Here is a 564,128-nt window from a genome sequence, read left to right as displayed (position 1 = left end):
CACACACACACAGAGTAACTGCAATAACTAGATCCATGTCGGGGTCGATCTATCATCCCCACATTATCTCTCTGGGCACCAAAGACTTTCTGACTCTGATTTTGTTTCTCAATCCTATTGGGAACAAAAAAAGTGAGAAGTCCAGTACCCTCGGCAGTTATCTTTTCCTCTTTTTTTTTTTTTTTTTTTTTTTTGAGACCGAGTCTCGCTCTGTCGCCCAGGCTGGAGTAGTGCAGTGGCGCGATCTTGGCCCACTGCAAGCTCCACCTCCTGGGTTCATGCCATTCTCCTGCCTCAGGCTCCCGAATAGCTGGGACTACAGGCGCTCGCCACCACGCCTGGCTAATTTTTTGTATTTTTAATAGAGATGGGGTTTCACCGTGTTAGCCAGGATGGTCTCGATCTCCTGACCTTGTGATCTGCCAGCCTCGGCCTCCCAAAGTGCTGGGATTACAGGCGTGAGCCACCGCACCCGGCCGGCAGTTATCTTTCTTAAGTAGCAGTTCTATTTCTTAGTATAAATTAATGCTGCAGTTCCTAAACTATTTGCTGAAGTGCCTCAGACCCCAGTAGCAAGTTAGTGGGCACGAAATAAGTTCTCAAGGAAAGTGCTGCAATACCGAACATTTATTGAATACTTCAGGAACCACTAGCTCCAAACAGTTTGCAGTGCCAATATTAGCTTGTGCTACATTCCTTTGATTTTTCTGAAGTTGGGTTTTTAGCAGTTGCTGTGATAAGAGCAGGTACAGCTCAAATCAATGTGGAGCAGGATACGAGGGAGTAGTATCTCCAATTTCAAGGTTGGAGGACTTATACAGCATCCAACAGGTACTTACTCACATTAATAGGTAATTTTCCTTTCACTTTTCATATATATTTGGTCAAGCATCTAAAAGTTTAAGACATAAAACCTTATTAAATTGTTTGAAAAAATAAAAATAAAAATAAATTGTTTGGCGCTAACTGCTTAATAAAAGTCTTTACCGTCTCACTGAGTGTATGCGGGGAATCGGTGCCAGGACCATCAGCAAATAACCAAATCCGCGTACTCAATCCTGCAGTCAGCCCTGTAGAACCTGCCTATACTAAGAGGTCTTTTTAGGCTGGGCGTGGTGGCGGCTCACGCCTGTAATCCCAGCACTGTGGGCGGCCAAGGTGAGCAGATGACTTGAGGTCAGGAGTTCAAGATCAGCTTGGCCAACATGAGAAAATCCCATCTCTGCTAAAAATACAAATATTATCCAGCCGTGGTGGTGCAGGCCTGTAGTCCCAGCTATTTGGGATGCTGAGGCAGGAAAATTGCTTGAACCTGGGAGATGGAGGTTGCAGTGAGCGGAAGTCATATCACTGCACTCCAGCCTGGGCAACAGAACAAGACTCCATCTCAAAAATAAATAAATAAATAAAAAGGTTTTGTTTTGTTTTTTGTTTTTTTGAGACAGAGTCTCGCTCTGTTGCTCAGGATGGAGTGCAGTGGTGTAATCTCGGCTCACTGCAACCTTCCTCTCCTGGGTTCAAGCAGGTTTCCTGCTTCAGCTTTGCAGGTAGCTGGGATTACAGGTGTGCACCATCACACTCGGCTATTTTTTGTATTTTTAATAGAAATGGGATTTCGCCATGTTGGCCAAGCTGGTCTCAAACTCCTGACCTCAGATAGTCCACCCATCTTAGTCTCCCAAAGTGCTGACATTACAAGCATGAGTCAATGCACCTGGCCCTAAAAGGTCTTATAGGCAGGTTTGACATCTAGAGAATACTGTATTTTCTTTTCTTTTTTTTTTTGTTTTTTTTTTTTTGAGACAGAGTCTCGCTCTGTCACCTAGGCTGGAGTGCAGTGGCGCAATCTCAGCTCACTGCAAGTTCCGTCTCCCGGGTTCACGCCATTCTCCTGCCTCAGCCTCCCAAGTAGCTGGGATTACAGGCGCCCACCACCACGTTCAGCTAATTTTTTGTATTTTTTTAGTAGATACGGGGTTTCACCATGTTAGCCAGGGTGGTCTTGATCTCCTGACCTCGTGATCTGCCCACCTTGGCCTCCCAAAGTGCTGGGATTACAGGCGTGAGCCACCGCACCCGGCCTGAATACTGTATTTTCAATTGGCATTTGGTTGAAGAAAAGTCACATGTAAGTGGTTCCAGGCAGTTCAAATCCTTGTTGTTCAAGGGTCAACTGTATTTCTTTTGACTTAGGAGCACAATGAAAAAAATACTGAGCCATGAACCAATGGAAGTTTAGGAACCTCTGAATTAAAAATTTGGTATTCTGATTTATAATTAAATCTGAACCTATGTTAATTGGTATAATTCTCGAGACTCGATTACCTCTGAATTAACAAAGGAGCTTGTTGAATATGTCAGGCTGAGGACTAGACTCTGAAACCCAGGGTGACTCCAAAGTACCCCAAAAGGACCCACCTTCCTGGAGCAGATGGCTTCATCTTTGTCTTTATCATCACCTACAGCAGAGCTTGGCAGCCTCTCATGGTGCCAAACGAGTGTGTTTAACCTCCCTCTGCCTCAGTTTTCTCATCTGTGAAAAGGATCCAACTCCTATGATTGTGTGGGGATTTAATGGGCTAAGATTTCTCAGTACTTAGCTAAGGTTTTGTTTACTTAGAAGAATTTCATTGTTGTTTCTCTTGTAATAATAGTGACCATCATCATCATCACTATCATCAGCAGCAGCATCTTAGTATTTGAAAGCATTGAAGCTTTGACATCATGAAAGATTTGCTAATTCGAGATTAATTGTTTGGTCTAGTACTTGCAGTTACAAACAGGGCCTTACGTGACTCATAACTCTTAAGGTAGGTTTTTAGTACAATTTGGGGAGACTCTTAAATGACATCTTTTAATGCTTTTATTTAGAGAATTTCATATAGTTTTCTTCCCATTTATGTTTACACCATTACACCATCCTCCTTGTATAATCTATTTTTTCTAATCATACTCTCATATTTTTCTTAGGATGTTAAAAAACACCCATCTCTACCTATAGATCATCCTTTACCTTTTTGGTCTCTTAGCCAGAGGTGGGTCTTGCAGTACAAAGCAGAGGAGGGCTTTGTGTTGTCACAGTGGGACATTTATCACTTTCCAAGACAACTCTCCTCCACCTGCATTACATTCTGGGTCCTTTGACTTTTTAAAATCTACAACCTCTGCTGCATCACACTCAGATGGGTTATCCCAGAGTATTCATAAACTCGTGTAATGGACCCACCCTCTAAGTTACAGGCAGAGCATCAACATGGAAAGAGGTGGTTGGAGCCATGTTAGCCCATGTGCTGAGCTCTGTTGCATCTGGGTTACTCTTTTTATCCTCGGGGATTCCAAGAGGTGAATTATTTTAGAATAATGTCCAGCCCATAGAGGCACGTGACCACATTCAAAGAGAGTGGATGAAGGTCACTGGAGTTCAAGGTACATTTTCCACTTTTCTTGGTGTTAGAATGAGTATGAGAAAAATAGAACCAGAGAGGTGCAGGCCATGAGGCAGAATGGAAGTCTCTGAACTTGAGGACTCCCTACCACGCTCCTTCCTTCCCCTTCCCTAACTTGCCTCAGCAGATCCAGTGGCTTATATTCCGCCGAACATAATCTGGGCAGTGAGAAGTTTTGGGAGAATTAACTTTGTGTTAGTGGATATGTTTCTATGCTTCAATCGGCAAGCAATACATGGGGAGGGAATCTCTTCAAAGTGAATTCTGAGTCATACAGGATGGGCTTGAGATGATTTGTAAACCTGTGGCTTCTTTCAAATGGTTGCAATTTCCTCCCAGAACTTTCCCAGTGTTCTCCTGTATTTGTGACTTCTCATAGTTCTTACCCTAAAACTGGTAAGCACATAATTTAAAGAAAGAAAGGGGCAGGGAAGGAAGGGAGGGATGGAAGGAAGGAAGAATTGGTGATGTTTGAAAGCCCTCTCTTGGCAATTATGTTTAAATTAATGTTTGTAGCTTTTGTTCTGCAAGTAGAACAGTAGGTGGGTAAGAAGCGACATCTTTTTTTTTTTTTTTTTTTGAGACGGAGTCTTGCACCGTCGCCCAGGCTGGAATGCCCAGGCTGGAGTGCAATCTCGGTGCACTGCAAGCTTGGCCTCCCACGTTCACACCATTCTCTTGCCTCAGCCTCCCGAGTAGCTGGGACTACAGGCACCCGCCACCATGCCCAGCTAATTTTTTGTACTTTTAGTAGAGACGGGGTTTCACCGTGTTAGCCAGGGTGGTCTCCATCTCCTGACCTTGTGATCTGCCCGCCTCAGCCTCCCTAAGTGCTGGAATTACAGGCGTGAGCCACCGCGCCCGGCCTACGGAAACTCTTACATCAGACCTGGAGTTCCCGTTGCTTTTGCTACCCAGCAACCCATCACAAACCTAGCGGCATGAACAACCACCCTTTGGGACATGCTGCCAAATTCCATGGATCAAGACCCATGTGGTCAGGGCTTGCCTTTGCTCCACAACGTCTGGGGCCTTGACAAGGGAGGCTCAAAACACTGGGAGAGGGCTGGGCACGGTGACTCACGCCTGTAATCCCAGCACTTTGGGGGGCTGAGGTGGGTGGATTACCTGAGGCCAGGAGTTGGAGACTAGTGTGGCCAATATGGTGAAACCCCATCTCTACTAAGAATACAAAAAAAAATCTGCAGGGCATAGTGTTACATGCCTGTAATCCCAGCTTCTCAGGAGGCTAAAGCAGGAGAATCGCTTGAATCTGGGAGGTAGAGGTTGCAGTGAGCCGAGATCACACCACTGCACTCCAGGCTGGATGACAGAGGGAGACCCTGTCTCAAAAAAAAAAAAAAAAAGCAAAAAACCCCCCAAAAAACCCAAAATAAACAAAGAAACAAAATACTGGGAGATACTCAGGTGGCTGAGGCTGGGTCATCCCCGCTGTGTCTGGGGCCAGGCTGAGGTGGCTGGAAGGTTGAGCTCAGCTGGGACTGTTGGCTGGAGCACCGGTACACCCCTTGCTCATGGCTCTGGCTCTGCATGTCACAGGAGCTAGGTTCCAAGAGGGAGTGTCTCAAGAGCAAGTGAAGAGCTCAAGAAGGTATGTGGCCTTTTGTGACCTAGCCTGGGACATCACAAAGCATCACACTCACTACATTATAGAAGTTGAAGCTGGCGCAAGTTGGCTGAGACTCGGGGGGAGAGGACATAGAGACCACTTCTCCATGACATTTGCTCTGACGGGGGGTCCCAACTGCCCCAGTAGCTTTGGACATCCCATGTGCATTGCTTGAATGAGCAGGACCCCAGGGTTCTTCCAGAGGAGCAGAGGTCTCAGGTTGATTTTGTTCACTCTGCTGGGTAGACCCTAACTGAAAGGACTCTAAGAACCCATGCCTCTTTCATAGGGACTGCAGCTCAGGACTTTGAAGTGACTTGCAAAGGCCACACTGCCAGGACCAGAGCCTGCTTCTCCATCCCTTCCTCCTGGCACAGCCGCTGATAAATCCCATTACCTGAATTCCATGCTGAGTTGCTATTCTTATCCCATGGAGGCTGCCTGTGCGCCATTGTTTTAATTACAGGCTGTTATTTCATTTGAAAAGTCAGCGATAGGATTAAGGGTACTGTCATTTTAAAAGCCAGATTCCTGGCCTAAAACCACTCAGTGAATCAGAGGACAAATGTTCCCATTGTGCTGGTTAAAAATAGGAGCAATGGAAAAAGCGACAGAATGCGATGAATACCATTAAAGTGTAATTACATTTACTGTAGATGTGAGCCTCAGGAAGAGTCTATCCCAGGCAGGGAAGCTTGGTCAGAGCCTATGACATGAAAAACCCAAAGCCTCTGCGGACGGCCCCTTCCAGGTTTTGAGTGTTTATACTGTATATTGTTACAGATCGTTCTTAGGAGCCATCCACCTTATTAGGGGTACTTGAAAGAACTGTGTCTTTCCAAAGGAAAATAAGAACAACGTAGCTCACCTTGATTCTCAGAATGTAGCTTTCCTGTATTTCTCATGAGGAACGTTATACAGTTTCTGTATTTTTTTGCCTCAATAGTCAAATGTAGTAGCTGCGTTGGACATATCTGAAAGGCAGGGCTAATTTTTTTCTTTTAATGAAAACAGTTCGTGTTTTTCTAATTTTAAAACAACACATTCTTGCCATATAAATTTTTTAAAAATGTACGAAGAAAGTAAACGTTAGTCTAAATCCAGCCACCCACAGATAAAGCACTACTAACATTTTGGTGAATATCCTTTCAAACTACAATCTTTATGTGGATTTATAGATAGTGCTTTTTTGTTGCTGTTGTCAAAGCTCAGCAATATATTCAGAACCTACTTTTTATGATAATAAATGTAGAGTTACATTACTATGTCTAATGACTATCTGGTATTCTGTAGGATCAGCCTATCAGAATTTATTAATCATAACATGATTAATCAAGTATAATTTTGGCTCACATCTAAAAATTATTCTTTTTCTCTAATGAATGACAAATTATTTCTAGTATCTATATATATAAAGATGTGTGTGTGTGTATATATGTATACATATATACACACACACACCATGCTTTGATGAACATATATCCGAATGCACTTGGCAAATTATTTTCTTAGAGAAGTATATTTCTAGAATATATATTTCTAGAAATGGACTTGCTGGGTAAAAGACATTTGCATCTACTTTTTTTTTTTTTGCGGTGGAGTCTCACTCTGTTGCCCAGGCTGGAGTGCAGTGGCGCAATCTTGGTTCACGCAAACCCTCCCACCCACCCCCAGGTTCATGTGATTTTCCTGCCTCAGCCTCCTGAGTAGCTGACATCACAGGTGCCCACCACCACACCCAGCTAATTTTTGTATTTTAAATTTTTTTTTGTTTGAGACGGAGTCTCACTGTGTCGCCCAGGCTGGAGTGCAGTGGTGCAATCTTGGCTCACTGCAAGCTCCGCCTCTCGGGTTTATGCCATTCTCCTGCCTCAGCCTCCTGAGCAGCTGGGACCACAGGCACCCGCCACCATGCCCAGCTAATTTTTTGTACTTTTAGTAGAGATAGGGTTTCACCATGCTAACCAGGATGGTCTTGATCTCCTGACCTCGTGATCCACCCCCCTTGGCCTCCCAAAGTGCTGGGATTACAGGCGTGAGCCACTGCGCCCAGCCAAATTTTTGTATTTTTGGTAGGGATGGGTTTTACCATGTTGGCCAGGCTGGTCTTGAACTCCTGACCTCAGGTGATCCTCCCTCCTCAGCCTCCCAAAGTGTTGGGATTACAGGCGTGAGCCACCATGCCCAGCCTGCATTTGCTATTTTGATATCTATTACCAAATTTTTCTTTGGAAATGTGCCAGTTTACACTTCCACAAATACTTTTGTCAGCATTAGTTAAGTATTACATGTTTTTAAATCCTCATTAATTCAGCAATTTTATTTCAATTGTCATATAGCTTGCTATGCGTATGTCTCCTGAAGAATTACCTGTTCTTTACCCACTTTTATTGAGTCTTTATTTTTTATTGACTTGTAACTGTTCATTGCATCTTAAAAATAGTAGCACTTTGTTGTGTGTTTACTGTTGTTTTCCCTCCGTTTTTCTTGGTTTTGAACTAGTTTATTTTTGTTTTTGTTTTTTGCCATATAGAAGGGTTACAAGGTTAAATGTTTCCATGTTTTCCATTATAGCTTCTGGTAGTAACTAGAATTTACCTAAGCCCAGAAGAAAAAAAAAGTCACCTGTGTTTTATTCTGGCTTTATACTGTTTTCATTTGTTCTGTTATAATTTTAGTATAAGAAATCTAGGAATCTATTTTGCTTCTCAAACGGCTGTCCAATCAGGATTTACTTTTTACCGCTTGGCTGGAGAGGTAGGGGAAGAAGAGACTGGAAGAAATAGAAGCTGAAGACAGAACTAGATGTGTCTCCCTCCCCAGCCTCCTTTCTCTGCAGAGGTGGAGGAATCCCGGAAGCTATCATGGCTTTAGGTGTTGACTTTTGTCAATGTTTGCTGAAGCCAGGAGTGAAATTGAGACAATATTCCGATTCTTGGAACCTGAGTTAGCGTTAGAGGGGATGACAAACAGGCTGTTGTCAGGAGGTAGTTCCAGGTAATAGGAAGAGTTTCCACCTCCCTCAGAGGCTGCCTTTCTCGTTTCTCCAAATGATTTCACGGTTGGCCTAAGTTTCCTTTACTTCTCCCTACGATGGTGTAACATTACCTTGAATGCTGACACTATGTGGTGGTGAGCGGCAGTGGGTGTATCTTGCCCATAAACCCTTGGAGGACAGTGGAGGACAGGGACTGACCAACTCACCCAAGGGTACTCTGCATGCACATGGCCCCTGCACGTGGCACATAGTTGGTGCTCAGAAGGCCTTTGCTGGAACCAAGGGAAACACAAGCACCCACAGCAGTGATGGCTGATTTTGTCGGGTCTGCAATGGAGATGAGTCACCACTAGGTGTCATGGTGAGTCAAGTAAAATTTTGGCTCATGGTTACAAATTATGCGTTTACTGTATTCATCTTCGTGAATGCACACATGCAATGTTTTAAAAAGCATCTGTTGAGTGTCTACGGCACAACACACACGTTCTGGTGCTGGAGATCCTGCCCTGGCTGAGCTTCTGGACATGGTGGGGAGAAATCCACAGTGAGTATTGAGATGAGGGGCAAAAGCCCGGTGAAGGCACCCAGGAGGAGGGCCTGCTTACCCTGGAGGAGTCGGGAGCAGCTTCCAGAGCCAGGAGCCTTCTAAGGTAAGTTTTGAAGAGTGAGGATAGGTAAAACAAACCAACCAACCAAACCAGGTTATACTTTCTCCCAGGAAATTCAGCACAAAATGGCAGCCTGAAGGCTGGCCCAGATTTTGTTCTTGTTGAGGACAGAGCTTTTACATCTTGTCCAGTGGCTTTGGCAGAGGTTTGTGTGTTTTTGAAGAATTGCCTGTTCTTTATCCGTTTTTAAAAATTGAGGCATTCCTGCATATTAAAGACACTGAACACTTTGCTGTGTGTTTACTGTTATTTTTCCTTCATTCATCTTTGTTTTGAACTTGTTTTTGTTTTGTTATTTTATTTTCCTGAGTTTCTGACGTTTATTTCATTTGCCTAAGTTTCCTTGACTTCTCCCTACAATGCTACAATATTAATGCTAGTGCTGACTCTATGGTTTCTTTTTATCGTCTGGATATTTGTTGCAGTTTAAAGTTCAGATTTCTTTTTCTTTTTATTTTTTCGAGATGAATTTTGCTCTTGTTGCCCAGGCTGGAGTTCAATGGCACGATCTCGGCTCACCACAACCTCCGCCTCCCGGGTTCAAGCGATTATCCTGCCTCAACCTCCCGAGTAGCTGGGATTACAGGCATGCTTCACCACACCCAGCTAATTTTGTATTTTTAGTAGACACAGGGTTTCTCCATGTTGCTCAAGCTGGTCTCGAACTCCTGACCTCAAGTGATCCGCCCGCCTTGGCCTCCCAAAGTGCTGGGATTACAGGTGTGAGCCACCACACCCAGCCTAAAGTTCAGATTTCTAAGTTCATACTATCAGTATGACTACAGTAATTACCTTGTTTGTCCTGGCCACTGTTAGGAAACAGCGGAGGTGGGCTAAGAGCAGGTTTGAGGCAGGGATGCAGTTGGCCTATTCAGGTAGAGCCTGGAAGACAGCGTTGGGTTGGACCAGAGTCCTGGTCAGGACCTGAGACCAGATAACCCCCAGTAGGAGTGGGACTTACCCAGGGGCTGGTCTGTGCCCTGACTGATAGAACTCTCACACAGGTCCTTTGGGACCCTGTTGATCAGGGCAAAGCTGTGGGAGGCAGGCTGTGGCTGGAGGTGGCAGGTATGGGGGTCCCAGTGTACATGGTGTCAGACTGGCCCATCTCACTGCCCCTGTGCCATTAGGACTGGCAGCCAGACCACCCTCAGCTTGACCTTTAGCTCCTGCCACCTGGCTTTGAGCACCAAGCTCTCAAGAGGCACATATTTACTGTCGCTTCTTAGCTTTAGTAGTTATTGCAAAAATACTAAATTATTCCTGTGATTATTTTTGAATTTTCAATTAAAAAATACCCTCATTCATAGTTAATATCCAGGATTCATGGCCCAGTGGGTCTTGAGTGAATGGTAACGGTATGATTCACTACAAAAGGTTGAATTCTAGGGACACCCACAGGTGGCCCAGCCAGGCTCAGCTTCCACCATCTTCTGAAACATGTTTTTGTCAATCTTACTTCCGATGGCGGAGGAAGTTTCCCAAACAAACTTCTCTCAAGAAAGTCAGGAGGATAGGACAGAATTTCCTCTCATTTTGCTTGAGATAATGGGGCTTTGAGGTCACTAACTCTTGTCAGCATAAGTACCTGGGATCTTACATGTAGCCCCTGCATCATTTCGGAAATGATCTCCAGTGCCCAGGCTCTGATGCCCAACAGACCCAAACTTACATCCCAACCTGAACTAGCAGCTTTTGCTCTCCGGGCCTTCATTGCCCCACAGTGGGAACAATAATAATATGCACCTTCTAGGTACCCACAAGCACAAGAGACAGTGAATAGAAAGTGCTTGGGAGCCCCGTGCCCAGGTGGTGCTGGCCCCAGCTGGACTGTGGGGATAGATGTTGAGTGTCCAGGTTCTAGCATCATGGAACAGAATCTGGCCTGTTGGGAAATCCTGCCTACAAGTATACCTCCATTAATTAGTGTCTTCCGTGAACATTTTTATTAAACAAAGAAGAAAAGCTTCTCAACCCAAGGGCATGTTCAGATTTGTTGAAAGTAGTTGTAAGGCCATTTCATTATTCACTCTACTTTTTCATATGTTGGAAATGTTTTGTAAACATAAATACAATAATATCAGGCTGTGTGCAGTGGCTCATGCCTGTAATCCCAGCACTTTGGGATGCTGAGGCAGGCTGGCCAACATCATGAAAGCCTGTCTTTACTAAAAATACAAAAAATTAACTGGCATCGTGGTGCACGCCTGTAATCCCAGCTACTCGGGAGGCTGAGGCACAAGAATTGCTTGAGCTGGGGAGGCGGAGGTTGCAGTGAGCTGAGATTGTATCACTGCACTCCATCCAGGCTGAGCAACAGAGTGAGACCTTGTCTCAAAGAAAAAAAAAAGAAACACAATGATATCAGCTTAAAACAAAATAATTCATTTGAAATTTGCCGGTCATTTAAATTTTGTTTTCTTTTTTTAAAAATATTTGTTTTTGAGAGTCTCACTATGTTGCCCAGGCTGTTCTCAAACTCCTGGGCTCAGGTTCCTCCCATCTCAGCCTGTGGAGTATCTGGGATTACAGGCACATCCCACTGCACCCAGCTTCCTTTCCTTATAAGTTCAATGAAACCGAATTGTATGCTTTTGCTTTTTAAAAAGCTGTGCACAAAAATGTCATTTTATATATTAATAATTATTTCCCTAAATCTATTCTTTTGCATATAGGTTTGGAGGACCTCTGGAATGATACCCCCAAAATAATATTTTTAAGAGATTATTTTTGGGTGGTAGCCTATTGGGTAAATTTTTCCTGAACTTTCTATTTTGCATTCTTTTCATTATTTGGATAATTTTACAGAAACAAAAGTTGTATTCTGTGAACACAGAGGGAGAAAGAGAAATAATAAAATTCTTTCACCTTCCACTGAGCTGTATGCAGCAAGAGTTTGGGGGCAGTGAGGTCCCGGGGTCGGTGGAAGGGGGGGACAGGGAGCCACAGGGTGGGTGCTGAGGTGGACACGGCCGTGGGGAGCACATTGCTTACCCAGTCCATGCCCCCGGTCACACCCTTTGCCCGCAACGCACCTCCAGCTCTGGAACTCATCCGCCACTAACCCGGCACCCGCAGGCCGAGCTGTCACGCAAGGAAGCGGCCACGCGAGGGCGCGATCTACCAGGGATCCGTGCCTGGGTCTGTGCATCCTTCCTTCTGCAGCCAGAAGAAACCCCTTTGAAGAAGCGGGTGGATAACGAGCTTGCAATACACCAGGGAGGGGAGCAGCGTCCCCAGAGGCTTTTCCATGCACCCTCTTTCTGAGCAGCTCTGGATACCCTGGGCCAGCTCCCACACAAATTGCTCATAACTCATTAGTCACCCTTAAACTTAATCTCTCCAACAATGACATCCTGTACTCAGGCGGTGTCTTAACCCCCTGAAAATGCCTTCGTGGCAACATCCCTGTGGCGTAAGCATGCCCCATTTTGCAAGGGAGAGAATTAAATTTCAGAGAAGTTAAGCGATCCTGGGAATTTCAATAGCAGAAATAAGTCTAGAACGGAGATTACCCAACTTGACTCAAACAAATGGCAAAACGTATGTCATGGGGAATTTAATTCTTTAAACCTTTTCGTTGCTTTATCTCCTTGCTTGGAATACTCACCATCCATGTGCCCACTAAATCCTGACTGCTCTAGGACCACGTTCTTTATGCCGGTCTTATCTCCCGTGCCTCCTGGGCTTAGGAATCTGATGAGCCTGATTGTGGATCTGGGTCCTGCCCCCTGACTGTGTGGGGTTACTTGGATTCCCTGAACTTCGGTCTCCCCTCATGGAAAATGGGGATGGTAAGCCTTCCTATGTGGAGGTGATCTCAATATAGTTACCAGCTGGCGACTATACAGGCAGTTGTCAATCAGCCTGTGGGACACACGGGTGGCTGGATCAGTCTGGCAGGAGCAGGTGGAGAGAATTACCAGGTGATGTGCTGACCCCATGAGGACCAAGGACCGCACTGCTCAAGCCTTCACCTGCCACTTGGCATTAAAGCCTCTTTACCCTTGTATCCCCAACTGGACAATATATTCCTAGGTGCCAGGGCCTCTGCCTTTCACCGCTGCTGTCTTGGAGCTGGGCAATGTAATTTCATGTATCAGATGATGGCCGTCAAGCACTAAGTTTTGTTTGCTCCTTCTCCTGTCTCCTAAGTTCACAAATAAGCAATAGCCCTGAGAATCCTCATGGCGGCTTTGGAACCTCGAGCATCATAAAGTATATTCGGGAGTCCGGAGGGCCTTGGCTCCCTTGTGCTCGTGGGGCAGAATGAAGCTGGGTGCATTGTGTGTGCCCTGCCAGCACAAGCGCTAGCATCCGTCTCAATGCTGGGGATTCCTGGAGCACCCACTGTTCTCTGGATGCCCCCTTTACCGTGGCAACATCTCTGGGCCATCGTGTATGTGGAGGACTTTTTTTTGACCACGACAGCTAATTCTGAGTCTTGTTACTTCCATGCATGGAGGAAGGCACAGGTCCGCCTGTATGGAGGGCAGCCCCCTCTGCCCCAAGGTGGGGAGCCCAAGCTGAAAGTTCACACTGCCAAGGTGGGGGTCTTGTTTAGAAAGTAAGAAAAGTGGCCAGGCCCAGTGGCTGATGCCTGCAATCCCAGAACATTGGGACGCCAAGGCAAATGGATCACCTGAGATCAGGAGTTCGAGACCAGTTTGGCCAACATGCTGAAACCCTGTCTCTATTAAAAATATAAAAATTAGCTGGGTGTGGTGACTCATGCCTGTAATCCCAACTACCTGGGAGGCTGAGGCAGGAGAATCGCTTGAACCTGGGAGGCAGAGGTTGCAGTGAGCTGAGATCGTGCCACTGCACTCCAGCCTGGGTGACAGAGTGAGACGCTGTCTTAAAAAAAAAAAAAAAAAGGAAAGAAAAGAAAGGAAGAAAAAAAAGCCCATGGGCTTTGGACACAGGGCCTGGGGAATGCCCGTTTCATCTCCACGGCAGCTCCTAGAAGATGGAAACACTTGATGAGGCAGGGAAGGTGGCCGAGGCATGGGATCTGCCCATTCTACAGGCATTTAGAGGGCACCGAGCCACCCTTCTGGGCCTGTGCCCTCCTGAGGGCTGTGCTGGGAGGGAGGCTGGGGCTGGAAGCCGGGGCTCCCCACCTGGCAATGGGAAGGTCTGGCTGAAGCCAAGACCCATTGAGGCTGTAGGGTACTGTGTGCTGGATGGTTGGGAAAGGGTTGAGGCGGGTTAGGGGAGGAGGCCTTCACCCCACAGCCAGGAAGCTCTGTGCTGGAGGACACAGATGTAGATGTGAGAGCCTGTGAATGCTGTGGCCCGGGCTCCCCTGGACTCTGAATATCCACCTGCTGCAGGCCCAGGGGACCAGGACAATCTTCCCTCCTGCATGGGTTGAGGACAGAGGCTCAGAAAGGTGCAGTGGCTTGCCCAAGGTTGCACAGGGTTACCAGCACTGGAAACCAAGTCTCCTCACCACCTTCCCAGCCACTCCCCTTTCTACCACAGCTTGGTGCCCACTGCTCCCTACCCTGCCCCCTTTCCCGCCCTCCTCATACCCCATGGCCTCTGTGGGTACTGCGCTGGGAGCCCAGCACTTTCTAGCCTGGGGCCAGATGGCTGCAAGGCAGGCAGTGGGTGTGGGGGCTGACGCCTGAGGTGCTGGGCCTGCCAGCCCTGGGGGAAATCCTGGGACGGCCTTCCTGCAGGAAGCGCACCGCTTCTCCTCGTGGTCTTAGAATCAAACTTTCTATAGAGGGACTTGGGAAGCCATTTTGTGCAAACTCCCTCTCAACACATGGTAAAAAGCCATACGTGGCCAGGCACGGTGGCTCACGCTTCTAATCCTAGCACTTTGGGAGGATCACCTGAGGTCAGGAGTTCGAGACCAGCCTGACCAACATGATGAAACCCTGTCTCTACTAAAAATACAAAAATTAGCCGGGCATGGTGGCAGGTGCCTGTAATGCCAGCTACTTAGGAGGTTAAGGCAGGATAATTGCTTGAACCTGGGAGGTGGAGGTTACAGTGAGTAGAGATCTCACCGATGCACTCTAGCCTGGGCAACAAGAGTGAAACTTCGTCTCAAAAAAAAAAAAAAATTTGCACGTGATCAGAGCCCAGAAGATCCATTCTGAGCACTTCCAGCAACAAGGGGACCAGGTAAGCACACCCAAACCAGAGCCTTCGCTTGTGAGAAACTCCTCAGGTGGAGCCTATCCCTCAATCCCTCCCCACCCCTTCCCACCCCTCTGCCTCTCTGTGCCTTCCCAGGAGGGGCCACATCCTCCTGATGGCCCAGGAGTCTGAGTCCTGTCCTGGGGCTGAGATCTCAGGCACATCTCCCAGCATCCTTGGCTCCTCGCCAGCCCCACACCTCCAAACCCACTCCATCCTCAGTTCTTCCTGCTTTAATGCTGGTTTTCTTTCTTTCTCTTTCTCTTTCTTTCTTTCTTTCTTTCTTTCTTTCTTTCTTTCTTTCTTTTTCTTTCTTCTTTCTTTCTTTCTTCTTTCTTTCCCTTCTTTTCTTTCTTTCTTTCTTTTTCTTTTTCTTTCATTCATTTTCTTTCTTTCTTTCCCTCCTTCCTTCCTTCCTTCCCCTTTCTCCCTTCTTCCTTCCTTTTTCCCTTCCTTCCTTTCTTCCCCTTCCTCCCTCCCTCCCTCCTTTCCTCTTTTCTTCCTTCCTTCCTTCCCCTTCCTCTCTTTCTTTCTTTCTCTTTCTTTCTTTTTCTTTCTTTTTCTTTCTTTCTTTCTTTCCCTTCTTTTCTTTCTTTCTTTCTTTTTCTTTTTCTTTCATTCATTTTCTTTCTTTGTTTCTTTCCCTCCTTCCTTCCTTCCCCTTTCTCCCTTCTTCCTTCCTTCCTTTTTCCCTTCCTTCCTTTCTTCCCCTTCCTCCCTCCCTCCCTCCCTCCTTTCCTCTTTTCTTCCTTCCTTCGTTCCTTCCTTCCCCTTCCTCTCTTTCTTTCTTTCTCTTTCTTTCTTTCTTTTTCTTTCTTTCTCTTTCTTTCTTTTTTTCATGTTTTCTTTCTTTTCTCTCTCTCTCCCCCCTCCCTCCCTCCTTCCCTCCTTTCTTCCTTCCTTTTGATGGAATCTCACTCTGTCACCCAGGCTGGAGTGCAGTGGTGCAATCTCGGCTCACTGCAGCCTCCACCTCCCAGGTTCAAGCAATACTCCTGCCTCAGCCTCCCGAGTAGATGGGACTACCGGCTAATCCAGCTAATTTTTGTATTTTTAGTAGAGACGAGGTTTTGCCATGTTGGCCAGGCTGTTCTCAAACTCCTGACCTCAGGTGATCCTCCCACCCCGGTCTCCCAAAGTGCTGGGATTACAGGCGTGAGCCACCGAGCCTGGCCTACTGCTGGTTTTCTAATTGCCTTCCTGCTTCCAATTTTGTCCCCTTGCAATAGATTCTCGGCAGGCCACACAGTGAGGGCTCTGAGGTACAAACCCAATTGCATCACACTCGTGTTCCTTTTGGCCTTGGGCCCCGGGGCCTGTTCTCTGGAAAGTTCCTGCCCCTGTGCTTAGCGCTCCTGGCCTGCACTGGTTGCATGCATCACAGGGCTTGGTCCTGGCCTGCGTGCTGCTCTGTCCCACCCCAGCAGGGAGGCCCTGGAGGGCAGGAGTCCTCCTCGTCGTGTGCAGAGTAGGTGCTCAACAATGTTACCCAGAGGAGGGCGGGATGAGCATGAGGACTAGGGGCGAGCTCGTCCGTGCAATCCCAGCCTGGTTCCGGGTGCCTCGGCACATGTGAGGCTTCTCTGGCCATTTGATGTGGCGTCCGTGCCTCTTCCCCTCAACGTGCCCTCAGTGGAGCAGGCTGTCCTGCCACTGTCTCAGGTACACATTGTGTATTTCGGGCACATGAGAGGGAGTGAAGAGGGGACAAAGAACTTCCATGCTCTGGCTTTCCAGTCCCTGAGGATTTCCCATTGTCAGGAGAGTCCCGGTCCTCACGGCCTCAGATGGCTTTCGGGAGCCCCTGGCAACTTTTGCCTTTATGGGTCCTTCCTCCATAAAACATGATTAAAAATTCCACTTTATGGCAGAGCTGGTACAAAGATGAATATAATCATCTTTATTAATAAAATACAATTTATTATTTTGTATTCATTATTGTGATGCTCGTTTTTTATTCTTAATTGAAGCAAATTAAAATGAAAACATTTCTGTGAGCCCCTCATAGCACTGTAGTCCCCAGGCTCTGTGCCTCCAGAGGTCTTGGGAGTGGCATCTTCCGAGCATCTTCAGAGCTGCCCCTTCATGGAGGGGATCACCCTTCCCTGGAAGTGGAAGGCTGGGCAGGAGCCCTCCTGTGGCTCAGAGCACAGAGTCAGAGGAAGCAAAGGCAGGCTTTGCAGGATGTGTGTGGGTACATAATGGCAACCTGAAAGCACAGAGGCACGCAGGTATCCTGAGACCTCCCCCACACCTTCCCAGGAGCCTGTGCATGGTATGTTCATGTTTCTGTCCTCTACCTGGAGAGTGATCACTCCATCTCTCTCTCTGTCCTTCAGGCGGTCATCCATGCCGGGGCAGCAAACATTGCCCTGAGTCTTCTGCTGATGCTCTCAAAAGCAGCGTGTGACAAGCCATGACTCACTTATCGGCACCAGTCATGTAGATCCAGTCACAATTATGGAAAGGAGCTAAGGGTGACAGCTGCTTTAAATACCCTCTGGAATAAAGCAGGATGTGGGGTTGGGGGACAAGATTATAGCGAAGGGTGTACAGAGAGCGATTGGTTAGTTCTTAGAATCCCTTTGACTAAGTTAAAAAGGCTTCGTAGAGAAGAAACTGCTTTTCGAAAGGGACATTTGGAATGAAATAAAAGCAGGTGTCAACTTCGTGTACTCCAGAGTTACAGCCATAATCGTGCAGTGTTCTGGCTTTTCTCCCTGGGCAGGGGAGGAGCCTGCCATCATCTATCCATCACATCTCTTCTGAGCACAAATGATGTGTGCAGGGCACGGGGCCATGTCCCTGGTGGAGCTGGACAGCCTGGAAGTCAGAATCCTGGTGAGCTCCTTGCTTTGTCAATGGTTAAGCTGTGACACTCTGGCAACCTCACCGCCCTCAACCCCCACCCCATTTCAAATGCAGACTAACATTGGTATAAAGAGAACTTCCCAGGCCCAGTGCAGTGTCTCACACCTGTAATTCCAGCACTTTGGGAGGCCGAGGCAGGTGGATCATTTGAAGTCAGGAGTTCGAGATCAGCCTGGCCAACATGGTGCAACCCCATCTCTACTAAGAATACAAAAAAAAAAAAAAAAATTAGTTGGGTGTGGTGACACATGCCTGTAGTCCCAGCTACTCGGGAGGCTGAGGCAGGGGAACTGCTTGAACCCAGGAGGTCGAGGTTACAGTGAGCCAAGATCACGCCACTGCACTCCAGCCTGGGCGACAGAGTGAGACTTGATCTCTCTCTTTCACACACACACACACACACACACACACACACACACACACACACACCAGGAAGAACTTCCTGAGAGATAAAAGAAGAAAGAAATTACTGGGGAAAATCCCAAATTGTATCTTCTTTTGGTTTCCATGAATATCTGTGAGACCCAAACTGGCAGTGTTTTACCCGTGAGTTTGGCAAATCCAAAAGATTGGCTCTCCACCAAGAACGATGGAACCCAATTCTGCATCCATGTTCATTTTTGAAACATTTCCTAGGAGTGAGAATAGTTTCTGTTGTTTTCTGCTATCTGAGGCCCCCTTACGGTGGAATCTCCTCTGTGGAGACCGCACACTGAAGTGACTATCACAAGGTCCTTCTCACCATGCCCAAGCCCAGGGGTGCAGAGCATCCCCTCCCCACATCAGGTTGCCCTTCTGTAATAGTCACATGAAAAGCTCATGTGGTCCTTAAGTGGCTTCGATGCATCACACAAGTTCGTGTTGGAACCAGGGCTTGTTGCAGAAGATGATCCTGTTGCCCTTCCATGCAGCCTAGTGGAGAAGCTGCTCAGATCCTCACATTGCCCTGGAACAAAAGCAGCTTCTAGTAGACTGAGCTGAGAATCTGATGGGCCTGGCTTGGTGCCTGGTCCTGCCTCTGAGGGTGGTCAACCTTGGCAAGTTCTTATAGACAAATGCAGATGACCACATCCCTGCATGGTCATTTATGAGGGCCTTTCAGACCACAGAGCCAACAGAGACCAAGTCCAGTTGGGAGGGAATTGAACTCGACTGTTGACACCGCCCCAGCCAAAAGCTTAGGTCCTGGTCAGAAATGAAGAGACTCAAGGCAAAAAACTCACAGACTTTCTGAGAACCTCATTCCAAAGTTGGCAAGTTGACAAGCTATGGATGAGGTTTTTTACTTTTGTTTGCATTAGTATAGGTGTTTGAAAGATGAGATCTCAAGTTGCATTATAAATTCCACTGTGATTCTTTGCAAACTTTGAAATGCATCTCACTGTAGCTGAGCTGGGTCCAGCCATCAGATCAAAGGGGTGCTTGTTCCTGTTGAAGTTTTTTTTTTTGGGACGGAGTCTCACTCTGTCGCCCAGGCTGGAGTGCAGTGGCGTGGTCTCGGCTCACTGCAACCTCCGCCTCCCGGGTTCACACCATTCTCCTGCCTCAGCCTCATGAGTAGCTGGAACTACAGGTGCCCACCACCCCGCCTGGCTATTTTTTTTTGTATTTTTAGTAGAGACGGGGTTTCACCATGTTAGCCAGGATGGTCTCGATCTCCTGACCTCATGATCCGCCCACCTCGGCCTTCCAAAGTACTGGGATTACAGGCTTGAGCCACCGCGCCTGGCCGCCTGTTGAAGTTTTATTGGCCTAAGATGGAATCTAATTTTTTCTAATTAGTCATCTGTATCCATGTTCTCTGATGCCCAAGGACAAGGTAACCTGACCACTGTCATCTGCCAGCATTTTCAAGGAGAGACCAGGCCATTGAAGGCAGTTTATTATGAACATTGCCACTGGTCTTACTTGGATAAAATCATTTTCTTTCTTCCTTCCTTCCTTCCTTCCTTCCTTCCTTCCTTCCTCCCTCCCTTCCTTCCTTTTCTTTCTGAATCCGCTAAAATGTTAACTGTTTATTTAGGATGTTGAGATTATAGCCACTATATGTTTATTTATTTGGCATCTCTTAGCTTACTTTTCTTTCTCTTTTTTTTTTCCCTCTTGTTGCCTAGGCTGAAGTGCAATGGCATGATCTCCACTCACTGAAACCTCCGCCTTGCAGGTTCAAGCGATTCTCATGCCTCAGCCTCCCGAGTAGCTGGGATTACAGGCTCCTGCCACCACGCCCATCTAAGATTTTGTATTTTTAGTGGAGGCGGGGTTTCACCATGTTGGCCAGGCTGGTCTTGAAATCCTGACCTCAGGTGATCCACCTGCCTTGGCCTCCCAAAGTGCTGGGTTTACAGGCATGAGCCACCGTGCCTGAGCTTCTTTTTTTTTATTTTAATTTTTCCATAAGTTGTTGGGGTACAGATGGTATTTGGCTAGATGAGTAAGTTTTTTAGTGGTGATTTGTGAGATTTTGGTGCACCCATTACCAGAGCAGTATACATTGCACCCTACTTGTAATCTTTTATCTCTTGCTCCCCCCTACACTTCCCCACAATTCTCCAAAGTCCATTGTATCATTCTTATGCCTTTGCATCCTCATGGCTTAGCTCCCATATATCAGTGAGAAGATACAATGTTTGGTTTTCCATTCTTGAGTTACTTCACTTAGAATAATAGTTTCCAATCTCATCCAGGTCACCACAAATGTCATTAATTCATTCCTTTTTATGGCTGCGTAGTATTCCATTATTATACCACAGTTTCTTTATCCACTCGTTGATTGATGGGCATTTGATTTGTTCTGTGATTTTGCAGTTGTAAATTGTGCTGCTATAAACATGCATGTGCAAGTATCTTTTATGTATAATGACTTCTTTTCCTCTGGGTAGATACCCAGTAGTGGGATTGCTGGTTCGAATGGTAGTTCTACTTTTAGTTCTTTAAGGAATCTCCACACGGTTTTCTGTAGTGGCTGTAACAGTTTACATTCCCACCAGCAGTGTAAAGTGTTCCGTGATCCCCACATCCACACCAACATTTACTGTGTTTTGATTTTTTGATTATGGCCATTCTTGCAGGAGTAAAGTAGCATCACACTGTGGTTTTGATTTGCCTTTCCCTGATCATTAGTGATGTTGAGCAGTTTTCCATATGTTTGTTGGCCATTTGTATATCGTCTTTTGAGAATTGTCTATTCATGTCCTTAGCCTACTTTTTGATGGGATTTTTGCCTCCAGAATCCAAAGCATGATAAGTCATTCACTTGATTCTATGATTTTCCAGGTTAGGCCACATGTCCACTGGAGCCTGAGTCATCAGGTCCACCTGAATCAGATGAGTTGAGGAAGGGAAAGAGAGAGTGCATCAGTGAAAATCCAGGTACCATTGTGAAAAGAAGGCAGAGCAGATGCTGGTCAGCCAACACGAGCGGGTGCCCATGGAGGGTGGTGAGAGCCAGGCTGGGGTTGCTCCCTGTGCCGTACTCCTAACCTCAGCCTGCAGAGCCTCCCAGGTGGACACTGTGATGCCAGAGTAGGAAGACTCATGCCTTGTTCACTCACTCATTCATTCAACAGCCATTCATTGAGAACTGACACTGGACAAGGTCCTGTGCTAAACACTGCCCAGGATGCAAAAGATGTAAGATATGTTCCTGGTTCTTAAAGATCTCAGCTTTCTGGGTGGCTCATACTTACCTTATGTGTGATTGTTGAAAAAATGATGCCTTCTTTCTTGCTGGAGTTTCCTCATTTCCTCCTTCTAGCAAAGAGATATAAAGAAACCTGTGCAATTTTCCAGGAGGTGTCTGACGTTCACTGAGATAATAGACTGTTCTTGTGACTGGCATGGAAAGTCCGTTTCAATGACAGAGTTCACTGTGGCCATGATAAGTGGGATTGGGAGCAGGGTGGCAGCCCACAGAGCCACCCACGTGCTCATCAGCTCTCACGGTTTTCTCTGTATCCAGGGAGGCCCCTGCCCCACTGCAGCCGAAGAACCAGCCATGGCCGTGGGGTCTGGCCAAACGATGGCTGGGAGCTTGCTAGGCCACAACTGGGGTTTCCCTGACTTCATCAGTTTTTATTTCCCATCATGCCAACTATGTTTCAAATTTCAAAAAAAGAAGAAAAAAAATCAATTTTTTTTTTTTTCTTGCAATGAACTTATTCTTTCAACTTGAAGATGGAAAAATCAAAGTCAGAGTCCACAAGTTTCTCAGGAGCTCTTGACCTACTTTTGGGGAAACCAGTTCTTGTTGGAACCACAAACCAGGGCACGGCTTCCAATGGCTTCATGTGATGTGCTGTCAGAAGCATATGTGAAGCTGGGTACCGGGGGGGCCCCATCAGAAAACCCATGGGTGAGTGATGATGACCTGATGCTTTGCTGGGTTTTATCCACACAAAGTGTCCAGATTGACACTGTAGATCTCATAGGGAAACTACCAGGTCACCCTCCCTCTAGCCCTGTCCCCACACCTCCTGCTGACCTGCACCTGCAATGCAGCCTGTGGCTCTCACTGGCCTGAGTCAGGGAACACTTGAGGAGCTCCCAGCTTAGAGGCTGGGGACTCAGTGTCCCACACATCCTGCCCTGCCCTGTGGCTCAGTCACGCAACTGGGCTCCCGCCTTTCTCCCACCAAGTTCTCATATTGCTGCCAACTCCCCCATCTGTACCTCCTTCCCCAGGTCCCAGGACCCAGACCCACTTCTGCGCCTCTGCATCGGGGCCTTGCCCATGGCCCTGACACCACGCTGACTCTCCGACACCTCTCAGACACCTGTGGGGCACGCTGCGATTCTCACAGCTCCTTCCTGATCTCCAAGGCCAGTGCTAGCACAGACTCCTTCTTGCATATTACACCATTCCTATGAGTCATAAACCCCAAAGCTTCTCTCCTGAAGGGAAAAATTAATTTTCGCATTTTATGATTTCCTTTGATAGAGCTTAATGTTCGTGACACACACACACACACACACACACACACACACACACACACACACACAATCTCTCTCTCTCTATCTCTATCTCTCACACACAGGAAACAAACTGCCCAGAAAGGCTCATACTCAGGACTCACAGTCCCAAAGGCCACCCTGTCTCCCCCATAGCTGCCTGCCCGTGGGGGACTTTGTCTCACTTCATACTCAGAGAGGTTTACTTTGCTGCCCTGAGTCAGAGCACTTTCCGGATGTTGAGCATCATCATGCAATTAGGAAGAATGAACACGGCCGTCCTCCTGCCTCCCCAGGTTCGGTCCCTGAGCTGTCTGTCTCTAGCTCAGTCCCATGGCAGGAGAGTAGGAGTTCCTTGTCAGTGTTCCCAGCCAGGGGAGCTAGAAATAGTTCAGGCAATTCTTATTCTTGTCCAAAGCAAGGATCAATGCAGCTGACCACAGTGGCCCTGTGTGGGCGCCACATGTCTGTGAATGTTGACTGACAGCAGAGGCAACTATTCCTGCATAGGCTGTCATGCAGCTAAGCTGGAGCAATGCCTTGCACTTATGAAAACAAAAAGCTCCTGGCAACTCCATCGTTCTGCAGTCCACCTGCTGTCGCTCCGGGGCAGGCTTCTCCCAGCTGCCCTCTGCCTGTGGCATTCCTCCTCCTTCCAGTAACCAGGCACAGGGGAGGGGCACATCCCACGGTGACGGCTGTGGAGGCTGTGTGCTCTACAGTGACCACAGACTTCCAGATGTTCTGGAAATGCACTAATCAAAGTGTCAATGGAATAGCAGAAAAACTCAGAAAAGAAGACACAAAGAAACACCACCATCAAATTAGAAAGGGTTGGTGTGTCCATCTTCTACACATGTATTTCTGGATATGGAAAAGCCAACCAGCGTGGTCATCATCATGGTCATTTCCATTCCTGTTCTTCTTCTTCTTCTTTTTTTTTTTTTTTTTTTTTGAGACAGGGTCTCACTCTGCTGCCCAGGCTGGAGTGCAATTGGTGTGATCTAGGCTCACTGCAACCTCTGCCTCTGGTTCAAGCGATTCTCCTGCCTCAGCCTCCTGAGTAGCTGGGATTACAGGCACCCACCACCATGCCCATCTAATTTTTGTATTTTTCGTAGAGATAGGGTTTCACCATGTTGCCCAGCTGGTCTCAAACTCCTGGCCTCGGCCTCTCAAAGTGCTAGGATTACAGGCGTGAGACACCGTGTCTGGCCATTCCTGTCCTTTTGTCACAAGATTCTAATCACTCTTATTGAGAACTCTCTGAACAATATACACTGTTTTAGTCATGATAAAGAATTCTTATAACCAGCAATACTATCTATGATTTCATATGTGATATGGTTTGGCTCTGTTTCCCTACTCAAATCTCATATTGAAGTGTAAGCTGCAGTGTTGGAAGTGGGACCTGGTGAGAAGTGATTGGATCATGGGGGTGGAATTCTTATGAATGGTTTAGCACCATCCTGTTGGTGCTGTCTTTGCGATAGTGAGGGAGTTCTCACAAGATCTGGTCATTTAAAAGTGTGTAGCACCTCTCCCACCCCTCTTGCTCCTGCTCTGGCCATGTGACATGCCTACTCCCCCTTCACCTTCCGCTGTGATTGGAAGCTCCCTGAGGCCTCCCAGAAGCTGAGCAGATGTTAGCACCATGCCTCCTGTACAGCCTGCAGAGCCATGAGCCAATTAAACCTCTTTTCTTTATCAATTACCCAGTCTCAGATGTTTCTTTATAGCAATGCAAGAACAGGCTAACGCAGTGTGCTTTTCCATTTTGTATGGCCAGTCAATTCCAGATTACCTGGACGATGGCCCTGCATGGTGGGCTGGATTATAGAAAACTCCACAGCATGCAAACCTCATTGCTACATAGCTTCGAAATATGCCATGTAATTTTTTACACAAGCATTTCCTTCCTAATTACATGATGATGTTTTATTATTTTCTGCATCAGTGCTATTAGCGACCACATATACAGTGTGGACTCTGTGACCTTTGTGTTTACTCACTCATCGAATGCTCTCAACACCTCCTGTGAGGTCGAGTTTTAGTGAGGATAACAATAACTGCTTTAAGAAAGTGACTCAACAGTGCAGTGGCTCTAAGCAGATTGAAGATTACTTTTATATGATGATCTCATTGTCCCAAGTTGGAAGGCAACAGGGTTAGGCTGATGACCATTGTTTTTAGGTGGCTTGCAAAGCCACTCTGGTCACTGCTGCTCAAGCCATCAGAAACAGAGAACAAGGGTGTTGAGGTAGCATGCCAGCTCTTTTGAGGCCCAGCCTGGTCATGGCACAAGTCACTTGCACTCACGTTCCATGGGAGAGGACATAGCCATATGGCCGCACTTCAGGGGGTGCTGGGAAACCTGGCGTAGCCAGCCAGCACCTGCCAGGCCAGAACACTGCTATGACAGAGAGGGGATAGCTGCTCGCAACCTCCACCACTGAGAGCTGCTATCTGTCTTAGCTTAGGTAGTTTGAAAAATCAGAAATTTGGCTGGGCACGGTGGCTCACGTCTGTAATCCCAGCACTCTGGGAGGCCGAGATGGGCGGATCATGAGGTCAGGAGTTCAAGACAAGCCTGGCCAACATGGCGAAACCCCGTCTCTGCTAAAAATACAAAAATTAGCTGGGCATGGTGGTGGATGTCTGTAATCCCAGCTACATGGGGGGCTGAGGCAGGAGAATTGCTTGAACCCGGGAGGCGGAGGTTGCAGGGAGCTGAAATCGTGACATTGCACTCCAGCCTGGGCAATAAGAGCAAGACTTCGTCTCAAAAAAAAAAAAAATCAGAAATTTATTGCTCACAGTTCTGGAGGTGGGAAGTCTAAGATCAAGGTGTCAGCAGATTCAGTGTCTCATGAGGGCCCAATTCCTGGTTCAGAGATAGTGCCTTCTAGCCATAACCTCACAAGGTGGTAGATAAGGCAGGGGCCTCTCTGGAGTCTCTTTCATAAGGACACTGATCCCATTCATGAAGACTCTGTCCTCATGACTTATCACTTCCCCAAAACCACACCTCCTAACACCATCACACTGGGGATTAAGTTTCAATATAGGAATTTGGGGAGGACAGAAACATTCAGATCACAGCATTATCTTATTGACATTTTATAGGTGAAGGAACTCAAGCACAGATCAATTTAAAAATTCCTCTGAGAGCACAGATAATCGGAGTGGAGATAGGATTCTTACTCAGGCTACCTGACTTTAAGTCCGTGCCTTTGATCACTATGCTACGTTAGATTTATAACACAATATTAACTTTAATATATAATCAATACACATCTTCACATTTGACTGCCTACTGTATCTTTCTGCCCCAAAGCCTCAAAGTCACTCATTTGTCAAGAAATTTCCTTGAGATATTCGATGGTGGGCTGGAGAATTAGATGCCACCCATATTCTTAAGTCCGGGGTGAAAGCCGGAACTCAGCTGTGGTCAGGCCCCTGAGTAGCTGGCAGGGAGTGGACGGGCAGGGCCTTCTGCTAGACCGGCCAGTGGATATGACCTGCTCCTCAAGGGCCAGTTGGGGGATCTGTGGCTCAAGGCTTTGTATGGAACATTGCCTCCTTTTCCCCCAACTCCAGGCAGTCATATTCCTTCCTGCTGCTTTGAGAGACCCCAGGGCTACAGCAAGAACGTGTGGTGCATGCAGAAGAGCCAGACAGCAGCCCAAACATCACAGTTCACAATCCTTCTGCAATGGCGAGGGGCTGGGAGGCATCTGCTCTGGTCGGAAGAATTTTAAGAGACTTTTTGCATCTTAAAGAGCTGATTGCTACTGTCATCAACTTCATCTCATTGTGGCCTCGTTTTATATTTTTCCTTCATCCCTTTGTACCCCGTCATTAGTATGGGATTAAGAGACAGAGCAATTGGGAAGTCAGAAAAACAAGACAGCAAGTTCCACTTTAGGGCAATTTGCTGTGATAAAGGCATGTCCCACGTGCTACCTGGAGGTAGCCAGATCTCCTTGGGCCCGTGGTCAGAAGGGGCATGGAGGCCGGCAGAGATCTGCAGGCTGCTGTAGATCATTAGGAGGTAGAAGCAGGTCTCCCCATCCAGGCTCTGACACCTTCACCCAGAACACACTGCTGCAAAGCCTCTGAACGGACAGCAGCTTTCTCCTTAATTAGATGGTTTTCCTGGCTAGGGGTTGGCAGGGCCAGCATAGCAGCCAGCCTGGGTTAATTTAAGTGAGTATCCTGATCCAGTGATCTATAACTTTCAGAAGGGTGAAAACCAGTGTTCCCCAGAACCAGGCACTCCCATATTCAAGCACCTAGGCAGCCTCGCTTACACTTTGGAGACTCCGGGTACCCTGAAACCCTTCCTTGGGCTCCCTACATAAGGATCTGGACTTCTCAATTCCTTCACTTTATTTGTTAATCACCGTAATGAAAATAGATCAACACAATTTTGTATCATTAAAAACTAAATAAATTATAGTAAATCCATAGAAAACTATGCAACAGTTATAAAGAGATGGATATCATATAACAAAATAAAAAAATCTAAATGACAGTTGTTTGAAAAATAAAATAAGAATTAATTCATGTAATTAACAAATGTGCATGCGTGTGTGTGTGTGTGTGTGTGTGTAAAGACAGCATGAGAGAGAGAAAATATGAGTCTGCTACCCATTGGGGATACAGCAATGAACAAAACAGAATCTCTTCCCTGGGAGTCAGTGCTGCTGGAGCCATGCCAGGAAACAGGGCCTAGGATGGGATTGGTGGTCCACGCATGACCACTGGGTTTTATTCTGAGAAGACAGGGAGCTGTTGGAGGGCTTGGGGCAGGGGCATGACATCTCTGCTTTGATTTTTAAAAGTTCAGTCTGTCTATTCCAAAAAGCATTGCTTCTGGGTGGTTTGAAGCAGGGAGAGCTGTCCAGTGGTCATTGCAGTGGTTTGGGGGAAGTGGAGTTGTGTTTGAACCATTGTAGTAGGGGTGGGATGGTGAGAAGCCAGCAGGCTCTGGGTGGACTTTGAGGACGGAGTCCCCAGGATTTGCTGGTGTTTCAGATGGCGGCAACAAAAGAGAGGAACCACAGAGGATTCCCAGTATTTGGCCAGTAAATGGTGCTGATTTTACTAAGCGGAACTGGGAGAGGAGCAGGCTTGGCAGAGGCAAAGTCAAGGGTTCTGCTCTGAACCAGTTTGCACGGCTGATTCAGACTGAGGTGTCAGGTGGGCAGTTGGTGGTCCAGCTTCAGGCTGGAGGAACATATTTGAGAGTCATCTTCTTTTTTTAAAAAAAAAATTTCAGCTTTTATTTTAGATTCAGGGAGTATGTGTGAAGGTTTGTTAAAAGGGTTTATTGCATGATGCCGAGGTTTGGGGTACAAATGATCGCATCACTCAGGTGGTGAGCATAGCACCCAAGAGGTGGTTTTCAGCCCTTCCCCACCTCCCCTCTCTAGGAGTCCCCAGTGTCTACTGTTCCTGTCTGTATGTCCATGTGTACCCAACGCTTAGCTCCCTCTTACAACTGAGAAGAGAGCCGTCTTCTTCTAAACATTATGTAGAGTTGTGGGGCTAGAGGAATCAATGAGGGGAGAGCTGTGATTATCCCCTCCTTTAGAGGTCACTTATATGAGGAGGACCCAGCTTGGCAGGTGGAGGAGGACCACGGGGTGAGGCAGGAGAGCCTGAAGAGGTGGAGGTAGAAGCTGGAACCCAAGGGCAGAGAGAGCTTTGGGGAAGAGGGAGTGATCCTTGCTAATAACTGCTGCAGATACCACTCATGGAGGCAGTAGATATCCACATGGGTGACAGAGACAGACGGACTCAGCAGCAGACATGGGATGCATGGAGGGCTCTGGAGGAACACACCCCTAAAGAACTACAGATTGGGATTGGACAGGGAGGGGTAAAGGAAGCATGCTCTTTGCACTCCTGTATCAGGGGTCTGTGCATTACTTGGGAAATTAAAAAAGAACAATATGTTAAAGGGGGAATTAACTGCAGTGCAGAGAAGGTCTCTCCCTACTTGGGCTCCTGCCTTTTACATCCTTCTACAGGGGCTGCTCAGGGTGACCCACCTCTCCTTCTCCTTCCACCCTGTAGAAAGGGCTTCCTTCCAACCACAGGCACCTGCCTCTCCCTCCTCCCCGACCCAGGGCCCGCTCCATGTTCCAATCCTTTTAGCACGTCCTTACTTCACTGGAAGATGTGTTTTTCCTCCAAACCCATGAACACAGGCAGGAGGAAGCAATTCCACAATTGGTTGCAGTTCTCTGTGCAGGTAGAAATAATATGCAATACTGTGACATTTGCAACTGACTGCCGTGTTGATTTGGTTTTGTTGTGATTGCTGCTTTATCAACGAGCTTTTCCCTGAGCGGTTTCAGGCTCTGTTTTGTGCAGATGATTGAAGACATTCTGAAAATTTCTTTATTTCTGAACAATCCATTCAATCCATACTTTCCTAACCCTTTGAGGGAAAACAAATACAACACTCCATACACACACACACAAGTGCACACACACACACTTTTTCAGTCTCTATCAAGCTGAGAGTCTCCCGGTAAATGAGCCAATTTGTTTTCATTTAAATATGAAAATGGGATAAGGAGAAGTATACCTCATGAACATGCATGAGAGAGTACAGAGCCGTAAGCTGGGGAAAAATAAAGATAAATTTGTCACATCTCTCACGATGAATGATGTGTGTGCAATTAAACAGAGCCAGCCTGGCGGCTGTGAGCACCTTGGTGTGTTATATTTTTATCTGCAGGGCCGTTATTCTCATGTTTCCTGTCACAGAATCTAAACATCACAGATCTGCAGAGGATGGGCGAGGATGCTGAGTGATGCCAAGCAGTTCTGAAAGTAGGTCAGTGGGTCACCATGCGGACCTGAACAGAAAGGACATGGACCTGACCCCTGAGAGGCCAAGGCTCCCACAGCCAGGGCAGTGGCTGGTGGAAACCCTGGATGAGGAAGCTGGAGTCAAGGCAGCTGCATCCCAGGGAGCAGGATTGCCCTGGTACACACCTGAGGAAAGCCAGGCTTTAAAGTGGGGCTGCAGGAAGAGCGAAAGATGGGGCTGGAAGGGTCCCTCTGGAGTTATGCAGCTGCAGACACCTTTGGCACTGAACAAGAGAAGAGTGCATGTGTGTTTGGGTGCCCACATTTGGAGGAAAGATACAGGGTCTATGCACATTGTGTGGAGCTTACCAAAGGACAAGCAGGTAAAACACCGCTTAATGCAGCCTTTCAGAGTACGGAGGGAGCTTGGAGGCTTATTCAGCTCAACCTCTTGCTCAGAGCAGGAATCCCTGCCCCGAATCCCCAACCAAGAGCCTGAATGCCCAGCTCCACCAAATTCAAGGTGGCAAGGGTGCCTCGGGGTGTTCAGGTGGGTCCCTTCCCATCTATCGTGCTGGAGCTTCGAGGCCGGCTGGGGCCTGCAGGTTCTGTCCACCTCCAGAGTGGATTCGGCTCAGCTGCTGGATGGAGCTATACCCGTTTCCATTCTCACGTTTCCTGCACGAGTCTTCCCAGCCTGGCATTGCGCCTGCACAGCCTTCCCACATCGAGGCTGCGGGAACCTGCCCACAGGCTCAAGGTCCCCTTAGGTGGTGCCAACATCTATTCCTCACCCCTCAGTGGCCACCTGTGGGCCCTGCTCCGGCCCTTGGAGGTGCACGCAGGCACCCACCAGCTCTGAGGCCGCCAGCCACATGCCAGGCCCTCAGTCTTCTCACTGCCTGGCTCCACCAGCCATCTCTCCTGTAGCATGGTCTCTGGCGCTGTCCCTATCCCAGCCACTTCAGGTGCCTCCTTTTAATTCCTCAACTGTGCCATGTGCAGCAGGAGGATTTTTTACATTTTATTTTAAATGAACCAAGAACATTTTAAGGAAGAATGGGGTTTGGACTGAAACAAGGTAAGCAGTTTTGGTGATGTTTGCAGGACAGGTTGAGGAAGACTCACAGTGTTCCAGGAGTTAGACAGCAGGGCACTTGGAAGAGGGTCGTCTCCTGGGCTCAGTCCCCAACAGAGAGGGGAGGGGGGCTGGCGACACTTGGCTCCAGTGGCTGTTCAGGGTGGGGAGGCCCTGCCTTACCTGAGTCCGAGCTGTTGCCCTAACTCTACTTTGATGCTGCTGGGATGACTTTTTGATCAGCAGAGGAGTCTCTAGACCTGGCGACTTTGGCTAAAGGAAAAAAGGGAGCTGTTGTCCACCAGAAGTCTCCCTGCAAACCTGCGGAAGATGATCTGGGTCTCCAACCCAGTGCCTTGGGAGAAGAGTACAGTCCCTGGGACGGTGAATTTCCACCTGGGGCAGGAGGGGACCCAGGCCCACCTCCTGCATGCTCCTGACTCAGAGAGGAGAGCCCTGAGGGTCACAGCTGGCTTGGCTCTGAGCCCACTCGACCCCACACCCTGCACTGAAGCCTCCTCTGGGCACGCAGGGACACCCCCAACTCTGCCTGCAGGGCCTGCGCTCTGGGCAGGTCTCTGGCCCACAGCAGTAGCCTCTGATTCCTTCCTTCCTTCTTTCCCTCCCTCCCTCCCTTCCTTCTTTCCTTCCTTCTTTTTTCTTTTCTTTCTTTTGCTTTCTTTTTTGGAACAAGACCTCTCCCTGTTACCCAGGCTGGAGTGCAGTGGTGCAATCCTAGCTCACTGTGGCCTCGAGCGATCCTCCCCCATCAGCCTCCGGAGTAGCTGACTCCTCCTGTCTTGACTTCTGTGTTTCTTTGGCAGATGTCTTGCAGATTTGCTGGGTAATTATCCTGATTCTTATTCTCAGCCCCTTTCTAGATTTCAGGTTGCAAAACATAAGCTGCATTTCCTCATGACTGTTTTCCTTGCAGTTTCTGCCCATGGCCCCGGGGATGGGAGGGCTTCGTGGAGGTCTCAGATTCCCCTCTCCACCACCTACCAGGCTTCCTGTACAAACGACATTAGTCAAGAAAGCAAACAAATGGCATGCCTTTCTACTCCGTTATTACTCCTTCTGAAAAAGAACTCGCTATTACTATACATGGACAAAATGTCCTAGAACTTCCAATAGACAATTCTAAGAATTTTCACCTCATATTTTAAGGTGTGATTTATTTTCTATCCCCATGTATTTCTCTGTGCAAAGGACACTGAATAGCTGTTGGGCACTAGCACTAAACACACCAGGTTCTGCCAAGTTTCAGGGTCACAGAGAGATTTTTATCTGAGAAGCAGTTTGGACCACAGGACAAATGAGTCTGTGGAAGGCACATTTCTGTGTCACAGCACCCCACAAAGCTGACTCAAAGCAAGCAGGAAAATGATACTTTGAGCTACAAGATTCGATTGCTCTGCCTCCCAGACACCCCCTGGTGCAGGAAATGGGGATCCTTCCTTGAGATAAGAAACAGCAACCGAAATCGCATTGTTCTCACACCAGCAATGGTGAGCAATAAGCAAGCTCCTTGTATTTGTGCACGAAGCTGGGGGTGTGATAATGATGGTTCCTCAACAAATCCCTCTCCTGGGACCACATCTGTCATGGGGTCTAGGGGAGAGAAACATCCTAGAGAAGAGCTCCTTCTGCAGCTTTGCAAACAGCCAAGTGCAATGCTGAACCAGCGATGAGACGAACAGAGGGAGGTGAATGGAGGGAGGTGAACGGAGGCCCTCATTGTGCTCAGCCGGCACTGCATGTGTCCCTGGCCAGGGCAGAAGCTGGTCACATTGTGAATGAAACCTGCCCCAGGCATGGGTGAAAGGCACTGCAACGACTAGCAGGCATCTGTTGGTGGCTCGCTGTCTACAGCCTCCTGAGTGAGGCCCAGATTTTCTCTTCTGCACTGCCCAATGAGCCCTCTGCACGCATGTCTATCACCGCCCCTTGGACTGAGAGCAGCTGAAGAAGAGGCTCCATGCCTTAGTCATCTTTTTTATCCTCGCTCAAATGATGGTAGCCAGTATTTATGAAGCACTTACTATATGGCAGGCTGTGTGCTAAGTAGGTGACATGCATTGCCTTTTATTCCCCACGCCAGCCCTGAGTGGTTGATACTGTTTTCCTAATTTTAAAGATGAGGAGGCCGGGCACGGTGGCTCACGCCTGTAATCCCAGCACTTTGGGAGGCCGAGGCGGGCGGATCACGAGGTCAGGAGATCGAGACCATCCTGGCTAACACAGTGAAACCCCGTCTCTACTAAAAATACAAAAAATTAGCCGGGCGAGGTGGCGGGCGCCTGTAGTCCCAGCTACTCGGGAGGCTGAGGCAGGAGAATGGCGTGAACCCCGGGGGGCGGAGCCTGCAGTGAGCAGAGATCGCGCCACTGCACTCCAGCCTGGGCGACAGCAAGACTCTGTCTCAAAAAAAAAAAAAAAAAAAAAAAAGATGAGGAATTAGCCCAAGTTTAGCTGCTGGTGAGTAGGGAAGCCAGGACTTGAATTACACAGGCTGACTTGACCAGGAGGCTTTTTTCTTACTTTTCTTTTTTTTTTTTGAGACAGAGTCTGGCTCTCACCCAGGCTGGAGGGCAGTGGTGTGATCTCAGCTCACTGCAATCTCTGCCTCCTGGGTTCAAGTGATTCTCCTGCCTCAGCCTCCCAAGTAGCTGGGATTACAGGTGACCAGCACCACGCCTGGCTATTTTTTGTATTTTTAGTAGAGACAGAGTTTCACCATGTTGGCCGGGCTGGTCTCGAATTCCTGACCTCAAGTGATCCGCCTGCCTCGGCCTTCAAACTGCTGGGATTACAGGCGTGAGCCCCCGCACCCAGCCCACCAGCAGGCTTGTAACCATTGTAGCCCACAGTTCTTTCTATAAACCTTCTGTACAGAGTTGAGTGGCACCCCTAGGTGGTGGGTGCCAGCCAGGAAGTCAACTCTCCCAAGGTCCTAAGATGCCATATCAGTACCCACTAACAGCTCATTCCAAAGCCAGTCTTCTGCTATAGAATTGGCACAAAGATCTTCCCTGTGCCATTGTCAGCTGCCTGAGAACAGGCACCATGATTCATCTTTGTTTCTCCTAGAAACCCCTGTTTAGTGCCTTGTAGATAGAAAATGCTCAACATTCGGTTAACTGAATTGAATGCATTCATTTTTCATCTAGAGTTATAGATTAACACAATATAGGGCCCTTTAAGACTAAACAACATTGATCATTTATCACATTGTAGCCGCAATGAGCTTAATGATAAGCTGAAAGATGAACACGAGAAAGAAGCACACGCCCTGCAGAAGTTGGATTGCGAGGCTGTGTCACACCCAGTGATTTTTCGAGGACACATGGCAAGTGGCTCTCTGGTGGTTGCCATGAGAATGATCACTTGGGACTCCTGTATTAAGAATGCAGTGTTTGCAGTTGTGCGTGTGATGTGTATGTGTGTGACAACGGCTGTGCATATGTGGGCAGCATATGCCAATGGTCTTCTCAGGGAAGATTGTCCTGGGGAAAGCTCAGAAGCAGACAACTGAAACCCTCCCAGGTATCCGCTGATGAAGATCCTGATCATTCATGCCTACTCCGTCAGGTGACATCACCAACCCCAGTAATGGGAATTCTCAGCCTTCACCGAGAATCTGTGACGTGAGGAGCTCTGTGCTAGGTGTTGTGTGAGAAATCAGAAGCCAAAGCAGATCTCTTGGACCTTGAGAGAATATGAGTCCTGCTGAGAACTCTGATCCCCTATACACTTTGCCCAGCTTCCCCAGTGGTAACATTTTGTTTTTTTGTTTTGTTTTTTGAGATGGAGTCCGCTCTGTTGCCCAGGCTGTTGTGCAGTGGCATGATCTCGGTTCACTGCAACCTTCGACTCCCATGTTCAAGCAATTCTCTTGCCTCAGCCTCCCAAGTAGCTGGAATTACAGGCATGTGGCACCATGTCCGGCTAATTTTTGTATTTTTAGTAGAGACGGGGAGACGGGGTTTCACCATGTTGGCCAGGCTGGTCTTGAATGCCTGACATCAAGTGATCTGCCTACCTCGGCCTTCCGAAGTGCTGGGGTTACATGTGCCCTGCCCCCAGTGGTAAGATTTTGTAAAACTGTGTATAACATCATAACCATGTCATCAACACTGGTACAATTCACTGATTTATTCAAATATCCCGTTTCCCTTGTACTGGTGCATGTGTGTTTGTGCGTATATTAGGTTCTGTATAATTTTATCACCTAAGTGGGTTCATGTCTCCACCGTAGTCAAGATACTAAATCCCTTTAGCATCCTAAGAACCCCTCATGTTGCTCTTAACTCTCCTTAACCCCTATCCTTAACCTCTGGCAGCCACTAATTTGTCCATCATTTTAAATATTTTTTCATTTCAAAAATGTTATAAAGAAAAAATCATACAGTATAGAAGCTTTTGAGATTGGCTTTTTTTTTCCCCCCACTCAGCACAAATTGCTGGAGATTCATTCACCTAAGTTGTGTGTATTAAGAGTTTGTTCTTATTTATCATTGAGTAGTGTTCCACGGCATGTATGTACCACAGTTTGTTTAACCATATACCTATTGAAGGACATCTGGGCAAATTCCTGGACTATAACAAATAAAGTTATCATGGACATTCATGTATAACATGTACAGGTTTTTGTGTGGATGTAAGTTTTCATTTCTCTGGGATAAAAAAGAGAGTTCAGTTGCTGAGTCATGCAGTAGTTGCATGTTGCATGTTGACTTTAGTTTTTTTAGAGACAGGGTCTTGCTGTGTCACCTAGGCTGGAGTGCAGTGGTCCAATCACAGCGCACTGCAGCACTGAACTCATGGATTCAAGTGATCCTCCTGCCTCATCCTCCTGAGTAGCTAGGACTTCAGGCATGCACCACTACATCCATCTAATTTTTAATTTTTTTTTTTTTTTTCAGAGATAGGGTCTTGTTATGTTGCCCAGGCTGGTCTTGAACTCCTGGCCTCAAGTGATCCTCCTATGTCAGCTTCCCAAAGTGATGAGATTACAGGCATGAATCACCAAGCCTGGCCTGCAGGTTTAGTTTTATAAGAGATTTCCAAATTGTTTTCCAGAGTGCCATTTTACATTCTCACCAACAGTGTATGAACGATCCAGATTATCCTCATCCTTGCCAGCTTTTTGTATTGTTGCTATTTTTTATTTAAGTCATTGTGATAAGTGTGTAGTGATATCTCATTGTGTTTTTTTCTTTTTTTGGGGGGGTGGGGTGGGGCAGTCTCACCCTGTTGCCCAGGCTGCAGTGCAGTGACACAATCTTGGCTCACTGCAACCTCCGCCTCCTGGGTTCAAGTGATTCTCATGCCTCAGCCACCCGGGTAGCTGGGATTACAGGCACATGCCACCATGCTGAGCTAATTTTTGTATTTTAGTAGAGATGAGGTTTCACCATGTTGGCCAGGCTGGTCTTGAACTCCTGATGTCAAGTGATCTGCCCACCTTGGCCTTCCAAAGTGCTGGGATTACAGACATGAGCCACTGCTCCCAGCCTCATTGTGATTTTAATTTGAAATTCTTTAATGGCTAACAATGTTGAATATCTTTCCACGTGCTTATTTGCCATCTGTATATCCTCTTTGGTAAAATGTCTGTGTATGTCTTTTGCCTATTTTTAAATGGGATTGTTTGGTATTTACTGTTGAGTTTTGAGCATTCTTTATATATTCTAGATACTAGTCCTTTGTTGAATATGTGGTTTGCAAATATTTTCTCCCAGTCTATAGCTTGTCTTTTCATCCTCTTAACATGAGCTTTCACAGAGCAAAAGTTTTTAGCTTTGGTGAGGTCCAATTTGTCAATTTTTTCCTTTTATAGATCACGCTTTTGGTGTCAAGTCTAAGAACTTTTTGCATAGTCCTACTTTTTAAAGACTTTCGCCCATATGTTTTTCTAACAGTTTTATAGTTTTACATTTTTCATTTAAGTCTATGATCCAAATTGAGTTAATTTTGTATAAAGTGTGAAGTTTAGGTCGTAATTCACTTGTTTGGCCTACAAGAGTCCCATTGCTCCAGCATTATCTGTTGAAAAGGCAATCCATCCTTTATTGAATTGCCTTTGTACCTTGTTAAAAATCAGATGGGCATGTATTTGTGTGGGTTTGCTTTTGAGTTTATTATTCCATTGATCTATGGTCCATCCCTCTGTAATACAATGCTATCTTGATTACTATAGTTACATAGAGGTCTTAATAATGGACAGAATGATTCCTCTCACTTTATTTTTATTTGTCAGAATCGTTTTAACTATTCTATAGCCTGTACTTTACCATACATACTTTAGACAAAGTTTGTCAAGATCTACAGAAAACTTTCCTGGGATTTTGATAGCAATTGCTTTAAACCTATAGATCAATTTAGGGAAAATTGACATATTTATTATGTTGAGTTTTCCAATCTGTGAACACAGTAAGTATGCCTCTCCATTTATTTAGGCTTTTTAAAATTTCTTCCATCAACATTTTATAATTTCCAGTATAAACATCTTGTACATGTTTTGTTAAGAGGACACCTAACTATTCATCTTCTCAGGAGTGACTGTAAATAGTATTGTATTTTTTATTGCAGTTTTCACATTTTTACAGTTAGTATATAGAAATGGAATTCATTTTTGTTAATCTTGTATCCTGTGACATTGCTGAACTCACTTGTTAGTTCTAAACATTTTTTCATAGATTCCCGGGGATTTTCTACAGAGACAATCATATCACCTATGAATATAGTTTTCATTCTATGTTTTCTATGTATATGTATTTTATGTCTTATCTTTACTGAAACTTCATTGGTTATAACTTCCAGTACTATGTTGAATAAGGGTGGTAAGAATGAGCATAACCTTGTTATTGATCTTAGGAGGAAAACATTCAGTCCTTCCCCATTAAGTAGGATTTTGTGGATTTTTTTTTGTAGGTACCCTTTATCAGTTGAGGAAATTCCCCTCCATTCCTAACTTGCTGAAATTTTTATTATGAATAAAATTAGATTTTTGTCAATTGCTTTTTTTGTGTCAATTGATATGATATGATATTTCTACTTTAGCTTATTGATGTGATGCCTAACTTTCAATTATTTTTTGAATGTCGAAATAGCCTTGCATATCTGATAGAAATCACACTTGTTTATGGTATATAATTCTTTTTATACATTATTGGATGAAGTTTGTGGATATCTTGTTGAGAATTTAACATCTAACTTCCTGTGACTTGTTGGTTTGTAATCTTCTTTGTACTGTCTTTTCCTGGTGTTTGTATTAGGGTAATACTGACCACATAAAACGAGTTTTTAAATGTTCTTTCCTGTTTTACTTACTGGAGGAGATTGTGTAAAATTGGTGTTAATTCTTCTTTAAATGTTTGGTAGAATTCCCCAGTGAAACCACGTGAGCCTAGAGATTTCTATCTTAAAAGCTTTTCATTTACTAATTTAATTTTCTTCATGGTTATAGGGTTATTCTGACTGTCAATTTCATCTTGGTTGGCTCGGTAGTTTGTAGTTTCAAGGAATTAGTCCACTTCTTTTAAGTTGTCAAATATGTGAGTTTAATGTTAGGCATAGTATTCCCTTGTTATCTTTGAAATGGTTGCCCAATCTATAATGATATATCCCGTTTCATTCCCGACATTGGTGATTTGTGTCTCCTCTCATTATATTTTTGTCAGTCTTGTTAGAGGTTTATCAATTTTATTGATCGATTCTAAAGAACCAGTTTCTGTTATCAATTTTCTCTATTCTTTTCTTTTTCTATTCTCAATTTCATTGATTTCCACTCATATTTATTTTCTTTCTTTTGCTTGTGTTGGCTTTATTTTGCTCTTCTCTTTCTAGTTTCTTGAAGTAGGAACTTAGATTATTAATTTCAGATATTCTTCTTGTGTAATATAACATTATTGCCAAAAATTTCCTCACAGTACTGCTTTAACTGCATTCCACAAATTTTCATAGGTTGTATTTTCATTTCATTCAGTTCTGTGTATCTTTAAAATTTTCCTTGTAGGCTTTCTTTCAACCCACAGATTATTTATAAGTATGTTGTTCAATTACTCCTTGCTTGTTATTTTCCTGTTGTTTTTCTATTATTGATTTCTTGTTTGATGCCATTATGGCTGGGTATCACACTATATGATTTCAATTCTTTAAAATTGTTTGAGCGGCTGGGCACAGTGGCTCACGTCTGGAACTCCAATGATAGGAATGTTGGGTCTTCTCTTATTTTCTCAAAGGTCTCTGAGTCTCTGGTCTTTTTTTTTCAGTCAATTTTCTCACTGTTTTTCAGATTGAGTGAATTCTATTTTTTTGTCTTCAAGTTCACGTATATCCTCTCTCATCTTCAGTCTACTATTGAGTTCATACAGTAAGTTTAAAAATCTCTGTTATTGTATTTTTTCAGTTCTTCATTTTCATCCGGTACTTTTTTATAACTTCTATTTTTTTCTCAGATTTTTAATTTTCATTTTAAGAGAATTTATAACTTGCAGCATTTTATGATGCTACTTTAAAATCCTTGTCAGATAATCTCAACATCTGATTCATCTTGGTGTTGGTGTCAGCTGCCTGTCTTTGCTCCTTTGAGTTGAGATTTTTTATTTTGGTTCTTGGCATAAATGGTGAGTTTTTAATTATATCTTGGATATCTTGTCTGTTATGTCAGGAGAGTCTGGGTCCTATATAAATATTTCATATTAGCAGTCAGTTACCCTATTTAGGTTTAGCACATGCATCTCGCCTTACCTTATGGACTCTGGTTCTAATGTTAGTTTGATTTTCAGAGTCTTTGGTCTGCTAGGTTTCTCTGGTGCTTCTGGATATCCCATTGGTCCCTGATGCTGCTGCCTGAGTGGGTAGAAGGGCTTTCCCTTGTCATGGAAATTCAGTTTCTTTCAGTGGGTGGTGTCCCCCAACCTGCATTCCCCCTATTCCTTTCCTCGGTATTTCTGGGTAGGGAAGGCAATTCTCTTAAAGGGCAAGAAAGTGGTGAGAAGAGAAGATCTAGGAGCAAGCCTTAGGAACCTCAACATTTAAACACTGTAGTGGGGGAGCTGCTGGCAATAGAAAAGGAGGGACAGGATAGCAGAAGTGCTGGGAGTGAGTATTTCAGAAGCAAGAGAGGAGAGTATTTCAAGAAGGAGAGCACGGACAGCTATGCCAAAGGCTGTTGAAAAGTCACGTAGGATGAACACTGAAAGGTTTCCACTGGATCAGGCGACATAGTGGTCATCCACTACAGGAATTTTGACGGAGAAGTAAGGGTGGAGGCCAGAGTGAAACAGTTTGAAAGTTGAGATGCCCCCTCTAGTTAAGGCTACCTAGGTTTCCAGCACGGAAAGCGAGAGGGGAATGACGCCTAGAATTCAAAGGCATCTCTGCCTGAACTAAGGAGGAACTAATGCAACTGTAGGACAGGAGCAGGAGGAAGCTGCCACCGTTTGCATTAAAGTCAACAGACGTGAGCTTCTCTGGACCCCAGAGGCACCAGCACCATCCTCCCAGGCTCTGCCCCATTCTACTCTCCAATTCTCAGGGTCCACCACTGTTCGCTGCTGCCCACACCGATCCAGCATCCCTGCAGCCCTCCCCTCTCTGCCAAGGGGTTACCATGCCATCACTGATTATTTCATTCTCTGGCTCGTCTTCCCCAGCACTGTCAAGGTTCCCATTTCACCAACCAATGAATGCAAATGTTTAAAGAATATAACAGCTACTTTTAGAAGGGAATCATCTCTAGAATGATTTTAAAAGTCACTGCCTGTTATAGGAACATTCGTTGAGAGAGAAAGAAATCACCAATTTAGTCTCCCTGGACTGGACAGCAATTCTGAGACATTGGCTATCTAAATTATTTCCCCAAACCCACTAAGTAAACACAAAGAAGGAAAAGTAATGATTGTTTTTACATGTTTGGTTGGTGAGTTTTATCACAAGCACATTAATTTTAGCTAGGTTAGGTTAACACAGATAGAGTAGAATTCTATCTATGCAATAGGAAGACTTCATAGCCGTTGCAGCTACCTTGCAGGCAGTGTGCAAATACTTTTCTCAAGGACCTTTGAAAAGTGAGGTGAAATGGAAGGTGTTGAGATTATTTGCAAATGTGGGTTCTATTCTCAAACTGGCACCAATAAGGTGGGTTACTATAAATATTTGACATAATTATCTGGATCTTGTTTATCGTTTGAAAAAGTGCATTAAATCATCCCTAAGGTGCATTTTAGCTCTAATATTATAAGAGTTTACAAACACTTATTACTATTTAAATGATTAAAGATTCATGGGTTGTAACCACTTGCTGTTACCTTTTTTTGTTGTTTTTTAATTTGAGACAGCGTCTCACTCTTTTGCCCAGGCTGGAGTGCAGTAGTACAATCTCGGCTCACCGCAACCTCCACCTCCCAGGTTCAAACGATTCTCCTGCCTCAGCCTTCCGAGTAGCTGGGATTACAGGCGTGTGCCTGCCACCACGACCAGCTAATTTTTGTTGTTGTTGTTATTGTTGTCTTTTGTATTTTTAGTAGAGACAGAGTTTTGCCATGTTGGCCAGGTTGGTCTCGAACTCCTGACCTCAGGTGATCTGCACGCCTCAGCCTCCTAAAGTGCTGGGATTATAGGTGTGAGCCACCATGCCCGGCTTAGCTGTTAACCTTTTCCAAAGCTTACTTTTTGATCAGAGCCCCACTCATAATTGTTAAATGCTTTCTATCGGGAATTGTGTTGTATGGAAGTTTCCAGAAAAGCAGGGACACTGCTTTCTCAGTCAACTGGCACAGAGATGGCCTACTACAGTTATGCTCCCAGTAGGAGCACCTGGCTGCCAGATGAAGGAGGTGTGAGACAATGCAGGCTACTTTCCGGGGAAGCCTAACCTAGGCAAGGAACGACTAGTAGAGCTGAATGCTAGTCTGGCTTCCTCTCTCACCCCGTGCCTCTCTTTTCCTTCCTTTCTTTGTGAAAGGGAGCAAAACAACACTGCGTGAGATAATGCCTGTAAACCTGTAAACCCTGGAGAAGCCCAGCGTGGTGACCCCCGGGGGGCAAGAGCAGCCAGCACAGCAGCCTCAGCCCATGGAGCATATTCCCACGGGGCAGCCTGGGAACCAGGACCCGCCTCATGCCCAGACTCCCGTGGGTGGGCCCAATCCTCACTGCCTTCCCCCTTCTGTCAACTGCCACCTAGAGGCCTTTTCCCCCGCGGAGCCTAGGATGCATCCAGCCCACTTCAAGCCAGTCGCTTTGGCACTGCACATTTTATTCCCCCTAAATATATTCATGGCAGCAACAAAACTTTCAGCACAGAGCAGATGCAGGTCAGAGCAGAGTGAGCTGGAATGTGTTTTTTTCTAGAGCCCGGACTTTCTGAGGCTCTCCTGGACATCATCTGCCCTGCAGCCTTGCTCCAAACCTGGGTGGCACATAGGGCCCAGGGGCCCGGTGGTCAGACACACAGTTTTCTCTCTCATTCTTTCTGTTGTTCCTTTACGGAGATTTCTCAGGATTCTCTTGCTCCTGTTCCACTGACGATCCTCAAGGTGGCCTATATTGTATAGAACCTGGATTGAGAGGCTGCTCACCCCACTGGGCAGAATTATCATTTCAAAATGGAGTTCCAAGGTCACGTGGTTAGCGTATGAAAGGCTCAGGCACGGGCATTCATTGGTAAGTCAGCTGTGACAGCAGCCGTCCCTGCACAAAACATTTTCCCCTTGAAAAATCTCATGCAAGTTCAAAATAGCTTTACACAATACTTGTGCTTCTCCCAGAGATGATTTTTTTTTCTTTTTTAATCCTTGACCTACTTTTTCTCTATGTACAATATACCTAATGAGTAATAACGACTTCAGAGAGGGCAGCACCAGGGGAAACAAAACTGAATGAATGCCTTGAGAGAATGACTCCGGAGCCCTCAGACTCCACAGACTTTCTTCTCAGGGCAGAAACGAGGGTGTTCGTCTGAACTGTAGGTTTGCTGAAGATTCCTATGGCTGGACGATGCCCTGGCGAAATAGTCAGGATATCACAGAGGTGGCTAGCAGTGGGGCCAGACAGAGGGGCTGACACACACGTGCACACACTTGCACACACTCACACTCTCACGCACACACGTGTTCACAAACCCACCCTGTCCCCACCCAAGCTAGACGGTGCTGTAAAGAGAATGCTTTGGGGTCTGGAACGTTCGCTGCCATCTAAAAATGCTCTTCTAAAACAGACTCTGTCAATGACAGGATCCGCACAGAAAGGGAACACGCTTCTCCGCCTCTGGAGTCATAAACCCAAACCCAAACCCCAGAAGGCTCGGGGGAGGAGAGAAGTGGCCACAGACTTCACTCACACATCGCTCTCCAGTCTGTGCACAGCAAAAACAGCTGCTGCCTCAGCCCCTGAGTGTATGTCAGTCCCTTTGAATGGGAAATCAGAAAAGATGTCCTTCTAAGCCGGAGATGGGATTCTTGAGAATTACATGAATAAGCGTCTCTTCTCTCCAAACCATCGGCCACTTTTCTTCAGCAAGATTTTTCCCCTAAGCAGGCCTCTGTGATGGAGGAAACACGCAGAGCTGCACTCGCTGAGTCTCTGTCAGGAGCAGGCACTGGGCTGGGGTGATTTCGAACCTCACAGACGAGTTCAAATCCCACCTCCAGCAGCTATGGGCTGTGAAGTCTTGGGCAAGTCACCTTCTTGAGCCTTAATTTCCATGCCTCTTACAAGACGATAATAACATCTGACTTCAGTGTGGTGAGGGTTAATGATAACTGATATGAAGCCACTTCACACAGAGAATGCTCTCAATAAACGGTAGCTATGGTGATAAGCAAGACATGGTCCCTGCATTCAGGGAGATGCCATTCGGTGGCCTTGAGGTCAACTACAAGCCTGCTGGGATTGAGCTGGACCCTGAGGCTTCCTCAGCCCATGACTAGGACCAGGAAGCAAAGCTGTGTGTAGCAGATGTGGCGGAATGATTGCATTTCAGCTCCGATTTCTCATACCCAATTTTTCAGCAGGCAGCTTGCATGACTTTACCCTGCTCCCCCCCACCCCGGGTTTTGTTTGTCTGGAACCCTAAGCTTCTCAAAGAAGAAAGAGAGAGAGAGAGAGAGCACCTAGTTCTGGAAAAGAATAGGTCAGAGGCTCTCATGAGGATAGACCCTCAGAGGAGAAACACTGTGTGTCCTTCGGGGGCTTGACCCCAGCCCTTGTGGCTGCCAGCATCATCTGAGGGCCCTGGTCCCCTGTGGCCTGGAAGCAGCAGAATCCCCCCTGTAAAGGACCCCGTGCATGGGGATGAGCTCTTCAGAGGCAACTCCAGGACCTGAAGGGCTGTGGCCTCACCCCTATTTCCTGCCACTTCAAAAGCTGCCTGGTTCTTGTGCCACCCTGGGGGATGGAGGTTGGGGGGTTTGAATAGGGATGGAAAGTAAATATTAGGCCTCTAAGTCAGATTCAACTTGCTTATTCCCAAACCTATGCTCACCTCTGGGAGACACCAGGTTCTCTTCCTGACTGAGGGAGCTGAGTCCTCTGAGGGTTCCTGCCTCCTCCAGAGGGCTGTGAGGCATATGGGAACCTGGGTTCCCCAAGCTGGGCCAAGGAAAATGACCTCTTTCCACACTTCAACGTCCTGGAAGCTCAGGGAAGTCAGGGCCTGTCTCCTGGCTCAGCAAACACAGCAGGTCTCATTCAAATAGAGCGAGACTACCCCTGCCGGCCGCCTGCCCACAGTGCTCCTGTGGTAGGTACAAGGCTGCACTGACTCCAGCTTTGTCCTCTCCCCACCGCTGTGCCCATCCCTGACCCTCCTGGGCCAACTTCAGGTCCCTGGGGCCAGGGGTACCCAGAGCACACCCCTGCTGACCCCTGCCTGGGTGTTGGTGCCACTGCAGAGCCAGCAGGCAGGAGGAGCCAACCGGTAAGGGAATAGCAGGGCACAGGAGGGAAGAGGAGCCGGAACATTTGCCCTGGGGCCAGAGGTCTCCACGCAGACAAGTGCAGCTGGACTAGTTTGCTAGGGCTGCCATGACAGGGTGCCAGGCAGGGCAGCTTAAACAACATTTATTTCTCCCACAATTCTGGAGGCTGGAAGTTCAACATCAAGGTGTCAGCAGGAGTGGCTTCTTCTGAGGCCCCTCTCCTTGGCTTGTAGGTGGCCATCTTCATGTTCTAATAGGGAGACCACTCATACTGGATTAGGGCCCACCCTTGTGACCTCATTTTACCTTAACCACCTCTTTCAGGACCCAATCTCCAAATACTGTCACAATCTGTGGGTACTGGGGGTTAGGACTTCACCATGTGAATTTGTTGGGGGACTACATTCAGCCCATAACAGGATCACTGACTGAAACCCTAAGGGGCTGCATGATTTTATTTTCCTCAAGGAGAAAAAATCCAGGCCTTCTAGAAAGCTTGACCTTGTTTCTTTCCTTTTTGGTTTGCTCTGTTGTGTAATTAGGGAAAATAGTAGAAAAAAAGGAAGGAGTCATATATATATGTATATATATACACAACACACACATACACGCATGTGTTATCATTTTCATTCAATAAAAATACATTTTTTATTATTTTTTATTTTATTTATTTTTTGAGAGAGGGTCTGGCTCTGTCACCCAGGCTGGAGTGCAGTGGTGTGATCATGACTCACTGCATTCTCAGTCTCCTGAGCGACTGGAACCACAGGCATGTACCACCACACCCAGCTCTTTTTTTTTTTTTTTTTTTTTTTTGCGGGCAGGGGGAGGAGAGATAAGCTCTCACTATGTTGCCTAGGCTGGTCTTGAACTCCTGGGCTCAAGTGATACTCCTGCCACGGCCTCCCAAAATGCTGGGATTACAGGCATGAATCACCGTGCCTGGTCTCTATGTGTTTTTAGCTGACTTAGAAGAGACCAAATAGCACCAACCAGGCTGTTTTCCAGCTACAAATGAGGATAGGCTCCTGCTGACTGACTCTCCTAGAGGTATCTTTTTTTTTTTGGCCCACAGATCAGTGTCTTAAGCCCACCCCCTCTGAGATCACCATTCCTTTCATAGGTTTAGCATTAGACCACCCACCGCACCTGCTCCCTTCCTCTCCTCCGTCCCTTCAGGAGGGGAGACCCCATCCCACCCTGGGAGTTGGCCCATGTAAGGATAGCTGATCGCACCCCCAAGTGGGGTTAGACCATCACTTTGCTACCTCTTATCTCAGCATCAGATCAGTGCTTTCATCAGAATAGGGCCCTACTGTGTGCTCCATTTCCAAAACCGTCTCAGATACATTTGATCTTTGCACGTTTGATCTTTGTGTCTGCGGGAGGAGGAAGGAAATGAACTTTTACTGAGCTTGCTCCACATTTTAGGCTTATTGTTAGTGGTTTTTGCATCTGTGGTTTCTTTAATCATCATGTCAACCTATGGCATGATTGTGTATCAGAAAAAAAAAGTTATTATTCTGTGTAACCCTCAACTCAACCCCACCCCACTGATGTGCTGCAGAGGGTAGGGTGCAGTACCAGAGCCGTCTGAATATTAATCTATAGAACACATTGATCTACAAGTTGTGTTGATCTACAGAACAAAGGGCATGGAGAGCTCAGGAAGAAGAAAATATTTGAGAGTGTGGTGGGGGATGGTGGGGAGTGGAGAGAGAGCTGGTATCCTATGGAATACAACTTTGAGGAGAGTTTTAGAAAGCCTTGCTGGGGATGACTGGTGCATTCCCCTCCTTGCTTTGTTATAAAAGAGGATTTCTGACTTGCCTATTTGTGTTTCCTTGGGGGGTATCAGAGTTCAGGCATTGGGCTTGTTACATTCAGGTACAGTTCCTATGAGCACCGTTTTATAAATGAGGAAACTGAGGCTCAGAGAGATGAAGTCATTGTTGGTCAGTGAAAGACCCACAGATTAACTTCCAGTTTGTCTAACTGCAGTCACCTGACTGGTTCTTCCTGCCCACGGCACAGGCAAAATCAGCTCACTGAGGCCGTGGCATTGCAATAGAGAAAGAGTTTAACTGACGTGAGGCTGACCCACGTGGGAGAACTGGAGTTATTGCTCAAATTAGTCTCTCCAAAGGCTTGGATATTAGGGTTTTTTGGATAGTTTTGTGGGCAGGGGGCTAGGGAATGGCTGCTGCTGATTGGTTGGGGATGAAATACAAGGGTGTGGAAAATGGTCCTTGTGCACTGAGTCTGCCTCTGCGTGGGGGCCACAAGACCTGTTAAGCCATGAGTCATGAGTCCTGGTGGGGTCAGTCTAAACGACATCTGAAAAACCAATCTTAAATTCTACAATAGCAATGTTATTTATAGGAGCAATTGGAAAAGTCACAAATCTTGTGACCTCTGGCCACATGATCCCAGAGCAGTAAGGGACTCTAGAAACTATGCCTGTCTTGTCAGAATTTGGGCCCCTCTCATAATCTTAACCTTGTGGCCTTTCATTAGTTTTACAAAGGTGGTTTAGTTTGGGGACGGGCTATTATCACCTTTGCTTTAAATGTAAACTATAAACTAAATTCCTCCGAAAGTTAGCTTGTCCTATGCCCAGGAATGACCAAGGACAGCTTGGAGATCAGAAGCAAGATGAAGTCAACTATATCAGATTTCTTACTGTCATAATTTTTGCAAAGGCAATTTCCTAACCACAAAGGCCGTTTTGCAATGTAGTACATAGTCAACACTTCATTAATATTTATTTGAGCCCATTTACTTTTTCACATTTTGGCCAGTTAGGAAACAGAGGCATTACTGAGTGTTTGGCATTCCCCAGGCCAACCAGCCTTCTGAAGTCCTTAGAGGTGAGATGACCACCTCCTACTCTTGGCACTAACTGTGCTGTGCTTTGCACACAGATTTTCATCAATTCCTGGCATCTCCATCCAACTCCCTCTTCTTAACTTGGACTAGACTTTCTTAAGTCTCAGGAAGGATGTCATCCATTGATTTTATACTGCAGAATGCACACACAGTTACTCTGTGATTTTTCACATTTTTAAGTATTTCCCACTTGCTTTTTATCAACAATGATGTAATAAGGCACACTTCTGTAAGTTCTGTTTCCAGGGAGAAGAATGGAAGCTTTGATTTCCTCTCTCAGCTTGACCAGAAAAAAACAGGTCCTAAAAGCCGGCATTCTTTAACTCCAATGCTAATAATTCCCACTCCTTATTGTGTTTTTAAACCAAAGGGTCAGGTGAAAAAGTAAAGCAAAAATTGCCCCAGAAACCCAAAGAGGGTGGATCTCAGATTCAGAGGCCTGCGGGGAACAAAGTACTGCAGGCATAGACGATGAGGCCTCCCGCACTGAAGGATGCCAGCTGGAGTAAATGCGGCTGAGTGCTGCACTTACCTCCCAGGGAACAGTGCTCTCCTGACCTTCAGCTCCTCCTTCCTCCCACAGGGGATGCCTGAGGGAAGAGGGAGAAAGAAAACTGCCCAAGCAGGACTCAGATTCTGTCACCTTCTAGCAGAGCTGACTTAGGAAACAGCAAATTGTGAGCTATAATTTCAGGGATGCTTGGAAGACATGCTCCCTCAAGCTAAATTATTTCTAGAATTTCCACCATCAATGTTTATTTGTTGGGTAGACGGATTATCTCCCATCAAAGTGCAAATGTACCTTGAAAGGTATCACTTGTGCACAGGGAGAACTAATGGGTAGATGGCAGATTTTGGAACTAGACTTGTGTTCTTATCCTGGTTCTTCCATCTCTTACCTGTGTGACCTTCTATCAGTACCTGACCTCTCTGAGCATGGGTGTGCTCACGTGACCCTGCCTCATGGAGGTAATGGACTTAAAACCTGGATAAACACTGGCTGCATCCCATCCAATTTAATATGTTGTGTTATCATTTCATTCAATTCCATGTAGTTTTAAATTTCCTTTGAGAAGATTGTAATTCAGAGCCTAAACTCTGAGAGTTAGACTGTCAGGATTTAAATGCCACCACCTCTGCCACTTGCTAGCTGCAAGACCTTGGGCAAGTGAATTAATGGTTCTGTGCCTCAGTTTTCTTATATGTAAAATGGAATCAAAATTGTACCTCCCTCATAAGATTGTGGAGACCAATGACTTGACATAGTAAAGCACTTGGAACTGCGTGTGGCACTTACTACATGAGTATATATTATCTTTAAGCCGTCAGTCATTGCCTCTTTCATGCGAATTACCTCAAGCACACATTTCCATTTTGATAGTTAAGCTAAGTGTTTTAAAAAAAAAACTACATTTTTTTTTAGCATAAATGTTAAGTGGATAAATATTCCCTTTTCTCTTTTGGATTATTTCCCCTTAGATGTCTTTGGTACATACATTGTCCCTCTCTCTTCCAATCCCCCAGCCTCCAAACCAAAAAACTCCACTGTTGTTTACCTGTTAAAATGACTTACCCTACTAAGTTATAGAACCCAGCAGACATTCCCAAGACAAGATCAAGGTAGCTGGAAGACTACCTGAGAGACAAGCCAGCTACATGGTATGTCCTGCACATCTTTAACTTAGCAATCCTAGAGGGTCAGAGCAGCAAATACTGCCCTCACTGGCCAGATGATGTTGAAGTGTCTAGGGGACTTGGGATCACTTCCATGTGTTCTTACCACTGTCCCCAAAGACGTGTCTGACTTGTGAAAAATGAAAAAAGTGGCCTGGCTACAAGCTTAGGGGGTCGGATTTGACCTAGTGTTATTTTTTTTCAAACAGTGCCCCTTGGCTCTCTGGGGTTCGTGGGATGAACTCTAAGGATTCTCGAAAATAAAGCCTAATTATTGAAAATAAAGTTCTATGACAGAACTCAGTGTCTCATTTCATTTTACCAGACCCTCCCCCAGCAGCCAATCTATAAAATAGAGAAAATTTCTTACTGGCACAGTCATACCCCCTCTTTTTCATCCCCCTGATGTGGGCAGGACAAGTCTTGTGGTGCTTGCCACTCCCATAGTCCTCTTCCCGTGAGTTCCTCCCACTGTGGGCAGCCATGTTGGAACCATGATCATGTGACCACATGGCCACAGCTGATTGGACAGTGGATAGACAGCATGGCCAGTGCCTATTCTGCAGACTCACTCCTTGGACAGTATGAATATGAAACAGAGAGAGGCAATTGAGTGCTTGGTCATGGGAAAAGAAACTCAATCTCCATCAGACAGAAGTAATACTCAGAAACTATGAGTTGGAGAATCTGTGAATAGGCACAGGCTGTAACTAGCAGAGGCCAGGATGTAGAGGAAAGAGAGAGAGTAGGTTGCAAGCAGTCATAGTGACAGGGACAGGAGGCAGGGAAATTCTGGGCAGAAGAGGGTGGGTCCCCAGTTAGGGTCCCACCTTCAAGCCTGGAACCATAGCCCAAAGTGAGAACATGCATTCCTGTTTTCCTGCTCAAATGTTGCACTTTCCAAAACCACCCATGGCCTGTGCTGTCTCTCATCTTCTGTCCATAAAAACCCTAGGCTGCACTGGCAGAGAGGAGAAGAGGAGACGTGCAGGACATCAGAGACTACATTTGGGTGTCAGGGAGAAGCAGTTTGACTTCAGAGGGATGGCTTGAGGGCGTTGCTTTGGACAGGGGTCTGGCTGGGGATGACTGGACTCCAGGGGAAGATCACCTTCCTGCTCCATCCCCTTTCCAGCTCCCCTTCCTGCTGAGAGCCACTTTCATTGACAATAAAATCTTTTGCATTCACTACCCTTTAATTCATTTGTACGATCCGATTTTTTCTGGACAGTTAACCAAAGCTCAGGTACCACAGGTGCAGATGCAAAAGACTGTCACACTGACCCTCTGCCCTCACTGGCAGAAAGCAGCCATCTCACGTGAAAAGGCAGAGGGCTCACTGAGCTGTTAACGCTTAAACTGTCCATGGACAGCAAAGCTAAAAGAGTGCTGACTGTAACACTCCTTGTGGGGCTTCGGGAGTCATGGGTATTACCTGCTAGATGCTGCTGCAAGGCCTACATGGAGTTTTGCTTCTGCTGGTGCCCAAAAGCAATCACCCTGGCTCCCACACCCACTCACCTGCATGCTACCTCCCATGAGGGGTTGAGTACAGTGGGTTCAAGTGAGTGGAGTTTGCCCCCATTGTCACCAAAGCATCTGGCTAGCTCCAGTGCCTGCACTCTGGTTCCCACCCTTGAAGGGGTCAGGGAAAATTTCCTGCTTCAATAGGGACAATGGAAGACAGACCCTTAAGAGCTGAGTAAAGGTAAAGGCTAAGGGTGTCAGAGGGCTCCTACTGCTGAGGTGGTGATCACCCTAAGACCACCCTTCCTGGACCACTTTCCTATTCCCCTGAGGCCTGGCTGTAAAAATATTTCTGCGGTCCCTTTGAAGCTTGTGCAGCAGCCTCTACCTGTCAGAGCAGGGTTGCCAGGCAAAGTAGAGAAGGCCCAGTTATATTTGAATTTCAGCTAAGTAAGCAACAATTTTTAGTATAAGTATGTCCCCAATATTTCAGGGGACATACTTATACTAAAGATTTTTTTCTTGTTTATCTACAATCCACATTTAACTGGGCATCCTGTGTTTTTCTGGCAACCCCATCTCAGGGGGCTTGCTTCTTCCTGCAGCAGCAGTTTTAACCAGCTGAGCACTTTATTTCGTTTTTGCCATGGAAGAATTGATTGTCTTTTCCTCTGCTCAGGGTGGGGCAGTGGGGCGCTGGTGCATTTTAAGAATTGAAAATGCTTCAGTGCTTGCAACTTTCCCAAGCTGGTCTTCCCAGCCTCAGAATTATTACTGTTACTTTTCTGCTTGGTTTAGGCTCTGAGTCCAGATTTGCCACGTTCTATCCCTTAGGCATTGCGAACTTACGAACTTACGTTTGCTTGCATCGGGGTTGTGTTCAGGGACCTCTCCTGGGTTAACTGGCGTCCAGGGTCAGAGTGAGGTGGATGAAGAGAAACGCATCAGCGCTCGGCCCCTGGATACTCCACCAGTGGCTTCACACCTGGGAGTCACAGACCCTGCTGAGTGAAGGTCAGCCACGCTGGACAGTCCTGTTGAGAATGGGCGTTTTAACCAGCAGAGAGAGAGTGGTCACCAGTAGAACACCAGGCCTTGACGATTGGAGGACTTAGCACAAAAGAAGGTGGGAGGGAGGACAGAGGACAGGGAAGCCTGCTTGGTCTCCTGTGGTGGTCCAACAGAAGGACAGAAGTGTCCAGAGCGCTCCCAAACGGAGTCAAGCTGCATCTGCTCCAGGAAGTCTTTCTTGATAGAAAAAGAGGGGGCAGCATCCTCTCATTTATCCCCCACCTCTCCCAAGGGCATGCCTGGGCCAAGGCTCACCTGGCTTCATGTGTGATCTGTATCTGTGTTCATCCTACATCAGCTCAGTTCAACACATCTTTCTGACCACCTGCTATGTGCTAAGCACAATACAAGGCTCACATTACAAAGAAAGATACAGTCCCTTTCTTCATGGAAACCATGTTCTCTTGTGGGAGGGAGATTCACAAAGAGAACATTTCAGTCCGTGAGCTATGAGCATGCTACCGGCAGGGCCCCATGCAAGCCCAGACTGCAGGTTCAGGGACCTGCACCAGGGCCCTCCTGCCTGCCTGTGGTGAGATCTTCCCTCACACAGACACCAGGAAGCCATCATACTTGTCATTTCAAATCATGTATCTTAGTTTGGGTTGCTGTAACAGAGCACCACAGTGGCTTATAAACAACAGAAATTTATTCCTCTGGAGGCTGGAAGTCCAAGATTAGGGTGGCAGATGGTTGGGTTCTGGCGGGGGCCCTCTTCTGGGTTGCAGACTGGCAGCTTCTCTCTCTCTTTTTTTTTTTTTTTTTTTGAGAGGGAGTTTTGCTCTTGTTGCCCTTGCTGCAGTGCAATGGCGCGATCTCGGCTCACCACAACCTTTGCCTCCCAGGTTCAAGCAATTCTCCTGCCTCAGCCTCCTGAGTAGCTGGGATTACAGGCATGTGCCACCACGCCCGGCTAATTTTGTATTTTTAGTAGAGACGGAGTTTCACCATGTTGGTCAGGCCAGTCTCGAACTCCTGACCTCAGGTGATCCACCTGCCTCGGCCTCCCAAAGTGCTGGGATTACAAGGGTGAGCCACCGTGCCTGGCCCCTCTTTTTTTTTTTTTTAATTTGAGAGGGAGTCTTGCTCTGTCGCCAAGGCTTGAGTGCAGTGGCACCAGCTCAGCTCACTGCAACCTCTGCCTCCTAGGTTCAAGCGATTCTCCTGCCTCAGCCTCCGGAGTAGCTGGGATTACAGGCACGTGCCACCATGCCTGGCTAATTTTTGTATTTTTAGTAGAGATGAGGTTTCACCATGTTGGCCAGGCTGGTCTTGAACTCCCGAACTCAGGGGATCCACCCATCTCGGCCTCTCAAAGTGCTGGGATTACAGGCATGAGCCACTGCATCCAGCCACAGCTTCTTTGTGCCTTTACGTGATGCGAAGAGAGCAAGAGAGCTCTCTGCAGTCTCTTTGCTAAGGACACTAATCCCATTCATGAGGGCTTCATCCTCATGACCTAATTGCCTCCCAAAGCCCCACCTCTGAACACCATCACCTTGGGGGTGAGGATTTCCACACAGGAATTTGCGGGGGAGGCCACACACATTCAGACCGTAACACCATGAGATTGAGGAAACAAATTTTTTTCAACGCGCACATCTTCAGGAAATAACTTGGCACAGCTTACTCAGGGACACCTTTTGCCCACAGAAATCCAGCAAACGAAATTGTTCAAAAGCACACATGCACCTACCACATCCCTGGGCACCCTTTCCTCATCCATCTCTTCCTCTCTCCACCCGCAAACTGTCTTCCTGGGCTAGTTTGGGCTAATTACTGAGCAATAAAGTGTCTGATTTTTATATAATGGCTCTGTTCAGAGCTGCCAAAAACATTAAAAGTAGGGCCAGGGTAGGAGAGATAAACATATTTTTTCATTATTTCACCTAAAAGATTCATTTGAGGGGGAGAAATAGGCTCACTGCCCTAACCAGAGAGTTGGGTGAGAACAAATTCCTCATTAATTTTAAATATGTCAACTGGAGAAGGAGATTAAAATGAGGACGACTGATGAGTGGTGCTTCTGGGAACAGACAAAAGCACACCTAGGAAAGGGGATGGGGTCCCCAGTAGGCCCTCAGCAGAAACAGAGCTACCCTCACTAGCTCTGCAGGGACAGCAGCTCCGGACCATGCACTGGACACCCCCTCCCACGGCAGGGGCTGGCACTGCCCACTCGGCTGGCAAGACTATAGAGCGATGAGGACTTGGCTCTGATGAAGTCGGAGCTGGAGATGAAATACTGCGGGCTCTTGGCATCCTCCTCAGTGGCCTGGCAAGGTGTAGATAACAATAAGGGAGCATCCCCACTCGGTGTTTACATTCAGCTGTCTCTAGTAGGCAAGTTGCAAATGTTCGCCTTTATTAACACATGTGTCTTCTCATTACTCTGTGAAGCAGACGGGTCTATGGTGTCTTCAGGAAAGAAATGCTGGCTGGTTTCTTAGAGCAGCTTCGAATTCCAGCCCCTGGTACCATGCTCAGATTGCTGTGCAACTTAGAGGGGGCCTGTTGGCTCCTGCCAAAGTGGCAAGAGGTGAGTGTTGAGGGAGTGGTTGGCAGGACAGGTGGCCAACATCAAAGGAAAGCTGAGCTACTGTTCAGAGCTGCTGTCTATCCAGGCCCTTTGTAGGTTGCCCTCCGATTTACCTGGGGGTTCTTGTGGGAGCCCATGCAGGTGTGTTTTCTGTGTGCTCGGCCTCCCTTGTAGAACCAGTCCTCCCTACTCCTCCCTACTCTCGGTCCAGATAATTCAGGTCAAGGTGGGCACGTGGCCAGGACCAGGCCACTTACAATTGTCTGTATTCCTGGGTATGTGACTCAAGCCAGAAAAGTCAGAATCAATTTAGGACCTTTCTGTAGGTATTGGAAGAGGGACTCTTCTTATGGTTTGCTAAGTTGGTGGAATGTAAAATATCTTTGCCATTGTTTGGGAAAAGCCTGCCTAGGAATAAAACCAATGCAAAAGAAAGCAGGGCTAAAATTGAGAGGTGGAATCCCAATTACATGGTTTTAGTACTTGGGTCAAGCTGTGCCTGAAACCCATGACTTTCCACTACCTGAGCCAATGCCACCTTTTTGCCTTAACCCAGCTTGGCTTTAGTTTCTATAGTTTACAGCCAAAAGACCTCTGTTTTGTACTCTAGGTGTATAAACTTGGACATTTTCTATTTCTGAGACTCAGTTTTCTCATAGGTAAAATAGAGATAATATGCTCCATCTACAGCTATTGAAGAGAACCAGTCACAGAACCAAGGATATGATCTTTCCTTGGCCATATTAACCATTTTGGTCCTAGTTTTCTCTTGCAAAATGGGCTAACAAGACTGCTTGACCTCCCAGGAATGGAAGCAGTTGGGGTAATGGATGTGGAAAGGAATCTGTACACTTATATGGAATTTTTTTTTTCTGGGGGTAACCACATTAAAAAAAAACTTTTTATTTTTGAGATGACTGTAGATTCACATGCAGTGATAAGAAGCAACACGGATGGGCACTGTGGCTCACGCCTGTAATCCCAGCACTTTGGGAGGCCAAGGCAGGTGGATCTTGAGGTTGGGAGCTAGAGACCACCCTAGCCAACATGGTGAAACCCCATCTCTACTAAAAATACAAAAATTAGCCAGATGTGGTGGTGCGCACCTGTAATCCCAGCTACTCAGGAGGCTGAGGCAGGAGAATCGCTTGAACCTGGGAGGGGAAGGTTGCAGTGAGCCGAAATCATGCCACTGCACTCCAGCCTGGATGAGAGAGCGAGACTCCATCTCAAAAAAAAAAAAAAAAAAAAAGAAGCAACACACCCTTCACCTGGTTTCCCCGGTGGTAACATCTCGCATTACTATAGTATAATAGCAGAATTAGGAAACTGGCATTGATGCAGTACCTTGACCTTCGAATTTCACCACTTTTACATGCATGCAGTTGTGTGTGTGTGTGTGTATACTTAGTTCTATGCAATGTGAGTTCGTATGACCAGCACCACAGTCAGAATATAAAATACAAGGATCCCTTATGCTATCCTGTTTTAGCCATGGCCTCCTCCTCCCCTCTCATCTTGCCAAACCCCTGACAGCCACAAATCTGTTCTCCAGCTCTGCAATTTTATTATTTCAAAAATATTGTATACACAGAATCACATGATAAGTAACTTTTTGAGACTGGCTCTTTTCACTCAGCATAACTCCACTGAGATCCATCCAACTTGCCACATGTATGAGTAGTTTCTCCCTTTTATTGGTGAATGGTGTTTCATGGTATGGACGTAGCACAGTTTAATAGATTATTAAAAGGCATTTTGGTTGTCTCCAGCTTTTCTGGCTATAATAAATAAAGTTGCTATCAACATTGTGTATAAATTTTTGTAAAAACATAAGATTTTGAAATGAAAATTTCTCTGGGATAAAGGGCCAAGAGTGTAATTGCTAGATAAGTCCATTTTTAGCTTTAAAAGAAACTGATAGCCAGGCATGGTGGCTCATGCCTGTAATCCCAGCACTTTGGGAGGCAGAGACGAGCAGATCGCTTGAGCCCGGGAGTTCAAGACCATCCTGGGCAACATGGCAAAATCCTGTCCCTACCCAAACAAAATCCAAGAATTAGCTGGGCATGGTAACACACACCTGTAGTCCCAGCTACATGGGGGGCTGAGGCAGGAGGATTACTTGAGCCCAGGAGGTTGAGGCTGCAGTGAGCCATGATGGTGCCACTGCACTCCAGTCTGGGGGACAGAGTGAGAATCTGTCTCAAAAAAACTAAACCAAAACAAAACAAAAACCAAAAAACTGACAAACTATTTTTCAGAATGGCTGTACTATTTTTCGTTTCCACCAGCAGGGTATAAGTGGTCTGATTTTTCTGCATCCTCAGCAGCATTTGGTGTTATCACTATATTTTATTTTAGCCATTCTGGTAGGTATGTAATGCTATCTCATTGTACTTTTAATTGGTATTTTTCTAATGGCTAATGATGTTGAATATCTTTTCACATGCTTGTTTCCCATCTGTACATCCTCTTCAGTGAAATGTCTGTTACATGTCTTTTTCCCATTTTTTAATTGGATTATTGAGTTTTGAGAATTGTTATGTATTCTAGATACCAGTCCTTTGTCTAATATGTGATTTTCAAATAATTTTTCCCAATCTGTAGCTTGTCTTTTTGTCCTCTTAACATAAGCTTTTACAAGAAAAGCTTTTAATTTTGATAAGATTCAATTTATCAATTTCTTCTCTTTTTCTGAGACAGGGTCTCATTCTGTTGTCCAGGCTGCAGTGGCATGATCATGACTCACTGCAGCTTTGACCTCCCAGGCTCAAGCAATCCTGCCACCTCACCCTCCCGAGTAGCTGGGACTATAGGTGCCCGCCACCATGGCTAGCTAAGTTTTAAAAAATATGTTTTTAGTAGAGACGAGGTCTCTCTATGTTGCCCAGGCTGGTCTCAAACTCCTAAGCTCAAACGATCCTCCTGCCTCAGCCTCCCAAAGTGCAGGGATTACAGGCATGAGCCACCACAGCTGGCGTCTCCCGAAGTATTTAGGTCTTCTTTGGTTTCTTTCATCAGCACTTTGTAATTTCAGCGTAAGGATACTGTGTATGCTTTGCTTGATTTGTTTGATAACTATTTCCCTTTCTTTGGGCAATTATTAATTATGTTGCATTTTTAAATTTTGGTTTCCACTTGTTCATTGTCAGTATATAAAAATGCAATTGATGTTTGTGTGTTGATCTTGTATCCTGTGATCTTACTGAACTCAATTATTAGTCCTATGAGGTTTTTGTTTTGTTTTGTTTTGTTTTGCAGATTCCTTGGGATTTCAATCATACTGTCTGCAAATAAAGACACTTCTATCTTCTCCTTTTTTACTCTAAATGACTTTTATTTCTTTTTCTTCCCTTATTGCATGACTAAAACTTCCAGTGCATTGTTGAATAAGAGTGGTGAGAGCAGGCATCCTTATCTTGTTCCCATCTTAGAAGGACAGCATTCAATCCTTCACCATTGAGTATGATGTTAGCTCTAGGTTTTTGCAGATGCTCTTTATGAGATCAAGCAAGTTCCCCTTTATTCCTAATGTACTGAGTGCCTTCGATCATTGATGGGTGTTGAAGTCGTCAAATGTTTTTCTTCTTTGGCCTGTTGATATGGTGAATCACATTGACTATCAAGTATTGAGCTAGCTGTACATATGTGGAATAAATGCCATGTGGTCATGGGATTTATACATTGTTAGAGTCAATTGGCTAAAATTTTGTTCAGAATGTTTGCCCATATTTTAATTGGAATTTGTTTTACTGTTGAGTTTTGTGAGATTCATATATTCTAGATACAAGTTCTCTGTTAGATATGTAGGTTGCAAATATTTTCTCCCAGTCTATAGCAAGTATTTTCATCCTCCTTACAGGTCTTTTGCAGAGCAAAAGTTTTAAATTTAGATAAGGTCGAATATATCAATCTGCTATGAACTGAATTGTGTCCTTCAAAAATTCGTATGTTGAAGCTCTAACTCCCAATGAGACTCAGTGTGACTCTGTTTCGGCCTGAGAGGAGGTGATAAAGGTTAAATGAGGTCATAAGGGTAGGGCCTTAATCCCATAGGGTTGGTGCTCTTACAAGAAGAAGAGAGGGGAAAGAGGAGCAACAAAGAAAGCTTTGAAAGAGCAGCCATTGACTTTGAGGAAGCCCAGGAAAGGACGGTGTCCAGGAAGTGGGAGAAGAAACTTTTTCAATGTGGAGAGCGATCCTGATACTTCAGAAGCCCCTGATAATTCAAATCTTTTTATACAGAAACAACCAGCTATGCCTTGTGATCAAAATCCAGAACAATCAAATGGAAATTGCAGTGAAGATGAACGAAAGGGAAAGCAGAAATGTAGAGAAGGAGGAGAAGCAGGAGGAGAGAGCAATAAAAAGAAGAGGAAAATGAAAAGGAGCTGGAAGATGAACCGGAAAAAAAATGGAAAAGGGAAGTGAGAAACAGAAACAGTATCCCAAGAAAAGATTAGTCAGCAAATCCCTCATGGACACTCTCTAGGCAAAGTTTAAGTTAAACAGGTGCCCCACAATAGGAGAGTCTATCAGTCTCATTTGAATTTGGCATGACACATAAACAGATAAGTCAATGGTTTTGTAAAAACAGGAATAAATATAACAAAGAAATGTCCAAGAGAAAGCATAAGAAAACACATATGAGATGGAGTCTCTCTGTATTGCTAAGGCTGGTCTCAAACTCCTGCCCTCAAGCGATCTTCCCACCTTGGCTTCCAGAAATGCTGTGAATCCAAGCATGAGCCATCGCACCTGGCTAAGACATTTTATATGACACCATTCTCACCAATAAATGGAGTTCTGAAAGGATAAACAAGAAAATATTAACAATCCTTAATTCCGTGGAGTAGAACTAAATGAGGGGAGTGCAAAGGAGGTTTTATACATTTTATTTTGACCCTATTGTAGATTTAAAGTTTTTATAATGGATGTTAAAATTGATTTTATTCAAGAAAAAAATCAATAAAACAAAATAGAGACTAGAGCTCTCTCTCTCTCACACAAGGACACTGTGAGAAAGCAGCTGTCTACCAGCCAGGAAGGGAGCCCTCACCAGAAACTGAACCCTGTCGGGCCTTGATCTTGGACTTCTAGCCTACAGAACTCTGAGAAAATACGTTGCTGTTGTTTAAGCCACCTAGTCTAAGGTATTTTGTTATGGCAGCCTAAGCAGGCTAATATATCATCTTTCCTTTTGTGGGTCATGATTTTGGTGTCAAATCTAAGGACTCTTTGCCTAGTCTGCATTTTAATTCAAGTGTGTTTTCAAGTCATAAGGAAATCAACCTGTAATTATGGAATTTCAGGGTAGTAGCAAGGACATTCTGCATCAGAAAAGGACCTCTTTGAACCGTTCGTTATCCTACACCCGGCTCAGTCTCCTGAGCTGGCTCAGGCCAGCTGGCTGGCTCCTTGTGAGTAACCTCAAGAGGTAAGATCTGTGTAGAGATCACAAGGAGAGGAGCGTGATGCTTGCCTGTTGGTACAAAAGCTCAAAAGAAGAGTAAGTGGGTCCAATAAATTGCAACTGTTCCTACAGGAAATTATTGTCATCTAAGTTTAAGATTCCTTTCCACATCCATTATCCCAACTGAGCTCTAATCCTCTGAGGTGAAGCAACTTTGATAGCCCTTTTCACAGAGGAGTGGACTGGGGCTTCCACAGGATCACATAGAAACAGGAAGTGATTTTCAGCTAAAAACTATCCTCAGGGGTTGGCTGCTGCTTTTTAGGAGTAATAAAAAGAAACCTCTCCACCGGGCACGGTGGCTCACGCCTGTAATCCCAGTACTTTGGCAGGCCGAGGCGGGTGGATCACGAGGTCAGGAGATAAGATCATCCTGGCTAACACGGTGAAACCCCATCTCTACTAAAAATACAAAAAATTAGCTGGGCATGGTGGCGGGCGCCTGTAGTCCCAGCTACTCTGGAGGCTGAGGCAGGAGAATAGCGTGAACCCGGGAGGTGGAGCTTGCAGTGAGTTGAGATCGCGCCACTGCACTCCAGCCTGGGCGACAGAGCGAGACTCCATCTCAAAAAAAAAAAAAAAAGAGAAGAGAAGAAAAGAAAGAAACATCTCCAGCTAGCTAGAGGCCCAAAGGGCTCTTTAGTGGACATATATTGAGATACCTCCTGGGTCCCAAAGTGGGAGATCTCCTGGGCCTCACAGGTGTGGGACCCTGTCCTTACACGTCTTTCTCTGCTTTTCTCTACACCTTTGCTCCATTCACTGGGCCTTTCACACGGATGCATCCTGGTTTCCCTAAAGTAGAGATCCTGTAACACAGTGCCCGGTTCCTTGGAAAGGGAGTGTGATTGGCCCAGCCTGAGCCATGATTAGGTGAGGAAGGAGATTGTTTAAGTACAGTTTAAGTCACGTGAGGCCCTCCTGCATGGGAGTGGAACTGGATGAGCTGTGTCGACCTGAGCTGTTTGGAAAGAGATTGAACTGAACTGAGCAAAACTGAACAATCCTGCAATACTGGTACTTCCATCCCTCATCTTACAGATGTAGAAACAGAAGCGAATGGAGTTAACTAAATTGCCCATCTAGGTGCAAATTAGTTCAAGAGGAAGTTCCTCATCAGAACAAATTAATAAAGTCAGGCTGTTCTTTTCACAGCCATGATGACCCCAAGCTGGTCCTAAAGTTGGTCCCTGATTGATTTCAGGGAAGAATTTCTTATATGGAATTGAATGTGTTAAGGATAATGGCTTAAGTTCAGCCTATGGCATTTGGGTCAGTGGATTTCCAATGACACTCATGCAAAGGGCTTCTGAGTTTTGGTAGAAAGAAAGAGCATAAAATGTTAGGGAGCGGTTTTCAGGAATATTTTGGAGTATAAATGATCAAAACTAAACTCAAACTGCTTTAAGGAAATACACTGAGAAGTCCCAGAGTGCAGGTAGCTTCAGGCATGATGGAAAGTAGAGATTCAAACAATGCTATCAAAGCTCTCACTCCACCTCTCAGCTCTTTCGTCTATACTGTCTTTACTATCCAGCAGGCTCACACCACAGGGTAGCAAAGGCGGCCACTGGCGGCTCTAGGCTTACACTGTTCTCAGGGCTACTGCACCCCATGAAACAGAAAGCGTGTCTATTCCCAAAGCTTAAACAGAAGCCCCAAGGTGTGATCTGATTGGCCCAGCTTGGGTCTGTGCCCATCCTGACCCGATCATTGCACACTGGACAGGGGAAGCAGAGATAACCTAATGATTAGGCTGAGGACGCCAAACTACATGAATGGTTTCCTCACAAGGACAGGAACCTGTATATTTCTCTTCCTAAATTGTATAAAAAGAGCCTGGGAGGAGATTGCAGAAAAAAACAGAGTAGGGCAGTGGTCACTGTGTACTTTTCTTTTGCCGTATGAGTTACCCAGAGGTAACTTTGGGTGGTGTGTAATGATGCCTTATTCACAGTCTCTGCCCAGCTCCTGCCAGGCTGTGGGTTCTTCATCACTTCCTATTGCTGTGTGTGATGGTGCCATGACGGGAAGGCAGGCCCTCCATTTACTCTGGCCTTCAAGAGTTGGCTAGCTCAAGTGGCCAAGGTTGAGAAAAGATGCAAAGGAATTAAACCCCAAGATCCTTCTTTAAAAACAGCAATCAATGAAATCACTCCAGGTGAAGGTTCTAGAACCTAAATCAGTGGTTTGCCCGGCTTTCGGATTGTAAGGACTCTAATGTTCACTGCTCTTCCCTCCAAACTGGAGAACCAACAAAGGGCTGACAACTTTTTTTTAATGTCATATAAGGGCGTTAAAGAAAAAAACAAACCCTGAACCCCATCAGCTACCATTACTGTCATGACCATCTCCTTTCCTAAAGTTAGCAGGACATCATGTCAACAAGGGCAGCCCTTTAAATGAAATCCATGTACATTTTGAAAAACAAAGCACATTGCTCCTTCTCGGTGCTCATTCCAGGGGGGACCTGTGAAAGCAGCACCCAGGCAGGTGTGGAAGTCCGTCCCTGTCCATCTTGTCACCATCACCTGGTGACCTCAGATGTCCCAGAAGCGATGCCTCAGCCCCAGTGGGGCAGGGCCACCCCGTTTCAGCACCTGCTTCACCCAGAGCTTTCCTCTGGGAGTGTCTCCCAGAATTTCCATCTCCTTCAGGCTGCCTCTGTGAATCCTACAACAGCAGCACAATTTCCCCCGCCTGCCCTCACCCTGAAGCCGGGAAAGAGGCTAACCTGACATACATCACAATATGCTGAGGAGCAAGGGGACACAGAAGGGCAGGGCTTGGTGAAGAAGGTTCTGCAGGGGTCTAAGGAGCCTGGCTGGGTGGCTTTGCTGTGGGTGCTCTATTAGTGGCGCCATGTCAGGGCGCTCCACCTATGGCACCATGCAGGGCGCCCTACCTATGGCACCATGCAGGGTGCTCCATCTGTTCTAATCCTGGAGCTCTCCATTCCCCCTCCCATCTTCCATGTGCGGGGTGGCCCTGTTTCTTTTTCTCTATCCATCCACACACGATCCAACAGGGGGCCTGCAGTACCCTCGAAGCAAAGCTGAGGGTAGAGGGTCACACAAGGCTTAGTGCTCCCAGGGAGAAGCTAGGAAGGCACCTTCAGGGTGAAAACCCCCAAACAAGGGTGCTGTACAGATTGTCTCCCTCCACGCAACACCTGTCAGCAGTGACAGTGAGGAGAGGAGCGGGGGCTGCGTGAGATGTGGCCGGGGAGGGGCAGCCTCTTTGTTTCGTTGACCCCATTCAGAAAGAATGTGCACCAGGAGGGAGGCCTCCACGGCCTTGCTTCCCTGCTGCCCAGCCAGGGTGGTTCCATTAGTGTGTCAACTTGGCCAGGCCACAGTGCCGACACTTGGTTCACCACCATTGGGATGTTGCTGTGAAGGTATATTTTAGATGAGATTAGCATTAAAATCAGTAGACGTTGAGTAAGGCAGATGACTCTCCATAATGTGGGTGCGTGGGTGGGCCTCATCTAATCAGTTGAAGGCCTTGGGAAAAAGACCAAAGTTCCCCAAGAAAGAGGAAATTCTGTCTCCAGACTGCCTCCAACTCGAGCTGCAATGCCAGCTCTTCCTTGGGTCTCCAGCTTGCTGGCCTGCCTGGCAGATGTGGGATTTGCCAGGCCCCACAATCACATAAGCCAATTCTTTAGATTAAAACCTCTGTCTGTTTCTCTCTATGTGTGTGTGTCCTAGTTTACACACACACACACACACACACTCACATCCTGCTGGTTCTGTTTTACTGGGAGTCCCTTTCCAGACCACCTAAATCACAATCCCTGTGAAACTAGGGTTAGAAAGATTGGGGCTAACACTGTGGTTCTCACCTGCTGGGGCTAATGCAGAAGTCTATGCAGAATCAACTGGAAGTGGCTTGCTAAAGATGGCTGGTCCCCACCCACCTCCAGGCTTTCTGAGTTGGTAGGTCCAGAGTGGGGCCTGAAAATGTGTATTTCTGACATGTTTCCAGGTGATGCTGATAGTGCTGGTCTGGGGACCACATTTTGAGAACCACTCAGCTAAAGGATTATGTCGATAGTGAGGGTTTACTTGTTATGTCAGGAGATGACAGCCACATCCTCTGCCTGGTAGCCAGTGGTCATTCCAGTAAAGGCAGTACCAAATGGCAACCAACACCCAACAATCACTGAGTTCTGTGCCTGGTACACAATATGACTCTTACAAGCTCTATCTCATTTCATCTTGATGATCACCCTCTGAGATGGAACTTGCCCAACTCACTAAGTGGGCTCATCAGGCCTGTCTGACTCCCAAATCCACAAACTCAACCATCTTACAAATAAGAGACCAAGGCTCGGATGCTCTGTGGTTACTTGGGGTCACCCAGCACGTAAAAGTGGAGTTGGGACCTGGCTCATTAGCCAGTCATCCTTCCATTCTGCATCATTTCCCATCTCACATGAACTAATAGATCAAGGTTGGGATGAGGGCTACTGGGCATACATGTGGTTAATTACAGATAATGATAGAGTCATGTGCCACATAACAAGGTTTTGGTCAACGATGGACTGCATACACAACAGTGATCCGGTAAGATAATGGAGATGGAAAATTCCTATAGGCTAGTCACATCATAGCCATCATAACACGCCAATGCAATATGCGTTTGCCGGGATGCTGGGTAAACAAACCCACTGTGTGGCCAGTTGTATAAAAGTCGAGCACATACACTTACACACAGTATATAATATTTTGTCATGATAATAAATATTACTGATTTATGTATTGGCTATATTACACTATCATTATTTTAGAGCGTACTTCTACTTACAAAAAAAAAATGTAAACTATAAAAGAGTCTCGGGAAAGTCCATTAGGAGGTTTTCCAGAAGGCACTGCTATCATAGGAGATGACAGTTCCATGTGTGCCCCTGAAGACCTTTCTGTGGGACAAGATGTGGAGGTGATACTGAGGACCCTGACCCTGTGTGGGCCTAGGTTAATGGATGTGTTTGTGTCCCAGCTTTTAGCAAAATAAATTAAAAGGTAAAAAGAAAAAAGTTTTCAAAATAGAAAAATGTTTATAGAATAAGGATAGAAAACATTTTTGTACAGCTTTACAATGTGTTTGTGGGTTTTTTTTTTTTGTTTTTTTTTTTTTAAAACAGAGTTGCTCTGTCGCCCAGGCTGGAGTGCAGTGGCGCTATCTCTGCTCACTGCAAGCTCCATCTCCCAGGTTCACGCCATTCTCCTGCCTCAGCCTCCTGAGTAGCTACGACTACAGGCACCTGCCACCACGCCCAGCTAATTTTTTGTATTTTTAGTAGAGACGGGGTTTCACTGTCTTAGCCAGGATGGTCTCGATCTCCTGACCTCGTGATCCACCTGCCTGGGCCTCCCAAAGTGCTGGGATTACAGGCGTGAGCCACCGTGCCTGGCTGTGTTTGTGTTTAAAGCTAAATGTTACTACAAAAGAGTCAAGAAGTTAAAAAATTAAAAATTTTATAAAGTAAAAAAGTTACAGTAAGCTAAGGTTAATTTATAATTCAAGAAAAATATTTTTAAATGTATTTAGTGTAGCCTATGTGTACAGTATTTATAAAGTCTAGGGTAGTGCACGATGATGTCCTAGGCCTTCATATTCACTCACTGACTCACCCAGAGCAACTTTCAGTCCTGCAAGCTCCATTTACGGTAAGTGCCCTATACAGGTGGACCATTTTTTATCTTTTTTTTTTTTTTTTGAGATGGAGTCTTGCTCTGTCACCCAGGCTGGAGTTCAGTGCTCACTGCAACCTCCGCCTCCCGGGTTCAAGGGATTCTCCTGCCTCAGCCTCCCAAGTAGCTGGAATTACAAGCGCGCGCCACCATGCCCAGCTAATATTTTTGTATTTTTGGTAGAGACGGAGTTTTACCACGTTGGCCAGGTTGGTCTCAAACTGCTGACCTCAAGTGATCCGCCTGCCTCAGGCTCCCAAAGTGCTGGAATTACAGGTGTGAGCCACCGTGCCTGGCCATTTTTTATTTTTTATACCATATTTTTGCTGTACTTTTTCTATGTTTAGCTATGTTTAAATACACAAATACTTACCATAGTGTTACAATTGCCTACGGTATTCAGTCCAGTAATATGCTGTGCAGGTTTGTAACCTAGGAGCAATAGACCATGCCCATAGCCTGGGTGTGTTGTTGGCTGTCCAATCTAGGATTGTGCAAGTACACTTTATGATGTTTACACAATGACAAAATCACCTAGCAATGCATTTCTTAGAACATATTCCCATCATTCAACAATGCAAGACTGCATCCAGTTCCTCAGAATAAAAAGAAAAAAAAATCAAAACTCAGGAAACATCAATGGCCTTTCCTGCCCACCCCCCTCCACTGTCTTGGTAAAGCAACAGCCTACAGTAGCAACCCGAGGAGACGCCTTGAGCATGGACCAGTGCAATGATGGCTGCCCAGGAGCCAGAGTCAACGCCTTGTGCACCCACCAAGGTGCACAGGCTGAGCGGCCAGAGCTTGAATTCCTTTGTGGATTCAGATGCCGACTCGTGAGGATTCAGAGGGCCTACTCGACCCAGTTGCTGTTCTAACTCTGGACCACCTAGTGATCAGGACAGGCTGGCCTCTGTCTCTGGAAGTTTACCTTCTGGCAGAGGAGGAAGAAATAATGAAATCGTTGCAGGTGAAGATTTTGAAGGCTTTATGAAGAAAATTACAAAGGTCAATGTCACGGTGATTGGCTTCAGAGTATAATTTAAATTGGGAGGTAGGGAAGGTCTCTCTGAAGAGCTAAGAGCTGAGCTGAAATCTGAGCCATGGGACGGAATCAGCCCTTTAAAGAACTGGGGAAAGAGTCCTGCAGCAGAGGGAACACCTGAGCAAACCCTTGAGTAGTTTGGGAAGAGGAGGGAGAATGGTCAATCCCAGATAAGAGGGCCTCATGGACACTGAGTCTGAATTGCATACTCGAGGTGACAGGAGGCAGTGAGCAGACACAGCTGGGAGTGATGAGGTTGGGGGACAGGATAGGCGTGCACTGTGGGGCCAAAGCCGAGCTTGTGCAGCAATGGATAGGTAACACAAGGGTTGCAGACCCAGGCCGGCGCAGGCCCCCCTGCAGAAGCACACCTGTCTCTTTGCAGACATGGGGCCAAGTCCCTCTCACTTTTTCGTTCACAAACAGCATCTCCACATCCCCTGGGGAAGTGGCACTTCCTTTTTTGCAGTTTGCCACTCAGCAATTCTGATTTATGAACTTCCTAGCTCTGCATCCTGGCAAGGTGTAGATTTCAGAGGAAGCTTCTAATGAGGAGAGGAGGGGAATTGAGCCTGATGACCTGTTCATCCAAGAGTACTCTCACCCGACACAACTCATCACTGATGAAGGGGCAGGCACTCTCTGCCCATGCTCTGTGGTCCAGACACACCCCTGCTCCAGAGACAGAGACCAGCGGTTTATGACAGAGTCCAATTAATGTCATGCCTCCACTTTTCCAAACGGAGGAGTGAGTTGGGAAAATTAGTTAATCTCTTTGAGTCTCAGCCTCCTCAATCACAGGATGGGTTGTTGAGAGGAGCAATTCAGTTAGTGCATGTGAGGAGGGGCCCAGAAGGAGCCCTTGGCAGAATTGTTATCCTTACGCCTTTTTGCTCAGCAGGGCAAGCTACAAGTTACATATCAATTGTAGGCTTGGTTCTAATAGTATCTTCTATTATTTCTCCTTTCCCCAACTATCAGTGACAGAAACATTTAATAAAGTAATTATCAGTAGTACAATAAAAACTAACAGTTATCAAGCAGTGTCTTCATCTTTCACTCTGTAAACTCTTTACACATTGAATGTCCGCATTATATGATGGAAGCTCTACACAACCCTATTAATCCCATTTTATAGATGAAGACTCTGAATCCTGAAGACAGCAACTTGTCCCAGGTCCGGTGGTTAATGGGTGGCTTCTGTCTTAGGTCACCAGTTCTGTGACTTTGAGGACAATACTTCTTGGAGCCCCATGCTCTTTCTCCAAAGACAATGCTGTTGTATGCAATAATTAACTTCACGCATGCTCCATCTGCAGGGAAGTATAAGATATTCCTAACCCTCACCTTGCAGAGCAGTTCAGGTTTCATTCCTTAAATACCCCTTTGCCTTGATCAATTGAGTGGCGATTAGGTCACTTACATAAATCATAAACCCAACAGTTTCTGTCGGTGGGAGAGGCTGGAATCAGTGCTCTGTGAAGATAGGGTTCAGGGCTCTGTGGCTGGTTTGCCTAAAACCCTCAAGCCTGGTTTTTCTCCCTGGGGCTCCTTAAGGCAACAGCTCTTCACCTTTTGGGGGATTACATGACCTTGTGGATCTTCTCCCCATAACAGTGCACAGACATGTGCAATTTCAGGGCTTACTGTGACCCTACAGCCTCAGTAATGCCCAAGTTGAGATGGCTTGTATTAGCGTTCCCCAGGCAAACAGAAAGCCATGGTGCAATTCAGCTCACGCCCAAGGGTCTGAGAACCAGAGGAACCGATGGTGAGATTCCCAGTCTGAGAACAAGAGAAGACGAAATGAGATGTCCCAGATCAAGCAATGAGGCAGGGGGAAAAGGGGCCAATTCCTCCTTCTTCTGCTTTTTTGTTCTATTCAGGCCCTCAACAGACTGGACGATGCCCGCTGACATTGAGGAGTGCAATCTGCTTTCTCAGTCCCTCAGTTCTAAAGCCAGTCTCCCCAGAAACACCCTCACAGACACACCCGGAAGTAATGTTTAATCCATGCACCCCACGGCCAGTCAAGTGGACTTGAAAAATGAGCCACCACCGGGCTTTCTAGGGAAACACAGGAACATCAGCCCCTCTGCCCAGGGCTTAGGGGAGAGGGCTGCCCCAGGCCCCTGCAGGTAATGATCTGCCCTTAGTTCACTTTCCTAAGCAGAGGTGTTATTCAGTCTTTGCCAGAAGAACACTTTTCTTCCCATTCAGCACAGTCATGATGCAGCCTCAATAGAGGCTTGCACCTCAGCAGCCTTCTGTCCTTTCTAGCTCCCCGCGGGCTCTGGCCACCTAGAGTATGTGCCCTCCCATATGCCCAGAATGAATTCCCCACCTTTCCACCCTCCTCCTGCATTGCACTATGAGGCAATGTCAGGGTCTGGCAACAGCTTTTTCTAGAACCCTGTCCCACAAACCCTCTGCCTGGTGTCCAAATACAACCCGGCAATGCTATTGAAGGCTCAAACTCAGCCTTCTCACCTGCACCTTTCTTCTCCTCCCTCACCCTGAGGATATCCTCTTTGGTACTCCGTGGGACTGTGTGTCTCGAAATCTCCATCGAGGAGCCCAGAACAACGGCGAACTCCGCAGGCTATGGGGATATAGGCCAAAGCAGGGCAGAACCTCAGAGTTTCTTTGAAGTCTTCTGGTTTCTATTTAGAAGTGATGCAATGTTTTGCATCTCATTCCGTGATATATACAAGTTTACTTAAACTTGTTTTTTTTTTGAGACAGAGTCTCACTCTGTTGCCCAGGCTGGAGTGCAGTGGCACCATCTTGGGTCACTGCAACCTCTGCCTCCCAGGTTCAAGTGATTCTCCAGCCTCAGCTTCATGAGTAGCTGGGATTACAGGTGCGCCCCACCATGTCTGGCTAATTTTTGTATTTTTAGTAGAGACAGCATGTTTGGCCAAGCTAGTCTCGAACTCCTGACCTCAGGTGATCCGCCTGCCTTGGCCTCCCAAAGTGGTGGGATTACAGGAGTGGGCCACTGGGCCTGGCCTCACTTAAACATTTTAAGAGTTTTCTATTGATTGCTCTCAGGTAGAATCGATGCTCTTGTGCCATGTCTTGCCTATAGCTTTGTCTGTTCCCACCCAGCACACTGACTCCCGCAGAGAACCAGAATCCAGTTAGCAAGACCTGCTGCTTAGGGGTTATCATTCATTTGTTCATTTCTTCTGCACGTATTGAGGGAAGCCTGCCATGTGGAGGATGGCACAGATGTTAAGCTCACGAGTTCAGAGTAAGGGCTAACTTGCGTTCAAGTCTCTGCTCACTTACTAGCTGTGTGATTTTGGGCAAGTGCCTTACCCTCTCTGAGTTTTCATTGTATTATCTTTTAATTTTTTTCTTTTTTTTTTTTAAGAGAGAGAGTTTCACTCCTGTCACCTAGGCTGGAGTGCATTGGTGCTATCATGGCTCACTGCAGCCTCGGACTCCTGGGCTCAAGCCACCCTCCCACTTCAGCTCCAGAATTGCTGGTACTACAGGTGCCTCACCACCACACCCGACTTATAGTTGCATTACCTATGGCTCGAGGGCTATAGGGGCATCTGTCACATGAGACCCGTGAGAATTAAATGAAATAATGCCTGTAAAGCTTCAGTACCTTTCAGCACAATGTTCCCTATAGGGCTTAATTGTGTTCGCCATGACGGCATAAGATGGCATCGTCTATCGAACTGTCCTTATGGAATTATTAACTGAAGAGTTAATCAAAAATATTAAGTAGGGAATTATAAACAATGATAAAGATATTAAAATTATTTCATGTAAAAAGCAAAAATGCACACTGATTTGCCTATCTTTTGATGTAGGGTCAAGGCCCTGGCTTGTGCCTTGTCTTTCTGCAGGGACTTTATGTCTTCTTCCTTATACAAACTACAAGTGTATAAACAGGCTATGCTCTGCAGTTTTGATTCTAAAAACAGAGCAAAGGTTTAAAGGAATATATGATGCAAGAGTCCTATGAATATTCCATTTTTCTCCCAAACATGTAAACTTGTCCTGCCCACACCTATGTCAATGCCACTGATTGCTAGAGACTCATCTTTCTTGGGTCTTTTCAACAAAAAAGCTGTCACTTTCACATTCATGTTTCATTAATTTGTAAGTGCTGAGTTAAATTGTGTAAGTGTGATAGCACATACATCTGGCAGAGTGGGTTTGGGAGGAATCCCTGTGACTCTGGGTGAAGAGCACTTCAACTGGTGGGGCCAGAAGGGAGGGGTCTAATCCCCCAACACATGAAACCCCAGGGCACAAACACAAATGGAGGCCCACATGCCATGCTGCTGAACATTTGAAAGTTACAAATCAAGCTAACTTGGTCAGGCGCGGTGGCTCATGCCTGTGGTCCCAGTGCTTTGGGAGGCTGAGGCGGGTGGATCACTTGAGGTCGGGAGTTCGAGACCTGCCTGGTCAACATGGTGAAACCCTGTCTCTACTAAAAATACAAAAATTAACCGGGCGTGTGCCTGTAATCCCAGCTACTCGGGAGGCTGAGGCAGGAGACTCACATGAACTCAAGAGGCAGAGGTTGCAGTGAGCCAAGATCCTGCCACTGCACTTCAGCCTGGGTGACAGAGCGAGGCTCTGTCTCAAAAATAAATAAAATAAAAATAAATCAAGTTAACTCTAACAAAATATAGTCTGCCTTCCTCTCCCGACAAACCCAGAAGGCCAGATTTTAACATTGAATTCTTGGACTCCATAGGGCTCCATGCTAGGACGAGGTAGTCAGAGATGGCCAGTTCTGAGGCTCCAGCCCAGGTGTACCTCATTCCTCTTCTCATCCCCATTTCTCACACACCAAGGGGCCTGGCAAGTACTGTGGAAGCTCCGTCTACATCCCCTACAAACAGTTGCCCCTTGGCCATCCTCAAGAAGAAAACCTGTCCTGTGATGGAAGGGGCTTGGGGCCCTGTGGGCAGGGAATGCTGGGGTCCCAGGTGCACTAAGAATGGTCTAGGCCCAGGATTGGCAAGTATTTCTACAAATGACCACATGATAAATATTTCAGGCTTTGCAGGCCATACGGTCTCTGTCGTAACTACTCAACTCTGCCGTTTTGTGGTGAAAACAGCATAGACGCTATGCAAACAAATGAACATGGCAACGTTCCAGGAAAACTTTACTTATGGACACCAAAATTTAAATTCCATGTAATTTTCGCATATCATTCTTCCTTTGATGTTTTTACAACCATTTAAAAATATAAAAAACATTCTTAGCTTATGAGTTGAATGGAAACTAGTGGCCCAAGAGTCGTTTGCAAACCCCGGTCTGTAAGGGTGAGGCAAAAACTCTAGGTGGACACATCCCAGTGAGCCCTGGACCTCTTACCCTGTGGGGTGGGGAGTGGGGCCCTCAGGGACACAGGGCTGAGGGAGGATCCCCTCTTGCCCAGGCATCAGGATGGTACTAAAACTGCCTGCCAGGCCTGAGCAGTCATGGTGTTCTGCAAAGGTTGATAAGGGGAGTTGATGAGGAGGAGCTTCTCCTGTCAACAGGAGCTATTTTGTTCGTGATTCTTGACCAGGCCCCTTCTGCAGTATCCTGGGCCAGCAGCTCGCCTTTCCTCTCTGATCTGCTATTGCCAATACTCCAGGCCTCCTAAGAGATGCAAAACATGCAAAGGGTCTCATTCGCTATGACACATAGAGCCGGGGCTCACAAAGTACTTGATTTCCAGAAAACCCACCCTGGGACCCACAGTGGAATGAATGGGCTTCTCACTGCAACCGCTCAGCCCCTCCCAGGGAACATCTCCAAACAGCAACCAGCCAGACCCGCCTTGAGGGCACTGGGCGCCGTCGATGTCTCCCCTTCTGCTGGGGCCTTGCATCTGCCGGGCCAGCCAAGGGACAGAGCACTCCTTTTCATTTCAGTAAATGAAATGAAATGAAATGAAATCCAACGGCAGCTGGATTTAGGCCGTTGTCTCAGACATTGGTTGATGTTGCGGGACGATCTATTTTGCGTTTGCTCGCTTACAAGCGATTTCTAAAGCTCTTGTGGAAATCATTGTTAGTCATCCCTATATTTAGCCTTAAGCTGAATCAATTTGATAGCTTCGAGGCAGAGAGAGAGGGGAGAAAAAAAGAGGGGGCTATTTTGATAAGAATGCACTTTTCCTCAATTTTCACTTTTAAAAATTGCGATGTATACTCTGGAGGTGGGTGTGATTTTTGATAACAGATGTAGTCAAAGAAAATTATTTTAAAACATATTTTATGTCTAACTGACCATGCAGTGATGAGCTGCTTCCCCCACGATTTGACTCAAATTACCATGGGAACAGTCTGAATCTTCAGAAAGGCGCTGCACAGAGAGCCGCATCTGGCAGACGATAGCTTCTGTCCCAGCCCTGCGTTCCCTTGAAGAATGAGCTCATTCATTTGTCCTTCCAGGAGCTCCAGTGGCCCTCAAGATCCACCTCCTGTTTCTAAGCCTGAGGGTTCTGTCAGGGTCTTCAGGTAGGTTACAGGGGAGCAAGGCCATTGGGTGCAGGGTCCTTGGTTAGCAAGGCCAGCCCCGGCTGAGCTCAGTGGAGAAGGACATCATCTGATTCTGAGCCTTCCCTTCCTTCTGCATCCAAAAATTCAAGCGAGGCCTGCCTGGCAAGTTTGTTCAAAATCGGCAAGCCTACAAGAATGGGAGCCCTGCCTCTTGCCCCGGCCCCCAGCTGTGCTCTCTCCTCCCTCAACTCTTAATGCCAGATTGATGCCCCTCCAGGAAGCATCCCAGAAGGTTACAGGGGTTGGAGGGCCAGCCTGCACCCCCAACTCCCATAACTAGGACTTCCCCGTCCAGGCTGCATATGCCATGTGAAGTCCTTCTGTCATTCAGGTTCTATGCTAAGCATTAGAGCACTTGTCCAGACCCCAGCTACGTCCACTCACAGGAGAAAGTTTAAATTCACATTCTCAGACCTCACCCTCAGGTCAAAGAATGTGGAATGTGTAGGGCTGGGGGACTGGGCTTCAGTCATTTTTAACAGCTCCCTAGGAGATTCGAACACGTGGCCCAAGAAGGCAGCTACCGTGTTAGAGATGCAAAAACAAATGACTCTACTTAGAGTCCCCGCCCCCCAAGCCCATACCCTGCTCCAGACCTAGTGGTCCCACCCTGCTGCCAGCTCAGTGAGCAGCATCTACACCCCACAAACCAGGTACCCCTGTGGGCCTCCAAGTGTGCACATCCACATGCCTCTCTAGATGGTCAGGCCCACAAAGGCAGAGGCCGCGTTTATGTTGCTCGCCTGGCACTGCTCCTGCCTTGTAGTAAGGCTTTTCTATAGGCACAAATCAGTGAATCGAAAGACACGGCCCTTATCCATGTGGAGCGTATCCAGGAACCTTGAAGCATTTTATCTTGGCCAGAGTCACGTGTAGGTTTCTAGATCCTCCAATCCAGCCGGTCAGTTGGTTGGAACAGTGTCTTCTCCCCACAACCCTTCCTGCAGGATTGATATTTGCAGGAGCTGGCTGAGCAGGGCTCTGCTCACCCCGGACGGGCCCAGCCCTTGGTTGGAGTCTGTGATCACCACTGGCTGCTCCTTGGCTCAATACCCAAGGGGAGGCCCTCGAGGGACCATGTCTTGGACCCCCAGAGAGTTGCCTGCACCTCTCTGCTAGTCTCAGAGCCACCGGGCATTTCCTCTGTCACCTATGATGTCACTATTATATTATCTATGATGTCCTCTCTTCCAATTAGACCCTCCTAAGGCAGGGTTCTCAGCTCTGGCCACCCCTGGGAAGCTTTGACACATTTCAGTGGCCAGGACACTACAGGCCATTTCTGTGAGAGTTTCTGGGAATGTAGCTTAGCTATCCATAGCTATTAAAGCTCCCCAAGTGATTGCATCGAGCTGCCAAAGCTGAGACCCACTGAGCTAGGATGAGGCCCAGACATGGGTATATTTTAAAAATTCGTCAGATTGATTGAGCAGACAGCTAAGGTTGTGAGCCTGGCCAGGAAGTGACAATTTGTATGTCCTGCTGGTTTCCAAGGGATAACAGCAACAAACATTGACTAAGCATGAACTTCCATGCTGGTCACTGTTCTGAGTGCCTTCTGTGCATCAGCTCATTAAATTTTCACCATGCCCAGAAGAAGTAATAATAATAATAGCTAACGTTTATTTCACACTGCATATGCCCCTGGCACTGTGCTAAAGGCTTCACCTACCTCAATTTATTTGCAGATAAGGCAAACTGAGGCACAGAGAGGTTAAGTAACTTGCCTGAGGTCAAGAGTTGAGAGGTGGTATTAAGAGGAGACACACACCCAGGTCATGGGTTCCAGAGCCCAAGGGCTCTTCCACTGCAGCCTGGGTGAAATATGGTGGCCAACAATCTGTGTAGATGAAGGACTAAGAGAAGGCACCTCAGAGCTGACGGTAGGTCTGATGGGTCTGCCTGCAATGCGCTTCCTCAAGGAGGAGCACGTCCCTGTCAGAGCTCGGGTCAGGGGAGAAGAGTGGGCCCGGATGAGGGCTTGGGAGCGGCCCTAGCATGGGGAGACATCCTGAAGCCTCAATTCTAACACAGGAGGAGGCGCAGAAGAAGCATCCTATGGTGTGCATTTCCTCCCCACCTACTTTCTGAGTCCCCCTAATTTCTGTTCTGTGTTCTCTAGCACAAATCCACATACATATGCCACGAGCTATGAGGCCTCTGTACAAGCGGAATAAAGATCTGCTTTCCATTCTCCCCACCTGACAACTTGGAGATTGTGCAGGGTTACGACAGAAAAGGGCTGTGTGGTTAGAACCTGCTCCTGGGTCAAGGGACGGCTGGGCTGGTCCTGTGCATCCCCACTCAGGGCTGAGCATCATTCTGCCTTCCCACCATCGCTTCCCCTCCTACCAGAAACACCCCCTGGGACTTGACTTCAGAGACAACGCCGCCCCTATTCAGGCCCTGAGGCTCAGGAGCACTGTCTACCCCGCTCCCCGACTGGGGGAGTGAGTGTTCCGGGGTAAGCAGGGTGTCTGAGTTGCTTGGGCTGCTATGTCAGAATCCATACACTGGCCAGCTTAGAAACTACAGAAAGTGATTTCTCACAATTCCGGAGGCTGAGAAGCCTAAGGATCAAGGTGTTAGCAGATTTGGTGTCTGGTGAGGGCCTGATTCCTGGTTCATAGACGGCTTTCGTTCCACTGTGTTCTCACATAGGGAAAAGAGTTCACCGCAGCCTCTTTTATAAGGGCACTGATCCCATTCATGAGTGCTCAACCCTCAACCCTTATGACACTGTCACCTTTCAAGAGGCCCCGCCCCTAAATAGAGGGTGAAGTTTTGACATATACATTTGGACGGGGGCACAAACACTCAGACCACAGCACATGGTGTCTAAGCCAGGCCAGTGAGCTTCTGTTCTGGACCTTTGGTGGAACATTGAGAGAAGTCCTCTTCCTGCTGGGACAGCTGAGAGTGTGAGATGTCAACTGGGAGTGCTGGGAGCCCTCTGGACCCTACGAGGTAAGGAAGGGCCCACCTGGGAAGAGAGGGAGCGTGAAACAGAGCCAGGCTGAGTCCCAAGGACAGCATCTCAGCCTCTAGGTCCTGCTGGGTTGGAAGTACCGACATCTCTCAGTTATGGGAATCAGGAAACCACTCTTGCTGAGCCCGTGTGAGCTGAATTTCTGACACATAGAACTGAAAAGTTTCTGCCGTGGGGATTAACCCCAGCATTGCTTCGTGCTGGGTATTTAACCTCTTGGAGCCTCAGTTTTCTCATCCATAAAATGAGAAGAATATTATCCACCTCACACGGCTGCTGGAAGGATGAAATGTGATTCTTATATAAAGTGCTGGCAAATGGTAGGCCCACAATAAATGTGAGCTCCCTTCCCCCGGTTCCAAATTTAAAACTGAAATCTGGATCTAAGAGACACAACATGTGGCGAGAATTAAGAAAAAGATATAAAAGCATAGCAAGATGACCCTTGCCTCAGGTAACAGAATATAAGTAGGCATGAAAAGTTCACTTAGTAAGAACCAGAAAATTCAGACCCCAGTTAGAAAATTAGCAAGTATTTTGAGCTATCTTGAAACTCCCACGACTTAAATGTATAAGTAGAATGCATTTACCCTATAAAGTTCACAAGTCTTTTAAACAGACTTCCGTGAACTTTGCCTGCAGTGTGGGAAATTGAAGAGGGGATGGTTGGAGAGGGGAGCGCAGGACAGAAGACCCCCTGTCTCCGGTCTTACTTCAACTGATTTCATTTTGGTCCTTTTCATGCAGGGTCTTTACCAGCTAGTGTTCATGTTGTTTTATTGTTCTTGTTCCTATTTTAGTAATTTTTCTCCATCCAATAGTATTTTCCTTTCTATCTCTCTGGAGATCTATACAGATCTAAGAAAAGAATTGATCAACTCTGGTTAATAAAATACCAATCTTGAATGCAATATTTTGAGTCATGAAAACTTTGATCTGGCCCTAACTGAAGATTTATGTTCCAGTCATCTATGAAGGAAATTGCAAAGCAAATCAATGAAGGCCTAAAATGTTGCTTCAGTTGTAGTTGTCCTAGATCAGCGATCAATCATGCCATCAATTATCAGTGATTTATTGAGCACTTATTTATCCCATCACTATCCTGGGAGATGCAATGAAACAAAGGTGGTATAAGGTGCTTAAAATCTAGATGGGAAGGAAGATGAATTGTCACAAAATAGAAAACAAATCAGTACTTAAAGTAGAAGTTAATGTAGGCTATTGCCGTATGCAAAGATTCATGGAAGAGGAAAGCCGATACTCAAACTGGTCCTTAAAGAGTGTACACAAGTTGGAAAAGCCCAGAGAAAAATGAATGGATATCAGGAGTTGGATATGAGAAGCCGAAGCCTGAGGTCTGCAGAAACCTGGAATACGTGGCGGCCAGTGGGGAGTCCATCCTGACCATGATGAATGAATCAATCATGAGAAAGAGTGAACCAGGCCAGCCATGGCCTGTCCTATGACGGGTCCTGTGACAGCCCGTAATGGGAGGCCTGGGGCAGCTGGGCTCCGCTGGTGCAACAGTTCAGCAGTCCCATTGAGGGCCGCAGGTCCAGTCATCTTCCATCCCATCACCCGCCAGCATGGTGGCTTCTCATCCACAGATTTGTCACCTCAGGCCACAGGACAGCCACTGCAGCTCCAGAAACAACTGCTCAACCATATCCAATTGCAGGAAGCAAGGGAGCGGCAGATGCTAAGACAGGAATAGGTGTCTCTCTTTTGATTGGGGGGGAGTATCAGAACCCCCCCCTTACCAGAAGTCATCCCCTCATTGGCCAGAAATGGGGGCCCTGCCCACCCCTACCTGCAAAGAAGGCTGAAAAAAGTGTGTATCTGGCATTTTTAGCCTTAACTGTGGGAATTCACACTCTGCCAGTTGGAAAAAAAGGACTGGAGCTGGGGAAGACTACTGGGTAGGCCAACCACAGCATCTGCTCGGAGGGCTCAGGGGGAAATAAGTAGGGTTTGAAGAGGGAGTCAGGTCTTGCAATGCCTTGAAAGCCAGGCTAGATGTTCAGCAGTAGGACAGTCATTCTAAAACTCAGTATATAATATAAGAATATACTCGGGCCTATAATCCCAGCACTTTGGGAGGCTGAGGCGGGCAGATCACGACGTCAGGAGTTCAAGACCAGCCTGGCTGACATGGTGAAACGACTCTACTAAAAATACAAAAATTAGCTGGGCATGGTGGCACATTCCTGTAATCCCAGCTACTGGAGAAGCTGAGGCAGGAGAATTGCTTGAACCGGGACCTGGGAGGCAGATGTTGCGGAGAGCCAAAATCATGCCACTGTACTCCAGCCTGGGCTACAGAGCGAGACTCAGTCTCAAAACAAAACAAAAATGAATATAGGGATCACCTGAGAAAGTTGATTAAAATGCACATGCTTGGGCCCTTGCCACAAAGATTCTGATTCAGTAGGGAAGGAGTGGGGTCTGGGTATCTATCTGCTTAAGTAGCACCCAGGTGACTCTGGAGCAGGTGGCCTGGCAATGCCACTGTGACAGTTGCTGCACTAAGGAGGCATTGCAAGGTCTTCATCATGAGGAATCCAGAAGCCAGTGGAAGGCAAGAGGCAACCTTAGCTACAGGCACAGGAAGCCAACCAGAGGCTCCTGCAGCTGTCCAGGCAAGATGTGCTGAGGCCCAAAGTAGGGTGACCACAGGGGATGCAAAGGGAACTTCTAAAGCTATGGAGAAGGGATAGGACTAATGGCAGCTTCAATGGGGAAAAGCAAAATGATCAAGACAAACAGAGGATTCCTAGGTTTCTAATCTAAAAAAAGGAAAGGAAAATAGCATAGAGCTTTCCCTGGCAGTGACCAGGCAGCTGAGTGTCAGAGTTCCTTGTTTGCTCCAAGGAATGGATTCACAGGGAGAGACAGATGCTGTTAGCAGTATCCAGCAGTCTCAAGGAACACTGCTATTCACTGCCTCAAATGTCAAGCAGGGAGGGACATAACATTTGAAGTGGTCCAAAAAAGAAAGCACAACCTCCCCAAACCTAATGTAAAACAGACTGCACTCAGACTCTCTGCAGGTCAAGCCTCCTCATGGTAACAATCATTATCATAGGCCGGACATGGTGTCTCATGCCTATAATCTCAGCACTTTGGGAGGCCAAGGCGGGTGGATCACTTGAGGCCAGGAGTTTGAGACCAGCCTGGCCAACACGGCGAAACCCCATCTCTACTAAAAATGCAAGAATTAGCCAGGTGTGGTGGTGCATGCCTGTAATCCCAGCTACTCAGGAGGCTGAGGCAGGAGGATCACTTGAACCCAGGGGGCGTAGGTTGCAGTGAGCTGAGATCGTGCCACTGCACTCTAGCCTGGGCAACAGAGCAAGACTGTGTCTCAAAAAACAAAAACTTGCTTATGTTCAGAGCTAGTGCAGGCAGAGTTATATCTGAACTACTGTTTAATTCTAAAACATTCCATGTTTAAAGTCAGCCCCTGAAGCAGGCTGCTTTACAACTTCTCTTCACAGTCTCCTGTGATGGCTCCCAAGGTAACTAAATCAGAAGTCATTATGTGGATTGAAGAAAACAGTGCCATGTTTCTTTATTAGAAACTATGGCTTTTCCTTTCCTAATAGCATTTCCCCCCTCCATCAAACAGAATCTTTTAAAAACCAATGGGATTGGAGACAGATTTTCCCAGTGAAGATCTTTCTCTTGGTTCTAAATGGTTAGATCTGTGTAAAGGGCCAAATTTTGCTGAAGGCCCACATACTAACTTAAAAAATAGATATGGTGGATGACTGAAATGGGTGGCTGGTTGACTGTAATAGTTTGTGGATAAGCAAAAAAGAGATGCAGGTAACATGTTCAAGACTGAAACAAAATGCTTGCCAGCTTGGAAAACTAGCTTGTGACAAGACTAAAGCACAAAAGGAAAAATCCTCAGGGACAGAAACTGATTATGACCTTCAGCCTTTGGGTACCTGGCTCTGCTCCCGCAGAGCTTCCACAGGTGACTACCTTGTTGGCACCTTGGAGGTGGGCAGGCAGGCAGGCAGCCTCCAGCATGGGCTCTGCCTGCCATCCACCTTCCTCAACACGTGCTTTCTTACCTAGCGCTTCCTTAATTACAGAACAGAGGATAAGGGAGCCAGTAATTCATAATTTCGTTGCTGACTTACATTTTCATAAGGTAAGGGGAAAAAATAACATAGCTAGAGGAGGGAAAGGTATTTATAGAACTGCATAGTGATTCAGAGATATTAATAACACCTGGGACTCATCAAGTGCCATTGCCACAAAATGCTTTAATAAACAAAATAACTCAAGCTCGCCACGTGCATGGAGAGAGAAAGCACAGCATTTGTCAGTCACCCACCCTCAGTTCCCAGAGTCACACTGTGATGTGCTCACCTCTATGGAGCAAACCTCTACAGCAGGCACATTCTGAGTATGGAACATTTGATCATTGCAAACCCCTCCAACAGTTAGTGTTTTTACCCACCTGTTAAAGATAACAAATGGGGGTAAGAATATGAAGAAACTCATCTAAGGTCAATCAGCTGCTAAGTGGAGGATCTCATTCCCACCGAGGCCTGGCAGACCCAGAACGCTGGCTGGTGCACTTTGCTATCTACAAGTCTCCAAAAGATTGAAGCATGAGCACAGGACACAGCAGGGACAAGAACAGGAGACTCTCACTTTCGGGACTCCCATGCTCTGATATAACATGAAATGTGGCAGAGAGAGACCTAAAAGGAGAGGTAAAAATCAGGGCTGTGGTCAGCATTCTGACACCCACCGCTTGAGTGATCTTGACTGGGCAAAACAGAAGAGGTTGCTAAGCCTCCACATTCCCATCTGTAAAATGGGGGGGCCACAGGAGGCTTCCAGTCAGTCCATGATGCAATGTTGGGTATCAGACTTACAGTCTTGCCATAAACAACTACAAAACTGAGAGAAAAAGGGAAGCAACTCTTTCCAGCCATTGTACAACAGATAGTGTGGGGCTGTGGCCCTTGAAAGAAGAACACATGGAATGATGTCACATTTATGCCAGATTCCTGCCTAGAGCATATTCTAAATTGTGACATGAAAGTGGAACTGAACTAGACAGCAGCATTCTGCCTGAATGGAGAAAAAATACTAGTTCAGTGCTGATGAGGCAGCTGGAATTTGAGAGAGAGGATACCAAAGAAGAGGAAGCACGCAAGAAACCTGTTATCCAGAAATTTGTATAATGACATCTTGAGTCTATGGACAAATACTAAACTACATGTGTAAACATGAATTTCCACAAGGCCTGAGACAGAACAACTTCTGGGAACTGAGAATGCATGAAGATTCCAGAGAAGGCATAGTGCTTGGAAACTTTGGCGGTCTCATCAGCCTGAGGGAAGAAACCTTGCTACAGATGGAAGAATTCTAGGTATTCAGTTAAGATTGCAGAAAAGCTATGCCCCAAAGTAGGACCTACTGCAGCCTGAGCTACCAAAGCCTAAAACCAACCTGTTTTGCCAGTAAATTAACTTCCTGCCAAAATAAAACTCAACATTCTTTCAAGGAAGAAAATTTAATTTAGGCCCTCAACAATATTGCACTCACAATGTAGAGCACACAATAAAAATTCACTACAAAAATAAAGAGGTAGGAAATATGATCTAATACTGGGGAAAACAATCAATAGAAACAGATACTGAGATGACACAGATAATGGAATTAACAGACAAGAAATCTTAAAGGGCTGTTACATATTTGTTCAAGGATTTATAAAGAAAATGTGGATATAAGAAACAGAACTCTCAACAGATAAGTTAATATTTTTATTGTATGTAATTACAGTCTCAGAAAGCGAGGCAAGAGATTTTACATGAAAAGTATTGAAAATATACTGACAGAATTTTTTCCAGATTTGATGGAATATGTCAAACTAACAAGTTCAGATTCAACGGATTCAACAAATCCTGAGTATTATAAACAAAAAAAGACTACATCTTGGGATATCTCAGTAAAATGTCTGAACACCAAAGACAGAGAAAATTTTTAAATCAGTCAGAGAAATGAGACACAATGTATAGAGGAGAACATTAAGAGTAACTGAAAATGGAAAGGCATCTTTAAAGTGCTAAGGAAAAAAAAAATCAATCTAGAATTCTTCCAGCAAATATAACTTTAAGAAATAAAGTGAAAGAGATTTTCAAACTAAACAGAAGCTGAAAAGATTTGTTGATACACTGTACTACCAGAAATGTTAAAGAAAATTCATTTGACTGAAGAGAAATGAAAAAAAATAAGAATATACAATGGGGTTGGTAGAATATTTAGAATTAAACTGTAGGAAAAATAGCACAAAGATGGGAAGGATAAAAATGGAAGAATATTATTATTGAATTTTTACATTTTACATGAAGTGTTATACTAAGTAAAGATTGACTGGGATAAGTTAAGGATATATATTTTAATCTCTAGTGAAACCACTATCAAACCCAAAGTCAACCCAAAGAATAGATATAATGAAATACTAAAATTTATTCAATTAATTCAAAAGAAGGGAGGAAAGGGGGTGGAACAACCAAAGAATGGATGGGATAAATAGAAAACAAGTAGGAAAGTTGGTTAAACATTTCAGTTAAAAAGTGGAGCTTGTCAGACTGGATAAAAAGAAAAGATTTGATCATAGGCTATTTACTAGACACACACTTTAAAATCAAAGGTACAGAGGAATTAAAAGTAAAAGATAGAGAAAAATATATCTTTCAATCACCAATTACAAGAAAACATGAGTAGTTATTAATATAATGTGGGGAAAAGAAAGAGAGATCAGACTGTTACTGTGCCTATGTAGAAAGAAGTAGACAAAGGAGACTCCATTTTGTTCTGTACTAAGAAAAATTCTTCTGCCTTGAGATGCTGTTAGTCTGTAACCCTACCCCCAACCCTGTGCTCCCAAAAACATGTGCTGTGTCGCTTCGAGGTTTAACGGATTTAAGGCTATGCAGGATGTGCTTTGTTAAACAAATGCTTGAAGGCAGCATGCTTGTTAAAACCCATCACCATTCCCTAATCTCAAGTACCCAGGGACACAAAACACTGTGGAAGGCCACAGGGACCTCTGCCTAGGAAAGTCAGGTATTGTCCAAGGTTTCTCCCCATGTGATAGTCTGAAATATGGCCTAGTGGGAAGGGAAAGACCTGACCGTCCCCCCGCCTGACACCCGTAAAGGGTCTGTGCTGAGGGGGATTAGTAAAAGAGGAAGGCCTCTTTGCAGTTGAGATAAGAGGAAGGCATCTGTCTCCTGCTCATTCCTGGGCAATGGAATGTCTCAGGATAAAACCCGATTGTATATTCCATCTACTGAGATAGGAGAAAACTGGCTTAGGGCTGAAGGCGAGACATGCTGGCGGCAATACTGCTCTTTAATGCACCGAGATGTTTATGTATGTGCACATCAAAGCACAGCACCTTTTTCTTAACCTTGTTTACGACACAGAGACATTTGTTCACATGTTTTCCTGCTGACCCTCTCCCCACTATAACCCTGTTGTCCTGCCACATCCCCCTTTCTGAGATGGTAGAGATAATGATCAATAAATACTGAGGGAACTCAGAGACCAGTGCCGGCGCGGGTCCTCCTTATGTTGAGCGCCAGTTCCCTGGGCCCACTTTTCTTTCTCTATACTTTGTGTCTCTTTCTTTTCTCAGTCTCTCATCCCACCTGACAAGAAACACCCACAGCTGGGGAGAGGCAGGCCACCCCTTCAATATAAGTCACTTGTAAGTCAATATAATATGTCAAGGCAAACTTCAAAAACTATTGCTAGAGATAAAGAGATAAAATGAAAAAAGGGTCAATTCATCAAGAGACATAAAAATCCTATTTGCGTATAGTCTTAATAAAAGAGCATCAGAATACCTTCAGAAAAAAATGGACAGCACTAAAGAGAGAAATAGACAAATTCAAAATCATAGTTATATATGTTTATACTCATCTGTGAATAATTAATAGAAAAAAGAAAAAAATTTAAATAGCAATGTCAACATTTAATTGTCATTTATAGAACACAATGTCTCACTCCATACACATTCATGTCAGGCACACATGAAACATTCACTAAGATGGATGATATATGGGGCCATTTAAAAAAGTCTTGATACATTTTAAAGTGTTGAAATCGTAAGGATCATCTTCCTTGACCACAACAGAATGAAATTGAAGATTAATATTAAAATAATATCCTAAATCTCCAAATATTTGGAAGTGAAGCTACATATTTCTAAATATTCTATATGTCAAAGAAGAAGTCATAAGGGAAATTAGAAATATTTTAAAATAAATAATAAAAAATTGAATATTAAAATTTGTGGCATGCAGCTCAAGGAATGCTTAGAGGGAAATATATAATATTAAATAATTATATGAGAAAAAAGGGTTTAAAACTGACAGTATAAGATGCTACATCAAGAAGTTAGGGGGAAAAAGAGATAATTTAACAGAAAAAAGTAGAAAAAGTTAATAAAAATAGGAAAAGAACATAATGAAAGGAAAAACAATAGGAAAATCAATAACATAAAAAGTTGTTCTTTAAAAAAAATATTAATAATATTGGTAACTCCATAACAAGACTCATTTTAAAAGAGAGAGAGAAAAATTGCCAATCTCAGGAATTTAAGAGGAGCCATCACTATAAACCCTACAGGCATTAAAAAAATAGTCAGAGGAAATTTATACCAACAAATTTAATATAAATATATTGATATTTTAAGTATACAAAATTAATAAATTCCTTGAAAGACATACAATTAAACTGAACTAAAAAGAAATAGAAGAATCAAATTTCCCCTTATTTTCTAAAGACATAGAACTTGTAACTAAAAGCTTTCCTTCAAAGAAAACTCCACACTCACATGGCTCCATGTTTCAATTATACCAAGAATCTAAAGATGAAATACCACATCATTTACATGTATAAATGAGATTTTACACAAAATTTTTTTGGAAAATAAAAGGGTAAATATTCTCTAACTCAATTTACCTGGATACCAAAGTCATATAAGTATACCGCAAAAAAGGAAAATATTAGACAAAAGAAGAGACCAAGGCAAGTTTCAGAGCAGGAGTAGAAGTTCACAAGAAAGTAACCTTGTATCTCCCTTTCAGTCAAACTCCCATCTATTCTGCCCACAAAAAGCATCAAGGCTGTAGACTGAATATCTATGTACCCCCCAACATTTGTGTATTAAAACCTAATTCCCAAAGTGATGGAGGAGGTGAGGCCTTTGGGAGGTGATAAAGTCATGAGGTCCTTCATCCCTTCCTCCATGTGAGGACACAGGGAGAAGGTGCCATCTACGTGCCAGGAAGCAGGATCTCGTCAGACACAGAATCTGCCAGCACTTTGATTTTGGGCTTCCCAGCCTCTAGAACTATGAGAAATAAGTTTCTGTTTGTAAGCCAACCAGTGTGTGGCATTCTGCTATATAGCAATCATAACAGACTAAGACAATCACCGATTGACAATCACCATAGATTGGTTGTGCCTGTTCTAGAACTTCATATAAATGAAATCACATAGAATATACTCTTTTGTATCTGGCTTCTTTTGTTCACCACAATGCTTTGAGATTTATGCATTTTGTTGAGTCTACTTGTAGTTTATTCCTTTTATCACTGAGTACTATTGCTTTGTATGAATATTGTAGATATCACTCATTCATTTGATGGACATTTCAATTGTTTCTAGTTTTTGACTATAATGATTAAAACTGGTATGAACATTCTGTGTTTGTCTTTTTCTGTGTGTGGACATATGTTTTTTATTTCTCTTGATATAATACCTAGAAATGGCATTTGCTGGAGCATAAGAGAAATATATGTTTAACTTTTATAAGAAACTGTCGAAGAGTTTCCCAAAGTAGTTTAATCATCTTACACTCCCATCAGTCATGAATGAAAGTCCCAGTCGCTCTGCCTTCTTTCCAGTCACCAGTGTTGTAAGACTTGGTAATTATAGCCATTATAGTGGGTAAGTAGTGGTATGTCACTATGGTTTAATTTGCACTTCCCTGATGACTAAAGATGTTGAACAGTTTTCACATGTTTATTGACCATCTGTATATCTTTCTTTCTAAAGTATCTGTTCAAGACTTTTGCTTCTTTTTAAAAAAATGGAGTTTGTTTTTTTAATATTGAGTCATAGGAGTTCTTTATATATACTAGAAACAGTACTTTTGTCAGATATATGGATTGGGACTATTTTTTCCAGTCCATGGTGCTTTTTTTGGAGCAGAAGTTTTTTGTTTTGATGACATTTAATTTCAACATATCTTTGCCTACCCCCAGGTCGTGATATTCTTCTATGCTTTATTCTAGAAGTCTTATAGTTTTATCACTTATATTCAGATCTGCAATCCACTTTTAATAGGTTTTGCATATGATGTGTGGTAGGGATCCAGCTTACCCCCACCACATAAATGCTCAGTTTTAGCACCATTTAATAAAAAACTTCCTTTCCCTATTACATTGCTTTTCTGTTGTTAAAAATCAGTTGACCATACATGCGTTTGTCTATATCTGGATTATATTTTGCTTCATTTGTCTATTTGTCAGTTTATATGTTACTGTCATACCATTTCGATTCTGTAGCTTTACAGTAAGTCTTCAAATCAAGTAATATATACCCTCCAACTTATTTTTAAAATTATTCTCACTATTTTAGGTCCTTTTGATTTCCATATGAATTCTAGACTTGGTTCATCAATTTCTACCAAACAAAAACAAAAACAAAAAATGTCTAGGTTAGGGAGAAATGACATCTCAATAATCTTGAACTTTCCAATCCATGAACATATTATCTCCATTTATTTAGGTATTCTTTAATTTCTCTCAGTAATGTTTTGAGGCTTTCAGTGTGGAGCTCTTGTGCATCTTTTGTTAAATTTATGCCAAAGTATTTGAGCAACGGACTTTGGGGACTCAGGGGGAAAGGGTGGAAAGGAGGTGAGAGATAAAAGACTACAAATTGGGCTCAGTGTATACTGCTTGGGTGATGGGTGCACCAAAATCTCAAAAATCACCACTAAAGAACTTACTCATGTAACCAAATACCACCTGTTCCCCCCAAAACCTGTAGAAAATAAAAAATAAATAAAATAAGTAAAATAAAATTTTGAATACATCAAAAAAAGAGAAAAAAATTAAAAAAAAAATAAAGTCACTAAATGCTGGAAAGCTTGGGTCTTGAGAGTTATTTAGGGGAAGATCTATACCCAGGCAGCCATACACGAAGCTTGCTGATCTCAAAGGCTGGGAGGCAAAGTTTGTTGAAGCTGAGATTTGCTCCCCAAGAATATTGCAAAGTAGGCCTCTGCTGGAACAGCAGGGAGGGTGGTCAGCTGCAAAAGAAAGGACAGGCTGAGAAGGGCTCAAGAGGGAACAAGGTCCAGAGTTGGGGCAGTGGGTAGTGTGTGAGAAGAGGCTCAGCATTCTGGGTAAGGAGTGGATTCCAGCAAGAAAGCCTGACCTGTCAAACAGACTACCTCTCCAACTGATTTTAACAAAATACACAGTCCACACATCCAGGAGAGACAAAGGAACAGAATGTAGTGGTAGGAATGGAGCTCTTTCATATATGATTTATTCGCCTCTAATGCACAGAGCAGCCCAAATGCAGGTGAAGTGGCTAAGAGCTGAGAGCCACTGATGAAGAATTTATTGGAGTGGTTTGCAAGACAGGTCCAGGATGTGCAAACCCATTTATTTTCCAATTTGTAAATCAAAATGTTCTGAGTCAGGTAGGAGAGCTAAGTCTGATGCTAAGAACTGCATGGTATAAATCAAAACAAAATTTACTACCAGGAGTTTAGAGATTCAAGTGTGAACTTGGTTTATCTCCTGTTTCCTCCAATAGCAAGGCGCTTGCTCTTGTGGCTCCCGGCCTCCAGTGTTACTCTCTCTGTTTCCCTGTGGATGGCCACTGTGGTGCTTCACACATCCCTACCCGGACCCAGTAAGGTCTCTGAGCTCTGAGCTTAGGGATGTGTTTTGAAGGTGCAAATGTCTTAGCTTCTGTTCTGGGCTTAGAGCTAGTTAGAGGCTACAAGGTGTTGTCATTACAGACTCCAAGGAGGCTCAGTCTGTGGGATCCTTCCTACCTGGATTGGCCTTTTCAGGCTGCACTTGCTCAGGTGAAAGCCACTGACCCCCCTCCCTATGCCTCTAAGCTTGATAGTGTTAATGGCAAGGAGGGGAGAGGGTAAAAGTTGGCATAATGACTACAGCAAAATGATAATGACAACAACAAACTAACAATAGCATTTATCAAGCACTTACTATGTGCCAGGCACTCTTCTAAGCACTTTAGTTGTATTGACTCATTTCATCTTCATACCAACTCATTGTGATAGATACTGTTCTATTTTTTACAGATGATGAAACTGAGGCACAGAAAGAGGGAGTCCTCTGTTAATTCTTGAGTCCGCCTCAAAGCCTTGGTCTTTGGGGCCTCCTTCTCTTTCATCAGACTGCAGTCTAGAGCCATCAGGCAATCTCTGTGCCAGGTCTAGAGAGGAGGTGGACCAGGTTCAATGGAATGTCTTGTAAATAACTTGGTGTCTGTCCCTGCCAGATCTGAGGGTTGCTTTCATTTTTTTTTTTTTTTTTCTGCAACTACCATTAAAGAGCTATTTGCCTCTGGGATCCCTTTTGGTTCCATACCCTACAATAATTGAAGTAGGCCATCCCTGTGACCAGGCGTAATGGTGGCTGGGGGCAAGGATGAAGGGATGTTACTTTGGTTTCTCTCTCTCTCTTCCTCTCTCTCTCTCTCTCTCTCACACGCACACACACGCACACACACACACATCCCTGGAATGACCCCACAGAACTTCCTGGGTGGTTGCCTACACACCCCTCTCTTAGACAATAAGCTCTCTAAAGAGTCTTTTTAAAAACAAGAGAGCAGTCAACCTGCCTCCAAGAAACACAGAAACAAGGTAAGTCTTGAGCTACATATTCCACTCAGGGTAGTGACAACTGGGTCTGTTACGTCACTTGGAGCAGCCATTTGTCTCAAATAAATGAAAAATCCTTTGCTTTGTGGACAATGACAGAAAACTTGCAAACTGGGAGCTTTGCCAGGAGTGGAATATGCACCTCATTGATGGGGGCTGTCAGGAGACTGAGGACAGAAACCCCTGCTGCACCAATCACTGCTGCTGGGGACCACCATCCTCCATGGCCTCTGCTAAATGTAGCCCCCGGCGCCTACTTCTGCCTGGAGGGGCTGCTGTTGCTACTCAAGGGCCAGGCCCCCTCCCAATACCAAGTGCAACTCTTCCTTCAACTCTCCCCTCTGACTGCCTCAGGGAAGACTGCCCTGACCCCCAGACTTGGAGGAAGGTCCAGTCCCATAAAATCCACAGCATCTACCACTTTCTCTGTTGTAATGCTCACCATGCTCATAGCTACCTACTTACTGCCAGTGTTCCCCACCCAGCTTCCTAGACACTTTCCATGAGAGCAGTGACCATGTCTGTCCTGTCCACTGAGTCTTTGTTACCTAACAAGGGCTCTAATACACAGCAGGTCCCCAGTACATGATTGTGGATTGACTTCAACTAAACAGAAGAGCTAACCAGATGCTGAGCTCTGTATTAAGTACTTTGTATATATCCACTTCACAGGTGGGTAGCATGAGGGTCAGAAAAGTCTAGTAATTTGTTCAAAATCACACAGCTGGGAAGCAGAAGTGCAAGCAGGATTTGGACTCAGTTATCTGACACCAGAGCCCAAGTGCTAGACCATGACACTAGAAGCCTCCTAGACCCCTTGGGCATCTACCCTCCTGGAGCGTGGGCTCACTAGAATCTTCAACTCTCCCCCATGCCAACCTTTCCCCTAAGAAACTCACAATCCAGCAACCTCTCCAGACCCAGAGCCCCTTGGGGAGACAATGTCCTTTTCATAAAGAACACCACACTGGTTGCCATGGGACCTGAGCTTGGCCTAGCTCCACCACCAGCTGCCATTGTGACCTCAGGCCAACGACTTGACTTTTCAGGGTCCTCATCTTCCATGCAAGACCAAGACCTTCTCGGGGCATTCTTCAGAATGCCAGCCAGAGTAGTTCAGGCTCAGCAAGGCTAGACTTAATTTCTGCTACTCCACCTATAACTTTGTGACTCCGGGGTAGCACAAGTGACATTTTGAGCCTCTGTTCCATTAATAAAATGGGGAGAGTCACCATCATATCTGCCCTCCTTCCCTGTCTGTGGCAAGGACATGGAAGCACAGGGAGTTGGAAGTGGCTTGCTCAAAGCCCTACAGCAAACCCGTGATCAAATCGGAGGTGAACCCTGTCAAACCAGCTTGAGTTGCTGCTCTTAACCACCTTGCCAGACTAAGCATTAAAAAGCAAGCAAGAAACTTGGCTGTAAAACCTGAGCCATGTATGTGTTTCTCTTGCCTTATCCGAAAAGCAAGTCTAAAGAGGCTGGACAAGAAAGGTGCAGCCCCAGGATGTGACTCACTGTGACCTTCACCTTGACTTGTCCCAGCCTTGACACTAGTGAAGGCCCTTTAAATAAAAACAGGGTTATGTCCAATTGGGGGAGGGGGAATAGTCTGAAAATAATGCAAAAGGCAGAACCTGGAAACTTCCCAGTAAGGATAAGGAGATCCACACCCATCTTCCCAACAAAACAACCAGTGAACAGGAGAAGATTTAAAAACACCAAGAACAACAATTATTTAAAAGTCTCTGAAAACTGCCACGAAGGCATACAGAAAATTTTAAAAATATGTATATATATTCAAGAAATCTACTAAATCCCGGTAAGAACAGTGAAAGGCTGTGGTATTGGAGCCATGATCTGCTCCCTCCCCACTCTCCCTGCCAGCTCCCTCTTACGAAATCTCTACTCCAGGTGCTCTGTCCAAGCCAGCACAGACAAGAAGATGAGGGCTTCCTTTGTCCCAGGTACCTAACGGGGCAACATTTGGACCCCTGGAAGGGCAGCCACTGGCATTTCTAACCCACTCCCCTCCACTGCTGTCCCCATGTTGCAAGAGCTCAACTCCAGCTCCTGGTGGGTGTGGCCAAGAGTCTGAGGCTCCTTCCCCTCTGTCCAGCCCCTGCTCATGGGGTAGAAGCTGTTACACCAGGTGCAGCCACAGCTTTCTCCAAGGCTGGAAGTTGCACACCTGGAGGGGCAATCCAAGAATATCAGGGGCCACTACCATTCCTCCAGTGACCACTGGCAGAGCAGAGGTGTTTCTCTAGGAAAAATAGGCAGCTAGACATTCCTCTCCCCCAGCTCCTGTGCAGTGGTGCTGAGGTTCTGCTCAAGGGGTGCCTTAAGGACAAAGAGCTCTGCAGCTCTGCCTGAAAAGACTGACTTTATTTGGAGCAGATCTTGGAGCATACCATGCCAGAGCTTTACCAAAAACAATAGGGATCTTGGTGGAGAACAATTAAAAGGCCCCTCCAGATCTGTGATAGTGGTTGCAATAAGCAAAACAGCAAAGCAACCAGAAATCTAATCATGAGAACCCACCAAAGAGACAACCAAAAAGAGCCTTCCTGAAATCACAGCCAACCCTGGGGATTAGAAAGGCTGTGGGCATTGACTATCCCCACTCAGGAGTAATCAGAGCAATGTGTGAGGCAGACTAAAACCACTCGAGGCTGCACAGAAACCCATCGTCCAATGTGCAGAAGCCTCACAACAAACCTAATCACAAACCCCGATCAAGCACTGGCTGAACACATTTCTCTTTTTTTTTTTTTTTTTGAGACGGAGTCTCCCTCTGTCACCCAGGCTGGAGTGCAGTGGCGCGATCTCGGCTCACTGCAAGCTCCGCCTCCTGGGTTCACGCCATTCTCCTGCCTCAGCCTCTCCGAGTAGCTGGGACTACAGGCGCCCGCCACCACGCCCGGCTAATTTTTTGTATTTTTAGTAGAGAAGGGGTTTCACCGTGGTCTCGATCTCCTGACCTCGTGATCCGCCCGCCTCGGCCTCCCAAAGTGCTGGGATTACAAGCGTGAGCCACCGCGCCCGGCCTCTGAACACATTTCTCTATCCAGGGGAAACTCCTAGGAAGCTAGGATTAGAAATAAAATCACATGCACCTCTGGCAGTCTGGATGACTGTATGCATGCCCAAGATTAGGCCTTCTCAGCAGTGATCAGAAGGGACATCCAAGCTACTACTCCTTGGCTGAACATGGGGCAAAGCATACACTCCTCGAACTGACAGCAGCCTCCAAGTCACACACACAGTAAAGGGTTAAAAAATCTAACAGATTAAGAGGGCTTAAGCACAACCTCTCACCAATAACTATGTTACCATGACCTCGAGCAACCCCTAAATAGCAAGGCTAAAAGATAAAACAAAGCAAAACAGCTGGAGCAAGGACATTAGCGGCTGCGCAATGCATAGAAAACAGACGTCTCAGACTTAGTTCAGCCAAGTCACTAAACAAATGAATAAATGACCAAGAAAACAACAACGACATCAATTCAGGTGGCAAAGGTGGGGAGTGGGAGAGGGAAGAGAGTTAGTATTCCAGATCACTATAATACATTATCTAAAATATCAAGTTTTCAACAAAATAACTATGAAGCATGTGAAAGTTACAGGACTTTCCAAACAGGATAATATGGTCCCAGTTCAGGAATAAAAGCAATCAACAAAATTATCTGTGAGGAGGTCCAGATGTTGAACTTCCTAGACAAAGATTTCAAATCAGCTATTACAAATATGTCCAATGAAATAAAGGACATTTTGTCTAAAGTATTAAAGGAGAGTATTATAACAATGCTTCACCAAAAAGAGAATTTCAATAAAGAGACAGAAATTATTTTTAATGGGCATTCTATGATATCATATTTAAACTCCATCCAAAAACTGCCCACCTGATGAAGTGATGGACTGGTTTCTGTGTTAGTCCATTTTGCATTGCTATAAAGGAATACCCGAGACTGGGTAGTTTATAAAGAAAAGAAGTTTCTTTGGCTCATGGTTCTGCAGACTGTACAAGAAGCACGGTGCCAGCATCTGCTTCTGGCAAGGCCTCAGAAGGCTTTTACTCACTGTGGAAGGCAGGGAGAACCAGTGTATCACATGGCAAGAGAGGGAGCAAGAAAGATGCCAGGCTGTTTTAAATAGCCCCAGATGTCATGTTGGCGAGAACACACTCACTACCATTGGGAGGTCACAAAGCCATAAGGCCAGCCCCCATGACCCAAACACCTCCCACTAGGCCCCACCTCCAACATTGGGGATCACATTTCAACATGAGGTTTGGAAGGGACAAACATCCAAATTATTATTTTTTTAATTATACTTTAAGTTCTAGGGTACATGTGCACAACATGCAGGTTTGTTACATATGTATACATGTGCCATGTTGGTGTGCTGCACCCATTAACTCGTCATTTACATCAGGTATATTTCCTAATGCTGTCCCTCCCCTCCACCCCCACCCCATGCCAGGCCCCGGTGTGTGATGTTCCCCATCCCATGTCCAAGTGATCTCATTGTTCAATTCCCACCTATGAGTGAGAACATGCGGGACAAACATCCAAACTATTTAAATGGCTTGTCGTAGGCACAGCTTAGGCACTGGTATGAGGATGGTGTGTCACCTTCTAGGATGCAGGGGATACTCTAATTCAGTGTCACGTGTGCTCAGTAGGTAGATTCATGGATTGGTAACCAAATGGGTAGTAGTGGGAGTATCCTCATATGAAAAATGTGTGCATCCCATCCTGGCATATCTGAATTGTGGGTGTTTACTGGTCTTGGTTTCCAAAAAAGAATACTTTCAAGGGAACACATAGAGAGGCTCATTGAATTATAAGTTATGGCTCTTTCCAGGGCATATTGGCTTCTTGTACCAAGGGATCATCAAGCAAGTTAATGGAAAATCCAAACTTCATAAAATATTTTAAAGAGGTTTATTCTGAGCCAATATGAGTGACCACAGCCTGGAGAAAACATAAACCTAACAAGCCTTGAGTAAGTGGTCCTGAGGCAGTTCGTTTACCGTTTGGTTTTATACATTTTAGGGAGGCAGGAATCATAGGTAAGTTTATGGAAGATACATATTGGTTTGGCCCGAGAAAGCAGGACATCTCAAAGCAGAGGATTATAAATCATGGGCGGGCCTTAGGTCTTATTGACAACTGGTTGAAAGAGTTAAGCTTTCTCTAAAGACTTGAAGTCAGTACAAAGGAATGCTTGCATTACGATAAGAAGGTCTTCTGTAGGTCGTGTGATACTGTACCACAATCAGGTTGGAAAATAAGCCACATTGTATCAGGTTAATTTAAAAAAAAAAATTTAGGCTGGGTGCAGTGGCTCACACCTGTAATCCCAGCACTTTGGGAGGCCAAAGCAGAACACCTGAGGTCAGGAGTTCGAGACCAGTCTGGCCAACATGGCAAAACCCTTCTCTACTAAGAATACAAAAATTAGCCAGGCATGGTGGCACACACCTGTAGTCCCAGCTACTCAGGAGGCTGAGGCAGGAGAATCGCTTGAACCTGGGAGGTGGAGGTTGCAGTGAGCTGAGATTGTGACATTGCACTACAGCCTGGGCAACAGAGGGAGACTCCCTCTCAAAAAATTTCAACATTTAATGAGATTATAAAATCTCATTGTAGGCTTAACTTTTCCTTGTATGGCCTTAGGTCTTGTTTATGATTTGGTATCGTATAGCCACAAAGAGTCTGTTCTGTCAGTCTTATGGTCTCTATTTTAACATATATGCCAGGTCATCTTTGCCTAAACTCCAAAAGGGAGTGGGGCATAATGAGGTGTGTCCAACCTCCCCTCCTGTCATGGCTAGGAATTCAGTTTTGAAGGTTTTTCTGGGGTCCCCTCAGCCAAGGGGAGCTTCATTCAGTTAGTTGGGAGGCTTAGGATTTTATTTTCAGCTTACAGGCAGGAAGAGGAGTCTCCATCCTAACAGGGGCAATTTAAGAAAAAAAGGTAAAGGAAATTCAAGAGTTGAAAAGTACTATGACAAAAATGAAAATTTCACTAGAGGGGCTCAATAATATGTGTGCTGACACAAGAAAAATTCAATAAATATGAAATAGACCAACTGAGATTATGCAGTGTGAAGAACAGATAGAAAAAACAGTGAAGAAACATGAATAGAGCCTCAGGAAAAAGTAAGACACAATTACGTGTCAACATATATGTGCAAGGAGAGTCTCTGAAGTACAGGACATAAAAAGAGACAGAAAATAGGCCGGGTGCGGTGGCTTATGCCAGTAATCCTAGCACTTTGGGAGGCTGAGGTGGGTGGATCACTTGAGGTCAGGAGTTCGAGACCAGCATGGCCAACATGGTGAAATCCCATCTCTACTAAAAATACAAAAATTAGCTGGGTGTGGTGGCCCTTGCTTGTAATCCCAGCTACTTGGGAGGCTGAGGCAGGAGAATCACTTGAATCTGGGAGGTGGAGGTTGCAGTGAGCTGAGATCACGCCACTGCACTCCAGCCTGGGCAACAGAGCGAGACTCCATCTCAGAAAAGAAAAAAAAGAAGAAGGAGAAGGAAGAAAGAAAGAAAATATATTCAAAGAATTAATGGCTAAAATTGTCTCAAGTTTGATTAAAATTATTAATTTATATGTATGTAAATCTCAATAAAGCCCAAGTAGAATAAACACAAAGAAACATACATACAGACACACAGTTAAAATATTGAAAGCCAAAGATAAGAATTGAAAGCAGCAAGAGAAAAACGATTCATTGCATACAAGGGACCCTCAATAAGATTAACATCTGACTTCTCATGAGAAACATTAAGGCCAGAAGGTAGGGTATGAAAGAAAAACAAAACAAAACAAAAATTCTGTTGACTAAGTATCTTATATCCAGCCAAACTATCTTTCAAAATTGAAGGCAAAACAAAGGCATTCCCAGATAAACAGAAACAAAAAATTCATTGCTAGCAGACCTACCTTTCAAGAAATACTAAAGGAAGTCCGTCAGACTGAAAACAAGTGAGGGCTAAGAATAATTCTAATCCACACAAGGAAACAGAGTGGACCAGTGAAGGTTTGTGTAGCATCAAGTAATTATGTAGTAATTATGTCAGTAATTCTAAAAGATAAGATAATTGCATGTTTCTTCTCTATACTGATTAAGCAATTGTATAAAACAAGATACATTATTGTATTGTTGAATTTATAACTTACAGAAATGTAATATGTTTACCAACAACAATGCAAAGGAAGTTGGGGGGATACAAAATTGTATTAAAGAAATGACACAAGATGGTAATTCAAATCCACAGGAAGACATGAAGAGACACAAAAGTGGTAAATAAGAAAGTTGCTAAATATATACTTGTTCTCCATTCTTTTCTAAGCCTCTTTAAAAGACGGGTGTTATATATAAGGTAATATATATAAAGAGATTGAAAATAAAACTGGGGCAAAAAGATATACCATCTAGATAGCAGCCATAAGATAGTAGGAGTTGCTATACTGATATCAGATAAAATAGACTCTAAAACATAAAAAAAAAAAGTTACCAGGGCTAAAAAAAAGACATTTTTTGACAATAAAAGGGTCAATTTATCAGGAAAATAAAAAATGTAACATTTCATACTTAACAACAGAGCCCCAAAATACACGAAACACATTAGACAGAATTAAAGGGAGAAATAGACAACTCAATAGCTGCAGACTTCCACAGCCCACTTTCCATAATGGATAGAACACCATGGATGTTCTATGCAACATGGATGATAAGGAACTAGAAAGCTCCAAGGGCACTATTAACCAAGCAAACCTAACAGATATCTGTAGAAAACACTACCCGACATCAGCAGAATGTACATTTTTCTCAAGTGCACATGGAACATTCTCCAAGATAGATCATGAGCTAGGCCATAAAACTAGCCTCAATAAATTTAAAATAATTGAAATCATACAAAGTATGATCTCAGACCACAATGGAATTGAGTTAGAAATTAACCACAAGACATTATAGAAATACCTAAATATGTGGAAATTAAACAACACCCTGCTGAAATAACCAATGAGTCAAAGAAGAAATCACAAGGGTAATTAGAAAATACTTTGAGATGAATGAAAACAAAAATATAACATGACAACATTTATGAACTGCAACTAACGTAGTAAAATTAATAGCTATAAATGTCTATATTAAAAGAGAAGAAAGATCTGTTAAATCAAGTTTAGCCAAAAGCTGCCCCCTTACATAGTTTAAGTTTGGCCTAAAGGTTTCTCTGTACATCATGAACTGTAACAAGTGAAGGTGTAAACAGACCATAGCCTACACTTGTGCCAGTCACCGAGTTTTGGCCAATCAAATGTAGCCAACTGTTCAAACTGTGTTCAAGTAAGGCAAATGCCAACTTGTAGCCAATCCAGCCATTTTGGTACCTCTCTTCCGTTTTCTGTAGGTCACTTGCCTTTTTCTGTCCATAAATCTTCTGCCACATGGCTATGCTGGAGTCTCAGAGCTTACTCTGGCTTGGGAGGCTGCCCAATTTGTGGCCTGGGCAGTTTGTTGGTCCTGAAACAAGCCTAGCACTGAGGGGCCTCCGGTCCCAGACTCCAGAACCAGGGAATTTGACTGGGTCAGTTTTCAGTTACAATCTCCTAACTTCCTCAGATGTTACTGAAATGCTCTGAATGAGATGGTCCCAATGAGACTGAAGTGTCCTGCCTGGAACCTCATTGGCCTTGTCTGATCCCTGAGATGGACAGCCTGAGCTGGCTCCAATACGCCAGGCCCTTCAGATATTTGAGTCTCAGACAACCTGGGGGTGGAGGGATGCAGACGAGAGAGAGTTCTTCATGCTCTTCATGCATCTATCTGCTCCTGGGGTTACCCTGATGTCTGAGGGTGGCTCAGGTCCTGAAAATGGAGCTGGGAGCCTCAGGAGCCTCCATTCTCCTGATCTATAAACAGTGTGCAGTTTGATCGTATTTCTTTTGGAAAGTGACCTCTTGCTTTTACCTTCCAAACAAGCAGGGCTATAAATCAAACAACTGTGAAAACTCATTTTTATAAAACAGACAACCCTAGGAAGATGAAATGTGACGAAATCTTGCCATGGAGGGCAATGTTATGGGTTGAATTGTGCCACCTTTCCATTCGTATGGTGAAGTTCTAACACCCAGTATCTCAGAATGGGACCTAATTTGGAGATAGGGTCTTTATAGAGGTAATCAAGCTAAAACAAGGTCATTAGGGTGACCCCTAAACCAGCAACACTGGAGTTCTTATCAAAGGGGAAAATTTGGACACAGAAACACTTATACAGGGACAACACCCATCTACAAGCCAAGTAGAGAAGCCTGAAACAGATCTTTCCCTCAAAGACATCAGAAGGAACCAACTCTGCCAACACCTTGATCTTGGACTTCCAGCCTCTAGAACTGTGAGAGGCTAAATCTCTGTTCCTTAAGCCTTCTAGTTTGTGGTACATTATTACGGCAGCCCAAGCAAACTAACACAGGGGATTCCAATTTACATCTAGAGTCCTGAAAGGATAGTGAATGCCTGACCCAGCCACATTCCCCCAAAAGCCGAATCTTCTCTGGCCATGCCTGGCACCCTCAGCAAGGCCTTCACAGAGTCTTTCCTTGGCAAGATTCCTGAAGACTAAGGGTGATTTATGAACTGGGTTCCTGACCACATTGAAAGACTCTAAAGCCTAGGTGTGGGGTACCCAGACCAATGGCCAGACATTTTGCTGGAGAGGGGATGGCTAAGACCCTGACCCAGTTGAAGCTCTTTCCTTTCCACCACCATTTTCAATGGCCTCTTCTCCAAACCAACCCCTTTGTGGCATCCAATCCTTTCCCAGTTTTACTCCCAGCATCGGACAATTTCTAAGCCTCTGATTCACATTCCTTTAGGTTTTTGATCACTGATTCCAAGGCTTCCTCTTCACACACTGATGTCTGCACCAGATGTCCCTCCAACACCCCAGCCTTAACCATGCCTGGGTTTCCCATTCCAAGGTCCGTTCCCTCCACCTCACCTCCCTCCTGGACCTCGTTGTCAGCAGTAACTACTCATCATCTGACATTTCCTCTTATCATGACCTCTTAGCCTCCCGCCTCCCCAATCCCACTGAACCTGTCCACCTTAACGCTATTCCCCCTCCACTCTATTAAAGCATCATTTTAGAAGAAAGATTTCTAAGAGGCTGAGGTCCACTTTCAACATCTGGGCTCTATATCTCTAGTCAGACATGGCGTCTCAACCACCACTGGTTCTAATTCCGGTTGGTGTCTGACCTCAGTCTTGGACACCCTTCACCGTTGAATAAGAACACAGAGTCAGGTTTTTGTGGCTCAATCTTGATCCTTCTCTTCATTGGGTTTCTCCCTCAGGCGGTATCACCCTCTCCCCACTCATTAACCAGCTTCCCTACTTGGCCCCAGCTCACTCTTGTCAGTCTATGCTGGCCTCCCCTAAAGGGTGGGATCAGGCAAAATCTACTTTTCTGTGTACTACAGACCCCAAACTCTTGACCTCTTCCTCCTCCTCTTCCTCCTCCTCCTCTTCCTCCTCCTCCCTCCTCTTCCTCCTCCTCCTCCTCCTCTTCCTCCTCCTCCTCCTCTTCCTCCTCCTCCTCCTCTTCCTCCTCCTCCCTCCTCCTCCTCCTCCTCTTCCTCCTCCTCCTCTTCCTCCTCCTCCTCTTCCTCCTCCTCCTCTTCCTCCTCCTCCTCTTCCTCCTCCTCCTCTTCCTCCTCCTCCTCTCCTCCTCCTCCTCCTCTTCCTCCTCCTCCTCTTCCTCCTCCTCCTCCTCTTCTTCCTCCTCCTCCTCCTCTTCCTCCTCCTCCTCTTCCTCCTCCTCCTCTTCCTCCTCCTCCTCTTCCTCCTCCTCCTCCTCTTCCTCCTCCTCTTCCTCCTCCTCCTCTTCCTCCTCCTCCTCTTCCTCCTCCTCCTCCTCTTCCTCCTCCTCCTCTTCCTCCTCCTCCTCTTCCTCCTCCTCCTCCTCTTCTCCTCCTCCTCCTCCTCTTCTTCCTCCTCCTCCTCTTCCTCCTCCTCCTCCTCTTCTTCCTCCTCCTCCTCTTCTTCCTCCTCCTCCTCCTCTTCTTCCTCCCCTCCTCCTCTTCTTCCTCCTCCTCCTCCTCCTCTTCTTCCTCCTCCTCCTCCTCTTCTTCCTCCTCCTCCTCCTCCTCTTTTCCTCCTCCTCCTCCTCTTCTTCCTCCTCCTCCTCTTCTTCCTCCTCCTCCTCCTCTTCTTCCTCCTCCTCCTCCCATCTTTGGACTCCTCAGCAGGTTCTCATTTCCTCCTCACACTTCCTCAATGGACTGGCTTTCCCATTCACGTCGCTGCTGTTTTCAGCCTTGTCACATCCCTGTCAGCGGAGACACCTCACTTCTTCTTCATCTGGAAGGAGACAGGCAGATGCCTCCATACCTGCCTTTCTGAGCATGAGAACACCACCTGTCTGTATGTGACACAGACTTCTGAGCAGGCAAAAGGCATCAGTGTGGGAGAGAAGAAGGGACCATCTGATGCCCATTTCCAGCAGGATTTTCCATCTCCAGGCCATGGCCTTGAGAGCCGCTTCACAGAACCTGCTGCAGGGAGGGGAAGCACAAGTAGCCTTGGGCATAAGCCCAGACTTAGAAATGTGACCTAAGAACCTGAAACCTTCACAAGAAACAGGAACAGTTGAACAGAAACAGATACCTGCTCCACCTCCATCAATTATCACCCTCTTCTTGCAACCGCAGAAGCTCCCACCCCTTGGCTGTGTTGTCTCCCCTGCCCTTGGAATCTGGGCACTCCCATTCCTGCACCGTCGTCTGTCAGTATTTTCTTTCCAATGAACTATCAGCCATCCCACTTCTTCTCTTCATCCACATGTTTCTTGTAAGGACCCTTGGCACTTCTTCGTCTCCTCCTCATCTTCAGCCAGTGCAGTATGGATTCTGACCCCAGATGGTGCCTCTGCCAAACACCCTCAGCAAAATCACAGCCAACTCCAAGCTCCCGGGTTCAGGGTTCTCTCCTTGGTTTTTATTATATTCGAATCCTCAGCAGCATCTGACTGAGCACTTCTTTTTGCAACTCTGGCCTCCTGTATTCTCCAAGGCAGCTCTCTCCTGGTTCTCTTTCTCTAACTGCTTTTTCCTCTTCCTCCAACTGCTCTGCAGTGACACCATCCTCCCCAAATTCCACACATCTCCTCTTTCTAGAGCCTCTAGAAGAAAGTGCTTCCTCTCTCTTACAGCGTGGAGTATGATCAGAATCTCTGATTCTCAAATGCAGCGGCTTCTGGACCCCAGATTTCAAACTGCCCGTCAGACGTTTCTTCCTGGAGGCTGGAAAACTTTTGGGTACTTTAAAATCAATCTGTTCAAAATGGAACTTTTTTGATATGCTCCTCCAATGAAACATTTTGATACAGTAGAAGGAAGCTCATACATCCCTCTCTCCTGGCCCAAAATGACTATACTGTTTAAGGCTATGGGAGCTGTTAGTGATGATGTCACCAGTGTAGTTTCTAACCAGAGGTGAGTTGTACCACAGTGGCAGATCAGCCCCACAGAGAACTAAATTTCTGATTGTCACTTTTCTGGGAAAAAAATTCCCATGATGCTATAGTTGAGATGTTTGTCCCCCCCAAATCATATTGAAATTCGATCCCCATTGTTGGAGGTGGAGCCTTGTGGGAGGTGTTTGGGTCATGGAGGGGTGGAGCCCTCATGAATAGATTAATGACCTCTCTGGGGGAGGGTGAGTAACTTCTCACTCTGTTCAGTCCAGGGTGACCTGGTTGTTAAAAAGAGCCTGCTACCTTCCCCTTCTCTCATGCTTCTCTCTCACCGTCTGATCTCTGCACACAGTGCCTCTTCAGCTTCCAGCAGGAATGGAAGCAGCCTGAGGCCCTCCCCAGAAACAGGTGCTGCACCATCCTTCCTGTACAGCCTGCAGAACCATGAGACAAATAAACCACTTTTCTTTATGAATTACTTGGATTCAGGTATTGCTTTATAGCAGCACTAAACAGATTAAGACTTTAATATTCTTCTGTTCTTTTCCCTAAAGGTTTTATATTACTATTAAATATCATCCCGATCATAAAAATTATGCATTGCTAGGGTAAAATGTTGTCTTGGTTTCATGCCCACCATGTGTTACACAATCCTCATCTCTTCCTCCACATTCATCAACAATTTTCCCATTTAAAACCTCTCTGCATATTTATTGCCTCCCTGCCTGACACGGTTATGGACAGCACCCAGGAGCACCCAGTTACTCATTTTAGAGTTTATGGAGCAGATGTCAGGCACAGACAGATTACTGGTGAGCCATCGCATGGGTGATATTTTCATTCTGTATCCTTGTGGAGTAAGGTTGTGGTTTGGATTTTGCACTTATTTTCTTTTTCTTGTGAGAGAGGGAAGGAGGGTTGAAATATGCCTGCGTTACAAGTCACAGTGCCTCCAGCAAGAACAACTGCAACAACAAAGGAAATTCATTTTCTCACCCTACTTGGTGCAAGATTTATTTATTCATAGAGAGACAAGCATGCAGTATAATATAAAAAGTGAAAGCCCAAAAAAGGATTTAAAAGGGTGTTTATAGTCTTATTAAAGTTCAGTCCTGACACCACAGCAGGAAGGCAAAATGATAAAAGTACATAATGCACTTTAGAAATCATAGCGCTTCCTCTGAGTGACGGAGGGATGGGGACCACTGGAGGGCAGCGGGAAGGGAAGATAAAGATGCAAAGGAGGTGCAGGTCCGTGGGAAGAAAGGAGACAAGAGGATGGTGAGGTGCTGGCTCAGGCTCCTGAGGACACTGCTGCATGTGATTCCTGAAGAGTCAGGACAAGGCACCTGACACCTTGCCACTGCCTCCAGAGACTTTTAACTCTCATGACTGTGAAGAACAAGGATGCGGCCAGAAGGAATTCACCCTGTGTATAGTGTTTGTAATGGAAAATAAAATACAAATTTTAAAACCTCTGTAGTGCTACTTCCGTAGGAATTTCCTTTGTGTGTAGATGTCAGGGTGCCCACGGCCCAGCTGTTGGTGCTATGCTCCGCTTTGTGAGCAAAGCCAATGCCGGACCCACAGCCAGCTAGCCTGGGGACCTGCTGGCGGGGGGAGGGCAGTGTTCATAAACTGCTGGGAAGTGTCCCCAGCACAATAATGCTCTTCTGGGGGTTCAAAATGGGGGAAGGGTATCCTCCCCTAAGTCAAAAGAATAAGAAAGGGGTAGTGGTCAGCCATACTGGAGCCAAAGTGAGGCCCATGATGCCCTCGGGGAGGAGGGAGCCTCGTGCTCACACCAGTCCTGCAGGCACCACTCAATTCTGGCATCAGAGTCCTGGGTTCAATCCCCAGCTCCACCAGCAACTGGCTGGCAAGGCTGAGTAAGCACTGCATCTCTCCAGGCCTTCTCCACTCCTCTAGGAAAAGAAGATGACAAGGGGCACATCTTGTAAGACTGTTAGAAGGATTTCAAAATGCAGTGTGTATCAAGTGCTTATTTGAAGGTCCCTGATACATACACAGGCACCAAGTGCTCAGGGAAAAGTTGGCTATTAACATGAGCTTTCTGGCCTCCAGTGGAGATGCCGACTCTTTGGTCTCTGCTACTTTTCCTTTGCAGATCTGTTCCTCCACGTCAATGGTCCTGTCTTGCCCACCCCAGGAATGGGCACCTGACAAACCTGGACAATTATTAACACATCCTTCCCCCCAGTGTAGCTGTGGGTTGGGGGGCACGTGACCCCCTTCAGCAGTGCTCTTGTCTCTGGAATTACTCTCTGTCTGGTGATGTTGGGGGATTATCTCTGTCTCCTCCCTAGAAGGATTCTGCCTAAGAATGAAGTCAATGAAGGGAAATCAGAACTGAGAGATGGAAGGAGAGATCTGGAAGGCCCCCTAGAGCCCCAGGTTCCAGCCATGTGAGAAGCCGGCATCACCCCCTGACACATTCTCATTATGGGAGCCAATAGGTCCTCCTTACAGCTGAAGTTACCTTAAGTTAGATTTTTGTCTCTGACCTCCAAAAAAGCCCTGTTTAATGCATACCATCCCCTAACACAGAGTGGAGACCATGAATAAGGGTGTGCACCAATGACAATGGGTGATAGTCAACCCTGTTATGTACCCAAATCACCTGTAGGCCTTTTAAAAGGACAGTCTAGGTCCTATCCCAAAAGATTCTGATTCAGTACAACTGGAGGGCATCTGGACGTCCTTCCATTTTAGTCCATAAAGGATGGGAAACCAGGGACCCCCCCAAGAAACCCAAAGCATCCCAGTTACTGTGGGGAGAAGGAGACTTGGTGCTGTCAGGCTGAAATCAGAACAAGGCACATCACTCACTCAGAGAGAGGTCAAAATGACATCACCTTTGTTTTACTTCTTGGTAAGAAATGGCCTGTTTCTGATAATACTCTTGATCTTCCATTTGATGTAGCCAGAGATGCAACTGTAGCATATTAATACTAAGAAGCCATTTCCATCATTCCTTAATTCAGGTTCACTCTGAGTCTGACAGTGTTTCCTTCCTTCTGCTGGTGTCGCCACCTCCACAAATATCACTTACGTGCAGGCAGCTCTTGTGTGCACTGTCCCCTTGCCCAGCCCCGGCAGATGGGCCGACCCTATGGAGCTACGTGTGTCTGTGCCTTTCTGCATTCAGGGAGGCCTTTCCCCAAACCCCAATAGGGCTTCTCTTCTCCCTGGAGGGCACTCCACAACTGCATCTTTGTCCTCACGTTTAAAGGAGAAATAAAATCCTTTCTGCTATCACGCAGTGTAGGATGAGGAAGAGGCAGGTGAGCTATTTGAGTTAGGGCCATTTTAACTAGCTGGGGCTCTGAGAGTGGCCACAGACATGGTACTCAACTTCTCACCAAGTCAGCCTGACTCTGGAGGCCATGGCCTTGCCGCAGGTCACCCCTTAGCCTTATCCAACCCAAACATCAGTGCCTTTTCATTCCAAACATCTCAGAGTCCTTCAAGTTCATTAACTCATGAGTACAGTTTATAGGGGCACTGGCTGCAAGGTAGGTTTCTCAAAACGGGGTGCAGGAACCATCCACAACCCAATGCCTTGGAAAGAGTAGGTTTGAAAAACAAAAAGCCAGATAAAGATTCCTAGGCCTCTCTTAGACCAATGGAACCAGACACTCTGTAGCCCGGGATAGGGAATCTGCATTTGATTCAGCCCTGTGGTAGTCCAAGGCACCAACATTTGAGAATCTCCATGGCGGGAAGCTGCTTCCTCTCCCTCCTTTCCATGCTAAATAGTGGAAACCAGACAGCTGGGCCTTAAGCGGGCACAGGGAGGAAAGCGGGGAGGCCACATCGCCTCCCTCAGTGCAAGGCATCTGTTAGGAGGCTCTCGGATGAAAGGCAGGAAGGAAAAATGGTTCTTCCACTAGGCTGGTGTTTTAGAAAACTCTGTTTCAAACACCCTGAATTTTGAGCCCTGAAAATGGTTATTATTTTTGCCCTCATTACCTTCTTTCCCTATTTAAAATGGAATCATTGTCAGAAGAAAACTGCAGCTTCACACATCCCTGCCATAGCCTCACACAATAGACACTAAAAATAGGGCCCTGCTTCCAAGCTCCGCAAAACTCTCCAAAATGAGAAAATATATACATAACTGGAGGTCTTCCTGGCTTGTCTACTGACATCCGTTTTGCCTTTACTTTCCCCAAAATAGCCTTCCATTCTTTTCGGAATGACCTCATTTTCCTGATGTGCACCAGCTCCGAGCGCTGGCCTGCCTGCCTCGACTATTCTTCCTGGGTTCTCTATTGCGACTTGTGAGCCAGTTATCTCTGGGGACACAGCAGATCTGGAACCTTCTTGGCAAATGTCAGACCTGCCTGCAGATGTGACGACGGCATCCCCGCCCTGCCTACCTTTGACATTAGCCCATGAGACAAAAACACTAGAGATTTGAACACGACCAGCCAGGCAGGATGGGGGTCAGAGCTCCATACCTAGACTGAGGCAGGAGCCCCCGCACTGTGATGGGAATCGTAAGGGAAAGACCACAGAGTGACTCCATGAAGGGATGTGCTGGAAAGGCGGATTAAGAGGAATGTGGGCAGAAGCTCAGCGACAGGCTGATGGGACTTTCGCAGGGGCAGACATGTTGCTGCCTTGGCATTATGGCAAATCCTAAGGCCTGAAATAGCACGGCTTCTTTTAAAATCCCTCCTGGCATCTGCCCACGGCACCCACACCCAGGAAATGGTGGGTGCGGTCTGTTTGCACCCACTGCGGTGAGCTAGAACAATTTCACTCACTTTGGAAAAGAATATAGACAGGAAATGATTGCAAAGCAGAGAAAGGCAGAGTTGTCATGGAATTATTCCATTCGCTTTGGCTTTTCCTTCTGTAGCTGGGGCCCTGCTGTGACAATGGCATCTACCGTGCACCCAGCCCACCAGGTGGGAGTTCCAACCTCAACTAAAGTAAAGCTTCTCCCATCCCCCATCAACTCCTTAGCTCATTCCCTAAGCCAGTGTCTAGAGGTCACATGTCCCAGACCTGCCATAGGCTTGCTCCAGGGCCAGCGATGCCAACAGCCACTCCCGTCTGGACCTAGTCCCCTCCTCTCTACCGAATGGCCCTGAACCATTCACCAGGCCACGGCAAAATAGGCTCAACAGGATAGGGTCAACTCTACCATGGCATTTTATTATCTTGAGAAGCCACAGTCAGACATATCAACTCGAACCAATGCCCGTCATCCATACATCTTTCCAGCATCCTCTCCTCTGGGCATCCCTGGGCACATGCCATCTCTTGGGTAGCCACCACTGCACAATAGATGTGTTCCAGGAAAGTTATGCGTGACAGGGATTTTTAAAATCTAGACTTGTGTGGAATGAAAATAATTATCTTAGTGGTTGTAGGAATTTTGTTTTCAGGACAAATTATCCTAACCTGTAGCTCTCATGTGCAGATTTTCACTTTCAAGTCATATACAATCACATATATATTAACTCTTTTAGTTGTCCACTACCATTTATTGGAGTGGTTTCTAACATGGTAGTAGACAACTAAAAGGGTTGATATATATGTGATTGTATATGTCTTAAAACAACCATTTTATTATTTCTCTCGATTCAATGGGTTGACTACGCCTCAGCTGGAAATTTCTTCTGTTGACCTTGCATGGGGTGTCCCTTGTATGGGGTCTGCAGTTAGATGGCTGGGACATCCTGGATGGCTCCCCTTCCATGACTGGGGTCTTGCTGGAGCTGGCTGGAAGGCTGGGCCCTCTTGTTCAATTCACCTGATCTTTCCATGTGGCTACTAGCTTGGGCTTCCTTATAGCATGGCGGCTGGCTCCAGGAGCAAGCAGTCCAAGAGGTTAATAAGCCCCATTGTGCTGAGAATTTACCAAGCCTCTGTTTGCATCCCTCCTGCTAATACCCTCAGCCAGTCATGTGGCCAAGCTCAGAGACACTGTGGACAGCACCAGAAGGCTTCCTTGAGAGCTACAGATATTACAGTCTACCACACCCATCATTCCATAAATGCAGCCCACTTAGGGATAACCGAGTCTGGCACATATGAAATCCTGTAAGCAAATTTCAGGTCTCCCTTTCTCAGGGAGGAAGCTGGAACACACATAGAGCCACTCAGTATGAAAGAAACAGCCAGCCAGCTCTCCTTACCAGGCAAATTCTCATTAGCACCAAAGGAAGTTTGAGCACATTTTTGGTTTGTTTCTTTTTGTTGTCTAATTTTACCATTTTTAATAATTTTTTATTTTTTATTTTTTTGAGATGGAGTCTCGCTCTGTTGCAAAGGCTGGAGTGCAATGGCATGATCTTGGCTTACTGCAACCTCTGCCTCCTGGGTTCAAGTGATTCTCCTCCCTCAGCTTCCCGAGTAGCTGGGATTAGAGGCACCCGCCATCATGCCCGGCTAATTTTTGTACTTTTTTAGAGACGGGGTTTCTCCATGTTGACCAGGCAGGTCTCAAACTCCTGACCTCAGGTGATCTGCCTGCCTTGGCCTCCCAAGGTGCCAGAATTACAAGCGCGAGCCATCATACCCAGCCTTAATAACATTGTAATTGAAAAATAACACTTGTAAATAGTGAACTTATAGTTCACTATTTACCTCCTTCAAATCATTAGATTTGATTGACAGTAACTATTTACATGACCTCTGGCCCACAATCTTCTCTCATGCTTCCCTCACCTGAGAAACAAGACTACCAAGTTTTCAAAGAGGTGCCTTAGTTCCCTGCAAATATGTCCACTTCAGAGAAGCCTTTGCCATCAGGTGCAGATCTTACATGCCATTGTCTATAGGACAGAAAATATCCAGTCTGCTCAAACATTTCCTCCCTTTGGCAGAAGTACTCATTATTTCTAGCACCTGGTGCTTAAAAAACTTAAATAGAGTGGGGGTTCCGAATTCCCAGACCATGGACCAGTATAGGTCCATGGCCTGTTAGGTACCGAGCCGCACAGCAGGAGGTGACGAGTGGGCAAGCTCGCATTGCCGCTTGAGCTCTGTCTCGTGTCAGATCAGCAGTGGCGTTAGAGTCTCATAGGGGCACAAACTGTATTGTGAACTGTGCATTCGAGGAATCTAGGTTGTACGCTCCTTATTAGAATCTAATTAGTATCTGATGATGTGAGATGGAACAGTTTCATTTTTAAAATGAAAATACTCTTGTTTTAGAAATTTTGTTTAGGTTAAACTTATATATATGTACATATATATATGTTTATACAGATTTATATATATCCTATTACTACTAATAGTATGGAGAACACTGATAGTCCTTGATGGAAACTGTTTAGAGAGTTATGCAAAACAAATGCATTTGGCACCCTTGCCTCCTCGTCCATGGAAGAATTGTCTTCCATGAAACCAGTCCCTGGTGCCAGAAGGGTTTGGGACATTGAAATAGAGGACTGGTTTTATTTTGTTTTTAGTAACATTGATCCACTTTTCTGAGGTCCTGCAAGGAAAAAAAAGTGGATTTTAGCCTCAAAGAGGAAAATCAAGGATGATTATTTTGAATAACAGCAAGAAACAAAAATTCAAGACAAACCATATAGCAGTGTGACATAAAATAGCATAAAAGTGGCAACGTGTAGCAGAAGTATTTTTTAAAACATTTCCTTAATGGAAAATTGGAAACACTTATATAAGTAGCCAGAATAGTGTAATGAATCTCTTCTGTCCATGGTCCAGCTTCAATACTCATCAATTTACAGCCAACCTTAGTTCATCTTGACTTCCACTCATGCATTCCCTCCTCCTAATAATTTTGACATACATCCCAGACATCATATTATTACAACTGTAAAAATTTCAGTGAATCTCAAAGTCGAGCTGAGTGAAAGAAGCTAGAGAAAAACAATATATATTTTATTATTTGTTTAGAATTCTAGAACATGCAAACCAATCTATATTGACAAGAAGCTGATCAGTGACTGGGGACAGGACTGTGAGAGGCAAGAGGAAAGGATTACAAAAGCACCTGAGAAAACTTTCGGGGAGGGTGATGGACACGTCTCTGTTATCTAGACTGTGGTGATGGTTTCACAGGTGGCTACACAAGTCGCAACTCACAAAACCATGCGTTTTAAGTATGAGCAGTTAGTTGTACACCAATTATACCACCATGGATTTATTTTAAAATAACATGTTACGGTTGAAGATTGGGTTAATTAATTAATTTATTTTTTATTTTTTGAGACGGACTTTTGCTCTTTTCGCCCAGGTTGGCGCGATCTCGGCTCACTGCAACCTCCACCTCCCAGGTTCAAACGATTCTCCTATGGTGTGAACTCAGGAGGCAGAGGTTGCAGTGAGCCAAGATCGTGCCCCTGCACTACACTGCACTCCAGCCTGGGCGACAGCGCGAGACTTCGTCTCAAAACAAACAAACAAACAAACAAACAAACAAGAAAAAACAAAAAATGATGCTTCTGCCTCAGCCTCCCAAGTAGCTGGAACTACAGGTGCAGCAACCACACCTGGCTAATGTGTTTGTTTGTTTGTTTTGGTAGAGACAGGGGTTTCACCATGTTAGCCAGGCTGGTCTCAAATGACTGACCTCAGGTGATCCACCCACCTCAGCCTCTCAAAGTGCTGGGATCACAGGAGTGAGCCACCATGCCCGGCCTGAAGATTGGGTTTAAAAACAACCAGGGCTTTAAAAACTTGAGTTAGATGTTTAAAATAATTTGTTTTTTCTTTCTGTTCTCATTAATACAAATATTTAAGGATATGCCTTTTCCTTTGAGCACTGCTGCAGCTATAACCCACAGGTTCTGTTATATAGTTTTGCAATTGCTGTTTTCTAAAATTTCTTTGTTAAGGTAAAGTTGTTTAAGAGTTTTTTCTTTTAAAAACATTTCAGATGGAAGAAACTTTTTCTATTTATTTGTTATCAATGTCTAGTTTAATCCTATTATGATCAGGGGATTTGCTTGTACTATTTCTACTTTTGATAATTTGTTGAAATTTTATTATGGACAATTATGTAGCCAGAGTTCATGAATGTTTCACTGACCTTTGTAAAGAAGGTAAACTCTCCATTTTCAGGATATAGATTTTTGAAATATATCAACCAGATCAATGTTCTTACTTTCTACTTATTTCTGGTATTTGATCTGACATGAATTAATAACTTTGAAAATTTTTCTACTACAAGTGTGTTTCTATTTCTCCTCATATCCTCTGTAATTTCTGCCTTATGAATATTGTTGCTATGTGCTTTTGCACACAGACGCTCATTAGCTATTTCATCTTTTCTATGCGTTGTGTCTTTAAGCATTAGAATGCTCCCTTGTTTGTCTCATTTAAGTTCTTTGGCCCTGAATTTCTTCCTCTTTGAAGGCAAACTGGCAACACTTGCTAGCTTTTGGTTTGCACTTGCCTGGTGTGATGGTAAATACTGAGTGTCAACTTAACTGGATTGAAGGATGCGATATTGATCCTAGGTGTGTCTGTGAGGGTGCTGTCAAAGGAGATTAACATTTGAGTCAGTGGGCTGGGAAGGCGGACCCACCCTTAATCAGGTGGGCACCATCTAATCAGCTGCTAGAGAATATAAACCAGACAGAAAAACGTGTAGAAGAGAGACGGGCCTAGCCTTTCAGCCTACATCTTTTTCCCACGCTGGATGCTTCCTGCCCTTGAAGATTGGATTCCAAGGTCTTCAGTTTTGGGACTCGGACTGGCTTCTCTTGCTCCTCAGCTTGCAGACAGCCTATTGTGGCCTTGTGATTGTGTAAGTTAATACTTAATAAACATATATATATATATCTCCTATTAGTTGTGTCCCTCCAGGAGAACCCTGACTAATAAAGACTTTGGTATCCCGTAGTGGTTCTAGAGAAACAGAATATTAAGCATGGAGTTCTTTGATTGGTTTTGGGGTTTCTGGAGTTGGCTGCTTAATATGATTAAATGCAAAAATGCTAAGGACTCTACTTCTAATAGTACGGAGAACACTGATAGTCCTTGGTGGAAACTGTTTAGAGAGTTACACAAAATAAATGCATTTGACACTCCTGATTCACCACTCACGAGAGTTTAGTGACACTTCACATAATACCTTCGGCCATATGTGGAGACCCAAGGAACATAATGAAGCTGGTTGGTTGTTCCTAAGTTCAGTGGACAAAGTGATGACAGAAAATGATGAACTCAGGGATTCTGTCTCCTGGCTTCAGAAGTAGATACTGACCCTCAAGTCTGCTAAGATTGCCCTGAGTGAGAGTCTTGTCTCCTGTAGAGAAAGAGCTGAAATTGTGGAAAAACAGACACAATCTCTTATGCGAGTGGCTGACCTGCAACGAAAGGTTCATGCACAGCCTCGCCAGGTGTCTACTGTTAAAGTGAGAGCATTGATTGGAAAAGAATGGGACCCTGCAACTTGGAATGGGGGCATGTGGGAGGCATGATGTTTGTAACTCATGAACTTTTTTTGCCAGAAGGAACAGCTTCCCCATCCCCAGTAGTGGCAACATCCCCTCCCCAACCCATGCTGCCATCAGCCTTTCCACTTTTGTCTGAGGTGATAAACCCTGAGCTGCCTGAGGCAATAGTGACAGCCTCCCCTGAGGCAGTGGCCAGGCAAAATAATGTTGATTCTCCTCAAGAGACACCCTCAACACCCCTGTTTGCTTCTAGGTAACTGCATCGGGGAAAGCGAAATGATCAGACATTTGGGGGACTACTGGACACAGGCTCTGAGCTGACGTTGATTCCAGGGGACCCAAAACATCATTGTGGTCCTCCAGTTAAGGGAGGGACTTATAGAGGTCAGGTAATTAATGGAATTTTAGCTCAGGTCCGACTTACAGTGGGTCCAGTGGGTCCCTGGACTCATCCTGTGGTCATTTCCCCAGTGTCAGAATGCATAATTGGCATAGACATACTTAGCAGCTGGCAGAGCCCCCACATTGGCTCCGTGACTGGTAGAGTGAGGGCTATTATGGTGTGAAAGGTCAAATGGAAGCCATTAGAGCTGCCTGTACCTAGAAAAATAGTAAATCAAAAACAATATCACATCCCTGGAGGGATTGCAGAGATTAGCACCACCATCAAGGATTGAAATATGCAGGCTGGTGATTCCCATCACATCCCCTTTCAACTCTCCCATTTGGCCTGTGCAGAAGACAGATGGATCTTGGAGAATGATAGTGGATTTATCATAAGCTTAATCAAGTGGTGACTCCAATTTCAGCTGCTGTACCAGATGTGGTTTCATTGCTTGAGCAAATTAACGCATCTGGTACCTGGTATGCAGCCATTGACTTGGCCTTTGGAGCCTTTGGCAGGCTCCCATAGGTGAATCACAGTGGAGGCCTCTAGGATTTTGGAGCAAGGCCCTACCATCTTCTGCAAATAACTCCTCTCCTTTTGAGAGACAGCTCTTGGCCTGTTACTGGGCTTTAGTGGAAACTGAATGTTTGACTATGGGTCATCAAGTCACCATGTGACCTGAACTGTCTATCATGCACTGGATGTTTTCTGACCCATCTAGCCAGAAAGTGGGTCATGCACAGCAGCATTCCATCATCAAATGGAAGTGGTATATACGTGATCGGGCTCAAGTGGGTCCTGAAGGCACAAGTAAGTTACATGAGGAAGTGGCTCAAGTGCCCATAGTCTCTACTCCTGCCACCTGCCTTCTCTCCCCTAGCCTGCACCTATGGCCTCATGGGGAGTTCCCTGTGATCAGTTGACAGAGGAAGGGAAGACTAGGTCCTGGTTCACAGACGGTTCTACACGATATGCAGGCACCACCCAGAAGTGGACAGCTGCAGCACTCCGACCCTTTCTAGGACATCCCTGAAGGACAGCGGTGGAAGGAACTTCCCAGTGGGCAGAACATCGAGCAGTGCACCTGGTTATGCACTTTGCATGGAAGGAGAAATGGCCAGATGTCTGATTATATACTGATTCATGGGCTGTAGCCAATGGTTTGGCTGGATGGTCAGGGGCTTGAAAGAAGCATGATTGGAAAATCAGTGACAAATCTGGGGAAGAGGTATGTGGATGGACCTCTCTGAGAGGTCAAAAACTGTGAAGGTATTTGTATCCCATGTGAGTGCTCACCAATGGGTGACCTCAGCAGAGGAGGATTTTAATAATCAAGTGGATAGGATGACCTGTTCTGTGGACACCACTCAGCCTCTTTCCCCTGCCACTTCTGTCATCACCCAATGGGACCATGAACAAAGTGGCCATGGTGGCAGGGATGGAGGTTACGCATGGGCTCAGCAACGTGGACTTTCACTCACCAAGGCTGACCTGGCTATGGCCACTGCTGAGTGCCCAATGTGCCAGCAGCAGAGACCAACACTGAGCCCTCGATGTGGCACCATTCCTCAGGGTGATCAGCCAGCTGCCTGGTGGCAGGTTGATTACACTGGACTTCTTCCATCATGGAAAGAGCAGACACTTGTCCTCACTAGAATAGACACATACTCTGGACATGGGTTTGCCTATCGTGCATGCAATCTTTCTGCCAAGACTACCATCTGTGGACTCACAGAATGCCTTATCCACTGTCATGGTATTCCGCACAGCATTGCCTCTGACCAAGGCACTCTCTTTATGGCTAAAGAAGTGTGGCAGTGTGCTCATGCTTATGGAATTCACTGTACCATGTTCCCCATCATCCTGAAGCAGCTGGATTGATAGAATGGTGGAATGGCCTTCTGAAGTCACAATTACAATGCCGACTAGGTGACAATACTTTGCAGGGCTGGGGCAAAGTTCTCCAGAAGGCCACGTATGCTCTGAATCAGCATCCAATATATAGTACTGTTTCTCCCATAGCCAGGATTCCCAGGTCCAGGAATCAAGGAGTGGACGTGGAAATGGCACCACTCACTATCACCCCTAGTGATCCATTAGCAAAATTTTTGCTTCCTGTTCCCACGACATTATGTTCCACTGGCCTAGAGGTCTTAGTTCCAGAGGGAGGAACGCTGCCACCAGGAGACACAACAACGATCCCATTAAACTGGAAGTTAAGATGGCCACCTGGCCACTTTGGGCTCCTTCTACCTTTAAGTCAACAGGCTAAGAAGGGAGTTATAGTGTTGGTTGGGGTGATTGACCCAGATTATCAGGACGAAATCAGTCTACTACTCCACAGCGGAGGTAAGGAAGAGTATAAATGGAATACGGGAGATCCATTAGGCAGTCTCTTAGTATTACCACACTCCGTGATTAAGGTCAATGGGAAACTACAACATCCCAATCCAGGCAGGACTACAAATGACTCAGACCCTTCAGGAATGAAGGTTTGGGTCACTCCACCAGGAAAAAAACCACGTCCTGCGAGATGCTTGCTGAAGGCAAAGGGAATACAAAATGGGTAGTAGAAGGAGGTAGTCATCAATGCCAGCTACGGCCATGTGACCAGCTGCAGAAACAAGGACTGTAATTGTCATGAGTATTTCCTCCTTCTTTTGTTAAAAACATGTTTGTACATGTATACACTTGTACTAAGAAAATATCTTTGTTTTATTTCCTTTTCCTTTATCATGTGACGTAAGATTTATTGACTTCATATCAGCATTTAAGTATTGTGAACTTTATGTAATAGTACTTGGTTGGAGATTGGTGTGTTTCCAGTTGTATGAAGGATAGTTGTATTATGTTAGGTATAATTATGACCTTATTATTGTCTTTATTTGAAGATTATGTATGATCTCAGGAGATGTGTATGGGTTCAAGTTGACAAGCGGTGGACTTGTGATGGTTAATACTGAGTGTCAACTTGATTGGATTGAAGGATGCAACATTGATCCTGGGTATGTCTGTGAGGGTGTTGCTAAAGGAGATTAACATTTGAGTTAGTGAGCTGGGAAAGGCAGACCCACTCTTAGTCAGGTGGACACCATCTAATCAGCCACCAGTGAATATAAACCAGGCAGAAAAGTATGAAGAGGTGAGATAGGCCTAGCCTCCCAGCCTACATCTTTCCCTGTGCTGTGTGCTTCCTGCCCTGAAACATCAGACTCCAAGTTCTTCAGTTTCAGGACCCAGACTGGCTCTTGTTGCTCCTTAGCTTACAGACAGCCTATTGTGGGACCTTGTGATCATGTAAGTCAATACTTAATAAACTCATATATATATATATATATCCTATTAGTTCTGTCTCTCTAAGATAACACTGACTAATACACCTGGTACACGTTTCTCCATCCTTTTCATTTCTAATCTTTTATGGTTCACTTGTTTTAGATATGTTTCCTTTAAAAAGCATAGAATTGGATTCTGCTTTATGATACAATGTGAAAATCATTTATCTTAATGAATGAATCCAAGGGGGAAAGTCATGAACTGTGCTTCCGCTGTTCTTACACCAACAACGGTCAACACACAAGATTTCTGTGACCAGACGTGTTAGGGGAGGGCTTCCCCACAACCAAGAAAGCAATCCATTCTGCCACAGGCAACAGCTGGGTGTCCTCAAATTCAGTTCTAACACCATCTACCTGGAGGTAGCATCAGATCCCCCAGGTTGAGGGCTCAGTCCGCAAGACTGACCCCCACTTCTGATGCCAATTGCAAGACCCACGTTTTTCGTGTGCTTCTGACTGAGTGGCTACAAATAGGGCATTTGACTAATTTACTAGAGTGGCTCTCAGAACTCAGGGAAACACTTATGTTTACCAGTTTATTATAAAGAATATCACAGAGAATACAGATGAAGAGATGCAAAGGGCAAGGTATGGGGGAAGGGGTGTGGAGCTTCCCTGCCCTCCCGTGCTGTACCACCCTGTAGGAACCTCCAAGCATCTAGCTATCCGGAAGCTCTCCGAACCTTGTCCTCTTGGGCCTTTTATGGAGCCTTCATTGGATAAGCATGATTGATAACCACGTACAAATGTAATTAGACAAAAAGGGCATGATCTAATAGACTGAGTGGGGAAACCCAGCAAGGACTGTCTGTTCAGATTCTTCTTGGCCTCTTTGTGTAGCACTCCTTCCTCCAGGGTGCAGGGCAGGACCACGTCTGAAATGGAGATCTGATGTCCTACAATGAGATAAGGTAGGTCAGAGAATTGTTTTATGCCAGCTCCAAGACAGAAAGACAGGGTAAGATTAGAGTCCTTCCTTGGGGAGAGAGAGGAGCAGGTGAGAGGAGAGCAAGGAATGGCCAGAGAGAGAGAGAGATTCTGTTTTCTGAGGCCAGCCCAAGGGCCCCAATATTATAACAAGGGCTATGGGAGTTATAAGCCAGGAACCATGGATAAAAACCTATATAGATATCATAATATCACAATGAGTTAACAAAAACGTATATAGATATATACATATCATTGTATCACAATGAGTTAATGTCATTTATATTTATTGATACGACAGGTGAGTTGATCTTTGATCTGTTGTTGTTGTTCTCTGAATACAGTTATTTAAAATCTTTCGATATAAGGTCAGTTTGCTTTTTTGGGAGTGGGCAAAGAGGAAAGAGAGAAGAGAGGAGAGGCGATGAAAGGAGAAAAGGCCACAGGAGAAGAGAAGAGAATTAAGTTCTGGTATTTAGAAGGATTTTTAATGTTGTTTCATTATTTCTTTGTAATCATATTGTCATATAAAACCCTGGTCATCTGCTTCATAAACAGCATTAGGCCATAATAAAATAAGTGTGTATTTTCTTCCCTTTCTCCTGTCTCTCCCTCCACTTCCTGAGTCAATTCAATAATATTATCTTTGTTAATTTTTACTTTGGACTCTTACATACATTTTTAACAAAAATACTATTTTTTTCTTTAGCTTTAAATTATTTCTTTTGTCTCCCTGAGTTTATCCAAGAAGCAATTACTTTACTTCCTGCCATCTTTACCCCTTTCCCATCCCAATTTGTGTTAGTTGTGTTATTTCTACATTGCCAGGGCTTATAAGATTTACATCCCATTATGTTACACTAATCCCCACATTATATTTAGTCTTAGATCTGAACTTAAGTATAATCAATACTTACTGTCAGACTTGTGGTTAAAGCTTCCATAGTAGACTCTCAATTGGCTGACGTTCATTTTCTGGTCATTTCCTCAAGAAGGTTCACAAGAACTATACTTTCTAAGCTCTTGTATGTTCAAAACATTCTGCTATAGCCTTTGTAATTGTTGAACAGCTTGGATGATATAAAATTCTTGGTTTGCACTTTCCTTAAATACCTTCTAAATGTTTCTCTATCCTCTTCTAATGTTAAATGCTGTTTTGGTGAAGTCTGAGTTCAACCCGACTTTTTTTTCTCCCTGTATGTGACTTAATATTTTGTGCTTTACTGCCTAAAGGATACTTTCTTTAAATCCAATAACGTGACTAGATTGCATCTCAGGTGGAGACTGTTTTAAATCAGGTTTCCCTGGGAAGTAGCGTGAACATCCCATATGCAGATTCAAGTCTTGCTTTATTTTAGGAAATGTTTTGAATTGTATTTTAAAACAATTTTTGCTTCCTATTGTTTTGGCTTCTTCAGAGACTCCAGTTTTGCACGTGTGGCTTTCCTTCACCTCCCTGTTATCGTGATCGCTTTCTCTCTAATCTTAACTCCCTGTCTCTACGACATCAGATTTGCATTCCACACACCCATTCTGTGCTTCTCTTACAGAGCCTTTTGCAGTGACTTCGCCCCCTTATTATCCTCTGCTTCTTTCCTGAGTCTTCTAGCTCCATCTCATCACTTCCCATCAGCTTGTCATCTTCTATTTGAGTTCCTGCATTTGTGCTTTGTGGTTTTCCATTAGAGATCAAATTGCCTTGTTAAGGTGCTTTGTTTCTAATTCATGGTGGAATGTTTCATCATAATTTTCACCTCTTCCAGCCCACATTTTACGGGTGCATGTTCTTCGGTTGATGTGATTTGCTGCTCTTCGTGTCTTATAGAATGTTTGTATCAAGGTTATTCCATCTTCTTTTAAGTTATTCATGGAGTGTACTGGTTGAACTTCCCTAGATCAGCTTTTTGCAAGATGTTCTAACCAGGGGTGGGGCAAGGACAGTCTTTCAGAATTCTTCATCTCACAGGACCTCTTTCTCTGTGTTTTCACAGAGACAGACTGCTTCCTGAAAATATGGTGTTATCCTTTATAGAGCTCTGCCTTCTCAGCTTCTCTGAATCATACTGGGTCCCTGAGGGCTTTTGCTGCAGGGACCTCTAGCTCCTTCCCAGGAAATGCAAACAAGGGGCCGGTGTGTGCCTCATCCTTGGGAAGTGTAGTTCTGCTTGTGCTCTCAAAGTTCCGCTACCACCCTAGATGCTGCTCCTTCCTGTGAGTTTGCGGCTCTTTGCAACCCTTACCCATGTTTTGGAGTCTATAGATTATATCTGTCTCTAAGTTTCAATGCAGATGAAACTCTCTGAAGCTGCATGTGATTTCCATGAGGAAAAGGAAGCACCACTTCCGTGCTCATTTCCAAGTCTGATGATTCGGGGGAATTGATGCTGAGTCCCAAGCCATCCTTCCCAAGGCTTTTGACCAGGTGCAACCAAGGCACTCTTCCTCCACCACTTTCCTTCCCTCTCTCTGGACCCTGCACCACTGCTCCAGTGGGTAATGTGGTAACATACAATAATGGTAATATACAATATACCACATACAATATAATATAATATACAATATAATAATGGTAATATACAATATACCACATCACAGTAGTGATGTAGTAATATACAGTAATGTGGTAATATACAATAGGGAAGAGGAGGTCAGTGAGCACACCTAGGAGCTGTAGGAAAGAACAGAATTCATATGCCATCAAAAAGCATTCAGCATCAACTAAGGGGGAAAATATGCACACACACACACACACACACACACACACACACCCATCCACCCCCACCCACACACATTACGTAGGACAAATAGAACATACCTGGAGGCCACTGGTAGACCACTTCTGGTCTATATCATTTCTAGGGTCCTTCTCTGCCATCTTGTATTAAGGATCCACCACCACCATCCATGTTAAAATTTCATCTTAATTGGGAAGCCATTAGGTTATGGTGGCTTTGTTCTTTGAATTTCTTCATAAGCAAGCACAAACCCTAGGTAAACAGCAAACAAACCTAGACACTTTACCAATCAGAAACCCTCAATGAATCTCTAACCAGGGACTTCCCATTCTAGCGAATTGAATCTATTTTCTTTGTCTCCCTTCCACTCCAGCCTATAAAGGCCCAGTGCCCACACTGCTCAGCAGAACTCCCAGAACCTCCTCTGGTTCTGAGTGCTGCCTGGTTCGTCAATTGTCCTTTGCTCCAGTAAGCCCTATTAAGTTTATTTGGTCTAAAGGTTTTCTTTTAACACCTATCATGGCTGCTTGTTATCTTGGCAGCTTCTCCACTCCCCACCAGCCCTGAGGCTATCCTTCATGCTGATATCCTCTGCATCGCCATGCGTTTACAGAGCAGCACTGTTTTCTACCTGAACCCTAGAACTCTAGCTTTGGCCCTGTTCCAGTCTGAGCTCTTTGCCTTAGGCAGTTTCCTTCTTAACACACAAGTCCTTAACCCGAAGCAGCTCTGTGCAGGTGGGAGCTGGCCCGGGCTCATGCACCACACTATGGGGGCTCTAGTTGCTTCCAGAGTGAAACTTTGGCCGCAGTAACTTCTCAGGTCCATGCCTACGCACAGAGTGTGGGAATATTAGGGTAGGGTAGCCCTGCCTGGAGCAAGACAAGCTGGGTGACCTGAAAGGAGGAGACAGAGGGATGCTGATGTGGCAGGACAGCCAGGGTGCGCCTAAAAGAGACACTGAAGACAGGCCCTCCAGAGGAGACATAGCCCTGTATGCCACTGGGGCTGCATGGAGATTCCTGGGCTGCTGTAGGCTCCCAACTGCTCTGGAATGGAGTCGGGATGTTGTTGGAGAACAGCCTGGCAGGGGTGGGGGCCAAGCGTTCTGGACACCTACCAGAAATAAACAGACTGCAATGAAACAGATCAAGAATCCCTTCCAATTAGGACAGTTGTGTAGATTTAAAAAAAAATCTTTTTTTTTTCCTGAAATAGGAAAGGGAACAAAATGCAAAAATCTGTTCTTTTTTTCCAAAAGACTTTAAGTAGCAAATAAGCAAGGTGTCAGGACTGGGAAAGCCTTCTGTCTAGGCTCTGAGTAAATGAACTTGCCTTTTGGTATAGAGCTTGAGTTAAAATTAAAAAGATACATATGCATATCTTGCAACAAGAATGATTCTACATGCAACGCCTTAAAAAGAAATCTGAACATTTTTCTGAGTAGGGCAAGCGAAGAGAACAGACAACCATCCCTCCTCCAGAAATCCATCAACAGCCCCTCTGCTTCCACAGCAGATGAAATTTCTCAGAGCAGCTTACCAAATGTCCTCGTGGTCTGAAAACAGAGCAGAGGTCTTCACTGGGCTCTTCTGGATAAAGGCATTTACAGTACCCCTAGTAACAAAGACACCATCCATGTAAAGGACCGCCCCGCCCACCTCCACATCTGCCCCCAACTCCAGTGGAGTCTTCAAAGTCTGCAGAAATATCTGCAGTCCTTATACCAATTATCTCTGTTACCCCGTTCTTATGTAAATTTGAATCCAGTTTTAAATTCAAATTTAGATTACGTATTTTGAAGACCTAGAATAGTGCCTGGCTCATGGTTGACACTCAATATGTCTAACTTCTTTCTCTCTTCTAATTTCAACTGTAATTGACTCTTTGAAAACCTGACCCCAAATAATTTAATGTATTTCCCATATAGCCACAGATGCAGCCCAGCAGAGGGCTGCCAGCAACCTTAGAAAGGGCTTATTGGAGCATTTGGATGACACCCCCAAATCTTCACCTCTACTAGAAAAACAACTGTGTCAAGTTTAGTCTAGGAATGTTGGCAGGTATTAGAAACAGCCTCAGCAATGCAGATTTGGGAATTTTTAGAGTGAACTTATTTCAGAGGGTGAGCTGCTTACAAAGTTGCCAGGGAGGGAGGTTGTCTGCCCATAACTCTGGGGCAAGTCATTGAGATTGGCCCACACCATGTGTTTTTTACTTCCATATACTTACTTGTTTCATGACCTCCAAACTGTCATTCATGGCTTCTCCAGATAGACCACTTCAGCTTCACTGTAGGTAACTAGGGTCTGAACTGACTTAGCCCAGGTAAGGGAGGTACTGTGCACTGTCATACACAGAGGCAAGGAAGAAGGGGGTGCTCCTGGGACCATATGTGTAGAACACACTTCCTTGTTCCTAAGCATGGCCAGGGAATTGGATTTACCCCCTGAATTTAGCAATGCAGTCAGGCCCCAAAGAAACCCTGAGACCATTTGATTAACCCAAGGACACCCAGGGACATATTGTGTAGCTTCTGTCCTCAGCAGCCCCTCCCTGCTCCCACACTACTCCTCCAGCAAGGCAGCTTCCTCCTTTGGGTACTTGCATTTTTGCCAGTAGAAATGCCCACCAGGAATCATGAACACTGGCCTTCTGCCCTCTTAGAAGTACAATTTGGATCACTTGTACTTTTCTGTCTCTGCTCTAGCAAATTACTCTTCCCTCCCTGACACCATCCTCACTGCTTCCTTGCTACTTGAGTGGAAGCAGCCCAAGGGACGGAGTCCAGCTGAAACCTTTGGTAGACAGTGGGAAACCCCACAAGTTGTTTCCCATCTAGGTGTGAAAAAGGCGGAGACAAACATTTTCCCTGCCCAAGCCACACTAATAGCTAGTGCAACTCCTTGGGAGTTGTGTTAACGCGTTCTTGGAGTTTTGTTTGGGAGCTGGGTGGAAAGCATTTACAATTTTTTGTGATGTGCCCATTTCAGAGAGGTCTGCCAGTAATGCTCAGAGGACTGGATGAAGGTTGACCATTTGGTATTTGCTTGAAGTCCCATTCAATCTATCACCTTAAAATAAAATGTTCTTAGTTCAGAATCTATAAAAGGGATTTTTAATGGATTTCAGTGCATTTCAGGGTTATTATTAGACTGAAAGCAAGAACTATGGTTTACAGAAACCACACTGTATGGATGATGCAGTTATTATTTCCATGATTAAAACCCCACTCAGTGCTGTCATAGGGAGACCACTCAAGCCTTACTGAAAGAGGGATACATGTTAAATTCAGTGCTCTAAGATACAGCATCTAAACTTTTGTATCTGAGGCCTCTTCTTTACTATTAATGTATAAATCTCATACTGTTCCCATCCCACCCTCAAATTCTGAAAGGCACCCAGCTAAAAATCGCTATATATTTTGCATATTTCCTTTACCCAAAAAAAACTTCTGTTGAATGTTACTTTGGGTAGTTTGTACTATAAAAACTAATAGCTTTTTTAAAACTTTGTAATGGTAAATGTCTACATAATGTTGAATATGCTGTTTGCACTACACTTGGCTTCTTAAGTGTCTCTGATTGGGGATGAAGTCCAAGGGTAGACCCCACCTGCTAGATGATCACTGCTAATGTGCTTACTGTTTTATTGTTGGGTTGGCAGACGAATAAGCCTAGACCACCTCCACGTTTTGCAGGGAGCAAATCTCCTTGCAAGGGCAAGGAGGTGGCCAGGCTCAATATGGGGAAGTAGCCATGACAGTACCATCCAGAACTTTCTGGACCATTGGAATTGGGAAAATCAGCAACTAAATGGATATATTAGAACAGGTGGCAGGGGGAGGGGATGTGTCACCATGGCCAATGGGCCACTGAAGCCTGACCAATTTCTCCTTGCTGCCTGACTTTTGATTTCAGTATGAAAGATGAGAAAACATGGCCGGTTATAATATTAACATTTTAGCAGCAATGTTTTCATGGTCATTATTCTCATTGACATTTGTAGGAATCAGCTGTTGCTGCACGACCAACCATCTCAAAGCTCAATGGCTTAAAACAATTCCATTTCCCATTGCTCACAGTCTGCAGATCAGCCTGGAAGTCCTTCTGGACTCAGTGGGGGCATGTGCTGCCAGCTGTGGCCCCACAGGTGACTCTGCTGATCTGGGCTGTGCTTCCTTGTTTTGGTGGTGGGGGGGGTTGGCTCCTCTATGGCTATAAACTTCCAAAATGCTTGTGACTGGGCCAGCTGGGTTCTCCCTCAGGAGCTTCTTACCCACAGCAGGCCAGCACAGGCCTGTTCATAGGACAGTGCCAGGGGCCCAAGACAGTGGAGCACTGCAGGACCTCTGTGGGCCTCCACTTTTCCTGCATCTGATTAGCCAAAGCTAATCACAAAGCAGACCAAATTCAAGAGGAAAAGGAACAGACTATCTTCTGATGCTGGGCCCAGCAATGTCACATTGCAAACGTGGATGCAAGGATGGAACAGTGAAAAAATTTGAGACATTTCCCATTCACTCTACCACAACGTTCTTCTGTTCCAAAGAGTAAATGACCTAAAACACAATTTTCCACTGGGACTCAATAAAGGCATTTATATTTTAATTTTTTTAAAAGGTGGCTTATTTTGACCCAGCAATCCCATTACTGGACATATACCCTAAGGTGTCTTTTTGGTAGAGATGAGGTTTTGTCATGTTGCCCAGGCTATTTCTCATGAATTTAAATGTCGAAATATTCAACAAAATAGTAACAAATTGAATCCAGCAATATATAAAAAAAACTTATACACCACAACCAAGTAGGATTTATTCTAGTTATGCAAGATTGCTTAATCATTCAAAAAAATCATTCAAAGTTATCCACTGTGTCAATAAGCTAAGGAGAAATATCATATGATAATATAAATTGACACAGAAAAAATATTTGACAAACTGCAACACTATCTCTTGATAAAAATTATCTGCAAGTTAGGAATAGAAGGAATCACTCCAACCTGATAAAGAGCATCAACAAAAAACCTGCATCTAATATCATACTTAATGGGGAAAAACTGAATACTTTGTCCCTAAGGTCAGGAATAAAGCCAGGGAAGGATGTCCACTACCACCACAGTATACATCATACCACTAGAAGTTCTAGACTCAGCAATAATGCATGAAAAATAAATAAAATACATACAGATTGGAAGGAAGACATAAAACTTTCTCTATTTGCAGTTTACACAATTGTCTATATAGAAAACCCTAAGAAGTCTACCAAAAGCTCCTTTAAGGAATCAGTGAGTGTATTAGTCCACTAGGGCTACATAGGGCTACTAGGGCAGACTGAGGAGCTTAACCAAAGAAATTTATTTTCTCACACTTCTATAAGCTAGAAGTCCAAGAGCAAGGTGCTAGCAAGTTGATTTCTGGTGAGTCCTCTCTCCTTTGCTTGCAGATCACTGCCTTCTTGCTTACTTGATGTTTTCCCTACACTTGCATTCCTGGTATCTTCTCCTCTTCTTATAAGGACACTAGTCCCATTGGATTGGAGACCCACCATTACGACCTCATTTAACCTTAATTACGTCCCTAAAACCCCTATCTCCAAATACAGTTAACTGGCTTCAATATGTAAATTTTGGGGGAAAACATAATACTGAGTTTAAACACATTCTAAAATATAAGGTCGGGCCGGGCGCAGTGGCTCACGCTTGTAATCCCAGCACTTTGGGAGGCCGAGGCGGGCGGATCACGAGGTCAGGAGATCGAGACCATGGTGAAACCCAGTCTCTACTAAAAATACAAAAAAAAATTAGCCGGGCGTGGTGGCGGGCGCCTCTAGTCCCAGCTACTCAGAGAGGCTGAGGCAGGAGAATGGTGTGAACCTGGGAGGCGAAGCTTGCACTGAGCCGAGATTGCGCCACTGCACTCCAGCCTGGGTGACAGAGCTAGACTCCATCTCAAAAAAAATAAAATAAAATATAAGGTCAATACAAAAAAAACATGTATATTTATAAAGATAGTAGTAAACAATTTAAAACAAACAAAAAATGATAAGAGCTCCCCCCAAAAAAGAGATATGTATAAATAATTTTAACAAAACATGCATAGAATCTATGTGCTGAAAACACTAAATTGCTGATGAACTAACTCAAAGAAGACCTCAATACATGGAGAAACATACTATGTTCATGGATTGGCAGACTCAACAAGAAAAAGGCCAATTTTCCCCAAATCAGTCTATGCTTTTGATGTAATGTCGATCAAAACTCTAGCAGAATTTTTTTGCAGATATTTGACAAGCTGATTTTGAAATTCATATAAAAGGCAATGAAACTAGCATAGCCAAAAGAAAATTGGCTTTGGAAGAATCCCACTGTCTAATTTTAAGACTTACAAGAATCAAGACAGTGTGGTATTGGCAGAGGGAGAGACACATAGATCAACAGAACAGAATAGAAAGTACGGAAATAGACACAAATCGATTTTGTTTGTCAAATGTGCAAAGGAAATTCAATGAAGAAATGATAGTGTTTTCAACAAATTGTGTTGGCATTTATACACACAAAAACATGAACCTCAACCCTGCAGCTAGTTGTAACCATGTAACTAGGTTTTGGGCAGTGGGATATAAGTAATTACTTCAAGATGAAGCCGTTGAGATTCTCCTAATCCTCCAGCCCCTCTCCTGGAGGTGGTGCTGGCGAGCTACTTTCAACCACGAGATTGAGGACAACTGGAGCAGGAGCCTTAACCCAAAGAACAACCACATGTTGAAGGCAGACATGCTGGGCCAGTTGGAAACTTTGATGACCTTATGAAGCAGAGCTCACCTTTCTCCCCTGGACTGTTTACCTGAGGCAAAAATAATCTTTGAACTCACGTAGGCTAATGCACTTTGCAATCTTTTTGTTATAATAAATATACATATGCACTGCAGAAAAATATAAAGGGTAAAATAAAAGTCATTCAGGGTCTCACTACCCAAGAGAGACATACTTTGATCTCACCTTGGCCCTTTCAATATGCTACTAGGGTAAACTTCAAAAAAAAAAAAAAAAAAGTTGGCTGGGCACGGTGGCTCACACCTGTAATCCCAGCACTTTGGGAGGCTGAGGCAGGTGGATCACCTGAGGTTGGGAGTTCGAGATCAGCCAGACCAACATGGAGAAACCCCATCTCTACTAAAAATACAAAAATTAGCCAGGCGTGGTGGTGCATGCCTGTAATCCCAGCTATTCGGAAGGCTGAGACAGGAGAATCGCTTGAACCCGGGAGGCAGAGGTTGCAGTGAGCCGAGATTGCGCCATTGCACTCCAACCTGGGCAACAAGAGCGAAACTCTGTCTCAAAAAAAAAAAGTCAATAAGCTTGTCTAGCATTGCAGTAGATGTCCTGAAGAATCTTGGATTTGGGAGTAAGGTATATGAATCTATTTCCTTTTCAGCCCTTAGATTGCAATAACTCTCCCTGGAGATTGTGCCACTAACATGACTACTCGGTGCCAGAGTCAACCAGATTCTGACTGGCTGACAGTCAAGCAGCCAATCCTTGCTAAATACATGTCCCTGCACCATACCTGGCAAGAGGAATGAGTATAATATAATAGTTAGGATCGTGGTCTTTGGAGTTAAAAAGTCATGGGTTCAAGTCCTAGCTTTACTTCTTACTACCTGTGTAACCTTGGGCAGGTGTGTAAACTTGTCTGAATTTCAATTTCCTCTTCTCTAAAATGAGAACAGATAGTAGCACCTCCCTCTTAAGCTTGTTGTGAGAATTAAACATAATGATACATGTGAAGTGATATAGTGCCTGGCACATAATACATACTCCATAAATGGGTGCTATTGCATCATCCATTCATGCATCATGTGTACATTAAATGTCTACTATATGCCTGGCACCTTTCTAGGCAATGGCAACATAGCAGTGAGTGATGCAATGAAGATCTTTGCTCTCATGAATCTTACTTTCTACTTGAGGAGGAGGACAATAAACACAATGTTTAAATAACAGTAGATCTGATGCAATTAAGATGGATAGAGAGTGACTTATTGTTAGTCATAATAATACCTTTGTCCTGTGTGAGGATGGTTGCATTCAGTTGCCTCCCTCAGTCTTGCCAGGGTTCATGTAGACAGCTGGGCAGGGCTGGTGTGGGCAGGGAGGACATGAGTGGACACTGCACAGAATTCGTACAGTGAACAAATTTGTGAGCCATGGCAGGTGTCCCACTGTGAAACATGGCTGAAACCTTCACCTGCCAGAGCCCTGGGATCACATGGCAGGAGGAGGAGCCTAGGTTTCCAAGGGCACAGGCAGGAGGCAGAAGTCTGGAGTATACTAACAAGGTTTCAGATTTCCTGGGCCCTCCCATAAGAGCCCAACTGGCCCCATTTGGGGACCAGTACAAACAGAGTTAATTTTTCTTAACTAGTGGATGACAGGGTGTTTCAATTGAGAACGAATTTCTCAATCCATACATCAAGAACTCAACAGCAGTTCTCAACCCTGCTTTTCTTCAGAATCACTTTTAGATCTATAAAAACGACATCACCCAAACCCTCACATCCCAGAAAGTCTGATTAGTGCAGCTCGGGGATGGAAACTGGGCATTCTTAGTGTTCCAAGGTGATTTAAATGTGCGCTCAATGTTTGGAACCACTGATTTCACCCTTAAACCAAATGACGAAGTACTTCATGCCCCCAGACAGTAATGGTTCAAATGCTGCACCATGGTAGGGACATCTTGTCATCTCCCTCCGCAGAGTTTGGAGAAGGGTAGGCACAGTGGAGGATTAGAAACATTCCCATGGGAGAAACAGGCTTGTTCCCACCGACTTCCTTGGTCATGCCGTCTTTCTAGTGAGCCTTCTTCCTCCTCTCCATGGCCTCTCCAAGGATCAACCGATCTTCAGTCTCTCTACATCCAAATCCTCTTCTGGGGCAATAGTGGCCCACAAGGCCTCTGCTTTCTTTGAAATCTGGCCCCTCTTAATAGTAACAGGGCCTTCCAGTTTATAAAGTACCATGGCATTTATTTTGGCATTTAACTTTCCGAGCACCCTATTAAACAGATAAAATTATTTTACAAAGGGAGAGGCCACAACTTTAGAATACTAAGTGATTCACAAAGCCTCCTTAGCCCATAACTGGCAGGTCTAGGATCCAGGTCTCCTTTTTCCAAAGTGTTCTCAATTTCTCCCCAACATGGCCAGTTCTCTTATGAAGTGTCCCATCACCTGCCCATTTAACTTCCATAAGCATCAAGATTGTCAGTTTAACCTTTCTAAATGGTTGATCACAAAAATCACATTGTTTGCCTCTTCTGTGTTAATTCATTCATTATAGTGAATTTATTATCAAATGAATTTATTAAATATAAATTATTCACCTAGTGTCAGCTAAAAATGATGTTATCTGCCAAAAAAAAATCAAAATGCATTTTCTGGAAAAGACTGACTACACAAAGCAATACACACTTTTCTAACTTTAGTTCAAAATCCTAAATTTAAAGGGTTGACAACAACATGAGCCAGGGTGAGCTGACCTTTCCTGGTTCGCTTGCTGCAAACACAGGATTGTGAGGGTTTGGGGTCACGAGGGTTTGGGTACTGTCATATTTTTAACAGGGCCCTTCATGGAGTTGAGTCTTTCCCCACATAAGCTCCTGTACTGGCATTCATTTAGTATAGGTGCTGAAAGGTCTCAGAAGAGCAGCAAAGCACTTTCTCCGGAAGGTCACTGGCCCCGCCACTTTAACATTCCCTTGCAGAAAAATTATAAATGAGTCATTGAAGACACTGAATCACATGGAAGAGACTTTCAAATAATTTGCACATTGAATTAAAAAATGCTGCCTTTACCTCAACCCCAGGATGAATTTTCAGGGCCCATCACTTTAAAGTGCCTTGATAGAAATGATCAGAACTCAATTCATTAGGCAATTGTTAATTTCATTCAAATCCGAAGGTCAGTGGCACAATAGGGCTTGGCATAGGTTCCTATGCTTCTTTCACGTGGCTCAGATTTCCTCATCATTCACAGCAGTTAGAGAAGCTGCTCTGTTGCAAGGAGGGAACGGGATGGGGGTGAGGCAGCGGGGGAGCTGCCAGCTGTGGCATTGTGTAGACCATGAGATATTTCCAATTAGGCGAGAGTGGGAGGTTGCCTCGAGAAATAGGAAGATGACTACTCCCTTGCACTACAAAAGAGAAGAGAATTTGACTCTCTAGGGAGAGTCCGCAGTTGAGAAATGGCTGCATTTCCACTCAGTCGCCTGAAAGGACTCCCTGCAGCAGGTCAGAATACAGAACTTCTCTTCCCTGCGGCTGAGCTGACGCTGAGCTGAAGTTGAGCATGGTGAGATCACAGGGGACGCTGCAGTTCCCAGGGCCCCCGGCTGCTGCCTATCTCTGTACCTTTGCAGAGTCTCTACCTCTGCCCTGGATGGGACCAACAGCGGATTAGACACTGCAGAAGAAAAGAGGTGTGAACCTGAAGGTGAAGACGTAGCAAAAAACGAAACGAAACAAAACAAAAAACTACCCAATAGAATAGAAAGAGAAAAAAACTTTAAAAAATGAACAAAATATCAGTGACTTGTGAGACAAATCAGGCAGTCTAATATAGTCACAATTGGAATTCCAAAAAAAGGGGAAGATGTAAAGGGGAAAATACATGAAGAAATAATTTCTTCCAAATTTTGCAAAAAATATAAATCTTGAGATCCATGAAGGCCACCAAGCCCAAGACAATAAACGCAAAGAACACTACACCAGGTGAACGTCATAACCAAATTCCTGAAGCCGAGTCCTGAAAGATTATCTTAGGGACAACCAGACAAAAATGACACTTTACACACAAAGAAACAAAGATAGGAATCACAGTAAATACCTAGTAAGAAATTATTAAGAACACAAGAGATTGGAACAAAGTATTTTAAGATGACAAAAAAGAGTCACCCTAGAATTATATACCCAGTAAGTATTTCTAAATGAAAAAAAAAAAAAAAAAACTGGACACTTTCAGACAAAAAAAAAAAAAAAGCTAAGATAATTCTTCATCAGCAGCCCTGCACCATGAGAAGTGGTAAATAAAGTCCTTCAAGGTGAAGGAAAATGATACCAGATGGGAACATGGATCTACACAAAGAAGCGAGAAGCAACAGAAAATTTAAATATGTGATAAATAAAAATAGTCTAGACTGGACACCACAGCTCATGCCTGTAATCCCAGCACTTTGGGAGGCCAAGGAAGGAGGATTCCTCTAGCCCAGGAGCTCGAGACCAGCCTGGGCAACATAGGGAGATGCAATCTCTATAAAAAATAAAAATAAAAATACTTTTTTCTTATTATAATTTTTTAAAATTCCTTAAAAGGCAATTGTTTCAAGCAAAAATAACAACATATTGTGAGGTTTATAACATAAGTGGAAGTAAATACATAATAATAACACAAAAGATGTGGGGAAGGGAAGTATATTACAAGGTCCTTATATACGAGGAGGTATAATATCTCCTTTTTTTTTTTTTGAGACAGGGTCTCTCTGTGTCATCCAGGCTGGAGTGCAATGGTGCAACGACAGCTCACTGCAGCCTCAAACTCTGGAGCTCAAGAAATCCTCCCACCTTGGCCGCCCAAAGCACTTACAGGTGTAAGCCACCACACCTGGCTGATATGATATTAATTAAAGGTAGACTTTGATAATTAAAGAAGAATATGATAAATCATAGAACAACACACAAAACAAAATGAAAGATATAGCTAATAAGCCAACGGTAAAATGATGAAATAAATTGAATACAAAATCAGGACAGAAAGAGAAAAAACGAATAAAGAAGAGATGAAAAATATTTTTAAAAACTAAAAACAAATAACAAAATGGTAAAATTAAACCCCAAATCACATCAATAATTACATTAGATATAGTCAACCTATTCTGTCTAGTACACAAACCACTAGCCACGTGGGGCTACTGAAATTAAGTCAAGGCTGGGTGCAAAGGCTCATGTCTGTAATCCCAGCATTTTGGGAGGCCAAAGCAGACAGATGGCTTGAGCCCAGGAGTTCAAGACCAGCCTGGGCACGATGGTGGAACCCAGGCTGTACAAAAAAAATTAAAATATCAGGTGGGCACAGTGGCATGCACCTGTAATCCCAGCTATGCTTCAGCCTGGGTTGGTGAGGAGGCAATGAGTCAAGATCACACCACTGCATTGCAGCCTGTGTGACAGAGTGAGACTCTGTCAAAAAAAAAAGAAATTAACTTAAACTTTAATAAAATCAATTTAGTTCCTCAGTCACAGTGGCCATATTTCAAGTGCTCAGTAGCCATCTGGTTAGTGGGTAACATATTAGATGGAACATTTATAACATTTTCATTATCACAGAAAGGTCTATTGAAAAGGGTTAGTCTAAGCACTCCAATTAAAAGCAAAGATTATAAGACTGAGTGAAAAAGCAAGAACTATTATTCAAGGGAACACACACACACACACAGAGAGAGAGAGACAGAGATCAAAAGTTAAAGAATATAGAAAAGCTATACCATGCAAACACTATTCATAAGAAAGCTAGAGTAGTTCTATTCATGTCAGACAAAGACATTCTTCAGACTTCCAAACAAGGCATAAACCAAGGATAAAGAGGAATATTTCAAAAACGATAAACAGATCAATTTAGCAAGAATACTTAACAACACTAAAAATGTTTGTACCCAGTAGCAGAGATTCAAAACCCATGAAACACTGCACAGGATTTTCCTTCCTGCATGAAACAACATAAAAAACTAGACAAAATATGTGAAACAATGGTTTTCGAGACATTGGATCAGGCAACAAAGGACAACAATCCCTGAGAGACGGGAAACCAATGAGGTGAAGCCTATAATTGCCTGTCTTGTTGCCTGAAGAGGGTCTCCAGGCCCTGGTGCAGGGATGGGGCACGCAGCTAGAACCTAGTGGATTCCCTGAGTGGAAGAGATGGAGCTGATGGCCCAGGGAGAGGACAGAGGTGAGAGATTACAGGGCAGACTGCCAGAGAGGAGAGAGCTGCAGAGAGGACTCTGGAGGTCTGCAGGCTCATCAACTACTGATAGAGCACTGGTCAGTGAAATGGGTGAGGCTAGAGAAGGAGCCGCCCAAAAAGATGAGGGGGAACGTTACCTGGAACTCACACCAGGACAGAAACGGTGTTTATTCTAACCAGCCAGACATGAAAACCTCATATGAGAGAGGTGCTGGAGAGAACACTTGGAAGGGTCTTGCCTATACGGTGAGTAAAAACTAGCCCTAAAGTGGTTTCACAGGGCTAGACATGTGTCAAAATGTATCAGTATACACTTAAATATGCACAATTTATGGTGTCATTATAGCTCAATAAAGCTAAAAGATAAGAAAATATACATGAACAACTTTATGCCAATAAATTCAACAACCATAAATAAAATGGAAAAATTCCTTGAAAAACACAAGTACCAAAATTGCCTCAAGAAAAAAAGTAGACAGTCGAATAATTCTATGTCTATGTAAGCAATTGAATTCATAATTACAACATTCTCACAAAGAAAATCACAAGCACAGATGACTTTACTGGCAGATTTTCTGAAAGATTTAAAGAAGAAACACCATTCCTACTCAAATCCTTTCAGAAACTGGGGGAAGGAACATGTCCCAATTGATTCATGGAATCAGCTTTCTTATTTTGACACCAAAACAAGACAAAGACATTGTAAGAAAAGGAAATTACAAATACCCCTCGTGAACATAGATTCAAAAATTCTAAGAGAATTTTAGAAAATTAATTCCAATAATATATGAAAATATTAATACTTGGGTTTCATCTCAGAAATTCAATGTTTAACATTGGAAAATTATCAATGTAAATTCACCATATTAACAAAATTAAAAATAAAGCAAAACCAATAGATGCAAGAAAATTATTTGACAAAATTAAAAATCCAGTTAAGAAAAAACTCTCAGGAAACTAGGAATAGAAGACAACTTTCCCAACATGATAAAAGGCATCTCTGAAAAACCTACAACCACCATCATAGCAAGAGGAACGATGAATTCCCTCCTAAGCGCAGCAACCAGGCAGTATGTCTACTTTTAGGGGTTTATGCAACATCATACTAGATGTCATAGTCAGTGTATTAAGACAAAGAATAAAATATATAAAAGGCATACAGACTGGAAAGGAGGAAGTATAATTGTCACTATTGAGAAACAATATATTTAATATACAAAGAAGATTTTTAGAATCTGCAAAAAAGCTACTAGGACTGACAAACTGAAGTGTAACAGGGTCATGGGGTAAAAATCACAGGCCAGTAAACAAAATGAACTGTATTTCCATTTACTAGCAACAAACAATTGAAGATTGAAATCTGGCTGGATATGGTGGCATGCATTTGTAGTCCCAGCTACTCAGGAGGCTGAGGCAGGAGGGTCATTTGAGCCCAGGAGTTGGCGGCTGTGGTGAGCTATGATCGTACCACTGCATTCCAGCCTGGGTGACACAGGGAGACCCTGTCTCAAAAAATAAATCGAAATTTAAAAACAACGCTATTTACAATATCACCAAATGACATACATAGCAATATGTTTAGACAAAATATATTAAGGATCTACACACTGTACACTATAAAACATTGCTGATATAAGTTAAAGGACACCTAAATAAATAAATATACCACATAAATGGGAAAAAAGACTTAACATTATTAAGATGGCAATTCTCCTCAAATTAATCTATAGTCTCAATACAATCCTAATCAAGTTCTCAACAGGCTTCTTTTATAAATATTAGATAATTCTCAAATGTATATGGAAATGCAAAGAACCTAGAATATCCCAAGATATTCCTTTGAAAAGGAAGAAAAACATTAGAGTCTTCACATGGCCTGATTTAAAGACTCACTATGAAACCTACAGTCATGAAGAAAATGTGAGACCAACAGAACATTAAAAAATCCCAAATGTGGATCCACACATTAATTGATTTTTAACACAGGGGCTAAGATAATTGAACAGGAAAAAGAGAGTCCTTTGAACATATGGTGCTAGAACAACTGTATATTCATACTGAGGGAAGAAAATGAAGCTCAGTGCCATCTCAGCATAAACAAAGAACACTCAGAGTAAAACCCAAAGTGGATCACAGACCTAAATGTAAAAGCTAAAATCGTGTATATTTTAGAAGGAAACATAGGAGACTATCTTACTGATTTGGGATTAGACAACAATTTCATAGACAGGACACAGAGAGCAATAATCACAAAAGGAAAAATTGATATATTACCCTTAATCAAAATTTAAAACTTCTGCCCATCAAAAGACACCACTAAGAAAATGAAAAGGAAAACTACAGATTGTGATAAAATGTTAGCAAAAACATTATCTGACAAAGGGCTTATATCCAAAAGAAGTAAAAAGCTTCTGTAACTCAGAAATAAAAAGAACTCAATTTTAAAAGAGATGAGGCTGGGTGGTGGCTCACACCTGTAATCCCAGCACTTTGAGAGGCTGAGCTGGGCAGATCACCTGAGGTCAGGAGTTCAAGACCAGCCTGGCCAACATGGTGAAATCCCATCTCTACCAAAAATACAAAAAAATTAGCCAGGTGTGGTGGTGTGCACCTGTAATCCCAGTTACTTGGGAAGCTGAGGCACGAGAAGCACTTGAACCTAGAAGGTGGAGGTTGCAGTGAGCCCAGATGACGCCATTGCACTACAGCCTGGATGACAGAGCAAGACTCCATCTAAAAAAAAATTAAAAAAAAAAAGAGATGAGAGCAAAAGATATGAACCCACACTTTGCAGAAAAAGATATACAAATGGCAAATAAGCTTGTGAAAAGATGCTCAATATATTAATAATCAGGAAAATGCAAATTAAAGTTACAGCATGGCAGCACACGACCACCAGAAAGGCTAAACTTAAAAAAAGGTGGATGATGCATGGTCCCCAGTGATCCCCCTTCCTGGTACTCCCGTCCTTGTGGCATCCCTCCCCTTGAGTATGGGTGGGACCTATGACTTGCTTCTAACCAATAGAATATGGTGAAGGGAATTGGACGTCCCTTCCGTGTTTACATCACAGAAGACCGTAACTTCCGTCTTGCCAGCCCACTCTCTCTGTTGACTGTCCCCCTCGCTGGATGTGATGAAGTAGGCTACATTATGCAGCACCCCATGAAACAAAGAATTGAGTGTGACCACCAGGCAATATCTGGCAAGGAGCTGAGTTCAAACAGTGCACAAGGAAGTGAATCCTGACAATTCCAAGAGCTTAGGAGTGAATCCTTCTCCACTCCAGCCTCAGATGAATCTTGCCCTTAACTGCAGCCTCATGAAAGACTCTGAAACCTTGGGCCCAGGTAACCCATGCCAAGATTCCTGACCAGCAGAAACTGTGGGTCATAAAGCATGTTCTTTCAAGTCTCTGCATGTGTAGTAATTTGTTATGCAGCTTTAGATAACCGAGAGATGGAATAATTGGAACTGCCCTACGGCTATGGTGGGGCATAAAATGACACAAGCATTTTGGAAAACAGTTGGGCAGTTTCTTATAAAATTAAACAGACACTTACCCTAACACCCAGCATTGTGCTCTAGGTATTTACCTAAGAAAAATAAAACGTGTTTATACAAAGATTTATACATGAATATTCATAGCACTTTTATACATCATAGCCTACAAGTAGAAACAACTCAAATGTCCATCCAAAGACAAACTACTAAAGTATGGAATATTCACACGGTAAAATATTACTCAGCAATCAAGAGGAATGAGCCACTAACACATTCAACAACATTGATGAATGTCAAAAACGTCATGTTGAGGAAAAGACCCCAGACATAAAAGAATATGTTATATATTATTCCATTTATATTAAACTCTAGAAAGCACAAATCTAATCTTTGATCATAGAAAATAGATCTGTGGTCATGTAAAACTGGGGATGTGAGGTCAGGATTAACAGCAAAGGCTCACAAGGCTGACTTTTGGGGGTGGTGGGCAAGTTCTACATCTTGATTGTGACAGTATTCACAATCAACTGTCAAAACTCACAGAGCTGTTCACTTAAAGTTGGTAAATTATATTTTATGTAAATTTTTCCTTGATAAAGTTTTTTTTTTTAATGATCTCAAGGTGGATTAAAGACTTAAACTGTAAAACTCCCAGGAGAAAACATAGAGAGGAGCCTTCATTATATTGATATTGGCAATGATTTATTGGATATGATGCCAAAAGCACAGTACACAAAAACAAAAACAGAACACAGCAACAGAACAATTAACAGAGTGAAAAAATTACCTGTGGAATGGGAAAATGGGAATGCTGCTCTGCAGAGCAATGGAACAATTGACAGAGTGAAAAGGTAGCCTATGGAATGGGAAAATGTATTCGCAAACTATATATCTGACAAGGGGTTAATATTCAAAATTTATAAGAAACTCATATAATTCAATAGTAAAAAATGAAATAACCCAATTTAAAAATGGGCTAAGCACTCAAGTAGTCATTTCTTTAAAGAAGGCATACAAATGGCCAAACGGTACATGAAAAGACGCTCAACATCACTAATCATCAGGAAAATGCAAATTAAAACCACAATAAAATGTCACATCACACTAGTTAGGAGGGCTATTACCCGCCCCCACCCCCACCCTATCCCCCCAAAAAACACAAAAGGTAAGCATTGGAGAAATTAGAGCCCTTTTACACTGTTAGTGAGAATATAAAATGATGAAGCCACTATGGAAAACAGTATCTTAATTCCTCACAAAATTAGAAATAGAATTAGTTTATGGTCCAGCAATCTCACTTCTGGGTATTTATCCAAAAGAAGTAAAATTAGGATCTCAAAGAGATATTTGCACTCCCATGTTTACTGTAGCATTATTCGCAATAGCCAACATGTAGAAACAAACCAAATATCCATCAACAGGTGAATGAATAAAGACAATAGGGTACATATGGACAATGGAATATTATTAAGCCTTAAAAGGAAGGAAATCCTGCCATATGCAACAACATGGATGAAAGCGAGGACATTATAGCAAGTGACATATACAGGACAAATACTGCATGATGTCATTTAAAAAGGTATCTAAAATAGTCAAACTCTTATAAACAGAAAGTAGAATGGTGGTTTCCAGGAGCTGGGGGAAGAGGGACATAGGAAGTTGTGACTTGATAGGTATAAAGTTTCAATTAGGCAAGATGAGTAAGTTCTAGAGATCTGCTGTACAGCATTCTGCCTGTGGTTCACTATACTGTAGCATACACTCAAAAATTTATTAAGAGGGTAGATCTAATGTTACATGGTCTTACCACAAGTAATTTTTTAAAAATAAATCTTCCAGTAGCCATTTGCTCAAGGGCTATCTTCTGCTGAACCTAGACCAGGTAGGTGTGTGTCGGCTGTGCAACCCTGAGTTTCCCTTTCCACCACAATTTTTACACATTTGTGTCATGGACTGTTTAGTCGTGGGTCTTTCCGTCTAAAATACAAGCCCTTTGAGCCCAGGGGCTGCAGCCACACTGTACACCATTGTCTCCTCAGTGCTGACAGTGCCTGGCCTGGGGCAGACACTCAGTAAATATTTGTGGAATAAATGAAACTATGTCGTTCTTCTGCCATTGTGTGGGGTTAGTCAGTCTTAACTGAGCTATTTTGTGGTCTTTATAAAATTTCCCATTGAAGACTGTGCATTCCATCCTGACTGAGTTTCTACAGACTTACTGTATTTCTCTGCCAAGTTCACTCCAACAGACAACTGTGATCACAACTACAATGCCAGAATTGGTCCAAACTAAGAAAACCATCTCCCCTGCTCATTTCTGTCTGGGCAGGCTACTCATGACACTTGACAAGTCCCAGCCTTGATTAAGAACAGCTGGACCGAGCTTCTTTCCATGTTTCAGTTTCAGGGAATGGAAGAGGGTTCTTACCAGTTCTCTCAGGTGAGATTGGCAATTCCTTCCTCCGGGAACCCCAGAGCCCACTGTTCTTACCTCTAGCCTAACATCAGATGATTGTGTTGTTGACCTTCTGATCAGATACACAAGCTGTATGATTTCTACAAAGGGAGAGTCAAAATTGCCTTTTAAGGACTGAAACAGGAGACTATGGGGACTGGGGCACTGCTGGTACCTCCAGACTCTGTCCCACGTGGTGTAACTTGATGGGAAGGGTTTTTCCATGAATGGCCTACACAAGCATGCTTATCGAAAACATATGTAAAATATACCCATTACATCATTCTTCCAGCCTGTGCTTTCCTGGGAAATCCCAGTGTAGTAAAGTTAGGAAATCTAACTGCTTTTCCACTCACACAGCACTTTACTATTCACGTTGGCCAAGTAGGGGAGCCGCACTTGGCTTGACTCTCTCCCTGTGTTTCTGCACATAAAGGAGCAGATGTAAGAGTCCAAATGGTTGATTCATCCACAAACCCTAATACCTTAAGGTCACGGGTGAATAGAGAAGCAAGAATTAACAACTTAATGCTTTATTTCCAATACAACATGGAAGTTCAAAATTAAATATCAGGCTGGGCATGGTGGCTCACACCTGTAATCCCAGCATTTTGGGAGGCTGAGGTGGGCGGATCACCTGAGGTCAGGAGATCGAGATCATTCTGGCCAACACAGCTAAACTCTGTCTCTACCAAAAATACAAAAATTAGCTGGGCCTGGTGGCGGGCACCTGTAGTTCCAGCTACTCAGGAGGCTGAGGCACGAGAATTGCTTGAACCCAGGAGGCAGAGGTTGCAGTGAGCCGAGATTGCGCCACTGCACTCCAGCCTGGGCAACAGAGTGGGACTGTGTCTCAAAAAAAAATGAAGTATCAATCCCTCCTGTGTTTGAAACAGTTAAGAGATCCCTGTCTCCTCCACTGTTCTCTGGGCAGCAGCACCACAGGGCCAGCTTGGCCCCTTCCCCATTCAGAGTGGAAAGTTATTCATCTTTTCATCAAGGACACCTGGATGTTTACTTACTCTGTATTTCTAGAGCACAACCAAGGAAGGGGCTGCTTTGGGGGTACTCAGGGAGGATGTGACGGCCATGGAACAAGTGTTGCTGCTGTGCTAAGTAACCCTTCTTCCTACCTCAGATCATTGGCTGGGGCAGAATTGGCCCAGGCAAACAGCCACGCTGCATCCACTCACATTTCCCACATTTTTCATAAATGCTGCAAATTTTCCCAGAGTTTAATTCAAACCAAAATATGTGTGTTCCTATCTACTGTGAGCAGAGGACCAGACACACACAAGAGTAGACTGAGCCTCCATTTTCTGGCCCATTGCAAAATTTATTTTCCTATGCACTTGCCACTTGTGGGTGTTTACCTGCTGCAAGATACATTACACCTTCATAGAACTCAGGGCTAAACGGGAGGTCACTTGAGGTGTCACAGCAACCATGGAAAACTGAAAAAGGCTTTACTAGGAATCATGTGGACCCAGTGAGCAGACATGAAGCAGCTGTGAAAATCAAAGTCGATCTGAATGCAACAATCTCTTTTGGTTCCTTTCAGCCCTGAGTTAGGCAGCTCCGATGTGTTACACTTTGCGGAGCACTGCTGAGGCAGCTGAGGACAAGCAGACCCAAGTCTGCCCTCGTGAAGCTTGACACACGGATTTCACATTCAACGCCTACCTCCGTCACTGGATTCCGGCCAGATTTGACTGACTTGAGACCAATCCCTTTGTTCTTGGCTGCAACTGCACCGACCCAGACCCATGCCCCTCTGAAACTGGCTGCTCTGCGTCCCAGCCCCCAAAATGATTGTCCCCCAAATAGCTTTGAACTGAGGGGTTTCCTGGGATGCAGAACATTTAGTGCTAAAAGCAGAAAGTCCCAGGCAACTCGGGCTGAGTTGGTCACCTTACTTCCAAGTGAGAGATGACCTCATCAGGAAGGAAAGTGAAAGTGGAGAAACCAGAAGCAGTTTCTCACCCAGACTACTGCAATAGATCCATGCAACTTGAACAACCACCACTTTCCCCGGCATACCTGTGTTCACACACAAATGTGATCAAGGGGAATTGCAGAGGCTGCAGTCTAGTAAAATGAGCTTTTCACTATACTGACATCCAGAGAGACAGCCATAACCCAGCCACTGGTGACCTGATCTCCCCTCCAGATTCTTCCCTTGTGGCTACTCTCCCTCCACACTCACCCCCACATTTCAGGCCCAGAGCCTGCCAGTTCATGCTGGGCCCCGGACAATCGCCTAAATGGTTCCTTCTGCCTGTCCTGCCAGCAACTCACAGATACTCACTTCATTTCTGCCTCTGCCTCTGCCTCAGCCCCTGTCCCTGCTTCCATCCTGTATCCGCTGTCCCTGGCAGTAGGAGCAATAGTTAAGAGCCCAGGAAGTGTGGGAGTCAGATACCTGGGGTCTGGGTATTGCTTCTTTCCAGTGGGCACCCTGGCAAGTCACACTCTTCAAGCCTCAGTTTCCTCATCTGGAAAATGAGAATATGTACCTAACAGGGTAAGACGATATACCTGCATGAAGTGACACAGGAAAACCCTCAACTGATGGAAACGCTCTAGTCTAGTGCATCCATTTGTTTACAAGGTTTATGCTTTGGTCTTCATGTTCCTAGTGCCTGGCCTGAGATATCTGTGGAATGAAGGAGGTTTGCTGGAAAGATGAGGATCTGCCTTCTTGTGGAACTGGTTAGTGAGAACATCTGTATTAATCAGGATTCTCCAGAGGGGCAGAACAAATAGGATATATGTATATATGAGAAGGAGTTTATTAGGGAGAATTGGCTCACATGATTACATGGCAAAGTCCCACGATAGGCCATCTGCAAGCTGGGGAAATAGGAGCGAATAGTGGCTTAGTCTGAGTACCAAAGCCTCAAAACCAGGGAAGCTGGCAATGCAGCCTTCAGTCTGTGGCCAAATGCCCAGGAGCCCCTGGCAAGCCACTGGTGCAAGCCCCTGAGTCCAAAGGACAAAGAACCTGGAATCTGATGTCCAAAGGCAGAAGGAGCAGAAGCAAGTGTCCGGCACTGAAAGAAGAAGGAAGCTGGAAGATTCAGCAAGCAAAACCATGCCACTTTCTTCTGCTTGCTTTGTGCCAGCCATGCTGGCAGCTGATTGGGTGGTGCCAACCCACATTGAGGGAGGGTCTTCTGCTCCCAGTTCACCCACTCAAATGTCAATCTCCTCTGACAACACCCTCCCAGACACACCCAGAAACAATACTTCACCAGCCATCTAGGCAACCCTCAATCCAATCAAGTTGACACCTAATTATTAACCATCACAGCATCTTTTCATTAATCTTAGGGACAACTGCAAAAGTGACAAGTTGTGCTTTCCTAGCCCAGAGGGGCGAGTGACGAAGACATTCTCAAGCTCTTCGTGTCTCAGAGTGGAGAATTTGGTACATGCGTAACAAAACTCTTCAAAATGGTCAATTTGACAATTGCACTTCTAGGAATTTGTGCTACAAAAATAGTCAGAAATTTATACAAACATGTCCCTACAGAGTCATTGGGAACAGTGTTGTTAATTGGAGTGAGAATTATAAGCATCTGAACTATCCACAGTGATTGGATGACATGCCTAGGTAAGAGGTGCAGACAGGCTGAGAACGCAGATTTTCAAGCCAGGCTGCCTGGGCCTTGCCAGCGGTGCACCCTGGGCAAGTACTTAGCATTTCTGTGCCTCTACATCCTCATCCACAAAGCGGGGCTAAGATGAGAAGCACGGGCCTTAGAAAATTCCCTGATATGTATGAGGCCTCTGATACAAATTAGCTACCAGGATTATTTTCCTACTGTGAACAGTTCTATTGTAGAAGGTGAATGATATGAGACGTTTTCACAAATAAATTATTAATTTTTCTAAAATGGATACAAAAGTGGACGATTAACATAACTCTAATTTAAATTCTAAAATGTAGCTTTTAGAAATAGAGGAATATGGGCTGGGTGCGGTGGCTCACGCCTGTAATCCCAGCACTTTGGGAGGCTGAGGCAGGTGGATCATGAGGTAAGGAGTTTGAGACCAGCCTGACCAACATGGTGAAACCCTGTCTCTACTAAAATACGAAAAATTAGCCGGGCATGGTGGCACACACCTGTAGTCCCAGCTACTCAGGAGGCTGAGGCAGGGGAATTGCTTGAACCTGGGAGGTACAGGTTGCAGTGAGCCGAGATCATGCCACTGCACTCCAGTCTGGCGGCTGAGCAAGACCCCATCTCAAAAAAAAAAAAAAAAAAAAAAGAAATAGAGGAATATGTATTGTAATCAACAATGGTTACCTCTGGGTGATGGAGTTACAAGTGGCTTTTTCTTTTTATTTGCTAATTTTCTGTGTTCTTATTTCCTGCGATGAATAGTTTCTTGCAGCTTGGTGCGGTGGATCTCACCTGTAATCCCAGGACTTTGGGAGGCCGAGGCAAGAGGATTGCCTGAGACCAGGAGATGAAGACCAGCCTGGGCAACATAATGAGACCCTGTCTCCACAAAAATAAAATAAAATAAAATAAAATAAAGATAAAAATAAAAAATTTTAAAAGAATTTTTAAAAATAGTTTATGGCCACATTTATACCAAAATGATAAGGTGGTGGTGGGACGACCTGCAGGAAAACTTGGTCCAGGAAGGGGACCTAGGTGCTAGTCCCTGGCCCATCTCCCCCGGGTGCAAGTTCATGCATGTCCTTTCCTCACACATGGGGAATGAAGGCATGGGCTAGAAGCAAGCCTGTCTACGTTCCCTCTAGCTCTGAGTGCCTCTGAAGCATGTGGTTCAGATGTAGGGACATGTTAGATGCTTGCTAGAGAGATAGAATAGAGGGTAAACTGGGCCGGGCGCGGTGGCTCACGCTTGTAATCCCAGCACTTTGGGAGGCCGAGGCGGGCGGATCACGAGGTCAGGAGATCGAGACCACGGTGAAACCCCATCTCTACTAAAAATACAAAAAATTAGCCGGGCGTGGTGGCGGGCGCCTGTAGTCCCAGCTACTCGGAGAGGCTGAGGCAGGAGAATGGCGTGAACCCGGGAGGCGGAGCTTGCAGTGAGCCAAGATGGCACCACTGCACTCCAGCCTGGGCGACAGAGTGAGACTCCGTCTCAAAAAAAAAAAAAAAAAAAAAAGAATAGAGGGTAAACTGAAAAAAAATTATCTTTACATGAAGTACATTAAGTGGAAGCCAGTTTCCTCATAAAGGCCAATTCTGAACCCTATTAGTCGTACATTAAGGCCTATGATAAGCCAGGCCACCCTAGTCTGAGTGTCCTGAAGGTAGTGATTACCTCCTTGGTGAGATTAGAGGAGCCACAAGAGGCCTAGTTTCTGAACAATATCCCTTCTAGCAACTTCTCAGGTGTCTTCAATCCCTGTGCTCTCAGTCCGTTGGGAAGACATTATCTGCAAGAAGCTATATTAAAACTCAGATATTTTTTCCATGATTGACTTTACTCTGTACTTATCTGGTCATATTTATCCTGGCCCCCTGAGTGGTGGCCACTTTGCAAGGCACTGGAGCCACAGAGCCTCTGAGGTGCAGCCTCTGATTCAGGGAATTTGTGGCATGATGGGAGGAAGAGGTGAGGAAATCATGATTGCAGTCCTGTGCCAGGCAGGGGGAGGAGTGGATGCTGGGAAAGCAGGAGTCATGTGGGGAAGTGGATCTGAAAGGCTTCCTGGAGAAATCATGTCTGAGGCAGCCCAACCTAACAGCAGAAGGTAATCACTCCTTCCCCAGATCAAGTGGGAGTTTCTCCAATATCAGATGAGCCCCAAACTGCTGGCAGGTAGGGTAATTAGGAGCCCCAATAACTAAGTAGCAAGGGGAAGTAGTCTCTCCCCACAGGTCCGACACTCCCTTTACCTACTGAGAGATGGATGTTATGGGGACCGCGAAGGGAAAACCGCAACCTAACAAGTGGTCTGGCTCAGGAAGCCTCTTTGTGGAGGCACCAGGGGAGCCAGAGGGGATCAGTAGGTGGGACCCTACAGTAAGCACCTGGCCTGGGAAGCCTCTTGGTCCCTGCAAGCCTGCAACTCCACTCTCCAACCAAGAGACCCTCCAGCCCCTCAGGCTGGACCTCAGCAGGGACCCAGGGGAGCCTCAGCAGCACCAGCTAAACAAAGCTAAAATGCCCAGAAAATTTAACTCTCATTGGAAGCACAGCCCTTAGAAGTAGGTCAGTACTCCCATGCTAAATCTAAACAGGGTGACTGCCTACTAAAATATAAGAGTTAAATATAACCAGAGTCTTCTAGCATAATCGACAAAAGGTCCAGGACACAATCGATGTCACCCACTGTACCAAGAAGCAGAAGAATCTCAACTTGAGTAAGAAAAGACAATGAATTGATTCCAACCCCAGGATGAATCAGATGTTGAAATTTTCTGACAAGAAATTTAAAGCCACCTTCATAAAAATGCTTCAATAATCAACTACAAGCTCTCTTAAAGTGAATGAAAAAATAAAAATCTCAGCAAAGAAATAGATGCTATAAAAAAAGAAACTCAGGGGTTTGGAGAGATATTAGTCAAAAGATACAAAATTTCAGCTACATAGGAGGAAAGAGTCCAAGAGATCTATTGTACAACACTGTGACTGTAGCTAATAACAAGGTATTATATTCCTGAAAATTGCTATGAAAGTAGATTTTAACTGTTCTCACTACAAAAGATGGTATGTGAGGTAATGCATGTGTTCATTAGCTTGAGTTAGCCATTCTACAATGTATACATATTTTAAAATGTCATCGTGTACACAGTAAATATATATATACATATATAGATATAAAATTTCATTTGCCATGTAACAAGGAAGGAAGGATGAAAGGAAGGAATGAAGGAAGGAAAGGAGGGAGGGAGGAAAGGGGAAATCCAAATGGAAATTATACTACAGAAAAATACAATAACAGATATGAAAAAGTTGCCTGACAATCTCAGTAGTAGAGTGGAGAAGATAAAGGTTAGAATCAGTGAACTAGATGGCAAATCAATAGAATTTACCCAGTGAATAACAGACAGAAAATAGCAAAGGCAAAAAAGTGAAAAGAGCCTCATGAAAAAATGAAATTTAGTTGCATCATTGGATCTTCAGAAAAGAAAGAGACTTGGGATAAAAGAATGTTTGAAGGAATAATAGCTGAAAACTTCCCAAATTTGGTGAAAGATATTAACCTACAGAATCAAGAAACTGAGAAAACCCCAAATAGGACAAACCAAAGAAATCCATGCCAAGATACATCCCTATTTGATTTCTGAAAACTAAAGATAAAGGAAAAAAATCTTGAGAGCAACTAGAGAAAAATGATACATTACCTACAGGGGAGCAACAATTTGAATTTTTCATCAGAAACTATGGAGGCCAGAAGGCAGTGGCACAACATTTTTCAAGGGCTGAAAGAAAGGAACTGACAACCATGATATGTGGCAAAACTGTCCTTACATAATGAAAGGGGAAAATAAAGACATTCTCAGACAAAGGAAACCAAGAGAATTTGTCAGTAGCAGACCTATCTTCAGAGATTGACTAAAGAAAGTTCTTCAAACAAAATGATAGAAGAAGGAAGCTTGGAACATTGGGAAAACAAAAGGACAACAGAAATAGAAGAAATATGGGTACATGCTATAAATAATTATTTTCCTGAGTTTTAGAAATCATAATTTGATAACTGAAACAAAAATTATGACAACATCTAATACTCAAGCCAATGATATTTGAATGTAGGGAAGGTAAAGGGACCTAAAAGGAAATAAGGTTTCCACACTTCACTTGCAATGGAAACATTGATACAGCAGGCTAAGATAATAACCAGAGTGACCACTAAACCCTACAGATACACTCAAAAAAACTATAAATAAATCAGAACGGAATTCTAAAAATATTCAAGTAATCACAGGAAGGCAAGATATAGAGGAATAAGAACCACAGGAAACAAATTTAAAGCAATAATAACATGTCAGACATAAGTGCTAACTTGTCAATAATTACCTTAAATGTAAATAACCTAAATGTACCAATATGAAGACAGATTGATAAAGAGGCTAAAACATCATGACCCGACTATATGCTGTTGACAAGAAACACACTTTAAATTCAATGTAGGAAAGAAAGCCCTGAAAATGGAAGGGACCCACTTCAAGTCACATGGCCAGTTAGCAGGGCATGGACTAGGATCTGGGTCTCGTCTGCCCACACACCAAGGCCAAGCACAGACTGTGCCCCCTCCAACCCATTTCACTGTACTGTCCCCGTTGTCTGTACTCTGGAGGTTCATTTCCCCTTGCATGTAGCAGGAGTGAGGATGTAGGAGGTGGTCCTTTACCTTTAATGAGAATTGAAATAGAGAAATATCTCACATGAGCAACCTGGCTGCACCTCCTTTTCATCACCCTGGAGTATTCCTGTCTAGCATAATTTTTCTTGCTAGTATCATGTTGCTGTGTTGGATCTGCACCCTCCCTCATCCCCAGACTCTGCCCCTATAATCTCTTAGATTATTTCAGAGGTGACAGTCCCTAGGTGACAGGCTCAAACTTGAAGCAGCTAATCATCCTTCTGACAACTAAAACTGCTGCATTGTCTGATGTTGACACGTTGTGGCCTCTGTGGAAGGGGAGATGCAAAACTGCATTTCCCAGAATCACTTTCCCTATGCAGTTGCAGGGGGTAGAGTCTGCCACTGAGAAGAGCAGGAGGTGGAGAAGGAGTTATTCTAGGAGGAAGTTACAGGCAGATGTGTGGGCAGCCAGCAGGTAGGAGGTTCATGGCAGCTTCCAGGTAAGCATCACCTGCCTGAAAATGTAGGCCGTGGACCTAGTAGGTGGCAGCTTCTTTTTTTTTTTTGAGATGGAGTCTCGCTCTGTTGTCCAGGCTGGAGTGCAGTGGCATGATCTCGGCTCACTACAAGCTCTGCCTCCCGGGTTCATGCCATTCTCCTGCCTCAGCCTCCCAAGTAGCTGGGACTACAGGCGCCTGCCACCACGCTCAGCTAATTTTTTGTAATTTTAGTAGAGATGGGGTTTCACCATGTTAGCCAGGATGGCCTCGATCTCCTGACCTTGTGATCTGCCCACCTCGGCCCCCCAAAGAGTTGGGATTACAGGCGTGAGCCATCGCACCCAGCCGGGTGGCAGCTTCTTAAGATGCTGCAGGCTTAGATGGTCTTCAGAAGCTTCCTGGGGTTTCTTGGGACTTGTAGGGGCTTCCAAGTGAGCTCCTTTTCCCTGGCTGTACTGCTGCAGGCTGAGATTTTGGGAACTGCCTTCTCTTACCTCCACTCTCCATTTTGTAGCCGTGACTTCTGCTTTCCTGAACTGCAGAGCCACTCAGACCATTTACCAAGTATTTCTGTCTTTCTTCCTTCTGGGCTCAAGAAAGGATTGCCTGGCTGTACAAGTTGTGTCAGCCACTAAAATTCAAGGGCAAAAGATGTATGCCCCCAACCTTTTTTTTTTTTTTTTGAGACGCAGTCTCTCTCTCTCACCCAGGCTGGAGTGCAGTGGTGCGATCTCAGCTCACTGCAACCTCCGCCTCCCGGGTTTAAGCAGTTCTGTGCCTCAGCCTCCCAAGTAGCTAGGATTACAGGCATGTGCCACCACGCCCAGCTAAGTTTTGTATCTTTAGTAGAGATGGGGTTTCACCATCTTGGCCAGGCTGGTCTTGAACTCCTGACCTCATGATCCACCCACGTTGGTCTCCCCAAGTGCTGGAATTACAGGCATGAGCCACCATGCCTGGCCGGATGTATGCCCCTTCTGAGAAGCTTTAAGAGCTGGTGCGTCATTCACCAGCTTCCCTTTTCTCTACATGCTCTGACAGAATCTGTATCATTCTGACCCTCACTGCTGCCCCACACTGAACATATAGCATGAGTGAGAAAGCAACCTGCCATGTCATTGAGATGTGGGGGTTATTACCACAGTGTCATCTTGCTTGACCTGACCACTATGTAAACAAAAAACAAATATGGAGACAGACTAAGATAGTAGTGTAGCTATTTCACTTCACTATATGATTATTATACTGTATGAAGGTGGCATATCATTTCAAACTATTGCCTGAATGAGAAAACTGAAAGTGAATCTATACATCTCATAAAAGATAACAACAAGAAAAGTATACAGAAACACAGTTTCTCAATTATTCTACGTTTAGAAGGTGGAAATTTCAGATTCATGAATGTCTTTTCTCCATTCATTCAAAAAGTATTTATTGTGCAATACCTATGAGTCAGGTACAGGGTTAGATACTCAAAATAGAAGACAAATAGTTCCTGTTCTCAAAAGCTTGTCATCAAACTCTGCAGATGGTATGAAACCACGTCAAAGGCAATGTGATAAATGGGAAGGAATAATATTCACCCATTTCTCTAGCATTTGCCATGCACCAACTCTATGCAAGCCATTTTATACACTTTATCTCATTTCAACCCACCACAGCCTTATTAATTGGGAGTTATAATCTTAGTATCAGACCTGAAGGAACTGAGGCTCAGAGAAGCTAAGTAACTAACTTAAGGTTACCCAGGTGGTAAGTGGCAGAGCCAGCATGCAAACACAGATTGGCATATCTCCAGAGCCTAAGCTCCTTTCAACAGTCATGACATGGTACAGAAACAGGCGCATGGTATCAAAGGAACTGAGACAGGGCCCACTGCTCTTTGGGGAGTATTAGATCAAAACACTCTGTTCTCAAACCGACTGCAAAGTCTTGGTGCAACAGAAAAGTTTTGCTCTTTAGGATCCTCAGTGGTCCCCCACTCTATAATGACTACCTGAAACTACCATACTCCTCTCCCAGTTCCAAGTGTGTCAATCAGGGAGGGGGCATATGAAGGGCAGGCACTACCTCAAGAGTTAGTCTCCCACCAAGCTCTCTCCAGCAGCAGAGAGCTGCCTTCAGCTCACTGAAATTCCAAATGAGAGGATGGTAAGTTCACCTCATTACCTAGGGAGGGAAACATGGAGGCTCTCAACCTTCAGTGACCTTATAGCAAGACACTTGGGAAGCTTCTGGAAGCAGACTTAGAGAGCTGGAGGCCAAGTCACTGATGCATCCTGAGCTGATGGGCGGGCCTTGTCGCATATGGATAAACCGCCTGGCTTGCTGGTAAGAGGAGCAGCCCTGAGACTGAGCACAGAAGGAGGGAGTCCTGCCTGCTGGGAGTCAGGAATTCAGGAACCAGTGACAGGCATCTCAGGCTTGAACCAGGGGGATGCTCGAAATAAAGCTGTTTTCGTTGTTCCAACTATGCACAGAGGGTATTTGCTAGGTTTCTGGATCCTCTTTCTCAGTCCTTCAGGCATTATCTGCTAATGTTTAGGTAAAGAATTCTAAACGAGCATTCATTTCCTCCGACACGTAGCCACAATAGCCCATGGATTTCCATTTTTCAAGTCCATTGGACAAACTAGTGAGTTTTAATGTCCAAGTCTTACACAGTCCACAAAGGACAAAGCTTCCAAGATTCGTTTAAGGCCAGAACAGGGAGAAGCTTGAATTGGAGAAGAACCTGCTTTTAAGCAACTAACTTTCCACATTCTTTGCAATGAAATGTCAGCCTTTCTTTCAGATAGTTGGTATATGGGTAGATTTGCTTAGAGATGCTATCTTATATGCTTCTATTTTTTGTCTCTTAAGAAGCTGAAAGAGGAAGAAAGTCTTCTACTGACCCTAGGAATCTCTCCAGAAATATTTTGGCAGATTCTTTTACTCAAAGGCTGTCCATTGATTTTAAGACAAACAAAGCAACAAACAAAAAGCAAAACCTAGTTTGTTAACATTCAGCAATCCTAAATCTTCAATCCCAGGCGTAGCCTCCGTTTATTTTTCTTGCACTGGTTTATGATTTTTCTATTTTCACTGTGTCTTATGAAAATAAAACATGTTAGAGTTTTAACAAGACATCAGTTTCCAGTAGATAATATTGCCATGAAGTTAACCTTTACGTTTACTTGTATTTTTTCCTGGTATGTTCAATATTTCTTATAGCACCAGATGGGTTGCATTTATCACCTGTTCTAGCCTTTGCCCCTGACTGATTTTTTTTTATTTCGTGATCAGCAAGCTCTGCAAAAACAAACAAAAAAGAACTGTCAAGTTATAAAAGTTATTTTATTCAAGACTATATTAATTTAGTTAAGTATTTTTCTTTCCAGTTTTCTCAGATGTTCTCATGTGAAATGATAGGAAAGGACTAAATGATGCACAGCTTTACATTTGTGGAATACATACCACGTGTAAGGCACTGCTTTCAGTTGCAGTCATAGAAAACTTAGCTCTGAATAATAGCATGAACAATAAAGAAGGTTTACTACCTCACATCATAGAAGTTCCAAAGTAGGATCACTCCTAGTTGGCTAATTCAGTGATTCAGTGTCATCAAAGCCACCATCCCATTTTGCCATCCTGGGGCTCCGCTTGCAGTCACATTATGGCTGTCATTCTCAAGATGATAATGCTCAGTAGAAAAGGCTGACTCTTCCACTGGGTCTCTTTCTATGAATGAGGAAACCTCTCCAAGAATGTCCCAAGCAGATGCTTCCTCATATCATATCAGCCACAATTCCCTCCAAGCCTCAATTCACCACCGACAAAGGAATTGGACTAGCTAATTCCCTTGGAGATGTTCCTGGCTGAACAAAGCTGAGCTAAACCAGAAGGAAGAGACATGGATGTGAGTGAACGTTCAGAAGGGATTGCTACATATAATTCATTTCACTTAGTCCACACAACAACCTTATGAGGTAACCACTATTATCCCCATTTGATAGAGGGGAAACTGAAGCCTAGGAATTTTAAATCCATTATCCACACATAAATATAACAGGACCAAGTTTCAAGAGTTGTCTTCCTAACGAATTCAAACTCGATTGGAGCCATTTCACATTCTTACTTAGAGGTTACAGTGCTTCTCTGTTTTAATAATTAAGTCAAAATTAGAAAGCTGAAGGCACAGAAACCACAGAGCTTTAGAATTGGGAAGGATCTTTGATATCTCACCCAATGCAACATTTAAACAAGGGGTTACTGAGCATCCACCTTATGTGAAGCACCAAATTGGAAGCTGCTGAACCTGCCAAGACAAGCAAGATGTGGTCGCTGTGCCCAGGGCTCACCAACCAGTAGGCAGAATGAGAAAGCTATATAAGTAATAATACAACATGGAAGAATATATTAAGTGCTAAGAGAGGGACCCAAAAGCATTGGGGCAGGGGGCGGTGTTTAGAAAAAAAGGAATGCTAACCATAAAAGGTTGTCATGGAAAAGGTAGGATTTAGCAAGGTGCCTTAGAGGTAACATTTTAACAAACAAAGATGGGTGGAAGGGAAGTGGATCCCAGGATGGGAACCCCAAGCAGGAACAACCGTATGGACAAAATATCAGGAAGTTAAATTTGATTTCAGTGCGGGAGACAAATTACCTTGGAAAACAAGACTTGAGTGGTTGATTTTAAAAGCATTGGAAACTGAGGGAGAAATTTGAGTTTTTTGATCAGGTGTGGCATGATGGAAATTGCCTTTTGTAAAGGTTAGTCTGGCAACACTGTATGTAGTAGGGTGTTCTGTGCATCTGCTGGGATGTTTGGGCTGCAAAGAACAGAAAACTCAACTCAGTATGACTTGACCAACGAAGGCATTTAGTAACTCATTCAAAAGATGTCTGAGAAGTTGAGGTGTTCTAGTGTTGGTTCTTTCAGTAGCAGCCTTCCATCTTTCTGCTCTGCCATTCTCAGAATGTCAGCATTGTACTCAGTGTAGCTCCCTCTGAGAAAGGGGCTGCCTCAGTTCCCAGATCTGACAATCATGTGTAACAATATCCAGAGGAAGAAGAAAAGATCTCTTCCTGCTATCTCTCTCAGGAATGAGGGAATAATTCATGGAAGCCTCCAGGAGACATCCCCTTACATCTCACTGGCCAGAGTTGAGTCAGATGTCCTGGCCTAAACCAATCATAGATAAAGAGAATGGGACCACCATGACTGGCTTCACCTGATTTTTATTTACACCTGAGAAATCAGGAGGAAGGCTGGACTCCCCAACAAAAGTAGAATTCTGCAAATAAGGAAGAAGGAAGAAACAGGTGCTGAGGAGTCAATAAATGGGGCCTATATATGTTCCATAAAGGAGGAATTTGAAGCAAAAACATGACCCAGAAGGAGATGGCATCATTCTAGCTAAGAAATAATGGCTACCTAACTGAAGTCACTTTTACAGAAATGGAAAGGGAAATTTTTCTTATATGACATAGGATGACTGGGTTCATTATATTCTCTGCTTGATTATCTTTAATGATGAAGGGCTCTCAACTTCCTGATGCTACCATATGCTATTATTTAGCAGCCTTTGGTATTGAGCCAAAAGCCCTGGCTCTTTTCCACAGGAAATGTTTCCAAGCCAAGAATTCCCCATTTTGTATTTATCCAACTGAGTTTTTCATCTTAAATGGTCTTTACTTGTATCCCCTTAAAATGTAGTTTTGTTGGTTTCAGTACAATATTCCAGCCTGATCTTTCAACAACGTTGATTAGCTCTATTGTGTATCAGTACTAGGCACTGGCAATAGGTAAAGAAGAAGCTCACAGACTAGTGGGGAGGCAAACACATGGACAAGCAGTTACAAACCTTGTGTGATGATGCTGTGGCATCAAGTAGGATTAACCAACATGTGGACTCCAGACCACCTACCATTGGCACTCATTCAAAGCACATGTTCCTGACCTCCCCAAAGCCCACCAGAAGTGGAAACCACCAGCACTGTATTAGTCCGTTTTCATACTGCTATGAAGAAATAACTGAGACTCGGTAATTTATAAAGGAAAGAGGTGTAATTGACTCACAGTTCCACATGGCTGGGGAGGCCTCAGGAAACTTATAATTACGGCAGAAGGGGAAGCAAATATGTCCTTCTTCACATGGCGGCAGGAGAGAGAGGTGCTGAGTGAAGGGGGAAAAGCCCCTCATAAAGCCATCAGATCTCATGAGAACTCACTCACTATCATGAGAATAACATGGGGGAACTGCCCTCATGATCTCATCACCTCTCACAAGGTCCCTCCCCCAACACGTGGGGATTATAATTCAGATTACAATTCAAGATGAGATTTGGATGGGGACACAGAGCCAGACCATATTAAGCACTTAAAACAGCATTCTGATTGATTCTTATGCATGTTATGTTGGCTACCTACCAAGAGATGGAGCAGAGAGGCACAGACATGGATATAAAGCTCTGGGACCTTTGAATAGGGAATCTGTCCTCCAACCCATGACTCATCTTTCCTGGCCTACGGCATTTGCAAAGAGGATGAACAAACTTCCAGAGCTTCTCTCAAGTCCCTGATGAGAGTGTTGATGAGGACAAACAGGCAGTGAGACTCCTTAGGACTTCACAGAATCATAAATCAGCACTCTCAGGTGGAGCTGTCCAACCAGCAGTGAATCCACCGCACTGTCCTTTTTTTTTTTTTTCAAAAGGAGTCATGAGAAACAGTGTCTAATATCTTGCTAAAGATATTAAAAGATTGCTAAAGATTAATATCTTGCTAAAGATATTAAAAGATTGATGACATCCATGACATGCCACTGCTCTTTGTGCCTCAGACACTCTGCTTCAGTTCCATTGGAAAGAGCCTTCTTCCTGACCCACCTGGTTGAGTAGAGACTTTGACTAATGCCAGAAAACTAATTTCTGCAGCCTTAACATTGGAGGTTGGGCTGGGAAGACCAAAAGCAGGAATTTGGCCTAGTAAATTACCTACTGTTTGAACTAAAGAGAAACAACATTGCTACTCTCCTAACCCATCACAATCTGTCACCTGGACAACCACAACAAGCTCCTAACAGGTCTCTGCTTATATTGTCATCCTTGTAGTCAATTCTTCATCCAGCAGTCAGAGAGAGCCCTGTGCCAACTAATAACTTTCCACTGTAAGCATAAAAAAAGCCAACCCTCTTGAGATAGCCTTCAAGGTTCATCTGGCCCCTGACCATGCTCTGACTTCATTTCCAGCTACTCTTCCCCTCAGTCACTATGCTCTAGCCACATTGGCCTTCTCTCTGCACTTTAATTTCAGGGACGTTGTACTTATCAGTCACTGTGCTCAAAAGCTCAGGACATTCTCCCTCCAGATCTTTCCCTGGCTATCTTCTCCTCAGCACTCAAGGCCTTGATCCTGGACTTCCTAGCCTCCAGAACTATGACAAATAAATTCCTATTGTTTAAAAGCTACCCAGGTTATGATATTTTGTTACAGTATCCCAAGTGAACTAATACAGGAATATTACTGAGCCTTAAAAAAGAAGGAAATTCTGACACATGCCACAATGTACCTTGGATGGATGATCCTTGAAAATATTGTGCTAAATAAAATCAATCAGACACAAACAGATATCACATGAGTCCACTCATATGAGGTACATATTATTGCCAGACCTGGGAGAGTAGTCAAATTTATAGAAACAGAAAGTAGGGGCTGGAGGAGGAAGAATGGGAGTTGTTTAATCAGTACAGAGTTTTAGTTTGGGATGATGGGAAATTGTGGAGATGGATAGTGGTAATAATTGTACAACAATGGCCAGGTGTGGTGGCTCAGGCCTGTAATCCCAGCACTTTGGGAGGCCTTGGCAAGCAGATTACCTGAGGTCAGGAGTTCGAGACCAGCCTGGCCAACATGGTGAAACCCCATCTCTACTAAAAATGCAAAAATTAGCCAGGTGTGGTGGCGGGCACCTGTAATCCCAGCTGCTCAGGAGGCTGAGGTAGAGAATTGCTTGAACCCGGGAGGCGGAGGTTGCAGTGAGCCAAAATCGTGCTGCTGCACGATCAGCCTGGGCGACAGAGAAAAAAATGATAATAATAATTATACAACAATGTGAATTTACTTACTGCCACTGAATTGTACACTCAAAAAGGGATAAAATGGTAAATTTTATGTTACGCATATTTTACCACAATAAAAAATTTGGAAAAGAAAAAGAAACCTTGTATTGGCTTCCTTCCCTAGCCTATCTCACTTCCCACGTGAATTTCTGTGCACAAATCTGGCACTGGTGCCTGCTTTATGGGGAAGCCGACCTAAGACAAGGCTCAAGATAAATGGCAGAGCTGGTACACAAACCCAACCTTCAAACCTAGTCTTTAGGCATCAAGTAGCATGCTCTTTAAGCTGCATGAAGCTGTCTTCTGTGCAGCATCAATAAAATAAGCTTTATCAGCTTAGTAGTCACTATTCTGAGACTTTGCCTTGGCAGCACTTGTTTCTTTGCAGTTCCCTTAGCCAATTGCAAAATAAAATTTCTTGATCACAAGAAAATGCAACCTTTTGTTCAGCTCCCCTTAGCCTATCCCTTTCTCAGCCCTCTGCAACTCACCTTTCTTCTCTACGTTGAAATAACCCCTTGTACTGAGTAGTGTCTGCTCCATATAAAAATAAAGGTAAATTTAAAAGCTCAGTGTAATTTCTGCAATTCAGGCCCGACTTTAGCCCAGGCTATGTCTCAATACTGATCAAATCAATCTGCTACCAATTGTGCCTCCTTTAACTCGGGGTGTTGTGGTCACAGCCACTGATGCAATACAATTCCATTTAATTTAAGAAATTTAAGGGCTGAGATGTGGCGTTAGGAAACGGTATTGTTCTATAATTTTCAAGACTCTACTACTGCATTTATCATAATATTATGATTATTGGCTACAGTTATAATGACGAATTGTAACCGTGGGTTACGTTGTTACCCACTACCTTTGAATTCCTTGAAGACAGAGATGGTCTTTTACTCCTAGCACCAGGTGAACAGAGTAGATGGGCAGTTCTGCTTGGTGAGTGAACATTCTAACACTCCCTCATCCTGAGAAAATTGAGGCCCTCTGCCATAGACTCTCTCAGCGTCCTTTCTTTCTACCTCAACAGACATTCATATTTGTACAGAAAACATCAGTATCTTGTCATTTCTTCCTATTTCTTTTTTTTTCTTTTCTTTTCTCTGCTCACTGCAAGCTCTGCCTCCTGGGTTCATGCCATTCTCCTGCCTCAGCCTCCCGAGTAGCTGGGACTACAGGCACCCGCCACCACGCCTGGCTAATTTTTTTTTTTTTTTGTATTTTTAGTAGAGACGGGGTTTCACCGTGTTAGCCAGGATGGTCTACAATCTCCTGACCTTGTGATCCTCCTGCCTCGGCCTCCCAAAGTGCTGGGATTACAGGCGTGAGCCACCATGCCCGGCCCATTTCCTCCTATTTCTGAAGAAGAGCATGAACCTTGTAGTCTTAGAGCCGCTCAGCTCTGTTATTTATTATTCAGGCCAACACTTCTCAGACTTCACATGAATCAGCTGGGGGTCTTGTTTAAACCAACTTTGATTTCGTAGGTCTGCAGTGGAGCCCAAGACTTTGCAGTTCTGAAAGTCTCCCGGGTGCTGCTGACGCTGATGGTCCGTGGACCACACTTTGCATAGCAAGTCTCAAGGGCCTAAGTGATCTTGATGAAGTTACTTGAACTGTGTGAGCCCATTTCCTCCACTGGGGGAAAACAGGAGGGTACAGAATAGGAGGTCAAGTTTGCATTTGGCTCCACATAATAGGAACCAGACAAACAATGGTAAACAAGTTTGAGGTTCATTTTTCTCACTTCAGAAGGAGTCCAGGGATAGAGAGGTCAGGGCTGGTGCTGCCGTTCAACGATTCAGGGCCCTTGACTCTTCCTGCTCTACTATCCGTAGCAAGTGGAGATTTATCCTCAAGGCCACCAGATGGCTGCTCTACCTCTAAGCATCTGCATTCTAGGCAGAAAGAAGAAAGAGCAAAGGGCAAAAAGTAGTGCCAGCTGACTGTATTTTTTTAAAAAACAGGATAAATAACAACTGACTCCAAAGCCCCACCCTATAGACATCTGTGAACAACACATTGGTCAGATCTGGGCCATAGGACACCCCTGGCAGCTCAAGAGTGTGACAAGGTGAGTATTCTAGCTGGGCGCATTGCTACCCTGGGCAAACTTGAGGGGTTATTAGTAAGGAAGCAGGGAGGAAAGGATGTTGGGTCACTTCTAGCAATGTCTGATAGAAATATCTGTTTGTGCTGTTGTAATGGCACTTAATGAGGCTTCGTGGGCACTATGCCCAGCGTATCACCTGCCACAAGGTCCTGACTGCATCCCCTCCAGGAACTGCTGCATTTAGAGTTTCTTCTCTCTGGTGTCTTGAAAATCTCCTAATGTGCTGGCTTCTTCCCTTCAGTATTCCCAACTTACTAATCTTTCCAAGCCTGAATCACTTTCTCTTCCCAGCCTCCCCCTGAGCCTGCCTTGCCCCCACTGCTGTTGTGTATACCCCACCACCCATCACCTTGACAACCACCTGCATTCATGAGCTTAAGTGTCCATACTACCCCTAAAACTGCATTCTCAAAATCAGAAATGCCATCCTAATCACTAATTCCAACAGTCTCTTCTCAATGCCTGTCCCACTGAACTTCTGGGAGGTATTTTAACATTGTTGCACACACCTCATTCTTAAAACACCAACTTCTAGTCTCTAGGGCACTTGAGCTTTTGAGTTCCCTTCTTCCTCTCAAATTGCATCTCTCTCCTTCCCTGGCTTTTTCTGTGCCTTTGCCTTAGACATAGGCATTTCTCAGGTTCTCATCTGGACACTGTCCACCCTACATGCTCTTTTCATAATTTCATTCATTCCTATGATCTACAGTAGACCTCTGACCAAATTCCACCCTCACTGTCCTCTCCGTTATTCCTATTCCAACCTCAGTTTTTAAAATAAAAAGTTTTGTTGGAACACAGCAACATACAATTCATTTGCATATTACCTGTGGCTGCTTTTGCACTACAATGGAAGAACTGCTATAGTGACTCTCTGGCCCACAAAGCCTAAGATGTTTACTATCTGGCGCTTTGCAGAAAAATCTTGCCAACCTATGCCCTTTTTTTTTTTTTTTTTGAGACAGGGTCTCACTCTGTTGCCCAGGCTGGAGTGCAGTGGTGTGATCACTGCTCACTGAGGCCTTGACCTCCCAGGCTCAAGCAATCCTCCCACCTCAGCCTCCACCCACCTCAATCTCAGTAGCTGGGACTACAGGCGTGAGCCACTACCCTGGCTAACTTTTTAAAATTTTTTGTAGAGACAAAGTCTCATCATGTTGCCAAGGCTGGTCTCGAACTCCTGGAATCAAGCGATCCTCCCGCCTCAGCCTCCTGAGTAGCTGGGATTACAGGCGTCAGCCACCATGCCTGGCCATCTTAGAATCGTAACTAACAATTTCCAAATCCACTAGCTAGCTAGTGTTCATTCATGCACTCCAGACCCAGATTGTAAGGGCCAGCTAGACAATTCAGTGGAGATTCCACTAGCATCTCCAATCCAAGTCCCAAACTATCTTCCTCCCCAAATCTGTTTCTGCTCATTTGTCCTGTTTCAATCAATGGCTTCATCCATGACCTACCTGTGGTACAACTGAACATTTGCAGTCAATTTATGACATCAGGACCATGGAGATATGAAGGGCCCTCATATGGTTTGGCTCTGTGTCCGCATCCAAATCTCATCTTGAATTGAAATTCCCATAATTCCCAAGTGTCAAGGGTGGGACCAGGTGGAGATAATTGAATCATGGGGGCAATTCTCCCACACTGTTTTCATGATAATGAGTGGGTCTCATGAGATCTGATGGTTTTATAAGTATCTGGCATTTCCCCTCCTTGCACTTCTCTCTCCTGCTGCCATGCGAAAAAGAATGTGTTTGCTTCCCCTTCCGCCATGATTGTAAGTTTCCTGAGACCTCCACAGCCATGCAGAACTATAAGTCAATTAAGCCTCTTTTCTTTATAAATTACGCAGTCTCAGGCAGTTCTTTACAGCAGTGTGAGAACAGATTAATATAGACCCCCAAGTCCAGAGCTTCAATGATATCAATCATGGACATTGATCTGGCTTTGCATCTAAAAAATCAATATGACATTAGTAAATAAAAAAAGAAAACTGCACTCAAATTTTTGAATTCAGCTCCTTTTTCTTTAAAATCTGGCTCTAAATCACAGCCCTGACATACTTACTGTAGCATGGTGCCTTATCTCCATGACAATAAAGGAGGAGAAATTTCATAAAGATGAGACTCCGTTCTCTCCATCAACCCAAAGAGCAATCAATCCTTCTGTCAATTTAACATGTAAATGCTACCTTCCTAATTTCTAATTGTGTAAGTAGCTGCAAGACTGAATTATATGTTACTGAAGAAAATTTAGGAACCAAAATGTAAACAATAATACAGTCAAGTTTGTTGTATAATTCAGACTCTTTCTACTTTCCCCAAAGGATAGCCCTCTCAATTTATTACTTCTTAGGTTATTGGAGCAGAATATCAATTATTTGATCTATTAACTTCTGCAAAAGTATCAAGTAGACATTCCAAGGTCTCACTGGCAATGCTGGGATTCTCCCGTAAAAGTTCTTTGAACTTTGCCAGCAATTTCAGCAAACAGGATTCAGAAAACTTACAAGCATTGGCAATGACAAAGAGCAACAGTTGCTAGCCCTTTGATATCTGGGTACTTTTAGTCATAAGCAGACTGAAATGTTTTTCAGAATTAGCATTAACATATAGTAGAAAATATGATTGTCTTATCGTCTAAGTGAAAATTAATATCGCTGCTTTATCAACTTCAACTTGTCAAAACCCAGGAATCAATATTACTTGTCTTTAATTCATAACATTTTTGAGGCCCACATATGGGCCATGCCTTTGTGATAGTTAATTTTATGCATCAGCTTGACTGGGCCAAAGGTGCCCAGAAATTTGGTCAAACATTCTGGGTATATTTGTAAGAGTGTTTTTGAATGAGATTAACATTGGAATTGGTGGACTGAGCAAAGCAGTCTACCACTCCCTAATTTGGGTGGTGCTCATCCAATCAGTTGAAGGCCTAAATGAATGAAGAGCCTGACCCTCCTGCTAACAACAAGGAACTCCTCTCTGCTCAGCTGTCTGCAAGCTAGGGCAGAGGTCTTCTCCTACCTTCAGACTCAAACTCAGACTGGAACCTACACCATCAGCTCTCCTGGTTCTCAGGCCTTTGGACTCAGGCTGAAACTAAACCATTGGCTCTCCTGGGTCTCCAACTTGCTGACTGTGGGTCTTGGGACTTCTGAACCTCCATGCCCAAGGGAGCCAATTTCTTACAGTAAATATTATATATAGACATATGTCCTATTGGTTCCATTTATCTGGAGAACCCAGATGAATACAAGGCATAAGGAGCACAGAAAAACTAATACAGTAAATACACAGCTAGACCCAAATTTCCAAGGGTTAAGCTGAGTTGCTGACAGGTGCATTTCTTACTTCAACCCAATCCATTCAAGTGGATGAAAAGTTCGTTATCATAAACAATAACATAGAATATGCAAAATAAACGTTCACAAAACCAAGCAGAATCATTACTGGTGTGATTACTTCTTTGTGTAATGTTAGAAAGTGAAATTGAAAATACTTTTAAAATCTATGAATTCATTGAGAGTTATTATAAAACTCTAAACAAGAGTAAGTTTAAGTGAGATTGTTATTTATTTTTAAGAATTCTCATTATTTTCCGTAAACAGAACTTTTTTAAAAATTAAGACTAATTTAATATTTTTTTATTATTTTATTTTATTATTTATTTATTTATTTTTTTTTTTGAGACGGAGTCTCGCTCTGTCACCCAGGCACCCAGGCTGGAGTGCAGTGGCACGATCTCGGCTCACTGCAAGCTCTGCCTCCTGGGGTCACGCCATTCTCCTGCCTCATCCTCTCCGAGTAGCTGGGACTACAGGCGCCCGCCACCACGCCCGGCTAATTTTTTGCATTTTTTTTTTAGTAGAGACGGGGTTTCACCGAATTTAATATTATTTAAGAGCAACCATAGTGCAACAACTTCTAAAGGAGTTAGTGCTGAGCACACAAACTCAAGCAGATTTTTAAAAAGAAGAGGAAGTTAAAGACTTATTGATGATTTTGCTAATGTCAAATCATAGCAAAGCCTATTTAAAATATTTTTCCAAATATCGACATTTGTATTATTGACTTAACACATTATGTTTTGCTTTAGATGTTAGATTTCAAAGTATTTATGTAAAAAAAAATACTTCATCAGAAATAATGCTGTTTGGTAGTAATAAAGATGTGTGCCTGAGTATGTATGGCAGAATAAGCTCTTGCTGTCTGGACAGTAATCTGCTCTTGGCCCCTTTTACTGGCTGAACCACTGCCAAAGCACCTCCTTAAGCTACAAGTCCTTGTTGCCCTCCCACCCCTGCCTTTCATCCCTAGTCCTGCCCTGTGCCTCCCTCTCCCTCTTCCAGCAGCTCTCACGCAGCTCACTCTCACTCGGCCTATGCCAGCCCATGCTCCAGCCAGGAGCCCCCATAGAGGCCCCCCATAGAGGCATTTCTTGTCACATGACCTTGGCACAGTTGCACCTCTCAGTCCCTCATAGGTAGAGTAGCAACAATAATATCTTCTTTGCAGGGCTTTCCTGGGAATTAAATGAGGTAGCCAGTCAAGGTACCTAGTATACCCAGCCTGACACATAATAGAACTTTAATAAGTGTTGGTTTCTCTTCCCTTCACTATTTCTCATGTGGACAGTTGTAACCTCACCCTAACAGATTTCTATGCCCCCAGCTCCCTGTTACTCATCCTACCGCCAGTCTATCCTCCTTGAAGTAGCTGCCATGATCTTGCAAAATATAGACCTGGTTATAATTTTCTCCTTCTTAAAAACCTTTGGTGAGTCCCCATTGCCTACAGAATAAAATTTGAGCTCCTGAGCAGAACAGGCAAGGATTATCTGCTCTTCTGGACACAAGAAGCCTTGCCTCTCCCTGTGCTATTCACATTCACCCATTGGCTCTAGTCTGGGCTTCTCAATTTATCCCCCTCCACGTTTGCTTGTGACCTTCCCCAACCTGGAATGTCCAGCCTCTATCTCTGTGGCAGATTGCTAAGCCCTGCTCAGGGGCTGTCTTCTTTGGGAAGCCACCCTCTTTCCCTTGAGTCTAGCATACATAAACCACTCCCGGTCCAATGCATTATGCAAATCAGCTTTAGGATGCCTACCTTCTCATGCTTGGAGAGTAATTATCCATGAAGAGTTCTTCCCTGACTGCACTGGAGGCCCATCGAGAACAGGACTCTGCTTCCTACATCTCTGTTTGCTCAGCACCTGGCTCAGAATAAGGGCCACCAATGAGCGACATTGAAACCCTGAGAAAAAGGAATCCTGGTTAAAGAAGGAAAGGAAGACACAAGGGAGAGAAAGACTTTGGATATCCTGCAAGTACAAGAATAGATTTCCAAGTCCTTAACGGGTTAGGTGCAAAAATGTTTTGAGATTGGACTGACTCCACGTTGATTCCATCAGTGAATCATTACCACATAATTATTACTGCAGGAAATCCTATCCTCACAGTAGGACTGGGCACTGGCCTTTGCTGTCCCTAGAATAGAAATGTCTGGGTCCTCTCACTCCTCATCACAACTTCCTCCCTGGAGACTCAAAGCTGCAGGCCCTCCAGAAGGTCTCTGCTTCCCCTGCGCAGTCCCAGATACTCCTGCATATTGTGGAAAGCAGCTCTGCTCAGATGCAAGAATTATCATACAGGCAGCAGCCTTCGTTTAGAACATGGTCATTCATCACTGACTTGATCCTGGGAATGGAAAGCAAGCCAAGACTTTTCAGGGTTGCTGTTGTTGTTGTCTTAAACCTTTCCTGTAATAACTAACTACCCTGTCCTTTGAAAACCTGCATGCCCCACGGTTTAACTTTCACTGGTTTCCACTGGTGACAAGGTATAATCTGTCTTCCTATTTTAAAGACATGAAAGGCAGTTGTAGACTCTTGGAAAACATCCCACAGAGACAACGGAAGAAGTCAGTGCATTCCAGTACTTTGACTTATCCTTTCATCCATCAAATTCCTAGGCACCTGCTATTTGTCAGACATGTGTGCTGGGTGCTAGAGATGCTGGAATAAATAAGACTCTGCAGAGCCTGACTGCACCTCCTTCCTGGAAGTTTTACAAAGGGGTTAATGAGCTCTGCTTACCCTATAAAATCAAATCCATGGGACTGCAGAGCAAGTGAGTCATAATATTTGTGGAATAAATGAATGTAGCGTGACGGTCCCTGGATATGACTTCCCAACAATTACAGAGGGAAGAAGGTGACCATTTAGATGCCAGTTGGATGACAAGCTCTGTAGAATTTCCTTAGTATAGGCTTAATAGAATTCCAAGCCTTGGCAGAGGATAGCATTCAACACATGGATTCTAGTATCAGATCTCCACATACAAGGGCTCTATGATCTTTGTTATAAGAAGAAGGACTAGATGATCTTTGTATAGCCAAATACAAGGGCTTTATGATCTTTATTATAAGAACAAGCTCTTGTTTGCATTTGAATGATTATTTGTAGTTTCATAGCACTTTAAAATGTCATATTCTACCTGATAAAGCTGTGGGCTATGTGTTTTGATTTTCGTTTTGTAGCTGAAGAAACTAAGACTCAGAAAGTTTAAATAGACAGTGAGTAGTAGGTGAGGCAATGGAGCCTAAACTCCCTTCCTGTGTGTCAGTAAACATGGCCTTCTGAATTCACCAGGAGCCTCAGGGCTCATGAATGGGCTGAGGTGCCATAACCGTTGTCCGGGCGCAAGCTGCTTGCCAGGTTGCTATACAGTGGATGTTTTCTCTCTTCATTTTAAAGTTTGAAAGTAATACTTTAAAAGATAAACAAAATGAGCCCTTATAATTCCATAGCACCTCCCTTCTCCATTGCTAGTCACTGGGTGCTAGAAGCCAGGGGAGAATGAAAAGGAAATATTAAACAGTGAAGTAGCAATCAAAGCTTCAGCTGGGTTCCTTTAGAGGGGAGAGCTTCAGAAGGGGCCAAAGTCTGGGCCCCAGAACTTCCTTGTAGCAGAGAAATGGGCAGGCAGGCTCTCAGCTGATATCTCAGAGCATAGACTCAAGGGACAATTCAGGCAGCTCCCCCGGTAAGCCAGCCACAGGCAAAGCAGAGGCCAATAACCCTGCACCTGGCTTCCTGGTCCTTCTCTCCCGAATGGCAGTCTGTTGTTTGGCTTCTGACCTTACCCAAATTGAATACACTGCTCCAGAATCTAATCTCTGGCTGCCTTCCTTGCACAGAGTAGAGGATCCACCATCATAATGCTCAGGGAAGACCCTGACACTCTGCCCTCCCTACCCCAGCCACAGCCACCCAAGACTGGAGACATTAGAATCAGCTTCCCTGCCAGCCATCTGGACTAACCTTGGCTGACCCCACACATAAACTGGGACACTTCCCTGGCTGTGGAAAAGAACTTCATCAAAGATAAATAACAAAGAAACTCTTAGTCTTGTCTCTGTGTCTCAGGCCTCCACTGGAGGAGAAAGCGAGTGGCAATGAACATCTCATCAGCCTCTTGACCAGCCTGGCGGATGGGTCACTGGGATTTCCCATGCATACAGATAAGAAGCCTGCTCAATGGACTAGTCACTGAAATAGGCTTTTCCATCAACAGTTTCAATTTAAAACCCTGACAAAGCCATCTTTGGAAAATGTTCTCTAGTATATATCTCTTCCAATGCACTTTAATTAATCTGCAGTTGTCCTCGAAGCTGTGTGAAGGGGAAGAGTTTCTTAGAATTGAGTTTCTTCTAAGAACGTGAGCTCATTTGCTTAGTCGAATTGCCAAAGGCAGCAAGGGAGTGTTTTCTCTACATTTTCCCAAGATTTATTATAGGGCTACCAACTTTTTCTCTGTTAAATTGGGCGGCTCTAACCTGAGAAGGTTGTTATATGAATAGAAGAGAGAGGCATGTGATCGGAGTTCACTTGAACTGATGGAAACTTTTAACTGAGTCCTGCAGAATTTTAGAAATACCAATAAAAGAACAATGGAGATGGGGCATGAGCTGATACTGCCACCAACAGAGTGGTTTTTCCGTCTTCAGGGACATGCAATCGGCAATCTCATTCCACCTCAATACACGCCTACCTGGCAAACAGTAAGGTTCACTAACTCACAGGCAAGGAGAAAAGGAGAAAAGGTAAGGTCCTGGCTAAATGGACACCAAGCCACATTGTCAAAGCTTTGAGAGCTTGTTATCCCAAGTCCCCTCCTCAGTGGAAAGTGTCTGAGAGAGAGGGCTTGGGACCCAGACTGGCAAGGTTCAAATCCTAGCTCCATCACTTACTAAGTTATTTCACCTCTCTGTGCCTCAGTTTCCTCCATGGAAAAATGAGGGTAATATGGTTTTTCTCTCATAGGACTTGGGTGGGTCACATTGAGTTAATGTATGTGAAGCTATTTATTGGGACAGTGCCTGTAAACTGTACTATGCATGTTTGCTAATATTCTAGGCATATAGTAACAGAACAGAAGATCAAGTCTTGCTAAGAAGGGGTCCTCTGAGCATCCCTTTAATGAACATGTCAGAGAGAGTGGTTTTTTTGTTGTTTTTTTTGTGTGTGTTTTTGAGATTGAGTCTCGCTCTGTCTCCCAGGCTGGAGTGCAGTGGCACAATCTCAGCTCACTGCAACCTCCGCCTCCCGGGTTCATGCAATTCTCCTATCTCAGCCTCCCTGAGTAGCTGGGATTACAGGCACCCGCCACCACACCTGGTTAATTTTTGCATTTTTAGTAGAGATGGGGTTTTACCATGTTGGCCAGGCTGGTCTTGAACTCCTGACCTCAGGTGATCTGCCCACCTTGGCCTCTCAAAGTGCTGGGATTACAAGTGTGAGTCACCGCGCCCGGCCAAGAGGTCATTTTTTATATGCAGAAGTGGCACTGCTAAAGTAGAGGGGTTTTGTTGTTTCTTTAAGTATTTAGAAACAACTTGAATTTTAAAGTAGACTAGTCACTGAACCGGTTTGAGTACAAATTTACTTTGTAAACGCTTTCTTTTCTTAGAAAGTATAAAGAATCATCATAAGATTCAAATCATGCAGATCTGAATAATGGAAAATTTTTAGGTTCCTATTTTACTTGATTTATTCTGAGAAAAGATGCTGAAGTGCGAACAGACAGCTGTACACCCCAGAAATTGTTGTCAAACTTGAGATCTTTAAAAAAGACAGCTTATTGATTTTATTTCTATTAGAACAGTGAATATACCTACTACAGAAAATATGGGAAATTCAGAAAAGCAGGTAATAGAAAAGAAAAAAAAGATAAGCTGTAATACCAGCTTCCAAAACAATTCCCAAAAATGGTGTGGGCCAGGCGCGGTGGCTCACACCTGTAATCCCAGCACTTCGGGAGGCCGAGGTGGGTGGATCACCTGACGTCAAGAGTTGGAGACAAGCCTGGCCAACATGACAAAACCCCATCTCTACTAAAAATACAAAAAATTAGCCTGGTGTGGTGGCGGGCGCCTGTGATCACAGCTACTCGGGAGGCTGAGGCAGAAGAATCACTTGAATCCAGGAGGCAGAGGTGGTGGTGAGCCGAGATTGTTCCACTGCACTCCAGCCTGGGCAATAGAGCAAGACTCCATCTCAAAAAAAAAAAAAAAAAGGTGTGAAGTACTATATTTCCTTCCACTCTTTTCTCCATACATAGAATTTATAACCTTTATTGTTTCTATATAACAGTAATTATATTAAATATAAGAATTATGTCTTTTCCTTTAACCTTGTAGCATAAGCATTGTGTGTGTGTGTGTGCGTGTGTGCACGTGCCAGACTTCAAACCCTGTGTCATAACTCAAGGTTTGATGGTGAGTGTCTGTTTCATTCCTGCACCAAGACTTCCTCTCTCCTTAAGAGAGGAGCAGGAAGCCCTGTTCCATCCTTCACACGTGCGAGAAGGTGGGAGGGGCATGCAGGCTTGGGTACAATAAAGCTAGATTAATAAAATGTTGTTTTTACAGTTCCCGGAACCATAATACTGGAATGGATAGTTTCACTGTCAACTTGGCAGGCCTAAGAGATGCCCAGATAGCTGGTAAAGTGTTGTTTCTGGGTGTGTCTGTGAGAGTGTTTCTGGAAGAGATGAGCATTTGAATCAATAAGCTGAGTAAATAAAGAAGACCTCCCTCACCAGAGTAGGTAGGCATCAGCCAATCCCTTGAGGCCTGGATAGAACAATAAGGTGGAGGAAAAGAGAATTCGCTTTTTCTTTGAGTTGGGTATCCATCTTCTCCTGTCCTCAGGCTTTGGTTCTCCTGGTTCTCAGGCCTTCAGACTCCAAGATTTATACCATTGGCCCCCCTGGTTCTTGGGCCTTCGGACTCAAACTGAATGATCCCACCAGCTTTCCCAGGTCTCCAGCTGGCAGATGACAGGTCATGGGACTTCTCAGCCTCTATAATTGTGTGAGCTGATTATCATAATCAGTCTTCTCTCATATGTATCTATACATATCCTATTGGCTCTGTTTCTCTAGAGAGCCCTGACTAACACAAAGACGTTTATTAACATTTCCATATGAGTTAAACTCTGCAGGCTCAATGCTATATTAACCTACCATGGCAGTACTAATCTCCCAAGTGGTCAGTCCTGAGGGAGAATTGTATTGATTAGCTTGGGCTGCCAGTTACCACAAACTGAGTGGCTTAAACAATGTAAATTTATTTTCTCTCCATTCTTGAGGCTAGAAGCCTGAGATCAAGACATTGGTAGGGTTGGTTTCCACTGAGGGCTTTCTTCTTGGCTTTTTTTTTGAGACGGAGTTTCGCTCTTGTTGCCCAGGCTGGAGTGCAATGGCGCGATCTCAGTTCACCACAACTTCTGCCTCCTGGGTTCAAGCAATTCTCCTGACTCAGCCTCCCGAGTAGCTGGGATTGCAGGCATGCACCATCATGCCCTGCTAATTTTATATTTGTAGTAGAGACGGGGTTTCTCCATGTTGGTCAGGCTGGTCTCGAACTCCCGACCTCAGGTGATCCACCCGCCTCAGCCTCCCAAAGTGCTGGGATTACAGGCATGATCTTCTTGGCTTTTAGATGGCTGTCTTCTTGCTGTGCCTTCACATGGTCTTCCCCCTGTGCATGTCTGTCTCCTAATCTCCTCGTAAGGACACTAGTCATATTGGATTAGGGTCCATTCTCATGACCTCATTTTAACTTAATTACCTCTGTAAAGAACATGTCTCCAAAAATAGTCACATTCTAAGGCACAGGGGGTTAGAACTTCACCACATGAATTTAGAGGGGAGACAATTAAGATCATAACAAGGATCTGTTAGGTCATGCTACTCTACCGATGAGTTTGTTTATGTTTAATACAGACAGAAAATTCTTTCAGTGATATCAACTGCAGATCTAGAATAGCCAAGAGCTGACGACTGGGTCTTCAGTCACTCTTGACTACTCAGATCTTACTACAGTGCTTGATGCTTAATATGTAACAAAAGAGAGAAGCAAAATAATGAGGTAATTAAGTGCACGAACCAAACAAAATATCTCCATCTGCTCAGGCTTTCCAAAGCTAAAAGAGGAGGGAGGCTAAAATTCTATTGGATTATTCTCTAATTCAGCTCCTAACTCTATCCTCAGTCATGAAGATGAGCTGCGACTCATTTGTCCATAGTTAGGGTGAACTAAAACATACTACCTTTTTTCTTCATCTAAGGAAAATTTTTTTTTCTCTCTTCATGTGTTGCCTTAAAAGACATTTTCTTGTATGAGTTTAGATTTTACAAAAAAAAAGAAACCCCAAAGTCATAGCATTTTATAATTTTTTTCAGTCTTGTGGCTGTTAAGAGCATATATGTGGGGTTCACATACATTATTTCACTTAATCCTCCCAATAACTCACTTGGGTAGGTGTTATCATTAACATTTAGACTAGAGGAACCAAGGTTCAAAAAATATCAAGAAATTTGAAAAAAATCACATAGTTATTGGTGGCAGAATCAGACCTGAACTCTTATTTTCTAAACCCAAGCCCTATCCACCTCTATCCTTGGCTCTCCTCCACAAATAGACATCCACATGTTGGTCTCCCATGCCTTTTCTATCGTGAAAAAGAACAGTGGGAAATTCACAGAGAATGACAAACCACCGGGTATGAAAGTTAGCCTCTATGTCAAACTGTGTTACTCTGAGCACATAAATTTTCTGTTACCCTGGATTCTCATTTGAAAGGGGGGGCATAGCACAAGATCATCTTTGAGATTCCATTAGTCATATAAAGTTCTATGATGGACATAAGGGAAGTTCACATACTGCCAGGAGGGTAGTACCCTGAATTAAGTTTTGGCAGCACTCCATAATACTTACAGTTAATTACCAATAGATGTATAGGCCCTTTGCCACCATCACATCCACCCCATCCCTCCTGCAGCCCCAGTGAGAGACATATCAAAGATAAACTTCGGGCTGGGTGCAGTGGCTCATTCTTGTAATCGCAGCACTCTGGAAGGCTGAGGCACGGGGATCACTTGAGGCCAGGGGTTTGAGACCAGTCTGAGCAACATAGTGAGACATACTTTTTTGCACCACGCTCTAACCCACTGAGCTAAAGTTGATAAGAGACACACTTAAGATTGAGAGACACGATTAGATTAAAGTAAAGGGATGGAAAATATACAAACAGTAAAAGGAGAGATGAAAAAGCTAGAGTGACAATACGAATATCAGACAAAATAGACCTTAAGACAACCATTCTTAGAGCCAAAGAGCCACATTATCAAACTCTAACGTAATTTACTGAATACTGTACTGAAAATGAAAGACAGCATGGTGGTATGGGTACTTGAAGTACAGTTTCTACTGAATATATATCACTTTTTGCACCATTGTAAAGTCAAAAAATGGTAAGTTGAACAGTGATAAGTCAGGGACTGTCTGTCTGCTATAATCAAATCCATTGAATTGTACACTTTAAAAGGATGAATTTATGGTATGTAAATTGTTTCAATAAAGTGGTAACATAAAGGGAAAAAAAGAACAGTAATCACTGTGATAATAAAGAAAGGTGAGGAGAAGCTGAAGACAATATTTGGCTTTCTTCACAATTTTGCTTTGGGTCAGCCCTGCCCAGGATTCTATGTCAACTATGTCTCTGTCCCCAGACCTACAGTCTCAGCAAGATGAATGCTATAGAGAGAGGAGTAAACAACACACCCAGGAGAAAGGGGGAAGAAGTAGTTGGTATCAGAGTTGGAACAATTTAAAGGATGCCTTGACCTGAGAGGCAGAGAACCACAGGAAGGGCTTTATAAACAAAGAAAAGAGTTGTACTGAGGACTGGAGTTAACCAGGAGTGAAGCATGTGGAAGGTGGCTGGCAGGATGGAGGCATGGCCAAAGGCAGGGAGAAGGTAGCTGGAGGGAGAAGGAGCCCTGATGGCCGCCCAAGATGTGCTAAAGCAGCTAGATTTTAACCCAATCAGAGAGAAGCCAGCAACAGCTCTTAACAAAAGCATCAGATTCAGTTTTTGAGAGCTCATCAGAGTCGATGATAAATGGGAATGGGGGAGAGAAAGGAATAACTAAGACTTGCAGGAAGCCAGATGCAACAGCCCAGGAGAGAGAAAGTGGCTGGTTCACTTTAATCAGAAGGTGGTGGTAGAAAAAAATCAATCATTTAACACAGACATTCATCCACAACCTAAAATACTATGTTTTTTGTCAAAAGGTTACATTCAATTGTATTAACTAAAGAGTGCATCACTCAGCTGATAAGAAGATTTGAGAGAGGAAGCTGTAATAAGAACATAATATGCAGAGAGAAAATGCACTTCTCCAAGTCCCCAGAGTCTTATTTCATTGGATGCATTTAAAAGCTCTATCATTAAAACAAGTTTAAATTCTGTGATGGGAAGAAATGTCATTTTCATCACAACTTAATGGAACGGTTCATCTTAGAGGCAGGAAGATACTTTGACAAATGGATGAAGGAGGCTTGGTATCTCTAACTTGGGGAGGGCGGCTCAGTGCAGTGGGGGGGAGTATGTGGATTTTGCAGACCTGCTAGCTCTGGAAGGCTCTGCTCTGTGCTATTCCTTTTGCACTGTTTCGTCTCTTAAGGCCTCGTGTCAGGGAGATTTTAGTAGACTGTTACCATCCTTTATGTATAGTCAGACTCAGAGAGAAACTGTAAAATTCACCAAAGGGACTGTGTGGAAATTGATGGAAGCATTCTAACTGCAGTTAAAACACACAAATAGAATTCTGAATGCTTTGAGAGAGAGGAAGTCAGCTGTCAGAAATATACTGCTAAATGCCAGTATGCATCCTGTACAGGTAAGGTGGAAGAACCCTGGAAGCTGAAGAACTAAGAACTATAATCTCTCTTTAAGAATCCTTCTAACAAGGAAAGAATCATCTGTCATGCCTTTGTTTTGATTTGTTGTGGTCAGAAACAGAGAGCCACCTGAATGACATCACAAAATAGAGTTGTGAAAATATAGCCCTGCCTTGCATAAAGATATGTGAGCCAGTGACAAACCACAGATTACAAGGGTGGTCCCGTAAGATTATAGTGAAGCTGCCCTACACAGATGTACCATTTTTCATCTTTTATACAGTATTTTTGCTGTGCTTTTTTCTGTTTCTATGATTTTTTTTTCATTATGTCCTGTTTTCTCTTTTTTTTTTTTTAAACTTTTTTTTTTTCTTTTTGATACGGAGTCTCACTCTGTCGCCCAGGCTAAAATGCAGTGGTGCGATCTTGGCTCACTGCAACCTCTGCCGCCCAGGTTCAAGCGATTCTCCTGCCTCAGCCTCCCAAGTAGCTAGGATTACAGGAGCCTGCCACTGTGCCCAGCTAATTTTTTTTTCTTCTTTATTATTCATGTTTATGAATTACCTGTTTGAGGTTGTACATGAAATTTTTTTTATTATACATTAAGTTTTAGGGTACATGTGCACAATGTGCAGGTTTGTTACATATGTATCCATGTGCCAAGTTGGTGTGCTGCACCCATTAACTCGTGATTTAGCATTAGGTATATCTCCTAATGCTATCCCTCCCCCCTCCACCCACCCCACAGCAGTCCCCGGAGTGTGATGTTCCCCTTCCTGTGTCCATGTGTTCTCATTGTTCAATTCCCACCTATGAGTGAGAACATGCGGTGTTTGTTTTTTTGTCCTTGCGATAGTTTACTGAGAATGATGATTTCCAGTTTCATCCATGTCCCTACAAAGGACATGAACTCATCATTTTTTATGGCTGCATAGTATTCCATGGTGTATATGTGCCACATTTTCTTAATCCAGTCTATCGTTGTTGGACATTTGGGTTGGTTCAAAGTCTTTGCCATTGTGAATAGTGCTGCAATAAACATACGTGTGCATGTGTCTTTATAGCAGCATGATTTATAGTCCTTGGGTATATACCCAGTAATGGGATGGCTGGGTCAAATGGTATTTCTAGTTCTAGATCCCTGAGGAATCGCCACACTGACTTCCACAATGGTTGAACTAGTTTACAGTCCCACCAACAGTGTAAAAGTGTTCCTATTTCTCCACATCCTCTCCAGCACCTGTTGTTTCCTGACTTTTTAATGATGGCCATTCTAACTGGTGTGAGATGGTATCTCATTGTGGTTTTGATTTGCATTTCTCTGATGGCCAGTGATGATGAGCATTTTTTCATGTGTTTTTTGGCTGCATAAATGTCTTCTTTTGAGAAGTGTCTGTTCATGTCCTTCGCCCACTTTTTGATGGGGTTGTTTGTTTTTTTCTTGTAAATTTGTTCGGGTTCGTTGTAGATTCTGGATATTAGCCCTTTGTCAAATGAGTAGGTTGCAAAAATTTTCTCCCATTTTGTAGGTTGCCTGTTCACTCTGATGCCCAAAGTAATTTATAGATTCAATGCCATCCCCATCAAGCTACCAATGACTTTCTTCACAGAATTGGAAAAAACTACTTTAAAGTTCATATGCAACCCAAAAAGAGCCCGCATCGCCAAGTCAATCCTAAGCCAAAAGAACAAAGCTGGAGGCATCATGCTACCTGACTTCAAACTATACTACAAGGCTACAGTAACCAAAACAGCATGGCACTGGTACCAAAACAGAGATATAGATCAATGGAACAGAACAGAGCCCTCAGAAATAACACCACATATCTACAACTATCTGATCTTTGACAAACCTGACAAAAACAAGCAATGGGGAAAGGATTCCCTATTTAATAAATGGTGCTGGGAAAACTGGCTAGCCATATGTAGAAAGCTGAAACTGGATCCCTTCCTTACACCTTATACAAAAATTAATTCAAGATGGATTAAAGACTTACATGTTAGACCTAAAACCATAAAAACCCTAGAAGAAAACCTAGGCAATACCATTCAGGACATAGGCATGGGCAAGGACTTCATGTCTAAAACAGCAAAAGCAGTGGCAACAAAAGCCAAAATTGACAAATGGGATCTAATTAAACTAAAGAGCTTCTGTGCCCAGCTAATTTTTGTAGTTTTCGTAGAGACGGGGTTTCACCATCTTGGACAGGCTGGTCTTGAACTCCTGACCTCATGATCCACCCGTCTCGGCCTCCCAAAGTGCTGGGATTATAGGTGTGAGCCACTGCGCCTGGCCTTTTTTAACTTTTATGTTGAGGGGTACATATGCAGGTTTGTCATATAGGTAAACTCATGTAACAGGGGTTTGGTGTATAGATTACTCATCACCCAGATGCTAAGCATGGTACCTGATATGTATAGATACATTTAGATATGCAAATACAGTTATGTGTTGCTTAACAAAGGTGGTACATCCCAAGAAATGCACCATTAGGCAATTCTGTTGTGTGAATATCACAGAGTGTACTTACACAATCTAGATGGTACAGCATACTACATACCTAGGCTGTGTGGTATGGCCTATTGCCTCTAAGCTACAAATCTGCACAGCATGTTACCGTACCAAATACCATAGGCAATTATAACACAAATCACTAGGCAATAGGAATTTTTCAGCTCCAGCATAATCTTATGGGACCACCCTCATATGTGGTCATCTACCAAAGCATCATTATGTAGTATGTGACTGTACTTAACCAACTGTGTTAAAGTTGCCTACAATATTAATTACAGTGACATGCTGTACAAGTTAGTCTAGGAGCAATAGGCCATACCACACAGTCTAGATGTGTAGTTGGCTATACAATCTAGGTTTCTGTAAGTACACTCTATGATGTTCACACAAGGGTAAATCACCTAACAACCCATTTCTAAGAACGTATCCCCGTGCATGACTGTATCATAATGCTGTCTAACATTTTTAAACACTTATAATATGTCAGAAGCTGTGCTAAGCCATTTACAAGCCAGGTCTCATTTAGGCCTCACCATAACCTTATGAAGTTGGCAATATTATTCCCCCTATTACACAACTAAGGAAAAGGAAGTTCGAAGAGCTTAAGGGGCTTGCCTGGGGTCACACAGCTTGCATGGGACAGAGTCTGTATCCAAGTCTAAGTGTGGAAGCCAAACTCTAAGTGGCTTGATTAAATTGTCTCAGATTCTAAAATGCATGTGCACTGGAGCTGGTTCAAGAAACCATCCGAGCCCAAAGTGCAGCTAAGGGGTGTCTCTCTCTTGGTCTTTTGATGGCTGTCCTCACATCCTCGCCCTGTACACAGCCATTTCTGCTTCCTCATAACTCTTTGACTCACAAAGGCTTGCCCTGGCCCCCACATCAGCCCCACTGCACCCTTATAATTGGAAGCTTACTGCTAACCAGCCCTATTCCAAATTCCTGTGAAAAGAATCTTCGCAGCCCAGCTCATCCTTTCAGGCCAGGATCACAGGTCAGAGTTCTCTGGCCAACCAACCCTAAGTTGCCCCTATCCAGTGAGCAAGACCACGGTGGGTCCCATGGAGCAGAACATGGCCACTGCAGCAACAGAGGCCAGGGCAGGGTGGATGCCCCTGGAAGGAGAAGGGATGAGTGGCCAGAGCAGGCAAAGACCAGGGTCTCTAGCACACGCCAACAGGGCGGAGCATTTCTCATAAGGGCCTCCTCCCAAATCCAGTCTGCTCCTCCAGAAGAAGTGGGAACTGAGAACCTACATGGTCTATTGATGACCAGATGGCTGATGGTTAGGAATGAGGACTATGGTGGACTGGTCAAAATTTATCAACATCTGTCCTTGTCCCAAACTCAACAACCACATTTCTGTTGATGTCTTTTCTTCTAACCACTGAGACCTAAAACTTCAGTTCTCTTCATTCTCTTCCTTCCTGGGCCTCCAAAACTAATCATCTTTTGTTTTTTTTTGTTTTGTTTTTTTCAATTCTCCCTAATAAATAGCTCTAGAATTCACTCTTGGTTTCCATTTCTGTATCTGTCAACTGAGTTCAGGCCCATATCTCAGGTTGCATCCATTGAACAAATAATAGCAACACAGCGATCACAGCAATTCTGTAAGGAAGAACTATTATTATCCGCTTGTGACAGATAAGAAAGCTGAGGCCAAGAGAAGCTAAGGGGCTTGTTTTAAGTCACATGGATCAGAAGCAGTGGACAAGGATCAGACCCCTGCAGACATTCCTCTGCTCTTAAGCTCTCAGAGCCCTGCTGTGTGCCTGATGCTAGGAATCATGGATAATGCTCTCCCACCGCTGACAGCCTAGTACACAAAACAGACCATACCCAAAGAGACAGAGAGATAAAGGTCTCATTACAAATGGCACAGGAAAGAGAACCAAGCATAACTGCAAGGTGGCCCCTGACTGGCATCTGGGAACATGGCTCCCAGCACGCTCCCAGTCAACAGCTAGCTGACGAGCTGACTCCTTGTGCCTAGCTATGCAAACAATATGGTCTAGGCTGAACACTGCCTTTCTTCTAGGGGTGTGAAATCTTGGCATGTGCTAGGCAGAGGATGCCTAGATAAACAGTCCCCAAGAAAAACTTTGGGTGCTGAGTCTCTACTGGGCTCCCCTAGGCAGAATCCTCACACACGTGCTGCTGCATTTTCACTGCTGGGGGAGGAGCGTGCATTGTGGGAACCCCCATGGGAGGGAGAGCATCAGGAAACCACCCATGTGTTCTCCAGACTCTGCTTCTTTTCCCTTGTGATCCAGCTGTGGATCTTTGCTATGTCACTGTCATCAATCTTAACTGTTAACACAACTATACGCCAAGTCCTGTGCATCCTTCCAGCAGATCTCAAATGTAGGGATGGTCTTGGGGACCCTCAACACTCCAACCATGGCAAATGCCATGAAGGAAGAGCACGAGTGATGTGAGGAAGACAGCAGGGGCCTCGTTAGCATGGGGGGTCCAGAAGAACCCTCTGTGGGAGTTCTATGTCAGCCAGTCCTAACGATAAGGAGAAGTTCACGGGAACAAGAGCAGGAGGCACATGTTCCCCACAGAGGAAGAGCATGACTGAGAACATGATGGCCCAGTACATGGCTCCCTAGAGAGCTGAACTACCTCCAGCCAGTGACATCCCTGCTAGCTGGGCGGTCCTTTGATGTCAGAGCTGCAGACAGATGCTGCTCCAAGGGCCTCGGGCCAGGGCCAGGAATTGAACTTTATGCTACACCCACTGGAGAGCTATAGAAGGTGTTTGCAGGTAGGGAACATGATCCATGCACCTTTTTCAAGGCCCATTCTAGCTGCTATGTGGAAGATGGATTACAGGGAAAAAGGCAGAAGCCAGGGAGCAGTTGGAGCCCACCCACAATCTAGGGGTACACAAGGGTATACATGGGTGGTAGCTGCACTAGAGGATGGGATTTCAGGGGCAAAAAGTGTTCAGACAGGAGCCTCCAAGTTGTCTCCCGCCCCCCGCCCCCCTCTAGTGCTCAGCCCATTTGACCCCTAGTCTGCCTGGGAACGCAAGGCAGTGGCCCCCACCTAGAGACACAACCCCACAGCTCCCACGGGCCTGGCGGAGCTTGTCTGTGTAACACACCAGCCTGAGATGATGTTCTCAGTCTCAGGCACACGTGGGATGTAAGATTGCCAGCTGTCCTTCTGCAGAGGTATTCTCCTTTAGTTTGACATTTTGCTCTTCCTGTGTTTTTTCTGAAGGGTGTTAAGATTTCTCCTCATTTGTGACAGTAGGCTGATAGTTGATGGGGGTTCGCTGTGTGTCTCATGGAAAAATTAAGTTGGCAACCACGTTCGTTCCTCTCCACCTTAGCTCTACTTCTCTAAAAAAAAATAATGCCATGCACAGTGGTTCACGCCCATAATCCCAGCACACTGGAAGGTCCAGGTGGGAGGACTGCTTGAGGCCAGGAGTTCAAGATGACCCTGGGCAACATAGCAAGACCCTATTTCTACAAAAAATTAAAAATTAGCTGACTGTGGTGTCACGCGCCTATAGTCCCAGCTATTCAGGAGGCTGGGGCAGGAGAATCGCTGGAGCCCAGGAGATGAAGGCTGCCGTGAGCTATGATCACGCCCTGTACGCTAGCCTGGGCAACAGAGCAAGAACTTGTGTCAAAAAAAAAAAATCAGTGATTTGTGCAATCCAGAGGTCTGGTGACCACTTAATTGGAGGCAGAGTCCAAACTCCTTCATCTGGCATGGGGCTCTCTACAATTTTGCCTGTACCTGCCTTGACCTTTCCAGCCTTCTCTCTCACCACTCCCCCACCCTCTGCTCCTGCCAATGGACAGAGTCTCTTGGCTTTTCACCCCGTCTTTCCCCTAGGCCAGCCCTGTCCTTTCCTGGTTGCCTCAGCCTACAGCAATGTCTCCCTCTCAACTGCCTCCTCTCAATCAACTCCTTCCTCCTTGGACAGTGCTTTCATTGGGCCAGTTTGCCCTTTCCTGCATTTCTACCTGTGTTCCAAACCCTACCTTCTAGGAGGCTGGCATTGCCCAGTCTCTACAGCGCCCTCTGCCCACACAGCCTGGCAGGATGGATCTACGAGAAGGTGCTCCCCTCCGCCTCTCTCTGCCACCTCCCCTCGAGCTGAGCTGATGATGTCCAGGTTGTGGTTGTCTCACCAGCAATGAGAGCCAGGAGAGGAAATGAGTTTCAAGGCTTGAAAGGCCACATTCACAATCATTAAGAGGAAAAGTAAGCAAGAATCACTCCCCTGTGTCATCCGGTTGCACAATCCTAGAACAAAGAGGCCACAGACAGGAATTACAGGAAAGTCAGTGCACAGTTAATGCAGAGAGAATTCGGTTTGCAAACTCCACCTGTCAGGATGGAGGCCTCGGAACATGGTTAGATGATTCTAGGGCAGTAGAAATAGTTCTCTGACATAATTGTAGTTATGCAAGCTATAATAATGATACACTTCCTTAAAAACTTGGATTTTAGAATATAAATAGATTGCTTTCAGGGGATTAGAAAAGCTCTTCCCACAAAGGCTTACCTGCTTCCCTAGCAAAGCATATCTTGGGAGCTTCATTTTTCTCAAGTGCCAATGTCATCATCCCAAGTAAAACATTTTTTTAAAAAATAGGTAAAAATAAATCTTCAATCTATCAACAGGCCAGCCATGTACTCAGCACTGAGTTATAGGCTGTCCAAAATACAAGTTTAACTTTAGCTGGGGATATATGAAAAAAACGATAAACAATGTAAAACTGAATATTCTTGAAATCTTCTGCAAAACTGATGATGAAGGCCTTGTGCCGTGTGTAACTCAATGTCCTTTACACGAGGACTTAGTGGTAAGTTCTGCTTAAAATGTTTTCTAAAACAATAAGCAGGCTGGGCACAGTGGCTCATACCTGTAATCCCAACACTTTGGGAGGCCAAGTTGGGAGGTTCACTTGAACCCAGGATTTTGAGACCCCCTTGGGCAACATAGTGAGACCTGGTCTCTAATAAAAACTGAAGAAGAATAAAGAAGAAAGAAGAAGAAGAAGGAGAAGAAGAAGAAGAAAGAAGAAAGAAGAGCTTTCCCAAATGAGGACTGCCTGCAGCCGCTGGCTCTACAGCTCATGGGCAATACCCTGCAGGCTGCCCCGCCCCAGCCTGATGCTGCCTCAGCCTCCCCAGGGCCAGCTGCCCTCACCTACTTGCCTGTCTCCACCCAGCTGCCAGGGTTCCAGCAGCTACTGCCTCCCCCTGTCCTGTGGGACCGAATGATTCTGGCTACTCCTTTGCCTGGATCTGTCTTTGCCCCCTTTACCCTTCTTTGAGTGTCTCGTAGCCTGGGTAGGGGAGTACCTCTCTCCTTCTCCCTCCCCAGTTCCCAGCTCCCAGTCACCACTGAGGCAAAGCCTGGGGCTTCTCTTGCCCAAGAAGGGAGAACTAGTGTTGATCTATCTCAATCTGTCAGGGGCACAGAGAAAAGTGTTATGTTAGACTCCCTCAGTGTCCAAACAGCCCGCCCTCGCTCTGTTCCTCCCTTCCTTCCTTCCTTCCTTCCTTCCTTCCTTCCTTCCTTTCTTCCTTCCTTCCTTCCTTCTTCTTTCCTTTCTTGTTTTAATTTACCACTTTATTATGTAAACAAAACTCAAACAGAAAACTGCACAAAATGAACATGCATCTGAATGGATTAGGGTAGGGTGAACCCCTGTAACCAACTTTCCCTGCTCTCCCCTCCCACCTCCCACCTCAGGAAAAGCAACTCCATTCACCCAGTGCTGTGTCTAGAATCACTGGCCTTCTCTCAGTTCCACTTTCTCCTTCACACCCGCAGCCATCCAGACCTGTTGATTCTGTCTACCTAGGCTCTCCCCGTTTGAGTGCTGAGCCTGGATGGGGCCAGCCCCAGTCCCTCCCCACTGTCCTTTCTGTTGCAGCTCAGCCATGGGAGGTTGTAAGAGATGGGGGTGGGGAGAGTGGGGAGCCTTGGGCACAGTCGGGGCAGTGACTGCCGAGAGGCCTCTCCCTGGCTCCAGCTCCCATAGGACAGACTCATGGGGGCCTCAGAGTCATCAACACCACCTTCTCCTTCCTCTCCTTGTTGGGGGGTGGGAGAGGCTTCCTGCCTCCCCACCCTGATTGCCATCCCGGCTCCCCTCTTACCAGAGTAATCAATCCCGGCATTCGACCCCTCTGTTGTAGAGGCACCTACTCACCCCTTCTCCACTGCCCTCCTCCCTCACTGCGACAGCCTCCTCGCAGGCCTCCAGAGCTGCTCCGCTCTTGCCTCCCAAACGTAACTGACCACACGTCTGGTGTGACTAGAACAATGTAACTGGCACACTGTCCCTGCGTACTTACACATAGAGGCCTCATTCTCAAAATTATCCCGGGTGGGATAGTAAATTATGAGGACTTCCTACCCTACACTTCATTCTCCCAACAGTGATCTTCAAAAACACAAAGCAGATCTCATCATTCTCCTGCTCAGAATCCTCTAAAACATGCCCATTAAGATGGCTATTATAAAAAAAAAAAAAAAAAGAAGGCAATAACAAGCACTGGCAAAGGCGTGGAGCAATGGGAACCCTTGTGTATTGTTGGTGGGAGTGTAAAATGGTGCTGCCGCTATGGAAAACAGTATGGCGGTTCCCCCCAAAATTAAAATGGAATTGTCATATTACCCAGCAATCTCACTTCTGGGTAGGCAGCCAAAAGAACTGAAGCCAGGTGCAGTGGCTCACGCCTGTAATCCCAGCACTTTAGGAGGCTGAGGTGGGTGGATCACTTGAGGTCAGGAGTTTGAGACCAGCCTGGCCAACATGGCGAAACCCCTCTCTACTAAAAATACAAAAATTAGCTGGGCACGGTGGCTCACGCCTGTAATCCCAGCACTTTGGGAAGCCAAAGTGGGCAGATCACTTGAGGCCAGTAGTTTGAGACCAGCCTGGCTAACATGGTGAAACTCCATCTCTACTAAAAATACAAAAATTAATCGGTGTGGTGGAGGATGCCTGTAATCCCAGCTACTCGGGAGGCTGAGGTAGGAGAATCGCTTGAACCCAGGAGGTGGAGGTTGCAGTGAGACAAGATCGTGCCACTGCACTCCAGCCTGGGTGACAGAGAGACTCTTGTCCCCCACACCCTCCCCCAAAAAAAGAATAGTTAAAATGGTGTACAAATCTTGAATGATATTCCATTGTGTGGGCCACATTGGATAGACCACATTTTGTTCATCCACTCATTTGCTGATGGACACTTGAGAGGGGACTCCTCTCTTGGCTGTTGTGAATAACATTCCTATCTCAAATACCTAAGAAAACAAGAGTGTCAAGTCCTACAGCTGAAAGTGCCCTCCCAGGTGAATATATGTACCCTCCCAAGCATGATTCTTGGAAAGGAGGGAGTGAGCAAGAATGAGGCCTGGAGAAGAAGGGGTCTGGGATGGAAGCCAGGAAAGGATGGAAGGTTCTGGATCCCAAGGAACCCGCAGTGGCTCTCTGGAAAGATGGCCAAGTTGAACATTCTCCCATTCCTGGCCGAGTTCTCACACTTTCCCACTCTCACCCTATGAGAGCTGATTCTAGAACAATAGGTTTTGATCAACACCTGACTGACATCTACGAATGTGGTTATTTAGGGTCGACATCTCCCGGATGTAACAACTAATTTGGAACATAAAGAAAATGAGAGAGAAACCCTTGTCCAACATGTTAGTGAATCATGCATTGTTTGCTTCAGATGCAGAGATGGAAACAATTTGACTACCAGAAACCAAAAAGCAGATTAAAAAGGAATAACACTAATCAACATTGTTAAGCTTCTCTCATGTGCCAGTCACTTCATATGCACTTTCTCTCAATCGCACAAAAAGCCTTGCGAGGTGAGTATTACTGACGCTGCATTACAGATGAGAAAACTGAGGCTCAGGGGGTTCATGAGCTCTCCCGAGTCTGACCCCAGAGCCTGTTCTCCTGGCTCTTGATCATCTGCAGGTTCAGGGTCAAAGGCCGTTCTATTAAATCATCTGCACAGCCGGTTTTGGTACTTCAGATGAATAACCCTTTGGTTGATTTATAACTTTTAAAGTGTAACTAGTCAGTCATAACGGCCGACCAGAGCAACTTAGGCATGGTTTATGAGCAGAAATGGTATTACGAACAGAAAAGGTATATATTGGCTATTATATGCAGAGTCCAGGCTACAAACTGTGACGTTTGTGAAAAAATTCAAGTTGTAATGCCTGCCCTCGGGAGCTTAAAATCTAGTCCTGATATCTTGCTGTTTTGGATGCTTTCTTCACCCTGCACTCTGATGGCCACCCTGTTCTGTGGCCTATACTGCTGCAATGGCCTGTGCGCCATCAATCACACACTCATAGGGCACCATCCCAGGCCCGGTCTGCCCTCGGCACTTGGCATGGAAAAATGAAGGCTGTCTGAGCCTCAGTTGCTTTTTCCACAGTGGGGCTGATGACCCTTTTCCTGCCTCTCACATGGGGGTTGCAGAAAAATGAAATGAGCTAATAGAAGTGATAGCACTACAAAATGAAAAGCATTCTATCAATCTAAAATGGTATTTCTTATGATTTATGACTGGAAACCTTTGCTTTCTGTTTTATTGGAGACTTACTTGATTCCTATTTGAGCTGATATTGTGGTTTTTACAGAACAGACTGCCATTTCTTGAACTCCTGATTTGTGGCAGACACATAGATTATCTCATTTAATCCTCACAACAGCTCTATGATGTAGGCACTATTATTATTATCCCCATTTAACCAATGAGGAAGCTAAGATTCGGAGAGCTTAGGTGAATGGCAGAGCAAAGACGTGGCTGCAGGCTTGTCTGTCTCCACAGCCCACGTCGGGCCACCAGGATCCGGGTCCCAGCAGAAGAAACAACTTTAGGACTGGAAGCAAGCAGGCATTTCTACCCACTCAATGCATCAGCGCTCAGGCAAGCAAGAGGTGCCTTGCTATGGATGCTTACTTAAGAGGACACACCCTCGGCACGGGTGGTTCTCCAAATACAATAACACAAGCCAGTGAGGATGCTCAGATTTAGAAAAGCAAAACTCACATCAAGTGCATCACCCCTAAAGCCCCCCAGCATTGTGTATGAACAGTGACCCTCACCTAGAGACACATACATCAAGTGTGGCTGGCATAATCTCACCAGATTACTAGGAACCTGGTCTGTTTGTATTACCTCAGATGTTTGTTTTTGCTTACAAGCTGGGTATGATGTTGAGACAAATTATCTAACAACCCTCACAGATGAATGATATTTTCCCAGTTATTAAAGGTCATCTGCAGTCACTGCTGTATTGCAAGGCTTCTCACTGTGGAACTCGGTCCCTTCTTCCTGTCTGAAACTGTTCAGCTATAGAAAGATTCCTCCTCGGCTTCCAAAAAAGAAAACCAAGTTGATATTTTGCCGAATTTGAATTGCAACCAGAAAAGAAGGTCAAGTTTTAAAAGAAGTAACACGGGAGGGGATTGTAATTAAATCGCTCTGGGCTGGGTAGGGATGATTCATTTCAAGTACATAACATTCTGGAAAGCATGTGACCAAAGGTATTTTTCTAAATAACCTCAAGTACTAGTCAAGTGATTCTTTAAATTGCATGCCAGCGACATCTCCTAACTGGTATTTTGCTTGGCAGGCGCTGAGCCGCCACCACAGCCCGGATTTTCCTGCAGGCAGAGCCCAGTCTTGTTTCGGCAGTCATGCCTGCTGCTTTCTGCTTCTGCCTGGAAAGATGGCACAGCTGCAGAGGATAGTCACATTTGGTGGCCTCTACCTGTCAACGGTGACTCTACTCAGTTAGGGGGTCTTCTCTAAGGCCCATGAAGATGGCATGACCAGATTCCTTGGGTTGGGTATTACAAAGCCTTAGGTTTTCTCCAAATGATGGCACTGCTGAAATTCTACCTCTTCCAGGAAATTTTCGTCAAAAACAATGAGGAGACCCTAGGTGATGGCCACTCAAACATTACCCCCCTTACTCTGACAGTACCCAGCCCCGACCCTCATGCCACTCCACTCCCATCATTCAAATTGTGCCTGAGGTTGCTGTCAGATTAGTATAGTGACTCTTCTCTCCAGATGCACAAGGGTATTCCTGGCATGACCACCTGACCCAAGCTGAGCCCATCAGAGACCTTTCAAAGCCAGGCCACAAAGTGGAGGAAGCTGATCTCTAGAAGAGAAGGACAATTGATCAAATGTCCAGAGAGGGGCAGGACTAAATTTAGCAATAGAGTGTTCTGAGGGTGTCTGAGTCCCTGGTCTGCTTGCCCTGACATCCAGCTATTCCTAGATCCTGCAAGACACCGAGCCTTAAAATCAGTTTCCTTGTTCTCTCAGGCTGGTTCAAGTGCAGTGTCTGTCACTTGCAACCAAAAGATTCCTAATAATGTCACCTGGCTCTCTTTCACTCATGATCTCACTATTACATATGAAATCTCTGCAATTGTACTTTGTCTACATGCACAGGCATCTGGATTATAGGTGGACTTACTTTAAGAAACCTTGACATGTTGACATGCAAATAATCCAGCCTGAAAAATGAATGGATAAGTATTCACACCCCCTAAAGAATTATTTGTTCTACAAAAAAAGAACTTACTACATGGGGTTTTTTCCAATTACCTGATGCATTTTCCTAATGCATTAAAAGTATTCTTTTGAATTCAAAGTGTTTATCAAAGAGATTAGTTAAACAAATTATGATGCACCATATGTATTAGTCTGTTCAGGCTACCCTAACAAAGTACCACAGACTGGGTGGCTTAAACAACAGAGATTTACTGTCTCACAGTACTGGAGGCTGGAAGTCCAAGACTAAGGTGTTGGCAGAGTTGGTTTCTTCTGAGGCCTTTCTACTTGGCCTGTAGACAGCCATCTTCTCCCTGTGCTCTTCAGATCAACTTCCCTCTCTATGTGTCTAAAGTTCCCCTTTTAATCATGTGAACAAATGTGAAGCTGAAAAAGCCAATCCTTCAAGTGGCTAACTGGGCCTAAATTTAAAATAGAGCCAAGCAGCCATTTGCTGACTAGAGGTCACACATGTACTCTATATTCTCCCAAAAACCCACACTTTTTAAACGTTGGGACTTTCAGAGCTCACCATAACCAACCAATCAGCGCTCACCTGCCTTAGCCAATCAGGGCTCAGCTGTATCTATCAATGGGCACTCAGCTGCACTGACCAATAAGAACTCAGTTGTGTTAACCAATAAGAACTAAATGAATCTCAATCCTTCATTTGCATAAATGGACCTGATTGGGAACCTCGGCAAGAACTTTTGCTATAAAACCTGTCTTCCTTTTGTTCTCTGGAACAAACTTTTATTTCATAACAAAGGCTGTGTTTTCCTAGTTTGCAAACTGTTTACTAGAATAAAGTCTCTTTCTTCCAAATTCTTTTTCAAAGAACTTTTGTTCACAGTAAGAACACCAGTTATTTTGGATGAGGGCCCACTTAATGACTTCATTTTTACTTAATTACTTTGTAAATACAATCTATATATAAGGTTACATTTCGAGGTACTGGAGTTACATATCTCTTTGTGGAGGACACAATTTAACCCTTAACATTATAGAATGAAATACTATACAGCCAGGACAAAGAGGGAGAGGTGTTGAGTGTGCTAAGAGTAAAAATCTCCTTACAAAGCATGTGAAAAAGCCAGTCCTCATGCCTGTATATTTTGAACCCCCTGTAAATTATGTGTGTGAGTGTGTGTGCATGAACATGAACATATATACATACCTACAGGTGTGTTTCTTTAAGTTCTGAAAGAAATCAAGAAAACAAAATAGCCTTTTTGAAGAGGAAATTGTAGAAGGGAAAAAGATGAACTTTTCATCTGTGCTTTATTGAATTTCTATTTCTATATTTTCTGAATCATATATATTTCTCTTCTTGCTTGTATTTTTCTGCATCCTATTAAAAATGTAAGCTATGTACTGCCTTAAAAATATGAGTTGATTTACACATAAGTTCTCAGAATAGGTTTTGTGTGCCAAGCATGACCTACATTCTGTGTACCTGTGTGAATTGGTAGGCTCTTAAAGGTTGTTTGTTTTAACCCACACATGTGGGGCCTGGCATGGTTGGCCAGGAAATCAGGTCCCTCCTAGTGTTGTGGAGACAGTGGTGAGGAGGGGGTGATGGTGATGTGGGTAATGGTGAAGAAAGCAAAGTTGGTCATGGCGTGTACACTGGCTAGAACTGCTTTCTCAGATGATGAAATAGAGGCTTTTTCTTATATACCAACAGTCATCAAGCAAGACCTGTATCAGAGGACTTAGTCTACCATAGGCTGTCACTACATCTAACACCTGCTATGCTTTTGTAGGTCCAAGAAAGATGTCCTTGGAAGGAAAAAGAAGGTTGGATTCAGTGCATCATTTTTACTTAACAAAGCCCTGTCTTTATAGCAGTCCTTCTCAACCCCAGGTCCAGGAGAAAAGTAAGCCCTGAGGTCCTGAGACATCCATGGAATAGAATCAATTCACTTTTCCCCTGCACTCCTGGAATGATCCTTGTTAAGTACTGCTCTTGGAACATTGAGAAAAAAAGTCACTCCCATTATGTTCTGCAGGGCTTAATTCTCTCGCAGAGCCTTTTTAAAAGGCTGGCCTAGACTCTGCTGCGCCTGCCCAGTGTTTTACGTAGGGCCCCACCCTACATGGTCAAACGTCTACTTCTAAGGAGGAGCCAGGACTCACTATGGCCCATGTAAAAGACAACAGCCAGGCCAGAGCCATCTGGAGAGTTCTAGCCCCGCTCCAGAAGGTGGGTACTACCTGGCATGTTCACTCCAGACTTAAAATCTAGTCTGGGCAGTTCAAAATGGTAGACACTAGCCATATAGCTATTTAGACTTAAATTTAAATACAATTTCAGATTTAGTTCCCTGGTCTCACTAACCACATCTCAAGTGTTTGAGAGCCACCATATTCAATAGCTTCCATCACTACCGACAGTTTTTTTTGTTTGTTTGTTTTTTGTTTTTGAGATGGAGTTTTTCACTCTTATTGCTCAGACTGGAGCGCAATGGTGCGATCTTGGCTCACTGCAACCTCCGCCGTCCGGGTTCAAGTGATTCTCCTGCCCCAGTCTCCCTAGTAGCTGGGATTACAGGCATGCACCACCATGCCCAGCTAATTTTATATTTTTAGTAGGGACGGGGTTTCTCCATGTTGGTCAAGCTGGTCTCGAACTCCCGACCTCAGGTAATCCGCCTGCCTAGGCCTCCCAAAGTGCTGGGATTACAGGCGTGAGCCACTGCACCCGGCCAACCACCAACAGTTTTATTGGTACATTTTTTCTCAATGTTCCAAGAGCAGTACTTAGCAAGGATCATTCCAGGAGTGCAGGGGAAAAGTGAATTGATTCTATTCCATGGATGTCTCAGGACCTCAAGGCTTACTTTTCTCCTGGACCTGGGGTTGAGAAGGACTGCTGTAAAGACAGGGCTCTGTTAAGTAAAAATGATGCACTGAATCCAACCTTCTTTTTCCTTCCAAGGACATCTTTCCTGAACCTACAAAAGCATAGCAGGTGTTAGATGTAGTGACAGCCTATGGTAGACCGAGTCCTCTAATACAGGTCTTGCTTGATGCCCTGGTAGACTAGGATTGTGAGGTGAGCCCAGAACTACACCAAGAGGACATCCTTGCTTCAGACTTCAATGAGTCCACAGAGGGAATACTTGAGAATGTCCAGGCCCGCAGCATGGGATGAGAACTATATGCAGCCTATTCAATAGCACTAAAAATAAATAATTATAATATTAAAGATGTCAACTAAGCATAGATATGAATACTAAATAAAGAGAAGTCAATCGGTATTAACTTCCCATGTCTGCAGCATGCTGTGGGGCAAAGAGTGGTGCTCGTCTGGGTACATCAGTGTCTCCCTTGTCCTGCTCCCAGATGCAACTGCTCCTTTCATTTCTCCCCATCTATATTGAAATGTTTTCTTTACACAGTGCAGGGAGTTCTCAGGCTTTCTTTTTGCAATGCTCAAAGTGATTTTTTTTCCCTCTCCTTAGCTTGCTAAAGAAATCTGGCAAATGTTGTGTAGAAGCATGTACATTCTAGCTCTTCGAAAAAAGTTTCATATATTTTTTCCAATTTTGTTATCATGGTGAAATATGTGGTGAAATATTGTGGTGAAATATGTGGTAAACATGAAATTTACCATTTTAACCATTTTCAAGTGTATAATTCAGTGAACTATAAGATCAGGCACCCATCATCATACTCCTTCTCCAGAACTTTCTCGCACTCCTGCTCTGAAATTATGTGCCCATTAAACACTAACTCCTCATTCCCCACCTCCCAGTCCCTGGCAACCACCGTTCTATTCTCTGTATATGAATTTGACAACTCTAGGCTCCTTGTACAAATGGAATCATGGAATATTTGTGTTTTTGTGACTGGCTTCTTTCGCTTAGCCTAATGTCCTCGGGGTTCACCCATGTTCTAACCTGTGGCAGAATTTCCTTCTCTTTTAAAGCTGAATAATATTCCATTGTATGTACATTTTTTTATTTTTTTAAATTAAACATTAATGGATTAGTAGACGATATGGGCATAAGAACATGTCAGAGGTCTCTCCCTACTTCTTCATGCATCCATCCAACCTGCCAGGCACAGGCAGGGCATGGTCCAGACCAGGAGACAAGTCAACCAAAGCCTGCAGCAGACTCTGGGGCCATCTGGGTGAGGCTGTGACTACATTTAAGATGAGCCCGGGACTTTCTGCCACCCAGGACACTTATGCATCTTCACCTTTTGTCCATCCTTGGATGGCTCTCATTTACTCAAAGTTTAAAGATTCCCAGCTTGCCAAAACTTGAGAACATCTGTTTGGACCCATTATGACCTGGAACGCTAGCAGTCACTGCCTGCAGGCCAGGAATGGCACCTCTGCGTGTGCATCTCCTGACCTGTGCTACCAGCTGCCTCTGAGTCTCATGCTGTAGTGTGAGATGCATGTGGTCCTGGCATTATAACAGGAAGAGATCTACTTAAGGGCAGTGGCTCCCCTCATGCCCCAAGGAAAAAAGTCATTTTCCCCACTGTGCAGAAATTGAGGGTTCTGTGTATTTTTGGTTGATATGCCCAAGTCAATAATCTGTTGCTATTTTTATCTTCCCTGTTTCAATGACATCACTCTCCCCTGGCTATGAGCCAGACGACAGAGGGTGGCCTCCACTGTCACTCACGCCCTCTCCCAGCCGGTCACCACGCACTGTTCATCCTCCTTCCCCACGTCTCTTGCTGTAGCCCTCTTCCCCACCCCCAGCACTGTTATCTTTAACTCAGGTCATGCCCACATCGGAGCCATTCTTTCAATAAATAATAACTGAGTGTACTGCACAGCTGATACTGGGCTACATCCCCAGGATTCCACTGGAACAAGGCAGGACATTCTCTGAGAACTGACTTCGAAAGAGGACATTTCGATACCCTGTGACAACTGCCCTGACAGCCTGCGGGAGGCACTCTTCACTGGCTTGGGAGGTGTAGGAGGACTTCCTGGTGGAGGTGACAGACAAGCTGAGATCAGAGGGATCATTAGTTCTCTGGCAGAGCGAGGTTTGGGGGAGGGCAGGTTGGGAGCCAGGTGGGGAAGAATGTTCTAAGCTGATGAAACTGCTGAGGCAAAGGCCCAGGGGCAACGCAGAGTCTGACAGAGCCATCAGGGCTGGAGCCAGAGCATGGAGCATGGGTATGAGAGGAGGCCGGGGGAGGGCAGGACAGGAAGGGCCATGTGGGCCTAGGCACATGATTTGATTTTGCACAAATGCAGAATGCCTGAGCCCTGTGAGACCACAGAGCAGTGGTGCCTGTAGATTTTTATTTTGGAAAGATCATCGTGCTCATTTTCTAGGACTGCAGTAACAAAGTATCACAAACTAAGTGACTTTAAAACAACAGAAATTTATTCTCTGACAGGTCTGAAGGCCAAAAGCCCGAAACCAAGGCGTCTGCAGGGCCATAATTCCTCTGAAGGCTTAAGGTGATGGCGGGAGAGGGGCAGCAATCCTTCCTTGCCTCTTCCGGTTTCTGGTGGCTCCAGGCGTCCCTTGGCTTGTGGTTGCACAGCTCCATCTTGGCCTCCAATTTCACATGGCCTCCGCCCCTCTATGTCTCTTCTCCCCATCTCTTTTTCTTTTGGCGGGGGGAGGTGGGGGGCACAGAGTCTTGCTCTGTCACCCAGGCTGGAGTGCAGTGGTGCAATCTCGGCTCACTGCAACCTCCGCCTCCAGGGTTCGATCAATTTTCGTGCCTCAGCCTCCCAAGTAACTGGGATTATAGGCACCCACCACCATGCCCAGCTATTTTTTGTATTTTTAGTAGAGACAAAGTTTCACCACGTTGGCCAGGCTGGACTCGAACTGCTGACCTCTAGTGATCCACCTACCTTGGCCTCCCAAAGTGCTGGGATTACAGGCGTGAACCACTGTGCCTGGCCTCCTCTCCCCTTATCTTATTAGGACAATTGTCACTGGATTTAGGGCCCACCATAACCGAGGACAATCTCATCTCAAGAGCCCTAATTTCATCACACCTGCAAAGACCCTTTTTCCCAAATAAGCTAGCACAGGTTCTGGGGCATGGACACCTTGCTCGGAGAGGCCACCCTTCAACCCCCTACAACTACTCAAGCAGCAACACTGAGAAATAAACTGCAAATGGGACCACGGCTCTCCCCACCTTGGGCTTATCCAGGGCCTCCTGATGACTGTCAGGATAGAGCTCACCTCAGCATCAGGTCCTCCGGGTCTGGCTCCACACCAGCTCTCTGCTCCAACCTGGCAAGCCCCATACAGTGCAGAGTGCTCCGGCTCTCACAGGCTCTGTGCCTTCTCCAGCATTCCCCTCCCACATCCTTGAACATGATGCCTCCTGGGGGAGCCTGGGGACTCCCCACAGCCTCCTGCCTGGGTGAGGTGTACCTCCCTGAGTCCCCAGAGCGCCAGCGACTACAGCTGTCCATGTAGTCTTTACACCGGTCTTCTTTACACCGGTCCCAGAGTAAATGCAACTTGTAGTTGCATTTACTACAACATACACTAAATACATACATACACCACATACTACACAAATTACACTACATACATACACAAATTACTACATACACTAAACGTCCGTGTAGTCTTACTCCGTGTCTTCTTTACACCGGTCCCAGAGTAAATGCAGCAAACAGTACCTGTCTTTTATATTACTGTGCTATCATCTCTCTTAGTAGAGAGAGATGGTGAGGGTGGAATATGTTGGTTGTTCACTAGATCAGAATTACGTGGTCACCACTATGAAGCAATTAAATGCAGACAGCAGGCTACTCTCGCTCTGTAATGGGGACATGGGGCTGGAGCCTAGGATTTGAAACATGTGGCCAGTGAGCTCCCACTGCGTCGAGTCCCTCTCCAGTTTCTCTTGATTTTACCACCTAAATACCCCTCTCACCTGCCTGTTTCTCTCCCACTCCACTGTCACCACTGCAGGCTTTTACCAGGGCAAGAGCGATAGCCTCCGTTGTCATTGCTAACTCGGGTATATGTCATGCCATTTTTTTCTTCAGAGAAGCCTGCTGTGGGAACCACCGTGAAGAGCATCTCTCACGTGTTGTATTGGTTAGGATGCTCACGCATAGGGGTTTGTTATCTCACTTAATGAGGAGGTGCCAGACAGGAGGTGGCTTGGTTTGGCAGCTCAACTCATCTTCAAGCATGCAGGCCCCCTCTGTCTCCTGGCCCTGCCACTCTCTGAACACTGACTTGGATTTCAGGCTTGTCACCTCATGGACCGAAGATAGCTGCCCTGGTTCCAGGCAACACATGTAATCTCAACAACATTCAGCCAAAGAAGAGGCTCCTGAACTCGTCGTGTTCTAGCCTGACCAATCTTCTAAATCTGCGTCCCTGCCTTCACAACTGTTCCATTACTATTGCTGTTGTGCATAACCAACATTCATTAGACAGCTTCTGTGCCTGGGACACTGGACTAGGCACTTTATATGAAGTCGCATGATCTGTGCCAGTTCATAGCTTCTTACCATTTTGCAGGTGGGGAAATGAACATCAACTAACTTCAGTAAATTGCCCAAGGTCACCAATATAGCAGAGCTGGAATTAGAACACGGATCTGATTCTAGAGCCCAGGCTCTTAAAACCAGGAAGCTGTGCTGCTCAAATTTCTTTCAAGACTGACAAGATGCCTTTCTCTCACTGGTTTCCAGCATGCCACCTGCCACCATCACCCCAAGATATGCAATTCATGCCTCCCAGGGCAGCCATGCCTGAGGTGCCAACTGCAGCTCCAGCTCTACTCTTGCAGAACTTCAAGATACTGAGTACCTTCTGCTCTGCCAGCCCTGTCCTCCCTGCCCTTCCTGCAGCATCCATCCTCAAGCCCTTGTGCTTCACTGGAGCTGTGTCTGGTCTTGGACTTGGACAGCCTTAGCTAGGTCATCCTACTACTGACCAAAGTCTAGCTCAGACACTAACCCTTACGCTGCATCCATCATCTCATTCGTCTCCTCCGGCCCTCCTTGCCCCACTGTCCTCATCTCTTTGAGCTGCTATAATACATTACCATAGACTGGGCAACTTATAAGCAACAGAAATCTATCCTAGCCTGATCTCAGGCTGAAAATCTGAGATCAAGGTGCTGGCATGGTTAGGGTCTGGTGAGGGCCCTTCTGCAGGTTGCAAACAGCCAACTTCTTGCTGTGTCCTTGAGTGGCAGAAGGTGCTATCTAGCTCTACAGTCTCTTCTTACAAAAGAACAAATCTGGCCGGGTGCAGTGGCTCACGCCTGTAATCCCAGCACTTTGGGAGGCCAAGGCGGGCGGATCACGAGGTCAGGAGATCGAGACCATCCTGGCTAACATGGTGAAACCCCGTCTCTACTAAAAAAATACAAAAAATTAGCCGGGCGTGGTGGTGGGTGCCTGTAGTCCCAACTACTCAGGAGGCTGAGGCAGGAGAATGGCGTGAACCCAGGAGGCGGAGCTTGCAGTGAGCCGAGATCACGCCACTGCACTCCAGCCTGGGTGACAGAGCAAGACTCAGTCCCCCCCCCCCAAAAAAAGCACAAATCCCATTTATGAGGGCTCCACCCTTATGATGTAATCTCCTCCCAAAGGGCCCATCTCCTAGTACTATCACAACATTGGAATTTTGAGGGGACACATACGTTCAGACCATCGCACCCACTAACCCTTAAAGGTGACCATTTTCAGTGTATATCTATGCTCAACCAACTTCTCTTCTGTGTACAGTCTCTATCAAACATTGCATCAGCTCCCATGATTCCAACTGTCATTTCCCATAGATGCCTTCTGCACTGGTACCCTCAACCCGACCTCACTGCTAAATCTCAGTTTTGCATTTCCCTCTCCCAGTGTCATCTTTCTAGAGACTTGAGATCAGTATCTCCAAAATAAAGCTCATGTCTTCTGTCCCACTCCTGCTCCAGTCTGTGCCTTCTGTCTTCTTCATTCAGACAATGGCACCTACCTTCTGTCTGCTGTGGTTCATTTATTCATCAAATTATCAATGGAGTACCGCATTCCATGAGCCCAGAGAATCGCCCCACCTTGTCCCCTCTCCCGTCCTCATGGCTGGTCTGTTGCAAGTCCTGCTGAATCTAGCCATTGTTTTCAGAATACACCTTCTAGTCTTTGGCAATTCTGCTCTTTTAAAAGGAATGTTGTCCACTTGTGCAAACAGAATAATTTAGGCTCCCTCCTTCAAAAAAAGAAAATCTGAAATCAGAAATATGAGTCTCCATTAAAGAATTAACTTTAAATTAAAGGGAAATTATGAAATCGCTTAAACTGAAAAACACCATGTATTTGGATGCTGTGCTGTACAGCTTCTTTATCTTACTTTTAAGGCTACTGAGTATATAACCTAACGCATTAAAGAGCTTTGTTTAGCCAAGTAAGCAGTTAGAAACACAGGACTTTAAATCAGATTAAATGCTGTATTCACCATCATCAGTGACAGGGTTTTCATTGTTGTTTTTTCTTTTCCATTCAATGTCAAATGATAAGGACTTTCTTGTGAGGAAATTTTTTTTTTACAAGACTATGTTTACCTCTAATCACCCCTGAATTAATACTCCTACTGCTGGCCAGGTGCGGTGGCTCACGCTGTAATCCCAGCACTTGGGGATGCCAAGACTGGTTGATCACCTGAGGTCAGGAGTTCAAGACCAGCCTGGCCAACATGGTGAAACCCCGTCTCTACTAAAAATACAAAAATTATCCAGGCGTGGTGGTGGGCACCTGTAATCCCAGCTACTGAGGAGACTGAGGAAGGAGAATCATCTGAACCAGTAGGTGGTAACCTCTGGTACTGGTGAATGTGACTTTATTTAGAAATAGGGTCTTTGCAGGCTGGGAGTGGTGGCTCACGCCTGTAATCCCAGCACTTTGGGAGGCCGAGGCAGGTGGAACACGAGGTCAGGAGATCGAGACCATCCTGGCTAACACAGTGAAACCCCGTCTCTATGAAAAATACAAAAAACTAGCTGGGCATGATGGCAGGCACCTGTAGTCCCAGCTACTCTGGAGGCTGAGGCAGGAGAATGGCATGAACCCAGGAGGCCGAGCTTGCAGTGAGCCGAGATCGCGCCATTGCACTCCAGCCTGGGCAACAGAGCAAGACTCTGTCTCAAATAAAAAAAAAAAAAAAAGAAAAAAAGAAAGAAAGAAAGAAAGAAAGAAAGAAAGAAATAGGATCTTTGCAAATACACTTAAATTAAGATAAAGCCCTCCTGGATGAGAGTGGGACTTGACTAATATGGCCGGTGTTCTTATGAAAAAAGGGAGAGGGAGATTTGGACACAGAGCCAAACACAGAGAAGGCCGTGCAACAAGAGAGGCAGAGATCGGAGAGATGCTTCGACAAGCCCAAAACTTCAAGGATTGCCTGCAATCACCAGCAGCTAGGAAGAGGCAAGGAAGGACCCTCCCCTAGAGCCCTCACAGGGAGCTTGGCCCTGCCTGCAGTGTAGCTTTAGGCTTCTAGCTCCCAGAACTGTGAGGAAATTGATTTCTGTTGTTTTAAGACACTCAGTTTTTAATAATTCCTTCAGCAGCCCTAGAAAACGAATAGCGTTGACGCTGTTTTCTGATATAGTCTCTAAACCTGTAATATAACATGAAGAGTTTCAAAAATACCTGGACATTTCCCACCGCACCTCTCCAAATCCCGCCGGAATTTCCAGGCTCAGCACAGGGTCTGCCCTTTCTCTGACAATTGTTGCATTTTGCCTTGTGTCCTGGAGCGTCAGGGACTTATGATCTCCGTAATTCCCTGAATGCCTAAAGCCTGGATGAGAGCAATGATCTCAACTTTGGAGCCACCTTTTCTTGGTGTGTGTACAGGAGGATGGAGCGGGGATCAGGACCATGTTCAGGGGCCAGGAAACAGTGTTTTGCACAGAGTGTGGGGCTGTCGGGTGGCTGACCTTCCAACCTGCTTTCCAGCTGCACTGGGAGCCTGTGGGCAAGTGGTCTGTCGCCCACCACGGCATGGTGAGGTGGCGTCCTCACAAGGCACTACGGTAGCAGAAAGCCAGTGGAGACTCTGCGCGATTAGGTGGGGAGGATGTAACCCAGGAAGCCACCTGCTGCTGGGCAGAAGACTCGGGAGAGCCAACAGGCCTCCCAAGAGTTGGGCCAGGAGGATGTGCTGTGTGCTGTGCCAGGAGGATGTGCTGTGTGCTGTGTCTGGTTGCAGGAGGGTGACAGAGTGAGCTCTTGGCTCTGGATGGTGGGGCTGGGAGGTGGAGAACCCTGTATTTCCCCCACCCTGTTTTCACTGCTTTCCTTCCCCTTGCATTAATATAACGTGCCTCTGGCTCAAAACCATTGGTGTTATGGAAATAAAGAGTGCTGGGGGGCAGAGCAGGGAGGTTGAATCTCACTTCTCTGAGCCTTAGAGATTCTCACTAAAAAATCAGCAGCAGCCTGATCTTTCTGCCTCCAGACACTGTCGTGCAGACCAAACGAGGTCCCACAGTTGAATATGCTCTGTAGGTGGTCGAATACGATAAAGCTGTCCCGGATGAGAGCAGGCCTTGACTAATATGACTCTCCACGTGTTAGGTGTTATTGATGATCATTGTCAGAGTCCATATCATAATTAGTAGAAGCCTCTCAAAAGCAAGAGTCCTTTGGTAAAGGGCAGCTCAGTGTCCCCAGTGTCATGTGCACTCCGCAGGGAAGGATGCTGCGTGGATGAATGAGCTTGGTACCATCTCTGATTCCCCATCTCCCCCTCCACAGCTTCTCGCCATGCCTGCCAGGCTCCCTTCTGACTCTCAGCCCTTTTCCTCAGGGATTAGCCCTTCTAAGGAACCTCTGCCCTGGCCGAAGGGTCCTTCCCTCCAGGGAGTAACACAAGTAGATGCTCCCTGTGCCCACAGGGTTCGTCCAGAGACAGTCACCTTATCTACCGGGTCCCTCAGGCTACTCCCTCGCTAAAGGACTTTGGTTAAGACACACAGTCCCCTTCATCTTTTAATTCACCAGTGACATGAGATGACAAATGGAAATGCCAGTCGAGGGTGAGGGTTGGTAGGCAAAGTCAGGCAATATTCATTCTTCCAGACAGATGCTTCATAGCCTCTGACCTCATCATGCACTGATCAGTGTTTTCTAGCTCTCTGGAGCATCAGCTCTCTGCAGGCATCTTGCCAATGGGCCCTATGTGGCACATAAAAAGCATGTGTACATGCTGATTCCTGCCACCACCCTTGCTTTGTTAAGGTACAGCAATGGAATAATGACAGATAACTTGCCGTGTTGTAAGATCTCAATTGAAAATGCAACATCCTACCTGCCGTGCACTGTGGTTGGATTAATATACATCCTGTACATTCGGTAAAATTCATAAAAATCTGCATGAGCCTTTCACACAGACACACAAACACTCACACACACATCCCTCACCAATACCACACCTCCCATTTGCTTCTATTGTTCATATCTTTACATCAAGAGAGTAAGGTATTTGAGGAAAGAACCTCCTACTTGAGGGTCATGAGACAGTGGTCAGACTGGAGCTGCTGTGTTACTTTATACAAGTCACTTAACCTTTCTGAATGTCAGTTTCCTCATCTATAAATTGAAGATAGTTGAACCTAGCCCACAAGATGGTTGTATAGGCAGATGCAAAAGCATAGTAAAAATACAATGAGGCCGTTGCCATTGCTATTACTGCCTCTTTCAAATATATCCACAATTCCCTTAAAATCTGGTGATTTTTATGAAAGCCAACTAAAAAGAGACAAGCAAACATAAAAGGAATAGCTGTACTGTCACGAGATGGCTTTCTCAAGCTACACATGGAAATAAACGTCTGATCTTGCACATTCCACTTCAGATCATGAGGAGGCACAGACTGGGCCCCAGCTTGGAGGAGAAGCACCTGCCACCTTCCAAGAGCCAGGGCCACCCAGGAGAAAACCTGGACACAGGGGAGGAGTGGGTGAGGCAGGGATGGGGAACTCCAGAGGCCTCTGGATGCCTGATAGGGAGAGAAGAGGCCATGAGCCCTCCCCGGACAGGAGACCTAACTGGTAACGACATTTTCTGACCTGCCTGCAGCATAGCTTGTAAGGTGGACCTGAAGTGGCATCAGCTGGCCAGTTAGGCACTGTGCTGGTTAAACTTCTCCAGGATACTCTGATCACTGATCAATCCCAGCCTCTCCACCAACTGGTTCATACTGTATTCTCTGGAGGCTAAACCTTGTCCAATGCAGCTGAAAGATGGGTTTCATTTGCCCAGCCTGTGTTGTCTGTTCCTTCCCCATCTCTCCCAGCCACCCTCCCCACCATGTGCCGCTCTGTTTCTGTTTCACATGTGGTAGCTACTGTGAGTTGACTTTTTCAACCTCCATTCCTCTCCCACTCTAATGCACTTTCCTGCACAGAAGGAGCTGGAAAGCTCAAGTTTACATTTTCCAGATTTCTTGGCAACTAGGGATCAGGGTGAGATATAGGAACTACAGATCAGATGCAAGCACAGGCAACTTGGACTCTGAAATGATTTGCATGGAGAGAGGGCATATCAACTTGCAAGTACCAGTCCAGGCCTAGGCAGCATGGTCCTGGGCTGCTGTGACAGCAGCCTCTTTGGTACCCAGCCCTGTGGGGTGATTTTGGACCTTGTTCCTGTGAGTTTATTGTAGAGCCTTTTTTCATCCTTGCCAGCAATTCTGAAGGCTGGCTCCATCCCTCATAAATCTCTGCTTAAACAGAGATGGTTCTTTTACCTACAACTAAGAACCCAGACCAATATAGTCTGCTACATTTTACAGATCCCTGAGATAAAATGTCCCAGGGAAGCCCTTCCCTAGAGAACCATTCTAGGAATGTTTTTGTGAAGTGATTTGCTTAAAGTTATAACCTGGCATCAGCAGGTTGGTATGTTATGGCATGCCTAGTGTCCGGCATAAATATATATAAACAAGATTTTTAAAAGCATCACTCTGCCTCAGCCCTTGAGCTGAAAATGGTTTAATTTACAGAGGCAAGTAAGAAAGAAAAAAGTCACAAAAGTGAAGGGTTATACCGAAGTTGCATCTGAAAAGGCTGGTTTTCATTTATCTTTTACATTAAGTAGTCATTCAGGCTTGACATGTATGAATTTCCTGCCTTTTACAAATGAAAATCACAATTCTAATGGGAGAGTTGCAAATCAATTCAAAAGTTCTAGAAATCTCAGGCTGAAGATCGGCTTTCATATCAGACATCACCCATATTTGAGTTATTTCCAGAGCTAATACCATTCAAAGATCATCTTCATTATCTCTATTAAGTGCATAAATGTAATTTCTTCTACTACGAATACCACCCATAAGAGAGAAAAACAAGCAATACTAAACAATTTTTGTAAGAGTCTTCTTGGATATTTTTAGGAAAAGGCATTTTGAATCTTTCAGTTGTGTGAGACAGCCTGTTGCTGGGCAGGGAAGCCGGCCTGCTTGCATGAGAGTCATCTCTGCCTGGAAAAAAAGGTTTCTATCCTGGGCCTGGCTGCATCTGCCCTGGCAACGCTGACGCACAGAATGTTATTGGAATTGGAAAAGGTAACGCGGGGAAATGCAATGCCAGAGACTCTGAACCACGAGAACCACAGGCCTCTGAGGGTGCCTTTGAGTCCATCCCCCAGGGCTTTCGTGAGCCTGGAGCCACATCTGAAAAGATGGGATAACTGTGGGATTGGGGACTGTCTTCGTCTGTTCAGAATACTATAACAAAATACCATGGACTGATGGCTTATAAACAACAGAAATTAATTAGCCAGGCATGGTGGCACACACCTGTATTCCCAGCTGCTTGGGGGGCTGACATGGGAAGACCACTTGAGCCTAGGAGTTCGAGATCAGCTTGGGCAACAAAGCAACACCTCATTTCTACCAAAAAACAAAAAAATTAGTCGGGTGTGGTGGTGCACCTGTAGTCCCAGCTACTTGAGGAGGGGGGACAGGGGGGTGGGGGGATGGCAGTTGCTGAGGTGAAAAGATCACTTGAGCCCAGGAGGTCGAGGCTGCAGTGAGCCATGACCATGCTACTGCACTCCAGCCTGGGTGACAGAGCAAGACCCTGTCTCTTAGAAGAAAAAAACCCAAACAGAAATGTTTATTTCTCACAGTTCTGGAGGCTAGAAGTCCAAGATCAGGGTGCCAGTAGGGTTTTCTGATGAGGCCCACTTCCTGGCTCATAGACGGCACCTTCTCACTGTGTCCTTATAGGATGGAAGGGGCCAGGGGTCTCTCTCAGGCCTCTTTTATAAGGGCATGAATTTCATTTATGCAGACTCCACTCCCATGACTGAATCACCTTCCAAAGGCTCTACCGCCTAACACCACCACCTTGCGGGTAAAGATTTCAAACTGAATTTTGGAAGCAGAGGGGACACATCATTTGGACCACAGCAGTGACAGAGAGATACTTTTTCAATATGAATAAAAACAAAACTAATGACTTCTCTAAAAATATAACTGGTCTTATGGATTTAAAACTGGATGGAATTCTGCTTACCATTAGGAATTTAATATTAAAAATTGCCAAGCCACTAGCAGTCATAGCAGAAAACTACCATATGGAAAAGTTATCAACATGTCCTTTTTGGAAACCGAAAATCACTGCAATGTTTCTAAGTATCAAATAAAACCCATTAAACATGTTTCTGGGCATCTTCCCTCCCATTGGGGTGAGAACAGCATTCCCATTTATGACAGAGTGAACTATTCATGTTCTCAGAAGGAGCGACTGGCTAATTGCAGACAAAGGATGTAAATTCGGCCCAAGAGCCCAGCTATGACTCCCACACCCACACACGGGCTTGTTCCCATTGGTTCCGGCACTCAGATGGAAACACCACTTCTTTATTACAGAAGCCCTACTGGGTATCTCAGGCCCTGCGCATGAAGGGGCTGGAGAACTATTATTTCCCAACAGTCCTTATAACCTTCTCCTGGATCCAACTGTTAGGAAGTGGGAAGTGCAGGCAGTTGTGGGGGTGTATGTCAGGATTTAAATCAAAATTCATTTTAAAAAATTGCCTGCTGTTATCTTCTCTCTATGGCTATCGCACATTCTCGATTGCTTTGATCTATCTTTTTAACTATCATGGGTGAAAAGTCAAGGTGTGATCCTTAATAATTGCTGAATGGCACAGCGACCAGAAGAGAGTTGCTCATTGGAGTGGGCATGCAGTGAAGGTGCACATCCCAAATCCTCCATCTATGGACAGCAGAGGGAAGGGTGGGGTTCCAGGGCTTTCAGGGTGTTTCAGGCCAGGAAAGCCAGGGGTTACTGAGTGAACAGTCTTCTCTCATCCTCTTGGTTCCTGCATTATACTTCATGTCATTTCTAGTCAAATGGAAGTGTGCAGAATTCTCCTGTTCTTTCTCCAGAGGGCTACCAGTGCAGCTGGGAGAGAGTGGCTACTTGGAAAGTCTGGGGAACTGTATTAGTCTGTTTTCATACTGCTATAAAGAAATACCCAAGAGTGGGTATTTATAAAGGAAAGAAGTTTCATTGACTCACAGTTCCACATGGATGGGGAGGCCTCAGGAAACTTACAATCATGGCAGAAAGGGAAGCAAATACGTCCTTCGTCACAAGGCAGCAGGAGAGAGAAGTGCCAAGTGAAGGGGCAAGAGCCCCTTATATAACCATCAGATCTCATGCGAACTCACTCACTATCACGAGAACAGCATGGGGGAACTACCCCCATGATCCAATCACCTCCCACCAGGTCCCTCCCCCAATACGTGGGAATTACAATTCAGGTTACAATTCAAGATGAGATTTGGGTGGGAACGCAGAGCCAGATGGTACCAGGAACAGAGGCAGGAAAGGCCACACTGGGGTTCCAAGTGGCAGAGTTCTTCAGCAGGTAGCTCGGGACAGATTGCAGGTGATTGCTGTCAGATGGCCAAGTCCTGCCACAAGAGCCGGTTCCAGGCACCATCTCAGGGGATGCTGTACTTGGAGCCCAGGGCAGAGCCTGGGCCACACTCATCTGAGAAGGCAACTTCCTCAGGCCGCATGGCCCACACAAACCTCTGGTGTTTGGGATGGGAATTCCTTAATGGCAGTGCATGAGGATTCTTCAAACTGGGGACAGGCTGCTCTTGGCCCCTTTATTTCTTTCTGGTGATAATTCAGCATCCATTTTATGAAAAAAATAAAAGGAAGGTGGGAAGGGGAGGGGAGAGGAGAGAGAAAAGAAGAAAAGACCAGCACTAGATTGCCAATGATTGCTCTGAATGAAAGAGCAATTCTATTACTTGGAGTTAGTGGAGTGCCAAAATTGTGCCCAAATAAAAAAATTTACAAACATACATTGCCCTCATGGGGATACTAAAGACACATGTGCAAGACAAAAATCATTGTCTTCTGGAGCTATCCCCTTCTCAGAGCTCTTCCTGAAACCTCACTCAGGAGGAACAACTGAACCTAGTTTGTGCTTCCTCTCACACCACTGTCCCCCTGTCTTCAGGACAGACTGAGTCAGGTGTGCACACTTCTGGGGACTCCTCTGTCCCATCACTTCTGAGAAGATGGAGGAATTTCCATCTCTCTGCCCTCAGCAATCTAAGGAGGTAGCCACGAAGAAATCAAGAAAACTACAAGAAGGTGTGCATTATTAATTTCTAAAATATATGTATAATACCCATTAGGATGGCTACTATTTAAGAAAAATAGAAAAATACCAAATGTTGGAGAGGATGTAGAACAACTGGACCTTTCATACACTGTTGTGGGAATATGAAATGGTGCAGCTACTATGAAAAACAGTATGGCAGGTCCTCAAAAATTTAAAAATAGAATTATGTGATCAAGCCATTCCTCTTCTGGGTATATACTCTAAAACTTGAAAGCAAAGACTTGAACCAATCTCTCTGTACACTCATGCTCATAACAGCACTACTCACAGCAGCCAAGAGACGAAAGAAACGCAAGCATTTATCAGTGGATGAGTGGATAAACAGAGTGTGGTCTATACATTCAATGAGATAGTATTCAGCCATATAAAGGAAGGGAATTCTGACACATGCTACAACATAGACGAACCTTGACAACATCCTAATGAAGTCAGTCAATCACGAAAGAACAAACACTATATGATTCCACTTACATGAGGCCCCTAGAGTAGGCAGATTCATAGAGACAGAAAGTAGAATGGGGGTTGCCAGGGGCTGAGGGGAAACGGGGAGTTAGTGTTAATGAGTACAAATTCAAGTTCTGCAAGATGAAAAGACTTCTGGAGATGGATGGGGTGATGGTTGCACAATGTGATGTACTTAATCCACTGAATTGTACACAAAAAATGATTTAAATGGTAAATTTTTATTATGTCTATTTTATCACAATAAAGGGGTGTGTGTGTTTGGGGGGGCAGTGTGTACATACACACGCAGCTGCCCGAAGCTCTCTGTATCTGGATTCAGGTGATGAGGAATCCTTCAGATGGGTCCCTTTCCCAGCAGAGAAAGGACTGAAATAATTTTTTCCCTTTCCCAGTAGAGGAAGGACTGAAATAATGCAGGAAGCAGAGGCCTGCTGACCAGAGCCATAAGGGGCCGCCCCAGCACCGAGAGTGAAGGAAGAGTTTGCCCACGTGATGGGATAGGGAGTGCTGCCAGAAGCCCATCTTTAAAAAGAGAGTTGCATGTGTCAGTGTCCTCTCTGCAGGGTGCCTCACTCATATCATCTCATTTAGCCCTCACCACCCCAACCCCAAACTTGAAAACTCTTCCCCATCCTCCCTTTTACAGACTCAGAGAAGTCGAGTAAACTGCCTGGGTGATCCAGGCACTCAGTGGTGATATGGTGACAATGAAACCCAAGACCAGGTGGGCCTATTTCTAAAGCTCTTGATCCCGCAACAGGTTATGCTGTCTCCTCCTGCAAAATATATCATCCCTTCCAGAGTCCCCATGCAAAGGTACCAACCTCCCACCCTTCGCATCATCACCCTAAGGGCTTCCTGAGTTCTAGGATATTTTGAATGGATCAGGAGTCTATGTGACTAATCCCCTGAGTTGTGCAGTGCACAACCTGCACAGCTGAATGCTAGAGCCCTGGTTAACCCATTATGTTACTTAACAGAGGTCATACACAAGTTCACCAACATGTGAACAGGATTCCTTTACCATGGATAACTTTCCACAACACATTCTCCTCTGGTAGGAAACAAAGCCTGCCTTAAAGGCTCAGGACACAGGACAGGCAAGCCTGGATGACAAGGGTCAGGAGGAGGCATAAGGTGACATTAAAAAAAAAAAAAAAGCAGTGCCACCATGGACATCTGCACAGACTTGCTGCACACCAAGGGGACACTCCGAGGCATCCGCAGCTGCTTTTAGTTCTGACATGGAAGCCCTGAGTGGCCTCTCATCGCCCTTTGCCACACTCCCACCCAACTTGCTATCCTTTCACTCAGTGATTAAGGCAGGATTTAAGTGCTGCTTCTGGGACTTCTCAATTCATTCATTTGAACTCAACAGGAATTCTAACCATTTGCAATCTGCCTCTATTAGAATCTTGGCATGAGTGTATCTAAACCTGGACATCCCGGACAGCCCCAGGTGATTCCAGTGCTGACCAGTGTGGAACTGAACATGAAGGAGGCATGGCTGGACCACAGTTCCCTGAAGACCAATGAGGGAAACAGGCCTCCCTGGAGAACAATGAGGGGATAGATGCTGTCAGGAGGGGAGAAGGTGGTCAGGTGGCTGGATGCGTCCAGACTCTGCACTCCCAGAGGCTCAGGAGGCAGAGAGGAAGGTGGTCAATGGGGAGCCAGGGGGTGGGAAGCTTCTTCAAGGGAATCAGGGACAGGACCTCAACAGGAGGCTGCGTGCATAATCACCATGCACAACTCTCCATCCATTCCAGGCCTGTTGCGTACATGGGGGATGGCATCTGGAACATCACTGAATCTCTATGAGCCGCAGTTTCCTCATCAGCTAAAGAGGGAAGCACTGGCCTGAGCAGGTGGTTGTGAGTATTAACTGTCAACATGTACAGCACCCGGCACATACCAAGAACTCAAATCTTCCTAAAACTGCCTCCACGTCTCCATCATACAACCAAATATCCCTGTGTGCAGGACTTAAGGCCATGAGGCTGTGCCACAGAGGGGAGGAAGGGCAGCCAGGAACTCTTGCTGACCCTGAGAATGCCAGGAGATGTCATTGGAACAGGACCAACTCTGAAGCCCTTGGCTGGGATCTAGGATATAAAATGAAAGCTCTCGTCCACTTGCAAGTCCCTGATAGGGCACTGCAATTTTATTCTCTCTTATTTCAACTGGACATTGACTTTGTATGTGAAATGTCCTTTCTGCTCACCAGTTCAGGAAAGCTAGAACTGTCACTACTTTTTTTTTTTACCAAAAACAGATTTCACCACTACGCAATACACACTTGCAAGGAATCTGTACTTGTACTCCATAAATCTATAAAAATTTTAAAAATGAATAAATAAAATAAAAATTAAAAATGGAAGCTGTTAAAATATTTTGCTCACAGACACACTAGAGCTTACAACTCAAAGCGCATGAGGTTTAATTTAAGAGAGACATTTAAGTATGAAGTGTAGCAGGGAAAAGCTGTGAATTCTGCATATGTTGGACGCCATTCTCCCACTGCCTAAGTTAGGACTTAGGAAGTTTACTTTGCCAAGTAGGCAATGGGGTATTTAAGGCTGGAGCTACTCATCTGGGAGCCAATGGCCCATGGATTGGACAGAACTTCCAGCCATGAGGCTGGATGAACTGACCAGATTCATAAGTATGGTAGGTAGAGAGGGCATCTGAAACCCACACCCTGGAAGCAGAGTTCTTTTTCTATGTGAAAAACAATCTTAACTGATAGAACCATTTTTATGCACTCGACCATAAACATGGACATAAAAATACATGCAAGAATATGTACATATGTATATATGTGTACATATGTGTGCCATGAGGAAGAAAGGCTACTTCTGACAGTACTCAGAGACAACTTCTTGGAAGTGGTAGCACATGATCAAGACCTCAAGGGACAGAAGGAGTTTCGGCAGACTGAGAAGGGAAGAAAGGGAAATGCAAAGATGTGGTGCTGGGAGAGCAAAAGCCCATACTGTCCAGGGACCTCGCTGTAGGGAGGAGTGGAAGACAGACCAGAAAGCTGGGTTATGGCTGGATTAGGATGGACCCCAAGGGCCGGGCGTGGTGGCTTATGCCTGTAATCCCAGCACTTTGGGAGGCTGAGGCAGGCTGATCACTTGAGGTCAGGAGCTCGAGAGCAGCCTTGCCAACATGGTGAAACCCCATCTCTACTCAAAATACAAAGAAATATTAGCCAGGCATAGTGGTGCATGCCTGTAGCCCCAGCTACTAGGGAGGCTGAGGCAGGAGAATCACCTGAACCTGGGAGGTGGAGGTTGCAGTGAGCCAAGATCGCACCACTGCCCTCCAGCCTGGACAACAGAGTGCGACTCTGTCTCCAAATAAAAAATAAAAAAAGATGGACCCCCAAGAATGCCAAGGAGTGTGGATTTGATCTGACAGCCACTGGAGAAGCCAGGGGTTCCAGGGTCAGAGCTGTACCACAGCACAGCCATCCACAGGGCCCTGGGCCTCTGACTGCCATGTGGTGCAGAGTTTCAGGGAGTCCTACAGGATCAGCAGGAAGGCGGGAGACCATTGGGGGCTCAGGATGGTGGCTGTTTAGCAACCAGTACAAAATATTTTAGGATGTTAACCACCAGTATGGCGGTGCCAGTGTACACTGGCTCAGTATCAATCCTGTTAATGGGGTTCTCTGAACCCACTCCCTTGGGTATCTTTCCATTTTCCCAAGACAACCTGCTTCTTGAACAGGCTTCTCTCCAGGCCCTTGGGTTTTATCTTCTTTTGTGCAACTCTCTTGCAAAACCTCCAGCATGGAGGTCACAGCAGGAATTTTGAAGCCCTCCCTTCAGCTGCAAATTTACATCCTTTTTCTTCTACAATTCATATTCTGTAGCTACTATGGCCAGTAAGAAGGTTAGTGAATATTCCTTATTAGGGCTAAACTGCAGAAGACAGAGACAGTGGGAATGGGAAGGAAGAGCTGAGTGAAAGCAAGAGATGGAAGCAAGAATCTATGGGATTGAGCGACTGAACAATGGGAGAAGACGAGGGAGACAGAGTTTAAAGGCAGAGTTCAGCTTCAAGCTCAGGTAACTGGGAGAAAAGTAACCTCATGAATAGGACTAGCGAGGTTGGGAGAAAGAGCTGGGGTAGGGAGAAGAGGGAAAAAGGAATCGATGTAGTGTTAGACAAGCTAAGTTGGAGACGTCCAAATGGAAATATCAGCAGGCAGTTGGGAGTGTGGGAGTAGAGCTGAGAGAAGCTGTCAGGATCAGAGGTACAGATGAGAGAGACTTTGGAAAAGAACCACAGGGCTGGGCTCTCCCCAGAGAGAAAGAGAAGAGCAAGAGACTAAAGATAGAACCTTGGAGACGTGCTCACTTATGGGGCAGCAGGAAGAAGCAAAAGAAGAAGAAGGGGAGCGGCATGAGGAGGAGGAGAAGGATAGGTCAGGCCTGGGCGTGAAGGAAGCATGACGTTGGAAGGAAGAACAAGGCTTCAAGAAGGAAGAGTTGGTTATATTTTTCATTTTTCTGTTAATAGCTTTATTCAGACATAACTCACATACCATACAATTAACCTGTGTAAAGTGTACAACCCAGTGGTTTTCAGCGTGTTCACAGTCATGCAACCTTCACCACAATCAATTCTGGGACATTTTTATTACCCCCTAAAGCCCCATACCCTTTATCCATTACATTCCAAGTCCCCATGTCCCCAGAAATAGGCAACGAAAATCTACTTTCTGTTTTATAGATTTGCCTAGACTTTCATATAAAAGGAATCCTCAGTTATTGAATTTGTCTTCTTTTGTGACTGCCTTCTTTCACTTAATTTTTTTTTTTTTTTTTTTTTTTGAGACGGAGTCTCGCTCTGTCGCCCAGGCTGGAGTGCAGTGGCACGATCTCGGCTCACTGCAAGCTCCGCCTCCCGGGTTCACGCCATTCTCCTGCCTCAGCCTCTCCGAGTAGCTGGGACTACAGGCGCCCGCCACCACACCCGGCTAATTTTTTTGTATTTTTTAGTAGAGATGGGGTTTCACCGTGGTCTCAATCTCCTGACCTCGTGATCCGCCCGCCTCGGCCTCCCAAAGTGCTGGGATTACAAGCGTGAGCCACCACGCCCGGCTACACTTAATGTTTTAAAGATCCATTCGTGTGGTGGCACATATCTGTACTTCATTCCTTTTTATGGCCAAATAATATTCTAATGTATAGATATACCACATTTCGTTTATCTGTTCATCAACTGACAGACATTTGGGCTGCTTCCAGTCTTTGGCTATTACAAATAATGCTGTTATGAACACTTGTACAAGTTTTCCTGTGGACATTTGTTTTCATTTCTTTTGGGTACATATCTAGGACTGGAATTGCCTAATCACATGGTAACTCTATGTTTAACTTTTTGAACGGCTGTCCTACGGTTTTCCAAGTGACTGCACCATTTTACGCTCCTACCAGCAGTGTATAAGGGTTTCAATTTATCCACATCCTCCTCAACACTTGTCATTTTCAATGTTTTAAAATTTATTAACCTAATAAATGTGAAGTGGTATCTCACTTTGGTTTTAATTCACATTTCCTTAATGACTCATAATGTTGGGCATCTTTCTATGTGCTTTTTGGCCAAGTGTATACTTCCTATACACTATAGATAAGTCTATTCAGATCTTTTGCCTATTTTAAAATTAGATTATTTGTCTTTCGTTACTGAGTTATAAGAGTTTTATAATTGCAGATACAAGTCCCTTATCAGATACATGCTTTGCAAATATTTTCTCCCACTTTATGGGTTGTCTTTTCACTTTCTAGATAGTATCATCACAAGTTGTCACTTCTGATGAAGTCTAATGTATCTTTTTCTTTGGTTGCTTGTGCTTTTGGTGTTATACAAGAGTCCTTTGCCAATTTTAGAATCCTTTGCCAAATTCAAGGTCATGATGCTTTACCACCTACATTTTCTTCCTGACGATGTTATCATTTTAACTCTTATATTTATGCAGTTGATCCATTTGAGTTAATTTTTGAACATGATGCAAGGTAGAGATCCAACTTCATTTGTGTCTTGATATCCAGTCCCAGTACTATTTGTTTGTTAGAAAGACTACTCTTGGCTGGGCGTGGAGGCTCACACCTGTAATCCCAGTACTCTGGGAGGCCAAGGCAGGCGGATCACCTGAGGTTGGGAGTTCAAAACCAGCCTGACCAAGAAGGTGAAACCCCATCTCTACTAAAAATACAAAAATTAGCTGGGCATAGTGGTGTGTGCCTGTAATTCCAGCTATTAGGGAGGCTGAGGCAGGAGAACTGCTTGAACCTAGGAAGTGGAGGTTGCAGCCAGCTGAGATCACGCCATTGCACTCCAGCCTGGACAATACGGCATGACTGTGTCTCAAAAAAAAAAAAAAAAAAGAAAGAAAAAAGAAAAAGAAAAGAAAAAAAGACAAGACAAGATTACTCTTTCCCCCATTGAATTGTCTTGGTACTTTTGTCAAAATCAATTGACCATAAAAGTAAGGGTGTATTTCTGTGCTCTCATTCTATTACCTTAATGTTTTAGACTTGTCATCCATGTCCTATGCCAATCTTTTATTTTTATGTTAATTTAGAGTACAGACATCTACTTCTTGAATTGGTGACCCAAGTTAGTGTCATTTCCCTTAGACTACCAGCTCCAGTGAGTTCAAACAATTCCTACAGAACGTGCTTTGCACTGTGGCAGGCACAGCTCACTGCAGTTCATAAATCCCCTGTACATTACAGGGGGAGTTACATTACAGGGACTTACAGGATGCCTGTAACTCAGTGTCCCACCCTGCCAGCTTCCCCTTATCTGACAGCCCCTTATCTGAACAAGCCAACTGGTTCATCACACACCCTGAAGTCAGAAGGTTGTGGCTCAACACTATGTTTTAGACTTGACCAAACTGGACTCTGATGAGGAGCTAATGAGAAAGAGATCAACGATAGGATGATCATATGTGAAAGTACTCATGTCCATGGAGCAGGGAGGGAGGGAGAGACAGTGAGAGCAAGAGAGAGAAGAAATGACCAGGAGACACTGAGAGAAAGGGAAGGGACCAAGGAATTGAGAAATGGGGAGAAGAATTGAGGAAGGTTTATTTAAAATCCTTATCAATCACTTGACTAAGTATCCCCTCAAGATAGCGTAACTGTAGGCTGCTCAAAGCACAGGTGTGGGTGGCAGAGAGGCCCACATATCCAACCTTGCTCTGCTCCCTGCCAGCCATGTTGCCTTATGCAAGTAACTTCACATCTCTAGGCCTCCATTCCATCATCTGTCCAATGGGATAATAAGAAAATTGCCCTCAGGGGGTAGGTGTGAAGATTAAATAAGTTAATACTCTTAGCCCAGGGCCTCACACAGGAAGATCAATGCAATTAGTGCAAACCAGAGGAGAGTTGAATAACCCCCTACTAGCCTCATCACCAACTGTATAAACCAGTGGACCTCGAATGAACTTCATATGCATTGGAATCTCCAGAAAGGTTGTTTGACAGAGATTGCTGGGCTGGCTCCCCGGGGTTTCAGGTTCCACAGATCTAGGGTTGTGCTCTAAATTTGCATTTCTAACAAGTTCACAGGTGATACTGATGCTGTTCTTCCAAAGAACATACTTTGAAAACAACTACTCTGAATTACGAAGGGTCAGAAAAACAAAATGCCACTTATTGGCATTTTAAATTCTCAAGTGAAAAGTCTTTAAATAAAAGCCCTAACAACTGATCCCGGATATAGGCACCCTGAACCATCTGGAACTCACTAATAGAAAGGAAAGGTGACTTTAATTACCAATTTCTGGAATGTAAAAAAAAATCAAGCCTAGTTGCCATGATAAAAGTGTCCTTTAAAGCCTTTATTTTACTGGAAGGGAAGAAATCTGAAGCAACATATAATAGCACATGTGCATTAACAACATCAAATGAGGTTGTCTTTATCATGGAATCGTGTTCACTGTCCACACAAGTGCTCAACTGGGGCCACTGAGAAAAGCTTTTTTCTCACCAAAATCTTGCAACAAAACATACTAATAAAACAATGCTTACCCATACAGGAAATGCGTTGTCTGCTGTCTACTTGGGAGGGGCTATAAATAGCTCCTTGGAGAACATTGTTCTATAATTAGCTTTCACTTCAAGTGAACTATGTGTAATGAATTTCATATCACTAAATGTTCTTCCTGGGCAAAGTATATGGCAGATTATGCATTTGTTAATGTAGAAACTGAACAAACAGCATTGCACGGAAGTCAGAGAATTTTTAAATGAGACAGAGATGGAAACCACACTATGAAATTGACTGGAAGTGCCCATTTGGGGTGTATGTGCTCTTACAAACAGATGTGTGCAAACACATTAAATTACCTCTTCATAGTTGAGTTAAATGGGCAGGTGCTGAGAGCAACTAAAGACAATGGCTGCTTTAGCCTCCATACAGCTGTTTCTCGGCCCTGTTCTTAAAGGGCGTTCCTTGCACTTGTTAGAAAAGTGCAAATCTCAAATTTGTTTGAGCCTCCACAAAGGAGGGCCAGGGGCAAACACCTGAAAGAGCTGAAATGGATTTTTCTACATTCAATGCACTTTAGCTCCAACTCCACAGTGACTTCTGAAATCCTCTCAGCTAATTGCAGGAGCTAAACAACACCTCCCATTCTTCTGGTACATTTACAGTTCCCCCACATTTGCTGCCCTCGCACCTTCCTCCCCCCACAACTCCCAGCACCCTGGTACACAAAAGACTTTTCTTCATTCTATTTTCCACATGCTCTGAAATCAGTGTCCCTTCTGCACTCCATAGGTTCCCTCATGATGGCTGTTTGGCTAGGATGGGGTCATTTAAATGCTTCCCTGGAGCACTCAGAATTTGAGCTGACCATTGAAAAATGTTCCTGTTCCAGTGAGAAAGGCTCCATCCCGGCCACTACCTTAACCAGCAGGATGACTGGAGGTAACAGCTGAGCAAAGCCCCTGCCTTGGGCTGACCTGCACTGGTCCCATATTCTTGGGCCAAGACGAGCATGCCTGACCTGCACCCAAACTTTCCATTTAATGAGAGGAACCTGCATCCTTTCCCAACCTGAAGCCCAGAGCTGGTTTGAAGATTGCATATGTTTACAAAAGAACACTCCCATCCAGTCTGTTGCCAAAGTCCAAACAGTGCCCTTGGTGAGATGCCAGTATGCCAATAACCCATGTATCGACCCACTGACTTCATTTCCTTATATGAATGATCAGGACCTAGTATTGCTCTTTTGCCAATCCAATCCTTTATCCTGGAATTCTATTTCAAGCACTTGGAAGACAGCTGCTTTAAGAATGGAGTAAAGATATTAATAACTGATGCACTGAGGGGAGGATGAGAGAAAACAGAGACAAGAAGTGTGTAACACTGCTTTGGTACCAGTTTGTTACCCAGCAAGATCTCATGGGGAGTGAATGATGCCACGAATATCTTTGGGTTGGCATTGGATGTGGCGATGTGCCAGGCTGGGTGGGAGAAAGCCCGGGCTTGGCAGTCATCAGGGTCAGGTTCAAGTCCTGCTCTGTCTTGCATTTGCCAAGGGACTGAGGGCACCTTGAGTCCCTAAGTCAGATTCCTTATCTGCCAACTGGAATTAATTAAACACTTTTTTGTACAGGACCTTATGAAGATGAAATGAGGTAATGTAAATACCTGGCATATAAGTATTAGATAAATGTCGCCTTTTATTCCTGAAAACATTATTAAATAAAATATCATTTAAAAATTCTGTTATCCAGATGATGGAATAGTATTCAATGCTTTTTTAAAAAAGTGCTATCAAGCCACAAAAGACATGAAGGAACCTTAAATGCATACTACTAACTGAAAGGAGCCAATTTGAAAAGGCTACGCACCATATGATTCCAACTCTATGACATTCCAGAGAAGGTAAAACTATGGAGACAATAAAAAGATCAGTGGCTGCCAGTAGTTGTGGGGAGGAAGGGATGAATAGGCACAGAACAGAGGATTTTTAGGGCAGTGGAACTATTCTGTATTATACTATTATACTATAATGGTGGAGTTGTGTCATTACACATTTGACCAAACACACCAAGAGTGAACCCTCATGTCAACTATGGACTCTAGGTGATTATGATGTGTCAATGTATATAACAAACTTAGCACCAAGGGAGGGGATGCTGATAGTGCGGGAGGCTGTGCATGGGGGGGTGGTGTATGGGACCTTTCTGTATTTCCTCTCAGTTATTTAGAGTCAAAAGCTGCTCAAAACAATAATGTCTATTTATGAAAATCCTCTTAGAAGTGGACAGGATCTAAAATCACACTTCATTGTTAGAGAAAATGTACATGAAAGAACTTCCTCAGCAGGGCTTAAGCATAAGGAAATATTACTCTCAAGTGCCTGTATTGGCAATAATCTCACCTCTTTGTCGGATTTGTGTATATGTTTGTGCTAAGGCTCTAGGGCTTTGTCACCTCCAGACTCCTCCGGTTTTCCTCCCTGGCTCCTCCGGTTTTCGTCCCTGGCTCCTCCACATGGTCTTTGTAAGGAAATCTTACTTCATTCTTTCGTTTGCCAGCCACATGACCTAACAGGCACAAAAGCCAAGTCAAGTCTTAACCCTACCAGGCAGGCTGCACAAGGCCTTGATTGTCTCCTGGTAGCATCCTCTGGCCCAGGCGGGAGGGTGACAGCCTGCTGCCTCCTGCACTCTTCTATTCTATGAAGCTTATACAGAACCAGCACATCAAGGTGCTAACCTTGATATTGTTTCTTTTTTTTAATTAATTAATTAATTTTTTTTTTTGAGAGACGGAGTTTCACCATGTTGCCCAGGCTGGTCTCAAACTCCTGAGCTCAAGCAATTTGCCTACCTCAGCCTCCCAAAGTGCTGGGGATTAGATACGAGCCACTGTATCAGGCCTAATCTTGATATTTGAAACACAGGATAGGCGTTCCTCAGTCTTGCTCTCAAAGGTACTCTTCATAAGCCCTGGCCTCTGAGTCAGTCTCCAATTATTGGGTTCTAAAGCCTCTTCTTCACGTTTATACTGACCCAACTTCCCTTTGCCTTGGTTGCTACAATTTTCTTCTCTAGCATAATGTTCTTCTATCCAATGATGTGTGTGTGGTATTGTGTTTTTTCTTTTGAGTTTTGAAGTGAAAACTGATAATCAGAGGTAAGAATCCACAAATGGGCTTGACATTCATATGAAGAAAGAGGGCCTTCCCACCTTGTGATTAACTAGAAAAACTGTGCTAACATCTGGCATGGAACCCTGTTCTTATTGTCTGTTCCAAAGCTTATGCTGAAGTCATTGAATGTATACATCCAACAAGAGTCCCAAGCCCTGGGCTAGTGCCGTAATTCGTATAGCAGCCCACACATTCTTGCCCTTATGTAATACCACAAATGAACACCCATAGTCACCCAATACATATTTTGAAAATTTAATGTATGCATATTTAAAATTAGGATGTGCCACAGATTCAACTTCTATGATGGAAAAGAATATCCAATTTGACTGTGAGAACTTTGAATTATTTCACCAATACCTCTAAAGACTGATAGAATTGACCGCAAAAAAATTTTTATCCTCCGTTCCATACATTTGGATTCTTTGAAAAATATCTGGAGTTCCTGAATACATCAAGGCAACATTCAATCAGTAAAGCCATGTTCTTTTAAAGGCCCAATGACTGGAACCCAGTGAGAATGTCCCAAAACTGGCAATGCAGTTTTGAAATGGCTCTTTTGCTCCACGCTGCACATTTTGAGCAATGCATGGATGATAATCTATTGTAGCTTTGGCTTGTTATTTGGTTAACGAAATATCCAAGTACCAATGTCACCTCTTCCAAGAAGCTTGAGTCCTTCCCCGGCACCCATGGGACATCTGCTTTTGGCTTGGAGGGCTTTTCTGGCCCTAGCCCTATTTGGCTCGTGTTTATGCCTGCCTCAACATTGTAAACCCTTTGTGTATAGAAACTGCCTTAATGTTCCCTTGATCCCTCACAGGCTAAGCCCAGCCTGACTCATGGTAAGCCTTCAACAGATGTCAGCAAAAGGAACTGAACTGCCAAATGCATAGAATGAACATGGGGTCAACTCTCCTCTGTGGCTCTCTTCTGTATGTGGGGGAAAGGGCCTAGTCTAACTGGTTTCTGTGATGCAGAATCCACTCTGCCTTATGGTCAGATAGGATATGTGGCCTATCTTAGAGGTATCCTTCCCATCTGGGTGGGATTAACGTTAGGACACGGGATGGAGTTTGGAATAAATACAACAACCACATACACGTCATCTCCAAGACTAAAAAGGCAGAAACCACATTTAATAGGGGCATCTACCGGACAACAGAGAAAAAGAGACCACAGCAAAAATACTTTTTGCACTGCAGAATTATTTGATGAGTTATTACTACAGGACATTCCAGGTTTCCTAAAAGATAATTTAACGACTGTTCAACAAGTTCCCAAAAGGGAGTAGGAAAAGGGAGTTGGAATCTCTTCCAAAGCAAAAAAGGAAGGGAGGCGACTTTAAATTCTGCTTTAAAACCGGTTAGAAGTACACAATTTCATCCTTTAGTAATATTAGTCATGGCCACGCTCTAAAGGTGGGGTGAAACCTACTTGCCTGGAGGAAAAGGACGGGGTAGAAAAACAAAGCAAAATAAAATACATTAAACAAAAGTTTCTTCTTTTGGAAAGGGAGGGACTTCAAAATCATGACGGGCCAAATGCCTCCTCCTCTTTCTTGAAAAGCCCTCCAAGTCAGAAGCAAGCCCGAGAATAACAGCTGCTCTTAGGATGCTCAAAGCTCCTTGCAGCTGATTATTTTTCAGGAGGAGAATTAGACACAAATAATACAAGTGGGAAATAAAGAGAATGACCTACTTTACAGGGGGGGAAAAAGGAGCTCTGTGTGAGCGTTTTGATCTAATTGACGGTGTGGGGTTGCATGCCCAAATAAGGCGCTGCTGGTCGGATCTGCGCGGGAGAGGGCACGTCTCAAACTCGAGGGAGAGAACTTGACAGCCAGAGGAACCGCGTCAGGGGCGACCCCCAGTCCACCGCGGGGGCCTGGCGCGCTCGGGGCAAAGGCCCTAGGAGACCCCTTCTGGCCACAAAATCGAGTATGACAGAAAAGGGCCAGCGGGGGCGCTTTCCTTCCAGGGCCACTTGCCGGAATGTAAGAGGGACGGAGAGACGTCCGGAAAAGGCTGCCACGCTCGGAACGCTGCGCCAGGCCAGGCACCTAAGGCCAGGGAAGCGGAGACCTCGCGGGAGCGGGCAGGGGGACCTTTCCCCTCTCCGGGGCTCCCACCCAGGCGCCTCCCCGCTGTGAACGCCGCCGCCCGGGTGAAGGGGAAACCGGCCACGTTTCCGGACCTCGGCGGGGCACACGGTCTCCAGTTTTCACCCGGCTCTGTCTTGGAGCCCCGAAGGGCATCAGACAGCAGCCCCGGCACCCGGGGACTATTCCTGTACCTCTGCCTCCCTCCGCTTGGCGTTTGCGGGAACCTGGGTAAAATCCTCCCTGTTTCTCGCGCGCGCCTCTCTCTCCAGCTTCTTTTTCTTGGATTCTCGCCTGTCTCCTCCCACAGAGGAAAAAAAAAAAAGGTCACGTATGTTTGGAAAAATATGTAGGTCAGTGGAACATTTCCTGCACTGGTGCAAAAGGAGAGGAGGGCAGCGGAGGAGGGGAGGGAGAGGCAGAGTGGAGCTCCAAGTGCCCGCTCCTGGCCGCAGCCCCACACCCCACGTGCCCCTGCCGGGGAGGGGGGCAATTAGCCGGTTCCTTTGCATCCTTGACCCATTTTCCGGACCAGCTACGTTCGCCTTAGGACAGGCACTGGTTATTCCTCCCCAGCAGTCGCTGCTGTCCTCCGCCGACCACCGCTCGCCCGCATCTTCCCCGACCCCCGCCTCCCACCTGCCCCCGGGCCGCACCCCCGCCGCTCATTGAGAAATCGCAGTGGTCCCCGCAGAGACGCGCTTTGTGCCCTGGGTCGAGACCCGCGCGCAACCCTGCCTCTGGAGGACAGTGTGGAGGGGGTGACAGTCGCGTGCTCGTCCCCCCTCACCCCCTGTGCGGGACAGCAGGGTGGCGGCCCGGGGCGGAAGATTCCTTGTTCCCCCCGAGTGACAACTTTAATGGGACCTCGGCTGGCAGCCTCTAGTCCACTTGCCTCTACACTGGGCCGGCTCACCTGGAAGCACAACCCGCCCTCCCCCAGCCCCAGCGCCCAACCCCGACCCTGCGCCCCAGGCCCGACCCCGCCGCGCGTCCCTGGCAGCCCAACAGAGGCGGCGGCGGCCTGGGGACTCGCGGGTGACTGCGCCGCCCAGGGAAGACGGGGGTCTAGGGGTGCGGGGGTCCGTCTCCCTGCGGCGCGCGCGGGGTGCTTGTCCCAGGCTGGGTCGGGGCCAGGAGAGACCCCGCAGGCGGAGGCAGGCGAGGGAAGAAGGAGGAGGAGGAGGAGGGGTAGGAGGGGGAGGTGAAGAGGGAGGAGGGTGGAGGGTGGAGGGAGGAGGCAGGGGAGGAGGCAGAGGCGGAGGCGGCTCTCCCCGCCGGCTCTGCGTGCGGAAGAGTTTGCCGCGCGAGCAGCCGGCCTCTCGCAGGAGCCGAGGGACCTGCGCGGCTGCGGCCCAGGAGCGGCGGCCGCGGAGCCCGGAGACCCGCGGCGGCGGCGGCGGCGGCGGCGGCGGCAGCAGCTAGAGCAGCGCCTCCCGCCGCCGCCCGGGAGGAGCTCGCCGCGCCCGCTCGCCGCCTCGTCTCCCAGCGGCGGCGGGAGGCGCGTCTCCCCGGCCCAGTCCGCGCCCGGCCCCGCGGGGCCGCTCCGGCCCGCTCCGAGGTAAGGGGCCGCGCCTAGGGGCGCGGGGGACCCAGGGTGGGCAGTACGTGCGCGCGGGGTCGCAGGACTCGGTCACCTGCTCGCCAGCGTGGAGGACGCGCGGGGGCGGAGGGGCGCTCAGGCGCGAGGCTGCGCGGCGCCGGGGACCCCGGACGCGGGGGCGCGGAGAGGTGGGTTCCCCCTCCACAGTCAGGCCGTTGGGGGCTTCGCGTCCTGCAGGAGGTAGCAACCGCTGGGCCGGTGGGCTCCGGGCGCGTCTCGACGCAGAAGACAGAGGACTGGGCACCCGAGCCTCGGAATTTGGGGGTCCTCGGGGTGTCCGACAGGGTGGAGAAGGATCGTGCCCCAGGGCAACAGCTTTGGGGATTGCCCGCGGTTGTCTTCGAGACCCATCGCGCGACCCTCCGAAACGTCGGGCGTCCTGGACCCCTGGAGAGTGCGGCGTGCGCGCCCTGGGCCCGCGGTCTCTCGGAGTGCCTGGGTCGGAACTGGTTCTGGGTCGGAACTGGTTCTGGGCCGGATTGGGTGCAGAGTCGGTGCCCCCAACCCCCGTGCGCGCAGACAGCGTGCAGCCTGGCTCCTCGCGTCGCTGCCGCCCCCCAACCCCAGCCCCGGAGCTCCCCAGGTTGGATGTATGCGTGTGGTTTTGTTGGGAGATGTGCCTCTTTCCCAGCCGAGGAGGGACGCACCTTTGACCTTTCTAAAGAGCTGGGCAGGTCGGTAACCAGGGAAGGGATAGGCACCACCGGGCTAAATTCAAAACCAGTCCCGCTCCTCTGCTTGCCACTCCTTAATTGCTCAAGGTAAGAAAGTTTGTTTCAGCCCTGTGATTCATAAATAATTAGTAACTAGTTTTGTTGATTAAGCAAGATGGAAACCTTGAATATACACACGCACTTCCACGAAGTCTAAACACTCCCGAGGTTGTGTCCGGGAGGCTTTAGTACGGAAAGTTAGAAGCCCTGGAGTTCAACAGGTGTTCAGGAGGGTCCCGGAGAGGAGTTTCATCTTTACGCGTTGCTTTGGCATCCACCCCAACTTCATTAAAGTGGTTAGCCTGTTTTCCTACAGGTAAAACATTGAGCACTTATTAAATTAACTTAATCAGCAGAGACGAGCTAAACCGTCTTGATCGTTTAGAACCCAAACCTTATTTTCCTTAACAGAAAGGTTTTACCTGTTTGGACTTCCCAGGTAATTAGTTCTAAAGTAGTTCCCAGCAAGACATCTCTGCCAGCATCTCTCTCTCACGGTAACTTGGTCCCCATCAGTGAATTGACCAGCTAATTATGGCTTGCATTAAACACAGAGCTGCCCTCCTTGGGAGGCACTGTTCACATTCAAGCGCACACAGTAGCTCCATCTTCCTGCCACTAAGATGTCCTTAAAGGAAAAAGTTTGCCAAAAATAACCCCCAAATAAATAGTGTAATGTTTAAAAGAGTTATCCTGACCTGCGCCACTATTTTACAAAAGCAGAAATTCAGTGTTTCATTACAGCGCTAAACCAGGACCAGTAGAAGTATTGGTATCTCTCAGCAGTCTACTTAAAGATTTAGTTAAAAATACGAAGTGTGCAACATAAAGACATTCAGTAATTATCTTCCATCTCACAGAGAGATGTGGAGTGTGGCTTAGAAGAATTGTAAATGCGCTGCTTTTAGCCGTTTTCTTCTTGGAAATCGATGCCTCTATTTATTTGCTGATCTGTCCCACTGTGCGTAAATGTAGAATCGGTTTTATTCTCACGGCTTCCCAGAGGGGCTCCTGTGGAGGTGAAAGAAGGAAATACATTCTAGAGGAAATATGTTATTAATAAAACGTTACCCCCCAAAGAGTTAAACACGCCAAAAAGAACCAAGTGAGGCTTTACTAATTAGTGGTCTGATGAGAGAGTGTTCAGATGGTGACTAAAGAATTGATCTTTATGTAGAAAACAACAATTGTTTTTAAGCTCATTTGGTTCTCTTAAAACAGTTTGGGCCCTTTAAAAAAATTTCTGGCTGTTTAATAATGCAAATGATGAAAATCATCAAAGATAACACATATAACCTGATGTGTGCCATGTTTAAGTTGAATTCACCTTATTTTTTTGAACAATCTTTCTTAACTCTTGGTAATCTTTATAGCTCACTCAACACTGCAACTTATTAGGTTAAAAACTGAAAGTTAATTTCTTCAGAATAAAATAATAAGGCATGCGTATACTTTTTAATTTAACCATCTTTATATGTTCATTTTTTCAGAGTCTTGCTTTTGAACCTTAAGAACCCAAAGGGCTAAGTCTTCTTTCTTAATTTTTAAAACAAGCATGTGTTTTGTTCTTTACATGAATCGTCGGTTCTCCTAGTGTGATCACGACATTGTCCCATGCTGATTCCATGCACCACGGTGCAACTCTTTCTCAAGAGAGGTCAGATTTCGAGGCGTTGAAAATAGCCCAGTGACTCAGTATTCTTGGCTGCTTTATGCCAACGGTTTAATTGGCTGCATCATAGCAAGCATCTAATTGAGTTTCACATTTAAATAGTGGATATGGTACTTGGTGCATTATTTGCTTACAGAAATGTCTGATTAGCATGTTCCTGATCCTCGTTCTATTTGTAGCAAAGATGGGAGGTCAGGGACTGTCACATTTCATATTCCCCACAGCATCTCATCCCGATGGGGCCTTGTTCAGAATAGATGCTCAGTAAATAGGTGTGGGAAATGAGCTGAATTGTTGGTGATCACTATCCAAAGGTTAGAAATTTCTGAATGCTAATGGAGTACTTAACTATGAGTAATTCTATTTTAAATCTCAAGGTGATGATGATTAATTGTATCTCAGGGCACTAAATAAACATGTATTAAATTTGAGTGTATGTTTAAAGGGGGAATTTTTAATGCAGTCTTTAAGGCACTACTGCTTCTCACTTGAATTCTTTAACTGAGATTAGGGAGTCCTTGGCATTTTAAGCAAAGTCATTTCTTAGGTAAAGTTCCCCCAGAGACCACTTGAACTTTTGCAAGTCTTAAAACAATGGGTGGTTCCATTTGATGGTTCAGAATAGAAAGGAAAGTGTTGATCCTCTACACTGGTGTGAAAAAAACTGTTTATAAGGAGATGGAGGATGCTGGATATCATAGTGCCTGAGAATCACCTGGGGCCCTTGGCAGACTCAGATTCTAACTCAGGACACCTGGGAGAGGACCTGAGCTGCATTTCTCACAGCTACCAGATGCTGCATGCTGGCACGGTTTTGGGATGCACTGAATCCAGTTCAGCGTGTTTACTGAGCATATACCACATAGAGAGCCCAGATGATACAAAAATAAGATAGGTTGTACCTGCCCTTGAGGAGCTAACAAGATGAGGTGGTGGGGAGAGAGAGGGATTGTAAACTGAAAACGAGGTTCTGGGATGCCATTCTCCGGGGTGGTGGCCAGAAAGGGGCCCAGGAAAGGGGAGTTGCTGGTAGGGCTTCCACGTTGCTGACCTTGACCTGTAGTCATATTTGAATGGAGAGCCTTGTGACTTTGCAAGAAATAAAATGCAGATTTTGAAGTCAGACAGACCTGGAGTAGCCTCCCAGCTCAGCTATGGCAACTTTTAACCTCTCTGAGACTCAGAGTCCTTGTCAGAAAAACAGTGCAAATGATGCTTACCTTGCCAAGCTTGTAGGATTACCAGTAAACGACGCATGTTAGGCCTAATAAAAGTGATTGCTTTTGTTACTGTTGATAGGAGAGAGGAGGCTGGAAAGCAAGGAGGATGAGGAGGTTACTAAAATATGTTCCATGTAGTTCAGCAGTTAGAGATTCAATTTGGTTAACCAGCAAACCCAAGGCCGGCCGTGGAGAACCGGGCCAGGGCCGGAGGGCAGGCAGCTGTGGAAGCTAATCAGAGGCAAAATGGCAAATTGTTGGGAGCATGCTTATCTCCACCCTCTCCTGCAGTCCCTGGCTTCTGGTTTGCTTTGTTGATAGCCCTTCCTAGGATATTTTCATCTGAAGCTTTTCTTGGTACTTAAGCTGTAGGTTCTGTTGATCAAGACTGCTAGTGTCAATCAAGCGTTCTTTAAAAATGTAGTGGAGAGGGGCTGGGCGCGGTGGCTCAAGCCTGTAATCCCAGCACTTTGGGAGGCCGAGGCGGGCGGATCACGAGATCAGGAGATCGAGACCATCCTGGCTAACACGGTGAAACCCCGTCTCTACTAAAAATACAAAAAATTAGCCGGGCGTGTTGGCGGGCGCCTGTAGTCCCAGCTACTCGGGAGGCTGAGGCAGGAGAATGGCGTGAACCCAGGAGGTGGAGGTTGCGGTGAGCTGAGATCGCGCCACTGCACTCCAGCCTTGGGGACAGAGAAAGACTCCGTCTCAAAAAAAAAAAAAAATGTAGTGGAGAGGACAAACACCTCTCCTCTTTGAGGGACATTGTTCTAGTCTGTGGTGGGTCACTTTCTAGGATCAAAGCCATCAATCCGTCTTTCCACCATAGTACGAGTTACTTGAAACTAGTGTCGGGCGTGTTGGAATTCAGCTGGGGTGCCTTTTATGCTTCGCACTCTGAGATGATTGCCTCCTCCTGCCGTCTAGGAGAGATGGATATTGCAAGGCAATGGTGTCCTTCACCCTGATATTAGGAGGGGTCACCTGGGTGGCCCTGAAAACACTTCAACCAACATCACTCTGATTTTTTAAAATACATTTTGGGATTCCATTTATTATTTGCAAAGGCGATTTCTCTGCTACCATTTGCCTTCCACGCTCCCTAAAAGTAACTCTTGAAAACGAAGTTCTAAGAGAATGGCGATGGCAGTTTGATGTTTAGGGGGAAGGAAAAGTAGAGGAACCCCAGGAGCCAAGGCAGGCCTGGGTGAGGGTGGAGATGAGAGAGGGAAAGGAAGGCATCGTCAGGCGTGGGAGGACCAGGACAGAGATGGGAGCAGTGGTGGGGGCTGAAGCTGAGAGGTTGGGCCCTAGGACCCAATTTGTGGACTTTGCTGCTTTGCTGAAGGCCATGACAGATAATGTTCCCAGACCACTGAAAATCATCCAGGCTTCCAGAAAACATAGGCCCATCTAAAGGCAGACAGGTGACAAGGTGACAGAACCTAGTGGCGTGATTCTTCTAGCCTCTTCTGAGCCAAAAATGACATGCACAATTTTATGAATGATATTTGTGTCCCTTGGTGATAAAATATTAAGAGCTCGAGGTCATCTGAAAAATTATTGGTTTTTTGTTGATAAAAGTACATAGTTTTGGGGAAAGATAGAAAAGAAGGAAAAAAACCCTCAATTTCAAGATATATTTTCCGTTCAGTGTTTTTTCTATGATTGAAATATTTCTATATTAGTTTATCTTAAAAAGCACATGGATATAGTCTTGTAAAAATTTTCAAAGAGCACAGAACCATTTCTAGTAGAAAGAAAAAAATTCCCTTCATCCCTGCGGCCTACCCAATAATCATGCCCCTATCTTTTATTTGCCTAGCAGAAACTGGATTTTGTACAGTGGACTGCCAACCCACACCTGCCTCTGGAGGTTTATCAGATTGGCCACTCAACCCTGGTGAGGGTGGGGCTGCTGCCCTTGCCAGTGACTGGCTCAGGGTGAGCATGTGGACCCTATTCTAACTGATAAAATGTGAGGGTGGGCTACTGGGAGGCTTCTGGGAAAGTTTCCCTGATCTCAAAAGAGGCAAGGAAGGAAACGGTCCTTTCCTTCCACTGGATACTGTGATATGTGGCCATAATGCCTGCAAACTGGGCAGCCATCAGCCACCAGAGGGGCTGGGCCAGGTCTCAACTGACCTGCGGAAGAATGCAAAGGTGAAGAAGGGCAGGGGGCAGGGAGGTCTCCGTGGTGCCCTTGACCTGAATTACACAAAGAAGAGTCTGTTTTTGAACATGTATGAGATCATGAAACCATTACCAGATGAAGCAAGCTGAGTTAGTTTTTTTGTTGTAGCCAAAAGCATCCCATAACTCTCCACCTTTCTCAGGAGGTAACGACTGATAACCATGGGGCATGTTCTGCTAGTCATTTTTGGTGTATTTACATATACACACACATATGTACACTTTTAAAAACTAAGGCCGGGTGCACTGACTCACGCCTGTAATCCCAGCACTTTGGGAGGCCGAGGCGGGCGGATCACGAGGTCAGGAGACCAGCCTGGCCAACATGGTGAAACCCTGTCTCTACTAAAAACACAAAAATTAGCTGGGCATGGTGGCACGTGTCTGTAATCTTGGATACTCAGGAGGCTGAGGCAGGAGAATCACTTGAACCAGCGAGTTGGAGGTTGCAGTGAGCCGAGATCCTGCCACTGCACTCCAGCCTGGCAACAGAGCAAGACTTTGTCTCAAAAAAATAAAATGAAATTAAAAAATAAAAACAAAAACTGAACTCATTTTATGTATATTATTTAACAACTTAATATGGCATGGATTTTTTATGACATATCTTCTTCTTTATTTTTAAAGGCTACAGAGTATTATTCAGAAGTACAAATAGGACGTTATTTAACCCATCCCTGTTAATAAACAATCTATTGAGTTGACTGTTACAGTTTTTGTATTAACTTCCTTATCTGTATATCTTTGTGTACATTTCAAGATTTTCTAGGTCAGGGATTATTAGGATTCCTGGGTAAAGGCACACCTGTTTGAAATATTGATAGATGCTGCCAAATTGGGGGCTAAAAAAGCTATGCCTGTTAACCTCCCCATCTACAGTGTGTAAGGCTGCCTTGTCTCCATATCTTAACTAACACAAGATATTTTCCAGCTTTTAAATCTTTTTTATGCATTTTCACATGTTTGAGGTAGTACCGTTTATAGTTTTCTATTCTGGTTGTTTGTCTTAACCTGAACATAAGCATTTTTCCATGACATAAACAATTTAAATTAAATTTTATTGGCTACATAATAGTTATACTTGTTTTGGGAGTGTATCGATGGTACGTGAAGACGCAAAGGGAAATATTTGAAATAGAGGTTGTCTATGAAAATTAAGTGGCTATAATCGACCTTGCAATAAACCTGAAAGATTTTCTGGAAATGGCGTTGGGAGACACACCCCTCCAGTGATATGTTTCCAAGAAAACCCTGAGGAGATGGCCTTCCAGGCCTTTCTCAATCCAGTCAGATGGTAGGCTGCCCCAAGCATTTCTAAGAAGCTTTGTTGCTTTTAGAATCCATCAGATTTACCGTCAGACAAGTTCTAAATTCAGTTCTCTGAATGTACAGTAGTTACGTAAACACTTCGTATATTGCATGAGACATAGCTGAAAAGTAAATTTGCTGGATTCTTTAAATTTTTTTTCAACTCTTATTTTAGATTCAGGGGATACATGTGTAGGTTTGTTACCTGGGTGTATTGCATGATACTGAGGTGTGGGGTATGAATGATCCTATCACCCAGGTACTGGTGTAGTACCCAATAGTTAGTTTTTCAATCCTTATCCCCTGGCTCCCTGCTCCCTCCAGTAGTCTTCAGTACCTGTTGTTGCCATCTTTATGTCCACAAGTACCCAATGTTTAGCTACCACTTATAAGCGAGAACTGCAGTATTTGGTTTTCTATTTCGGCATTAATTCACTTAGGATAATGGCCTCCAGCTGCATCCATGTTGCTGTAAGGACATGGCTTCATTCTTTTTATGGCTGCATAGTATTCCATAGTATATATTTAGCACATTTTCTTTATCCAGTTCACTGTTGATGGGCATCTAGGTCAATTCCATGTCCATGTCTATTGGACATGGAATCACAATTGCTCTTGTGAATAGTGCTGCGATGAACATGTGAATGCATATATCTTTTTGGTAAAATGATTTGTTTTCTTTTGGATAGATACCACTATCAGTAGTGGGATGGCTGGGTCAAATTAGTAGCTGTGTTTTAAGTTCTTTGAGAAAGCTCCAAACTGCATTCCACAGTGGCTGAACTAATTTACATTCCAACCAACAGTGCATTAGTGTTCTGTTGTCTCCACGGCCTCTCCAGCATGTATTTTTTGACTTTTTAGTAATAGCCATTCTGGCTGGTGTGAGATGGTACCTTATTGTGGTTTTGATTTGCATTTATCTGATGATTAGTGTTACGGAGCATTTTTCATGTTTGTGTGTCTTCTTTTGAGAAGTGTCTGTTCATGTCTTTTGCCTATTTTTAAATACGGTTTTTATTTTTTTACTTGTTCAGTTGTTTAAGTTCCTTATAGATTCTGGATATTAGACCTTTGTTGAATGAATAGTTTGTAAATATGTTCTCCCATTTATGTAGGTTGTCTGTTTACTCTGTTGATAGGTTCTTTTTCTGTGCAGAAGCTCTTTAGTTTAATTAGGTCCCACTTGTTAATTTTTGTTTTTGTTGCAATTGCTTTTGAGGACTTTCTTTCCCAAGGCCAGTGTCCAGAGTGATGTTTCCTAGGCTTTTCTCTAGGATTCTTACGATTGAAGTCTTACCTTTAAATCCTTAATTCATCTTGAGTTAATTTTTGTATATGGTGAAAGGTAGAGGTCCAGTTTCATTCTTCTGCATATGGCTAGCTAACTATCCTAGCCCCATTTCTGAAGAGAGAGTCCTTTCCCTACTGCTTATTTTTGTCAACTTTGTTGATGCTCAGATGGCTATAGGTGTGTGGCTTTATTTCTGAGTTCTCTATTCTATTCCATTGGTATATGTGCCTTTTTTTGTACCAGTACCATGCTGTTTTGGTTACTGTAGCCTTATAGTATAGTTAGAAGTTGGGTAATATGATGTCTCCAGCTTCGTTCTTTCTGCTTAGGATTGCTTTGGCTATTCAAGCTCTTTCTTGGTTCCCTATGAACTTTAGAAGAGGTTTTTCTAGTTCTGTGAAAAATGACATTGGTTGTTTGATAGGAATAGCATTGAATCTGTAGATTGCTTTGGGCAGTATGGGCATTTTAATAATACTGATTCTTCCAATCCATGAGCATGAAATGTTTCTCCATTTGTTTCTCTCATCTATGATTTCTTTTAGAAGTGTTTTATAGTTCTCATTGTAGAGATCTTTCACCTCCTTGGTTAGCTGTATTCCTATGTATTTTATATTTTAATGACTACTGCAAATGGCTGCAAATGGAACTGTGGTGTTTTTTTTGTTTGTTTTGTTTTTTTTTGTTTTGTTTTGTTTTGTTTTGAGACAGAGTCTCATTCTGTCACCCAGGCTGGATTGCAGTGGCGCAATCTCAGCTCACTGCAACCTCCGCCTCCCAGGTTCAAATGATTCTTCTTGCCTCAGCCTCCTGAATAGTCGGGACTATAGGCACGCACCACCACGCCTGGCTAATTTTTGTATCTTTAGTAGAGACGAGGTTTTGCCATGTTGGCCAGGCTGGTCTCGAACTCCTGACCTCAAGTGATCTGCCCGCCTGATCCCAGCACTTTGGAACTGTGTTCTTGATTTGGCTCTCAGCTTGGATGTTATTGGTGTGAAATAATGTAGAAATGCTACTAATTTTTGCACGTTGATTTTGTATCCTGAAACTTTATTGAAGTCATTTGTCAGTTCTAGGAGCCTTTTGGTGGAGTTTTTGGGGGTTTTCTAGCTGTAGAGTCATATCAGCAGCAAAGAGAGAGAGTCTGACTTGTTCGTTTCCTGTTCGGATGCCTTTACTTTATTTCTGTTGCTTGATTACTCTGACTAGCACTTCCAGTACTATGTTGAATAGAGGTGGTGAGAATGGGCATCCTCATCTTCTTCCAGTTATCCAGGGGAATGCTCTTAAAACATTTTCAATTCTGCTAGAGAAGAGAGGAAAGCAAATGAAATGGATAAAACTCATAATAAATGTTAATCACCCTTCAGGCAAGGGCACATTTGAAAAGCACCACCCTTGGACATGGACCTCTGATCATCCTTCTACTTCCTCACTCCTAAGTGATAGTGCATAGCCCAGGAACACCCACCACCTGCTGTCCTCCAATAGGAAAGGAAAAGGCAAGATGACAAAATAAAAAACCTTCTCAGAGTCAACGGAGACCACACAAGAAAAAGATACCTTCAAAGCAAAAACAACCTATCAGTAGACTTCCTGGGGACATCATGAGGCAGCCAGCATAGCTCTTTGGTCTTTGTTGCATGCATTGTGACATCCCAAATATCCGAACGCGAATAGAATTATTAGTCATCAAACTACATGCAATAACATGACAGGTGGTAGCAGAAACTTTGAGACCCCCAAGAAATGAGAATGCCTCTATTTTTTATTAATTTTTATGAATGTCTATATTTTTTGGCATACAAATGCAAACATTTGTTTTCTCCTTAATTCAGACAGGTTAACTCCATTTCTTTTTATTTTATTTTATTTTGTTTTCATTCTGTAAGTTCTAGGGTACATTGCACAACGTGCAGGTTTATTACATATGTATACATGTGCCATGTTGGTTTGCTGCACCCATTAACTCGTCATTTACATTAGGTATTTCTCCTAATGCTATCCCTCCCCCCTCCCCCTACCCCATGACAGGCCCCGGTGTGTGATGTTCCCTGCCCTGTGTCCAAGTGTTTTCATTGTTCATTTCCCACCTATGAGTGAGAACATGCGGTGTTTGGTTTTCTGTCCTTGCGATAGTTTGCTCAGAATGATGGTTTCCAGCTTCATCCAACCCAGCAGCTAGTCATGGTTGTCCGACATGGGCTAGAGTCCTTCTGGAGTATTTTCACAAATAGTACCTGTCAGTAGGAGTCAGACTGTCTTTAGTGTTATATAGAAACATCCATCCATTATTTTTTCAATCTCAGAACTTGATGGCTTCAATTTTCCATTATTCCATCATGGAGGGTGAAGACCTTTTAGAAGCAGACAGTATCATAGGTCCACATAGGTCACGGGACAAACAGTGCTGATCACTGCCTGTTGACAGAGTGTTGACAGTAAGGGAGGGGAGGAAACATTTTCTTGTAGCTAGAGAGGTTTTTTGAGGAGGTGGGTTGGAGTGAGGACAAGGGGAAGCCAGTCTGGCTGCTACATTGATCTACCAAATCTTGTGTTTGGGCTGGGCACAGTGGCTCATGCCTGTAATCCTAGCACTTTGGGAGACTGAGGTAGGTGGATCACTTGAGGTCAGGAGTTCAAGACCAGCCTGGGCAACATGGTGAAACCCCTTTTCTACTAAAAATACAAAAATTAGCCAGGTGTGGTAACGGCTGTAATCCCAGCTACTCAGGAGGCTGAGGCAGGAGAATCAATTGAACCCAGGAGGCAGAGGTTGCGGTGGGCTGAGATTGTGCCACTGCACTCCAGCCTGGGCGACAAAGCAAGACTCTGTCTCAAAAAATAAATAAATAAAAATTAAATTGTGTGTTTGTCGTGTCAGCACTTCAGTTTGTGTTGTCTAGAAAAGACATGACATACAGTATCATCAGTTATTGCAAAAGATGCCCAATTCCCTGGAGATCAAGATCTAATAACAAATACGAGGAAAACTTTAAACCCCAAGTTGTAGGGTATATGGTAAGGTGGGGGCGGATGTGTCAGCTGGAACCTTGCTGAGAATGATTTATGTGCAGCTCTGTCATCTCAGCTCATCTAATGACCAAAAGCAGATGGAAGTTTTTATGTGACCTCTCCAAGGCCTTCTTAATGGTCAGAGAGAATTTTCCTTTTATGGCCTCCCCCCTTTCCCCTTCATAGCACTGTGGGAGAGAGAAATTCATTCACAGCCAATTTGCATGGCAATTTTGTAGAGGTTTTATAATCTCTCAAGCAAAATAAAATCTTTACTTTCATTTGATCTGAAAAGGCACCACTTTTGGAAACTCTGTCTAGGGGAAGCACAGGACCCCTGCATTTGGAGTTCAAGGTGGCCTTGATGAAAATAGACCCCTATCCTGCATTTTACATCTCCTTCCTGGCTTTTCCATTCTCTCAAACCTGCAAACCCATACTCTTTTTGCCTTCGTTTGCTGTCATTTACCCCCTAGCATGCTGATTCTCAGCTGCCAGGGCCCCAAGTCCTTAACTTGCTCTCCAGTTATTCCTGGGATGCGTCCTGGCAAGGCTCCAGCTGCTGGCATCATTGCTCTTATCCCAGTGTGTGTGTTTATGTGATTCTCATGACCAAGCTGGGCTCTGCCTGGGCCTGTGACCCCCGCTGAATCCCCTGCACCTCATGCAGGGTAGGCACATCGGTATTCTATCACGTTCCATGGAGAGAATGAGAGAAGAACTGTGCTGGTTCCTGACTGCCAGACAACAGATATGAGCCCCTCAAAGAGAGTCTCAGGAAACTCACAGCACCCTGAGCCACCTGTATCTCCCTTCCCGCCCTGGGCAGGTCATTCATCATCCTTGTCCCCTGATTTCTGTAGAAACCTGCTCCAAGCACTTACCTGGCGGTTGCCATGCTGCGCCTGCCCTGGCAATTGTTGGCTCCTCCTCAGCCAGGGCCTACTGCTATTGCTGTACCAGTTCAGGGAGTCATGTTCCCGGTGCTCTGTGAAAAATGGAGATTTCTTGGGCAGCAAGGTGGTGCGCGCCAGTGTGCGTCACATCTGTTTGGGCTTGTACTGTTTGGTATATACACAGTCCCTCGGTGGGAGTTGTTGCTTAGTCTTCCAACTGTGCAATAGGTTTCTCTCCTCTCGCCATGCCTGGTCTAGTAGCATTCTCACAAGAACGTTGCTGCTGGCCCGCTTAAGAGACCTGGATGGGCCCCTGCCTGGCAAAGACCCAGGAAACAATGGGGATGCCTAGTGCAGGAGACACCATGCTTAAAGTTTAAAAGGAGTAGTTAATTCTTCTTGGGCTCCCAGTTTCTGGGAAGCTGTGCTATGTTTGCATGAGTTAGCTGTCCAAAGTGGTCAGCTATCTAACCTCTCCGTAGAAAATCTCCTTATGTTTCCCTCCCTTATGTGCCATGTGTCTAAGCACCTATCTCTATGAAGCAACGGCATCTCGTTGCCCATTTTGTACTTCTTTGGGTGGTATCATTCGGATGTGCTTCCCTGAGGCGATGTCTGTGTTTTCTAACAGCTCAGACTTTGGCAGCTCTTGCATCTATTGCAGCCTGTTTATATGAGACACCTATAAAAACATTCAGCCTGTGCCACGGGTGTGCCAGCAGCGCCCTGTGACCTGATTTTAAATCACAGTGTGTGAGTGGCCATCGCCGTATGGGCCAGGGTGCTTTTAAATGGTGTAACAAGGACAGCGCGTGGCCCATAGCAGAAAGCTTTGACACCGTGACATGGTCACTGTGACCAAGTGACCTTGGCAAGTTGCATAAACCCCATGACTCAGTTTCTTCATCTGTGAAAGAGAGATATTGATACTCAGGATGAGAATCAAGAAGAGAGAATGCTTGTTAGAGCTTCATAAAAATGAAAAGTACTGCTATTGATTTATTTTGCATTGTGACCAGTTCACTCAAACTCTTGCACACGCAGCTGGGTAAATGCCAGCCTCAAGGTGTTTTCTTCTTGAATGAAGTACTTGGTTTTTTCAGACAAGGTACATTCTAGCAATTAAAACCCCAGCATATCCCAGTGTTCTCTTGAAAGCTAACGTAAAGTGGGGGAAGTGAAATACTTCAACTCTAGAAGCCAAACACTCAGAATGTCTTGGCAGTTGCTTGGGGCTGCACAGTGTGCTTTTGAAAGCTTTTGCCATTTATAAGAGCAAAGTACCCTGATAACCATTTGTGTCTGGGATTTCAATCCAAATCAAATAGCCTCTGTGTATCCCATGGGTTCTGAGATTTTTATGGGATGTGTGGGGCTGTTTTGCCATGATGAATGTGACATGTGCTACTTCGTGTGGCCTTTTGTTTTTTTTCTAAAGAGGCTTGGCTTGCAGAATGGAGGCTCAGCTCCCACAGTTCTTAAAGGATCCTATTGTTTGTCTCCTATGTCAGGATCCCCTAAAGAATAAGGATCACCTGGTTTTCAATGGAACCAGGAGTTTATTCTTCAGATTGGAGACACACTCCCAATTCTGGTTAATAAGTTGGTTTTGAGGTGGAAGGAAAGAACCCTAGTGATCATCTGGTACAACGTGGTGCACCTTTTCCTCTAGTAAAAACTAGAGGCTCAGAAGGCAAAGAGGCCTTTGCTGAGTCCTGGAGCTTGCCTGGCACCGAACAGACCAGCCGACCCCTTCCTGGTGGCTCAGTGCTTCTCTTTCTCTGATGAGCCCCGAAGAGGCTTCCTCACCTGGAGGATCAGGGGTTTCTCAGGCCCTGCTTCCAGAGAGTCCGTAAGAACGAGGCTTTCTGGGCTCAGCCGGCGCACTCTCCACCCAGAGGTTTTGGGAGGGCCACGCCACAGGCCAACTACCCACTCTGCCTGAATTGCCTTATCTCTCTGCGTGCTCTCCACAATCTGCTCTCTGCCATGAGTAGCATAAGATAAGGGAGGCTGGGTGCTAGAGGCAGCTGGGTACAGGGAGAAACAAGGACAAGGATGGACACGGACCGTCCGCTTGACTTCTGGGAACCAGCTGACTCTTAGGCGCGGACATCTGACTTTTTTCAGATAAACAGACTGAACACACAGAGCTCATTCATGCCTATGAAGGAGACTAAACTGCCTACTTACTTGACCAACTTTTAATAGTGCTTCTCATGTATGCCAGGCGGAGTCAGGGTCAGCTGCAGGATTTTCTCACCCATACTTTTTAATCCCATAACATTGCCATCCTTGGCCATCCCTTTATCATTTTTCTTTTCTTTTTTTTTTTTTTTTTGAGATAGAGTCTCACTCTGTTGCCCAGGCTGGAGTGCAGTGGTGTGATATTGGCTCATTGCAACTTCCATGTCCCAGGTTCGAGCCATTCTCCTGCCTCAGCCTCCCAAGTAGCTGGCATTACAGGCATGCGCCACCATGCCCAGCTAATTTTTTATTTATTTTTATTTTTTTTTTTGTATTTTTCATAGAGACTGGGTTTCACCATGTTGGCCAGGCTGGTCTCAAACTCCTGACCTCAAGTGATCTGCCTGCCTTGGCCTCCCAAAGTGCTGGGATTACAGACATGAGCCACCGCGCCTGGCCCCTTTATCATTTTTCCATAACAATTTAGGCAAGGTAAAAATATCGTCAGGTCCAAGGATCATTTGGGAGGGGGGACCCTGTGTTCGACAATCATCGTTACAGACAGGAGTTTGCTCATTTGCTTTGACAGCAGTCACTGGAGGGAAGCACTATGCTCTTCCCATTTTCCGAACAGGCCACCGAGGCGCAGATAAGTTAAATGACTGGCATGAGGACAGTCAGAACAGGAACTTGAATTTCACTGTTTAGAGAAGAACCAGAAATAGAACAGCTCGTTTTTATTTACTTTTTCTGAAATGTTGCTTTGAAGAAAATAGGATGTGTGTAAATCAAATCCAGCATCTGAACCTGCCTTCTTTAGCTTCAGCAGGTTTTTCTTGAGCAGGAGGTCACTGTGTGGCGGCTGGGTGCATGCCAGGATAGGAAACCACTCCAGTTTGGTGTCCGTGCTCGACTCCACCCTTCGGAGGAGGAGGCTGCGTGTGAAAGGGTACAAAAGAGGAACGCTTGCAGGAAAATCTTTTTTAGGACAAAATCATTATTCTGTTCCTTGCTGTCTTTTAGTAGCGAACCAGCTTTCCAAAATTGTTTCTCTGGCTGTAATAAGGATTGTTAAATCAGGACACTCATTATGTCTCTCCTCATTTTGGAGTCAGGTACATCTTTCTTCAGCTGAGCTTAACCTAGAAGCCAGCATGGAAAGGTAGGGGTCACCTGGACCACATTTGTAAAACACCTTTTCACCTGGGTCTCATCATCCCCAGCCTGGAAAACCCAAGATGAACTGAATTTATGGGGAAGCCTCCTAGAAGTCACTCAGGGTCACCCCAAAACGTATCCTCCTGCCCCTCTTCCCCTCCACACCTGAGCACAGACCTCAGCGCTCAACGTAATGTAAAGGAAATACATGCAAGCAAGATATTACCGACTTTTGAGTAACAGGGTTTTGTAAGTCATTGTTCCTCCGTTTGACTCCTGGGGAGTATCTCCGTAGTGATCCACTTAACTAATTAAGGGCAGTTCAGAGCATCCTAACTCCACTCCCACCACCAGCCTTGGTTGTAAGCAGGGATGCCAGGCTCTCTTTGCGGGATGGCAGTGAGGAGCCCGGTTAGGTTACTTCCACTTTGTCTACCTTCCTGCTGCCACCTTTTATGAAAACAGAAGCAAAATGGGAACATAAACATCAATAAAGTAATTTGATTGACATACATATACACACACAAAATCAAATTTGCCCTAGCGACCTTACCTCGATGTGTACCACCCCCATACCAGAGAGGTGGGATCAGCCACCCAGTGCCTTCTCAGAATAAGCATATTACCCTGACCTGAGCCATTTCTGTTTTGTTTTCTTCTCCCCACCTGGAATCCTTGAATAACATCTGTCTGAATTATTCTGGGCTGTATATCATTTCAGAGCGTTCTAGGAAACAACACTGAAACTGATTTAGGAAGGCTTTTCAGCTGGAAGACATGGCCACTCAACACCTGCGCCTGGGGACAGTGGTGGTAAGGGAGGGTGAGGTTGGGATGACCTATTGTAGGACCAACCGTGGAATAACAGGGTCAGGAGTTAACGATTCAAGGAGTACCTCCGAGTTCCCATTATGGAGGTCAGGGGTGGCTCTACTGAGTGAATGCCCTTCTTCTTTTTTCTGTACACACGGAACTGTTTTGCATCTTGGTTCCAATGCCTCCCTGGCTTCTATGGCATTGCAGCTTTGCCCCATCGTGAAGGCAAGTCCCCGGGCCACATGTATAATGTTGGGGGAAAGAGGTATACAGGGTTTCGGAGGAATGGGGTTTTCCTCCATTTTCCCAGATAGGAAAATGTGTGGTCAGAAATATGAAAGAACTTTGAAAAGAACATGAGATGAGGTCTGTGAATTGTGAAACATGGTGCTCCTCTTAGTTCTGGGGCAGATTTTTCAGGATCAAGAACTAAAACCAAGAATACCTTTGAACACTTTAGCGTGGCTCATCTGGTGGCCACACTCACATTGCTATTTCCAGTAAATTACATCGCTTACAGACACTAGAGCCATACAGCAGCGGGTCCCCATCCTTCCAGAGTTATTAATGTTCTAGCACAAATCTAGTATCCCAAGGAGATTTTCTTTCAGCTAAAGCAGAAGCCTGAATTCACTTGAGTTCGGGCAGAATAGATCATTCATCCAGATTACTTGAGGCCCCAAATGGATCTATCTGACAATCTAAAAGTTAGATTGTAAAAGGCCATATTGATCCTAATATCTTATTCTCTTTCTTATACCTAACTAGGGATTGCCATTTTTATTTATTTTATTTCTTTAAGATGAATTTTCGCTCTTGTCACCCAGGCTGGAGTGCAATGGTGCGATCTTGGCTCACTGCAACCTCTGCCTCCTGGGTTCCAGCTATTCTCCTGGGATTACAGGCATGTGCCACCATGTCCAGCTACTTTTTTTGTATTTTTAGTAGAGACAGCGTTTTGTATTTTTAGTAGAGACGGGATTTCTCCATGTTGGCCAGGCTGGTTTTGAACTCCTGACCTCAGGTGATCCAGCTGCCTTGGCCTCCCAAAATGCTGCGATTATAGGCGTGAGCCACCGCGCCCGGCCTGGATTGCCATTTTTAGACACACAGTTTACCTTTAATTTTGCACTGTCCTCTTTTGATAACTACCTGGAAAGTATTTGGGGTTAGCTTCTTATCTGATTGAAGATAAATGGAATTTTCCTCAGATTGGTCTTTTTGCCCTTTTCAAGCTGAAGTAAAGAACAGTTGGGCATATGCTGGGAGGAGGAGATATGGAAGAGAGACACTGTTGTCCTCAACTGTGATTCTAATCTAGGAAATGTCTTCTAGAGAGGAGGGTCAGGGAATGACAGAGCTGGATGAGACCTTAGAGGTCAGGAAGCCAGCACCATCATTTTACAGAAGGGGAAACTGAGGCTGGGGCTCAGCAGTGGCAGATCCCAGGGTGGGAACAGGTCTTCAGCCTTCTGTCATGAGGTCACCATCTTCCTTTCCACTTCATTCTCTGCAGCACCCTTTCTTTCTTGCCCTACCTGTCTTTCAGTGACAGTGTTATTTTAGACACAACGCGATTGTAGCTGTGACATCAGAAAACGACTATCTTTCAAGCCCTGAAATAGTCATCCTTGGGTTAGCTTTTTTTTTTTTAATAATTCCCCTAAGTCAGATGGGTTGTAATAAACATTTAAGATTTGCTTTTCATGAATATATGTGCTGATTTAATTTTTCCTGAAGATTTTTTCTTTTTTATTTGAGACGGAGTTTTGCTCTTGTTGCCCAGGCTGGAGTGCAGTGATGCAGTCTCAGCTCACTGCAGCCCCCACCTCCTGGGTTCACACGATTCTCCTACCTCAACCTCCTGAGTAGCTGGGATTACAGGCACCCACAACCACGCCCGGCTAATTTTTGTATTTTTAGTAGAGAAGGGGTTTCACCATGTCGCCCAGGCTGGTCTCAAATTCCTGACCTCAGGTGATCTACCTGCCTCAGCCTCCCAAAGTACTGGGATTATAGGTGTGAGCCACCGTGCCTGGCCTTTTTCTTGAAGATTGATTTGCATAGTCAGTACGCTGAGATGGAGAGAGCAGGACACCGGGGTCAGAAGACCCCTAGTCTAGGCGCTTTTAGTTGCAGGGAAGTGACTGACTTTACATCCTCTGAGAAATTGAGATAACAAGGCCTGCCTTCTCAAAGGGGTGTTCATAATAATCGGAGGAGGTAACGAGGGTGAGTTTGCTTTGAAAATTTTTAGTACTGCTTAGAAAGTTTAAGGGGTGCTTTTGCTCCATTGCTTTGGATCAGTTATTTTTTAATATACAGAGAAGAGATTAAATTTTAGAAATAGATATTAAATGTATATTTACAGTTGACCCTTGAACAACAGAGGTTTGAACTGTGTGGAATCACTTATATGCAGATTTACTTTCAATTAAAGTTATAGTGAGTGTGCCTGACTCTCCTGCCTCCTCTTCCCTTCCTCCGTCTCTCCCACCCTTGAGACAGCAAGACAAACCCCTCCTTTTCCTCCTCTTCCTCCTTCTTGGCCTACTCTACATGAAGATGATGAGGTTGAAGACTTGTTTTGTTGTTGTTGTTGTTGTTGTTTTTGAGACAGTCTCTCTCTGTTGCCCAGGCTGGAGTGCAATGGCATGATCTTGGCTCACTGCAACCTCCACCTCCCAGGTTCAAGGGATTCTTCTGCCTCAGCCTCCTCAGTAACAGGGACTACAGGTACCTACCACCATACCCAGCTAATTTTTGCATTTTTAGTAGAGACAGGGTTTCAGCATGTTGGCCAGGTTGCTCTCGAACTCCTGACCTCAGGTGATCCACCTGCCTCGGCCTCCCAAAGTGCTGGGATTACAGGTGTGAGCCACCGCGCCTGGCCTGAGAATGAAGACCTTTATCTTGATGCACTTCCATTTAGTGAAGAGTAGATAGATTTCCTCTTTCTTATGATTTTCTTAATAACATTTTTTTCTCTAGCTTAGTTTATTTTAAGAATATGGGGTATGATATATATAAATGAAATACGTGTTAATTGACTGTTATCAGTAAGACTTCTGGTCAACAGTAGGTTATTCATAGTTAAGTTTTGGGGGAATCAAAGGTTATATACTCAGATTTTCAACTTCATGAGAGTTGGTGCCCCTGACCCCTGCGTTGCTCAAGAGTCAGCCATATTTCTATACAGATTATTTTTGTAATCCTTCGAATTTTTTATGCTTTCATTTTATTTTTATCAAAAATTGCTGCCAGGCATGTCTAGAGGTTTTGTTTCATATCAGTTAGGAATATTTGTGCTTCACTTTTGAAGTCCATCTTCTTCTATAGATACTGTTAGAACCGTAAACAGCTACTCTATGTTTAAATAACATTTTTTTCTTTTTGATGGAATTTAGGATTAACTCGAAAATTGCTCATGGTTAGTAGGTGCCGAGTGTGTGAAAGCAGATTTTTCTCATCTATATTCAGGGAATTTTATGCTTTACACGAACAGCAGATGTTAGTGGCATTACTCTGTTCACCTCTCCAGGCCCCAGGGCCTTTGCCCATACTGTTACTGCTGCCCTGGAATACCGTTCCTTCCATCGTTGCTTGCCAATTCTTGTTCACCCTTTCGGACAGCTCTGGCTTCTAAGAGCCTGCCCACAGGGGTCGAATGTCTGTCCTCTGGGCTCTGACGGAGACTCCTGCATGTCTGTTACATGGCAGTATCTAGATTTTACAGTTCCAAGGTTACCGGTATGGCTGTCTCCTTCACTTAACTACAGCGAAGACTGTAGGTTCCCCGGAGTGGGGACCACGTGTTTTTTTCTCCTGTCTTTTAGGAGCTGCTGTAGAGTAGACTTTCTCCATCCATGTTTATTGCACTGCACTGGAGGACAGGAAGCTTCTATTCATTTGAATGGAGACCCATCTTTTAAAATTATTCATTTTTAGGTCCTTGAGATGCACCATTTTATTAAATCCACTGTGTTCACAGACCCGGGTTCCTCACAACCCTCTAATGCAACCTTCTGGTAGCCGCTTTATACCCCAGACAATCTTCTCTCCACAGCCCCCATTTTTTTTTAAATCTTAATCCCCAACAACCTGACGTTCCTGAGGCTTTGTTTGGGGTTTAGAGTCTGGAATTCCAGAGTCGATCTGTCAGAGAACATCAGATGCCTGTGAAGTCATCAGTTTCACAGTGGTGGGGCAGGGAACATTGAGAACCGTATCCATCAGAGAAAGTCACATGTGCGAAGGGAAAGAGCAAGGGGCAAACAGCAGTTTGATTCCATTTTAGTTTAAAAAAATGGAAAAGTGAAAAGAATGATCTGTCTAAAAATAAGCACAAGGAAGTCTAGAACACTATGCTTACCAGTCAAGTTTGGAGTCAGGCAGCCGGGGTTTACATCTCAGCTCCACTTCTGATTAGCTGTGCAACTTAGGAAAGTGGCTTCAGTCCAGGGTCTCCATTCCTCCTCTGTACAGTGGGGATAATTGTAGGATCTGCTTCAGGATGTTGTTCTGAGGATTCACAGAGACAACATATGCAAAGCCCTGCAGTTGTGCCTGGCATGTAGTAAGCAAACAGTGCCTATTACTTGTTACTGTTCAATTTTCTAGACTGGGCACGATGGCTCACACCTGTAATCCTAGCACTTTGGGAGGCCGAGGTAGGTGGATCACCTGAGGTCAGGAGTTCGAGAACAGCCTGGCCAACATGGCGAAACTCTTTCTCTACTAAAAATACAAAAAAATTAGCCAGGCGTGGTGGCAGGCGCCTATAATCCCAGCTACTTTGGAGACCGAGGCAGGAGAATTGCTTGATGAACCCAGGGGGTGGAGGTTGCCGTGAGCCGAGATTGTGCCACTGCACTCCAGCCTGGATGAAAGAGCGAAACTCCATCTCAAAAGAAAAGAAAAGGATTTTCTACGGTGACTGTGTATGCCCATGCCAAATATACCTATGAAAAATTTGGAGAAAGTGTTAAAGAAAACAAGCATAATCCCTATTTGTGTGCCTAAGATCTTGCTGTGGGCCTGTGTAGAGTGGCCAGAGGGGCTGGTGACTAGTTGATGTGACCAATGACTAAAGGTTAGAACATTCGATAACCAGACAGACCCTCCAGAATTCCACCTACACACACATACACACACACACAAATACATTTACACATACACATATACAAACATGCATATACACGTACCACATACATACCTGCATGTGTGTATATACATGCACACATGTACATATGGACACATATGCATATGCACACGCATGCACAATACATGTGTATACCCACAGAAAGACACATACATATGCACATACATGCACAGCATATACACATGCACATATGTGCATGTACACAAATACATGTAAAGGTGCACACATATAACTGCACATGTATGTATGCATACCATATACATAAGTGCATGTGCACATACACATGTACACACATGCATATGCACACACAAATGTAGACACACAGAAATACACATACACATGCATGCACAGCATATTCACATCCACATATGTATTCACACAGTACATATATACACACATGCATGTATGCACACCATACACATGTGCACGTGCACGTTCATGTGCATGCACACGCACACACATACACACACACTTAAGCCCCCAGGTGCCAGGAAGACTGGAGCACTGTCTTCCTAGGTATTTACATGTCCAAAGGGATGAAGCCCAGATCTTAGAGACAATTCTAGGTCATAAAAGCCCAGACTCATGAGGCTTTCTGACCCCTGGAGATATTTTATTTATATTTAAAATGTCAGGGTAAGAACCCAGGATCCTTTCCATCCCATCTCCAAGGAGGTAAAGGTTTCTCTCCCTTCTTTCTACTTGGGGAGGGAGGCAGCTACTCCTGCCCATAGACAGAATGCATTGTGCGCCATCCCTTGTCAATGGGAGCTAGTCTGTGCCCACATAGAAAGTTTCCTTCGACTGTCATCACTTTGCCTGTGGTCTGGGTGTGGGGGCTGGTGCTGCAGTTACTCTGGCTGTTAGTCAGGGTGTGAGTGTCAGTAAAGAAAGGGCCCTTTTCCCTGACCCAGCTGCCTCCCTTTCTGCAGTATTCACTTATATAAAGTCCTTAGTCGTGCAAGGGGGGCAGCATCTCAGACCCTACACAGTTTCACAAAGCGGGTCCATACAACTGAGCACTTCACTGGCCTAGAGAAACCTGTGTCCTTGTCTCTGGGATGTGTTTGAGGAACCGGACGACAGGTCAGTACAGCCCACAGGTGCATCGTTGAGAGGAGGCTCCATGTAGTCCCACCCGTGTTCCTTCTTTTAGCAAAGACATTCAGTGCCTCAACAAACAGCCAGTTTTTACACATTGTAGCTGGATTCTTTTTACAGAAAAGTACAGTCCTATTATAATGAAGTGATTCTGTCCTAAGCTATTCCTGAGAGGAGTAGAAAATGCTGGGATCGGCCAGGTGTGGTGGCTTATGCCTGTAATCCCAGCACTTTGGGAGTCTGAGGCGGGCAGATCATGAGGTCAAGAGATTGAGACCATCCTGGCCAACATGGTGAAACCCCATCTCTATTAAAAATATAAAAATTAGCTGGGTGTGGTGGTGCATGCCTGTAGTCCCAGCTACTTGGGAGGCTGAGGTAGAAGGATCGCTTGAACCCGGGAGGCGGAGGTTGCAATGAGCTGAGATCGTGCCACTGCACTCCAGCCTGGCGACAGAGCGGGACTCTGTCTCAAAAAAAAAAAAAAAAAAAAGTGCTGGCATCTGTTCCTTGGTGTCCCCACTTTTGGTCAGCCTCACCTGGGAATTTCATACATTTTCTGATCAAAGTCCAAAGTCTCTGCTTTGCTTGAGCTTTAATCATTGGCCGTAAAGCCTCCCCTGCCTCCAACATTGCACACACATTAAAATCAGATTACAGCCAAACAGCAATATAGTTTTGGGGGTTGAGGGGGCAGGTAAGAAGCACATTTTTAGATAAATAGGGAATCAGAACCTCCATTATGGGAAGTGTTTTGATAGTCTCAGGTAAAAGTCTGCTTAGAAAAATTTTCACTGTAAGTTTTCAGTATGTTTTGAGATAGTTTGTCCTATATACTGATATTTGTTCATTGTTGAAATGGCTCTGACCCTTGTTTTCTGTTATTTAACACTTATGTTAAGCAGAAGAAACATAAAATGCTTTCCACACTTCAGTGTTCACTTTAACATTTTCTTGATTAAGAAAAATTTCCATTTATCTTAAGGAAGTAGATGACATTTATAAAGAGATCTAAAGGATCTCTTTATAAAGGAAAATGGATGAGGTTTAGAAAGGACTCTGGCATGAAGGAATAATTCCTTTCCAGAGTGTCCTTTATCTCACCTATCAATCAATTGTTCAGATGGTTTGGAAAATGAGAAGATGGTGTCCTGATAAGCCATTCCAGAACTAAGGAATTCCAGCACCCATGTCCTCAGTTTGCTCAGAAGGAGACAGAAATGGAAGATTCCAATAATTAGATACTCCAAGAAGAGATGAGAAGAGAAACAGTGGTGAAGATGCCTGCCCTGACAGGGCCAGGCTGCCCATAGTACACAGACTCCCAGGGCCATGTCAGCTGTCACTCTCTGCAGGCTCACAGCCTGGCCACCCGATTTCTCCTTCAATACTGACCCAATTAATATAGGGTTTGTGTCATCATCCCCATAGTTAGTGAAGTAATTTATCTACCCAGCAACCACCATGCCCACCTCTGTGCTGGGTGTGGGGTACCACTGAAGGGGGACTCCATGGGGTCGAGGGGAGGCTCTGGGCTCAGAGGGACCCTAGGGACCCTTACCCAGGATGTTGGGAGAGTCGGGGGTTCTGATCAGCAAGTATTTTGATAAATCTCCTTAACCATATATTTTATACTTGGAACACCAATTTTCAGAGAATTAGAAGAAATAATTATACGTAAATGTTACAGAAAAGTTCACCTTTCTTTGCTCAGTTAGCCTTCAGTGGTACCGAGGAGGAGGGGTCCATGATTCTGAACAGTTTTCTGCATGATTCCCCACCAGCTCTGCAGGTATGGAAGGTGTAGGGTACCACACTGATATGCATCGACTGCAGAGTGCATTTCAAAACAAACCCTTAATATTAATTTTTCTTTTTCATTTAGCTCTTATGTCACCAGATGAATATAGGCGAATGTTTGGTTGTTTGAAATCTAGATCAGTGAATATTTCATATTGATGCTGTCCGGATGAGTCATACTTACTACTAGAAAGTGAGACGAGAGTGTTTTGTGATCGTTCGTACGGGTTGTGTATAGTTGGACCTCTTTCCAGAGCAACAGTTGACTCTTTCACTGAAATTAATTACTTTTCCTTGTGCCACTTACATTACAGAAAGAGATAGAGAGTCAAGGGTGAGGAAGGCACGAGAGACATTGTACTGTGGAAATAAACAAAGACCACCCAAGTGAGAACAAACAGAGGCCATTTATCCAGAGCTTGCACTAGTGAGGGTGTCGGCCACCAGCACTTGTGTTTGGCAGAGACTTAGAGGCAGGCAGGGGGTGGGAAAGCCTCACAGTGGAAAGAAGGGAAGGCTCCAAGCATGCCCTGATTGGAGGCTGTTGGCATGGGGGAGCTGCAGGTAACTAACTAGAAATGGGGCATCCTGTGTGATCGGTTAAGGGAGCATGTTTGGCTCTCTCTGGTTGGTTCTAAGTTGGAAGCGGTGAATCGGGGTGGAATTAGGGCAGCTGTCATTTATTAATCAACTCCTGGCCATTTGGGGCTGATCATTATCGTTTGGCTTCGTGGATGGTGGCTGGAAATAGAGGTCTGACTTCTTCCAAGTCTGACTTAGAGCAGGCTGGCTCCATGCTGACTATTGTAGATGAGGGGCTGGCTTCCTGTACAGGTTGCTGCAGGCCGGGGATCAGGTTCTGTTTTTACATATGGTCTGCCCATTGTCCATTTGCACATTCAGTCTCTCAGTGCCAATGCAGCGCTGGCTAAGAACAAACAATAGACCCAGCACACCGGTTGGCATAGGTTAGCATGGGAGCCACCCAGCCAGGTAGCTGACTAGATGCACTCAGGCACCCACACTGCTCCAGGTGGATGCCAGCTGGGGCCACACTGCAGCCATCCAATGTCAGCCTTGGTGGGCAGTTTCATACTTGGCCATGGGGCTTGTTGACAGTGCAGTGTCTTTGTGCTGTGAGCTCCTAACTGCCTTCCTTCAATTTGGGATTCACATCAGAGAACTGCTTCTCTGAGAGGCTTGCTGTTTTATTAGGCAGGGCAGCTCTAGCTCAGATTTTAGCCCATTTTTGGTAGTGACCAGCTGTCTTTGTCATCTAGGGACTCCTCTGACAGTAAAAGATTCTCCTGCATGTCATCATGCACCTGTTCTCAGCTCTGACCTGGTTCCTCACCATGGCAGAGGGTTTTCTGGCCAGGAATGGATTATTCCAAACCACTCTGGAATTTCTGTAGGAACTGACCCCTCCTTCAGTCAGTTTCTTGCCACCCCTGCAAGTTCAATGCTGTGGCTTCCCTGCCCTGGGTGCGGTGTCAGGGCCTGAGGTGAACGGAGACAGTGCCCAAATGGCTTGGCCATGTGGACCAGCCCTCAGTGCCCACGATTTCAGCACCTGCAGGCCCACATGTGGTTTTCTGAAGGTGGTGCCCCTCCCCCATGGTTTTCTGTTTATATGTTTCTTGTGTGTTTTCTCCAACATTTAGGGAAAATTCTAGGGTGGTAACATCATTGGTAGTCAAGGGAGACACTGGAATCTTTTGTTTTGCTAGAAGATACGAATAAAAAGTTTCCAGAGTTTAAGGCATTAAGTTTTACATAAAATGTGTTTAAAGTATTAAAGTTTTATAAATAAACTCTAAAAATGTGATATGGGGTTTTGAAAGACATCTGTAATTTTTGAAGAGGGGATGGTTTTAAAAAAGCATTTCTTCTCTTGTCTTTGTGTGTATTTGTACGTTTAAATTAAATGACATCCGCTGTGTGTAGGAGTTAAGTCAAAGCTGTCAAGAGTATTTTTTTCTCCTAATAACAACTCTTGTGCCATTGACTAACAAGAATAACAATAAGCCTTCTTTTTAAGTTAAAAAAGAATATTTATTTTTGTCACTGAAAGAACAATTATTCATGTCTTTAAGTTATTTACAGTATTTTTATGAATTCTAAAACATTTTGATGTTTAGCTGCACACAATAAAAATGCCATATTAGTGGGTCCTTCAACTAAAATATTTTGGTTGCAGGATCTTGGCCTTTCAATAATACTAGGTATCATTTAATGAGGACTTATTTGTGCCATAAAGTGTTGAAAATGCCTTACATATGTTAACTCATCTACTCATGCTATTCTCATTTTATAGCTTGTAAACTGAGGCCCAGAAAGGTTCAGCCATCTACCTGAGGTCACACAGCCACAGTTTGGACCTGAGCCATCGATCATCCACCAAAAGCCTGCATTGACCATAGAAGATTCCATTGCCTGCTGTCAAGGCACTTAGTTTCTCTCTTGTGTCTCCCTAAAACGTAAACCTGGAATGGAAGAGAACCACTTACTCTATAGATGCTTTTAGCTCAGAACCCTTCAAGCTTTTGGAGTATGAGAAATAATAACAATCATTCCATTCTTTCCTGGAGTTTGATCTCAGCTGTTGGTGATATTGTTGGGACTGATTTGCTATCTATAAAGCCAGATTTGAGAAAAGACAGGTTAAAAATAAACAAGGAGGATGATGGTAGTAAAAATAACATGACTATCTTCTTATCTTGGAATTCTTTTTTAGTTTTTAGCAGAGTTACATTTCTTCATTGTGGTAAAATACTTAATGCCACTGAACTGTCCCTTAAAATGGTTAAAATTGTGTACTTTAGATTATGTATACTTTACCACAATAAAAATAAATACTTTTTTTTTTCTTTGAGACGGAGTCTCGCTCTTTCGCCCAGGCCGGACTGCAGTGGCGCTATCTCGGCTCACTGCAAGCTCCGCCTCTTGGGTTCATGCCATTCTCTTGCCTCAAACTCCCGAGTAGCTGGGACTACAGGCACCCACCACCGTGCCTGGCTAATTTTTTTTGTATTTTTAGTAGAGACAGGGTTTCACCATGTTAGCCGGCATGGTCTTGATCTCCTGACCTCGTGATCCGCCTGCCTTGGCCTCCCAAAGTGCTGGGATTACAGGTGTGAGCCACCACGCCCAGCCATAAATACTTTTTTTATAAAGCCAATGAGCTGATGGGGAACTCGGCAAGGTGTGATGTCTGTAGGACTCAAAGGTTGTAATGAGGTTTTCTCCTAGCGCGTTAATGTTCTGTGTCGATGACACATGTAATCAGAACGCCTTCGCCGTATATGAAGACCTTTAGGAAAAAGCCAAGAACAGTGTAGAAGGGCCTTCTTTTGGTACTAGAAGTGGCTGATTTAGTGGCCTCAAGAACCACTTTGGTTTCTACTGTGTTTGGGGAAGCTACGAGTACAGATAAGGACGCTGTGAACACATGTCCTCCTGTGTTTAAAAGAAGAGGAAAGAAAAGAGTTGATGCAGAAGGGGACCCCTGGACCTTATTTTTAGTGTTGACAAATCTGATGTCATTTAGAAGTGGATGTTGTCAAGGACTTTCCCCTTAAAGGAGGAAGCAGAGGCCCAGGGAAGGAGCCTGCACTGGGTGGGCCATCGTGATGCTGTGGCTGGGCCCGGGAGATTCGACTGGACTCATGTTTTTATTGGGATTGTTTTCGATTTTGCAAAGACCCTGGTTACAAAATCCAGTGGGTTCTCAGTGATCTGCCCAGCCCTGCTTTTCCCATAGGCCCAGTTTTTCTTAGGGTGTGATCTTCCAGGATCATATGGTATTCTAGAAGAAATTCCTGTATCATACCTGGGAGGTAATGTGAATGGGAAGTTCTTATAGACAGAAATCTTATAGGCAAGATCTGGATGAAGCCTGGAGTGTTTGCCTTTCTGGGATCCAAGGAAACTCATAAAACAGGGAAGATTTAAAGGAGGAGGAAAGGGAAGTAAAAAGAGAATTTCCAAAGCCTCAAATTGACCCACACAGTTTGGCATGAAATGGTCACTTCCGCATCTAGAGCACACATTATTTTTCTGAAGCACCCCGTTGAATGAGAGGAATATATACGTGCCGTCATAGGTTGAAAAAGTGATCTTTTCAGCATAAGTTGGTGGGTGGTTGAGAGCATTACTTGCACAATTCAACAATACAGAGCTGGAGATGCGTAAAGAGGACATTCCCCGCTAGTCAACAAATACATAGATCTGCAGCTGGAAATCACTTTAGTTTTAACATTCAAGTAATCAAGAAACTTTTCTTTATGTCCAATAAGACTCTCTCTACGTAATTTTAGGCAGTACACTGGTTAAAATAATTCTGTTTGGGGAAAATCTGGTGGTTGTTTGTCCCAAATTACTCTGACATGTTCTCTGCCTTGAGTCCCCAAATCCCTGCTGTGGGGCGCAGCCTGTCATGCGTGGGCCAGGAGGACAGCCAGCGCACAGGGCAGATGCCGCTGGTCATCCAGCCACCTTTTCTGTGCGTTCATCTCAGGAATACAGGTTTCCCTGCACACTTAAATCTATGTGTAACCCAAGTTTATAGACCTGCTGGGAAGTGGAAGGCAGTCGGTTGCCTTTCTCAAAGGCTGCTGCATGAGCAAGATGCCTTTCATCTAGACCATTCCGCTGTAAGCATCTCTCAGACCAGAGTAGTGCGTTGGTGTAAGTCAGCTCTCTCTTCTCTGGTTTAGGGTGGTAGTTGCGTGCTTTGGTTTTGTGTAGCTGAGTGTGTGAATGAAAGTAATTAAGATACCCTAAACAGGATCTTTAGCTAAATGGTCACCTCCCTGCCTAATTGCGACACCAATAAATCCGAGAAAGGGGAGGACAGTGGCAGCAGGTCACAGTGGGAGGATCATGGCTTGGAGCAAAGACAAGGGCTGTGAGTTCCAGCCCTGCCACCATTAGCTGCAGCGTTTGCGCAGTTGGTTTCACCTCCCAGGTCTTCAGGTTCTTCATAGAGTCAGAACTCCAGGTAGATCATTCCTAGGCTTCCTTCAACTTGAAAAATCTCTGCCTCAACCATATTCTAATCACAACATTATTATAAAATGATAGGCATGACTTCTATATTTACAAAAAGCCATAATGCATTTCCTCACCTCTGTAGGAAGACATTTGAATTGTTACATTCTTTACTTTTCTCTAAAGCAAGGTTGTGGAAGGTTTCAGGTGCCAGCAGGTTTCTCAGGGCTAGAGTCTGTAACAAAGAGATCCTGGAAAACTGGAGAGAGGTTGAGGAGGAGAGGAATGGACACAGCGTGGTTCTGGTCCCACAGAGGTCCTATTGTCTGTAAGAATTTGATGTTGGCTAAAAGAAGCATCAGGAGTCACTGGGGAGGGAGAAATTATGCTGTAATGGTCAGGGAAAGTGGTTAGACTTTTTCAAAACCAAAATATAAAATTTTACATCTTCACTTTACCCTATATAGCCAACTTAAACTCTAGATAGATCTAACAGTAACTCTTTTTGTAAAAAAAAAAAAAAAAAAAAAAAAAGCAAGAGAAAATAGAAAAAGAAACATTTGTGAAATTCAGAGTGTACAGAATTTTCTAAGATTCAATGAAACCACTAAAGAACATACTGACAGATTTGAGTTAAACTCATATACTTCATAAAAGGTAATCAAAATGTAAAGATCGTTAACCTTTAGAGGAATTTGCAGAAAAGAATTAACATCTTCAGTATAAGGAAAATAAACAAATTTTAAAACTGATACTGTAATCAAGTTCTCATATTCTGGCCCAAGAATAGGTTGCATCAGATTTAGTTTCAAGTGTAGATTCCTGTCCTCTGTCAAACTCTTCTGCCAAGTCTTCAGCCTCCAAAGGTTGGGATCCTTTCTCTTCTCTGGCAGAGGGCATTCATTCATGTGAGGGTACAAAAGAAGAAGGAATGGCATATGGTTAACAGGAAAGTGGAAGTCAAGAATGTGCAAAGAAAAAGAATGAGATCATTTTGTATCAAGGTATCCAAAAAAATGTTACAGGGCTGTACATCCATGTTCATATCAACATTATTCACAGTCACCAAAAGGTGCAAGCAACCCGTGTGTCTGTCACTGGATGAATGGATAAACAAAATATGGTTTATAGGTACAGTGGAATATCCTTCAGCCTTAAAAATGAAGGACAGGCCAGGTACAGTGGCTCACGCCTGTAATCCCAGCACTTTGGGAGGCCGAGGTGGGAGGATCACTTGAGGTCAGGCATTCGAGACCAGCCTGGCCAACATGGTGAAACCCCATCTTTACAAAAAATACAAAAATTAGCCAGGCATGGTGGTGGGTGCCTGTAATCCCAGCTACTCAGGAGGCTGAGGCAGGAGAATCACTTGAACCCAGGAGGCGGAGGTTGCAGTGAGCCAAGATCGCACCATGGCACTCTAGCCTGGGCGACAAGAGTGAAACTCTGTCTCAAAAAAAAAGAAGGACATTCTGACCCATGCTACCACATGGATTAATGTTGAAGACACTATGCTAAGTGAAATAAGCCAGTCCCAAAGGACAAACACCGCATGATTCCACCTAGATGAGGTATTCAGAATAGTCAAATCCAAAGACGGGATGTAGAATGGGAGTTGCGGGGGCTGGAGAGAGGGAGGAATGGAGAGATATCATTTAATAGGAATAAAGTTTAAGTTTTGCAAGATTAAGAAGTTCTGGACGTAGCTTACACAACAGTGTGAACAGTACTGAGCTGTACACTTAAAAATGGTTAACATGGTAAATTCTGTGTTATATGTCTTTTACCACAATTTTAAAAAATCAGAAATCCTGAAAGGTACTTCCTGTGGATGTGCAATGGGCTTTCCGCAGCATTGCTTATGGCATGAGCACAGGGAAAGCCTTTGGCAGTATACATCAAGGCACTTGACGTGTTCACACCCTGAATGCCATCACTCTGCTTCGGGGACTGCTCCCAAGGGAATAAGCCCAACTCAAGGAAAGGCTTTACTAACCAGCATTGTTCATGTTAGCAAAAAGTTGGAAGCCAAGACTCTTGAAAAGCTTGGTGTGGTTAAATAAACCCTGAGCACCCACTGGCTGGAAACACATGCAGCTATGGAAAGTGTTGTTTCTGGAGACTGCAGAGTGACATGCGGAAATGCATATAATGTTCAGTGAAAAAGAGAATATGCCAAATTATATCCATAGCATGATCTCAACTATGCAAAATGCTCCCATGCCCAGGAATGAAAACACAAAATATTAATAGTGGTTGTCTGGGGTCATGAGTCCATGGAAGATTTTTATTTTTTACTTGTCTGGGTCTTCCAGGTTTTTGAATGAGTGAGTAGTCTTATCGGGAAGGTGCATGGTAAATGGGAACACAGTCAAAAATGATCTTTAGTGAAGGAAAAGAAAGGAAAGCAATTGCCTGCTACAGGTAGACCCTGGTGGAGGAGGCTGTTCAAGGAGTCTCATGTTAGCTACATGGTTCTTGCAATAACCAAATCAGGCAGCTGGTGGTGTGCTCCCATTTTGAAAAGGAAAAAGTGAGGTTCTAGCAGGTTAGATAACTTGACTTGGGTTTAGCAAATAAAAGTTTTTGGCTGGGCGCTGTAGCTCACGCCTGTAATCCCAGCACTTTGGGAGGCCGAGGCGGGCGGATCACGAGGTCAGGAGATCAAGACCATCCTGGCTAACACGGTGAAACCCCATCTCTACTAAAAAATACAAAAAATTAGCTGGGTGTGGTGGCAGGTGCCTGTAGTCCCAGCTAATCGGGAGGCTGAGGCAGGAGAATGGCATGAACCCGGGAGGCAGAGCTTGCAGTGAGCTGAGATCGCACCACTGCGCTCCAGCCTGGGCGACAGAGCGAGATTCCATCTCAAAAATAAAAATAAAAATAAAAAAAGTTTTGAAAGCCTCGAAGAATGGGTGTCTGGCTATTTTGAGGCAAGAATTTTCCCCCATGGAAGTCTGCCCACCCGCATAAGAACAGGACTCGTTTTACAGATGTTTGCATCTGTCAATGCAGGGATCCCTGGCTAGCACAGCATACCCCATTTGGCCCCACAAACCTGTCCTTGTCTAGCTAGAGTGGAGAGGAAGGGAGACAATGAGACCACTTGCGATGGAGCACCGCAGGAAGGGATTCATGCACTCACAGTGGAGTCGCCGCCTCTACATTGCAGGAGAGGTGGGAGGCACTGATCCTTGCCCTGGTGTCCTGCACTGTTCAGAGCTACAGGAGGAAAATGAGCAAAATAGCGAGTATGGACCCTTTCTGCCTGCCCCCTGCACAGGCACCAGACTCAGTAGGTTAGCACTAGTTCCTGCAGGGGCGTTCGGTGCTTTCTCTAAAAAAAAAAAAAAAAAAAAGACAAACCCGCTAATGGCTCGATATGAATTTCACTCATTATCTTCCCGTAGCCCTTAAAACATTAAGCATTGAATTAGCACGCTGAACTTCCTAAGAGGAGCAAGAATAATTTGAACTGTGGATTTTAATTACTTATCTTATAAACTTCTATCATGTGAGGTAGAGTGAAGAGCCCTGTCCACACCCCTGTGGACTTTCAAAGCAGCTATTTACGATTTCATAAGACTATCCATTGTAACTACGGTGAATAAATTGTTGTCAAGGGAAGGTATCGATCAAACACCAGAAGGCTCCTCTCAGCTTCTGTCGGAATCTTGCATAGGAGAGAACTAGACCTAAACAGGAGGAAGAGTTGATAAGCATTAAGCGAATGAATCTTGGTTCCAAAAAGAACAGCATTGTATGTAAATTTAAATTTACATTTATTAGAATTCGCTCAGTAAATCGTGCTCTACAATGGGGTCAAGGCCAGATTGGGCTTTATTTCCACAACCCCCTAAGGAGTAGCTCACCAGTGTCGTCAGTGGCTGTTTCCTGGGTGAACATAGTACATATTTGCTGTCATGCCGGGAATACCAGTGAGAATCTCATGCATGGACAGAGGACATGATCATCTTTATGTTTGTAACCTCGGGCCTGGAACAGTCTCCTTTTGTGTTCACTTGATTCTAAAAGGTCAGTGTTTCAGAATAGGCTTTTCACTTGGTTCACAAGGAGGCCAGTTAGATCCTGTAGCGAAAAGGCAAACTCATGGCACCCTTCTGCTTCTCAAGGCAGGATGCTGGAGGGGCAGTGAGGTAAGACGGTGGACTCGTGGAGGAGAACAAAGGGGAGCCCCAGGGGCGTCTGCAGCCAGGTGGAGCCGTTCAGCCTTCTGGCACACATCTGTTGGCTGGGTGGAGGTGTGAGGGCGCAGATCTGAAAACCAAGTGGTGACCTAGGGAGGGAACAAGCGCTGCGCAGCGTTGATGAAACTTAAAAGATGAAGTCCTGGTCTGGGCGCGGTGGCTCACGTCTGTAATTCCAACACTTTGGGAGGCCGAGGCAGGCAGATGCCTTCAGCCCACGACAAAAAAAAAAACCAAAAAATTAGCAGGGCATGGTGGCATGTGCCTCTAGTCCCAGTTACTCGGGAGGCTGAGGTTGGGAGATCAATTGAGCCTGGGAGGTCAAGGCTGCAGTGAGCAGAGATTGCACCACTGCACTCCAGCCTGGACAACAGGCTTTTGGACATCGCCTGCCTCAAAAAAAAAAAAAAAAAAAAAAAATGAAATCCTGCCTTTGAATCTGGCTGGTGACCTCTCTGTGGCCTGGCATGTAGCCTTAGAGACAGGCTCCTAGGCATGGAGTGGGAGGACATGGCCATGGGCTGGAGTTGTGGGAATGGCTGAAACCCAAGCCTAAGTGGCTTAAGGAAGCGAGAGCAACTACTGGGAAGGAAGCGGAGTAGGTGGCTGAATCCAAGCAAGAGAGAGAGAGACCTGAACCAGGGCCTCAGGGCATGGAACTAGGGTGTTTCTTTGCCTTTTCATGACCCCATCCTGAGACAGACTACGATTCTAGGTCTCTATGATAGGGAGAGACCTAGAATCTATCCCAGCAACCCCAGGGGAAAGAGAAAGCATCTTCCTCCCACTTTTATACATAAGTCCTAGGGACAGATTCTAACTGGACTTGCCTGGTCACAAGGCCCTTCTCTTGGACTCCAGCATTAGCCTGAATTATGATTAGGAGGCCAGGGTCAGGTGCTCACCCTGCGAGTGAGGTGGCAAGTACTACGAGTGACAGCCTTGTTAAAACTGTATGGCAGGAATCCGCAGGAAATAAATGCAGACCAAAATAACTGAAGCCCCACAAAGGGAGTACACTCCAAACCTGCTGCTGCGTTTGATGATACCCATTGTTGGTACGTGCATTCACCTGTCTCTACAGCTATGCACAGTGTGGCTATTGAGATGCTGAAATGTTGAGTGCTGGACCCTGAAACGCTGTGTGAGATGTGCTGTCAGTGTAAAGTGCATACTGGATTTAAAAGATTTAGTAGGAAAAAAGAATGCAAGCTCTGCTATTATTTTTTAATATTGATTATATGTTGAAATAACATTTTGTGTATGTTAGGTGAAATAAAATGTATTTTCAAAATTATACTCACCCATATAGCTTTACTTGTAAAAATGTGGCTTGTAGGCATTTGAAATTACATATGTGGCTCATATTATATTTCTCTTCACATCGCTGTTCTAGACTGTGTTCATATTTCTACCTTGCGGGTATTAATCCTTAAGTTCACTATCCACTGGGTCATTAATTTTGTTTTCCTTGACATTATCTCCTCAGACTTCAGTGTGCATCCGTTTGAGTGCTGGGGGTTTCAGTGAGTCATTGTTTGCCCTTCGTGATTCCTAGACAATTCTCCTAACTTGTTTAGCCTGTCTCACGAAGGCCTTGACTATGGGTAGAGCTGGAACCACCTGAGATTCAGGGGGAAAAGAGTGAGTGATAGATGACACAACTTTTGGAATCTCATTCTTGGATCCTATTTGTGAAGGTTTGCATGTCTCCATGAAAAGCACTAGCATTCCGAGTTGCTTGTGTGTGTTCTTACACATTTTGTTTTTACCTCCTTGTTGACCCCTCATGCATTTATTCCACAATCCAGATGTGAGAGAGCACTTCAGAGCCTAATCAAAATGGAAACTCTTCGCCCTCTTGTTGGTCTCATGTTTATCTGCCTCCATTCAGCCTTCTGTCTGTCCTTCCATCCATTCTTTTATCAAGTTGTGACAGCCCCTGGTATGTGCCAGGCATGGGGCCGAATTCAGCAGTAAGGCAACCAGGCCCATTCCCCAAACTCACAGGGCTAGCAGATGGTAGTACCAGCTTCAGCTTTCCTGCATGTCTGATGAATCACTGGCTCTTAACCAACTTTCCCCAAAACTCTTGGAGGAAAAGTGCACAATGCCTAGGACAGAGGGTCTCAGCCCACTCAGCTTGAACGGAGAAAGTTCAGGTAAGGGTTGGAGTCCATGCTGCTTTCTCCCAAGGACTCCTCTGAGAAATAACCCCTCGAAATAACTCCACTCCCTCCAAACACATTCTGCTTATCACGTCTTCCAGTAATACATTTTGATTAGAGGGATTGGAGCTAAGAGCCCTACTTAAGCAAAATTAAGGAGCTTTGTCTAAAATTGACATATTGAGAGAAACCCATCCAAAACCAGAACAGAAAAATGGATCCAGCTCTCTCTGGCAATTACAGGTAACTCTCCCTATGGCATGTAACTGCCCAGTAAAAATCAGACAAGACCATCCATTAGGATTTCTTTTAAGTGTCACATGTTTAATTCTGCTTGCTAATTAGTAACCTTTCTTTTCCGGAATTAAATGTGTAGTTAATTTTGGTTGAGAACTGTTTCGTTATATGACTGTCCACATTCCTGAGCACAAGCTCCCAATGCTGTGTGCTTTCTCACAAGCCCCCGGTCCTTGGTGCAGATCCAGTTAGAGGGTACCTGTGTTACCTGCTGGTTGGGTGTGGAAGAAGTGTTCTTTGATAAGCATTTAAATGTTCATTTAGATCTAGTTGGAAGTAAATTAGTAAAGACTCAGGGTAAAGAAAAGAAATTTTTCATTCAGACTTTGAAATTGATTTTTCAAAATTTGATGTTTATAAAGAAAAGAAATGGAAATAATGCTCACAGAACTCAAGCCATGTGGCACACTCCGAGTGCATTGCATCTGCTTTAGCAGCTCAGACATTGGAAGCAATGTAGAGAGAATGTGTGTGTGTGGGTGTGGGGTTGGGGGGGCATGTGTTTAGCAGAATCATAACCCCTGTGAATCAAAAGGAAGCACCTGTGGTGCCAGGGAAGGACCACAACGTGAGAAGGGAGAGAGGTGTCCACCCTGCTTGCACCTTGACCTTTTCAGATGAGCTATGAGTCATTTAAAAATTTCAGAGCAGGTAGTAAGACAGCACCTGGGTGAGGAAGCAGGGCAGGTGATGGAGAGTGGTAGGGGGTGCATTTTTGCCAGAATTGGGAGTGGCCGGCGCAGCATAGATAGGACAGGCTGTCCAAGCGCAAGCTTAAGATGTTGTCATTCTTGGCCAGGCACAGTGGCTTACGCCTATAATCCCAGCACTTTGGGAGGCCGAGGTGGGCGGATCACCTGAGGGCAGGAGTTCGAGACCAGCCTGGTCAATATGGTGAAACCCCATCTCTGCTAAAAATACAAAAATTAGCCAGGCGTGGCGGCAGGCGCCTGTAATCCCAGCTACTTGGGAGGCTGAGGCAGGAGAATCACTTGAATCCAGGAGATGGAGGTTGCAGTGAGCCAAGATCACGCCATTGCACTCCAGCCTGGGCGACAAGAGTGAAACTCCTTCTCAAAAAAAAAAAAAAAAAAAAAAGATGTTGTCATTCCCTGAGATCGCCCCTGAGCTTTCATTTGTTGAAAACATTTGCTGAGCCCTTCTATGTAGTAGATGGCAGGGACATGGAAACAAAAAGCTCAGTCCTTGCTCTCAAGGAGCTGGCTAATGAGAGAGCAGCCCAGTGGATTGTCAGTCAGTGTGATAGGCTGCCCTCGGATGTGGCCATGGGGCTTCCTGGGTCCAAATTCAGGAACAGGCCAGAGCAGGCCACTGCAGTGACTTGGTAACCATTGGATAGGTCACTAGATATGTGTTTCAGGGAGAGTTCTAATCGTGAAAGGCCACTGCCTCCAAGAGTGGGAGCCTAGCCAAGTCTCCACAAATGGGTGGCGTGAAAACACGCTTCTATTAACCTGGGCTGCATGACCACAGCCAATGTTTCTGTGCACCCAGTGTCTGCTACAGGGCAGGCCACAGTTTACTCAGGAACTTCGCTTTCCTTCAGTTCTCACCAAATGACTCTTTGCCCCACTAAAACAACCACATGTGTATATTTTGTGATCTGTAACACCTGGTCTCTCTTACATCTGCTTCGGAGAGCTCATGCTGCTTCCTTGCATTGAAGAACAAGCACATTGCCTTAATTTTGTGTATTTGGCCATCATCAGCTACAGGCAAGTTGGAAAACTGGTTGTAAAACATCCTTTTCTTTAGGAATCTGGAAGAAATAGTCAGTACTCAAGAGAAGGAAATGATGCAGCTCTTTATAAAACATGATTCAGTGTTAACCATTTTGTTTGCATGATAGGCCTAGACAAAGAGGCCAGGGGTTAAGTCATGGAAAAGAGGTCATTGCCTCTCTTTTGCATCATATCAGGGACTTTGCTGTAATTTCTAGTTCCTTCTCACTGTGAAAGCTACAGGCCATCTGACTCAGCCTCTGTCTTCAGGGATGAGGATACTATCCATATTTTAAAACCGTGACCAGTGAGGCGTAGAGAAAGAAAGTGATTTGCCAGGCTGATAGGTGGTGGTAAATGGTTAGACTGGAATTCGAGTCTCTTGCCCTTGTCTCTCGCTTTGTCATCTGCTTTAATGCTTGAAAAACTGCAGAGAAAAACATACCCCTTCCAATGTGCACTCTTGCTTGTATTAGTTACTTTAATTTCCTCACTGAGCAGAGAAAGCATTGTCACACTAAAGTTTTTGCTGCGAGGGTCTCTGTTTCCAGTGGTCTCTGTGTTCCCTTTCTTTATGGGGAAGGCTGGCCTGATGTGGTAGAGCTGGAAGAGTTAGGGGTGCTGAGCAAGGAGCAATTCAGAAGGTGGCAGGGAGCTCCCAGGACTGCACATAAAAATTAATTACAGAAAAGAAATACATCATTAACGTCAGATCTCACAATAGATCCCAGTGTGACTATTATGTGGAATTAATTACTCCCTACTTTATTTTTTAATCACCTTCTCTGTACTCTGAAAATAGTCCTAATTACCGACATCAGTTGTTTAAGTCATTAAAGGTGATCATGTTACACGTCAGTGTGCACGCCCCGTCCTGTTTATTTGGATTTAAATATAGCAGCCCTTACCCTCCATAGCATAATTTTCCTGCTCAATAAGATGTTTAGTAAAACTAGGTAAGGTTGCATAATCAACGCCTCAAGAATATAAGTTGTTGGAGTAAAATAATAAAAATGCATGCATTTGTCTGGGCACGGTGGCTCACGCCTGTAATCCCAGCACTTTGGGAGGCCAAGGCGGGTGGATCGCTTGAGGTCAGGAGTTCAAGACCAGCCTGGCCAACATGGCGAAATCCTCTCTACAAAAAATACAAAATTAGCCGGGCATGGTAACATGCGCCTGTGATCCTAGCTCAGGTGGCTGAAAGGCATGAGAATTGCCTGAACACGAGGGGCGGAGGTTGCAGTGAGCCGAGATCATGCTACTGCACTCCAGCCTGGGTGACAGAGCGAGACTCCATCTCAAAAAAAAAAAAAGCATGCATTTGTGATGGAAAGGCCACTGCCTCCAAGAGTGGAAGCCAGGTCAAGTCTCTGTGGTCGAGATCCTTTGTTCAGTCCTTTATTCCAGAAAATATGCTTCAGTCCTAGTAATTGAAAGTGAGGAAAACAAGTCAAACCCAGAGCTCATAGAGTAGTGGGATAGATGGGCATTAAATGGATAATCACCTAAATCAGTGTAGAATATCACCTTGTGATGGGGAGTTCGGTCCAGTCTAGGGGACAGGGGTGGCCCTTCGGAGGAAGTGGATGGATTTGAACTTAGACCTGAATGGTGGGAAGGGAGTAGGAACCAGTGACGCCAGGGGAGCGAGCAGAGCTTTTCAGGTAGAGGGAACAGCATAGAAGGACACCTTGGGTGGAGAGGATGGGAAATGTTCCTTGAGGGGTGGTTAGAGGTATAGGTGCAGATTACCAAGGCCCTGGTAATTTTGCCCAAAGTGCAGTGGGAAAGTGGTAAGGGTGGGTGGGTTGGTTGGTTGGTGTTAACTTTTTATTTAGAATCATTTCAAACTTAAGAGAAAAGTTGTAAGAATAGGACAACTAGCTTCCTTATAGCCTTTGCTAAGAATGTTAACATTTGATCACAGTTGCCTATCATGTTCTGTATTTATAAACATATTACTGTTTTTTACTAAACCATTTGAAGGTAAGTTGTAGATATGAGGCTTAAGGACACTTTCCTGTGTATGTATCCATGGTTCAGTCATCAAAAGAAGGCAATTAACACTGATACAGTATTTCTTTCTAATGCTCGGACCCCTTTGGAATTCCACAGATTGTCCCAATAATGTCCTCTACAGATTCAGGATCCAATACAGGGTCACACCTTGCATTTCGTTGTCTTCTGGTGTTTCTTTTCTTCCATCTGGGACGGTTCTCTAAGTCTTCACTTGTTTTTTGTGACCTAGATGTTTTGGAAGATTACAGGTCATTTACTTCATAGAATGACCCTCAGTTGGGGCTTGTCTGATGTGTTCTAATGATTAGATTCAGATTCTGTACTTTTGGCAGGAATATCAGAGTGATGCAATGTATCAGACGACCATGCTGTTGATTAGTCCCATTACTGGTGATGTTAACTTTGATCACTTGATTAAGGCGGTATCTGCCAGGTTTCTCCACTGAACTATTTTTTCTTTTAATTATTATGTTGTGGGAGATATCCTGAGACTATGTAAATACACTGTTTCTCATCAAGCCTCAACCACTAGTTTTAGTATCCATTGATTTTTCTTGCTTGAAACATTACTATGGTGGTTGCCAAATGGTAAGTTTCTAATTCAATCCTCCCTTCTGCGTGTGTTAGTTGGCAGTCTACTTGAAGGAGGAGCTTTCCTTCTCCTCCATCCATTCATTCTTTCTTTATTCTCCATATCAGTATGGGTTTGTAGATTTCTTTTATTCAGTGGATTATAATTACAGTTTGGGTTCTCAGATTGTCCCAGATTTGGCCAGGGAGAGCTCCTTCCAGCTGGCTTCTGATGTGTCCCCATCATTCTTTGAGCTCTTCTGACTTTCCAGGCTCATCCTGTACTTTCCTTCCTCCCCACTGGACTTAGCATGGTTCTTTTGTTGTTTGTTGTTGTTGTTGTTTGTTTGTTTTGTTTTGTGTTTTGAGACAGGGTCTCGCTCTTTTGCCCAAGCTGGAGTACAGTGGCTCACTGCAGCCTGGAACTCCAGGGCTCAAGCCATCCTCTCACCTCAGATTCCCTACAGGTACACACCTCCACCCCCAGCTAATTTTTTTTTTTTTTTTTTTTTTTAAGACAAGGTCTCACTTTGTTGCCCAGGCTGGTCTTGAACACCTGGCCTCAAGGGATCCTCCCATCTCAGCCTCCCAAAGCACTGGTATTATAGCTGTGAGCCACCATGCCTAGCCCAGCCTGCCTCTTTTCGAGAAGAGTGAGGCACTGAAGGGTTCCGAGCTGCTCAGTGGCCTGATCTGATTGGCATTTCTAAAATGTTACTGTGTCTACCTTCGAGGAGCACATTGAAGAGAGAAGCAGGAGACAAATCGGGGAGAACACTTGGAAAACTTTAGGGTGTAGCTCAGTCTGCTGGTTTGGGCTTGATATTCACAGTGCAGACAGAATGGGATGGATTTGAGGTTGATTTTGAAGCTGGAACTGACAGAATTGTGATGGGTGGGATGTCGGGGAGAACAGAGGTGTCCTTTTCTGACATAAGAAACACAAGTGGAGGAGAGGAGCCGCCTTAGACAGGGAAGACGGAAGGTTCTGATTTGGGCCTATGCAGCTTGAGGGTTCTTTGTCAGCCAGGCAGTCATGTGAGGGGCAGGTGGGCTCAGGAGTCTGGAACACAGGAAGGAGGCCTGGGCTGGAGACGCGTATCTGAGAAGGGTGAGATTTGACCACATGCCTGGGGGCCTCTTCTACAGGTATTGAATCAGGCTGTCCTGGGTAGAAGAGTGTGTCCATCAACTCATATTCTGCCTTGTTTTCACTTTGCAATGCTTGGCAGATGCTTGGCATTTTCACGACAGGTATGAAAGCCTTTGGGCATGTTTTCTGGGTCTGGCCGTTGGTATGTGTATCAAGAAAAAGAAATGTAAACAGATTACCTCTCTGCACCATCCTATGACTACCAACCCAGTGGACTGGGGGAGATGTCAACAGGAATTGTCACTCTTTTTTGTATTAAGGGATCTGTGTTAAGAAAAGAATGTGTGTATATGTGTGTACACACATACATGTACATATGTATGTATATATGTAGTACTTAAAATGTTTGCTGTCAAAAAATACATTATGTCAAAATTAAAATTGATAAGGGATAACTAAAAATAGATTGTGGATAAAGAATTTATGATAAGGAAACTATAATCATAGCATTCTCACAACCTATTGGATGGGTAAAAGGAAAAAATTAAAAGAATACATCTGAACCGAGGAAAGCTAGAGTCAGAGCTGCTGCTAAGTAGATGCGTAGTTCACAAACACCGTGGTTTTGTTGTCCAAGACTTCCTCCTCAGACAGACCTCAGAAAGGGATCTGGCTTCTATGCAGTAAGTTCAATCATTTCCGTAGATGTAGATGTTGTTTGTTTTGGCATTTTTGGTAATGTTTACTTGAGGGTTGGTTGGGGGTTTTTTTGTCTCTAAATCAGAAACAGCTGATGTTCATCGGGCTGTATTTAACTTCTGCTTTTGTCTGAAAAGCAAAGTTGGAAGGTTTCATTGTCTCGTAGCTCAATTTTTATTTCAAATCAAGGGCTGGTGTTAACCATAGCTCGGCAGTGCAGGAGGCTGTGGTCAGGTCTGGAGGTGCAGGGCACGGTGATCCAGCGGCTGCCTGACAGTCACCGCCCAGAGCTTCCCTTACCGTAACCTTCCTGATCCCTCAGTGGACTAGAAGAGGTTTTCAGGTTTGCCCGGGTTATCCACACATACCATGGCGTAGTTTCTCCAGCGAGTCAGCACACTGCCGTTCCTTTTTGACACCTGAAACACGTATTGGGCCTGGCTTTTGCATATAGTTTGGCTTTAGATTCTATGTGGAAAGGGGCAGACAGTGCTCCACTTCCTCTTAATGAGCTCTTCCTTTTACAGGAGTTGCTCGTGTACACCTCCCATTTTGTGTCCTCCCCAGACTAAACATGGCAGTGAGGGGGACATATGTGAGTGACCGTCTTCTTACCCTGCCTTTTGGCAGCATTAGTAACAGCTATGTGCGGAGCTGTTAGTGAAAGTTACTGAAATAGTGTTGTCGGGTCAGGAAGGAGTAAGCTCCGCCTTGCTATAAGGTCATGTTCTCTCTAATGAGGAAGGATGTATCTTCACTTCCATGTCAAGAGCCTTAGCCCGTGGACAGCAGTGCCACCATGGCAGTCACCTATCCTCTTGGTTAATCTGATGCCTCTGAAAGCCTACTTTGAAACAACAGCCCCACCTTCTCACTGCCTAAAATAAGAGCAAGAGCAGTAGGGGCTGGTCTACCACTAGTAGCACGTAGCACAATGACCCTTTATCCCAAGTGCTGGAGCATCTCACACAGGTGTGGGAGTTGGATGGTCAGCCACACTGGTTCCATTCAAGCAAAAGAGGGCCACGGCTGCCAGACTCTGCTTCCTCTTCCCCACTTTGATGGTGGGTTGCTTGGTTGATTAGTTGGTTCGTTGGTTTGATGGGAGCCCCATCCAGTTACCTATGAGCCCTTTCCTGAGTTGCTATTGGTGTCTTAGAGAAAGAGATCCTGGCAGATAGAAAGATGTGCATATCAGTGGCCACACAGCCCGTGGGCCCACAGATCTGTGCCCCATGTTTGGAGGAGTGGTTGCTTTTTTCAACATCCTAGAGGGATGTGAAGCCCAGCTTGAGCTTCTCATGGGGAATTATATCTAATGGGTCAGAATGGCATGAGAATGACTCTAAATAGCTTTTCTTTCTTTCTTCCTACTAGTCTAAACACAGGAATGAGAAATAAATGCTAAGGAGTTGCATCCTTAAATACAGTTGGACCATTTTCACACAATGGTGAAGACATGTTTTTTTGTGCAAATATTTTATATCTTTGCCATTTTGACCATTCTTATTTTAGTTTCTTCCATCTGTGAGCTCTAATGTATATATGTATATAATTTATATAGCCCTCCTTGCATTCCACTTTGTAGTGTGAGGATTGTTGCAGATCTCCTTCTCTCTGTCTCATGGACAGTGTCCTCCATGAATGTAAGCTTTCGACCTAAAGCACACCTGAATTTGTCACACTGCCAAATCCAAGCCGAACACAACTCAGCACTTAGAAATTGTCTGAAATGTGAATGAAAATATTTCTATCATATCGAGACGGGACTAATTGTGAAAGCATTATGCCGAGACGTCATGAAGATGGGATATGTAGTGACCTATCAGTAGCTAGATGCTTGGTGGGAATTTGGTTGACTTACATGATTATGAATTAGCATCCTATTTCTTTGTGAGTTATTCATAATTCAGAGCCCATGTGGGATAACTTTTATCTTTTCGGCTTGTTGATTTGCGTGTTGGTTTTGTAGAGGAAGAGGGCTCATCTGAATGTCAGAAAAACATTTTGTGGTTATTGTTTTAGTTGTTTACCAAATTACCTTAAGTTCTAGACTGAGTAATCCATCAGGATAAAATATTAGTATATTTAAATTGCCCACAAATTTCCCTGATCTCTTCCAAAACTGTGTGATATAATAATATTCGGATATAAATAAAGCCTCTCCCGCATTTAATGGTGCTGGGTTCGGTATTAAGTTTCCATTCGATTAGCCACCAACTCCTTGGAATAAAAAATCCACGAGAACCTTGCCTTGGGACACGTGGGAAGTGTCTGCCTTGAAACTGTGGAGCCATTTCTGAGGCACCAAGGAACATGGCATTGAAGAATGGTTGCCAAGTCTTTTATATTGCTTGTACATCTACATAACAAAGAAAAAATGGGGCACAACACCCCCTTAAAGTGACTGTTAAGTATTTCTGGTAAGTGTCAACATTTGTAACCAAGGATTTATGTTGAAAATTTAGAGCAGCAGTTCCCAAACTTGTTGATTTCAGGATTCCTTTACATTCTTCAAAATTATTGAGAATCCCAAAGAAGTTTTGTTTATGTGGGTTTATCTATGAGTGTTTATCACCTTATAAATGAAAACTGAGAACATTTAAAAATGTTTATTAATTCATTTAAAAATAATAAGTGCATTGCATTTTAACACAAAAATAATAACTGCGTTTCCCTAAACCGTATAATTTAGTGAAAAGGGTAGCTTTGTTTTAATTTTTGCAAATCTCTTCAAATGTCTGGCTTCACAGAAGGCAAGTATCACGTGCCGGTGTCCTCTGGGAAACTCCACCGTACATTCATGAGAAAATGAGATTGAGAAAGACAGATAATGTCTTGGCATTATTATGAAAATAGTTTAGACTTTATGGATCCCCTTAAAATGTCATGAGCTCCCAAGGGGTCACCAGACCACACTTTGAAAACTGCTAATACAGAGTAATTAGTTGAACTGGGATATTCTTGAACACAAGAACCCTGAACTCAAGTACGAATCTGTTCTCTGTCCATGATGTTGGGAGTCCAGGGGAGGAAGCAGGTCGTGCTGCCACCTGAGCCAGCATGCTCCTTTGCATGCATGTTCAACCTTCCCTCTGTACTGGGAACTCCTGTCTGCTTGTGTGGAGCTGAGGCCCCGCTTACCTGCTATGTGTTCTTAGACTACTGCTCCCCGTACTGTTGACCTTTTGGAAGCTCACACAATTCACCTGGTTCCCTGACCAGTGACTGCTGACACATTCTACTTTGTAGGACACCTTTGCTTAAGTCGGGTAACCTGGCCAACCAATCACCACCATGACTTCTAGTTAAAATAAGAATGTAAGCTCTTTTTTTTTTTTTTTTTTTTTTTGAGACGGAGTCTCGCTCTGTCGCCCAGGCTGGAGTGCAGCGGCGCAATCTCGGCTCACTGCAAGCTCCGCCTCCCGGGTTCACGCCATTCTCCTGCCTCAGCCTCTCCGAGTAGCTGGGAGCCTGTCACCACGCCCGGCTAATTTTTTGTATTTTTAGTAGAGACGGGGTTTCACCGTGGTCTCGATCTCCTGACCTCGTGATCCACCCGCCTCGGCCTCCCAAAGTGCTGGGATTACAAGCGTGAGCCACCGCGCCCGGCCGAATGTAAGCTCTTAAACATTCAGAACCCTCATCGAAAATCCACCCTCTGACCCCATTTCAGAGAAGAATTTGGAAAGAGGGCAATTCCAAGTGCCTGGTGTTACTGACTGGATCTCCAATGCACATGCAGGAAGTCATGCTTCCATTTGACTTGGAAACTCAAGGAGCCCCGTCCAGGAAGGACAACTGCTGACTTTGGGAACAAGGAGACTCCTATTTGGACCAAACTCTCTAAGTTCTGGAAGGTCATCCCTGAGGCAGTACTGCAGATGGAAACCTTGAACTACCTCCAGCTAAAATTGTTACCAATCCCAAGTGCTTGCCGAGACCCTGGCCCTGATACCTCTTTATTCCTGTCTCTCCACTGACTTTGACGCCAGCCTGGACCCAACCCTCAGCCTGACAGCCCAGGGTGACCCGCCCCCCTTCAGTCAATGTTCATGCTCAGCAATTCCGTTTATGAATGGATGGTTGCTCTGTTGCGCTGGTCCCTGCAGCTGTCTGGCCACACACTCTGCAGGGCCCTAGCTGTGCCATCAGCGAGGCCTGAAAGATTGGAAGTGGAGTGAGCACTGTGGCAGAGGAGTTGAGGCCAGGGGGTGATGGGGAGAGAACAGTTGATCAGGGCAAAGCATTCTTATTTGTCTTCTGCTTTTCTCCTTGGATACTCCTGACACAGTTTATCAAGAGCAGGCTACTCATGAGTCATTAGTTGACTGTGTGATTTTATTCCCCTCCCTGTAAGAAAAATACTAGAGAAGTAGAGCTAAGTTCATTTTTGTTTTATCTACCCTCTTTCTGCTTTTCCCAGCAGGCTTTGCTGCCATGAGCAAGCCCAGATATGTCCATCATGGCATCTTTTTCTTTGTCCAGCAGTCTCAGAGTTAACCTGGCATCAGGAGCACAAAAAAGCAATGCAGGTGTTGGGCGCTTTCTTTCCAAAGTACCATGTCTGAACCTAAATGTGGGATGATTAGGTCACTCACTTGTCACATAGCATATACATCACAAAATATTCAGAATTATTACAGTGCCACAGGGAAAGGCAAAGAACATCTAGTAGTAGGGTAGGATCTTCATTCATTTATTCAACCAATCATTCAGAAGTATTTATCAAATGCTGTTATGCACTAGATGATACATCTGTGAACAAAACAAAGATTCCTGCTCTTATTTTACTGACATTCTATCTAGCAAGTAGCAAATCATCATTCTCCAAGATTTGGGATGAAATGAATCTTTTATCTAGGTTCTCAATGGTCATTTTAGGGGTTGCAGCTTCTATACTTTTTCTAATTTGCTATTTATTTGCTCAGTCCAGTGAGGCATGTGAGCGGGGAAAACAATTCTTGTTCTTTGGGGTGACATTAAGCACACCATTTTAAAGGCAGTCATTTACAGGTTAGTTAGTTTATTTTGTAGCCAGTGTAATATTTGGTCACCTGACAAATAGCTGAATTTGAAGTGGATGCTCCAAATCCCGTTAGGAGGACTGAAACATAGTCTACTGTGACCTAAAAAAGCCTCTTCCTAAATGGTCAATATTTGTTTGTTGTGTGCTTGAAAAGAATGTTTATTCTCCCATTATTGGGTATAATATTCCATATTTGTCCATGAGATCTGTGCTGCTCAATTTTATTTATCCTAACTGTTGTGTTGCCTGATATATCACTTATGAGATATGTCAGAAATTTATGAGTGTGATAGAGTTGTCAGTTTCTCTTTGAGGTATGGTGCTGTTTGCTTTAAATAATTTGAGGCTCTATTATTAGGTGCATGTAAGTTTAGGATTATCTTTTCTTCCAAGTAAGTTGAAACTTTTGTCTTTATTTTGTGACCCTCTCCGATGTCAAATTTATGCTTATAAGCTAGTAAGTTACGTTTATTGCCTTAAAGTCTGTCTGATATTAACAGATGTATGGTAGATTCCTTTTGTTAGTATTTACCTGGTATTTGTTTTTTCTCCTTTTAAGTCTTCTGTTTTTAGATTTCAGATGTGTTTCTTGAGAACAATGTTTGCTAGGTTTTAAAAAATCCTGTGTGATGGACCCTTAAATCTTTTTAACTGGAGATATTATATGTTTATTATGATTACTAAAGTACTTTTTGTCTTGTTTTGTTTTTGTTTTGTAGACAAGGTCTCACTTTGTTGCCCAGGCCAGTCTTACAAACTCCTGGGCTCAAGTGGTCCTCCCACCTAGGTCTCCCAAAGTGCTGGGATTACAGACATGAGCCACTGTGCTCAGCTGAAGTATTTATTTATTTTTAACTATTTTATATTATACTTAGTATTTGTCCCATTTTTTCTGCCTTTAGTTTTTTTCCCTCTTTATTACATTTTTCCTCTACTAATTGGAACTTTTTGTTCAAATTAATTAATTAAAATTTCAATTTAATTAATGAAAATTTTAAATTAATTTTTCTCCTCCCAAATATGAAGACCTTAGAATGATTTATTACTTACATGTTACTGTTATCCAGTATTATTTTCTATAAAGCACACTATATTTCCTCACTTTTTTGTCTTGCCTCTCAAAATTCCCATCTGGGACAATTTCCTTTTGCCTCAAGGGCATTATTTAGATTTACTTTAGTGAGATTTTGTTAGTAGCAAACTTTTTTCTTCATCTAAAATATCTCTATTTTATCTTAATTCTTGAAAGATAGTTTTGCAGGGTATGGGTGATGGTGATGTTCTCTCAGCACATTGAAGGGATTCTTTTCCTGTTGTCTGGCTTCCATGGTTGCTCTTGAAAGTCCTGCTGCCCATCCAGTTGCTGTTCCTTATTAAATAATCAGTGTTTTCTCTGGCTGCATTGAAGATCATTCCCTTGACTTTGGTAATCTGCAGTGTCATGGTGATTGTCTCCAGGAATAGATACATTTTAAATTATTCTGCTTGGGGTTGTTAGGCTTCCTGAATCTAAGAATTGGTGGTTTTCATAAATTTTGGAAAATTTTCTTTTGAATATTTCCTAGACCCCATTCCCTCGAATATCTCTTGCTAGAACTTGAGTTTTGCATGTGTTAGATCACTGTCTGTTGATTTTACTCTCCCTTTTATGTTTTCTGTCTTTTGTCTCTGCATTCTGCAATCTGGATAATTCCTTCAGATCTGTGTTAAACTTTAGTAATTCTCACTTTACCTGTGTCTCAGCTTCTTTTTAACCAATCTATTGGTTTTTTTTAAAAAAAATTAATAAATTCTTATTCCAGAAATTGTCTTTTCTTCTTTTCTCAAATTTCAAATTGCTTGGTCTTCATCTTCTAAAAATAATCCCTTCTTCCTTGCTTTTATTTTTAAGCCTCATGTTTATATCTTTAAACATATTAAACATACTTATTTTATTTTATTTTTTTTTTGAGACGGAATCTCACTGTGCACCCAGGCTGGAGTGCAGTGGTGTAATCTCAGCTCACTGCAACCTTCTCCCAGGTTCAAGCGATTCTCATGCCTCTGCCTCCTGAGTAGCTAGGATTATAGGCATGCACCATCACACCTGGCTAATTTTTGTATTTTTTGTAGAGATAGGGTTTCACCCTGTTGGCCAGGCTAGTCTCAAACTCCTGACCTCAAGTGATCCACCTGCCTCGGCCTCCCAAAGTTTTGGGATTACAGGCGTGAGCCACCATGCTCAGTCTAAACGTGCTTATTTTATAACTGACATACGATCCTCAAGTATTTGGAGTCATTGTGAATCTGATTTTGTTCTTTGTTGTTTCTGCTGGATCCCATCCAGGGTGACCTTTTTCCTTGTACATTTGATGAATTTTGACCGGGATGCTAATCCTTGGAACTTGATCTGTGAGAATTTTTTGAAGTCTGGGTTAAAGTTACCTCTGCAGAGGATTTGTGTTTGTTCAGCTACACACCTGCGGGCTGTCAACCTGAAACCACTCGAAATGATCTCTTAAGGATTTTCAAACCACACAGTGGGAATTTGGGCCTGAACCTTGTGTGAAGGTCAGTTTGGGGCTAGGACTATTTGGGAGAGGCTATCTTTCTCACTGGCATTGAAAAAGGCACGGTCCCTTCCGTGTGGGCGGGTTTATTCCTCATGCGCATTAATACTGAGCACAGCCTTCCTTTGAGGTTGAGCTTTACGCAAGGGTCTCTTCTTAGGCACACCCCTCCCCTCTAAGGATGGGCTTCATCTCTGGCCTCCTGCCTCATCCACACAGTATCAAAAAGGCTTGGGCCGGGGCTCACCTCCTGTGAGCATGCTAGTTCAACCCTGTTACTCTCAGGACCCCACTTCCTCTCTGTGTTTGGCCCCAGCAGACTCCTGACTTTTTTTTTTTTTTTTTTTGAGATGGCGTCTCGCTCTGTCGCCCAGGTTGGAGTGCAGTGGTGCAATCTTGGCTCACTGCAAGCTCTTGCCTCCCGGGTTCACGCCATTCTCCTGCCTCAGCCTCCTGAGTAGCTGGGACCACAGGCATCCGCCACCATGCCTGGCTAAGTTTTTGTGTTTTTAGAGACCAGGTTTCACCATGTTAGCCAGGATGGTCTCAATCTCCTGACCTCGTGATCTGCCCACCTCGGCCTCCCAAAGTGCTGGGATTACAGGCGTGAGCCACCATGCCCAGCCCAGACTCCTGACTTTCATATTAGCTCAACAGTTATTCAGAAGTTTCCTATTCTCTTATTCTTTTTAGCTGACTTCAGCAGAAGGCTGTCCAGGGTATACGCTGAAACCACATACAGTTAATAAGTGTTCTGTACTGTTAAGGCCAAGGGGCCCCATCTTTTTTCTTACAGGGACCAACTTCTCTGCTTAGTTCTCACCCCACCCCCCGTTTTTTTGAGACAGGGTCTTGCTCTGTTGCCCTGGCTGGAGTGCAGTGGCACGATCTTGGCTCACTGCAACCTCTGCTTCCCAGGCTCAAGTGATCCTCCTACCTCTACCTCCCGAGTGGCTGGGACTATAGGTGCCCACCACCACGCCTGGTGAATTTTTGTGTTTTTGTAGAGATGGGGTTTTGCCATGTTGCCCAGGCTGCTCTCAAACTCAACTCAAGCAATCCTCCTGCCTTGGCCTCCCAAAGTACAGGGATTACAGGCGTGAGTCACCACTCCCAACCTTCTCTGCTTAGTTCCTTTCGCTATGGGTGATATAGGCAGGTCCCTTCTTCTTCCATGTTGTCTGTAGTTGAGCACACACCCCCAACCAGCACTATGGTGTGAGGGGCTGTGCATGTACCAACAGATATGCTTGTGGTAAATGCTGATGCTCCAGTCCCATCTAGGTGAAGATTCCTGTGGGGTCAATGCTTCCTCTCATCTCTGAATTCAGCTGTGTGCCCTTTAGTGGCACCTTGGACTTTGGACCAGTCAAGTCTTTTATCATTCAGAAGATCAATGACTTTTGGGCTTTCCTGCTAACGCTGTTCTGACAGCCTTCTCCCAGCTGGGCCTGGGTGTCCCGTCACACTGGCCTGGGCAACCTGTTGCCTTCTCTTCAATGCCATGCTCTAAGGCAGGGGTTGGCCAACCACTGCCTGTGGGCCACATCTCACCCACTCACCCACACCTTACTTTTGTAAATAAAGTTTTATTGGAACACAGCCACACCCTTTCATATTACCTTTGGCTAATTTCCCACTGTGGTGCCCATCAAACCGAAAATATTTACCATATCTCACTTTGCAAATAGTTTTTCAGCCTGGCTTTAAGGTCCTGAGCTAGGATGCTTGCTGCCCACCTCTTCTTCCTTTTTTTTTTTTTTTTTTTTAAAGACAGTCTTACTCTGTCGCCCAGGCTGAAGTGCAGTGATGTAATCTCTGCTCACTGCAACCTCTGCCTCCCAGATTCAAGCGATTCTTGCACCCCAGCCTCCTGAGTAGCTGGAATTACAGGCACATGCTGCTGTGCCTGGCTAATTTTTGTATTTTTAGTAGAGACAAGGTTTCTCAGTGTTGGCCAGGTTGGTCTTGAACTCCTGGCCTCAAGTGATCTGCCCACCTCAGCCTCCCAAAGTGCTAGGATTATGGGCGTAAGCCACCACGCCTGGCCTGCCTACCTCTTCTTAACTCTTCCCTAGAGCATCCTGTATCCAGGCCTTCCCCTCCTCATTAACCACACTTGTCACCTCTTCAGCTCCAGCTTTGCTCCACTGAACTTTTCCTGCTGTCCTCAGCCTGCTCATGATTTGCCCTTTGAAACACTAGAAATTCGTCTCTGCATGCTGAAAGACAATGTAGTAGCTTGCCCTTAGAAACCCTTACTTAATTTAGTTAGACACTTAAAGTCTCTCCACTGCACATCAGGGACCTCACTCCACTCTTCATGGGTCTTCTGTTGCAGACCCTTTTGGGGAAGGCAGATATCTTGACTCCATCCATTTACACATTCAGTCCAAATACACATTTCAAGCAGCAGATAGTCTTGGGAATGCAACAGCAACAACAAACATGTAACACAGCAAGTTAAATAGCATTTAATGGCACTAGAGGAGTTCTCCTTTTGAATCATCAGCTTGAGCAGTGAAGAATTAATTTGTACTGGAAACCATCACCAGCAAGTGTGTTTTGTGTAAGTGTTCACCAATACGCTTTCTGTGGCTGCAAGAGCACAGGCTGTTGATGGCCTTGTGGTCAGAAGTGTGCAATCTGGAATCAGACTGCTTAGTTGGGAATCCTTGCTCTGCACTGACTAACCAGTGGGCATTGGCAAGTCACTTAATCTCACTGTGCCTCAGTTTCCTCATCTGGACAAAGAGGTTATGGGGTTACTAACATGACAAAATGAGATAATATATTTTAAACTACTTAGAACCATGCCTGCAACCTAGGAAGCCGTCAAATGTAATTCATTATCATAATATGTTATTTAATCTTTCTGACTTTGTGTTTCCTGCTGTAAAATGGAAATCATAATAACAAACTTTTATTTTAAGGAGTAACCATGATAGATTTAAAGCACCAAAACAGGGGACACTGTAGGAGCCAAATACATGGTAGATAGATACCATTTTCTGGGGTTTCATTTATATTTGTTCTCTATCTCCCTTTTCCTACTGAGGCTATTTATACATTCCTTTTTCAAAGGAAATGGTTTCTAGAAACATCTAGAATCTAGTGGCCATCCTCAGCATGGTGGATCTTTGGTAACTTCTTACTGCCTTACTCTAGAGCTGAACACAGGATGAGAAGCCCAGAAAAGTTTAGTCTCTTGTCTGCTAACTCTGTTTACCAAGATCCAGCCTCCACCTCCAGGAAGTCCTCCCTGATCCCTAACCCCCTACCACCTTGGTGCTTCTGTGGCATCCTGAGATCCTATTTGTCTACTGGAGCAGAGACTGGTGTCATTCATCTGCCTATCTATTGTGACTAACAGACTAAGTTCTAGTAAGTACCAAAGACTTCCTGGTTCAATGAATGAATAAATGAATGCCAGTTAAAATCTATTTGAAAACTGGCCAGGCACAGTGGCTCATGCCTGTAACCCTAGCACTTTGGGAGGCTGAGGTGGGCAGATCACTTGAGGTCAGAAGTTTGACACCAGCCTGGCCAATATCGTGAAACCTCATCTCTACTAAAATGAAAAAAAATTAGCCAGAAATTGCTTGAACACAGGAGGCGGAGGTTGCAGTGAGCCGAGACTGTACCACAGCCTGGGCGACAGAGTGAGACTTCATCTCAAAAAAAAAAAAAAAAAAAAAAAAAAAAAAAAAAATATATATATATATATATATATATATATACACACACACACATATGTATATACATATATATACATATTTTTTCAAATATATATCATATATATATATTTGAAAACACACAAGGAAGCTACCTTAAGAAATTTGCAGTATGATTCATTTTCTCAATACAATACTGAATCTCACAAGAGCACTATATATTGTATCCCTTTTTTTAACCTGTCTCCAAATTTCAGTTAATGGAAATATGCCCAGAAAGTAACCCCCAAAGTATATGCCAACTCAGCTACATAGATAGTCCTTTAAACCTCTGTATTTTCTCCTTTACATTTTGTTCAAACACCATTTCATTTTCTTATGCTCTCTGTAAAAATATTTTATAACTACGATATTATAAAGTGCTTACTTTCATAGTAATGGAGCGGGGATGCATTTATGAGTGGATTAGGATTGCAGTTTGAGCAGGGCTGCTGCACTGGTGTAATGGATATGCAAGTAAGCTCTGAAATCTCAACTGCTATCATACCTGAGCATCATACCTGTTCCTCCCCATCATAACTGTCTGTAGCTTTGAAGGCTTAAAGACAGAAATGTCTTCCCATTTTGGTCAACCTGAAAAATAAGAGGGGCTTCTAGAAGCCTTTCTTCAGCTGGCAGTTTTATATATAACCAAGTCTTTTTTTTTTTTTGAGATGGAGTCTTGCTTTTGTTGCCCAGGCTGGAGTGCAGTGGCGTGATCTCGGCTCACTGCAACCTTCACCACTTGGGTTCAAGCGATTCTCCTGCCTCAGCCTTCTGAGTAGCTGGGACTACAGGTGCATGCCACCACACCCGGCTAATTTTTTTATCTTTAGTAGAGACAGGGTTTTACCATGTTGGCTAGGCTGGTCTCAAACTCATGACCTCAAGCAATCCGCCTGCCTCGGCCTCCCAAGTATATAGAACCAACTCTTAATTGTTGAGCAAGTAGAGCAAAGTAATGGAGTAGAACCCACACGATGGAGCAGAACAACGATGGGTCATGTTTGATTTTGCCATATGCAGAGCACCCCACATTGCCTTGTACAAGGTGGAGGCATAGTCTCTGCTTTCCCCAAGAAGCTGAGAATTCTCATATAGCAACTACCACTTAAAAAGATAAAAATGGGCTGGGCACGGTGGCTCATGCCTGTAATCCTGGCACTTTGGGAGGCTGAGGAGGACAGATCACTTGAGGTCAGGAGTTTGAGACCAGCCTGACCAACATGGTGAAACCCTGTCTCTACTAAAAATACAAAAATTAGCCAGGTGTGGTGGCACACGCCGGTAATCCCAGCTACTCAGGAGGCTGGGGCAGAAGAACCGCTTGAACTCAGGAGGCGGGGGTTGCAGTGAGCTGAGATCACACCGTTGCACTCCAGCCTGGGGGACAAGAGTGAAACTCCCATCTCAAAAAAAAAAAAGATAAAAATGAAGTAAACATCAGTTTTCTGCAAGTGTAATCACAGCCCTGCAAAATGTGGCCAAGGCAGAGAATGCCCAGAACCCAGGGCCGTTTCCTCCAGGCTGTCTCCTATCCTGGAATTCCAGGGGCTCTCATGGCAGGCCCCACACCAAGGACCCAAGGAGGCGGATGGGCCCCAATGACTGTGATGGGCCTCATGCTGGATCATTTGTCTATTAAGTTCCTATTTATTGAAAATGAATGTGGAATCCAAGACATACGACAGGTTGATATTTTATCATTTTTAGGATGAAAAGCTTAAGCCCATGTGCTCTATCCATACAATACAGTGGAATATTACTCAGCCTTAAAAACGAGGGAAATTCTGATGAATGCTACAACATGGATGAACCTTAAGGGCGTTATGCTAAGTGACATAAGCCAGTCACAGGAGGACAAATGCTGCATGATTCCACCTACCTGAGTCACTTACAGTTGTCAGATTCCTAGAGACAAAAAGCAGAACGGTGGTTGCCAAACGCTGGGGAAAGCAGGCAATGGGGAGTTAGTGTTTAGTGGGTGCAGTTTCTGTCTGACGGTTGCACAACGGTGCAAATGGACTTAATGCCATTGAACTGTGCATTTAAAGACAGTTAAAATGGCAAATTTTTAATTATATGTATTTTACCACAATTTTAAAAATAAAATTTTTAAAAATTAAAAGCTTACACACACCCACACACAGCATGTAGGGATCACACAGATGTGAGCATGATGCCCCAGCGTTGGCCTCTCAGAGGGATGAGACAGTCGCTTTCCTTAGCTGGTTCCTACACAGCGCGGCTCCCGGACACGCAGCTTGTCAAGGCTTGAAAGGCGCGGGCAGGGCTGCCTCCCCTTAGCTTTGTAGACCGAAGGTCGTTTACTTTGGCATTTTTAACAAAGATTTAAAGTTTCTGGAATTTGCCAGCCTGCTTGGTCCCGAGGCCCAGATTAAGCAGCATGCACTTTTTTCCTTAAACGCAGAACAATGGCAGACGGCATGAAAGCTTTCCCAGGGTTATTTTTCCCTTGAAGTAACAAAAGGGGAGACGGATGAGGAAAAAACACCCACATGGAATCAAATACCACAGAAAGCAAACTTCAAGCCACGTGATATTAGCACAGAAGGGAAATGGGAGGATGGGTTAAAACCGTGTGAAGTGCTCAGAGTTCTGAAGTGAGGGCTCTTAAGTTATTTTTAGCCTCAAAAATGCTATAAATCCTGTTATCCCATTACACTCCAGTGGATCGAATTATTTGCTTTTCTCTACCTTTACCGCTCTAATTTTTTTTTGCTTGAGTAAATGAGAGCAGGCCTTCTCAGAGGCAGCTGACATCAGACAGAGATTTCCTTTGGGGCCTCTCTGGTTCTGTTCCTCTCTTCCCCATATCTGGTATTTGTAGTGGCACCTGGGAGCCACAGATTCGCTTAGCAACCTTTCTCCAGGGTAAACAGGGTATTCACAACTCCTGAACCAAGGCGTGTGGCTGGTATCACTTTGTGGGGCCAGAACGCATTGCGTGGAGAAATGCAGTGATGACCTGGTCCCCACGCCTGCTGCTCAGGGCCCCATCACCCTCGTGACTGTCAGTGGTGCTGCTTCCCACGTCTCCTAAGAGGGCTTCAGGAGAACGCAGAATCCGGCATCTGTCTCTTCCTTTCGGACCTGGCCTTTCCACGTGGCCATATGTCAGAATTTCCAGCTGCCCTAGGGGCCCAGGAATCTGTATTTTAGTTGCTCTCCAAGTAATTCCACTGCCCAGCTGTATTTGGAGACTATGGCCTTAAATCAGTGATTCCCCATCAGTGGTGATTCATGAAGAGCTTAGATGTGGGCCTGGGGTGTGCTTGGTGGCAAGGGGAGTTTTTCAGATCCCTTCTGCTTGTTGCTGTTGGTGGCAGAGGTGTGCATGTTATGGTGGCTCAGGCCTAATCCCATCTGTTTGGGCATCTCACCTGTCTGGAAAACAGGTCCCAGGGCCATGCACACCAAGCTCCTAGGGAAGGCAGAGAGCACTCCCCGACTCTTAACAAAGATGTGGAGGTGGACGTCTGCCCTTAAGCGCTCAGGGTTCAAGAAATGCTGCAAAGAACAAGAGCTGCAGCAACCAGGAGATGCAGGTGACTCCCATGGACCAGAAAAAGGACAGAAACATGATAGAAAACTGGTAGAAGAACCAAAGAGATTTGGTATTTCACAGGGCACCTGACTCTGGAGCCCACAGTCACCCTCCTCAGGGCCCTGTCCATCAACGTCATGGATCAAGTTCCTCCTGATGACCAAGCCACCCAGGAGAGCTTATGGTTATGTTCAGTTGACTCTGCTGAGGCAGTCAGGGCAGTGTGATCTCCTCCTGGGAACTGCCATATTTGAAATGATTGAAATAGGCTGGGCGCGGTGGCTTATGCCTGTAATCCCAGCACTTTGGGAGGCCGAGGCGGGTGGATCACGAGGTCAGGAGATCAAGACCATCCTGGCTAACATGGTGAAACCCCGTCTCTACTAAAAATACAAAAAATTAGCCAGGCGTGGTGGCAGGTGCCTGTAGTCCCAGCTACTCTGGAGGCTGAGGCAGAAGAATGGCATGAACCTGGGGGGCGGAGCTTGCAGTGAGCCGAGATGGCGCCACTGCGCTCCAGCCTGGGTGACAGAGTGAGACTCCATCTCAAAAAAAAAAAAAAAAAAAGAAATGGTTGAAATAAGAGAGCTTTCTGGAAGAGTTGGTTCTAACGATTGTTTTTCTTTACAGTGGAGCCATGCAAGCATTGGCCAAGCAGCCTTCAGCTTCCCCTCCCCTTAGGTGGGCTCACAGCCCCAAGGGTTTTCACGGGGGACCTTCTCACTTGAGAGTATCCTGTGAGTATCATGGCACCCATTTTACACAGCCCCATGCGCATTTTCCAATATGTTTGCACCCTGTGATTACTGTACCAACCTTCACTGGTCAACTGACTATGGCGTGACTCATCACCCAAGCAGCTCGGCTTGGCATCCCTCTTAGGGAACCCCATCATTTGGCTCAAATGCAGCTGTATCTTCAGCCGGTGCATCCTTTTTATTTCATTTCACATACTGCCTTGTAAGAATGCCAAGGACCTTCTCTTGTACAATACAAGGGACCAAGTAAAATGAAATTATCAAACAGTAAACATGGCTGAAACACTACATAAAAAGTGCTGGAAACTTATAGTCTGGGGCCTGCAGAATTTATCAGTTACATGTGGTATAGCTAAGACCAGAGTGCTGTTCTTTGTAGGCCCCGTGGACCTGCCTTGATTGCAAAAAGTGGTGACGAGTCAGCGTTCCCTAATGTCCATGGAAGGTTGTTTGGCAGCAGCTGAGACAGGCTGCCTGTGACAGAAGACAGTCTCCAGGGACCAGGTCAGTGCATGTGGCCATGCAAGGATCAGTGGCCCTGGCTCCAGATGCTAGGGAAAGCCAGGCAGAAGGCAAAAAATATAGAGGACTGTCCAAGGAGCTCGGGAGGGAGCCAGGAGTGAGGCAAGCAGCATCCCTGACATTTCTGCCTAAGCAAGGGCCCTACAGGCCAGGAGGAGACTGTCACCCACAACGGAATGTCCTTCTTGGGAAGCAGCTGAGGACCTGGAAAACCAGCAGTTCCTCTTTCCAGCGTTGGACAAGGACATGAGAAAGACCCACAGCGACAAGCTAGAGAATAGCTCCCTCTGTGACATTGAAGCAAGAAGAAAAGGCATGGAGAGATTTGGCTACTTTCTTTGTTCTTCAAAAGGAACACCTGGTTTTAACCATTAACTGAAATGGCCCTGTGTGGTATATTAAGTTCAGTAAGAATATACACCTTCAGCTATCTGCTAACAGAATCAAGGTAACTTTGCGGCTTTGTTTCAAAAAAAGTTTTCTAATTTTGGTGGCATTGATTTTGTAGATTCTCACTGATACCCAACTATAAGGGAGAGATGTTTACTTGTTTGAAATTCATCTGAGTCCAAATAATATAACCTGGGTTTTAAATGTTCACCACTAATTTTTTTAAAGGCACTGTAAATTATTTAAAAGAAAATGCCTTCTGGCCAGGCGCGGTGGTTCATGCCTGTAATCCCAGCACTTTGGGAGGCTGAGGTGGGTGGATCACTTGAGGTCAGGAGTTCAAGACCAGCCTTGCCAACATGGTGAAACCCCCGTCTCTACTAAAAATACAAAAATTAGCCAGGCATGTTGGCACACACTGTAATCTCAGCTACTTGGTAGGCTGAGGCAGGAGAATCGCCTGAACCTGGGAGGTTGCAGTGAGCTGAGATCGCGCCACTGTGTTCCAGCCTGGGAGACAGAGCGAGACTCTGTCTCAGAAAAAAAAAAAGAAAGCCTTCTAAATATTTTCATGAAGGTGCAATAGATCTCCAGGGCACATGTTGCTAAACATGAATCATTTGCTTCATTGATAATTATATTTTAAGATAAATGTTATTGTGTTTAGGGTTTACAACATATTATGGGATATGTATAGACAGGAAAAGGGTTACTATAGTGAAGCAAATTAACATATCCATCATGTTACAATTACTTTTTTGTGTGACAAGAGGAGCTAAAAATATACTTATTTAACAACAGTTCCTAATGCACTACAATGTTATTAACTACAGTCCTCGTGTTCCTCTAGCCTTGCTCAGCCCACTCACTTGCTACTTTGTATCCTTTGAACTCTACTTCCTCCTTTTCTCTCTCCCTTCCTTCCACCCATCCCAAACCCCTGGTAACCACTATTTTCTTCTCTTATCTCTATTTTTTTTATTCCACATGTAAGTGAGATCATGCAGTATTTTTCTTTCTGTGTCTGACTTATTTTGCTTAGCATAATGTCCTCCAGGCCCAACCATGTTGTGGGAAATGGCAGGACCTCCTGATTCCCTCTTTAGAGACAGTGCTCACTGTAGCCAGGCCTTACTTAATATCATGCTTCACACTGGATATGGTGCTGTGTTCTTTGCAAAAGGATTTCACTTTTTTAGGTTAAAAAACAACCAGCAACAAGGGACAAGGTGTGTCCTAGCAGCCACTCAAGGAGAGAGGCCCCGAATCAGTGGCCAGGAGAGTCAGCTCTGGGGCTGGCCACTGGTGGCCTGCACGGCTGAGGGCTGGTCCCTCCACATAGGGACACCGGGCCCACTTTTGAAGACTGCATTTCAGGGTGTCTTTGACAGTCAAGAAGCAGGGAGCAACTGAAGATATTTGGCCTGAAAATGGGGTACATCTGGGGGAACAAGATCACTCTGCTCCAATATCTGAGGGCCAACTGCATCCCTCGGATGGCTTTAAAAGAATTTTTTTGAAATAGAAAATAACAAGTGTTGGTGAGCATATGGAGAAATTGGAACACTCATACATGGCTGGTAGGAATGTAAACTGGTGCAGCCGCTGTGGAAAACAGTTTGGTGGCTCCTCAAACCGTTAAAACATAGAATTACCATATGACCCAGCAGTTCCACTCCTTGGTCTATACCCAAGAGAAATGAAAACATATGTCCCTACAGAAACTTATGTTAACTTATGAACAATGTTCACAGCAGCGTTATTCATAATAGCCAAAATATGGAAGCGACCCAAGCACCCATCAGTGGATGAATGAAGAAAATGTGGTACCATACATATATATATATAGGAATATTATTCAGTCTTAAAGAGGAAGCAAATTCTGAAACATACCCGAATGTGGAGGGACCTCGAAAGCATTATACTAAATGAAAGATGCCATGGCAAAAGGTTGTATAGTCCCCCTCTGTGAATATCCAGAAAAAGAAAATCCCTTGAGACAGGGAATTGGGGGAGGTGGGAGTGAGAGCATGGCTCAGTGGGTACGGGCTGTTTCTCTGGGGAAATAAGAAGGTTTTGAATCCGGAGAAAGGTGGTAGTTGCACAACATTATGAATGCAGTGAACGCCACTGAATTGTACATTTTTGAATGGTTAATTCTGTGTTATGTGAATTTTATATCAATTTAAACAATAATCTGAGGGCTGTCATTCTGTGTGACCCCTGGACATATGGCAAGAGGAAATGAGTAGAAGCTCCAGGAGCACAGCAGGGAGGAGGGAGAGCAGTATTTTTGCTCAGCAGGAAAAACTGACTCATAAATACAATTAGCAGGAAATTGAAGAGGACGCCCAAGAAAGCAGCAAGTGCAAGAGGCTGTAGAGCGCCTGTCGGGTGCTGCACTCAAGCCCGAGAGCAGCAGTTCTCACCCCGAGGACACCTGGGATTCACTTGGTGGCACAAGAAAGCCACACTTGGGCCCCACCCCAGGGATGCTGACGCTGTTGGCCTAAGGTGTGGACTGGGCATCTGGACAAAGGCCCCTGGTGGCTTAGCTTTAGGTGGAAACAGATGACCTTTTGTGTCCCTACCGTCCTACCTCGGCCCCAACCGGGATTTCTGTTTTAATGACTGTGGTGCCTGCGAGCCTAGGATCATCACCGTTCAGTGTGAGTGGGGCACCCACAGCATCTGCCTCACCTGGAAGCTGGCTGGGAATGCAGCATCTCCCTTCCCCATGCCCGCCCAGTCAGAATCCATACTTTAGCAAGATCCCAGGGGACCTGTGTGCCCATCTGAGTTTCAGAAGTGCTGCTGGGCCGGGGCATGGGGGCTCACCTCTATGATCCCAGCACTTTGGGAGGCCAAGGCACGCGGATCACTTGAGGCCAGGAGTTTGAGACCAGCCTGGCCAACGTGGCGAAACCCCATCTCTAGTAAAAATACAAAAATTAGTCAGGCATGGGGGCAGGTGCCTGTAATCCCAGCTACTCAGAAGGCTGAGGCAGGAGAATCGCTTGAACCCAGGAGGCAGAGGTTGCAGTGAGCTGAAATCACAGCACTGCACTCCAGCCTGGGCCACAGAGTGAGACTTCATCTCAAAAAAAAAAAAAAAAAAAAAAGTGCTGCTGTCGATCTTTATTTACAAGACACTTCGAGGTGCTTTTCCTCGTTTTATCTTCTGAACAATCGCTGGTTTGTTCAGCTGTTTGACAGGGGAGGAAGTCCAGGCGCGGAGGGCTTCACTCACTCCCCATGCCATGGACAGTGCTGGTCTCCCATGTGCCCCATTCAGGGCCTTCTCCCCCAGGCCCAGGGCCTGCTTCAGCTCTCTGTGACACCCACCACCTCCCTCATGTGCCCGCAGTGCCCTGCCCAGAGCCCAGGCTGGGTAATTATTGGATGTGCTGAAACTGCTGGGGCTAGGGAGACCCCGTGCCTCAGCTTGGAGCCTGATGCCGTGGGAATCCTCAATGCGTGGCTCAGCTTGTCATTAGCTTTTCCCTTTCTTTTTTCATTCTTTGTTTTGAAATAATTGTAGATTCAAAGGAAGTTACCAAGAGGTTCAAGTTCGGTATACCCACCACCTGGTTTCCCCCAGTGGCAACATCTTACGTCACTTAGCACAATATCACCCCCAGGAAGGCAGCACTGCCACAGGGGCCTGTGGAATTCTGTGTCATTTGCCACATTTGTGGATTTGCAAAACCACCACCCATTTCTTTCTTTGACTTAAAAAAAAAAAACAAACAGCCGGGCGCAGTGTCTCATGCCTGTAATCCCAGCATGATTTGTAATCCCATCCTTTGGGAGGCCGAGGCGGGAGGATCACAAGGCCAGGAGTTCGAGACCATCCTGGCTAACACGGTGAAACCCCATCTCTACTAAAAATACAAAAAAAAATTAGCCGGGCGTAGGTGGTGCATGCCTGTAGTCCCAGCTACTCGGGAGGCTGAGGCAGGAGAATGGCGTAAAACCCAGGAGGTGGAGGTTACAGTGAGCTGAGATCGCGCCACTGCACTCCAGCCTGGGAGACAGAGCGAGACTCCGTCTCAAAAAAAAAAAAAAAAAAAAAAACAGTGGGGTCCCCACAAACACACTTTATATAAAGACTGATTTCCTGCTGGCAGGAGAGAGAGCTGCTGTACATCACAAAGCGAGGCAGCCCACTAGAGTGGTATGGTCAGCGACCTCTGCCTTGCCTGGGTGAAGTGTCTCTCTCTCTGTCTCTGTCTCTCTGTCACTCACACACACACACACACACACACGTGCCATGCACTTTCTCTGTGGAAGACTTCACAGTGTTTGGTGGCTGTTCTGAGACCTGTTCCTCCTCGGCTGGGCTAGGGGAGGGGCCCACTCCTTTTACCTGTATTTCTTTTTAGAGGAGAAGCTGACACAAAGTCAGATAGTCTTGGGGATGGAAGTTGCTCTCATCTGTAAGAAAAGGAAACTGACCTAACCAGCAGGCAATCACTTGAAATCACTTGTGTCCCGTGCTGGAAACATAGCTCCACATCAGTGTCTGTGATGGACTGGAATCTACACAGCTAGAGGAAGAATTTGCATCCAGAAACCACAGGAGCAGATGACCCACAAGTGTAGCTATTTTACTTCTTTCATGTTAAATTCCAAATAAAAGGATGATTATCTTTGAACTGACCCCAGTCCAAAGTACAAATGCCTGGCTGAGATCCACCAAGGCCAGATGTTGTCATCAGTGGCTGGGTTTATGCCAGGCTATTGGTGACCTGGGTCGGAGATGGTGCAGGCAAGGTTGCTGGGTCAGGGCAGGTTCACAGCCCAGTCATTCGTAACCAAGAACATCAGCACCTGACTGGAGAGTGGGAATGAGGTTCCCGACCTGCTGACTCATTTGCAGAGCGGTGTGTCAGAGCCACACATGGTAGCAGCATAAACCTGAACTTCAGGTAACCACATGCTGTGGGATGCTGCAGATTTATGTGCCCACTGCTTGCAGCTGAGAGGACCAGCATGAATGGCTCTGATTTGTCACCATAGCACAGTCACAGATGGAGAATGCTCTGTCATTACCAGCACTCCAAGTCTCCATGGGTTCTTAGCACCCTTCCCCATCCATGTTTACCTGTACAGCCACCTGTGCAGGTCATTCTTGCCCAGAATAGTACATGAGCTAAACAGCAATCTTCAGGTGGTTATAAAACCTCATATTTATATGAGGTTTCGTAGTTTACAAAAGTTACTTCTTATTCCACCTAATGAAGAAACCACAGTCCAAAAATTTTGGTGCCTCCCCCGAGGCCACCTACCTGGTCAGCGATGGATCAGCACCACAGTTCCCATCTTCTCATTACACCTCCCTATTGGTTAGGTCCCAGCCCACACAGAGAAGTGTTTCTGTTTCACCCCTGGAGAGGGCCCTGAAGCATCTTGTGAGTTGGTGGAAAGAAAGAGAAGAGGAGCAGCTCTTGCTTCCGTAGGGAGCACAGCCAGACTCCTCTCTTCACATCCTGTCCCTTAAATGCCCTCCAAAACCGGGGGCAGGTGCTTGAGAGAACTTGACCCTGATTCCGGATTATGGGGTTTTCCAAACTCAGTACTGTGGCTGCGATCCGTGGGGCATTTTGCAAGCTGCTTGCTTTTGTGTGAAACCCCTATATTTGTCAGTATTTTAAGTTTCTGTGAGGCTGTTCTTGAATTCAGTTCCTTTCTCTTTGCCTAAATGCAAGCCACACCCTCATCTCCTCCTGTTGACCATATAAGAGGTCTCAAGGGCACTGAGGAACTTAGCAGAAAGCAAACAGTACCTTCAGAAGACTTAAAAAAAAATTATTGCATTTGTTTTTCTACAACCAAGATAAGAGACAGTAGATAAAGGAATGTGTATGCCTTGTACAGCTCACTAACCCCACCATCTCTGATACGGGCCAGTTCTTCCTGCCCCTTGGATAAGTATCACTTGTCTTATCATAGTTTACATCCTGCTGTGATGCCATGTGACATACATGCTCTCGCACACACATTATTAAGACTTCACTCCTTGTGATCGAGGTGGAGAAATATTGTGGTGGTGTTATTGTTAATATAAGTTTTCATGACCTCAAAATGTTCCCAAGCTTGGGGTCGGAGATGGAGCATTCCTCAGAGGGAGTCGGCCTGGGGTCCTTCTTACACAGACATGAACATAGTTTCTCCAGAGCAAGGCAGAATACACGGTTTAAACCATGTGAAGGAGGAAAGACTCAAAGGAGTGATTTAGTGAGAGTACAGGTAGAGAGAAAATATTAATATTTCTAGGAGAGTTAGACTTAGTACTTCTGCCGTTTTGTTGTAAATTTTTTTTTACTATATAAAGAGACATCTTGGCTCTCCCTAAAATAGCCTAAGATCATATATATATATATTTTTTTGAGACAGAGTCTTGCTCTGTCGCCCAGGCTGGAGTGCAGTGCCACAGTCTCGGCTTACTGCAAGCTCCACCTCCCAGGTTAATGCCACTCTCCTGCCTCAGTCTCCAACATAGCTGGGACTACAGGTGCCCTCCAGCACGCCCAGCTAATTTTTTTTGTATTTTTAGTAGAGATAGGGTTTCACCATGTTAGCCAGGATAGGCTCTGTCTCCTGACCTCATGATCCGCCCGCCTCAGAGCCTCCCAAAGTGCTGGGATTACAGGCGTGAGCCACCGCGCCCGGCCGATCCTTTATATTCTTAAAGAGGGAATGAATTACAATGAATATGTATTGCTTCTCCAGAAAACAGAAAATTTTTTAATGTTTTTATTTAAACCAGACATATACTTTTTTTATTTATTTCCTTGTTGGTTTCTTTTCCTTCCAAATAGGTTGCAAAAATTAAATTTCTGTTTAAATTTATAACATTCAAGAGTATATGTGTATGTGGCCTTGGAATGATTATTTAGTTCTGCTCTAAAGAATCTGATAGTTTTTAAATGAACTTCTTAATTTAGGGTACTCTGGGAATTGAAAACTTCGTGCTTTATTTAGGTAAAGATAGGAATATAACACTATTAAATATCCTGAATTGCTTACTTAAGTAAATCAAGTAAATGGAACGTTCTTCGAGATAATGCTGTTGCATTCTAAGAAATGTTTTGAATAGTAGGTAGGACTAATGTATAGCCTATTTATTTATTTATAAGATGGAGTCTCGCTCTGTCACCCAGACTGGCATGCAATGGTGTGATCTCAGCTCACTGCAACCTCCCCCTCCCAGGTTCAAGTGATTCTCCTGCCTTAGCCTCGAGTGGCTGGGATTACAGGCACTTGGCTAATTTTTGTGTTTTTAGTAGAGACAAGGTTTCCCCATGTTGGCCAGGCTGGCCTCGAACTCCTGACCTCAGGTGATCTGCCTGCCTCAGCCTCCCAAAGTACTGGGATTACAGGCATGAGCCACCGAACCCGGCTAGCCAATTTATTTTAACAGCATTTCACTTTCAACTCTGTTAAATTTGGCTAGATGTGTAAAATCGTTTATTTAAAATTTAAAAATCCAAACTTCTCCCTATTTTATCCAGAATTTCAAAACTGCAGTGAGTTGTGGTCGCCTGGAAACCAGGTGTACGATACTTTGTTAAGCACACTAATTGGCAGCTTGGAGTTTTGCATTGCAGAAGGCTCGTTAGTGAGGGTGGGTGGGAATCCACACTCCTCCAATTAGTGGGCCCCGAGCCACTTGCACATTTAAAGTATGATTCACTTTACCCAAGTTTGTTTGTCTTCAGCTCTTCAGGAAAACACTGTTACACAAGCCGAGGTCTCCTATCCGGCAACCTTTTGGATCACGAGGTCCACACATAAAAGGACTTGCTCTGCAGGCTCCCTGGTAGCTGGTGAATATCTTGGGAATTTAAATATGAAGATAGTTGATGTCCATGGTTAGGATCTGTTATTTAAATGTAGAAGCATGTAAATATGCCTTTGGAGTTGTTTTTTGCATTGTGATAATAGCCACCACCTGAGCTAACAATTCATTGAGCTTTTATGCTGTCCCACATTCTAGCTGCTTTAAGGGATTGTCTTCTCAGCTCTCACAGATGGCCTGTGAAGGGGAGAAACTTAGGCAGAGAGGGTTAGGAACTTGCCTAAGCTAGTTAAGCAACAGTCACGATTAGAAGCCAGGATCTTTCAGGACTGTTCCCACTTTCTGCGAGAGTCCTTGCCTCTCTTCATAAATGGTAGATTTCCCATCTCCTTTAATATCCTCTAGATGAATTCATGAACAAAGGCCAAGGGACAGGAGAAAGAGAGAAAGAAGGAAGAAATGATGTCGGCTCTGTCCTTCAGTTCTTAAAAATGCCAAAGAGGAAACTTTCAGACAAGGTTATTTCCTGGAAGAGGTGGGGTAAACATTCCTAGAGTCATGAGTTTTTAGATTTGAATGTTTCTAAAATGTTGATTGACAGAACCTTCTAATACATTTGTTATAAAAATGATATAAAGAGGAAAAATGTCCAGCATTTTGGAAGAAAGAGCTCTAAATATTATACATAACTGCATTTGAACAGATTCCTTCGCTTCCTCCTTGGCCTGGGCTGCAAGGCCACTGTCCTCTTATGAGCCCTAGGAAGCAGGACTGGCCTCCTGAGGACCCCAGCATTAGCCTCCAGGTTTGTGCTGGACCCTCCTGAGACAACCCCAATCCAGACACTAGCTCCTATAAGTAGATCACCTGAGACTGAGGGGAATTCCCTTAAAGTGTTCCAGCTTCTGAGCCAGAGAGGCCAGAAGTGGAAGCCTTTCTGTCTGGACAGCTACAGCCCAGACTGGATGCAGGAACAGCAGGAACAAAGCAGTGGCCTACTCCGTGGCATGGGGCCTTGTGCCCACCAATCCCAGCACCACTGAACCACTGACTCAAGTCCGTCCTCAGCTCCAGTGAGCCTGTAGTTATTGCCAGTGGCTGACGGAGAGGTGAGGGGAGACGACGTCATGCAGGCGAGCTGGGAGGTAGCACCACGGTTTCTCAGCAGTGTTCGTGCAAATTATCACCATAATGCACCCGTGCAGGCCCAGCAGCCTGTGCAAGTACCACAGCGCCATACAGACATGAATTGATGCGTCTTTAATAACAGGGAAATGGCAATGTGTCAATTTACACAGTTGTTTTTCTGCACTTTTTTCTTTTTCTTTTTTTTTCTGAGCCATCTTCCCAAGTGTTCTCTGGGTTTTCCTCTTACCCGGGTCCCCTGTCTGCCATCCACAGGCTGTCATGAGCCACCCAGACTGGGTCTGGGATCAGCCGAGGGCCTGGGCTGGTGCCGGCACCGCCCCTCTCCGCGAACGGGCCCTGCATTCGCATCATTAGTTCATCACCATGGAAGAACTGGGCTGTCAAGCTGACCTACTTTTCTTGTTTGCCCACAGCAGGCTAAGCCTGTTTAGCCTTGTCCAGAGGGGCTGGGCAGAGCAAGTTGCTTTCCGAGTCATACAGATGGCAGTCTTCTGAGTGAGTGTGGTTGAATCTGTTTGCCCTTTTTGCCCCTAGTCTGCAGAGTTAGGGCCCAGCACCCAGGATGGCTCGAGCCCAGGTCCAAGCACAGGGACATCCTACAACCCATATTCAGCCTCTCCCGAAGAGATCCTGCGTTAGGATGAATTATTGCGGGAACCAATGCCAGGCTTCTTTCCAAACTTTAAATACAGATTCCTAAATGGAAGCTCTTCATATTCTATACTAAGCCCTAAGAACATCAGCCACTTGCAGAGATGCCAGGAGGGTGGGACCCATGCCTGTGCTTGAAGGGTTTACCATCCAGTGGGGGAGGGTTGTGAACAGCTAAAGCCAAGGAGAGGCAGAAACAGAAGAGGAAGGGGATGAGCCGTGGGGGCGGAGGAAGATGCGCTAGTAGGGTAGAAAGTGTTGGAAAGGGGGACGATGTCATGAGGATGGGGCTAAAGTCACAGACTGGCAGCTTGTCATTTGAGGGTTTGAATGCTACGATTTGGAACCATGTGAAGTGCTAGTAGATGTACATGTTATCCCCCCACCCCATATTTACCGCTTTTATTCTTTGCTGAAATATTGCTATATTGCTGCCTGTGGACGTAGGATAATATCTGTTAGAGTTGTTCAGGGGAAAATAGTTAAGATCAGACCCAGACTGTCATGATTAAATAAGCTAATGTACAAGAAAACCACCAGCCAGAGCTTCATGTTAGTTTATTTCTCCAGCTCATGGATTTGTGTGTAGCAACATGCCTTGCGTCCTGGGCCTGTGCCTTCTAATTCTGATGCCATGACTTCTGACTCAGGAGGACGTGCCTTGGACTCTCCTTGACCCCCCGAAGCCACCACCCAGAGCTTTGGAGGGTGAATTGTGCCTTAACTGGGGCCACTTCTTTAGACGTTTGCAGAAGGAGGAACTCAGTCTCTTTTTAAAAAGAAAAATATGTACTTCTCATTTGTCTTGCAGTTTCCCCAGCATTATTCAGAGGCAGAATGACAGATATAAGGAGAGGGATCTAAAACATCTTTAATTTACAACATGAATATCTAATGGACATTGAGAAACTGGAGATTTCTAGTCCTGCTGAGGCAAAACCCAAATGACCTAGAGATGACATAAAAGTCGGTCATTTCTACCTGTCCCATTACCGGTGATGGTAATGTTTGTCACTCAGTTAAGGCAGTAGCTCTTCTTTAGACATTCAGCAAACATTTGTTGAATACCTCTATGGGACTCTGAGTCTTGGTGTTCGAAGAGGGAAAATGGAAATACTCGACCCTACATTGCCTAAGCTCCTCAGTAGGGAGAGCTGTAAGCTCTTGGGAAGGGCTTGCCACGGGGCTTTCTGTTTATTGAGGTTCACCCTATATCCGGTGGCTCTTCTAGCACAGGCAGAGACATGCCCTTCACCGTGTGACATTCGAGGAGACCAGTCGTCCCGACCAGTTTTTTTCCCTACTGACCTATGATCCCCACATCCCAGCTTCTCTGCCTACTGGTTGGTCTTCCTGACATTAGTTTTGTTCCTGTGTATTTGATCCATGCACACATGTTTACCAGACCGGATATCCTGAAGTTGGGCTGGTTGGGGTTTTGGGAGAGGCATGTCCAGGATTGGTTCACTCTGTGGATTAGGGGCTAGTTGTATCAAGGTGGTGGGAGAAAGGCCTCGCCGGGCAGCAATCACCAATGGATCCTAAATTCCCAGCTGGGCCTGCATCCAACCCAACCAACCAGGGTTTTCAGACAACTCAGATTTTAAAAAGAAAAGCAGCAACCTGTCAGTTTGGTGACCTAGGAGATACATCTCAATGCTTTTTACTTTTTAATTGACTTTTTAAAAATGGTGAATTAGGCCAGGCGCGGTGGCTTACGCTTGTAATCCCAGCACTTTGGGAGGCCGAGGTGGACGGATCACGAGGTCAGGAGATCGAGACCACAGTGAAACCCTGTCTCTACTAAAAATACAAAAAATTAGCCGGGCGTGGTGGTGGACGCCTGTAGTCCCAGCTACTCGGAGAGGCTGAGGCAGGAGAATGGCGTGAACCCGGGAGGCGGAGCTTGCAGTGAGCCGAGATGGCACCACTGCACTCCAGCCTGGGTGACAGAGCAAGACTCCGTCTCAAAAAAAAAAAAAAAAAAAAAAATGGTGAATTAGTGCCATTTTCCGTATGAATGCATCATTGTGTAGATTTATGTAGATGCCGTGGAGACGTCCCCTGAGGTTGAGAGCCTGGGGTGGGCATGTTCAGGGGCGGGGAGGGATATGTAGAGCAACTAGAAGGATTGAGGTTTTCCTCGCCTGCACACCCTCCTCCTGGCAGCGTGCAGTGGTGAGTTCCTGGTTCATTGGGAGTGAGATGGGCACCCTCCTGCTTCTGTGTGCATACTGTATGAGGTGTGTAGCTTTGCTAGATCTTAGCGTGACACACCGGGATGACAGCTAACAAGGTCACGTCTCTGAGGGTTGTTAGGCCCCAGCCCTGGTATAATGCCTCTGCAAGGCATGTTGGGCCCCTACGGTGGGCCGGCTGTGTCCAGAGAGCAGGCCGGGCTCAGAGGTAGTGCGAGCTCTCAGCTGGCCTCAGGGCCCAGCCAAGGCCCTTCATCATCTCTGACTATAGGGACAGGTGGGTGCAGGGAAGGGGTGGCAAAGTTAGTAACGCTGATCTCCTTGATAGTTTCTACCCCTGAATGCACCTCCACACAAAATTGTGCAGGCCTTCCCAGGGACCCTAGCCTATGGGGAATCTCGGGGCAGGGAGAGGTGCAGGTGCTCTGGGCAGTACCACAGGTGTCCCTGTACCCTCAGGTCATCAGGCCCAAATACAGTGAGGAGCCAGCCACTCAGAGCCACTTGAGGGGCTCCAAATGTCCCATTTTCTCATGCCCCAGGGCCTTTGAATAAACCATTCCTTCTGCCTTCATGCCTCTTCCAGGCTCGGCTGAATTGCATGATACAGTGACAGTGGAAGGAATGGAGGAGGATCTAACATCACAGATACTTTAATAGTGAATATGTTAAACCTAATACATCATGAGAGAGTCCCGGGTGTGAAGGAAGAGCACTCCTTGCTGCTGGTGCTGTCGCATCTGCCCCCTGCGGGGCCCCTTGCAGCCCATGAGCTTGACTTGGCCTTGGCTGAGTCAGCAGGGGTGGTGGACAGGAGGCCCCTGGCTGCACAGGGAGGGTTTAATACAGTAGCAGTGCACTGTCTGCTTAAACGGTAAGTAAAAGAAGTGAGGATGGGCCAGGCGTGGTGGCTGACGCCTGTAATCCCAGTACTTTGGAAGGCCAAGGCAGGTGGATCATGAGGTCAGGAGATCGAGACCATCCTGGCTAACACAGTGAAACTCCGTCTCTACTAAAAATACAAAAAATTAGCCGGGCGTGGTGGCGGGCGCCTGTAGTCCCAGCTACTCGGGAGGCTGAGGCAGGAGAATGGCGTGAACCCGGGAGGCGGAGCTTGCAGTGAGCCAGGATTGCGCCACTGCACTCCAGCCTGGGCGACAGAGCGAGATTCCATCTCAAAAAAAAAAGAAGTGAGGAAGACAGGAGAAGGAAGATGGTGCAACATGAGGGTGCTTCCTACCAACAAGGTGTGCAGCATTGGACACACGTGACCAAGTGACCTGTGGCTCTGAAGGTCCCACCTGTTCCTGTTCTAAAGTCACCATTTCTGACTGCTGTGCTGTGGAAGGGGAGGCAATTAACTGGATGAGGCGTCCCAATAGATTCTCCTATCGATTGTGAAAAGTGGGTCTATCCACTTCAGCTTACAGATGAGGTCATCATGCCCAGGCTCCAAGGCCACCACACAAGTGAAGGCAAGAGCACTGAGGACATTTCAACCTAGATCTGTCTAGTTCCCAAACTAATTCTGCTGCCTGGGTTAGCAATTCACATCAAACCTCCTATGTTTTGATTAAATGTTATTTGAAACTCTTGATATTAAACCCAAGATTCCACAGTCTAGGTGTCCAAAACTAATTTGACTTCCTGTTTCAAGGGCACCTACTTTTTCTCTCCTTGCAAACTTGAGCACAGTGAAGATGAGCATTTCTGGACCTGAAGGAGCATTTGGGGAACAGTTCCATGGAGGGAGATGCTTGCTGGAGCAGTATTTTGTGGATTCATTTCGGCTTGTCTGTGGCAGCTGAACAGTGGTTTCCAACAAAGGCTTTCACTGACTCAGCTCCAAGCATGACTCATAAATCTCCTTTTCCCCTCTTGCTGATTTTTCTAGGCATCTATTGTCCACACCCTGACCACACACTGTCACCCATCAGAGTCTCCAGTTGACTCAGGTTTACACTGTGCCATCTGAACTCTTGATAGAGAGGCCCCTAAAAAGGAACCTGAGGTGATAGCAACATAAATGTCAAAAGTTGCAAGAATAATATGTTGTGTTAGGATGGCCCTTCCATCCAGATATCATGGCGGTTTCTATCTTGAGAATTATTTGCTGACCAAACGATGTTATGGTACATTTACTTAATAACAAATTTTTCAACTTTCTTCATCCGTTCCTTCATTGCATATGTCACCCTCTCTCTGAAGAATGAATCATCAGATTCTTGGAAAAAGGAAAGCACGAAGGAGGAACCATGGTTGTAATAGGCAGATAAAGCTTCAGCTTGGCTTTTTGGACACTCATGGTAGTGTTTGCTTATGGTCATGACGCTCATGAGAGTCTTGTCTTGGTTTCTTCTAGCCGTCTGGCTCTATGAGGCTCCAGCAAGCACCATGAGACCCGGCTCCTTGGGACAAGGCTGGAGAGGGCTAGTGTTAGGATTGGATCTGTCCACCTTGCCTTTTCCAGGTCAGAGAATGTGCCAGAATGCAATGAGAACTCCTTAGTTGGAGGGGAATTGGGATTGCAGGAGCTGCTGGCTCTCAGGCTTTCACTGTCCATCTCCTTTAGAAATTTATTTTTTATTTTATTTATTTATTTTTGAGACAGAGTCTCGCTCTGTCGCCCAGGCTGGAATGCAGTGGCATGATCTCAGCTCACTGCGGCCTCTGGCTCGGGTTCAAGTAATTCTCCTGCCTCAGCCTCTCGAATAGCTGGGATTACAGGCGTGCACCAACACACCTGGCTAATTTTTTGTGTTTTCAGTAGAGACAGGGTTTCGCCATGTTGGCCAGCTGGTCTAGAACTCCTGACCTCAAGTGATCCTCCTACCTCAGCCTCCCAAAGTGCTGGGATTACAGGCGTGAGCCACTGTGCTTGCCCTTAGAAATTTATCTTTTCTCACTGAATGAATCATTGCAACACCAAAAGCCATTCCCTGGAGAGGAAGAATCAAAATATGGAAGTTATTTCCCAGCTTCCCCAAATGACAAAGGAAGATAAGTGAGCGTCGCAGTTCATCAGCAACTGTTGCTCAAAGGCGTTTTATTCCTTAACATAATGAGGAAAAATCATTACCAAGCTCCCATGTGTGAGATACAGACGTTAATCCAAAACGACATGAGGTCCCCTCACCAGGGACTGGCTGGGAGGACAGAAGGTACACACTCTGTCAGCAATAAATAAACCCCCATCAATTGGGGAGATGTGTGTGCTCGGTTTTGCGTTTTATGATTTCAACTTGTTCTTGTTTTGCATATTTTTTCTTTTGATTAAATTCTACCAGGCTTGGTTGGTATGGTGGGGAGGAGTGTTAGGATTTTCCAGCTAACTTGGGACCTGTAATTCAAACCAATTCTCAGCCAATTTCAATACATCATGATTTTATGTTTGTAAAAACTTAGGCCTTGCGACACAACAGGCTCGGGGTAGTCATTTCAGGGATAATTCATGATGATACAAAGTGACCCACTGGGCCTATAAAGACTTTACAAAAAATTCTAAATTAAAAGACACTGAAGAGGAAAGTTTAGTAGTGATTCCAGTGATTCTTTAACATGGTTTGGCAAACGGCTGCCTGGGGACCCAATCTGGCCCACAGCCTGTTTTCGTAAATAAAGTTTTATTGAAACACAGCCATGCCCACTCATTTACATGTTGTCTATGGCTGCATTGCACTATAATGGCAGAGTTGAGTGGTTGCAACAAAGACTGGATGCTCTGCATCTAAAATAGTTACCAGGTGGCCCTTTGGAGAAAAGGGTTGCCACCTCCTGCATGAGTGGAGTAACACGCCTTTCCATGCATGCTGCACGAGGCCCTTTCTGGAGACCTGGATGAGCTGCTAATCCCTGGGGGGGGCCTGTCACTTATGTGAGTCATTAGTCTTCTGTCTCACTGCTGATGCACTTGGGACCCAGGGCGGATATGGCGTGACAAAATAATCCTGCTGCCATTTCCAGGTCCCCTTTGCCAGGGGCCAGAATTCTAATCAGTTTTGTAGTAGGTGGCTGTGAGAAAGAATGTTCTAAAGCCTTTGGGGCAGAAATTTCACCTGGGTGTGTAAATGTCATTTGCAGGCTTCATTTTTGTCCTTTGCTTCAGTTAGAGTCAATAGATTTTTTGAGGGTCTGCTGTGTGAAGGAAAACCCCAGTCATTTCACCTGATAGTCATTCCATTCCCTTCTTTCCTTCCGCACAACCTCACAACAGCCAGTTGCTTTCCTGTTTAGTTATGAGTGGCTCAGGGTCAGTGATAACCAGGTCCATGCACGTTTGTGTCTTTCCACAAGGTCAGACTTTTATTGATGTGATTTCAGTCACAAAAGCTGGAAGCTCCATTGAGTTCCCAAGGAGGAACTTCCCCTTACTACTTCCCATTCACTCAGGAGTCAGAGCCGTGCACACACAGGCTCCAGCCACTCCACAGGTCAGTCAGTGTTGCAAACCATGCATAATAGTACACTTAATCAATATATAAACGTTACAGATTAAACATTTCACAATAAATGAAGTAACATTTAACATCAAAAGAAAAGGGGTAGGAAAAGGGGTTAATGGACCAGTCCAGGGAGAGCAACATGAAAAAAAAAAAATGTCCTGGCCTGGTCTGGGCAGTCCATTGGTCTCACAGGGAAGAGTCTTTGATGTGGGCAGAGCATTGGGCAGTGGAGGCTGGGTGCTGATCACAAGCGACAGCAAGATGGGGTCTGTGGGGACAGCCATTTCTAGCTGGTGAAGTACTGCTCTTATGGCCGCAGAGTCCTCTGGTGAGGACTGAGTGGAGGAGTGTACTTGGTTATGTCCTTGTTGGAAGCAGTCTTCATCGATTAGGCAAAACAGCCAGTCTTGTTGGCAAGGTGCCTTTTAAAATGTAAGATGGAGTCTTTCTGTAAGATGGAGTTACTGTGTCAAGGGTGCTGTATACAGTTATCACTAGCTAGTCCAGTATTCTAGACAGCATATGTGTGTCTGTCCACCATGCATACAGACACACATACACATTTTCAACACTGGTAGAAGGGAATGATTATCCCGTTTCTCCCGAAGACACTTGTTGGGCTTAAGTACCAGTTTCTATTGTGAGCCCTTTAATTCATGATCATTAGTGACAGTGTGATTAAAATTCTGCAGCTACAATTTTGTGATGACTTATTTGTGCCGGGGACTGTGCTGGGGGCTTCTCTTGGACTCTCTCATGCCTTCTTACAGCCAAACAGTGAGAAAAGCTCTTCTGTTCTCTCACTTTGCAGTTGGAGAGCTGGGGCTGGGAGCATCACACTTATCCAAGGTTATACAGAGATACTGAAGGGCAAAGCCTGGGTCGGTCTCAGTTTGGGTCACCTGACCCCAGGCCACCACTGCCTTTCTTCCCTTCACAGATGTGGATGCTGGACCCAGGAACTCTGACACCCAGTGTGCCCCAGTAGCTCTGCCTGCCAGCGGCAGGGGTGGCTGTCCTCCAATTCCCTTGGGAGTTCCAGCCCTCCTCCCCGCCCCTCCATACTCAGTGCTCCACTGGCCTTGCTTGATTAGATTCCCCAGCTGGTCTGTTTACTGGAACTGGCAGAGCTCCTTACCCCCATGCGCCTGCTCAGTGGTCCTCACAGTCCTGTTTGCAGCGGCCACAGGTAGTCCCTAGGGGTGGGGCAGACTCAGGCTTCAGCTGGAGCCCCTGCCTGCGGGTGCCTCTTGGCTGTAAGGCACTCTTCCTACCAATATGGCCTTTTCTGTCTCTGTTCAGGAGCCCCTCTCTGAAACCTTAGGTCTGTGTGACCCCAGAGTCCATGTCTGTTTCACCGCTGGTGACCTCCTTACTGTGCAGAGAATGCGTTCATTGAAATTCAAAGTAGATAAGAAAGGCTGAAGCTTAGTGTCACCTCCCTTAGCAGGGGCTCAGTAGCCACAGTGTGAACAGAACGGGTAGGACAGTTAGGTGAGGCAGGTGTGCAATGAATGGAACTCACCTAGAGCTTTCTGTGCCCCAGGCATCATGCTGGGCCCTTTATTGCACACATACCTGTGACCTGCTTCCCGTTTGCACCTTGCACAATTGCTGCCTGGTAGGTGTTAGCTGCATTGTGTTAGGAATGAGGGGAACAGGAGCTTATGAGGTTTAAGGGGCCTACTCAAGGTCATAGAGCAAGTAGGTTGGAATGGAGATTTAAATCAGACAGACTCTGAAGTCGGAAACCCCCTATTCTGAGCAACAGTGGGTGGAGAAAGGCCTTCTAAGTCAGTGCCAAGAGGCAGAGCCCAGGGTTTGCTCTGTCCCCAAGCCTGTGTCTGTGGGCAGGCCACTTAGCCTTGCTGGGGGGTGGTGCTGCCTGATTTATGAGTGGAGGATAACTATAGCCAGCCCATTCCACCCACAGAACTGATGGAGACAAAATGAGATTATGTTTTTTCAGAACTTGGCAGCTGCCGGGGGTTGGTGAGGGACCCATTGAGCCCTGGCTGTCAGTGCTTTCTGAGTGGATTTTCCCTCTAGTCAGTAGCTCCTGCACATGCAGAAGTTTTTGTTTTAATTTTAGTCACCAGAATATAACTATACCTTCGAAGGTACTTTGTAAGCACTATTACCTTGGAGCCACCACGATCATGGGGAGGTTTGTGGGAGTGAATGTCAGGTAGTGGCACAGAGATTCATATAGGGGTTTGGCTGTGGCTTTGTCCGTCCTTTCCTCCCTCCCTCCCTTCCTCCCTTCCTCCCTTCCTCCCTTACTTTTCTTCTTCATTCCTCATGCATTTATTGAGCACCTAATATGGGTAAGGAGCTTCTATTAGTCCATTCTCATGCTGCTATAAAGGACTGTGTGAGACTGGGTACTTTATAAAGAAAAGAGATTTAATTGATCCACAGTTCGCATGGCTGGGGAGGCCACAGGAAACTTACAATCATGGGGGAAGGGGAAGCAAACATGTCCTTCTTCACATGATGGCAGGAATGAGAACTGCTGAGCAAAATGGGGAAAAGCCCCTTATAAAACCGTCAGATCTCATGAGCACTCACTCCTATCATGGGAATAGCATGAGGGTAACTGCCCCCATGATTCAATTACCTCCCACCTGGTCCCTCCCAGGACACATGAGGATTATGGGAACTAAATTCAAGATGAGATTTCAGTGGGGACACAGCCAAAACATATCATAGCTGGACGAGCCATCGTGAAATGGGTGAAGATGCAGTTTGCCTAATCCTTGCCATCAAAGAAGAGAACCTGTTTTTGAGTGTCTGCTGCAGGCCAGACTTTGCAAACTTAAGTTCATTTAAGTTTCACTGCTCTCCTCTGAGATAGGTGTCTGTCACTCGTGTTCAAAACCTCCAGTGCCTTCCCATCTCACATAAAGCAAAAGCCACAATGCCCCTCTGCCCCTGGCTCCACCTCCCCCTCACCAACACCATCACCGGGCTGGCCTCTGGGCTGCTCCTCGCTTTCCTTGCTGTCCGGGGGGAGGCACCCTCACTGCTCACTCCCACACTCCCTTCAGCTCACATAGCATCTCATCAAGGAGGTCTTCCAAGACTCCCTAAAACATCAGAACAAGACTTCCCGAACCCCGTCCCACCCAGGATTCACCTTTTCCTGCACTGCAGTGATAACCAAAGAACAGGCTCTGTGTTTACTTATTTGCTTGCCTGCAGTTTTCCCCAACTCCCCTGACACATGCATCCCGTGCCTCATGTAAGCGCCATGAGAGTAGCAGCTTTGCTCACAGTGGGTTCCCCTTTGCCCAGGCACTCAGGGAGTATCTGTTGAATCACTGTATATCACATGCAGTTGGGACATTAGTGCTTTGGCAAATACATTCTCCTGCCTCATCACAGAGCCCAAGAGGAGAGGCAAATAGAAGGAGATAGTACACACGGTGCATGGATCAGAGACCTGCACATTGTTAGTTTTCCTAAAATTGATCCCCAAATTCAATTCATTCTCAATCAAAATCGCATCAAGCTATCACTTTTTTTTTTTTTTTTTTTTGAGGGACAGGGTTTCACACTGTTGTTTAGGCTGGTGCTCACTGTAACCTTGAACTCCGAGCTCAAGCAATGCTCTTGCCTCATCCTCCCAAGTAGCTAGGACCACAGGTATGCACCACCATGACCAATTGATTTTTTTTTTTTTTTTTTTTTGAGACGGAGTCTCACTCTGTCGCCCAGGCTAGAGTGCAGTGGCACAGTCTTGGCTCACTGCAAGCTCCGCCTCCCGGGTTCACGCCATTCTCCTGCCTCAGCCTCTCCGAGTAGCTGGGACTACAGGCGCTCGCCACCACGCCCGGCTAATTTTTTTGTATTTGTAGTAGAGACGGGGTTTCGCCGTGGTCCCGATCTCCCGACCTCGTGATCCGCCCGCCTCGGCCTCCCAAAGTGCTGGGATTACAAGCGTGAGCCACCGCGCCAGGCCCTGATTTTTATTTTTTTGTACAGATGGGAACTTGCTATGTTGCCCAGGCAACTCCTGGCCTCAAGCAATCCTCCTGCCCCAACCTCCCAAAGCAATGATATTATGGGCATGAGCCACTGTACCCAGCTACATCAGGGATTTCTATAGAAATTGACAAGCTCATTCTAAAATTTATGTGGCTGTGCAGCGACCTAGAATGGCCAAGGCAAACTTGAATAAGAATAAAGTTGGAGAGCCCACCCTACATTTATGTCAGTAATTACTGCACAACTTTAGAAGTTAAGATAATGTGGTACTGGCATAACAATAGACAAAAGGTGTAGTGGAATTGGGAAACATGGAATAAGTTTGTTTAAACAACAGACCAGTTATATTTTCAAGTGAAATGCTCAATATGTTTCCAGATGAAGGGCCGCTAAAGGTAAAGCAATGGCTCCAATTGTTAATCTGATAAAGGTTCAGTCATTATATATCTAAGTCCAAAAGTACAGGGAAAAATCATATAATCTTTTTCAGTTTAATAATTGGATCTACCACTTTAAATTTAGACATTCTTCACCTAAAAAAAAAAAAAGACCTGAAAGTTGAAGGAAAACACGTTGTACATATTACATGTAAATGTAACTCACATACCTCTTATGAGTGAGTTTATCGTCACTTCCGTCGGGTGGCCAAGGCTGGCATCCACAGTGACAAGCCATGTTGACAGCATGATGTGATAAGAAGGACACTTTATTTCCTGGGTCTTCCTCTCAAAAACCCATATTCTGACCCTGACTTTGAGAAAAACATCAGACAAACCCAAACTGAAGAACGTTCTACAGATACTCCTCAAAATTGTCAAGGCCTGAGAAACTCACAGAGCCAAGGGGGGTCTAAGGAGACATGCTGACAACGCGTGCTGTGGTGTCCTGGGTAGAGTGCTAGAATGGAAGAAGGACGTTACGTAAAAACTGAGGAAATCTGAGCAAGTTTGTCTGAAAATTATGGACTTTTTTTTTTTTTTTTTTGAGAGAGAGTCTGGCTCTGTCGCCCAAGCTGGAGTGCAGTGGCGTGATCACCGTTCACTGCAACCTCTGCCTCTCAGGCTCAAGTGATTCTCCTGCCTCACCCTTCCCAAGTAGCTGGGATTACAGGCATGCACCATCACATGGGCTAATTTTTGTATTTTTAGTAGAGATGGGGTTTCACCATGTTTCCCAGGCTGGTCTTGAACTCCTGACCTCAGTTGATCCACCTGCCTTGGCTTCCCAAAGTGCTGGGATTACAGGTGTGAGCCACTGGCACCTGGCCTGGACTTTTCTTAATAATAAGGTATCAGTATTGTGACAAATGTACCATACTAATGTAAAATGTTAATAACAGGAAACTGGGTGTGGGGATAAGGGAACTTTCTCTACTCTCTTTGCATTTTCTGTAACTCTAAAGTTGTTCTTAAAAATGCAGTTTATTTTTTAATAAGTTTATCTTATGTGTCTTCACTCCACAGACATCCTGATTCTGTCCCGCAGAATTGAGACACATAGGATAAATGAAGCTAAATACAGTCCATAAATAATGCATATAAGACCACACACTATTTGATGAAAGTGCTAATGCAACTCAACAGGGAAATAAATGCCTTTTAAACAAACTATTCTGGAGGGATGTCCATATTGGGGGTGTGGTGGGGGTGGTGGTGAATAATGTCTGAGCCCTATCCAACACTACACATAAAATTTAACTTGCAATGGACTGTGGATCAAAATGTGAAAGCTAAGTGATGAAGCTTCTAGAGGAAAACATAGGATAATTCTTCACAACATTGAGGTGGCAAATATATTTTAGAATACAAAACATCACTAACCATAAAATTAAAAGTTGATAAATTAGACTTTATCAAAATTTAAAACTGCTCATCACAAGACACCATCGAAAAGGCACCAAGGCCACCCAGAGACTGGGAGAAAATGTTCACCATACATATTTTTTGACAAAGTACTTGTACCTGGAAGAGATAAACTTCTATGATCAGTATGATGAAGACTAACAGTCCAATTTTTTTAAGTAGGCAAAAGAATTAAACATCTTACAAAAGAAGATATCTAAATAGCCATTGAAAAGTGCTCTGCATCATTAGTCATCAGGGAAATGCAAATCCCAATGAGATATCGTAACACACCCACGTACATTACTAAAATTAAGAAATATTAAATGTTAGAATGGAGCCACTGGAACTCCTTGTACACTAGTGGTGCAAATATGAAATTGTACACTCACTTTGGAAAATAGCCTGGCAGTTTTTAATAAAGTAAGCGTACAGCTACCCTGTGTTCCAAGAATGACACTCCTAGATATACACACCCAAGAGGAATGAGTGCTTATTTCTACAGAGACTTCTATATGACTTAACACTGGTGATGTTAATGTTGACCAGTAGGTGAAAGTGGTGTCTGCCAACGTTCTTCCCTGTAAAATGTTTTTCTTTTGTAATTAATAAATATCTTGAGAGAGATACTTTGAAACTCTGCAAATATCCTGTTTCTCCCCAAGCTTTTTCACATTAATTTTAGCATCCATTGGTGGATCTTGCCTGCAACAATGATTACTATGGTATGCTAATGGTGATTTTCTTTTCTTTTCTTTTCTTTTCCCCTCCCCTCCCCTCCCCTCTCCTCTTCTCCTCTCTTCTTTTTCCTTTTTGTGGAGAACAGTGCTTCACTGTATTCCCCAGGCAGGTCTCAAACTCCTGGGCTCAAGCTATCCTCCCCACTCTCCCTCCCTAAGGGCTGGGATTACAGGCATGAGGCATGATGGTGATTTTCTATTGCCATTGTTCCTTCGACATTTATTAATTGGAATCTTCTATAAGAAGAAGCTGTCTCCCTCCCTCCTTCTACCTCCCCATTTGTTTATTTATTTGGGGGCTCTTTGTAAAGGTGTGAGTGGAGAGTAGGGAACCAAGAGGGACAGTGTGGTTACCTGAGGTGGGGAACGATAAAACAAGTAAGTAAGACTCATGAGTATTTAGTTTGTGGCACAAGCTATAATCAATACGATTGTCACTCATTTTGTTGCTCAGGTTGTTCTGGGAACCCCTCTCAGCCTCTCTTTTCATCAGGCTCCCATAATTATTGTATTGTTGATCATGATTTATTGTGTGGTCAGTTGCTAGGTGCAGATGCCTGGATTTCAAATTGGGGGGGATGTTACAAAGCTTAAAAAGACTCTGGAGAGTTTGTGTTCTAGGAAAACCCAAGAAACCCAGAACTGGAAGAGCCCCAAAGAGATGAATGTTACCAGGCGTGTTCTCTTCTCTCTTCCCTGAGGCTGCCCTGTGCAGAGGATCCTGCAGACATGGCTAAAGGAGATGCAGCAGGAGATCAGAGGGTGGGTGGAGAATGAGAATGAGCTGTTTATTCCCTTGGCTCCCTTCTTGTCCCTTCACTGAAGGCTGCCTCCTATGGGACACCCTCCTTCCAGGTTTGGGAAGTGATTTCCCTCTTGTCCCTTCCCCTTACAGGTGTTCACAGCTCTGCCATTCCCCACCTCAGGTGACCACACTGTCCCTCTTGGTTCCCTACTCCCCACCCACACCTTTACAAAGAGCCCCCCTGTAAATCAACGCTCCTCAGAGGATCCCACCTGCTGTCTGCTTTCCTGTCGGGACCCTTATTCACACGCCTCGTGACTGTCTACGCCACGTAGGACGCATGGTTAAATGGGGTAAAGGCTGTACGGCATCCCTCCATTGTTCACTCTGGGGGTTCATCACCTCAACCATTATGTCTCAGCTCCAAACAAAGTCTCCTCTGCATTCATTTAAGCTCCTTTTCTGTTTTCTGGCACTCTGTGATCAAAAAAAAAAAAAAAAAATAGATGCTCAAAATCCTTTCACTGAAAACTTTATACGGTTTAGAAGAGCCATTGTCACCCCCTAAACTTCTCTGTGATTCCTTTAACCTGACCTCAGAGGACTGCTTTTCTTCCCTTTCATCCTGTTCCTTGTTTGCCTTCAAGCTGTTTCCAGATCCTATTATTAAGTAAGAGGGTGACTCTAAAATGCAAGGGGGGATGGATACGCACACTCACAGCAGCTGAGGTGGAAGTAGCCCATCCATGGACAGATGAATGGGCAAGCAAAACACTGCCTTTCCATGCAATGGGATATCACTCGGCCTTAAAAAGGAAGGAGATTCTGACCCATGCAGTGACATGCATGAACCCTGAGGACATTATCCTGTGTGAAATAAACCAAATACTGTCTGGTTGCACTTACATGACAGACCTGGGATGGTCAAATTTATAGAGACAGAAAGTAGAAGGGCAGTTGCCAAGCCTAGAGTGAGTGGGGAATGGGGACTTCTTGTTGAATGAATAGTTTGTGCTTTGCAAGGGCAAAGAGATCTGGAATGGATGGTGGTGATGGTTGCATAACAGTATGAATGTGCTTAATGCCACTGAGCTGTGCACTCAGCAGTGGTTAAGATGGTAAATTTGTGAGGTGTATTTCATCACAATTTTTTAAGTTAAAAAATAACATGGTAGACAACAGAGGTAACAAAATAGTAAAAATATCAGCACGGAGCTTCTGTGGCAGGTGCAATCGGAACTCAGCTTAGGGGCCTTCTCCTCACACGGTGCAGCTCAGCTGAATGGCTTAGTCAGGGGTCAAGTGAGAGGAACGGGACAGGGAAATGAGAGGGATGCTGAAGAAGAGGAAATGGGTGTAGAGATCCAGGTTTTATAGATTCAGGAAATGTCTGCAGGATAAACATACAAATCACAGAAGATGTGGTTGATAAAGAAGAGCTGTTAGTCATTTTTAGATGTTTAGTTTATGACTCAGCAGCCCTGGTCGTCCAAACAGGATCCCAGGAGCTCAGGAGAGTGGACTGAGGAGCAGCAGCCAGCCCTCCTGTGGACAAGCTCTGTCCAGGGGCCCCTGGTAAAGAACACAGTGCGGCCAGGTCCTCGCTCATGCCCTGGGGCTTTGGTCAGCCACCATCCTCCTTGAAAGCACAGGCTTGGGGTAGGGCATCATTCAATGAATTGACATAAAACTCTGAACAGATTCCATCTGGAAAACATTAAGCACAGGCCTGTTTGCAGATGTGTTAATGCTGACTTAATTGTAATACAGGCTTTAACTTCTAAGCAGCATTTCTTGCTAGTCCATTGTGGAATATGCCTGCTGTTAACTGCATGGGCATTATGTAAACAGGGGCTGTGGCTGCAGAATTCATCTTTGCTTTGGCTCAGACCCATGTTTGTGTATGTAGGTGACCAAAATCACAAAACTAAATGAGCTCAGAGAAAGATTGATTGGCTCCATTGAAAATTTTTATTTGAAACTTCACCTTTCGAGAGTAATTGGTGGTGCATTTGCGAAGTGCTGGTTTGGGAGTTCCGACTGAAGACCCTGTGTGTTGAGCATAGAAGCAGGTGGGCAGTGGTGATTCAGCTTCTCCATGGTCCCCACCTTTACCTCGATCACACTTGGCCCTCCCAGCCACCGCAGCCTTCAGCCTCCCACTCCCACAGCTGGCATTGGCCTCATGAGCGCCCTGAGAATGGTTCTGCTTGATGTGCTGACTTGGGAGGCACACCCCAGACAGGTGGGGCTCTTGGAAATGTGTGAATGAAGAAAGGAACCAGGGCTGTGCAGCTCTGAGGGGTGGAGGGAACCCATGCCTGCGTGTGGTAGGAGAGGAAGCTGGATCTGTGGGCCTGAGAAGCATCAAGCCAGTGGCCTGGGAGAGTAGAGGCGCCGGTGTTGAGAAAGAACATTCCTGGATTGTTACTTAATCTTTCACATCTGTGCACCTTCGCTGTCTCAAGGAGAGTAAACGCCCTAAGGGAGGAACTGCGGATTACACTCCTTTGGGGCTGATTCTTCCAGGCCACTTGTCAGAGGAGCTTGTGTGGTTTGAATGGACAGATAAACACTCTCCTTTAGGATGTCATAGGCCACTGGGGTCCTACAAGCAGGAGTGAACAAGGCCCGCTGTGGCGTCACTAGCAGATCCCAGGCAGGCACTGGGAGGTGCGTGTGACCTAAGGCTTGAGATGAACAGATGCTGCTTCACTGAGCAGGTCTGGACAGCAGTTCTCAAAGTGTGGTCTGGAGACCCTTGGGGTCCTTGAGGTCAAGACATTTTTTCAAAATATAATTAACTCGTTATTTGCTCCTTTTAAAAGAGCTCTCCTTGTCTTATGAGTGTACACGACATAATTGTTCTGACTTTTCCAGAAGTTACTTGACATCTGATGACTTCATTGCTCCGATGCCTGATGAAATGAGTGCCTGTGCATTTAAACATTTCTCAGCCTTAATCCACATACACAGAAGTGCTTTGGAGACCTCAGTCCATTTTGAGAGTGTAAAGGGGTGCCGGGACCAACAAGTTTGAGAACCACTGGGCTAAGACCAAAATGACGACAACCTGAAAGACTTTTAAGAAAGATGTAGAAGCAGACAGTAATTATCCATTCTTTTTAATTTTTTTTTTTTTTTTTGCAGGAAAAACTGCATAGAAAATCTAATGGATGAAGATGAGAAAGACAGAGCCAAGAGGTAAGATGCAGCTGTCCCCCTCCTCAGCAGAGCCCTCTGGCCCCCAAGGGTCTGCCTGGCAGAATCTCGCTGGCTTTCACTCTGTGCAGGTGAGGCCACCAGCAAGATAGGCAGCTGCAGGACACGCTGTCTCCGTGACATATTGCAGTGCTCCGTGAGAAACCTTCTAGAGAGCTCGCTCAGCCCTGCCCCTCACTGTGAAATGACACATTGTCTAGGACTTGCTGAGTGGTCTGGGTTTTTGTCATGCTCCTGTGTACCCCTGTTGACATTGGTCATCTTTCAGGGCTTCTGGTTACTGCTTTTCCAGGACAGACACTACTTGACAAGGCAGGCTGACTGGAGCCCAGCAGGGCTGGGTTCTTCAAGTCCTAACTCAGTTGCTGGGACTCTGTGTGGCTTTGGATAATAATAATGATCATTGCCACACACTAGCTCAGTTTCCTCAGCTGTGGATTAGAGATGTCACAGACACCTTGCACTGTGGTTGGGTCGACTAGAAATACTAACTTGGCAGCTGGCATGTGAGAGCCCTGATAACCTGTCTATGTTGATTCCTTCATTGGACATGTATTGAATGCCTACTAGATATGCAGTGGAATCATAATGGTGACATTAAGAGGGTCAGGAACAGTTGAATGTCATCGGTTTCACACGATTCACCCAAGTCGGCAGTTACTGTGCCACGCTCTGGGGGAAAAACGTGAGCAGGAAGCTCCTCAGTGGCTCCCTGCAGGTCATTTGGGTGGAGGCCCAGCCACAGAGCCTTGGCAGCAGGGGGCATCCTCTCTGGAGACACCCTTCACTGCAGCCCCACTGGACCAGCCTCCTCGCTGTGATCTCACCCCTTTCTGCCTCTGCCACTGCCTGTGTGTGGCAGGGCTCTCCGTCCTCTGTGACAGCCTCATGAGCCTGCAGAGCTAAAGGGTTTGCCCAATTACCTTCACAGAACCCACTGCTTGCTTGTCACCTGTAAATGGTAGTGCCCTCAGGTACCACCCAGCTCTGTGGCTGCAGGGTAGCTGTCCTTCCATGTCACCTGGAGAGGCAGCCATGAGAACCACAAATCCCCGGTCACCCCCAGACCTGCCAGACCTGAGTCTGCAAGGTACAGGGGGAGTCTGGATTGTTTTAAACTCCCCCAGCATTTCCTTTAAAAAAATCAGGGAGCAGAGGAAATGGCCAGAGGTGTAGACAGAACAGCCTTCATCCCAGGAATCTGGGAGATCAGCACTGGGGACTCATAGTACTCTTATCTCTACTTTTGTGTATGTTTGCAAATTTCTGCAATAAAAATTCAAACAAGCATCAGTGCAAAGAACTCCCCAGCTTATCCTGAAGTGACAGGCCCTTTACTTGGCATTGGGACCCAGGTGCTTTGCAAACTGTAGGTCACAACTTACAAAGGTTGCAAAATCTACTTGGGTCCCAAGCAACAAATGAATAGACTAGATCAGACCAGACTAGAATTCCTTCCTCTGGGATGTTTTGGTTTCCTCCAGTGTAGCTATGGATGGAGCACTGGAGACAGATGTGAGCTACATTCCTGGCCTGCCCTGTGCTAGCTGATGAATTCCAACTGACCCCTCATCTCTCAAAGCCTCTGTTTTCTCACCTGCAACATAAGGGTAATAATGTCTGTCCTGCTTTCCTCACTGGTTATTTTGGAAATTAGCTACAAAATACTGAGTAGTGCTTTTTAAGTGTTCATCATTACATGTGTATGAATATGCAGCACACTTTACAATAATGCATTTACAGGGCAATCTTTTTTGTGTGTGATGGAGTCTCACTCTGTTGCCCAGGCTGGAGTGTAGTGGCACGATCTTGGCTCACTGCAACCTCCCTCTCCCGGGTTCAAGCGCAGGCCATTCTTATTAGAAATGATGGAAAGAACAGCAGTGGTAGCCAGCATTCGCTGGGTGCCCACAGTAGTGAGCTAAGTCCTTTTATGTGCATCATCTCATATTATCTTCTCAACATTCCTTTGAAGTGTGTGTCATTCTTATTCCCATTTTACAGGTGAGAAGACTAAAGTTCAACAAGATTGAGTACATTGTCAGAGATCAGAAAGCTCTAGGAAGTGGCAGAATGAGAACTTCAATACAGACTTCTTTAATCTTAGACTCTATTCTTATCCCCAGACCACAAGAGGCTCTTCATATAAGACCAAACTCAATCTACCTGGCCGACTAGACAAAGAGTTGCATTCTAGCGTGACTAAGGAGTTCACAGGAGTTTTACTTTTGCTGTCGTCATCTTTAATATCACCCTCCAAACCCCTTCTAGTCCCATCCCTGCCTCTCTCCTGCACCGCTTACCTCTAAATCAGGAAGAGATAAAAATGCGTGTTTAGGCTCTACCATACGCAGAAATCAGCAAATATAGACATGCCAAAAAAAATCTGGGCTAAAAGTTCCTAGAAATAAATCAGTTTGTATGCAGTTTCTTTTCATTCATTCCCCTCCCCATTTGCTTTAGGCCATAAGCATACCTCCCCCACCCCAAAACTTATCTGCTTGGAAATCTTTGCACAGAGACCTGTGTAGTGAGGCTGGGGCCCACCCTCCTCCCTTGTCCTCAGATGGAAAAAGGGGGTTAGAACGTTTGGTGGTACCCAGAAATAGCAAGGACATAGTACCCCTCCTAACACTTGGGAACACACACATACACACACACACACACACACATACACACACACACACCCCTAAGATCGTATTCTTTTCAAAGTAGTTTTTATAGCAGTAACATGGGAGGCCCTTCCCCTAATCCCACCTAGAGTCCTGGAGTGAATTGTTTTCACTCACCCACTATTTTTGATGAGATTAGAAATGTTTAGCTTGAGATCAAAACTCTCATTGTCTCCAGAAAACATGCTTTGTGTTAAGCAAGGCTTTCGATGCTTTAGGGAATTTATGGTGTATTTGGGTTGTTTGATCAAGTATTCTGAACAAGGGCACGGTTCCACTTTCTTCCGTGAATTTCCATGTAAATCCAGAGAGTATTAATTGAGTGTCTATTGTGTGTTCAGAACTGAGTGCTCTATTCTTTAGGGAAGATGCAAAAATATAGTCCTTGTACTCAAGAAGGAAACAGCTTGATTGAGAGATATTTGTAATCCCTAGATAATGAAGTTCACAGCTTTTTCTGTGTTCCAGTTATAAGCATGTCTTTCTAATTCTGATGTGAAACAGTATCGTAGGGTGTGTGTGTGTGTGCACGTGCATGCGCGTGCACGTGTGGTCATCCAGGAAGTAGTGTTGGGATAGCAGGAAGTGCACAGGGTTAGAATCAGACAGGCCTGGCTTTGATTCTTGCCAATGTTTACTGTCTGTCCTTGGGCAAGTCACTAAATCTCTCTTAGCCTCAGTTTCTTCTGTCAAGTGGGGTGATAATAGTAGCTACTTATTGCAGAAATTAAATGCAGCTGCGTCTAACCCCGGCACAGTGCAGTACACAGTGCTGATAGGGAAAGCTAAAATTCGCAGAGCACTCACAGCCTGCCTGGAGCATTTTACATGCAGTAATTCACCAAGCCTTACAACACCTCCTCATAAAATAGGTTATTCTTAGCCCCATTTTACAGTTGAGAAACCTGAGGCTCAGGGATTGCACAGCCAGTTGGCGGCAGGCAGGGATTCAAATGCACACATCTGTTTCTAAAGTCTGGGCTCCCAACAGTGTCTATGACATTCAGTAAATGGAAGCCGCTCCTTTTGAGTCACCACCTTCCCAAGGGGTAGAGACAGTAAGTTCTGATAGGAATTCTTGCTTTCCAAAGAAAGCAATTATCTAACTTTGCAGTATTGCAAAACCCAGCTTACTCCATTTCTTGACAGAAATGAGCACCTGTTGGCTAAGAAGAAACTGCTTCATACTCACCTCTTCCTTTAATCCAGTGTTAAATGAGTCCATGACCTCCTCTCTCCAGTCAGCTGTGAGGTTGTTTCCATAGTCCCATAACTTTGGTTGAGAGAGGGAGAGTAGAAGGTGAGTTTATGGCTCTGCTGCCTTTGTTCATGAGAATCAGGAGTGTCAGGTCAGATTCGCTGATTCTTGGGGCTCTTAATGGAGTGGATGCTGGTCCTGAAACATCAGCTAAACAATTTTATGATTCTTTGACTCGTTCTTAGACTCAATGTCAATAAAGTGGTTCAGATAAGAGGGAAGAGTTCAAACATAAGCAAACAAGAAGCCTACGCATGCCATTTTGCAGAAGCAGATATTTCAGAAGGAAAAGCTTTAGCCATTTGCTTATTTCTTCTGGTCCTCCAGGGTAGAGGAAAAGGATAGGGTTGTTTAATGACATAGACCAATGAATGGCTGAGACCATCCCATCTGTATTTGTTGACTAAGTGATGTGGTGAGCAAGTGGATGCTACAGATGAGGATACATAGCATTATCCTGCCCTCAGAGCGCTTTCAGGCAAGTTAGAGATGCATTCATGAAAATGAGCATAAAGAAGGAAAAGAAAACACTTTCTGCAGAGTCTGTTTTAGGCCACGACAGGATGGAGATCGAAATTTGTAAACTCAACCCTTTCAGCCAATTGCTCTTTCAGGGAGAGTAATATGGCAAAGAAGAGAGACTGTTCTCGTTTCATTTGTACCATTTCTTTGGATATAAATTCTGTAGGTCTGAAAGCAAAGGTCTGCCCAGAAAGGCTGTAGCCCTTTTGGAGGACTCCAGCCCTGTGCACGCTTGCAGAGTGCCCCTGCATGCAGGCACAGTGCAGTGAGAACCCTGGGCCCTCAGCATTGGACAGTGGGCTGATGCTCCCAGCTGGAGCCTGTCGTGCTAATTTTGCTGTGATTTCCTTTCATAGGCTTTGGATTGGGTTTTACTTACATCATCATAAGCTCCCACACGGGGGAAAAAAAATGGCAGTAAAACATCTCTGAGGCTCCCTCTTTGTTTTATTTGATGGTTAAGGCAGCAGCAGGCATCGCGAGAACGCGGGAGGCAATAGGACGTGCGATTCGTGTATATTACCTTGTAATTTCCAGATGAGTGATTCTGTTCTCAAAACAAAGGGGAAAGTAGAACTGTACTTGCAGGCAGAATGCTAATTCTTCCTGTAGCCCAGTAAACGATGGAATGGAAAAGGGGCCTCCCTCTGCTGGGGGCTTTTGGCTTTTACCCTGCTAGCGTTCTTTGATTGGCTCAGAGGAGTTGTCAGAGAAGCATGGTGTCTAGCAGGCTTAGAAACTTGGGAATGTCTTCGTTCAAGGAGATCCAGAACCTCTCTGGGGGCATCTGAGGCAAAAGGCAGTTTACTAAAGCCTTTTCAATAATTTCAGTAAATTTTAAATTGAAAAGAGATGATCAGGAATGCACCACATGAAAATGCTGCCTTTCTTTAGAAAAGGCTAAACGTTTCTTTTTAGAATTTTGGTGACAGGTTCCTAACTATCATGTTCCAATTAAATGGTGCCTGTGTTACTGTTAACTAAGAGTCACTATGAAATTAGGCCAGCTTCCCATTTGGGCCCAGACACTTTCTGCTAACTGTGGTTAAGAGTAAAGCTGTTCTGTTGCTTCTGGGGAGAATAGACAGCCTCAACTGCTCTCAGTCACCCCCAGACGCTTTGCTAAGTCTCTGCAATAGTTCCCCAAGTTCTCCATGAGATGAGGATGGCATCAGCCCGCCTGCTGGGGCGACTTTTCTCCCCACACAGCCAGATGACTTTTTTTTTTTTTTTTAGACAGAGACTCTGTTTCACTCTGCTGCCCAGGCTGGAGTACAATGGTGTGATCTCAGCTCACTGCAACCTCTGCCTCCTGGGTTCGAGTGATTCTCCTGCCACAGCCTCCCAAGTAGCTGGGATTACAGGCACCTACTACCATGTCTGGCTAATTTTGTATTTTTAGTAGAGTTGGGGTTTCAACATGTTGGTCAGGCTGGTCTTGAACTCCTGATCTCAAGTGATCCACCTGCCTCAGCCTCCCAAAATGTTGGGATTACAGGCATGAGCCACCAGGCCCAGCCTGATGTCTTCTTCTTTCACCAAACTTCTTGAGACTCTGAGCCCAGTGATGCCCCCAAGCCCCATGGCCTCAGCATGCAGGGATGCTGCCTGGGTTATGGAAGTGAGGGGTTGTGCACCTGTCTCCAGGCTCTAAGCCTGGGCACAGGAGGGGACTGCACTGACCTTATATGGACCTTGTTTTATGCCAACGTTACCTAAAATATATTCTGGAGAATATTAATCCCAGGAAATGCCCCCAAAATAATTGTGGAGTGTATATTTACTGTTTCTCCTTTGTGGAGAATTTCAGGGCTTCTCAGCACATTAAAGGTGCTAAGACTGCAATTAGCAAATAATCAAAAATCATACAACCCTGCATTTAAAAAATTATCTTGAAAAATAAAAACATAGTAGCAAGAAAATAACCTCCTCTGGCCATGGTCCTTCCCCTTTCTTTAAGTAATTCTCCATGATTTTCCACAGAAGACCCATTGACCAACACTATCTTAGGCAATAGATATGTCATCTGTATTCCCATTATAATTATACATTTTCTTATACATAAAAAAATTCCAAAACAACATTTGAAAAATTCTGAAATGTTTAAAGATTGAGCAAAGATTATTTATTTATTGAGATGGAGTTTTGCTCTTGTTGCCCAGGCTAGAGTGCAGTGGCGCAATCATGGCTCACTGCAACCTCCACTTCCCAGGTTCAAGCAATTCTCCTGCCTGGCCACAAAGATCATTTATAATCATACCACCTGGAGATAGCCACTGTTAATATTATACCATATTCCCTATCAGCCTTTTTTATACATTTCCATTCTTTTTTTTTTTTTTTTTTTCTGTGAGACAGAGTCTAACTCTGTTGCCCAGGCTGGAGTGCACTGCCATGATGTCGGCTCACTGCAACCTCCACCTCCCGGGTTCAAGCCATCCTCCTGCCTCAGCCTTCTGAGTAGCTGGGATTACATGCATGTACCATGACGCCAGGCTAATTTTTGTATTTTTAGTGGAGACAGGGTTTCACCATGTTGGCCAGGCTGGTCTCAAACTCCTGGCCTCAAGTGATCCACCAGCCTTGGCCTCCCAAAGTGCTGGGATTACAGGCGTGAGCCCTGGCACCCGGCTTCCATTCAGTTTTAATAGGAATACTCATAGATGCTCTTTGTTAATGTGGATGACCAGTTCTAATGTATTCTTTAGGAAAGTTCACCTTTTATGGACAGCACTGTCTTCACTGAGCATCACGTGCTGCAGTTGCCTCTTAAAACTGTGAGCACCTATTTGGTATATTTCAGTTCTACCAGAAATGTGTGTTCCTTCTACAACCTCAGTTTTAGGCACTGCGGAGACTACAAAAGAAGAATAAGGCCTAGTCCTGATATGCCTTCTAGAAAGGTTCAGTTTGCTCAGTTTGTTTATTTATTTATTTATTTATTTATTATTATTATTATTTGCTCAGTTTATAAAACTCAGATTTGGGAAGCCTAGTGCTGCACACTTTTCAGTTCCTGTCCCATCCTATAATGCAGAACTAGTGACCCCAGGTAAGATATGCCAGAATTCCCCATCTAGAAGGAACTTGGGTATCAGTGAGTCTTTGGTTTAGGCATTAACTATTCTGGGTTTCTGTTGCTATGTAACAAACCACCCCAAAATGTGAGGGATTAAAGCAATGGCATTCATTTTGCTCATGGATCTTTGACTAGGGTAGGGCTTGGCAGGGAGTGCCTGTTTCGTTCCAGGTGGTATCAGCCAGAGTAGCTCAAAGATGGTGGGTAGAACCCCTGAAGACACGCTCACTCCCACACCTTTGGTTGATGTTGGCTTTCAACCAGCATGTCCACTGGAAGTAGCTTTCCCTATGGAGATATGGCTTCCTCACAACACGTGGTTGCATTCAAGGGCGAATGTCATGGGGAAGCTCTATCTCCTCTTAGTACCTGGCTTTGGAAGTCAAACGTTGTCACTGCTGCTGCTATCTATTCACCAGGAGCCAGCCTCCAAGGCCAGCCTTTATTCAAGGGAAGGAGAATTAGAACCCATCTTTTGATGGGAGAGCTTCAGAGAATTTAAATGCTGTGTGTCAGAATCACCGTATCAATGCCCTCACTATTTTTTAAGAGGAAACTGAGGCCTGTGTGGTTGGGAGTGCCTTGCTTACTCTCTCCTGGCTTAGGTGCAGAATGAGGATGAGAACTCACATCTTCTGAAGTCTGTCTAATGCTCATCTCAGCCAAGCCAAATTGTCTGGATTCTCCTGTTCCCTCTACCTCTCTTCAGCTCCCGGTGGGAATTGGGATGCCTCACAGAATGCCTTTAGCTCCTCACCATAGAGACCCTCCAAGGGCAAGAAGTCAGTCTTCAGAGAGCTGCCCATCTATTTGCTTACCTATTTGTACCTCTTGTTCAAATACCAGCCCTTCTTGGCGGCAAGGGAGCCTGCTAGTGCTCTCTTCACCAGTTCTGAACATAGCTTTCCAACTTGATTGGAAAGCATTTAATTTATGAGCTTTCAATCCATTTGATCAACTGTCTTAGATTCAGAGAGCATCTTCCATATTCCCCCATCAGGATGCCCTATTTACTCAGTTGACAGAACTAGACTTAGTGGAGACAGTTTAAAAGATGGCACCCTTGGGAAGAGGCACCAGGAAAAGCATCTTAGTAGCAGGGAAGCCTGATAGATGTTATGGATAGTTTCCCAATGGATACCAGAGATGCATAAGCTGAAGACATTGCCAGCCAGAGCAGTCCACATATGAAATGGATTAAAAGGAAGAGCCTGCTAGGAATGATAGTTTTTTCCCTCTCTTTTCTCTTTTTACTGCTTTTTATCCTCATTCCTGACCCAGCTCACAGATGAGGAGTTCTGATTCAATGGTTTTTAATTTTTTCCCAAGGGAAACATAGGACTTTTGGTGATGTACAAAATGCCCCTGCACCACTATGCATGCGTTCTTGTGAATTTAAGGAAGACAGAGGGCCAAGGACACAGACTTGGGCGTGCTCGTTGTCATTCACCTGCATGCTCAAACTATTCTTGGCACAGGGTCTCTCCCAGCAGGATGGGAAATGAGCATCTTCCTTCCTCCTCTGTGCCACAGGCCCCTCAGAAGGACCTGATCCCCATCCCAGCTACAGCCATGCATCTTGGGCAGCTAGGTGTGAAGTCCAGTCTTGCACACTAAGTGTGCACCCCTGTGTCATCTCTTCACCAAGAAGGAGGGGAGAGAAGCATTGAGTATGGTGTATATAATATGCATCTGTCTTATGAAATCCTCTCAGAGAAGGGCCTCCAAGATTCCACCTGTGGGAGAAACCTGAGGGGTATGGGTGTGTGTGTGTGTCTGTGTGTGTGTGTGACACTTTGCCTTGGAACCATGGCCCTCTCCTGCCTTGCGTTATATGGTGACTCTCCTTCCTTCAGCCCTCCTGAAATAGCACAGACACAGTCCCTTTGTAAGAGTGTGGGGCTACTGTGCTTGGGTCCTGAGCTGCAAGTACAACCCTCCTCTGGAATTCCAGAGTTCTAGAGAGCTACGCCTGAGGTGCACATCTACTCTCAGAGGGTAGGGAAGCATAGGACAGTAGTTTTATTGGGTTAGTAAAACTCCATGTTGGTGTGCAATGGCGGATTCCTTTTGATGCTTTTTTAATGTTAGCTCATTCCAGAGTGATACACTAATACCAAGGGAAGAAGGGCCTGCCCAGTTCATCTGTCATTCTCTTTGTTCTGCAAGAGCTACCCAGAAATATGTTTCTTCCAGAGTCTCTTATAATTACAGTCCAGCTCACCCCATACGCTTTTCTGCAAAAGGATCTTATTAACAGCCCCTGCCACCAGGCTTTTATATTCTCTGTTCCCACCCTTTGATTCCTATGGGTTTTTTACAAACTCATTAAAAAAATATATGAAAAGATACATGAGAGTTTTGGATCTTGGTAAGATGGAGTTAGCCTACTCCGTCCTGTCCATCACACTGAATGCAGCTGTAAAGCATGAGCAGAATGCATGAAACAGCCATTTGAGGACCCTGAAGAGTAAATAGTAGGGTGCAGATTGGGGAAGCACTACCAAACCAGCAGCAAGTTCACCATTTTTTCCCCTGTAATATCTCCTAGCCTAGACTCAATGCAGCCCCACACCCAGAAGTGGGCCTCTGCTGACAGAGAGAGGACCAGGAGCTCTAGGACTGGCTTAAGGAGCAGGAACAAGGTCTCCTAATGCTCAGATTGTGCAAGGTTAAATCTGCCCTTTTTTGTTTTTTCTCTATTTCTTTGCATCCTGGAAGCAATCCTCCGACAGCAGCCTAGCAGGAGCAACAGTGGCAATCAGAATCCACATGAAACCTTTTGTGCAGAGGGAGGGGAACCTCTCTCCAGACAGAGCAGCTACACTTCCAAGAGGGTGGGATGAAACCCTGCTGCTTTCTTCCCCCTTGCTCTCTATCTTCCTACTGCTTGGCCCCAGATGAAAGCACAGATGTAGGTAGTATGAGGAAGGGCAGGATAAATAGAGCCAGCTTTCTGGCCAATGGAACAGAAAGGGAGCCTGGGAACCAGAAGGTACTGGGCAGATTTCAGAGAGGGAGGCGCTCAGGAAAGTGACTCTATAAAGCTGGTTGTGAGTTTCTGGGCTCACCCCTGAGCTGAATCTGCATGGATCTGATCTTGAGCAGCATACCATAGACCCTCAGGTCTGAACTTCAGAAAAGACCACCACCCAAGGTCTAAGACTGGCCATGTGGAACATATTTTAGTAGCACTATGGATTTCTCATCAGAAACCAGGGAAGCCTTCTGATAGGGGTACAATATTTTTTAAATGTTGAAAGAAAAGAGCTATTAACCCAGAATTCGACATGCAGTGAAAATATCCGTCAGGAATGAAGGTAAAATGAAGATATTCTCAAATGAATGAAAACTTTCTGTCAAGAGACCTGCTCTGAGAGAATTACTAGAGCAAGTTTTTTCAGCAGAAAGGAAATGACACTAGATAGAAACTTGGAATAGGAAGAATAAAGGAAGAATAACAGAAATGGTAAATATTTGACAAAAACAGCATAATCTGATAGGATATATTCAGTGTATATATAGATAGTACATAAGACAATTGCAGCATAAAAGGGGGGAAGGTAGAGGGGGCTATATAGAGAAAAGTTTCTAGATTCCATTTGAAATGATAAAATATTCTAAGTGGACTTTGAAAGACAAGTTTATATATTACAATCCCTAGAATTATTACTAAAAGTCATACAAAGAAATATGGAGGGGAAAACAATAGATAAATTAAAATGGAATACTAAAAAATGTTTAAATAATCCAAAAGAAAGCAGGAAAGGGGAAATAAACAATAACCCAAAACAAAGAATGTACAAACAGAAAACATGTTAAAATAGAAAATGTAAATCCAAACATATATGTGATTACATTAAATGTAAATTCTCTAAATATGCCAACTAAAGAACAGATTTTGTTGCAATGATTTTTTTTCAGTAATCTAAATACCTAAATATATGCTGTCCCCAAGACATTCAACTCAAATATGATGATATAGGTAGAGGGTAAAAGGAAAACTATGCAAAATGATATACCACACAAAGACTAATTAAAAGAAAGCCAAAATGGTTCTATTAATATCAAATGAAATAGATTTCAGAGCAAAGAAATTTACTAGGAATAAAGAGTGACATTACATAATGATAAAGGATCAATTCACCAAGAACAGATAACAGTTCTAATATGTATACACCTAAAAACAAAGCTTCAAAGCACAGGAAGCACAACCTGAAGAAGTTAGATGAGTCTTTAACATGCTCCTCTTAGTAGTAGAACTAGTAGAGTAAACTTCAGCAAGGGTGTGGAAGAACTGAAAAATGCCATCAACCAACAGTCTGATTGGTATTTATACAACATTCCACTCAGCAATAACAGAATACACATATTTTCAAGTACATATTGAACATTTACCGAGCTAGACCAAACCGTGCTTCATAAAACAAATGTAAATAAATTCAAATGAAAAAATTAGAAAGATAGCAGGAAAAAAAGTATCTCCACATCTTGGAAATTAAACAACAAACTTTGTAGTAATCCATGGGTCAAAGAGAAAGTCTCAAGATACATTTCAAAATTAGTGGGTTGCCGCTAAAGCAATGCTTAGAGGGAAACTTGCAACATTAAATGCTCATATGAGAAAAAAAGGAAAGGTCTCAAATCAACAACCAACCTCTACCTTAAGAAACTAGAAACAGAAAAGCAAAATAAACTCACAGCAAGGAAGATGGAAATTAGATATAAACACAGAAAGTAATAAAATTAGAAACAGAAAAACAATATAGAAAAATCAACTAAACTAAAAGGTGATTTTTTAAAAAAGATTGGCAAGGCATGGTGGCTCATGCCTATAATCCCAGCAGGTTGAGAGGCCAAGGTGAGGGGATCATTTGAGGTCAGGAGTTCAAGACCAGCCTGACCAACATAGTGAAACCCCCGTCTCTACTAAAAACACAAAAATTAGCCAGGCGTGGTGGCAGGCACCTGTAATTCCAGCTACTTGGGAGGCTGAGGCAGGAGAATCGCTTGAACCTGGGAGGTGGAGGTTGCAGTGAGCAGAGATCGTGCCATTGCACTTCAGCCTGGGTGACAAGAGTGAAACTCCATCTAAAAAACTAATAAAAATAATAAAAGATCAATAAAATTGATGTCTATCAAGGGACTGAAAAAGACACAATTTATCAATAGCAGGAATAAGAAGGCCTATCATTAGATATTCCTGAGAAATTCAAAGAGCCTTAAGGAAATACTATGAACAATTAGATCTGCATAAAATCCAACCACTTAGATGAGATGGACCGACCAATTACTTAAAAACCACGGCTACCAAACTCACAAAAGATGAAAGAGAAAACCTAGAGTCCTATAACTAAGAAGTTGAATTTGTATTTGAAAACCTGAACAGGAAATCTCCAGACCCAGATGGTTTCACTGGTGAATTCTGCCAAACATTAAAAGAAGAAATATCACCAATTCTGTTCACACTCTTCCAGAAAGTTGAAGATGAGGAAGTACTTTCCAGTTTATTTTATGAGACCAGCATTACCCAAAGACAGTATGAGAAAGGAAATCTACAGAACAGCATTTTTCATAAATGTAGATACAAAATTTCTCAACAAAACATTAGCAAATTATATCCAACTATATATATATATTTATACATATATATTTTAAATTACAATCAAGTGGAGCTTATCTAGGGAATGCAAGGCTATTCAGAACTCAAAAATCAATGTAATCCATTATGTTATGAAGTTACAAAAGAAAAACCACATGATTATATCAATTGATGCAGAAAAAGACTTTGGCAAAATGCAACATCTATTCATGAAATAAAAATCAGTACTTAGATTATAAATCTAAATGTAAAATACATAAAACTGTAAAACCGTAAGAAGAAAAAATAGGAGAAAGTCTTTGTAGTCTGTAAGGTTAGACAAAGAGTTTCTAGACCTAACACCAAAAGTACAACTTGTAAGAGAAAAAATTGTTAACCTGGACCTCATCAAAATTAAAAACTCACTCTGTAAGTTACTATTAAGAGATTGAAAAGGCAAGCTATAGTCGGGTAGAAAATACTGACAAATCACATTTCTGACAAAAGACTTGTATCCAGAAAATACAAGCAACTGTCCAAACTCAATAGTAAGGAAGTAGACAACCCAATTTTAAAATGGGCAAAAGACATGAACAGATGCTTCCTCAGAGAGGGTCTACAGATGTCAAAAAAAAAAAAAAAAAAGATGTCCACTGCCATTAGCCATTAGATACATGCAAATTAAACCTCTAATAATGTACCACTGCAACTTTCTTAGATTGGCTAAAATTTAAAGTACTGACAATATTAATTCCCTTTAAGGTTGTAAAACACTGGATCACTCATACATTGCTGGTAGAGAGGTAAAATGGCATGGCCACTCTGGAAAACAGTTTGGTAGTTTCTTATATAGTTTCCATAGGACCCAGACGTTCTAGTCCTGGGTTCTTTACTTCAGAAAAATACAAACATGTTCACTGAAAAACCTGTACACCAATGGGCATAGTAGCTCTATTCATAATTACCCAAACTGGAAACAACCCAAATTTCTTCAATGGGTGAATGCATAAACCGGCTGTGGAACACCCATATAGTAGAAAACTACTCACCAATGAGAAGGCATGCGGTATTGACAGACACAAATTGAATAAATCTCAAAGGCATTATGCTGGGTAGAAGCAGCCAGGCTCAAAAGGTTACACGCTATAGGATTATACTTTTACGACACTCTTGAAAAGAGAGCATAGGGATAAATGAGAACAGAGCTGGCCAGGGTTTTGGGGGAGTGGAGGGCATGAGAGAGTTTTGTAGAGAGCTGTCTCATGTCTGGATGGTGATGACGGTTGCATACCTTTATACATGTGCTAAAGCTTATAGAACCGTGCCCCCGAAGAAAATGTCAGGCTCACTGACTTTTTCCTTAATTTTAAAGGGAAAAAAAAAAAAAGGTTTTAAAGCATCCGCCGTCAGCGTCACTTTTTCGAGGCTAATGAAGTTTGAGCCTTGCTTGGCTCTTTCCCTACATCCCCCGCTCGGGGCGGTAGGGAGCAGAAGCGCAGTGCTGTGCTTTGGGGTGGAGGAGCCTCACGGACCCTTCCTGTCTCTACTCACTTCCCGTTAAGTTGGGTTCCTCATCCTTTTCTGAGGACCCATTTCATTTCCTTTCCCTGTCCGCACTCATTCAAAAGCTCAGACCAGGTTGCTTGGCCTACCATTCACGACTGTGCCGTCGGCCTCCCCCTGCCTCCCCACCCTATCCTTTCCTTCTCCAATTGAGCCCAACTCTGCTGCCAAACTTGACCACCCAGCTTTCCCCTGGGCTGTCCTCTCCACCCCTGACTATGCACCCCTCAAAGCCACCTCATGTTCTTGCCACTAGGGGCTCCGTGGCTGGGCTCCCTCCTTGGTGAACACCCTTGGCGATTCGTTGGAACTTCTCATCGGGCAGTATTGTATTGCACCCCCTGTACCACCTTCTGAGGAGTGAGTTCCATCTCTTCCTGTAGACGCTGAGCTGCTTTTAGTTGAGGGCCAAGACCTGTTCATTGGCACCTCCTCCATATCACTTGATGGAGCACCTTGTGCACAGAAGGTGCTAATCAGAGAATATAGAGCAAATACTCTTCCTGTCTCTAATTGCCCTGGTCCAGAGAACCCTGAAGTCAGAAGTTGAAGAGGCCCTGTCAAAGGGGGAGGGAGTGGGGAGATGTTAGTCAAAGGGTAGAATCAGGTAGAGACAGGAGGAATCAGGTTTTGAGATCTATCACACAGCAGGGTGACTGTAGTGAATAATAACATACAGTGTTGTATATTTCAAAATTGCAAGGGGAGTAAATGTCAAATGTCTCACCACAAATAAGCGAAGTGACCGATATGGTAATTAGCTTAATTTAATCATACCGTGTTGTATATGTATATCAAAACATCACATTGTACCCCATAAACATGTACAGTTTTTAAGGGTCCTGGAAGGTAACCTGTCCCCCACTTCCCTGGAGGTCTGTCTGTATTGCATTTAATAAATGGATGTTTGAGTTCCACCCGTGGGTGCCTTTCTGCTCAATCCCCTACTATGTGTATCCAGATAGGCTAGTTGGGCTGTGTGGCACACAATCCCCAAATCTCAATAAAGCTGACGTGCTCATCACAGAGCTGCTGGACCCCGCTCTAAAGTGTCCTCACCCAAGGACCCAGGCTGAGAGAGGCTTCACCTCCCATTGCCAAGGGAGGTAAATGGAAAAAGGAATGAACCAGATTTTGCAGTCTTCATGCTTCTCCCTGGGAACCGACACATGGCACTTGTGCGTACATGTTCTTGGCCAAGCGAAGGGGCAGGGAAGCACAATCCTACTCTGTCTAGAAGACAAACTGGAAATATTTGGTGAACAGCAATCCTAACACCACAGGTGACCATGACAGTGGGAAAGGCCACTCCTCCTAGGAGCTGAAGCGAAGGTCACAGTCTTCCCTTGATTTCCTGCAGTACCCTTCCCCAACAGGGAACGCAAACACCAGCCTTCTGTTAGTGTGTGGCACTGTTTCTCTGCACGGTATGCTTAGTTTTTGTGCTATAAACTGAAGCAGCCAGAATTAGTCACTCTCAGTTCTGTGTTCCCAGAACACTGGGTCCGTAGGTCCATAACAGATCCCGCCACAATGATTTGGAGGGAGCTGTAGGAAGTGGCAGGAGGGTGCACGGCCTTACAGTGTGGGCACTGGAGCCAGCCTGTGGCACCACTTCCCAGACCTGTAATGGTGGTGAGTTACACAGCCTCTCAGTGCCTCGTTCCTTCCCCTTGGAATGGAAATGCAATAGTACCTGCCTTAAAGAGTTGCTATGAGAATTGAAGGAAGGAATGAATGGATGTAAAGCTCTTAACATGGTGCCCGTTAAATACGTAGTAAGTGCCCAGCAAATGTTCCTTGTGTAACCAGACCCAAACTCCCCAAGATGCCCAATGATGGACACTTCAGAACAGATAAGCTGGGGCTTTTTTAGCCCCACATTCAAAAATCAATATCCATGTATATTTAAAACACACACATACCTTCCCTTCCTCCCTGCCTTGGTCTCTCTCTTACTGTCTCTTTCTTAAACTCAATAAGATGATGACAAATAACCCAACTGGAAAATAGGCAGAAGATTTGAACAAACACTTCACAAAATAAGATACATAAATGGCCATTAAGCATGTAAAAAGATGTTCGACATTACTAGTCACCAGAAAAATGCAAATCCAAGCCACAGTAAGATAACATTTCGATGGCTAAAGTAAAAAAAAAAAAAAAAAAAAAAAAAGCTCATAACACCAAGCATTGACAGGGATTGCAGCAACCAGGACTTTCATACATTGCTGGTGGAAAAGCAAAAACAGTGTAGCCAGCTTTGTATGACAGTGCAGCCGTGTCTTATCAGGTTAAACATACGCTTAACAGATGACCCAGCAATTCCATGCCTCTGTATTCATCCAAAAGAAATGAATGCCTATATCTACACACAGATCTGTACATGAGTATTGAGAACGGCGTTATTCTTATTACCCCTGAACTGGAAATGAACCAGATGTTGTGGCATATTCATACACGGGCATACTAGTCAGCAGGAAAAAGGAATGGGATGTTAATATGTGCAGCAACATGATGCATCTCAAAAATGTCATGCTAAATCAAAAAGACTGTATATTCTGATTCCAGGTCTGTTAAATCCTAGACCAGGTGAAACTGCACTAACAGCAGATCAGTGGTTGCCTGTGGCTATGGCTGGGGGTGGGCGGATCAATCACAAAGACTCAGGAGAAACCTCTTTACGATGAAAGAACTGTTGTTTATCTTGATTTTGGTGGTAGTTACCCAACTAATACACCAAACTATGCACTAAAATGGATGAATTTTATTGAATTTTAAAAATGCCTTAAAACTCCAAAGCCTGGCCAGGCATGGTGGCTCATGCCTGTAATCCCAGCACATTTGGAGGCCGAGGCTGGTGGATCACCTGAGGTCAGGAACTCAAGACCAGCCTGGTCAACATTGTGAAACCCCGTCTCTCCTAAAAAATACAAAAATTAGCCGGGTGTGATGGTGCATGCCTGTAATCCCAGCTACTCGGGACACTGAGGCAGGAGAATCACTTGAACCCGGGAGGCGGAGGTTGTAGTGAGCTGAGATCACGCCACTACACTCCAGCCTGGGCAACAAGAGTGAGACTCCATCTCAAAGACAAAAACCCAAAGCCTAGTTGTTGGAGTGTCTTTCAAAACCTTCATCCCAGTGTCTGTGTGTGGTGGTCTCGGGGCCTGCCGAGAGGACCTTCTTTTTGGAAATAAGGTCATTCCAGGCTCATTTTCTTTCTCTCGCCTGATAGCAGAGGAACTGGCTGACAGCGACCAGTTTCCAGTGGACACCACAGTGTGTCCCAGCCGGAGGCAGATGGAAACAAGCTTGTGTCTCTGTCACTAACGATAGGAGCCTTCGTCGGAGTTGCTACCAGGCCATGTTGGTCGTCATTACACCCATTGAAGATGAGAACAGAGCAGTAATGAGCTGGGTGTTATCGGCTCACAAATAATTTATAATGGACAAACTAGGACAGGAACAGAGCTTTTTCTGGCTAAGGAGGTTGCATGTCACTCTTTAAAATCTAGGCCAAAAAATTATTTATAATGCATAGACACTCACTCTGAAAGTGAAAGGGTTCCTTTCTTCTCTCCCGTGTGTTTGAACATGGCCTTTCAGCCTGGACTAGCAACAAGACTCCGCAACATCTTGCCGCCACGCCTGCAGTTAGTGTGTGATGTGAGGGGGCACAGGTGAAGAGCGTGGCTCGGCGAGGGGCAGGGCCTTTGTAGAAGGCCAAGAACAGACAGGGAGGAGGGGAGAGGCAGGAAAAGACTTCTAGGTAAAGGGTAGTTACCACGCGTGTTAGCTGAGCTTTGAAGAATTGCCCAAATATTATCAGGAAACAGCCTAAACTGAGATAGGACCGGTAAACGATGGGTTGTGAACGTGTGTGTTGAAATAAAGGCAGGCTGTGTGCAATTAGGCAGGGGCAAACTGAGTGGTTATGGTCCTCGTGGTGTCTAGGGAAAGGGTTTTGGAAATATGTCCTTTTGTGTCCAAGGGCTGTTTATTGATATTGTTACCTATAGATACTTATACCTGCCCCAAGGGAGGTGAATCAGAATCCAGCAGCACACTCTGTCCTGACCACACATTGGCCAGGAGCCTCCTGGTGAAAGATTTGCTCCCCTGGAAACCATGACCCCGGGCCCCAGGTGCCTGGAAAAGCAGCAATGTTTTATGGGCCTGGCCTCTGGGGCCCGTGTTCTCTCTCAGAGAGCTGACTTCTGGAACAAGTCTGTCTTCAGTGAATTGGGGAGGAGTGAGCCAGCTTTCTCAGACCTGGATCACCTTCAAATACGTGGATCGTTGATGAAGGGCCTGTGGCATGTCATTGAAGATGGAGGCCCCTCGAGTAGCACTGCTTCTGGACTTTTCAGGAGGGCTTTCTGCATCACGTGTTCCTTGTTCGTTGTTAATTAGAGCATCCCTGAGAGCAACGATTCCCTACTCAAGTTCCTGAGGATCTCAGGGTCCTCAGACGTGCTTGGGTGGCTTGGGGGATGCCCCTCCCCTCTAACCAAGCAGCTTTGCTTTGATCTCTCCTATAAGTGTGCAGCACAGGGTGTCATTTAAAATAAACTTTATTTTTTGGAGCATTTTCAGGCTCACAGACAAATTGAGTGAAAGACACAGAGCGTTCCCATATCCCCCTGAGCCCTCCCTAGACACACTCAGCCTCCCCCATTGTCAGCATCCCCCACCAGAGTGGTGCATTAGTTATAGCTGATAAGCTTACATTGATACATTGTTACCATTCAGAGTTAACATCAAGGCGCACTCTTGTGTTGTACATTCTCCAAGTCTAGACAAATGTGTGATGACACACATCCACCAGTATGGTGTCATACAGAGTGGATTCACTGCCCTAAAAATCCTCTGTTCATCCCTCCCTAACCCCTAGCAACCACTGATCTTTGTGCTGTCTGTGTAGTTTTGCATTTTCCAGGATGTCATATACTTGCTATTATACAGTGTGTAGCTTTTTCAGACCGGCTTCTCCAACTTGGTAATATGTGTTTAGCTTTCCTCCATGTCATTTTAAAAAGTGTTGATCTGCTCTTAGCAGCTTGACAGCCATGTGCAGTACCTGTCATACGTCTGCCCTGGGTCTGTACAGCCCTGGCTGTTGTAGGCAGGGTGTGTCTTGCCTCCCCCAATAGGGCGATGAGCTCTTTGGAGCAGGGGCCAGGACATATGCACTGGTGGCACATGGGACACCTGGCCACCCCTTGGGCTGGGTGTTCTGGATTGAAGGGGACATGGTTTGAGTCTTAGGAAGGGCTCTCTGAGCACAGCCATCTCAGTCAGCAATGTATCCTTTGCTCTCTGAAAGTGAAAGCTCTATGAAATCGGAATGAGCAGCATCCGGCCTCAGAGCTAATCTGTAAGATTTTGCGTCTGAGTCAGAACTTACTGGTTATTAATGCTGTCTGTCTTTGTGGCCAAGAGTCTAGCAAAACATTTTCTATCCTCCTGCCTCAGAAATGTGGCCAGTGTGACCTTCCTGAAAGAGTTTTTTGATAAGATAGATGATCACAATAGAATGTGCTCTAATAGAAAGTGCTTTTGTTTCATCACAAAGCCTTTGTGACGTGGAATGTTCCAGTAACCTGCTCGTTTTGTGTTTACAGAGCTTCTCGAAACAAGTCTGAGAAGAAGCGTCGGGACCAGTTCAATGTTCTCATCAAAGAGCTCAGTTCCATGCTCCCTGGCAACACGCGGAAAATGGACAAAACCACCGTGCTGGAAAAGGTCATCGGATTTTTGCAGAAACACAATGGTAAAGGTCACCCTTCTCTCTGTTTTTCTTCCACCCTGCCCTGTCCATGTGGTGATGACTTCACCAATCCGGGCTGCCTGGTTGGTTTTGTCTCCCCAGCCAGGCCCAGCCTTGCCCAGCCTTACCGGTTGAGGGCTTCCCATTTCAAAGGCACTCCTCCGTCTATCAGCCCATCTCTGGCTAGGTGGGGAGAGGGCACACACCTCTCAATTGCATTATAAGCCAGACGAGAGAATCCAAAACAACTTCACAGGTGGCACCCAGCCAAAGCAGTGTGGCATTCACAGTGACAACTTCTTGATCAAAAATCCCTGGAACAAGTGTCTTTTATTCAATGCTGAACAGGCAGACGCAGTGGCTGAGTACTCACTTCCTGTGGGATCAGACTATGTGGGCCTTTTCATCCCTCTCTGCCACTGCCCTCAAACTCTTTCGTCTTTTCAGCTACATCATGAAAAAATACATTGAAAAGAATTCATTTTCTTAATGTCACATTCATTCTATTTTTATTGAGATATAATGTCCATACCATAAAATTCACCATTTTAAAGTATAGAGTGTAGTGGTCTTTAGTATATTCACAAGGCGATGTAACCATCACCACTATCTAATTTCATCACGCCAAAAAAGAAACCCTGTATCCATTAGTGATCATTTCCCATTCTTCCCCCTCCCTCCAGATCCTGGCACACCTGTTTTCTGTCTCCATCAATTCCCCTATTCTAGGCATTTTATATGAATAGAATCATACGATATGTGGTCTTTTGTATCTGGCTTCTTTCACGTAGCATCTGTGTTTTAGCACATGTGAGTACTTCATTCCGTTTCATGGACCAACAATATTCCATTGTATGGATATATTAATACCATATTTTGATTAACCATTCATCAGTTGATGGATATTTGGGTTGTTTACAATTTTTGGAAATTATGAATGATACTGCTGTGAACATTCATGTACAAATTTTTGAGTTGATATATGTTTCCACTTCTCTTGTTTGTATTCCTAGGAGAGGAATTGCTGCATTAAATGTTAGTGTTTAGCTTTTTGAGGAACTGCCAAACTGTTTTCCCAGGTGGCTTGTACCTATTTACATTCCCAGCAGCAATGTATGAGGGTTCCAGTTTCTCCACATCCTTGTCAACACTTATTACTGTCTTCTTTTATTATGACTATTATTAATATAATCTCCCTAGTGGGTATGAAGTGGTATCTTATATGACTTCGATTTGAATTTCCCAATGACTAATGATGTTTTCCTTTTCATGATCTTTTCATATACTTACTGGCCATTTGTGTATCTTCTTTGGAGAAATGTCCAAATCCATGGCCCCTTTTTAAATCATTGATTTTTCTTTTTATGCTTGAGTGGTAAGAGTTCTCCATGTATTCTAGATACTAGACCCTTATCTGGTATAGAATTTGAAAATATCTTCCCCCATTCTGTGGATTGTCTTTTTACTTATCAAGTGATACTCTTTGACACATGAAGGTTTTAAATTTTAATCAGTTAATGTCCAATTTATTTTTTCTTTTGATTGTGCTTGAGGCATCCTATCTAAGAAATCATTACCTAATCTAAGGTAATGAAGATTTATATCTATGTTTTCTTCTAAAAGGTTTATAATTTTTTTATTTTTTATTTTTTATTTTTTTGAGACAGAGTCGTGCTCTGTCGCCCATGCTGGAGTGCAGTGGTGCAATCTCGGCTCACTGCAAGCTCCGCCTCCCAGGTTCACGCCATTTCCTGCCTCAGCCTCCCGAGTAGCTGGGACTACAGGTGCCCGCCACCACACCTGGCCAATTTTTTGTGTTTTTAGTAGAGATGGGGTTTCACCATGTTAGCCAGGATGGTCTCGATCTCCTGACCTCGTGATTCACCCGCCCTGGCCTCCCAAAGTGCTGGGATTACGGGCGTGAGCCACCGTGCCCAGCCTAAAAGGTTTGTAATTTTTAACTGTAGGTTAAGCATAGATACTTGATCCATTTTGTGTTCGTTTTTGTAGATGTCATAAGGTATGCTGTGAAAATTCATCCTTTTGCGTGTGCATTTCCAGTTATCCTGGCACTCCATTCTTTTTCTAACTTTGTAATACTTTATAAAATAACATATATAGAGAATATACAAATCATAACTGTACAGTTGAATTAATTATCACAAAGCAGACACAGCCAGGGAACCAACAACCCAGGTCAAGAAATAGAAGCTCCTTCCTGTCTTCCTCTGCTTTCCCAAAAGAAGGAACCTCTGTGCTGACTTCTAACCCCATAAGTTGGTTTTGCCTGTTGGAACCTTATTCAGATGGAACCATGAATTATACACATGATGTTTATGAGATTCCTCTCATTCTTCCAGTGCTATTGCTAGTTTCCTTTCGTTAGTGTATAGTATTCCATCACATGATCACCTGCATATGCCACTTGAATTCATCCTTGAACTCACGTCTTTCTCAAATCATTCTCTCTCCCTTTTCCTCTCCCTCAAACGCTTTTACCTGTTAGTGTGTGATCACACCTACCCTGCCAGTCACCCAGGATGTTACAAAAAGTCACAGAATAGTTGAGGGCTCAGAACCTACTAGCAAGCAGGAAGAGCAGAATTCTTTTTTCTTTAATCATGACACCAAACATAATAAGTCAGAAATGTCAGAATTAGTGAGGAAATAATTACAGTTCTTCCATGCAGGCAGTGACTCTTCCACTGAACATTTTCCTAGACAAGATGATTTCATAAAAGAGGGTGCGGCTGGGACATCAGAAAGTTTCATTATACTTCTTATTCTTTTATTATTTCTTTGATGATCATATATACCTATTAAAAATGTGACAGTGATGATATGTCCTCATATTATTTTTTCCAAAGCTGCCCAGGAGAGAGTAAAGAACATGTTAATTGCTTTTGTTAAAAGTCAGAGAAGACCAATCAAGCAGGATTGGAACGGAGTGTTACAGCAGTATTTGATTGCCCTGATAATTTAATCAAAATGGTTATATTTCCTAAATAATGATTTAGCCAAGTGAAATAGCAGGTTGGTTTGATTGCCAAGATATTTTGTGCAAATTACTCAAACTAGGTCAGTGCCACTGAGAAGCAGGACAGCTGTTAAATAGGACAGCTGGGATCAAGTTCATCAGCCTGACATTTATGCCGGGCTCTGTCCACTGTGGAATTACAGAATTGTCAAATCTGGGCCCTGGAAAGGATAAGTCAGCAGAAATGCAGCCTCCAAATACCGGGAGAGCCTGCTTCAGCTTGCCTTTTTCCTAAGATGAAGGCCTACTCCGCACAACCCGCTTAAACACAACGAGGATCATGCCAGGATCTCACTCATCTCTGTGATTTCATATTCAAAATAAAACAGAAAATTCATGGTACGTTTTTTGGGGAAATAGAGTTGTTGGAGCAAAACTTGGATTAAAGCAAAAAACAAAGCAATCACTTTCCTTTATTTGCAGTGCAAATGGACATGAACTCTGCAGGCATCTGCAACAGAGTAGAGAATACTGACCGTAAGCATCTATTCAGGGCTTGCTGTGAGCTGGGCAATATTCTAAGAGCTCTACATACAGGAACTCCTCTACATAGAGCTCCTCTTCATGGCAGCACTTTTTTTGGGAGACAGAGTCTTCGTCTGTCACCCAGGCTAGAGTGCAGTGGTGCAATTTCAGCTCACTGCAACCTCCACCTCCCAGGTTCAAGCGATTCTCCTGCCTTAGCTTCCCAAGTAGCTGGGATTACAGACACATGCCACCACACCTGGCTAATTTTTTGTATTTTTAGTGGAGACGGGGTTTTGCCACTTTGGCCAGACTGGTCTCGAACTCCTGGCCTCAAGTGATCTGCCTGCCTTGGCCTCCCAAAGTGCTGGGATCATAAGCGTGAGCCACTGCACCCGGCCCATGGCAGCACTTTGAGTTAGTTCCATTGCACAGATGAGGCACACAGGGTGGAGTCACTCATCCAAGTCAGACAGCCAGGAAAATGTGGAATCTAAACCCGGCAGCCTGTCTCTAGAGCCCAACCTTTTAGCACTACACTCTATGGCTCCTCCACAAGAGGTGATCTACAGGGCTTCTTGTGGCTATTTATATCACAGCTGCACTCCAGCTGTTCATGAGTGTGTCCATTTAAACTGCTGGTTCTCAACCTTGTGTGCACATTTGAATCACCTGAAGAGCTTTTGAAAAATACGTATTACCAGGTAACTGCCCACAGACCAATATGTCATTATCTCTAGAGGTGGGACCACAATGGGATACCAGCTCGCAAGAGAAGATTGTTCACTTTTCAGGAGTTTTGCAAGCCAGTTGGCATCAAGTTGGTAGCTTGAAATCAGCCATGGTAGGAGTATTTACACCACAGAAAGGGGCAAACACTGCAAATCAGGGCTGTTTGTTATAGAGGGTGGAGAGCCTTTCACCAGCAGATGGCTAGGTAAGGCCCAGGCATCAGCATTTTTAAGGCTCCCCAGGTGATTCCGGTGTGCAGTGAGGGTTAAGAACTATGAATTTCAACGTGCTTCCTGCCTTCATGCTAAAGGGAGACCACATGGTAAGTAAGGAAAGATGATTAGGTCCAAATAGTTATTATAATTATTCAGCTCTTTCCCTAATAATCTTTCAGCATTGCTATTTTCTCAGCTTGGGAAATGAATTTTAATCCTGAACTGTACACTTATTCTCTCTGAAGTAATCCAAATCAAAATGAGAATCTGATCATGATTCTTTGTAGCAAAATTTTGTAACAGTAGCTATTAGAGAAATCCATGGAGTCTGTAAATAGCAGGGCATATTGGACATCCTTATCTACGTCCATCTAAATGTTCTACAGGGTCAGGCTGGCCTACACGTTATCGTTCTTCCTGAGTGAGTCTCAAGCTGACTTAATGAAATTTTTTCCTAACATTAAGTCCCATTCCTCATTCACACCTCTTTAATGTGTCTGTCTTCATGGATGGAAGGTGAGGTGGGGAGAGCTGTAGAACAAGGAGAAATTTCCCTATTGAACAGGGTAATATTTACCCAGGACAGCTGTGGAATTTCTGCTCCATTTTCCAGGCTTTTATTTGACCACATACATCCCAAACATATACTGCTTATTATTCAGATATACCAGGAGCAGTCGGGAGTTGAGCACTCTAGGAAATGGGTACAAGTGATATCAGAGTAGAATTTGGGGGTTGGCTCTTAATCACAATGTTTTCCTACAAAAATGGCTCTCAGGTGGTTTTTGTTTCCCTTGAAATTTGGAAACCACTTTGACCATAACACTGAACTTTACTTCCCAGTGTAACATTTTTTCCTCGATTCAAGACATCGTATCTTAACATATTTTTTTAATATGCTATGAAATGAACCTTAACTTCCAAGGAATCTAATTCAATTGTTGAAATACAAAGTGAATGAGATGGCTGCTTTCAGTGTTATTATGCTAGCGTTGACAAAATACCCAGTCATACAGAATGATCTAAAAATTACTTAAAGAAATGGGTCTTTCATTTTCCTTCACCATTAAGTTGAATGGATCTCTATTTAAATGAAATTTGGACTGCCATAAAGACTCTTCCGCTAGAAAAACAGTTAGTCTATAGTTTGATCCTAGTGGTCAAAAGAGTCTTACAGATGAGTGTGCATATTGAGGAGAAGAGGAAAGGCATTTATGGGGTTAATATTATAGCACATCTTCAGTCCCTCTCTTTTCTAAGTGGTCGAACTGTGGCAACCATCTGTTTGAAGAACTGGGAATTGCACCCTCTCTTCCCTGCCTCGGCCAGCACCACAGAACGGATTCTGGCCATGATGTGCATGTGGCACCTGCCTCTGCTTCCCATGCTGCATTCCACCATGTGCATATGACGCCCGGCACTGGGCATTTCCCCACAGCATGGCCCTCCCTCCAGGGGCCCTCTCAGTGTCGTTGGCTGCCTGACCACCAGCGCGGTTTCCTCTCCTGGGTTTCTTCCAGTGTTCAATTACCAAAGAAAGGCTCATAGCAGCTCTTTTCTGCCCCTTTAAAATCACAAAGACAAAAATCCAATTTTGTATAACATCAGCAGCAACTTGTTCTTTCTGACATCTCAAAGGAAGGAATCTTCCTGGTGGAGCCGAGCACTGCCGGGAACACTGGGTTTTGGAACAAGTGGAGGTTTACAGGATGACACGCATAACTCAGCTCTTTTTTTTTTTTTTTTTTGAGACGGAGTCTTGCTCTGTTGCCCAGGCTGGAGTGCGGTGGCATGATCTCGGCTCACTGCAAGCTCTGCCTCCTGGATTCATGCCATTCTCCTGCCTCAGCCTCCCGAGGAGCTGGGACTGCAGGCGCCCGCCACCACACCTGGCTAATATTTTGTATTTTTAGTAGAGATGGGGTTTCACCATGTTAGCCAGGATGGTCTTGATCTCCTGACCTCGTGATCTGCCCATCTCGGCCTCCCAAAGTGCTGGGATTACAGGCGTGAGCCACCGCACCTGGCCATAACTCAGCTCTTTACATCTTTTGTTCATGAGTAGCTGCTGCATTCACTCAGATTCATTCATTCAAATGGCAGAATGCATTCCTCATGCTCCATGTAAGAGAGATGATCAAAAACACAGGCACAAAGGAGAGAGCCTTGAAATCTTTCTCCTGGCTTAAAGTTGATGGATTATCTGCCTGGACGATTTGCATTCTCCAGAAAGTTGTTAAACAGGTTGTATTTTCTGAGATATGAGTCTTATGTTCTTACATTTTTCCTAGCACCAAGGAAATAATCTCTGAAGAAACCTCTTACTACGTGAAATGGAGCAAAGTGTTGGTTTAAGATGGAGGATAAACTGAAGGAAAAACAAACATATTTGATATTGCATTTGAGCTACCTGTAATTATCTTATCAGAAATCATTTAATAATAGGACAAAACATTCTTTAAAAATGCAGAAGAACTAAAATATTTAAGGAGCCCCTTGTAGGCCAATGACTATTTGAATTTACAAATGCGCATAATGTCTTCAGTACAAGGCAGTTCTGTGAAATGGATAAACTATAGATTAACCCCAAAAAGTTTTGAGAAGAGTACATTCTGTGTATGTGTATAGCACGCTGTATTTCAGTAACGGAAATGCTGAAAAATATGGTACATTCTGTATAACACAGTGGATTATTTTCCACACGCCGAAGGTGTTTCTGGAATTTTTAAAATCCCAGGTCTGTGAAGTGTTTTGCTTCACCTGGACCATGAAGAAGCCACTTACGAAGGTGTCACACCATCCCAGTGTTTGTTCCTGTTGCCTTCATAGGTGGTAACTACCTAATTCCAACTGTTGACGATGGAGTTTGTCATGTAGACATTCAGGGCCGTGGTACCACCTGCAAGGGCAGGCACCACAGCCATAGAGAAGGCGGGGGATGCACCTCCCTAAAGCCTCATTAAGGGAGATGAGAACATCCGAAGCTCCCAGTCCTTGGAAATCAGGGTAACGTATTTCCTTATGCTGGCTTCTTAAATTAAACTACACAGAAGTTTACACAAAATTACATAGAAGTAACATGTGCTTCATTTGTTAATTCCAATTTCTAGGTGCCATTGAATATAAAGGCTTATTTGTGTCTCTTTTTTAGAAGTCTCAGCGCAAACGGAAATCTGTGACATTCAGCAAGACTGGAAGCCTTCATTCCTCAGTAATGAAGAATTCACCCAGCTGATGTTGGAGGTGAAATGCACTTTCAAAATAGCTTAAACAGTTGCCAATTAAAATGTAGCTACTTGTTGCGATAAGTCCCTGTGCCCAAAGGAAACTACTGTTCTTGATCCTGGGAAGACTTGGCTTTGAAACAGACACCCTCCCTGAGGCTCTCTGCCTGCCCTTGCCTATGGGCCATGTCAACAAGAATCCCAAAATTGAATGTGGTCATGTGTTTTCACTACAGTGACCACAGGATGAGCCCCTTGATGGTGTCACAACCAGAGGACACCTTGCTGGGGAGCCAGGAAGGGTGGGTTCGAGGTAGGTAGAGGGAGGAGAAGGACAGAGAGAAGATGCATCAGCTTGCACTGTCATTTGACTCAGAGAGTCTCCTCTTTAGACTGCTATGATTATACATCTTTTCCCTTAGTAGAAACACGTTTTGAAATTGAAAGTTGTCTTTTAAAGATAGGCTTTGAACTTGAACTCATGTTACATCCACATGGCATATGGATATCAACCACAGGGATCCCGTGCCACCCCATCCAGCTCACACCCTTCCTGTGCTGAGTGAGATGCTCATGTTCCTCCCTCTGGGTCAGAGACCCCATACTCATCTACAGGGCAGTATTTGTGAAAACCTGGCTGATCTGAACGAGTGCCCTGCCTCAACATCATATATTTATATATGGGTGAAACTCCTCAATACAGATGAGCATAAGCCTCTACAGAAACAACTGCCAGGGTGCTGTGGCTTGCCACCTGGGGATAAGTTTTGGAGTATATGGATATGGCAGTGGGTCAGAGAAAGCTCCAGGCATGGCATATCCAGGCCTGCAACCAAGAAGAGGCGAACTGGGACAGATGAGCTGAGCAAAAGGAAGTTAGACACTGGCTGTGACCAGTGGTTCCTGGCAGGGTGTTTGGAGAGTGGTTTCTGGGGATAAATCTTTCTCTCTCATATCTTATGTGCCTATATAAGACTGATGTAAACTTCAATTTACATAGATTAACTTGCAGAAAACAGAAAGTACTGGAGTAAGAAAATGCCAGAATGAAGATGTCCAAATATTATGAAATGTAAACGCATTAATGAACATTTGCATAAGATGAAAGATACTTAAATCTACATGTGAACTATATTTAAAGAAAATACAGAACTTTCTGCAGAAGCAATGCATTTTTAAGTATGTTAAATTTAAAGCAGCTTGTGAAATGTTGAATTAATGTATCATTATGCTAATTTACATAAATCGATTTATCTTTTAATTCTTATGGAAAAGTAGTTAAAACACATAACCCTATAGCAGCAGCCTTTTTTTAAGAGCCTGTAGCACAACCTTTTTTTTTTTTTCCCAGTGACTTTCAAACTATCAAAAGTATTTGAGGAAATAGGGCTTTTGTAAAGTTAAAAATGAATAAATTTCAGGGCTAGAAGACAGGACTGAGATTCAGGAGACTGGAATTTCTAGACAAGGAAGATTCATATTTGTATAGTCTATGCACTTTCGCTTGCTCCCGGTGTAGACTCCTAGAAGCCGGTGGAAAGGAAATCACGCTAGATGAATGAATTGGATCTGAAATTAAGCCTGCACAACCAGCAGGCCTGGGTGAATGGCAGCTGTGAGTGGTCTGGGAAGTCCACCAACTAGTACTGTTGACCCTGACTGTGTCAGGCTTCTCTTCCAACCTGTTGCTCTTCGGCAGACACAGACCTAGTGCTGAGGGACTGGAGCCTTATAGCATCTCCTCCCTGATGGCCTGAGCCCCAGCTGTGATGGAGGGAGATGAGGAGCTCCCAGGGTGATGTCATCATTGTCCAGTGCGACCTTCCCATAGCATGGGTCTCTCTCCAGCTGCCCATCCCTCTGTTTTTTTCAGAGCCATTTCAGAGACTGTGAAGAATCCAGGTGCCATGTCTTAGTGGCCAGGATGCTCCCTTTCTAAAATGAGGACAGAGCCCAGGAGATAACCCATCATGTCCCTAGGGAACTGCTAATGCCTTCCAGATGTGACTCCCGTCTTCTTCCCTCTTCTCTCAAAGAGGCACAAAACCAGACTCCAGGAGGACTCACATAGCTATGAAGTTTGAAAAAACAAAATTGACCTGGCTGCAGACCAGCCAAGCTGGTAAAGTATCAGCTGGAAAGACTGTGGCTACCAGCATTGGAACAATTGCACTCAAAAGGAGGCAAAGTGCCTGTGGCCTGGGGAATAGGGAGCTTGTGGAATTTCTGAATTTTAATCAGAAAAGCAATCTCTTCTCTTAGCCCAGAGATTGTCCCAGAGAACACAAGAAAATATTCCATCTGACTCAGGAATTTGCAGAAAGGGAAGGTTTCATTTCCCTCTAGTGTGTGGCAGGTATAAAAATCTGGGCCATTATGGCACCTTTGGAAACACCCCAGTCAAAATCACCCTTCCATGGATAGGGGCACAGCACTTTGCAATCACTTGCTGTTGAATCCCTTTCAGATGCTACTGATGGGACTTCCAGAACCACAGCGAGCTTTCTTAAAGCAGTGACTCAGTGCAGTTCTCATAGAGTTGATGGAAATGCCAGTGAGCTGATGAAAGTTATCTCCCGTCTATAAATACCTTCAGCTTTTTAACACCCGCTTGCTTTAGACATTCAGGAGGGACATGGGCTCACTGTGCAAGACCATTTGCACTGCCCTTGCTTTTCCCAGCTTTCCAATCTGCTTTTTCCAAAAAAGTCTCACTGACGTCATCAACAGTGCTCTTACCCCTTAAAAAAATTCACCTCCTAGAGGGCTTCATAGATGACTTTAAAAATTTTTTAGAAAAATACTTGGGAAAGAAAAGTTACTGGGATGTACTTCTTTGTTTACCATAACTCATAAATCTAACCCAGCGTTGCACTATGGTCATTTTGGACCTGGTAGTTCTTCGTCGTGGGGGCTGTCCTGCGTATTACAGGATGTTTGGCAGCACTAGATGCCAACACCACCCACTCCAGTGGTGACAATCAAAGATGCCTCCAGACATTACCAAAATTGCCCCCAGTTGAGAACCACTGATGTCATCCAAGAGGAGGAGGTCCATTTAAGAAACGTACTTGAATATGTTTTTCAGTCTAAATCCTGCCAGCTGACAGTGTAAAATAATAAATGAGTCTAGTGTTAATTTTCCTGGTGAAAAGAACTCTTTCCCCTTTCGGCATGGTATAAAGGTGCCCTTCACGCACTGCTCGTGGCCTCTTCCAGGTTCCCGCTGCCATGCACTTCAGCCACACCCTCCTAACGTGAAAGAATGAATGCCCTTTTGTCCACTCAGATTCTCAGACATCATGTCACCATCTAGTTGAGTGCATGCAACATGTTTCCAGAGCTTTCTAAGCACATATTTCACTTTTTTTCCTAAGCAGAAAAATGTCCAGATTCGGGGAAGATAGTCTTTCAAAGAAAAAGTCAGTGGACCAACAGTGACAGGTTTCCCGTGAAAGTCTCCCTGAGCTATTATTCCCTTAAAGACTTGCTTTCTGGAGAGGTAGGCTTCATTTCTAGTCTCCTCCCCCTCACTGGCACACCCTAGACAGCCAGTTGCCACTGTGATCCTATTCTCTGCTGAATTATGTCGTCTTTATTTTAGAAATCAACTTTCAGATACATCTTGTGAAAGCATTACAAGCATCCACACAAAAATAAATCCCAATAAATAATCTAAATCCAGCAAAAGTGGCCAGGCACAGTGGCTCACACCCGTAATCCCAGCACTTTGGGAGGCTGAGGCAGGCGGATCACTTGAGGACAGGAGTTCAAGACCAGCCTGGCCAACATGGAGAAACCCTGTCTCTACTAAAAATACAAAAATTAGCTGGGCATGGTGGTGTGTGCCTGTAATCCCAGCTACTTGGGAGGCTGAGGCAGGAGAATGGCTTTAACCTGGGAAACAGAGATTGCAGTGAGCTGAGATCAGGCCACTGCACTCCAGCCTGGGCGACAGTGAGACTCCATCTCAAAAACAAAAAACAAAAAAACCCATGAGCAAAAGTGTCTGCTTTATGAGAAAGCATTGCCCACCTTCAACCTGTTATATCACAAGCACCCAGGACAGTGTGCCCAGCATAGAGTAGGCACTCAGTAGAGACTTTCAAATGCATGGATTTTTCAGACATTCCGAAATGCTTATGGATCCAGTTGAGTTACACAACCCCCACACCCACCCAGCCCTGTAGAGTAATGTGAATGTTCTTTACAAACAGTCCCTTCAGTGGGCATTTCTCTTGTGGCAATGAATGTGAGCAGAGGCCTGCCTTGGCCAACAGGCACACTTTCTGTTTTTAATGCATCTGTTAGGTCTGATATGTTTATCAGGGCAAATGTTTACCATTGAACTCAAAGTGATGGCAGGGGTAGGGAGATGGGAACCATAAATTATGGCTGATGTTTTCTAATGGCAATGGTGGTATTTCTGAATCAGGCTAATAATATGCTTATCATTAAACCTACTTAAGGAATTTCCATGGGTAAATGTTATTTTATTATGCCACTAGGTCACATTTTTCACTGATCCTGTAGTGCTTTTGCAAACGCTTTTCCTGGGCCAGATACATTCTCTGTAAGAAGCTGTCCTCCGTGGAAGGCCAAGAAGTGCTGTGAGGTTATTCATGGAAATATTCTGAGGATTATAAAACAAAGCCAGTGTCCTAAAATAGTGTCCTCTGCTTCAGTGACATGCTCCTCCATAAAAGCATTGCTAAGGAGCTTTCAAATGTTGCATTTTCCACAGGCATTAGATGGCTTCATTATCGCAGTGACAACAGACGGCAGCATCATCTATGTGTCTGACAGTATCACGCCTCTCCTTGGGCATTTACCGGTGAGTTTCTGCTCCAATGGCCTTTACCGGTTCATGTTAGCATGTTTCTGTTGAGAATCATTAGATCTCAGATGGAAGGTGGTGCAGGTGTCAGGGGGCTGAAGGTGAGAAGGGGGTGGAGAGTAAAGCACTGCTGAGTTTTGGGGACAGGACCAGGCCGAGGTCAAGGTCCTAGGAGCCTTCCAGGAAAAGGGCAGATGCAGGCGTGTGCCATCCTGGAACAGGCAAGGCCTGGAGTGGGAGCTGTGGCTACAGATTCTTTTCGGGTCAGAAATGGGGACTGATGAGAGAGTCACAGCACTGTTAGTGGAGCTCAGAGCCATCATGGAGGCTGACAGACATCCAGGGTCACCCGACAGCTGATCAAGGGAGAGAACAACAGATGGCTTGGGTTGAAACATGGTTTGGGGCTTACTTGGGACATGTCTGAGGTTGCAAGTGGGTAGCAACACTTAGTGGTGGTAAGGATTCGGCAGCAGGGCCGTTCCCTGGGGGTTGAACTGCTCTGGGAAGACCAATGTCTTGGAAGGCCGTGGGGAGTGAGGAGTGTCTGGGTGGACCAGGAGAAAGTTGGCTTTGCATTCCAGAAGTGTATGATGGAAGCTCCAAGGTGGCAGAAGGGGCTGTGGTATGGTCACAGACCCTGACAGACGTCCCTCCCCACTCTTTCCCTCCTTTCCTTCCCTTCTTCTTCCCTCCTCCCTCTGCCTTTGTCCTCCCTCCCTCCTTCCCTCCTTCCTTCCCTCCCTGTCTTCTTTCCTCCCTTCCTCCCTTCCTCCCTTCCTTCCTTCCTCCCTCCCTCCCTCCCTCCTCTCTGCATAAGCCTTGCTGGCTCTCTGGTAACCCCTGACTCAGGACGAAGTGACTCACAGGTCTGTACCTGGCTGGTGGAGGACCCACCTTTGAGGCTCCCTCATGGGCATCTGGCCAGGCTTCCATCTCCTGCCACACCATTGCCTGTTCCTGTTCCTAGGCGGCAGCTTCCATCTGCACACAGCATCACTGTGAATGACAGCTGTACCAGGAGCAGCACGTGTGATGGACAAGAATAAAACGTCCTCTCTCCGCTCTTCTGCCAATGAGCCCAGCCAAAACCTTCCCCACCACCCCCCACCCCTACTCATCCATGGATGGGCGGCCAGTTTATGTGACGAAAAGAGGAAAGCTTGCCCCGGGTTCACACATAGGAAAGCTTGGGCCAGGATGATGCTGGAGGACCGCAGTTCCCTCTCCTTAGCTGCCCCTGCCCAGGGAACAGCATGGCCTTGTTCCATGGGCAGCTTCCATCTGCCTTGAGGTGATGAGCCCAGCTCTGCTGACGGCCCAGGGCTCCACATCATCCTGGGTCATACCTTTCCCTGGAAGCCACTCCCTCATCCCACCATTTCTGCAAATGATGCAGTGTGCAGATCGAAGCTACTGCCTACATTTTTCTTTGCATTCACTGAGCCGTGGCCCACAAAAGCATTTTTTATGTTGCTAAGCAGATGCCTTCCCATTAGGCCCTAATCTAACCTAATCTGTCTCCCCTTTGTGTTCCAACCCGTTTCCTAAAACAAGGGTGCGTCAGGCTGGTGGTGGGGAGCTGGGGGGCTCTCTCCTCTTGATAGCCATCAGAAGAGGTTCATCCTCGCTCAGCCTGAAGGAGGAAGCTGAGGGTGCAGCTGCACCTTCATTTTCATTTCTGGCCAGGAGGCTAGTGATGGGGCTGACACCATGAATAGAGAAGTGACCCCCATCATCACCCCAGAGAAGCTGGGCTGATCTGACGGTGTCTGAGGACAGAAAAGGAGCTGGGGTACTTCTTTGGAGGGTGCTTGTGTTTTGTAATGAATGGCAAGGGCTCGGCAGTGGTAGGCACTGACCGAAAGCAACCACACGTGGCCTGCTTATTGACCTGGGAATGAGAGACAGGAGCCAGAGCTGTTTGGGTAAACAGGATTTGCACTGTTCTGCTTTATGCTCTTGTAATTATCTGATGACCCACTTGCTGTATGTGGCAGACGGGTCTTAGAAAGTAAGAGGGAAATTCTTCTGACTTGAAATTATGGAGCAATTTAGGACCACTTTCACAAATTATTTTCTAACTCTACAAGGACCAGAAATGACCTGACTCTAATTTATCAACGCTGGACCCACTTGAATGCAAACTAAGACTCTGTATATATACCCATGCCCAGACACATACAGTGAGTCAGCCCTCAACTCCCTGGTGCAGGTGAGCCTGGGCCGGGCAGTCCCCAAATTTAACTGCAATTTACTTTTAGCTTTCATTATCCAGTTTTCACCAGGATCCTCCTTTGCAAGTGGGTAGGCAAAGGCTGCTGAGGATGGAAAGTTCCCTGGTGCAATTAGCATACAGCTGGTTGGGCAGAGGAGCGGATCTGGGAGTCAGACCTCTATGACTTCCGCGATGGGGAGGAAGCCCCAGTGGCCCAGGCAGTGAGAGGTGGAGCGGGACTTACCCCGGGGGTAGCTGACTGCAGAACCCAAGTTGGTCACCACTCTGCTCTGGTGTCTTTCTGGTGCCCAGGATTTGGGTCATAATTTAGGAATTCTGATTTTGGTTTGGTTTACATAGATGCATACTTAACTATTAAATATCACTCCTTGTGAGCCCAGGTCCCTTCCACAGATGACACAACATTTCGAAACTTGTGAGGTTGTCTTTCCTTTTGCAATTTTGTTGAGAGATTTCATCCATTAAACCTTGGGTGACTAACACTGAGCACTTACAATGTAGCAGGCACCATTAAGAGTCACTCACATGTGTTAATATGTGTAGGCACATAGAACCGTGCCTGGCCCAGAGCGAGGCTGTATTATATTTGCTTTCCTTATCCTTATGGATCCCATGAAGTACATAGTTACCCAGTTCACAGATGATGAAACTGAGGCACAGAGAGATTAAATAATTTACCCAAGGTTCCACAGCCAGATAGTGAAGAGCTGGGATTTGAACTCAGGCAGTTTGGCTCTAGAGCTTGGTGCTTAACCACTCCTCAGAATCCTATACAGGACACAGTAAAGCTGAATGTTCTCAGGGTGTGGGGCTCAGAAAGGGAGAATGAGGAGCTGAGAGGTGGTGGTCGGTCCTCGAGGAAGAGGCGGCTCTTGAGGTGGAGGTCGGGACACAGGGTAGCCAGGGGGCAGGAGGCTGTGGGCCCCAGCAGCAACGCCCCTCTTGGTGTCACTCCAAGCACAGGCTGGCCTGCCGGAGTCCCCTGCCATGCCCGTTGTGTGGCTGGGATTGGAGAGCATATTGTAAGGGGGTAAGAGCAGCCAGAATTCCTTCCCACTTCTCAGGCTGTGGGGCTTCAAGTCTCTCTCTGTTTCCTTCACACTGCCAACATCTCAGATGTAACAGAAGCTCATGTGATAGATTTTTGTACAGCAATTTCTGATGAAATAGCCTAGAACTTTCTTTACCAAATTGGCAGAGAAAAAAGAATAAAATAGCTCAAAGTGAAAGTGATTTCAAGATGAGAACTGCAGGCGTGGTGGCTCACGCCTGTAATCTCTGCACTTTGGGAGGCTGAGCTGGGTGGATCACTTGAGGTCAGGAGTCCAAGACCAGCCTAGGTAACTCAGCAACACCCTGTCTCTACCAGAAATCCAAAAATTGGTCTGGTGTGGTGGCGCATGCCTGTAGTCTCAGCTATTTGAGAGGCTGAGATGGGAGAATTGCTTGAGCCTGGGAGGAGGAAGTTGCAGTGAGCTGAGATCACACCACTGCACCTTAGCCAGGGTGACAGAGTGAGACCTGGCTCAAAAAAAAAATAACAATAATAATGAGAATTGTTCAGTAGTGGCAACACCAGCACATTTTGGTGTCTAGAATTGACACAGGCAAGGAACATGAGCAAGACAGACATGCATACAATGGAGGCCAAGGGCTCACGGGAGCCTCTGGAATGAAAACCTTGCAGGAGAGATCCGAGGGGCATGAGTCACGTGCCTTGGACAGAATGGGGAAAGAGTACGGCTGAGGCAGAACCAAATGAGAGACCAAAAGTAGGCATAATATGTGTTTCCTGTTTGGGCTTTTATTTGACTTTTTGAAAGTTAGCTTCCTGGGTTACTTTCTGATATGTTCATAGATGTGGTGTCGCCTAATGAGCTGGATCATGCTAAGCTCTTAAGGCAGACATCATATCCCCAGCCCTGAACATTTGCCATGTGCCTAAGTGTTCATTGAATGAGGGACTGAATTCATAACTGGGGTTATGAGCAACTGCAAGCAGCTTGGCACGGGTGGGGAGTGCCTTGGATGTGAGAACTATGTGCATGGATAACCCTACCTTCCCCCAAAGAAAACAACGCACAAGTGTTCGTAAAACTGGAGAAATCTGCAGGCCAGAAAATACTTCTGTATCATGCTGGCTTGCCAGGTACAAGCCCTAGCGAGAAGAAAATACAAGACCAGAACGGGATATGGAGCCAGGTTCCTGTGGCAAGGGCACAGCAGGAGGAGATCCCAGGAAAGGAAAGCCAAAGCCCCTGGCCTATGTTACCACAAAACACAGCAGCAAGGTGTAGGCCATGAGACACCTTTTCAGGAAGCGTCCCTCTGCGCTTCCCACCCCACCCTGCCCTCACCTGCTGGAAGCTCCCACCTGATCGACATCAGAGGTGTCTCCGGGTCGGAGCAGAGCCCTGACAGGTGCAGCTACAGCTTAGCGTTGATCATGGATTAAAAGTTTCCAGGCCTCTAGTTAGATTTTTTTATGCCTTTTGATTTTTATATCCCATAAATACAGATGTGTGTATAAAACATATGTTCAGTATTAAGTTGATAAGTGAACATACATGCAGCTGTCACTGAGGTGAAGAAATAGAACGCAGCTGGGACCACAGAAGCTCCTGTCTGCCCCTTTTTCATCACACTCCCACCTTCTACTTGGAAGCAACCATTTTCCTGACTTTTAAGGTCATTGTTTGCTTGTTTTCCTTTGTAGTTTCACCAACTTCGACTTCACTGCTACACTCTTAAGTTAGTATCGCCTTTTGTTTCATTGTATGTAAATGGAATCATTGAAAATGGACTCTTGTGACTTCTCCTTTTGCTCAGCATCGTTTGTGCTTCGCATCTGCCTCACACTGGCAGATGTAGCTGCTGTGGGCTCTTCTTATTGCTGGGTGTGTTCCATCGTAGGAATGTGCTGCAATTCCTGCATTCATCCCAGTTAGGAATTCTTGGAAGATGCTTCCATGAACATCCTGTAGTGTTTCCTGATGAACGTTTGCAAGCATCCCTGGAGAACTGACTAGGTGTAGAATGGCTGGGTTGAGGGAAGCTCTGCCTCCACCTTTAGTAAATAATACCAGAATGATTCCATAGCGGTGGCACCAGTTTGCCCCGCACCAGCAAGGTGGAGACGTCGCAGTGCTGTGGCATCAGAACTTGGCATTTTCAGACTTGTTGTTTTTGTCAGTCTGGTACATGAAGGTGTCTCATGGAGTTGTACTTGCTTTTCTCTGTTACCAATGAGATTGAGTGTCTCTTTATATGTTTGTCAACCATTTAGATTTCATCTTTTCTGAATTACTTGCTCAGGTGTTTGGACATCCTCCTCTTTGAGTTTTTTCTTGCAATTATGAGTAGGCTTTCTTTCCGTGATCCAGACACAGGTTGTGGGCAGGTATTGTTTTAATTGTCTCTCATTCACCCCACCCTAGGGTAATGTGGATGTCTGAACACTCGACAGCTGACACTGGATGAGGCCAACAGCAGTTAATTAGTCACATACTCAGCCCAGATAAGGACCACACAGGGCCACAGGGGGCTGCATGTGGGAAAAGAGTGAACCAGCAGGGGCTATGGGAAGCAGGCTGTGCGGTAAGAAGAGGGTGAGGTGACCCCTGGTCCCCACAGGAGGATGTGATTGACTTGTTTGAATAATTCCACAACCTGCTACTCAGGGATGAGCAGAAACTGTACCTGTCCCCATCATAAGAAGGGGGGACTTGGCTGGGGGACCTCATCCATGGGTCTGTGTGGGGAGGGAACCTGCAGTTAGGCCATTTGAGGCCCTTCCGATTTTACCAGATGCCAAGGCAGCATATAATTTAGAACCTTAATTTTGGGCCATACCACAGACGTATGTGTTGCAAATATCCTCTCTCACTTTGTGGCTTACCTTTCCCCCTTTTTTAGGGCATTTTGATGAACAGAGATTCTTTCTGTATAATTGGTACCTTTTATATCTCAATTAATTCTTACTATTACAAAGTCAAAGCCATTCTCTACACTACCTTCTGAAAGCTTAGCTATATGGCCTTTAGTTTGACTTTGAATCTAAAAATCTAAGTGGATCAAATATGCCTCCAACTTCCTGGTCCTTTAAGGAGACCAAGGTCCCAATGACTTCTCTTAAGCCGTTCTTTTCTCAAGGTGAAGTTTCTCCAGGGCTGCTCACTATTGCCTCTTCACACTGCAGCCAGCACAGATCTCAAGCCAAAACTGCCAGAGCACCTCAGGGACACTCTGGGAGGAAGCGTCCATCCAGCCCACTTCCAGCTCAGCCTCAGTGTGCTTTTAGTACAGGCTCATTTAACGTAGCTGGGTGTCCCTGCATTGGTGCCGCTGGTTCAAGGCCTGTCAGGCAGTTGGGAGAGAGGACTGCCCACCTCCACAGGCAGGTGACCTTCCCGATCGTGGGACTCGGCTGTGAAGACGGCTGTGGATGGCACATGCCCTCCCTTGTCTCCATAATTGCTATTATTTTAATAAACAGAACTCAGCTCATTCAAGGGACCATTCAACTGCAGATGTAATTTTCTCCCTTGTAACCACTAGGGTTAAAAATTTCAAGTTATTGTTGTTTGTGTTGGTTTTCATACAAACATGTGGAAATAGCATAATAGCAATGTACTAGCAAATACATACAAGAGCCAAGCACAGTCTGGAGCCCTTTCTGTGTGTTAATTCGCCATCCTCGCAACCTCCCACATATCATACCTGCCCCTACTTGCATCCAGCATTCGTCTTTATTCTGTGCAGAACCTGTGTCCTGATATTGGCCCTCGGACCTATATCAGTAAAGTTCTCTCACACAGGTGACCCGGCCAGGCAGCCACCCAGCCTTGCTCTCTGCCACACCCACCGTCAGGGGAAGTGGCTTCAGATGGAGCCCTCCAAGAAGAGGCCATGGAGTCACTTAGTTTTCATTTTCAAGTATTTGAAATATCTTTATGAAGAAAGACTACTGTCATCTGTGAACATGAGTCATCTTCTAAAAAAACTAGAGAGAATGGGCTTAAAATAAAACCAGGAACATCCGAAGAAACTTGGAGAAGGCCAGAATGAGAAATGGTAGCATAGACGAGAGAGGATCCTGGTAGAATTTAGTCCATAAAGACCGGTGAGTCCGAGCCAGAGCCTGGAAGCCATGCTGAGTCCTTCCTTTCCCTCCTCCCTTCCTCTGATCAGCCACCAAGCTGTGTCCACTGTCCTCACACCCACCGGAACACTGACTGCAGGCAGGGAGGGGCTCTGCCTGCTTCCCAACGTGTCTTCCCCATGCCCAACAGCGACTGGCACATGGCGGCTCTCAGCAAGTATTGTTTGCACTACGATATTGATGAGTTGCCTGGGACTCTGTCTGCTCCTCTCCACTCCTTCCCCTGTCTCTGTTGGGACCCTGGCCATCTCCAGCCTGACTTCCAGTGCTCTCTCCCTCCAAACCACAAGCAGGATCTCTTTAAAATGCACGAGCAGTTCTGCCGCCCCCTTCCTTCAGGTGCTTCATGGCTCCTCCTAGCACAGGGTCAAGCCCTGACTCCTCCGAGGCCTCTCTCATCTGGGCCCTGCTTTCCTGTGCTTCCCTGAATGGTCCCTTGAATGAGCTGAGTTCTGTTTATTAAAATAATAGCAATTATGGAGACAAGGTAGGGAATGTGCCATCCACAGCCGTCTTCACAGCCCAGTCCCACGATCGGGAAGGTCACCTGCCTGTGGAGGTGGGCAGTCCTCTCTCCCAACTGCCTGACAGGCCTTGAACTAGCAGCACCAGTGCAGGGACACTGTTAAATGAGCCTGTACTAAAAGTACACTGAGGCTGAGCTGGAAGTGGGCTGGATGGACACTTCCTCCTAGAGTGTCCCTGAGGCGCTCTGGCCTCTCTCTCATGGCTTCTCGCCCTCCCTGTTGTTCCCACCTTCCTGCAGTGCTGTCAGGGTACCCACCTTATGCCTCTGTGCATGCTGAGCCCCCTGGCTGGAGCACCTTCCCACCCTGTCTGGCAGACACTGTCTTGTCCCCTGGTTCCCACTCAAGGATTCCTCCCTCTGGAAATTGTTCCCCAGTAGTCTCCTCTACCCTTTCATTTTGGAGGCAGCATACCATCCGCAGTGTTCTCTGGGCACCTTGTTTTAATGCCTGTCATAGTGCTGGCCTTGCCATTCTTTCAGCTGGTCAGTTTAGTCATCTCGAAGGCCAGGCACCATCCCGGACATCAGGGATGTGGTGGTGAACAAGGCACTGGGCCCTGCTCTCCTGAAGCTCCTGTTGGAGAGAGGGAGGCGGAATGCACAAGTCAGCACATAGCTGTACAGGAAAACGTCGCTGTGGTGCAGGTGCCCCTTGTAGTCACTCTGTAACTGGTCATTCAGTGCCTAATCACACTTGGCATTTATTGAATGTCTGCCATGTGCTGTTTTATCAGCAGTGGAGGCAAGTGAGCTCATGGAACCCTCATGGTTTCCTCATCTTGCAACTGAGGAAAATGCGGCGTGGAGGGGCAGAACCTGCTTTCAAGCCTGGGCTCTGAGCTCTCACCTGCCTTGCCATGTCACCTGATGTTCCATCAAGGGGGTCATTGTCCCCTTGGAGACGCTTAAATCATCAGTGGGGGTGGAGGGTGTCACCTGGGGCTTTCTCAGAGGAAGTGACTTCAAAGCAGGGACCTGAAGGTTGCACAGGGCTTCATTAAACACATGGGGAGGGTGCAGCATGTTCCTGCCTGAGGGAACAGCCCAGGTGAGGCTCAGAGGGAGAACAGAGGGCAAACTGGAGGAAAAAAGGCTCAGAAGGAGAAGAGAAGTGCTGGGAGCTGGGAGAGGCAGAGGCTGAGCTGTGAAGAGCCGTGAAATTGTGTTGAGCAGTTGAGGCTTTGTTCCTGGAGCAGTCGGAAGCCACGGGACAGTTGTGACTTGGTCTGATATGAGGCTCCTCTGACTGCTGATGGAGAACAAATTGGACAGGCACCAAAGTGGATGTGGGAAGACCAGTGTGGCCAAATCATTCCCAGGCAAGAGAGGATGGGGCTCTGGACTAGGGTGGAAGCTGGAGAAATAGAAGTGGATGGAGCAGAGAATTTGAGGGAGAAAAATGGGCAGCACTTGGACACTGTTTGGTTTGAGGGTAAGGACGAGAAGGAGAGGAGACAAGGATGCCACCAGAGTGTCTGGGACAGGCAGGTGACCAACTGATGATACTGTTGATGGAGATGCAAACACAAGGGTTGGAGATGGTATGGGTGGGAAAGAATGCCGATGTTCAGGACGTGTGCATCTGTGGTCCCCAGGGAGCATCTGAGTGGCAGTTGGAAGGCTGAGGCTGGCACATGAGAGAGTTGGCTGGACATTCAAACCTGAAAGTATATACAGATTGTGTTTGAAGCTGTGAGAGTGGATGAGTTTATTGAGGGAAACTGAGGAAGAGAGAGGTGCCTGTCTCCTGTGTCCACTGTGAGCTCCTACCTGCATATCCAATATGGTAGCCACTAGCTACGTGTGGCTGTTTAAATTTCAATTCATATTAAATGGGCCAGGCTTGATGGCTCACGCCTGTAATCCCAGAACTTTGGGAGGCCGAGGAGGGCGGATCACCTGAGGTCAGGAGTTCAAGACCAGCCTGGCCAACACGGTGAAACCCGTCTCTACTAAAAATACAAAAAATTAGCCAGGCATGGTGGCAGACGCCTGTAATTTCAGCTACTTAGGAGGCTGAGGCAGGAGAATCACTTGAACCTGGAAGGTGGAGGTTGCAGTGGGCTGAGATCACACCATTGCACTCCAGACTGGGCAACAAGAGCAACACTCTGTCTCAAAAAAAAAAAAAAAAAGAAATTTAAAATTCAGTTCCTTGTTCACACTAGCCACGTTTCAAGTGCTCAGTAACCATGTGGCTAGTGGCTTCTGTTACGGGCAGCACAGATTACAGACCATTTCCATCATCACAGACAGTTCTATTGGACAGCACTCAATCTGAACTCTACCTTACATTTATTTTGTAACCACAGTGCCAAGGCACTCAGAAAAAAAACGTGCAGTTCCATAACTTAAAGACCTTTAAGAAGTAGACTGGCAGCCCTTTGCTGCCCTAAGGGTCAGGAAAGGAACCCTGTGGGCTCTTTGGAGCCATTTAAATCAATGATTGGCCCGGCACTGGGTGTGCACAGGGGCCATGCTATCCCAGCCAGAACGCAGGAGTGTCAGCAAACAGCACTTCTCAAGCGACAGGAGGACTCAGTCCTTCCTACATTTGTCTAACTTCACCCTTAGCTCCCTCCTGGGCCCACAGACAGCAGCACATACGCATTTGAACAAATACAGCCTTTTAGGTTACTGTTTAAAACAATGGAGTGATAAACTGAGAGTGTCCACAGAAAATCAGATATCGGACTTTCCATTTCAGAAACCAGTTCTGAGTTGTTGTGAATGTTCAGTTTTTGTTTTTGCTTCTGTTTTTCATCTTCGTTGAGGGTGTACCTTTGTCCTTTATTTTCTTTTTCAGTCGGATGTCATGGATCAGAATTTGTTAAATTTCCTCCCAGAACAAGAACATTCAGAAGTTTATAAAATCCTTTCTTCCCATATGCTTGTGACGGATTCCCCCTCCCCAGAATACTTAAAATGTAAGTTAAATTTTTCTGGTTTTACAAGCTAGAAAGATAAGAATTTTGCTTTTGAAAGGAGGTTAGAATGAATTAAGAAGGGAGAACTAATTTTAAGAATAATTTTCCTCATGACTCAGAACATTTCCAAGATCCTTAGAGGTATATTTTAGGTTTAAAGCTAAAACTGGAATTTGGAATATGTAAGACATTTGGCTTTTATGTGGAAAATTTGAAAGCAGAGAACTCAAGAATAATAATTTATTTTGTGTATATGACAAGATTTCTCTTTTTTTTACATGAGAGTCTTTTAGTAAGAAACAGTGCAAACATCAGTGAACAATCAGCTCATCGTGGAGGATACTAAGATGCTAAAATCATATAATATCAAGAAACCAACTGAAAACGGAATAATTAGGTCAAAAATCCAAATTCTGTCCTCCTGAGGCTCTCATCTGGTTATTTATATACATTTTTATGTTCTGTGAAATTTAGAAGTTTTTATCAAAATATTTGGCAACCTAGGTAGAAGGCTAACCTTGATGCCTCGTGAACCACGTGTCACTTAACGAAGCATACACAATTGCATGAGGTAGCAAAGCTGCTTGCATCAGTGCAAGCCTGAGTCCATTTTCCATGAATAATCTGTCCTGTCGCACATCTGATTTTACTTCAAAGCAAAGCAAAAAGATTAAATTAAAGGGAGCAGCTCTATATGAGCCGCTTTATTTTAATATACCATATGAAAACAGCCGGAACTAATCAATGCCGACATTACCAACCACAGACATCTGGGAGCAAATTAAGACTAATTGGGTCCATGTATGGAATGCAAAATATCTATGAACTACGGAAGGAAGCCCCTGTGCAGCAGGGTTACAAACCAGGTCCAAAAGTCAGTCGTAATGAGAGAACTAGCCTGGCCATGTGTAGACTAAATCCCATAAGAGTTTTCACAGAGACGCTACTTGTTCAGAGTCTGTGCGATGCTCACGACCCCTTTCTCTCCTCTTCTTCCTTTAACGGCCCAGCTGACAGCGATTTAGAGTTTTATTGCCATCTTCTCAGAGGCAGCTTGAACCCAAAGGAATTTCCAACTTATGAATACATAAAATTTGTAGGAAATTTTCGCTCTTACAACAATGGTAAGCTTTAATTGTCATATAATTGTGACAGTGTCTTTTCTCATGCAAACGTGCACATGGGGGCATTAAGAATCGCCCAGGGAGGAGGAGGGAGAACGTGTGCTTTTCACATTTGCATTTGAATTTTCGAGTTCCCAGGATGTGTTTTTGCGCTCATCAATGTTCTCTCCCATTCTAGAGGAACACACTCCCACACCTGTTTGTGCCAGTGCACACAGTCCCACTGAAACACACATTATTTGTTTATTTATCTTCGGGCTGATGAAATAATTCTGTACTGTGAGAAACAACGTACAGGGAATACAGAACAGGCTCAGCCTACATACTCTGCCGAACAGGCCTTCGTGGTGACTTGACAATCCATAACCTTACCTTCCACACTTTTCCCTCCCCCTGCAGTACTGCTGTGAGCGTATTTTAGTAGACCTGGTCCGTAGCTCTTCTGCTCACTGTGGCCCTAATGCACAGCAAAGGGGTCGTTTTACAATGAGCCAGGAATCTGCATTGGATGAATTATCAAGCAGGATAAGCCAAGTAGCAAAGTCTTATTTTCTAAAATTACCCGGATACCTGATTAACCAAACTCTGGCTACAGAGACAACAACTCTGAACTAGACTAAAACACTTATTTTTACTTTTGAACCATGCAAAATGGAAATGCAGGCCTGAGGCCAGGAATTCAGAAACCAAGTCCTAAGCCAACTTGGTTATGGGCTGAGCTCAGCATGGGCTGCATTTTGTTTTCTGGGCTCCTCCAAACTCAACACAAAACAAATAACTTTGAAACAGCTAACGTTTTATAAAGCAGCAAAGATGAAAAAAATAAAAATAAAGTGTTGACAGGGAATGGGGGAAAAAGAGGAAATGAGAAAAATACCAAAGGAAACAAAAACAGAAAGATGAGCTGCAGAAATGAGGGGGAGATGCAGAGGGCAGATGATGACAGCATTAACTTCTGCTGCGTTCTTGACCACTGTTTCACTCTGGACGTGGTGGGTCTATTCCCTCAGTCAAATTAGTCCCAGGGTTTCTATTAGAAACGGCCAAAGTAATGGCACCAAGTCCTCACATCTAACCAGGATTTTTCCTTCTACCTCAGATGGTCCTTTGTTGTATGTTATTTGCATAAATATACATACTTTGTTTAAAAGTCTCCAACTAGATGCTAAACCTTTAGTGTGATCCTGCCAGCATGATTTTCAGGTCCAGGGTGCGGGGCTTATGCCTGGGTGGTGGGCTCCTTGGCCTACTGGGAGGCCCTTCTGGGAACAGACCCATCCAGGGCTTAAGATGGTCAGAAGTGGTGGGAGGTCCATCTCCCAAGTGGGCCTCTACGTCTGGGCAAAGTCAGATGAGGAAGGCCTAACCATGCCTCATCCTACTCATCTGAAAGGCTTGTCCAAACTTCATGAAATGAATGTTTAATGAACCACACAAAGAAGTAAATGGAAGCTGGTTGGGCTACTCAGTTAAAGAAACTGACCTAAGAGGCACCTTATAGAGAACCCAGCATCATACTAACCCTAGCACAGTGGTTCTTTGGGTGAGGCAACTTGTTAAAATGCAGACTCTCAGCCTTTGCCCTAAAGAGTCTAGCTCAGGAGATAGGAGGGTAGGACCCAGGAATGTGCAGTTGGGGAGTACTGTGGGGTTCTGGTTCCAGGGGCCATGGACTTTGAAAAGCACTGCCCTAGTGTGATACCAGCGCCATTCTGTAGAGAATGCAATGGCCTTCCTCCCAGACAACTTTATCATTGAGTTAATGTAAACAGTGATTTGGAATTTGCTTTACGTGTGTGCTGGTTCCTCAAAAGATTAAACAGAACTAGCATATGATCCAGCAATTCTACTTAAGGGTATGCATGCAAAAGAAGGGAAGACAGAGACTTGAGGAGATATTTGCACACCTGTGTTCATAGCAGCATTATTCACAATAGCCAAAAGGTGGAAGCAACCCACGTGTCCATCAGTGGATGAATGGATAAAGAAAGTGTGGTATATACATGCACTGGAATATTATTCAGCCTTAAAAAGAAAGGAAATTCTGACATTCTACAACATGGAAGAACTTTGACGACATTATGCTGAGTGAAATAAGCCAACCACCAAAGGACAAATATTGTATGATTTTACTTATATGAGGTACCATAGCCAAATTCATAGAGACAGAAAGTAGAATGGTGGGTGCCAGGGGCTGGAGGGAGGGGGAAATGGGAGTTGCTAAATGGGGACAGTTTCAGTTTTGCAGGATGAAAGGAGTCCTTGAGGTGGATGGTGGGGATGGTTGTACAGCAGTGTAAATGTACTTAGCCCTACTGAACTGTGCACTTCAAAATGGCTATGATGGCAAACTTTATGTTGTATGTGTTTTACCACAATTTTTAAAAAATGGTGGCTGGGCGCGGTGGCTGACGCCTGTAATCCCAGCACTTTGGAAGGCTGAGGTGGGCGGATCATGAGGTCAGGAGATCGAGGCCATCCTGGCTAACACGGTGAAACCCCGTCTCTACTAAAAATACAAAAAATTAGCCGGGCGTGGTGGCAGCGGGCGCCTGTTGTCCCAGCTACTAGGGAGGCTGAGGCAGGAGAATGGCATGAACCTGGGGGGTGGAGCTTGCAGTGAGCCGAGATCACACCACTGCACTCCAGCCTGGGCGACAGAGCGAGACTGTGTCTCAAAAAAAAAAAAAAAAAAGATGTGCTTTGGCCATAATGGCAGCCACTGTGATAACAACATACCCCAGTGGCCACATGCACAGAGGGCAAAGGGCAAAGGGCAAACGCACCCTGGCCCTCAGGGCACCAAGACTATGGGAATCATAGGATGCTGCTTCCTCTTGCCCCATGACAACAGTGCACACACTTCGGGCAGATCACCTGAGGTCGGGAGTTCGAGACCAGCCTGACCAACATGGAGAAACCCCTTCTGTACTAAAAATACAAAATTAGCCAGGCATGATGGCAGGTGCCTATAATCCCAGCTATTCGGGAGGCTGAGGCAGGAGAATTACTTGAACCTGGGAGGTGGAGGTTGCGGGAAGCCGAGATCGCACCATTTTCACTCTGCCTGGGCAACAAGAGCAAAAAACTGTCTCAAAAAGAAAAAAAAAAAACCAGCTTGTGATTGGCTGGCGAGCAGCAGTTGTATCCTTTGTGAATTCACATTTCCACCATCTCATTAAGATGCTGCCGAATATCCCTTTGAAGCATCCTGTCATTTACCACGTCTTGGAGGATTTCAAGGAAATAGGCAGGCTTCATTCTGAATACCTGGGACTTTTTTTTTTTTTTAACTAGCAGGGCTCTACTTTCACTGTGGGTTGAGATAGTGTTTGTTTGTCTGAAAGAATGTGTGGAAATTATGTGTGAGTTTTTTTTTTTTTTTGGAAACTTAACTGCTATAAACATGCAGCACTGAATGTGGCATATTTAAAAGCAAGAGTGCAGAGTGTCTTTTCAGAGCCTGTTCTACAAACCAGCATTAAAGGGGCTTTCTTGAGACAAGAGTTCCCCGTGTAACTGTGGAGTACGTGAAATATCATTCTAACTGGGATTAAAATAGCAAAAATTGTCAGAGACAAATGAATTTCTCAGATTAAACCCTATAAAGGCCGGATGCAGTGGCTCATGCCTATAATCCCAGCCTTTTGGGAGGCCAAGGCGGGCAGATCACCTGAGGTCAGGAGTTTGAGACCAGCCTGGCCAACATGGCAAAACCCCGTCTCTACTAAAAATACAAGAGTTAGCTGAGCGTGGTGGCACATACCTGTAATCCCAGCTACTCAGGAGGCTGAGGCAGGAGAATGGCTTGAACCTGGGAGGCGGAGGTTACAGTGAGTCGAGATCATGCCACTGCACCCCAGCCTGGGTGACAGAGTGAAACTCCGTCTCAAAAAAAAAAAAAAAAACCCTATAAAATTGCCAACATTTAACCACCATGACCTATGAGATATGCTTTAATATAAGAACTCAAATTTGACTTCATAGGTTTACTTCTGAATAAACACTGAACAATGAGGTAACAAAAACAGCTCACCCTAGGAGTGCTTTCTAAGCACCCGGCCCAGAGCCCAGGCTTTGCGTGGATCATGTGATCCTCGCCACAGCCTTTTGAGGTGATTTATGGCATCATCCTGTCTTCACAGAGGAGGAAATGGACACGTAGAAGGGTTGCATCTATGATGTGTGAATGGGAAGTCGGGGGCCCACATTCACACCCAGACCCTCTAACCCGGAGCCCACACTCTTCACCCCAGTGCCTGCTGCCTTTCACACATCTTTGTCGGAATGAAACACACACAGGCCCCCTCCAGCCTCCTGGCATTCTGCTGGTCCACGATGCCTACGATGCCTGTGCCTGTGCATGTCAGATGCCCTGCACCCACATGCCAGGCTGTGTGCAGGGCACCCAAGATGTGTTTTAGTCAAACACAAAGACACACAGTCATGGAAATGACTGTCATGAAGGGAAAGGTTCATGCTCAGGGGTCCCTGGGAACAGGAGGCACACATGGCCCACCACGCAGGGCCACACAGAGAAGCACCGGGGTTGGTCAGGAGGCCGAGGGAACCTTTATTGTAGCTTCCAAGAGAAAGAATGGGTGAGAGCGGGTAGTTTGAATAAGTTCAGTGGGGTCTAGGAGGGAGGAGTTGTTTCTAATTATCTGGTGCCTGCCCGGGGGTTGGTTAAGGCAGGGGACAGGGCCCAGGACATGAGAGCCTGAAGGACCTGGTTGGGGTGTGGGCTCTAGGTGGGTTGCTTTGCATATGAAAGGTACCTGGAAGGTGAGTTGTTTGTCCTCCCTAGGAATTGGCTAACCCTGGGAGAGGCAGTCCCTCCAGCACCAGCAAGTCCCCAGATGTCAAAGCCTCAAAACAGAAACCAGAAAATGTGGGCCAGGCGCCGTGGCTCACACCTGTAATCTCAGCACTTTGGGAGGCGGAGGTGGGCAGATTGCCTGAGGTCAGGAGTTTGAGACCAGCCTGGCCAACATGGCAAAACCGTGTCTCTACTAATACAAAAATTAGCTGGGTGTGGTGGCACACGCCTGTAATCCCAGCTACTCGGAAGGCTGAGGCATATGAATCGCTTGAGCCTGGGAGGTGGAGGTTGCAGTGAGCGGAGATTGTGCCACTGCACTCCAGCCTGGGTGACACATGTGTCTCAAAAAAAAAGAAAAAAGAAACTAGAAAACATAGCTATTACACAAGCCTCCCCATACAACTTCTCCAGGCTCCAAGTTCCCAGATGTGGCGAAAGTTGAAAAAATAAGATGTAATATTAATATGTAATATGTGTAGAAGAAAAATGACCACTAGCATCATTTTTTTTGTTTTTGTTTTTTGGTTTTTTTTTTGAGATGGAGTCTTGCTCTGTCACCCAGGCTGGAGTGTAATGGCGTGATCTCGGCTCACTGCAACCTCTGCCTCCAGGGTTCAAGCGATTCTCCTGCCTCAGTATCCCATGTAGCTGGGATCACAGGCATGTGCCTGGCTAATTTTTGTATTTTTAGTAGAGACAGGGTTTTGTCATGTTTGTCAGGGTGGTCTCAAACTCCTGACCTCAGGCGATCCCACCTTGGTCCATTACTGTGAAAAGTCTTAGTATTTCTGCAGGGCAGTTTAGTTGGTGGAGTGTTATGTAGTACATTCTTATTTGATGCCTGTCCTTTTTATATATATGTATAAATAATGGAATGGGAAGGACAGCGACCCTTACTGTACCCACTTCCTGGGCCTAGCATGGTCTTTACCCAGCACATAAATAAGCAGCGGATAAAAATAGGTTGACTCAAAGTGAGGCTTGATCTTGGCCCCAGGACACAGCTGGTGGAAGGCAGAGCAGGGTTCAGACCAGACTTGAGGCTTAGAGAGCTTCCCTAGGAGCTAACAGAGCTCTCTCCTCGACCAGCTCCACAGTACACTCTGGGGATAGAGTGTACTTATATGCAGAAGAGCTGCAGCCACTTCTTTGGCCTTAAATCCAAAGTGGAGATTGAACACAGGTAGGTACACACTGGGTAAACTGGAGTGTGTCACTTCTGGTGCCTTGTGATTTGTCCACACTGAGGGCCTCTGAAGCAGCAGTGAGTGGCTGGGGAAGTTCATCTGTGGGCTCTGTGCACTCCCCACTCTGTGCCTCCCACCACATCAAGCCGCCTCCTCACCTCAGCTGCTTGGGTGTTTGGAGGCCAGTAGCCCCCTTACCTGATGTCCCTACCCAGGACTCCCCGCCTCATGCTTCTGACACCCTCTTTCTCTTTTGAAAATATTTTCAGCTTTTTTTTTTTTCTGAGACAGGATCTCACTCTGTCACACAGACTGGAGTGCAGTAGCGCCATCATGGTTCGCTGTAGCCACCACCTCCTGGGCTCAAGAGATCCTCCCACCTCAGCCTCCCAAGTAGCTGGGACTACAGGCGCATGCTATAACAACCTGGCTAATTCTTTTTTTTTTTTTGTAGAGATGTGGTCTCACTGTGTTACTCAGGCTGGTCTCAAACTTCTGAGCCCAAGCAATCCTCCCGCCTTGGCCTCCCAAAGTGCTGGGATTACAGGCACAAGCCACGTACCCAGCTTAACTTTTATTTTAGATTCAGGGGGTACATGTGCAGGTCTGTCACATGGGAACCCTGCCTGACCCTGAGGTTTGCAGTACCAATAATCCTGTCACCCAAGCAGTGAGCACAGCACCTGACAGGCAGCCCCTAAGCCTTCACCCCCTCCTTCCTCCCTCCCTCCAGCCTCCAGCAGCCCCCAGTGTCCACTGCTCCCATCTTGATGTCCACGTGTACTCAATATTTAGCTCCCACTTACCAGTGAGTGCATGTGGTACTTTGTTTTCTGTTCCTGTGCTAATTCACTTAGGATAACGGCCTCTAGCTGTATCCATGTTGCCACAAAGGACATGTTTTCATTCTTTTCATGGCTGTATAGTATTCCACAGCTAATGCGCTCTCTTCTTGCTCCTCTGATCAACTGAGTTGGCCCAAGGCTGAGAGAGTCCCTGGGCCACCACTCAAAAATCACATCAACAGGAAGCCTCAGGCCCCAAACCAAAGAGATGTGTAGGTTCCAGGGCAGAGGAGAGAGGGGGAGGCTGAGCCGGAGAGGGCTCTGGGTGAGCCTTGAAGCACACAGACAAGGATCCCATCTTGTTGTCTGCTCGCCCACATGGCTACCCAGGATCTGTCAGGCTCTGTACACAAAGTGATGGGGCTGAGTTCGTAGGAATTTGAGGGGAAGGGAGGAACAAAGCCCCTTTGCTGTGGTGAACGAGGTGACATTACACTCTCCAACTGGACATGTCCAGGTTCCCCAGTGGATGATGCCCCCCCCCTCCTCTGCCCCCATTCACTTTGGCAGTGTAAACACACCAGCCATTGCTCAGGTCCTTCAGCCAAGTGGAATTTTCCCCTACTTCAATGTTTGCACATTTTGCTCACCCCTTAGGACTTCAGCATTTGCCACAGATGTTCTGGGGGCAGGGGAGGGAAGACAGGACTTCACATCTTTAACCTAGATTTTTAATAAATGAGAAGAAATACGTGTCAGGAAATGGGACAAGAAAGTAGTCTTTTTTTAGAAGAGTTTCACTTGAGGACAGTTTCTAACCCAGTCTGTGCAAAGCCTCTTGGAGGGCTCTGAGCTGGGATACGTAACCCCGTGTCCCATTCTCTTCCCCCGAAAAGCCCACGCTGGACCTGGCCAGCCAGCAGCACTGGCATGGACCACTGGTAGGAGCAGCCCTTTTCTTCCTCTAATCGACGTTTCCAGAATAGAGCTTAACGAGATGATTTTATTTAGGGCTATGTTTGCTTGTAACAGATACTTTCAACAACAACAACAAAAGAGAGATGCTTTCAGACAAATACACAGTTCCATCTCTTGCTTCTCCAGCGAAGTAGTGCCTCCTTTCTCAAACCCCAGGTATCCAAGTCCTGTAGCCCCACCTGACCACTCTTAGTGGAAAGAAACTGGCCGGGTGATTTTCAAAGGCATGGAGAAAGGTCTTTGCTTTACAGGGTCCTAATATGCAGGCTTCCAGATCCTGAAAGATAACTTCATGCAAGAAGAAGGCAATCCTTTCTCTGAGCCTTTTTGCTCCTCCTCCAGACTTGGATGTAGATGTGCGTCTGACAAATCCAGAAAGCAGTATTTCAAAAGTTGCTGGTGTGGTTCCAAATAGGTCACCCTCGGCAAACATTCCACTCTGGGCTTTCCAGAAACCACACACCAGAGTATAAAAGTTTCCCTGCCCTCGTTTTACCTACTCGCCTCTAACCGCACAACCAAATTTGAAATACTGGCAGAAGTGGAGACTTTTCAGCTTACAACACTCAATTTTGTATGTTCCGTGGGATTTCTGGAGGTTGCCTCATTTTATGGCTTTGGGGTGGTTTGAATTTTTTCCTTGCTGAGCTTAATTGAGATGCCTCAGTAAAGGGAACAATGCACATGCACGCCAGACCTCACTGGGAATGGAGACACGAGTGTGGACGGCTTCGCAGAAGGAGTGTCTCATCTACTCAGGACCCTAAGAGTGGGAAGCAGAGTGTCCCCTCCACCCAGCAAAATATCAGGCCGTCCTTCCCCTGCAGGGGTCAGTGCTGCCAGAGAGACCACAGGGGAGTTAAAATCACTGTAAAAAAATTGTGCCCCAAGAGCATCATCCTGCACAGACACCTAGGGTTCATATTAAAATGGAACAATGAGGAATGGTCAGGCTTTTAAGCAACCTCATCTTTCTGCTCATTTCAGTCTGGGAGTGGGGGGACCTTTCATACAAGTTGTCCCATAATCGTGATAAAAATGTGTGTGAGAGAGCCACTTTGAAGACAGGGATGAGGGAAGTTCACTTTCCTGAACATACAAATAATTTGGCCCATCCACACCAACCATCTAGTGGATATCTTCTCAATGCCATTACACTCTTCTGGCCCCTAAAAATACTCATTTTAATTAATAATTGCCAGAGGAAAGAAGAAATATTTGAGTAAGACATGTAGTTTCCCTTTAGAGTCATTTTTTAATCCAGCAAATTGCAAAGCCAGGCCAGGCACGGTGGCTGACACCTGTAATCCCGGCACTTTGAGAGGTTAGATAATTTGAGCTCAGGATTTTGAGACCAGCCTGGGCAACATGGCAAAACCCCGTCTCTTCAAAAAAAAAAAAAAAAAAAAAAAAAAAAAAAAAAACTGAAATTAGCCAGACGTGGTGGCTCACACCTGTGGTCCCAGCTACTCGGGAGGCTGAGGTGGGAGGATCACTTGAGCCCAGGAGGTCCAGGCTGCAGTGAGCCAAGATCGCACCACTGTGCTCCAGCCTGGGCAAAGAGGGAGACCCTGTCTCAAAAAAAAAAAAAAAATTTGCAAAGCCCCAGCTCTCTCTTGTGGCTCCTGCCTTTTCTCCAACATTGATCTTCTCTATGCAAAACAGAGCTGAAAGAAAGGAAACAGAAAGGAAAGGATCAAATATGCCCTGGGTAAGGTAGGCAGTGCCCCTGCCAAGAAGTGGGCAGGATTATCACGCTGCTCTCCTAGGAACCCAGCCACCTGGCTATTCAGAACACATTGGGTCAAGCACATTGTGAAGAGAGAAAAATAAGAGTCTGAAAATAGCACTTAATTAGTGGGAGATGATTTCTCATGAATGTGCAGAAAGTTATTTTCCCCTCAACATTCTAAAGCCATAGCCTGAAAGTTTTGAATGTTTATCACAATTGGGACTTAACAACTTTATTCTTCCTGGAGTGAAACCTCATCACTGATAGTTTCATATCTTCCCAGACACGTGTCAGCCTTGTTTTTCATTTGTTTCGAGAAGTGCTGAGAAAGCTATTTGTCACTTCCTTGTGGACTATTAGTATGTTTTCCTCCAGCCATTGCAACTAATTTATCATAAGCAGGTCATCTCTGATGAGAATACTTAATTGTTCTGATGACTGAGCTGGTAACTCAGTGGAACAGAGCCACATATCTTTCTCCAGCTCTTTGTATTCTTTTGCTGTTAACTAATGCTATTACCATTTCTGCATCTTCCTTGCTCCTTCCTGAGCCCTTTTGAAAAAAGTTCTGTACCACCTGAGATCTTCCTGCCCTCATAGTCATCTTTTTCTCCTCATCATGGCTGATTTGGGAGCTCACCTTTGTCATCAGACAGACTTGGAAGCCAACCTTAGGTGCTTCCAAATGAGGCAGACATGATTCATTCTGAGTCCCTGGGACTCTCCTGGTTTTGGAATCCCAAGAATACCAGCCCAAGACAAAACTTTTTCAGGGTCTCTGAAGTTAGAGAGTGTAATGAAAGTTTCAGGACGTGATAACCTATGGACTGTTTTAATAGGAAGACCATCAAGAAAGCACGAGGCCAGGCGCGGTGGCTCATGCCTGTAATCTCAGCACTTTGGGAGGCTGAGGCAGGTGGATCACCTGAGGTCAGGAGTTTGAGACCAGCCTGGCCAACATGGTGAAACCCCATCTCTACTAAAAATACAAAAATTAGCCTGGCATGGTGGCACATGCCTGGGGCACAGAGCAAGACTCTGTCTCAAAAAGCAAGCTAGCCCTGCGTCTCCACAAGCAGAAGCCCACGCCACGCACCCGCTCTGTTTTCCATCACAGAGTGGTGATTGCCGTGTGCTGATCTGCAGCAGTTTCCCTGACCAGGCCTCCTGTTGACCAGTGTTAATGTATCAGTCAGGCAGTGAGCTCACCTGCCTGCCAGTGGAACCCAGGCCATGTGCTACGGGCACCTCCCACAGCTGGCAGAGTGGACGGGCCACCAGCAGCACCAAGGTGGGTCACACTGCAGAGGGGAAGCTACCTTAGGGTCCCAAGGCCTGTGTGCTAGTTGCTGGCAAGGATGAGATGGTGTCTTCCTGAACTGGACCTTAAGCTAGGGTTTGGAGGTGAGCCAGGCCATCTCATGGGAGAGTCATCTGATAAACACATGTTGAGCACTTGCTGTGTGCAGGACACCTGCTCAGAGGTGGAGACAGAGAATGAGCCCCAGTTCCTGCCATGGGGAAGGCTATATATTTAGCTTTCAGCAAGAGTAAGGTCAGTTTTGAGTAAGATGACCCTAGGGGGAAAATGTAGCAAGAATGAGTTGCTTTTCTCTATATTGTGAGTGGTCAGAGATTTGAGAAAACAGGGCTGGTCCTGCAGTTAGTGGTTAATCCTTGTGAGAGTCTCAGGGAGCCAGTTGTAATTAGATATATTCTATTACTTAAATTGAAACACTAATTGAATACTTAATTAATATCTTTAAACTACCTTGGGATATAAAGTGCCAGAGAAGTTATTCTAAGTGCTAAATATGACTATGAAGTCCCAGGGAGCAGTTTGCGCCTGTGTTGCCTCTAGAATACGCAAGAAGACTCGTGCTGCGGGGAAAAGTTATTTCAAATGCAACTGGCAAAATGTTCAAAGTATCTTCTTTGCCTTAGTTTTCCCCAAGGTTTTCTCCTTGGCCTCTATTAAAACATTCATCCTTGATTTATTGTCACCCTTGATCATGCCCCTCAGTTTTTTTAAGTCTTTTGGTGGGAAAGGCATATTGAAGAGAGACGTTGCTCCGTTCTGGACATGTGTAAAATATCTAGCTCATCAAATGCAGGCTACAAGCAATAATGAAACTTCCTTTTGGGGGGTGCATTTTTATCTTTAAAGACTTAGATGCTATAAAAGAGCAGATAAAACTGCACTGGGGGCAGCCAGGCCAACAGTAAGCTCTGCAAAACATCCACCTAACGTCCGTGGTCCAGGTCACTGCTGCCCTTGAAGAAGCAAGCAGGGCCTCCCACTTCACAATCTTTTTCTGTCCCCTTCTCCTCCTCACAGTGAATCAGGGGAAGGCATTTCTGACAGCACAGGAATGTAACAGCTGAGAGGATCGTTCAAAGAAGTTGCATCGTTTAGCGATAGATTAAGAGGGAGGCCTTCTCTTAAATTCCTGGGAGGCCCTTAGAAGCTTGTTTGGAAGGTCTTTGTATTCTGAAAGAGTCAGAATTTTATTAGTCATTATCTGGCTGGGTAATATCTCTTAGATTCAAGCAGAGAGAATATTTCACATCTGGGAAGTTTTTAAATGTCTCTTTAATTATGCAGAGGTTCACATCTGTAGACCCATCCCTTATGTGGAATTGTTTTCCTTCCCTTTGATAAGTTTCTTGGCTCATCTTACAAATTCATTCGCAATAGCCTAAGCCAACTTGTGACAGATGTAAGCTCTCCAGAGACCACTGTTTTTTATTTTGCCCACTTTATATTCATGTTTGGAAACATCAGTATTTATATGAATGAATTCAGAGAATTTGCTTGGTAAAATGAATTTATTCATGTTAGTGGAGAGAAGACCACATTATAGAATCTTTTAGAAACCTGTAAATATATATATATTTTAAAAAATGATTGGAAAGCTAAAATCCAAAGAAAATCTTGCAGATTTCATTTTATAATGATTTAGCTTTCTGATGCTTGATATGTTCCTTGTTAACTTGGAGAACATCATGATATTTCAGTTCAGAATGTGCAAGATATAATTGTGAAAAACGCAGCACAGATTATCAGCCCTGGGATCCTCAGCCTGGCTGCACACTGGTGAACCTGCAGAGCCTTTGAGAAGGCCAGTGCCTGGGCCTCACCCCAGAGTTTGTGAATTAGCTGATCTGTTTAGGGCCCAGGGTCCCAAGGGAACCCCACACGTGGCCGACTTTGAGAATTCCACATACGTAATAAATTGGCTTTTCTCCTGTTTAACAGGGTTCTTTATCCCGCCTAGAAAACTCCATCTAAAAAAGTAGCTAACTTTTTCTCTAGCCCAGAAGGTCAGTCGGTTCTCCACAGTTGCCCTGGAGGCAGGGACCGAGTTACACAGAGAAGACTCTGCCGAGGCTACTGGAGGTGTGAGACGGCGTCATGATGTGGGCCCATGACTGTGGGCCTAGGACAGTACCCCCTCTGCCCTGTTAGAACCCTGGGCCTAGAGCCCAAAAACTTGATAGCATCCCTGCTGTTATTTCTGAGTGACCGTGGTTAATTATAGAACCATTCCAGGCCTAGGACAGTAATGCCCTCCCAGATGTGTGAGAAGACATAAGAAGATGCGCGAGAGCGGATTTTGTCAGCTGGGCCACGCTAGGGAACTGGCAAGTTTTGTCGTAGGTGTTGTGTTCCTCTGGGGATGACCCTAAATCCTGAGCCCCGTCTCCTCAGTGGCCCAGACCCAACCCCTGTATCATCCTGGTCTCCCAAGGGGGAGTTTCAGGATAGAGGCCCTTGAACCCCAGGTGCGCCAGCCAAGACAGGGGCGGGGAAGGGGGTTTCAATGATGCGGAGACACCCCTACTTTCCCTGGGACCATCGGTATCAGGAACACTGATTATAGAATTCACCTTAAAACACTGGCGGGAGTATTCAAACCGTTACTGCAGAATGAGGCTGTCTTCTCATTTTGTTTTTTTGTTTTGTTTTGTTTGGAGACAGAGTCTTACTCTGTCACCCAGGCTGGAGTGCAGTGGTGCGATCTTGGCTCACTGCAACCTCCGCCTCCCAGGTTCAAGTGATTCTCAGCCTCGCAAGTAGTTGGGATTACAGGCACACACCACCATGCCCAGCTAATTTGTGGGTTTTTTTGTTTGTTTGTTTTTTTAGTAGCGATGGGGTTTCGCCGTGTTGGCCGTGGTGGTCTTGAACTTCTGGCCTCAAGTGATCTTCCCGCCTTGGCCTTCCAAAGTGCTGGGATTACAGGCATGAGCCACTGTGCCCGGCCTGTCTTCTCATTTTGTAGACTCTTTTTCCCAGCATTATAAGCCACAGGGCTAGTGGAAGTGAGAGGGAGTGCTGAATGCTGGTGACCAGCATGGGCTCAAATCCCAGCTCTAGCCAGCTTTTTGGCCTTGCACAAGTTACTTCCCTCTGTGCCTCAGTTTCCTCATTTTGCAATGGGAATAATAGTATGACCTACCTCATCCAGTTGTTGCAAGAATGAAATGAGTTAATATACTCTACATAAATCCCGGGGGCAGCGCTTGGCTTACAGTTAAGTGCCAGCTAGGGATTGGCTGCTGTCACCAGACAGGGCTAACCTATGTGTCCTCTTCTTCCCAACCCCCCAGTGCCTAGCCCCTCCTGTAACGGTTTTGACAACACCCTTTCAAGACCTTGCCGGGTGCCACTAGGAAAGGAGGTTTGCTTCATTGCCACCGTTCGTCTGGCAACACCACAATTCTTAAAGGCAAGTACTTGAGAGGCAGTTCATTGTGCGGAGCTGTTATGATTGACTCACATTTTGTTCTATGTAATTAATGGTCTTTTGGGAGGGAGTAAATTGCAGTGAAGTTGTCACTGGCTTTGAAAATCGAAGTGTCTGGCTTCTGCGCCTGCACACACGCCCTTTACCCTGCCCCGTTTCCTGCAAGTGGTTCTGTTTGAAGGCAGCATCGCTTGCTGTTCAGCCTGCAGAAGTGCTGTTTGATAACTGTAAATCTTCCCACCTTTCACACCGGCATTAATACCATGCAGGGCAGGCCTGGGTGAGAACCGAGTGTCAGAGCGCTGGGGGTTTGTCTGCCTTCTCTCATCTGTGATTGCTTCAACATCGATGGCATGAATGTTGAGTTAAATGAGTAATTCAGATTCCGATGAAAAGCCGTTTTCCACATGTTTGCCACTTCTCGATAATGGGAAGGGTTGGTGTGACATTCTGGCTCCTAGGTATTTTTCCCCAGCTTGTGAAATAAATTTAGTATCAGCTAATACCGAAATTAGCTACAGATGATGAGTTTCAGTCCAACACGACTTGGAGACTTGCTCGAAACGATTTTAACTTCTGTTACCCACCATGCGTTCCTCTTGAACAAACCTAGGGTGAGCATCTGGCACCCAAGCAACTTTTTTTTTTTTTTCTGCTTCCAATACAGGAAATGTGCATAGTTGACGAACCTTTAGAGGAATTCACTTCAAGGCATAGCTTGGAATGGAAATTTTTATTTCTGGATCACAGGTTTGAGAAAAGAAAAACATATTTGGGTTGGGCCCTTCTCAAGTCTTGTTTGCGTGAGCCAGGCTCTCCTTGGGAGAGAAGAGTCGGCCCTGGTCCATTGAAGGAGAAGGACTCTCTGGCGCTAGGAAAAGTCGTCCCTGCCAAGGGTGGGTGGTTTCCCTCCAACTGCATCTGCCCCATCGTGAATATGTTCTGTGTTTGGGTCTGATGCCTCAGCCCTGGGCCATCTTTGGGATGATCCTCACTTGGGGCCCTTCCCGGCTCCCAGTAAGACAGCAGCAAGTGTGAGAGAAATCTCTCATCTCTTTTTTTTCCAACATCCTTTGATCCTTTAGCCCAATCTTTACTTTTTCTTTTGTAACATTATTTGCAGTTGAAGAACTCCAAATCTCCCCTCCCCACCCTTTAATTTTATATTACACTTTGGTGTTGGGCTGATCCAATCTGTAGCTGTTTTTAATTACCCAGTAGTGATAAAGCTTATTGTTATTTGGGCCAAGTTATGCCAAGGGAAAGGAGTATCTATATGCCAAAAAAAAAAAGTTGAGCCCTTTGGAAAACACAGCCTCTCTGGTTTTGACCATTGCAAAGTTATTTTTCTCCCCTTGTTCTTGAGAAATGAGGCCTCCATGTTGATCATTATGGAAAGGCATGGCCACCAGGGTGAGCCCTGCAGTGTGTCTCCTCCCTGATGACAAGTCCTCCTTGTCCTTGTGCAGAGCCCCTCCAATCATAGGATACCTGCCTTTTGAAGTGCTGGGAACCTCGGGCTATGACTACTACCACATTGATGACCTGGAGCTCCTGGCCAGGTGCCACCAGCACCGTGAGTACCACTGCCCAGCCCAGGCATGGGGGCCCTTGCGTTCACTCCACTGGGGCCCAGCAGCAGGGCTCTAGGACCCCAGAAGCCTCTGCTCATTACCTGGTTTCTTTTTAAGGTGAGGAACTTGGTTTTCTCTGAGATGATCTGGGGGCATGGTGGAGGCCCCTTATCTGCATCTACCCCCATGTCACTGGAATTCACCGGAATTCACTTGGCCCCAAACCCTAGCACCTTCCCACTGTCATCCAGACAGGCACCCTGTTTAAACCTAATTAAGAAACTAAGGTGATGCAGGGATTTTTTTTTAAGTTATGCAATACATTTCAGAGATAAAATACTGAATTCTCATAACTGTTCTTTCATCAGCAGATATGTATTGGTCACTAACCATAGGCCAGATACCGAGTAGGCCGGCATATGGGGATGATCAGTACCTACTTGCTGTCCCGCAGGGCAGGTCTTCTGGGAAAGCCAGAAATGGGTGACTTTGTGGGATGTGGTCGGCGCATTGAAGGGGATGTACACAGCATACTGGGGGACTCAAGAAGACCCTCACAGCTGGGGTTCAGGGAAGGCTCTTTGCCACAGACGAGGGGAACACATTAGCAAATGTATGGGGATTGGGACTTATGATGTGAGGGAGTGAGAATTACAAGCTTGTCCAAGTTCTCACTTAGCAAGTAGCTTCAAGAATTAACCACTTACAGCTGTATTTTCAGTGCCAACTCTTAACTTTAAACAGGAACACTGACCTATTGATCCTGATGCATGAATTGATCACTAACATTGTGCTTTAAAAGATGCCTCACCTGTAGTACCCATTAGAACTTTTTTTTTTTTTTTTTTTTGAGACAGATTCTCGCTCTGTCACCCAGGCTGGAGTGCAGTGGCGCAATCTCGGCTCACTGCAAGCTTCGCCTTCTGGGTTCAAGCAATTCTACCACCTCAGCCTCTAGAGTAGTTGGGATTACAGGCGTGTGCCACCACGCCCAGCTAATTTTTTGTATTTTTAGTAGAGACAGGGTTTCACCATGTTGGCCAGGATGGTCTCAAACTCCTGACTTCAAGTGATCTGCTCACCTCGGCCTCCCAAAATGCCTGGATTACAGGCATGAGCCACTGTGCCTGGCTAGAGCTTTCTCTTCTGTGGAGAGGGAAGGAAGAATAGGCTTGAGTTCCATCTGGATCGGCTGTTAGAATTTAAAGCCAATCATTAAAACTGTAACTCATTGCTCCTCAAAGCGTGGTCTAGGAGCATGCTGCATAGGCGTCACGGGAAGTTTGCTACACTTGTAGAATCAGGCCTACTCAATCAGGGTGTCTATTTTAACAAGATCCCCAAGTGAAGAATTACATTCAGCATTTGAAAGGCTTCTCCATGGCTTGGGCAAGACGTCCTTGCCCTGTGGAGCCCACACCCTCAATCTGCTGGGCTTTTCTCCTCTTCAGATAATCACATTCTCCAAGTCAGTGTCCTGTTTTTTTTGAGACAGTCTCTGTCGTCCAGTCTCGGCTCACTGCAAGCTGCACCTCCCGGGTTCACACCAGTCTCCTGCCTCAGCCTCATGAGTAGCTGGGACAACAGACGCCCGCCACCAAGCCCAGCTAATTTTTTGTATTTTTAGTGGAGACGGGGTTTCACCGTGTTAGCCAGGATGGTCTCGATCTCCTGACCTCATGATCCACCTGCCTCGGCCTCCCAAAGTGCTGGGATTACAGGCGTGAGCCCCTGTGCCCGGCCATCAGTGTCCTTTTGTAGTGTTAGTTTCCTAGTTGAGATTTCTCTTAACCGTTTACCTAAAGAGGCGCTAAATTCCAGGCACTATGGCAATAAAACCCAAATCGTTGTTCTTCCTTGGATCCGTAGCCCATCCTTCTGCCCTGCCCAGGCTTGATACACCATCAGCATCCATTCTGCTCTGGACACCCCTAGAGAAGCCACCAGCAGACATCACTATGGGGGGGCTCCAAGCAGCTCTGGGGAAGGGGGAACCCTGGGGTGGAGACATCTGTCCTCGACTCTTTACTTGAGAACTGTGTCAACTGAGCATGAACTGCTGACTGACAGCCACAGAATCCGTCAGAGGTTGCTGGCTGGCAGGTCTGTTTTTGGGCCAATTCTGGATGCTCTCTCCTGGGCTCCTGCAGCTCCAAAGACAGCTCTGCCTGCAGTGGGAAGTTGAGCACCAGGCAAACCTGGGCCTCTGTTTCATTAAACCTGCAGTTTGAAAATCCGTCTGCATCTGCCCTTATCTGAGGATCTCTTTAAGCTTCTGAGCATTTGGGAAAGTATATGGATCACTCTTAGACTGTTTAAGAATTCATGACAGTGTACCATGATCCTGATAGTCACTTAAAATACAGGGCAACCGGGGAAACAAGCCATGTTTGGTATTGTCTTTTTTTTGAAAGCTTATCTTTACAATAACTCTTGGGGAAAAGATCATTTTCATATTAACATTTGTTATACGCAGAATCCATTTTCTACTCACAGTGATGCAGTTTGGCAAAGGGAAGTCGTGTTGCTACCGGTTTCTGACCAAAGGTCAGCAGTGGATTTGGCTGCAGACTCACTACTACATCACCTACCATCAGTGGAACTCCAAGCCCGAGTTCATCGTGTGCACACACTCGGTGGTCAGGTACCGTGCACGGGCAGGGGTGCGGCTGCATCCTTGTCACACCTGGGAGGGGTACAGGGTGGCCCCTGATGGCCAAGTCAGATCAGCAGTCACTCGGGTGTTCCCCATTTCGAGGATCAAGCCCAGGCCATCCCCTGCCGTTAACAGCACAATTCCCAGAGCTCAGCTCGCTTCCAGGCACCACTGGCTCTGCCCTCCCAGGGCTGAGACTCCTTTCAAGCTCTCAGTCAGGCCCTTTTGAACGCCTCATGGACTCTCGCAGGCTGCCAGGATATTACTTAGTAAGTGACTGCTTCACTGACCTACTTACATATTTTCCCATCTCTATCCAACCCACAGCCTTCCCTTGTTCCTGCTTTGAGTAGAAAATTTAAATTTTACCTCTAAATAACTCAAACACATATTCCCCTTTATTTTTAATGCTTTAAAAACCCCTGCTGGCAACTGAGGCAGTGTTGGGAAAACAGCCTGGCTGCCAGTGGGCGTGGGTTCCCCGGGAGGTCCCTGCTGGCCTCAGAGAGCCCTCCACCCAGGGCGGGTGAGCAGGACTTCAGAGAGACGCGGCGTGGCCAGGGTTTCATAGACACCGCCTTTGTGGGGTCACTGCTCCCAAGGATGAAGGGGAAAATGGTCTTCTCCCTGACTACAGAAATTTTAAGAACGTAAATTAGTTTTAAGCTGGCCTACAGAAGAGCCTTGGAGAAGGGCAAAGAAAGAAAAGTTGGAAGGACAGCATGCCTTTCTTTTTTTTTTTTTTAAACTTTAAGTTCTGGGATTCATGTACAGAATGTGCAGGTTTGTTACATAGGTATACATGTGCCATGGTGCATGGTGCCATGCACCTATCAACCCATCATTTAGGTTTTAAGCCCCACATGCATTAGGTATTTGTCCTAATGCTCTCCCTCCACTTGTCCCCTACCACCACCCCTGACAGGCCCTGGTGTGTGATGTTCCCCTCCCTGTGTCCATGTGTTCTCATTGTTCAACTCCCATTTATGAGTGAGAACATGTGGTGTTTGGTTTTCTGTTCCTGTGTTAGTTTGCTGAGGATGATGGCTTCCAGCTTCATCTATGTTCCTGCAAAGGACATGAACTTATTCTTTTTTATGGCTGCATAGTATTCCATAAAATTAGAAAAACCTACTTTAAATTTCATATGCATTTCTTATATACAGCCACTTGCTGCTTGATAATGGATATGTTTTGAGAAATGTGTCATTAGGTGATGTTGTCATCATGCAAACATCATAGAGTGTACTGGACACACCTAGATGGTGTGGCCTACCATACACCTTGGCTATACCGTATAGTGTATTGTTCCTAGGCTACACACCTGTACAGCATGCTATTGCACTGAACACTACAGGTAGTGATAGCACAGGTGTAAGTGTGCATCTAAACGTATCTGAACACAGAAAAGGTACGGTAAAAATACAGCGTTCCAATCTTAGGGAACCACCAATATGTCCCATAAGCACATGACTATATATATGTAACAGACAGATGTAGACAGACAGACAGACACTACACATACACACCATACATGTATCAGGTCACCAAATCAGGCATTCTTCCTTAACATGCAGAAGAGGGGAGAAACACTAGTTTTCAGCAGCCAATGACCCTGATCCTACTTGACCACACCTCATGCCTTTGCTCAGGGACTTGATCTTGGATTCCCAGCCCGCCATTGGGCGTGCAGCAGCAGTGGTCTCTAACTCCGTGGCAGCCGCCTGTTGCCACCCAGCCTGGTGCTCTGCCCAAGGGCCCCTACCCTCAGGGAAGGCTGGGCAGCACTGACCCCTCGCTCTTCAGGCTGTGCCCTCTACCAGCTCTTCTCCATCCTCCACCTCTCAAATCCTTGGAAGAAACTCTCAGAGAAAGGAGGAAGAGAACAGAGTGAATGAATCAGATGGCAGGCATTCCGGAGGCCCAGGAGCCACGTTGCTTTCCAAGGCCTCTTGCCCCAGGGTCTCCACACCCGGGGCAAAGGCACTGCGGGGTCAGTTGGGTGTCCCTGTGTTGAGTTGATTTACCCACACCTGAAAAGTGGGCCTGTGGGCTCATCTCCGGTCTGGATTTGGCTAGTCCGGGTTTGTTTGAGAGGAAACTTTCTGAGAAATGTAACTACTAAAAAAGTTTTGTGTCACTCTTCCATATGCACGGTCCAGACTGAGCAGGTTTTAAGAAAGGCTTCTAATTATTTAAAGGCAGAAGCTTATCCCATAGACGAAAATGTGTTTTTTAAAGACAATTACAATTGGAGATTTCAGGGAAGTAAAAAGAATAGTAAACGAGAGGGGAATAAAGACATCCTGGAAATAAAAAGATTTTGAATGTAATATTGTAAGTTACTCAGGTAGAATTTAAGGCAGAGAACGACGCTCATTCCTTCCAAGTCACAGGCTAGGGTCCTCTGTGTTGACTGTTGTGGGGGGCAGGGATTACGTAGAGAACCTCGATGTACCTTGCTGTCTGTTTAGGTGGTGTCATCCCTTCCTGGAATGCCCCATCTCCACTGTGGTCTCTTAATTTCCTGTGCAGTTACGCAGATGTCCGGGTGGAAAGGAGGCAGGAGCTGGCTCTGGAAGACCCGCCATCCGAGGCCCTCCACTCCTCAGCACTAAAGGTATGCCCATCCCCGCCAGACGGATATGGCAAAGGTTGGCTAGGAAGAAAATGCAGCCAACCAGTCTCTGAAACAAGGGTTTCTTTTCATCAATGGAAGGATACATCCAAGATATTCAGGAGGCCAAGGTGGGAGGATCCCTTGAGGCCGTCACATTGAGGCTGTGGTGAGCTATGATTGTGCCACCATACTCCAGCCTGGATGACAGAGTAAGACTCTATCTCGAAAAAAAAAAAGAAAAAGAAAAAGAAAAAAAAAGAGCCTGCAGAGCTGGGCTAGACACAGCCCCTGGACTGAAAGCATGGCTCGGCAACTTTCCAGCCTTGCAGGCATGACTCCAGTGAGTCCACTTGGCATTTCCTCCACAGAGAAGACACGGGGGAGTTCCTCCCTCCCCGGCTGGGTTGTGGAGGAATTCCGGAGTCCCTGGTCTTCCTTTGCTTGAGGGCCGTGGCACTGCCTCCAGGACCCAGGCACCCTACGGGGAGACTGCCCTCACACACCACTCTCCCTGTCACCTGTGCTTTCTATTTCTGTGTCCAGGGGTCTTGGTGAACATCATGCTGGAGCCAGCTCTGGGTCAGGGAGCCCTGCTGTAGAAAGGCGTTCCCTCCATAGAGCCCCTTCCGTCCTTCCTTCCACAGACTGAGCCCTCTGTTCCCCTCTGCCTAGCCAGACGTCTACTTGTCCCTGCTTCTGGTTTATCACACAGCTCCTGGGAACCTTGGGGACCATCTGCAAGTAGACCAGAGCCCTGTTCCTCAGAGTCCATTCTTAAAGAAGACACAAATGTTGAGAGAAAAAGAAAAAAAAGCAAGAAAGGAAGGGAGTGTTGTATTTCATCAAAGTTAAGGAAGCTGTCAACTGGAAGAGCCACATGAATTTTTTTTTTTTTTTTTGAGACAAAGTCTCGCTTTGTTGCCGCAACTGGAGTGCAGTAGTACAATCTCGATCTCGGCTCACTGCAACCTCCACCTCCCAGGATCAAGCAATTCTCCTGCCTTAGTCTCCCAAGTAGCTGGGATTACAGGTGCCTGCCACCACGTCTGGCTAATTTTTGTGTCTTTCATAGAGACAGGATTTCACCATGTTGGCCAGGCTGGTCTCGAACTCCTGACCTCAAGTGATCCTCCCGCCTCAGCTTCTCAAAGTGCTGGGATTACAGGCGTGAGCCACCGTGCCTGGCCTCCACATGATTTTTTTCTCCCATAAGAGAAAAATTGCTGCCAACCAATCTCTGAAACAAGAGTTTCTTTTCATCAGTGGAAGGACACGTCTTAATTTCAGAAGTGTTCAAATGTGAGTGCTGGAGAGGGGAGTACCTCTTAGAACTGGTGAAGCTCAACTTCCAGGGTGCCCAGTGACTGCAAATCCAGAGCCTTGGGCCAGAGGCTGGTGCCACAGCAATGGTCCAGCCTTTCAGGCTGTCTGTGGTCCAACAGAAGCATCTCTCACCCCTGAAGGGCCAAGTCGGGAAGAAGGAGAAATCACCTTTCAAGATCAGAGAGCAGTGGGTGCCTTGGCAGAGCCTCCCCGGCTGCTGTGCCGTGTGGTGATGTGTTCCATGGCGATTCATCACCAGCGCGCTGATAGGACACAGCTGACATTGTTTATAGAAGTGTTTATTACCCAGTTCTGTCACATCGTACATTATGTATCATGTCATAGAGGGGAATTCAGCTGCTAATACGCAGATGTTAGACACACCATACATCATCGCTGAAGAACAGGTGTAGTGTGTATCTTCCAGTCGGAAATTTATCATTGAGGTTTCTGATCCTTGGGGAGTCCTGGAGCCCTGCGAAAGAATGTCTTCTCATCAAAATACATATATGTATAAATACACAATCGCTGGGCGCGGTGGCTCATGCCTGTAATCCCAGCACTTTGGGAGGCTGAGGCGGGCAGATCATAAGGTCAGGAGTTCGAGCCCAGCCTGACCAACATGGAGAAACCCCGTCTCCACTAAAAATACAAAAATTAACCGGGCATGGTGGTGCACACCTGTAATCCCAGCTACTCAGAAGGCTGAGGCAGGAGAATCACTTGAACCCAGGAGGCAGAGGTTGCAGTGAGCCGAGATTGCACCACTGCACTCCGGCCTGGGCGACAGAGCGAGACTCCGTCTCAAAAAAAAAAAAAAAAAAACACAAACACAATCTTGGGCACTGGGTTAAGAAATTCCTTTAAAGTAAAAGCTCCCAAACTATCCGTGGTGTTGAACCAGTTTGGTTTCTGTAGCTTCGCTGTCTGTCACTGTCCAGTGCATTTGTAAAATGCAGATTCCCGTGTGTGGATGTGACGTGCAGAGATGTCAAATAGGCATCAAGGTTCCTCTGTGCTTATTCTCACTTCCTGGACCAACTTCTCTGCTGACTAGGAACACATAATTCACAAACAGCCGTGGTCCAGGGACCCCGCTCTAAGGAGCCTGGTCAAAGGGAAACTGTAACCAAGCAGCAAGGTCCCCAAATTGCCATTTACCTCAGCACATCCAGCCACATCTGGTATTTCTGTTTTGCACAAAGGCCCGTAGGTCACATGTCAGTCACTTCATCCCTACTGTACACGTACAGTATCCACCCCCACTGCAGCTGTGACACAAAAGACAAAACAGCCACGCAGACGCACCCATGGGATTTCATACCCAAGGCCATGGGACACAGACCAGCCCATTGACGTAGCCCAGAGATGCTGGCAGTTTCCATTCTTCTAACACTAGGTAGGAATGCGGCTCAGGAGGGTAATCACTGTTTTGTTTTCTTCTTTAGCTTAAAAATTATCCCAACCTTTGTTTTTTTATTATTTTTTTTTAGAGTCTCACTATGTTGTCCAGGCTGGAATGCAGTGGCATGATCTCAGCTCACTGCAACCTCCACCTCTGAGGTTCAAAGCCATTCTCCTGCCTCAGCCTCCCAAGTAGCTGGGATTACAGGCACCTGCCACCATGTCCAGCTAATTTTTGTATTTTTAGTAAAGACGGTGTTTCACCATGTTGGCCAGGCTGATCTCGAACTCCTGACCTCAAATGATCCGCCTGCCTCAGCCTCCCAAAGAGCTGGGATTACAGGCATGAGCCACCGCATCCAGCCCCAACCCAACCCGTTTTCATGTGCCTATAACAGCTAAGCCACAGAGGATGGAAAAACGATCCCTCAGAGTCAGATTGTCACAGCTGCTTTCTCATCACACTGTATTTGAGGCAGAGACATCCTGGGAGCCAGGGTCAGTCAGGAGCGAGAGGTCAAAAGACAGGAGACCCCTTGCCCTCACCGGTTCTCCACTCCAGGGGACACTGAGGCTGCAGAGAATGAGTAACAGGAGAAAGCGTGGGAAGGACCCAGGAAGGTCCAAAGGCACCTGTCCCAGTGGATGAGTTTACAGTCCACTGCCAGCAGCAACCTTATTTCTAGAACGTCTTTCCCTCTTCTTGGAAAGTCAAGATGCTGGGTGGCGAGGTGACAATGTTGAGGAAAAAATAAAATGCAAAGCCAGTTATGAAAATGTAAACAATAAAAACAAAAGGCAAGAAAGGGTAATAAACACTGCTTTTTGGCTGCAAGCCTCTCTGAGGCTTTGGGTTACATGTATGTGTATACTCTACTCAAGCGTCTTTGGAATCGTCCCCAAACAACTATGGTATTTGTCTCAGCAGCTTCTGAGGTTGTCGCCGTATTTAGAACTAAAGTCACGCCCACTGATTCTTTCCTTTTGATGCTGACATGAGGACTGTTTGATGTGTGTGTTTCAGGACAAGGGCTCAAGCCTGGAACCTCGGCAGCACTTTAACGCACTCGACGTGGGTGCATCGGGCCTTAATACCAGTCATTCGCCATCAGCATCCTCAAGAAGTTCCCACAAATCTTCGCACACAGCCATGTCAGAACCCACCTGTGAGTGCGAGTCCATGGATGGGGAGTGGGATGGGGGACCCCATCAGACCAGAGGGACAGCCCCACGGAGAGTCCCGGGCCCAAGTGGAATCAGGGCAGTCTGTGCCTCCGACAGAGGTTGCTGTGCAGTTTATACTCCTCCTTTCCTTTCCTAGACTTCCCGCCTCCTGATCACCTCTCCACGCTCTGGTATCCATTCAGTGCCAAGGAAAGACATTGAGTGGGTTGCGCACAGATCTGATCCCTTGACTGCTTTTAGTAATTCTGGGGAGGCGTCTGATCAGGCAGCTCATTGGACCAAGCAGCCAAAATGAAGTTTAGGGAGTGTTTGTGGTGTCTCCTACCTGCTCCCAGGCTGGGCTTCTGTGGTTCAGCTCAACCCTGCATGGTGGACTTCCTTTATCAGAGATCCCAACTGAGCTCTTGTGCTATGCACACCACGGTCATGGGTCCCCTCTTCGGATGAGTACGTGCTAAGTACACGTAAGTTAAGAAGGTCATTCGTTGCTTTCTTACAGCCACTCCCACCAAGCTGATGGCAGAGGCCAGCACTCCGGCTTTGCCAAGATCAGCCACCCTGCCCCAAGAGTTACCTGTCCCTGGGCTCAGCCAAGCAGCCACCATGCCGGTAAGTGGGTGACCCCAAACTTCTCCACGGGGGTACGCTACAATGTGGTAGGGGCTGCAGAGCCACAGGCGATGTGCTGCGTCTACCCAGAGAATCCGTTTTACTTAGGGATTGAGAGTGTAGGGTGGCAGATGGGGGTGGGAAGTTAAGTAATTTAATTGGCAACTAATTTTAAACATTTGCATGACAAAATTAACATGGATGCATATCCATAGAATACAAAATCCAAGTGAATTTTAAGGATTAAAGGCAAAACTGCAAACCCGGGGTCATGCCCTCAGACCCCCAGAGCCCCTGGGGCTACACAATTAGGATTCTTCTGTTTTGAATCCCCTTTCATGCTGGTGAAAATATTTGAGCAGCTCAGTGTCAACAAAAATGTACCTCTGCACGTATCAGGTAGCGTCCCCAACATGTGCCAGATCCTTCCAGAACATCAGGGGATGCATGGCCCTGAGAAAGCACAGTGACTATGTGTAAAGTCACTGGCATGCACCACTCTGGTCATCTATTGCCAGGTAGCAAACTACACCTAACTTAGTGGCCTAAAGCAACCACGTGTATCAAGTTCATGGAGTCTGGGTCAGGAATTCAGAAAGGGCATCATAGGGATGGCATTTCTCTGCTCCTTGGTGTCGGGGGTCTCATGGGCCTAGGCTACAGAACCCACCTGCCAGATGGTGTCTGCACATGAATGTCCAGCACCCGGGCTGGGTGGCTGAGGGCTGAGCTCAGCTGAGGCCATCCATCATTGACTTGCACGGGCCTCTCAAGCCTTAGGCTTCTCCTGGCATGGTGGTGGACTCCAGGTTCCAAGAGGAGACACCTGGAGACGCAGGCAGGAGCCATGCAGCCCTCTGTGACCTAGCCACGGAAGTCACATAGTGTCACCACTGCCACACCTCTTGGTCAAAGCAGCCCCGAACTCACCCATCGAGAGGGATATAGACCTCCACTTCTAGATGGGAGAAGTACCCAGAAGTTTTAGGGGCCACCTCCAGATAGTTGCCAAACCCCTCCCACCCACACTTCACTGTCATTTTGGAGATGGAGTGAACGTGCCACCTTCCTGCTTGCTGTCTCCATAAAGGCGGTGCACACCCTACTTGAGAAGCTTGGGCGATGCGTTTTATTTTCAAGTAGAACGTGGCAAAGACCACTTACTTGCTCTCCAGCCACCTCCAGATGCGCTTGCAAGCTGTGCCTGCCATTCTTCCAGACTCTCCTGTCCAGTGTGACTCACTTTGCCAACAATGGAGGCCCAGAGTGCTTCCGTCTCCTCCCAGCTGTGCAGGGAAACAGAACCCAGACCAGCTTCTGGATCAGCCCTGTGCCTGGGACTTCTCACTGAAACAAGGTCTCCTGCTGTCATTTCCTCCCAATGCTGTCCTGGGTGACACTTTCCATTTGAGCTGCTTTTTTATATAGGCCCTAGCAACTAGGGGCTGTGTCGGAATAACTTCAGACGAGTCCTTTCACTGTTCTTTAAAAAAAAAAAAAAAAACCACTAGCCCGTGAAGCAGAGTGTTTCATTTCTTGTTACTATACATTGTCTCCCCCACCCACCCGAGTGATCAGGGAACACAGATGTGACTCAGCTCACTTCCCAGGAGTCTCTCAGAAGGTTCTGGGCAGAGGCTGGTGAAACAGCCCCAGTCCTCACTGCCTGGTTAAGTTCATGGACAAACATGCATGGCGTGTCTGTCCATCTGCATTAGCGCTGAGCAGAAAAGATACGGACGCACAAGCCAGCTCGTGGTAGCAGTCCATGCACGTCGTCCTGCTTGATGACACCGCTAAGAATTAATCCGTTTGGGAGGAGAGCAACCAAATCTACCCAGGGCGGAGTCCAGGACAACAGGCAAGGGAAGGGAAGTGAAGATGAGCTACCAGGCTTGGGCAGGTAGCAGCAGCCTAGCAGGGCACACTGTGGTGGGGCGGAAGCCTGCACCAGTTGTGCGGGGGCTCTGCCCGTGTGCCCTGCGTAGGAAGCAGTGCAGCCAGGGAACAGACACCTATACTTTCTAGAATTCTTGACTTGCAGCTGTTCACCCCATTGCGGAACGTAGAGAACCCACTGGACCAAGAGACCACATCCCTGTCCCCTGGAATGGCAGAAGCAGTGGTAACAAAGCCCCTTTCTCTCCCACAGGCCCCTCTGCCTTCCCCATCGTCCTGCGACCTCACACAGCAGCTCCTGCCTCAGACCATTCTGCAGAGCACACCCGCTCCCATGGCACAGGTGAGTCTGGGACCCAGGAAGGGGCAGCCCCTCTCAAGCCAGAAACACGCAGTGTGCTGCGCTGATGATCTTGTACACGTAGGTCCCAACCAAGGCCCTGACGTGGGGGAATGTCCCTCCCAATGTGCGTGTGGCCTGTGTCGAGCCATGAGGTTCCCCCCACACCCACCCTCTCGTCTCCAAGTTCTTTTTTCCAGTGTCTGGGTTTTTCTTTTTTTAAATTTCAATCGTTTTGGGGGAACAGGTGGTGTTTGGTTATACGGATAAGTTCTTTAGGGGTGATTTCTGAGATTTTGTGTACCTGTCACCCTAGCAGTGTATACTGTACCCAATATGTAGTCCTTTATGCCTCACACCCCTCCCACCCTTGCCCCACCAGTCCCAAAGTCCATCATTTCATTCTTATGCCTTTGTGACCTCATAGTTTAGCTCCCACTTAGAAGTGAAAACATACGATATTTGGTTTTCCATTTCTGAGTTGCTTCACTTAGAATAATGACCTCCAGCTCCATCTAAGTTGCTGCAAAAGTCCAGGGTCTGTTTCTTTAATTCTTTTAACAGTCTCTATTCACCTCTTTGCCACTTTTCCACCTTCCTCTTGTTCTTTACGACTCCAAATTGGCCATGGTATTTTAGAAAAGGTCTGAATTGGGCTTCATGTCGTAGAAAGACTGAAAGGATCTAAAAGCCGTGAGTCCAGCACTATAAATATCACATTTGTTTAAAAAAAAGAAGAAAGAAAGAAAGAAAAGAAAAAGATTACGGCTTTGCTGAGTAATTCCATCCTTGTTTCAACAACATTCGGTGAGTTACTATTTGGGTCAGTCAGTGAGCGAGGTGTTAGGGATGTAAAGATGTAAGTCAGCCCTTGCTTTTAGTTCTCAGAACTAAAGGGAGAGACAGGCATGTAAACAGAGACGCCGCCGTGGCAGGGCATGCATTTTTATAGAACCACGAAGGAAATATTCTGCCCAGGGAAGTCTGACGTGGCTTCCTGGAGGAGGTGACGCTTGAGTTGGCCCCGGAAAGGTGGGTAGGAGGTTGCCAGATGGTGCGGCAGGGGGACAGCAGGGATGTGCTTCAGCAGGGAGTTACGAACACGGGGAGTGACAAACCCTGCCCAGGCCTGAGCTCTGACTTCAGTTCCCTCACAGGAGACTCAGCTCTGCCCATACCATGGCCACAAGCACAGCTGCGTCTCAGATGGCGGTTCAGCAGCAGGTGCCCCTGGGCACACCCTTCTCAGGGTGCCCTCTCTGTCTTGGCACACATCTGTCACCACTGATGAAAATTATTTCGGAACATATGCCCTCTTAGTGGGGGTCTCTCATGCATTTCTGGAGTAAGACACATGCTAACGCGTGCTGCTTGCCAGAGTCAGGCTTGAAGAGTGGTGTAAAAGCTACCCTTCTGGAATCTACTCATTAAAACTGCCTATATTCACCCTCATTAGGCCAAAAGAAAAAAAAAAAAACCTGAATACTGTTTTTCTCTTTAAATTTCCAAGGCCTATTTGGTATGAAATTAGTAACCTTTTAATCCAAAGGGGCATAAAATGAAAATGTCTTTAACTTCTGGGTCTTGCATTATAAAGAATGTCTGTATTTATAAGACACAACGGTGTGATACAGTCTCTTTTGGGATTCTGATTTTTCATTTATTGAACTTCTTAGTCTGTCATATGTACTATATTTAATAATTATATTCTTTTTTTTGAGACAGAGTTTCACTCTTTTTGCCCAGGCTGGAGTGCAATGGCAGCATCTTGGCTTACTGCAACCTCCACCTCCTGGGTGATTCTTCTGCCTCAGCCTCCCAAGTAGCTGGGATTACAGAAATGCACCACTACACCCAGCTAATTTTGTATTTTTTGTAGAGACGGGGTTTCACCATGTTGGCCAGGCTGGTCTTGAATTCCTGACCTCAGGTGATCCGCCCACCTCAGCCTCCCAAAGTGCTGGGATTACAGGCGTCAGCCACCACACCCAACCAGTAACTATATTCTTTAAGACATCCCTGCATAAAGTCACACAGTTCTTCCCATACCCACTTCATATGAAACAATGAGATTCTGGGATTTTTCTCTCACTCCCCTCACCCTTCAGGGAAAGGCGGGAAAAATGAAATCCAAAATCTGAGGAGCGGTTATCTGGGTAACTGGTGGTTTTCCAAAAAGCCTCTTTCTTCATACTGCGGTTCTAAAATGTCTTTAAATTAGAGTAGATCTCTTTATCAAAAACATCACCATCAAGAAGGTAAGGAGGGCCTAATGATGGGGTGTCTGGGAGGCCTTGAAAACATCAGAATAACGTGAGAGGCAGCTACCACCTCCTAACCCAGCCCGTCGCCGCTCCCTTTCCAAGCCAACTCGGCACCCATGAGCCGCCTCCACTGCAGGAGGAAGGGGCAACCCTCAGTTTCCCAACTTTGTAGAACCTGCCAGAGAAGCTTTTGTGTTTCGTTAAATACTTGCAATAGCTCGTTTGCTTTCTCGGTTTAATTCTCTTTCAAAATCCTCACAGAGTGGTCTGATTAGTCACAACCTGACTGGCATTTTTGTGAGTCTGGGATAGTGCAGGTATTTTTTTTTAATTTTTGTTATTTTTGTTTATGTATATATTTTTTGAGACGGAGTCTCACTCTGTTGCCCAGGCTGGAGTGCAGTGGTGCAGTCTCGGCTCACTGCAACCTCTGCCTCCCGGGTTCAAGCAATTCTTCTGCCTCAGCCTCCCGAGTAGCTGGGCTTACAGGTGCCCACCACCACGCCTGGCTCATTTTTGTATTTTTTAGTGGAGATGGGGTTTCGCCATGTTGGCGAGGCTGGTCTCAAACTCCTGACCTCAGGTGATCCACCCACCTCGGCCTCTCAAAGTGCTGGGATTACAGGTGTGAGTCACCACCCCCGGCCCCGCGCAGGTATTTTTAAATGCATGGGTAGCAACAGAACCTTCCTTTTAAAGGAAGTCTGAGGTCAAAGCCACTCTGGTCAAGGTGGGAGTGTCTTGTGGGCAAAACTTCTTGGCCTCGCTCAGCTCCTAAGACTTGGGATTTACATGTTGGTGCTGCCACCATCTCGCTGTGTGACTTCCAGCAAGGTGCAGCCTCTTAGGGTGGCATGGGCTCATTGTGAAGAAGCACAACATGTGTACCTCTACTTGCCTGGGGCAGCAGCTGGCACCTGAGGGTCTCTGCACTTGTCAGCACCTGCTGTTCTTATTCTTACTGGTTCTTTTTATTATTATTTTGCTGCCTCAGAAGCTATGCTTTCAGTTATTTCATCCTGTTTCTTAACTCTCCTGCTCTCCTTGGTTCCCTGTGTCTGGGAGGTCAAAGGGCAGAGGAAAAGAGAGAGGCCCTGGGGCATTTGCAAAAGACAGCGGGCAGGAAACAGACTAGGGAGATTGTTGGGCTAGAGATTGAGGGAGCGGAGGTTAAGTAATGGTAAAAAGGGAGAAAGAGAAAAACAGAATGAATCTAGCAAACTCATTTGCCTCAAGATATGGGAGTCATAGCCTCAAAGAGCCCAGAGCAGGGGCTACAGGCCCCTCCTGCCATCCCTCCCAAACAGTGTTTCCTGGAAGCGGAGGAGCCTATGTTGAGGGAGACAGGACAGGAGGCAGAGACTACCTGCAAGTTTCCTAAGGCCAACCTCCTTCCCCAGAAAGGATTAAGGGTCCAAAGGAAGGGGAGACCCAAAACAATCACCCTGTCTTTACCCCGAGGTCAGTCACACTGGAGAGGGGGCCCCCGGGGCAAAGACCGGGTGATTGTTTTGTTCTTTTTTTGTACAGATTTCCGAGATGTGCATAATAGCAAGTAAGGCTGGAGAGGGGAGGGTGAGGGGAATGATAAGTCCTTGATGATCCCAGGCTGTTTTGGAGAGAGCAGGATCAGATTTAGGATAATGACCAGACCCAAAAATGCCTGTGAAGCTGTCACATACAAACTGCTATGCCCTAAATGAGGGGGAAAAGGGACTCTGATGCCCTGCTTTTGACATTCATCTCCAGAACCGTTTGTTCATCTCTCTAAATTTGGAATATCAGTTTGTGAACATTGCTTACAAAATCCTGTCCTAATTCTGTGGCCCTCCCAGACTGCAGGGCAGTAAGTCAGGTCTGCAGATTCAGGCGGGCCTGCTGTCATAGCTAGCCTGAGAAAGACTGGCACAGGGGCCCCCGGGATGCCCAGACCTCATCTGCAGCCCCTGTTCACTGCCCAGGACCCAGCCGCGGACTCCTTAGGGATGCTGGGAAAGACGGCTAAGGGACGGAAATGAAGTGTACACACCGAGCAGCAGCAAGATCTGCCTGCAAGGCTGAAATAACTCTTTCATCTGGTTATGTTTTTCGGCCCCACCTTGAAGTTTTCGGCACAGTTCAGCATGTTCCAGACCATCAAAGACCAGCTAGAGCAGCGGACGCGGATTCTGCAGGCCAATATCCGGTGGCAACAGGAAGAGCTCCACAAGATCCAGGAGCAGCTCTGCCTGGTCCAGGACTCCAACGTCCAGGTGATCCCCTTCCCGGGCTGACCTCTGTCCCTGCTGCTGTGTGGGGAGGGGTCCTGCCACCATTTCCGGGCAGCCAGGACTTCCTCCCAAGCCCTGTGCACTGCCCTGCCAAGCCCAATTTGCTTATGAAAGCATATTGCAGTCTCCGCAAAGGACAAGGAACAAATCCCAGTCCTCATCTCTGCCTCCAGGCCACACCCCTGATGTCCTCTTCCCTCGCCCCTCACTCTGGCAGGCACATCTGCTCGCTGCCTCCACCTGCATTTGCACTTGTGCACTTGGCGTTGGATTGCTCTGCATGGATGCCTGCCTCGGTCCTGGGTAGTACCTCCCTGCGCCTCTATAACTTTGCTTTCCTAGCTCCCAGCCCAGGCTGCCATCAGGAGGAGATGGAAGCAGCTCTGCTGTTTCTCATCCAACGCAGGCATCCAGGGAGATATGGGAAATGATGATATCCATATCACAGCCTACTGGAGACTGCAGAGGGAGCTGGGTGGCACCCCATTTGTGGTGTGCCAGCAGGGAGGCTCTGCAAGGCCCAGCTGCAGAGGCTCTCACTGTGACCCCCAGATATTAGAATTGTTTGGAGAGGTCTTGTTTTGTTTTGGAGGAAAACCTTTACATATTGGATCTCTTTTAATAATATATAATGTTTTACTTATATTAGTCCACGACTGTGTATCTTCAGAAGTGCCTGATTCTGACCCAGCCTTTGATTGTAAATGTAACTCTAGCTAACCTTGGCATCTGCCCTGGGAGCACTAAGCATTTGGAGACCCTTAGAAGGGACAGAAAGAAGCAGAAATGACATCTCTGCCGGAGCACTGTCCCTGTTGCTTCCCCCATCACCATCTACCCAGACCCTCCCCTGGCCACACAGCTTCTGAAGTACAGCCACACCTACGGCAGGCGACAGGCGGGTTCTGTCGGGGCACAGCGCTGTGAGCCAGTGCACGCTGAGATTAATACACAGTGGTGCAGGTGTCTGGGGGCTTAGGGAGATGCTCGTTTGGCCATCTTGCCTCGCTGAGGTCCCAGCAGCTCCGCCTGGCCCTGGGGCACTCCTGGGGGCTTTCTAGATGTTCACTGTCCCTCCCCTTCCTGCCCCTGCACAGGCGTCTCAGAGGTGGCTGCTCACCTTAAGGAGAAGAGCCCCGCCCTGGACAGGCCACCTCCCTGCCTGCTCCCCTCAAGACACGGCTGTGTGCCTTGAGCAGGCTTCACTCAGGCAGCCTGGGCCATGCCAGAGCCCTGCTGCTCTCCCCACCTCCTCAGCGCACCCTTAAATTGACCAGGAAAAGGCTCGGCCTTCTCGTGAAAAGAAATGGAGTCACCGAGCTGCCATTCCACCTTTTACCAGAATAGGTAAAAAGTGGGTTTTTACTTACGCCTTCCCAGCTGGAATATTTTTCTCACTGATCCAGGGCCTGACTGGGAGCCCAACGCTTGCCTGACTCCAATTACTTTAATGGAATTTTTACACTAACAGGAAGGGGGAAATCGAGCCAGAAACTGCTAAAATTGAGGTAGGCGTATGAACATCCCCCTCAGTGCCTGGAGTTTTTCTACTTCCTGCCTTTTCAACATTAAGGCTGAATTTTAAAATAACAGGCAGCAGGGTTATCACTTTCACTCCTGTTATAACAAAGTATTTTTCCTCCTTGTGACCCATGCCTTTGGTTAACCCCAAAGTACCTATGCCAGAGTGCACCAAGGGATGTTCTGAGCCAGCCGGCATGGGAATTGCACCCTCCGGTGCCTTCCTGCCCTGTGTTCATTCCTGAGGCCTTATTTTTGCAGTGGAATTTTCCAGAGATCATGGAAATCCACAGATAGTCGAGACAGAGGATATTTCCTCAAGGAGTCTGCCTTGTTTTTTTGTAAGACTTAAATATGTTACAAAATGTGATATTTGTTTTTTTTTTTAAACTGAACTGTGTGATTCAAATGTGAAGAATAAGCAAGTACAAATGACTCCAGCCCACCCCCAAAAGTAGAGGGATAGATAAGAATGACAAAACGTTGATGCTTGTTGAAGTCTAATGATGATGCCAAGGTTTCATTATATTACTTGTCTATTTTGTATACTTCTAAAATGTCCTGTAATGACAAATATTTGTAGAAATAAGCAGATAACACTAATGAAAAATCATCTGTGAGTGTAGGATTGGTTTGTTCTTGAAAATTAGAAGTTGTTGGTTTGTTTTCTCTGATAACTTTTCCCACTTGGAGAACTTTTTTTTTTTTAATGTTTTCTATAAAGTTGACCTCAGAGCCCTTTTAAGTCACCATCTCCTTAAGCCACAAAATTCTACTTTATTGTTGATAAACAGAAGTATGGCTGTGCCCAGCAGCAAACCAGGAACCAGTCCCCCACCCAGTGGCCTTTATCCCAACCTCAGTGGACTTGTGATGCTTTACTTCATTGCTTCAAAACTTTCATCAAGGCTATATGTGCCTGTGATGCTTACTATTTAAAAAAAAAAACAAAAAAAAACGTTGGGTTATGAGGAAGAAGTCCTGAAGGGCTGCTGGTGTTTGCACCTGGATGGGGTCAGGAATGGGGCTACCTGGACAAGAGCTGTTGTGCTGAAAGGCCCATCGCCCCCTCCAAGGCTGCCTCTTGCTCTTTTTGAGAGCATGCGCGCCCTCTGCTGGCTGCTTCAAGGAATGCCTAGAAGGACACCTGTAGCAATGTCAAATGATGTGTTCCTCAACTGGTTCATCCATCCATCTGTCCATCCTTCCTTCCGTCCAGCCATCATCTATCCATCCTTCCATCCGTCCTTCCTTCCATCTAGCCATCATCTATCCATTCTTCCATCCAGCCATCATCTATCCATCCTTCCATCCAGCCACCATCTATCCATCCTTCCATCCGGCCGCCATCTGTCCATCCTTTCTTCTAGCCACCCTCCCTTCTATCCATCCTTCTGCCCATCCTTTCTTCCTTCCATCCATCCATCTGACAGACACCCTTTATTTACCAGGCACGTGGTTAAGCACTGTGAGGATACAGAAAGATAAACAGGACAGGGTTTCTACTGTCAGAGGATATACATCGATGGGACAGAGCAGAACACCTTGCTGTTACAGTCTGTTACATAAATAATACTAGCAGACATAGTTTGCCCTTCTCTGAGTGAAAGCACCATTCATATGTTTATTCATTCATACATGCGTTTATTCCATTCATTCATTTATCAAACAGTTTTTATATGCCCAAAGAGGCAAAGGAGGAAAAAGCTCCTTTTTTCATTTTGAATGTGGTTATTATCTGACATTCATTCAGTAATTACTATGTCTCAGGTCATTTATATGCATTAACTTCATTTAGTCCTTAATAAGATATATGCTCTTAATGTCACTATTTTTTTAATGTCACTATTTTTTACTAATGAGGAAACTAAGGCTTTGAAAAGTTATTAAAATTGCCCAAGGCCATACTGCTAGTAAATGGTAGGGTGGGAATTTGAGCTAAGGTAGGTCTGCTTTAAGGTAAATTATACTGCCTCTCATCGATAAAGGTTGGATTTATTCGAACTCTAATCAAAAGGTAAATTGTGTCCTACCAGAAAAACGCATGGTAATTGGTTTTGACTACTAGGTTTTTGCTGAAGTGATGAAGTATAGGTTGCCCTGTGTGCTATAAACGAGCCGTATTTTAATAGGGAGCTGGGATTGCATAAAACATGAATCCTCAAAATGTGTAAAATGATGGATACCCAGAAAATTCTTCTTAATTTCTAAAGTGACAAGGAGTCCTCATTTCAAAACTGCAGGCTTCTCTGTGGTGGGTGGGGCATGAGAGGAGTTTGGGGAGGTCCCGTGGGATGGTAGAAAGATCAGAACCCAGCCCCAGCTCAGCCACTTGCCCATCTTGGGCCTCTGGTAAGTGGCTCGACCCCACCCGTGAAGCAGACGCTTGAGCGAACTGATCCATGAGTCTCCCCAGCGCGCCTGCATGGTGGGACCCTCACCTGCCTCTCCAAACCTGTGCTGACACTCAGCAGATGTCAGCCTGTCGGTCCTGTAGTGCTTATGAGGTGGGACTGCACTGAGTACAGGAATGGGGTGAAAAACGTCAGATGCTGGGAGCCAGAGAGCCTTCCCCCTAAAGAACTCCAAGCTAAGGGCCTGATGGACTGCAACAGTGCGTGTTGAGAATCATGATGGACACAATGCCATCTGATGTTTTTAATACCCAAGAGGTACTTTTGTTTAAAAAGCCAGTTTCAGGTCTGTCATTAAATTATTATTAAAATTACAAAAGTTGTCTTTCTTAAAACTTTAGAGTCAAGTGACAGATTCTATTTTATTTATGAATCTACTAATTTGGTCTAAAAAGAGCAATGCTCTAACTAGATTTTTATTTATGTTCAATTAGTTGATAGGTTGATTGTGAATAATCAACATTATCTACCAAAGCTATTCATTTACACATTTAATTTATCTGCATCTTTCAAGCATTTTATGTACCTAACAAGGCAGACTTATAAAGCTAAGAAGTAAAATCTTTCTAAGCACCTAAACAACTGTTTTATTTATTTATTCATTTTTGAGACAGAGTCTCACCCTGTTGCCCAGGCTAGAGTGCAGTGGCACGACCTCGGCTCACTGCAACCTCCGCCTCCCAGGTTCAAGCGATCCCCCTGCCTCAGCCTCCCGAATATCTGGGATTACAGGCGTGCGCCACCACACCCGGCTAAGTTTTGTATTTTTAGTAGAGACAGGGTTTCACCATATTGGTCAGACTGGTCTCAAGCTCCTGGCCTCAAGCGATCTGCCTGCCTTGGCCTCCCAAAGTGCTGTAATACAGGTGTTAGCCACAGCGCCCAGCATAAACAACTGTTTTAAATCAAACACACCAAACTTATTTGAACTAAATCAGGATTCTCAAGAACACCTCAAATTCTCTTAAATCTTTCAAATTAAAACTACCAGGCTAATATACTGTGGCCTTTTAAATGTCTCTGAGACATCTTAGGTAACAAAACACAGAGATGCTCATGATGATTACAAAACTTGAACATAATTTTAAAGTGCATGGACTTGATGTTATGTGATCATATCCATGCTTATTGGCCTGCCTGGGAATATGGTTCCTTAATTAATGAGAGATCTGCCGTCTCAGCTGAGAGCACTGGGTTGAAGATTCTCAACAGCAACGTGAGTACAGACACTAGTTACTGGTCAGAGATTCAAGGGCAAACATACAGCCTGGTCTTACTGCAAGGGCAATGTGGCCCACGCCACAGGTGAGCCATCCCTCTGCCCCTATATCATGATGCAATATTATCATTACTGCATCATGCACTCCACTCACCAGGTGTTTCTCCCTTCTAGTAAGAAGCTGGTCAGCCAACCTAGATTCTAAACAAGTACATCACGTTATTTAGAGACCATCTGGGTCTAAACAGCTTTCACATTGTTAGGCCTCAGTCACCTGCCTATAACCTTCATGAAGGCAGAGAGAGTGTCTCTCCAGCCACTGGCTCTGTGGCCAGTGCCTTGCACTGAGCTTGGGGCGTCACAGGTGCTCCATGTCCACCAGTGGAGTAAATGAACTATTTCTAGGCAGCTCAGAGCAAGAAAGTTCTTACTGGGCACAGGGAATGCAAAGGAGGTGCACACTGGTGAGGTACCCATGACCCCAACTTCACAGGCATTTCTGTTCTGCTTCCAGATGTTCCTGCAGCAGCCAGCTGTATCCCTGAGCTTCAGCAGCACTCAGCGACCTGAGGCCCAGCAGCAGCTACAGCAAAGGTCAGCTGCAGTGACTCAGCCCCAGCTCGGGGCGGGCCCCCAACTTCCAGGGCAGATCTCCTCTGCCCAGGTCACAAGCCAGCACCTGCTCAGAGAATCAAGTGTGATATCAACCCAGGTAAATGTGCTCCTTGCCACCTTCACTCCTTGCCTCTAGAGCAGACACCCTCTTGCAGTTTGGGACATACTTGATTCCCGCAGCCTACGTGAACTGAGGCCTACTGCCCTGTTCCGTTATGGACTGGGGGTGGATTTGGGAGTGAGCCTTCTTCTCCTTCTTCTGTTAAAGTCACTTTGAAACCCCAAGTTGTATTGGCTTCCTTCTGTGTTTTATAAATGTCCACCTCAGTCCCTTGCTCTCGTGCTTAAAGATAACACTCAGCTGAAATGGTCACCTTTGATGCTGACTTAGGGTTGGAGGCGGATATGGCCATCCCAGAGACCCACTGGCAGCTGAATGTCCCAACACTCAACATCCACGGTCCCCGCCATCTACTCTGGTTTTAACCATCACCCACGTGAGCAACCACTGCTGTTCACTGTCCCTTGCCCCAGGTGCCCCCTGCTCCTCCAGGCCTCCCTGCTCCTCCAGGCCCCCCAGACTCTTTGCCAAACCCTTGTAGCCATTTCCACCTATTCCAAGCCACCAGTGACCTTGCAATTGGACAAAATCGCCAGCAGATAAATGGCACTCAAATTGAATGGAATTCAGAAGTCTGGAGCAGGGTTTCTGGAGGATAACAGATGGGAAGGCAGCCTTTCCTCCAGCCGCACATTCCCATGCCCTCGTGGCTTTGGTAAAGTCAGCTGAGCTCCTGAATTCACCAAGGCCCAGGGGAACAATGATGAGCAAGAGTTGTCCTGGGCCTCAAGGAGCTTGTAGTCCAGTAGAGAATCTGGGAACTTAGATAACCTGCAGTACAATACGGATAAGCACACATATGGAAGTGTTTAGGCCATCTTTCTTCAAATGTAAGGGTTTTGCTTGAAAATACAGCCTTTTGATTTAAAAGGTCATCAGAAAAATAGGTGAGAAGAGCTAAGAAAATTTTGGAAAAGAGAAAACTGAGGAAGGATTTATACTATCTGATACTGGAAAATTTTGTAAAAACTTTAAGAATGAGAGCACTGTGTTATCGGATGAATGGACAATCAGTGAAATAGACAACCCAAAGCAGGTGCAAGTCCACTTCCTCACTCATTTATTATTTCACTCAACTCACTGCGTGCCAGGCACTAAATTCTGAGCACTGAGGGAAAGCAGTGAACAAAAAAGAAAAGAAAAAAGAATCTCTGTTCCAAGTGAGGAGAGAGACGAACATGCAAAAATTATAGTATGTGCAATGGTACAGGAATGCTGGTGAGGGCCGGGAATGGGCTGGAGGTGTAAAGAGGTAGCCAGGTAAGGCCTCATAAAGAAGATAATATTTGAGTCAAGACCTGAGGGGGTGAAAGAATGAGCCATGTCAATGTCAGGGGAAGAGCATTCCACAGAGCAGTCAGCTTGTGCAAAGGCCCTAGGGCAGGAGTAGGCCTGGTGAGTTGGAGAAGCAGCCAGGAGGGCCACGTGTCTGCAGTAGAATTTGAAGCAGAAAGTAGTTCAGTTCGAGGCACATTTGCTACTTGCCTGCCTGGAGTCCGGCATTGTCCCAGGCCCAAGGGATTCAAATACAATCCAGTGGGGAAGACAGTCACAAGATCAGAGTAATTCAGTAGTTGGGAGGTTCTGATTTAGAGGAAAGGCAAGGGTAGGTAGAAGGAGGAGACACTGGGAGGTTTCCTGGAGAGATGGCCCCAGGGTTGAGTCCAAGTCTTACCTTTCTCATTGAAATGATGCTCCAGGGTCCAAAGCCAGTGAGAAGCTCACAGCTAATGCAGAGCAGTGGCCGCTCTGGAAGCAGCCTAGTGTCCCCGTTCAGCAGCGCCACAGCTGTGCTCCCGCCAAGTCTGAATCTGACCACACCTGCTTCCACCTCCCAGGATGCCAGCCAGTGCCAGCCCAGCCCAGACTTCAGCCATGATCGGCAGCTCAGGTACGAGACTGCCCTTGTTTAAAGGATAACCCAGGCATCATTTTACCCCATGCATTTCAGCTCTACTTTCTGCTTTAGACGGAGGCAGAGTTCAGACAGATTCCAAAGTGTCCACAGTTGATCTCAGCTAAGGAAGCAGAGGACAGGGCTTGGGGTCCTGAGGTCCAGGGGAGGTTACCCACTGCGTCCATCATCCTCTGAGAATGAAGCCAGGAGAGTAGGGATTAGGGTCAACCATAAAGGGTCCAGCCAGGCTGAGCAAGTGCTGCCACGACCAGTGGGTCTGTGGTTCAGGTGCTGATCAGTTTCCTATTTCCCCACCTCTGCTTAAAGGCTGTTGCTGAGCCAGCCCATCCAGCCCATGATGCCCGGGTCCTGTGACGCAAGGCAGCCCTCGGAGGTCAGCAGGACGGGACGGCAAGTCAAGTACGTGGACCCTGGCGGGAGGCAGGAGGCAAGCGCTGGTGGAATGGTTCCAGGCCGGCCAGACTCACCTGCCTGGGGCAGCAGCACTCACATGAGCCTTGCGCTAAAAGCAGGGTCTGAGTGTGCTCACAGCTGTGAAGGGGACGCTGCTCCTCAGCTTTTCTTCTACCGTGTCCCAATTAAGCAGAAAAAACTCCGCGCTCCACGCTTAGAGCAGCACTGAATGAAACAATTCACACCCCGCCATTTGCCATCATCTTCCGACTTCTTTTTTTTTTTTTTTATACTTTAGGTTTTAGGGTACATGTGCACAATGTGCAGGTTTGTTACATATGTATCCATGTGCCATGTTGATTTCCTGCACCCATTAACTCGTCATTTAGCATTAGGTATATCTCCTAATGCTGTCCCTCCCCCCTCCCCCCACCCCACAACAGTCCCAGGAGTGTGATGTTCCCCTTCCTGTGTCCATGAGTTCTCATTGTTCAATTCCCACCTATGAGTGAGAACATGCGGTGTTTGGTTTTTTGTCCTTGCGATAGTTTACTGAGAATGATGTTTTCCAGTTTCATCCATGTCCCTACAAAGGACACAAACTCATCATTTTTTATGGCTGCATAGTATTCCATGGTGTATATGTGCCACATTTTCTTAATCCAGTCTATTGTTGTTGGACATTTGGGTTGGTTCCAACTCTTTGCTATTGTGAATAGTGCCGCAGTAAACATACGTGTGCATGTGTCTTTATAGCAGCATGATTTATAATCCTTTGGGTATATACCCAGTAATGGGATGGCTGGGTCAAATGGTATTTCTAGTTCTAGATCCCTGAGGAATCACCACACTGACTTCCCACAATGGTTGAACTAGTTTACAGTCCCACCAACAGTGTAAAAGTGTTCCTATTTCTCCACATCCTCTCCAGCACCTGTTGTTTCCTGCTTTTTTAATGATGGCCATTCTAACTGGTGTGAGATGGTATCTCACTGTGGTTTTGATTTGCATTTCTCTGATGGCCAGTGATGATGAGCATTTCTTCATGTGTTTTTTGGCTGCATAAATGTCTTCTTTTGAGAAGTGTCTGTTCATGTCCTTTGCCCACTTTTTGATGGGGTTGTTTGTGTTTTTCTTGTAAATTTGTTTGAGTTCATTGTAGATTCTGGATATTAGCCCTATTTAATAAATGGTGCTGGGAAAACTGGCTAGCCATATGTAGAAAGCTGAAACTGGATCCTTTCCTTACACCTTATACAAAAATTAATTCAAGATGGATTAAAGACTTAAATGTTAGACCTAAAACCATTAAAATCCTACAAGAAAACCTAGGCAATACCATTCAGGACATAGGCGTGGGCAAAGACTTCTAAAACACCAAAAGCAATGGCAACAAAAGCCAAAATTGACAAATGGGATCTAATTAAACTAAAGAGCTTCTGCACAGCAAAAGAAACTACCATCAGAGTGAACAGGCAACCTACAGAATGGGAGAAAATTTTTGCAACCTACTCATCGGACAAAGGGCTAATATCCAGAATCTTCCGACTTCTTTATGCCTGTAAAGCCCTCTAAAAGCCCTCACCCCTGGAGACATCCCCCTTCCCAAGGACCCTCCCCCAGGCTCCAGCTGACATGCCGCAGGCACATATGGTGCTCCGTGCTTCTGGCAGTGTGCTCAGGCCCTTCTCTCCCAGACAAGCAGCCCCCTCTCTCCCTTCCCCAGCCTCCTCTCCACTAGCACCTGCAGGACCAGAAGCAGCTTTACTCAGCTACTTAATTACTAGGGACAACAGTTACTGGAGACACAGGGGGAATAGTTTAAAAGCTGCTGGAAAACAGTTTCTAGCCCTTGGGAATGAGGCAGAAATAGAGCTATCACACAGACATCTCCTTCATATTAACACTGGTTGACTTTGTGTCCAGAGCTAACCAGGACAGTGCTAGCCAATCAGGCCGGGGATGCCCTCATGTAGAGGCCTCGCAGGCACCCCCAGGCCCCTCTCCCTGGAAGTCCTTCTGTGCCCTCCTTCAGCCAAGGCTGAGAGTAACAGCAGGTGGTTACTGCCTTTCTGAGGGTCAGGGTCTGTATGTTCGTTATTTCATTTTATCCCGATAAAAACCCTGGGGTGTAGGCACATGCTCATTTTTTGTTTGTTTTTTGTTTTTTTTTAAACTGTGAAGAGGCTGGGCTTTAAAGGGGTTAGGTTACATACTCAAAGGCCACACAGTGCAGATGGTGGGGCTGGAGGCCAGCTAACTCCAGGCCACAGGCCCCTTGGGCTCCCTGAATCTTCAAAGTCCACCTTGTTGGCCCTGTCTGGGGTCTCCCCATGCCTCAGGATAACTTTCTAGGCAGTCTCTGCCCCCGAGACTTTCTGGCCCTCCCTTTGGACACAGGAGGGTAAGGAGGGACCTGCAGGTTGTGGGGAGCCGTCTGTAAAGTTCCGTTCATGTCTATCATTAGGCGGGGGGAAGTGGGCTGGTTTTGCTTTCGGATTTTACCTGTTCTTCCTAAATGATCCAAATAAGTGGAAATAGGCTGGGCGCAGTGGCTCATGCCTGTGATCCCAACACTTTGGGAGGCCAAGGCGGGCGGATCACCTGAGGTCAGAAGTTCAAGACCAGTTTGGCCAACATGGTGAAACCCCATCTCTACTAAAAATACAAAAATTAGCCGGGTGTGGTGGCACAACGCCTATAATCCCAGCTACTCAGGAGGCTGAGGCAGGAGAATCACTTGAACTTGAGTGCTCTGTTGGTGGGAATTGTCCAGTGCTGCAGCCACTGTGTTAAATGTTGGCTCTGTGTCCCCACCAAAATCTTATGTTGAATTGTAATCCCTAGTGTTGGAGGTGTGGCCTGGTGGGAGGTGATTGATCACGGGTGGGGACTTCCCCCTTGCTGTTCTTGTGATAGAGTTCCCCCTAGATCTGTTTGTTTAAAAGTGTATAGCCCCTCCCCCTTGTTCTCTCTCTCCTCCTGGCCATGGGCCATGTGAAGTTACTTCCTGGTTTTTTGATAATCACCATCGTGATGAGTGTGAAGGGACATCTCATTTTGGTTTTGATCTGCTTTGCCCTAATGGAATGGCTAGTGATGCTGAGCATGTTTTCATGTGTGTGTTGGCCATTTCTAGCTTCTCTTTGGAGAAATGTCAGCCCCAATGCCCATTTTTTTATTGGGTTGTGTGGGTTTCTTGTTGTGGAGTTGTAGGCATTCTTTATATATTCTGGTATCAGTCTCTTATTAGATATGTGATGTGCGAATATCTTCCCCCACTCCGTGGGCTGCCTTTTCCCTCTGTTGATAGTGTTGATAGCGTCTTTTGATGCACAAAAGTTTCTTTTTTTTTTTCCTTTGGGACGGAGTCTCAGTCTGTCGCCCAGGCTGGAGTGCAGTGGTGTGATCTCAGCTCACTACAATCTCCACCTCGCGGGTTCAAGCTATTCTCCTGCCTCAGCCTCCCAAGTAGCTGGGACTATAGGTGTCCAACATGACACCTGGCTAATTTTTATATTTTTAGTAGAGACGGGGGTTTCACCATATTGGCCAGGCTGATCTCAATCTCCTGACCTTGTGATCCACCCGCCTCGGCCTCCCAAAGTGCTGGGATTACAGGCATGAGCCACCACTCCTGGCCAAAAGTTTCTTATGAAGTCCAACTTATTTGTTTTTTCTTTGTTGCTCGTGCTTTTGGTGTCATATCAATACTGCTTTCTTAAAGGACCTGTTTTCTCCTTCCCACGTGAAACAGGTATGCACAGAGCCAGACCGTGTTTCAAAATCCAGATGCACACCCTGCCAACAGCAGCAGCGCCCCGATGCCCGTCCTGCTGATGGGGCAGGCGGTGCTCCACCCCAGCTTCCCTGCCTCCCAACCATCGCCCCTGCAGCCCGCACAGGCCCGGCAGCAGCCACCGCAGCACTACCTGCAGGTGGGTGCCACGGCCCAGGGGGTCCCCGTGCAGGCCTGGGAGCCGGGCCACGCTCCGCACCCCAAGTCTCAAAGATATTTCATTCCCTTGCTTTCAAGGTTGTTCTATCCCTAGTATAGAAGTAAGCCCCAGAAAGACTCTTATTTGATTGTTTTTCATGCTTAAAGGTTATGAAGTCTAGGTCTACAGAGTACATGAAATTACGAGTCGGCTATTATGCCTTATGTGGTTATGCGCTGAAAAGGTTCCTTTTTTTTAAAAGTAGTTTTTACTCAAGGATTTGCATCTTGATATGTTCACAGTTTTTAGAGCAAAAGTCAAAAAACATTGATGACTATGTTGGACTTTTCAGTGTGTTTATAAAGTCCTATATAAACATAAAGTCAAATCACATTTAGTTAAAGATCCATTAACCTGCCTTCATAAATACAGTGATGTGTGAAATTGGGATTGCCAGGAAAATTTGGAGCTTATTTACATGTGGTCACTACTTCGAAGGCAAAAATTACTTCAAGCAAGTGCCAAGTATGCCAAAAGCAGGGAAGGTGAGAGCCAGTGGTCCACAGGTTCACGTGGGAGCCACACGTCTGTGTCTGCCAAGCTCCAGAAGGGCCTGGCCTTCCCTCGCCCATGTGCAGGGTGCCCCTCTTCACCCTAGCCCTTTCCTGCCCTGGGGGGCTTCCTCCCTGGCCTGCAGCCCCACCTGCACCTGCAAAGCCATGGAGAATGAGCAGTAGCTGAGACCTCTTGAGTACTGTAGTGATGAAGATAGCTGTCCTTGAAGTTCTAGAATGTAATTTAATTCCAATGCTGCTAAGCCATCTGTGCTATAATTTTCAGATCTCCCCAACCTCACGCATAGTGGGAGTCAACTCAGACTTTGGCTTTGCAGATCTTGTCAGTTCTCGGGACCCAGAAGTGATTTTGGATGGGAAATGAGCAACAGACAAGTTTGCACGCATCTGTTGCATACAACATGCAGGTTATAAATACAGAGAGCTCTTCGGCCCACTCATTGCCCTTAGGGGCTTGGGGTGGGGTGCAGAGAGGTGGGTTAGCACAGAATGCAGTCAGGCTCAGATTTGGGAACAGTGGGAGTGCTGTGGTGGGGAAGCCTTTATGGAGGAAGGGACTTGAGAAGAGGGAGGGCTCAGAAGGCAGCCACTGCAGAGTCTGATGTCCAGGAAATGCCCGAAGTGTGGGTGAGGGTGAAGATAAAGGGACAGTGTTCCAGCCAGACAGCCTGAGCAAAAGTTCAGGGCAGCTGTGCCTGGGCAGCTTTGAGAGCAGGGGAGTGCTGGGTTACTTGCAAGAGGAGATTTCATGGAAGGGAATAGTGGGTGACAAGACTGAAGTTTCCAAAGTCAGGCTTTGGCCAGTCAAAGCTTCTAAACTTCCAATCAAGATGCTCCTAGTAGGTGCTGGTGAATCTGGAGGTAGCTACAGGATCAGGGACCAGCAGTGAAAAGTGTGCAAACTGTATGTGTGTTTGGATTCTGCCCTGTCAACTACCTGCATGTGGCCTCAGGTTCCATCATCCAAAAACATTCTGGCTACATGTAGATCATGTGCACGTGTTTACGAAACCATTCCCCATAGCCATAGCCACAGGCTAGGCCGATTGGGCCAGAAGGTGCCCCCACTATTGGCAGAGAACTTAGCTTCAGAATTCACCCTAAGGTTCCTTTAGTCCCCATCCCCACCACACCCCCAGGTCTTGCCAGAGCCACCTCTCCCCACATGACCCCCCAAGAAAGACAACCCTGTAGTCTAACTCAACCTTCAGCATGCCCCGCACTGCCCTGTAAGACAGTTGAGGAGCGGACATCAGAACCACTGCTGAAGCCCTTTGTTCTTTTTTTTTCTAGGTACAGGCACCAACCTCTTTGCACAGTGAGCAGCAGGACTCGCTACTTCTCTCCACCTACTCACAACAGCCAGGGACCCTGGGCTACCCCCAACCACTCCCAGCACAGCCCCAGCCCCTACGTCCTCCCCGAAGGGTCAGCAGTCTGTCTGAGTCGTCAGGCCTCCAGCAGCCGCCCCGATAGTGCCCCGGCACTGAAGTCGGGACACAATCAGCTTTAACCAATGGATGAGGGGGGTGGCCACAGGAGATGGGGAGAGGAGTCTGAACTAAACCCCTGGCTTTTGTGCACACCGCATACGTTTCAGAACTCCTGGATGGTAACCATCTCTGGAGTGCAGCGCTTGCTGCAGTGGAAATGATCAGGAATATTGACCGCGTTTCTCTTGCCTCCGAGGTTCTTGGGCACACTCTATAGCCATACTGGACAGGAACCAGGTGCCCCGTGTAGGCATCGTTGGTCGGTTTACCGTCAGAGATGGCGCATCTCGCTGCATCCCCCGAGAGTACACCGGTTGCTCTAGCCACCTGCGGCCCGCCCATCTGCGCTAGCTGGCCTTCACGCTCTTGATGGTCTTTCCTTTTCATTGGAGAAGGACTGGGTCAGAGATCTGTTGGAGAGAGAGAATAAAGAGATTATTTTTCATTATTTTTAAATGGTTGTTTTTGTTTTAATTTGCACAGCTGCACAGAGGAAATAACTTAGGCACTTTCTGTTTTTTTAAAAAAATAATAAGGTCTCATGGCTTCATTCAGAGACCACAGTAACAACAACAGCCCACCAATCAGAGAAGCTGGTTGTTATTAACCAAGCTACAGATTCACACTTTCTGGCCTAAACCCTAATGGGATGAGGCTTTTCACCCCATGCCATGCTGGTGGTGATTTTTTAGCCCCTAAATAAAACACTGGACTATTTCCTATTTACTTCATTGATAGCAACTACAAAGGTGGACTCAAAGCAAAGCACAATCATGCCAGCCAACATTCCAGAATTCTGCTGAGAACTCCAAGTCTGTGAGGGGAGAGGTTTCACAAGCCCGACAGGCCTGGGGGACTGCAGTCCCCAAGGAGACCCTGCCACGTGCTGGCCCTTTGAGTGAGAATGCTGCATCTTTCTACATATCTTCATGAGAATACTGAGAATTGGATTTTCCTTTTCAAAATGCACTTTGCTTTTTTTGTATGTTTTGTTATGTTGAGATGTTTCTAAAGAAAAGATTTTATGTAATTATAAGATGAAGCGTAGTGAATTGTACAGCCGTTGTAATAATGACCTATTTCTATATAAAATAAAATTGTATGGCTTATGTGTAAATTATTTTGTATCTGAGATACCAGTTCCTTTCCCAAATATAAAAGTATAAAAGTTTTCTTGTGTTTTTCTGTGAGTGAAAATTTTGTAATAAATTAACAAATTTGTACAATTTCCTCTGTCCCTTGTTATACATCCCTGCATACATCTTTTCACCAGTAATTCTTTTTTTCTAATTTCAAGATGTTTCAAGGATAATCAAAGATACGGAAAAGATGAAAGCAAGCCATCAGCTTTTTGAGCTGCAATATGTGCATCGGCCTATCAGGTTCTGATCTTTGTATTAAAGTTTGTGCCCAAAAAACAATGGTTTACTGAAGAAGTGACAGCAAAACAAAACAGAAAAAGTTTCTGGAAACATCTCAATTTTTTTTTTTTTTTTTTTTTGAGACAGAGTCTCTCTCTCTTGCCCAGCCTGGAGCGCAGTGGCACAATCTCGGCTCAATGTAACCTCTGCCTCCTGGTTCAAGTGATTCTCCTGCTTCAGCCTCCCGAGTAACTGGGATTACAGGCACCCACCACCATACCCCACTAATTTTTGTGTTTTTAGTAGAGACGGGGTTTCGCCCTATTGGCCAGGGTGGTCTCAAACTCCTGACCTCAAGTGATCAGCCCACCTCAGCCTACCAAAGTGCTAGGATTACAGGTGTGAGCCACCACGCCCGGCCAACATCTCAATCTTGACACAGGCAAAATCCATGGAGGTGACCAAAACATTCTCCACCAAAGCATGTATATAGCCCATCATTAAACTCACTCAGGCTGGAATTGCATGGGGTTTCGCCACCAACACTTAGATATCAGTGATGTGGGCAGCGTATGTGTGTCTCCATATAGGATGTGTGCACATATGCCATCTTGGTGGGGGCATAGCTGCAGCATCTAGAAGATTTCTGCCAACTACAGGCAGCCACCCCATCATGAGGCTTCATGGGGCTGAAGGAGGGTACCCTGGAGTACTGTGGTTGAGAACCACTGCGATGGCAATGCCCTTTCCAAAAGCATTGGCCCAAGAGAGCAAAGTTCCTTTCCCTGCTGCATTGTTATGGCTCTCTGCTCCTACTCCTCCCATGTAGAATGGGGATGGCTCTTCCAGGTTCTATGACTAGGATCAGTTTTGGATGGCATGAGAGGGTGCCGTATAAATACATCCAAAAAGTTTTATTACACAATTATTCTATTCCTGAGAAAAAGGTAAGTGAAAATATTTTGCACGTACTGGAACACTTACTAAAGGAACCAGAAATGAACCCCCTTCTTAAAAATGCTGTGCGAAACTGGATTAACTATTTTTAAATGTTTTATAAATTCAAAGTTTTCTAGATCTGATTTGCCTGTAATAGAATTGTAATTTAATTTGCTGTCAGCATTTTTTTAAGCAGAACAAGATTTTTAATGGACAGCATATTTATCGTCCTAGGATTTTCTAGCTGGAAGTCATTAAAAAGGGGCAGAGTGTGCCTTGCTACTAATTTGATTTAGCTTTGCTTAAATCTTACACTTGTTCAGAATTTGGATAAACTCGGAAAACTCATTGTGTAATATTTCTTTAAACCCACATGCATCATGGGAAGTTTAATCCCTAAACTGCTATTCATTAAAGTTTGCTCATTAAAAGGCTATTTTGCAACCCTGTCCTATTTCCAGAAAAACCATGACCTTTCTATTTGTAAAACTATAAAGGCTTGGCTCATGTGAAATGACTGAAACGTGAACTCAAGTACACTAAGTTTATGATCTTTTCAACTAACTCAGTTTACTGTCTCTAATTCAACTAAAATTCATTACATTAATTTTAAAATGTTGTTTGTGCATGCAACATGGGGAACCAGCCAACTGTTCTAAGCCATGACATTTTACACTCTTGTCTAAATTATCTGGTAAAATTTGTTTTGGTACAAGACTGCTTTGGTTTCTCTCTTTACTTCGTGTAGGCACAGCCTGAAGGTCTCCAAGTCTGCCATTAGTGTCCCAGATAAATAAATAATTTGGATCCTCTAGAGATACCTGTTAGCAGCTTTTTGGGCAGACATGCATTAATTTCACACTATGCATACAAACAGCTTTATTTTTCTGGAGAAAAAAGCTCATTGGAAACACAAAAAAGAAAACAACTCTTATAGGATTTTTGCCTAACCACACTTAGGCACATCTATGATATTGATTCCTTTTTAAATTACAATTATCTTTTTTATATTTCATGTTTTAATTTAAGGATGAAGTCAGGAACTCATGGCCTTTTATGAACTCAACTTTTCTAATTGACCATTGTTACTTATTTCATGCTCAAATTGGTACAACCCGGCCAGTGAGAGCCAGCTCCTGTGTTTGGCTCTTTTCTCTTTTTAGCATTGCCCATCAGAAATCAGACTCCAGATTTCCTTCTGGGAACAACACAATCAAGGCCCATACTGATTTATTTATTTATTTTATTTTTCCTATCTCAAAGCATGCAGGCAACTACCTCCAAGGAGTCCTGATTCCTTTTAGTTAAAAAAAAAAAAAAGTAGAGATTAAAATCTGGACCCCTAGAGTAAGACTAAGAGCTGGTATTGGGTCAAGCGCTGCCTCTGTTGCTGTTATTGGGTCATCCTGTTGTGATGGAGCTGAAAACATTTCCAGTCATGAAATCACATTGATTTCTGCAATGTAATATATATTATACTGTAGTCTGTTTTTCTAATGTGATTTTGTTCAGCACTTTCTCCTAAACTGACATTCCATCTGAAGTCAGTTATGAACTGTTGATTTTAATTTCAAATACTTCTTGTGCCGTTCCTCTCCTTTCTGTCACATTAGTTGCTGCCTCATTTGGGCCCCATTTAGGCTGGGTCACAGAAACAGCCTCCACATTGACCTCCCAGGCCCCGTCTACCCACACTACCTCTTTAGCACCGCTTCACCACCACGCCTCTTTCCTTTTAAAAATCTTTGGTGGCGCTTCTTGGGAAGTCCAAATGGACCTTCCTGGAGCTCAGTCCAGCATGAAACTGCCAAGGAGGACTCCCTTAGCCCCTTAGGTTTGTCGCCCCTAAAGCTGGTGGATGGGAATGCAACCTGTCTACTTTCTTGCTGCCCCCACAGGGAAACATTCAGATCTTGTTTCATTTTAAGGATTCTCTGCTCATCAGTAAAAGTAAAAAGACGTGAGAAATTAGCCCAGCTAACAAACACCAGAGAGTTACAAAGTTCTCATTATATGGTTCTGGTCTCTTCCAGGCCCAGTAGTCACTGGCCTGGTCCCAGGGGCTTGGGAGGGAAAGAGTCTGCAGAGCCCCAGGCAGGCAAATGATTTTCAGTCCTCAAACCTACCAGTCTTTATTATATGTCTGTTCAACCTTTATGTAAGACAGGAGAGTTGACATCTTAGGGGGATGTTTTGTAGATTCCCACTGGAGGGGTCTATTTATTTCAACAAGTGGTAGGATCTACTCACATTTCATCAGTTATACGGAAACTTGAGTCAGCTGGCACCAGACTTCTGTTATTACAGTAACACTTTTATTACCTCTAATGGATGGTACCCTAGAAAGCTGTCCCTTAATCCCTCTCTAGGTGCTGGGAGCCAGATAGAAGGGGCAAGATCCCATCTTCAGAGAGGGATTGCAGGGAGTCAGGATCAGAACAATGATCCCAAAAGGGCCATGGGGTATGAAAGGCCTGAGGCAGGTTTTAGGGTGCCTGAGCATGAGGAAGAGGAGGCGGAAAGGAGATGAGAGCAAGCATCATTTGGTTGAAACAAACTGTGCCAGCCCCTCTTCTTCCTTGTTAACAGAACCCCACTTCTGTGCATTAAAAGCAATGTGCCTAGCCTGTAATCCTAGCACTTTGGGAGGCCGAGGCGGGTGGATCACGAGGTCAGGAGATCAAGGCCATCCTGGCTAACACGGTGAAACCCTGTCTCTACTAAAAATACAAAAAATTAGCCGGGTGTGGTGGCGGGTGCCTGTAGTCCCAGCTACTCAGGAGGCTGAGGTAGAAGAATGGCGTGAACTCGGCAGGCAGAGCTTGCAGTGAGCCGAGATCACGCCACTGCACTCCAGCCTGGGCGACAGAGCAAGACTCCCTCTCAACAACAACAACAAAAAAAACAAAACCAAAACAACAACAACAACAAAAAAAGCAATGCATTTAGCCCAGGCCACAAAATACACAACCCCATCATTAGGCCAAGGTAATCATGACAATCCCATTTGCTTTTGGCAGGCATGTGCTCTCCCAGCCTAACTGAAATGGAGTCCCTAGTTCTAGCCAATGACAGGCAGAAAACTACTGGAGATTTCCGGAAAGGCCTTTGGAGTCTGATAAGAGACATAGAGGGAGGCTTGCTTGTCCACCACCATCTCTTGCCTTTGAGGACTGCTGGGATACCTATAAGTGCAACATCTACCCTGATACAGGATGCAACGGTTCCTCATGAGATCAGAGTCCCTGTTCCAAGCCTGAAATTGCCTACCTCCAGTAGTCTGTGAGGTCTTGAAACATGTCCATTGCTGAAAACCCTGTTAGTAGGTTAGGGGTGACTTGGTCCGGGCATTTTCCCATTCACCAAAGTGCCAGGCATTAAGTGGGCCCTTTCAACTTGGAACATCAAGCTCTTTCGTTCTGGCAAATTTCCTTAAATTCAAGGTACCATCATCATGAAATTTCAAAACTTTAAAGAGAAGATCCTAAAATCTTTCAGAGAGAACAAAATGACACATCACTTCTCAACCACACTGAAAAATTGAAGACAAAGAAGCCTGCCTTCAAAATGCTGGGGAGAAATTCTTTTCAATCTAGAATTCCATACCAAGCCAGAATTTAAATTTGAGGGTTGAATAAATACTCAGATATTTGAGGGCTCGTGTACTCATCTTAAGAAACCACTAAAAATGGTGTGCTCCTGTGAAAGAAGGGAGTTCGACAAGAAAAAAGGAAGACATGAGTCCATAGATCCAACTGACTGTCTCCGAATCTCTAGACTGGTGACACGCAGTTCCCAGTTCTCTGGGGACCTCCTCAGATCTCCCTGTCGTGTCATCTCACATCTGTCATCTCTCGGGTCATATCCAACCCACTCGACCACCCACGCACCGGGACGACGCGACAGGCCTGCGGCTCCACCGCCCAGGACAGCAACGACTGGCAATCCTGGGCTGGCCCTGCTCGACGCAAGCACCTCCAGCGCCGGGTTGCGTCTTAGTGACCCTGGGACTGCCAGCCAGGCACCGCGCCCGACGCAGGCTCAGTCAGTGTTGGTCGGATGCATGAATGAATGGGAAAAACAAACGAAAGTCTGTCTCCCTGGCCCTGCCCCCGTACACCTGTTGGCCTGGGTCTTGGTTTTATCCGAAGACTTAGAGAACGGACGCAAGTTCCTTCGCGGATCCAGACGGATTACGTCGAGAAGCGGCACCTCAAGCTCGCGGCCCAAAAGCGCGGCCCCGCCACGACGCCCGCTAGCCGGCCCCACTTCGGCGCGCGCCGCTTACGTCACAGCATCGTCTCTCCCCTTCCCTAGCCACACCCCCTTGCCTGGCGACCCGGAAGTTGTACTTGCAACTGCGGCTTTCCTTCTCCCACAATCCTTCGCGCTCTTCCTTTCCAACTTGGACCCGGCAGAGTGAGTATGGGTGGCGGAGTCTGGGCTCCTAGAATCCAGCCCCATCCTCCTTGGGGGATTGTGCTAACTGGGTCCGCAAAATCTCTCCTGAGCCAGCCCGGGGCTCCGGTTGTGGGGAGATGGGAATACACCCTGCGTTTAAAGGCTCTCGAAGCCTGAGGAGGAAAGTGACCAGGCTTGGGGGAGCCGGAGCGGCAGGGGTTTCTGGGTCGGAGGCATCTGAGGGGCGCGGGTGCATAGGCCACTGGGTGACCGACTTAGCCTGGCCAGAGTCTCAGCACCTGGAAGCGCCCCGAGAGTGACAGCGTGAGGCTGGGAGGGAGGACTTGGCTTGAGCTTGTTAAACTCAGCTCTGAGCCTTATTGTCGCCTGCATTTAGATGGCTCCCGCAAAGAAGGGTGGCGAGAAGAAAAAGGGCCGTTCTGCCATCAACGAAGTGGTAACCCGAGAATACACCATCAACATTCACAAGCGCATCCATGGAGTGTGAGTATCCCTGTAGCCGCCCTGGGTCTCGAACTCAAGCGTCTGGTTGTCACTGAGAGATGTGCCGAGTCATCTCCATCCCAATCTTTTCCTCTTGTGGCCTTCCCTGTTTCATTCATTGGCAATTTAACAAATCCTGTGGGCTCTACCCTCCGAATACATTCACAGTCTGACCAGCTGCATTGGTCTTTCTGACCGCCCCCATTCTTTCTTAGCTGAATGCTGACAGTAGCAGCTCCCTGCTCCTGTTAACTTCCCTACCCAAACATGCGTGGTCTATTCTCAGATCCTCCATCGGCCTTCTATCTTAGGTTAGAAATCAAGAGTTCTTGCCATGATCCCACATTGACTGACCCGCTTAATCATACCGGGCATGCTTCTGTTCCAAAGTAGCTGCTTTGTTGAATTTTTACTTTTTCTTTCCCTATGCCTGAATGTTTTTTTCACAAATAAATGCTTCGTTGCCTTCAGACCTTGAGTCCAGTATCACCCTGGCCATCTGTTTTGTTTGTTTTGAGACGGAGTCTTGCTCTGTCCCCAGCCTCAAGTGCAGTGGTGCGATCTGCAACCTCCACCTCTGTGTCTTATCCTCCCCAGTAACTGGGATTACAGGAGCCCGCCGCCACACCTGGCCCACCTTGGCCGTCTTATAGAAACTTGCAGTCCCCTTCCCTAATGCTTTCTCTTTTATTTTCCCTGGTTTGTCTTTCTCTGTAGTACTAGATACCATCTGATGTACTCAATAGGTGCTTATATAAGCTGTGTGAAGAACAAGGGATTGCCAGCTGCTGTTATTTCTAGTACCCTTTATTTCTGGATGTTTAAGTATTTAAGTGAAGTGAGCTTGCTCGATGGGTTCATAGAGTTAACTATTGCCCTCATCATACTTAAGAAGCAACCTGCCTGCACGTTTCAGGCCCCTGCTCTTTAAGCATAGATGAAGTCAATAGCATTGAATGATCTGTTCCAAAAACATGTCCTGTCTTAAGACATGACATTTAATCAAATTTAATATTTTGATTGAGGACTTCAGAAAGTGGATTATGCATCTTCTTGTCCAAGGTATTATGCTATTTGCTGGGCATTGCACGCTGGTGGGAAAAAAGGATTGTTACTGCCTAGTGTAAGGTTTGGTTTAGGCTGGTTTTAGGAGGACATACCATCTACAGTAAGTCTTTACTGAGCTTTAAGCACACAGGCCTACTGTATGCTATAAAAACTTGGTTTTTGTTATATAGAACATTGCTTAAAGTCAGTTTCCAGGAGCCTATCGATGACATTGAGGATTTCTTACATGTACCTAATTTAATTTTGTGCTCCTTTAATTTGTTCACTTATGTTTGAATCGTAGGGGCTTCAAGAAGCGTGCTCCTCGGGCACTCAAAGAGATTCGGAAATTTGCCATGAAGGAGATGGGAACTCCAGATGTGCGCATCGACACCAGGCTCAACAAAGCTGTCTGGGCCAAAGGAATAAGGTGCTAAAGTTATCTGTATTCGAAGGTGAACTTTTGCAATGACGCCAGCTTCACTTACCCTGCAAGAGCCCATATCAGTTCAGTAATTTGGTTAATGCATGTGGAAGTATAAAAAAAACTACTGTGACCATAACTTAGGGTGGGTAGTATCTGCAGGGAAGCCCCTTAATTTAGTGCGTTACGAACTGAGACCCAAGTGAAGGAGCCAGCAGTGTAGGGTGGGAAAGAGCATTGCACAGAGAGGAAGCTTGGCAGGATCTGGGAGCAGGGTGGTGAGCGCAGGTAGGGTGGAATAAATGACTGCGAGCCCAGTGCAGGAGGAGGGAGGGGTGAGGGCTGACTGTAGGGTAGCTCTAGACAGCATGGCAAGTCCACCATGAGAGAACTGGTTCTTGGCCTGGGGCAGTTTTACCTGTCCTTCCTGGGGTTGTGGGGAGTCGGGGGGCAGTGTGTTGTCACTACTGAGGAATACTGTGGGCCAGGGACTACTAAACACCCTACAATTCATGGGGCTGTGCCCTCAACAAAGAATTGCCTAGCCCAGATGTTAGTGCTGATGTTGGGGGACCCTGCTCTAAAGTGGAACCAGAAAGCAGGGGAGGCTTGTGCTGTAAAGGACGTCATGAGGTGCCAGAACAGAAGTGGAGTGAGGGGCAGCTAGAGGAATGATGACAGTGTGGACTAGTTGTTTCCGGAAACGGGTTGGGGGAGGACTGTCTGCATCTGTGCAGTATTTAAACCTTAGGATTAAGTGAGATGAACAAGGCAGGGACCTGAGACCTAGCTCTTCTGTGGGTGGACATTTAAGGGTGCAGCAGGAGAGGTATTCTCCGATGCCTTCCTTGGGGTAAGAGGAATGGGATTACAGGAGCCAAGAGAAGTACTGAGTTTATAGGAATCCGGGGCCTAGAACAATACCCGGCACATCCTAAGATCGATAGAGGAAAGAGAATCAGCTGTGATGGTACAGAGAGGGTAAGACAGGACAAGGGGATTGCATGTGGAAGATAGAGTATGTGCCTGTGGCAGAGTTTTTAACAGTGTTTTTTGTTTTGAGATGGAGTTAATGTTGCCCAGGCTGGAGTGCAATGGCGTAGTCTTGTGGCTCACTGCAACCTCCACCTCCCGGGTTCAAGCTGTTTTCCTGCCTCAGCCTCCCAAGTCGCCGGGATTATAGGCAGCCGCCACCACACCTGGCTCTTACTTTTTGTGTTTTTAGTAGAGATGGGGTTTTACCGTGTTGGCCAGGGTGGTCTCGAACTCTTGACCTCAGATGATGCGCCCACCTCAGCCTCCCAAAGTGCTGGGGTTATAGGGGTGAACCACCACGCCCAGTCGTTTCTTCACATTTTAATGTAACAGAAAAATCACATAACAAGTTTCTGGTGATAGATAAAAGACTAACACATTTGGACCCAGATATCTGGTTAGGATTAACTGGTTGGATATCAGTGGTGGCTACCTTAACATATCTTCAAACAGGCATCCCTCCTGTGCATTTAATGTTCACCCGGGGGTTATGTTTCATTTTCCAGGGAACTGGTAAGTTCTAGGTTGGTCAGAGTAGAGCAAAGGACAGCATTAGAAGCAGGGATATGAGATATGTGAATATAGCTAGTGGCTGCTTGGTTGAAAGGAGGCATTGGCTTTAGCAACACAATTATGTTTTTATTAGGAATGTCCCATACCGAATCCGTGTGCGGCTGTCCAGAAAACGTAATGAGGATGAAGATTCACCAAATAAGCTATATACTTTGGTTACCTATGTACCTGTCACCACTTTCAAAAGTAAGTTCTCCATCCCATAAAGCCATTTAAATTCATTAGAATAATGTCCTTACCTCTGTTAAAATGTGAGTTCATCTGTTAAGCTAGGGGTGACACACATCATTGTACCCTTTTTAAATTGTGTGTTGGTGTGGGAAGATGCTAACGAATGCAAAACTGGTCCATATCTGGGATGTAAAAAGGTTGTGGAAAATAGAATGTTACATGCCCAGACCCATCTACAAAAGGTTTTTAGAGTTGAAATAAGAAAGGTGATGTGGGTGTGGAAATTGACTGTCATTTCTTTTACAGATTTACAGACAGTCAATGTGGATGAGAACTAATCGCTGATCGTCAGATACATCAAATAAAGTATAAAATTGCCTTCATGTTTTGGTTCTTTTTAGTTGCAACATAATATACTTGTATATCCTATCCTACTTATGGTATCATTTGAAGAGCTTTTCTCAAATTGATGGCCTGTGCTGCCTTCCCCCCATCCCCTGGGGTTGAATTTGTGGACAGGGTCTAGACAGGTTTTTAAAGGTGATTTCAAACTGCACCCTAATTTTAGAACCACTGTTTTGGGTAATTGGGATACTGAAGGCATATTGTTAATGATCCTACTTGTGTGTTTTGTTAATTCTAAGATAAGCATTTTTCCAGAAACCAGGATATAGAATCCAGTTGCCAACTTTAAAATGATGTACTATCTATCGACAGCATCTAAAATTTAATGAAATTAATACGCCAGTAGGTCTTTTAACTGCCTACATCTATATTGAGTATAGTTGTCTTCTAAAATAATTGGTTTTTGGTGAGATAACCAGATTCATATTTTAACTCATTTGTAATGGCCCCGTGGTACCTGGAGCCAAGGTTCAGAAGTGAAGTTCCTTAAGGTATCAATAACAAAAATTTGTATTGATAGTTCAGTCCTAAAGCAGTGTTGCTGGGATTATGTTTCACCAGCATTTACAAGCTGTGTGTTAAATGCTGCCATAAAGAGGTCTCTGAAGCCATAGGGCACACCTAAGGCGGGGCTGAGTACCTAGTGTTGCACCACCCAGAAACCATGGATGGGCAGCAGCAGTGGCTCCAGCTTACCCATTCACTGCCACAGTCTACAGCTTAAGACATTTAACTACAAGGTAAAAGAAAAGGACCAAGTAAATACAAAAAGTTTCTTATTAAAAAACTTGGAGGCCAACATTGAAAGCATGGTTTGTACACAACATTTTTGGAAGGACATATAAAGTGAATACAACCAAATATATTAAAATGGTTTCAATTACCAGCATTGAAACAGTGCAAAAAAAAAGCCAAATACAATTAATTGCACAGATAGTGGACTCCCTTAGATCTTGAAAGTGAACTTGATTCCTGACCTCTCCCATTGTCATTCCAAGTGAAAAATGAAAGCATGGGGCTTTTCTTGCTTCTTGGTTAGTATAACACACTGTTCATCTGAGAGCAAAATCACAGCAGAAGTGCCCGTTTCAGCGAATCTGGTAAAAATTGTAGGTTGGCATCAAGGGAACCAATGGATACGCGAGGGCACTGACAATTCTCAAAGAATACACAGAGATGCTTGAGGGTTGTGTTGGTTCCCCTGGCCACAGTTTTGTCAGGTTGTTTATCCAGATGCCCCATTTGTAAAGCAGACTGAAATCTCGGTTTAGGGCTGACCCCAAGAAACAATCTGGTTCGTGCTTTGGTATGGCGGACTCCAGTGTGCATAGCAGCTGCTATCTATCTTGCTACAAGTTACTCAGCTTAAGTTCAGACTGTGATTGGTGGCTCATTTCAAAAGTTTTGAGATTGTACTGATTCATCTTGGCATTTTCAAGTTTGGATTTCATGTCCAGTGGCTTTTCAAAAAAGTTTACTAATGACTGTTCAGTCAGAAGTGAAGCTAAAATATGTTCAAGGGAGACAGTCCAGTCCCCTTCTGCCTCCTCTGGAAATGCCTGGGAGTCCTGGGGCGTCTTCCCAGTGTCTGCAAAAACTGAGTCCTCAGGAGAAGGAGCTGAGGCCCGCAGCTCCTCCCCACACTCCTGGGAGCAGCTTTCAGAGCTGCTACTTCGCTGCCCCACCTCCCCGATCTGCAGCAGCAGTGTGGTGACTGTGGCTATGGCTTGGTACAAATCATTTTCTTCCGGATCTTCATGGAACATACTGTACAGAGTTTTACAGAACTGGATAAATTCTCTCTGAAATTGAAATAAGTAATGTAGCAGCAGAACCAGGGTGGAAGTGTCATTTTTTTCTTTTTTTTTTTTTAACATTATACCTGTGACCTTTGAGAAAACGACACAGTACTTTTGAAGACAGAATATAGGAAAAGGTAGTCTGCCTTTCCACTCTAAACTATTAACAGTGGTGAGTCCTGGGAATTTCGGCACAGACTTGGAAATGGGTAGACCTTCCTAGAGGATGTGCACACCCTTTAACAAAGCAATTCAAGAAACCACAGCAGGCTGGGCACAGTGCCTCACGCCTGTAATCCCAGCACTGTGGGAGGCCGAGGCAGGCGGATCACCTGAGGTTGGGAGTCAGAGACCAGCCCAACCAACATGGTGAAACACCATCTCTACTAAAAATACAAAATTAGCCGGGTGTGGTGGCACATGCCTGTAATCCCAGCTACTTGGAAGGCTGAGGCAGGAGAATCGCTTAAACCCAGGAGGCAGAGGTTGTGGTGAGCCGAGATCGCATCATTGCACTCCAGCCTGGGCAACAAGAGTGAAACTTCGTCTCAAAAAAAAAACATAGCAATGTACAGATTTATCTGTAGGGATCTTTAAGGTAGAGTTTATAATAGGAAAATGCTGGAAACAGCTGAAACGCTATAAAGTTAGGGCATGTTCCTCTGGCGGGAAGGCCATGCAGGACCTAAATGTAAAATGAAATGGAAGAGTGATGCCTGTTTTCTCAGTGTAATCTGAGACACTGCTGCTGAAACTGAGAATATATAATGTGAGGACAGGTGCTTCAGGTGGAATCTAGCTACACAATTACTCCAAGAATAGAAAAATGGTTGGATATGGCCAGGTGCAGTGGCTCATGCCTGTAATCCCAGCGCTTTGGGAGGCCGAGGCGGGCGGATCACGAGGTCAGGAGATCAAGACCATCCTGGCTAACACGGTGAAACCCCATCTCTATTACAAATACAAAAAAATTAGCCGGGCTTGGTGGTGGGCGCCTGTAGTCCCAGCTACTCGGGAAGCTGAGGCAGGAGAATGGCATGAACTTGGGAGGCGGAGCTTGCAGTGAGCTGAGATCGTGCCACTGCACTCCAGCCTGAAGAAAAATGCTTGGGTACTAATATAACAAATATTTATTTGGGGGAAAGATCCATGGTTATTTTGAAAGAAAGGAAACCTGAGTATTAACATGGCCCATTTTGTTTGAAACATCTATAGAAAAAAAAAAGTATGTGTATCAGAATGTTAATACTGATAGCTCTGAGTGATGAAGTTTAACTCATTTTGATCATATATCCAAAGAGTAGAATGAACATCTGAGCAATTCCCAGCAGAGCAGACAAGCAGCATTTCTCAAACATGCTATGAAACACTAATCCCACAAGATGTTTTGTGGTCAAAAGAAAAAAAAAACTGAGAAACTGCATGCTAAATTCTACTCTTGAAGGGTCGTAGTCCACAGCACCAAAATGACTTAAGTCCTATCAAAAATAAGCATTTTTTTTTTTTTTTTACATGGAGTCCTCGCTCTGTCGCCCAGGCTGGAGTGCAGTGGTGTGATCTCGGCTCACTGAAAGCTCTGCCTCCCGAGTTCACGCCTTTCTCCTGCCTCAGCCTCCCGAGTAACTGGGACTACAGGCACCCGCCACCACGCCCGGCTAATTTTTTTTGTATTTTTAGTAGAGACGGGGTTTCACCATGTTAGCCAGGATGGTCTCAATCTCCTGACCTCGCAATCCGCCCGCCTCAGCCTCCCAAAGTGCTGGGATTACAGACGTGAGCCACTGCGCCCGGCCAAAAAGGAGCATTTTTAACTTCAAGCCTACATTTCCTAAACATTGGGAAGAACCATTTTCAAATGGAAACAACCATATGGAACCTGAATATGGCACAACCCTTTTCTGGAAGATGCTCAGAAGTTTTAAAGACTCCTATCAGTACTGTGTATCATGCAGCCAGTGATTTCCCAGGAAATGGAGGAAGCACAGTATTTTTGAAGGGAAGAATGCTGTATCCACAGTGGCCCCAAATACTTCTACCTCCCAGAGGAATAAATCTGTATCACAACCTGGATAAATGAATTTTATATAAAAACTCCTCAAAGATTTGAAGTGTGTGGCAACCTCCTGTTTTGAAGCGATTTGAGTATCTGGAGTATCTTCAGTTGATCACAATTTAATATTTCCCATTTAATCACCATGATGTTCCGCTACCTGGACTTTGCAGGTAAAGGGGCCCAAGCTTGATTCTCAGATTAATCATTTGAAAAACCAGTTAATTCTTGGTCAGGTACGGTGGCTCACACCTGTAATCCCAGCACTTTGGAGGCTGAGGTGGGCAGATCACAAGGTCAGGAGTTCAAGACCAGCCTGACCAACATGGTGAAACCCTGCCTCTACTAAAAATACAAAAATGAGCCAGACGTGGTGGCACACGCCTGTAATCCCAGCTACTCGGGAGGCTGAGGCAGAATTGCTTGAACCCGGGAGGCGGAAGTTGCAGTGGGCTGAGATTGCACCACTGCACTCCAGCCTGGGCAACAGAGCGAGACTCCATCTCAAAAAAAAAAAAAAGTTAATTCTCTTCACTGAATAAAGTCCATACCTGGCTCATTTTGGGCAATTCTTTCTGAGTTTTATCTTTTTCTTTGGCTAAATCCTTAATCATCTGCTTCAGCTGTTTCTGATAATCAACTGCATCACCTTGAAACAAAGGAAAACAATATGTAGTTTAATTTAAATAAATTCAGTGAAAGCAAAAAGGAAACTATGTGGGAGAGAGGAGCAAGGGGGTGAGGAATTCCACTAAGCAAATTCCATACGAAACTGGAAAGCAAGAGATTCCCCTGGAGAGCCAGTGGGTGGCAACTGGGGGACTTCTGCTCTAAGAGGACGCGTGAAACAGCAAACAGGAGGAAGGAACTTGGTGGTGGGGGCAAGGGGCAGCCACCCAGCAACACCCCCACTCGGAGCACTTCTGGCCTCTAAAGGCAATGAGAGTTTTGGTGATAATTCATTGGACGAAGGGAAAAGACAAGGCTGCTACAAGAAGAGGGGTGAGGGCAACCCCGGTGCCTCCCGCCACTGCAGTGGTATGCCCAGGGGAAAGCAACAACGAAAAGAGGTACGTGCCATTGGGTTTCCCAAAAACCAGGGGTCTCGATGTTGACAACAGAGGATTCTTCAGTGGCGACTGGCTGTCTCGGTCATTTTCAGTGAGTGCTTAAAAAAAGATGAGAGGTTTAAATTAAACAAATTTTCTGCCTTACCAAAACTGACAGTAATGTAGCTTTCTAGGCAACTAAAGGCTAAGCCAGCAGCTCCCAGCCTGTGGACTGTAGTTTCTGCAGGGTCCATGAACCCAAATGCACACCAAGCACTGTCTGGATACCCAGAGAAAATAAAATGTCCCCCCACCAAGTGTGCCTTTTCCCAGAAGTATGTGGAGACTGTTGTAATTAACAACATACACATTCATAGAAGGACACTGCTAATACTGATTTGGAAAAAATGTATGTAGTGAAATCCCATTTTGTAAAACTAAAATATATCCATGCACATATAAAGTACTCTAGAAATAAATACACTAAATCTCTGGGTGGTGGAATAATTGGTAATGATTTTAAACTTTTCAGGATAGTATTTCTCTATAATGAGCACATACTGCTGTACTTATACAATTTCTTTTAAAAGTTGAAGAAAAGCTTTAGTGAATTCAAAGCAGCATCTTAGTATTAGGAGTGTTCTTAAGGATGTTAAAAATAAAACACTCAGAACCCTCACATATTGACAATGGGAATATAAACTGACTCAGCCACTTTAGAAAACAGTCTGGCAGTTTTTTAAAAAGTTAAAGTTACCATTTGGCTCAGAAATCTTACTTCTACATATACACCCAAGAGAACTGAAAGTGTTCACATGCAAACTTGTACACAGATTGTTCATAGTAGTATTGTTCCTAGCAGCCAAAAAAAAACCCAAATGTTGAATAAATTGCTGAATAAACAAATCATGGCATACCCATGCAATGGAATATTTGGCCATTAAAAGGAATGAAGCACTGGCTCATGCTACAGCATGGATGTGTCTTGAAAACATCATGCTAGGTGAAAGAAGTCGAACATGATACAGCAACTCCATTTATATCAAATTTCCAGGACAGACAAATATACAGAAACAGAAAGCTGCCTACAGCTGGGGAAAATGGATACACTGGGAGTGAGAGCTAAAGATATGACGTTTATTTTCAGGGTGATGAAATGGTCTAAAATTGATTGTGGTGATCACTGCACAACTCTGAATATACAAAAAAAACCCATCGAATTGTACACTTTAAACGGGTGACTTGCATGGTGCGTGAAATATATCTCAATAAAGCTGCTACCAAATAACAATTATCAGGGGGATGACAGGGAAGGTTCCCCATATTTTAAAAAGTTTGGAACTTATTTGTAAACCATTTCACTGAAAATAAATCAAAGGCAAAATTCAGCTGTGATTCAACAAGCTTCCACAAGATGGCAGCAAAGCTTTGGAAAGCTACCCTTTTTCCAACTTTCCCCAAAACAAATTCTGTGCAGTGGCACATGTAAGAATCCACTCAAACTGAACAGGAGGAAAACTGCAAACCGTGAATGGTACCTGGGACAGTCAGGATGGAAACGGATTTCCCAGAATAGTGCTGGGATGCCAAAGAGCTTGGCGTACCACAAAGTAGAAATGTGTATACAAGTCACCAACAAAATATGATGGGAGCCATAGAAAGGCAGCAATTAATCCAAGGGGTGGGCAAGTGTCCAGAAAGGAGGCAGGTAAAGTATTAACAGTGACAAGGAACTGAGGGGCCAAACAACTCCCAGAGCAGAGCCTCCCAACCTCTGCCATCACAGCATATGCAGAGAACATCACCTGGACATGGAACTCACTGAAAATACTCATTCCACGATCTATTTATGATCAGAAGGATAGGATACTATGCATTATGGGAAACAGTAACTACTAAGAATACATACAGTCTTTAAAAATCTTTTCAATCTTTTTACATGAGATATTTGGGCTGTTTAAACATCACCTTATTTTTACATTCCTATATATATATGTAGCCTGTAATTCAAGAGTCTAAATGGATTGAGAGACAATTTCTATTAAAGTGTTCATTCTGTCTCACTTCAAGTACTACACAAGTTAAAATCAGATAAAGGGTTTACATTTGGTCATCTGAAACCCCCATCTCAGACTTCTGTCTGAAGGTAGTAGGTAACTTCATTGCTCCAACAGATACCACCAGCAGGAAGGTCTCTCCTTTATGGCCTTAGGGAGCTTCATTACACGCTGTATATGGTTTCCATTTTCTATATCATTGTCATTGCCACTGCCATCTTCCTCACTTTCTAAATGGGATGCCTGTGGAGGCGACAAGCCAGTTCCACCGTAAGCGTCTTCTCTCTAGTAGAATTCACATATGGCTTTGAACACAATCTGGCCTTCAGATGCAGTTGAGACATTACAGTAATCATCAAAATAATCCCATCTCCACCACGCTTATTTTGCAAAAGCAGTATATGGCCTTCCTCTCATCCCTCCACAGTGGTTGGAAACAGCAATCAAATTATAGCAGTGAGGCCTTGCACTTGGATTAACTAGAAATTCCAATACAGCCAAGTCATTGATAAGGAAATCAACTAAGGTATCTAACTTGTTTCTCAAGGATCTTCTGTAAGAAAAATCACTTGAGATGCAACAGCTACTAGAGGCAGGGATCATACATCCAATTTCTTAGTGGTGGCTTCTTGACGATTTGGATACCAGGAATCTTTATCACTTAGTTTTCTTTTCTTTTTCTTTTTTTTTTTTTTTGAGACGGAGTCTCGCTCTGTCGCCCAGGCTGGCGTGCAGTGGCACAATCTCGGCTCACTGCAAGCTCCGCCTCGCAGGTTCACGCCATTCTCCTGCCTCAGCCTCTCCAAGAAGCTGGGATTACAGGCGCCCGCCACCAGGCCCGGCTAATTTTTTGTATTTTTAGTAGAGACGGGGTTTCACCGTGGTCTCGATCTCCTGACCTCGTGATCCGCCCGCCTCGGCCTCCCAAAGTGCTGGGATTACAAGCGTGAGCCACCGCGCCCGGCCCACTTAGTTTTCTTTTGTTGAAAAGGGTCTGAGGCAGTCTTTTAATTTCACAAAAGTTTTTTTTTTTTTTTAAAGGAAGTTTATATTCAAAATCTTTCGTGGCATTTTAACTCAGGATCCCAATCCAACGCCAGAATAGATCTTTCATCTAGCCCAAACTGCCCGTCATCGAATCAAACATGTCTGCTATCATTTCTGATGTAGCTGATACCAGGACTGCTTAACTGTTAAACTGGAGCTGGTATTAGGACTGCGTGTTAAACTGGAATCTAAACTACCATTTTTTGTGCCCTGTGAGACGCTGACCTTTGTAAATTTCGTCAACACATCATCCATTTTCGAAGTCATTTCTCCTCTAGCTAAATCTGTAGAATGACTGTTTTTTCTCTGAGGGAGGCTCTTAATCCTGGCTGGATTCATCATTTAGCCAATCTGCTCCATTTCACCTGGTGAGCCTTCTTCCCCTATGCCGTTTGGGCCATTCACATTATTATTTTGGTCCTTAGAGCAGTGTAAGCATCCTTCAGTTTCTTGGGTTCCAGCAGATACCCTGACATATTGGCACATTCTTAAAAGCAAGAGCTTACAGAGTTATCTTCAGTATTGTTTCTTAGCATAGCCATAAGAAAAGCCGGACCAAAAAGTGAAGAATCAAGATAGTGGGTATAACTTGAGTGCCAAACTTCTCTCTTAGGCAACCAGTAGTCACATGCTCTCTCTCTTTGGTCCTACTGATGTTAATTTTAAACACCTCCCATTCCATAATGCTTGTAAGGTTTTTCTCCACAGCAAATATTCTGTGAAATCTATTATAGAGTCATGTGTCACTTAATGAGAGGAATACGTTCTGAGAAATGCATCATTAGGTGATTTTGTCATTGTGCAAATATCATACAGTGGACTTACACAAACCTAGACGGTGTAGCCTACTACACACCTCGCCTATAAAGTCTATTGTTCCTAGGCTACAAACCTGTGCGGCATGTTACTGTCCTGAATACTGTAGGCAGCTGGAACACAATGGTAGCTGTGTATCTAAACATATCTAAATGTAGAAAAGGCGCTATAAAAATATGGTATAAAAGAAAAAAAATGGCATACCTGTATAGACCAACTTAACTGTGAATGGAGATTGCAGGGCTGGAAGCTGTTCTGGGCAAATCAGTGAGTAGTGAGTGAATACGAAGGCCTAGGACGTTACTGCACACTGTGATGGACTTTATAAACACTTAGACTGTACTGAGTTCATTTTTAAAATATTATTCTTGATCTTCAGTAATAAATTAACCTTAGCTTACTATAACTTTTTACTTTATAAACTTTTTGACTCTTTCGTAGTAACACTTGCCTTAAAACACAAACACATTGTACAGCTGTGAAAAATATTTTTTTTATATTCTTATTCTATAAACTTTTTTCTATCAAAAAAATCTTTTTAACTTTTTTGTTAAAAACCAAGACAAACACGCACATTAGCCTAGGTCTACACAGGGTCAGGATCGTCAGTATCAGTGTCTTCCATGTCCACGTCTTGTCCCAACTGAAGGTCTTCATGGGCAATAACATACACAGAGCTGTCCTCTCCTGTGGTAACAGTGCCTTCTGGAATAGCTCCTGAAGGACCTGCCTGAGGCTGTTTTACAGTTTACTTTTTTTTTTTTAATAAGTAGAAGAAATGTATGCTAAAATAATGATAACTAGTATAGTAATTACATAAACCAATAACATTCATTATCATTACCCAATATTAGGTGTTATATGTAATTTTATACGCCAGACTTTTATACAATGGCAATAGAGCTGTTTATACCAGCATCATCACAAAAACATGAGTAACGTGTTTTGCTACGGTGTTTACAATGGCTAAGACAGGAATTTTTCAGTCTCGTAATCCTATGGGACCACCGTCATACATGCTGTCTATCCTTGCCCAGAACGTCCCTATGTGGCACACAACGGTATATATTTATCAGTACCTACCATCTAATCTGCAGATACCCTTGGCAAAGCAGACCATGCTGTGCTAAGATCTTGTGTATTTCCAATGTACTACACAGGTTTGGAAAGCAGATCCATTCTAACAGATATCCATGGTACATCACTTTATCACAGGCAAGATAGGGTCAAGTGACAAAAAGGATAAGATGTTGCCAAAATCTTGGCACGCTCAGGACTTTTTAATATTAGTTTTCATACTAACAGTGAAGCAGCTACATGCAATTCCCAATTAGGTCTTCACAACAATGATCTCTTCAAAACAGATTGTCACCATCAGTGAAAAACTGAACAAGAAGGGGAAAGCAAATGGCACTTTTTCTCTACTTGGTGAAAAGTCATTATAGAGGATTTGAACGGTTCCAATGCTCGCAATTCTACTTCAAGCACGTGCTCATTCTACATATCTACATATCAACCCCTTTTTCACTGACAAATGTAATGTTGACAATTTTTTGGCTAATGGGACTAGATTTTGAATCCAATCAACACTTTTTCATATAAAGTATTTCAGAATAACAAAGCTTTCCCTCATTCATACACAGATATTGCTGTACTATAATCTATAATTACATTTTAGAATTCAAATTATAACACTGACTAAACATCACTAATGAAACATTTGTGACCTCTTTTCGAAGTTGAATTTTTGCTTTGAATTCATATTTTGTCAGTATGTGTTAATATAATGTCATGTGCTCTTTCAGTTATCAATTAAGTTCATTCAGGTTTTCAACGTTTTAAGTGTTTTTTTTTTTTAAAGCCAATAATTACCCTTAACCAACTGCAAATTGGAATTATTCAAAAGATTTCTCCTTTTAACTCAACTTCTTGACAGAACTCATCCTTTAGACAGCAGATGTACTTGGTTATGTATAAGACCTCAGAAGGAAACTTCTATTCCTTCACAGAAAGCTGAACTCAAAGACTGGAGCAGCTCCAATTTTATTAGTCAACATTTTAAGGACATCCTTTAATGCGGATTCAGGCTGACAGGCAAATCTTTCAGAGAGCCTAACTGTGAATAACATAGCATATTCCCTGAATCTCAGAGTTCGCAGAAGGAACTCATGATGTGAGGGGTCCTCATAGGCCTGCTCAGTATACAAACTTACAGAAAAACCTCCAAATTGTCTCATTTGTGTGTGTCCGTTTTCAACATAACTTTCTCAGCAGTTTGTTATGATGTTTCTTTCCAAGGAAAATAAAGTTCTCCCAGGAAGTTCTCCTCTGAAAGTCCAATTAGTATAATTAACTAAGCAAAATGACCAATATCTGCAGGTTTATCAATCTGCAGTGAAAACTCTTGATTTTATAATCTTCTGGAATAGTCTTCATCTGTGTGTCACCTGACATGGTACCAAATCATCTGTAATATTTCTTTCCTAGTTCTGTGCTAAATAGTGTTACAATTGCCAAGAGCCCATAAAGTGAGCCCTCCTGGAAATGGATGCAGCCTTGGGCCTCAGCTCTTCATTGCTTCCTGAGCTGCAGCAGATGCCTTTACAACCAAGCTCACAGAAGACATCTGTCTCCTACGTTACCCTGGCAGAGGGCCAGGCCTGTTCTACACGGGCGGGTGTTTCAGCAAGGTACTGATGTTTTCTATCCTTGCCTCTTCGACAGGCAAATAGTAAGACTTAGGTGAAGAGAATTCTTTAGGCACACAAATTCACATTTGATGTAATCTCATTATACTTCCTGATCTGTGATTGTAAACTTTCATTTCATAACTAGTATGTCTGTCCCACCTTTAAAAAGTTTTTCATTATGAAAGTATTTGTTAGAATTAAGTCCATTTAAATGAAAAAAACTTAGATGTGAGTCTGCATGGCCTCAGGAAAATGATGTTTTAAAATAGAGATTTTAGGTTGTCTGCACTCTAGCTTTTTTGTCGTTTTCTTAAGGCTTTTTTAACTGCATCAAAAATTCAGATACGAAACATACACTAAAAAATAATACATCATATCTTAATTTCCACTGAACTTGATTTAAATTCATAATCACACAGTATGAATATCACAGTCAGATATGTTCAAAAAGGTATGAACAATTGATTTTCTGAAACCATGAAGGACTACAAATGCTTTTAATAAACCAAGGTAATTAAAATGTCTTTTAGAAATAAACTTATTTGGAAACAAGTAGTAATTCATTAGAAAGTTAGATGAAGAGGCCGGGTGCAGTGGCTCACGCCTGTAATCCCAGCACTTTGGGAGGCTGAGGCAGGTGGATCACGAGGTCAGGAGATTGAGACCATCCTGGCTAACACAGTGAAACTCTGTCTCTACTAAAAAAATACAAAAAATTAGCCGGGCGTGGTGACGGGCGCCTGTAGTCCCAGCTACTCGGGAGGCTGAGGCAGGAGAATGGCGTGAACCCAGGAGACCGAGCATGCAGCGAGCTGAGATTGCGCCACTGCATTCCAGCCCGGGTGACAGAGCAAGACTCTGTCTCAAAAAAAAAAAAAAAGAAAGTTAGATGAAGAATCAAAAATCAATCTTAGATGATAATTCAAAAGCCAATTATAAATTTAAAAATATATCGCGGTGAAATTCTATCTGTACTAATCTATGCAACTTTTCTATAAATCTAAAATTATTCCAAAATAATGTTTGTTTTAAAACCAAGATAAAATAATAGAGTAAAATAAAAACAATCATGTTCTATTTAAGAATGCCAGATATAATGACAACTATGGAAAGATGATGATGATGATGATATGATGAAGATAAACAATTATGCATGCCTTCTATGTTAATAGAAAAACATTTGTGAAAAATAAAGATAAAACTCAATTTATATTGGCATAAAGGGCAGAAAACTTCAATGATGCTAAACAATTTGCATTTATGATCAGTTGACAGAGAAAGGGAAACCAAAAATAAATAAATAATAAACAATTTGCACTCAAGTCATAATAGTGCACACTGTCAATGGGAAGGTCAAGGAGGGACTGTGTGGCCAGCACAGAATGCTCACTGGGGACAGCGTGCCTAAGGTATCAGATGCCAGTTCAGTAATGGCTGTATCCAGAAGTAGACCCAGAAAGCCCACAAGTAATGTCTAGGTGCATCTTCAATGTTTGTACAGTAGTCCCCCTCATCCGAAGTGTTAAACTGCACGCTGCTCTGAGTAACATTTTGAAATCTTGCGCTGTTCCACTCCATCCCAGGCCAGACGTGAATCCTCCCTTTGTCCAGTATCTCCACAAGGTCTACACTACCTGCCTGTTAGTCACTCATTAGCCACCTTGGTGATCAGATTGAAAAAATCTAGTGTATACAGGGTTTGGTACTATCCACAGTTTCAGGCATCCATGGGGAGTTGGGGGGGCGGTTCTTGGGACATATGCCCAGTGGATAAAGGGGAATGTGTATGTGCATTAATAGTTGTAAAAGCCACCAGAATATCATGGCCCTAGAAGCCCCCTTGGCGCCCACCAGCCTCCCCAGGCACCATCCAACACCAAAACCACAACCACAGCACTGGGGGGCAGAGCCCTCTGGGATTTCTCATTCATCTCTATTACTTTTTAAGATCCAACGAACACCTTTTAGGTTTCCTTGGTCTTGTTCCTGTCAACCTCAAGTCTGACCTCATAGATACCCAAATGGCTTCCTTTTCCTGGTTACTAGTGCTGAAATTTGTAGAAAACATGGTCTGATGCACTAGAAACATGAAATGGTTCTTCAGATTCAGTAGCCTAAAATAACTAGTAAGGTAATGAGGGTCTGGCTCTCACACACATTCCACAGGCCAGTGGTTCTGAAGGTGTCCTCTGACCCAGGGTGTTGGAAACCAGGGCGGGGGCCCAGGAACTTGGTTTAACAGGCCCTCCAGGCGATTCTGGTGCACACTCCAGTTTGGGAGGTCCTGCCAGAGCTATGCAGCACAGAACTTCAAACCTGTGACCTGAAACCCCAAGCCAGAAACACCTGCTGCCTCGAGCATAAGTGACCTTTAAAAAGAGAAGAGCTTCAGAGTCAAGCACAAAGCTGATACTGTGTTTAAGCAGAGCACAGTCTGATTTTGCTACTTAGACTTTCTTACCTGGAGGGATATGAAGCCTGTATAATAGTTTAATCTTCTCATTCATTTCTCCATTATACATAATATCTGCAAAAATTTTAAAAAGAGAGAGTGAGTTGATGCCAATGCTGAAAGTCCATTGTCAGGACACAAACTCACTGTGGAGAGAACACAATACCAGCAACCCCCAACTCTCCTGCCCCAGACACACACCATGGTAGCAATGAAAGTGTTAAAGGCAGGGCTGTTGACTATGTGAGCTCCAAGGAACTTTGTGAATGTTGTCCGTCCTCATACCTTCCAAAACATTTTAATTTTATGGACAAAAATTAGGAACATGGCTCCCAACAAGCCACCACCACATCGTGGGTGCCAAGGAAAGCAAGGTGAAAAGCCTCTTAAGTTGACAGCGTGGGCCCCTCTCCCATCCCCCTTCAGAAAGTAGATCCTGAGAGGGGCCTGCAGAGTGATATTTCAAAATCATAAGTTCATGTCAGGCCAGTCACAAAAGTGTTAAACCATGTGCATCTGCCTGCTCCAAAGATCCACTTTGTCTTCTGTTCACAGACCCACACCTCAAAGCACCTCACTGCAAAATCCCACAGAGGCATACCGAGGCAGCTCACAAATGCTTTGAACTCAATGAGCTGGTCCATGTTGTCATCCAAGAGCCTGAACATCCTTTCAGCGAGGATCTCCGTGTGGGCCCTACAGGTCCAGGGCGAGACTAGCTGAAACAGGTGTGCAAACTGCCGGGCATCTATGCGGTACTGCTCGGCATAGGGCCGGCTGGGGTCGTGGCGTGAGGCCATGGGCCTGGGCTGCTCCCAGTAACAGCTCATCATGTGTTCTCTCTTCAAACAAGAGGGAGAAAGGGAGCTCTTACCACTTATTGAACAAGCCACGTTGTTAACACAAACAAATAAAATAATAAATTACTCACAATCTCACCACTGTAACTGGATATGTAAAAGTGTTCCCTTGTTACCCTGACATCCTTACCCACACGAACATGTAATTTTGACGTTGGTTTCTTTTATTATCAAGGTCTTTTTGTCTCTCATTGTGGTAAAATATACATAACGTAAAATGTACCAATTTAACTATTTTTAAATGTACAGTTCAGCTAACATAGTTTTCATTATAGAAGACACACAATTTTTATTCTGATATTTTCACTTAAAATCGTACTTTTTTGACCGGGCGTGGTGGCTCACGCCTGTAATCCTAGCACTTTGGGAGACCAAGGTGGGTGGATCGCCTGCGCTCAGGATTTCGTGACCAGCCTGGGCAACACGGTGAAACCCCGTTTCTACTAAAAAATACAAAAAATTAGCTGGGTGTAGCGGTGTGCACCTGTAATCCCAGCTACTCGGGCGGCTGAGACAGGACAATCGCTTGAACCCGGGAGGCCGAGATTGCAGTGAGCCGAGATCATGCCACTGCACTCCAGCCTGGGCAACAGAGCGTTTTTTTGTTTGTTTGTTTTCCTTTTTTTGAGATGGAGTCTCGCTCGGTCACCCAGGCTGGAGTGCAGTGGCGTGATCTCAGCTCACTGCAACCTCCGCCTCCAAGGTTCAAACGATTCTCGTGCCTCAGCCTCCCAAGTAGCTGGGATTACAGGTGCCTGCCACCACACCCAGCTAATATTTTGTATTTTTAGTAGAGACTGGGTTTCACCGTGTTAGCCAGGCTGGTCTCGACTCGCCTTGGCCTCCCAAAGTGCTGGGATTATAGGCATGAGCCACCGTGACTGGCCCCAAATCATATTATTTAAAAATCAAAAAGGACTAGCCAGATCTGTAGGATACGGAAGGAACTAATAACCCTGGCTACCTGTGGGGAGGGCCCCAGAGATAGAAGTGAGACTTTTTATTGCATATTTTTAATACTTTCTGAATTCTGAACCACATGAATACATTAACAATTTTTTTTAAGTTTTTTTTTTTAAGGTGAGTTGAAGTCTTGGGAATAGACTGAAAACTAACAAAACCGGCCCTATCGCTGAGGACCAGGTGAGCCTCCTCCGAATGCATCATTTCCACCCATACTAAATAACTACATCATCTCTTTGGACATCCCAATTCACAAAAGTCTGAAGTAGTTCCCAATAACTGCAGGGTTCTTGACCACTTCAGTGTCCTCTGTCCACAGGATGGGACAAAAACAAGGGCAGATGCTGTAGTCTGCAAGCTCATATCCTCAAATAGAGACCAAAATGCCATCTATAATTTTACTGTCATATTCACCACAGCCATGTCATTTAAATAGTCATTACAGAATCATGAAAATAATCACAAGAACTTTTAAGTGTGAAATAAAGGTCTCATAAATTTCTGTTCCTTAAAACCCAAGGCACCCCATGAATTTCTATGTACATTCGTGTAGACTGTCACATCAACATCCCATAAAATGCAGAAGAAAATGGTTGTAATGCATACACCAAGGACAAATATTAGTTTACATAGAATCCCATAGGAAAACAAACCACTATAAAAATAGGCAAAGAATATGAACAGGTGATTCAAAAGAGTAGAGAACTAGCCAATAAACATGAACTGGCACTCAACCTCATTAATGAGAAAACAAGTTTAAATTAAAATGAAATGTAATTTTCCACTGGACTAGCAAAATTTTGAAAGATCCATGATATTAAATGCTGGGTGGGTGTGGAGTGTGGGGAAATGAGTCCTCTTAAACACCATCAGTGGGACTGCAATTTTTTTTTTTTTTTTTTTTTTTTGAGACAGAGTCTCACTCTTGTTGCCCAGGCTGGAGTGCAGTGGCGCAATCTTGACTCACTGCAACCTCTGCCTCCCAGGTTCAAGCAATTACCCTACCCTAGCCTCCCAAGTAGCTGGGATTACAGGTGCATGCCACCACGCCTGGCTAATTTTTGTATTTTTAGTAGAGACGGGATTTCACCATGTTGGCCAGGCTGGTCTCAAACTCCGAACCTCAAGTGATCCACCCACACTGGCCTCCCACAGTGCTGGGATTACAGACATGAGCCACCATGCCTGGCCAGAACTGTAATTTGAAAAAATTTAAAAAGCTTTAGCAGTATTGACTAAAGTTGGATATATACGTCACCCATGACCCAACAGTTCCACCTCAAGGAACCCAATTCTACAGAATCAGCAGCACTGGGGTCCAGGAAATGCACAGGTGCTCAGTGTCAAGCAGCAACAACCAGAAACAACACAAATGTCACTCAAGAGATGAATAATTAAATATATCAGAATTTGGCCCTACAAGGAAACTGCAATCACTAAAAAAGTATGAGAAAAGATCTATAGATTCTCATCTGGAACAAAGTTCATGATACATGGTCAACTGAAACAAACAAAAAAAACCTGCAGGTATTATATATACCATAATCTCACTTCTATGTGGGAAAGAAAAGTGAATGTGTGTGTATGTATTGTAGGCATGTGTGTATTTATAGATAGATACAAGAGGGAAAATTCCAGAAAGATATGCACATTGTTAACCATAATTATCTGTACAGGCAGGGTAATAGGGGCACGATAGGCCCTTTTTTTTTTTTTAATTTTTATTTATTTATTTTGAGATGGAGTTTCACTGTGTCGCCAGGGCTGGAATGCAGTGGCTGTGATCTTGGCTCACTGCAACCTCCATCTCCCAAGTTCAAGCAATTCTCCCGCCTCAGCCACCCACATAGCTGGGATTACAGGAGTGCGTCACCACGCCCAGCTAATTTTTGTATTTTTAGTAGAGACAGGTTTTCACGATGTTGGCCAAGCTGGTCTCAAACTACTGACCTCAAGTGATTCGGCCTCCCAAAGTGCTGGGATTACAGGAGTGAGCCACTGAGCCCAGCTACTTTCCTTTCTTGCTTAGAAGCTTTGTTTTTCTTTTTTCAATGGTAAGAGTAGGTATAATTTTATTTAGCTTTGTGTCTTTCAATTCAACTTTGAAAATAAGTCTTACGCAGAACATGAAAGGAAGCAAAATAACACTGAAGAGATCAAATGTTCTCTACAGCACAATAACCCAGCAACACTGGGTGAATTTCACTGCTTAGCAGTAGGAACGCGTTTGTGGAATACACAAGGCACCATTTCAGGCCCTGATGCTTCCAGGAGTAGCTTACGCACCAAGTCTGTATTTATACTGTTCACATCCTACTTGCAGAGATAAAGTAATGAAGCTGTTCTCTATTTGAGGGAAAAGGAGGTATCAGAGACCTGAATTTATGTGATTTAAAGAATGGCTTTAAACTAACAATAAAAATAAATTTCCTCAAGTACCAACCAACACTGTTGGTCCTTCACAGGAAGAATAAAAACAGGAAACAAGCATGGTTGGCTTTGAAGGCCTTCTTTAATCTTTCCTATGAAACATGAACAATGTGGCTGGTACTTAACAAAATTTGTTTTTATTGTGAATTTAAAGCATCCTTTAAATTACATAAATTCCGACATGCGATGGTTCCTACTCTCTCAACCTGAGAACAATTAGCCCTAAATAAATCAAAGTCTTTTTTTCTTTTTCTTTTTTTTGAGATGGAGTCTTGCTCTGTCGCCCAGGCTGGAGTGCAGTGGCGCAATCTCGGCTCACTGCAAGCTCTGCCTCCCGGGTTCACGCCATTCTCCTGCCTCAGCCTCTCCGAGAAGCTGGGACTACAGGCGCCCGCCACCACGCCCGGCTAATTTTTTGTATTTTTAGTAGAGACGGGGTTTCACCGTGGTCTCGATCTCCTGACCTCGTGATCCGCCCACCTCGGCCTCCCAAAGTGCTGGGATTACAAGCATGAGCCACCGCGCCCAGCCTAATCAAAGTCTTTTTAAGGTAAAAAACACAAGCCAAAACTCACATATTTGTTTGCCTACTTTTATGTTCCTAGTATTCCCTGTTTGGCTTCCTTGAAAGCCAAAATGAGGCTAGGGGGTTGGGATACCAAGTAACCTTCGACTTCATATTTTGCCTTCACACAACAAAGGAAACAGTAAAACTTGCAAACATGCTGTGTACAGGAGAAAGTGGCCTGCTAATTCTCACCACACATCCTGCTCATTAGGAATGAGGAGTGAGGAACCTACTAACTAACCCAACAACCCTGCAGTCAGTGACTGCAGGGAAAGGCCTGCTCCATGGCTTCCAAAGCCCTGGACTGTGCTGACTGTCATTTCAATCGTGCTGGGAACCCAGGCTCAGGAGGGAAAGAGGCTCGGAGGCCCCACCAAGACGAGCTGGAGCAGCCGCACTCCCTTCCCTGCCAGGCTTGCTTTCTGCAACTGCGCTTCCTCCCCTTCTCTGCCAGGGTAGCAAGAGTCCACCAATGTGCCTGCCTCTCTTCCTCATTTCCATTCACTGTTTTCAGCAAGAAAACTCTAGTAACGTGCCTGAAGATGTTCTTTGCAGGGTGATTCCAGGTAAATATCAAAATATTAAAAATCACGTTAACTATACTAAGTATTAGCTATATGACAGATCATAGAGTTATTAAAAATGATTAAGACTATACGGCAACATGGAATAATGTTAAGGAAAAATAGAATATGAACTTGCATGCATACCTGCCACACAAATAGGAAAATATGCATGCATGTACTGTGGGGCAGGATCACAGTTAATTAAAAAGTATGCCAGGTGATGATTTCATTAAGGGCCGCTGGAGGACCCAGAGCCCGCACTCACTAGAGCAGCGGTGAGCAGAGTAGATCACAGCACTGAAGCCCTCCCAGCAGAGTACAGCAGCTTCAGTGTGAGAGGCTAGGCCTGCTGGGCTGCCCAAAGAGCACCCCGGCTCCCTCCTCCCACGTTCCAGGGCGGAGGGTGGGGAGAGAGGTTTCTGGGTAGAAGCAGGTAGACAGGCTAAGACAGCTTCAAGGAGGGCAGCTCCAGCCTCTGCTCTGCAGAGCCCTGCAGGCAGCTGCATGTTGTCCCCTGGGCAGGCTAGGCACTGCGGCTCGGGCCAGCTCAGGGCCTGGAACCCCTCATCCTCCCAGAGCTGCGTACCTTGAATAAGTCATAGAGCTCCTCTAGGTCTTCAGGAAGAATTGAGACTTCCGGGATAACGACTCGAAGCTTGAGGAAAGAATAAACAGCAATGGTGTGAAATCTAGGCCTGCACCCCCGGGGGTCAGGGCAGGAGGGGATTCTTCCTCCTGAAGGGGACGCAAAGGGCCCGTGCACCTGCTTCCCTCCCACAAAGGCTCTTTTCTGACATAAACATCACTGCCAGGTCTCTTTCCCAGGCGTTTCATCCTTAGCCTCTTTCCAGTTCACACATCAGTACCTAAGGACAAACCTACCGGGCTCTAATGGAAGCCAGGAAACTGGCAGAGAAACAGCACGAGCAGGAGGAGCCTTCTGAGCGCCAGCTAATGCCCCTGCGGGCCCCCTGTGCTAAGGCATTATAGACCCCAACCTCATTTAACTGCGCGGCAGGCACTGTTATCCCCATTTTCCACGGGGGAAACAGGCTCACAGTGTTGAGTACTCACCACCTGGCTCCAAAGCTCACATTGTTTCTAAACTACTTCACCCTTATTAAGTTGTTAATGTAATCCAAAAAATATATATAAATTTTTCAAAGCTGGCATTCTTATGACATGACCAAAAAGGACGCGCACTCCCAGGTTGGCTCCCCAATACCGTGATCAGCAGGGTGAGGCATCCGCTACCCACCACGTTCTGCTTTGTGGTGTCCTCATGGCCTTGGAGGACCCTGATCCTGTGCTTGTAACGCAGGTGCTCGATCTGCTCCACAGACTGGTCTCCAAATTTCTGCAGGGAAACAAGGGACCACTTGCTCAGTCCCCTGCTCATCCAAAGTGTGGAAACAGGAAGTGGCCCAGGAACCTCCCTCCACATCCATCCCCCAGTCACAATTCCCGGGGGGTTAGGGGCTGCAACGGGGCATGGGGTGGGGGTTCCCGTTACCTCATAGGAATCCCGGATCAGGTCTGAAATGTCAGTCACAGGGTAGGGCTCCTGGTCGTCGGAGAAAAAGGCATGGTGGCTGCCAACTGGGGGCCCTGGGCTGTCCTCATTCTTAATGTGATCTAGAAACCTGAACATACCGCCCTGTCAACGCCCAAGTCCATCCTCATTCAGGTACTACACAACACGGACTGCCTTCACAGTGTCAGGCATGCCAGGGCACTTCCAAACACCAACACCTTTCGGAAGGAGGGCAAGGCTGCAGCTGCTCCGGCTCATTTTAGAGAAGTGAGAGGCAGTCATGAAGCCTGGCTTGTGGATCGGGCTCCACAGGTGGCTTTCCAGGCCTGAAACTCTCCAGTGAAGTAAGCCCAACACTCTGCACATACATGTAAGGTTAAGCTTACATCATGCTCTGAAAGAGAACCCCCTCTTTCAATGTCATCTGACTTGCCCTCAGCTCCTAGAAAGCCCAGCTGTGGCGCTCAACCTAGTGGGCCTTTTCCCTCACTGCCGTTCACTAGCCTTACGCAGAAAACATCTGCAACCTCTAGCTGGCTGCCTGACGCCCATGATGCCTGGTGTCCACCAAGCCCTGTTCAAGGCCACTGTGAGTCCATCTAAATGCAAGACATTTAATCTTAAAGAAAAGCATTTATGGCCCTCCTCTTCCTGGACTTTCTCACTGTGGAAGGGGGTGAGGGACAATGGCACCCTTCACTCCATGCCTGGAATGGTGCCCCATGGCAAACTGGCTTGGGGAGGCCACAGAATGTCAAGAGGCAGAGTCGGACAGAAAACTTGCACAGGGGCCAGGCGGTGGCTCACACCTGTAATCCCAGCACTCTGGGAGGCCGAGGCGGGTGAATCACTTGAGGCCAGCAGTTCGAGACTGGTCTAGCCAACATGGTGAAACCCCATCTCTACTAATGTGGGCGGCAAGCCACCCAGGCGCCGAGGCAAGAGACCAAGGACACGAGCTGTTCCAGTATAATAAAATATAAAACAAAAATAGTTATACCCGATAGATCTTAGATATGATTATATATGAGTATCATTAATCATTAGTTGGTGGCAATTACTCTTTATTCCAATACTATAATAATCCCCGCTCTATAATCATAACCTAGGAAAAACCAGGCCATATAGAGATAGGAGTTGAGGGGACATAGTGAGGTGTGACCAGAAGACAAGAGTGCGAGCCTTCTGTTATGCCCAGACAGGGCCACCAGAGGGCTCCTTGGTCTAGCGGTGACGCCAGCGTCTGGGAAGACGCCCGTTGCCAGGCGGACCATGGTCTAGCGGTAGTGAGAAGTGTCAAGGAACAACACCTGCTACTTAGCAGACCGGGAAAGGGAGTCTCCTTTTCCCCAGGGGAGTTTAGAAAAGACTCTGCTCCTCCACCTCTTGTGGAGGGCCTGACATCAGTCAGGCTTGCCTGCAGTTATCCGGAGGCCTAACCGTCTCCCTGTGATGCTGTGCTTCAGTGGTCACGCTCCTAGTCCGCCTTCATGTTCCATCCTGTACACCTGGCTCTGCCTTCTAGATAGCAGTAGTAAATTAGTGAAAGTACTAATAGTCTCTGATATGCAGAAACAATGGCATAAGCTGTCTTTCTCTCTGTCTCCTCTCCCTCTCTGCCTCGGCTGCCAGGCAGGGAGGGCCCCCTGTCCAGTGGACACGTGACCCAAGTGACCTTACCTATCATTGGAGATGACTCACACTCTTTACCCTGCCCCTTTTGCTTTGTATCCAATAAATAACAGCGCAGCCAGACATTCAGGGTCACTACCAGTCTCCGCGCATTGGCGGTAGTGGTCCCCCAGGCCCAGCTGCCTTTTCTTTTATCTCTTTGTCTTGTGTCTTTATTTCTACACTCTCTCGTCACCGCACACAGGGAGAAGCCCACCGACCCTGTGGGGCTGGTCCCTACATACTAAAAATACAAAAATTAGCCGAGCACGGTGATGGGTTCCTGTAGTCCCAGCTACTCGGGAGACTAAGGCAGGAGAATCGTTTGAAGGTGGAAGGCGGAGGTTGTAGTGAGCAGATTGTGCCACTGCACTCCAGCCTGGGCGACAGAGTGAGACTCTGTCTCAATAAAAAAAAAAAAAAAAAAAAACTTCCCCACCGATGGCCCTGCTGGGCACGTGCTGCTGCCTCCTCCATCTCTGGTTGGCCACAGAGGCACAGCGGGGCCCACCTGCTGAGGATCATCAAGGCCTGGCCATCATCCTTGCTGCTGCACAGGTCCTCAGCATTGGCCTCAAGTACAGCCAGTCCCAGCTGGAAGATGGCTTTGATGCCATCGTAGAAGAAGCAATCTACCACATTCACCGCACTCTCTAGAGGCATGATGCTGAGGAACAGGGTCAGGAACCACGAGAGAGAGACGGATGCCAGGGCTGAGAGGTCGTTCATGTGCTCCGCCAGCTCTGGGAGGTGACCCTTGATGAGCTCCTCGAAGACAGACTGGTCCACTTGCGCCCCTAGAAAACAAAGGCCACAGGGCTCTAGCTGGCGTGGGACTCACTCTCAAAGTTCAGTCTGAAATTAAAATCACTCTGAGGTAACCAGAACAAAGAGATGGAATTTGAGTCCAGAAAAGTGTCCATGCTTAGTTCACCGATTCTGACATTTTGACCAAGGTAATTCAATGGGTAAAAGATAGCCTTTTAAAAAAAAAATACTGCTTGATCAGCTGGAAACTGGCATGGGGGAAATAAAAAAGGAACACTAGCCCCTACCTCACACCATACAGAAAAATATATCTGAAATAGACCATAGACCTACATATAAAAATTAATACTATAAAATTTTTAAAAGAGATTTAAGAAAAATACATTTCTTAGGACATAAAAAGTACTAAATATAGAAAAAATTGTAAACTGGACTTCATCAAAATTAAAACTGCCATTCTCTAAAAGACACCATTAATAAAATGAAAATGCAAGCTTCAAACTTGGAGAAAATATTTGCAATCCATATGCCTGACAGAGATCTTACATTCAAAAGAAAGAACTCTTGCAACTTAGTAAGAAGGTAACAACCAACCTTTTTTAAAGAGGCTAAAGATTTAAACACTCAGAAGAGTCAATAAACAAATGGTCAGTAAGCAAAGAGACATCATTAATCATCAGAGAAATGCAAATTAAAAGCACCATAATTATACCACTTTTTACCCACTAGATGCCTAAAATTAAAAAGATGAACAATACCAAGTGTTAGCAAGGATGTGGAGCAAGCTGAATTCTCCTACAATGCTGATATGAGACAAATGAACATGTTACATCCACTCTGGAACACTGAGTTTCTTATTAAGTCATACATCTAACCTATGACCCTGCAATTCTTCTCCTAGGTAAATACCCAAGAAAAATGACAGTATAGATTCATAAAAAGACTTATATGACTGCTCACTGCTACTTTATTTATCATACTCCAAGACTGGAAACAACTCAAATGCACATCAGCAGGTGACTAGACAAGCACACCAGTGAAATCCTACTCAGCAACAAAGAGGAGCAAGCTCTACAAATGCATCAACAACGTGGCTGCCTCTTACAGATGCCCTGCTGTGTGATGGAAGCCAGACATAGAAGACCCCGTCCTCCATGATTACATTTATACAAGGTTCAAGAGTAGGCCAAATTAATCCATGGTGATAGAACTCAGTACCAGGTGTTGCCTATGGCAGGAAAGGGGCAGAAGAGAACTTGCTGAGGTGATGCATGTGTTCCAATGGTCCCTTCCTGTCTTGGGCAGTGTCCCCACAGGCACGTGCACTCTCACAGAGGGTCTAGCTGGCACTGTTGCATATGAGCTGTCACACAGCAACAATCATCAACAGTGGCTTTGACAGCATGTCTCTCAATGACGCCGAGGTTTTAATTACTCCTTGCTACTCTGTTCCTTACACCGCTTCCCACAACACAAAGTAAAAACGGAAGCAAGCCAGCTAGCCACTCAGGCACATGAAGGAGCCGGTGTGCACGGCCGAAGGCTCAGGGAAGGGCACACTTGGGCCAGAAGGCACAGAGCCATCACCGCCTTCCCAGCTGACCACACCACCCTCCTGCCCCTCCTTATTCCTAGGGGCCACCCTTCAGTCCTTAGGACACAGTCTTCAAAGGCACTTTCTTCCCGCCTTGCTCCTACATCCACTCAGTTGCTAAATTCTGTCTGAAGTTGGTTCTGTTCCCAGGGCTGCCACCCTAATTTTAGGCCAGCTCCATCTCTCATCTGAATTACTAAGAAGAGTCCCTAAGAGTATCACCAGCCCAAAACCATTTTTGTATTGTTTACTAGGAGGTTGCTGGACCACAGAGACAGCATACATTTAAATCTCAACCACATGAAAGTCAGATACCCAGTGCAGGAGTTTTGCAAGGCCACAGGTTACCCAGAGTCCAGACAGCAGCCAACGAGCTTTCTTAAGATGTCCTTATGGAAATGGGGGACTTTTCCAAGTCTGCCCTTTAACTGACCACATGGGCCTTGAGGGTCTCTAATTCCGTCCCACCTACCTCCTCTCTCTAGGGGAACCGAGGGCCTCCTGTCTGAACAAGCTCCCTGAGCTATCGAGAGGCATCCCCCCAGGCCCCCCCCTCCCTTTCCAGGCCATGGCATCCGTGTAAAACCACCCTGGTTTTCACTTTCTGACTTGTTTCTTGGGCCTTGGATCTCTCTTCCCTTCTTGTAAGTTCAACTATCCATCTAAAGTCATGTGTTTGTTTTAATCCCGACTCTGTAGGTCTTTGTAGCAGGAATGTGTTCGAGTTTCTTTACTCCACTACATTGTCAGAACTGTGCAGAGAATTTCCCGAGTTAGTTCTGCAAATTCAGGAGTCAAACTGTGTTTGCAAACAGACTAGCTGAGTGGTACTGAGAGATTTTATAAACAGGACTGATGAGAAACATCCTGCCCAGGCTCTGTCACTCTTCCCCAGATACACAGGAGGAGGAAGGGGGTCTGTTTACCGATCACACGGTGGTTGAAGTAATCGGGCAGCATCCGCTCACACACAGCAACCAGCAGCCAGAAGGCTTCCTCCTCCTTGGCGTACAGCAGCAGAACGGAGGTCAGGATGTTCATGGACTGCTCGGGGGTCAAGGAGGGCAGTTACTGACCGGCCCATGTGATGCCACAGAGATGTTACAAGCATCCAAGCCCAAACAACCCACAAAAGTAAAGATTTCAAAGGTGAGAGATCCAGCGTACACCAACCACACTGACACTGTGCAGTGGAATGACCGTGATAGCAACACGGTCCTCACAGGACACGCCCAGCTGAGCCATTGGTCACCACTCAGCTCCGGTCCCCATCTAGCAATGTGAAATTTAGCTGTGGTGCAAGTCTTAGGGTTGTTTTAAATCCAGCTATTCTCTGTTTGTTCAGGCAGATGCACACACGCACACACGTGCACACACACATAACTTAATTCGCTCACTGACTTTGCTTCTTCACAGGAAACAAAGTTTGAAATCTTAAATTTTTAAATATCAGGCGCTTCACTAATCCCGGCTTGTGCTGGGTTTCGCTGCTGCTTTAATGGACTGATTTTCCTTTTGTGCCTGCTGACCACACCCTCAGCTCGGGAAAGCTCAGCAGACATCTCACCTCCACTTATGTGTCCTAAAGGAAGGGGATTGGCCCTGATCATCATCTTCCTCCCCAAACAGCGCTGCCATTTTAAATAATTCCTGTAATTTCTGTAGAGGTCTAGAAATTCTATTAATGCCCTCCTATGTCTGAGCTCAAGAGGGGAGTTGAAGACTGAATCTGCCCTGCCACCAACAACCACTACACATGCACGTTTCTCTTTTCAGGCACTCGGTAAATTTTTTTTTTTTTGAGACACAGTCTCGCTCTGTTGCTAGGCTGGAGTGCAGTGGCACGATCTTGGCTCACTGCAACCTCCGACTCCCTGGTTCAAGTGATTCTCCTGCCTCAGCCTCCTGAGTAGCTGGGATTACAGGCACGTGCCACCATGCCCAGCTAATTTTTGTATTTTTAGTAGACAGGGTTTCAACATGTTGGCCAGGATGGTCTCGATCTCCTGACCTCATGATCCGTTGATTATAAGAAGATGAGTCCCTTTGGCCCTCATTTGATACTTTCTTTCTGGAAAGGGACCGAGTACAGCGCCTTCACATGACAACACTCAGGACCAGATGACTGGGAATGGAAATGAAACCCTGGGAAGGACAAGGTGAGACACCAACTAAAGACTCCTGCACCCCAGAGCACACCCCTTTCACCTGGCAGTATCCAATCTTGGGGTTCCGGTGGGCATAGGCCGTCAAGACTCTCCTCAAAGCAGCGATTCCCGTTTCGTTCTGGAAGGCAGGGTGCTCTGGCAGAGAGCGGTGCAGGTCTCGTTCTATCTCCTCGGTTACGAGGCAGCATTTCCCCAGGGACTCCTCCACCAGATTCCCGTAGTAACCAGGGTGTGAGGCGAGATCCGTCACTGCATCTGAGTTTTAAAAGCAATGTTTCAAGGGGGAATGATTACTAGGATGGTGTCATGATGAAGAGGACGCTGGTCCCATCAGGGGACCCCAGTGGGGTCTCGTTACTTACTGAGGGATATTGGCTGGGCGTGGTGGCTCATGCCTGTAATCCCAGCACTTTGGGAGGCTGAGGCGGGTGGATCACTTGAGATCAGGAGTTCGAGACCAGCCTGGCCAACATGGTGAAACCCCGTCTCTACTAAAAATACAAAAATTAGCCAGGCATGGTGGCAGGTGCCTGTAATCCTAGCTACTCAGGAGGCTGAGGCACGAGAATCCCTTGAGCCCAGGAGGCAGAGGTTGCAGTGGGCCGAGATCACACCACTGCACTCCAGCCTGGGCGACAGAGTAAGGACTTCATTTCTGCCACGTAGCCTAGTCCAAAAAACAGAAACAAAAGAAATAGTATGGCTTTTCTAAGAATAATCTTATAGAGCGAAGGGGAGAAAACTCATAATAGAAATAACTGTTATTAATATGCTTTTAACACATTGTATTCCCTAGCAAGCGTACACATACATACATGCAAATTTCATGCATTAATTCAACAAGAAATGAGACTGAGCACCAATGTGTGAGGCACACGAGGGGGTGCAGCTATGATGAAGCGAAGGGGCCAGCAGCATGGCGCCCACATGCAACTCTGAAGTCAGGTCTGAAATGCACAAACTGCAGCAGAAGGACCCAGCCCAGAAAACTCCTGTGCCAGCCACCCACAGCCAGAGCTACAGCCCAGGCCTCAGCAGGCAGGCAAGATGGAGGGATGAATGCGTCCCTTATGAAAAGTGTGTGCATGTGCATGTGTGTGACGTGTGTCTGTGCAGGCATGTGTGTGTGCACGTGTATTGTGCATATGCGTTGGAGAGACCTAGAGGAATGCAGACCTTGGGCAGTGACAGGCCTCACCATCAGGTGGTGGGATTCTGAGGAAGGTCACTGTCTTGGCTCGCTCCTCCATGCCTTTACTTTTCAACTACGAATGTATGTTGTTATTTTTATATACAAAAATACAGAAAACATTTTTCACTTTTAAAAGGAGGTGTTTCAATGCTGTGCCTCTGGAAGTTAGCTGCAGAAGCCAGGAGACAGGAAGGAGACGAGGGGCGCAGTGGTGCAGGCAGCATCAGTGACCACCGACCACACCCAACACAGTGAGTGTGTCAGGAAGCATGAGGGCTGTGTCTGGGCATCTCGGGCAGGAGGTTGGGGGCTGGGGGGAGACAGGGAAGAGGAAAGTGAGGGACAAAGTTGGGGGGTAGATAAGGAACCAGCAAGAGGCTGATGGTGAAGTAGGACAAGAGATGCTTCCAGTCCCAGGAAGAGTAACGGAGCAGGGCACAGGTACCCAGCCCAGCCTCCAGGCGCCTCCCTGCTGACAAGAGCGCCATGGGGTCATCTGGGGAAGGGACCCTCTCACCTGGCCTCCCACAGCACCCTGAGGAGCAGCAAAGGCACACTCCAATGGCAGGGCCTTCCCTTCCTACCCTCGGGCCCAAGCTCCTTTGCCCCAAGGAGCAAGTTGCTCACAGTTGATATGGAGGGACAGACAAATGCCTACCCTGGGGAAGTTTGGTCCCAGGCTCAGCCGATCCATCATTAAATGTCCTGATGAGGGTTCCCAGGCGTTCCCCAATAGGCGCAGGGAGAGGCCCCAGGGCTCTGAAGCTAAAAGAGGCTCTCCCTGAATGGGTCCAGCAGAAAAGAGGAAACGGAACAGAAGAGAAACCTGCACTTTTGTCTCTGGTGCCCGCCATGTGTCTTCACCAGAGGAGGGACCCATGGCAGTCACACTCTGAGGGATGTGTTTCAGCAGCCCAGCCAGTTGACAATGGATGAGGACTTTTTGTTTCATCTACTTCAGAGCTCACACATTATAGATACTTCACTTCCAGGGGGTTCTGAATAGAATTCTCAGCACTATGTAGAGCCTCGTGAAGGCATTTTTAAAAGAGTGGCCGTTACTGTGCCCAGACCTCGCATTTACCCAGTTGGACGCCACAGCCCAGAGGCCCAGGCAGCCTAACTCAGGTCCCACAGCTGACACAACAGGGGGTGGAAGTCCTCAGCTGGGAAATCACAGGAATGACCCAAAGACAGAACCATTTCATCTGCACATAAACACACGTGCTGCTTGGGTCCAGGCTATTCCTGTGTCCATGACAAAAAGAACAATTAGCTTAGAGACACCAAGAGCACTTACCTGAGAAGAGAAGCCAGAGTTTCCCACGCAAAGATTCAGGGATGCCCATGGCTACGAGCTTCCGAATCTTCTCTGTGCGAAACATACACACGGTTCTGCCGTATTCCACAAAGTGGTCATTCCACAGGCTTATTTTTATCTGTTCTCTGGACTGTAAATGGAAATATTCTTAATGTACAAAGAAGTCCGTCCTCACCGCCCCCCACCCACCGATGCACCACTGGTGATGGAGGAAGTACTACCTCTGCTCTCCGAGGGGCCAACAGCAACGGGCAAGGATGCCTGTATTCAAGCCACAAATATTTCTGAACCTCTACCAGGGGCACAGAGGACGCAAAGATGAATAACACAGAGTAAGGCCCTGCAGGAGCTCAGAGCCCAGTGGGAGCATTTATACAAATAAAATACAATTTCCTTAGCAAGGCTGATAACAAGGGTATGTGAATCCAAGTATTAAAGTAGCCCAAATCAGATGGGAGGGAGGGGTGGGTACGGGGGACGCTGGGGGAAGCTTTCTCTGGATGTTGCATCTGCCAAAAAGACACTGGTCAGCTCAGAGGGCAAAGGGGAGTACAGGGGCATCACAATTTCCCCTGAGCTTCCTGACAGCCAGAGGGAAAACTGAAACCTGAAAAAAACTGCATTGTTCTCATTCACATAAATGAGGAATATACCATTTCTCTAGGCAACTGAAAATACTTGAAATTACCCCTAGGTGGCAGGAATGTTTAGTGCCTTTTAAACAAGGTATTTACGTTTGCTTTTAATTATCTGTATTCTCCAGTGATGGCAGAAATAAATACATATACTTAACATTCTCATACATTTTGTCAACAAAAGTTAATTAAGGATCCAGGTGTAAAGCTATGAGAAGGCTCAGTTTTGGATAAATAAAACCAACAACAGATTTTACAGGAGCCATTAAAGCGACCAAAAATAAGCTCAGGGTAACAGGTTCACAGCCACTGCCCAGTGCTCGTGGTCCAACGCAGCACCCTGCCTGCCATGGCCCCATTTCAAAGCACAACTTCCAGTATCGTTACCAGACTATACATGACATTTCCCTTAAGTTCTCCCTACAAAGAGGAAATCTGTAAGTAAATATAGCAAAAAATATTTCCAGTTTAGTAAAACTAGAAGACTGGTGACCCCTTCTCCCAGAAGACAAAAAAAAAGGAAAGCTATAATGAGGGACACACAGACAGCACTGACTGGAAGGAGAGGGACCCATTCTGCATCTGGAGACCCCCAAGGAGCAGCGCGGCCAGCTCCCCAGGCCCCACAGCTGAGAGCTGCGCAAGGGTTACAGAAGGGTGGTGGGAGAGCAGCCCCTCAGTCCTCTGACCACCTCAGTGGACCCCTCTCACTTTTCACCCATGAGAACAAGAAGGAGGAGGAGCGCTAGCTTCTTAAGGTCAGGTGCCGAGTTCCATGGTGACTCAGACAGCTGGGCAATCCCCCCCAAGCCCACGGCTCAGCTTTATGGTCCAGCTTGGGCACCAGGGGTCACCCACCATTCGGGAGTCAGGGCTCTGGCTGCCTGACTGCTGGAAGGCAGTGACCAGGGCATCGGGGTGCAGCAGCGGGCTCTTCTCTTTCTCACTCTCCTCGCTATTTTGAGAAGACACCATTTCAAGATCCCCAAACCTGTGGTCACTGCACATGCTTGTTGAATGAAACACGGGTGAAACCTGCACAGCAAGAGAGACAGAGAGAGAGAAGAGAGGAGAAAATCATGGCTTTAGTCGAGGGGACAGTCTTCGTTTAGCCTTTGGATGCGTGGGCATAGCAGACTTCAATGACTCAGGGGGAAGACAGACTGACGCCAGACCAGACAGGGTTCTAGGAAGACACAGTCCCACTGCATGCTCCGGGGGAGGCTCTCCCGGTCCCCAGAACCTGGGTCCGTATCTGGGTCCATACGCAGTTCCTCATGGGCAGCCCCAGCCTCCCCTCAGCTTATGGACAGGAAGATGGCCACCCTGAGAAAGCAGCCCTGGGGTTGAGAGAGGCTGCAACTCCTTTTCTCCCCATCACTACTTTGGGTGAAAAGAGGTTGAGAAAGAGAAGAGACATGAAAAAAGGAGACCAGGCCCCAGCCACCCCGGGGCCACCTCTGCAGCTGCCCAACCTCAGGGCCGACGAAGCTCCTCTTTTAGCAGGTTACACATGCCTGCCATCAGGCCATCCTCGAACCTCAGGAGCAGGGATAGCAACCCTTCTCACCTGTGAGGGGTGTCCCCATCACCCCCTCCAAGCTGTGGGGCAATTCCCCACACCCTCTCAGGACAGTTGGCACATCAGAAATGACAGCAGACCACACACAGGCCCCATATTCTTCTCATCCCCACATGGCTCTCCTCATGTATACTGCCCTTTGGAGACCACGGCCTGAGACATGAAGAAGGGGATCATCGGGGTCTGGAGGGACCATACCATGTCATCATCCACAGAGGTGTCGTAATGCACGGGGTGGTTGGCGTGGACCTGCTTCAACCTCGCAAGCAGCGCCTCCACCAGGCTGTCTCGGTCCCGGAGTTCGATGAACTGGAAGGCCACCTTGCTTCTGATGCTGATGATGATGGGATGTGGCAGCAGGCTCGTGTCCTCCATCTTCTCGATGCTCACCACCTGCGCGAGAGGCAACATGCAGGGACAGAAGGGAGGGAGGAAGGTAGGCATGTTATTACATATGCAGAAGATGTCCCGAAACAGAGGGCAAGGCACAATTACTGCAGAAAGGAGATGATGCAACGTCAAGAAAGTGGCACTGCTCACCGCCGCCACAAGGGGAGGCTGTGCAAGGCTGCATCAAGGGACGACTGGATAGCAAAGTGTGGTCTATCCATACATCAGAGTATGACCCAGCCTTGAAGAGGAGGAGAATTTGGACAGAGGCTCCGACATGGATGAGCCCCGAGGGCATTATGCTAAGTGAACAAGGCCAGTCACAAATATTGTATGAATCCACTTATGTGAGGTACCTGGAGGAGTGAAATTCATGGAGACGGGAAGTAGAAGGATGGTTGCTAGGGGCTGGGGGAAAGGGAAGAGGGGAGTTGATTTATGGGGACAGTGTTTCCATTGTCAGTGATGAAACAGTTCTGGAGATGGATGGTGCTGATGGTTGCACAACAATGTGAATGTACTTAATGCCACTGAGCCATACACTTAAAATGGTTAAAATGTCATTTCTGGTTAGGCACACCTTACCAAAAAAAATTTTTTAAGCATGCAAGTTGGCTCCTAGATTTCTTGCTCTACTAATAAGTAAAAATATTTGTAAAATGAAGACATCTACTACAGAATAATAACATGGAGTTAGGAGACCACAAGGAGTAATCCCAGCATTGTCAGAGGCCAAGTGGGAGGATCGACTGAGCCCAAGAGTTCAAGACCAGCCTGGGCAACACAGTGAAACCCTCCTCTCTAAAAAGAAGAAAAAAATAAGAGTTTTGAGTTTTTCCAAAGAAGAATGCTCAGTACATTTGTTATCAGAAAGAAGACTCTGGAGGTCCTGAACGTGTAAATAGAGTTGTGGGTACCATCTCACCAGAATTGCTGCCCTGAAGCCAGAGGACCGAGCTGCTCAAATCTGGAAGTAATCTGAGCCCCCATTTCCAAGAAGAGAATTGCAGAATTTTATAGGAAGAAGGGACCTGATCCCTGTCAAAGGAAGCATTTTAAAATTTTTAACTGAAGTTCCAGGAGCGTATAAAAGCCAGGCAATTTACCATTTATTTTTAAAAGGTGATGCTTTTTGTAGGTTGCTTTTTTTCCCTTTCTTTTTTTGGTGAGTGAAAGGGGAGGATTCATTCCTAGGAGCTGCTGGAAAAATCTTTAATTGCTAGGTGTGTACTTTCTAATAACAGCTTTATCAATATAAAGTGGAGGTTAGAGTCCCGTTTTCAGCAGTCACTTGTTGGCAAATTTCAGAATGCCATAGCAACAGCAGAAAAAGCAATGGCCAAATGGGTAATGGTCCAATTCAGGCCATGCCTCCCTCAAGAAGCCCAGCCTTGTAGTCATCCATCTTTAGATGGCAAAGCCGTGCCGTCTGAACTTCCCCTTCCACGCTCCACCTCACAGCCAGCAACCTTGTGTTCAAACAACAAAAGGCTGCTTCGGGAAGCAGACAGTAGGGCCAGTCTACCTCTCTGAGTGGCAGGATGATCTTACAGCAGCCATCTTCTCTGCTGGCAAAGCAGATGTAGCTGTCAGAGGCGAACATCCGCCCCACGGTGTGACAGCGACTGAACGGCGTCCAGAGCGAACAGTCCACAACTGCATGCAGCTTCTCCTTCCTTGGCAACCTGAAGAAAGCCCGGAAGAACTCATTCTGTGCTCTGGCTTCCAGGTCCCTGGGGAAGGACAGGGAGAGAAGAAGAGATAAGAAAGGTAAATGGATTACAAAGGAAAAGATTACAAAGGAAAATACTTTTCCTTTCTTGTTTCATTTTATTTTTGAGACAGAGTCTCGCTCTGTCACCCAGGATGGAGTGCAGTGGTGCGATCTCAGTTCACTGCAACCTCCACCTCCCAGGTTCAAGTGATTGTCCTGCCTCAGCCTCCCAAGTAGCTGGGATTACAGGGATGCGCCACCATGCCTGGCTAATTTTTGTATTTATAGTAGAGATGGGGTTTTGCCATGTTGCCCAGACTGGTCTCAAACTCCTGACCTCAGGTGATCCACCCACCTTGGCCTCCCAAAATGCTGGGATTACAGGCGTGAGCCACCGCGCCCAGCCAAGAAAATATTTTTAAAGCCACTGGCACAATCTGTATTTAAGTGAGTGCAAAAAGGCACCATGCACGTCCTGTGCTGGTGCACGTGGGCATCCCACATTCTAACTGCATGGCCAACCTTCAGAACAAGGATGCAGAGCAGACGTGCTGCCTCTGCACAGAAGTAATTTAATAAACTCACAGGCCAAATGAGCATTCCTTCCTGGTTTGAGTAACACTGAGAATTACCAGAAAAACAATTGCTTAAGAATCCAAGTTTCAAAAAGTTTGATAACAAGTGGTGAGGAGGATGTGGGGAAATTGGAACCCTACTGCACTGTTGATGGGAATTAACATGGTGTGGTCATGTTGGTAAACAGTCTGGAAGCTCCACAAAAGGCTAAAAACAGACTTAACACTTGACCAAGAAATTCCACTCCTAGGTAGATATACCCAAGAGAATTGAAAACGTATGTCTTGCACACGAATGTTCTTGGCAGCATTATTTATGATAACCTAAAGGCAGAAATAACCCAAATGTCCATTAACTGACAAATGGATAAACAAAATGTAGTGTATCCATACAATCAAATATTGTTCAGCCATAAAAAAGGAATGAAGTACTGACGAGTGCCACAACAGAGATGAACCTTGAAAATATTATACTGAGTGAAATAAGCCAGACACAAAAAGAGGACATACTGCCTGATTCCATTAATATGAAATATCCAGAATAAGCAAATCTCTAGAGACAGAAAATAGATTACTGATTGCTCAGGGCTTGGGGGAAGAGAGAGAAATGGGAAGTGACTGCTCATGGGTACATAGTTTCTTTTTCTTTTTGGGGTGATGAAATATTCTAAAATTGATTGTGGTGATGGTTGCACAACTCTGTGAATATGGTAAAAACCACTGAATGGTACACTTTTAAAGGATGTATAATAATTACACGGTATGTAAATTAAATCTCAAAAAAACAATTAAAAAATTTAATGCGGCCAGGCACGGTGGCTCATGCCTGTAATCTCAGCACTCTGGGAGGCCATGCAGGCGGATCACTTGAGCTCAGGAGTTTGAGACCAGCCTGGACAACATGGCAAAACCCCGTCTCTACAAAAAAATACAAACATCGGCTGGGTGTGTTGGTTCACACCTGTAGTCCCAGCTACCCCACCAGCTGAGATGAAAGGATCACTTGAGCCGAGGAGATAGAGGTTGCAGTGAGTCGAGATCGTGCCACTGCACTCTAGCCTGGGCAACAGAGTGAGACCCCGACTCAAAAAAAAAAAAAAAGTTTAGATGTGTATCTGACACACAGTCAGTAATCAATAAACATGAGTTATTATTACTATCTTTTTAAAAAAATATATTTTAAGAATCCAGGTCGGGTGCAGTGGCTCATGCATCACATCAGTAATGACAAGAGAGAATGCTGATGAGGAGGAAAGAAGGATCCTAACCCCCAGGCAACCCCACATATCCTGATTTTTGGCTCTAAAACCAGTAAAGAAAGCAGCCAAATCACAATGTTTGAAAATACTGATCAATTTATGTCATATTCCAAAATTCTAGTAAGGGGGAAATTCCAACATACAGAGGGAAAGATTTTTCTCTTGCACTTTATAAAGTTCCTTATAAATATAAGAATGAAATGAGCACTTGCTCAAAGTCAGGAATATGAATTCTTGGCTTGCTTATGTACTCTGTAACCCCGAATGAGACTCTCTGTATCTCGATTGCTACAAAATTGGAATAATGTCTGAATGCTCTGCTTCAAGGGATCCCTGTGAATCTAAAATGATCCCCACAATATGATAAAACAGAAATTAGGCATAGTACCTATAGTATGATCCCTCTACATAAATTCCTGAAAATTTCCAGACAGGGATGTGTACAAGCACTTTATCTTATAAAGTGTTAACAGTGATTGTCTTTGCATAGTGGGACTTCCACTTTCCAATTTTATTTTGCTTACATTTTCTACATGACTACATATTAGCTTTAAAAAAAAAACAAAAACCTTAGCTATTTTCTTTAGGGAAAAGTACAACTTTTTGAAATGTTACATAAATGCCATAAATGCAAGATAGTAAACTCTCAACTCTGGAATCGGCTGCACACGGCTCAAGTGAGCTTTTCAGGCACGATCTGGTTGTGAGGCCCCAGAGATATGACCTCACCTCAACCATGCCAGGCTGGGATCCCGGACACACGCCTTTTCTGCAACCCTTCTAGGTCTTATGTCCACCATCACACAACTGACTTACAAGCAGCAGCCATCATACAGAGATGGCACAATCCATGGAATTTACTATCAAGCCCTCAAAAAGAGAAGACACAGAGAAAGTCCTCTGGACACACAGAGAAATCAAATTCTACAGCTCACAATGGGTCCAGTTCCTGGGGACCAAAGCTGCAGTTCCTTAAATGCGTGATACAACATGGACTACTGTTTCCATGGGCGCCTGAGCTGCCTCGAGAGAGGAGCTGGGAGAACACAGGAAAAGCATCATAAACGCTCTACCAGTTCATACATCGCAAGAATGGAAGGCAAGGCCCCTCAAGAGGACCCCAAGTTCCCGAAGCTGACTATGTCTGGTGCATTTAAATTGGAAAACTTCCATCCTTGTCCTCAGAGCATGCTGGCTATGTTAGCTTTGACGAAAGTAAAATCAACCCTTACTCCCTGCACGTATCTCACAAACGTGGTTCTAGTCGCCAGTGAGTTCACCTGTCATGTCAGCTGGCATCTCTTCCTTCCTAGCTGGGCATCTCTTTCCCCTTAGGACATGGCTGAAGCCAAAGTGAATACATGGTGAGTATTCAAATCACAGAAGCTTGCACTGAGCCACCAGAAGAGTGGCTTATATTTACATTTATTTTGCACCGAATCCCTCAAATTAAGAATAAGGTGTTCCAGGCTGAAGCGTGGTGGCTCACACCTGTAATCCCAGCACTTTGGGAGGCTGAGCTGGGCAGATCACGAGGTCAGGAGTTTGAGACCAGCCTGGCCAACATGGTGAAACCCCGCCTCTACTAAAAATACAAAAAGTAGCTGGGCGTGGTGACGGGTGCCTGTAATCCCAACTGCTCAGGAGGCTGAGACAGGAGAATTGCTTGAACCTGGGAGGCAGAGGTTGCAGTGAGCTGAGATCGCGCCATTGTACTTCAGCCTGGGCAACAAGAGCAAAACTCTGTCTCAAAAAAAAAAAAAAGAATAAGATGTTCCGGTATCTGAGGCAACTAAACCATTTTGTTCTACCCAGTGCACCTGCTGCCTGAGTTCAATCGGCTTCTCTCTCAGTGGCTTCGGAGCAGCCTGGGCATGCTGCACACAGTCTCCATTCCCCTTTCACAGCTGTCCTCGCTTTCCCTGTAGACATCTGTCTTTTGCACATTTGGGTAGCCAGAGACCAGAAACCTCAAGTTATAAACAAATAAGCAACAGGGGGGACTTTCCTAAGATCTGAGTTAGTTTCCTTCCTCCCTACTAGAAAGTTGTCTTCCAATTTCACCATTCATTAAATATGTATTATATACAAGATAGTTAAATTTCCAGCATAACTGAGATGAAGATAGCGTGACTTTGAAAAGATGAGAAATCCTCGAGAAATCAGTTCTTTATGAAGTTTAGAATAAGACCATCCTATCCTTTAGGTCTGTTTCAAAGCAGATGTTCGTTTTGTTGCTAAATATATCAATTCCTTTTACTGAACACCATCGAAAACAAAGCCACCACTCACAGCCTGCTTCTCAGACTTTCCAGTACTTCCTAAGTGCCTTCACTTTTCCTCCGTAGAGAAGAACAGACATTGGTGATGACCTGACATTCAGAAGGTGGCCACACAAGCCTGCAGGTCACTGCAGAAGCACCCCTATGAGGATGGAGACCATCCCAGCTACCCCAGCTACACCTACCCTCCAGTGCCTGCACACACAGGCCAAAGCAATCACTCTAAGAGAGAGCTACAGCTAAGACTAGCGGGAGAAAGCGCCATCAATCACCTTTTTGTTTGTTTTTGAGACACAGTTGCACTCTGTTGCTCAGGCTGGAGTGCTGTGGTGCAATCTCAGCTCACTGAAAGCTCCGCATCCAGGGTTCATGTGATTCTCTTGTCTCAGCCTCCTGAGTAGCTGGGATTACAGGTGCCCACCACCACGCCCAGCTAATTTTTGTATTTTTAGTAGAGATGGGGTTTCGCCATGTTGGCCAGGCTGGTCTCAAACTCCTGACCTCATGATCCGCCTGCCTCAGCCTCTCAAAGTGCTGGGATTACTGCGCCCAGCCCAACCACCCTATCTTAACACATGCCATTGATGAGACTGTAAGTAAGTAGGGAATAAATGTGGGTCAACCCGACTCTGGAACAACAAACATCAGATTTGTTGCTGAAGCTGAAATTAATATGTGCAATAATGCATGACAACTATGCAGAAGATTCTAGACAAGTTACACATTCTTTAAAAAATTCAGCTTAATCCCTAAAAGGACCCAAGAAGGTATGTAGTTCTTTTATTTCTCTGCAAATCCAGACTTATATTTGTCTCTCCTACTTTCCGTAAAGATGTATCAAAATAGGTTTCCCTTTCTCTCCCCATCCACCCACTAGAATGCTTTGGGAAGAACCCTGTCTGAGCTACACGCCAACTCTCGCTCCCTCTGGTCATTCGGCCCGCATACAATAGCCTACTGTGTGTCAGCAGGCTTAACGTTGCTTCCAGGCTTAATGCGTCCCCAAACTCTGGCTGCGTGACAGGCCGGGGCAGCTTGGCTCTCCCGTGCTCAGAATGCAGGGACTTCCCATGTGTGCACTGGACAGAAAGCCTGGAGCCACGGCTCCTGCCCTCTTGGATAAGGGAGGGCAAACTCGGTCCTCTGCGGTGAGTTTGCCTCATGAAGGAGCACACAAGGTTTTCCAGTGGCTCTCCGTGATGTGCCCCCCAAGAGACCCATGGCCAGGAGGTGGCTCCCGCCTGTAATCCCAGCGCTTTGGGAGGCCGAAGCGAGAGGATCACTTGAGACCAGGAGTTTGAGACCAGCCTGGCCAACATGGCAAAACCCCATCTCTACTAAAAATACAAAAATTAGCCAGCATAGTGGTGCACACCTATAATCCCAGCTACACAAGGGGCTGAGGCAGGAGAATCACTTGAGCCCGGGATGTGGAGGCTACAGTGAGCTGAGATCATGCCACCACACTCCAGCCTAGACAACAGGGCAACATTCTGCCTCTCATTAATTAATTAATTAACTAAATCAAGTCAAATCAGGGAAATATCAAGCTTTCTGAATCTAAAAACAAGGCCAGATCCACGTGCTTTTCCTCAAAGCCCAAATCTGTATATAAAATATTTCATTTCTCAAATGTGTGTTCACTCAGAATACCTTTCTTCTGTGACCCCCCCAGAAGTCCTAAGGAAATGTGGATGAAGCTGCCATGCAGCTGCTAAGACACACGGCAGCCCACAGCCACTAGGCTCACCTGGCTGTCAGGCGCCAGCACAGGCAGTCGGCATGAAGGGCCCCTCATTCCTTTGGAAATCCATCTGCACTGAGCCCCTAAGAGACCAGGACCCTGACAACACAGGGCATCCGTAAGGCTCTCTGACGCTCAGAAAAAGGCTCATCCCTCTGTCCTCTTCCTCCCATCCTGTCCTAGAGAGAACCACTAAGCCAACCTGCTGACAATCACCGAGCAGCTTGGGGGCTGGGGTTGTGGAGGGTGAGACATGCGCCTTCTCTTGTAACGTGGGGCCTGTCAGGCTGCAGGAGCCCCTGGGAGATGTCTTAAGTAGGCTAAGAGGACTCTGAGGCAGAGGAGGACTCGAGCTAGAATTAAGAGGGATGAAAAGTCAAATAAATTACACAAAAGTGGTCCTAGTGGGAGCTGAAAAAGAAGAGCAGGAAAAGGGAGAGTGGGGGGAGGGGAGGAAAGGGGAAGGCCAGAGGGTCTGCAAAGCCAGCCAGACCAGAGAGTTCAGAACCAGCCAGGCCACGGGGGACCAGGGTTCCCTGCTGAGGACACCTGCCTTTGGGCAGCCGCTATTCAACTTTATAAACCAGCAGAAAGAGCCTGCCTTGCAGGAAACAGAGTTTCCATTTACTACACCGCTTTAATTCAGCTCTCCTCCAGCATCTTCAGCCAGTCAAAACAGATTGTAATTTGATTTAATGAAGCCCATCACTCTCCAACCACCCTCCCCAACAAAAAATAGCTGAATACACTTTTTTTCACCCCACCATTCCCAACTTCGGGATATATCTTTTCTGTTTTGAGATTTCAGGATCATCTTTTTTCCTTTCCGCTTCCCTCCCTCTGTTCCCTCTGTGGGCAGCTCCTCAGTCACTCTGCCGTCTTGGACTCCATGGCTATGATGTGGGGATCCCTGGCCCAGGGCCTCCCCTGCACCCTGTGAGGGCTGAGCCAGGTGACTCCCATGCCTGGCAACTCCAACCAGCCCCATCAACCGGGGGTGACAATGCACCCCCTACCCTCCCTGCTCCCAAGGGAGCTACGAGCGGCTCCGCACTGTGGCCACAAGTCCTGCTGGAGTGGCCACACATGGCAATCATGACTAATTGGCAATCTGAGGCTCACCCGGCTCGTGACCCCAAGGGCACCTTTCTGCAGCCATTATCTGGGAAGGGAAGGGAAAAGGGACCAACCAAGGAGAGCTAGGGAGCGAGCGTGAAGAGATTGTTTTCCTCAGCTTTCAAACCTGGGCTCTCCTGGCAGGGCTTCAAGAAGACTGAGTCATTACCTGTTTATACCCACAGGCCCACGTCTCCATGACAAATGCTACAAATGAAACTGGCCAGGAATTGGGAGGCAAGGTACATGCCTTTCACTTTCTGAGAAAGCTGCTGAACCTGCAGTCAACAGCTTGGCCCAGAAGCCTGCAGCCCCATCACAGGGCCAGCCCCACGCACCTGCAGGCACCCTGGCAGCTCAGCCCTGGCCAACACCAGGCCCTTTTTAGCCTTTCCTCTCCCCTCTTCTTTCTGATAATTCCCAGGGTAGAAGACAGAGGGGGAATGTCTTGTAGAATCTCCCTGAATTCTGGAATGTAAATGAAGGTTGCCAACTGATGGCTTTTCTCCAAAACCAGTTCTCTTACCACAAGGGATTTGGTGCTACAGACCTTCAATGTATTCCTTCCTCCCTTCTACCCAAAAACAAAAAAAAAACACCACATCTGGAAGTGGGGCTGTGCCAGGATATCAGTAGATTTGTGAGGAATCACCGGAAATCCCAGCGCTGTGGGGCTGGCCAGAACAGCTGCTAGCACAGGCCTCCGACTCCTGCAACTACACGGTTACGCTCACATGCCCATGTGCCCCACACACGCAGGGAGAGGGGGAGAAGCTTCAAATGGCGCTCCTATGAGCCCTCTAGCAACTCACACAAGCCAGGCTTGTTGCTTCGGGGCTTCCTGCAACTTTCCCATTTTTAAGATATCTTTGTAAGCTGCACTAAAAAGACTCAGATACCAACTACTGTAGAGGCATTTGAAGAAATACAGGAGGGCATGGCACCCACTGTACTGGACTGTCTTGCTTTTAAAACAAGTGCTCCCAAGATGGAGCCAGAGAGACCATCATGGGGAGCCTGGGGCTGAGAGGTGCAGGTCCAAATCCCAAAGGACACTGCCCCAAGCGTGTCCTTTCACAGGGGGCAACAAGCACCCCCTCACCCTCCATCTCAGATTATCAGAGGTGGCACAAGACCATGTGAAATTCCTTGGAATCTTAACCAAAAAAATCAAGAGCATTTGTGTTTGATTTTACCTAACTCATGACTACACATGATCCATTTAAAACAAATGGACACAGCATGAAGGGGCTTTGAATTCTTTCTGAACACATCAAACCCTCAGCATGCCACCGCTCACAGGCCATGAATGAAGGGACACTCTCTCCCCCACACATTGAGAAAAGACAGAGGACAGTGCATGGATTTCAAGAATAATAAGTCTTTTTAAAAAAAAAAACAACAAAACACTGTATTATTACTGAACACTAACTTTAGAGCTTTGAAGGAACTTAGCATGTCATCCAGCCCAAGTATGGAAGATTAAAGCTCAGAAAAATCACATTTGAGTATCAGTATTTGTCTTTTTGCAACTTATTTCACTCAACATAATGTCCTCAAGGTTCATCCATGTAGTAGTGTGGGTCAGGATTTCCTTCCTTTTCAAGGCTGAGTAATATTCCATTGTGCAGCTCACATTTTGCTGATGGCTTCATCTCTTGCTGGACACTCACATTGCTTCTACCTTTTGGTGCCTATGAATAATGCTGCTGCAAACACGGGCGTACAAATAGCTCCGAGCCCCTGCTTTCAATTCTTTAGTGTATATACCCAGAAATGGAATTGCTGGACACTAGGATAATTCTACTTTTAATTACTTTTGCACCAAGATAATAAAAAATAACTAGTCGTTCTTTAAAAATTAAAAATAAAAACTTTGGATAATAAAGTTGAACTTCCTTAAAGAAACAAACAATTCAAACAACTATCTCACAAGTCTCTAGGATTAGTATCAATTTGTGGCAAACAAACCACGTAGCATACTGACTTACACTATTAGTGAGGCATATTTCTGATGACAAAGTGGTACCAAAAATAGGTCCAGCTGTCCTGAAAATGTTTTCTACAAAGTAATTTCCTGTGAAAAGACAAAATGTCAGCCAGGCACGGTGGCTCACACCTGTAATCTCAGCACTTTGGGAGGCTGAGGCGGGCGGATCACGAGGTCAGGAGTTCAAGACCAGCCTGGCCAACATGGTTGAAACCCTGTCTCTACTAAAAATACAAAAATTAGCTGGGCGTGGTGGTGGGCACCTGTAGTCCCAGCTACTCGGGAGGCTGAGGCAGGAGAACTGTTTGAACCTGGGAGGCGGAGGTTGCAGTGAGCTGAGATAGCGCCATTGTACTCCAGCCTGGGGGACAGAGAGATTCTCCATCTCAAAAAAATAAAAAAAGAAAGAAAAAGAAAAGACAAAATATCTTAATGTTCACTAGCAAAGCACAGTGCTCCACAGATTTCTATTATGCAGCTGCCCATACTACATTTCTTTTTACTTTTTTCTTTTTTTTTTTTTTTCCGAGACTGAGTCTTGCTCTGTCGCCCAGGCTGGAGGGCAGTGGCGCGATCTCAGCTCACTGCAAGCTCTGCCTCCCAGGTTGACGCCATTCTCCTGCCTCAGCCTCCTGAGTAGCTGGGACTACAGGCGCCCGCCAACACAGCCAGCCAATTTTTTTGTATTTTTAGTAGAGACAGGGTTTCACCATGTTAGCCAGGATGGTCTTGATCTCCTGACCTCGTGATCCACCCGCCTCAGCCTCCCAAAGTGCTGGGATTACAGGCGTGAGCCACCGCACCCGGCCCTACCCATACTACATTTCTAAGAGCAATTTTATGAAAATCAATTTTGAAATAATATCTGAAAACTCAAAGTCCACTGCGTAAATGAAATGAGTAATCAACATTTCTATCGTATCTCTGTCGAGATTAACGACATAGGAAAATCTGGATTACGCCACAAGGGAAATTTAAATCTAACATAACCAAGGCTAACAAAAGCACTTGTACATAAGGGACAGGCACAGCTCATGGGTCCCCTGTGCGGGTGGGAGACACTCTAGAACAGACGCTCTCACCTCTTGGTGATCTGGCTCGGCTCCTGCAGATCGGGGTCGAGGTCAAAGACCTCATTATCCAGCAGCCTTCGCAGCGTCACGTCGGCCAGCTGCTCCATGACCTTAAACACCTCATCCAGGTTCAGGAACATGGAGAAGTCACGCTCCTTATTCTGCGTGGTGATTCGGATGGTATCCGTCAGAAAGACATTGGACGTTCTTTCTAATTTCTGGATATCAACCCACGGAACTACAAGTTTAACTGTAAGAGAAAAGGGTGAAATACATATTATGCCATAAAATTTGAGCCAAACTTGAGTGTGTCAGCAAGCAACTATCAAAAGCTCTCCTTAGGCCAATGTGTAAATGCCTTTTTAAAAAATCTTTTAAGTTCAGGGATACAGGGATACACGTGCAGGTTTGTAATATAGGTAAACTCATGTCATGGGGGTTTGCTGTACAGATTATTTCATCACCCAGGTGTTAAGCCTGGTACCCATTAGTAATTTTTTCTGATCTTCTCCCTCCTCCCACCCTCCACCCTCAAGTAGGTGCCTGTGTGTGTCCATGGGTTCTCATCATTTAGCTCCCAGTCCTAAGTGGGAACATGCGGTATTTGGTTTTCTGTACCCGTGTTAATTTGCAAAGCATAATGGCCTCCAGCTCCATCCATGTTCCTGCAAAGGACATGATCTCATTCTTTTTTATGGTTGCATAGTATTCCATGGTGTACATGTACCACATTTTCTTTATCCAGTCTACGAATGATGGGCATTTAGGTTGATTCCATGTCTTTGCTATTGTGAATAGTGCTGCAATGAATATACGCACGTATGTGTCTTTACGGTAGACAACTTATATTCCTTTGGATATACACCTAGTAATGGTATCGCTGAATTGAATGGTAGTTCTATTTTTAGTTCTTTGAAGAATTGCGATACTGCGTTCCACAATGATTGAGCTAATTTACACCAGCCAATACCATTCTGGACATGGGAACAGGAAAAGATTTTATGATGAAGATGCCAAAAAGCAATTGCAACAGAAGCAAACACTGACAAATGGGATCTAATTAAGTGAAAGAGCTTCTGCACAGCAAAAGAAGCTATCAACAGAGTAAACAGAGAACCTACAGAATAGGGGACATTTTTTGCAAACTAGACATCTCACAAAGGTCTAATATCCAGTATCTATAAGGAACTTAAACAAATTTACAAGAAAAAAACAAACCACTCTGTTAAAAAGTGGCCAAAGGACATGGACACTTTTCAAAAGAAGACATACATGCGGCCAACAAGCATATAGAAAAAAAAAAGCTCAACATCACTGATCATTAGAGAAATGCAAATCAAAACCATAATGAGAGGCTACCTCATACCAGCCAGAATGGCTATTATTAAAAAGTCAAACAATAACAGATGCTGGCGAGGTTGTGGAGAAAAGGAAACATTTATACGCTGCTGGTATAAATACCTTTAAACCAGAGCAGGAAAGAAGAGCACAGACCACTAGCCAGCTGTTGGTCAAAACCCAACTCATATTCTAATGGTTTTTTTAAAGACCTCTGTAAAACTTCCCAAGCTGCTGGCTACTGCATGTTTCAAAGGAACACTATTCTGAAATACCAAGTTAACAACGTATACCTTTCTCAAGAATATTTAAACTTCAACAGTTATGCAAAAGTTTCTGAATCTACATAAATTCTGGTTTCAAACACAGCATTCACGGTGTAAGCTATGGGAAAAAGAGGTGTGTAAATGAGGATCATTCATGATCTCGTTCAGAGAAATGGACTTAACATTTAGCCTGTGTCAGTAACATTTGTTAGAGTCTTAGAAGACAGAGTATAAGTAGTTTTTATGAAACTTTAAAAAAGTAACGTAGTACAAACAGTACATTTTCGAAACACCTGGTCTAGTCTCAGAAAGGTTTCTAACAGCAGTATCCAGGGCTGGCCATACAGAGCCAGCAGGGAGAACAGAAAGTCTAAACATCTGGCGGCTTGCTGTCATCAGAGAGGCATGCAGAACACCTGAAAATCAGAAATGTCACCACATATTAGGAATCATTTATTTTTCCTAAATCTTTTTTTTTTTTTTTTTTTTTTTTGAGGCGGAGTCTTGCTTTGTCACCCAGGCTGGAGTGCACTGGTGCGATCTCAGCTCACTGCAACCTCCACCTCCAGGGTTCAAGCGATTCTTGTGCCTCAGCCTCCCGAGTAACTGGGACCATAGGCATGCACCACCGTGCCTGGCTAATTTTTGTATTTTTAGTAGAGGCAGGGTTTCCACTGTGCCTGGCCTATTTTTTCCAAATCTTATCCTCCTAACACAATAAGGTTTAGTGACAATCACTAGTAAGTGTCAGAAAACAATTCATTTTCCTTTTGAAATAGAGAATGACTATTTTTATTTTTAACATTTCTTTCCATTTATCTTGCAATACCACTTTCAGTGCTTTAATAATTTTAAAGGCCACATTTCTGCATCAGGCTCGACAATAAACTTCTCCAACTACTTCTAGCTGCTTTCATAAAAACTCTTATATACACAGGTACATGCTCCACCTACACCACCAACTTTCATTCATTAAGCATCTCCTTTGTGAAGCGCCCACTCTGCATTGAAGGAGCTTGTTCACACAAAAAAAACAAACATGCATATTAGTAAGTGACCACTGACTTGCTGGGACTCAGCATAAAAATGCAAATACAGTACAAATAATATAGGGACCAGGGAAGGCCTTCTGGAGGTGACAAAATCTGAACTCAATTTTGAAGGATGAAGGATGAATAGGAGTTTCCAACAGGCTAAGTACAGAGAAAGGAAAGAAAGGCAGGTGTACTTTGAAAAGCATTTCAAAAAGAAGGAAGGTGGCCAAGGTTAGGTCAGGGCACACTCCGAGGGTGTGGAAGGGCTGTGCAGATAGGGTGTATATCCTAGACCATCAGAACCAAGGCTGGCGAGCTGGAAAAGGAACACCACGTTCCAGAAGCCAGCCACAGCAGACCCTCAAGAGAAGCTCCTCTCACTGGTTCAACTTGAAATATAAATGAAGAAAGAAAACAAAATTACACACTCATATATGCAGCATCCATACTACCCAACATGAGTACTTGAAACAATATTTGGTTCTGGAAGGAGTTTCCGTGGGAATGACTTTTTAAACATTCAATATACAATTGACACTTGTGGCTTCTCTTTTTCACGTTGGAATCCCATTGCCTAGGACAATTCCTGCCACTGGATGAATAGGTGAGCAGTGAATCAGTGCATGAATCTCAGGGAGATAGTGAAGAATTCCCCTTCTGGAAGCAACTGCTTATCCAGCCAGTCTTCCAAGCGGCAGTCCTGACCTTCAGCGCCAGGAATTTTTTTAATGGGCTGCTTTGTTAAAAAGCAGGAATATGTTCTCCACTTTGAGAAATATTAAGCCATCAGTGATAACACTATGTTTTCTAAACAACTTACAGTAGTAAAAACCCTTTAGTGGCTATATAAAGTGAACTATACAGGATGTTTCTTGAAGCAGTAGAAAAAGTGAATTCTCCAGATCTAATCCCCTGCTAGCAGTAGCATATATAAGTAATCAAGTGTCACCTGGTGTCATCTCCACCATTTATTTAAATCTGTCCAACTCTTCCTGTTAATGGCCCTTCCTGGGAGCAGCACTGAGTCCCGAGGGCCAACTTTATCTTGGAAGAGCCTGCCAGGCCTCACTTACGTTCCTTGCCCAGGAAGAAGGAGTAGAAGCAGAGGTGGTTGATGCTGAGGTACAGCCAGCCCTGGCGGGGCACCCTGCCCTTCCAACAGCAGCAGGAGTAGTAGGTGACCAGCTTCTCCGCCTCGGGGAAGTTGAACCTGGCCTCAAACTTCACCAGGGCTTCTCGGAATTTCTCAGGTTCCTCCTCCTGCTCAGCGAGCCTGCTGCTGGTCTCCTCGGCTATCAGAGCCTGACACAGAGAGATGACAGTCCCTGCTCAGTGAGCCAGTAATGGGAAGGCAGGGGGTGCAAGGGACGGGAAGCAGGAGGGACTGAGGCGCACAGGCCCCCAAGAAGTGTGCGCTGCTTCAACGACAGACACACCTGACAAGGAGAATGGCTCAGCCGTGTCATCCGTCAGCCACCCAGACACACGGCTGCAGCAGAAAAAAAAGAAACAGCAGTCGGGGTCAGAAAACCCAAGAACCAGTCTCTCACTCAGCCACTTACCAATCATGAGGCTCTGGGCAAATCATTTGACTTCTAAGCCCAGTTCCCAAACAAACGATCATTTTCTTTTTTTTCTTTTCTTTTCTTTTTTTTTTGGAGACGGAGTTTTGTTCTTGTTGCCCAGGCTGGAGTGCAATGGAGCGATCTCAACTCACCGTAACCTCCACATCCTGGGTTCAAGTGATTCTCCTGCCTCAACCGCCCAAATAGCTGGGATTACAGGCATGCACCACCACACTGGGCTAATTTTGTATTTTCAGTAGAGACAGGGTTTCTCCATGTTGGTCAGGCTGGTCTCGAACTCCCGACCTCAGGTGATCCACCCGCCTCAGCCTCCCAAAGTGCTGGGATTACAGGCGTGAGCCACCATGCCCGGCCACAAATGATCATTTTCTAAATCTTCCCTACAGGCATATGAGGATAAAAGGACTGGCTCCGGCCTGTGAACTCAGCATCAATCCCAAAGAACTATCCAACTTTAAGATAAAAGTTAGTCCTTTGAGTATCCAGGTGCGGTGGCTCACACCTGTAATCCCAGCACTTTGGGAGACGGAGGTGGGCAGATCACTTTAGGCCAGGAGTTCGAGACCAGCCCGGCCAACATGGTGAAACCCCATCTCTACTAAAAATACAAAAATTAGCCAGGTGTGGTGGTGCCACCTGCAATCCCAGCTACTTGGGAGGCTGAGGCACAAGAATCGCTTGAACCCCAGAGGCAGAGGCTGCAGTGAGCCAAGATTGTGCCACTGCACTCCAACCTGGATGACAGAGTCCTCAAAAAAAAAAAAAAAAAAAAAAAAAAAGTTAGTCTTTTGAGAAAAACTCATGAAGATCTTCCTCATTAGGTTCAAAAATGTTGGTATTTAAGGCTACTACCTGCCTGACTGTGTGGCTCACTTTGTAGCCTTAAATGGATATTGGCCAAGGTTCCCAAGGTCATAAATAACCTCCAAAGCACTCGGGTCTATGGGAAAACAAAACATCTGAATCTACAATTATTTGCCAAAAATGAGTAACAAGTAGTGTCCTTCATAATCTGGGGTGGTGGCAGAAGGGCCTAGAATTCAAGCTTGTGGCCTATTTGTTCCTAATTGACAACTCATTGCTAACATCAGAAATCTGATTTCCCATCCCTGGGAGCTCACCGCAAAATCCTTCCCTGAAAATATCTTCTTGGTACCTCCATGTGAGCAGCTGTTTAGGAACTCCTGGGCCCCAAGCCTCACATATGCTACCTGATTATAAAAATACATTTATCATTCAAATCCCAGCTACTCAGGAGGCTGAGGCAGGAGAGTCATGTAAGCCCAAAAGTTTGAGGCTACAGTGCACTATGATGGCACCTGTGAACAGCCACTGCACTCCAGCCTGGGCAAAACAGCAAGACCCCATCTCTCAAAATACACACACACATATATATATACCTCTATCATTTATTTTTATTAACATTTCCCTTTTTTTTTTTTTGTAGGTATGTCTCATGAAAAGCTATGTCCCTCAAGACAAGACTACTTTTTGGGTATTGTTATCAAACCCTGCACTACTTTATAAGCTATTTTCAAAATTAAACCTAAGCATTGACATTAAAATAACAATGTAATTTAAAATTATTATTATTATTATTTTTTTTTTTTTGAGACAGAGTCTCGCTCTGTCACCCAGGCTGGAGTGCAGTGGCGCGATCATGGCTCACTGCAAACTCCGCCTCCCAGGTTCATGCCATTCTCCTGCCTCAGCTTCCCGAGTAGCTAGGACTACAGGCGCCCGCCACCACGCCCGGCTAATTTCTTGTATTTTTAGTAGACACAGGGTTTCACTGTGTTAGCCAGGATGGTCTCGATTTCCTGACCTCATGATCCACCTGCCTCCCAAAGTGCTGGGATTATAGGCATGAGCCACCACGCCCGGCCTAAAATTATTTTTAAAAGAAATCTGGAGGCTGATGAAATTTCAAGTGATTTTTATTTTCTTCATTATGTTTTTCTCTATTTCCCACATTTCATTTAACAAGACATTATACATTAATGAAGTTCTAGTTAAGAGAGATGAGTATTTTTCAAAAGCATATCTAATATATAATGAGTGCTGAGCTCTCCCCTTGCCCTGGAAGTGAGGCGTGGAGGGGTCTTTATGAAGGCTCCGGAGCAGACAGGCAGCAGGCATGGCTGCAGGGTGGGACCCAGTGGCTCCTGATGCAGGCATGAGGTGGCGGTGCTGAACCCTGCCTTCCTTGAAGTGTGGTTTCTGGTTATAGGCACAGCTTGAAACAGGGATTTTTTTAAAAGTTTTCTAGAGTCATCAAAGGTTCAGGATATGAGTAGAAAAGCCTCTATTCCCAGATCCTTAGGATTTGGCCAGAGGAAAGGGAGATCAAATGTCACACTATACTCCCAGGCTCAGACCAGGCAGGCCCCACACTCCTCAGCCCTGCCTCCTCAGGACTTATTTTTCAAAGCATTTTAGCTTCGAAGTGTCACGGACTAGAATATGTCACCCCAAAACACACCACTTTGGCATAAGGATTATTTTGAGCTGAAGAAAACTGAGAAACCGCAAACACCAAAAAGGCTCTCTGTCTTCCCCTGGCATTTGCCTAAAAACAGGACCTGTTTTTAAAGGTCCATTTGTCAAGGTGTGTCCTGCTCCTGTACCAGAAAGAGGACTTTGACTCTCAATCACCAGAAACAGCTCTCGACCCTCCCAAGTCCAGAAACAGCCCTGAGAGGAATCTACATAATAAACCTCACTAAAATAATCCTTAGCTTCCATGAGTTTCCCACACAGTACACTGCCCCCAAAAGCCTAAAGGCCTTTTCCCTAGTCTTGTCACCTTTCTACAAATGCACTGTTCTTTGCTGAGATGCTATGTAAGCCCAAGTGCTAACCACCCCTGTGAGTTACTCATCACTGAGTTTCTGTTACACATATGCATGCTTTTGTGTTCAAATAAATTCTGTTTGGCTGGGCGTGGTGGCTCACATCTGTAATCCCAGCACTTTGGGAAGCCAAGGCAGGAGGATTGCTTGAGCCCAGGAATTCGATACCAGCTTGGGCAACATAATGAGACCTCGTCTCTACAAAAAATAAAAACATTAGCCAGGTGTGGTGGTGTGTGCTTGCAGCCCCAGCTACATGGGAGACTGAGGCAGGAGGATCACTTGAGCCTGGGAGGTCAAGGCTGATGTGAGCCACGATTGCACCATTGCACTCCAGCCTGAGTGACAGAGCAAGACCCTGTCTCAAAAAAACAACCAACAAAAATAAACTCTGTTTTTCTCTTGTTAATCTTTTGTCAGTGTAATTTCCAGGGCCCCAGCCATGAAATCTAGGAGAGTCAAGGACAAGTTTTCTTATTCTACAGAAACTGTTTTAAAATCACTGTAGCGAAAGTTAATTTTCTTCCTCCAAATTAAGAAGAGCAACACCTAAATCAAATAACCACTACAACTTGCATTAGACCAAGAAACGCAGGGTAAGTGTGGAAAAACAGCGCTGAATGGGGCCTTTCTGTAGCCACCCCAGTGTGATCTGACCCAGGGAAGTGAGCCACAGTTGGCTGGGCCAGGATGAGAGCTGACCCGAGCTCACCATGGCCTAGCCCACCCCCTAACCCCACAGGCCAGTATAACTCCAAGAAGACATTGTCAAGCTGGCTGGACTTGGGATGCCTTCCCTTTCACCAAATCCCACAAGTATCCCCCAGTCCCCAAAGGAAAAAATTTTGTTCCTCCAAAATCAAAAATCTGCTTTGACACTCTTTACTAAAAGCCATAGCACTTGAGGTATTAGAAAGCCAAGCTTTTTGCAGAAAACAAACAAAATCGAAGGGCTAGGTTTTACCCTAAGGAAGGAAAACTGTATCACATGCTAATGTTTTAAAGTATTTAATGAGAGAGTTAAATTTAGAATGAGAAACCATCTCTCCCAGCCCAATGGGGCTTTTAAAGCACTGATTACCCATCATGTTATTGCAGTGAGGCCAGTTATATAAGACTGTAACTCACAGGAAGTATCACAGATACCTCCCAAAATATTCCTCTCTTGCCAACTCAAAACTTAATTGGCTTTCATTACATTTAATTTACATATTTTAAGAATAAACATCCACTTCTAGCAGGAGGAAAGTGGTAGATCCAACAGAATAGTGTGACAAGATGTCACAACTGCCAAAAAAAAAAAAAAAAGGTGATTTAAGAAGTCAAATAATGTGTTGCTCTGTGAAAACATAAATCTTAACATTATTTTTTTTCCTGGGATAAAAAAGGGCCTTCACTCCTGTAAAGGGTAAAAAAAACTAAGCCTGAGAATAAAGTCTTTTTTTTTTTTTTGAGACAGAGTCTTGCTCTGTCACCCAGGCTGGAGTGCAGTGGCTCTATCTCGGCTCACTGCAAGCACCACCTCCCGGGTTCATGCCATTCTCTTGCCTCAGCCTCCCGAGTAGCTGGACTACAGGCGCCCACCATCACGCCCAGCTAATTTTTTTGCATTTTTTAGTACAGACGGGGTTTTACCGTGTTAGCCAGGATGGTCTCGATCTCCTGACATCATGATCTGCCTGCCTCGGCCTCCCAAAGTGCTGGGATTACAGGCATGAGCCACCGTGCCCAGCCAAGTCTTTTTTTTAACATGTCAGGTGTATTTTGCTAGACTGACTACAAAGTTAAGACAGGTGATAAATGAAACTTATTTGGCATTACATATTAAGCCAAAAAGTTCAGTTAGTAGAAAAAACTGTTAGTACGCTACAGTGTTCGGAATGTCTTAAGGAAGAAAGATGGAAAGATGGGGAGAAACATTAAACTCAAGGGACCTACCTTTACCTTCCCTTTGACAAAACTGGCAATGTCATCTTTATTATCAAAGACGGACAAGGTGTGGAGGAGATTTTGTTCCAGCCAGTCCCAGTGCTGGTTGATTTCCTCTAATGTTGCACCTGGATTTGAACAGAAAAAGATACAGAGATTAAAAAATGCAATAGAAGTAATTCCTAGAACATGAACTCATTTTCCAAATATTGTGTATCCCCATGTTGATGTTAAAACATCTGGCCTTGGCCAGGCGGAGTGGCTCACACCTGTAATCCCAGCACTTTGGGAGACCAAGGCGGGCGGATCACAAGGTCAGGAGATCGAGCCATCCTGGCTAACACGGTGAAACCCCGTCTTTACTAAAAATTTAAAAAATTAGCCAGGTGTGGTGGTGGGCACCTGTAGTCCCAGCTACTCGGGAGGCTGAGGCAGGAGAATGGCGTGAACCCAGGAGGCGGAGCTTGCAGTGAGCCGAGATGGCACCACTGCACTCCAGCCTCAGCGAGAGTGCGAGACTCTGTCTTAAAAAAAAAAAAAAAAAAAATCTTGCCTTTCATACCCCAGGCCACAGTTTGCCAGATGAAAAGGAAGCCACCCCCATCGGGGCCGTGGTGCTCCTCCCTGCAGCACTGGGATGTGCAAGCGTCACTCCCACTGCCACAGAGATGGGCGAGGTGGCCAAGTGAGTTACCGCTGGGACTGTTCTATGACCATCCCACCCATCCTACTAACGCAAAGAACTCTGACCGTCTCCACTCAAATGACAGAAACATTTCTAATTATTCAGCTACTCCGGCATGGAACAAGCCCCGAGTAGCAGACCAATCCTGAGCAGCCTTGCAAAGTTCTCCCATGAAAACAAGGGTCCCTTCAGGAGGTACTGAAGCCCAAGTCCATGGAGGAAAGAGCCTCTTGCCAGGGCCAGGGGCTGCCACTTGCACCCAACATCGCTGCAACACAACAAGCAAGGGCCTAGGAAATTTACAGCTTACAAATGCATACTTCATATCATTTACAGCAATGACCGTTAAAAACATACATAAAAAGAGGTCTTATAGTACATGTTAAAACAGAAACACAAAAGCATTAAATCACAGGCGTAAATTCATTTCTTTCAGTGACAATTTTTTAAAATCACCACATTATTAAAGCATTAAGCAAAAAGCTTAGTCATTTTAGTTGTCTGTATTTCCTCTCTATTCTCATCATCTCTACTGGACAATGGGCACTTTAACACACGGACTATTTCCAGCTCCTCATGAAGGGCCTGGCACACAGCAGATGCTCAGTAAGGTCCACCGACTAGAAACACACACGGTCCCGGACAACAAAAGGCACGTGGGCATCAGGTGTTTCTACTGTAGGCAGGTTTCCAAAATGGGAAGCAGGAGATATTCTAACCTCAAAGAAATTAGACAAACAACAGAGCTGAATCATCTAGCCAGTGTGAGAGGGATATGGTGCCCGGAGCCACACACCACTTACCCAAAAGCCAGATATGGACCGGGCGCAGTGGCTCATGCCTGTAATCACAGCACTTTGGGAGGCCGAGGTGAGTGGATCACTTGAGGTCAGGAGTTTGAGACCAGCCTGGCCAACATGATAAAACCCCATCTCTACTAAACATACAAAAATTAGCCAGGCATAGTGGTGGGCTTCCCCTAATCCCAGCTACTTGGGAGGCTGGGTCAGGAGAATTGCTCCAACCTGGGAGGCGGAGGTTGCAGTGAGCCGAGATCACGCTATTGCAATCCAGCCTGGGTGACAGAGCAAGACTCCGTCTCAAAAAAAAAGCCAGGCATGCATTTTGCTCCATCATCTTTCTCTCCGCATGTTATGTGCAGCCTTCCTCTCCCTGGAATGTAAATATAAACACCCCACACAAGAAGGTGCCAGGGGACTGACTCTGGACTTGTGGCTGCTTTGGAGTCCATGAGAATGAAAAACATCTATCTGTAGTAGGACTGTTGTTCTGAGAAGGCACTTAGGGAAGGAATAAAAAGAAGTATCTAATAAAATACTTCATAAGGAATAATGAAAGTTTAAAACAATGGTGCTTATTTTGTATTTTCCCAATTTTGGGGCAAGGCATTGGCCAAAGCAGTATCCTTCAGTCATCACTAAAGCCAGTGTTCTCATCAGAGCTGGGAGGGCCAGCCCAGGCTTCTCTCTGCCCAAGGTCTCTATTTACGGGCCATGACTCCTGTAGGAGTGTGCTCATGGTCCCTACACCAAGAGCACTTGGTCAGTGACCCTGCCCTGCTGCCCCTCAGTCCCACCTCCCGTGTCCTGCTCTCCATGGATCACAGAAGCCCAAGCAGCAGCCCACTCAGGTGTAGCAGAAGCTTCCTCTGAGGTGAGAGGTCCCGGTCCTCTTGCTCTCCACTTCCCGCCATGTGGGAGGGCTCCTGCGGTGCCACGAAACCCCTGGTCCTTCAGGCTCCCCATCCCTCTTACAATCGGGAAAGCTTATTTTAAAACAAAATCAAACCCAGCTACTCTAGGCTCCCCAGCATGACTCTCTTGAAGCTTCCAACCTTTCCCTACCTGCACTGAGGCCCAGAGCGTCTGCTTGGTTCCTCAGCTGGTTATAACACATGCCATGCTGGCCCGACTTAGGGGTACATGTGGTTTACCTGCCTCTGGCTTAAGTCTCCCTGTCCTGTTCAGTGCTCCCAGGTGGCAGGTGTGTAGGTGTCAGCCACAAGAACACCCTCATCTAAACCTAGTGGGCCAGCAATGGTGTCTCTCTATCACATCACTAAGTCGGGTTCCACCCAAGCTGATAATCTTGCACAAGCACCTGGGGTAGCCCAGGGCTCTGCTTTTCCTTGGTACTTTAAGACCTTTTCTTTCTAGGTCTTTATCATTTATTATCCATTACAATAAAACCTGTTACTCAGAATACTTAAAGAAAAAAAAAAGTGAAGAATAAGCTAAAAAAGGAGCGTTTTATGGGACCTCGATCTTTTGCTATTTGTTTTCATGGACTCATTGAGACAGAAGAAGAGAGAACCAAGAGTTGCAGGAACGAAGAAGAACTAAAGCAGGGAGAAGACTCACCTTTGTGGTGCTACTCTGTTCCAGATGCTATCTCACTGGTCTGTGATGAAGACTGAATGAGGAAATGGAGGCTCAAGTATTTGTCCAAAATCATATCAAATGAAGGGCAAACCAGGGCATGAAATGACTCTCTACAACCTCGAAGTACCCTAGGATCCTTCCATAAAAAGCTATATTTGAATTATTATTATTATTACTATTATTATTTTGGAGATGGAGTCTCTGTCACCCAGGCTGGAGTGCAATGGTGTGATCTTGGCTCACTGTAACTCTGCCTCCTGGGTTCAAGTGATTTTCCCACCTCAGCCTCCCGAATAGCTGGGACCACAGGCGCACACCACCATGCCTGGCTAACTTTTGTGTTGTTAGTAGAGACGGGGTTTCACCATGTTGGTCAGCCTGGTATCGAACTCCTGACCTTGTGATCCGCCCGCCTTGGCCTCCCAAAGTGTTGGGATTACAGGAGTGAGCCACCACGCCCAGCCCTGCTAATTTGAATTTTTAAGTATCATTTGCATCATCCTCAGGCCCAGTTCTTGCTATGGCTGGGCATTAAAGGAGATACTTTGTGCTTCCACTTACAGCAAGCTCTCTCCCTCTACTCCCATCCTCCCAAATGCATCCTTTCGGACGACCTGATACAGGTTTTCACTTATCCTGCTATTAAGCTCACAGGGGCTAACACCGTTAACTGATACCAGCTAACCACATGCGTCTTCCTCAGCTGATAACTTCAGATAACATGAATAAATTATCATCAAGCCCCAACACAATATATCCCTACAGAATTAAGATTTGAGACAAAGTCATCAAAAAACTAGACTTTTGTTCTTTACAAAATTAATTCTACCTATTGGGAAGGAGCTTGTCATAGAGAAAGATAATTCTAAAACAAAAACAAACCCACATCTTAAAAGAGAAAATAAACCACACATAAAAAATATCTATCACTGAGCTATAGTAAGCTTTTGTTCCAATCTACCCTGCTCCTGAATATAAGACATAACTGTATGCTTCTCCCAGCAAAGACAATCAATATGATGAAACTTTTCCACCCTACTGGCTTCTATTTCCTACAAAAATTGCCAAATGGCAGGGAAATTTTCCAGACTATAATTTCCTCTGCAGGAAAGTCTTATGATGGGTTCCACAAATTCCACAAATCAATGCAGGCCGACTGCACATCCATCACCACAAAAGATTAAAGGGAAAGTCCTTTAATATATGTCACATATCACAGTTCTCAAACTATACTACAGCAGTTTTTCAAATTACATAAAGTAGCACATCTGAAAATACCTTTTTTCAAAAAAAAAATAGAAAACAGAATACATGCAAACTCCTAAGGATAGCTACTGATTTGTAAAATATGTGTTAGAGTTGTGCACACACACGTGAATATATTTCTGTCTGTAGGTCATGGTCAAAAAAAAATTGAAAGCCACTGCATTACAGACATACAAGCAGTGGGAAGGGTAGAGAATAGAAAACAAGAAAGTGAGAATGTGTCATCCATTGAAGACGCAGAATGATAAAAAGCCTACAAATTAACTCAGTACCACAGCAATGTTCTCAGCTGCTTCTGCTGACTTTCCAAAACCAAGACAGAGGACAGCCACTATTATGGCCTGCATTTTGTCTCCCCAAAATTCATGTTGAAGACCCCGCTCCCAATGGGAGTGTGTCTGGAGATAGCACTTTTAAGGAGGTGTAAGGTTAAATAAGGTCATTAAAGCAGGGCTCTAGTTTGGCATGACTGGTGTCCTTATAAGAAGAGACACCGTGGAAGTGCATCCACGGAGAAAAGGCCATGTGAGGACACAGAGAGAAGGCTGCTGTCTGCAATCCAAGGAGAAAGGAGACCTCACCAGAAACCAACCCTGCTGGCACCTTGATCCTGGACTTCCCAGTCGCCAGAACTGTGAGAAATAAATGCTTGTTATTTAAGCTACTCAGTGTATGGAGGGGGATGGAGGGGGGGGTAGAGGTAGGGAGCAGCACTAGCAAACTAATGCAGCTGTCTAAAACCAAAATTTATAGGAATATTGTGGACCATCATGGAAGTCCAATTAGTGAAACTACGCCTGTCTTAATAAGACCTCCAATTTTTCAAAAAAAAGACTTTTTCATTTTCTAAGAAAATGGAAGTCCAGTGAATCTTAAACTTCAACCACATAAGAAGTCAAAAGTCAGAGTTATAAATGCCTCTGCAAAACTAAAATTCAGTATTAGAAACCTCAGGTTAAGACCACAAAACAAAAAACACTGATGACTTAGGAGTAACCAAATCCATGTTCTAAGAGCAACCAGAGGTGGTCAACAGAGGACATTTTCTGGATGCCTGACATGTGTCAGAATTTTGTTCCCTATACCATACACATAATATCACTTATCTCCATAAAATACATAAAAAACAAGGTAACTGCCAGTATTTTAATTTTCTAGGTGAGAAGAGCAAAGTGAAGAAAATAACCAACCCGAAAGCCAATTCATCTGACTCGGGCCTGGCTCTGCCCATGACATCGTCATGGATGGAAGCTCCCAGTGGCTGAGTCACACTGAAACGCACACACAATATTTATTCTCTTGGGTTTTTCCCAAAGGTATTTTCAGGAAATAAAACAAGCATCTCGTTGTCTATGCCCACAGCTCCTGCATGGACACTGCCACAAAGAACTTGATCCAAGCTTGTTTTCAAAAGCAGCTGCTTCTCTCTGCACAGTAAATATCCAATGAATTAAGTGCCTTCTCCAGCCACCTAAGTCCTAATCAACAATGAAACGGGCATTCTGTGTGTATAGTTCAGATCTGTTCCTCTGAAATGACAAGACATTTCTCTACAGGCCAAACACTAACCATCTACTGTCTAAATGCCTGGGCTAAAAGCCATACAGACTACAAAGGAGCTAGTTAAAAGTTAACTGTCATGGCAATGTCATTCCCAAATCTCACTCAACACTCACCCTGTGCAGGGTAACTCAGGATCACAGAATTCAAGCAAAAATTACAAATGAAGGAGGGAAAGGGTTGGAACAAAACGCCTTTGATTTTCAGAACGCTGACATTCTTCAAGTGAATACTGTAACATCTAATCTGTAAGTCGAAAGCAGTATCTTTACAAGAACATAAAAAAGTTCAATGATCATCCCATCATCATGATTTACAAGATTTTCAGTCGGGTATATTTCTCACTATAGAGTTTAAGAAAATAAGCTTTAAATGTTTCTTTTTACAAAATTTCCTTGGCTTTTTTTGCCTTCGAGTGAAATTAAAGAGTCCTAAAAGTGAAAAACAGACAAACTTAATCTCTTGGACAGTAAAAGTAAAATAGCCTTTTAATTTATAATTGAAGTGGTCATTAAAATGTCCTTGTATTAGTACCATTAGACACACTTTTCAGAAATAAAAGCAGGAATAGAAGACACAGGAAAAACATAATCTATGATCAAATGAAAAATCAGTAAGTAGAAACAGAGTCAGGAATGACACAAAAAATAGAATCAGTAGACCAAGACATAAAACAGCTATTATAAATATACTCTAAGGCAGGCACAGTGGCTCATGCCTATAATCTCAACACTTTGGGAGGCCGAGGCAGGCAGATCACCTGAGATCAGGAGTTTGAGACCAGCCTGGCCAACATGGTGAAACCCAGTCTCTACTAAAAATACAAAAATTAGTTGGGCGTGGTGGCAGGTGCTGGTAGTCCCAACTACTCAGGAGGCTGAGGCAAGAGAATTGCTTGAACCCGGGAGGTGGAGGTTGCAGTGAGCCAAGATCACACCACTGTACTCCAGCCTGGGCGAAAGAGCAAGAGTACATCTCAAAAAAAAAAAAATAAAATAAAATAAATGTAAATATACTCCATACGTTCAAATGGTAGAAGAAGGCACAGGCCTGTTAAGAAGCCAAATGGAAGACATTTAAAAAGACCCAACTCAAACCTTTAGGAATGAAAAATATGGTATTTACATAAGATTAAATCAATATGGGGGAAAAACCAATTATTTAAAAAATGGATAAAGTTAACTATTGGGTTATTAAAATAATTACACAGAAAAAATAACTAATTAGTGTTTTGATTACACATATGTACAGCATACCTCAAAAATATTATGGATTCAATTCCAGACCCATGAAATTAAGGAAATATCACAATAAAGCAAGTCACACAAATGTTTTGCCTTCCCAGTGCATATACTGGCCTGGCACAGTGGCTCATGCCTGTAATCCCAGCACACTGGGAGGCTGAGGCGGGCGGATCACAAGGTCAGGAGTTTGAGACCAGCCTGGCCAACATGGCGAAACCCCGTCTCTACTAAAAATGCAAAAATTAGCCAGGTGTGGTGGCATGCACCTGTAATCTCATCTACTCGAGAGGCTGAGGCAGGAGAATTTCTTGAATCCGGGAGGCAGAAGTTGCAGTGAGCGGAGATCAAGTAGCACTGCACTCCAGCCTGGGTGACAGAGTGAGACTATCCCAAAAAAAAAAAAAAAATCAAAGTTATATTGACACTATACTGTAGTCTATGAAGTGTGCAATTGCATTATTATGAATCCTCCCATCTCCTCTCTCCTGCTGTTTCTGGTGGCCTCTGACCATGTATTTGTATGGTGTTGGAGACACAGCCAGTGGCTATGGGAGGAAGGTGCTTTCTGGCTGGCAGTGTGTTTACGACTTCCAATTCTTACACCAAATGCACCTGGCTAAATCTAAACAACCAGCTGTCTATTAAAATAATGAATCCTCCTCTCTTATAAGGTAGACGTACAGCCATGACAAGGTACTGTACTGGCCTTTAAGGCATTTTGTTCCAAAGACTGCATGGGAAGAGTAAAATGTTCTCTCTTCGAGAGCAGTGGTGACAATCACAGATGACCAAACTTGAAGAACGCAGTTTTCACAGATTGTCGTGGGGGACGTTGAGATTAGGGACAGGCATACCTTGGAGATAGTGTGGGTTTGGTTCTAGACCACCACAATAAAGCAAATATCACAATTAAGTGAGTCACTCACAGGTTTTTAAATTTCACAATGCATATAAGAATTATGTTCACAGTATGCTGTACAGTCTATTAAGTGTGCGAAAGCATTATGTCTTCTAAAAAGTACATGTCTTACCTAGAGAATACTTTATGGCTTAAAAAAATGTTCATGATAATCTGAGCTTCAGCAAGTCGTAATCTTTTTGCTGATGGAGGGTTTTGCCTTAATGTTGATGGCTGCTGACTGATCAGTGTGCTGGTTGCTGAAAGTTGGGGTGGCTGTGACAATTTCTCAACATAAGACAACAATGAAGTTTCTAGCATGATTGACTCTCTCTTTCACGAAGATGCTGTTGATAGCATTTTGCCCACAGTAAAACTTTTCAAATTTGGAGTCAATTCTCCCAACCTGCTGCTTTATGAACTAAGGTTTATGAAATACTCTAAATCCTTTGTTGTTATTTCAACAATGTGTGAAGCGTTCGACAATGTTTCAACACCCTCTTAACCAGGAGTAGATGCCCTCTCAAGAAGCCACTTTCTTTGCTCATCAATAAGAAGCAACTCCTCATTCATTCAACTTTAATGAGATTGCAGCAATTCAGTCCCATCTTCAGGCTCCACTTCTAATTCCAGTACTCTTGCTGTTTCCACCACATCTGCAGTGACTCTCTCCCCTGAAGCCTTGAACCCCTGAAGCCCTCAAAGTCATCCATGAGGATTAGAATCAACTTCTTCCAAACTCCTATTAATGTTGGTATTTTGACGACCTTCTAAGAATTACAAATGTGCCTCAGGCATCTAAAATGGCAAATCCTGACTATAACCTGTGGCAGCAGCTGAGACACCTGCGAAGGGATGCACCTTTTCTTCTGTAGGCTTGAGTCAAGAACTCTCGGTCATCTTGGTAATACCGGGTTGGATGTCAAAAGTTGCAGAAAAAAGACCAGAACGTTCAGGAAAAAACTTACTGTATCCAGCAATTCAGATATGGTGGAAGTGAAGTCAGTGTTCCAGGAAGTTCTTCCAAAACAAAGGTAGTTGTCTCTGGAAGATGTAACCACAGTGGTGGTATGTAAACCCAAATTTTTACCCTTAAGATCTCTCACTCTGGTAAAACTAGAGAAAATGCACCAAGCAGCACAGGATACAATTCGCCAACAAGAAACGGCAGAAAAGGAACAATGGCAAATAACCCACTGGATGACACCTTAGCACTTTAGGGAACAATATGCCTTATCTACTATTTAACAATAACTTGGCTGGGTGTGGTGGCTCATGCCTGTAATCCTAGCACTTTGGGAGGCCAACGCAGGCAGATCACCTGAGGTCAGGAGTTCGAGACCAGCCTGGCCAACATGGTGAAATCCTGTCTCTACTAAAAATACAAAAATTAGCTGAGCATGGTGGTGGGGTGCCTGTAATCCCAGCTACTCAGGAGGCTGAGGCTCGATAATTGCTTGAACCTGGGAGGCGGAGGCTGCAGTCAGCGGAGATCGTGCCACTGTACTCCAGCCTGGGCAACAAGAGCAAGACTCCATTTCAAGGAAAAAAAAAAAAAAGGCCAGGCACAGTGGCTCACGCCTGTAATCCCAGCACTTTGTGAGGCCGAGGTGGGTGGATCATGAGAGCAGGAGTTCGGAACCAGCCTGGCCAATACGGTGAAACCCTGTCTCTACTAAAAATACAAAAATTAGCCGGGCGTGGTGGTGGGCACCTGTAGTCTACTCGGGAGGCTGAGGCAGAAGAATCATTGAATCCGGGAGATGGAGCTTGCAGTGACCCAAGATCGTGCCACTGCACTCCAGCCTGGGCAACAGAGTGAGATTCCATCTCAAAAAAAAAAAAAAAAAAAAAAAAAAAAGGCCTGGCACAGTGGCTCACGCCTGTAATCCCAGCACTTTGGAAGGCTGAGGTGGGCAGATCACCTGAGGTTGGGAGTTTGAGACCAGCCTGACCAACATGGAGAAACCCCATCTCTACTAAAAATACAAAATTTGCCAGGCGTGGTGGTGCATGCCTGTAATGCCAGCTACTCAGGAGGCTGAGGCAGGAGAATTGCTTGAACCTGGGAGGCAGAGGTTGCAGTGAGCCGAGATCATGCCATTGCACTCCAGCCTGGGCAACAAGAGCGAAACTCCATCTCAAAAAAAAAAAAAAAAAAAAAACCAATAACTAGAAAATAAGGTGCAATGAAAGTAGTATTTGTTAATAATATCAATAAAATTGATAATATTCATATAAATAATATAAAAATGCCCAAGATTGATAGAACTTGTATTGTGAATTTAAACACTCTGGTTTGTATTAAACATAGCAGTTAAACTTTGAACCAAATTTTATGCGATTTTTTTTCTCAAGTCATGTTTTTAGAATTGCAAATTAAATTATTCACTATTCTTACTGCTTTCAGTTTTATAGATAACATTCTTGGACACAAGGAACTAAATACAACATTTATATACAGAGCATGTTTACTTTTTTTTTTTTTTTTTTATACAGAGTTTTGCTCTTGTTGCCCAGGCTGGAGTGCAATAGCGTGATCTCGGCTCACTGCAACCTCCGCCTCCTGGGTTGAGGCGATTCTCCTGCCTTAGTCTCCGGAGTAGCTGGGATTACAGGCACCCACCACGACGCCGAGCTAATTTTTAGTATTTTTAGTAGAGATGTGGTTTCATCACATTGGTCAGGCTGGTCTTGAACTCCTGACCTCAGGTGATCTACCCGCCTCGACCTCCCAAAGTGCTGGGATTACAGGCGTAAGCCACTGCTCCCGGCCTACATTTTTATTAAAAACATGAATTTGAAGATATATTCCAATCTTACATAAAGTTCATGTTGGGTTTTTACATTACCTAATTAGAAAAAAACTTTTTTTAACCAATTTTCTGTGCCATGTTATGTTAAATACTATTAAATATCTTGTGTGACCAACCAATCCTACCAGTAATGACAAAACTGTGTCTTAAAACAAATCTGATTTTTTTTTTTTTGAGATGGAGTCTCGCTCTGTCACCCAGGCTGGAGTGCAGTGGCACGATCTCAGCTCACTGCAACCTCCACCTCTCAGGTTCAAGCAATTATCCTGCCTCAGCCTCCCTAAGAGCTAGGATTACAGGTGCCCACCACCATGCCCTGCTAATTTTTGTATTTTTAGTACAGACGGGGTTTCAGCATGTTGGCCTGGCTAGTCTCAAACTCCTGACCTCAGGTGATCTGCCTGCATCAGCCTCCCAAAGTGCTGGAATTACAGGCATGAGCCATCGCGCCCAGCCAACAAATCTGATTTTTAAGAAACCCTCACCTATTCTGTAGTCAGCTAAGCTTTTAATTACATTAATTTCAAGGACTTGAGAATTACATTTCTGCCTTTATCATCCAGGTATCAAACAATTACAAATCTAAAAATGGTTACTGTAATTATCTATATAAGCCTAAATAATATGGATTTGAAAGACCCCAGGAGGTCAATATACATATTAAACTTGGATTTTTAATTCTAAAACACTGTACCTAAGCCTGTAATAGATACATTGCTAAGAGTATCTTTGTAAATTCTGCATATAATTCTTGGGGGTTTGTCTCAGTCAATAACAGGCAATTTAAATTAGCATCGGCCAGGCCAGGCGCAGTGGCTCACGCCTGTAATCCCAGCACTTTGGGAGGCTGAGGGGGGCAGATCACGATGTCAGGAGATTGAGACCATCCTGGCTAACACGGTGAAACCCCGTCTCTACTAAAAATATTTTTAAAAATTAGCCAGGTGTGGTGGTGGGCACCTATAGTCTCAGCTACTCGGGAGGCTGAGGCAGAAGAATGGTGTGAATCCGGGAGGCGGAGCTTGCAGTGAGCCGAGATTGTGCCACTGTACTCCAGCCAGGGCGACACAGCAAGACTCCGTCTCAAAAATAAATAAACAAATAAATAAGCATCGGCCTTAAGGCCTGGTTATTAGGCCCTGTGTGGAGGGTAGAAATGTGATCATTCTTTAGTTAATTGTTATTGATTGGTAGGTGATATTTTCTCAGATATTAAGTAAATGTAAAGCTTTGGGTATTTGGAGAATAACTTTCTATAACACTAACCATTATTTGGTAATAGAATTTAAGAATGATGAAAGGTATTACATATTTTAGAAATTTAATAAGGTCTAGATCAGAGTAGTAAACAATGGAGAAAAGCGTGCCTGTGTTTTTCCCCAGTTTAATTTTAAATAATATACTATTGTACTCTCATTTTAAAAGTTTGCAGGGAAAAAAAAAGTTTTCAAGGAACACAGATTAAATTCACTGTTCAAATATGCATCCTTAAATGATTTAAAATTTGCTGTGTGAAATTTAAAGGTGTTTTTAAAGACCTAAAATAAAGGTACTACAAATAAAAAAATCAAAAAATAAAATGGTGAATTCTTTCCAGAACGTTTTCAATTTACTTTGCCCAGATGAATCAGAGGAATCACTATCTATGCAACTACAGCCTTATGAAATGCATTTCTTAAATAATAAGACTTGAAAGTCAAAATTACTCCTTGACCCATGGGCTGCAGAATGGATGTTGTATTAGCAGGCATGAAAGCAACATTAATCTCCTTGTACATCTTCATCAAGCTCTTGGGTAACCAGGTGCATTGTCAATAAGCAGTAATACTTTGAAAGGAATCTTTTTTTTCTGAGCATTAGGTCTCAACAATAGGTGTGTTAGTCTGTTTGCACTGCTATAAAGGAATACCTGAGGCTGGGTAATTTATAAAGGAAAGAGGTTTAATTGGCTCACAGTTCTGCAGGCTATATGGAAAACACTGCACTAGCATCTGCTCCTGGTGAGGCCTCAGGAAGCTTACAATCATGGCAGAAGGCAAAGGGGGAGCAGGTGTGTCAAAAGGAGGGGGGCGGGAAAGACAGAGGAGGAGAGAGAGAGAAAGAGCAGAAACCAGAGAAGAGAGAGGCCCCAGGCACTCTTAACCAACCAAATCTCGTGTGAACTGAGCGAGAACTCACTCATCACCAAGGGGATGGCACTAAGCTAGCAGTCCCCAAACTTTTTGGCACCAGAGACCAATTTTGTGGGAGACAATTTTTCCAAGGACCATGGGGGATGGTTTTGGGATGAAACTGTTCCACCTCAGATCATCATCAGGCACTGGTTAGATTCCCATAAGGAGCACTTGACCTAGATGCCTCGCACGCACAGTTCACAATAGGGGGTCACACTCCTATGAGAGTCTAACGCCACCACTGATCTGACAGGAGGCCGAGCTCAGGCAGTAATGTGCGCTTGCCTGCCGCTCACCTCCTCCTGTGTGGTCCAGTTCCTAACAGGCCACAAATTGGTACCAAATTGGTACCAAATTGGTACCAATCTGTGGCCCGTGGGTTGGGGACCTATGCACTAAGCCATTCAAGAGGGATCTGCCCCCATGACCCAAACACTTCCCACTAGGGCCACCTCCAACGTTGGAGGTCACATTTCAACATGAGATTCGGAGGGGACAAAACACCCAAATCATATCAGTGGGCTTCAGATATTCGGTAAACTATGCTATAAACAGATGTGCTGCCATGCAGGCTTTGTTGTTCCATTTATAAAGCACAGGTAGAATACATTTACCATAGTTCTTAAGGGCCCTAGGATTTTCAGAATGGTCAACAAGCACTGGCTTCAACTTGAAGTCACCAGGCATGTTAGCCCCTATCAAGAGGAGCTTTGAAGCCAGGCACTAACTTTTCCTCTCCAGCTCTAAAATTTCTAGACAGCATCTTCTTCCAACAGAAGGCTCTTTCATCTACACTGTTTTATTTATTTATTTATTTATTTATTTTGGAGACGGAGTCTCGCTCTGTCGCCCAGGCTGGAGTGCAGTGGCGTGATCTCGGCTCACTGCAACCTCCGCCTCTGGGGTTCATGCCATTCTCCTGGCTCAGCCTCCCAAGTAGCTGGGTCTACAGGCGCCCACCACCACGCCCGGCTAATTTTTTTATTTTTAATAGAGATGGGGTTTCACCGTGTTAGCCAGGATGGTCTCGATCTCCTGACCTCATGATCCGCCCACCTTGGCCTCCCAAAGTGCTGGGATTTACAGGTGTGAGCCACCACACCTGGCCATCTACATTGTTTTAAAGTCAGTTGTGTAGTGTGGCCACCTTCATCAATGAGCTCTGCTAGACCTTCTGGATATTATAACTCACTGCAGCTTCTCCATCAGTACTTGCTGCTTCACCTTGTACTTTTATGTTATGGAGATGGCTGCTTTCCTTAAAGCTGATTAACCAACATCTGCTAGCTTCAAACTTTTCTTCTGCAGGTTTCTCACATCTCTCAACCTTCACAGAATTTAGGAAAGGGAGAGCCTTGCATGGATTAGGCTTTGGCTAAAAGAGATGTTGTGGCTTGTTTGATCTTCTATACAGACCACAAAAACTTTCTCCATAGAAGCAATAAGTCTGTTTTGCTTTCTTATCACATTCACATGTTCACTGGAGTAGCAATGTTAATTTCTTTCAAGAACTTTACCTTTGCATTCACAACTTTAACTGTTTGGCCCAAGAGGCCTAGCTTTCAGCCTATCTCAATTTTTGATATGCCTTTCTCATTAAGCTTAATCATTTTTAGTTTCTGATATAAAGTGAAAGACATGCGACATTTTCTTTTACTTGAGCACTAGAGGCCATTGTAGAGTTATTAATTAGTCTAATTTCAGTATTTTTGTGTCTCAGGAGATAGGGATGCCCAAGAAGAAGGTGGCCCAGTGGGTGGAGCAGTCAGAACACATACAACATTTATCAATGAAGTTCATCGTCTTCCATGGTTCATGGCACCCCAAAACAATTACAACAGTAACAACTAAGATCACTGATAACAGATCACCATTAACAGACATAGTAATAATGAAAAAGTCTGAACTACTGAAAGTATTACCAAAATGTGACAGAGACACAAAGTGAACACATTCCAACACTGTTGGAAAAATAGTGCTAACAGATTTGCTCAGTTCAGGGTTACTATAAACCTTCAATTTGTAAAACATGCAGTATCTTCAAAGTACAATAAAGTGAAACACAATAAAAGGAAGTACACCTGTAGTTAAATGTATTCTAACACCATATAGAGCTTCAAAACCTTAAAATCTCATTCAACTATTCTTAACAGCAATATTGACATTATTTAGAAATGGTGTGTGTGTACATATCTTAGATAAACACACAAACAATTATGGGAACATTGTTAGAAATCAAGATTTTCAGTATAAGAGGAAAACAAATATAAAATCAAAGTTAAGTTATAACTCTGTAGTTTTACGGTTGAATTTGAAAAGTCAGTATGAACTCATTATTTATTTTTCTTTATCATCACACACACTTTTTAGGTTCACACTTACTTGAAAAGCCTTAGAGGCAATGACAACCCAGTAACAATGAGCACCCCTACAGCCTAAACTGTGGTCCCTAAATGCCATTAAATATGCATCATATATCAGTTAAATATCCATTAAAAAGGGAGCCACGGCTACTTGAGGAATGACTGATTCCAAATAAAAGGTAGGAAAGGTACAAGATGAGCGTTTCTTTTTTTTTTTTTTTTTTTTTTTTGAGACGGAGTCTCGCTCTGTCACCTAGGCTGGAGTGCAGTGGCGCAATCTTGGCTCACTGCAAGCTCCGCCTCCCAGGTTCACGCCATTCTCCTGCCTCAGCCTCTCCGAGTAGCTGGGACTACAGGCGCCCACCACCACGCCCGGCTAATTTTTTTGTATTTTTAGTAGAGACGGGGTTTCACCGTGGTCTTGATCTCCTGACCTCGTGATCCGCCCGCCTCAGCCTCCCAAAGTGCTGGGATTACAAGCGTGAGCCACCGCGCCTGGCCTCAAGATGAGCATTTCACAGCTTGTTGGCCAGAAAGCGAGGAAGCACTTGAGACAAATGTTACAGTTTAGTCATAAAAGTCGGCTGGGCTCAGTGGCTCACACTTGTAATCCCAGCACTTTGGGAGGCCGAGGCGGGCAGATCACCTGAGGTCAGGAGTTTGAGACCAGCCTGGCCAAAGGGTGAAATCCCATCTCTACTAAAAATACAAAAAATTAGCTGGGCATGGTGGCACACACCTGTAGTGCTAGCTACTGGGGAGGCTGAGGCACAAGAATTGCTTGAACCTGGGAGGCAGAGGTTGCAGTGAGCCAACATTGCACCACTGCACTCCAGCCTAGGCGACAGAGTGAGACTCCGTCTCAAAAAAAAAAAAAAAAAATCATAGAAGTCACAGGAAGGGTGATATAGTTAGACTTTGTGTCCCCACCCAAATCTCATCTTGAATTGTAATTCCCATAATTCCCACGTGTCAAGGGAGAGACCAGGTGGAGGTGATTGAATCATGGGGGCAGTTTCCCACATGCTGTTCTCATGATGGTGAGTTCTCACAAAATGGTCTTATAAGGGGCTATTCCCTCTTTGCTCAGCACTTCTCCTTTCTGCTGCCTTGTGAAGAAAGTGCCTTGCTTCTCCTTTGCACCTTCTACCATGATAGTAAGTTTCCTGAGGCCTCCCCAGCCATGCTGAACTGTGAGTCAATTAAACCTCTTTCCTTTATGAATTGTCCAGTCTCAGGCAGTTCTTTTAGCAGTAAAAAACGGACTACAAATGGGCTCTAATGGGCAGAAGATGGTTCAATCTACATACCAAAAAAATCCAGCAATTAATTGAAACACACTGAATATATTTTTAAACTCCTGGCTTATAGTGTTCACTGCATAATTCTTTCAACGTTTTCTGTATGTTTGAAAATTTTCATAATGAAATGCTAGGAGCAGGGATTCTTAACTTTAAAATGATACTAAAAAGGGGAGAAGGGAGAGAAAAAAAGAAAAGGAAGCTAAAACAGAAGAATAATAATTCACTTGTCATCATTGCAGATGACCAGGGCACCAACTCCTTACATTAACAGTAGGCAACTACAGAGCAAAAGGAGGCATTTAACCCCATGTTTTCTAAATATATTATGTCTCAGGGTGACCAAATAGCACTAATTGAAGAGACAAAGTTCTTCTTTACAGATAACTCAAGCTGACAGTTGTAAAAGGAATGATCATATTAGAAAACCACCATTTCACGATCCATAGAGAAAAAGTGAATTCAGGCAATGATCATAATGGAAAAAAACTTTTGACGAAAGCTTGATGGGGGAGAATGCAATGGAAGCTGTCACCTGAACTCGTGAACTAATCTTAGCATCAATAGGAGTGAGACATCCAGATGATACGTGCCTCCTGAGAGAATGCAAAATAAAATACATGGAGCAGCCTATCGAGTATTCTTCCTAAAAACAGCTGAACCTACATTCAATTAAACCTTTATTAGTAACTTCCAGCTTCCAGGAAACATGAAGAAAAGTGCACTAAGTTAAATGATGCCCTGAGGGAGAAAACAGACTATGCGGCCGGCGGGATATTCCACATAAAAATTAGCCCAACTTCTTCAACAAGTCAGTGGCATGAAAAGAGGGATGGGGAGGAAGAGGGCTGAAACTGTGAAACTGCCCTTGCAAAAATTATAACTGAGAAATTATGAAAGAGATCTGCTCTAACCAATCCTTATCTTGCCTTTAACCTTCAAACTGCCCTTAGTCATTCCTGGGCTTGGGCCAACCTAACTTTGGAAGACATTTAGGTGACAGTATAAATGATGTATTAGTACATTCCCACATTGCTATAAAGAAATACCCGAGACTCACGGTTCTGCAGAAGCATGGCAACTTCTGCTTCTGGGGAGCCTCAGGAAGCTTCCAATCATGCTGGAAGGCAAAGGGGGACATCTCACATGGTAGGAGCAGGAGCAAGAGAGAGGGGGGAGGTGCTACATACTTTTTTTTTTTTTTGAGACAGAGTCTCACTCTGTCACCCAGGCTGGAGTGCAGTGGCACGATCTCGGCTTACTGCAAGCTCCGCCTCCCAGGTTCACGCCATTCTCCTGCCTCAGCCTCCCGGGTAGCTGGGACTACAGGCACCCAACACCACGCCCGGCTAATTTTTTTGTATTTTTAGTAGAGATGGGGTTTCACTGTGTTAGCCAGGATGGTCTCGATTGCCTGACCTCGTGATCCACCTGCCTCGGCCTCCCAAAGTGCTGGGATTACAGGCGTGAGCCACCGCGCCCGGCTGGTGCTACATAGTTTTAAACAACGAGATCTCATAAGAATTCACTCACTATCTATCCTGAGGACAGTACCAAGGGGATGGTGCTAAGCCATTCAAGAGAAATCCACCCCCATGATCCAATCACCTCCCACCAGGCCCCATCTCCAACACTGGAGATCACATTTCAATATGAGATTTGGTTAGGAACACAGATCCAAACCATATCAAATGATAATAGCCCTTCCCCAAAACTAAAGCACCCTTGGAAAGCTAATGAAAGACCACCACATTAGGAGGATGAGGGGAGCTTGAATTCTGCTAAGGTGTAGACTTAAACAATTACCAGCCTTTATTCCTGGAGGTCACAAGATTGGCAACTTCCCCAATTACTCCTGCAGATAACATCACTCTTACAGAACCTAAAATTGGCCTTTTGAGATGTCTGTTCAGATTTTTGCATTTCTGATCACAGATGGCTCCACCTGGACCCACCAACTGGCCCAGTCATCCCCCACAGAAGTGGGCTCAGCACACACAAAGACCATTTCCCACACTGCTAAGATTGTATCCCTAACCAACGAGCAGCTTCCATTCCCTGGCCCACCACACTATCCTTGAAAAACCCTAGCGTCCGAATTTTCAGGGAGACTGATTTGAGTAATACAACTCCAATCTTCCATTCAGACAGCTCTGTACATATTAAACTCTTTCTCTATTGCAATTACCGTCTTGAGAAATTGGCTCTAAATGGGCAGTGGGCAAAATGAACACATTGGACAGTTACAGTTTTCTTGACTCAAAGAGACTTTAGAAACACAACCAAGTGGGTGTGCAGTTCTAGTTAACTATGGATTAAAACCCAGATCTACAAAGATTCCTGAAGCAAGCAGGAAGCCTAAGAATGGACTGAGTCCAGGGACACCAAGGAATCAAAGTTAACTTTATCAGTTTAGTAAGGGCATTACAGTGATAAGACCGGCCACATTTTTCAGAGATGTTTCCTAAAATATGTAGGGGTGAAATATTATAATTTCTAGAATTTGCTTTAAAATGCTTTGGGGTAGGGGAAGGGCTTAGAGAGGAGGAAATAACTCAAGAAGGGCAAAACTTCAGTCCTCATGCATGTACACAATGAGGTTTCTGCAGGTTTCCTTACACTCTCCTCCCTACTTTGGGACATGTTTGAAAATCTTCATAACAAAAAAAAAGGAAAGAAAAGAAAAACCTTTCTTGGCAAAAAAAAAAAAAAAAAAGGAACAAATATGGATAACTAACTCCTACCTATGAGGAAAATACCATCAGAAGTGAAAATGCGGGGCAAGAAAACGGACAGAAGTGCTTACTCCCTGAAGTTCCTTATTATTTTTTTGATCAGGATCACTACTAGCCCCAGGCAATTCAGATATACAAGGCTCTAGCATATGTCACAGAAGTCAGTGAAAGGCAACCCTGAAGTGGGCCCCCAGGGACCTCACGGAATGGGAGAGACCAGAGTAGGGAGGCAGACACACCCACTGGGGTCAGACCAGCAAAACTGGCCAAGAAGGAGGGCTCCAGGCAGCACAGAGTCCATGGTGCCTCCGTGCTCATTCCCGATGTTATTTTTTTATCATTAAGGAATCATTTAATAAAAAGTCATTTGCCAGTCATCTCCTTTTGAAACCCACAGCCCCAGTCAATGTCTCTTCACCTACTAAAAATGAAAGGGATTAAACTAGACGCCTGCTAAGATCCTCCCCAGATGGTTTCCTTGTTAATCAAGTCCTGCACTATGCAGAAGTTACCAACCAGTTCTGTAACCTGTAAGACACTAGAGAAAAGTCTGATTCCAGGCTTAAAAATCGGTTTTTTGTTTTGGAGGGTTTTATTCATGTATTTATTTAAAGACACGGTTTCATCTGTCACTCAGGCTGGAGTGCCATCATAGCTCACTGCAGTCTTGAACTCCCAGGCTCCAGCAATCCTCCCGCCTTAGCCTCTTGAGTAGTTAGGACTACAGGTGCAATCCACCATGCCCGGCTAATTTTTTTTTTTCTATAGAAACAGGGTCTTGCTATGCCACCAAGCTGGTCTGAAACTCTTGGCATCAAGTGATCCTTCCACCTCAGCCTCTCAAAGTGCTGGAATTAAAGGCGTTTGAGTCACTGGGTCCAGTCTGGCTTTCTTTTTTTTTTTGAGACGGAGTCTTGCTCTGTTGCCCAGGCTAGAGTGCAGTGGTGCGATCTTGGCTCACTGCAAGCTCCACCTCCTGGGTTCACGCCATTCTCCTGCCTCAGCCTCCCGAGTAGCTGGGACTACAGGCGCCCGCCACCACGCCTGGCTAACTTTTTTGTATTTTTAGTAGAGACGGGGTTTCACCCTGTTAGCTAGGATGGTCTCGATCTCCTGACCTCGTGATCCGCCCACCTAGGCCTCCCAAAGTGCTAGGATTACAGGTGTGAGCCACCGCGCCCAGCCCCAACCAGGTCCAGTCTTAAAAATAGTTTTTAACATCACTTTTGAAATCAGCATTTACTAGATCTACAAGTTAGGCTCAGTATGTCCCTGCTTTTTAAATTAACTATAAACAACAACCCTAAGGGAAGAATGCCTTGGATGAGTGTGATTATTTGAGCATAAGCAAAATGACTTCATTTAAAACAGTAAGAGCCTGGTGACAGTAACTCCATAATAGAAAAGAAACGTGAACCGCAGCACCCTGAGCGTGACCGAAAACAAGTGTGACAACTCGCACCGCCTGACCTTAGCGTGGGGACCCAGAGAAAAGCACTGTCTTCCCTCCCACTGGGTTGCTTCCCAGACTTTCCTTGAAGCACCCAGGGTGTTCTGTTCTTGAAAAAAAAGATGGGGTTGGCACTTCCTTCGCTACCATGGTACAAAGTTCACGGAGATGCTAATCTGATCCACCCTGGAACATTTCCTCCCTCAATAAAATTCTCTCTCCAAGGACAAAGCAAACAGTGATGCAGACTACAAGAAAACCAAGATGCCAGCCGTGGTCAAGGGCAGGGATAAGAGAATGTGCGTCAGAAAGAATGCTCTGAAAGAACATTGTGTCAGGGCCAGCACCTGACACACCCGCAGTGTTACTGATGCCTGAAGCAGCCCAGGCAAGTCCCTGAGCTCCCTGTGGCTTGTTCCTTCCCTCTCCAGAGCCAAAGCATCACACTTCCCAATAGAATATTGAGAGGAACAAATAAAGAAAGTATGGGAAAGGAAAGGATTGTTTCAACTGGAAAGCCCAACTCTTGTATTCTCAATTGTTTTTTTTTTTTTTTTGGAGACAGGGTCTTGCTCTGTTGCCCAGGCTGGAGTACAGTAGCATGATCCCAGTTCACTGCAGTCTCAACTTTCCAGGCCCCATCCCACCTCAGCCTCCTGAGCAGCTGGCACCACAGGAGCACTACCAGGCCCAGCTAATTTTTTAAATTCGCTATGTTGCCCAGGTTGGTCTTGAATTCCCAGCCTGAAGCAACCCTCCCACCTCAGCCTCCCTAAGTACTGGGATTATGGGAGCAAGCCACTGTGTCCAGCTATTCTCAATTTTTTAAAACATATGCCACATTTCGATTTATGAAAATATCACAAATTTCTTTAATGATCTTTAACATTTCAAAAGGATGTTTTTTCCATTTTCCAAATCTAAACTATTAAGTAAGCTTTTTCAAACTACACACATACTCCCTCCCAAGATGTGGCAGTGTCCCTGCCCACCAGGTAAGCTCCTGCTCTGCTGGCACCCCTGCCCCCCACGATGCCCAGGTAAGGTGGTCTCCTGACCCTCCCCTGCTACAACATGGCACCTTCCTTTCTTTCTGTTTTCCTGCTCCCCATTTCACTCAAGACCATGGGACAGACCTTACTGGCTACATAAAAACCTTGCACTTAAGCTACCATAAACAGAGCCAACAAACTAATGGAGCATCCCAGAGTCCAAACTTGGATCTGCAAAGCAGTGAGTGTTATTAAAAGGCCATCTGTACAAAGGTTTGACAAGTTTATCATGAAAGGCAACCCTGAAGTGGGCCCCCCTGGGGCCCTCCCCATGCTCTCAGGAGGAACCCCGCCCTGGCTGCCTCAAAGTAAGACAATCAGGACATCCTCTTCCAGTAACCAGAGGAGACGGTCCACCTCATGCCTCAATTAATCTACAGGAAAAGGAGTCCAATTATTGCATAATCAATTCAATTCTTAGAATGATCTAGGCAGATAATTCAAAGTCCTGCAGTTCTTGCCTGTATTTTCTTTCTGCTTCCTGAAAACTGGGTGAGAACAATGCACTTAATGCACAGGGCCGTGGTAAAAAATAAAATGTGTACCCAGGTGTGGTAGCTCATGCCTGCAATCCCAGCACTTTGGGAGGCTGAGGCAGGTGGATCATTTGAGGTCAGAAGTTCGAGACCAGCCTGACCAACATGATGAAACTCTGTCTCTACTAAAAATACAAAAATTAGCCAGGCGTGGTGGCAGGCGCCAGTAATCCCAGCTACTCAGGAGGCTGAGGCAGGAGAACCGCTCGAGCCTGGGAGGCGGAGGTTGCAGTGAACCAGTATCACACCATTGCACTCCAGCCTGGGAAACAGAGTGAGACTCCGTCTCAAAAAAAATAATAAAATGTACGTGTGAATAATGAAGTTGGTAACCTTGGGAATTACCTACCAAAAAGAACACGAGACATCGACGTCTCACATAGGAACATGATAGGTAACTCTCAGCCGACAACAGCCTGGACTTTCCAAGCACAGGACAGAGCCATGACTAAGACCATCAGACGCATACAAATGGCAACGAAGTCTCCTTGTTCATCCAGAGACCCAGAGGGCTCTGCACAAGAAAGGCATCAATTCAGCCAAAAACCGGCCCTCCTGCAGGCTGGGCACCCTGACCCTCCCAGCATTCCTGCTCCCCATGACTTGACTAGGAATTAGCTCCTAGGATTTTGCTCTCCTGGTTCCACACACCACATCCTTGTTTCTACTTATGCCCAATCATTTAGAGATATGATTTCAAAAAGAAAGCTGACTTACAATGGAATATCACTCAGCTGTAAAAACGAAGGACTTTCTGACACCCACTGCAACATGCGGGACCCTTGAAAATAGGATGCTGACTGTAATGAGCGGTCACCAAAGGACCAACACTGCTCGAGCCCACCAACACGAGGTGCCCGAGTAGGCAAATTCCTAGAGACAGAACGTGGATCCCATCTGGGTTGCCTGGGACTTGGGGAGAGCAGAGTGAGGAGTGAGTGTTTAACAGGTAGAGTTTCAGTTTGGGAAGATGAAAAAAGTTCTGGAGATGGATGGTGGTGATGGTTGTACCATACTGCGAATGTGCTTCATGCCACCAACCTGTACACTTAAAAATGGTTAAGATGGTCAATTTTATGTTATACATATTTTACAACAATACAAACATTTGTTTTTTAAAGAAATTCAGAAACATCCCTGTTTTTCAAGTTCTTCCGTTGCATGTTGGTGGTGAGCAGGCCCATGCCTTGCCTGGAATATCCCTGGCCTGGCTCGGCAGAAAGCACCCAAGGAGTCTCATCTGTAACTGCGTGCCTTACCTTCACTCTCCTTATATACGGAAGTCTTAACTGCTGAGACTCCTCTCCTTCTCTCCCATACTTCCCCACTTATTCACCCACTCATGGTTTACTGAGCATTGATGACACGTCAAGCTCTGTCCTAGGCATCAGAAGGTCACAAATATGACTCTCAGAGAACTTTTACTTCCATGAAGTAAAAGGCAGACAAAAATCAAGTCAAAGGAGAGTTGGTGATGAGTGAGTGCTGGGATGGAGGACGCAGGTGACAGGGAGTAAGGGGAGGTGACATCTCAGCTCTCGCCCAAATCATACCGCCCACAACCTCCCAAACAACTCACAACCACTCTCTCCTAGGATATCTCCACCCACTGAAGCCGGTAATCTTTGTAAAGCCTTGGGATTCTCTGGTCCATGTTAAGTTAAAAATAATAGCAATTCATTTCTCCTTTCAACCACAGTCAGCCATAGATATATCTTCTGCCAAATAATAATGTAGTTCACCCATGAAGTTACCTACCTAGCTCTACTTAGAAAAAATGGAAAAAACTATGTCTCCCCATCCTGCTGTGCAAGCAGCCAAACTCAAGTGAAGATATAAATCATTCGTGCAGGCCACTCTTCCTGTTCCCACCTTGTCCTGGGGCTGCCCAGGCCCTTCCTACAGTTCTTGTTTGGGCTTTATCTGAGACTTGAAGCCCTGGGCAGGGGCCTTTGCTCAATGCTCAAGACACAATAAAATATTAACTACAGTGAGTCAATAACACAGTGCAAGATGCCCAAGGCACTCCCAGAAGAGGCCTAAGGATCTAAACTGATACCCCGGGTCCGTGACAGAAATACACTCAACAATTCTCTCTTCCTTAACCCAAGAAAAGTGCACTGAAAGAACAAATTCTTACTCAAGGGATGTTCTGTGGGCAAGAAGGCAGCAGAAAGTGATGCATGTACAGACGTGGCCCGGGTCAGGCCTGAGGCAGAAATTGCGCCCAGTGGGAACTAAAGGAAACTGATCTCGGCTCAACAGCAAGAGGGTCTAGGAGTTAACCTGCTCAGGATTCCTGCACTGCTGGAAGGGGAGGACCCAGGGAAGCTGGTGCAAACGTCATGGCAGGCAATTTGGCAATAAACACAAAATGCATTAGGAACACACATCCCGCCGGGCGCAGTGGCTCATGCCTGTAATCCCAGCACTTTGGGAGGCAAAGGTGGGAGGATCACCTGAGGTCACAAGTTCAAGGCCAGCCTGGCCAACATGGTGAAAACCCGTCTCCACTAAAAATTAAAAAAATTGCCGGGCACAGTGGTACGCGCACGTGTAATCCCAGCTATTCAGGAGGCTGAGGCAGGAGAACTGCTTGAACCCGGGAGGTGGAGGTTGCAGTAAGCCAAGATCGCATGACCGCACCACCCTAGCCTGGGCAACAAAGTGAGACTCTGTCTCAAAAAAAAGAAACACACCCCTTCCATGCAGCCGTTCCTCAGGATGTGCTCTGCAAGGGTGCTTGTCTCTCAGGCCTCCCTAGCCCTCTGCCCACCTGCACCTGTTATTCATGTTGCTATCTGCCTTCCCCCAGGTCCTGAAAAGCTAGGTGCAGGGAGACTGCCCCTCACAAACTCAGCACAGAATCCCCGACATCAAGCATGTGTCTGGTACATGGCGGGCAAGAAACATTTCAAATAAATGGACTTTAGGGATTGTGAAGTGTCCTGAAAAGTTGACATGAATGGGTATTCACTATTTTTTTTTTTTTTTTTTTGAGACAGAGTCTCGCTCAGTCACCCAGGCTGGAGTGCAGTGGCTCCATCTCCGCTCACTGCAAGCTCCGCCTCCTGGGTTCACACCATTCTCCTGCCTCAGCCTCCCGAGTAGCTGGGACTACAGGCACCCGCCACCACGTCCAGCTAATTTTTTTGTATTTTTTTAGTAGAGACGGGGTTTCACCATGTTAGCCAGGACGGTCGCGATCTCCTGACCTCGTGATCTGCCCACTTCAGCCTCCCAAAGTGCTGGGATTACAGGTGTGAGCCACCGCGCCCAGCCAGGGCATTCACTATTAAACTATAACAGTTTAAATGCTTTTAAACTATTAAAAAATCAGGGCCAATTAAGTATCCAATAAAGGATTGGATGAGGAGCTACAGCCAGAGTTGAATGCTGTGTGGCCATTAAGAACGTGGTATGGCTGTGGTTACAAAGGGCATGGATTCAGGAACAGAGCAGAAATGTGGGCAACTCCCCACCCTGACAACTCCCCAGAAGCCAACCTAGGGGGGAGAAAAAAAATACTCATATCAAAAGCTCCAAATCTGCAAGAAATGTGAAAAAGGGGATCCTACTCTCTCACCCACCACGTCTCGTCTAGCGAGATGCCAGTCCTCCTTGCCCTGTTCCCACAACATGAGTTAAAGTCACACTACGTTAGCGCCAATATAACGTCTGGGATAACGATGCCCAAGCATGAGCAAGACAAGGAGAAACAGCACTGCAAACAAGTAAACACTTGACTGCAAAAGAAAATGAATGGATGAGAACAGAAGGTTCCAAAGAAGAGATTCTGTGCTAGAAGAGAATGGAACACTCAAGGAAGAAAAGAAAATTCTCACGAATGCTTCATGCTCCCAAACAACTGAAGAACACGGGTTCAATAAAACAAGCACTCACAGATGAGCTAATGGATAACAGACTAAAAGGATGTTGGAAACCTAACAAAATGAAACGAGGATCAAAACAACTTGACAACAGGCCAGGCGCGGCGGCTCACGCCTGTAATCCCAGCACTTTGGGAGGCTGAGGCAGGTGGATCATAAGGTCAGGAGATCGAGACCATCCTGGCTAAGAGGGTGAAACCTTGTCTCTACTAAAAATACAAAAAAATTAGCTGGGCGTGGTGGCGGGTGCCTGTAGTCCCAGCTACTTGGGAGGCTGAGGCAGGAGAATGGCATGAACCTGGGAGGCAGAGGTTTCAGTGAGCTGAGATTGTACCACTGCACTCTAGCCTGGGCAACAGAGCCAGACTCTGTCTGAAAAAAAAAAAAAAAGCTTGACAACAAAATAAAAGCAGCAAGGTATAGAATATACTGCGGCAAACCAAATTATTAACTCAAAAGTGTTATGAGCTGAATGGAGAACACAGATGAAAAAGATAACAAAAAACAGAAATGAAAAGCAGATAACAGCTATCCAACATAAAGTATCCTTGAAGTAGAAAAGTTAAATGAAAGTAAAATGCATCAAAAAATATAATACATACACAGAATGATGCAAGAAAATTTCCTAAAGTGATTAAAGAAACCAATCTGCAGACTGCAACAGTGTACCATGTTCCAAAAAATGTAACACACTATGCTCACAGTAGTTACAGAAGCTAATCAAGTTACTAAACTTCAATGATAAAGACAGAGTTGTGTGCACAAAAAAACTTATCATATGCAAAGGAAAAAAAAAAAAATCGGTCCTGCCTGAGATTTCTCCTATTGGCCTACCAAATACAGGAAGGCCCTAGAACAACAGCCACCAACCTAGTCTAGACAGGGATGTCCAATCTTTTGGCTTCCCTAGGCCACGTTGGAAGAAGAAGAGTTATTTTGGGCCACACATAAAATACACTAACATTAACAATAGCTGATAAGCTTAAAAAAAAAAAATCGCAAAAAAATTTTTTTTTCTTTTTTCTTGACATGGAATCTGACTCTGTTGTCCAGGCTGGAGTGTAATGGCATGATCTCGGCTCACTACAACCTCCCTCCCGGGCTCAAGCGATTCTCCTGCCTCAGCTTCCTGAGTAGCTAAGACTACAGGTGCCCACAACCACTCCTGGCTAATTTCTGTACTTTTAGTAGAGACGGGGTTTCCCCATGTTGGCCAAGTTGGTCTTGAACTCCTGACCTCAGGTGATCCACCCGCCTCAGCCTCCCAAAGTGCTGGGATTACAGGAGTGAGCCACCGCGCCCGGCTGAATTTCATCATGTTTTAAGAAAGTTGACTAATTTGTATTGGGCTGCATGCAACCAGCAGGCCGCAGGTTGGACAAGCTTGCTCTAGAGCATAGCCTCAAACTATCACCCAGCCAAGGTGTCACTCAAGTCCAGAAACAAGGGCAAACACTGGCAAATGGGAAAAAACATTCAGAAAATAGGACACTGACATTATTGAGGGAAGAAAACAGGAGTCCAGCCAAATAAGAGATTAAATATTCTGGATTGGGGCCGGATGCAGTGGCTCACACCTGTAATCCCAGCACTCTGGGAGGCCAAGGCAGGCAGATCACCTGAGGTCAGGAGTTTGAGACCAGCCTGACCAATAGGTAAAAAAAAGAAACCCTGTCTCTACTAAAAATACAAAATATTAGCCGAGCGTAGTGGCGCATGCTTGTAATCCCAGCTACTTGGGAGGCTGAGGCAAGAGAATCACTTGAACCCAGGAGGTGGAGGTTGCAGTGAGCTGAGATTACAGCATTGCACTCCAGCCTGGGAAACAAAGGCAAGACTCTGTCTCAAAAAAAAAAAAATTCCAGATTGGGAAATCTATACCTGAGTAAAAGCATTAAATCAATGTATAAGTGAGAACTGAGCTAAATAATAAAGTAAGGTTACATGACAGAATGGAAAGTACAATGTAAAACTAATAATAAAACTTTTTTAAATGAGACATTGGGAAAGCAGGGAGGAGAATAAGAATGTTGGCACCCTTAACTCAGAGGGTGGGGAGCCAGTGAACACTATCAGACTTCAAACATTGTTTTTCAAAAGCCACAATTCTAACCTTTTAATGCTTTCAAAAATCTCTTCCCTTAACCTTACTTGAACCTTTTAGAAAATAATCTCTCTTGTATTAAAGAAACATTTATTTGAAGTTTAACATTTCTTTGGTTTCATTTCAGTTTATTTCCTTTTATTGAAATCAAGTTAATGTAATATTTTTGTTATAAAAGCACTGACACACAAGTTGCATTTTTATAAAAGTCCTTCTGTCCATCTTCTCAACTATCCCTGTGTGTCTAAATGTCTTACAAAGTTATCTGGGCTGATGCTCACCTCATGAAACTAGAGGTTACTTTGGGTGGCTGGGATTTGGGGAGACAGATACCTTCTTTGTATTTTTCAGTTAGCTGATTTCTTTGACACACACTCTCTCTCTCTTTATTTTTTTTCTTTTGAGATAGAGTCTCACTCTGTCACCCAGGCTGGAGTGCAGTGGCATAATCTCGGCTCACTACAACCTCCTCCTCACTGCAATTCTCCTGCCTCAGCCTCCCGAGTAGCTGGCATTATAGGCATCCGCCAACACGCCCGGCTAATTTTTGTATTTTTAATAGAGACGGGGTTTCACCATCTTGGCCAGGCTGGTCTTGAACTCCTGACCTCGTGATCCACCCGCCTGGGCCTCCCAAAGTGTTGGGATTACAGGCCTGAGCCACCACACCCAGCCTCTCTTTTTTAAGAAACGGGCTCTCCCTCTATCACCCAGGCTGGAGGGCAGTGGCACCATCATAGCTCACTGCAGCCTCAAACTCTTGGGTTCAAGCGATCCTCAGCCTTCCTAGTAATTGAGACTACAGGTACACACCACCATGCCCAGCTAATTTTTAAATTTTTTGCAGAGATGCATGTCTCACTTTGTCACCCAGGCTGGCCTTGAACTCCTGGCTTCCAGTGATCCTCCCTCCTCGGCCTCCCAAAGTGCTGTGATTACAGGCATGAGCCACCATTCCCAGCCTGATTTCTTTCTACCCGGCATGCATCATCTTTGTCATTTTATGCAAATACAGAATGATCTGTCTTAATCAAAAAACAAAACAAACTGAAAAAAAAAAAAAAAAAAAAAAAACACGCCAAGATGTTAACAGTGATTAGTATTGGATCCATGGGATATGAATGTGAATTCTCTTCACACTTTCTTGTATTTTCGAGGAAAAAGAATTCCAATGTTGGCCAGGCATGGTGGCTCATGCCTGTAATCCCAGCAACTCTGGAAGGCCAAGGCAGGCTGATCACTGAAGGCCAGGAGTTCAAGACCACCACCCTGGCCAACATAGTGAGATTCCATCTCAATAAAATAAAATTTAATTTAATTTTTTTAAATTTAAATGTTGCTAGAGAACATGTAGAGGTGATTTTGAAAGTTTAAGTAACTAATAAGGTGCTATGAGAAGATAGAAAACTAAAAAACCACCATGTGTATATGCAGAAAGAAGATTAGCTGTGGATAAAGGGTTGCAGGTGATTATTTTTTCCTTCTTTCTTATCCACTTTTTCATTTCTGGAAGATGAGCATTTATTACTTGTGTTTAAAAAAAAAAAGACATTTTGGTTTTGTTTTTTAATAAAAGGGTCTTCTCAAGAAGTGATGACTCCTGGCCCAAGACGAACCTGAGTGGTTAGACAGAGCACCAGGTAATGCCTGTGATAGGAACAGAAACCCCAGAGGGAGAAGATGAGCAGGTGGTTTCCACCTTCTCTCAGCCCCCAGCTGTCCAGTGACTCATTCTCTCAGTGCAAAGGTGGAACATGGGGTCAAGACTGCCCTAGATCAGACACAGCTCTCAGAATCTGCCCACACCATCACAATAAGAGAAGACTGCCCTGAGTCAGACACAGCCCTCAGAATCTGCCCACATCAATATGTGTATGCATCCAGGAGCACATTTGTTAAGTCAGAAACAAGATTAAGAAGAAAATGGCTCGATTCGTTATCAACAATATACGAGCACCATGAAACATACCAATCGAAAGCCTGGCATGCCCAAGCTATGCTGCCCAAGATTACAGCCTTTATGTGCTTTTGATGGTTTAAAAAAAAAAAAAAAAAAAAAGATGGGAGGGAAAAGCAAGGGTTGAGAGGGAGAGGTGGAAAGGAGAGGGGAAGAGAAGAAGAGGAGAGGAAGGAAGAGGAGGGCAGGGGAGAGGAGGGAAGGAGAGGGAAGGGGAAGGAAGGGGAGTGGAGGGGAGGGGAGTTAAGTTCCTGAAAGCAGATGAGGGAGTTATCCAAAGGGGTTACCTTCAAGCTTCACCAACATGCAGATACTCAGCATGCTTACACCTTAAGGTTTGGAACATTCCAACTGGAACAAAACTCACCAGTGGCTATGGCCCAGTAAACGTCTGATCCATTCAGTAACTCACCACATGCTATGGGAGAATAAACCTGGGAGCCGGGAACTTGAAGCAGAATTCGAAATGGAGCGACCCGTGCATTGGAATCCAACACTGCATCCAGTGCGCCAACCAGGCGACCTTCAAAAGAAAAGAGAAGAAAGTGCACCTGTGAGCACGGGGCTGGCCAGCTCCTCATGCGTGTGAGGCATGTGGTCGCTGTCTGGACTCCATGGTGGGGTGGCAGAGACAGTTTCACATCCAGTTCTTCAACTCACCTCACAAAGCCTGAGCTCCATGGAGCCAAGGGCTCTGTCTGCATCTGCAGCAGGACCTGCCCCTGACAGGCACGCAGTACTCATTTGCTCAATCAATGAAGAGGTGAACGAAGGGTGCTGAACCAGTCACCCAGCCTAGCTAAGGCGCTAAGTCCCAGTACATAAATAAGCAGGGGCTCTGGACTCAAGACTGCCTGATGCAAACCCTGGATCCACCGCTTTCAATCTGTGGGGCCTTAGGCAAATCACTTAACTTGTCTGTGCCCTGGATTCCTTGTTGGTGAAATAAAATAAGCACAGTCTACCTACTTCATAGGGTAATTGGGATAATTAAATGAGTTAAAGTATCCAATATTCAAAGTGCTTAAACTATTGCAAGCCCATAAAAAGTACTCTATGTCACCCATTATTATTATTTTATCATCATTATCCTCCTCTCCAATATGATAAAATAATCCCTGCCTGCTCCAGGGTACTGTGAGATGTAAATAAGAAAACCGGCCGGGAGGGGTGGCACATGCCTGTAATCCCAGCACTTTGAGAGGCCGAGGCAGATGATCGCTTCAGCCTAGGAGTTTGAGACCAAGCTGGGCAATACAGTGAGATCTCATCTCTACAGAAAATTAAAGAATTAGCTGGGCATGGTGGCGAGTGCCTGTGTTCCCAGCTACTCAGAAGGCTGAGGCGGGAGGATGGCTTCAGCTTACGAGTTTGAGGGTGCAGTAAGCAGTGATGATGCCACTGTGCCCTACCCTGGGAGACAGAGCAGGACCTCGTTTCAAAAAAAATAAAAGGCATCCTGATCCTTGATTGCCTGGGAATCTAGATGGCTAAGATGGCTAAGAAGATTAGGTCTTCAATTTACTTCACACATTACCCTTAACTAATAGGCCTTGAATAAGGGCCACAGCTGCCTGAGCAATTACTATGTCTATCTTTATACAGTTTAACAACCTCAAGTGTAAAGAAAAACTGAATCACTGGGGGCAAGTTACTTACCTAATACCCCGTCATATATTTAGTACAAACACGGTATCCTCCTATATAACCACAGTACAACTATCAAATTCAGAACATTAATATTGATATGGCCCTGCCATCTAATCATAAGACCCATTCAAATGTTGCCAAATGTCCCAATAATGTCCTTTTGCTACAATGGATCCAGTTAAGACTCATATTCAGTTGTCAAGTCTCTTTGGACTACGTGGGTCTGGAGAAGTCTTTCACTGACTTTCATGACCTTGACACTTCTGAAGCTTTATAGGCCAGTTTTTCTTGTAGCATGTCCCAAAGTCTGGGTTTGTCTGAGGCCTGGTCATGATTAGATTCAGGTTATATATTTTCGGCAAGAATCACAGAAGTGATGCTGTGTTCTTTACACCACATCCTATCAGGTGGCAGATGACCTCTACTTGTCCCATTCTCGGTAATGTTCGCTTTCATCACTTGACTCAAATAGGGGCTGCCAGGCTCCTGCACTATAAATTATTCCTTTTTACTTTGTAATTAACGAGCATTCTGTGGAGAAGTATTCTGAAGCCATGCAAATTTCCTGTTCCTCATCTAATATTTCATTATTCACTTACTTATATCAGTATGGCCTCATGTTTTTCTCCTTTTTTCAATGGGTTATAATCTATTACTATCATATATTTTGATGCTCTGATTGTCCCAGGTTTGGCCCAGTGGGAACCCCTTCAAGCAGGCTTTTGTGTCCTTCAGATGTGTCCCCATCATTCTTCATATTTTCTGGGACAACAAAATATTCCAACTTCATCTTGTACTTTTACTACTCTGGCCCTGGAATCAGCCACCATTTCTCCAAGAAACTCTGGTTTCTTTAGTGACTGATGGTATTTAAAAGCCAGTACGGGGAAGCCAGGTGTGCTCATTGCTAATGGGGTGCCTCCAGGTCCCCTGAGTGTACACAGCCATGAAATATACGTCTGTACATGTATATGTGTGTACAGCTGACCCTTGAACAACATGGGTTTGAACTGCATGGGTCCACTAATATGTGGAGTCTCTTCTGCCTCTGCCACCCTGAGACAGCAAGGCCAACCCCTCCTCCTCTTCAGACTACTCAACATGAAGATGATGATGAGGATGAAGACCTTTATGATGATCCCTTCCACTTAATGAATAGCAAATACATTTTTTCTTCATTATAATTTTCTTAACCTTTTCTCTACTTTATTGTAAGAACACAGTATATAATACACATAGCATACAAAAATGTGTTAACCAACTGTTTTATCAGTAAGGCTTCTAGTTAACAGTAAGTTATTAGTAGTTACATTTTTAGGGATCAAAAATTATATGTGAGGACTTTTGACTGCACAGGGGTTGGCAACCCTAGCCCCAGCACTGTTCCAAAGCCAACTGTATACATATTTACATACTTTTACATACATATTTACATACACACACATATATACGTATTTGTTGACACATTTACATCTATTTGCATTTTCATATGTATCTACATAGAGAAAAACGAGTTAACACCAACACCTCCAACTGCAATCCAGTACCACAGAGTTCTCATTTCTTTCCATATTTGTAACTCCTTTTCCAACACCAAGTAAACTGGCTTCCATTATTCTCAAAAAAAAAAATTTTAGCCAGGTGTGGTGGTACACGCCTGTAATCCTAGCTACTCAGGAGGCTGAGGCAGGAGAATCACTTGAACCCAGGTGGCAGAGGTTGCAGTGAGCCAAGAACACGCCACTGCACTTCAGCCTGGGCAAGAGAGCAAGACTCCATCTCAGGAAAAAAAAAGAGACAGAGGGTCACTCTGTCGCCCAGGCTGGAGTGCAGTGGCACAATTTCGGCTCACTGCAACCTCCGCCTCCCAGGTTCAAGCGATCCTCCTGCCTCAGCATCCCGAGTAGCTGAGATTACAGGCACCTGCCACCACACCTGGCTAATTTTTGTATTTTAGTACACTATGTTAGCCACACTGGTCTTGAACTCTTGACCTCAGGCAATTCACCTATGTGGCCTCCCAAAGTGCTGGGATTACAGGCGTGAGCCACCACTCCTGGCTGATTCTCAAAATACTTATCTGATCAGTCCTCCTGTTGCTACCAATATCCCCTCCCCAGCAGAGGCCCCCTTCACCCCATCCAGGCTATAACATGCCCCACCCCTACAATCTCCTTAATCTGCCCACTCAATAACCCTCAGAAAAGAAGGAAGAGCACTGGGCTTTTCTAGCAAATACTCCTTAGGCTGCTCAGAATTCCTGCCCCCTTCCTAGTTTGCTCCTAAGTTCCAGATGACAAAGGAGGCCGGAAACCTGTCTACTGGATAAAGGGGCTGCCACTTTAATACAGAATCTTAGCCATACCTCAGGGGAGCTCAGTGATTAGGTACATCAGGTTGGGGACAGGGTTAAAGCTGTAGTTGCAGGGGATTGATAAAACAACCTTTGCCTGTCAAGGACTGGGACAGCAGGTGGTGATAAGGAAGCTGATGAAGATTAGAAAGGGGCTAAAGACCCCCACTCATCCCACACCCCCACATGCTTGGCACTTTCAACTACATTAAGAGATCTGCTGTAGAACCCACATCTAGTTTGATAAAAAGAAAAACCAGAGGGACTTCGGACAACATCAAATGAAAGCAGCAGGGAGGGTTGTGCAGCCACAATACGGAAGTAGTGACTTTTTAACTGGAAAGAGTGGAAATTTTTCTCCACAAGACTCAGGTGCTTTTGCAAAGGTCAGGACATTTTATGTCAAGACCAACCCAGCCCCTTCAACTGGTGGGAAAGTGGACAGAGCAGCCGTCAGAAAGCCACAGGGGTGCTTCCAGTTTCAGCTCCAACATGTAAAGAGCTTGGAAGTTATCACTCCCATATATACGACAAGGACAAGGTGAAAAAATTGAAAAGCCACGATTTTTCTCAGACTAATCAGAGAACGAAGGGCATAGGTTAAACCACAACCTCGAAATGTAGAGAGAGATGGAAGAATCCAGAGACAGCCAAGATGGGCTTCCCTGGAGCAGTTTATAGCTTCTGCTGGAGCCATAAATTGTAGGAATATTTAAATGGTGATTTTTGGCAACTTGCTGGAGGCTGAGTGTGTAAGAAGAGTAAGTAAGAAACTCCTGAAAGCCACAGTCTCTAGGGTACCCCACAACTTGCATAGGTTTTAACACCAGGAACCCCACCGGGTTCTCACCATGAAGAGCTACAGAAGATCCTCTTTGGCCCTCTCAGGGCAAAGGGAAAAGTAATCATTGTTCAATATCCTCAGGCCGTTCTCCGTTAATAAAGGCCAACTCACCAGATAAGTATTTTCTAGAGCCTTTTCCACCCTCCCTGGCCCATGCAAAAAGGGCACTTCTCATTAACTAGAGAAAGTCTTCTCTAGTCAGTAAGAAAGCTAACTCCATCTAGCTTTCTTGTCTCATTAGGGGTGTTAAGGGTAGGAGGAACAGAAATCACTTGTGAAGGTCACACCCAGAGACACAGGCCCATGGAAGACTGAGATTAATGCTACGATTATAGAACTCTTCCCCTCCCCTATACCTGACCACCACACCAACAGGCTCCAGTATGACAGTAATGACAGCTGGAAGTACGGCAAGACTCAGACTCTATTTGAGAAAGAGTTCTTTTTTTGTTGTTTTAAATTTTTTTATGTTTTTAGTTTTTTGTAGAGACGGGGATCTCTCTATGTTGCTCAGGCTGGTCTCGAACTCCTAAGCTCAGACAATTCTCCCACCTTGACCTCTCACAGTGCTGAGATCACAGGCGTGAGCCACAGTGCTCAACCAAGGAGTTCTTAAAGAAGCCCAAAGACAAATGGAGAGACCATAACAAGGACACCTGAGGAATCTGAACGCTCTGTTACCTACAGCTACAGTGAAGATGAAACACAGCCCAAGTCTGAGCCAGAATAACACAAAACTCATACTTCAGGACTATTTTCTCAGCTCCTATTACCCAAAATATTATGTCTGGCTTTTGACAAAAAAAAAAAAAAAAAAAACTATAATGCACACTAAAACAAAGTCTGAAGAGGTAAAGTAAGCATCAGAATGAAACTTATATGACACAACCTTGGAATTAGCAGACAGAATTTAAAATAACTGCAATAAATAAGGGCTCTAATGAAGATGGTAAACAATATGCAAGAACAGATGGGTAAACAGAGAGATAGAAACTCTGAGGAAGAATTAATAAGAAATCCTAGATGTGAAAAGAAAATCAAGGAAAAATGAAGACTGCCTTTGATGGGCTCATCAGTAGCCTGGACACAGTCAAGGAAAAAAATCAGTGAGCTAGAAGATAAGTCAATAGAAACTTCCCAAACTGAAAAGCAAAGTGAGAGAGAAGGTAAAGGTACAAGATGTACATAACTGGAATAATAGGAGAAGAGACAGTAATCATTTGAAGTGATAATGGCCAGGGATTTTCCAAAATTAATGACAGACACCAAACCACAGATCCAAAAAGAACAGAGAACACTCAGCAAAATAAATGTCAAAAAAAAAATTGGTAAATCATATTCAAACTGCAGAAATGAAAGATGAAGAGAATATTCTAAAAGCAGCCATAGGGAGAAAAAACAGCTTGAGGAACAAAGATAAGAATTACTGCAGACTTCTCATTTAAAAAAGCATGCAAACAACAGAGTGGGGTGAAGTATTTCAAATGTTCAAAGGAAAAAAAAAACCTGGAATTCTATATCCAGTGAAATTATCCTTCAAAATTGAAGAAATAATGGCTTCCTTAAACAAAAACTGAGAAAATAATTTCCAGCAGACCTAATTAGCAAAAAATGTTAAATGAAATTATTCAGAGAGAAAGAAAATGACATAGGTCAGCAACCGAAATTTATATAAAGAAAGGAAATATGTCTGAGAATAAAGGTAAAATAAAATATTTCATTTTTCTTATTCTCCATAGATCAAAAAGATAATCATCTAAAGTAATAATAGTAAGAATGTACTGGGTGATTACAGCACCTAGATAAGTGACATGAATAATAGTAAAGTCATAAAAATGGCAGAGAAGGCTTGGAAATACTCTGTTATTTAAAAAAAAAAAAAATACACCTGCATTTAGACTGGGCCCAGTGGCACCAACCTGTAATCCCAGCACTTTGGGAATATCACTTGAGGCCAAGAATTTGAGACCAGCCTGGGCAACAAAGTGAAATCCCATCTCACTTTTTACATTTTTCACAAAAAATGTAAAAATTTGCCAGGTGTAACTGCATGCACCTGTAGTCCCAGCTACTTAAAAGGCTGAGGTGAGAAAATTGCATTAGCCCAAGAGTTCAAGGCTGCAGTGAACTGTGATTGATCACACTGCTGTACTCCAGCCTGGATGACACAGTGAGACCTTGTCTGAAAAAAATAAAGCCTGCATTCAATGTGAAACAGTATAGTATTGTTTGAAGGTTGGTATAGATTAATTTAGAATTTATATTGTAAACCTTAAGACAACTACTACAAATTTTTTTAAGGAAGTACAGTTGACATGCTAAAGACAGCAAATAGAATCATTTACTTAATTAAATCAATTAAAACCAGAGAAGGCAGAAAAAGAGAGGTTTTAAAAAAAGAAAGAACAAAGTGATGAATAAAAAAGAGATGGTGGCTCACACCTGTAATCCCAACACTTTGGGAGGCTGAAGCGGGAGGATTACCTGAGGTCAGGAGTTCAAGACCAGCTTGACCAACATGGTGAAACCCCATTTCTACTAAAAATACAAAATTAGCCAGGCATGGTGGCGGGGGCTACTCAGGAGGCTGAGGCAGGAGAATCGCTTGAAACCATGGGGTGGATGTTGCAGTGAGCTGAGATCACGCGATTGCTTTCCAGCCTGGGCATCTCAAAAAAAAAAAAAAAAAGAGAGAGACTTAGACTGCCAAACAATAGCGGGAGATTATAACACCACACTGTCAGTATTAGATCAGCAAGACAGAAAATTAACAAGGATATTCAGGACTTGAACTCAGGTCTGAACCAAGCAGACCTAGTAGACGTCTACAGAACTCTCTACCCCAAATCAACAGTGTATACATTCTTCTCAGTGCCACATGGCACTTATTCTAAAATTGACCACACAATTGGAAGTAAAACACTCCTCAGCAAATACAAAAGAACTAAAATCATAACAGTCTCTCAGGCCACAATGCAATCAAACTAGAACTCAGGATTAACAAACTCAATCAAAACCACACAATTTCATGGAAATTGAACAATCTGTTCCTGAAAGACGCCTGGGTAAATTACGAAATTACAGCAGAAATCAAGTTCTTTGAAACCAATGAGAACAAAAAGACAATGTACCAGAATCTCTGGGACACAGCTAAAGCAGTGTTAAGAGGGAAATTTATAGCACTTAATCCTCACATCAGAAAGCTAGAAAGATCTCAAATCAACACCCTAACATCACAATTAAAAGAGCTAGAGAAGCAAGGGAAAACTAATCCAAAAGCTAACAGAAGACAAGAAATAACTAAGATCAGAGAAGAACTGAAGGAGACAGAGACACGAAAAACCATCCAAAAAAAAAAATCTATGAATCCAGGAGATGGTTTTTTGAAAAAATTAACAAAATAGACTGCTAGCTAGACTAATAAGAGAGAGAAGAATCAAATAGACACAATAAAAAATGATAAAAGGGATATCACCACTGACCCCACAAAAATACAAACTGCCATCAGAGAATACTATAAATAGTTCTACACAAATAAACTAGAAAATCTAGAAGAAATGGATAAATTCCTGGACGCATACCACCTACCAAGACTAAACCAGGAAGAAGTTGAATCCCTGAATAAAGCAATAACAAGCTCTCAAATTGAGGCAGTAATTAATAGCCCACCAACCAAAAAAAGCCCAGGACCAGATGGACTCACAGCTGAATTCTATCAGAAATACAAAGAGGAGCTTGTACCATTCCTTCTGAAACTATTCCAAACAATTGAAAGGAGGGACTCCTCCCTAACTCATTTTACGAAACCAGCATCATCCTGATACCAAAACCGGGAAGAGACACAACAAAAGAAAGAAAACTTCAGACCAATATCCCTGATGAACATCAATGTGAAAATCCTCAATAACATACTGGCAAACCAAATCCAGCAGCATAGCAAAAAACATATCCATCATGATCAAGTCAGGTTCATCCCTGGGATCCAAGGCTGGTTCAACATATGCAAATCAATAAACATAATCTATCACATGAACAGAACCAAAGACAAAAACCACATGATTATCTCAATGGATGCAGAAAAGGCCTTTGATAAAATTCAACATTCCTTCATGTTAAAAACTCTCAATAATAAGGTATCGATGGAACATAACTCAAAATAATAAGAGCTATTTATGACAAACCCACAGCCAATATTGCACTGAATAGGCAAAAGCTGGAAGCATTTCCATTCAAAACCAGTATAAGACAAGGATGCCCTCTCTCACCACTCCTATTCAACATAGTATTGGAAGTTCTGGCCAGGGCAATCAGACAAGAGAAAGAAATAAAGGGTATTCAAACAGAAGAGAGGAAATCAAGTTGTCTCTGTTTACAGATGACATAATTTTATATTCAGAAAATCCCATCATCTCAGCCCAAAACCTTCTTGAACTGAGAGATAACATCAGCAAAGTCTCAGGACACAAAAATCAATGTGCAAAAATGACAAGCATTCCTATACACCAACAACAGACGAGCAGAGAGCCAAATCATGAATGAACTCCCACTCACTATCACTACAAAGAGAATAAAATACCTAGGAATACAGCTAACAAGGGATGTGAAAGATCTCTTCAAAGAGAACTACAAACCACTGCTCAAGGAAACAAGAGAGGACACAAACAAATGGAAAAACATTCCATCCTCATGGATAGGAAGAATCAATATTGTGAAAATGGCCATACTGCCCTAAGAAATTCATAGATTCAATGCTATTCCCATCAAACTACCATTGACATTCTTCAAAGAATTAGAAAAAACTATTTTAAATTTCATATGGAATCAAAGAAGACCCCATATAGCCAAGACAATCCTAAACAAAAAGAACAAAGCTGAAAATACTACTAAAAATTTATTTATTTTTAGTACACACTACCTCATTTCAAACTATACTACAAGGCTACAGTAACCAAAACAGCATGGTACTGGTACAAAAACAGGCATATAGACCAATGCAGCAGAACAGAGACCTCAGAAATAACACCACACATCTACAACCATCTGATCTTCAACAAACCTGACAAAAATAAGCAATCGGGAAAGGATCTCCTACTCAGTAAATGGTACTGGGAAAACTGGCTAGCCATATGCAGAAAACTGAAACTGGACCCCTTCCTTACACCTTATACAAAAATTAACTCAAGGTGGATTAAAGACTAAAATGTAAAACCCAAAACCATAAAAACCCTAGAAGAAAACCAAGGCAATACCATCCAGGACATAGGCATGGGCACAGACTTCATGACTAAAACACCAAAAGCAACTGCAACAAAAGCCAAAATTGACAGATGTGATCTAATTAAACTAAAGATCTTTTGCACAGCAAAAGAAATTAGTATCAGAGTGAAGAGGCAACCTACAGAATGGGAGAAAATTTTTGCAATCTACTCATCTGACAAAGATCTAATAATATCCAGAATTTACAAGGAACTTAAACATATTTACAAGAAAAAGCTAAATAACTCCATCAAAAAGTGGGTAAACGATATGAACAGATACTTCTCAGAAGAAGATATTTACGCAGCCAACAAACATATGAAAAAAAGCTCAACATCACTGATCATCAGAGAAATGCAAATCAAAACCACAATGAGATACAATCTTATGCCAGTCAGAATGGCAATTATTAAAAAGTCAGGAAACAATAGATGCTGGTGAGGCTGTGGAGAAATAGGAATGCTTTTACACTGTTGGTGGGAATGTAAATTACTTCAACCATTGTGGAAGACAGTATGGCAATTCCTCAAGGATCTAGAATCAGAAATACCATTTGACCCAGAAGTCCCATTACTGGGTATATACCAAAAGGAATATCAATCATTCTACTATAAAGATACATACACATGTATGTTTATTGCAGCACTATTTACAACAGCAAAGACATGGAAACAACCCAAATGCCCATCAATGATAGACTGGATAAAGATGTGGTACGTATACACTATGGAATACTATGCAGCCATAAAAAGGAATGACATCATGTCCTTTGCAGGGATAGATGAAGCTGGAAGCCATGATCCTCAGCAAACTAATGCAGGAACAGAAAACCAAACACCTCATGTTCTCACTCATAAGTGGGAGTTGAACAATGAGAACACACGGACACAGAAAGGGGAACAACACACACCAGAGCCTGTTGGGGGGTAGGGGATAAAGGGAAGGGATTTAGAGGATGGGTCAATAGGTACAGCAAATCACCATGGCACACATATACCTATGTAACAAACCTGCACATTCTGCACATGTATCCTGTTTTGTTGTTTTTTTTTTTAGAAGAGAAAGAGGAGGGGAGGGGAAGGGAGGGGAGGGGACGGGAGGGGACGGGAGGGGAAGGGAGGAGAGAGACAGAAAGAGAAAAAGAAAGATGTAATGAATAGAAAACAGTTACAAACATAGTAGATATTAATCCAACTACATCAATAATCCCTTCAAGGGCCGGGTGCAGTGGCTCATGCCTGTAATCCTAGTACTTTGGGAGGCTGAGGCAGGTGAATCACCTGAGGTCAGGAGTTCAAGACCAGCCTGGCCAACATGGTGAAACCCATCTCTACTAAGAATACAAAAATTAGCCAGGCGTGGTGGTGGGTGCCTGTAATCCCAGTTACTCAGGAGGCTGAGGCAGAATTGCTTGAACCTGGGAGGCAGACATAGCAGTGAGCTGAGATCATTCTGCTGCACTCCAGCTTAGGTGACAGAGCAAGATTCCATAAAAAGTAAAAAAAAAAAAAAAAAAAAATCCCTTCAAGTATGAATGGTCTAAGTACACCAACTAAACGAGATTTTCAGAGTGGATTAAAAACCAAAAAAAACAAAAAAACATGGCCCAACTGTATGTTGTCCACAAGAAACTCATTTAAGACTCACATAGGTTAAAAGTAAAGGAATGAAAAAAAGTAAAGGGATATGGAAAAAGATATACTATGTTAACATTAATCAAAAGAAAGCAGGAGTAGCTATATTAATTTTAGACAAATAGACTTCAAAACAGGAAATATTATCAGGAATAAAGAGGGGCATTACAGGCCAGGCACAATGGCTCACACCTGTAATCCCAGCACTTTGGGAGGCTAAGGTGGGAGGACTTGCTTGAGGCCAGGAGTTCCAGATCAGCCTGGGCAGCACAGTAAAAAAATAATAAAAATAAAAATAAAAACAAAAAAATACCACGCTGAGATAGTTTCACTGGCGAATACTACTAAACCTTAAGAAAGAAATGATAAGAAGTTTCCACAATCTATTCCAGAAAACAGAGCAGAGGGAACACTCAAATTCATTCTATTACAGTAAGGAGGCCAACATTCCTATAATATAGTAAAATCAAATAAAGATATTAAAATAAAGGAAACTACAGACTAATAGCTCTCACACAAAACTTTTCAACAAAATATGGGCAAATACAAACCAACAATGCATAAAATGAATGACACCATGATCAAATGGAACTTACTCCAGGTATGCAAGGATGGTTCAACATTGGAAATATCGATCAATATAATACATGACATCCACAGGCTAAAGAAGAAAAAACCATATGATCATATCAATTGATACACAAAAAATGTTGACAAAATCCACATCCATTCATGATTAAAAAAAAAAAAACTTGGAAAGGGGAAGGAGGAAACAAAAAAAACCTAAGGATCAAGAACTTCTTTTTTTTTTTTTTCTTTTTTTGAGATGGAGTCTTGCTCTGCCACCCAGGCTGGAGTGCAGTGGCACTATCTCGGCTCACTGCAAGCTCCGCCTCCTGGGTTCATGCCATTGTCCTGCTTCAGCCTCCCAAGCAGCTGGAATTACAGGCACCCGCCACCACGCCCAGCTAATTTTTTTGTATTTTTAGTAGAGACAGGGTTTCACTGTGTTAGCCAGGATGGTCTCGATCTCCTGACCTCGTTATCCACCCGCCTCGGCCTCCCAAAGTGCTGGGATTACAGGCGTAAGCCACTGCGCCTGGCCAGAACTTCTTTATTGATAAAGAACATCTACAGAAAAACTCCCCACAGTTAACATCATACTTAATGATGAGAAACTGGACATTTTCCCACTAAAATCAGGAACAAGACAAGAATATCTTCTTACATCACTCCTATTCAACATCATACTAAAAGTTCTAGTTAATGCAGTAAGATAAAAAGTGAAGATAAAAGATATATACATATTGACAGAGAGAGAGAGAGAAGAAACAAAACTTTGTTCACAGATGATATGCTTGTCTTTGTAAAAATATCTCAGAGAATCAGCAAGAAAATCTCAAGGAACTAATAAGCAAGTAGAACAAGGCTGCAGGATTCAAGGTTAACATGACAACATCTCTCCTACATACCAGCAATTGGAACAGCTGGAACTGGAACAACTGGAATTTGAAAACTAGAATTTGAAAAAAAAAAAATTACCATTGACAACAGTAAAGGGTATTTTTGTTAGGCATAAGCCTAACTAAATATGCATAGGCTTTATTTGTATCAAACTACAAAACTCTGATGAAAGAAATCAAAGAAGATCTAAATAGATAGATATTCCACGTTCAAGGTTTAGAAGATTTAATACTGTTAAGATGTAATTCCTCCCAATTTGATCTACAGATTCAACGCAATCCCAATAAAAATCCCACACACTACTTTGTAAATATTGACAACTGATTCTAAAGTTGACACAAAAATGTCAAGATATAGAGAAGCCAACACAATACTGGAGAAGAAGAACAAAGTTGGAGGACTCACACTGCAATTTCAAGACTTGCTACAAAGTTACAGTAATCAAGACAGTGTGGTGGTACTGGTAATAGATTAGATATGTCAGTCAATACTTACTAAATACTTATCGTTGACTAAAAAGCAAAGGTAGTTCAGTGGAGAAGGATAGTCTTTTCAACAAATGGTGCTAAATCACTAGACATCCATATGCAAAGAAATGAACCCAGACACAGACCTTACATCTTTCACAAAAAGTAATTCAAAATGGCTCATAAGCCTACATGTAAAACAGAAAACTATAAAACTTCTACAACATAGGCCAGGCGCAGTGGCTTATGCCTGTAATCCCAGCAGTTTGGAAGGCCGAGGCGGGCAGATCACCTGAGGTCAGGCATTCAAGACCTGCCTGACCAATATGATGAAACCGTCTCTAGTAAAAATACAAAAATTAGCCGGGCATGGTGGCATGCGCCTGTAATCCCAGCTATTCAGGAGGCTGAGTAGGAGGCTCAGGAGGAGAATTGCTTGAACCCAGGAGGCTGAGGTTGCAGTGAGCCGAGATCGCACCATTGCACTCCAGTCTGGGCAAAAGAGCAAAACTCTATCTCAAAAAAAAAAAAAAACCTTCTACAACATAGGAGAAGGCCTAGATGACTGAGCATGGTGATGACTCTGTAGAGATAACACCAGAAACATGATCCATGGGGAAAAATTGATGTTAGACTTTATTTTAAAACTTTTGCTCTGCAAAGGACACTTGAGTACCAAAAGACAAGCCACTGACTGAGAGAAAGTACTTGCAAAACACATCTGATAAAGGACTTATATCCAAAATATACAAAGAATTCTTAAAACTCAACAATAAGAAAACAAATGACCCAATTAAAAATAGGCAAAAAATCTGAATAGATATCTCACCACAGAAAATATACAGATGACAAATAACATATGAAATGTTTTGCAACCACCCTGGTCAAAATGGCAAAACCCTTTGTCTGCTAAAAATACAAAAATCAGCTTGGCATGGTGGCTCATGCCTGTAATCCCAGTTACTCGGGAGGCTGAAGCAGGAGAATCGCTTGAACCCGGGAGGCAGAGGTTGCAGTGAGCCGAGATCAGACCACTACACTCCAACCTGGACGACAGACCAGACTCTGTCTCAAATTTAAAAAACAAAAAATACATATATATATATATATATATATATATATATTAGTTGTCCAACATCTTTTGTCACTAGGAAATTGCAGATTAAAACAAGATACCATACCATTATATACTTAATAGAAGGGCTAAAATCCAAAAAACTGACGACACCAGTTGTGAGGATGTGTAGCAACAGGGACTCATTCATTGCTGATGGTAATACAAAATGCACAGCCACCTAGAAGATAATTTGATAGTTTTGTACAAAACTAAACACAGCCTTATCGTATGATCCCTGCAATCACATGCATAGGTATTTACCCAACTGATGTAAAAACATATGTCTACAGAAAAACCTGCATATGAATGTTTATGGCAGCTTTATTCATAATTATCTAAAACTGGATGCAACCAAGATGTCCTTCAATAAGTGAATGGATAACCAAACTGTGGTTAGATCCATTCAGTAGAGTATTATTCTGTGATTTAAAAAAAAAAAAAAATCGAATGGCCGGGCACGGTGGCTCACGCCTGTAATCCCAGCACTTTGGGGGGCTGAGGCGGGTGGATCACGAGGTCAGGAGATCGAGACCATCCTGGCTAACACAGTGAAACCCCGTCTCTACTAAAAATACAAAAAATCAGCCGAGTGAGGTGGCAGGCACCTGTAGTCCCAGCTACTCAGGAGGCTGAGGCAGGAGAATGGCGTGAACCCCAGGGGGTGGAGCCTGCAGTGAGTGATGGCGCCACTGCACTCCAGCCTGGGCAACTGCGAGACTCCGTCTCAAAAACAAAAAATCTATCAAGCCATGACTTTTCACAAACAGGAAACTTAAAAGCATATTGCTAAGGGAAAGAAGCCCTCCTAAGAAAGCTATATACTGTATGATTCCAATTATTCCAGAAAAAGGAAAAGGGAAAACTATAGCAAGGGTAGAAAGACAGGTGGTTTCTAGAGGGAAAAGGTTAAATTAGTCCAACATAGGGGAATTTTAGGGCAGTGAAAACTATTCTGTATAATATTGTGATTGTGGATACATGACACTGTGTGTTTGTCAAAACCCACAGAACTTCACAGGACAAAGAGTAAACCTTAATGTTTGCAAGTTTTAAAAATAAATCCTTTAGGAGGTCAGGGGACCCCGGATTTAATGCAGGATGTGACCCAGCAACCTGACTGTACTAAACATGTATGAAATAGCCTCAGTGCGAGGAGTGAGGGAATTAGGGGACAGCCCTAAGTAATTCTGGAAATAAGTGGAGTCTGTGGAAAGGACGGCAAAGAACCATACACAAGTACAGGACTCCATGGGCCACAGGTTAACAACTCTGAAACTACTACACATGCACAGATGGTCCCCGACTAACAATGGTTCCACTTAACGGTTTTTTGGCTTTACAATGGTATGAAAGCAATACACATTCGGTAGAAACCATCCTTTGAATTTTGAACTTTCACCTTTTCCCAGGCTAGTGGTGCAAGGCACAGCACTCTCTCGTGATGCTGGGCAGCAGCTGTGAGCTGCAGGTCCCAGTCAGCCACGTGATCACAAAGATAAACAACCGGTACTGTGCTCTACAGTGCACTGTATTCAATACATTACATGAGATATTCACACTTTGTTATAAAATATGCTTTGTGTTAGAAGACTTTGCTTAACTGTAGGCTAATGTAAGTGTTCTGAGAACGTTTAAGGTGGGTGAGGTTAAGCTATAATGTTTGGAGGGTCAGGTGTATTCGATGCATTTTTGACTATGATATTTTCAACCTAGGATGAGTTTATTGGGACGTAACCCCATCGTAAGCTAAGGAGCATCAGTATATCGTAAATGAACCATTAAGAAAAAGGATGGGCCGGGCGCGGTGGCTCACGCTTGTAGTCCCAGCACTTTGGGAGGCTGAGGCGGGCGGATCACAAGGTCAGGAGATCGAGACCACGGTGAAACCCCGTCTCTACTAAAAATACAAAAAAATTAGCCAGGCGTGGTGGCGGGCGCCTGTAGTCCCAGCTACTCGGAGAGGCTGAGGCGGGAGAATGGTGTGAACCTGGGAGGCGGAGCTTGCAGTGAGCCGAGATTGCGCCACTGCACTCCGGCCTGGGCGACAGAGCGAGACTCCGTCTCAAAAAAAAAAAAAAAAAAGAAAAGAAAAAGGATGGCAGAGCGTAAGAGCCAGGTTTCTCACTTCTGCAGTAGGAGCTTATAGACAGGGAAGAATGATCCAGATGGTAATGAACTGGAGTCAGAGACAGGTGTGAACTCAGGTTCAGCTTACCATAGATACAAAGGGTCACTGTGATGGTTAATTGTAGGTGTCAACTTGACTGGGCTAAGAGATACCCCAATCGCTGGTAAAGCATTATTTCTGGTGATATCTGTGAGGGTGTTTCCAAAAGAGATAAGCATTTGAATCAGTGGACTAAGTATGGAAGATCCAATCTCTCTGTGGGCGGGCACTATCCGATTGGCTGAGGGCCCAGACAGGAAAAAAAAAAAGGCAGAGGAAGATATATATCCTAAAGGTTCTGTCTCCCTGGAGAATCCTAATACAGTTGCATGAAGAAATATTTGTAAATATGCATATACACAAGAGTAAATTCGCACAGATGTATTTCCTTGCTCTGTCAGGAAAAAAATTCCTTGCCCTCTGAGAGGGCCTAGAAGCAATGAGCACATGCAGAGCGCAGATTTGGTTTCTACTACCATGCTCCAATGAAAGGAACCAGGGCTCCTTGGAGAAATGTCTGCTTCTGGAACTGGAGCAGGAAATATACAAGATGAGCCTGGAACCATTTACAGTGTCAAAAAGTAAGGAATGCTAACCACACACAACCCACAGTATGAAAGGTGGGGGAAGTAACTTTACATTGAAGAAACTGACAAATACTACTTCAGCCAGGTGATTGAGGACAGCATCAATAAAGGTAAGTCATGTTGACAGAAGGTACCCTTGAGCCAGGCATGGTAGCAGGTGCCTGTAGTCCCAGCTACTCAGGAGGCTGAGGTGGGAGGATCACCTGAGCCAAGAGTTTGAGGTTGCAGTGAGCTATGATCACCACTGCATTCGAGCCTGGGCGAGAGAGCAAGGCTCTGTCTCAAAAAATAAGAGAAAGAAAAAGAGGGGAGGCGGGGAGGAAGGGAAGGGGAGGGGAGAATGTACCCTTGATATGAACTGATGAGAATGGCACTTTATCCCTGTGGCCTTCCTCTCCCAAAGCCAATCACCCTAATCTATCATAAGAAAAACATCAGATACACTTTGGGAGGCTGAGGCAGATGGATCACGAGGTCAGGAGATCGAGACCATCCTGGCTAACATGGTGAAACCCCGTCTCTACTAAAAATACAAAAAATTAGCCGGGAGTGGTGGCGGGCGCCTGTAGTCCCAGCTACTCAGGAGGCTGAGGCAGGAGAATGGCGTGAACCCCAGGGCGGAGCCTGCAGTGAGCCGAGATCGTGCCACTGCACTCCAACCGGGCAACAGCGAGACTCCTTCTCAAAAAAAAAAAAAAGAAAAACATCAGATAAATCACAACTGAGGGACATTCTATAAAATACAGGAACAGCATTTTCTCAAAACTGCGAAGGTCATCCAAAACAGGGAAAGTCTGAGAAACTGTCCAGCCACAGTGACAACTAAATGTAATATGTTGTCCTGAATGGAATCCTGGAACACAAGTCTAGGGAAATCTGAATAAGACATGGACTCTGGTTAATAATAATTGTATTCATTTGTTACTGCTGCCATAACAAGCTACCACAACCATAATAGCTTAAAACAAAACAAATGTATGAGTCTGATACAGAATGCGCTGAGCTAGGATCAAGGTGGTGACAGGTGCGAGTCTCCGTCTGCTTGCCCTTTCCAGCTTCTGAGACCAACAACTTTACTTGGCTCAGGGCCGCTTGCTCCATCTCCAAGACCAGCAACATCAGGCCAAGTTCTTCCCACACTACCAACTCTCTGGTCCTCTCTTCAGATCCCCTCGTCCAGTTATAAGAACCCTTGTGATCACATTGGCACCCCACCCCCTGCCCACCATTACTCCAGGATAATCTCCCTATTTTAAGGTCAGCTGATTAGCCACCTTAATTCCATCTACTACCTTAATGTTCCTTTGTCACGGGGACCTAACATTCACAGGATGGAGCCTTTATCCAGCCTACCACAATAATGTAACAATATAGTTCATTAATTGTAACAAATATGCCATACCAATACAAGTTGTCAGTAGCACGAGAAACCAAAACCAGGTATGGGGTATACCAGAACCCTCTGTACTATCCTCACAATTTTTCTGTAAATCTAAAACTGTTCTGAAAAATAAAGTTTATTTTTTTAAAAAGTGTCAAGGAAAATCAAGCCAATCAGTGTCCACCTGCAGAGAAGTGGGGCAGAGTGACCCCCACATCTGTGCAAATGCAAACTGCCCCCATAGGAACCCAAGTGTTTGCCTGTCTCCTGGGGTGGGGGAGAGGCATGAAACCAGGGGGTAAACTAGAGCACTCAGGGTGGAACCACCCACGGTACAAAGGACCAGCACCACAGGAGATGCAAAGCTGGGAGGCAGGGCAGTGAGAGTCCCTGGCACAACTCTGCAGACAAGGGGAAGATACGGGTGAGAAAAGAAAACTCAGGAAGAAAGAACTACCCATAAGTTTTTGTTGAATGGGCAAACAAAAAACGGTTAACATGGCAAAGAATGCCTTCAACATTATCAGAAAATTGGATAACATGTCTGCAAATTTCAAACGGGTCAAAGACAAAAATATATACATATATACACATAGAGAAAGCAACTATATGGCAAAATGTTAATGCATGCTCCCACAACAGGGTGCAGCCCTACTTAGTCTGTCCTTTTATAAGGAAGCTGAAGGTAACTCACAAGGAGGCCTTTGGGCAATACTTACGAGCAGGGTCATAAAAAAAAATACTGCTGTTCTTCCTACCCATGTGCATGTTTTCTCATCTGATCCTCCCACCACCTTTCTGCAGATGGGATGAAGCAGCTGAGGCCCTGAGCACTGAGAGACGATGCCGGGCCTCCCCAGCCCTGGCTCCAGAGCCCACGTTCTCTTCTACTGGATGAGGACTGGTTAGAGACAGGGAAAACTTATTTTTAAAAATACTACATCATTTACAAACCTACAGTTCCATCTCATTCAGACTGACTTTCCCTCCACAAGCCCGAACTGGCAAACTCTTTGCTGCATCTCCAGGAATGAGGCCCCACTCAAGGGCTGCGGGGCCGCCACCTCATGCATCCTGCTTTCCCTTCCGCAGCAGTTCCATATGGCTTGTCTGGCGCTACAGGAAAATCCTCCTGGCGTCTCAGCAAGCACAACACTCCTATTTTTAGGCTCTTAGAATAACAACTCTGGCTGAGATAGATGTCGAGTGACAAGTTTTATAATTAGGGCCCAAATAGAGGCCTACTAATAATTTGCTTCTAAGCAATGGTATGGCAATTCTTTCATTCTGGCTGGATCTGATGCACAGTGATGGTACTAAGTCTGAGACAGAATGACAGCTACTGATTCAGGGCAAACAAGGGTACTCAGAGAAGCCTTCCCAAGGCTTAATAGTTTTTATAACCACTGTGTTGGGCCTTGTGCTAACCACAGACAGTGGTGGCAGAGTGCTCTGCTCTTACCAATAATAGCACCATAGCATAATAAAACCCATTTTTAAGAAACAGTAACACCCACCCCTCTTCCCTGCCCCACTCCCACCCACATTAAAGAAAGTATGCCTTCCCTAACAGCTTTGGGCCCAGAAGTACACCTGGGCAGCTCAATGATGGAAAACGTTATTACTGGAGTTATAGAAGGACTTCTCACTATATACAAGCCATTAAACAGTGATGGCACCTTCACGGTGCACCACAAGCCACTGTGGGGAACCAGCTGCACTAGATAGCTGTCTTCATGCTAGGGCTGTTTGCTTTGGCTGCTGTCACTGTTTTTGAGGGTTAGAGAGAAAAGCAAACAAAGAACCAGAACAGGCCGGGCACGGTGACTCACGTCTGTAATCCCAGCACTTTCGGAGGCCGAGGCGGGTGGATCACCTGAGGTCAGAAATTCAAGACCAGCCTGGCCAATATGGTGAAACCCCATCTCTACTAAAAATACAAAAAAAATTAGCCGGGCATGGTGGCACACACCTGTAATCCCGGCTACTTGGGAAGCTGAGGCTGGAGAATCACTTGAACCCTGGAGGTGGAGGTTGCAGTGAGCCGAGATTGCGCCACTGCACTCCAGCCTGGGCAACAAGGGCAAAAACTCCATTGTAAAAAAAAAAAAAAAAAAAAAAAAAATTAGAACCAGAACAAAGAGAAAAACTTTTATTCACGAAAAGTCACAAATAACCGAAAAAGAACACATGAAGTCCTTTCTAATGACTAGTAAAAAGAAAAGAAAAATGTTGGGGAAATTTGCATTGGCAACATGAGAAATCTACCTATTCAAAGTAAAATTCATAATCCAAATTATCCAACTTTTGAATATTGTTTTTACAAAGCATTTTATAATTCAATATCACTCTTAATGAGAACTCTTATGATCCCCATGAATTCCCACTAAACCAAGAGATGACTGCTATTTTCAGGGCGTGCAGCAGAGCAGCGGGCAAAGCTGCAGGGTGACCATATCACGCAAGATGCTCCGGCAGCGGCAACCTGACAAGCTCACCGTTTATAACTAAGCAGACAACATGGGCAGTCCTGTGCCCATCATGGCTGGTGGAACGAGCCTGCCGAATCCACAACACGAATGCCTGAGTGTGTGTGCGAGTGCAGGTCCGGAGGAGCATTTCAAGGGCATTGCAAGGGAGGGATGCTGGCCTCAAGAACAGAATGAGCAGTCACCTGCACATGGTGCCCCAGATACATGGGAATGATGACATCCACACAATGGTCCTTTGCTTTCTCAGGAAACCAAGAGAGGACAATGGGTGTGGCTGCTAGCCTAAGGTGTCTGGGGCAAGTTACGCTACCTGGACTGACTGTCCGATTCACACCGAATTAAAGGAGGGAGAAATTGGTTTGAGTCTTCACTCAAAACCTGAAAATTTTTTATTGGGTGCAGAGATTCAGTTTTGCAGGATGAAAAGAATCCCGAAGACGTCTGGTGGTGATGCTGGCACAACTATGCGAATGTACATAATGCCACCAAACTGTACATTTAACAATGGTTACAATGGTCAAATGTTGTGTACTTGACCATAGTTTAAAAAAAAAAAAAACCTGTGAAATTCTAGTGGTCAGAGATTTCTGCAGTTGGGCTCCTAATGTAAATAGAAAAACAACTTTTCCTAGCCTCATCCCCCAAGCAATGAATCATAAATCCATCTGAACATATATGTGCTCTGGGTCCACATTGCTCACCCCTGACACAGTCCTCTAGCTGCTCCATAAATAACCCCTGGATGGGGACCAAGTCATCTGCTTTGTCTCAGACCAAACGTAGGGGTCCTGTTGTATTGAGCCTCCAAGCAGGGTGATATCATGCTCAAACACATGACAGCAAGAATCCTTAGCATCATAGCAGCCAGTTCCAAACCCAGTCACTGCTGTGTCTTTCTCACACTTGTTGCTGTGGCTTTAAAGAATACAGTTCTGTGAAAACTCCCCAGCGCATCTATCCACTTGGCCATCCATTGATCTAAGGTGGTCTCCTGCCATGATAGTTATGAAGAGCAATTAGATTTCATTTCTCGTGTTGAACAGATGATTCAAGTCTATAAAATGAAAGGCCAGGGCCATAATAGGAGAAGGAAAACCAAGATGTCACAAAGAGCTTGGCTTTAAGATCTGATAACAGTCTTCAAATGAAATGCCAGGTGCCAGAGACATCAGGGTTAGACTGGAACAGCCTGTTCCACCTCCGCTGCCAAACGCAGGACAATCCAGGATTACCCACAGCTCTTCCCTGGACATTGAGGTGCCATTCTCGGTCTCCCAAAGGCCATGAATGGAGGCCTGACTGCTCAGGGTATTGGCCACTCATGGTCCTGATGGTTCCAACTTTGTGTAACCCGCCCTTGCCTTTCTTTTGGGCTCTTTCCAGACATGCCCATTTTAATCCCAAACCTTCCTCCCTTAGAGACCAGTAGCCCCTAACTCATGAAGACTAGAACAATATGACACTATGTTGTAATCAAATATAACGGCACAGGCAGCACTCTCTTGCCAGTTTCTGCTACGTCAAAAGAACCCTTGCTGAAACATTTCTGACTACTTCTCCATTTCATTGAGACAGTATCTGCCTTGGGTCAAGTACTTTAACAGCCCATTGCACTCTGATACCCGTGCAGGCTGTAACACAAGACTTCCCATTCGAGTCTGAATAACGTATCACTTTTGACATCCCATTTTAACAAGCCCAACAGGTATTACCTGTACTCCCAAAATCACATCAAGAGAACCAGTTATAAAGAATATCTTTTCCAGAAACCTTCCCTAATAAGGTCTAATCTCAATTTGTCCTCCTAAAAGCAATTTTTTCCCGTTGATTCCAAAATTAGTCCATTTTTATTACAGAATTTTAGAAAACATACAAAACCACAAAGAAGAAAACTAAGCTTAATCGCTCATCTTGCCACTCAGCAATAACTAATTGGTATATGTCCTTCTAGCCTCCTTCCTTACTGGCCATAGATTTAGACAATTCAGTTCCCACAGAGGATACTGAGAACTGGAAGTTAAAAAAAAAAAATCAACAAAACAAAAACAAGACTGAACATGAAACTCTAAGATTTCTTGTTTCATGCTCAGAGACAGTTGCAGAAAGGTTGTTAAACTTGTTCAGCGAGACTCACAGCCCATGATGCACAAATGAGTTTCCCAGCCAGATTTAATCACAAATACCGCGTGCTGCCTGACAGCCCTGTATGCTACTGTTACAGACACAATTCTACCTCCACCTTGCAAACCACACTCTTGTTTAATGGCCCTGTACATAATAAAAGGCAGGAAATGGAGTTTGGAGGCACTCATGGATCAGAGAAAACCATATAAATAAGACAAGGCAAGAGTGCCTCCTTTGCAAAATGGAAATCAATATGAGAGGCAAAGGGGTCAGTAAAGGAAGACAACTCCATAGGCTCAAGTTCAAAATAAAAAAACGGGGCTCTACGGTGGATTCCGGCTCCTCACGTGGAAAGACCTCCCCAGGGAGCCTGTAAAACTGCAAACAAATCTTGAAAAGGAATGAGTCTGCCTGTTTCATCAGGCTTACCAAGCTACATGCATTTCAAGACAGCAACTCTTGTGCAATTCCTAAAACAAACAACTATCTATTGAACACCCACTACGTGCTCAGGACACTCTAGTTGATTAATCCTCCCCTGGGGGAAGGATGAATCATTTGCAAACTGCAGCCAGTGAGGCCACAGTGGGTTCCATTCATCTTGAAAATGTGCAGGTATATTAAAAGCAGTCAGGCTTAGCACAAAAGTGTTTGCACGACTGTTTCCAACACCCTTTACAACCTTTGCTGTAAAGCTCATATTTACTTGATTTTTATGTCAACATTTCTATCTTTGATAACAGAGACATAAAATTATATCTAATTTGCTACAACTAAATGTCAGATGTTTACAAACTACAAAAGCTTTCTTAAGTGCACATATAAGGGGGTACAAGGGTAAGGGCTGGGATCCTTTATCGGTTCCCAACACCTGGCATACCTGGTTCCTGCTGTGCCCTCAATAAATATTTGTTGGATTAGCCTTTCAGTAACATAAATTCAAAGAACCCAGTTGTTTAAACTCACTTACAGGAAATTTTTTCCGTATGCTCCAAGTACCTGGAGTTTTGTTCACTGTGGATTCTGATCTTGAAATTGGATTACTCAAAGCCTGCCACATGTCCTTCAGTAATATGCAACACAACAGTTACATGGTTCTGTTACAGTACCCCACTAATCTCATCCTGGACTGGGCAGAAGATACGGTGTCAGTAATTAAATTTATACCACGGACTAAACAGAGTTTCTTTTTGTTTTTACTTTGTTTTGGTTTTAGAAAGAAGCACACAGTGCAGACATTTCAGCAGGTACTAAAAGTATGCTCTCAGACACTGTCTTCTCTTCTGTAGGGTCATACATATGGGAATTTAAACATTAATTCTAAAAAGCAGAGAAAGTAGGAGAGTAGGGCAAGCTAGAGGTAAGGAAGGCGAACACCCAGAACAGGGGTCCCACCCCACGGAAATAAGGAAGTGCAGTTGGCCCCATGGTCCCTGGTCTGACTTCCCCATAAAGTGACAATACATACAGCTAGTCTGTAAAACACTGCCAACTGGTGTGTTTCACAGAACCTGTCGCTTTCTGCAGCTACCAAGAAAGCTTTGGATCGGGGCTCAGTCACATGTGGATCCCAACAGTGTCCAAGATAGAGACAAGGAAGAAAGGGAGTAAGGATAAAATGACAACTCATTCTCTCTCTAAGGCTATCACACATTCTGACAGACAGCGGTCACCCAATCTATCTTTAGAAAATCTGTCCTTTTGACCCAAGATGCATCTCCGCCAACATCCACAAACAAATAACCTGTGGGAAGAACAGACATGGAGCCAGTAATTAGAAAAAAATCAAATGAAATTAAAATTTAATAAGATGGAGTGGAGGAGCCTTAGTGGGAGCAATTTACTTCCTCAGACTCATGGACGTCTCTTTATTAGCAGGAGTTTTCTACTGGGAATTCTGATCTTGAAATCTGATTGTTCAATGCCTTCATTTTAGGGGAAGTTGCAGCCTTCAAGATTCTGAATCTCAGCCAGGAGCAGTGGCGCATGCCTGTAATCCCAGCACTTTGGGAGGCCGAGGCAGGTGGATCACTTGAGGCCAGGAGTTCAAGACCAGCCTGGCCAACACAGTGAAACCCCATCTCTACTAAAAATGTAGAAATTAGCTGGGGTTGGTGGTCCATGCCTATAATTCCAGCTACTTGGGAGGCCGAGGCACAAGAACTGCTTGAACCCAGGAGGCAGAGGGTGCAATGAGCTGAGATTGTACCACTGCACCCCAGCCTGGGTGACAAAGCAAGACCCTGTCTCAAAAAAAAAAAAAAAAAAAGATTCTGGATCCTTGAGACAAACCAGTACACAGTACTTCTTTGCAAAATGCTCTGGCAGTGGTAGTGATGGAACCAGGCCATCACCACCAGGGCCCCAGACATCCCATGACCTGGATCTGTTACGCACATGCCAGCGAGGCCAGCCACCAGGAGAAATGGGGCAAGTCTTCATCAGGTAAGGCTGACAACATAAAAGGATTCCAGGAGACCAGCAGCATTCAGCAGGGTGCTGATTATTACCAAAGCTCTAAAAACCTCCTCTTAATTCCATTTAAAATATGCTTAAGTTGTTATAGCTATAAGAACGGAAACAAAAATAAATATAAGAAAAATCTCCACCAATCTTACCCCCTCAACAAATCAAACCAACTTCATGTTTCCAAGTTTCCTTCTGGTAATGGGTGAGGAGGCAGGGAAGTACTATCTTAGTATTTGACTGGTTGCCCACAGATGCATAATGTCCACAAGGGCCCTGAGAATGCCCAAAAGACATACGGACTCCAGTCCAAGGAAGTCACAAAAGAACCTATGTTTGGTCTAACCTACAGAAGTTGTACACTGCTCTAGAGTCACAATCCGCACTCTGCTCTGTATCAGCTGTGTGGCTTGGGTAAGTAGCCTCACCTCTCTCAGGCTCAGCTTCCTCATGTGTCCAACGGGGATCATCCCCACCACATTGGTCTGCGTGGAGATTAAACAAGCAGGTGCAAAGTCCCTGGCCCACTTGCCTCTTACAGGCTGAATTTTGGAAGGGGCCAACTCACCCCTTCCAAAAAAGATATGTTGAAATCCTAATCCCCCATACCTCAGAATGTTACCTTATTTTAAAACAGGGCCACATTGCAGGTGTGATGTCAGTTAATATTAATTAAAAGAAGTGAATTTTTTTGAGACAGTCTCCCTCTGTCCCCCCAGGCTAAAGTGCAGTGGTACAATCTCAGCTCACTGCAGCTTCTGCCTCCTGGGCTCAAGCAATTCTCCCCGCTTCAGCCTCCCCAGCAGCTGAGATTACAGGCACACACCACCATGCCCAACTAATTTTTGTATTTTTAGTAGAGATGGAGTTTTGCCATGTTGGCTAGGCTGGTCTCGAACTCCTGGTCTCAGGTGATCTGCTGCCTCAGCCTCCCAAAGTGCTGAGATTACAGGTGTGCGCCACCACGCCCAGCCGAGAAGTGAAATTTAATGTTATTTAAGATGAGGTCATACTGGAGGAGGCAGGCCCTTAATCCAATGTGATTGGTGTCATCACGAGCAGACGGCCACTGAAGACACAGACACACAGGGAGAGCACTGTGTGATGACCGAGGCAGGGATGGAGCCATGAAGCTGTGAGGAACCTCAAAGCATGCCAGCCAACCCCCAGAACCCCAGACAAGGCAAGGAAGAACTCCCCTACAGGTTTCAGAGGGAGCATGGTGGACAAGCTGACTTTGGACTTCTGGACACCAGAACTGTGGTTCTGTTGTTTTAAGCCACCTAGTTGGGGATCAGCCCTTAGAAACTGAGACAATGCCCAACTCAGGGCCTGGCTCTTTTCCACACACAGAGTGAGAGAGCTTTAAATATACAAAGAGACGGCTCTCCAAAGCCTCCTACAATAGACTGACCATCTCACCCAGCCAATCTTTCTGGACCCAAAGTGGATTTCATAACCAATTTCTATTTACTAGTCATTAACGTTGCTATTTACTTTACCTATTCCTCTGACCTGTCAATAATCTAAGTCCAGTAAAGGGCAGATTCAGTGTGGAGGCACCCATATGTTCAAGGCCTATGACAGTTGGTTAGGAGGCAGAACTTTTTTTTTTTTTTTTTCTTTTGAGATGGAGTCTCGCTCTGGCACCTAGGCTGGAGTGCAGTGGCGCCATCTCGGCTCACTGCAAGCTCCGCCTCCCGGGTTCACGCCATTCTCCTGCCTCAGCCTCCCGAGTAGCTGAGACTACAGGCGCCCGCCACCACACCCGGCTAATTTTTTTTGTATTTTTAGTAGAGATGGGGTTTCACCCTGTTAGGCAGGATGGTCTCGATCTCCTGACCTCGTAATCCGCCTGCCTTGGCCTTCCAAAGTGCTGGGATTACAGGCGTGAGCCACCAAGCCCGGCCTTTTTTTTTTTTAACCTTTAAAAAGAGTGACCTCCTTCTAATTTCTCCATACAGAAGGGGGTGGGAGGACAGCCTCTTGCAGGGACACTGGAAAGTCTTCTCTCAGTAACTTCCTCCTCCTTGACATGAATACAATGCTGGTTTGCTGAAGTTCCTGAAATAGCAAATGCCACTCTTATCACATTCATCATCAACCACAAAGTCACGAATGAGTGAGGACTGAGCTCCCTTCAACATGGGGAGGGGACTGCTTGGCAATCCACCCAGACCGCCATGTACCCTAGGCCCTACCTCTAGAGCCCTGGGTTCTAATGAGCCAGGTTAGGGCCTGGCTTTCAGCACTTTTTTTTTTCATTTGTGTAAATTTTGGGGGTCCAAATGCAATTGTACGTAGCGCTGGAAGTCCTAGCTGGAGCCACTGGGCAAGAGAAAGGAATAAAAGGCATCCACATTGGAAAAGAGCAAGTCCAATTATCCCTGTTGGCTGACAATACGATCTTCTATCTAGAAAAGCCTAAAGACTCCACCAGGTAGCCAGGCACAGTGGCTCATGCCTGTAATCCCAGCACTTTGGGAGGCCAAGGCGGGCAGATCACAAGGTCAGGAGATTGAGACCATCCTGGCTAACACAGTGAAACCCCGTCTCTACTAAAAATACAAAAAAATTAGCCAGGCGTGGTGGCGGGCACCTGTAGTCCCAGCTACTTGGGAAGCTGAGGCAGGAGAATGTCATGAACCCGGGGGGCGGAGCTTGCAGTGAGCCAAGATGGTGCCACTGCACTCCAGCCTGGGCAACAGAGTGAGACTCCATCTCAAAAAAAAGACTCCACCAGGCCGGGCACAGTGGCTCACGCCTGTAATCCCAGCACTCTGGGAGGCCAAGGCCATCAGATTGCTTGAGTCCACGAGTTCAAGACCAGCCCGGGCAACATGGTGAAACCCTGTCTCTACCAAGAAAATACAAAAATTAGCTGGGTGTGGTGGTGCTCGGCCTATGGTCCCAGCTACTTGGGAGGCTGAGGTGGGAGGGTCACTTAAACCTGGAAGGCGGAGGTTGCACAGAGCTGTGATGACACCATTACACTCCAGCCTGGATGACAGACTGAGACCCTGTCTCCGCCCCCCCCAAAAAAAAGACTCCACCAAAAGACTCTCAGATTTGATAAATGAATTCAGTAAAGTTTCAGGCTACAAAGTCATCATACAAAAATCATAGCATTTCTACACGCCAATAACAATCTAGCTGAGGATGAAATCAAGAAGTCCTCAGAATTTTTAAGGCTCCTCAAGCAGTTCCCATATGGAGAACCATGGGCAGTGCATGTTTGCCAGCAGCTATTCCACATAAACCTTCAACTAAGTCCTCCTCCATGTCCCCCTCCATGTCTCTCCAACATGAAGCCCCCTCCAGCCAACAGGAGAACAGTATCAGTGAGATACAAACCACCCTACTTACGGATGGCTCCACACTTTACCTGGTACCCACCTCCCTGCTGACTCAGGAGCCTGTGCCTCCTCTTCCACCCTAAGTGTCCCATCTCTACTCCTTTGCTTCCCCTCCCACCAGGTTCAGAAGAAATGAGAACCCCTCTGACTCCTTTCCTTCTAGATGTGGTTGCATTAACTCCCTGGATTTCCTTCTAGAGCAGGGGTTCTCAACCTTTGGCTGCAGTGCAGAGCCAGCCTGGGCCCCACTCCAGAGTCTGATGTCATTGGTTTGGGGTGCTGCCTGGGCACGGGCATTGTCACAGGATGCTCCATGACTCACTGTGCAGCCAAGACCAGGACCACTGTTCTAAGACCTTCTCTTGTTCACTCTTCCCTAAGGCTCTTGACTCTGCCACTATGTCTGCCCTTAAGCTGCAATTTCACTTCTGTAGTTACTTTCACCTTGAAAATTACAGAGAAGCAGAAGGCACCTGCTGCCCCTTTCTTCTTTATCCATTGCATCTACCCTCCATCCAGACAGTTCTTCTACAGCAGGTCCTTGAAAGGACACCAATCAAATATTCCAGCCTTAGCTCTCTTATCTGCAACATGAAGATAACAGTCTCTCCTGCTGATGAAGGTGATGAATTTGAAGATGCTCCCTCCACAGAACAGGCAAAATAATCCAAGTGAGCTAGGAGCCCAAGAGAGCTAGATCTCCCTCATGCCTTCACTCCAGGTCCATCCCCAAAGTGCAGAGAGGGTCCCTGACTCCACCAACACCAACACCGAGGTGGGGGTGGCAACAAGGATGCTCCATCATCCAAAAGCCAGCTCCTCAGACCAGGACAGAGGGCAGCATGAAGACCCCCTTCACATCTTGCCCACAACACAATGGAGAGTCATCCTGATCCTTCTGCCTCTTTGGCTGCTGCTCCCAACTCAAACCATCTCTCATGTGCCCGGCCTTCCTGATGCCCACCCTTCCTGGTGCCCAAAACATCTTAGGCTGAGCTGTGGGTTGCTCCACTGGTTCTCAATCCTGCCTGAGCTCTAGAATCCCCTGGGGAGCTTTTGAAATTCCAATGTCAGAGATGCTAGTGGTCTGTGGTCCGGCCTGGGCTACTGACAGTTCTCCAGGCTCTCACCTGTGTGGCCAAGGGTACGAACCACTGTGTCTATCCTATTATTTGCACAACTAAGCAGGGATCTTTGTTATCTGATGCATCTGCCAGCTAAAATCTGCCTAGGAGAACATAAAGTACAGGCAGGAAAAAGCCAGCCTACGTTTAGGAAGAAACTACCTGTCAGTGTCATTCATCAAATAGCTAAATGCAAAAGAATACAAGGCCCATGCAAAGATGTCGATCTCAGGTTCAACCTCGTGACAGAAACACTGGGTAGGACACAAAGTCCCAGGAAGCTCTGAACAGAGCCAAGGGCCCCATGGGCAGTGACTCATGTCTGACCTTAACAAGAGCTGGCTCACAACCACGGGCTAGGGACATAAGGCCATTAGAAAGTACTCAGAGGGCACAGCACATGTACACATGCACACTCCCAAGCCCAGAAGCATGCCTGAGTGGGACAATGACACCTGAAAGCTGAGAGCCGATCCCTACACTACAGCTGGATGTGTAGCAATCATTACAGGGTGTCTTTATGTTCATTTTTTTAAAAACTCCTTAGCCCTATTAAATTCAGCTGCCTAGAAATATTGAACTCACAAGTAGCATGATAACGTTGAAGAGCCTAACCTAACAGATCCTATGAACGGGCAAACCTTCCTCTTTCCTAAGAAAATATATTATGGTATCTCATATCACTAAGGAGCTCTTTTGAGGAAAAGAAAAAAGTAAGTCAGAGAAAAAGAATTCCAAAGGACGTTGTTGACAAAAATATAAAGTAATATTCTATTCTATCCTTTATAAGGTTGTTATCAGCTGTGCCTGTTTGAATGTGTCATTCCAGTCCCTCCCATCATTAACACGTATCAGACATATGACACGTGCCAGGGACTGCGACAAGCTCCACCCACTCATCACCTCTGTTTAAGCCTTGCCACACTAGAGGCGGACACAGTCCTATCCCCAGGGCTCAGGGAGGCTCTGTAGCTGCTACAAGGTCACACAGCAAAGAGTGGGAGAGGAATTGGCACTCACATCCTCACATCCCAGATTCAGTGTCTGGTGATGGCCCATTTCCTGGTTTAAAGATGGTGCCTTCTAGAGCTGTGTCCCAGGACGGTGAAAGGATCGAGAGAGCTCTCTGAGGTCTCATTTGTAAGGGCACTAACCCCATCTTAAGTGCTCCACCTTCAAGAAAAGGCCCCAGCTGCTAATACCATCCTGTTGGTGTTTCTGTTTCAACATATGGATTTGGCCTCCCAACATTTAGACCATAGCACAATGCTATTACTCCAGTAAGTGAAAAGACACAGGACTGATATACAGAGTTCAATTTTATAAACAAAATGTGGCCAGGCACAGTGGCTCACGCCTGTAATCCCAGCACTTTGGGAGGCCAAGGCAGGTGGATCACCTGAAGTCAAGAGTTCGAGACCAGCCTGGCCAATATGGTGAAACCCCATCTCTACTAAAAATACAAAAATCAGCCAGGCGTGGTGGCAGGCGCTTGTAGTCCCAGCTACTTGGAAGGCTGGGGCAAGAGAACTGCTTGAACCCGAGAGGCAGAGGTTGCAGTGAGCTAAGGTCACGCCACTGCACTCCAGCCTGGGTATCGCAGTGAAACTCCATTTCTTTCTCTTTTTTTCTTTTTTTTTTTTCTGAGACGGAGTCTTTCTCTGCCGCCAGGCTGGAGTGCAGTGGCACGATTTCGGCTCACTGCAACCTCTGCCTCCTGGGTTCAAGTGATTCTCCTGCCTCAGCCACCCAAGCAGCTGGGACTACAGGTGTGCGCCACCATACCCAGCTAATTTTTGTATTTTTTAGTAGAAACGGGGTTTCACCATATTGGCCAGGCTGGTCTCGAACTCCTGACCTCGTGATCCACCTGCTCTGGCCTCCCAAAGTGCTAGGATTACAGGCGTGAGCCACTGCGCCCGGCCAAGACTCCATTTCAAAAAAACAAAAAAACAAAAACAAAAAATGCATGGATAATGCCAGGAAATCAATACAAAAAGGTTAACTGTGGGATTATGAGTTTTTCTTTTTCGTTTATTTTTCCAATTTCCTACAATTGACATTTATTTATAAAATCATGACAGAAAGCATCATTACATTTGTTTTCTCATTTAAATAGCTAGTTCATGACTGAAAACCATCTTTTCAAATAATACTCTATTGACAGCTTTGTTACGTTTCATTCCCAAGGACAGCCAGTCCTTTTGATAGCTTGGTTGCATAAATGTAATACTGTACATGAAACCAAAATGAACTCTTAGACTATTTGAGTTTTCAATTAAAGGATTTAAAATAAATTTTTAAACAAAACAGTCCCCCAAATTTTGAAGACAGATCCGTTTGTGTTTTTCAACAGTGTGCAGTTCAGAGCAGCACCACCGCGAGCCCTTCACATCGGTGTCAAACACTGATCAAGGTGTAAAATGTGCTTTGCCACAGCCGGGAATATAGACTTGTATGGTGGTATTTGTTGGAGAAAAAAACCAGGCCCAGCATGTGGTACAGCGATGTGATGTAGGTCTGTAAGCAGCTGCCAATCAAAGGTGAAAGGCACAGCACAGTGTCAAGCCAGCACCTGTGTCTACCAAAACACACAGGTAAAAGTCTTAGGAGTATATACATAAAACAGAGCAGGAAACTGGGCATGGTGGTGCACACCTGTAGTCCAAGCCACTCAGAAGGCTGAAGCAGGAAGATCACTTGAGCCCAGGAGTTCCAGTCCACAGTGAGCTATGGTCACCACTGCACTCCGGCCTGGGCAACAGTCATCGTGACCAGCCTGGTGGAGTCTTTAGGCTTTTCTAGATAGAAGATCACATTGTCAGCCAACAGGGATAACTGGACTTGCTCTTTCCCAATGTGGATGCCTTTTATTTCTTTCTCTTGCCCGACTGGCTCTGGCTGGGACTTCCAGCAGTATTCAGTGGTCGTACATAGTGCAAATTAGCACTGTGACTAATTTGCTTAGCAACAGCGCTAGCAGTATTCAGAGTAGGCCACAACCACAAAAATATTGTGGAGCCACTGCCTCAAGATGCAACTTCTCAAGCACGCTCCAAACCAGTGTACACAGCTAAGTCGTGTACCTGATCTCACCTGCCCCCACAACAATCTGTGGAAGCTGTGTTCTTGGGCTGTTTCACCCTGTGATTGAGTCTCACCACTACTCCAAAGACAGAATATGCTTCCCACACACTGGAACAAACCACCTTAAGGACCAGTATACTGCCACAGATAAAGGTCTGCCTTACAAAAAAAGAGGAGTCAGTTGTTTGCTTTGTTTTGTTAGGGCTATACTTACAGCTACAGTCTTATGATAAACGATACAACTCAGCAACAGCCACATGGAGAAAACACATAAAGGAAGGTCCCGCGGAGTCCCCGACGGGGAGCTTCCATGGCCTCTCCCTGTGGGTCAGGGGGCATCCCCCTCCTGGCACATCAGCATACTCACCAACCAGGAAGCTACACCAAACCTCGGTGTTTAGAGCAATGAAACTCACCAGATTTTTATTATGTAGGCAGCAGTGATTAAACATCAGCCATGGGCTTGGTGCTTGGACTCAATCTCCAGCCCCTGTTGTCCTGTCCCTGGATTCATTACTGCGACAGACAGCTGGTTGTTTAGATTCAGCAAGAGGCTCCTGGAGTAAGAACTGAAGCCATAAACCCTCTGCCAACCAGTGAACACTTCCCTCCCACTGCCACTGGATCTCCGACACCACACAAACACAAGGTCAGAGGCCGCCAGAAACAGCAGGAGAGAGGAGGTGGAGGATGCATTACAATCTCCAACAGAAAAAGAATTCAAACCTTTTCTCTTTCTGTATACACATGTATAAAAGAATTGTCATCATTACATAGGGCATCTAAGCAGTGGGTGACTAAGACAAGCTCATTTCCTATCTCAAAGCTCTATAATAAATGCTTCAAATTTCCTAAAAATAATTTCTGGAGAGCGCTGTAAGGATTGCTTGCAGGCTAACCAAGATGAAAACTACCACATTTCTAGTCTCCAAATCCAAAAATACTAACACTAAAAAACAACTCTTCCAATTTAAGAAAAAAAAACCCTGCTGTTAATACAGTACACTCAGCTGGCTGAGGAGATGTGGCAAGGAATCTAAGTAAACCCTCGGCCGAAATGATGAGGTCAGTTAGGGTTATCCCCCAAGAGCAGAGAACATCTGCACGTGGCAGCAGAGCCCACCATAAGCCAACCCTGAACTCAGGGACCAGCTCAAATGTGACTTTGTTCCCCAACTTGCTTAGGGACATGGTTCCTGGGCTGGTACACGTCCAGGTCTATCAGCTGCCAGAAGTACTTGCAGTTCATTACTTAGGAAGCTGTGGGAAAAAATACTATAATCAGAGAGTGAAGAAGAGGCTGAGTGGCCAGGAATCCTCTTTTGAAGCATCTGGAGACGTGATAGGGCTTCCTACAACAACAGGACAGGAGGCCAAGTACCCACCAAGTGAGTCAGAGCCCTTACCTTCCCATGTGCCTTAGAAATAAGCTCTTCAATAACCAAACTATCCCACGGATAAACAATCTAAGATCACCAAGGTTCGTGACATTTGTGTGTGAATCCATTTCCTCTGAGCAAATGATATTTTTATGCCTGTTTGAAAAACAAGCAGCCTCCCATGACAAATGCATTCATCATCCGAACAATCAAGCGGCCTCCGGCCACTCCTCCGGCCAACATCACTTCCAGCCAACAAGAGCAATCTGGCAAAGCAGCACCTACAGAGCCCATGGGGCACCCGGGGCCAGGGTTCAGATTCTGACAACACAATCCCACATTCCTGAACCTGCTATTCACAGCCACTCCCTTCTAAGAGTACACAAGAAAAATAGTTTTTTTTAAAAAATCACATTTTCCAGGTCTGGTGCAGGCAGATATGAATAAAATACTTACAGATTTATGAAACATTTGCAAGGTCAGGAATCTGAGAAAACTATACACACAGACATTCACTCACACACAGACACACACAGGCCTCCTTCCAGAAATTTTATTTCCACAAAGCACAGTATAGTGTAATCTATTAGAATGTCACTTATTTTTAAAATCCTTATTTCTGTTCCAAAGAAAGTCCTGGGTCAGTCCCGTGCCCTTACTATCAATGATCCTCTGAAAAACTAAGCCACAAACCACAAGCATTCAAGATCAGAAATAACGCATGTTAGGCAATGTTTCCTGTCTTTTTACACTTAACGATAGTGTGAAATAGCTTGCAGAGATGAGGTACAGACGCACCTTTATGGTGCAGCAATACAATGTATAGAGCCCAGAGGCTTAAGGATATCTAAATGCATTGTTTAAAAACCATTACCTTTCCTTAATGCCAGAGTGAGGCAGGGTAACCAATATCCATGCATTAAATTGAGAAACATTCCCAGACTTCATTTGAGTTCCTAGCTCTTCCTCCATCCATCAGACATTTTAAGTATTAGCATGACCAGAGAGTAACGCACCTGAACTCCATTCTCCTTCCCCTTGAGTCCCTATTACGTTATAATGCTGTCTTAGTCCATTCGTATTGCTATAAAGGAATACCTGAGGCTGAGTCACTTACAAGGAAAAGAGCTTTGTTTGGCTCACAGGTCTGCAGGCTGTACAAGAAGCATGGCACCAGTATCTGCGTCTGATGAAGCCTCGGGAAGCTTCCACTCATGGTGGAAGGTGAAGGGAGCTGGCATATACAGAGAGCACATGGCAGGAGAGAAAGGCAAGAGAGAGAGGAGATGGTGCCAGGCTCTTTTCAACAACCAGTTCTTGCAGGAATTCACTCTCATGAGTATGGCACCAAGACATTCATAAAGGATCCACTCCCACAACCCAAACACCTCCCACCAGGCCCCCACCTCCAATACTAGGTGGGCAACAAATTCTAACATGAAACTTGGTGGGGCCACACAAACCATATCTGAACCATAGCAAATGCCTTGAGAGTAAGAATTCTCTACCACAAGCATCTCTGCTGGGTACATATGTCCTTCCCATAAGCACTTCTTGAGCAAGCACTGGTGACCAACCAGCATCACAGAAAGAAAAGACAGACACCAGGGCCCTGTTACCAATAGCCTGGCAAATCAGATGACCACACTGGATCTCAGTTTGCAAAATGGGGGTAACCAGGTGGCCTAGATAAATCTTGATATATATACAGAGAGAGGTAAAGTAGGTGAAAGCCCTGTGAAAAATGTAATGCAATATGAAAATGTATGGTATTATTACTGCAATGCTAATAAGCAATAAATGTTTTCCAAAAATAGGAAGACTGGAAGAAAGAGGCATTACAAGCTAAGCTGGCTGTTCTTCCTTGGAGAAAATGAAGATTGGTAACTAAGTAATAAAGACAGACAAGGTCAATTGTAGAAAACGGCCAAGTCTTGAAGTGAGTGGAGCAAGAGAGTTTCTCTGTCCAATTCTTTGAAGACAGTTTAATTCTATTTCTGAGCAATCAAAAATCACATCCAATGCCCCTTCCACCTTCTCATATCCTTGGCAGATGTGGATGGCCCAGGTCACAAGGGCTTAGGGGGTTGACTCCTCACAGGTATTGCAATTCTGGGCTAGAGCCAGAGAACAAGCTGTTAAGAAATCGAGGCCACTGGCCAGGCGCAGTGGCTCACGCCTGTAATCCCAGCACTCTGGGAGGCCGAGGCAGGTGGATCATGAGGTCAGGCGTTCAAGAACAGCCTGGCCAACATAGTGAAACCCCATCTCTACTAAAAATTCAAAAAATTAGCTGGGCGTGGTGGCGGGTGCCTGTAATCCCAGCTACTCAGGAGGCTGAGGCGGGAGAATGGCTTGAACCCGGGAAGCAGAGGTTACAGTGAGCCAAGATCCCGCCACGGCACTCCAGCCCGGGCAACAGAGCAAGACTCCATCTCAAAAAAAAAAAAAAAAAAAAAAAGAAAGAAAGAAATTCAGGCCCCATATGGCTCTAAAGCAGCAGATCTTAGAATGACAAAAACTCCATGTCTGGGCTTTTCAATCTCTCAACTCACTTCATACACCGCTGAGGAGACGGGTCTACTACACGTAGAGAACAGACATCAGTATGGAGAAAAGAAAGCACTCTGCAATCTAAAGAAGGGTACCCACAAACCTAACACTGTTTTTGAGACAGGGTAGCATGCTATTGCCCAGGCTAGAGTGCAGCAGCACAATCACAACTCACTACAGCCTCAAACTCTTGGGCTCAAGCGATCCTCCCACCTCAGCCTCCCAAAGTGCCGGGATTACAAGCTTAGCGACCACACCCAGCCTTGTTGACCTTTTAGCACCATGATAAATCAGAGAGATGAGTCCAACCTCCTCATTGGATAGGTGAGGAACCTGAGCCTGAGGGAAATTGGTGGAGGATGTGAGGGTCACAGCTCCTGAGTCCTGCTCCGGGCTCTTCCCATTGTTGCTGCTCCACCATTTGGGAGCCTAGGACCACACACACAGCTTATGTAATGATTCCAGAACCACAAACAGGGAAGGATAGACTGATGTTAACTAAGCACACTGGCTGTTAAGCACTGTCCCAGATACTTCAGATCCATTTTTTCCCCAATTACTCATAACATTCTTATTAGTTACATATTATTAACTCCCTTTCACAAAATAAGAAACCAAGGCCCAAGGTCATTCAGGTAATAAGGACAAGATTTCCTTTCTTTTCCACCTCCTAATAGTCCTATTCTTTCCTCCCAATAACCCTTAGGTATAGATGTAACTGAGAACATGTTAGAAAAATCTACCAAATACAGATTAAGCATTCCACTCCATATCTTAGTTAAGAAAAACAAAAGTACATGGAATCCAAAACAAAGGACTGAACAGTAAAACTGAAAATGCCCCAAATCAAATTCTAATTCTCATTCTTTGTCAAGTCAATTGCAATGCACCTCTAAACAAGCTTCAGCTCTCTTTCAATTCTCCACTCAAGCTTCCTGGGAAGAGGAATGAGGGTCTCAGGGCCAGGCTTATGGTACTCAGGAAGCCAGGGGCCCATGACTGGGGCCTCAGCCCCAGCAAATTCAGTACAATGCTAGCTGGGCAGTCAAGTCCTCAGTGGCCAGGAGAGACAAAGAATCATGTGCAAAAGTCTAGGATTGTCTCAAAAAACTTAAGCACAGAATCACCATGTGATCCAGCAATTCCACTCCCGGATCTATACCCAAAAGTGAGAGCAGGATCTCAAACAAATATTTGTACACCTGTTTTCACGGCAGCATTATTTGCAATAGCCAAAAGGCAGAGGTAACCCAGGGGTCCCTCAATGAATAAATGAATGAATTCTTTAAATGTGGCATATACATACAATAGAATATCAATAGCCTCAAATAATATTCCCTGAGAATCTTGAGAACCTTGATAACATTATGCTAAGTGAAATAAGCCAGACACAGAAAGACAAATACTGTGTGATTCTAATTATATGAGGAACTTGGGATAGTCAAATTCAGAGACAGAAAGTAGAATGGTGGTTACCATAGAGGGAAGGAGCAGGGGGAGTTATTTATTGAATGGGCTCTGACTTTCATTTAGAGAAGATGAAAAAGTTCTGGAAATTAGATGGTGGTGATGGGTGCACAACACCGCGAATGTATGTAATGCCACTTAACAATGGTTAAGATGGTAAATTTTATGTTATGTATATTTACCACAGTTTTTGTGTGTTTTTTTGATTTTTTTTTTTTTAATTGAGATACAGTCTTGTTCTGTCGGCCAGGTTGGAGTACAGTGGTGCAATTTTGGCTCACTGCCAACCTCTGCTGCCCAGATTCAAGCAATTCTCATGCCTCAGCCTCCCGAGTAGCTGGGACTCCAGGCACACGCCACCACACCTGGATAATGTTTCTGTATTTTTAGTAGAGATGGGGTTTCGCCATGTTGGCCAGGCTGTTCTCGAACTCCTGACCTCAGGTAATCTGCCTGCCTCGGCCTCCCAAAGTGTTGGGATTACAGGCGTGAGCCACGGCATCCGGCCCGGACCACATTTTTTTTAAATATCTGTTACTTAAACCATTAAACAAACAAACAAGCGTTTCAACAGTCGCCAGCCCAGAACAAAAGTAGCTGGAGAGGTCTGGAGGAGCCAAGGTGGGCTCGAAGAAGGCAGCCAGGGACACCCACGTTTCAGGGGTTTCTAGTTTTGCTAGAAAGGGCTAGCCCGAGTCCATGGTGGCTCACACCTGTAATCCCAGCACTTTGGGAGGCCGAGGCGGGCAGATCACAAGGTCAGGAGGAGATCGAGACCATCCTGGCTAACATGGTGAAACCCCATCTCTACTAAAAATACAAACAATTAGCTGGGCGTGGTGGCAGGTGCCTGTAGTCCCAGCTACTCAGGAGACTGAGGCAGGAGAATGGCATGAACCCGGGAGGCGGAGCTTGCAGTGAGCCGAGATAGTGCCACTGCACTCCAGCCTGGGCAACAGGGCGACTCTGTCTCAAAAAAAAAAAAAGAAAAGAAAAAGAAAGGGCTAGCCCGAGTCAAATCAAGTAACAGCATCCTCCCTCAGATCAGTCACTGGACCTTTTCCTGGGCCCCAGCTTGTTCATCTGTAAAAAGGGGTACAAGCTCCCAGCAATGACGTTCATCTGGCCATGACCCTCAGAGCCACAATGACCAGGAGTTGCAACAATGAGTCGAGGGCCAGTCTTGCCATTGGGGTACTTGAACCCACAGCTGCTGGGGTTATTTTTAACTAAGAAAATGAGTCCACTTCATTCCAGTCGCCTCCGGAAGGCTGCTGAGCTGCCTCCCAAAAAGGAGTGAGAGCCGGGGAGGCCTGGAAGCGTCGATCGGGCCAGCTGTGCTGACACTTCAGTGGCTTAGCAGGGCTGGCCTGCAAGACAGGTGCCCGGGCCCTGAGGCCCAATGCAGGGTCCCAGAGGGCTAAGCTAAGCTGTGCTTCCCCTCACCAAGTCAGACCCTGGTGAGAAGAGGCCAGAAAGACTTCCAGGGGCAGAAGTTCCTCGCCCCAATGCTTTTGACCCTGTCACACAGTTTGCAGATGACACAGCCAACACATGCAGGAACCTAAAAGGCAGGGCTAAAAGGCCCTAACCCCCTTGACTAGATATTTCCATTTTCAAGGGCAAGAGCTACAAAAAGTCAATTTTTTGTGGTTCAGTGAAAACAGCACTAACTGTTTTAATGAAGTAAGTTTAAAATGATGCCCGGGCTGACATATTTAGGAGGATTGGCAGTGCATATTTGAGAATTCCAACACTAGATTAATCACTAGATTAATCCTCAAGCTCCGTGAGGGTAGGATATAGCTTTGTTCACTGCTACATCCAGGTGCCTGGGAAACAGCCAGGCTCCTAGCAGCACACAGTAAATACCTGTTGAATGGCCTTCTTTTCCAAGATCTTCATTCTCTTAATATCTGTTATTGACCACAATCAAGACCCAACCTAACGCTGCAATAATGCATACACATTATATCAAAAACTCCTGTGTTGAAGTCACTTAATTTTAGGAAGGGATTAGGTAACATACCCTCATACACATGAAATAATACACAACCTGCCCTGCTGGGTGTGGCACCCAGGACCCCTGGGAAACCTCACCTCTTTATTTATTTATTTTTAGAAAGATGGGGTCTTGCTATGTTGTCCAGGCTGGTCTTGAACTCCTTGGCTTAAGTGATCCTCCCACCTCAGCCTCCCAAGTAGCTGAGACTACAGGCACGAGTCACTGAGCCCGGCTCCCTTACCTCTTTAAAAACAAGGTTCCAGGCCGGGCACGGTGGCTCACGCCTGTAATCCCAGCACTTTGGGAGGCAAAGGCGGGTGGATCACCTGAGGCCGGGAGTTTGTGACCAGCCTGACCAACAGGGAGAAACCCCATCTCTACTAAAAATACAACATTAGCCGGGCATGGTGGTGCATGCCTGTAATCCCGGCTACTCAGGAGGCTGAGGCAGGAGAATCGCTTGAACCCTGGAGGCAGAGGTCGCAGTGAGCCCAGCGCACTATTGCAGTTCAGCCTGGGCAACAAGAGCGAAACTCAGTCTCAAATAAAAACAAGGTTCTGGCCAGGTGCGGTGGCTCGCGCCTATAATCCCAGCACTTTGGGAGGCTGAGGTGGTTGGATCACGAGGTCAGGAGATTGAGATCATCCTGGCTAATACGGTGAAACCCTGTCTCTACTAAAAATACAAAAAAATTAGCTGGGCGTGGTGGTGGGCGCCTGTAGTCCCAGCTACTCAGGAGGCTGAGGCAGGAGAATGATGTGAACCCGGGAAGCGGAGCTTGTGGTGAGCCAAGATCGTGACACGACACTCCAGCCTGGGCGACACAGCGAGACTCTGTCTCAAAAAAAAAGAAAAAAAAAAGGTTCCAAATATAGTTGTTCAACAAGAAAAGCTGGGAGTGGTTAGTTTCAGACTTACAATAAAGTTATTTTTCTGCAGAAATTTCCTAAAGGGTTTTTTTTTAAATTGTTATAGGTATATTTTACATTTTGTTAACACAGACTAAAAATACTTCAATCAAAGTAGATGGGTGCTTCCGGATTCACACATAAACTGGATTTGTATGTTCATTTCACTTTTTATTTGGAAATAAAGTCAAACTTAAAGGAAAACTAGAACTAAAATAAGACAGAGAACACTCATCCCCTCTCTGCCAAGACTCAGATTCATCTACTGTGAGCAGCTTACCCAATTCACTGTATCATTTGCTATTTTTCTTTTTCTATTTCTTCCTCTCAATATAATGATACAATATGATATATGATATAATTACACACACACACACACACACCTTTTCTAAATCATTTGAGGGGAAGCCTATTCCTATGAATGGGGACACTGTCCTACACAAAAGAGCAGTCATCATCTCCAGTGGATTTTACACGCGTATACCTCTATCTACCCTTCATATCCCCAAGCTGCCAGGTGACCCCATGATGTCTTTTACAGCACCTGCTCCCTCCAGTACAGTATGTATTCTGCGGTTGCGTATTACATTGAGCTACCATGTCTTTTTAGTCTCCTTTAATAAAGAATTTTTCCAAACACAGCCTGTCTTTCTATGACTTTGACATTTTTGAAGACATAAATCCCCATCCCATCCCTGTTTTGTGTTTGACAATTTTGATCAAGTTGTTTTGTTTGACATAAGATCTCACTCTGCAGCCCAGGCTGGAGTGCAGTGGCATAAACACAGTTCACTGCAGCCTCGACCTCTTGCGCTCAAGCAATCTTCCCGCCTTGGCCTCCTAAGTAACTAGGACTACAGGGATATGCCACCATGCCTGGCTAATTTATTTTTTGTTTTTCAATTTTTTGTAGAGATGGAGTCTCCCTATGTTGCCTAGGCTGGTCTTGAACTCCTGGGCCCAAGTGATCCTCCTGCTTCAGTCTCCCAAAGTGCTGGGATTACAGGCATGACCCACTGTTTCTGTTTTTACTTTGAAATAAAAATATTCTTATATCTGCAATACTATTATCTTATTCAAATTTATAGATGTTTCTATAAATTTTTAACAGTTTGCTTTTACTTAAAATGTACATCTCAAAGTAGCTGGGCGTGGTGGCGGGCGCCTATAATCCCAGCTACTCGGGAGGCTGAGGCAGGAGAATCGCTTGAACCTGGGAGGCAGAGGTTGCACTGAGCTGAGATCGAGCCACTGCACTCCAGCCTGGGCGATAGTGCGAGACTCCATCTCAAAAAAAAAAAAAGTACTTCTCTCTGAAAATGTAAGCAACAAGAAAATTATCTAACTTAGACAATTCTGATTCTAAATAAAACTTTTCAGAAATGCATATAGAAATATTAATCACATAGCATATTAGAACAAGCACTGCCAAATGCTTCTGGGATCATGATCTCTTTTTGTGAGTCCATTCACCATTCAAGTCTCTCTCTGAGATATTTGCTCCCTTCCCCTCTCCCTCTCTCCCCTCTTTCCATCTTCCCTCTCTCCCTGTCTTAGTCCATTTGGGATGCTATAACAAAATCTCCACTGCCTGGATAGCTTATAAATAACATAAATTTACTTCCCATGGTTCTGGAAGCTGGGAAATCCAAGATCAAGGCACCAGCAGATTTGGTGTCTGGTGAGGGGGATCCACAGATGGTGGCTTCACGCTGTGTCTTCACAAGGTGGATAGGGAGAGGGAGCTCTCTGGGTCTCTTTCTAAGGGCACTAATCACAATCAGGAAGGCTCCGGTACTATCACCTTAGCGGATTGTATTAGTCCGTTTTCACTCTGCTATTAATATAAAGAACTTCCCTGAGACTGGGCAATTAATAAAGGATAGAGGTTTAACTAACCCACAGCTCTGCATGGCTGGGGAGGCTGCAGGAAACTTACAATCATGGTGGAAGGCTAAGGGGAAGCAGGCACCTTCTTCACCAGACAGCAGGACAGACAGAATGTGTGAAAGAGGAACTATCTAACACTTATAAAACCATCAGATCTTGTGAGAACTCACTCACTATCACGAGAACAGCAAGGAGGAAAACTACCCCCATGATCCAATCATCTCCCTCCCTCGACATGTGGGGATTACAATTTGAGATGAGATTTGTGTGGGGACACAAGGCCAAACCATATCAGGATTAGAATTTCAACAATGAATTTGGAGGGGGGACATAAATATTCACATAAATATTCACACCATAGTGCACTCCCTCTCTCTCTTCTCTTTCTCTCTCTCTCTCTCACACACGCACACACACACACACACACAGACACACACACACAGACTTTCTAATGATCTTTTTGGTATGAATGGATGCTAACTCTGGGCCTCTGTCTGGTCTTGGGTCTTAGTAGTATGATTTCAGGCACCTTCAATACTAATCAGATCTCTGGCTTTGCCTAAGTTAGAGTCTTTATAAATTTTAATTCAAGGCAAGTAAACAAATTTACATTACATTATATGATTCTAACTTGTCTTAGCTCAGGCTGCTATAACAAAATACCACAGACCGAGTGGCTTAAACTGCAGAAGTTTATTTTCTCATGGCTCCTAAGGCTGGAAGTCCAAAATCAAGGGGCTAGCAAATGTGATGTCTAGTGAGGGTTATCTTCTGGCTTGCAGACAGCCACCTTCTCATAGTGTCCTCACATGGCAGAGAGGGTAAGCTCTCTGGTGACGGTCCCTCTTCTTATAAAGGGAAGAGCCCTATAGGATCAGGGCCCTACCCTTATAGCTTCAGTTAACCTTAGTTACCTCCCTGCAGGCACTGTCTTCAAATACAGTCACACTGGAGGTCACAGCTTCAACACAGTAATTTAGGGGGCAGGGGGACACATTCAATCCACAACATAACTTTTGGTATTAATACAGAATGTTGAAATCTGGCGTTCCAGGTTGCACATGAAGTTAAAACCAAACAGAAAAAGCCATTTTTGGCTGGGCGCGGTGGCTCACGCCTGTAATCTCAGCACTTTGGGAGGCCGAGGCAGGTAGATCACGAGGTCAGGAGTTCAAGACCAGCCTGGCCAACATAGTGAAACCCCATCTCTACTAAAAATGCAAAAATTAGCCGGGTGTGGTGGCATGTGCCTGTAGTCCCAGCTACTCTGGAGGCTGAGGCAGGAGAATGGCATGAACCCGGGAGGCAGAGCTTGCAGTGAGCCGAGATTGCGCCACTGCACTCCAGCCTGGGCGACGGAGCAAGACTCTGTCTCAAAAAAAAAAGAAACAAGAAGAAAGAAAAAGCCGTTTTTACAGTGAGATACACATCTTGTCAAAGAGAACCTTCCAGTTCTACAAGAGGCTCAGCAACCCCTTTTCTCCCCAAATCTAAATGTTTTATTTGGCTAAATGAAGACAACCAAAAGGCTGAAAGACAAAACAACGTCTCCTTAGTACAGACCTTTTTGTTGTAAGCCATCTGAACAGCAGAAAACAGAATTGTAGCTCAACTAATAAAAAAAAAAATGCCACCACCAACCTCACCTAACAGCAATTCCCCATGTAATATATCAAATGTAGGCGTGATCACTGCTGGCCTCACCTGGCTGTGAAGCCACCTCAGATGCTCTACGCGGAGGCGCAGTTGGCAGTATGGTGCAGGTCACATGAATTCATCATATTCAGCGACATGCATTGGCCAAACACAGAGCGGGGAGCAATTCAAACCAACTGCCCAGCATCAGGGAGCACAGGCCCTGGCCTGAGTTCATGGAAGGGCTGGAATTCCCCAGGTCTCTAGGGGTCCTCACTTCCCAGGCCCTCCTGATAACATGAGAAGATTGCAAAAAAGACGGGTAGTTTGCTGATTTCTGCAGTCGTTTTTCCCTCAAGCAATGTTGGTTCTTCATGTTGATTTTGGAACCTGAGTTTGTTTGGATGTTTGTCTCATACAGGTCTCATGCAGGTCTCATGCTGAAATTTGGTTTTTTAGTTTTTGTTTTTTTGAGAAGGGTCTCACTGTCACCCTGGCTTGGTTCACTGCAACCTCTGCCTGCAGGGCTCAAGTGATCCTCCAACCTCAGCCTCCCAAGTAGCTGGGACGGCAGGCAGGCATCACCACGCCTGGCTAATTTTTGTATTTTTTTGTAGAGAGAGGGTTTCACCATGTTGCCTAGGCTGGTCTCCAACTCCCAGACTTAAGTGATCCGGCAGCTTCTGCCTCCCAAAGTGCTGGGATTACAGCGTGAGCCGCTGGCCTGGTCTCATATTGAGTGTCGGAGGTGGAGCCTGGTGGGGGGTGTATAGGCCATGGGGGCGGATCTTTCATAAAAGGCTTGATGCTGTCTTGGTGGTAATGAGTGAGTTTTCACTCTATTAGTTCCTATAAAAACTGATTGTTAAAAAGAGCCTGGCACCTCCCCCTACCCTCACCATGTGATCTGTGTACATAGGGGCTCCCCTTCACCTTCCATCATGAGTGGAAGCTTCCTGAGGCCTCACCAGAAGCAGATGCCAGGACCATGATTCTTGTACTGCCTGCAGACCTGCAAGCCAAATAAAATTCTTTTCTTTAGAAATTACCCAGCCTCAGGTGTTCTAAAGGACTGAGAGAGAACCGAATCCCCATATTAACAGGCAGCTACATAATACTGGGATTAAACATGGTCCAATTTGGAGCCTAAGTGAGCATCAAAGCCTTCCTTTACCTCAAAAATCTAAGGGAAGCTACAGGTTAAAATAAAAACACACGAGTATGCACACTTGTGCATACACACAGTTTTGGGACACTGGATTTACGAAGATCTAGTCTGACCCTTCAGTCCAGCCAAACCCTTGCCATGGCTGAATCCTTGATGATGGACGATCACGAGCTATACATTCTGTAAGCAATTTTAATGCCTTGCTTACGTTTCACATTTATTTTTAATTATAATAACAAAACAGCAATTTAACAGATACTCAGAACCCATTTAACTCTCCATGCTCCCATGGTGGGTAAAATACCCACATCTCCATCTGAGGCTGCGCAATGCTGTTTACACCTTTTTAAAGTGTTTCTGTCAAGCAAACACTGTTTTTCAAGCAAGAAAGCCCAGAAGCTGCTTCCAAACCATTAAACCATTCATCACTAGGCTAATTCTTTGGTTTTTTTTTTTTTTTTTTTGAGACAGTTTGGCTTTTGTCGCCCAGGCTGGAGTGCAATGGCGTGATCTCGGCTCATCACAACCTCCGCCTCCCAGGTTCAAGTGATTCTACTACCTCAGCCTCCGAAGTAGCTGGGATTACAGGCGTGTGCCACCACGCCCAACTAATTTTTGTGTTTTTAATAGAGATGGAGTTTCACCACGTTGGTCAGGCTGGAGTCGAACTCCTGACCTCCAGTGATCCGCCTACCCCAGCCTCCCAAAGTGCTGGTATTACAGGCATGAGCCACCACGTTTTTGAGACGGACTCTCACACTCTCGCCCAGGCTGGAGTGCAGTGGCGCGATCTCGGCTCACTGCAAGCTCCGCCTCCTGGGTTCACGCCATTCTCCTGCCTCAGCCTCCCGAGTAGCTGGGACTACAGGCGCCCACCATCACACCCGGCTAATTTTTTGTATTTTTAGTAGAGATGGGGTTTCACCGTGTTAGCCAGGATGGTCTTGATCTCCTGACCTTGTGATCTGCCTGCCTTGGCCTCCCAAAGTGCTGGGATTTGAAATGACTTTTAATCTGTATTATCCTTCTGGAAATAGATATTTTTTGAATCCTGACAGTATTATTTCTAACAAAATACTAAATACATCTAAGCTGAGAAACACACTGAGTGGAGCCACATCAGATTCCTACCAGCATTTACCCCAGACAAGACAGTACAGGGGCATCCTACACGCAGGCTCCATGTGACATGAAATGCCAAACCAGTAACATTACATTTTTAAGCTGCCACAGTCTCCTCAAAGGTGAAAACATCACTGTCTAGTGCTAAGCCAACAGACTTGGGTTCTGTATGAGTTCATTCTCTTACTGCTATAAAGAAATACCCGAGACTGGGTAATTTATAAAGAAAAGAGGTTTAATTGGCTCACAGTTCCACAGGCTGTACAGGAAGCATGGCTGGAGAGGCCTCAGGGAGTTTTTACTCCTGGCGGAAGGCAAAGTGAGAGCAGGCATCTTCATATGACCGGAGCAGGAGGAAGAGGGAGAGGGGGAAGGTGCTACACACTTTTAAAGAACCAGACCTTGGGAGATCTCTATCACAAGAACAGCACCAAAGGGGAAATCCACCCTCATGATCCAGTCACCTCCCACCAGGCCCCACCTCCAACACTGGGGATTACAATTTGCAATGAAAATTGGGTGGGGACACAGATCCAAACCAGATCAGGTTCCATTTAAATTAGTTAATTGTTTTGGTGGTAAAAGAAAAAAACATTATCCTTTACTATTCACATTTGTGACACTAAATGTATGGGGAGTTTTCCCATACCAACCAATTCTCCAACTCTCCAGACACCACCTGGGTGTTCTACAATTCTATTCAATTCTGACACTAACTACCTGGAATTAGTGCAGGTTAAAGGCTCGGTCCCACGAGACTGGCCCCATTTCAGACGCCAGTCACAAGCCCAAGGCTGTCACCTGCACTTCTGACCAACCAGCTACAAGTCAGGGGTTCCCATAACTCCATCCTCAGGTTTGATAATTTGCTGGGATGGCTCAGAGAAACACATTTCCCAGCTTATTCTGTAATAAAGAATATGATCAAGGATACAGAAGACAGCCAGATGAAGAGATATACAGGGCGAGGTGTATTGGAGGGGACGTGGCACTTCTGCGCCCTCTCTGGGGGGGGGCTACCCTCCATGTGTTCAGCAGCCCTGGAGCTCCCCAAACCCTAGAGTCCAGGGATTCTTAAGGTGGCTTCACCACCACCACCTGAGCATGACTGATCATTAATCTCCAGCCCCTGCTCCTTCCCAGAGGATGGAGGTGGGGCTGAAATCCCCAAGCTTCAAATCTGTTCTTGCTGGTGACCAGTCTCCACCCAGGAGCCCACCAAGAGTCACCTCATTAGAACAAAAGATGCTCCCATCACCCAGGAAATTCCAAAAGATTACGAGCTCTGTGCCAGGAACAAGAAGCAGAGGCCAAATGAGAAATACATTTCTTAATATGTCACAGGTAGTCAGAGACAGATTCTTCCACGCATTTTTTTTTCAGTAGTGAGTACTAACCCCATTTCTAAAACAACATTCCTCCGGAACTGGTTCCTGAGGTTCCCTCACCTAGATGAGGTGAACTACTCCCTTGACCTATTCAAATCTTTCCCCGGCCCGTCTCAAGACTCAGCAGCTCGGCCCCAAATGTACATTTGTGGATCCAGCATTCAACAGAGACTCCATTCATTGACAAATAATAAATACGTATCAAAAAAAAAAAAAAAACCACCACATCCCACCTTGAGAGAGCTGCCTTCATCCGCCATCCCTACTTCCTCGCCACCCACCAGTCTCCAGCCAGTTCCCACGCCACATCTCCCTGCATCCAAGCTGCTGTGGCTGAGGTCTCCAAGGTCTTCCTAGCCTTTTCCATACTGCAAGGCAGAGCAGACCCCTCCCTCCTTCTCACATATACTTCCTCCTGGATTCAGGAAAAATACACTCCTGAGGCCCTCCTGCCCCTTGCCCATGCCTCAGTCCCCTCTGCCCTTTCCTCCTCTACAGGCCTTTCTAGACAACTCCCAGGTATCCCACACTTAACTTGTCCAGAACAGACTCTCGGAGGCCCCAGGACCTTTGCACATGCCATTTCCTCTGCTCAGACGGCTCTTTTCCCAACTTCTCACCACCTACCACCCTCCTGCACACCATGCAGGTCTCAGTGGAGATCATAGCTCCTCAGAGACAGCTCCCTGATGTTCCAATCCAAATTAATTTCCTTCTTATTCTCTCTCGCATCCCCTGGCACTCACCACCATTGATAACTCAGTGTTTCGTGGCTTAGTATCACCCCACGACCACGACTACAAACACCTCTCCAGACTATAAGCTGCATGACAGCACAGGGCCTGGCACTGCTGAATAAAATGCTCTTTGGGTTTCTTTCTGCTGCTTTATCTACAAGTAATTTCATTGATTTAACCAACATATCTAGAAAACATAACAGTTTGAAGCATAAAACCTCCCCCACAGCAAAAACTTTCATTATTTTTATGCAATCGTTGCTACTGTTTTGCAGGTTAATAAACTGAGACCCTACAAAGAGTGGGTTATGGTCACAGAACCCCTCTTTAAAGTTGAGAAAGAAGACAAAGATCATGAGCTTGCAGCTCTAAACCTATTTCCTCTATTGAGAGAGGGAATAAAATCCAGAATAGATGTCTTTAATTTCAAATAAAAGTACCTGACTAAATTAGATGCATTTCTGAAAATAGTTTTAAAAGCTTCTGTAAAATGACACACCCCACGCATGCTAGACATGTTGAAGGCTAAATATAGCACACTGAGAGGACAAATAGCTGACACACAGGCATCCAGGGAAAATCACGGCCCCTGGGCAATGAGGGGACACAGCTTCAATGCCTTCCTGATCGCCACTACCCAAACAGAGTTGCCCACCAGAAAAAATGCCAAGCTCTCCCTGAGTTTAGATTCTGTCTGCATTATATCAACATTACAGGTGCATGTCAATCAGCATATAATTCTGCAAGGCTCATGAGAAACACAAACAGTCCCCTTATTCCTTGCTGCTCCCACTTACCAACTCCCCAAAGGCAACCTCTTCCAACTCTTAATGGATTATTTTTGTATCCACCTTCGCATCTCCAAATAACACATCTATATTACTACTTTTTTTTTTTTTTTTTTTTTTTTTTTTTTTTGAGACAGAGTTTCACTCTTGTCGCTCAGGCTGGAGTGCAATGGCACAATCTCAGCTCACTGCAACCTCTGTCTCCCGGGTTCAAGCGATTCTCCTGTCTCAGCCTCCCGAGTAGCTGGGATTACAGGGACGCGCCACCATGCTGAGCTAATTTTTGTATTTTTAGTAAAGACGGGGTTTCACCACGTTGGCCAGACTGGAATCAAACCTCCGACCTCAGGTGATCCACCCACCTCAGCCTCCCAAAGTGCTAGGATTACAGGCGTGAGCCACCGTGCCCAGCCTACTTCTTGGATATTTAGTGTAGGCATTAGCTGTCAACTTTCAGAAGTGGAGGCTTTAGCTCCCTTCCATTGACTACCACCCGCCACCCAACACTCACACCCCAGTTATGCAATAATTTCAGTTAGATCGTGAGTCAATATTTACATTATTATAACTACAAAAACATTAAGAAGAGCTGAGATTTGCAGAAAAACTACAATACTTTTTCCACTCTATACAACTTTTTATTTTCTCTGGAATTAACAACTATCCCAGAATTTCTGGCTTACTCAGCTTTCCATCTATGGATAATCTATCCACAAATTCTCCCCTGATGTGCAGATCTTCATTCAATATGTGCAAACACACTTTACAGTCTATCACTTTCTCTTCTAGAAGTTGTCCTGCAGCCTCCTGCCAGGCTCCAATCTAGACTGAACGCTGGATTGGGGGAGGGAAGAAGAGAGGTTCTCACTGACATCTCAGGATTTCCCTTCACCATCATCTTAGAGATTCCCCTCCAAGCAGCTCTTCTTAAGCAAGTAACAAAAAGAACAAACTGAAGGAAAAAGATCTTGCCAGAAAAGGTCTAGGTAAATTAATCAATTAAAACAAAAGGGAAAAGACTGATACATCTGACTGCATGAAAATTAACAATGTGAGTTCTTCAAAAAACCTACAATGAAAATAAAAAGCCTGACTTAAAAAAAATACATACAATTGAAAAAGAATACAGAAAACCACACATGAAGGCACACACACACACACACACACACACACGGCTCATAAAAAAAAAAACTAAAGAAAAATAAAAGCCAACAGAAAAAATGAGCAAAAGACTCAAGTATTTCTCAGAAGGAAAAACAAATACTTAATGAACACATAAAAATAGTCTCATCCCTATTAGTAATAATGAGAAATAGTATCTTAGTGGTTCTAAGATACTATGTAAATACCTACCAGATTGGCAAAAAGTAACATCTCTGACAATATCAAGCATTAGCAAGGATGTACCACTGTGGGAAGTTTTTTCTTAGAGACAGTGGTCTCACTACGTTGCCCAGGCTGGACTTAAACTCCTGGGTTCAAGCAATCCACCTGCCTCAGCCTCCCAAGTAGATGGGATTATAGGCATGCACCACCATGCTCTGCTTGGAAACAATTTGGAATTATCTAGAAAGGTTGAAAATACACATAGCTATGACCCAGTATTAGGGCTGTTCACAAAAGTCCCAGTTCTCCCTCAGAAGAGACCCTTGCTGACCCACATTGAATATACAGCATGACAGAGAAATAAATTTATGTGTCGGGATGTTTGTTACTGCAGCATAACCTAACTCATTCTGATGGATACACCCAACAAGGTCACTCATAGAAATATTCTCTGGAGAAATGGATACCTGTGTGAACACTATAGGAAAATGTTCACAGCAGCTTTATCTACTAAAACAACTACAACCCAAATATCCATGGACAGGAGAATGAATAAATAATAGTATATTCACTCAATGGATTACTACACACCCATGAAAATGAATGAACTAGGGCGGCTACCATGGGTGAAAGTGAGAAAAACATAATGCAGGGGGCAGGGTGATCAAGTGACAGAAAAATACATAAAGTATGAATAAAAGTATATTTTGTAATAAAGTTACAAAAACACACAAAACTAAACTATGTATTGATTAGGAATACATATAAATGTGTTAAAACTATAAGGAGAAACAAGTCAGTATTAACACATAATCCAGGGTAGTGGTGCCTGCAAGGAAGGGAGGGAAATGTAATCAGGAAAACACAGAAGGGGTCTCTCAGGCATAGGATATACTCTTATTTTTTTACTTACAGGTGGTAGATATATAGTGTTTGCTCCATTACCTACAACTTACCTTAAATACTCCTATGCACACCGAAAAGTTCATAACTAAAAAACAAACCACAAAATGCAGTACCTTTTCATAAGGATATCTTATTAAGGCACTGTTTATTTTATCGTTGATTTTTCTTTCCTTTCCTTTTTTTTTTTTTTCTTGAGACGGAGTCTCACCCTGTCACCCAGAGTGGAGTGCAATGGCGAGATCTCGGCTCATTGCAACCTCCGCCTCCTGGGTTCAAATGGTTCTCCTGCCTCAGCCTCCCAAGTGGCTGGGATTACAGGTGCCCGCCACCACACCCAGCTTAGTTTTGTATTTTTAGTAGAGATGTGGTTTCACCATGATGGCCAGGCTGGTCTCGAACTCCTGACCTCATGATCTGCCTACCTCGGCCTCTGAAAGTGCTGGGATTACAGACGTGAGCCACCGCGCCCAGCCACCTTTCCTTTTTTTAAAAAAAAAAGTAAAAAGCAGGAAGCAGGAAAATAATAAAATCCAGTAGAATGAAAGACTCACCAAATGTTAAAGAATATGGATGACTCAAATTCATACATATGTGTTTGTTGGCTGGTGATACACTAGAGGAGTAAGTCTGGTTCTGTATGGAATCATTTACATCAAGGTTACCAATAGGTAGTTCTTCCCCCCAACCCCAACCCCGTGAGAGGGTCTCACTCCAATGCCCAGGCTGGAGTGCAGTGGTGTGATCACAGTTCACTGCAGCCTCAACCTCCAGAGCTCAGGTGATTCTCTCACCTCAGCCTCCCAAGTAGCTGGGACTACAGGCACACGCCACCATGCTCGGCTGATTTTCTGTATTTTTTTGTAGAGTCAGGATTTTGCTATGTTGCCCAGGCTGGTCTTAAACTCCTGGGCTCAAGCAATCCACCCACCTTGGCTCCCAAAGTGCTAGGACTACAGGCATGAGCCCCCTCGCCCAGCATCAATAGGTAGTCCTAACAGCTGGGCTGGTTCAGCCACAAACTACTGCTAGTCCTTACAGCACACAGCGCTGGTGTAAGACAGTTAAGAACAACACTCTAGTATTTATTCCTGCATTCTACGTAATTTCCATTTCCAGGATGATACACACAAAACACTTCTCAACTGCACAGGCTCACATCTATCCATTTTACTTGGTATGTACAACTTGATATCTCCTACATGACATCTACATGAAGTTTGTACTTGATCTCCTCAAGATTGTACTACTTGATGTCTACATCCATGTATTTTAACAAATATTTATCAAGAGTGCTCTGGTGACAAGAACCATCAGCACTAAAGGCACAGCAGAGAGGGGCACAGACCTATGACCTCCCTCCTGGAGCTCAGGATCTGGTTCACCCTAAACAGACAAAACCTCAAAGAGCCTCTTCATGACTACAGTGGTGGGAGTAGGGGAAGGGTCAGGTACATTTCCAGGAAGTGGAGCTCAGGTGGAGCTCCGAAGGTTCACAAGAATTAGCCAGATGCTTGTGGGTGGGGGAGGAGACAGCCATGAGGGGCCTGGGAGACAAAAGTGCCAACATGCTGCAGGGTCTGTGCTTAAGAGCAGAAGAGGGAAGACAGGCAACCCAAGAGGTGGTTCAGGGGCAGCGCCTGCAACCCCCAGCAGTGATTAAAATAGGCTCACGGCTGCTTTTTAATACCATTGATGTAAGTTTTTAAAATAGGGGGAAAAAATCCATGCTGAAAAAATTACCAGATTTACTTTCATTTTAAATAAATTCCTCTTGGCCGGGCGCGGTGGCTCACGCCTGTAATCCTAGCACATTGGAAGGCCTAGGCAGGCGGATTGCCTGAGCTCAGGAGTGCGAGACAAGCCTGGGCAACAATGGTGAAACCCTGTCTCTACTAAAATACAAAAAATTAGCCGGGCGTGGTGGTGCGCGCCTGTAGTCCCAGCTACTCAGGAGGCTGAGGCAGGAAAATCGCTTGAACCCAAGAGGGAGAGGTTGTAGTGAGCCAAGATCACACCACTGCACTCCAGCCTGGGCAACAGAGCGAGACTCTGTCTCCAAAAATAAAAATAAAAATAAATAAATTCCTACTTTATCCAGTGCCACCTAGAATGTGGAGTCAAGATCGTAAAATCCTTCTGCCTTCACTGCTAGTAAATGAATTCTTTACAAGCTACCAGCCTCTCAATAATTGTCAGCTCTTCCTAAGGAGTTCCAATTAGGTGGAAAAGGCCACCCTCCAGTATCCCACCGCCTGCACAATTTGTACCTTATATTATCTCCTGGAGTGACACAGTCCGTGCCTTGTTTGATTATCTCATTACAAATACATTGCCCTTATTATGCTGTCACTAATGCAACTCTTGGAAACCTCAAGGCTTTTATTAATAGATTATCAGCCCCTAAAGATATATCAGTTATTTAACTTAATTTTTCAGATTTATGATCCTAAAATCAAACTACTTCCTTTACTTGTGGTTTCTTCCCTATTGTGCTTTTAAGAAAAAATACCAAAGCACGTAAGACTCTGGAGCCAACATCTGGGACTTCTATAGAATGCAACAGGCTGCCCTGTTGAGTCAAAGACTTTCAGTGTTGGAGGAGACAAAATTCGCCAACAAATTAAGCTACATGAGCAGGATTCCAGCCAACCTCAGACAGACTAGCCAAGAAATGCAACATCCATGCTGGACTTCATCAGTTTCCAACCTTCTGATAAGAGTCCTTCTGAGCAAGCCTTGTAACCCCACAGGAATCCTTAGCCTGTCAGTTTCACCTCCCCCCAGTCATTAGGACACTCTTTCAAAGGCAGTAGGTGATTCACTGGAAGCACAGCATGAGCACTCACACTCAACATTTGAAACAAGGTGAAGCTCCCTTTACTTACTACGATTTAATGTGGTGAGAGTAGCTGTGTGCCCAAATCCTACAAAAACACCTTTCTCTTGAGCAATTCTTAATCCAAGCTGTTATTTAAATATTTCGTCTTTTAATTACACATATTAAATACTGCACTAATAGATAAGTGAATGTTTCTTATGTCCTTCACTACAATGCAAATGTTTTTACACCTTTATTCTCAGAAGCCTTCATTATTCAGTTTTTTAAAATTGTACTTTGCTTTTCTTCTGTCAAACCTACTAGGTGCCAAGCACAATTAAGCCCTTGATGTATACTGTTTATTTTAATTCTAAGCCTTATTTTAATCATAACCATTTGCATTGCTGGTGGGAATGAAAAATGGTACCGCTGCTGTGGAAAACAGTTTCTAACCCTCCAAAGTAAGATTCATTATTGTCCCTTTCTTAAGGTTGAGTTATAACTAAGGCTCAAAGAAACTGGATAAACTAACTCAAAGCCTCTCAGTCCAGATTCTTAATGAACAGACTTACTTACCTTGACTCCAAAGGTTGTATTTTACACTAGTTTTCACTATACCATACTTCCTCCCTTCACCCTGTTTAGGGAATCAGCCCATCACTACTACAAATGCAATGACAGGAACAGGGGCTTAAGGTAACCATGTTGCAAAGCAGAAAACATCAATACTTTTTCAAATGACAACTTTTAAATTGTCAGCCAATTTAAGAGAAGAATTGCAAGATTATACGAGAATACACTCAATAGAACACTGAAAAATCAAATCCTTTAGAGGACACAGCTGGGTGGTGATATTTGGTCTTTACAGTAATGTTTATTCCACTCACTATTTTTTAATTATCACACTGTAATTGTACATATTTATGGGATACAATTCGATGTTTCAATACTTATATATGTTATGTAATTATCTAATTCGGGTAGTTAGCATATCCATCACCTCATGCAATTATCATTTCTTTGTGGTGAGAACATTCAAAAGCTTCTCATTCTCATAGCTATTCTGTAATATACGGTACCACCACAGTCACCCTACTGTGCAAGAAAACAGCAGAACTTACTTCTCCTATCTAACTGTAACTCTGTACCTGTTGACCAACCTCTCCCCATCCATCTTCTCCCATCCTGGTAACCACTGTTCTACTCTCTGCTTTTATAATACCAACTTTTTAAGATTACACATATAAGTGGGATCATGCAGTATTTGTCTTTCTGTGCCTGGCTTATTTCACTTAACACGATGTCCTCTTCCAGGTTCATCCATGTTGTTGCAAATGTGCCAGGCACGGTGGCTCACACCTGTAATCTCAGTGCTCTGAGAAGCCGAGGCCGAGGCGGGAGGATTGCTTGAGGTCAAGAGTTCGAGACCACGTTGTCGCAAATGATAGGATTTCATTCTTTCGTATAGTTGAATAGTGTTCTGTTGTATATATCTCACATTTTCTTTATTTATCTCTTGTTGGACACTTAGGTCGATTCCGTATCTTGGCTATTATAAATAGTGATGCAATAAATACAGGAATGCAGGTATCTCTTCAACATACTGATTTCATTTCCTTTGAATATATACCCAGTAGCAGGACGGCAGAATCATGCAGCAGCTACATTTTCAGTTTTTTGAAGACCCTCCACACTGTCCTCCATAGTGGCTATGTTAACTTACAATCCTACCAAGTGTGTGTGTTCTCTTTTCTGCATATCCTCACCAACACGTTTTTCCTTTGTCTTTTCAATAATAGCCATTCTAAGAAAAACATTAATTAAATAATAGCCATTCTAACTGGAGTGCGGTATTTCCTTGTGGTTTTGATGTGCCTTTCCCTGATGATTAGTGATGCTGGGCATGTTTGGTGTACCTGTTAGCCATCTGTATGTCTTCTGAAAAATGTCTATTAACATCTTTTGCTCATTTTTCAATCCGGTTATTAGGTTTTTTTGCTCTTGAGCTATTTAAGTTCCTTATTATCCCACTCACTTGAAGTGCTTCAGAGACCCTGGGAGAGAGGGCAGCAATGTTGTGTGTTCTTTCTCTGCACAGTCTCTTTCCCACATGCTAACATCTCCGGCTCTTTGTTCTCCCAGAGCTAGCTGAACTTGTTACAAGAGGTTGGAGACTGTATCAAAGTGAACTGTGTAACTTTACTTCCTTTCCAGAGTAGCAATATCACTTCTGCAAGCAGAAGTTTGGAAACATCTCATAATCCTGAATTCTGCCATGCTATGCTCTAACCTGAGGAAAAGATGGGCACCTCCCTAGCAGTGCTCAGAGCCCAGGACGTTAACAATGGCAGCCACATCTGTACCCGCCCTTTCTGGCCACCGGAGAAGTTAGTGTGAAGATCCATCCCCCTCAAAAGAGGGAGCTACAAAAAAAGACCGGAGGAAACAACTGTGTTTCCCACCCACACCCCTCCAGCTTTCCATAATGGTCAGACTGCCAGGTAAACAGGATGCTGAGAAGAGACAGGGGTTGTTCCTGTTCCAGGCAATCAGTCCAAAACGCTGGGCCTCTACTCCCACCCAACTTTTAAGAAAAAAGTGGGATACATCGTCCATGCATATAGTCACCCATCCATTCATCCTACAAATGTTTCCTGAACATATATGCTGGGTACTATCACAGGTAAATACCTGCCCTCATAGAACAGGCAATTTAGCAATGAAAAAAATAAATTGGTATATTGTAAGAGAAAGTGAGAAGGAACCATGGAGAAAAATAAACCTGGAGATGTGAAGAGAGGGAGAGAGAAAGACAGAGAACATGTATATGCATGTACGTAAGCAGGAGGGCCGATTTTAATCCTTAAGGAAACAAAAGCTGATAGTATTTCTGAAGTTAGGCAATTCAGATTACTTCAACCACCAGATCTCCTCTGTCTAAACTCCTACTAATATAAATTCGGCCTCACAATAAAGGAAAAGAGATGTTTATTGATTACTGCTCTCTTACATTTTACTTCCAATCCCCCTTAGGCCACCACTGCTTGCTTCCCTCCAAACAAAAGTCTACAACCTGCCAATATGTGTTATCACTGTAGCCCCCATTCGTTTCATAAACTCAATCTAGGTTTTAAACTCTTAAATTGCTAACAATCTGCCACATTAGAATTCCACATTTTCCAAAAACCGCCACCACCACAGAGCTGCCCTGTGTCCCATGGGTCTTGACTTTACAACAATCCTAAGTGGCCCCATGAAGACCAGCCCCCCACAGTACACGTGGCAGGTCAGCACTCCTTCATTGGCTTTGGCTTCCAGCTAAATGCTCAAAGGTAAAGTGTCTGGCTGCAGATGTCATCCTTTTCACAGTCAACGGGGTCTCCAAGAAATACATCAAGTGTCGTCTTTTTGTAGACTTTTCCCCTCTTTATGGTCGATCTTGTTGCCTTTAGGCATAAGAAAATTCTGCACATTCACAGTAAGTCCAAACCAAAGTAAATATCAAGGAATGCCAAAGCCACAGGCATAATAATAATATGGGACCTGCTTGATTTTGGAATGAAACAGGGAGGGAATTCACTGAGTTCGTCACAGAGAGACTCTGGACAACAGAGTCAGAAACCCTCTGGACAGGAAGCGGGCTTGAAGCCAGACCAGGCATCCTATGGCCAGCTCTGCCCTCCGTGTCTGCACCCATCTCACTCACTAACTACATGGTGAATCAGCTGAAGGTAGCCGGCCCTCACCGCCTGCTCTCGGGCCTCTTTCCAGAGCAGCGAACAGAGTATCCTACATATGTCCAGGGAACTAAGTGAATGAATGAGTGTTTACGGGACAAACTGTCCTTATGTTTCTCACTTCACAAATCTTCAGGCCTTGTCCTCACTCTCTACTAAATGAAACATTTATAGACCAGGAACCCTGCTAAATGCACCATAAATAAAGATACACTGCCCTCAAAGAAAGGGAGGGACGACAAATTCCTGCCTCTTTGCCTCCAGTGCCTCTTCCCAGGGCACCACCCACCTCCATTTCCTGAAAGCCTGGGCACTAAGCACCACGGTGCGTCATGGGGCCCAACAAGGCCACCGTGGCCCCTGCCTCCTGCACAACTCCCTCCCCCAAAGCTCAAAACACCTCCTGGAGCAGGCCCACGTGCTGCCCAAGTTGCCCAAGTTGAGTCCCTGTTGCCATTCAACAGGACCACCGGTTACCAAAGCACCCTACACCTATCCGCCTCCACCCAGAATCCTAACTACCCTCTGCCCCTTCCATGGGGAACCCTCAGCTGCCTACAGCTCCCTCCATGCAACATCCTGCCAGCTCCCACCCACTCACCCGGTCTCAGTTTAAGTCTGCCCTCCTCTAACAAACCCGACCGCCAGCTTTCTCATAAGCTAAAGTCCAACAAAAGCCAGTTCCTTTGCACTTGGTTCTGTGGTTTCCAGGCGTGTTAGTACATCTCCTACCAGACTCAACCTCAAAAGGGTCTTCCCTAGACTGAGAGCAGAAAAAAGCCGCCAACCACTAACCCGGGGACCTAACCTAGGTCCTGTGACCTCTCTCTCTGGCCTCTGTCTTCTCAGTAGAACAGGAACAAGACAGGAGATCTAAGGTCCCTTTTATTCAGATTCCAAAATTGGAAAGAAAAATCGTATGGGTCCCCTAGATACAAATGAAAAAGTCTAATTGTTCCTTCATTGACCTGTTTAAACAGGTGTCCTAGCTACTGCAAGTTGGCGTCAATTTCAAAGAGCTTTGGAACATAACTTTTAGAAAAAACATGCTTTGTTTTTTCAACAACTTTACGAGCCTGGGTTTTTTTTCCTATCATTCCTTGTAAGACACTGAAAGAGGAAAAAACTGACCTGTTCAATTTTTCTACTAAGATCACGAGCTTGGGATTCGCCCACCCTCAGTTTCCCCTCCGGGCGTGGAGACAGTCCCCGCTCACCGCGGCCTCCAGAGCCCCGCCCCGCGCGCATCGCCGCGCGCCCCCAGCCGCGACACCACCTGGAGCCTCCGGCGCCTCCAGATGGCCGAGTCCGGGCCGGCGCACCCCGCTGTCACCTGGCCCCGCACAGCAGCCGCGCTGCTCCAGGGCGGCCCGGCTCTCTCCAGCCCCGCTCCAGCCGGCGTCTCTCCTTCGATTCCCAAGCCGAGTCCGGCCTCCAGCTCACCAGGCCAGGCGGCGAAGACACCTGCCTCGCCCGGAAAACGCACGCGCCCGGGAGCCCCTCTACCACCACCTCGACGGGAGCCCGCGGGAGAAAGGCAGAAAAAAGGAAAACAAGCCCGCGGCAGGGCCGTCCGGGCCCCGTGTCTCCCAAGAAATCGCCTCTGGCGACGCAGCCCGGGACTGGGGGCCGCGGGCCCGGCGGGGTGCGAGGCCCCGGGCCCGGCCGCCGCGCCGCCCTGGCGCGCCCCTTACCGGTGAGGCGGCCGCCCCCCTCGCCGTGCCCGCGGCGCCGCTGCAGGATGAAGTAGCAGCTGCTCTTCTGGGTCACCCAGAGCTTCAGCGCGTTCTTCAGCAGCACCTCCTCGGGCTTGAGCCACATCGCGGCGGTCCGGCCGCGCCCGCCGGCCCCGGCTCACATCTCCCCGGCCGCCGGTCACTGTGAGCCGAGCCCGCTCGAGAGGCGACGGCGGCGTGCGGGGACCACAGCCCGGCCGGTGCCCAGCGCTCTGAGAGCCCGCGGAGCGCAGCTGGCGCAGCTCGCCCCGCGCACCCAGCGCAGCCCTCACGTGGCCCCGCCCCGCGCCCGCCCCTGGGCCCGCCCCAGCCGCCGGCCCCGCCCCCGACCGCCCCCACCCCGCGGCTCCCGCGGCGCCTCCCAGGTTTCCGCGTCCCAGGCGCTCCGGCGCGCAGTTCCGGAGTGGAGGGAGGAAGTCCAATCCTGCGCCAGGCTCCCTCCCTCCCGCTCCGCCGCGCTCCCAGGGGGAACTCGGGAGAGCCGCGGTCCCTGACCTCGACCTGAGACGTGGAGGAGGGACAGGGAAAAAGCCTTCTTCTCGCAGCTGCAGGTTGCCCCACCGAGGGCATTTTTCCGCACCGAGGGGGCGGGGGGCAGAATGCACGCCAGAAAACCTAAGTGCGCTGGGTTTAAAATAGCAACAACAACAAAAATTACAAATAACCAAAAAATAGCATAAGAATTAAAAACAGTTATATTCCAATGTTTTTGATACTTGGTTCACATTTTGGATGCTCTCCCCAGGGATCCGACGGCGCTGCGGAGGCGGCAGCGATGTTTGGGATCCTAAAGAAAGCGTCAGACCAGACTCAGCTCTGGACGTCCCTCAAGTGGCCTGGAGGTACCGATATTAGGGTCACCGCCGTCGGTGCCCTGCCCAGAAATAAAACCTTTGTTCTGAGAGAAATTGAAAAGCTGGAAAATACGGAGTAGGCGATGTGAAGAGAAACTACGGGGAATGTAGAGGTCGGGTTTTAAATGCGTATTTCCTCAAGGATGTTGTGGAAGCAGACACACGGTGGCTGGCCTGGCGCAGGCTGGGGGACCTCCAACGATCTCCACAGGGAGGCAGTTACATTCAACACCCTACCTAGCAAAAGAAGAAAAGAACAAGCCCATCAAAACATCCCTGGGGTTTTGACAAAGGAATCCCTGACAAAACGTGACTGATAACTAGGACGGAACTGAAAAGTGGAAGTAAAGTCAATCCCGACCGCCCAGGACGCCTGGGAACTGAGGGAAGCGACCCCAGAAGGGAGCAGCTCAGAAACCCTGACCAGACCTGGCGGAGAAGAACCCTGTGGGCGGGGGACAGGAACGCCCACCCAGAGGCCGGGAGAGCATGGTCCGGGACTGGCAGCCACTAACAACCTCTGAATGAAACTGAGGAAGGAAGTCAGTGGTAGTCGGGACCATTAGGGTGCACCAGGGCATATGGAACAGTCAGGGACGATAAGAAAACATTCCTTCCAGAAACATTCACTGGCACCTCCCGCGCAGACACACTGCCAGGCCGGGGAATCGCAGAGATGAACTGGGAGACCTGCCTGCCCTGAAGAACTCACAGGTAGGAAAATGAGGCAGAAAAGAGCAGTAGGCTTCCTAACAGGAGCCCACGCAGGGGCGCAGTGAGCAGAGAGCAATGCGCAGACCGCGTGGTCAGTTCTTGGGGGAGGGAATTGAGAAAGCCCCACAACAGCTGTTGCTAGATCAGAACTTGAGTATGACTTTGACAGGAGGTCAAGTAGGGGAGGTCAAGTCTGGTAAATGGATCAGCACAGATGACCTTGTGGTTTAGAGCAGCCTCTGGTGGCTGACAGCCCCAAATCCAATCCTGCAACTGCTGCTAATTAGCTGTGTGATCTCGACCTTGGGCAAGATACCAATCTCAATGAGCCTCCCTTTACTCAACTATAAAATTAGGATAATCATAGTGCCTCCCTTGTAGGAACTATCAAGAGCATACTGTAGTAAGTACTTAGAACACAAAGTAAGTACTCAGTGAACATCAGCCATTATTATTAAATGTTCAAAAACTTCTGAAAGGGTTCACACACGCTCACCCATGTTTTAAACATTATTCAGCTGTGATCTGCCAAATATTAAATATGACAGAAGCACGGAGAGGGATATGAAAGTCATTGGGAAGGCATGGGAGGGCACTATGAGGTACTGTGTTTCTATTATCTCTCTCCCACCTCCGAAGCTCCTGCCTGTGCCATTACCCAAATCAAATAGAAGCCAATAGGAGGCAAGGGAGCACAGGCTGCAGTCTGCGGCAGTCAGCCTCCCAGGCACACAACAAGGTGGAGGAGGGTGAAGAGGGGATATGGAGAAGCAGGTGGAGAAAATCCGGCAGAGCCCTAACCACTTCCCGCTGTTGCCCATCTCTACGTGCTCATCACCCTTGATGGTGTTACAGGTTGACTTATGTCTCCCCAAATTCATATGTTGAGGTCCTAACTCCCAGCAACTCAGAATGTGACCTTATCTGAAAAAAGGATGATTACAGATGTAATTAGTTAAGACCAGGTTATTAGGGTGGCCCCTAATCCGTAATGACTGGTGTCCTTACAAAAAGAGGAAATTTGGGAAGACAAATCCACAGGGAGAACACCATGAGAAGATTAGATTTGTGCTGCTACAAGCCAAGGAACGGCCAGAAGCCGGGAGAGGGGCCTGAAACAGATCCTTCCCTGCCAACAACGTTGATCTCAGATGTCTAGCTCCCAGAACTGGGAGATAATATATTTCTGTTGTTTAAGCTACCTCGCTTCTTGTGCTTTCTTACAGCCGTCCTAGCGAATTAACCCAGTTGCCTCTGTAATTCTGCCCACAGCTGTTGAGCAGCAAGTCTCTTCAACCTTTCGGAGATGGACTGCATTTCCTACCAAGACCCTGGCTGATAGCAGAGTGACCCCAGGAAACACAGCTCCTCAACTGTGGGATTCTGGCTGGGTTACCCACAGATTCGTGCGTGCATAGGGAACAAAAGGGATGCTAGTAACCCGTGGCATAGAGGGCAGCAGGATTACTCCAGTTAGCACTGGGAATAGTGTGAGGGGCAGATGGACCACAAAGCTTTGGGGGCTTTTGCTGCTGTTGCACTTGATTGCTATGGCAACAGTAATAATTATAAAGATTGTAGAGTAAAATGGATGTTTCTGACTTCCCTGGAGAGTTTTTAAACAATGGAAAAGATAAGCATGAAGTATTAAATTCTCATTTTAAGGTACAGATATGCTGAAATTCAAAGAACCATTTATCTGGGATAGGCACAGGACAGACTAAGTTCATCTTCAGATACTAAATATAATTGTACAGATTACAGAATTGTGGCAAAGGTTAAGTGGTCAACCTCAGCAAGTTCTCTTGCTAAGATTAGGACACTGATCGGGAAGGAGTAGGACCATAGACTTGTGATCGGAACATTTGGACAGACACAGACAAAGCCGAATTCCCAAATCTCAAGGCTCCCTTGTATACAGAAGCAGCCCCACCTCCCCTGTAGCAAGGAAATTAGCCTTCACTTACACTAAGACCTTTCAAGACTTCACTGGGGCCTTTGCCTCCCACCTGGATGCCTGTTCTCCTCCAAACTTGCCCCTGATGCACCTTATTGACTCCAGGACCATAACAAGAATAAACTCACTACAGAGCCCAGAAGGAGAAATACAAGGTCAGCCAGAGAAGGGGAGGATGGAAATAGATTATATACCACGAAAGCTGGAAAATCTTGCCAATATGTGTTGCAAAGAAGCTGAGAACTGTGTATGGGAATGGATTCTAAAGTGTGAGACTAAGGAGGATGAAATACTAGGTCAGGCCAGGCATGGTGGCTCACACCTATATTCCCAGCACTTTGGAAGGCAGAGACAGGAGGATAGCTTGAGGCCAGGAGTTCAAGACCAGCCTTGGCAACATGGTGAGACACCATCTCTACAAAAAATGTAAAAATTAGCCACGTGTGGTGGTGCATGCATGCCTCTAGTCCCAGCTGCTCAAAGGCTGAGGTGGGAGGATCATTTGAACCTAGGAGGTCAAGGCTGCAGAGACCTATAATGGCACCATTGCACTTCAGCCTGGTGACAGCAAGACCCTGTCTCGAATAAAACATAAAGTAAGATTCAGCAAAATTTATGAATATGCATACACTCACCTGGGATTTATGATTTAGTGTGTTATATATTGGAGTGACTAAAATGTTTTAGAAAATGTGGTGATGTTTCTTTTCTTTTTTTTTTTAATTAAGACGGAGTCTCATTCTGTTGCCCAGGCTGGAGTGCAGTGGCATGATCTCTGCTCACTGCAACCTCCACCTCCCAGGTTCTCGTGCCTCAGCCTCCTGAGTAGCTGAGACTACAGGTGCACGTCACCATGCCCCGCTAATTTTTTTGTATTTTTAGTAGAGACGGAGTTTTGCCATGTTGGTGAGGCTGGTCTCAAACTCCTAACCTCAGGTGATCCACCTGCCTCTGCCTCCCAAAGTTTGGGATTACAGGTGTGAGCCACTGCACGCAGCGATGTTTCTTAATATACTATGAATATACAGAAAACGCTGAATACTTTATATTTTATTTATTTATATATTTTTTAAGACAGAGTCTCGCTCTTGTCGCCCAGGCTGGAGTGCAGTGGCGCGATCTCAGCTCACTGCAACCTCCACCTCCCAGGTTCAAGTGATTCTCCTGTCTCAGCCTCCTGAGTAGCTGGGATTACAGGCATGTGCCACCATGCCCGGCTAATTTTTGTATTTTTAGTAGAGACGGGGTTTCGCCATGTTGGCCAGGCTGGTCTTGAACTCCTGACCTCAGGTGATCCGCCCACCTTGGCCTCCCAGAGCACTGGGATTACAGGCTTGAGCCACCGTGCCCACCCCACACTGAATACTTCAAAAGGTAATTTGTAGAAAACAGATCATAATGCGCATGACTGTTGTCCAAAGCAATGCAAATAAACTTTGGTCCATAAAGATATCCTATAGAATATTAATTAGTTTTGCATCCACTAGCAAATTCACTCGGCATTCCTGACTAATATCCATGTCTATACCTATATATCTGTTCTTTGAATTCTCCTTTGAACTAATCTTAATGTCTTACTGATTCCCTCATTAATGAATGAGTTGAATAAAATCTTTGATCCATGTTCATTTTATATTTACAATGAGAATCATACTTTTAATTTTTTGGAAATTATTCTTTAGCAGTAAGAAGACAGGGAACAGGATTGGTAGGGTGTTGAAAATATTTTGTTAGCCAGGCGCGGTGGCTCACACCTGTAATCCCAGCACTTCGGGAGGCCAAGGCGGGTGGATCATGAGGTCAGGAGATTGAGACCATCCTGGCTAACACGGTGAAACCCCATCTCTACTAAAAATACAAAAATTAGCTGGGCGTGGTGGCGGGCACCTGTAGTGTCAACTACATGGGAGGCTGAGACAGGAGAATGGCGTGAACCCGGGAGGCGGAGCTTGCAGTGAGCCAAGTTCGTGCCACTGCACTCCAGCCTGGGCGACAGAGCGAGACTCCATCTCAAAAAAATAAAAATAAAAAATAAAAATAAAATAAAATAAATATTTTGTTGTAGTTGAAAGATGGAAAAAGGAGAAGCCAAGGACAGTGGCTCACACCTGTAACCCCAGCACTTTGGGAGGCTGAGGCAGGAGGATCACTTAAGGCCAGGAGTTTGAGACCAGCCTGGGCAACATAGTGAGACCCCATCTCTACCAAACAAAAAAAAAAGGAGAGAGAAGAGAAAAGGACCCTCAAGGTGGGGTGTGGCGACTCACGCCTGTAATTCCAGCACTCTGGGAGGACAGCAGGCAGATCATGAAATCGGGAGTTCGAGACAAGCCTGGCCAACATAGTGATACCTCGTCTCTACAAAACTACAAAAATTAGCTGGGCATGGTGGCGCACGTCTGTTATCCCAGCTACTCAGGAGGCTGAAGCAGGAGAATTGCTTGAACTCGGGAGGCGGAGGTTGCGGTGAGCTGAGATCACACCACTGCACTCCAGCCTAGGCAACAGAGTGAGACTCCATCTCAAAAAAATAAATAAAGAGAAAATGACCTTCAAAGATACTTTTGCTCTCCTATCCAGGATACAAATACCCGACTAAACTTACTCCCTGGCCCTAAGATAAGATATTAGGCCCTTAGACCTTGGCAAAACCTTGAGAGGTAGACCAAACCTCTAGGACACCTCTCTCCTCTGAGAGTACCCAAACCGCAGTGACATCTCCCTGCTGTGGTCCCCCTCACATGCTGACTGGCCGTCTGAGAAAGGTCATAGAAAGACGAGCTCACTGCATGTCCTGTGGTGGGATGGCAAGCATTCAGAGATGAAAGCACACCACTCATTCAACACTTCACTGCCAGCACTTGCTTGTAGTTAACCTGAACTCAGCTGGCAGGTGACTGGCCTAACTCATTGGTTTGGTGAGAAGTACCAAAAATCCCTTGTTGTACAGGTGAAGGAAACTGCACACAAAAAGCCTATCCATGTGACGATTACTTCCGCTTGGGGGTGAGAGGTGGTGCTGGGCCGGGACCTCTCTTTCTAGATCCAGGACCTGGCTCCTAGGTCTCTGTCCTAGCAGCCCAGCCTGCCCATGTCAGCCGTTCCAGACAGCAATCACCAGCCCCTTGCCCTTCCCTTCATACATGCAGAGGAGGAAGAAGGAAAAGGAGAGAGAAATGGGGAAGAAAAACTAAATATTCTGAAAATGTTAGACCCAATATAAAAAAGCAATGGTAAGGCATTTCTGGTTTTCTTTCATAATTAATACTCTTTTTATTTTATTTTATTTTTATTTTCTTGAGACTCTGTTGCTCTGTTGCCCAGGCTGTAGTACAGTGGCACAATCTCAGCTCACTGCAACCTCTGCCTCCCGGATTCAAGTGATTCTCCCCCCTCAGCCTCCCAAGTAGCTGGAACCACAGGCATGCACCACCACACCCAGCTAATTTTTGTATTTTTAGTAGAGATGGGGTTTCCCCATGTTGGCCAGGCTGGTCTCAAAACTCCTGACCTCAGGTGATCTGCCTCAACCTTCCAAAGTGCTGAGATTACAGGCATGAGCCACCACACCCGGCTCATAATACTCTTTAGTTCTTAATTAAATTGTCACTTACATTACCTACAAGCTTCTATTAGTGCCAAGATACCTACTAAATGTAGTTGTTTTTTGGTTTTTCATTGATTCAGTTTTTTAATCTTTAAAATAATTTTTAAAATGTATGCTTTTGATATTATTGATTTCCTTTTGAAAACTGCTATCACATTTTCCTCGTTGACTTTTGGCTCACATTTCTAGCTTGATTACTTGTCTAAAGCATGATTTTGTATTTCCTCTTATAACATGAATCCTGTGAAGGGCAGATCATTGGCCCAGGCTGCAGGTTTTCTCCCACTTCTGACAGCTCAGTTGTAAGGTAACAAGCAATGAAGGAGCCCTCCGTGTGTGTTCACACCTTTTGCCACAGTGCCTTCCATCCAATGGGTGCAAAGCACGCTCAAAATCAAAAATCAAAAAGAAGCCCAGGAGTAAGCTCACAAGTTTCAAGGGATTTGCAAAGTCAAGAAACAGCCATTGAATATGTTCAACAGACTAGCACTGTGAGAAATTCCTGGGATTCAAAAAAAATTGGAGGCCCAGTGCGGTTGCTCATGCCTGTAAACCCAGCACTTTGGAAGGCCGAGTGGGGCGAATCACCTGAGGTCATGAATTTGAGACCAGCCTGGCCAACACAGTGAAACCCTGTCTCTACTGAAAATATAAAAATTATCTGGGCATGGTGGCAGACGCCTGTAATCCCAGCTACTCAAGAGGCTGAGGCATGAGAATTGCTTGAACTCAGGAGGTGGAGGTTGCAGTGAGCTGAGATCACACCATTGCTCTCCAGCCTGGGCAACAGAACGAGACTGTCTCAAAATAAATAAATAAATGCTGGTTCCTGGCTTTATGTCATAGTAGGAGGAGTTTCCCCCAAGGGAAAAGAACACTGATGGAGGACTACTATATACTAAGCTCTGTGCTTGTACTTTCAACAGGTGTCTCACTTATTTCTCACAATAAGTCTAAAAGAAAATTAAAATTAGTCCCATTTTACAGATGAGAAAACTCAGCCCACAGGAAAGTTTAGAAACTTGCCAATATCACATATCTGCTACATGGCAGAACCAGGATTTGCTCCTAGGCTTTTCTGAATCTCAGTTCAATGCTTTTTCCATTAATGAACAGTTTAAGTTGGTTTCAGTCTTATTAATGGAAGGAGAGTGGCATCTATTTTTTTCCTTAGCATTACTTTCAATAAAGATTAGAGCCATCATCCAAATAACCTGCGCTTCGAAGGAGGCAGATATGGATTCAGAAATCTTTCCCTAGCTCCTAGCTATGCAACCACAGGCAAGTTCCTTAATCTCTTACAATTTCAGTTTCTTCACAGGGATACCTATGTCTCTCTAAGATACTATAAGGCTTAAGTGAAGTAACCTAAGTCATACACCTACCTCAGGCTTGTCCTGGGCATACCTTCTAAATAGCAACTGTTATAATCACCTCTGGGTTATTCTAACCCTGGCCCTGGGTATACCTGTGACATGTCTCACCTCCGTCTGCAATTCTGAAATTGCTTTCATATCCTGCAGACTGAAGGACCTTCTCCAGCATTCTTCTAAGCACAGGGAGAGGCAAGCACCCCAGGAAAGGATGATAGCAACTCAGAAATAATGACCTCTCCACATTGAATCTCTATTGCAAACAAACAGTTAGTTTGGTTATGTCTAACCACTAGGTTCTTTTTGCTAAATGTCAGTAGCTACTAGTGGTTTGAAATAAGTGAGGGTATAGATATGCCTTTCATCACCACCGTATACTTAAAAGAGTTAATTTGTTAAAATGGAAGCAAGTCTCTTAAATTTTGCAGCACACTCAAACATGTATTAAACATTTATTAGAGACCGGGCACAGTGGCTCACACAACTGTAATCCCAGCACCTTGGGAAGTCGAGGCAGGAGGATTATGTGAGCCCAAGAGTTTGAGGCCGGCCTGGGCAACATGGCAAGATGCTTTCTCTAAAAAAAAAAAAAAAAAAAAAAAAAAATTTTAATTAGCTGGGCATGGTGGCATGTGCCTGTAGTCCCAGCTACTCAGGAGACTGAGGCCAGAGGGTCACTTGAGCATAGGAAGTCAAGGCTTCAGTGAGCCATGTTCATGCCACTGCATTCTAGCCAGAGTGACAGAGCAAGACCTTGTCCCAAAATACCCCATAAATATATATACCTACTATGTACCTACAAAAATTAAAAAAAAATTAAAACTCATTTATTAGAAAGAGAGCCCAAGATAACCCTATATCCTGTTCTGTAAGCTCCTGAAGTCTCAGGTCTTTGACAACAACTTGCATTAAATGTTTATTCAAAGTAAAAATGTGACTATATCCTAGAAGTAACTTCATAGTTGGCACCAGGCAACCAGAATGCTTTAAGTCAGAAGCTGGACATGACCCCATTTAGGTCAAGCCTCAAATGCCATTCCAGGAGGGGGAGAGACAAAGGCCTTGCTACCAACCAATGTTTTGGGTTTTTGTTTTGTTTTGTTTGTTTTTTGTGTTTTTTTTTTTTGAGACAGAGTCTCACTCTATCACCCAGGCTGGAGTGCAGTGGCATGATCTCGGCTCACTGCAACCTCTGCCTCCTGAGTTCAAGCAATTCTCTGCCTCAGCCTTCCGAGTAGCTGGAATTACAGGTGCCCAGGACCATGTCTGGCTGATTTTTGTATTTTTAGTAGAGACGGGGTTTCACCATCTTGGTCAGGCTGGTCTTGAACTCCTGATCCACCCACCTCTGCCTCCCAAAGTGCTGGGATTACAGGCGTGACCCACTGTACCTGGCCTGTTTTGTTTTGTTTGTTTTTTGTTTTTTTTTCTGAGACAGAGTCTTGCTCTGTTGCCCAGGATGGAGTACAGTGGTGCGATCTCAGCTCACTACAACCTCCACCTCCTAGGTTCAAGTGATTCTCCTGCCTCAGCCCCTCAAGTAGCTGGGATTACAAGAGCCTGCCACCACACCCAGCTAATTTTTGTATTTTTAGTAGAGACTACATGTTGGCCAGGCTGATCTCAAACTCCTGACCTCAGGTGATCTGCCCACCTCGGCCTCCCAAAGTGCTGGGATTGCAGGCGTGAGCCACCATGCCCGGCCTACCAACCAATTTTAGCCAACCTACCTTCTTGAATGCAATGAATTTCGCCAATAAAATTACTCTTCTAACATCCCTTGGGATAATTAACAAAATCCTTGTCGTTGATTGGAGAGAAAGACAGCTGGAGCATAGGCATTTTTGCTTTTTTTGAAATAGGGTCTGCTCTGTCGCCCAGGCTGGAGTGCAGTGGCGGGATCTTGGGTCACTGCAACCTCTGCCTCCAGGATTCAAGTGATTTTCCTGCCTCAGCCTTCTGAGTAGTTGGGATTACAGGCGCACACCACCACCCCCGGCTAAAAGTGTAGGCATTTAATTACAGGTGCTCTACCGCTCCTGGAGTGTGCATTTGTTATTGGGATTAGGGTATCTTCTGCTGTCTCTGGCATGTGGATTGAAACCAGTGAGCATGCACATATATGTCATTTGATAGCCTGTGCTAACATATTTTAAAGTAAATTACAGCCAACACAACCACCACCCTCTTCCCTACCCAAGTCACGGGGCCCTCCTGGTATGTGGTGTAGTTAGAATTCAGCCTTAGAAAGCACTTGCTTCAGGGGTTGGTGAGGAGGGGGGTCCCCTGGCATCCCCTTTTATAGGGACAGCACACTCATCCGTCTGTCGTCTAGGGCAGTTCACTCAACCTCTGCTTGCATTTCCCTATCTCTGTACTTATATTATGTCAACATATTTGAAAGGCTCCAACAAAAGTCTAGCTAGCATCCAGCTCCTCAGAGTACCCTCCCAAGACTTTCCAGCCTGCACCCAGGCCAGGCATTCCTCTCTGGAGAAACAAGGACAAGGAGAGGCCAAAAGAGATGAGGGAATAGAACTAGGCGGGGAAAAGCAAATTTTAGGTTTCCTTTTTAGCTCTTTTTGCTAAACCACACACACACACACACACACACACACACACACACACACACACACACACACACACTAGAATAGAAAAATCATAACAAATGGCAATGATTGTGAGTCTGCACATGTGCCAAGGAAAATTACAGTAGGGAATGTACAAATGGCCCTGTCCTATTCCAAATTCTTTCCCTATTTTACAACCAGTTTGTTTGATTTCTTTATAAGTCAGATAACCTATACTAAGAACCCCTACACCATAATAGTATTAAATCAAAGGACAAAACCTTGGAATGTTCTCTAATTAGCTCTGAAAGGTTACTGATCTTCAGTTGATACAGAATCTGCATTCTATTTCAATCATAAGTTCCTAAGCAGAAAGAAAAGAATTTTGATCAATTAAAAGGACCTTCATAAACTGGAATCTTCCCAAGGTACAAATTACACCGTTCTTTCTGAGAACCCAGGATTTGACCTAAAAATGTTTTCTGTGCATGTTCAGCCACCACTGAACCAGTAAGAGCAGGACATCCTCTTATCCTGTCCGATTTCCGATTGTTATTCACCAGACTATATTATGTCCTTTCCTCTTTCACTTCATCACACCTATTGATGTTAACATATTTTTTCTTCTAGATTTTAAGTATGTGTTGATTACCGTATTATTTAATCTACCCCCTAATTACCAAAATCTGTGTAAAACTATTCATGTCTCAATTATGTTATAACATATGTAGTCTATGGACATGATATAGTTGTGATGTTGGTCTCCTCCAAATCTCAGGTTGAAATTTTGTAACCACATCAGAGCAATCTGGTTCAATTATCATGTAATAAAGTTGTGAGTTGTTTATTGGTTGCCATGGACGCCCAGGTTAAAGGTCAGGTAACCAGAGCACACTCAAAGGAACCAAGCTTTGCAACCCCAGGGGGAACCTAAATGCTCAAAGGAACAGGGACTAAATTAAGAAGCCACGCTGCCTGGCAGAATCCAGGATCCAATCAGATTGAGCTCTGGCATCACCCCATGGCAGGATCCAGTCAGATCATGCCTCCCGGCATCATCTCATTGCAAGATCTAATCAGATCACACCTCATTACCCTACACTTATAAGACCCAATCCAGGCCAGGTGCGGTGGCTCACACCTGTAATCCTAGCACTCTGGGAGGCCGAGGTGGGCAGATCACAAGGTCAGGAGTTCGAGACCAGCCTGACCAACATGGTGAAACCCCATCTCTACTAAAAATACAAAAATTAGCCAAGCGTGGTGGTGTGTCCCTGTAATCCCAGCTACACAGGAGGCTGAAGCAGGAGAATCACTTGAACATGGGAGGCAGAGGTTGCAGTGAGCTGACATGACACCACTGCATTCCAGCCTAGGTGACAGAGCAAGACTCTGTCTATAAATAAATAAATAAATAAATAATAAAAATAAAACTCAACCCAAACCCCTGCTTGGCAAGACAGATTTGAGCATTTCTCCTGTTTCCTTGCCAGCTGAATTGCAATAAAGCTTTTTTTTTTTTCCATACAGAGTCTCGCTTTATCACCCAGGCTGGAGTGCAGTAGCACAATCTCAGCTCACTGCAACATCCACCTCCTGGGTTCAAGCAATTCTCCTGCCTCAGCCTCCCAAGTTGCTGGGATTACAGGCGTGCGCCACCACGCCCAGCTGATTTTTTTTGTATTTTTAGTAGAAATGGTGTTTCACCACGTTGTCCAGGCTGGTCTCAAACTCCTGAACTCAGGCAATCCACACACCTTGGCCTCCCAAAGTGCTGGGATTAGAGGCATGAGCCACTGCACCCAGCCAAAGCTTTTCTTTTCTCAAAAGCTAGTGCCATTGAGAGGTGACAGCGTGCTGGCAGTCCTCACAGCCCTCCATCGCTCTCGGCGCCTCCTCTGCCTGGGCTCCCACTTTGGCGGCATTTGAGGAGCCCTTCAGCCCACTGCTGCACTGTGGGAGCCCCTTTCTGGGCTGGCCAAGGCGGGAGCCAACTCCCTCAGCTTGCAGGGAGGTGTGGAGGGAGAGGCACAAGCAGGAGCCGGGGCTGAGCGCGGCACTTGCGGGCCAGCTGGAGTTCCGGGTGGGCGTGGGCTTGGCGGGCCCCGCACTCGGAGCAGCCGGCCGGCCTGCCGCCCCAGGTAATGAGGGGCTTAGCACCCAGGCCAGCAGCTGCGGAGGGTGTACTGGGTCCCCCAGCAGTGCCGACCCACCGGCACTGCACTCGATTTCTCACCAGACCTTAGCTGCCTTCCGGCGGGGCAGGGCTCAGGACCTGCAGCCCGCCATGCCTGAGCCTCCCACCCACTCCATGGGCTCCTGTGCGGCCCGATGCTCCCCAACGAGCGCCACCCCCTGCTCCACAGTGCCCAGTCCCATTGACCAACCAAGAGCTGAGGAGTGTGAGCGCATGGCGCAGGACTGGCAGGCAGCTCCACCTGCAGCCCTGGTGCAGGATCCACTGGGTGAAGCCAGCTGGGCTCCTGAGTCTGGTGGAGATGTGGGGAACCTTTATGTCTAGCTCAGGGATTGTAAATACACCAATCAGCACCCTGTGTCTAGCTCAGGGTGTGTGAGTGCACCAATCAACACCCTGTATTTAGCTGCTCTGGTGGGGCCTTGGAGAACCCTTGTGTGGATACTCTGTATCTAACTGATCTGATGGGCATGTGGAGAACCTTTATGTCTAGCTCAGGGATGGTAATTGCACCAATCAGCACCCTGTCAGAACAGACCACTCGGCTCTACCAATCAGCAGGATGTGGGTGGGGCCAGGTAAAAGAATAAAAGCAGGCTGCCCGAGCCAGCAGCGGCAACCGCTCTGGTCCCTTTCCACACTGTGGAAGCTTTGTTCTTTCGCTCTTTGCAATAAATCTTGCTACTGCTCACTCTTTGGGTCCACACTGCTTTTATGAGCTGT

General features: G+C 45.1%; 3 protein-coding genes, 2 long non-coding RNA genes and 2 pseudogenes across 13 annotated transcripts; 5 read left to right on the top strand and 2 right to left on the bottom strand.

Moving 5' to 3' along the window:
- The first annotated feature begins 55,162 nt into the window (after positions 1-55,162).
- Positions 55,163-58,891, top strand: LOC100600093 (annotated as a pseudogene).
- A 158,327-nt stretch (positions 58,892-217,218) lies between these two features.
- Positions 217,219-395,975, top strand: NPAS2 (neuronal PAS domain protein 2). Of its 4 annotated transcripts, none has more exons than XM_030827858.1 (21): positions 217,219-217,516; positions 303,132-303,185; positions 323,506-323,654; positions 331,252-331,343; positions 336,069-336,158; positions 346,897-347,017; positions 348,028-348,141; positions 362,260-362,378; positions 363,064-363,146; positions 363,866-363,972; positions 366,467-366,614; positions 369,162-369,246; positions 372,998-373,139; positions 373,658-373,767; positions 375,920-376,009; positions 380,376-380,522; positions 386,209-386,406; positions 388,131-388,321; positions 388,655-388,747; positions 392,499-392,679; positions 394,548-395,918. In XM_030827858.1, the coding sequence occupies exons 2-21, from the start codon at positions 303,154-303,156 to the stop codon at positions 394,728-394,730; spliced, it is 2,475 nt and encodes an 824-aa protein (XP_030683718.1). In that variant the 5' UTR covers positions 217,219-217,516; positions 303,132-303,153; the 3' UTR covers positions 394,731-395,918. The 4 variants fall into 4 exon arrangements, with proteins under 4 accessions (XP_030683718.1, XP_030683717.1, XP_003274902.1 ...); XM_030827857.1 differs by lacking the exon at positions 217,219-217,516 and adding an exon at positions 217,623-218,319 and having other exon boundaries at positions 388,269-388,321; positions 394,548-395,975; XM_003274854.3 differs by lacking the exon at positions 217,219-217,516 and adding an exon at positions 217,626-218,319 and having other exon boundaries at positions 394,548-394,887.
- Positions 370,837-375,369, bottom strand: LOC105740824. The gene is made up of 3 exons (XR_001116915.2): positions 374,932-375,369; positions 373,484-373,612; positions 370,837-371,044 (listed from the first exon to the last, which is right to left on the bottom strand). It is a non-coding gene; the product is annotated as an uncharacterized LOC105740824 (long non-coding RNA).
- A 5,410-nt stretch (positions 395,976-401,385) lies between the features above and the next one.
- Positions 401,386-420,193, top strand: RPL31 (ribosomal protein L31). 3 transcript variants are annotated; one of them, XR_004033349.1, is made up of 6 exons: positions 401,389-401,466; positions 401,846-401,952; positions 403,304-403,429; positions 405,105-405,217; positions 416,913-417,115; positions 420,123-420,193. XR_004033349.1 is itself a non-coding variant. In XM_030827856.1 (5 exons), the coding sequence occupies exons 2-5, from the start codon at positions 401,846-401,848 to the stop codon at positions 416,921-416,923; spliced, it is 357 nt and encodes a 118-aa protein (XP_030683716.1). In that variant the 5' UTR covers positions 401,386-401,466; the 3' UTR covers positions 416,924-417,775. The 3 variants fall into 3 exon arrangements, 2 of the variants coding, with proteins under 2 accessions (XP_030683716.1, XP_003274907.1); XM_030827856.1 differs by lacking the exon at positions 420,123-420,193 and having other exon boundaries at positions 401,386-401,466; positions 416,913-417,775; XM_003274859.4 differs by lacking the exons at positions 416,913-417,115; positions 420,123-420,193 and adding an exon at positions 405,509-405,585.
- Positions 406,367-550,412, bottom strand: TBC1D8 (TBC1 domain family member 8). Of its 4 annotated transcripts, none has more exons than XM_030827852.1 (21): positions 550,092-550,392; positions 489,368-489,523; positions 458,577-458,695; positions 453,274-453,502; positions 449,572-449,812; positions 439,335-439,542; positions 437,618-437,812; positions 436,696-436,872; positions 435,182-435,332; positions 434,540-434,662; positions 432,730-432,944; positions 431,448-431,565; positions 428,671-428,956; positions 426,468-426,597; positions 426,213-426,311; positions 425,541-425,609; positions 420,169-420,409; positions 419,577-419,642; positions 410,535-410,624; positions 410,008-410,105; positions 406,367-407,409 (listed from the first exon to the last, which is right to left on the bottom strand). In XM_030827852.1, the coding sequence occupies exons 1-21, from the start codon at positions 550,216-550,218 to the stop codon at positions 406,957-406,959; spliced, it is 3,591 nt and encodes a 1,196-aa protein (XP_030683712.1). In that variant the 5' UTR covers positions 550,219-550,392; the 3' UTR covers positions 406,367-406,956. The 4 variants fall into 4 exon arrangements, with proteins under 4 accessions (XP_030683712.1, XP_030683713.1, XP_030683714.1 ...); XM_030827853.1 differs by having other exon boundaries at positions 489,413-489,523; XM_030827854.1 differs by lacking the exon at positions 434,540-434,662 and having other exon boundaries at positions 550,092-550,412.
- Positions 467,233-467,890, top strand: LOC105740799 (annotated as a pseudogene).
- Positions 550,413-550,529: 117 nt separating the features above from the next.
- LOC101176765 lies at positions 550,530-554,346 on the top strand. Its single transcript, XR_179407.3, has 2 exons — positions 550,530-551,701; positions 552,974-554,346. It is a non-coding gene; the product is annotated as an uncharacterized LOC101176765 (long non-coding RNA).
- Positions 554,347-564,128: the final 9,782 nt, after the last annotated feature.

Source organism: Nomascus leucogenys, chromosome 14 (assembly GCF_006542625.1).
Source record: "Nomascus leucogenys isolate Asia chromosome 14, Asia_NLE_v1, whole genome shotgun sequence".
NCBI classification, from domain to species: Eukaryota; Metazoa; Chordata; class Mammalia; order Primates; family Hylobatidae; genus Nomascus; species Nomascus leucogenys.
The sequence above is the reverse complement of the archived record's forward strand: the minus strand, read 5'-3'. Positions and strand labels throughout refer to the sequence as shown.

Excerpts from the sequence above, each read along its gene's own strand:
- NPAS2 (XM_003274854.3), top strand. The coding sequence starts at position 218,147 with ATGTATGCGTGTGGTTTTGTTGGGAGATGTGCCTCTTTCCCAGCCGAG. Across the intron at positions 336,159-346,896 it reads CTCTCCTTGGGCATTTACCG|TCGGATGTCATGGATCAGAA; the intron begins GTGAGTTTCTGC and ends TTTCTTTTTCAG. Across the intron at positions 362,379-363,063 it reads CAACACCACAATTCTTAAAG|GAAATGTGCATAGTTGACGA; the intron begins GCAAGTACTTGA and ends CTTCCAATACAG.
- TBC1D8 (XM_030827852.1), bottom strand. The coding sequence starts at position 550,218 with ATGTGGCTCAAGCCCGAGGAGGTGCTGCTGAAGAACGCGCTGAAGCTC. Across the intron at positions 489,524-550,091 it reads GGGGGGCGGCCGCCTCACCG|GTCGCCTGGTTGGCGCACTG; the intron begins GTAAGGGGCGCG and ends TTTCTTTTGAAG. Across the intron at positions 437,813-439,334 it reads TCATCCTGCCACTCAGAGAG|GTGGTGAGCATCGAGAAGAT; the intron begins GTAGACTGGCCC and ends CCTCTCGCGCAG.
- RPL31 (XM_003274859.4), top strand. The coding sequence starts at position 401,846 with ATGGCTCCCGCAAAGAAGGGTGGCGAGAAGAAAAAGGGCCGTTCTGCC. Across the intron at positions 403,430-405,104 it reads GTCTGGGCCAAAGGAATAAG|GAATGTCCCATACCGAATCC; the intron begins GTGCTAAAGTTA and ends TGTTTTTATTAG. Across the intron at positions 405,218-405,508 it reads ACCTGTCACCACTTTCAAAA|ATTTACAGACAGTCAATGTG; the intron begins GTAAGTTCTCCA and ends TTTCTTTTACAG.